The 572,439-nt window shown below is 45.6% G+C and overlaps 14 protein-coding genes, 3 long non-coding RNA genes and 2 pseudogenes across 34 annotated transcripts; 10 read left to right on the forward strand and 9 right to left on the reverse strand.

Annotated features, from left to right (window-relative positions):
- The first annotated feature begins 42,808 nt into the window (after positions 1–42,808).
- Positions 42,809–299,322, forward strand: SKAP1 (src kinase associated phosphoprotein 1). The gene is made up of 13 exons (XM_054689125.1): positions 42,809–42,912; positions 63,393–63,498; positions 92,137–92,162; positions 107,864–107,977; positions 254,463–254,540; positions 255,383–255,466; positions 258,310–258,434; positions 260,717–260,780; positions 262,932–263,126; positions 271,007–271,057; positions 278,177–278,277; positions 297,172–297,280; positions 298,977–299,322. Exons 1-12 carry the CDS (start codon positions 42,867–42,869, stop codon positions 297,268–297,270), a joined length of 1,089 nt encoding a protein of 362 aa, XP_054545100.1. The 5' UTR covers positions 42,809–42,866; the 3' UTR covers positions 297,271–297,280; positions 298,977–299,322.
- Positions 146,221–233,669, reverse strand: LOC119231983 (uncharacterized). Of its 5 annotated transcripts, none has more exons than XR_008549569.1 (5): positions 233,516–233,669; positions 230,781–230,887; positions 203,131–203,181; positions 160,066–160,234; positions 146,221–146,719 (listed from the first exon to the last, which is right to left on the reverse strand). It is a non-coding gene; the product is annotated as an uncharacterized LOC119231983 (long non-coding RNA). The 5 variants fall into 5 exon arrangements; XR_008549567.1 differs by lacking the exon at positions 146,221–146,719 and adding an exon at positions 158,341–158,446; XR_005121970.2 differs by lacking the exon at positions 160,066–160,234 and having other exon boundaries at positions 146,402–146,731.
- Positions 299,323–305,563: 6,241 nt separating the features above from the next.
- On the reverse strand, positions 305,564–316,615 carry SNX11 (sorting nexin 11). 3 transcript variants are annotated; one of them, XM_037493775.2, is made up of 8 exons: positions 316,571–316,615; positions 314,124–314,183; positions 313,093–313,147; positions 312,557–312,643; positions 311,877–311,977; positions 310,612–310,707; positions 310,177–310,389; positions 305,564–309,498 (listed from the first exon to the last, which is right to left on the reverse strand). In XM_037493775.2, the coding sequence occupies exons 3-8, from the start codon at positions 313,132–313,134 to the stop codon at positions 309,228–309,230; spliced, it is 810 nt and encodes a 269-aa protein (XP_037349672.1). In that variant the 5' UTR covers positions 313,135–313,147; positions 314,124–314,183; positions 316,571–316,615; the 3' UTR covers positions 305,564–309,227. The 3 variants fall into 3 exon arrangements, with proteins under 3 accessions (XP_037349672.1, XP_037349673.1, XP_037349674.1); XM_037493776.2 differs by lacking the exon at positions 316,571–316,615 and adding an exon at positions 316,320–316,377; XM_037493777.2 differs by lacking the exons at positions 314,124–314,183; positions 316,571–316,615 and adding an exon at positions 316,320–316,404.
- Positions 316,616–318,921: 2,306 nt separating this feature from the next.
- Positions 318,922–319,678, forward strand: LOC119231561 (putative 60S ribosomal protein L39-like 5; annotated as a pseudogene).
- A 1,225-nt stretch (positions 319,679–320,903) lies between these two features.
- LOC119231562 (transcription initiation factor TFIID subunit 6-like) lies at positions 320,904–322,782 on the reverse strand (annotated as a pseudogene).
- Positions 322,783–326,648: 3,866 nt separating this feature from the next.
- CBX1 (chromobox 1) lies at positions 326,649–346,747 on the forward strand. The gene is made up of 5 exons (XM_037494971.2): positions 326,649–326,855; positions 341,306–341,482; positions 341,917–342,094; positions 342,945–343,039; positions 345,269–346,747. Exons 2-5 carry the CDS (start codon positions 341,343–341,345, stop codon positions 345,411–345,413), a joined length of 558 nt encoding a protein of 185 aa, XP_037350868.1. The 5' UTR covers positions 326,649–326,855; positions 341,306–341,342; the 3' UTR covers positions 345,414–346,747.
- A 6,428-nt stretch (positions 346,748–353,175) lies between these two features.
- NFE2L1 (NFE2 like bZIP transcription factor 1) lies at positions 353,176–365,076 on the reverse strand. 3 transcript variants are annotated; one of them, XM_037494968.2, is made up of 6 exons: positions 364,938–365,076; positions 362,542–363,561; positions 357,747–357,962; positions 357,317–357,406; positions 356,937–357,095; positions 353,176–356,185 (listed from the first exon to the last, which is right to left on the reverse strand). In XM_037494968.2, exons 2-6 carry the CDS (start codon positions 363,049–363,051, stop codon positions 354,842–354,844), a joined length of 2,319 nt encoding a protein of 772 aa, XP_037350865.1. In that variant the 5' UTR covers positions 363,052–363,561; positions 364,938–365,076; the 3' UTR covers positions 353,176–354,841. The 3 variants fall into 3 exon arrangements, with proteins under 3 accessions (XP_037350865.1, XP_037350866.1, XP_037350867.1); XM_037494969.2 differs by lacking the exon at positions 364,938–365,076 and adding an exon at positions 364,593–364,686; XM_037494970.1 differs by lacking the exon at positions 357,317–357,406.
- Positions 365,077–377,853: 12,777 nt separating this feature from the next.
- Positions 377,854–387,929, forward strand: COPZ2 (COPI coat complex subunit zeta 2). The gene is made up of 9 exons (XM_037493677.2): positions 377,854–377,964; positions 378,728–378,802; positions 380,954–381,035; positions 381,575–381,666; positions 382,102–382,157; positions 382,844–382,921; positions 385,089–385,140; positions 385,723–385,761; positions 387,564–387,929. Exons 1-9 carry the CDS (start codon positions 377,854–377,856, stop codon positions 387,609–387,611), a joined length of 633 nt encoding a protein of 210 aa, XP_037349574.1. The 3' UTR covers positions 387,612–387,929.
- A 4,937-nt stretch (positions 387,930–392,866) lies between these two features.
- Positions 392,867–416,626, reverse strand: LOC119231188 (uncharacterized). 2 transcript variants are annotated; one of them, XR_005121888.1, is made up of 4 exons: positions 416,194–416,626; positions 413,056–413,223; positions 412,353–412,409; positions 392,867–393,223 (listed from the first exon to the last, which is right to left on the reverse strand). It is a non-coding gene; the product is annotated as an uncharacterized LOC119231188 (long non-coding RNA). The 2 variants fall into 2 exon arrangements; XR_005121889.1 differs by lacking the exon at positions 413,056–413,223.
- Positions 416,627–421,868: 5,242 nt separating this feature from the next.
- CDK5RAP3 (CDK5 regulatory subunit associated protein 3) lies at positions 421,869–430,344 on the reverse strand. Its single transcript, XM_037493597.2, has 14 exons — positions 430,241–430,344; positions 429,979–430,024; positions 428,145–428,276; positions 427,537–427,637; positions 427,144–427,192; positions 426,551–426,729; positions 426,217–426,353; positions 425,883–426,027; positions 425,379–425,489; positions 424,909–424,987; positions 424,251–424,339; positions 422,813–423,018; positions 422,318–422,489; positions 421,869–422,232 (listed from the first exon to the last, which is right to left on the reverse strand). The coding sequence occupies exons 1-14, from the start codon at positions 430,244–430,246 to the stop codon at positions 422,167–422,169; spliced, it is 1,518 nt and encodes a 505-aa protein (XP_037349494.1). The 5' UTR covers positions 430,247–430,344; the 3' UTR covers positions 421,869–422,166.
- An 8,699-nt stretch (positions 430,345–439,043) lies between these two features.
- On the forward strand, positions 439,044–445,106 carry PRR15L (proline rich 15 like). Of its 2 annotated transcripts, none has more exons than XM_037492438.2 (2): positions 439,044–439,287; positions 443,790–445,106. In XM_037492438.2, the coding sequence occupies exon 2, from the start codon at positions 443,817–443,819 to the stop codon at positions 444,117–444,119; it is 303 nt and encodes a 100-aa protein (XP_037348335.1). In that variant the 5' UTR covers positions 439,044–439,287; positions 443,790–443,816; the 3' UTR covers positions 444,120–445,106. The 2 variants fall into 2 exon arrangements, with proteins under 2 accessions (XP_037348335.1, XP_037348334.1); XM_037492437.2 differs by lacking the exon at positions 439,044–439,287 and adding an exon at positions 440,325–440,532.
- Positions 445,107–447,367: 2,261 nt separating this feature from the next.
- PNPO (pyridoxamine 5'-phosphate oxidase) lies at positions 447,368–454,854 on the reverse strand. Of its 2 annotated transcripts, XM_037493890.2 has the most exons (7): positions 454,566–454,851; positions 453,488–453,612; positions 451,396–451,495; positions 450,497–450,550; positions 450,144–450,272; positions 449,785–449,855; positions 447,371–449,589 (listed from the first exon to the last, which is right to left on the reverse strand). In XM_037493890.2, the coding sequence occupies exons 1-7, from the start codon at positions 454,701–454,703 to the stop codon at positions 449,421–449,423; spliced, it is 786 nt and encodes a 261-aa protein (XP_037349787.1). In that variant the 5' UTR covers positions 454,704–454,851; the 3' UTR covers positions 447,371–449,420. The 2 variants fall into 2 exon arrangements, with proteins under 2 accessions (XP_054545212.1, XP_037349787.1); XM_054689237.1 differs by lacking the exon at positions 450,144–450,272 and having other exon boundaries at positions 447,368–449,589; positions 454,566–454,854.
- A 131-nt stretch (positions 454,855–454,985) lies between these two features.
- LOC119233059 (uncharacterized) lies at positions 454,986–461,199 on the forward strand. The gene is made up of 3 exons (XR_005122235.2): positions 454,986–455,022; positions 455,670–455,916; positions 459,731–461,199. It is a non-coding gene; the product is annotated as an uncharacterized LOC119233059 (long non-coding RNA).
- Positions 461,018–490,851, reverse strand: SP2 (Sp2 transcription factor). 2 transcript variants are annotated; one of them, XM_054688725.1, is made up of 7 exons: positions 489,606–490,851; positions 472,420–472,496; positions 470,681–471,655; positions 465,487–465,799; positions 464,118–464,292; positions 463,701–463,894; positions 461,018–462,234 (listed from the first exon to the last, which is right to left on the reverse strand). In XM_054688725.1, the coding sequence occupies exons 1-7, from the start codon at positions 489,658–489,660 to the stop codon at positions 462,134–462,136; spliced, it is 1,890 nt and encodes a 629-aa protein (XP_054544700.1). In that variant the 5' UTR covers positions 489,661–490,851; the 3' UTR covers positions 461,018–462,133. The 2 variants fall into 2 exon arrangements, with proteins under 2 accessions (XP_054544700.1, XP_037351385.1); XM_037495488.1 differs by lacking the exon at positions 489,606–490,851 and adding an exon at positions 485,881–485,958.
- A 32,089-nt stretch (positions 490,852–522,940) lies between these two features.
- SP6 (Sp6 transcription factor) lies at positions 522,941–528,002 on the forward strand. The gene is made up of 2 exons (XM_037494430.2): positions 522,941–522,978; positions 525,126–528,002. The coding sequence occupies exon 2, from the start codon at positions 525,184–525,186 to the stop codon at positions 526,312–526,314; it is 1,131 nt and encodes a 376-aa protein (XP_037350327.1). The 5' UTR covers positions 522,941–522,978; positions 525,126–525,183; the 3' UTR covers positions 526,315–528,002.
- A 4,270-nt stretch (positions 528,003–532,272) lies between these two features.
- SCRN2 (secernin 2) lies at positions 532,273–536,428 on the forward strand. 2 transcript variants are annotated; one of them, XM_037493725.2, is made up of 8 exons: positions 532,273–532,376; positions 532,692–532,865; positions 533,131–533,312; positions 533,880–534,079; positions 534,488–534,703; positions 534,816–534,981; positions 535,077–535,257; positions 535,510–536,428. In XM_037493725.2, the coding sequence occupies exons 2-8, from the start codon at positions 532,692–532,694 to the stop codon at positions 535,666–535,668; spliced, it is 1,278 nt and encodes a 425-aa protein (XP_037349622.1). In that variant the 5' UTR covers positions 532,273–532,376; the 3' UTR covers positions 535,669–536,428. The 2 variants fall into 2 exon arrangements, with proteins under 2 accessions (XP_037349622.1, XP_037349624.1); XM_037493727.2 differs by lacking the exon at positions 532,273–532,376 and adding an exon at positions 532,436–532,486.
- Positions 536,332–540,918, reverse strand: LRRC46 (leucine rich repeat containing 46). Of its 2 annotated transcripts, XM_037493729.2 has the most exons (9): positions 540,762–540,918; positions 540,514–540,595; positions 540,313–540,418; positions 538,891–538,999; positions 538,100–538,146; positions 537,755–537,864; positions 537,527–537,596; positions 537,085–537,233; positions 536,332–536,836 (listed from the first exon to the last, which is right to left on the reverse strand). In XM_037493729.2, exons 2-9 carry the CDS (start codon positions 540,521–540,523, stop codon positions 536,466–536,468), a joined length of 972 nt encoding a protein of 323 aa, XP_037349626.1. In that variant the 5' UTR covers positions 540,524–540,595; positions 540,762–540,918; the 3' UTR covers positions 536,332–536,465. The 2 variants fall into 2 exon arrangements, with proteins under 2 accessions (XP_037349626.1, XP_037349625.1); XM_037493728.2 differs by having other exon boundaries at positions 540,514–540,918.
- Positions 540,919–541,001: 83 nt separating this feature from the next.
- MRPL10 (mitochondrial ribosomal protein L10) lies at positions 541,002–546,882 on the forward strand. The gene is made up of 5 exons (XM_037494261.2): positions 541,002–541,067; positions 542,913–543,082; positions 544,775–544,939; positions 545,163–545,307; positions 545,917–546,882. Exons 1-5 carry the CDS (start codon positions 541,016–541,018, stop codon positions 546,171–546,173), a joined length of 789 nt encoding a protein of 262 aa, XP_037350158.1. The 5' UTR covers positions 541,002–541,015; the 3' UTR covers positions 546,174–546,882.
- Positions 546,883–548,434: 1,552 nt separating this feature from the next.
- Positions 548,435–561,884, forward strand: OSBPL7 (oxysterol binding protein like 7). 4 transcript variants are annotated; one of them, XR_005121924.2, is made up of 24 exons: positions 548,435–548,582; positions 549,939–550,093; positions 550,202–550,327; positions 550,486–550,539; positions 551,113–551,226; positions 551,568–551,678; positions 551,791–551,908; positions 552,486–552,589; positions 552,925–553,017; positions 553,092–553,224; positions 553,306–553,400; positions 553,582–553,677; positions 554,370–554,507; positions 555,076–555,169; positions 555,949–556,196; positions 556,396–556,533; positions 558,794–558,857; positions 558,948–559,026; positions 559,764–559,908; positions 560,006–560,150; positions 560,236–560,362; positions 560,541–560,663; positions 560,821–561,353; positions 561,459–561,884. XR_005121924.2 is itself a non-coding variant. In XM_037493416.2 (23 exons), the coding sequence occupies exons 2-23, from the start codon at positions 550,019–550,021 to the stop codon at positions 560,927–560,929; spliced, it is 2,529 nt and encodes an 842-aa protein (XP_037349313.1). In that variant the 5' UTR covers positions 548,435–548,582; positions 549,939–550,018; the 3' UTR covers positions 560,930–561,884. The 4 variants fall into 4 exon arrangements, 3 of the variants coding, with proteins under 3 accessions (XP_037349313.1, XP_037349314.1, XP_037349315.1); XM_037493416.2 differs by having other exon boundaries at positions 560,821–561,884; XM_037493417.2 differs by having other exon boundaries at positions 560,042–560,150; positions 560,821–561,884.
- The last annotated feature ends 10,555 nt before the right edge of the window (positions 561,885–572,439 follow it).

Raw genomic sequence — 572,439 nt, forward strand, 5'->3', positions numbered from 1 at the left:
GGTGCCCCTTGTCCCCTTGTCTTTCAGATGTCCAACTTCAAAGGGAGTTCAAATCCGGTTGTATCTGTGATGTGCAGCATCAGAAAAGCCACTCAGTCTCTCTGGAGTCCACCCAGTTTCTGCAGGCAGGTATGATCCAACCAGAGTGGACCTTTATGTCTTTGACCCCACCTTTAGTGTGTTGGCAGTGTGATTGCCACTTCTAGAAACTTCTGATGGGATACACCTTCACACTTTTCCACTTCCTTCTGCATTCCAAAGACCTAACATGGAAATTATCTCATCTGGAGTACTCTCAGTTTCAATTCTGAGAAACCCCTGAGGCTGGAAGTATGATACTCATCAATTCTTTTTTTTTATTTTTTTATTTTTTTTTTATAGAGGCATGTTTATTTCTTTATTTATTTGTTTTGTTTGTTTGTTCTGTTTACACATGCACTGGGTATAGTCAGAAGCGCGGGAGGGTGAGAGAATTCACCAGAGCCAGAGCAGGGAGCAGAGCAGGCAGAAGGACCGAAGTACACTGCTGAGGGGAGCAGCGGGCGGCAGGAGAGGTCTGCGCACCATGTGGGACCCTCCTCAGGTGGCCGGGGAGCAGCCGGGGATCAAACCGACATCGCAGAGGCCGCGGGCAGCTTCGTAACCCAGCGCTCAACCGCTGCGCCACCGGGAGGCCCACTCATCAATTATTAATCTAATAAATATGCAACTTTTCCTTTACTAGAAAAATGTTTTCCATTCCCACAAGGTAATAAAGAAGTAGAGAAATTGCTGCTTCTTCTGCCTTAGTCAAAGTCAGTGGTTCTCAAATGGGAGTGATTTTGCCACCCTTCCTCCCCAAACACAGGTAATATTTGGTATTGTTTGGAGAGCTTTTTGCTACTGGGAGGGGGTTCCTTATGGCATCTGGTGGCTAGACGCCACTGATGCCGGTAGTTACCCTGCAATGACCTGGGAAGTCCCCCATAGCAAAGCTTTTTATACATGATCTTTCTAGTATAATAATCTTAAGCCTGTTTTATAGATAAGGAAACTAAAGGTCCAACAAACTTAAGCTAATAACAGTTTCTGAAAAATTAAAAAATGGAATTATTATATGATCCAGCAGTTCCGTTTCTGGATATATACCCAAAAGAATGATCTGGCTCAGAATGCCAATAATACTGGTTTAATTCATCATTAAGCAAAACTCCTTGGTGAAGTTTTGGTGCTCACAGGACATGGAGGTGGCACAGACTTGCCCTCAGAAGTCTCCTATGTAATAGGGAAACTGTACCTTGGATTAGGAGGTATCTTGTCTGAGAGGAGAGACAGTTCTAACCCCCTGCCTGGAGAGTTTATGTTCTAAGAAAATTATAGGGATATATTAAACCAATATTTATCCATTCAGCTTTATTTTTTTTGAGCGCATACTGTATCCCAAGTCTTACTTAAGGTGCTAAGGATGCCCCAGATGAATTCCCAATCATGCACCTGGGATGGATTGTCCCTTCTTCTTGGACCTGTTTCCAGTAGCCACTATTGACAAGATTAAACCAATATACTTGTGAATGGGAAGGACATTCCAGAAAAAGGAAAGGGGGTATATAGAAGTTCTAGGGAGTTGAGTGGTTATGACAACGGATGCATAGTGGGCAGTGCTTAGAAAATTAGAAGCCAAACTTGTGGGAAGAAAAAAAAGACATGTGTTCTATTGTAAGAGCAGGTGAGCCTCCTGGGTCAAGAAGACAGTCGCAGACTGAAGATGCTGCTAAGAGGTGAGATCTGGTAATAGCTGTCGGATTTGTGCCAGGTGTTTGAAATTCTCTGAGTTGCATGAACTAACAAGATTCAACACAGACAGTTCTGTTTTGCAATATGTCTTGGCTCTCACAGTAAGTGTTCCACGAACATGGTAGGAAGAGAGAAGAAATCCTGGCAAGTCTATCGCTGCCTGGAAGAGCTCTGGTTACTTTCACATGGCGATCTCCCTCCTTTACACCCCTTGTGTGTGCAATGTAATTCACTTGCCATGGGTGAAAGCAAAGGAGGGACCCCAGAAATTGAAAGCTGTCATCAGCATTGGCATGAATGGAGGAGGAGGCCAAATACTTGATTTTGAATTATCCTGCCAGGAACTTTAGAGACATGAACAAATTCTCTTTCTTTCACATAGGATACAGAAGAAATAGACCTTATATAGGCAACATTACTTTTATTCATTCAACTAACATATATTGAGCACCCACAGCATGCAAGAATTACTCCATGCATTCCAGGAGCTGCAAGGATGCATTTATTCATTGTTCATCCAATTGATCACTAACAGTCATGTATTGACCTGTGTCTGGCACCATGCTAAATGCTTGGGACACAGAACACAGTTTCTCTCTTCAAGAGTCCATGTTTCTTCCATATTCCAAGATTCAAGTCAAGAACTTTACGTTTGTGATATTTTAAATATAATAATGTTGAACCTGTTTTATCAATGAGGAAACTAAAAGTCCAACAAATTATTTTTATTTAAAAAATATTTATTTATGCATTCGAGAACTGAGGTGTAGGCCAGGTGTGTGTGGGGGGCAGGTGGGGTGAAAGGATTCACCAGAGACAGAGTGGGAGCAGAACAGGTGGAACTCAACATGGCTGAGAGAAGTGTATTTCACTCTGGTGGGCAAGACAGGACAGGTTTGCTGTGCCATGTGGGTTAGCTCCTTGGCGAGGGATTGAACTTGTGCCGCAGTAGCTGCAGATAGCTTCATAGTGCTTCATAATGCTGAGACTTAACCCCTTGCGCCAGGCCAGAGAGGCCCGGTCCAACAAATTTAGGCCAATCAAGGGGCAGTTCCTCAAAAAATTAAAAAATGGAATTACTATATGAACTACCAATTCTACTTCTGGGTATATATCCAAAGGAATTGAAATCAGTGTCTCAGAGGGATATTTATATGATATTTGCTTCACCCAGCTCCTCCTGCCATCCCACATCTTCTCTTTCAGTAAAACTGAACAGGTTCTGGTGAGTTCAGGCACATGGCACTATTCACAATCACCAAGGGGCAGAAGCAACTCAGCAATGAGTAGATAAACCAAATGTGACACATACATACAAGGGAATATTATTTAGCCATAAAAAGGAAGGAAATTCTACATTTCCTATGTTACAACATGGATGAATCCTGAGGACAATATGCTAAGTAAAACTGTCCAGTCATCAAAGACAAATGCTGTTTGATTCCACTTAAATGGACTCCACTTAGTCAACTTCATAGAGACAGGAAGTGAATGGAGTCACCAGGGGCTGGGAGAAGGGTATGGGAAACAGTTGCTTGAAAGGTATAGAGATAGGGCCTCCCCGGTGGCGCAGAGGTTAAGTGCTGGGCTGCGAAGCTGCCCGCAGCCTCTGCAGCGCTGGTTTGATGCCCGGACACCGGCGAGGGTCCCACATGGCCGCAGACCTCTCCTGCTGTGCCCGCCCGCTGCTCCCCTCAGCAGTGTACTTCATCAGTCTGCCTGTTCTGCTCCCTGCTCTGGCTCTGGTGAATTCTCTCACCCTCCTGTGCTTCTGGCTGTACCCAGTGCTTGTATAAATACATAAATCTTAAAAAAAAAAAAAAAGGTATAGAGATACTGGGGGCAGGAGGACCTGGGCAAGGCAGTGCAGTAAAAGGGTCACAGGTTCAAAGCTCCTACAAGTCAGTGCTCCCCCGGGGATCCAGATGAGAGGGAAGGAGATTCTAACAGGGATTTCCTTTGACTGGATGTACAAGGGGCTTTAGGAAAGGGTAGGGTGGAGATGGTGGCAGGAATGGTGGGGAGGCACCTTAGCTGCCAGCTGGCAAGGCAGGACCTGGGCCAGGGTTCAGACCTTGAGTAGAGAGCTTGGCATGCCACTCCATGTGTGACCCAGGAGTGAACCCACCATGCAGCCCTCTCTCTCCCAGGGACTCTGCAGTGGAGTATTGCTTACATCTGAGTAAAGCTATGAAAAAACTTTGGTTAAGAGCATGGACTCTGCAGGGATGCTGGCAGCCCCTCTGTCTCTGGAGAAGTGAGTTCCAGCTTAGATACCGATGAGGTCATCAAGATCCCTGGACTGAGCTGGAATTTGGCAGGAGGCTCGCGGGGCAGCTGTTTGTGGTTTCTCTTTTCCTCTGAAGGAAAGTCTGAGCAGATGCTGCTTCCATGCTGCCTGTTACCCAGTGAGGGAGAAGCAGGATGTGGCTCTGCATCAGTGGAACAGGGGGGCGGGGTGGCAAAGAGAGTCTGGGGCAACACATAAGTGACATATTTCGTGAGATGAAAGATCCCAACTTCTTTCAATAACTTCCTCAACTCTGCTTTTGTTCTTTGGAGACCTCATTTCTTTCCTAATATTTATTCATGAGGATTTTTGTTTTTGGAGACTTGGAGGAGCAGCTGCTTGGGGTCTGAGGGAATTCACTCCGCTGCGAAGGCAGCTTTTCTTCTACTCCAGGCAGCCAAGCTCCTCATCAAGAAACATCAGTTCCTCTGGGTAGAGAGGCCTCCAGGTCCAGCAGGACTGACGTGCAGTTCCGGAAGACCCCCCAGCATCCTCCACTCCCGGCCAGGCAGCTCTGGCACCTGGGGACAGGGGAGGGTCCACTTCAGAACAGAGGCAGGGTCACGTAGCAGGACAGGCATCCTGCCTGGGGCCTCCTGAGCTCTCCCGCCAGCAAAGCATTATATTATATACTGGAGGCTCCAAGATTGAGGCATTCCAGCTGGTCCTCATCTTTCAGAGGTTTAGTTAGGTTTAGATTTTGAGTTTGGAGTCACATTTAGATTAGAGTTAGGGTTGAGAAAGTAGGCTTAAGTTTATATTTCAAATTAGGTTTCGTGTTGGTTTAATTTAGAATTGGGTTAGGTTAAGGTTAGGGCAGTGTTTCTTAATCTTGGCACTATTTCCACTTGAAGGTGGATAATTCTGGTGTGTGTGTGTGTGTGTGTGTGTGTGTGTGTGTGTGTTGGGGGTATGGCCCTGTGCTTTTTAGGATTTTTAACAGCAACCCTGGCCTCCACCCCAAGATTCAAATAGCATCTGCTCCCATTCCCACTGCAGGAACCAAAATGATTCCGGACTTTGTCAGATGTTCTGAGGGGGCTAGAGGGTGGGGGCCACCTCTGGTTGAGAATTACTGAGTTAAGATAAGGATTAGGTTAATGTTGGAGTCACATTAGAGACATTGTGTTTTGATTTTGAGTGGGGTTTGAGTTAAAATTAGAGTTAGAGCTGGGAAGTTATTTAGATTGAGGTTTAGGAATGAGGTTCCTGAATGAGGTTCAGATTGAGATTCAGTTAGTTTTTGAGTTGGTACTTTGGTTAGCACCTTGCAGAGGCAAATTACTGTGGAAATATGACAGTGTAAATTTAGTGTCTCTCCAGTAGCACTATTGGGAAGTGGTTAGGGGTCTTGGGGATAAAATGCAAGAAACCACCCCCACATTGGGGACCTTTCTGTGGGACCTGGCTGAGTCCATGGAGAGTGACTCCTTGATGACCTTTAGAGCTAAGAAATCTGGTTATTTGGGCTTGTTCCTTATTTCTGTGTGAAATAAAGATGGCAGTGAGTTGACTCGCAAATACTCATGCATAGGCATACACACTCCTTGCAAAGGGCCAGTTTACATCTTATTGCATAATCTATTTTCATACTACAAAGACCTTCTGCCTAAGGTTAGGAAAACAATGCATATCCGGGCACTCCCCTTCTATCAAGCTGTTTAGGTCCAAGGAAGCCATCCTGGAGGCAGGGTTTCCCGGGAATAGTACAGCAAGATGTCAAGGACCCCACCAATGGGAAATCGTGGAGCTGGAAGTCAGGACACCAGCCCATTCTCATCTTTATTGTTCTGCTGTGTGTGAAATCACAGGCAAATGCATCTCTCTGCCTTAGTTTCCCCCATCTGTAAAATAACCAGAAAAGATTTGACTCCTTCCATCCATCCCAAATTCAATTGGTTGATGAAATTCATTTCAATAACCTCTTGAAGTGTTCGGGAAGGAAGGTGTTGAGTCTACCCAAACTAGTCTGATTACCCTCTGTTTCCAGAAGGAGAGCGTGTACGGAGTTCTTTCTAGCTCAGCACCTAAGTGGTGGCTGGAAACTGCCAGGTCTCCATCTGCCCATGTGAGAGAATGGTGGTGCCAGAGGCAGACCACAGAGAGGGAGCTGTGCTTCACCAGCTTGTCAACATGTCATTAGGTTCCTGTGGGAACCAAGAGCAGAGTCCAGAGGCAGGAGATGTTGGAGGAGGGAGGAGGGAGGAAGAGAGAAATGGACGAGATGAAGGGGTGCATGCCAGTGCCGCATTCATCCCTGTCATGAGAGAGCTCTATCAAACCAAGGCCAGGCCTATAAATCAGGCCATAATTAGTTGCAAAGAGAAAGCTTTAACATCCTCATCAAATTGATTAATACATCTTGCAGCTCAGGACAGGCTGGCCCTGCCTCAGAAAATCTGCGAGTTAGTGCAGTGGGGTAGGAATGGAGAGAGGAGAAGGAGCCGCTCTTGCCCTGCAGCGTGGGGCCAGGTGAATCCTGTCCTGTTTGCTCACCTGAAGAAGGCTCTGAAAAGTGGCAGATGATGCCAGTTCTCAGCCCAGGGGGTCCTGTTGGGCCTGGTTTCTAGACAATCAAATGAACGTGGTATTGTGTTCAAGACTTATCTGGGCACAGATGGCTACTTGTTTTTTTCCCCTTGGGTCTCAGTTTCACCATCTGGAAAAGGGTCATGTTGGACAAGAGAAGCTTTGTTTCCTTCTAGTTCTGGTGCCATAAATGTCTACACTTAAGGGTCTTCACCATGAAGACCTCAATACAGATGAATTTCTAGAATATTCCATGGGAGGTCAGAAGTTTGGGATAAGCTTAAATTATTTAATCTAACTCAGGCTTGAGATTACCAAACTTTACCTGTATGAACTTTCCTGAGAGCAAATACTCTCACTTTGCAAGACTGCACAGTGAGAAAAGATATATATCAGCTTGGCTCAACCACTTATCAGCAGTGTGTCTGGGAAAAGTTACCTAACCTCATCTTAATAATGGCATCTAAGACACCTGGAGATGGAATAAAAAAGTGGTAAAGTAAGGCCCTGATTCCCCAGAGGGTGGGGGAATCTAGTCACCCTCCTGGGATGTGAAATGATAAGGCAGTATTTTTGTTGTGTAAAAAACACTGGACTTGAACTGGGAAGATTTTGGTACCAGTCCCACCTTTGCAACGTAGGAGTTGTGTGACTTTGTGTGCAAGATGCTTCACCTTTCTGAGTCTTAATTTTCCAAATCAGGAATGTTTTCAGCATCCAATCATTTGATGTGCATAAATGATCCCTGTAAAATAGAAATCATTAATCAACTATCAAGCATTTTATAAGCAATGTTCATTCAGAGTATCAGTCACTCCTGCCTGCTGCTGATGGCCCCAGCATCCCCTGTCTCAAGAACAAATGTAATAGGTTCTTTCAATCCTCTGGGACATGCTCCATTATTCAAAGAGACTCTGCGTCCTTATGTCATCTATGAATTGCACTTTTCCTGTTTCCTGCTTTAATAAGAACTCTTATCAAATTGTTTATAATAAATAAAGATCCTCTGTTTGATAGTGTTTGGATCACATGTAAGTTGATATAGTGACACTGTCCAAAAATCCATTCTTTCCTTCTATAATAATTGAGCTGTTGGGTATATGGTTGCATATATATATATATATATATATATATATATATATATATATATATATATTTCTCAGCCTCCTTTGCACTTAGGATGGCCATGTGACTAAATTCTTGAGATAGAAGTAGGCAGGAGTGCTGTGGGCCACTTGTGGACAGGGACCTCAAGATATGGGCATGTGTCTTCTATATTTTTATTTTCCTGGAACCTAGAACCTGAGTGTTCACTCAGTTCAACTTGGACCAGTCAGAGAAAGGCCACTCTAGGGGATGGTATAAAGCAAAAGAGAAGGAACCTGGGATCTGAATGACAGCTTGGAGGGGAGCCTCCTGTCAGTGTAGAACTCAGGCTGCTCTATGAGAGAAAAATACACTTCTATCTTGTTGAGCTTTACATTTGAACATCTTCATCATAAGAGTTTACACTTTCATCCTGCTTAGTATTAGTGCATCATATTGCACGCTTCATTTCTAAAGGCAGGTTATATTTGTTGTATTTGAAGACCATGTCTGCATCGAGTTTGGTCACCTGTTGGCAATAATTTTATCAATAAGCTCTCCATCCATATAGACTCAAAACCATTCCCCCCTAAAAATAATCATTGTCCTCTTCTTCCCTCTGGTAACATCCTCCCTCACAATGCCCTCTCTATTCCTGGAAAGCTGTTGTGACTAGATGGCCTAGTGAAAGGGAGATGAGCAGAAAGCAAGACAACCGTAGAGGGAAGAGGCCTGGAGGGATCCATGGGAATCTGTACTCTGACCCTGGGCCAGGTGAAGGGGCAGAGAGGGCTCAGGGACACAGCCCTGGAGAACCGGACCAGCTAAGGCCAGTGTCTTGCCACGAGCCTCTGTAGAGGAACTGGAGTTTTCAAAGTCTGCACACTACTTCCTTATGTCCTAATCCCCATGAAAACTTGACCCTCACCTGCTGACCTGCGGGCTTCCTCGCGGGTTTGTCATCATCCGTCAAGACCTTCACAAAGCCTATGACACTTAGAAAGCCTCCCTCCTGACATCCTCCCTCCCTTTTGGAATGTGCCCCTGGACAGACTCAGAATTGCTCTTTAAAAACGTTTAACTGAGCAGATGGTTTGGAATGTGAGAACTGAATACCCCTTTCAAAAGCCAAGAGTGATGGGCATCTAGCAGACATGGGATCGTGGGGAAGAGGAGAAAACCAAGGAGAGACATCGTGCCAAATAGCCACAGGTGGGAGCCAGGGTGGGGAGAAGGGGCGGCCTCACTTTGTCACATCACTGGCCCGGATCACAGGGCAGGACCGGAAGGGAAGTGCCAGTTGCCATGCTCCCACCTCATCTCACAGCTCACCAAATATTACAGCCTAGCACATAAAACCGGAGTGCTAAGCTGCCAGGAGTGTTAAACTCAAGGAGCTGTGACCAGAAGCATGGGGGCTCTGGGGATGCAAGCAGGGAGGTGGCTGCGGCGCCCACTTGGCCCCCATGGCTATCAGGCGGCAACTGAAGCCAAGCAGGAAACTTAGCCCCTGCCCTGGAAGCCACCTCTGCCTCCTGCCTGTCCACTGTGAGAGCTTGTAAGGGAGTCTTGCATCTCCTTAGCAGGAGTTGGGCCACCTGTAAGCGGAAAATAAATCCTTTCAAGCCACATAAATCAATGGAAATTAGCAGGAGTGAAGGTAAAAAATCCATCCTCCACCACTTAGATGTTTGAGCCAAGGTTCTCAGAGATTTAGAGTCGTATAATTAGAATGATCCGATCTCGTGTTTTGTTTTTTTTTTTCCTCCAATCCTCCCTTCCCTTTCCAGACGAAGTCCTCTCCTATGAGGCAGGTTCCCACTGGCCACAAGCTCCTCTGGCTAGAAGCAGGTGTGTGCACCTGTCAGCTCCACACCTTGATGGATCTCTATGCTAGCTTGCTTGGCCTCCTCCCTCCCCCTTAATGAACAGTCTGCCCCAGGCTAGGTATGAGGCATGAGTGGTGGGTGGGGAGGCCACTTTCTGAAGAATGGTGCAGAAGTGGAGAGGTGTGGCTGCTAACCCCGAGTGAAATGTGGCATCATCCCAGAGGTGAAGGAGGGGGCTGGAGTCATTAGAATCGCTGACATCTGATCTCTGAACTGAGAAGATTGATAACAGCACAAAGGTTCTCAGCCCTGTGCTCTCTGCCAGACTAGGACTACCACTCAGGAGGTGGTGGAAGTGTGAGATTCAGAAATGTTAGGTGTCTGGATTTGCCTCAGAAAAATACCCAGAGGGGCAATGTGGCATGGGGAATGAAGGTGGGAGTAGAGAGACACAGGTTCAAATCCTATCACTTACACCTGGCTGACCTTGAGCAAGTTTCTCAAACTCTTTGCAACTCAATTTCTCCTTTAAAGTTGAAATAATGCTACTAACTCAGAGTTGTAGTGAAGACTAAATGAAGTTTAGTTCCTAGTACATAGTGCCTGGAATGTGACATATGTTCACAACATGGTACCTTCCAACCTTTCAATTTAGTCCTTGCAAGTCATTACAGCAAATTAGGGAAGGAATTAGAGCCCTGGTCTGGGTCCCCCAAGTCCTTGTTCAGTACCTGGTATCTTGTTAAGGATTCTACCCACTAGGGTATACGGTTCAGTTTAGATTGTTAACTGAATGGCAGAGACAGAAGTATTTGAAGGTTCACTAGGAGGCAGACTAGAACATGCCCTTCAGCCCCCCACCCAAGCAAGAACCACACCCAGCAGGGTATTGTGCAATGTGCCTCCTGGGGTGCATGTTCTGACTCAGCCACTTACAAGGTATGACCCTGGTATTTCCTTGATCCTTAGTTTCCCCCAATGTAAAGTGGCTAAAATTATAATTCCAGCAACAGATTGGCTCTGAGATTCAGAGGAAATAGGTTCCTTTGCAAATGACACTATATGTGTAACAGAATGGTAATCATTTTAACAGGATTGCTCTTAAGAAACTGCTTAGAAGAACACCTTGATGTGTGTTGATCACACGGTGGATGTTACCAACATTTTAGAGAAGGGAGATTATTGCTCTGCATGAGAGAGAGGAGAAAGCAGAGAGAAAAAAAGGAGAGAGGGTGGGGAGCCAACAGGAGAGAGAGAGGCCACAAGGCATGAATTGTGCTGGTTGGCTTGACCAGTGGGTGTTTTCAGAACAATGATGCCCGTTGTGTGCCCATTAAAATTGTTTGTTCTGCACAATGGAAATTCTTCTTCCTGTAGCCTTATAAAAACTTGAGGTATATCTATTAAATTCACTATTTTTAGACTACCTATCACATACATCTAGTGATTTACACATATTCTTTTGTTTATTCCTCCCATGATTTCCCACAGATGAAGTGGAGGCTCAGAAAAATCCATGTAGCTTGCTCAAGGTCAGCTGGTGGAGGAGGGATTTCAGTGGGTGTCCAGCTCTGTGCCATGTGGTCCCCTCGTTTCTGAGGTTAAAAAAATTACTTAGTCTCCTAGGCCCTAATTTTTCTTTCTTCTTTTTAATTTTTCTATCTTTAAGAAGAAATGTCTTTATTGCTTCTCTCCTTGGTCACTCAGATACTTGAGAGATGAAGGAGGTAATAGATGTAAAGTACTCTGAGATCCTTTAAATAAACAGCCCCATTGTGGAAGTAAGCTATTATTAATACCACATCTCATGTGCTAAAAGGCCTGCTCTAAGGTGCCAAAGAAAACTTCATCCCACTCTGTTTGGTTCATCCTGTCTAGTCAAGTGCCAGGTTCTGTTCAACTTTGCTTTCTCTCCATAAAAACCAAGCATATGGATCTCCCCTAAAACTATCCAAGTGTGATGAGCATCTCAAAGGTTCCTTTCCTCCTATTCATCTCTCCAGCCCTGTCCAAAGACAGGGACTGACCCCAATTTTGTTCAATAAACAGCTCTCCAGAAAAAAAGTCCTGTCCTGATTTGTAAGGGTTGCCAATTTCCTTGGTGTAAATACTCCCATCATGCCTGATTTCAAACTATCATTGTAACATAATTAAGTGCAGAGCTGGGAAGAGCTATATAGTAGCACACCATTAGATAATACTTTCAACATATGACATAAATGACCTCAAAAAGTTGATTATAGTAAAAATTTAGCTAAATAATTAGAAAGGGATGAACTTAGTAATTATTACTTTTATTTCAAAATATAGATTATGATTTGTATAACTTTAATTTCTTTAAAAAAACAAAGATTTTGCAAAATTCTTGAAAATTTACAAATCAGTGCTCATGAGTCAATTGAGGCAGTGACAGTCCAGTCTTGCGTGACCCACACATGAAGACAGACGGGAGCACAGAAACCAAGGCATATTGGAGAAAGTGCCAAGTGCTCCTGTGATATGTTTTCTATTCCAGGAACAAAATTGCACAAAAAATTATATGCTTAATTGAAAATGAGTTTTTTTCAAGATTTATTTATTTATGCTTATAAGAACTGGGGTACAGGCCAAAGGTGTGTGTATGAGGGGATGAGAGGATTCACCAGAGACAGAGTGGGGAACAGAACAGGCAGATTGACTGAAATACAATGCTGAGGGGAGCAGCAGGTGAGACAGGAGAGGTCTGCTGCCCATGTGGTTCACCTCCCTGGCTGGGGATCGAATTAGTGCTGCAGTGGCTGTGGATAGCTTCACAGGTTGTGTCTTAACCCCTTGCGCCACCAGGGAGGCCCAAAAATGAGTATTTTAATCTCAGAGATTCTTAAGTTGGAAGTGCTTAATTCCCTAGCCACGAGCAAGGATTCCTTCTCAGTCTGTTCTCCAGGATCCCCTATTGATTAAGGTCCTTTCATGAAAGACAGAGAGATCATCCTTTTTGGTTCATTGAAAATACTCATTCCCATCTTAGCATCCTAGACTAGTGTTTCGAAAACTTTAATAGACATGCTAGCCAATAGGGATTACAATGCAGTTCAGTAGAAATGGGGGTTGAGGCCTAAGAACCCCCAGAGCTGCTGCTGCTGACCTATGGAACATTCTTGGAGGCAACAGGGTTTTAGGCCACACCTACCCCCACCTCGCCAAGCCCCAGTGGGCTTGTCTAGGTAAGGGATAATCAGAGCTGCAAGATCCTCTTTCATCCTTCCATCTCTTCCCACCTCCCGTTCCTTTTTTTCTGCTAAAATACCCTTTGGGTTCAACCCTGCTACCTAGCAACAATCCAGAAATAAGTCCTTTGTCCTTCTCTCCTAAGGCCAAGCTAGAAAAGAGGTGGATTTGTGGATCCCAGTACTTGAAGACAGACCTCTCCAAGGAAGGAAATATTTGGGAATATCCCTACTTCCCCACAACCTTCCCTGCCTACAGCTTTCTCTCCTTGTCTTACCCCTATGTCAAAGCTGTTCAAGAAAGTGATCTCCAAAAGTTTTCAGCTAAGCCCAGAAATGGGATAGGAGGAGAGAAGTATCTCCCACTCCCTATAAGAATTCTTCCCTGGGTGGAATAACAGCCCGATGGCCATTCCACTTATGCACATTCTGGTGCTGCCAGGGCATCATTACTGATAGACTTGGCCATCACTCAGAGACCTGAACATTGAATAAATAGCTGTGCTTGTGTTGTGTGCAGGAAGGTAGCCACCAGGAAAGGAAATCTTGGGTGTATTCCCATTCCTTGACATGTGGAAACCAGAGATGTTCCATTTCTGTATTAATAGGAACCCTGACTCAGCTAGTGATGAGTGCCAGGAAGCAAGTTAAGCCTTCACTCCTTATAGGTCAAGGATGCAGATTTATGAGGTTTAAGAAGACCACATGGTTAACTCTGTTCCAAGCAGGAGGAAGTACTTGCAGCTTTGGCTCTGGGACACTTGGTCGACCTGCCTGGTGTGAGAAAGTTTGACCCTATGGCTACCTCCTGATGTGATGTAGGTGTGTGTGCTGGTGGAGATAGATGATGGATGGGTAGAGGATGGATGGACAGACAGATAGTGAGGGAACATATATGGCATCTGTGCTTTGAGTTGGGCAAGGAAAGTAAGGCCAGAAAATGAATCAAGGTGGCTTACTTAGCACAATTCCTTCTCCTTGGAAACTTATATAATCTTATGAAGGAGAAATAAAGCAACAGCAAAAGTAATTAAATCTAGAGCCTTTTGAGACTTTACTCACTACAATTCTTACATAGGATTATTTCCATGCAAGAAGGCATAGTGAAGTGAGGATTTCCCAGGGATGGCTTGTTAGTAAGGTCAGCAGCAGAGATCCAGACCTCAGTAGTACAAGTCCCCAAGGGTCATATGTCCAGTGGTCTGGAATAGTCCTCTTCCTCCTTTTCCCAACAGAAGGGATAAGTGTCCAGATTCCTGGCCGGTGAACATGTTGTCCCTTAATAGTCATTGTTTATTTACTTGGTCCTTATCATAAAAACACCTGACACCGGAAAGCAACTTACAGTTTATAAGGATCTCTTCAAATATATCACCTCATTTAATTTTCCCAACAAACCTATGAATTAAGGTGAGTCAGTTCTGTCACAAGCAAGAAGCTGAGGTTCAAAGAAGTCAAATAATTCACCTAAGATCACAGAGCCCTTAGAGAGTGGAGCCAGGACTGGAATTCAGGTTTCCTGACTGCTAATACAGTATCCTTTCTTAACACTGCTTCCTTTCCAAACATTTCTCCGTCTAGTAGCCAATTCTTGGTTATTTTTTTTATGTTGGCCCCTTACAGATAGGTAAGTGCCTGGACAGCATGGATATTATCTCTCCTTACTCACATTTCTCCAACACCTATGTCTGATACATAGTATGTGCTTGATGAAATTATGTTGAGTGAATGAATAAATAAAATAGATCATAAGCTATCAGAAGGTGGGACTATACCTTTGACTTCTCAGTGTCCCTTCCAAAAGTTACGCAGTGGGAGAGGAAATATTGATGAGGAAAATGATCAAATGTTCAGAGGGTGTGACGGTCTCCCAGGAAGTCACTTGCCCTGGAAGAGAATATATTTTGAGGAAGAGGGTTTCTGCCATGGCTTCTAGAATCCTAAGCACCGACTCTGTATTCTTAGCATTTCTCATTACCTTCAACTGCCCCTGTCTCACCCTCAGGGTTAAGACATTTGCCTGTTTCATAGAAGTTGAGGCCTGTGCCTTTTTGATTTAGGAAAGAGGGACTCTGGAGTCTCACAACAATGGCCTGCGTCCCCTTGTGCTCCCTCTGCCACCAGAAATAATAAAATGGCTTGTTTCTCTTGGCAGCCTCCACCCAACAGTTCCCCATGTGTGTGTTGCTTTCTTCAATTTTCCCCTCTACAAAATCTGGTCATGTTTAATAACAATAAATCAGAGGAGAGATTGCAGCCCGGAAGAGAAGTCCGGGGCAGCCAGGGTTTCCACATCTGGGGCCCATTCGGGTTGAAGCGATGACAATTCCTAATAAATGTTAATGGAGAACCTCCTCAGATTCATACACTCCAGTCATAATTTAGCCTGTCTCCATGCCAGATGACCTTTTGAACATCCAGAATACACCCATCACAGTACCAGCTACAGGCCTGGATTGCTTCCTGCATATGAAGTGGAAAAAACAAGGCTTGTTGTTATTGATTACATTTCCCCATTTTCCCTTCCCTGGATTTTTCTTCAAAGACTCACAAAGGCTTGGGGCCTCCCAGCCACCCGGGTGGTGAGAGGCTGACCCTCTAGTCCTGAAGGGGGCCTGACCCGACAGCCAATTCTGTGCCCGCAGAGAGAGGACTGGACATCAAGCCTCCCACCCCTCTTTTATTATATTTGATTTTGTTTATTTTATTGCTACCAAGATGCTTTACAGACCCTGCTTGCACTATCTCTTTCAACATTCATACTTCCCCTCCTGGCCCTCTAATGAGGCAGGCTGTAAGGTGGGTGTATGTTTGGTTTTTCTCATTCCGTGCTTGTCCATGACTCTGTCGTCTACATTCATTTTTCCAGCTCCAACCTCTCTCAAGAAGCAGCCCCGAATTCCTAACTGGAGACTGGGGGTGTTTTTACTTGATAACCAGCCATTGTCTAAAATTCTATTTGTCTAAAATAACTCATCATCTCACCCCAACACCCCTGGCCTCTTCTCCAAATTTCTACATCACTTTCATTCTTTCTGCTCTACAGATATCAAATCATGGTGCTTCCTTAAACCCTGCTCTCTGCTACCTCCCTTCGTACCAGGTGACAGGTTATTGAATCTTCCATTCCCATCTCACTCCTGTTAACTTCTACCCCACACTCAGACCCTTATCAACTCACTTTGAAATTGCCTTCTCCTGGTCACTCTGCTAAACCACCCCTAGCAAGGCAATTATCCCCAGACGCTGTATGTCATGTCTGTCCCCAGCCCCAAATTCTTTGGTGACTTCCCATTGGCAGTTTTTCATAACTAGGTGCCTGTTGAGTTAAGATCACTTACTATTGGAACCACAATTTTATTTATTTATTTTTAAAATGTTTATTCATTTATGCATACAAGAGATGGGGTACAGGCCAGAGATGTGGGGGGGGGTTGAGAGGATTCACCAGAGACAGAGTGGGGAACAGAACAGGCAGACTGACTAAAATACACTGCTGAGGGGAGCAGCGGGCGAGTCAGGAGAGGTCTGCTGCGCCATGTGGGTTGCTCCCTGGCCGGCCGGGGATCGAACTCATGCTGCAGAGGCTGCGGATTGCTTCATAGTGCTGTGCTTAACCCCTTGAGCCACCAGGAAGGCCCTGGAACCTCAATTTTAGATCACAAATCCCATGTTTTTCCCCAGTTTCCTCCTTACATGACATGTCTCTTCACATGCCTTATGAGAATCCATTTAGGTATTCAACAACTAATTTTTGAGTCTGCTGTGTACTGGGGAATAAAAATGGAGCATATGCATGGTCCCTCCCCAGATGGAAAGGTTTTCCAGTGGAGGAGACAAACAAATTTTAAAAACAGGCAAACAAAAATAATTGCAAACTGTGATAAGTGCCAAGAAAGAGCTGAGCGAGGATATGGGAGTTCTACAATATTTTAATCAAGTCTAAACTTTCATCTTACCCACTGCTACATGGTTCCTGAAAGATATACCACATAGCTCCAGCAAGGTCAAGCACATGTGGTACTCTGCAAAACCAGTACTCTCCCTGATATGTCTCTATTTTCTTAGCCTGAGCAGATATTAAACATATTAAGTTACATTTCTTGGACTTTTAGAACCAAAGATGCAATCTAGTGATCCCTTGTTTGGGATGCTGGTCCAATGGACCCTTTCCTTAATTCATGAAAGGTTCGGGGTAGAACAGTAAAGAACTTTTTGGCAAAGCTTCAGTGGAATAGTTGCCGGAGGGAGAGTATCCATCAACTTTACTACAGTAGTGCTATAGTACCCCTAAAATCTCAGAGGTTTACAAAGGTCATTTTTTGTACACAGGTTTGCAAATCAGTGGTGTGGCCTCTGTCCCAGGTATCTTCCCATTCTGGGTCCACGTACCTTTCTCATGGCCAGGGACAGACATGCCAGAGGTCAACCCAAACCAAGCAAACAGAATTAAAACTTCTGCTTACTTTCCACTGGCTAAAGCAAGTCACATGGCAAAGCCCATCATCAATGGAGCATGGAAGTTTACTCTCCCCTTAGAGGGACATAGAGGAGAACGAATATTTGTTGGACAATAATATACTCCACCGCAGGGAGGTTATGGAGTTTCCTCCACAAGTGGTCTTTACAAATAGACGAGGTTGTTATCTATCTGGCTTCCTCTGGGTGCGATATTACCCGAAGTATACCAAAGGAGGACCAGAAGACATGATTTCTTAAAGATGCCTATTTTGGTACAAGGGCAATGTAATTCGTGTTTGATATCTGGTTGCCACTGAAGCCCCCTTTCGTTTTCCACCAGAGATGTGCCGTGGGAGTGATTTGCAGCCTGAGTGTTAATATCAGAGTCTCTATATGATTGTATACGAGTGACAGTCACACAGCAAACATAAATACAGAAGAGGTTCTGATACCATCAGGGAACAGTATTTCTGTCGTCGGGCCAGTTTTGTCTGCTGCTGCAGTGCAGTTAACTCTGGAACGAAATTGGAGAGGTAACTGATGGTCAGAGGGGACCTGGAGATTTCCATCTGTAACTGAGACAGGCAGGGCTCAGCAAAAGGTGAAGCAAGAACAAATTTTACCATGCCTAGATAAATCCAGCTTACAGACATTTATATATTGTATCAAACCACTTAGTGGTTTTAATATTTATACCTATTCAAATAAACATATGGGACTCACAACACCCTCAGCAGTTTTTGACTTCAAGACCCCATATTCTATCCCCTTTTCATACTTGCTAATAACTGCTCTCTTTTTATATCAGGCATCAGTTCTTCTCCTCCCTTCCCAATACCTGCTATCAGGAACGTTTTCGATGCCGCTCTAAGATGCCAGTCCCCAGGCCACCCGCCGCTGCATCACTTGAGAACTTGTCAGAAATATAAATTATTGGGCCCTTCCCCGGAGCTCGCTGAATCAGAATCTCTGGTTATGGGGTGGGAAGGGATTGTCCCAGGAAATTGCTTTAATAAGCTCTTCAGGTGACAACTTAAGCACACAACTGACATTTGAGAACCAAGGTATTTCTGACTCAGGAGGTCTGGGGTGGAACCAACAACCTGAATTTCTAACGAGTATGCAGGTGACACTGAACTGCTGGCTCTGGCCTGCACTTAGAGTAGCACTGCTTCAAAACTCAACTACATGCACATTGAATGTCAGCCAACAGTGAAAAGTCTTACTGGTCCTGAGGGGACAGGATCAAAATCTTAGGGAAAGAAAGTAGTCACAAATGGTGGGATTTGAGGTAAGAGCCATCAGGCTGAAAAAACAAAAGGCATATTTTGGTGGACTTGGAGCCTCTGAAGCCACATTGTGTGTAATTAGCTTTCTTCCATGAACAGAGTTGTTCCTGCTATGGGTGATCAGAGACGGAGTGTTGTGAGGGGGAAGCACAGGACTGGGAATTAGGAGACACCCAGGCACCTTCTTGCCTGTCATTCTGAGCACAAGATCATAGCTGGATTCCCTAGCTCTCTGATTCTTATCTGGAAACCAAAGGTGAGAGTGACACAATCTCTACCGTTCCTTTTCCCCCTCCCCCTCTTTTTTTCCTTACACAAGATTATGATGATCTTAACAACAATTTTCCTTCCAGGAGAGTAGTGGAGTATCAAAACTGTGGGAGACCCAAGGTGCAGAATTGAGAATCCATTAGGTGAAATGGCCCCACGTTACTGTGAATCACGAGAGCGTCAGGCCTGACACTAACCGTTCCAGCACACCCTCCCTAGCGTGATGCTAACCAGGCTCAGAGCCAGACTCTCCCAGTTGGGCCCCTGTCTTCCACCTCCTAATGATACAGCTTTGGGCCACTTACTCCCGTGGAATTGTGGTTTTCTACTCTGTAGAAGGGGGATCGCAGTAATACCTACCTCATAGGTCGCTGTGAAGTTCAAAAGAGCTAATACATAGTGCAGTGGACGGTGTCTGGCCTGAGAAAAGCAAAGAAAGCATTTGATGGGCGTCCGGGGCTGTGATGGGGCAGGAGATGGCTGGAGAGTCAATTCCTGGGCGCGGAATTCTCGACAGCCGTTGCAGGTCTCCCTCTCTCCTGTAGGTGGCGCCTCCGCGGTAGCGCGCCCTGCCTCCTGCGGCGCTTGAGCCAGTGGAGAGAAGCAAGTTTCCTTCCGTCGCCGCTGTGCTCAGGGTTGCTAGAAAGGGATCTCCTGCTGGCCCTGAAACCGCTGCCCAGGACAGCAAGCTTCCAGGAGTGGCGTTGGGCCGGTTCCTCTCCCTCGTCCCACCGCTTTCAGAGACCCTTCCCCCCATGGCAGCGCTGGAGCCGGGGCCTCCCCCTTAGATGCACCCTTGTCGGCCTGGCGGTGGGAGGATTTCACTCCCAGCACCTGAGCTAGGGAGTTCAGTGGGAGTTTCTTTCCTGCTCGGTTAAAATGACAAATTGGTACATGAGCGCTTAATGAAAGATGCTGGAAACGTCCGTGGAGATCAGAAAAAATCGCCTTTCGGAGCTGACAGCCAGGCCATCTGCATTCCTGCATTCCTATTAATTCCTTAACAATAAACGACAGGAGCGCCTAGAGGGTTAACAGCTTAATTTAATCTCTGAGATTCCTTCCTGGAGCATTGAGAATTAGAAAGGCATTTACAAAGCATTATCTGCACACCTGATTTTTCCCTACTTGATGTGTCTTCAGGACGGGTCCCACCCATTTCTGCCCGAGGCCCTGCCCCTCGCTGAATGGTAGGAGATCTCCACAGGGCTGTCTTGGGCGCCTTGAACCACAGGTGCCCCTCTGAGTGTCATAAGATTTGGTTTAGCGCTTTCCCAAAAGTTGGTTTGCGCTGTTTCCCCAGGGCCTTAAAGGGACAGAAAAGTCCTCCCACGGAGCTCGGACGGTGGTGCCCTTGTTTCAGTGAATTTCCTTCCCTAGAGGGAAGCAATGCAAAAATGGGAAGAGGTCCGTGGGCATGACAACCGGCTTGGAAAGCCACCAGGTCAGGCGTTGAGAGTCTCTGGCAGATCAAGAACTATCTCTTGGAGATGCCTCATTCTAGTGCAGTCCTCTGATTGTATGGATAAGAAAACTGAGACCCCCCAAAACTTAATAGTTTATAGTCATATATCCAGACGATGTCAAAGCCCCAAATTATCTCCAAACCTCCCAATTCCCTGACAAATTGTTTGACAATAGGGTTGGCTAACAGACTTCATCTTACCCGGAACTCCCATTATTTGCTGGTCAGGGTGATCAGAGCCCTGTGGACTCCTAGGCTCTGTCCAAGCTTATCAGGGAAGGTAACCCCGTGACAGTGTGGAGATGTCTTCAAGGGACAGAGAGGGGCAAAGTTGCCAGGTATCTGCTGTCTCTGTACTTTTCAGGCTGTTTCCTGTGGCTTAAGGGGATTTAAAGGCTTTGGTTACAATGGAAATGTTATCTGGGAAGAGTAATGCATTAAGCCATTATCTGTCATTAACACCTTGGCTAGAATTCATTTAAGATTAGTTGCTAGTTGCCCAGTAGGTCCCTGAAGAAATGAGAGTTTTCACCAGGATAGGGACCTAGGAAGAGACAGAGAGCCTTGCCCTGGAGGGGTGCAGTATTTGGGGAATCATGCAGTTAGAAATTAAAGACACTGGTTGTCTAGCAGAAAGACCACAGAGGGGGCTGAGATGAGGGAAGAAATGACCCTGAAGAAAATTGTGTATAAATTTCTCTCAGTTTACCTTTGTGTACTATTTCTGGCAGTCACTGCTGGTACTCAGTTTTACCATCCCTTACATAAAGAGTTAAATTAGACTAGAGGTTCTAAAACCTGTACATTAAAAAAAAATTTTTTTTTTTTAATACACTGCTGAGGGGAGCAGCGGGCACGGCAGGAGAGGTCTGTGCGCCATGTGGGACCCACTGGTGGCTGGGGATCGAACCGGCACTGCAGAGGCTGCGGGCAGCCTCGCAGCCCAGCACTCAACCACTGTGCCACCAGGGGAGGCCCTAAAACCTGTACATTTAGAATCACCAGGGACTTAAAACAAAACAAAACAAAACAAAACAAAACAAAACAAAACAAAACAAAACAAAACAAAACAAAACACACCAAATGCTTGGTTCTACCCCAGGCCAATTAGATCAGAAAGTCAAGACACAAGACCTCCTTCCACTTTCCCCCAACACCTCTAAGATATTCTGGTTATCAGTCAAGATACAATCCACCTGGTCCTTATCCACATACTAACATATTTTATATACTTACAGTTCCAGGTTTGTTTTTTGAATGTCTCAGAATGCTTTCAGAGGCAGCTAACAAGAATACTTAACAAAAAGCCTTAATAACGATTTTTATTTTCCCTCCAAATAACAAGCAGAGAGGTCCTATTTTGGTTAATCAGCTGAAAAATACTACACAGGGGGAGGCTCCTTTCATCTTTTTGTTTCTTTACCCTCAGAACTGTTGGCTCTTGGTCTTTAAGTTTGTTACATGGTTGCCACAGTAGAAGAAATCATGTCCTCACACAACAGTGTTCATAGACATGAAGGGAAGGGCAGGAGATCATACTTGTTCTTTTATTTATTTTTTATTTATTTTAATTTTTAATTTTTTACATCGTTGTTCATTTTTAAACAATATTTGCTTCCCCCATCCCCTCAGATGTAGTCCCCATAGAGTTTCCTTCACCAATGCACCCGTGCACCATCACCTCAGTCCCCTGTGCTCCTCCCTCCCTCCTTCTGCTCCCTCTCCCTCCTCCTCCCCTGCAGTATGTCTCTGATTTATAATTGTTTGTGCTTGTTCTTTTAAGTATAAGAAAAATGTCCCCAGACTGCTCTCAGTGTGGTCTTCCTCTTCTCATTGGGCAGAACTGGGTCATGTGACCATCTTTAGGTACAAGGGAACCTGGGAAATCAAGAATCTGGCATTTTCAGCCTCTATCATGAGAGGCAGTTCTGCCAGAAAGAAAGAAGGGCGAGTATTCTATAAGGGTAAGCTACTTATAGAATCTGCCAAATAGCTATAAGCATATTTGAGAAGACAGAGGACACATGATGTATCTATAATAGCTAAGGACTTAAATGCAGCTGCTACTTTATATACAACTCCCTTAACCAGTAAAAGCCATTTATTCATTTTTGCAGTGCCGGCTCCTGAGACCACATCCTCCTACCTAGACAGGAAGTACAAAAGAAGATCAAGGTCATTTAGATGTGTTTTGTTAACTTGGGGGAGATGATTGCCAGTGTCTTCCTGAACAGCAAATGCCTGTCATTTGGAATCTGATTTCTCTACCCCATTGTCATCTTGACCACAGGCAGCTGTCCATTTTCTGACATCAGTGCCTTTGTCTTCAGATTCCCAGGCCACTGGTGTTTATCTGTCCTTGACATCTTTGGAGCACTTTTGAGGTCCTTTCTCACCAACAAACTGGGTTTTGTTGCTTGGTGGGTGTGTGTGTGACTATACATGAGTATAGTCATAAAACTGAATATCTATGCAACAAATCAAATGTCTAAGTATTGAGGGGACAAAGAGACCCTCAGCAGGGTTAATCAGAGCAAAATCTGACATTTTGAAAATAGTTTTTGGTTAATGGTTTAATACCCTTAATATGTAAAGCACTGTCACAAATCTATAAGAAAAAAATGAACAAACATAGTCCCCCAAATAGAATAGGAGTAGAACTAGTTATTTACAAAAGGAATAATATGAACAGTGAGTAGAAACATTTTTAAAAGTTCCTCTTTACCGATAATCAAATATAATTAAAACAAGATACCACTTTTGTCAACTTGACAAAGGTTTAAGAAGTTTTTAAAAAAAGTTAACACCTAATATAGGGGACAAGATCAATTAACACTTGATATCCATTCCACAATTTCTGGTGTGCTGTGTGTGTCTGTGCGTGCTATATAGAGGCTGGAAAGCAAAATGTTACATTTTCCAGCTTGGCTGATGGATATGGATTAGATTCCAGTAATTAAACGCTTTCTTGAGATTTCGATGACGCTGTCTGCTACTGTCCAGAAGCCTTAGCCATGACTCCTTTGGACTAGATCTTTCAGATTGCTGAACCTTATGGCAAGTAATGGGCTTAAGGAAAACCAGCATGTGCATTAAAAAGCCAGTGTTCTAGTATTAACTCTAGGAAACAAAGTATTTGGTTTCAATTCTGGCTCAGGCTTCATAGCCTTGAACAGGTCCCCTATCTCTCTGGGGTCTCAGTGTTCTCTCGTAGAGTCGAAGGGATTTACTTGGTGACTCCTGCCTCCTCTGACAGCTTAGCCTCCTGCCAATCAAACACAGTGCTGGCTCCTTACTTCTCAGGAGATTGTCTTGTGGGTGACCCTAACCTGGCTTGGAGTTTCAGTGGGTGAACCCCAAACTCCTGAGGCAGATCAAAGTGCATCGCTTTGGTCAGCTCATTTGGCCAGGTAGAGACCACACATGCTCTCAATATTAGTATCTGTGTTCTTTGCCATTAGAGCTTTGATTCTTCTGCACAAGTGGGCGGGAGACATGGAGTCCTGAAATGGGACTCCTTAAAACCCTTCTGCCAACTATTTCCCAACCCCCGTCCACCCTGACTGCTGGCATAGTGCATTCGCTATTAGAAATAGCTCCCTTCGGTCAAAGAGTTGTGTCCAGTTAAAGTGGAAATATATTATCAAGAGAAGTAAAACATGAATGTATTAACCCCCGCTAAACTCACTTGCACTTATTACACATGATTAACTAGCTACCAGTTTGAAGTGCAGAGAGCATATCTGAAAGAAAAAGGGAAGGCTGACAACTTTTGACTAGAAGGTGTTCTTAGGAGGACAAGGGCATTAGGAAACTTAGGGCAGAGTGAGTGTACTTCATTCATTCATTCATTCATTCATTCATTCATTCATTCAGACAAACACTCACGGAGCCTGTATCACATGCTGGGCACAATGTTAGGTGTTGTGGACGCAGAGATGAATGGAAATTAGTCCTGCTGCCTAAGGCAGGTACAAATCTCACTGGGGAGAGGACCAAATATAAAATATACATATATATTTTTTCTCTCTCTGTGTGTGTGTGTGTGTGTGTGTGTGTGTGTGTGTATCCTTCAGGTCAATTCTTCAGAACAAATTTCATGGAGCCACTTTTGCTTTCCTTCCTGGTGTGAAGAAGGAGCTGCTAATGGAGAAGGAGGGGAAGGGAGGGTGAACAGACCACAGTCAGCTCATCATTTTAATCTGGGACCCGCCTTAATAAGGGAAGTGATTGAATAATGAGGCACAATAAATTAGTAGAGGAATGGGAGGCAGAGTCCTATTTGACTCCTGAGGTTGAAGGGCAAAGTTACCTGCCCGTCTCTGAGGGTCCCCGTGGCAACTCAGGATAGAACTTGTGGCATTGAGAGAATGGGCTTTGCTGCCACACTGAGTATGAATCCTGCCTGTGTGATCTTGGGCAAAGGATTTACCATTCCTGGTTCCACTTTTCTTGTTCATTAAATGGAGAGAAAATATTACCCATCTCATGGAATTGGGAGGATTCAATGAAATCCTGCATGGAAGGCTCTTAGCAATTGTGACAGTTACTATGTATTTTTTGAGCTATATTCTGTAAAACAGAAATCACCTAATGCAATGGTAGAGGCCGGAAATGCTAGCTCCACTTCAGTGTCTTTTGTCTCATTGATGAAATCAATCTCCTGGTGTCTCGGGGATCTTCCAAATCTTTTTCTGTAATTCCTGTGCCTGCCTCCTTTTGTAATTACAACTGCATATCACAGTCAGAAAATTCAGGACAGGAAAATCTGAGCATGTTAAACAGATCCATCTAGAGTTCATTATTCATACATTACAAAATAGTTATTTGTTTTACAGGAGAATTTAGAAGTTGATTTTTTGAAGTTATTTTCCTTTATGAAGTTGATTTCCATGTATATGTAAAGCTGAATGTAGAATATAAAGAATTATTTTATATACATTAGAATCATAGAATTGTGAAAACTCAAAGAAGGAATGGGCCTTAGAAATCATTTAGGCCAGTGGTTTTGTAAATTTTATTGTAGCAGCCCTATTTCTTTAGAAAGACTTCTTAGATACATGATACAGAGGAACACAGGGCCTCAGGGATGGGGGGCACAGCTGTGACCTCTTGCCTTCTTGTCCTGTCCCTTCAGCCCCTTTCCAAAGAACATTCGGGCTTCTAAGAACATAAATCTCAGTCCTATGGACCTACCTCACAACCTTCACTTTGCACGTTTATTTTGTAAAGCTTAGTACTCCTGTATTTCTATTAATTCAGGTGTCTTATTTCTTTTTTAAATTATAGGTTCCTTGAGGGCAGGAACCTTTTTGTTTAACTAAAAAAATTCTTAGTGTACTGCTCTGCATGTAAGTTGAATATTTAAGGCCTTGTTAAAATCTTCCTGTTAGTGCTAGAAATGACCAGAGACTATTATTATAGATAAACATCCTTTATTGAATCTTTGAAAAGTGATTTCATAGAACCATTGAATTTTCAGCTTGAAGAGACCTTAGAGAACAGGTACTTTAACACTCTCATTTTCTAGATGTGGAAACCCAGGCCCAGATAAGTGATTTGGTTGATGTCATGTTGTGAGTTAATAGTAGAACTGGGACAATGATGCTGGATGTCTGATTCCTGGGTTGGGGCTGTTTCAACTTATAACAAGAGGCTGCTCTTACTGCTAGAATATTATTGAGGTGAATTCTTGAAAACACACTTCCTTAAGCTACCTACAAATCTCCTTTCTTTTCTCTATAGTTAATCACTATCTTCATAATCCATGGCCTATGTCTTCTTAGACACACATATTTTTTAAATTATAAAAATAAAAGACTATTGGACCTCCCCTGGTGGCGCAGCGGTTGAGTGCTGGGCTGCGAGGCTGCCCGCAGCCTCTGCAGCGCCAGTTCGTTCCCCGGCCCCGGTTCGTTCCCCGGCCACCGGAGAGGGTCCCACCAAAAAAAAAAAAAAAAGACTATTGACATAAGAAAATGTCCATGATAAAGTAAATAGAAAATGCAACTATAATATGTGCGGTAATCCCATTTTGTTTATTGCTGAGGTTATTTCCCTAAGGTTTAGCTGGATAGTTTTCTAAGATCGCTCCTGACTCAACTATCAATAAACACTCACGTATCTAATGATGTGATGACCACACCTGTTAATTGATATATGTTGACATTGATGCATGATTCTACCAACCATAAGAATTTTTTATTTACTTTATCTTATTTACTACTGCATAGTATAACATAGTACCTAGTCTCATGATTTATACACCCAATCTTCTATTGACAACATTTACCTTATCTACAATTTTTCAACAAGTTGCAGTGAAATCTCTCACATGTACATCACTTGGCACATCTGTGAACTTTTTTGTGTGAAATAGATTCCCAGAAGTAGACTTGCTAGATCCTTTTGAGATACTGTATAGCATTTCTTCTATTTTCCTTTTGTGGCCGAGACCAAAAAGTACAAACCCCAGCTCTGTGTAAAACTCGTAGTTTATTAAAGTCTTCATATACATGAAGTTATTTGAATTTTTTAACAACTGTTCATTTATAAATGGGGGAATGAAGTTTAGATAAGTTATTTGTTCAAATCCTCTAGCTAGGAATAGTAGAACCAGATTTAAAAACCAAGTCTCTCACTCCAGGAAAGAGCAGAAAGTCCCCAGTGAAGCACAGAAATAAATGATTAGGATGAGAACAGGAATGTGGACACATTCTCTTTGGGCAGCAGAGACCACTAGCTTGGCCTGCTGGCGGTTGTGAGCTAGAGCACAGATATCTTCCCTCCTTCTGACTTTCATCTTGATGAAGAGAACATTGGTGTGAAGTCACCTTCACAAGACTTTCTTTCTTGCAGACTCCCAGGTGAACAGATCTCTGAGATGGGGGAACTTTGGCGACAAGTAGATGCGTCCAAGTAAAGGCAGAGAGAGTCTGGGAGCAGAAACCTTAAAACTGTCCTGAGCACAGTTCAATGGTACCTCCTTCAAAGCAGTGTTGAGGAAACCGTTTGTGCCTGGTTGCAGAGGAGAGGAGCAGCCCTCAGATCTGCTAATTAGACTGGCTGGGCTGGCCTTTGTGTGAGGAACAGGGGTGTATGTGTGTGTAGTGGGGAGACAGCATAAGGCACTTTTTCTTCTGGACACAGAGGACTCTGTTCTGCTCCAAAGAGTAGCATTTTGAATTTGCCAGGGGTTTTCCAGCATGGGCTGGGGCCCAGCGAATGGTCATGATGGTAAAATTGTCCCTGGACACACATCCCTTTTGCTTTCCCCCCACCAAGACTGCTACCTTGCCTAGATTTTTCAAACTCATCTCTGATGCTCTATCAGTGTCCCCATTGGCAAATATCGCGTCTCATCTGGTTTAGCAGACATCGATCAGGCACCTACCTACCTTGTGCAAGGCTAAGGATGTTGTCTTAGTTTCCGCTACTGTGACAGCACATGTAGACTGGGTGGCTGCAACAACAGGCAGTTCTCTCTCACAGCTCTGGAGGTTGGAGGCTGAGCTCAGGGTGCCATCACCCTTGGGTGCTGGTACAGCCCTCTCCCCAGTTTACAGATGGCTGCCTTCCTTTTGCTGTCTCCTCACACTTCCAAATAGGGGCTCAGGTTGTCTTCCTCTTTTATTTGGGCATTAATTCTAGCACGAGGCCCCACCCTCCTACTCTCTAATCTAATTTCCTCCTAACTGCCCTACTTCCAAATATGGTCAGGGTGGGGATTAGGAGTCCAACCTATGCATTTGGCAGTGGGCGCACTCAGTCCGTAGGAGATGGGAAGCTACTGTACAGTGGTCTCCGCCAAAAGACAAGGGCGTCTTCTATGGCACCTCCACTCTCAGCCACCCAACCCTTCCCAAGCCCAGTTGGTCTGGCGCTCACCCTGCTGCATGGACCAGCAGCCCCGAGGGGGCCTGTGCGACCTCTCCTGCCTGGCTTACATTCCACTGGGACCCCTCCTCGGAGACCCCATCTCCAAGCTGTGTATTGTGCCAGCAGGGACCCAGAGAGATTTATTTGCTGACCTTTCCGGATGCAGAATCCAAGCAGGGAGGGGAGAAAATCAGCTCCGAAGCGGTTAATTTTACTGGCTCCTAAATTGATAAGCGGTGGGACGTCAGTCTGAAATGAACTCGCCTTGTTGGAAGGGGTTCTAAGACAGCGGAACTCAATCAGCAGCGGGCCGCGCGGTTCAAGGCTGCAATTCATCCCGCCGAGCCTCTGAAAAATGGGAGGTGACAGTTCATTTTACCAGTGACAGTCTGTCGGTCTCGCTCGCTGCTCCTCCTGTCGATTGCCTGGCTGAGGTGAAGCGCAGCTCCGAGACACCCTCGTTTGGTATTCCACTCAGCTGAGCAGGGTGGTCCCGGGACCCAAGGTGTGCAAATCCTGCTCTGCCCCATGGCGTGTCTTCTTCCTTCTCTCAACTCTGAAAGACCCACGCGAGATGATGGCTCCCACCTCCTAGCTCCCACCTCCAGTGGCCCGGTCTTCTCTCTGGGACCCGTGGACAAAACCATCCTGCTCAGGACTGTGGGTGAGGGGAGATGTGGGCCAGGTTTGCAGACGTTACTGGTAGGCCTGGCAGCCAGACACAACCAGCAAGGCACTACCTTGCCCCCACAGCTTGGGGTTTTTCATTTATTTATTTATTTATTTATTTTTTTGTGGAACCCTCGCCGGCAGCCGGGGATTGAACCGGCACTGCAGAGGCTGCAGGCAGCCTCGCAGGCCAGCGCTCAACCGCAGCGCCACCAGGTGAGGCCCACCACAGCTTGGGTTTTTGAAGAAATCCTTAAATAAGGACAGAGATGGGGGTAGGGAAGGGAAGGTGACCTGTGAATGCAGCACGAATCCCGTACAGTTTCCCCTGCCTAGCATCTTCTACTTCTCTCAACCAAACAAAACATGCATTTGAATTAGAACTCACTTTTCTTCCTTAACTTCCTTATTTTGATAACTGTGATGTGTTATTTAAGGGAATGTCTTCATTCTTAGGATACACTCCTGATTGATTGTCTGCAACTTACTTGTAAATGGACTTTCTTCTCTCCCCCTTCCCCACCCAGTGTGTGTGGGGGGCTGCTGTTTCTCATGTGATGTTGCCCCCATGACCACACTGACCCAGCTTTGGCGAAGGGGAGCCTGCCCTAAGGCCCAAGAAAGAGTGGAATCCTGGGACTTAAAAGGCCAATTGTATTTAAGGCCTAGTTATGTCCTGCCCTTCTGTGTTCAGCCATTCAACCCTTCCCTGGAAACCTAGTGGCAATTTCTTTCTTTCTTTTTTTGTTCTTAAACACTTTTGCCCCAGCCCCTGGGGTTACCAACTCTTTGGACATGATAGCAAAGGTAGACACTTTCAAAAATGAGCCAAGAGAACAAAAAAAAAAATGGCTTGGGGCCTCCCCGGTGGCCCAGTGGTTGAGCGCTGGGTTGCGAAGCTGCCTGTAGCCTCTGCAGTGCCGGTTCGATCCTCGGCTGCTCCCCGGCCACTGGAGGAGGGTCCCGCATGGCGCGCAGACCTGTCCTGCCGCCCGCTGCTCCTCAGCAGTGTACTTCAGTCCTTCTGCCCGCTCTGCTCCCCGCTCTGGCTCTGGTGAGTTCTCTTGCCCTCCCGCGCTTCTGACTGTACCCAGTGCTTGTATAAATAAATAAATCTTTAAAAAAAACAAAAAAACAAAAACAAAAAACAAATGGATTGGCAGAGGGAGAAGTGACATAAATCTGTGAAATAACCCTGAAAATACAGAAAAGGCATAAGAAAGGAGGGACTGGGAGAGTTGCAATTGAGAGATGGGGGCCACCAATCCAGTGGGTTTAGGACAAATTATTAAAGTGATCTCACCAGGTCGTACTTGGAAGCACACACTAAAGCTTTCATTAGCACCATGAGAAGCCACAGAGGAAGCCCAGATTTGAGCCTAGGATTTAGCAAAGTTGTCCAAAGATGGGAAGATTCCAGAAGCAATGATCAGAGCTCCCAGGGAAAAAAATTCCAAAGTAAGCATCGCTTGCCTTTAGATCCCTTTTCTCTCTCCTTCCTTGGTCTCTCAAGTCAATTTTAATATTCACCCAGACCTGAATTCTCCTGGGTAATGAATGCTCAGTATCCCAGACATTTCCTGCTTTCATGTCCTATCAAAATTTACCTGCCTGTATCCTATATCAGCCCCTCAGGACAGCTACTAATCTGATAAACCCATGTGTACTAAATGTAATAAAGAGTTCGAGCATAGCAACATGTTAGCCCTGCCAGGTAATTTATGTCTTATTTATTTACTAATTCTTACTACCTGACACTGTTCCCGGCACATACCAGGCATTCAGCTCATGAATGGGGAAATGAAATTGATGGAGTATGCTTCTTTTACACTTAGACTGTCTGGAGACAATGCCTTCCTCAAAGTTAAGGCCCCTTGATGAGAATGTCCAGCACTGTGGTACACCAGAGTAGGGGAGCTGACTGGGGGCACATCTCCTTCCAATGCCCCTTAAACCATGCAATGAGGTATTAACCATCTGTCTCTGTGTAGTTTGGACCCTAGGCTGCATGTGTGGTCACACAGGAAACATTAGTTGAGCATTTACATTTGGGGGAGCTTCTGTTTGGGGGCTAACCATCTTTGAACACTCAGCTAATGCTGAAGTATTAAACAGGCAAGTATTTTGGTCATTAAAGGGCATCACATCATCATTTGAGATACTGATGATGTTATTAACATAGCATTTGTAGGTCATGTGTTTGGGTGCAATCATGAAAATGGGAATATTTGATAACTACCAGGTTGTATGTTTCTTGAGAACAACTACATTGTGTTGACAATGTTTGTGCGTCAGTATTTTGAACACAGGGGCTGGGCAAATGCTGAATACGTGAAAGATGGAAGGCATTCACCCTGGCATCTCTCATCTTCTTTGTGACTGAAGGAACATTCTAGGCCTTGTTGCAGTTCAGGTTAACAAAACTTCCAAGAAACAGAAATGTTATGTTGTATTTCATTTCTTTTTTCCTTTTTTTGTGAAGCTGATGGGTTCACGGAGGACAAAATGTTAACCTTGACCCCAAGCAACATGACTGCTCTGCCTCAGGTATCCGCTCACCTGGAGAATTAACAACTTGGACTGACATGAGTGAAACATAACAGATTTCTTCCTCCTCAAAATACTAGAAGGCAAAAATACTGTGAATCGGCAAAAGGAATCCGCTCCGCTGCATGTCCCAATCCTGGCCCAAAGTCCAAGGCGACGCCTGGGAGTTGAACACACCTACAGTGTTTGCCACACATAAGGTTGGGGCAAAGGGAGTGAGCTACTTACAAGACATGCAGCATTACTTGTGTGATCAAACTGTTTAAAGGGATACTGGGAAAGCTGGCAAGTCTGCACTTTTAGAGATCATGAAATTCTGGAGGCCAGAGCTGGAAGGAACCCGCTTTTCTTCATTTACAGTTGTGGAATTGGGCCCTTTGATAAAAAGGGAAGACAATCAACTTGCCTGTCCTAGATGGTTTAATTACCCATAGACATGGTGCCAAACCATATATTCTCTTGGCATTCCTATAAACTCCATTATTCTTAGATTTGTGATTTTGCCTGGAAGTCAACCAATAACCCCCTGAATAATCAGATTCATGGTCCTCTCAGTGGCCTCAGAGAAACCATGTAGATTGGGCGGCAACAGTTGGTGGAAGACCACAGTCCTGTCACTTAACTACTCTGTCTCCGGCATCTTCCCCCATCTTTGGCATCAGCTAACACAGGAAGTGGTAATGCTACTATCTCTAGATTCAGCCAAATCACCATTTCCTGATTCTAATGTTATACAACCACTTTTGAAGCCTCCCCCCCACTTCCCTTCTGCGCAGTTCGATGTTCAAAGCATCCAGGAGGTAAATTAGTGCTCAGCTGAGCAGAGTGGGGCCCACTGCCATTACGGTTCTGCTTAATTTGCTTCCACTCGGGCACATCACTTCTCTAGATGGACCTGTTTTTTCCCTTTAAGTTGGGGATTTATAAAGCCCCTTTCAGCTCTGATATTCTGAGCTTCTTTGTTGATATTCCAAAAGGAGAATCTCTTGGACTAGCTCCCTTTGTGAAGAAAAATGTATCAGAGAGTCTCAGGAACTTCCTCTTAGCCTGAACCATCCCCCCATCACAGGAGCACTATACTGGGAGAGTGAAAGAAATCAGAGAAGCAGAGTGACTAGTAGCTGAAGTTTGCCAGGGTCACCTGTGAATCGGCAAATGGAATCCAGGACACCAGCATCTAAATGGCCAGAGTGCCTCTTTGCTGAGGCTGAGAGAGCTTCAAAGCGGGAGGCTGTGGGTTCCTTCTCTGAAGCTGCCACATTTCTCTCTGAGTCTCCGTTTCCTGTCAGTTTAATGCAAAACTCTAGTCTCTTACTCTGGGTCAGCTCTGGGTTTGCTTCCAACTTGGGTAGAGGTGAGGAAGTCCTCCTAAGGCCTCCCCCTCACAGTCCCCCCACTCTCCACTGAGCACTGTGGCTCAGGGTTAGCAGTCCTGGGGCCTGGCACTGGAGTGGGAGCAACTCATGTCCCCGAGGGTAGGAACCACTGAGAGTGGCAGAATCCTGCCCCTCTCAACCCCCTTCCCTGACCCATTAAGCATTCGGTTACCATCTTCCCCCAGGCCTCTCTTCCCTGAGGGTGACCACGTAGAATGACCACCTTAAATGACTTGCCCAAGGTCACACACACTATTGGTGGCAGAGCAGAGATATTTGGCCAAGCTTCTGAGTCCTAGTCTGGCTCTCGTTGGATGATGCCATGATTGCTCCTTGTGTGAGGAGCAGTAGCACTTCCTGAGGATGCTGGGCAGGGGTGCCAGGTATTGATATGGCTGCTGTCCCAATCCCCAGTGACCTTTTATGTCCTGCAGTGTGCAGGAAGCAGCTCTGAGGCAGAGCTCCCATGCAGGGCTGCCCTGGTGAAGATAACAGGTTGTCTGTCAATGTTAGAAGCCCACGTATGGCCCAGACCACAGAGCTTCCACCGGAGGAGAAATTAAACCTGTCTCACATACCAATCCCAGTGCTCTGATTACATTTACAGAGGTCACGGCCTGCATTCTGTCACCATGGAAACCTCTCATGCTGCCAGAGTGTTGTCTCTGTGTGTGTGGTTGATATTTAAAGGCAAAGTCGCAGGCCACATTGCTGAACTATTAGCTGCAGGGGCAATGTCTCTCCTCCACCAGCCTGCGTCCTGGTGCTTCATCCCAGAGATAAGAGGGGAAGAGATGGAGAAAAGGGCCTACTGTCTCTGAGAGGCAGGTCTTTCTAGTAGAGCCAGGTTTGCAGGGAGGAGGTGCTATAATGGCAGATGAGGGGAAACAAAAAGCACCCCAACTTTGTCAGAATTCAAGCATCATCTCCCAGGTGCACACGCCCTGGTGTTGAGTGGAGCTCCTCTCTCTCATCTTCCTTCTCCAACTCATGATATACTTCAGAGAAGCCAGATGGAGCTGGAAAGCCCCCTCCGCCTGGTGGTTTCAATTTTGCACATCTGGTAGCTGTGTGAATTGTGCTGATAACAATACGGTTTATGAAGGATTCCTGCTTCTTCCAAAGACCCCACAACACTGTCCTGGAAAAAGCTACCAGGGGAGCGACTTATCAGGAGTCCCAGGTGTTAGAAGAGGTAAATAACACCTGATTCAACAGAGAAAGAAAAGAACACAAGTGCTGACTCGGCTTGTGACCATCAATTTTTTCTTTAGTCTCAAGACAATTATTTCCACACCATTGAATGGAGTGAAGATAACACAGGCACCTTAATAGGCTGGGAGCAGAGGCTGTTTAGAGGAGATTTTAAGCACTGTGAGCATAAAATGAACATGAATATTCTGCAATATGCATCTTACAACTTGTCATTAAGTGGATGGCCCCAATGATGTGATGCAACAGGCTTTGATTGGAATATTGAGTTCTGGAAAGGGAAATTCTGCATCAATAGTCTCACCATGCAGAATATCACACACCACTCAATAAGACATGTCATTGTGTTGATAGTGCATATGATAAAAAGTACAGCAGCAGATAATAATGGCTTGACTCTCCACTAGGCATGTTTCTTTAGGAATGTACAGCCACTTCCTAAAGATTCTCAATGTCCTTGAGGACAGAACATGGTGTATCCTGAAATTACAGCTCCGGAAATTCAGTGACTCTGTCTGCTGTACTTTCTAATCCTCCAAATTATGGGGGCCTCTATATGTTCTCCTTATGTTTTCTTCCTATTTTCCATTTCTTCACTTTTTCATCCAGTTTCTCATTCACTTTTATCTTTTTCTTTCTTCTTTCTCACTTGCCTTATCCCTAGGCCTCCTGTCGTAACCCCCACCCCCTCCTTTCTGTACAGCTTAGCCCTGCTGGCAGTCGTCCAGACTAAAGAGGCGACTGACTCCTGGGATATGATCTGCCTTCTGATTGGTTCTTTCTGGGGTCTGTATTTATAGTGGAAACTTGGTTTCTGCCACAATGAGTGAAAAGAGGAGTTAATATCTCATGCCTTCCAGATGAGTGTTTTCCCCATGTGGTTTGAACACTGCAAGTATTCCAGAATAGATAGGGCAGGAGGAAATCACTGGAGGTGTGCAGGGAGAATCTGCAGGCTGATCATCCCTATTTGTTAGAGCCTGGTGTCCAGGAAGCCAAAGTCAATCTTTCCATCTCCTTAAAGGCAAGTTAGCTTCATAAAGAAGTAAAGCACAGGTCCTTGGAGACCAATGACACCCACATCTTGGCCAGTCATGCCTCAAATATATCTTTAGATAGCAAAGAGGATCAAGTGAGAGATTATGGATGGTTTAGAACATATAGTTACTGAGCACTCCCAGGTTCTAGTTGTTGTAGGGAATGCAGAGATGATAATAATAGCTAACATTTATGAAGCATCTATCATGTTACAGGTACTTATAAACATGATATATATCAGCTCTTTAAATCCTTGAAAATATTGTTAGTATTGGCATTCACAGGCAAGGAAATTGAGTCACAGAGAGGACGAGTAGTTTGTCTGCGGTCACTGCAGGCTAGTGGTAGATTTGAACACAAGACCATCTGAATTTAGGGCCATTACACAGCATCTCACTTCTTTGATGGGATCAGGATTATTCTTGGGGATGTATATTCTGGAACTTGGGTGTATGGTGACATGGGATAATGGGAAGATTAGATGCCAGGCACTGAATTGAAAGCCATTTCAATCTCTCTCTTTTTTTTTAAAGATTTATTTATTTATAGAGCTGGGGTACAGACCAGAGGCACTGGGTGTGAGAGGATCCACCAGATACAGAGCAGGGAACAAAACAGGTAGATTGACTGAAGTACACTGCTGAGGGGAGCAGCAGGAGAGGTCTGCTTCGCCCTGTGGGTTGCTCCCTTGCCACCTGGGGATTGAACTCGTGCTGCAGAGGCTGCAGATTGCTTCATAGTGTGGTACTTAGCTTGCGCCACTATGGAGGCCCCAATATCACTTTTTAACAAAGATAATGAGAACGAGGACACTCAGGATGAAAGGAAGGAAAGACTTCAAAGGCCATTGTGAGGAGGTAAGACTGGCGGACTTGGTGAATGTTTAGAATGGGGATGAGAAAGGGTCCAATACGAGTCCTACCTTTTGAGTTTGGATTATCAGTGAGAACAGCAATTCCTCTATAACTGTTACAATTTATTGATCAAGTACTATATAACTCTATACACATTCCATCTTACTTAAGCCTGGTAATTATCCTGTAAGGTAGGGAGCGTGATCTCTAATTTACACCTGAGAAACTGAGACTCATTGAATTTTGTCCAGAGTCTTAAAGCTGATAGGCAACTGGGCCAGAATTACCACCAGGTGTTTCCGACTCATAAACTTATGTCCTTTTCACTGAATGTTGTTGCCATTACAAGGATTAAGGGGAGAGGAAATAGCAAATTAGTGGAACTGTTCAAATATCCAGGTGGAAATGTGGGCCAGAGGCATACATTAGAAAAGTCATCTGCATGGAGAAATAGGAAGGGGAAAGTTGAATGGTGGGAGAATAAAACCGTTAGGGACTCAGCAAGGAGGCAAAGGAGAGGGAGAGAGAAAGGAGAAAGTCAACTGTAAAAGTCTGGTGAATACCCGTGACTGGAACATGAAACAGAGAACCAAAAAGAAGCGGGGAGGGTGGACAGAAAAATAATAGTTAAGGATGGGAAGAGCCAGGAAAGGGCAGTGCCAAGGAAGCTGGGTGCTGGAAGCAAGAGCAGGTGGTCAGTGCCACTCCGTGCTGCAAAGAGAGGTTGGTAAAGGCTATCAAATTCTAGAAGGAAAGAGGGCACTGATGCCCTTGAGAGAGTCATGCAATGGTGGAAAAGTAGGCAGGGGGAAGGAGGTGAGATAGGGCGGGGAAAGCTGGCAAGGGTAAGGAAGGAGAGGATGAGATGTGGAGACGGTCTTGAGGGTTGAGGAAGGTTTTATTTTGCTTTTTGAAATGTTAGAGTAGGATGTCAGCAGACAGAGGGAAAGACTAAAGATGGAAAGGATACGAGATTGAAGATCTAAAAGACAATGGGAGAGGGTGGGATCATGAGGTCTAGTAGCAGAATGGGAGGAGGGTGGGCCTCTCCTGGTGGTGCAGCAGTTGAGAGCTGGGCTGTGAAGCTGCCCGCAGCCTCTGCAGAGCCTGTTCAATTCAATCCCCGGCTGCCGGTGAGGGTCCCACATGGCGCGCAGATCTCTCCTGCCGCCTGCTGCTCCCCTCAGCAGTGTGTTTCATCAGTCTGCCTGTTCTGTTCCCCGCTCTGGCTCTGGTGAATCCTCTCACCCTCCCGTGCTTCTGACTGTACCCAGTGCTTGTATAAACAAACAAACAAACAAACAAACAAACAAACAAATAAATAAATAAATAAATAAATAAATAAATCAATCTTTAAAAAAAAAAAAAAGAATGGGAGGAGGGCTAAGTCAGCCTTTACAAGAGAAGAAAAGCAAAGCATGAGAGGCAACACCGCTGGCCTCACAGTAGTGCTGTCCATGTGCGAAGAGAGCGTGGTTTATGCTGGTAGAAAACACTGCCCAAACTGAAGCCCAAGCATGCCTAGGAAAAGACATCAGAAAGGAAAAGCAGAAAGGTGTTTTTGAAGTCAAGGAAAGACATATTTGGGGGACCTACAGGCCCTGACATAAGAGGTCATCTATAGGAAAGTTGTTTTTACCCACTTTCTGGCATTGACACAATCAGCCACTGCTGCTGTCGTCTCTCACTCTAGGTGGTGATTCTGCTGGCATTTGTGAATATTGATGATTCTGGTCAGATTACGGCACTACCTTTCACTGTAAATATTCCTTCAAAGCATGTGTGCACGTGTCATGCAGGCCAGAGTTTTCTATCAAATTCCAAATACCGCCCTTTCTCTCATCTTGAATTCCCCTGCCCCAACTCTGAATTCTTTTTTTTTTTTTTAATTTTTCTAGAGGCATGTCTTATTTATTTATTTATTTATTTATTTGTTTGTTTGTTGGTTTGGTTTATACATGCACTGGGTACAGTCAGAAGCGCAGGAGGGTGAGAGAATTCACCAGAGCCAGAGCGGGGAGCAGAGCAGGCAGAAGGACCGAAGTACACTGCTGAGGGGAGCAGCGGGCAGCAGGAGAGGTCTGCGCGCCATGTGGGGACCCTCCTCCGGTGGCCGGGGAGCAGCCGGGGATCGAACCGGCACCTCAGTGGCCGTGGGCAGCTTCGCAACCCAGCGCTCAACCGCTGCGCCACCGGGGAGGCCCCCAACTCTGAATTCTAACATCTGTAGTAAGGGGAGGGACAAGAGGCATGAAAGAAAGAAAGAATGGCGCCTAGGGAGCTTAAACTTTTACCTTTTGAAATAACAGATGAAACCAAAGGAAGCCAGTTAAGTCGACAAAATTGCTCTCCCTCTATTATTCATCTTTAATCTCCATAATCACCTTTAAAAGAAATGGCTACTCCTTCCCTATAGTTTTTCCAGGGTGTCAAGTCTGCAAATATCTAACCTATAAAATTGGCCTTGGCCCCACCTGCCTCCCTGGCAGATGAACTCTGCGCGTCTCACTCCAGCAGGAGGGTACAGCCTCATCTGGCTACAGCTGACACATTCTGCCCACCCCCCCACTTTGGATTCCCAAGAGAACCAATCAAAGACAGAGAATGTCAGAGTCAGCAACCTCTTCGGTCTTTAGGGCCTCTGCTGGGCTCAGCCGTGCCCATGGGGGATGTCTAATGTGGTCCAAGGGACAGGCAAAGGAGATTTAAAAATAAAAAAGAGTGATTGGGAAATATAGGGGAAAAATAATAAAGGGAGTGATAGAAAGATAAGATAAAGAACAAAGAAAGAAATGTTGCTATTTATTTAGATGCGAGTGGGCAACAACGACTACTTCACAGAGTCACTGTGTTATATCTGGGCTTTAATTATCCAACTCGGCATTCAATTCCACAAGCTCTTTGGGTTAGTGCTGGAGAACCAGGATTCTAATGCTAGCACAGCTCCCCCCCACCCCCGCCGCCCCCGCCGCAGTGCCCCCCCCCCAGAGCCCTGTCTGTTCCTTATCTTGAATTTGATCATCTTGAAGATACTTTGTGTTTTAATGGTTCTCCATTCCATTCCAAGCCTGTACCTCATTGAGAATCTGCTTATGGGTATGTTCCCTGATATGTTGTGTGTGTTAGTTCAGAGAATCTAGTCGTGTTAGCTGGAAGGGAGAACATCAGGAATGTGTGAGTGTGAGTGTGTGTACAAGAGGACACACCCAAGTCCAAGGGTTAGTTAGCTAATTAGTAAAGACAAGGCTTCTGGCAAGGTGTGGAAAGTCCGCATTATCAGGTCACTGAAGTGATGAGCCCAAGAGAGCACCTTGTGTCCATCTCTGCCTTGGGGTGGCACGGGACTTGCTTTCCTGGGCCTGGCAGAACACACAGAGCCTGGTTCCTGGCACCCGCCGGATGCATCCTCTCTCCTCCCACAGTCCTTAATGAAGTGTGCAGCTCTTGTCCTCATTAGGCCTCAGCATCGTCAATAAAAGAGTCAATAAACCCGGTTGATGGGGTTGGGACTGAGGGGCTGAGAGGCAGCGGACACACATCCACAGGGCAGACGTCAGCTCCACCTCGTTGTGACCCAGCAGCCGGGATCAATAACCAACTAGGACTAAAGCCCAAGAGCCGCCCCTGCAGCCTCCTCCCCAGGCCCATTGCACCCAGGGTAGAGCAGTGCCAGCTGCTTCTGCTTTGCTTGCAGTTGTTCCCACGCCGTTCTGGGTGCCAGATGCTTTGTTTCTTCCAGATTGAACCCTTTGGACACCCCATGGATGCATATTTAGTGAGTGCCCACCTGGCATGAGAACATGTAGACGGCATCGCCAGGCAGCCTGGAAGCTGGCCTGGGCGCTGTTTTCTGTGTCTTCTGTCTGCTGACAGTGTGTGAGGGGCCCCCATGGGCCAGCAGTATGTTTTCTGCATGTTGTGTTGTGGACTCCATTCCTGGCTGCTCTGCATCTCTTTAGATACCCTTATCTTATCTAATTACAAGGAATTTCAGATTAATTTCATGGCCTCTGCTCCAAAGGACTTCTTATCTGCAAGGGCCTTGTATTTTTAACCTTGTCATTCTTTTGTTGTTTGCCTTTAAGGGGCAGGCAGCTAAGAAGGGGGGTCCTACGATCTTGCTGGAATTGGGGCTGGGGGAGGGGGAGTAGAGAGAGGCCGACAGACCTGGGATTTGTGTATTCCACTCCATCCCCCTGCCTGTGTGTGGAGACAGCTGGCTGCTCACTTCCATGACAGCCACATGGTATCCAGCCACACAGAACAGGACTAGGGCAGGGACTCATCTGCTGCCAACCTCTCCAGATCTCTTTGATATTTCCGACAGAGCAGTAAAGGACTCTTGACTATCACGTCTTGCCTTGCCTCTCTCCACCTCCTCTAAGACTCCTTGGTGTGGTTTCCATGGCTACTCCCAATCAGATTTGGCTTCCTGCGAAATTGGATTTCAAAGGAGGACAAGGCTTCAAAGGAATTTGTCCATTTAACAGAATGTCATTAGGAGTGAGGCTGACTGCTGAACCAGGGTCCTCAGATGATTAAGGAGGGGCTACGCTCATGTGTGAGGCAGGTTTCTGTCTGCAGTGAGGAACCTTGATGCAACATGACAATGCCGAATTGGAATCTGCCAGTCACCCACTGCACACTACCCAACTCTGCACCTCCTCTAAGACCCAGATGGATGTAGAATATGTACACGGGGAGCTGTTGCTGCTCCCTCGCTGTACAGAAGGTATGACAGGCAGTGAGAGCTGAGAGATGTGCGATTACCTGGGCTTATGGCTCTTTATCAAACAACTCATTAGCTTGTAGCCTATATTAGCATTTGACAAATATCCTTGAAGAAGAGGGGAAGAGTGTCAAGTTTCCTTTCACTGAGGAGGGAGAAGCAAGGCAAGGTGCTGAGGTTACCTATAGGAGGGACTTTGTTTCCCTGGCTGTTTTTAGGATAATTTTAGATTACAACAGAAATGCAACGACAATGCATAAATTCCCATCTATCCTCCCTTGCTCTGGAACACAAGCCATTAGTACTCAAAAATGATTCCAGAGCAGCAACAGTATTATAAAAAGAGCAATGAGTGTCGAAAAAATGCCCCAGCCTGGTACCTGGTACTTGCTCTGGAGCCTGAAGGACTGTTACCTTTCCCAGGGTAAGAAGGAGGAGCAGGAGTCAGATTCCCCAGGTACTCCTGCCCTGCTACCCCTCACCTCCACCCAGTTTCCTGTAACTTTTGGGTACTTCATACGATCTTGAAACCAAGACGCCATTCCTCTTCAGATCACATGGGCCTGCAAAGAACCCCTGAAACCACTGAACCCCTGAAAGAATCGAGGCCCCGACCTAGGGAGCACACTAGGCCTGGAGGCAGGCACTGCTACCATGAGTCCTTCTGGGCTGTCCCCATATACATGGTTCAGTCATTATTTCCCTTGAAGTTGATGGAAAAACCACTTCACCCACTTGCTCTGTGTCCTCTCTCTCACCACTCCCAACCCTCCCACATAGTCTGTGGGCAGTCTGAGCAGAGACACTCCATGTTTTACAAAGAAGGAAAACCCGCAGAGGTGAAATGAGAGGTTCCAAATCACATACTGTGCTTGGCTCAGGGTAGGCCACTCCCCACTCAAAATCTGTCAATGGCTCCTCCACGGGCACTCAACAGAGTTCTGACTTTCAAGTCCATTTACAATAGAACTTCAAATTTTCTCGACTAGAATTTCCTTACACTATCCAGTAAAAGAGGATTATTAACTGTTCCTCAAACAGAAGACTTTTCCATCGTTGTTCACTCTGGCCCTTCCACCTGAAAGTGTTCTGCCCCTTCCAAGTCTGGAGTGTCTGGGTCCATCTTCAACATTACACGCACCACTAAACACACACACATACACAGTTCTCCCCTGTTCTTATATCCATCTCCTTCCCTTGATTGCCCAAGGCACTCTGTACCATCATCATAGCACTAGCTTTATTGTACTTTTAAAAAAGACAAACTCTTTATTTTGAGATAATTGTAGTCATGGAAGTTATGAGAAGTAATAGTGATTCTGTCTACCCCTTGCCCAGAGTCCCTCACCAGTAACATCTTGCAATATTAAGGTGCCATACACTTTGTTTTTTGTTTTTTTTAAAAGATTTATTTATTTATGCATACAAGAGCTGGGGTACAGGCCAGAGTGCGGGAAGTGAGAGGATTCACCAGAGACAGAGTGGGGAACAGAACAGGCAGATCTACTGAAATAGACTGCTGAGGGGAGCAGTGGGCAAGGCAGGAGAGGTCTGCTGCGCCATGTGGGTTGCTCCCTGGCCAGTTGGGGCTCGAACTCGTGCTGCAGAGGCTGTGGATTGCTTCATAGTGCGTTGCTTTACCCCTTGTGCCACCAGGGAGGCCCAGGTGCCATACACTTTGAATGAGTGGGAGAGGACACTTTCCTGGGTTCTCGTCTTCACTCTCCTGCCTCTGTCAGCACTTAGAGGAAAAGGGCTCTGTTCGCCACTCGACAGGGCATTGGGGCCTCCTGTTGCAGCCCTACCGCTGATTACCCAAATGTTGGCGCCTCTATATTATTTATTGGGACTTAGGGTCATTTCCTTTGAACATGGTGGTTTGCCTGAGAGAGCTAACATTTTCTGGGCATGGAGCCGCTCTACTTGGCGGAGACCCATCTCTTCCTCGGCTTCTGCCTCCTGGCGCCCCATTTCGGGCTCTCTCCGTGGTCCCTTGAGGCCAACAATCCCGCGCTCGCGAAGGCGGCCTCCCGCGGCCGCTGCTCCTCCGAGCCAGGCCAGGTGTCGGCTCTGGGTGGGGGCCCTGCGCGGGCGGCGTCCTCGCCCCCCAGCCTTCCAGCTCCCAAGCCGGGCGGCAGTGGCGCGCGCGCCCGCGCCCAGGTATCCCCCGCCCGCCCGCCCGGGGCGCGCCCCCCGCCCGGCCCGCGCGCCACTTCCTGAGCGCGCCCCGGGGCGCGGCCCCGCCCTGCGGCGCGGCCCCGCGGCGGCGGCGGTGAGTGAGGCACAGGTGCCTCCCGGCCAGCAGCCGCCTCGGGCCTTCACGGCCTTCTCCCGCCTCAGCCTCGGCCTCTCCAGCGCCCCGCAAATGCAGGCCGCCGCCCTCCCCGAGGAGATCTGTTGGCTCCTGGAAGGTAACGCCGGGCCCAGCCCCAGGCTCCCCCGACCCCTCCGGGCGTCCCTCCAGGGCCAAGCTGAAGGCGCGCGGGGAAGGGGACGCTGCAGGGGCGCGCAAGGCCAGGCTTTCTTTTTAGCTCCATCACTCACCACCTTCTGGAACCCTCCATCCTGCAGAACCAGGTGTTCATCCTCCCGCCTCAGAGTCTCTTTCACACCCAGCAGTTCCTCATTTTCTCTTTCCCCCAGGCATCTGCTGCCCTCCACTTAGCTACACGCTTCTAAACTGCTCCAGGCCACTTTCAAGGGTCCCTTTCTCCTCAGATTTCCTCCTGGGTCTGTAGGTTTCCCCTCCTTCGCCAGCCTTGACGTGGTCACCTCTCACAGAAGACCCTCACCTCCCTGCTTAGAGCCTCCTGCCGCTCTCCAGGGCGCAATGGGGGGCTCCTGGGCTCCTGTTGGCCAGGTGTGGCCATTGACCATGAGTGCCAGCACCCAAGGCCCAGTCTCCCTTACCAGCTTGCAGGCCTCCCAGTTTCTGGTCATCCACCCAGAAGGGCCCATGCTGTTACATTTCTTCCTTTTCTAGAAATGCCCCAGTGTGGTGTGTTCACCTACAGTGCCTAAGCCATCCTTCCAGGAGTTAAGGCCACTTACTAACACTTAGTAACACTCAGCACATGCTTCCAGTGCTGGAAAGAGACTTCTTGCTAACGGCCCTATCATCTCCTCCCTTCACTTTTTCTGGTGAAAGTAACTTGCTTTCCTGTAACTGACCTTCCTGGAAGGACAGAGCCTGGAATCTGTGATTGCATAAGGGTCTCAGGAGGAAATTGCTCGGAATTAAGCCTTTTGGCATCCAAGTGACATTTTTGACACATATTTAACAGATGGCCTGCTTTGGGCAGGTCATTATTTTTGGCAAGCAGGACTTTTTTCAGTTTCTCTCAATTTAATTGGTTTTATTTCTGCGTTATCTTGTTGTCTTGGTATAAATGCCTCCTAATCAAACAGTTAGCAGGGTCTCTTGGGCTCTGTTTGTAGCACTGTTTCCATTCTGGATTGCTCCTATGTTAAAGCTGTCAACTAGGTATTTCTTTTGAGGTGAAGTTTGCAAAATCTATTTTAGTTATGGCCTCAGTAAATCTAAACTTTCAGAGTAGAAAAGTATTTGCAGGGTAAAAGAGGGTGATCTGGGTGTCCCCAATGAAGCAACTTGTAGTTTCCCTCTGTTGGTTAAATATTCTGTAAGAGGGTGTGTCTGGTTTCCAGGAGAGAAGAAAGTGGCCCAAAGTTTAGTTCTGCCCTTGCATTTAAAGATACAAACTGATTCCTTCCTTGATATCTGTCATTTGATGAGAGGAAACGTAATTTACGAGCTTGTTAAACTATACTTCCGTTTTGTGAGTTGCTTTGGTAGGAAATCCCTTTTTCATTTTCAGAGGCTTGCCGTGAAATCCATTCCTTCAACATTTTTGACGTGCAGTTCTTTATTGTTCAAAACTGACATTTTGGTAAACAACTCATTTCTGCACCTGCCACCTTCCTTTAGCTTAGATTATTTTCTTGTTAGCTGACTGTTTTTAATTGAAGTCTTCAGATCTCCTTCTAAAGCAGAACCTTTGTTTGTTGACAAGTAGAGCAGGGTATGAATGGAGATTAATTGCATGTCACATACTTCTGTATCAAACTTGCTGTGTTTTAACAATCTCTGTTGGTGCTCTGGTGTTTAGAATATAGGGAGGACTCTGAGATTAAATTTTAAGGAGCTTTGTTGGTTAATACATTTCTTTAAAGCCTTTTTTTTTTTTAAAGTTTGCAGTTAGTGTCTGAATCTGAAGTAAAGTGGAATTCAATCATTAATTCTATTGAAAAATGTTTGAAGAATTTGTTTTTGAAAGGTTTGTGTAATCATAGCAACATATTGGTTATAGGTTTTGTTTTTTATAGAACAATCTCTGGTATAGTCCTGCCGAATTATTCATTGTGCTACAGATAATTTGTGGATATTAGAAACCCATAATGACTATCAATTTATTGTCTGTTGCTATTTACTTGTCTCCCCCCACACATGCTTTTTCAGGTTAACTGTTGACAATTAGAAAATATGAAGGTCCTGCTCTCTCTATTGTCACTCAGTGGAGGGAGTCACAGGGTGAGAGAGCTGCCACTTTAGTGCTGCCACATGGCCATGGGGTGGAGTTTCCACAGTGAATTACTACTTTCATAAACCAAGGCAAAAGCATTTGCACAGTGATTTAGCACTGGCCATCACAGCCATAACTTAAGCATTTATTTATTTATAACTACATGAGCATAAGTGACAGGGGTGTTTTTTTGACGTAATATGTGTGCTTTTCAAAAATAAAATTTGCAAGGCATTGTGAAAGGTTTATGCCAAAATTTTGCATAAGAAGGAAAGGAACAGAAATACTGAAGGTCTAAAATTAACTTTGTTTAAGGATAAAATTTTTAACATTTGAAAATGTTTCATGTGACCCAGAAACTCTACTTCTAGGAATCTGTTGCTGAAATTAAAGGATGTGAAGTACATGCACAATGATCCATTCTAAATGTCCATGAATTGGGAAAGGTGGGGTGATGGTGTGAATGAATTATCCATCTCAGGGAATATTTTACAGCCATTAAAAAGGATATGGTGGATCGTATAGATTGGCTTGGAAAGTCTGTGACATTTTTTTTAAAGATTTATTTATTTATACATTTAAGAACTGGGGTACAGGCCAGAGGTGTGGGGGATGAGAGGATTCACCAGAGACAGAGTAGGAACCAGAACAGGTGGATTGATTGAAATACACTGCTGAGGGGAACAGCGGGCAAGTCAGGAGAGTTCTACTGCGCCATGTGGGTTAGCTCCCTGGCCAGGGATCGAACTCGTGATGCAGAGGCTGCCAATAGCTTCATAGGTTGCATCTTAATCCCTTGCGCCACCAGGGAGGCTCCATGACATATTTTTAAGATGAAAGAGCAAAGTGCACAATAAAATATTGTTTGTTTGAAAACAACTACCACCCTCTTATGTTATATATGTTTGTGTAATTGTGTAAGCCTAGGAAGAAGTATATGTTCTATTTGAGATATGCACACACACACACACACACACACACACCAAACAGTTAACATTAATTTCCTTGGGAGGGGAATAAGAAAGTAGACAAGAAGGTTATTAACTTTATTTCATACATCATGCTTGAATTGTGACAGTGATGACCATATATTACAGATAGAATCCTGGAGAGGTCAGAGTGCTAATGGACCACGAACCAGGATAGTAATCATGCTTTTTTCTTTTTAGCTTTGGGTGTATATTGGAAGGTAGAAAGTTTTTTTCAAATGCTTTATTTGATCTTTGGCAGATGTTAAAGCAGTGAGAGGTTCTATTGTAACTCAGGAAACAGCTTCCTCAGATAGACTCTGTCAAGTTCTCTTATAGAAATAGTAACTAGTCTATATCAGCAAATAAGTACATTATAGATAAGTCAAATGAAAGGCGTCTACTGCCTTACTGAAAGAGAAGGAAATATTCAGGTCTGTTTTCAAGTAATCAGGCTTTGTAGAAGTTATCTTTTTGTTTTCATTTTATGATAACCATGCTGAAAACAAAAACAATGGCTGGCAGTTTGCATAATCTTTGTCTCACAGATATAAATGCAATCAGTTTCTTCCTTGTCTTTCTAGCCTTGCTTTTGAAGTCAGAAGCTTAAGAGGCAAGTATGAGGAGATAGAATAAGTACTCTTCGGTTCACAATGAATCCTGTGTGGCGGAAATGAACCAACTGATTTTACCCTAATGGTAGTATCCAACTACCTACTTGGAACCTAACTCCAAATTCCTGCTAGGAATATGGATTAAAGCCAAAATAACATCCACAGCCCCGATGCACTTATGAACAATTGTGCCCTCATGTTGATTGTGATATGCTTATGGTTATTTTTAAACTTCCTTAGAAAGAAGCAATCATTAATCATTTTCTTCCAGATTGTTTTCTAGATTTGTGTTGGTCTATTGAAAATAGAAAAAATCCTTTTCAATATAGTAAAATCCACAACTTTGTGGAACTTCCAAGACTTGCTCTGGATAGCTGGGGATATTCTCTTGAATCACTCTTTTTTTTTTTTTTAAAGACTTTTTTTTTTTAAGATTTATTTTTATTTATTTATACAAGCACTGGGTTCAGTCAGAAGCGCAGGAGGGTGAGAGAATTCACCAGAGCCAGAGCAGGGAGCAGAGGAGGCAGAAGGACCGAAGCACACTGCTGAGGGGAGCAGCGGGCGGCAGGAGAGGTCTGCGCGCCATGTGGGACCCTCCTCCGGTGGCCGGCCGGGGAGCAGTCGGGGATCAAACCGGCGCTGCAGAGGCTGCGGGCAGCTTCGCAACCCAGCACTCAACCGCTGCGCCACCGGGGAGGCCCTTGAATCGCTCTTTTTATTGTAAACATTTGTGATCAATTTTTTCCCCCTAAAGTGCATTAGGAACTTTTCTTCCTGAAGCAGCCAGTTCAAAGGCAATTCCTTTGAACACTTTTACCCAGAGTTGTTAAAGTCATTACTATTGTCATCCTTTATGGGCATATATTGAATTGCTTAGGAATATTTGCCATAATTGCCCTGGAATGTTTTATGACTGTCTTTGTCTGCTTTATATTTTTATTTCTATCACTTTTGTCTCCTGTTAGGCCAGGCTACCACTCTGCACTGCTCAGAGTGGTAACCCCAGTGCAGATTATCTGTAACCCCAGTGCAGATTATCTGGGACATCAGATAACCAAGTTTGGAATTAAGATATGTGTAAAAGAAGGTATAAAGGACTCTCTTGAGGAATACAATACCAAAACCTTTAGATGTGGACTTGGTGGCATGTATTTTTGGTTGCTCAGTTATTTTTCCATTTACCTTTTGATACTGGATATTTTCCGGATAGATAAGGTCATCGGTCAATTAAACTCTGAAAGTTGAGATCTGACCATACTATCTCTTGTTTATGTTAAATATTCCTGATTATAAAAGTAATGATGCTCATTGTAGCGAATTTTGAAAACATAATGATACACAGTTGTCCCAAGTTAATAGTTATTAAATTTCTATATATTTCTTTCAATTCTTATTATATGTCCATACTATAAAAGTTGGGACTTACTGTGAATACAGTTATGTATAATGATTTTTCCAGTTACAGTTTTTCATTTTGTTATATGGCTTCCAGAGCATTTTTTTTTTTTTTGATCATTAATGTTGGGATTTTTTAATTTTCTTTCCAGTGATTTCAAAGTTATATATCCTGGTAGTTTAACGTTTGGTTTAAAAAAATGAATCATGTCCTTCTGATTAGCAACTGTAAGAATGAAACAGTATCGGACCTCCCCTGGTGGCGCAGCGGTTGAGCGCTGGGTTGCAAGGCTGCCGGCAGCCTCTGCAGTGCCAGTTCCATCCCTGGCCACAGGCGAGGGTCCCACAAAAAAAAAAAAAAAAAAAAAAAGAATGAAACAGTATCTTTTGGTTCTTGTGAAATGTGAAATTGTTAATATAATCTGAGATTTTTAGACTCAGTATTATTATGTTTTTATTATATATATTACAAGAATTATTTTTTGTATTTGTATATTTTAAAACCATACTTATAACATTTTTTTCCTAATATAAAATAATATTTTGGTTCATTGCTTACTTTTTGTACCATGAACTTTTTCATTCTTGAGCTCCTATCTCTTCAATATTCACCGTGCTAATATAGTAGCCACAAGCCACACATACACAATTAACCGAAATTAAATGAAACACATTCAGTTCAAGTGCACACATTTCTTTTCAGCTGCTTTAAAGCCACAGTGGCTACTGTACTGGGCAGTGCTCACAGCCCTAGTAGATGATGATCAAGACTCTATAACACTGACATAATTTCTTGGAAAGGGTTCTTTAATAGTTTATTAACTGAGCCTCTGCAGGTCTGAGAATGTGTCTATCTAGTTTCATATAAACTTAGCTGTGGACATGTTTCGGGGGCCACACACTTCCCCTTCCTCCCAACTTCACCTTTAGAAGTTGTCCCAGTATCTTCTGGTCTTCAGTTTTGTGAAGGAGAAGTCTGATGTCAACCTGATGTATTTCTGTTATAACCCAACCCTCCTACCTCCTGCCTGGATGTTTATAGGATATTTTTCTTTGCTGTCAAGAACATCACTAGACAATGTCTAAGTCTTTGGCTTTTTAATAAATTTGCCTGCTTTGTAGTGAACGCTTTTGATCTGTAGTCTCAGATCTTTCTTTAATATCAAAAAGATATGTACTTTTTTATTATCATTGTTTCTGCTCCATCTGCTTTATTCTGTCATACTGGGATTTATATTATATATCATTTGGGCCCCTCATCTACTTTCTACTGCATCTCTGTTGTTATCTCATTTGTTACTGACTTCATTGTGGTTTTAAATTCAGCATTTATTTATTTAAAGAAAATTTCCATGTGTTTTTTCCTCCTTACTCATTGTTTCCTTTTTGTTACATTTATAAAACTCTTGCATATAGATAAAATGACTTTTTAGATGTTGAGAATGTGGTTAGACATTTTCTAAATGTTCCTGTTCTTTATTAATAAATATGATTCAGACAGAGGCATTTACTTTAGCTCTTCAAGATGACTTTTTCATTTTGGAAACTGGTTCAAATCCATACTTGGCTACTTTCTCACTGCCTGCTTCACTTTGACCCTTAGTTTCCATATCTATTAAAGTGGGGATAATAATAGTATCTATCCCATAGAATGTATATGAATTAAATAAAGGAACTACTGTGTGAAAAGAACTTAGAATAGTATCTGGAGTGTAATAAACACCATATCAATGTTTGTTTAATAAAATTTTAAAAAATGTTTTCTTTCAAGTACTATTGATTCTCTTTTTGTAGCAGCTTCTACACAGGAAAACTCTGAGACACAGCCTTTCACTTACGTTGATGGTTCATCCTTCCTTCTCTAAATTAGACATGGTTTGTAGGGTTTCTTTCAGGGTCTCCTCCATTTCCTTCCTTCTTAGACCAGAGTCCAGTGATCATTTTTTTTGAAAAACCTTATGGAGGAGAGAGAGGAAGTTAGTTTTACTGCTAACTTAGGAAAGATATGTATTCCTCTCCTTGGGTATAGAAAACTGTATGTGTAATATAATATTTTTTGAAATAATTCTCAGTTAAAAAATGAAAGATTTACTCAGGCCAGTATCCCTTTTTGTTTGCTAATATTTTTTAATTGGTAGAAATTTTTGAGCTTCCTTGTGAGTATAGCCTAGATGTTAGGTGGACTGCCCAGGCCTTTTGATCTCTAGGCAAGATCTACTTCCCACCGAAACCCAGACTCCTCAAGAGCTAGGTACTTCTCAAGGAGCAAGCATTCTCCATGTCACCTTTCCTTCCAGGCTTTCACATGTGCTCTCTGTCCTGGGTCATGTAGACCTAGACCCAACTGCAGAGAGTTTGTTACTCAGGGGACTTTTGGCAACACAGAGGCATTTTTTTTTTTTTTGGGTGTCACAGCTGGCAAGGATGCTGTTGGCATCCAGTGGGCAAAGGTCAGGGATACTGAGAAGCTCCCCACAATGCATAGAAAAGCTTCCTACAACAAAGAAATATCCGGCCCGTCATGTCACCGGCCTAGGGATAGCCTTGCCTGCAATTTTCACGTAAGCCTACCCACATGAAGCCTCTCTGTGAGTGTGGTAAACATCACTGGAGATTCAGGAGGTACAGGGGAGAGAAGAGGAGCTGACAGTGTAGTAATGAAAATGATTTCAATTAGGATGTTAAGCACGTCTATTGCTAAATGTTTCTTTTGCCACCCCAGTCACCAGAGAGTCCCCGATGGCCCTTTACTTGATGTAGTTCCCAGGCTGATGCTTTCTCATTGGCCGTTTCCCCTTTAGCCTACCTGGAACAAACAAAAAAATTTTTTTACTTGCCTAAATTGAAAAGGCAGTTTAGCTGTTTAGTTGTTTATATTCCTACCAACACCCACACACAGAAAAACAAGTTATTTTCCATACAATGACAGTCCTCTCCCTGAGAGAAAGGCCTAAGCTAGCTATTAAGATAACATTTTACCTCCTCATATATATGTAATACTTAAACAATTTTTAATCATCTTAAATGTAGGAAAAATAAGGTAAGTTTCAAGTTTTGCCATCATTTGAGAATCTTAGCATATTGACATAACTATCATAGATATAATTTTTTTCATGTTATAAACCATTACACCCTACAGAAAACCTATAATTTCTGCTACATTTATTCATATTTATTTCCCCTGTGTTTCCAAGTTCATTGCTTGCTTTTCTGGTTTGTCAGTGCTGCATTATACATTGGGTGATTATAACAGATGGCTTTTCAGGTTTAGAGTCTTTGAGTTCCACTGCTTAATTTTACTATCCAGTTTTTATATGGAAGATAGGACAGATGCAAGCTCAGGAACAGAGTGATCTTAGCATCCAGAGAGCAAGTTTTTCTGAAGGCTGATCGTTTTAATAAAATCATTTACGAATTACTCGAATTCTCATGTTGGGTCTCCTAATATTCTTGACATTGTAATAGCAGTATGTTATAGGGAAATAAAGTTTTTATTCATATAATAGGAGATTTACTAAAATGTATCCAGTGGCACATATTTATAGTAATATAAACCAGTGTTGTAGTTGAGTTGGAATTAATTACGGTACTACATATTACAAATGGAGTATAAGAAGTATGCTGGGCTACTTAGCTACAGAAAATATCTCTTAATGATGTTGTAGTAAGCCACCTTAAAAATAATAAAATCCCTTTAATATGATCTTTCCTTTCTGATAATTTTTCCAACTGTTCTTTCCTCCTCCTACTCTCCCCTTTAATCTTTTCTCCTTTCTTTTTTTCCTCAGCACTTTATTAAGGTGTGATCTGCATACATAAAATGCTCATCTTAAGTGTTACCACTGAATGACTTTACCATATGTATACACTTGTGTGACCATCACCAAATTAAGATATAAATGTTTCCATTACCCCAGAAAGTTTCCTTTCTGTCAGTTCTGACAGAACCTCCCCAGAGGTTGTCGCTATTCTGACTTCTATCATCATAGGTCAGTTCTGCAGTTCTGGAAGTTCATGGAGTTGGTATGCTCTCTTTTGTGTCTGTCCTCAACATGCTTTTTAGATGGATCCATGGTACTCTGTGTATCATTTTATCCTTTTTACTACGTAGTATTCCATTGTGTGAATATTTCAGTTTGCTTATCCATTCTTCTGCTGATGGGTGTTGAACTGCTCAGTTTTTATGAACACAGCTACTGTGAGCTTACTTGTATACTTGTTTTGATAACATAAGCAGTCATCTCTCTTGTATAAATATCTAGAACTGGAATTACTGGGCTATAGGATACATAAATACATGTATGTACATACACATGCACACACATATATACACACACTTCATACCTCTTTTTTCTTTGTTTTTTTTTTCCAATTATGTTTATTAAGGTAATGTTCTTTTACAACATTGTATTTGTTTTAGGGGTTATAGGTTCAAATCTCCACAAACATATGTTTACACACCATGTCAACCACCAGAGTCCCAATAATCCTCCACCATGCTCCACTGGACCCCATTTCTCCCCCATTCCACTCTACTCCCCCCCACCCCCACCTTTTCGGTTGCCTCCGTTTTTTCATTCAGATGTCAAGGGTTTGTTATTGGTTTGGCTTTCTTTGACACTTTTTTTTGTTTCTCTGTATTCCATATTTAAGTGAAACCAACTGTATTTGTCTTTCTCCTTCTGATTTATCTCACTTGGTATTATCCTCTCCAATTCTATGTTGTTGCAAATGACAAGAGTTCATTTTTTTAACAGCTGAGTAGTATTCCATTGTGTGTATACCCCGCATCTCCTTAATCTACTCATCTGTCTTAGGGCACTTAGGTTGTTTCCATAACTTGACTACTATAAATAGTGATACAATAAATGTCCCTTCAAATTAGTGTTTTTGCATTTTTCAAGTAGATACCTAGGAGTGAAATTGCTGGGTCATATGGTATATCTGTTTTTAATATTTGAGAAACCTTAGGATAGGCATATATTTAGTTTTATTAGCCACTCCAGTTTTCCAAAGTGATTGGACCTATTTTGCACTCCCACCAGCTGTGTATGAGAATTCCAGTTGCTCCATAGCCACGCCAACACTTGGTATTGCAATCTTTTTTTTTTCCCCAGATATCTGTTGGATGTTATGGTTCTTATATTTTATAATTACAAAAATTACTTATGAATGTATTTTTTGTAGACTATTTGTATGCCATAAAAGTAGGTAGATTATTTGATTTTTTTAAATCATAGCATACTTTCCCATGTCTGATATTTCAAACTCTATTTAACTATTCTCCTATTGATGGATTTTAGGTTGTTTCCATTCTTTACAGTGCTGTAGAGAACATATCTGTATGTGTATCTTTCTGAACATGTCAGTATTTCTGTAAGATAGATCCCTAGACTATCAGAAGAAGAGTGTGGAGGTATAATTCTTATATTTTGGTCTGACCACTAGTTTAGACTTTAAAGTACTCTGTGTTTTAGCTTCCAGTTTTTGTTTTCCCTGGGCAGTGAACATATAGGTATTGTTATTTTTTTCCCTACAGGAATAGGAGAATTAAAAATATAAACACCACACATTTTTTGGGTCATGGGGCAGAAACAATCAGCAGGTTGAAGCAAACCATAACCAGAACATGCTGACAATTTCTCTATTGTATGCTGACAACTCTCTACAAGTCAAAACAAAGCTGGTGGGAATGATTTTAACCTTGCCAACAAGTTTTACCTTTTAACAACAGGCAAAAAAAAAAAATATGCCTTAAGGATTACAATTAATTACCAGATCAAAAATTTAATGCAAGGTTTAGAACAAGTCTAAACAAACTGAAAGTCCTCCCCCACCACTATGATACTTTTAATTGGTATGAAAATAGACAAGATTTCCATGAAGGCTTCCATTATTAAGATAGGAAAATTTAAACACTCAAGTTTTAGAGGTTTGATTTAGTGAGATATTTGAGAGTGACTGCAGAAATCCTAAAGGTATAATAACTTCAGTGTACCTATGACAAGGAATCTGGAATTATTATTTTTGTTTCTACCAGAAGCTGTTAATGAGACTTTATAGATGCTGAATTAGCAGCCAGGCTGGTTTCTTTTGTAAAATGGGAATATGCCACTGAAAGGGATAGTTGTGACATTCAATCAAATGTATAGGATACCCAGATACCTATAATGAAATGTGGTTTTTTAATGTTTCCAGGTGTGGTTTGCCAGGCATGTTACTAGAAAGCCTGTCTTACTATTAGCAGTTCACTCATGGTTGTCCTGAGGATGAGGCAAACAGACCTTTATCCCCTGCCGCCAGCATCAATCCACAGGGCTCTGGGAGGGGCCCCTAGGAGTCCCTCTCTCCTTCTCTTCTCCTTAATCCCAACAAACCTTTTCTACACCATCTCCTCCCACCCCACACGTTCTTTCTCTATCCTGGCGGAGCGATGGCTTATCTTTAAAGTTTTAACTCCTCAAAATGTTCAGAATGAAGCATTTACAAGATAAACATTTTCTTTTTAGCTAACACCACCCCTCCTCCCTGCCTTAGGTATCACTGAAAATCAAAAAGATATTGAGGTGAAGTAGCATCCTGCTCCTAGAATTTCTTTTTTAAAATCAGTGAATAAGTTGTTTTCCAAGATTTACTTAAGTAATTTCTTACAGAAGCAATGTTCTTATGGGGGTGGAAGGGAGAAGGGGAGGAAACCGTGTTTTTAAAGCTGATTCCCAGGACAGCCCATTAAAAAAACCCTATTTTGTGACTGTTTTACCTGGAGGAGGAGACTGTAGACATCATATTTTGATGGAGGACAAACTTCCAACTTGGGAATCCAGAAACTCTTTCCATCCTGAAGTTTGAACCTCTCCCCTTTCCACTGGCTTCATTTTTGTTAGTAGGAGCTCCCTTTGTCCCCCTATTCCCTAACTTCAGTCTCTGATGGTGACATTTGTGACTAGGGAGTTACTCCAGTGGGATGGGCTGGGAAGGGAGTGAGGAGTTGGGGGGGAGCTACTGGTGGTTCTGAGGATTAGGTAGGAGATCATTTATTGGGCCAGAATGAGAGCAGGAAGGTACACACCCCACTCTCACCCCAGGAGGAGGTGAAAACCAGTGGAGAGCCCCAGAGGGAAGGATAATATAATTTTCTCATTCCCTTTGCCTCCTCTCCTCCTTCCTCACCACCTCCTCCATCTCCCTTTGAAATTGTGACTACCATCAGTCTGGGAGGTGCTATCATAAAAGGAGGGGGGTTATCAGATTTGGAGAGGAATGATTATGGAAGTCAGCAGAGGGTGGTTGAAGTAAAATGACAACAAAAGCAGCGGCAGTAAGAGAATGGATATCTGTGATTGTCCCCAGTCAGGACAACTGTTCACATTTCTTAAGGAATATTTGACAGTAGTAGGAGACTCCTTACTAAAGAGAAGGCCTGAGCTACTGCCCAGTGTTACGTTTTATTGAAATAATTTGGCAAGTCATACTAGCCCACGTCAACCCTTTTGCACATAGAAAAATCTCAAACGTTTTCTTCAATGTAATGCCAATATAGGCAGAAATTTATGCCTTCTTTTCAGAAATGTGAGTTATGCTTTAGTAGCGCAAATACTTTTGCAGAATATCCCCTTTAGGAACACTTTGTTTGGTTTTTGGTCGGTGGAATTGTTTTCAACAACATTTGACCATTTATCCTGCCTCCAAGTAGAGGGTTGATTGAAACAAACTTTAAGTTGTAGAAACATACATAAACAAAATCATGTACCACTACTAGCGAGTGCTGACTTAAGTATTTTTATTTTTCAGTGTATTAGAAGCATTACTTAGAAAGCAGGAGGGTACACACCCACTCTTTGTCTTTTAATAGTTTGAAAAATGTGACCCATAACAGGTGATTTACCTCCAAATAACTGAAGGAGTATCCTTATAGATGAACAAGGTTAGAGATTGGTAGAATGGCAGAAACTTTCAGTCTACAACCTAGTAGTCATGGAAGCGGCCTGCCTAGTCAGAGTCTCTGGAGCTGGTCTCTGATCCTGCGTCCCCTGTCCCATCTTCGTGAGTCCATAACCTGTTTCCTTGTCTCTGTTCTTTCCCTACTCTGACTTGCTGGACTAGCTGTCCACAAGCTGTCTGGGAGCTAAGGAAATCTGTTTTTAGAGCAGCTGTGAATTATAGTAGGAAGATGTATCTTTACTAGCCCGTGTTTACCTTTTAAACACACGATTTAAAACCATTATATATTAAGTTTAGTGCCAGCCTGCCTTCCAGAATAATCTTTTACCGCTATCCATCTGGCCCCTAATCTTTATATTCTGCCCTCCAAGTTGAAATTCCTCCTGTCTCCCCAACTTACCTGAGATGCATCACCTCGGGAACTGTGCACCTGATGTTGCCTTACCTGTTCCATTGGTTTCCTGATTCTACCAACTCCCCACCTGCCTTCCACCCCCAACATACATGCTTGGTCTGCTAATTTGGGGTTTTCAGATGAAAGGAGACTAAGGTGTGGTGATGTGGCAGGACATGATATTTACATTAAAAGAGTTGCTTGGAGAAGACCCTCCCTTAATAGAACACCCACCAGCTAGAGTGGTGAGTTTGGTTAAATAGAGAGCTGATATATTGAGGGACCTTTCTCTTTCCTGTTCAGTGGTGAGTGGTGTGTTTCTGAGCAAGGTTGCTCAATCACCTTTAGGTCATAATCACTATAAATAGCATCATTTTCTAAATCGAAAGGCAAATTGTGTATTAGCCTGTAATTTTCTTTCCTTAATGTCTTCATCAAGTTTTAGTATCAGGGTAATGCTAGTTTCATAAAATGAATTGGAAAGTGTTCACTTGACTCAATTTTCTACAAGAGTTTGTAGAAGATTGGTATTATTTCAATCTTAAATGTTTGATACAGTTCACTTGTGAAATCATTTGGGCTTAACTTTTCTTTCTTAAAAGATTTTTTAAACTATGCACCTAATTACTGTTATAGGTCTAGGGCTATTTGGATTTTGGATTTTGTCTTATATACGTTTATCTAAGTTGTCAAATTTATTGGCAAAAATTTTGACAATATTCTCTTACTCTTTTAACTTCTGTGATATTTTTTATTACTGGTAATTTGTGGGTTTTATTTTTTGTCTGTTTTCCGTTGATGAATCTTGATAAACCTGTTAGGAGTTTGTCAAATTTATTAATCTTTTAAAGGAGCCAACCAGTGTTTTTTCTGCTTTCTGTTTGTTATTATTTATTTTTTTCCTACTTAGGGTAGGAAGTTAATTAACTCTTCTTTTTTTTTATTTCTTAAGGTGGAAACTTAGATAATTTATTTTAAACTTTTCTAACATAAGCAATTAAATTTGCACATTTCTCTTAAGCAGGGGTTAGCTGCCTTCTAGAAATTTGAAGATGTTGTATTTTATAATCATTCACCTTGAAATATTCAGTTGGTTCATAGACTCTTTGTGATCAGAGAACATATTCTTTGTGATCAGAGAACATTCCTTTGTGATCAGAGAACATGCTCTAAGATCTTAGGCTTTGGCATTTAATAAAATTTATTTTCTGACCTCAAATAACTTGGTAAACATTACATGTGCACTTAAAAGAATGTGTATCCTGCAGTTGGATGTTGCAGTCTATGGATGTCAGTTAGGTCAAAGTAATTCATAGTGTTGTTCAGGTCTCCTATCTCCTTGCTTATTATTTGTTTAGTTGTTCTATTAGTTTCTTAGAGAGGATAGTAAAATCCCCAACTGCAATTGTTTCTTTTTCTTACCATTTTCCTAATGACTTTCTAATGACTTGACCTTTTTATCATTATGAAATATCTCACTTTAGCTTTAGTAATCCTTCCTGTCTTGAAGTCTACTTTGTCTTATTTTAAAATAGCCATTCCAGCTACCTTAAGTTTACGGTTTATATACTATATTATTTCCATTCTTTTCAGCCTGTCTGTGTCTTTATATTTAACAAGTGTCTCTCATAAACAACAAATAATTTTATGCCTTGCATTTTTATTTAGTAAGCTATTCTTCACTTTTTAATTAGTGTTTGGTTCATTTGTATCTACTATGACTATTGTTATCAATGGATTTAGGGTCCACCATTTAACTATTTGTTTTTCAATTGTCATATTTTTTTAGTTGCACTTGACTTTTAAGAAAATCGATCAAATGCTTTTTAGTTTCTCAATTTTAAAAATTGTATTTCTGGGCCTCCCCTGGTAGCGCAGGCAGTTGAGCGCTGTGCTGTGAAGCTGTCCACAGCCTCGGCAGCGCCGGCTCCATCCCGCTGGCCAGTAAGGGTCCCACATGGCGCGGCAGACCTCTCCTGTCTCACCTGCTGCTTCCCTCAGCAGTGTATTTCATCAGTTTGCCTGTTCTGTTCCCCGCTCTGTCTTTGGTGAATCCTCTCACCCTCCCACGCATCTGGCCTGTACCCCAGTTCTTGTATAAATAAATAAATCTTTTAAAAAATTGTATTTATTTAGTTTATTAGGGTTGCCTGGGTGATTACAATATGCTTCTTAACTTACTAAAGGATTTTCCTTTACTCTCTTTTCCCTGTCCTCTGTTTTATTGTTGTCATATTTTTTAATGTACCTATGTTATAAACTGCACGATGCAGTGTTGTAAACTGTGCTTTAAATTACTAGGTATCCTTTCAAGAAATTAAGAGGAAAAGGAAAATAATGTTTCATATTTACTCACATATTTAACATTTTTGTGTTCTGTAGACTATGCTCTGGCATGAACTTCCTTTAGATTTCTTTCAGTGCAGTTTTCCTAGCAAGAAAATTCCTCAGTTTTTTTATTTATCTGAAGAATGTCTTTATTTTTCCTTCACATTTTGATGGCTATTGTCACTGGATATAGAATTCTGGGTTGACAGGTTTTTTGCCTTTTCCTTTCAGCACTTTAAATATGTCATTCCAGTGCCTTCTAGCCTCCATTATTTTTTATGAAAAGTCAACTCTCATACCTATCATTATTCTCCTATAAGTAATGGGTCATTTTCTCTGACTTCTTTGAAATTTTTCTCTTTATCTTTGGTTTACAGCAGTTTGACTATAATATGCCTATGCTTCGTTTTCTTTTATATATCCTACTTGAGGTCCACTGAGCTGCTCAAATCAATAAACTGATATTTTTCACTAAATGGGAAATTTTAAGCTATTATTTCTTCTTGTACATTTTTTTGCCCTGTTCTCTTTGTGTTCTTCTTCTGAAACTCCAAATATATGTAAGTTATGGCATTTTACATTGTTTCACAGGCCATTAAGCTTTTTGCCTAAATTTACCCACCAGCCACTCCATGGCACAGGGACTATATAAAGCTGTTTAAACACAAGTCTGAAGTTCTTCCTTCCAAGGATCAAATCTCTGCCAGTTTCTGCCTGCTTTTGGATACTGTTTAGAACCTTAAATTTTTTTAAAAATATTTTGTTCAGTATTGACAGTTCTTAATCTGTTGGAAAATTAGGCCAAAACAAACTATTTACAGTTACCCAAAAAACTGTTGATTTTTCAACAAAAAACTATGAACCAGAGACACTTTTTGGGGGTGGGGGGCGGGAGGGGAAGGATTGGGGTCAGAATGGGGCGTTTGCAATTGTATGGGGGAATATAAAAATAAAATTTAATATTAAAAAAAAAACTGTTGATTTTTAAAATATTAATCTGCTGGCTATCCTACTGAATTTTTACAATTTTTGAAAGTTCTTCAAATTGATAGTTTGAAGTTTACTTGCACTTAGTTACAATAGCTGCACAAAATGATAATCTTTTTTCCTTCTTAGCTTTCTTTTTGTCTAGAACCTCCAGGAAAATATTAATTGATAATGGGAATAACTGACAAATCAATTTTATTCTTTAATAATGATGGTAATTTTTCAGCAATAAATATTCTGATTTGTTTATATATTCCTTAGATTAAGAATGTATCCTTTTACTTGTATTTAATAAAGTTTTGTCACAGGTAGTTAGTAAATATCATTAGATGAGGTTTTTGCCATTTACCAATGAAAGTGCATAGCATTTTATTTTGTCTTCATAGCACATTAGTTTTGAAAATAACCTTTTAAAGGGGTAAAAAGTGATACCCATGATCATAAAATTCAACCTGTACATAACAGCACAAAAAAGAAATTTGAACTAACGTGAAGTCTCATCAACCTTACAACATTTTCATCATCTTTTAAAAATTTCTGTATTTTATTCTGCCTAATTTCTGTGTATATATGCTTTCCCTTTTTTTTCCTTGATTACATTTGCTAATGGTTTATCAATTTATTATATTTCCTCTTACTTCTGAAAAATCCCAGCCCTTATACTTATTTAGCATTTATATATTTTTCACTATTGTTTACGTACAGAGGTTTTTAACCACTAAGTTGTGCTATGAAACTCTTTTAAAAGTAAAATCATATGTGAAATCCCACTGCTTAAATAGATAGAAGCCAGGTGCTTGTGATGGAAGCAAAAGAAAGGGAGGGGGAAGGAGGGAGTTTCCCAGAGTCCCACTCACTTGACTTCCCCCTACTCCTTCTGTTCCTTATCAGCCACTTATGACTCCAGAGAGCACTGTTAGACAGCCTCTGTTCTGATTTATTCATTCTGCTTTTATCTTTATTGTTTCCTTCCTCTTATTTTCTATAGGCTTGTTTTATTGCCCTTTGCTGATTCCTTGAGTTGGGTGCTTATTGCATTTATTTTCATTCTTTCTTATTTAATATTGTAACTATTGAAGTCTATGAATTTGTCACTCTGTACAATGCTGGTTATATATTATAATATTTTATACAGGTTATTTTCTCAATAGGTGGTAATTATAGTTTTGAATTTCCACTTTGATTTACAGTATATGTAGGCGTGTGCTTTAACTTATTTTGCTGTTTTTACAGCATTACTGCCTTTTTCTCTTTCTCTCTGTAGAACCTTGAAAAGCTTTTCTTCAGGAAAGACTGTGGGTGGTAGACATTCAGAGTCACAACTGTTTGAAAATATTTTTCTGGTCTCTTTCTGTGTAACCAACATCTTGGCTATATTAAGAATTTTTGAGCAGTTTTTTTCCTTTGAGGCTCTGTAAAAATTCCATCTTCTGATGCTTATTTTGTGGAGAGGCCATTTTGCCCCTTGTTACATAGGTAACATTTATTGAAGAATTTTTAAAATTTCCTTTGAATTTTGTAAGTTCATATTCATCCATTTATTTAATATATCTATAAATGCATTTTATACATGGAATAGCTTCATTCAGATACAGTGCATGCACCATACAAACCACCTATTTAAAGTACACAACTCAGTGGATTTTAGTATAGTCACATAGTTCTGCAGTCATCACCACAATATATTTAGGAACAATGTCATCCTCCTAAAGGAAACCAGGTCCTCTTAGTTTTTACTTCCCAACCTGCCTCCCTCATCCCATAGCCCTAGGCATACTTTATGCTTTTATAGATTTACCTAGTGTGTATATTTCATATAAATGGAAGTATATAATAAGTGGCCCTTATGACTTGCTTCTTTTGCTGAGATAATGATTTCAGAGACTTACTCATTTGTAACATATCAATATTTCATTTTTTATTGCCGAATAATATTCCATTGTTCAGATATATCTCATTTTATTTATCTACTCAGCAGTTGATGAAATATTTTGGCTGTTTCCACATTTTGGCTACTAAGAATAAAGCTGCTATAAACATTTGTGCACAAGTTTTTTTTCACATGTATTTTCATTTGGGTGTATATTTAGTAGTGGAATCACTGGCTCATATGGTAACACTCAGTTTACCCTGTTAAGGAACTGCAAACTTGTTTTATAAAACAGGTGCACCATTTTACATTCCCACCAGCAATGTATGAAGGGTCCATCTTCAACAACATTCATCATTGTCTGTCTCTGAGTGTCGCCATCCTAGTGGGAGTGTAGTATCTCATGGTGGTTTCAATTTCCAGTTGCCTGATGACAATATCTGTTGGCTCTCTTCTCATGTGCTTATTGGCCATTTGTATATTTTCTTTGGATGAATGTCTATTTAGATCCTTTGCTTATTTTAAAATTGGGTTATTTGTATTTTTATTATTGAGTTATGTAAGAGTTCTTTATCTCTTCTACATATAAGTCTTTTCAGTTATGTGATTTGCAGTTCTCCTATTCTGTGGGTTATCTTTTCACTTTCATGATGGCATCCTTTGAAGCACAATAGTTTTTAAAATTTTTGATATTCAATTTATTGTTTTTTTTTAATTGCTCGTTCTTTTGGCATCATATCTAAGAAACTGTCACCTAATCCCAGGTCATGAGGATATATGCCTCTTTTCTTCCAAGAGTCTTATAGTTTTAGCTTTTACATTTAGGTCTTTGTTTCATTTTAAATAATTTATTTTGTATCTTGTGTAAAGTGGGGTCCAACTTCATTATTTGCATATAGATACTCAGTTGTTCAATTTTTTGAGAATACTATTTCCATTGAATTGTCTTGGTCAAAATTGGTCAAAATTTATTGATCATAAATGTGAGGGCTTATTTCTGAATTCTCAGTTCTATTCCTTTGACCTGTGTCTGTCCTGATTGTTTTGATTCTGTAGTATTGCGGTAAGTTTTTTGTTTTGTTTTTTTCTTAAGATCTTACTTATTTAGGGTTCTCCCTATATTATTTATATGCTTTTAGGGATGATAACCCTTCTATACAAAATAAAGGATATAGCTAGTATTTCTAGCAATTATAATCATTATCAATGTATTTCTGAAAATTTGTAATTCCCCAATTTCCTTCAAGATAACATGATTTGTTTCATATTATATATATATTATATTTCCATCATGTTCCTATTTTGTAATGTATGTTCACATTAATTGCCATTTCCTTCTCTTGGACACATTTTTATTTTCCATTTGAGTTCCTTCATTTGGTTGCATTGTCATTTTCATTGATGATGTATCTGCTAATTAATTTTTCTCCTTGAATGTCTGCCCTTTTTGTTCATGGTTTTGTAGTTCAGCTATATTTTTTATTTCAGCTCTATTTATTGGAATTTCTTTCTATTGGCCTATGCCCTTTCATGACTTACTGGTAATATTTATATGTTTAGGAAATTGACAGTCCATCTTTTGCCATTTGTGTATTAGCTTTTAAAATTCATAACAAGGTCCTGGATTATCAGGAGGTACCACCTATATGCATATATAAAATATATTTTTTTATTCTGATAAAATATACATAACATACATATTAGCATTTAACCATTATTAAGTGTTCAGTTCTGTAGCATTACATATATTCATATTGTTTGGTAACCTTAAAGTTTTTAAATAGAAGATAATACCTGTTTCTTAATCCTTAGCACTTCTTTTCTCTTGATCAACCTTCCTTTTCTTTTAGACACTGCAGATTTCCTGGCGGAAGGTTTACGTAATGAAAACCTCAGTGCGGTTGCACGGGAGCACAGAGACCACATTCTACGGGGCTTCCAGCAAATTAAATCTAGGTTTGTTTAAACCAGTTCCATTATTCTTCACGGCTTTTAAACAATTTCAGTAGAATCTACTTTACTGATAGGACACACCTATCATAGTTTTTTGTATGTGGTAGAGACTTGGTCAATATTTACTGAATTGAACTGGAGCCTAGATAGGCAGTTTAGTACAGATTACCAAAACAGAAATGTTTTGATAATTATGTATCTTAAAATAATTCTGCTTTTTGCTTTGGATTGTTATGTTGGTCTTATATTGAACACTTGCAAAATATATGAAAAGCTAAAACATTTATGTTTGTCTAAATTACTAGGGAAGACATTAGAGGCAGTATGAGATAATTAACTTTCCTTGTGATTTTTTTTGGTCTTGATTTTACTTCCACATCTTCTCCCTGAATAGAAAACTTAAAATGAGACTTATCTAGTTGATTCTTTGATCATATTAGAATGTTTTAGACTCAGGCTGGGTTGGATTATCTTGCTCCTTAAGTTTTTGGGTTTTTTTCTCATTTTATTTTTTTATTCTTTTAATATAATTCTTACATCATTTTTCATTTTTTGCACAATGTATGCATTTTCATTTTGGTTATATTCCCCATACGATTCCCACCCCAACCCTTATTTTGACCCTAATTTCTCCTCTCCTCCCCCACCCCCACACACACCCCCCTCATGTGTCTCTGGTTTATAGTTGCTTGTTGATTTTGATTTTTTCTTTATTATAATTAAGTTTTTTTAATTGGCAGTTCTGACCTAATGTGTGCCTTTTAAAATGCAGGCCTCTGACAGATGCATGCACTTGTTTGGGAGAGGAAGAAATAAAATTTTTGTGTTTTTAATGTCTCCTATAAAGATATATTTCCCAACTAAGTCTTGCCTGAAATGTGCTATCTGAATGAGAGCTGGGGATAAGTGAGTGTTACTTTAAGCCTTTTCCAAACTGGTGGTGATGTGATTTGAACTGAGTCCTCTTAGAAAAGGAAGAAACATCTGTACTTTATCAGTGGCATTTTATTTGTGCGGCCTACCATCCTACTTTAAAAACCACATTGAAATGTCTTAGCTGTGAGGATTTTTATCCTTTGGAAGGGCACAGTCAGAATCTACTCCCTCCAGGAATGTGAGAGATTCTCACAAGATGCCCTGCTGGATCTTAATCGATCTTTCCTGCTGGCTAATTAAGCATCACTTTTACTCAGCAACTGGGGACTATGTAATTATCAGCCTGGGTTGCCCTGAATAATTGAAACAAACAGAATACAGAAGGTGGGAGCTTTTTGCAAAAGTGAGACCATCCATAATTTTAGGTAGACTTGAAGAGTATTTAAAGCAAACTTCTGCATAATGTTATTTTATTAGCAGATTTAAGTTTAGGCTCAGTTGTACTTGAAGGCTTACTTAATAACTTGTAGATTTTTTTATTTCTACAAGTTGACCTTTGTATTACAAAAGTACTATAACAATGGCATGAAGAATAAAGATAGAATTATTTAAAATTTTATTTTAGTAAATATAATTGTGTGGTGCTGTTGGTGTAAATCAATGAGAGGGAATGCAAAATCAGTTTTACTGCATATGTAGGGACAAATACAAAATGAAGAATTCTCCCCTCCCAAATTGTACCAAAACATTTGGAAAAGAATAAATTTCAATATGAAATTGGTAATAAATGGTGACTATGGGGACTCATTGTTATCAGTTGTATATTACTTTTTAGTCCTCTTAAAATGCCCCACCCCCACAGATACCCATGCATGCATACACAGAGAAGACTGTTTTTTGTTTTTTTTTTTAAAGATTTATTTATTTATACAAGCACTGGGTACAGTCAGAAGTGCGGGAGGGTGAGAGAATTCACCAGAGCCAGAGCAGGGAGCAGAGCAGGCAGAAGGACCGAAGTACACTGCTGAGGGGAGCGGCGGGCGGCAGGAGAGGTCTGCGGCCATGTGGGACCCTCCTCCGGTGGCTGGGGAGCAGCCGGGGATCGAACCGGCGCTGCAGAGGCTGCGGGCAGCTTCGCAACCAGGCGCTCAACCGCTGCGCCACCCAGGAGGCCCGAGAAGACATTTGTTATGGGGTAGAGAGGGGTCCTTGTTATCAAAGAACTTGCTGTGTGGTTTGTGGGATAGACATTCAGGAAATAATCAGCAGGAGCCCTAGGAAATATCTGCATTGTTGATGGGAGCTTTCTGTTCATTGATTTGTTGCAAGAAAGATGACACTTTATTTAGAATTGCATAATTATCAGATCACAGAGGAAATGAGGAGCCAGAAATTAGATACTGTACAAGAAAATGGAAAAATGAGGCTTTCCTTTGGCAAGCTGTTTGAAATTGCTTTATATCCACCCATTCAATCATTATCCTGCTAATGTAACCCTTGTTTTACTGAATCCTCTTCTTCAGCCATGTTACTTCTATATTCCAGTTATGACTGGTCAACTTATACACTTTTATCTATTGATACTAGTTGGTTTGAAAGATTGTACAATGCCAGCCACATTTACTTGTGTTGAGTGGTAGCTGTCATCCCTCCAAAAGTTGGCTGTGAAAAGAAATTGGAAGTCATCAACTTGAGAGTTAAATGCATGTGACTAGTTGTGGAATAACATGAAAAGAATTGCTGCGAGTCATTTTATAAGTTTTATCTTCAGTCATATTAAAACAATAATGTTTTGTGGGATTGGTACTATTTGAGAGGTAGACTCCATCTGAAACTATAATTTGTCACATCAGGACTTATTTGGAAGGTAGATAAGAAATATCTAGCAAGATAACCTGGGGAAACCACTAGATAAATAGAAATTATAGGATAGAAATTACTCTGTTTATTTACAGCACACACACAACTTTCTACTTTGTTGTTTCCTGGCTTTAGTTCCTTTAATTCTTTTCCCAGTGTTGAGCTGCTTGAGTATGAAAAGAGTGGAGAGAAGGGAAAATACTTCTGCCTTCAATTTTTTTTAAAAAGATTTATTTATTTATTTATACAAGCACTGGGTACAGTCAGAAGCGCGGGAGGGTGAGAGAATTCACCAGAGCCAGAGTGGGGGTGGGGGGGCAGAGCAGGCAGACAGACCGAAGTACACTGCTGAGGGAAGCAGCGGGTAGCAGAAGAGATCTGCGCGCCATGCGGGACCCTCCGGAGGCCCTGCCTTCAATTCTTGATAAGCTCTAAGGGTTAGCCCTAATTTTTATGGTGGCTCAGAATTTAGTGGTGTTTACCACGGCTGTGGATTTGCTGTAAATTAAAGTGTCTGACTGTATCGCAGCTGTTATGATGTGCCATTTGCTACCTTCCTGCTGTCTAAAGTGACTGACCCCAGAAAATGATGGCTGTGTCAAGAGTCACGGGTGTCCTCCGAGGGCTCATCTGTTTTTTTCTGTACCGGTGGCTTAGCTAGTACTAGGAGAGAGAATCTCCTCCTAGCCTTAAAAATGACAAAATTATATTTGTATCTCTATCTAGTTTTTTGACTTAGAAGTTACCAATGAAGGATAATGTGTACCATGTAAGACAAACTGAAAAATGGATAGCAATTTCTGTGATGCCAAAGAATTAAGGAACTGAAGCCCTGTTGTGGTATTTGATGTCCTGAGCTGTGATGTTCATTGTTCTTCTTCAAATTGCCTCCTCCTTTAAACCTTCCCTCTAAAAACTAACAGCTTTCACACTCTGAGTCCAGGTTTTCATTGAGCCCTTTAGAGGATGATTAGGATGAAAGCCAGGCAGAGGCTCCTCCTGTTTTATTATGTGGTCACTGCAGGGTCGATGCCAGATGTGAGACACCTGGAATGAAGCAGGCTTGATCTATACACAGGCACGTGATGCGGCTCCTATGCATTTGGAGAGACAGTCGAGCATTTCTTAAACGTTTGAATCAGGGGAGGCCATCAGGCATCAAGAATACATTGAGAGTGAGGGAAGGGAAGAAGGAAAGAGAATATTTTTATTACTGAGGTGGGATAAATTCTCTTTTGATGGCCCTTTTTGAAACAACTAGTCATTTCCGCTCACTGTTGGAAGCAAAGGCCAGAGCCTTTGGAAACAAACTCAGAGTATTGTTTCCTCCTGTGAATGTGAAAGGAATCCCAAAAAGAGACAGGTAGATTTATAGCACATTGAATTGAAAAGAAATACAGATATAACTTTATATAACTGGGTTATGGCACAAAACACATGACATTTAAAGTACAGGCTGAAAGAGAATCTTGAACATGTCTCAATTTGGGTGGCTGGCATATGGTTTTGCATGAACCATGATACATTAGCATAAATCTCCTAAAAAATACTTCCACTTTTCTTTGGAAACATCAAGTTTTACTTTTCAGCTTAATATGGATTTAACTTTACAACAGGAATTAACTTAAGAATATATTATCCTGATGTCTTTGTATAAAAGGAAGAAAGATAGGCATTAGTTTGATGCAACTTTTGGGGGCAGGAGTTTCAAAGTAAAATACTGTAAATATTGTGACCATTAATTTTTTAAAAAGATTTATTTATTTATGCATATAAGCGCTGGGGTGCAGGCCAGAGATGCAGGGAGTGAGAGAACTCACCAGAGACAGAGTGGGGAGCAGAACAGGCAGATCTACTGAAATACACTGCTGAGGGGAGCAGCTGGTGAGATAGGAAATGTCTGCTGTGCCATGTGGGTCACCTCCCTGGCCGGGACTTGAACTCATGCTGCAGTGGCTGCAGCATAGTGCTGCAGTCTTAACCCCTTGTACCATCAGGGAGGCCCCAAGACCATTAATTACCTAGAGAGTTTTGCCTAAGTGCTTTTACCTACATACTGGTTATCCAGATTAAAAAACTTCAAAGCACATTCAAAGAGAACATATTAAGAGAGCTAATGTATTCCCTCAAATTGTAAAAGCAACCCTAAGAAAAAAGAGAAATAGAGGCATCACATTTACTGACTGCAAACTTCATTATAAAGCAATGATATTAAAAACAATATGGTATTGGCACAAAAATAGATTCATGGACCAAAGGAACAAAATCAAAAGCCTGGAAATAAATCCACATGTATACCAGCACCTAATCTATGATAAAGCATCCATGACCATAAAATGAGGAAAAGACATGGGTGATGGGAAACTTGGAAAGCCACACATAAAGAAATGAAGTTGGATTACTAGCCCCATCCACAAAAGTAAATTCCAAATGGATTAAAGACTTTGACATAAGACCTGCAGCAAAAAGAAAAAAGAAAACATTGGCAATCTGTTCCATGATATCACCAATAAAGATATTTTTGGTGACTCAATTCCTATGATGAGTGCATTAAAAACAAAAATAACACTGGGGATTACCTCAAGTTAAAAAGCTTCTGTACAATGAAAGAAATTACAAGACAATAAAATAGGCACCCTACTGAATGGGTGAAAAAAAATGTATAACCAATAAGGGATTAATATCCAAGATGTGTTTAAAACACATACTCAGTTCACCATTAAAGAGGCAAATAACCCAATGAATTAATGGGCAGCAAATATGAGCAGTTCACCAAAGAGGATATCCAGAACACCAAAGACCTATGAAAAAATGTTCACCATCTCTTTTAATAAGAAAGATGCAGATTAAAACTATAATGAGATCTATCTTATCCCCATAAAAATGGCACATATTAAAAAGGTCCTGAACAACAAGCGTTGGAGAGGATTCAGAGAAAAAAGAACCCTATTAGGATATTGGTGGGAATGTAGAATGGTGTAACCATTATGGAAAGTGATCTGGATTTACCTTAAAAAACTAAAAATGGAAATGCAATATGACCTGGCAATCCCACTCTTGGGTATATATCCACAGAATATGAAATCATCAACAAAAAAACCTCATATTTTCTCAATGTTCACAGCAGCATTATTTAGAATAGCTGGGACATGGAAGTGGCCTAAATGTATGTCGACAGATGATTAGATTAAGAAAATGTGATATATACACATCATGGAATCTGATATAGCCATAAAAAAGGATGAAATGCAGCCATTTTCAAGAAAATGAAGGGAATTTGAGTGAATTATATGTAGTAAAATGAGGCAGAACGATAAAAACAAACACTGGACATTTACATAGAAGATAATTCAATAATATAAAACACGTTCAAAAACTAGTAGACATCAATAGACATTTAAAGATTCTGAGGTTAAGAAGGAGGGGGAGGTCTCCCTGGTGGTGCAAGGGGTTAAGCACCACTCTATGAAGCAATCCACAGCCTCTGCAGCATGAGTTTGATCCCCGGCTGGCCGGGGGGAAATACATATGGCACAGCAGACCTCTCCTAACTAGCCTACTGCTCCCCTCAGCAGTGTACTTTGGTCAGTCTGCCTGTTCTGTTCCCCACTCTGTCTCTGGTGAATCCCCTCACCCTCCTGCCTCTCTGGCCTGTACCCCAGCTCTTGTATGCATAAATAAATAAATAAATCTTAAAAAAAAATCCTGAGCTCTGAAAAGGCTCAAAAGTCATATCAATAATCAAACCACATCATGCAGGTTAATCATTCATTTCTCCTTTTTTCAGCCTTATCCCTCACTTCCATCCTTAAATCAAGAAAGACAACAAAAACCTGCAAGAACTTTAGGGCTCTCAAATGATCAATTATATGCCAAATTTCAGTTCTAGTTTTATTATTATTATTAATTATTATTATTATTATTCAGTGAATATATGTTGAGATTTCAAAATTGTGTGAAGGATTTTGGGAAATATTTACTGCTCTTTTAGTCTGAAATGTTCTACATATAAGACTGATGTTACCTGCTGTTTGTCTCTTGGCTTAACCTATAAAGGAAGATCACCTTCTGTGTTTGTTCATAGCAAGTTTTTTGTCCTTTCAAAGCAGCCTTGAAATGTATAACTTTCCTTTAAAATTTATGATGGTATTTATTTTGTTTATTTTTTCTCTTGTGAATGTATCTTGAATACACTAGAGTGTACCAGCTCTAGGATTGATTTTTTTCTTTCTTTTACATTGGACTCTAGCTGGCATTAGCCAGCAGAAGAGTCTCCCTTTAGGTAGTCCATAAAATAAATATTTTATGTAAAAGTAACTGATATATAATAACACTTTAATATTTTTCATGCAAAATAAAAGGTGAGTTAAAGAAGAGCTTGAATCAATAAATTTATTCCTTTCACAGCTTTTTATTAAAAATTCCCAGTACCAAATCTTTAAACAGAATAACAGAAAACAGAATTATCAATAGTGAAAGGAAATTCTGAAACATGATGTAGGAGGCAGGCAGATAACTGAGTCTGCACACACTTCAGGTTGGACTAACCCATTAGGATGATAAGCTGAGCCCTACTCCTTAGGTATATAGTTAGTCACCGAAACTCACTCCATCCTGGATAGATTTATGACCATCATTATCACCTGGACACTGTCTTACTATCGAGTCAATATGGTTTTGTCTTGGAGGTCTCAGAAAACTTCAGTGTCAGTTTTTTAATGCCTGAAATGTAATAGAGGTTCTTAATTCATATATTGTGTAAAAAGATCATTTGTATGCAATTGCTGTTTCATGTTACCACCATTTGTTTGGCCTTGAATTCTCATTTGATCTGGAACTAGTCTCTTGTCCTCAGTGCTGTGCTATTTTCTTTGCTTACACAAAGTCAATGGAAAAAAAAAGCCTCACTGTATTTGCCTATTTGTGGACCTCCAGGAAACTTGTGGCGTGGAACCTTCCTGATTGTGGTTTTCTCTTTTTGTTTTTTTTCTAATTTCTGATACTTACCCAGTATCCACTTTGTATGCTATGGTGAAAGTGGAGCAAAGGGGAGAGAAATGCCAAGAGCGCTGGGTCGGCTGTCAGGAGCCAAACTCTTTGTTCTGATATTATTTCTATAGCATTGATTGATTCAGTAGAAGTCCTCTATGTTTCCTTTTTAAGTTGATTCCTCCGAAACATTGTTTGGAATTCTTTTTACCCAAATGTTACAAAAATGCAAACATTGCCAACCAAACCTCTGTTTGATTTCTATTATGGTGTCACTATGATTTTTTTTTTTTAATTTGGAAGATGATGCAGGAAATTTCATTTCCTTGGGATTTTATTTTATTTCATGACTCTATTGGAAATGAGTTGGGCCTAAAGTGGGTTTTTATAATCACACCATGTGAGTCATTTCTTCTTTGGAAGTCGGCTCTTCTCTCCCACTGTGTAGCCTCATCTAGTCTCCCTGAAGTGCAGTGCTAGCAGGGCTGATAATGAAATGCGGTCCTACTTATCACGCTCAGCAAAGGGCTCAGAGAAGATGGGGGAAAAACCAATCCCGCAGGAAATTCTCGAGGACTAGATAGCCATATTTAACCCCCATGCATTTAAAATGGAAATGAGATATCTCAGGGTTTTAGTTTTTGATTTACACAATATGTCACCGCCTCCTTGGCAATGGGAATATTTTATAGACCAACTGCTGACCTGTTTGGGAAGATCTCAGCCTATCGCCCCAGGTCCAATGTAGTTTCTTCATATTTCTTTCAAAACTCCCAGCAGTGCTTTGCAGTAACTTTGATTCTTCAGGCTTCAAAGGATACCCCTTCCAGGGACAATCTTCCCAAAGGCGGGGGGAAAATCAGTGTAGGGGAACAAACAACTCATAAAAGAAGGGGCAGCAATCCCTGTGACTGCTCTTACTGTAGTCAGTTAATGGGGAGTTTACAAACCAGTAAAACCACAGCTTTGCAAAGCCAAGAAATGTCCAATTTGAGGCTAATGCTTTATTACAAAATTCCTGCATGGGGTGACCCAGTCTCCAATAGTCCAATTTCAAGTTGTATCATGGATGGAATGTGGCTTATATATGGTGCGTTATAATTAAATGCTCACGCTCAAGCTCCCTCTTGAGTTTGTGAGTCTTGTTGAGGTAGGTTCTCATTATAATTTATAGAAAACTTGATGCCCGCACAATCTCCAGTGAGCTATATCTCTAAGTTATATTAGTGTCTCTCATTTGTGAATTAGCCATAGCCACATAGCCCATTTTACAATTTGGTAATCAAGACCTTCTGCCAGGTCTACCAAGTTCCTTTGTTCCTTTGCTGAGGAGAGAACTGAGATTTACAAAATTGCTCAAAGTAACAGAATTAACAAAAGATCAGGATTTAGAATATAGAATTTTTTAGTTGGTAGCTTAGTGTGTTTGGCCAAATCATTAAAAATAAAGCATTGGCATGTTTCAAAAGATTATTGATTTAAAAGAACTGTAAACAAACATTGGAGTTTAGTTAATTATATATGCACACTGAAATGTTGAGTATATTAATGCCTGTAATTTATTTTTAAGAATGCATCAAAAATAAGTTAGATGGATATATGACAAAGAAAAATATAACAAAATGTGAATCATTGAATCTTGGTTGTGGGTATATATGGGTGTTCTGTCAAGTTTTTTGCATATTTGGAGTTTTTCATAGTATAATCTTACAAAAGTATTTTTTTTTTGCCTGTGCATTTCAGAAATCATAGACTTTTTTTTCACTGTGATTTCAGAAAACCCTAGACTTCCTCAACTTGGAAATCCAATAAACATATTTGTTGCTTTTTAGGGTGATAATTTTCTAGGAATAACTGTATTATTTCTGGATGATATTGTAGTCAGGGATAATCCTCCAATTTGTTATTTCTGACATAACTAACTACTTTAAGTAGCTAAATTTTATACTTCCTTAAAACTTCTAGGCCAGCAATTATTGAGAGCTGAAATTCAATTCAAACATTCTGCCCAGGAGGTCCTGAAATTTTTATTTTTTTTTTAAGGAAAGGCAATTTCTGACTTTTCTCATAAATTTGATAAAAGGAAAGCTAATATGAGATTGGTAGTCCAGTAGGAAATGGAACTCAATTTTACATTTTTTAAATCATTTTATGGTATTAAAAATGACAGAGGTTAGAAACAAAGCTCTTATTCTTTTATTGAACTAGAATTGAAAGTGGCAGAAAATCATTTTGGCCCTAGTGCAGTAAATGTTATCACTAAAACATGTTCAGGGGATATTAGGGTAGTCTCTCAAGCACCGGAGACAAAAGTTCACAGAACAAGAACTGATTTTTCTGTCCTTATCTTGAAATTATTAGATGTACAGGAGATGAAAGTATCTTAGCTCTAAGGAGATGGAGTATGTATTGAAAATGATAATGGCTCCATTCTGGAGAGAGGAGAAATGGAGAGAATGTGGTGAGATGGAGGTCTCAGCAGTGACAGGCACAATGGAGGGAGTTCACTGGGCAGGCATAGGGGGCCCTCAGCTCCCTCAGTTGAGGAATTCTGAACTGGAAAAAATTGTGAGCAAAATTGTGAACTGGCAGTGAAAATGGTAAGAAAAGGGATACTATATAGGAAAAGAACTGTTAGAAGATTTTATTTAACGGTGAAATTAAAGTAGCTGTCGGTAGCTACTTTATTTTGAGAATCTGGAAAGAAAGAAATTTTAAGTCCATTTGGGAAAAACCAATCATTTTTGAGTGTGCTATGTGATTATTCTTTGGAATTTTGTGTAAATGGAGCAGGTTGGTAGGCATATGTTTGCTGATCCTAAAATGATTAAAATTCAGAATAAGTAAGACTCTTGTGAAATTGAGTTTTCAGGTTCCAGCCAGTATTCTATACTGCCATATGGCATAACTAGAATTAATTGCTGTTCCCAGTCTCTTATTCTTTTACTGAATATTTAGGTGCTCTGTTTGAAATATTAGAGATTCCACAAGAAGTGTTTAATCACATGAGAGAGATGTTTGACATATTCATGAAACTAGTGTGTGTAGCTAATAGTTGCTTAGAAGAAAAAGTCCTTTGTGAAGTAGTCTCTCCCCTTTTTTATTAGAAAAATGAATGGGTAGGAGAGTTAGCAAGGAAGAGAGGAAAAATTCTCAGGGCTTTATAGTTCAGGGTAAATAGGAAAGGTAAAGCAAGGAATCTTTTTTGTGAGGGTCTTTAACTTCTGGCACTATGAGTGTCAACCATGGGCATCAACATGAAATCATCAGGAAATTTCTTATTAGCAAATATTAAAAATTTGTTAGAGGCAAAAAGCTAGCAGGATGATGGCATATGGTCTGAGCTCACTGATATGAATTGAATGAAAGGCAAAACTGTTTTAAATGTGTTTTTAGGGCTTACTCTATACCCTAAAACAAGAAACTCTCTTTCCTAGGAAATTTACTATACAGATGCCCCCCCCACATATTCTTTACCAAAGATAGGGGGTATTTTACTAAATGTTAGGTGTACCAAGTCACTTGTAAAAATAATATCCATCTCTTCTTATGTTCCCTATTGTAACATTTCTCTGACAATCCCACTGGAACTGTGATTGAAGGTTACAGGTTGACTGACCACATTTTGGAGTTCTTTCAGAGCTTGGAGACCAGTCACTCCAGCTTCTTTGCGACCCATCACTGGCCCTGCCTTTGGCCATCATTCCTCCTCTTCAGTCGTGTTCTTCCTGTCTCCTCTAGCGCGTCTCTTCCTGGTGATCTCCCTTCTGATCCTTTCCTGTGTTCTCTAGAATTTGTGTACTATTTTAGACAAACTCCACTGTAACCTCTCCTCCTTTTCTCCATCTTATGCCTAAGTAAACATGGCTCCCCGCAGGACACTGTTTTGCTTGCAGTCCTCTCAAATAGAATTGGCTCCTTTTCCCAAATGCTGTTGGCATTCTTCAAGCTACTCGCTGCCATATCTAGATGCTCAGTATTCACTCTTGGCCCAAACCTCTTCCCTTTCAAGATTTGCCTACTTGGCTTCTCTGCCCCTCTGTCATCTTTTGAGTTGAGTCTCTCATACTGCTTGACACTGAAACATTAACTCACAGTTGTATCTTCACCGTTGCCACTGCCCCCTAGAGACCGTCTTTCTTTTTTTTTTCCTTTTTTATTTTTAAGATTTTTTTTTAAATTTATACAAGAGCCGGGGCACAGGCCAGATGTGCAAGAGGGTGAGAGGATTCACCAGAGACAGAGCGGGGAACAGAACAGGCAAACTGACAAAATACACTGCTGAGGGGAGCAGTGGGTGAGAAAGGAGAGGTCTGCTCATGATGTGGGTTGCTCTGAGGCCGGCGGGGATTGAACCGGCACTACAGAGGCTGCTCTTTCTTAAATGTAGCATCTCCCTTTCTGTTACGCATCTCTATTCATCATATAATGTGCTCAAATCTCTCCTATGGTTAAGAACAATATCACATCCTACACCGTGATTTCCTCTCGACTGTCTGCTATCTCTTTTTTTACAGACAAACTTTTTGAAATAGAAGCCTAGACTAACCATTTAGGGTTTCCTCTCCTCTGGTCACTCTGCAGTCCCCTATAATCAAGCTTCTGCTCTTTTTAAGTGCCCAAGAGCCAGGAACTCTCTAATAGCTACCTAAAGGTGGGCTCCTACTTCCTCTCTTATAGATACCTTGACCTTCACAAAACTGGGCCAGAGCCTGTTGGATGCCTACTCAGGAGTCACCCTCCATTCTTCCTTGGCAACAGAACCCCACCAGTCCAAGGATGAATTCTGATCTGAAAGTCTTCCTTCCATGCCAGTGGTTGTTCCTGGGTTTATATAAGATATAATTTTGGTCTGAGAAATGTGAGAAGACCTCTGATAACCTCTCACAGGTTAGTCTTAGGCTTGCAAGACAACAATACATTGAAATGCAGTAACCACTTAAGATATTACTTTGCCCTGGAGTGTTAGAGCAGAACTATGGGGAGAACCTAGATTCTTATACCATCTTTGGGACCTCCATCAATGGGATCACCTGTCTCCATACTTTTTGTTTTGAAGGAAAAATATCTCCTACTCGTTTAAGCCTCTGTTACTTGTGCCCTGAAGAATCCTAGCAGATGGAATGTCCAGAACTGAACTCATTGTTTTACATGCTGTTGATGCCTAAAGTCTATTGCTGCCTTTCTTGGCCTGGGCTCCCAAGGTGGAATACTGGTATCTCTCCTAACTCCTTTCTCTTCACCCCGCAAACCATCAACAAGCCTATTGATTCTTCCATCCTAAATCTTTCTTCTCCTTTCTGTTTCCTTTGTCACCGCCTAAACTCAAAGCATCACAACATTCTCTTTTTCTGGTTCTCTGCTTCAAGTTTTCCCCTGTTCCCATTTATTTAGCTCCTCCATTCTGTTGAAAGGGGAAATTTTTTTAAATGATAATTTAATCATTTGTGCTATAGAAGATTAATTGATACAGAAAGATAAGATAATTATATATGGAAAAGTAGGTTAAATATATATGTAAAACCCCGCAGAGAAAAATGCCTGAGAAAATACACTAACATGTTAATGATAGCAATATCTGGCAGGTAGAATTTGAGTGATTTTTAATTTCTCCTTTTTGTTTATTTGTATTTTCCAAGTCTCTACATAGAATATGCATTTAATCATAAGTCACTGATAATAGTCTTTCCTGTTTTAAAAAGGAGCAAAAATTTAAGAGCTGAAGATTATTTGGTTTTCAGGTGGGAAAGGATTTGGCACCGAGGGAAAAAGGATGTGGAAAGAGAAAATTAGACTTCAATTATGCTGGGTAGCCTGGATCACTCTGTGCAAATCAATTGTTATATTTGGAGTATGTTACACTGCGCATAAATACACACACATACAGAAGTGAAATTAGTTTTTAAAAATACAAAAATATTTTATGAAATATACCAGACCTCTGAGTAATTCATAATGATTTTCCTAAAAATGTTTTTTAAAATAAATTTCATTCTCAATGTCTTCATCAGATGAGATATCCCTGACTAGGAACAACTATCATTTCTTAGATATTATCCCTTTAAGCTGCACTGATAAGGCACAGAATGAATCCTTCATTAAAAAAAGATTATCCACATTCCTCAGTGTGACTATATAGTAAAACATCTGTATTTGTGGGACTAGTTTTCCAAAGTGATGGTGCTTGAGTAAACCATTCACTTCCTCCTTCTCAAAACATCAGTCACCATGATTGATTTTTATGTTGGTCATAAAGAGAAATGGGATCAACTAAAAAGCAGGGTGAGAATTACAGATCGGAAGCAGTTAATTTACTTAACAAATATGTATTGACTGTCTGTTTACTCGGTGTTGGGCATGGTGCCCGGCAATCAAGACAGTGTCACATAAGACTTACCCCTATTTTTCAAGGAGTTGTTGGGCCAGTGAGTGACCAGACTCATGGGCAACGTCGGTGCCTATAGACAGTGCCTCTAGAAGGCCTGAAATGTTTGGTTTTAATTTACTAGCTCCTGGAGTTTCACTGTTTAGAGATTCATTTAACATATCACCCTCCTTTAAGATATATATTTATTCAGAAGGTTAAGAGACTGCACATTCATGTGCATAATCCCAGATAATGTTCTCCTTCTAATTTTTGGTGGAAATGTCATGTGGTGACAAAATTCAATTGGCAATAAGTTCATTGAACCCTACATGGGTGATGCTTACTGCTAGGTACTCCGAGGGTTGTAGTGATAGGTTCTTTTCCTCAGCAAGGATGAGAGCTTTATCTCACCACTATCAGGCTATCGCTAGCCATTGCAGCAGGAGTTTGATCCCCGGCCAGGGAGGTGACCACATGGCACAGCAGACCTCTCCTGTCTTGCCTGCTACTACCCTCAGCAGTGTATTTCATTAGATCTGCCTGTTCTGCTCCTCACTCTGTCTCTGGTGAATCCTCTCACCCCTGCACCTCTGGCCTACACCCCAGGTCTTGTATGCATAAAACAAATAAAAATAAATACTAAAAAAAAGAATTGAGAGCTTTATCTGTGCAACTTAAGAACAATAATCACAACTAACGTTCATCACACACATGCTGTGTGCAAGGCCTGGTGTCAAGGGCTTTCCACACATAATGTCACTTAATCCTCACAACAGGTATGTGAAGTGGGTACCATTGGTTTGGGGGGTGAGAAGGGTCCCTTGATATGATTGCAGATAATTTACAGGAAAAATCTTACCAGCTGGGTCCTTTGAGACCCAGTTCAGCTTTTTTTTTTTTTTAATTAATAAATTTTATTTTTATATTCCCCATACAATTGCAATCCCCCCATTCTGACCCCAATCCCTCCCCTCCCGCCCCCCACCCCCAAAAAGTGTCTCTGGTTCATAGTTTTTGTTGATTTTGATTTTCACCTTCTTATAGTTATTCATTTTCCTGGTCCCTTATTTAAGTATTCTAGATTCCTGCTATGAGTGAGCCCAGTTCAGCTTTTTGAGTTAGGTGCCCACGCCACACATCTCTGCATGCCTGCCCACAGCACCTAAAATACTGCACTGTGACTTTCTTATCTCTCTCTATCACTGCACCCTCAGGGAGCACTAGCATAGAGCATGTGCTCAATAAATACTTGCTAAATAAGCAAATGTGAGAGACAGCAAGGATGATCCTAGTCCAGAATGATGGAACCCAGAAAACATTCCTGGGAGGAGTAGAGGATGAGGCTAGAGAAGTGGGCAGAAGGTAAGGACTGACCAGTAGCTGAGAGCATTTTAATCTAATTAACTTCTGGGGTGAGGGGGGTGGGATATGGTCAGAGAAATAGTTTTGGTCCTTCCCTTGGCCCTGTGTTTGCCTGTTGTCGTACATGTTTCCTGGTGGCATGGCAACATCTAGAGACATTCTTGATGGTAGAGAAACCCTTGGAAGTGGGACAGAACAGGAAATCCTGGTCCTGTGCTGGGCCAGGAAAGCCTGGGATTGACTGGTTGATTGTGGTTGACCACTGGGACCTTGACTTTATTGCTATAATAGTGTGGCTGGTCACTAGTCATTAGCCTTTAGATCAAAATCAGTTCCATTGTTTTTTTTTGGATATGAGTGGGTGCCTTATCTAAGGGTTTAACTGGAACTGCAGATATTGTACAAAGAAATAAATAAAAAGGAATGATTTTTGAGTATAAACCATACAATTAGGAAAAAAAGTCAAGTTGAGGGCAAAATTGTGAAATAAGTTTTTAAACAATTTTAGAATTTCTGTGTATATCTCAATTCTTGAAGTATACACATAGGTTTTTTTAATGCTAGTAATTTATTATAATTCTTAGAGTGGTTACCAGTAGAAACCTGCTTCCTAGATTCTGTTATTATTTATTTATTCAGATTTTGGTGCAGTGTGAATGAGTGAAATAATATTATGTCTTTAATTAGGACTCTGTTGTTATTTTTCAATTAATCTGTGTCAGTAGCTTTAGCATTTGTATTAAATCATTTTCTTCATGAAAGCTTTTAATGAGGAAACAAATTGATTGTATTTATATATTGGATTCTTGCCACTGCAGTGTGTATTCAGTCGTGTCTTTTGAAGTATATTTTTGCTGGTCATCTTGTGGTTGATCTGTGAAGCCAGCCTTTGTAGGGAGGTGGAGGAGGGAGCCTTTTTGTTTGGATGAGGTTTTAATTTAACAAAACTTCTCATTTTATCTCTCTCTTCTTTCTTTTCTTCCCTTTCCTCAGTCTTTTTTCCCCTCTGGCCTTAGAGGAGAACAAAGGTAATGCTCCCCTTTACTTGGGGTAAAACCACACCCATCTCATTGCTTAAAGAGCTTTACCTCCTGCCTGCTTCCCTAGCCTCATCCTCTTCCCCCAGAAATGCATTCCGGGCTCCATTGTTCTGGACTAGGATTACCCTTGCTGTCTCTCACATTTGCTTATTTAGCAAGTATTTATTGAGCACATGCTCTATGCCAGTGCTCCCTGAGGGTGCAGTGACAGAGAGAAACAAGAAAGTCACAGTGCAGTATCACAGGTGCTGCCGACAGGTATGCCAGATGTGTGGTGTGGGCACCTAACTCAGGAGGCTGAGCTGGGTCTTAAAGGACCAGTGAGGGTTCACTGGGAGAAGAAGGGGCATTAAGGAAAAAGTGTGCTGGTTGAGAGAGTTGCAAGAATGTGCGAGAGCAGGAGTGTGGGCAGAGCAGGGGAGAAGCAAAGGGCTAGGGTGAGCCACTGGAGGATTTCAGGCAGGGAAATGATAAGACTGGATTTGCATTTAGGCCTTTAGAGAGTGCTAATGTCAAAACAGCTGACATTTATTGGAGACCTACTGGGTACCAGGCCTGCTGCTCATTTCTTTGTGTACATACATATCTCAGTTAATCCTCCCAGGATCCTAGGGGTGGTTATTATTTCCATTTTTAATATTGTGTTTAATTTTCTTAATGTGATTGAAGTACCATTATTTTACATCTTTGCTAGTGTTTTTGACAGTAGAGGGTTCTCCCCACCCCCAGTATTATTTCTGTTTTAAAGATGAGGCAACAGGCTGTAGCTACAGCCTCCTAACTACAAGATGAAGGATCGGACTCCAAAGCAGACCTGTCTGCAAGGCCTGTATACTTCAGGTCACTGCACTTCTTTCTCCACCAGCACCAAGGAGGATGTGCCAGTGAGGAGCGAGATGGTGGCAGGCAGACCTTTGGGACATGGTCCCTTTATCTGAGGGAGACCTTTTGAGGGTTTGAATAAATTCCGTGTCTCTGAGCTGAAGAGGATAGGTTAAGACGACATTAAAGGAGTGGGCTCTACAGGTCTTGGTGGCCAATGGGAAGTTTATAGTACTGTTGACCCTTGAACAACATGAGGGTTTGGGGTCCAACTCCAAACCCCCCTCCTCAGTCACAAATCTGTGTATAATTTATTATTAGACCTCTGTATCCCCAGTTCCACATTTGCAGATTCAACCAGCCTATGTCCATGGTTGGTTGAACCTGTGAATGTGGAACCCAGAGGTAGGAAAAAAATCTACTTATAAGTAGGCCTGCACAGTCAAACCTATGTTGTTTGGGGGTCAAGGGTAATAGAGAAAAAGGTAAAGGGGTGATTCCTAAGTTTTGGTTGGGTGGATGGGCATGTCAACCATTGAAACAGGGAACATGAGGGTAGGAGAGGTTTGGGACTTATGGGACAGAGGGCTGTCTCGAGAGAAGAATAAAATGCTATCTCCTATTTTTTAATATCTTGATTATTAAAAGTATTTTTAAAAAAGATTTATTTACTTATGCATACAAGAGCTGGGGTATAGGCTAGAGGTGGAGGACGAGGATTCACCAGAGACAGAGTGGGGAACAGAACAGGCAGATTGACTGAAGTACACTGCTGAGGGGAGCAGCAAGCGAGTCAGGAGAGGTCTGCTGCGCCATGTGGGCAGCTCCCTGGCCGGCCAGGGGTGGAACTCGTGCTGCAGAGGCTGCGGACTGCCTCATACGTTGCATCCCAACCCCTTGCACCACCAGGGAGGCCCTGCCTTCATTTATTCACTCAGCCCCATTCACTGAGTCACAGTCACGGGGATTCGCGGCTCTTGCGTGTTTCAGGCAGCATGAATGTGATCTCTCTTTGAAAATATCTTTTTGTACATAATATTCTCCTTTCACACTGCAGTTAATGTGGCTAAGCGAAGCCATGGAAAGTAAAACTGTGGATAAGAGGGATCTGCTATGATTAGTATTTAGCCCCAGATTTAGCCATCTTGGGTCCCATCGTTTTCTGATCACTTTGCAGCTCTTGCCTTGCACCACGTGGATGGCGCTATCTGGACAGGGAGGGCTTCTTTCTCTGGGCCTCAATGGCCGAAGCTGGCCATGCTAACAGATCCCGTCTTCGGCAGGCTTGCGTTCTAGTGAACATGCTTTATCGGGGGTGGGGCTCGTTTGCTCCCAGTAACTCTGTTTGGGAGCGAGGCCATGGAGGCTCCGGGACTGGCGGGAGCAGAGCAATTATTAAAAGTATTTAATATATACAGACCTGCCCCTCCAATTTTTCTCTTCCTCTCTTGTCCTTTCATTGCACAAATCTAGAATAATACTAACCTTGGATCAATTCAATCATCTACCTTCTCTGCTCTTATACCTGGACAGCTAATCAGCACTGGAGGACAGTCACACAATTGGATTGCCACCACGGGTAAATCTTAGTCTCTGATGTCCGCTGAAGCCTTAATGATGCCTGGCAGTTATCTTATGTGCCACATGTCATCAGCCTCAGTGGTCCCCCTACCCCAGTCCTTAGCAATCCTTCTTACTCTTGCAGATATCAGAAGCTACTTCAAAAAATAAAAGAGACTTTCAGGTTTGAACTCACTAAGAATCCTGCCCTGCCTCTTCCTTAAACACATATGCTTTGGGGTACTTAATTGGGTCTCTTCCACCTGCTCTCATGGGCCTACCTCTCTGTCTGGTGTCCTCTGCAGCCTGGGCCTGACCTCTCTGTGACCTGATCCTCCTTGCCAGACATCCTTTTCTGTCTGGCCTCAGAGCCTCCCTCAGCAAGTCTTACCTGCGTGCCTGAGTTCTTAGAGCCTAAGCTTTTACCATGTATATTTAACACCAATCATTTCACTTCTGCACAGTTTGACTATTCCAGCCAAACTGACTCACAGTCCTTACTTTCTGTGCTCTCAGTCCCTCACAGAGTGTCTGGCAAATAGTGATTTATTAATGCTTGAGAGAATAAATACAGTATTCATAACTTGCGATATAGAGAGTATGTTGGCATGTTAATGTTGAGAAATCCACCTTGCCCAGATGAGCTCTAAGAACTAAGGCAGCTTAAAAAAATTTTTATGTGACATTTGCTCTCGGATAAATAACGTGACCATGTTCATAACAAGGAAAATATCAAAGGAATTTTCAAATGAATATTACGTTTTCAAACTTGTCCCTGATTTAGCATAAGATAAACCATGGTAGCTCCACAGCGTGGACTTTTAAATGCCTTTGGTGCAATCAGATAAACTGTCCATGCTTCATTTTTCTCATCTGTAAAGTGAGGGGTTGGATTAAGTGACCATCCATGTCCTTCCAGCTGTGAAATTCAATGACCATAGGTTCTGTGGTCACAGAGTCATACAGTTATCAGTGATTCACTAATCAGATATCTGGGAGCCTCTGTTCCAAGAATAACTATTAGGCAGAAACAAACAAAACCTAGAACAAAATTAGACTCCAAGAAATGGTGGGAGAAAAGGCAAAGATACAACAATTTAAAATATAATCAGTTGGAATCCTTGTTGAGAAATCCTTGGTATGTGGTGCTGCCTTGTCTTCTGCAATGCAGGGGCTTGGGATGAAAAGTTGTCCTTACTTTCTTCCTATGCACTCTTCCCAGTGGCCTCCTGGTCCAAATTTCTTGTTCCTTCCCTTTCTTTGAAGTAGTTTCCTAAACTGACCCCTACCTAGCCTCCCTCCCTCTCACCCAGGCTGCACATTTCTGCTGGATTTGATCACAGTGGACATCATTCCTTTGCTTTAAAAGCAAACAAACACACTGATCTTTCTGTTGCTCCCTTTTATCTACAGAAAGGAAAAAAAGAAACTAAACCCTGACCTGACATTTAGGAGCTTTTAATTTTACAGTGTATCTGGCTATTGCTCTTCTTTTATTATTCATTGAGTTCTATTAGGTTGCCCATTATATGCAGGGACTATTTGGATTATACAGACGTACAAGCATGATTTGCAGTCCTAATACTGGAATTCAGAGGAAGAAATATTAGAATGTAGGTTTCCAGTGCTTCAATGACAGAGCATAATCACTGACTAATGAAGAATAGCTCGAGGTTTCTTGCTATTAGTATCCAGAGTGGGTGTTGAATCAGCCATAGCTGGGATTTCATGCAATAGAAATGTCATAGAAGACTCTAGGGGGTGAATAGGGTTTTGTTTAATTTATTTTAAAATGTTTTTCTTTTTTATTGTCTAGGAATAAACTTCTAGAAAATATTTTAGTCATGGATAATACTGTCAACATCAGAAAATGTTGGTAGTTCATTATTTAATGAAAGGTTCATTGTGACCATTGTATTTTGTAAGTAGATGTTTGGAGAACAATGTCTTGTCTTCTGGCATGGGTTTCTAAAATGTGTGAATGTAGACTCTAGACCATAGAAATATTACATCCACCACCCTCAAAAGGACCTCTGTAGGACAGGACCTTCTGTTAGTTGAATTATATACTTTTTTTTAAACTGATAGATATTTTTTCGCCTTTATTATTATTATTTTTCAATTTTATATATTTTTTCATCATTTTTCATTTTTGCACAATGTATGCATTTTATTTTTTTAAAAGATTTATTAATTAATTTATACAAGCACTGGGTACAGTCAGAAGTGCAGGAGGGTGAGAGAATTCACCAGAGCCAAAGCGAGGATCAGAACAGGCAGAAGGACTGAAGGACACTGCTGAGGGGAGCAGCGGGCATCAGGAGAGGTCTGCGCGCCATTTGGGACCCTCCCCGGTGGCCTGGGATCGAACCGGCGCTGCAGAGGCTGCAGACAGTTTTGCAGCCCAGCGCTCAACCGCTGTGCCACAAGGGGAGGACCAATGTATGCATTTTCATCTTGGTTATAGTCCCCATACAATTCCCACCTTACCTTGTTTTGATCCTACTCCCTCCTCCCCCCCACCCCCTGTAGTGTGTCTCTGGTCTATCGTTGCTTGTTGATTTTGACTTTTACTTTATTGCAGTTAGTCTTTTTCCTGGTCCCTTCTTTAGGTTTTCTAAATTCCTGCTATGAGTGAGACCATCCAGTATTTTTCTTTTTCTTTCTGTCTTATTTCTCTGAGCATGATCCCTTCCAACTCCATCCATGTTGCTACAAATTGTATGAGTTTATCTTTTTTGATTGCTGAGTAATATTCCATCATGTATATATACCACATCTTCTTGATCAATTCATCTATTTTTGGGCATTTGGGTTGTTTCCATAGCTTAGCTATTGTAAATAGTGCTGCTATAAACATAGGGGTGCAGGTGCTGTTTTGAATTGATGTTTCTGTGTCCTTTGGGTAAATACCTAAGAGTGGAATTGCTGGATCATATGGAAGCTCTATGTTTAGTAGGTCCAAAAACTCCACACAGCTCTCCATAGTGGTTGGACCAGTTTGCACTCCCACCAACAGTGCAGGAGAGTTCTTTTTTCTCCACATCCTCACCAACATTTGTTTTTGCTAGTTTTTTTAATATGTGCCATTCTCACTGGTGTAAGATGGTATTTCGTTGTAGTTTTGATTTGCATTTACCTGATTACAAGTGATTTCGAACATTTTTTCATATGCCTGTTGGCCATTTGCATTTCCTCTTCAGAGAAGTTTCTCTTTAGCTTTTCTGCCCATTAAATTATATACTTACTATCTATTGTTACCATAGGTTTTATTACTATCTTAGATGGCCATCTCCTCATGTGTAAATGTCTTGGTTTCAACTAGATTGTAAGCTTCTTGTAGGTAGGCAGGTCCTGTTCTATTGATGGGATCCAAGGAACTGGTGCTAAAAGAGACACCAGCCTTCCTCCAGGGACTATCCCATTCCTGCTGATTATTTCGAAGACTGGTCCCCGGACCACTGGGACCCAAGCCTCTGGTGCCTCCACCAGAGACTTCCACCAGATGGCGCTCTTTTCCCATTTCTGTTCTTGGGTGTCACTGCCAGTAGCCCATTCCTTCTGCCTGGTAGTCAGTGGAACACTAGTGGTAGAAAGAGATTTCATAATCAATGTCAATGTACCCAAGTGAGAAAAGAGGTTATAGAAAATATCTACAGTGTACAGACTACTAGCATTGCTCAGTCTCCACTCTGGCTCACTGCTCGTGGTCAATTGCAAGGGATCTTTCTAGCCTTATCACCTTGCCATTGAAGCCCAACGCAATGGGTGTGAACTCTAGGATTCCATTTCCAATGTCAGAATAAAATTTCAGAGTCAGCCTCTGTAGTTTATTTGGAGACAGCTATTACAGAGAACAGAGATGGTCAAGAAGGGATAGAAGTCTCTGGACTTTGAGTATTGCTGACAATTGATTTATTTTGAAGACATCACTGTTTAAGTATAGAAACTGAAGTTCAAATTTGGACATCCTGAAGTCATCAAGAAGAAACTTGATTTTGGCCTCCCTGGTGGCGCAAGGGGTTAAGACACAACCAATGAAGCTGTCTGCACCCTCTGCAGATGAGTTCAATTCCTGGCCGGCCAGGAAACAAACCACATGGTGCAGCAGACCTCTCCTGACTCGCTTGCTGCTCCCCTCAGCAGTGTACTTTGGTCAGTCTGCCTGTTCTGTTCCCCACTCTTGTCTCTGGTGAATCCTCTCACTCCCACATCTTTGGCCTATACCACAGCTCTTGTATGTATAAATAAATAAATTTAAAAAAAAAAAGAAACTTGATTTTGTTTATCAGGTGGTTTACCAAGACAGGGAATGTATGTTATATTTTAAATTTCCATAATTCAGACAAAATAATACTTTACTTTGGTTTCAAAATATGTATTGATATGTTCTAGATTTATAACATAATGAATGTTGGTCTTCTGGATAGCCAGTTTTTTAATGTTATTATAACCTTATTCATCTAACTCAGAAGGTCTTGTCATTTTGGGGAGTTAATGATATTTTTGGAAACCTTATGAAGTTTATGGACTCTTCTTCAAGGAAAGGGAAACCTGTATCACTTTTCACCCATGATATTTGGGAGTTCCTGAATCTCTTGAAGCTCAGCTGTGTGCTCCAATTTAAAGACCTCTGATCTAACTACTCCTGATACCCATAGGCTATCTGACAAAGCTATGCTGTCTCTTAGTACTAGATTTGTTTTCTGTATTAGAGCCAATAGAAAAACAGTTAATATGCAATTTAAGAGCACAGCCCCTGCAACCAACCAGATCTGGAATCAAATCTTGGTCCTGCCACTTAGTAGCCATATGATCTTGGTCACGCTATTTGACCTTCCTGAGTTTCAGTTTCCTCGTCTGCCAAATGGGAATAATAATAGCACTGACCTCATAGGGTTATGATGAAGATTAAATCTAATAATATATCTAAAACACATACCTGGCACAATGCCTAGCATGTGTCAATGCTAAATATATTAATTGATTTGTTATAATTAGGAAATGGAATTATTGTTCCTTCCTAGGAATTTTTCTTTCCTAGGATATTTCCATTGATTGGGTAGTTGCAGAGGTTTGTCTTACCTATTTCATTGTGCTCTATCTAATTAGCTGGCTGAGTGGTTAAAAACCACACTATTGTAGTCTTAACAACTGTCTTCATTTGTTAGTGCCACACTCAAGAATTTGATACCCACCCTAAATCTACCTCTAATCTAAAGATTTAGATCAATAACCTCATTTTCATAAGAAATCTATTAAAGTTATAGATTAGTGAGTATTAGTGGTAAACTGGAATAGTATGTTTGCAGTTTGAAAAATGCTGAAATGTATCTGTAAATATCTACTTATTCACCATTTCATCCATGGGCACTGAGCAAAGGATTTGTCCTACAGAAGACAGTTAGTATTTGCTGACCAACTGACTGAATTGTTTTTATATTGTTTTAAGATAGTAAAATGTCTTTAGAGAAAGGCTCAATCAATTTTGCTAAGTGGTTTAACATTAGATTTTATTTTCAAGACTTTCTTCTGTAGTTTCTTATTTGAGTGCCTGTTCTGAAACCAGTTGCTAGGAGTGGAAGTTTGTCCACCTCGTTTGCTAGCTATGTAACCCTAGACATGTTATCTGACTTCTTGATGCCTCAGTTTCCTTGTTTATAAAATGAGCATCATAATAGGGTGAGAGGATAGAGGAAGTAAATTCATATAAGAGAAATGCTTAGGACAGTGTCCAATAATATATTAAAAAACCTGAACACTGTCATTATTATGTTGCCACTACTATAGCTGCTGCTTTTCATCAAATTCCCTCAATATGTTGGATTTTATTATTTTGTTGTGCCTTTTCCCTACCCTAAAATTAGTTTAAACCTCTTTAACTTAGAAACATGAATAGAAAACTTTATCTTGCATATAATGTAACCCTAAATTTTAAAGATTCTATTCTACAGAGTAGACTAAAATGTTGTGAATTTTTATTCTTCCATTTTCATTTTTGGAGGCACAGGTAAAGATGGATTTATTTTGAGTGGATGTGAAAATAATCATCATCAATATGGCTGCAGCATTTTCTCTCTGCTCATTCTGTGCTCATCATTTTTTCAGTTCCAAATATCATTTGCATGGACCTGATGATGTTGAGTATGGATATTGCAAAGGAGTGATAACTTCCCTTTCCTATTGAAGCTGAAGCCTCAAAGAGAAGATTAAAGAAGTGTTTGTTATCTATCTGCACAGGCCTGATATGAAATTCTCAGAGGCTTTTAGGATAAACAGAACTCTCTGTGCATGTATTTGTATGCTTTCTCTTCCATATACTTCTGTTGTGATCTTTGTATTTTGGTTTAAATTTTCTGGTTTCTGACTTGTTGAAATCTCTGGCTAAAAAATAATTGTCTTTAGGGTGAAGGATGAGAATTAGACGATGTTGGCAGTTTTTGACTAAATGTCTCCTAAGGAGTGATTCTAGTTTAGAATCATCTTTCCAGAGAGTTGATGAAGGGCATCCGTTGGATATGCTTAACAAGATAAGATCAAGACTTTAAGTGTGTCCAGCAGAGAATAATCCATAGTGCCCCACAGAGAGAGATGAGGTTGCTCACCTTTGGGCCTTTCCTTTTAGAAGTGTCATGTATGAGTTCTAGGGTAGAAGGGTGTGTGTGTGTGTGTGTGTGTGTGTGTGTGTGTGTGTGTGTGTAGACTTTCCTTAAGGTGTTACATAATTAATACTTAGAATAAGAAAAGACTGAAAAAAGGCAGGTGGTAGGATAGTTTCATATCTTCTAAAAATAAGGGAAGTGACATTCCATTTCATGCCATTCCATGTCAAGTTCTATATGTGATTTATGTTGACAGAACTATTTAATTACAATATCATAAAGACTAAAGCAGATTCTTCTAGTTAGCATCAAGTAGATATACCTGCTGCTCTATTTGAAACTGTTAAATTGAGTTCTTTTTCTATAACCAATCTTTTAAAAATATGGCTACTACTGGCAGAAGCAATACTCTTTTTTTTAATATATATTTTTAAAGATTTATTTATTTATTTATACAAGCACTGGGTACAGTCAGAAGCATGGGAGGGTGAGAGAATTCACCAGAGCCAGAGCGGGGAGCAGAGCAGGCGGAAGGACCGAAGCACACTGCTGAGGGGAGCAGTGGGCGGCAGGAGAGGTCTGTGCACCATGTGGGAACCTCCTCCGGTGGCTGGGGAGCAGCTGGGGATCGAACAAGCGCTGCAGAGGCTGCGGGTAGCTTTGCAACCCAGCGCTCAACCGCTGTGCCACCGGGGAGGCCCAGAAGCAATACTCTTAGTTTATGTGAACATACAATATCTTATTAGCTAACAAGAAAAACCAGAAAACCAGGGGCACTTAATGGTAGGTAGAGAAGGGAACTAAAAATATGTGTGAGTTGGAGTGGAGATTGTGGGGTAGGGAGGGCAAAAGAAGAGGCTGAAATCATCAACAACATATTTTACCTATTTAATAATTTGCTTGGAATTAGCTTTTTATTTTTTTAAAGATTTATTTATTTATTTTATACAAGAACCGGGGTACAGGCCAGATGTGCAGGAGGGTAAGAGGATTCACCAGAGACAGAGTGGGGAACAGAACAGGAAGGCTGATGAAACACACTGCTGAGGGGAGCAGCGGGTGTGACAGGAGAGGTCTGCTGCGCCATGTGGGACCCTCGCTGGCTGGCTGGGATTGACCCAGCGCTGCAGGCTGCGGACAGCTGCCAATGCATGGCTAAGTTCTTTTCCTGGGCCAATGAATGAGAACAATGTAGGTTAACAAATTTCCTGCTGCTGCCATCATCAACATTTTGGCAATAGGAATGTCTGAACACAGACATACATGTGTACACACTCACACCCTAATTTCTATTTACATGGAATTGGAGGTTGGGTAATGATTGGAACTGGGGACTAGGGTACTGTCATAGAAGAAGATGGAAAATTGCTCACCCTTTTGATGATTCAATTGATTAGTTGTGTTGCATAGAAAGGAGTTTTACAGAAAACTCTTCTCAGTGGACAGCTCCCTGGGTAGCTGTACTCTCTGCTATGGAGTTATTGACCGATCATACCAACACATACCACTTACTTAAGTTACAGCCAGTTCCAGTGCCCAGACATTTCCGTGGACACTCTTTTTCCCAGCTGTTGAGTTTTACATTTCCCCCCTTCCTCAAGCGACTCCTCCCCTTTTCCTCTGCAGATATTGAAGCTGTCATGAACTTTCCCTGTCCTCTAACCCAAGCGTCTTACATTTTCCTTCAGGTTGCCAGCCCAGAGCTGTTCTAGAGAAGGAAAGGAATAAGAAAAGTTCATTGTGAGATTTCTTCTCCACCTTCTCTTCCTCATCTTCTGTAACATCCCACAAAATTCATCTCTGGATTATGGCACCCTCCCCCCCAACTAATCTCCTTCCTCTCCATTTCTGAATTTTTGTCTTATAAAGAAAGAGCCTAGATAGTCAGCTGATGATCCTCTCTAAAGTAGCTATACCTTATTTCAGCTTTGTATGTACCGGAAGGCACACCATTATCACCCATGTGTTGCCTTTTTAACATTGTTTTTGGGCTGTGGGTCATTTTAAGGACTTTATAAAACTTCAGACTTTCCTCCCAGGAGAAAGTGCTTATATGCATATACACACTCCAGAGATGTCAAGATGAGGATAGATACATGTTCACTTTATAGTGTCATGAAAGTCACTATGCCCATAGCAAGGATTGACATGTAGTGACTGTAAGCAAGATGGGAGCATGTGGAGGAGGGAGGGGAAGGGAGGAAATGAAGAGAGAAGCTATAGATTACACTTCTGAAAATTTCGCTATGCTATGAAGGGAAAGAGGATGGCAGATGGAGGGATATGAAATGGGGGAAGAAGGATTTACTTTATTTTTATATAAGCATAAATGCTGATGGAAAGGGCCGGGTTGAGAGGAAGAGGTTGAATATATACAAGAGAAAATCAATATAGAATAATGTAAGGTTCCTGTGAAGGCAGGAAGAAATGGAATCCAAAGTACAATGGACTTTTGTGGGTAGCCACCATATATAACATTGTTTCTGGGTGCAGGGATGGGGCAGAGGAGGATGCAATTTGGGTTCCAAATTAGTGACTTACAAATGATCCCTTCTGTCACTGCCATTTCATTGGCTTTAAGACTTCAAAGGCTGTCAGTTCTGCCAGCCATTACCCCAAACAAGAGAGGAAAAGGGATGATACAGTGTTCAGCAGGAGCCCCAACCTTGGCTTGGAAACTAAAATCTTAGGTGACCTTGAGTTGCTTGTTCATGGCCTAGGAGGTATTTGAGGATGTGGTAGTAGTGGGGAAGTTGGTTGTCATAGCAACTGGAGATGCTACTGGTATTTGGTGTCCAGGACCAGTGATGCTGATTGTCCCATAATACACAGGATGAGTTGTTAAAACAAAAAGAAATCCTGCTGATAGCCTCCTAGATCTCCTGGTGGGAAATCGTGAACCACAGCCAGGTAACCTCTTAGGACCTTTCCCAATCCGAAGTCAAATTTATGTAATGAGTTATAGCTATGTCACCATCATGCCTTTGAGAATCTTTCAAATCTTAAGGAACAACCCTTTGATTTTTCCCAAAGTAGGTCATGACTTGGAATAGTTATGGACAAGTTGGCAAGCTTTTTGGAATGGGTGCTATAGCCACTGTATTCCAACCAAGGTTGAGAAATCCAAGTTTAACTTTTCTCTGTTCTTTTCCTTGTATTTCAGGTACTCCTTGGATTTTCAGCTTCAAGGTGAGTCCTTTTTGGCCATTTATGATTTTTTACTAAAAATGTGTGTATGGTATTGTTTACTTCTATTTTTTTCTAAATAAGCCTCTCCACTGAGTAGCATTAGCCATTTCTGAGGAAAATTAGTGAAGTGTTTAATTAACCTTCACCCTGCTGTGCCCCCTTGCCCTGCTTTTTAGCAACAAGAGGCTCTGATGCTTCTGCCCTCTGAGTGGATCATTTTATAGAGCAAAAGCTGTAATATGCCTTTATGCCATGAACTTCGTTAGATGCCAACAGGATCTGCTACCATTCAAATAAAATGGTGGCTGAGTCCATAATAAAAATCTTGGGATGGCTCCAACTCAGCTAATCCTTCATTTGCTCTAGAAATAAATTCCAGTATGTTACCTCCTCGATCACAGTGCTCTTCCATACAGCCTGCCTGTCTGGCAGCAGAGAAATGTCAGAAATGGAGCAGTGTTGAAATTCCCACTAGAACAGTGTTATCACATTTTAATATGAGCCTCACTGCAGCCTTGGAGCTTCTAATTGCTTTCAAACCATTGTTTTCTTGCTTTTGCTTGATGAACCCAGCATCTGGCATAATTCTAAAAAGTACAACAGACAGCTGTGTGCAAAATTAAAAAAAAAAAAAAAGACAGGACTAGAACACATTTTAAAAAGGTTCAAAATTGGAACTTTTTTCCCTGAGTTCAAAGAGTTTGAGAGGTTATCTTTAAAGTATATGCCTCCCTTATTTTTAATACTCTAGTTGAGAATGTCAGAAACATCATTCTGAATATTAATGATTTTATCAAAAGTGGGAGATTTTTATTTTCTCAGAATCACCAAGAGTTATAGATGAAATTTGCAAATAGCTTTATGAATGATTTGTTCTGTAATTTTAAAAACAATGATAAACTTTTCCAAAAATTTTTCTTTTAATATTATCAGAGGTCTTAGTGACTAATAATAGCTTAAAGAAATTCCAATAGTGAATAATACTAGCTTTATTAAAATTTTAGTATTCTTACTCATACTTTGTATCAGTGTATTTCAGTCTATATAAGGTTTTCCTTAGAAGCTAACTATAAAAATAAAAATAAAAATAAAAATATAAAAATCATATATTTTAAAGCTTTTTTGCTCTTGCAAGTTAAAGTTGTGGCATTTGTCTTTTTAAGGTTTATTTTTATTTATTTATGCATACAAGAACTGGGGTGTATGCCAGAGGTGCAGGGCAGGGGGGATGAGAGAATTTATCAGAGACAGAGTGGGGAGCAGAACAGGTGGATCTACTGAAATAAGTGTTGAGGATAAAGTCAGTGGCATTTGTAACACTTTAAATAATGATATGATGTTATTGTATATCTTGCTGTCTGGAAACATTTGTGACTGCAAACACAGGTTGAGAATAGAGAATTATATGTAATAATACAGCAGTTTGCTTTGCAAAATGTGAAATAATGCTATTTAGACAATGGCCCTGTAGTTCAGGGTTTAACAGATGTTAAGCAAAATCCACAGTGGGCAGAACATGAATGTGAACTGGCACAAATGAATGGAATTGTGAGGATAGAATTAATTACCTGAAGGAGAAATAAAGAATTGGTATCAGAGTTGTGGTAATGTGTTGAGAAGAGAAAATAATTTTGGAGCATAACACAAGAGATTAAATGGGGCTAAAAAGAGAAAGGGTACATCTTACTAGGTTCTTGCAATGGTGGCATCACAGGCCTCTTCTAGCAGAGGGCAGCCTCTGCACACCTTCTCTGTCAGAGTGAGGGTAAGGGTGTAGCAGCCAAGGGGGCAATAAAACAGAATTTATTTAGATCAGAAAACTGTATTTTCTTCTTGACAACGATTGAACTTACATAGCAAAGTCTCTGCCCATTTGAAAGCAAATGTAAGGAAAGACAGCTTTGGGCCTCCTGCTGAGACATGGGGGCTGAGGGAGACAGGAAGGGTACATTTTACCTTGCTATTAGCTGACTGAGTGCTTCAGAAGCTGGTGAGGTGGACAGAAGCAGTTACAGGTCCACATTAGGTACCACAGGACAATTTAGGGTAATGAAAAGACTAGAAATGTGTAAGAAAAAGAACAGCCAGCATAATTTTAAAAGCCCTGGGAGCTAGATGGTATTGGGATGGGAGTGAGAAAGGACAGAAAAGATGGCTCCATTTTTAGCGTTTTAATCTATGTCAGGATTCTCTGTGCAGGTCGATGATGGAATGAATTTTATTAATTCTGTGCATTTGCCTAAGTACATAATTGTGTTCTTCAGGTACCAAAATTTGGTACCTAGAAGGAAAATTATCCTTAATTATAAAAGATCCCTTTTTTATAAATCCCTTTAGTAGCACATGTTTAAATATCTGTTATGGTGAGTTGGTATTATGTGCTAAAAGGGTAACCTTTAAAGACAGAGGCTTAGGAAAATGAACTGCCGAGATACAGAGGCTTGCAAGCCCAGTTTATGTTATCCATTATTTACTGTGGTGGAGGAGTGACCATTGACTAATATTAGGGAGAATCTTGGCCCATGAGAAGAAACATGGTGTGGTGGAAAGAGCGCCGGTACTGAGGCTTGACAGACCTGGCTTCAAATCCCATCTATACCATTTAGGTAATGGTCACTTGACCACAGCAAGTTGCATAATTTCACTGAACCTCAGTTTCCTTATCTATAAAACTGGAATGTGCCAGATAACTAAGTCCTTAAATCTTAAATGTTTTCTTATTTAACCCTCAGAACGGCCCTGCAATATAGGTACTGTTAATATACCCAGTTGACAGATGTGGGTACTGAGGCACAGAGAGATTAAGAGAATTTTCATGGTTGTTAATGATTCTAGCTTGGTCAGCCTGACACCATAAGTATACTAAAAAAAAAAAAAAAAAAGCTTTATTGAAATATAATCCAAATATCATAGCATTTTCTACCCTTTAAGCATACATATCAGTAGTTTTTAACGTAATTGCTAGGTTGTGCATTCATCACCCTACCCAACTTTAGAACATTTTCATCACCCCAGTAAGAATCCCTACAGTCTCAGTCCATACTCTTTATCACTGCATTGTAGTATGTCACTGTAGGGTTGTTGGGAGGATTAGCAGGAATATGTGTAAGCTCTAGTATGGTACCTAGACATGGTAAGCAGCAGGAAAATGTGGTTTCTATTTATGATAGTGTTAATGATAATTTTTCCCCTCACATTTCCACCCAGATTTTCCTATTGGCCCTCTGTCAACTCAATGATATGCATTAAAAAGAATGAAGCATATGTAAAATAAAACAACCCAAACAATTTATTACCTTAATGTAGAAAGGACATAGGTAAAAGTATTTTTAATCAGCTCAAATATGAGTGGAGAACACAGGAAAGGCTTTTAAATTTTTTTAATAAAACAGATTCCTTTGATAATTCAAGTCTGCTTACTTTAAGAATTTCTTCTACTTAATTTTCACCTTAAGTAAAAAATTTTTTTCAATGGGCTCTTTGCCGTGGAACTTTTACCACTTCAGTAATCAGATATTTCAAGGATGATATTGATCAGATGCCTAAACAACATTAATTTTGCCTGTTAGATATTATGACAGTGTCATTTTATGGCATTGAGCAAACTGATTACTTCATTTTGTTTAGTTTCTCCTTTTATAAAATGAATTAATTACTGATAATTATTGTTTAATCAAAATTTCAATTACAAAGTATAATGTTTATAATTCAAAATCTATTGCTATAAAAATATCTTAATGAATGTTAGAAAAATTACCCACCATGGACCCAGAATCTTAAAACAAATGACACAATATTAAATAATAACTTAGGAAGGACCTTAGGAATATTACAAATACATATATAAGTTAATCATATTTTGTCCAGTGGCCACTGACAATACATTGTGTAGTGCTAAATATGGGCCAGTGAAATTTCTTGGCCCCTTGAAGATTCTTTGAGTATCTGCATGGTTAGTGTAGAACTCTTGAGGAAAAGTATTCAGTATATTTCAATATAAAAATATTCCTTTGTGTAAATCCAAAAAAATCTTATTTTGAAATGGCAATCTTACATCCTTTGTCAAGATAAATTGATGCCTAAAAATATAGTTTAGCAAAGTGAATAATGTACCTAAGTTCACTGCCTCAGTATCTACAATAACCAAGATATGGAAACAGCCTAAGTACCCAACAACAGATAAGTGGATTAAGATGTGGTCTGGTTACACCATGGACTACTTAGCTATATAAAAAAAGATGAACTGGGCCTCTCCGGTGGCACAGTGGGTTGAGCGCAGCACTGCAAAGCTGTCTGCAGCCTCTGCAGCACAGGTTCAAGTCCCGGCTGGCCAGGAAGATAGCCACATGGCGCGGCAGACCTCTCCTGTCTCGCCCGCTGCTCACCTCAGCAGTGCTTTTGGTCCGTCTGCCTGTCCTGCTCCCCACTCTGTCTCTGGTGGATCCTCTCACCCTCCCACTCCTCTGACCTATACCCCAGCTACTGTATAAATAAAGTCTTTAAAAAAAAAGATATTTTTAAAAAATAAAAAAAGATGAGCTCTCGCCATTTGTGGCGACATGGATGAACTGGAGGAGATCGTGCTAAATGGAATAACTCAGAAAGAGATATACTAGATGGTTCCATTCCTACATGGAATATAAAGACACTAAACAAAGGAACAGATAAAACAAAAACAAACCCTAGAAATATGACTGCAGTATCCACACTACTAGAGGGGATGGAGAGGATTGGGGAGCAAAGGGTAGATAGAGAAGAATAATGGACTGTGGTGGAGGCTGATAGGTGCTCGGGTTGTGAGTGTGGTGGGTGACATACATCTGAAGAGGTGTGATCCTATTCCCCTAAATTATAAAGTATTGTAAACCAATGCTACCTTAAAAAAAAGTTACAGAAAAAAAGCGAACGGTGCAACGTGAATAAATAAAACATTATAAAGTCACATTAGCTATAGGTTAAAAGAGACTTAAAAATCATATAAGCTAACACATGCCCTTGTTTGCATCCCGTCTCTTCACACAATGGAATACAATTCATATAGGGAAAAATGAAATTTTGCTGTTTGTAACAAAATGGATGGAACATAAGGGAATTAGGTGAAATGAAGTTAGGCAGAAAGATAAAGACAAATATTGGATGGTTTCACATACATGGGTAATATAAGGAAACAGCAGATGAACTGACAAGGCCAAATAAAGATGAAACAGGGCACACTGATAACCTGACAGAGGAAACCTGAGGTGAAGATGGAGGTGGGAGAGAGGGTGCAGGGGGTCTGGGCTGGTGGTGGTTGTTTTGGTTTTGCTTTTTTGTCTGTTTTATTTCTTTAAGTCTCTTTTTTTAAAGATTTAATTACTTTTTAATTTATGCATACGTGAACTGGGGTATAGGCCAGAGGTGCAGGGGATAAGAGGACTCAACAGAGACAGTGGGGAACAGAGAAGGCAGATCTACTGAAACACTGCTGAGGGGAGCAGCAGGGAGACAGAAGAGGTCTGCTGCACCATGTGGGTTAGTTCCCTGGTTTGCTGGGGAATCGAACTCATGCCATAGTGGTGATAGCTTGTTAGCGCTGAGACTTTACCCCTAGGCCACCAGGGAGGCCCCCTGCTTTTGTTTTATTTCTTTAAAAATATTGAGTGAGATGGAAAAAATATATAGGAAATGCCCCCTAACTTAATGGGTAAAGGCATACTCGAAACTAAATGATTTTATATTTAGTTTGAACTACATACAAGTAATTTAGCTATTCCTGACACAGCATGCAGTGACAGGAAAAGAGAGACTAATGCCATTCTTTCTAAGTATTGAAGTAGGAAAATGGCTAAATGTGTCAATCTGTCAATTTTTTTCTTCCAAATAGTGTCTTAAGTTTTGTGGTTTTTTTTCATTTCTGTCACAGAGATTAAAATGTGTTTTTATATTAAAAAAAACCTTAAACATATACATCACAGATTATATCATATAAATAAAGGAGCAGGTGAAATATATTATATTGTTATACCAAAAATTAAAAAATAAAATGGGAAGGGGAAATTAAGTGGGACTAGGGATGTCAATGAGACCACATGGACAGTAAATTGACTTGTGAAGACTGGATGATGTTAACATGTTTTTATTACTGCTGTGCCTACTTTTGGACATGGTTTAAAATTCTTCATACTGCAGAGGTTAAAAAAAAGTAAGCCTCGTTTAAGATTAATAAAAGAGTGATGTTTTATTTCTATTGTGAGGCCTATTATATTAATGCATAAGGTAGTTTATGTATCTGGGATGCAAAATACATGGAATAGTGAACTTTTAACATTTTTCGTTTGTTTAGAACTTTTGTGTTTGCTTTATGATGGAAAGAGCACAAGCTTTGAAATCAGACCAATCTTCAAATCCCAGCTCTTTTACTTACAAGCTTTGTGAGCTATCACAAATGACATAACTTCCTCATCTACAATATCTCCCTGATGATAGCTACTTCACAGTGACGATTTTGTAATGAATTATAATGAGATGATGAACTCAGGGAGGAGTGCTTGCCACTTTAGGAACTCAGAAGCAGTAACGAGTAGCATTTCTGTTTCAGAAGAGGGCTGTGGAAGTAAGTTCATGTCCAGAGCTCAGACAAGACATATTTCATATCTTTCCATAAAACCCATCCATCCCAGTCTGTAAGTAGGGCCATGTAACTCACCATGTAGAGATGTGTGAGGTTTGCGTTTAAAGGATGCACATGTAGAATTTTTATTGGTAGCACTTCAGAAGTTAGATTTACGAGCTTGCTGCTCTGTAATGTCTGAGACACGTTGAATCGAAGCATGGATGTCACTTAACTTTTCGTCTTTGACTATCACATACTTGGAGCATGTAGTTATGACAAATACAAGAAGCAAGCCATTAAAGCAGCAAAGAAACACCATAGTTGCACTAAAGAAAAGAGAGAAGGGCTCCCCTTTGAAGTTGAAGAGAAGTGTTTTTGAATTAATGGAGTGTACAGTGATTTTACAAAGTTTTATTTATGAAATTACCCTTTGCATTCATGCCAAAAGGTTTTAGCACGGTTGTAAGTAGGATTTATACAAAGAAACACAGCCCAAATTTATGACGTGTTTGTAAATGTAAGAAAAGGTCTGAATTTACAATATTTGTAATTTATAGTTAAGTATCTTTGTATCACTATTCCTGGAATGCTAATATTTTATAAACACAAGTGTTGGTTATGAACCTAGAATATCCTAACCTTATACTACGTTAAAAAAGGAAATCTTCCAGAATATTTTCCAGTCTCTTGGGGATTTCATAGGGGGAAAATGTACACAGGACAAATACTTCTCATTTTGGCGTTAGCACAGCCTTTTAGCATCAACAGTCTTGACAGCTGCTTTTGTGACTTGACTTCCTTTAGGCCTTCCCCCCCACCTTTCCTTACTTGCTACATTTTATACAAATCAATCTGTAGAAAGTGTATATATACACACACATTGTTTTTGAAGTTAATTACTGACTTTGATACTTTTTCAAATATTTTACTTCCTATACATCTACTGGTTGATTTTTTTAAAGAGTAGAATGATACATTTTAAAAATTAATGAACTGTTTTGCAACTACTGTCAAAGAGAGTATTTTTTTTAAAAAAGATTCACTGTTTTTCTTTTTAATGTTAAAATTTTCTAAGATATTTATGTCCTTTCTAAATGTCCTGTTCTGACATAGATATTGAGATATAAGAAAAAGAACTGACTTTTGGCAGGTGAAAGGAGAAATCATTAGAATCAGATGCTGCTGCCTTCTGTATTCCATACCCAGTATAATATTAAATACAAGGATGTTCATACAGTGTTTGGAATAGCAGACTCCAAGCAGCCTAAATGTCCAGCAATAGGGGACCAGTTAATTATGTTATATCCATTTGATGGACTGCTACAGACAGGATAAAAGAAAATAATCCATATATATGTACATAAAGTGGAAAGCTCTCCAAGGCATATGGTTAAGTGAAAAATGCAATGTGGACAAACAGCACACTGTTAGTTTTTCTCTGTGTGTGTTTGTCTATGTGTTCACATGTCCACATGCATGTGTGTTTGCACTTATTTCTATATAGAATATTTTTGGAATGATACACATGAAAGTCTGTTGAAGGGCATATTGGTATGATTGGAAGAGAGAATCTTCATTATTTATATATCCTTTGGCACATTGGAATTTTCACCATATGCATGTATTTTCTTTAATTTAAAAATTAAAGAAAATTAAAATTACTTAAAATTAAAAATGAGAATTCACTATTGTGCCTATATGGAACAATCTCTAAGATAAATGATTAGGAGGAAAAGCAGGGTATGACACAGGGAAAATGCTACCATTTGCTTTTTAAAACATATACCACATACCAACACATTTGGTATATATAGATAGAAAAGTCATAGAAAATCCAAGATACCTCACAATTGTTGCCTCTGGAGAGAAGAACCAGGAGAAGGAGGGGAAATGAATTTTCTATACCTTTTGTAATGTTTGCAGTTTTGTGCTCTGGGGATGCTTAACCTTTTATCTAATAAAGAAGCTGTACCTAAAAACATACCTGATTTAACAGAGTAGTGAACTCTTTTCCAGTATAATCATTATTTGCTAATCACATCTGTTCAAATTTTCTCCTTATTTATCTTTACATATGAATTTATGAGTGAGACCCTGATGATCATATAAAATAGCATACTCTGTGGCTAAGTGTTTGAAAACCAGCAGTATACAGATGTGTTGAGTTCATTTATCACTTAAAAGTGAATTTTAAAATAAATAATAAAGTAACTACCTACAATACCCATGGTAATTGACTTTAAAAATATCTTTTCAAAACCCCATTTCACTTTTTTTATATGCTAATTAAAAGTTCATAAAACTTCTGATTCTTGTTCTTATGCAGATGGCAACAAGATCAGGTAATTGTTAATTACCTAAAATTTATTTAATTAGCCTGAGGATTTTTGTTGAGGTAAAAAAAAAAAACCTTATAAACTATTTCCCTTAGTATTGTCCCTGGCTCAGTGCAGGAAACCAGGTAAGGAACACAGTTTCTTAACACAGAATTTGGACATAAAAATCTACCTCAGGAATTTTGCCTTTAGCAATTTTTTGTGTTCTGCACACAAAATATTGAAAGAAAGGTGTGGTTCATTTGAATACAAACTTTTTGGGTTCTTTACTTAAAACTTTTTTGTGAGTAAGTTAGTTAGGCCCTTGGACTTCAATCACAGTGAATTTGATATTTGGAAGCTAAAGAATGTGATGGTTGGGTCCACTTCTGTTACAAAACACCACTTTTCCACTGTGCTTCCCATGTACACATAATTCTGTCAGAACCTTGTTTATAGTTATTGTTTACCAGGATGGCTGAAGTCTCACTAAATACAGGAAGGGAACTGCTTAGTTATGGACAAGGGAATTTATATGATGTATAAAATAAAGCTTCCAGTTACTGCTGACTCTTGAAAGGCGAAGAGTGGAAGAACCAATCTTTGACTCTATCTGTCCTTGTCTGCTGACATTATTTAACACACCCTTGCCAGCCTAAAGTAATTGTATTAAATTTTCTAAGCATGAAATTCATGCTAAAAAGTGTAATTAAAAAAAATTTTTGCAACAGGCTACTGTAGTGAATTTAAACCTGTGAATTGGACCAGCTTCTTTTGACCAAATCATTGACCTCATTTGGCTTTGTTTGTTGGTTCTGTATCTAATGTGACTGCTAATATTACTCCAACTTGTAGTAATCTATGCTTTTGATTATAGATTTACTTTATGGATACAAAGAAACCTTAATTAATCGTACATACCATAAATTTAAGTTGTTGGCTGTCATTCAGTATGCCTTGCCTTTGAGTGATGATGGTAATTTATAAAGCATGCAGATTTGGAGACTGTACAGCTCAGTGGATTAGAACAAGAGCTTAGTAACCAGACAAGGTGGGGTCAAAGCCTGTTCCTGCCGCCAATGAGTCACACATGTGACTGTGGGTAAGTTAATATTTGGGGTACATCAATCTCTGTCTCTCAATTTCTTTTCTTCTGTTTGGAGATAATATACCATAGGATTGTTTTCAGGATTAATTGAGATAGTACTGAAGAGTATTGGCCCAGAACACGTACCGGTTGGTTATCATATTTTTATTATTGCTATAATTGACTGTCTTCAATAAGTCAAAGCATGCTGAAAATCCAGCTAAATAGCTTCATATTAAGAATTAAACACTGAGAATACCATGGTCCAAGGAAAACAGAACTATGAACCAATGACTCTAATTTATGATTGCCTGGTTGCCAAATGATGAATGTATTCATTTTACTGCATGTTTATCTACATATTACCAAGTACCTAGGTATACATGTTTTGAATTCTGTCAAAATCTCATTACTATTGAAAATATTCTAACTCAGCAGTCTCAGTTTAGTACCAGTTGAACAATGACAGTGGTAGATGGAATGCATTCCTGTAAAGCAGGGATGGTTGCTGACAGGCTGTAATTTGCTTTACGAAGAGTGCGTCATCCCATATGCAATTATCAGTTTTGTATTTGTTGCTGCCAGCCCTCCAGTTTGTTGTGTTCAGGAGTTAAGCCTTTATGTGAAATCTAAGAATAGTTAAAAATCTCAGCATTTTCTGGGGTGTAGGGTTTGAGGCAGAGAACAGAAGAGTTCACATGAGGGCTACCTTTTTTCTTTTCTTTTCTTTTTTAAGAACTAGGATGATGCTACACACTGCAGCCCACCCTACTGGTCAAAAGGAAGAACTGCATCATGAAGGAGCCGGAAGATTTTTTTGAAGGACAGGGAAAAGAAAGAACTTTTGAATTGGCTCCCCATGGGCAATTTCCTGTCCACCCCACCACTGACAGATGTAGTTCATTTTGGAAATATTATTAAGCTGTGCTGCCCTTTTGGTTGTTGGATTCACAGGTGTTGTAGTGATTGTGCCATAAGCATCTCATCACTTTGCTTCTGTTTCTGATCACTTAAACTGTGCTCTCTCCACAAAGGATGTCTGTAATGATTCTTAAGAGGTTTGTTATTCTTGGCATGATTATAAAATTAGTAAACAGCATCCTGACCCCCCCCACCCCTCAAAACAACAACTAGTCAGGTTCAATTTATTTCTTACACAGTAAAGATCTAGTTGGAGCAACTTTTTAAAAGACTGATAAATGGAAACTTTCTTTACCTAGCCCATCATTTGTTCTGTAGACTTAATGACATTCTGTACTATTACATTCACTGCCAGGGCCTTGGGGGGGAGAGAAAAAGAATATTTATACATTGAGTTATGGCTAGTTGTAAGAGGGGGAAGAAAGAGATGGGCAGGAAGTCAGACTATAGAGAACAGAGAAGAATTTGAGACCTTCACTACACATGGATTAATCACAGGAACTAACCACGCAAGTCCAAATGGATATTTAGAAATCGGTGAAGCCTTTAAGATGTTCTTTGGGAAACACCATACATTTTCTAATGCATGAGTATGTGCAAAATGGTATGTAATTTATAATGGAAGTATTGACAGAACTTCAGCTTTGGTGTTGGAAATGTGCTCCATATATTTACATGTAACATTTCATATATACAGGTACATAGGTGCCCAACATATTTCTTTAGTTAGTATTAGGTTCAATAACTTAGGTGAGTGGTTATAAGAAGGAATAATAAGCTATGGTTTTGCTAATCTTGCCATAGTTCATCTTGGGGAACTGCATTACTATTAAATTGGTTCATGAAAATCTTGCAATATTAATGCCATCAAGCATGAAAACTAACTGGATTTGGATCAGAGAACTTTATTTATAGCGTTTTTTTAGGATTTATTAGTTTTAAGAGGACTGTGCGTCTCATGGGTTCTTAAATATTAAATCGAGGCAGAAGTTGTGTGTTCCCTTCCAGTGACAACAATAAAAACAAAACCCCAACAACCACAGATAATTTTACATTAATTCAATTTTGTTATATTGTCTGGAGATACTTGGTGAAATGATAGCAAACCATAGAAAGTTTTAAACCAAACTATATAAACAGTTGGTTGCAGCAGTGAATAAAGTTTTTATAATATAGCTCACAATTAATTAGAAGAGAAATGAAAGATGACCTTTTACTAACGTGGGGGAGAAAAACCATTGAACCCTTGCATATTGAATAAGCTAGTGTATTTTATATGTATTTACATGTTATTTGTTCTCATGTTATTTGTTCTCTTTTATGCTTAAACTACCTTCTGTCTTTTTTCATCTCTGATGAAATTATCATTGTGGCCTATTTTTGTCCCTAAATTGTATCTGCAAGGTTAAGAATCAGGTAGTTTTGCTATAAGTCAAAATAGTTACAAGGGAACATTATCATGGTTCATTTTCCCCTCTGTTTTATCTGGAATTGAATTAGGAAATGAAAGTTTTTAGCAGTTTAATTTACTTCTCCATAAAGTTTATGGAGCAGCAACAGCTGGTTGAATCCATGGCAAAAAAAATCCAACTTCTAGTGGCCACGCTATTGTTTCAGAATTAAGGGGGGAAACTCATTAACTGTTAATGAAAACACAGGGAATAAAAACAAATAGCACAGAAACTCGAGCAAATAATTACCTTACACCTGACACAAAGCTGCTTTATCTTTCTGCTCCAACCCTCAGAAATTCCCAACTTATCACTCTATGGAGCATGAATAAAATTGAGTTTGACTCTCAGGAAAGAACAATAGAGAAATCATCCCCCTTATAGGCCTCTCAGCACGATACTCTGTGGAGAACCTGCCATTGAATATACTAAGGAGTGTATCTAGCGCCCGATTCTTATGACACTTAGGATAGAAGAGCAAATTACCAGCTAATAGCAGGTGAACTCTTGATACAGTTCCCCTAGATCTTGCTTAGAAATACAAAGAGAAGGGACTGGAACTAGTGGATGTGATTAATGGAGATATTGTGTGTTAGAATATATATCTGTATAGAAATATATTGATTCTGAGCATGTTACAATGGGAAAGTGTCTCTGGCGGCAGGGGTCTTGCTTGGGGAAAGCCACTCTAAGCAGATGGAGTTCTAAGCCCTAATTGTAGAGCTGCTGAGTGGAAATGTCTGTCACTATAGTTTGCGATCATTTATGTCTGATCCCACTGGACTACAGTAGTGGCCACTTGGAGCTGTGATTGTCAGACTACAGATGAATCCAGAGATCACTCGTGGCTGTGCTGTAAAGGAAAGAGATGTTCTAAACTTAAATCCAAAATGACCATAGTCATTGCTGGTTCTTCTATGAAATTTTTCACCCATGCATCTTGAGTAGTTGAAATCATTGTAATTACATGGGAGTAGCTATTTATATCACATTATAGGTTTTTTCTCTGCATGTGCCCAAGGGAGTTGGGCCACTTGATGTGACACTCAAAACACTTATCACATTTCCATCATCAGGAACTAATTATGCTTGGATGTAAAACCTATTTTTCAATATTTTCCCACTGCAGCCAGTCTTAGTATTGACCTAGGCTCTGTTTTTGCTGCACTGAGTTCTATACCTTTGTTGTTGTAGCTTTTGTGGAGACACAGTCTTGTATTTGACACAGGGGTGGCCATTTAAAGCCCGTCTTGGGTAACTATGCCCAGAAACCATAAGAATCATGTGGGAGTGACTTTCCCATCAGAAATAAATTTAATGCTAAATCTAAACAAGTATTTTGAATGAGACTTTAAAAAGTGGAAGTTCTAAATTCAATGTGATATCCTGGATTGGCTCATAGAGAACAGTGGAAAAACTGGTTAAATTCAAATAGTCTGTGGTTTACTTAATAGGAAGGTACCCATTTAGTTATGTAAGGAGTTGGCACTGGGAGAAACTGAGTAAAGAGGGCATTGTATTACTTTTGTAATACTTACAATTAATCTAAAATTATTCCAAAGTAGACAGTTCATTGAAAAAATTAAAACAAAGCCCCTTCTGTCTGCTTATTAAAAAAAAAAAAAAGCCAGACTATGTGAGAGTAAATTTGTCAAAATTCTGAAGCAAGCAGAAGAGCCCAGACTGATGGTTGTTGAATAACATCAGTAGATCCAATTAATGTTAAATTTTGCTTGACAACCCAAACTACTTTTTAAAAAATAGATTTTGAGTTGATTCAAACATTTTTAATTCTTTTAAACTTACATCACTTTCATGTTACCTATCAGGCAGTCCATTTAGTTTGTGTAGATAAAATATAATTTTAGTGGCTTTGCAGTGATGTAAAATTTGAGCACTTTAACCCTCAGTCCAGTATTTAGGGTTTTTTAGATTAAATGGAAAATTCATGGTGATACTTTAAGCATAACTGTAAGTTTATATACTAATCAATAACCTAATAAAGGAGAAAATGTCTTCTGGTATCAACCAGTGACTGTAAGGTTCTGCTTTAATTTTACTTTCTTCTCCACAATAAACTCTACAGTTTATTTTTAAAGTCCTGTGTCTGCAGGTTCAACTCAGTTATGGACATGTACCTGCTACATCTGAGCACTGGTAAAAGAGTCTAGATATGAACATCTAATTTATGGAAAGAGAAGGCTACAGTCACTCTCTTTTTTTTTTTTATCATTTTATATCCTCCTTACCCTTCTAGTTTAATTGTAGGAAATAAACCTTTAAAGTGAGGCAATACAGATTCTGTGTAGGTTGTTTGGTTTCACTGCTCCCTAGTTGAAATCCACGGCCAAAATTCTACAGTATTTACTGATATTAGCATTGGCGATTTCCTTTGGAAATTAGTATTTGAGATAATATTAAATTCAGCTGAAAATCCTGTTTTCATGTTTGTGAAATGAACTGAGCAGCTGTCGGTGTCCTTTTACCAGCAGACTGTACCTCTGTTTGGGGGATTTTAAGGAAAGCCATTTGCAATTCAGAGCCTTTTCTTCTGGTTTCTGAATGAGCTACATCTTCCTCTGAACCTTTTAAAGTATTGTAATAGGATGGGCCACTTCTACAAAAATATAATCCAATGTATGTAGAAAACACCCAAAAGGGATTAGCACTGTTTTAATTGCATAATTTAGTATTGTATATACATTACCTTTCATCAGAGCCATTTTGCAGAACAAATATTACCTTCCTATGGCTTTTAGAATTCCTAAGAGGTTGGTTGCATAGGCTGTAAACTAGAATTATAAAGAGAGAACTTTCTTAAGATTGCAAAACAAGTAGTGATTTAAATTGAAATAGAATCCAGCGAAGTCTAAGCTCTCTATTTACTTCTCTTGTGTTTTAGAGAAGGAAAGAATATTGACCTTGTTACTTTATGTGTAGAAGGCTAAACTTTTCTGTAATTTATTCAGTTTCACTTGGAAATATGAAGTGAAGGAGGCAGTCAGGGTACAGACTGTAATTAATGGAGACATAGTATTTATGAGTACATGTTTACATAACTGTTTTCATTTTAAGTGTGATGGAGAAGTTTCTGGTGGTGAGAGGTTCTCCACTCTAAGCTATAAGTTCTAAGTTAGTGAGAAAGTTCTTGAGTGAAAATTTCACCATCCAGGTAAATTGGCTGTTGAACTTTTTAAATCTGTTTTTCATATGGTAAAGATAGTGGCCATGTCCATCAAGCATAACGATTTATCTTTTTTGTGTGAATGCCAGAAGAAATTTCAAAGACCTTTATATGTATTCCAAATATGACCTTCTTTCTGTTTTGTTCCCAGGGGGAGACCAGGCTGAAAATTACCCTGGACAGGACAGCTCTGATGATAATCACAGTGGAACCCATGGTCCTTTCACATCAGATGCACCATTTCTGCCAGATTACCAGGATGAGGGTGAGTGTCATCTTTCTGGATTTTCAGAGACGGAGCTTGCTACCTTTCATCCTGCTATCTTTGCTTGTGTCATTTCATTTCCCACAGTCTGCAGTAGGTTCTCTGTACTGGTGATCACTAGTTTGTCAAGAACTGTTTCACGCCGTGCTGGTCCTCCTGGGTAATTCAATACTTCTGAAGTTAATGTATTTAGGGAAACACTAATTCCGTATTGGAGCAGGAAGACATCATTATTGATCTTTTTATAAGAACTGTAGCTCCAAAGCTAAGAGGGCATTTTGAGATTGCAGGGCCCACTTGCCTTTCTTTGAGATTTCTTAGTTTTACTGAGTTCCATGAAAATTGGAGCTTTCACTTAATGATTATTGCGTCATTAATTTGTTGTGGATTATTTGCGACCCGAGCTAATCATATTATAATAAGATATCATTTTCACCCATGATTTTCACTTACCTCTGACCATATTGGTGTTGTTCAAGGGGAAAGGGAAGCCACAAGAACCACAATGCAGAGCTTCCTGGAACATCAATTTTTACTTGTAGATTTGGGAATGGGAGGAGTTAAGTAATTCAACTGTCATTTTTATATTAAAAATACATTGACATGCAATAGAGTGGAATGCAAAATATACATGAATTTTTAAGATATATGAATATAAAAATTTTGGCCTGGTGGCTGCCAGTTTCTGGCTCACGCTCAGATATCCCATGGGTGGGGTTCACTGTGCCAATTCTGGCATTCGGCCACTTGAACAGAAGGTCTGATCATCACTGTTGCACACGGTTATCTTACCAAAGTCTCTCTTGTGCCTTTCCAGTAGAGGGAAAAGGTAGGGATGCTACTAAACTGAATATTAAATTGCAATCATATTATTCAGTTGGGGATCGGGAGTAAAGTTGGTAAATGAGCCCTTATTTCTCTTTATTAGTCTATAATCTTTCCATTGATTTTTTCTTCTAAATTTCCTTACAACTTTGGCATTTTCCAAGAATTTATAATCCTTATGTTCTCTTTTCTTTCTAATTTATCCATTAATTGCTATTTTTAACCCTTTTGACAATTCATATTTTCTCCCTTTCATTGAACTAGTAGTCATCAGAATGATGACTTCAGTTGCACAAAAACATTGTATTTTGCCTGAATTTTGTATACTAGCACAATTGATAATACCCAAGTTTTAGAAATTAAGTCTTGTAAATGTAGGATCTTTATATTGATTCAGGTTTTACACTAAAAACATTATTTGGGTTGAACATTTAATGATTACATTGATAGCTGATTAATAATTGTAGAAAATTAACAGTGCAAAACATGAAGAAAGCAACCTTTCATTTGCTTTTGATTAAACTAATGCTTGACAGAATTAGAACAATAGCACCTCATTCATCCATAGGTCATTTATTTGATACTTTCAACTTTCCCAAACACAGCTGAGAACATAATAAGCCTGAGAGATCTTTTAAGTGGAAATAGATGTTACTGAGTCCAGGCTAACATTTATGCACCTTACTCTTGGGAAAACCCCTGAGGCCCTCACTAGGGATTCCTCTCCTTACAAATTTCTAAACATCACAGTGTTTTGGTTCCTCAGCCTACAGTAGAGTGACACATACAATCAAAAGAAGTATTTTAAAGGCATCAATTAACAAATAACATGGAGATAAGAAAATAGGAAAGCAGAATATATTAAAAACCTATATTGTATATAGAAACTCAAAAAACACAGCCGTCTGATCCATATAGTATTGTAGAAAGAAATGGCCCATATTCTTCCTGAAGAATTCAGTACCTTAATAAATTAAAACTTCTATAATTTATTATTTACTGAGCACTTACTGAGCATTTCATATATACTTTGCATCTGTGTTCTCAACATCTTGCATATATCATCTTTAATCCTGAGAACAGCCCTAATAGGTAGATATCAGGAATGTCCTTACTTTATGGATAAGGAAACCGAGACCCAAGGAAGTTAATGTATCCAAGATCACTCAGTAAGTAGTAACTAAGTAAGTAGTACCAGGATTTATATCTGTACAGTCTTGTTCTAGAACCTCTGCTCATAACACTGTGATCTCCATCTTTGAGTTATCCCAAAAAGTAGATTCATGTTCTAGACATTTTGGCTAAACCTCTACAGATACTCATAGTAAACTTTAAAATATTTTCATTAAAATGAAATGGTTCATATAGTGAAAATTTCTAAAGTGCTGAAAGATGTAAACCAGTATCTGGTAAATTCCAAAGTGGAAAGCTTTGTTCCATAATAGTGTTCTATAGGAGAGGAATGAACTATATTAGTAATATTAAATTCTCACTTAATAGACTTTTCTTTTTAGTTTTCTTTTTAGTTTTCCAAAGTAACATAATCAGTGATAGAGGTAGGAAGAAACTTATTTATGTGTTAAAATTTTAATTGTAGGGCGATAAGATACAGTTTAAATATAAATTACTGCACAGGGCCTCCCCGGTGGCACAGCGGTTGAGCGCTGGGTTGCGAAGCTGCCCGCAGCCTCTGCAGCGCCGGTTTGATCCCCGGCTGCTCCCCGGCCACCAGAGGAGGGTCCCACATGGCGCACAGACCTCTCCTGCCACCCGCTACTCCCCTCAGCAGTGTACTTTGGTCCGTCTGCCTGCTCTGCTCCCTGCTCTGGCTCTGGTGAATTCTCTCACCTTCCCGTGCTTCTGATTGTACCCAGTGCTTGTATAAATAAATAAATAAATCTTAAAAAAAAATTACTGCACAGCCTTGTTGCTAGCATGGTGCCTGAGTGATGTATAATGGACACAGTAAATGTTTGCTTCCTTCCCCTGGAAAAGAAAGATATTGTATTTCCTGTGAAATTAAAGAGATTATAAAATGTTAAAATTGTGAGTAAACTTTCTATCCTGTTTAACTAGATTTGTGATAGCTTAATATGCTGTTTATGCATTTTTTTAACAAATGCTTATTTTAGAGATCACAAGGTCCTAGCTAAGGCGAGAGGATTCACCAGAGACAGAATGGGAAGCAGAACAGGCAGACTGACTGAAACACACTGCTGAGGGGAGCAGCAGGCAAGTCAGGAGAGGTCTGCCACACCATGTGGGTTGCTCCCTGGCCAGGGATCGAACTCATGCTGCAGTGGCTGCAGACAGCCTCTTAGGTTGCGTCCCAACCCCTTGCACCACCAGGGAGACCCAGAAAACACACTCTTAATAAGCAGGCAAATGGACACATGTGAGTCAGTATCTTTATCTGCTGATGAGACTAGCTAAGTCCACCTTCTAGGGGAAAGTTAGCCTTCTTGGACTTTACAGTGATGGTTATTTTAAACTTTGGGAATTTTAGCTTTACCAGAAAATGAAAGATTGCTATTAAAATGTTTCAGCTTTCCACCTCCCACCAGAGCAGTGTCCAGACTTACAATTATAAAAGGACGCCTAGTCTGACCCATCCACCCATAACTTCAGTGATGAGGAGCAAGTGACCATGATGCATGTCGTGTTTAGTTCATGCTGTTGTGAAAACTACAAAGAGATCTGGAAGAATATGGAAACCTAGCCAGGTGCACACCACAAAATGAAAACCAGGGTTACAGGCTAAACCAGGCATAAAAATGCAAGCATGTTGCTACCTAACCAGGATTCTTTCTTTTCCTTTGTAAATACCTACTGTCTGAGGACAGCAAGCTGTATCCTACAGGAAGACACCACCAAGAGCGGTGCCTCTGTCAGGAGAGAGAACTTGCTCATGGTTAATGACATTTAGATTTTTAAACCTAAAGAACATAATTTCTGCCATATTGAAGGGGGGGAATTTAGTTTGAGACACTGGATATGATGATTGTACAAAGCCAGCCAGTTCTAGAATTCACGAGCTGATAGCCTCCATCGTCCAGAATTGTCAGTGGATTTTACATACATGCTGTGAACTTATTTCACTAGTAAAATGGAAAGCCCCTATGTACATACATGTTTGTATTTTCATACATGCATGTACTTACATTTTTAAAAGATGAGTTGGGGAGAGTGATAGTTCTATAAACCAGAGTATAGTGACTCCCTCTGAAAGAAAAAGAAAAAAATAAGATTATTTTATAAGAGAAAAACCTAAAATTATAATATTTATTTGCTACGTGTTATTACATTCTAATTAAAGAAGAGGGAGTGAATAGATATTTGACAGGAAGAAGTGGGAAAATGTTTTTAGAGTTTATTTTTACATCAGGATGTGGAAGGCTAGAGAAGATTATTATTTTCTGGCAAAATGAGAAACAGAATGGGCAACTAAAGACCGGTAACCATCTTTGGAGAAGAGTAATAATGAATAACTGAGTCTGGTATTGATCAATTTATTATATGCCACTTGACTTAAAAGAAATTGCAGATCTGTTGATGAACCAATAGTGTCATTTCAGCTCCATGTATTTTCTGAAAGTTACATTTAAAAATATAAAGAAAAAATTTAAAAAAATCAAGAATATCTTTAAAGTAAAGAGAATACATTTTTATAGCTTTATTTTTAGCACCTTTTTTTTACTGTTTCTCTGCTTTCATTTTAGTTCTGAAATGTGTCTGTTTGAGATTTAATATTATGGATAATAACAATAGACTAGGTTTTTATTGATCATTGTGGGGTTTTATAATAATATAATATTAATAACATAAAGGGTATTAAAGTAACAGCTCCCCTAATGGGAAAAATTTGTTTTAAATGGAATTATTTTGCTATTGTGAAATAAAAATGAATCCTTAATTATTGATTGGATTTTTGTGAGTAAAATTCAAGTTTGTCTTAAACTCTGTCATGTCAAAGTTAGAATCATGAAATCTGAGATGATGAAGTCATGTAGTAATATGGACCTCTTACTGAGTGCTAACTGCAAGTGCCAAGGGTTTTTTGTGGATTATCTCATTTGATTTTCAAACCAGCTCAGAAAAGAAGGTGCTGCTATTCCTATTTTATATATAAAGAAATTGAGGCTTAGCAAAATTAAGTAAATTGGCCAAGGATGAGGTATCTAGTTCTGGTGGGTGGCGGGGCTGGGGGAATTGGAGCCCCACATAGCTGCTGCTCTTCCAAGAGCCCTGGTCTGCTGCCTGTGCTCTGAGATGCCCTCTGAGGTCTTCTGTCTGTCCTCTGAGATGCTCTCTTTGGGACTCTCATTTCAATGTTGATTTTTTTCCCACTGACCATCATGTTTATTCAGAAAGTGAAAACATTTGAAGCAAAATATTTTTCTCTAACTACTGCTTTAACTGCATCCTACAAAATTTGGTATGTACTGCTTTCATTGTAATTCATAATTCCCTCTAAGTATATTGTAATTCAATTTATGATATCCTTTTTAACCTCTTTGTTCATTAGGAACATTTTATGGGTTTATCCTAGTCTTTGTTTTGATTTCTTTTGTTTCAGTTTGTAGGGATGTTTAAGCGTACTTTTAAATTTTGGCTGCTGCTTTTTTTTTTAATCATATTATAACCTAAGAACATAGTCTATATATTATTTTGATTCTTTGGACTTTATTGCCACTTCTTTTGTGACTTAGCAGTGGTCAGTTTATGCTTATGTGTTGTGTATGCTCCTGAAGGATTTACCGAATACATTCCAACTATCTTTGTACTTCTAAACAGTATTCTTCGGACCTTTTATTGCCTAGCTTTTCTTGTGTCTGCAGGAAGGATTGTGTTAAAATTTCCAATATAGTTATGGAGGTATCCATTTTTCCAGGTTTTGTTTTACATTCTCAAGGTCAGGTGAAAGAGCTCTAATTATTTAAAAAGGCTACTTCTTATTGAGCTGAAATCCTATGCACAGAACTTCCACTTGTTAAGCTGCTTTGCCATCTACTCACCACACTCCCGGCAGACTTGATATTCAATGAGCATTAAAGTGTTTCTTCACAAGTCAGCGTCAGACCCCATTGTTGTAAATTGTGTAGACGGCCTGATTTTAGTGTATAAGTTTTATTGTTTCACAGAATAAATAAACTGCATTTCTTAAAATGTTTATTCAGGTATGTGGGTTGCAGGCTCAGTCATTGGTATCCTAGTAGATTGAAAGAGTTAATGGCCTAAAAACAGCAAACCATTTGCTTCCTTCTCACTGATAAGGTCAAAAGCCTATTATTTCTTTCTCTCCTTTCTCTCTCTCTCTCTCTCTCTCTCTCTCTCTGTGTGTGTGTGTGTGTGTGTGTGTGTGTGTGTGTGTGTGTTTTAAATTACATAAACTACGTCAACATATTTAGAGTTTTTAGTTTCTTTTTATCCTGTGATATGAAGATAAGGAAAGTGACTCAAGATAGTCTCTCCCCCATATAAATATATAAATAAACATGTGCTTGTGTACATAGAGTCAAAGAAGAATTTATTTTGTTTTCTTATTCTTTAGACAGTTGATTTCCTCTTTGTTGCTAGCAGGTGTATTTTCCTTTAATAATAAAAACTCATGGCGCTTGTCAACACTAATGAAGTCGCGCGTGTGTGTGTTTAGAGGCACACACTATAGAAGAACATAAAACTTGTTTCTGTGTCTGTGTTTTGGGGCCAAATAATGAACTGTATCATAAAAAACATACTTTGGTAAATGTGGTGATTTTCTAAACAAGTTGCTGTTGGCTTCAGGTGAGTCCATCAGATTTCAGATCATAGGGAGAAATTAAGGCCTTGGTGTTAACTGTGTAAGCATAAGTAAACTGTCACTCAGAATCACAGTGGCCTCCTTCATGAAGATAAATGTCTTATTAGATCTAAGACATCATGTCGTTTATATAGTCTGGTATAAATCACAGATGAAGATGACAAACTGGGTTTCAAAGTTGACAGTAATTTATATAACTTAAACAAATGATTACCAAGGATTATACATGTTTTGTGAAGAATAAAAAAACAATAACAATTATCTGTCTATGAACTACCCATTTTTCATTCTTCAGCCCAGCATGTTGTGCTGTTGGTGAGTGTTTAAACTCTAACCTTCCATCTACTATCCAGTGAAGCACTCTCTCACGTGTCGGTGGCTGGATATCTTCTCTCTGGATAATGCTTCTCTCGCTAAAACAAACTCCTTGCAAATTTAAACCCCAGTTTTTAACATAGGATCGTAGAATTTTAGAGCTGGAAGAGACTTGGTAATCATCTAGTCTGTTTTACCAAAGAGAAAAGTAAACTTTAAAGAGTTCTCTTTCCAAGTGTTAGGTCCTGGGCTAGCAAGTGGCAGAGTGAGTGCCAAATCAGGCCCACCAGGAGTGGCCTCCCCTTAATGGAGCACCTACCTCTCCCTTCCTGCAGATATCAGCACCCCTTTCACTGTAGATTCGAAGCTTTGATTCTGACTCTTCAGCTACTTCTTGCAGGTCTCTGTCAGGTCCTTCAGATACATGTGTCTCTCTTGTCCAAGGGTGCTCTCATTCTTTTCTGAGGATGATTGGGAGCAGTGCATTTTCTAGAGATTTCCAAAGGGCTCCCTAAGTTGTAAAATACTTCATTAATTAAAAAAAAGCAATTAAAAGAACCAAAGGGCTCCCTAAATGCAAACAATTATAATTATTTTGTATAACATACAATAAGTCCCTGAATTGACCCGACTTTGAGCTAATTAGTTATCTTTTTGCCCTTGTCCACAGATTGTCTGTTGTTATGGATTTTAATATGCTGCCAAAGAAGAGTTAGCTATTGAATACCTATATTGACTGTCCTTGTTAAATCATGAGTTTAGATGCTGTATGGCAGCACAAGAGGAATAAAATGTGATTTCTTTCTTTAGTGAGTAAACAATCTAGTTGAAGAGAGATTAGACACCCCCTACCACAAATTTATGGTACCTGATCATCAAATACTGATTGCCAGGGACAGCGTTTGCAAACAGACAAAAACACAATTGGCTGGACTTGCAGTAGTTTGAAAGGGAGTCAAGATCATGTTTGGCCTGCACTGTGACCAAAGTGTTTTTAGAAGTCTTTTCCAGACTGGGATGAGGGAAAGTCCATTCTTAGAAAGGTCAAGAATTTATTGAGCTTTTATTTTAATTAGAAATAAAATAACAGAGACCATTTTTAAATGAAAATAGTTGATTTTTAAGTGAACGAGTTGGCAAATGAGATGGAGCTTTTCCGTCATGCCTGGAGTATTCTTTGTTTCTTTTCAAATTCTAAACTAGTCAACAAGCTTAATGGTAATGTGAAAGTTCTATTATATGATTACTAAAGATGTTAGTGTGGTAAAGTGATATGCAATTTTTAGTTGCTGATGTAATGTATTTATCTGATATATAAATCAATCAGTGCTGGGGAGGGGTCATATATCTTTGCAAGCTGTTTATTAGAAAATCTTATATGCCATGTTTAAGTAACTTGTTCTTAGAATCAATAAGTGCATTATAATTACACGTAGCATCTGCTTATGAACACTGAATCACCTGAGGGTCAGCTACCTGACCGAGAACAATCACATCTGAAGTTCTAGAGTTCTGTTTTCTCAGGTATGATTTTAACCACCAGACGGTCCTTTCACAAACCCCAAAGCCACTGATCATTGTTACCTCAAAGTCTAATATTCACTTAAATGTAAAAGAATTTTGTTGAAGCATAAAACTCTTGGGCCAAGTTTATAAATACATTTATTTAATTTATATAAATGTCGATTCACATTTACACTTAATGTTTATTTTTCCAACTCTTCATGTTTTGGTATTGTTTGTTTTTCTATCAAGTATCAATCTTTGTTTTTCTATCAACATTTACTTTTCTAAAAAGAAAAGGTTGATAATGCTGCTTAAAACAATGCTGAAACACCTTGTTGATTTAGAATATTATAGCCTAGTAGAGCAAGATGGTTGAATTCACAAGCTGTATTACACTTATTCTCTATGATGCCTTCTGACTTGACAGTCTTTTTTCTGTTGGACCCTAACTAATGTAAGCCCAGATACACTAGTCGAGTGGGGAAGATTATACAGAGTGGTTTCTTGGGCTTGCAAAAATGGAATTTATAGAGAAGATGTCCTTCACAGAAAGTTTTTACTTATGGAAGCCTTTATCCAATTTGCAGTCCCATTTCTATAAACTGTTAGAATATAGTTTTTATTTATGGTTATAATATATTTTGATGAAATGCTCCAAAAGGTAGACAGTATTGTCATGGTTAATTTTGTAATTATTTTATTTCATACTAATGCTCCTGATTTTGTTTTCATCAACAAAACATAGGGTTAACTGGGATCATGAGCTCTCCTCTTTACAAATCATCATTATCATCACCGAAAGACATTTATGAATGTCCGAGAATATAGTTGGACCTAGAGATTGTCACAGCTTTGGAAAAAAATCACTCAAGTTATCTAATCTAGCCCTGCTAATGAACTCACATCATTCTTACTGATATCTCATTTAATTAATTATCATATATAGCGATTATGCTTTGTATCCTTCCTCTGTAGGATATCTTTCCCGCCCAACTATTATTACTGATTTATTCTTCATATCTAACCTAAACTTTTCCTTCCTAGTTTCAGGCCATTGCTCTTTTCTATACCATCTTCTGAGACTGAATAATTCCCCTAATTCATTTATATTGTTACCTTTAGAAGGTATTTAAAGACTGAATATTTATCCCTAGAGTCTTCACTTTTCCAAACTCCATAAATTTCAGTTCTCTTAATCCTTACCTCACTGTGCCCCTGTTGTACTCTCTAATCCTTGGGTGTTTTATCACACGGCTTGATATTCTCCATTCCAAGGGCATCATCTAACCAGGATAGCTGTCTTTTGGAGAGGGGAGAGCTAACGCAAAAGTCTCTTATGAACCACTAGAAGATGCTTAAGTGTTTATTTGATGTTGCTGTTAGTGATCATCTGGTGGGCACGTGTGTGTAGTGCTGGCTTTGGCATATGTTGGGATATATGTGTATTTTAATGCCTTAATGTATTATGGCCTGTTGTAATTGAATGTCTATGAAGTAGCAGTTAAGGTTTTATAGACCTTGGAAGAGATTAGAATTCTCTAGCCCCCTCTTGTGGTAAAAAAAAAATACTACCTTTGGTCTTGTCTGGATTTTGTTTTATTTTAGTGAAAAGGAAGGCTATGATATAAAAGTTGTTAACTTGTGAGCACAGGGGATGAATTCAAGAATTTAAAATATATATGTATATATACACACAAAAACAGAGAAATTTCTCTTCTTTTGCTTTATTTATGTCCTGAAACCTAAAAGATACTACTTTTTTACCACTATCATTTCAGTAATTTTTTATTACAGAAGTGAGGAGGACAAATATCAATAAAATAAAACTATAATATTGAAGGCTTTGTATTCCTAGATATATAAATAAGTGAGACTTAGATATTAATTTTAAGTCAAATTTGCAGGTATTTTTTCCTTTGCCATTGTAAATAGATGAAGTTAGTATTTCTAATAAACAAGTAAATATCCTATATCTCCTATAGTATATTAATTTTATGTCCTACAACTTATTATTCCTCATATTGTAGATGCATTTCAGGTGTTCATAAAGGTCTAGAAAGTAGCTAATAGCTGAAGAAAAGACTGAACTGCATTGTAAATGGCTTCATGTGTATTGACTATTGAAAAAATTTCTACAGGTAGCACGAAGTTATGTTTTTCTAGGAGACCACTAAAAGCAACACTTCTGCTTGGAATCATTATTCTATAGACAAGAACCAATTAAAGGATTGCTGTTAATATGCTTTACATGGAAATCCAGAAGATGAAGGAATTAAAATTAGACATGGTCCCTAATAAGTTTTTTTTTAAGTCACCCAAAAAACTTGACTAGTGGTTAAAATAAATTGCCTTTATGTTCAAATCACATTCTAATGAAAACATGGAGTCTTATTAAGCAATTTTGAGAGCTCTAGAAATAAATTTGAGAATACACTTTTAATATTAAATATTCTTTTTTTCTCCAGAAGGGAAAATTAAATATTATACTAATTGAGGAATTGCAAGAAAAGAGTGACATAGACATAGCTGACAGAACAGAGTTAAAAAGGTTTAGTTACAGGTTAAATGGGAGAGAATTTTATCATGCTTTAAGTATTACTTAGGAAATTGGTAATTTGATTGATCCTGTATTTTTTCTTCCCCACTCTAAGAAATAATAATTATTTTTAATAGGGAAATTAATTTACTTTATGTGCTTCTCCCTTAAGAGGTGTGAATAAAATTCTAATCTCAGCTATTTATTTTTTTATTGACTTTGAGCATCCGAAGACAATAGTTAACAAACTTAAAGATGAGACCTCTTACTAACGAAGCACTTATGGATCTTCATAGGAATAGTCTAATTTTACACTTAAAAAAATAATAAGTTGTCATAGCATTTTAAAGATGTGTTTATAATCAGGTTAGGTAAACTTATACATCCTGATTTTCCAATCTATGTCCATTTTCTCAGGGAACTGCTTCCATGTAAAGTCTGAACTTTTTATGAGACAGAATTGTCAATCTTCATAAAAATCTTAGAACATTTTCTATGAGTAGATAAGCAGAAAATGGTCCTTACTTATAACTGTGCTATTTACCACCATGCATATTTCTATCAGTTTAGTCACCAAGAAATTACAGCAGTTCTTGGATATATATCCTTTGAATATTGATTTTAAATTATGTACATGTGTTTTCACAGAACTCTCTGGAATATAGCTTTCTTAGATGTCTGTCTTTACTTGGCAATTGGAAAAATATTTCTCTTAGAATAATTATTAACCCAAATTTATTAATCAGTCTAAGAGTTTGTATTCTTTCTTTTAGTATTAAATTTAGGGAAATTATAATCACCAGTTTCTTAGATGATTGTAGTTGATAACAATATAATATAGAAATTGTTTGAAAAAGTTTGACTTTTGTAACTATCAGGAGGTGCCTCCGGGGCTATTGGAGAGTCATGGTCATTGACAAAGTATAGGATAGAAGAGATTTTCCTGGAAAACTAGATTTGGATTCTTTTAAAGGGTTTCTTATAAATAATCATTTTCTTTATCACATCAGTGAGGCTGAAAGTAAGGCATAGTACTTCTTTCTTCCTTGCTTTTTCCCTCTCTGTGTGCCAATGCCTCCAGCCATCAAGTAGCATCTTTCTGAATTTTCCTAAGGAACACCAGGATAGTTCTAGTTCTTTGTATATTTGCTTCCTCAAAAATCAGAAATTTATTTAAATTTGCATTGTATTTTAAGTGTTTTCCCCCTTTTCTAGACAATTAAAATTCCTTTTTCATTTAGGATGGGTCAAACAGGGAAAACTTATTGCTCTTTTGACTCATTCTAATCCTGCTTTTCATAAAAGCAACTTCTTACTGATTTTGATTTTGTTACATGTTTGCATTTGTTCCATAAATTGTCGATTTTTAATTTAACTCTAAATATATTCACTTTTTAAAAAGACACATTTTACCTAGTATGAGACTATACATACAGCTTGTCTTACCAGTGGAAGGACATTTTTCAACTCTATCAGAAGTCCCAGCTTTATCTAATTGAGAAAGAAAAGGTACCTGCATGAATAATGACTTTGCATATTAGGTGCAAAGAAATTTAAAACAAATGTTGAAAAAGTTAGGAAGTCTAGGTTACTAAATAGATCTAGCAAAAATAAACAGGGACTAACTTGTAAAGACATATTAATTAATAAACTTTTAGGGTATTTATGTCTTATACCTAAGGGAGCCTTCCTTCAGCTTTTTGTTGTTTCCATTTTTCGTTTGTTTTTAGGAAGATTGTTAAGAGGAAATGGCTGGAACCCTGTAAGTGGTAGTTTGGTAGACTGTTAGTTAGTAATCATGGCATCAATTACAATCCTCCTGTGACTGTTACAGTGTGATATTCTAGAGGTTGCAGTTATGACTGTTACAGTGTGAATCACAGTACAGACCTCTGCAGAGGCCCTGATCTAGTACAAAAGTCAGACCCAGGGAAAAAGTTTTACAACTTTAAGTTTACTTTTCCTATATAGAACAGGCAAAAATTGAATTCTGTCTGATTTAGTTATAATGTTCTTTAAATTCTTACCCAACTTATCACTCACAATAATTCTAACATATTCTGTTTTTCAGTCCAAGTGATATAAGAGCACACGAGGTATGATTTTCAATATATGGCAAAGGTGTAAAATTAAGAAAAGATTTCTATGAAATTTTTTGCACACTCTGCTAAATGAATTATTGAAATCCCAATAAAATTTTTTTTTAAAAACCTAAAATGCAGTATGGGTTTTATTTTTCCCTCAATCCTTTCTGCTCTCATAAATGTCTCCTTGAAAGCTGTATCTTCAGCTTTAGAAAAGAATATATCCTATAATATTTACCCGATCAGGAAGATGTTTAAAATGTAGCATCTCAGTGTGAGATATTGACTGAGGTGGGCTGCCTGGTTTACTGGCCTGGCAGATAGAACAGGTTTGCAGTAAATCCATGTGGTAAAAAAAATCTCTGAGAAGTTTTTGATTAAGAAACTTTTACTATCCTTTTAAAATGAAATATGCTGGTCATTTTTTAAAATGATAAAGCAGATATTTTATGTTGTTGTCTGAGTCAGTTTCTGAAATATATTTTAATGAGTATGTTATATAAAAGTTCCTGGATTGCTAAAATGCTAACTTAAATTATCAGTCCATAGTCCAGCATGCCCAGAGAGCATGTAAAAAAGAAATGATAAAAATAAGCCTATTCAGCAAACATAAGAATAAAGTTTTACATTGAAGTCAGAAAACCTGACTTCAAAGAAGAGTTAATACTATTACTTTAATAAGATTTAAAGCTATCATAATAAAGACTGCAGAATGATAAAAAGGAAAATATTGTAAGTAAAAATAATCTTTAAAAATACTTGTACTAAAAAAACTAAAGTTATGAGATAACTTAAATATGCATTCTAGATTATGTGTCTATTAAGATTCAATAAGAGCGCAATTAATTGAAAATACAATATGAAGAAACTCTTTAAGTGGCAAACAGTTTTATTGGGAAGATGAATTTAGAAGTAACACCTTATATAGAAGCTCACATTAGAGTACAGTTTGTAATTTATTAAGCATTAAATTTTTTTAGCAAGTTTTTTTTCTTTTGAATTTTTTAATGGAGGTAACATGGGTTTACCTCATTGCTTGTGATTTAGGGCTTCAGGATCACACCCTTCAGGTATATGAGGCTGACCCTTTGAAAAGGTACGTGCTCAATAAACATACCATCTCCCTTATTAGCTAGTTCTTGGATTTTGCATAAAAGCAAATGCCTAACATAACTAGACTTTTTAAAGGTCTAACATGATTGAGTATTTTAAAACTTTTATTTAATGAAGTAAGAGCAGAAGTTAAGAGATCTATGTCTCCAATTGATTTCTGGTTGCTGTTGAAGAGTAACTATGTGTCCCTAAACCCTCCCAAATTACACTTAATTTTTAAAAACCCTCAACACCATAGTAACAAAAACTGCTCCTTAACTCACTGGTACCCTGTGTTCTGCTCCACAATTTCAAGAGAAGCAGCTAAAACAATCGGCATCATCTTTCACCTAGATAATGCTTTCTCTGCAGCTAATAGCTCCTTGTTCATCAAGGAAACGAATGAGCACAGAGGTGACATGCTCTTCACCCACTGCTCTTTGTTCTAGGGTCCCTCAGACTGATTATATCAGCCCCAGCACTGACAAATATCCCCCCAAACTTTAACACTATGTTAAATTGAGTTATGAGGTTTTAAGGTTACACTCCTCTGGCTGAAGGTTGATTGTCTCTGAGAGATAAAGGAACGTTCTCCATGATAACAGAGCCCTTGCCATGGGATAATCTCAGTCATTGAACTCATAGCGCTCTCTATTTGGTTACTTGGTCACTCTTTTTCTCTCTCTCTCTCTCTTTTTTTTCCTGGGGAATGACTGGATAGTAAATTGGTGATTTACCACCCTCCACCTCCTCCCCCAAAGATATTTTAGAAAGACCCACAAGCTTTCTAGGAGATAAAGAAACAAGACAACTCAAGCAAATAGAACAACTCCTTGAAAGGTGCTCTCCTTAGGGTGTACCAACTGTTAGAAGCAATACAGACTCAGAGACTCAGTTCTGGTTTGCCCTTCTCCAGTCAGCATGAAAGTGTAAGAGAATTTGAGGATGTAAAATTCTCCTCTTCTTCTTCCTCTAGCCATCCAATTTCTCATGCATGTGCTTAATCTCTTTTTGAAGGGGGAAAAATGTTGTAATTTTGGGTTATGCTTTGCAGGCAGAAATCTTAGGTTTGCTGTACAGGCAAAATTTTAAACCTCAACCTTTGTTGGTTCTTTATTCCAATCTTTTCAGCTCCATTGCAGCATGCCTCTCCATAAATGCCTTAAAAGTAGTAATAATAATAATATTTTTAAAACCTACTAAGTAATGGTAAATTAAAGCCTGTCTGATGAATTGTGAATTTTCACTTTTTTCTTTCATATCATATAAAGTTAAAAGAACTATTATGAATGGAATTAATACCATGGAGGAAAACTTTAGCTGCATCTTAGGAATACTAGAGAAAGCCCTATTTAAAGAAACATGTTTAAACAACATATAACACCATCCTTCAAAAGACTTACTATTCTGACCTTTATTACCAACAGCAACAGTCATGCAACATCTAACTGTACTGAACACAGGGCACTCAATAAGGGGAAGTGTAGTACCCACTGTTTATATTAAATTTATGGAATACCCATCATGTGCCAGATCCAGTTTCCCGCACACTGTCTCTAACCCACTGTGCAGTCTGGGTATCACTATTCCCATATTACAGGTGAAGAAACTGTGCATCAGAGATGAACTTGCCCAGTGTCCTCGTATCATAAAGTGACAGAAGCAGAGTTTAAGCAAGTCTCTACATATCCAAAGCCCATAATCTTTCTCATATGCCACGCTGCCCATCAGAAAAGGAATTAACATTTGTAGTTGCTCCTCTAGATATTTGTGTACACTCCTGGAAGGGAAAATTAAAGACTCTGGGGTTACTTAGAAAAGCATTCATTGAACAACTATTCTCCGTAAAGCTTTATACTGGACACTTACAGTTTCTTAACAGTCACCTTTAAAACCCAGTGTAAAAGCTAGAGGGCCTCTAATTCCAAAGCTCTGTCTCTTCTACTACACCACATTGTCTTCCAAGGTTATGGAGAAGAGGGAGAGGAAAGGGGGCGCTAGCATCGTGCTATCCAATAAAACTGAGGAAATAAATGTTCCATAATATTTGCTCGTTCCAGTAGACTAGCCATTGTACTACCCTTTGTTTTTTTTTTTTTGTTTTTTTTTTTAAGAGGCATGTATTTTATTCATTCATTTATTTGTTTGTTTGTTTCTTTGTTTATACATGCACTGGGTACAGTCAGAAGCGCGGGAGGGTGAGAGAATTCACCAGAGCCAGAGCGGGGAGCAGAGCAGGCAGAAGGACCTAAGTACACTGCTGAGGGGAGCAGCGGGCGGCAGGAGAGGTCTGCGCGCCATGTGGGACCCTCCTCCAGTGGCCGGGGAGCAGCCGGGGATTGAACTGGTGCCGTAGAGGCTGAGGGCAGCTTCGCAATCCAGCGCTCAATCGCTGCGCCACCGGGGAGGCCCTGTACTACCCTTTGTAGCTACCGAACCCCTGAAAAATATGGCCAGTGAACCTGAATAATGCGAGACACAAATTCGAAGGGATATATGCATGCCTATGTTCATTGGAGCACTATTTACAATAGCCAAGTTGTGGAAACAACTTGAGTGCCCAAGGACAGGTGGCTGGATTAAGGCAATGTGGTTTATACATACAATGGAATACTACTCAGCTATTAAAAATAAAAGAATGAATTATTGCCATTTGTGACAACACAGATGAAACTGGAGGGGATGCTAAATGAAATAAGTCAGAAGGAAAAAGACAAATACTGGATGATTTCATGCAGAAGTGAAATAAATATAAAAAAACAAAACAAAGAACAGACAAAACCAAACCAAGACAAACTCTAGAAATCTGACTGTAGAATTGAGGCTACTGGAGCTGGAAGATGAGGTGGGAAGCAAAGGATGGAGGGAGCCCAGTGCTTTATGGTACAGGCTGATAGATGCTTTGGTTGTGAGTGTAGTGGTAACATACATGTGAACAGGTGTGAATATTCCTCTGAATCATATACACTGTTATAAAGCATTGTTATCACAATTAAAAAAATAAAATAGGAAACAATAAATGGAAAGCAAATAAAAAGAAAGAAAATGTGGCTAGTGAGACTAAGAAGTGAAATTTTTAAATATTAAAAAGTTTTAGTTAAGTATAAATTTAAATGCCACATGCAGTTAGTGGCTGCCATCTTGGAGAGTTCAGTTCTCTAAAATAACTACTACTTACCAGGACAGTCAACACTACCTGGAAACAGTATTTTAGAAGCTTCAGGGTGGAAGTTGGGTGGGCAAGGGAGAGAAGAGAGGAGAGCTCTGGCTAGACTGTTGCTAGGGAGAAGGTCAGAAGTATGAGGAAGGTGAACAGGCAGAAGAGCCTTCAAGTAAATTTATGTGAGAAGCCCAGGGAAAACAGGATGTGGAGGAAAAGGAGGGAAGTGACCTGGCAAAGTGCTTTGAAGAAGAGCATTAGAATCCATCGTTAATGGATTTGCACCAATTGAAAGGTAAATAGAAATCAGCATTTTTTTCAGTATTCACCTGCTGTAAATCATTGTTCGACATTTTGATGAGTGGCTTTGGAGTGAGTTGTTTAAATGGCACTGAGATGTTTGTGTGAAGCTTACAAGGCTCTCATCCTAAAGAACTCACAGAGCTCACTGAGTTATAGGGTTGTAAGTTTTGGGGGCAGGGTGGTATTTATTCCTTCACAAATATTCATCACGCCATGAGGATTATCTCCTTGTTTTGTGTCAGCACCATATCTAACACTTATCAAGAAATTAATTCTCTAAGGTATTTAAATTTTTTCATTATAAAGTATTTAAGGGCCTGCTAATGAGTTCCATGGTCACTAACTTATACATTTTATAATACTTTACAGTTTAAAAATCTTGTTTGAATGCAGTATCCCATTTAACCCTCATGGCAAAACTCGTGAGTTGAGTGTTAACTTTATCTGATATTAAAGACTAAGGTTTCTCTGTTATTAAAGACTAAGGTTTCTCACATGTCACAGAACTGGAACCCAGACAGAAGCCAGGCAATTGTGGATCTGACTTCTCTGACCACATTCCTTCATAGTGGCTTGTCAGAATTCCTCTCCCTCCCCAGTAGTAAGGTCAGCTATCCCTGTGCGATGTAATCATACCTTCATGTGTGGGTTCCCACATTTTCAAAGTAAGAAATGGCACAGTTAAAACATTCCTAAACTCTTACAGATTTTTTCCTTTCAAGCAGCTCCCTCTCTGACTCTTACTCTGACCTGAGCTCTACTCCATTGCAAAGATTCTCCGGATGCATTGAATGGTTTCTTGTCAAACACTCTTAGTTTCCTAAATCTTTATTTTTTTAATCCATTGCACGTTGGTCGGGAAACTTTCATTTTGTTTAAACTCAATAACTCACCTACATGGAGCCTACCAACAGAACATAATTAGAGAGGGGGGAAAAAAAGAAGAAATAGAGGCACAAAAAATGTCAAACCTGAGTCATCACACATGGGGCCCCACTGCCAATTTGCAGGAAAAGCAGGACAGAAGAACATATGAATTGCCCTGCAACTAGCCAAATTCAGACAGTAGAAAAACCACCAGTTAAGCGGCTTAGATTTTTCAATTGATAAATTATAAAGCAGGCATGAAGGGCAGCATGTAGAGAGACCTAGAAGACAACAATTTTTTTAAGGTGGGCGAACTTTCAAAAAGAAAAGAAAAGGTTAAGATGTGTTGGAACTCCAATCTGAAGTCCATAGTTTGTTTTTTGGCCTAGGAGCTTGTCTTATGAACTTCAGGCCTTTCCATACTTGAATTGAAAGAGTGCCCTGTTGGTGGCCACTTTGGAAAATACATCTTTAAACATTTTTTAAAAGAAATAAGTGGCAGTTGTCCTTTTGTGTGTTGTCTCTAATGGACTATTCTGAGTGGCCCTAAACCCTTTTCCTATTCAGTTTTCTTATCACACACCCCACGGTAATCACTTAAAATGGTTCTTTGGGAGAAAAGCACTTTGGATTGAAGAGCTTTATAATAAGTTCCTAGTGTTCTGTAAATCTTGATAATGCCCAAGTTTACAGTCATCAGAACAAGGAACCTCCTAGAAAAAACAGTGAGGGGAAATTATCGGATATGTTATTAGTGTCCTGCTCCAAATTCTGATCTGCAATCAATGTAAGAATAAAGGCAAACATTAAAAAAAGATTTCAGACATAAAAGAAATACACTTGTTTGTGAGTTGTAATGTCCCAGTGTTTGAATTTGGTCTAGATAAACCACTTTTTAAAAATCAGTTCTTTAGTCCCAGAGCTGCTGAGTTTGCAGGAAAAAAATATTCCAATCAGAGACAACCTTGCAGATGCTGTTTCCAATCAATTATGAAGCTCCAGGAGATTGAAGAACTTGAGCCACTTGACCTGTAGAGTTTTCTACAAGTGATGATAGTGCTTTTTTGTTTTTATCATCTCTGTTTTCCTAGCCTTGAAACAAAGTAACATATCAAGATTTCAAGAATAATATTCGACAGGGAGATTTTGACAGGTATTTTAATTAGGTTGGCCCATACTAAAATAAGTAAATCTTATTTCATTATTGGAGCATTTCTAGCAAAGAGCAAGATATAAGCACAAAGAACTTCATATTTTGGGTTGTTTGTTATAAGGGTGAACTATTGATGTGCTACACCCCTGGAATGATTACAAGTGTCATAACATTGGTATGGAATTTGTAGATTTAGGTTGTATGTATACATGGATGGGGTGTGTGTGTGTGCATTTTTGACAATGCAAAGTATGTTTGTGTACATGAATGAACAATTGCTCTTTTAAAATGAAAGTTATTTATAATACCAGTACTATTTTATTTGGAAATATCTGGTAGAACTTTTTCTGCCAAGTATTCTGAAATAGAAGGTCAAAGTTTGGAAATACATGCTTTGTTTTCCTTTCCATGACAATTATTCTACTAATTATCACTTCCTACTAGATTATACTTTAACAGTCCTGGACACTATTTTTATTGAATCTGTATGTATTCATATATGTACATTATATCAGGAATTAGAATCTGAAGACAAGCTCATAGCATTTTGAGTAGGACAACATGGGCAGTTCTAGCAAACATTTGTTGGTACCTAGTGTGTGTCAGATACAGCCAGACACTGGAGCTACAGCAGTGAATAAAATAGGATCCATAATTAAAATAAGGATTAGCCCAGAACTAGTGGGAAAGACAATGTTTAATGAGTAATTTGACTCATTGGTAGTAAATTCTAAAGATGAAGAGCATAAATTGTGTTGGGATACCACAGTGGAAGCAACAATCATTATACCTGAAAAGAAAACTGCAAATCAGAGAAGACCTCTCAGAGGAGGCAACATTTGAATTTTGTCCTAAAAGATCAATAGGAATTTATCTGGCTGACAAGGTTAGGCAGTAGTAAGTGTTCGACAACAGTGTGGGAAGTGTTTACATACTACGAGTGGATATATTGCTTGTACAATCTTTCCAGAGGGAAATTGGGGAAAATGTTACAAAAACCATAAATGTAATGCCCTTTGACTTTGCAGTTCAGCTTCAGCAATATACTTTAAAGAAAATAAATGTACATAAAGACGTTCACTGCAAAATTGTTGATAAAAGCACAACATTGGAAAAAGGCTAATCATTAAACTACTACCACATAATGGATATATATGCAACCATTAAAAGTTATGTTTGTAGGTGAAAAAACAAGGTTATAAGATAACACATACAATAAACTCCCACTTTTTGAAATATATGTATATACATGCCTAGAAAAAAAAGACTAATATTCTTCTCCAAAATATTTTTTACATGTTTTTATTTCTAAATTTTATATAGTAAGTATGTGTTGTTTCTATAAAATAAACCATGAAAGTTATTTTCAAAAAATCTTGAAAATGTGCAAAACCGTAGGCCCAGATGTTTCATGTCTACAAATTTGTTCTAAGGAATTAAGCTGATACAGCTTCTAGAACATCAAGTACTTGAAAATAACCTAAATGTCTAATTACATGGGGTTGGTTTAATAAATTACGTTCCACCATATGATGGACTGCAGCGCAGCTGCTAAAGACCAGACTGTCAGTAGGAAAGTCATTATTGTCATAGGAAAATATTCATGATTCATTAAAGGGGAGAAAGAATGATACAAAACAACATGGAAAGCTGTGTACCTAGAGGTTTAATAGTGGGATTCTCGTGTTATGGCAGTAGTTTTTTCCCATCTCTATTTCCTAAGTTTGCTGATCTGAGAACAATTACTTGTTAAAACAAAAGGTCATTTTTTTTTTTATGTGTGTTGTTAGTTGTGACACTCAGTAAGTGTGGACTCACAGCTGAGGGGACATGAGCGTGCATGTAAGGAGCAGACAACCAGCACAGCGTGTGTTTGTAAAGGGTGATGTCCTGTGAAATATCACCCAGCCCCTGGAAGCCTCTTCTACCCATCCTATCCCTGGGGTGGAACTATTGGGCAGCAGACACCCCAACAGCCATGGACCCCTTTGGAATCTGCCCTGCTTGGCATAGAGCCTCTTGGTCCTCTTTTTTTTTTCTGGGTGTTCACATATATCCCCCTCTCCATGATCTCCTTTTCTGAAGGTAGAGATAATGCCCGATTAATTCAACTTTGTGTTATTCATCCTCCAGACTCCAGCATCTGGCATGATGCTCTTCCCATAGGAATAACTCAGTAATTTTTTGTTAAACAAGTTTTAAAATAAATTAATTAAAAAGTAAAGGTCACAGTGCTGTCATCATGCCTCCAATGTTGTGACTTGTTTGTCCAGGGCAGCCCATTAGACCAATGTCTTCCAGAATCTCTTTCTAATGATCTAAGTGAGAAACTTTTCTTTGGTTTTAATGGTTGAATGTCCACAAGCCATTAAGTTTAATTTGGATTCTGTAAGTAAAATTTCTTGTCTATATTCCCACTACCAAAAAGAAAACCAATGGCTAGCACTTAGCTACACTGGTGCTCACATGCCGTTTCTCCACCCAATGACTGATGCCATCTTTGAGGCTTCTCTACAATTTGTCCACATTAACTTGATTTCTTTTTCTCTAGCTTTGTTTTACTGTTGCCTGGAAATAGTGACTTCTCTATCTTCCCTCTTTTAAGTTGTGACAGGATCTAATAATTGTGTATCAGCATCCACTTTGTCTCTTCCCTACACAACATGATTTTGCGCTCAGCTGAAAACACTTGCCTTCTTAGACAAACATGGCACAAGACACAGTTCTGATCTTTGAAGTTTAAGATGAAACCACTAGAGGAAGTGTCCCTTCCAAAATTTTAAGTGTTGGGAAAGGCCTCTCTCCCTTTTGCCTTCCCCTTTCCTTTGTTCCTTTATCTTCTTCCTGCCTAGAAGAGACTTGGCCTGGAAACATAGCAGCCATTTCCTCAGAGATGTTGATTTACTTTGGCTATAGGTGGTGGCAGGTGGTTGAGCACTGCGCTGTGAGGCTGCATGCAGCCTCTGCAGCGCCTGTTCCATCCCAGCTGGCCAGCAAGGGTCCCACATTGCGCAGCAGACCCCTCCTGTCTTGCCTGCTGCTCCCCTCAGCAGTGTATTTCATCAGTCTGCCTGTTCTGTTCCCCGCTCTGTCTCTGGTAAATCCTTTCACCCTCCCGCGCATCTGGCCTGTACCCCGGTTCTTGTATAAATAAATAAATAAATCTTTGGGGAAAAAAAGAATAACACAAATATCTCTTATATTTATATGAGTATATATTATATACTTGATATCTACCTTGAGTATATCTATATAGCTTGAGTATAATTACTAGTGAACTTCCCTTTATTACATATTATACTAATTTGCCCCCCCAAATGAACCACATTTCAAATGAAAGGAATCTAAATAAAATACATACACAAATATACATAACTGAGCAAATGCTGAGTGCCTTCCTGTGCAAACTCTATATAAGAAGTAAAGGGGAGAGCAAGACTCTCCCCACCCTCCAGTGGCTTAAACACAGGTTTATGTGCACATGCAGTAAAGGAAGAATTGGTCCTTCTGTAAAGTGGTAAGAAAACAAAGGAGTGTAAGATCCATCTTGAATGAGAAGTCCCACAGAAACTTAAGGTAGTGGGGCTTGATGTACAGATAGTTTAAAATGAAGGAAAAGTGATTCCAGGCAGATAATGAAAAATGAATGAAGATCTTGGAGACTTTTCAGGGCAGAGATTGGTAGTTGGATGTAGTTGAAGAATATACTGCACAGGTAAGAGCAGAATGATACAGGCTGGAAAATAGTTTGTGTAGGATGAAGGCTATGTTTAAACTATTATTATTATTATTATTATTATTATTATTATTTTTGGTGGTAGGCAGCTATGACAGAATTTTTTTTTAAGTCATGAATTGTCACAGTCAGATTTGTGTTTTGCAAGAAAGGAAGCATTAGAGACAAGGTTGGGAGGCTCTTGCTTGGGGTTGGTGAACAGTGGTGCGTACTAGTCCCTGACACTGGCGGGGAGAAGGAAAGGGGTGGGTGAGAGAGTATTTTACCTTAAAAAGTGTTGAAACAGAAGGAAAAACTGGGCATCAAAGATCATTGTGGAATATCTTTCCTTTAATATCGCTTAAAATAGCATGACTAACCCTCTATTGAGTATCTTGAACAAGTTATACATTTATATCTAGGAAAGTAAGGAATTGGCCCAAATGATTTCTTGAGGGATCTTTGTCTGTGAGCAGATGGAAAACAGGTACAAATAAGTAACTCCGGGCCTCCCCAGTGGTGCAGCGGTTGAGTGCTGGGTTGCAAAGCTGCCGGTAGCCTCTGCAGCACCAGTTGGTTCCAGGCTGCCGGTGAGGGTCCCACATGGCGCGCAGACCTCTCCTGCTGCCCGCTGCTCCCCTCAGCAGTGTACTTCGTCGGTCTGCCTGTTCTGTTCCCTGCTCTGGCTCTGGTGAATTCTCTCACCCTCCCACGCTTCTGACTGTACCCAGTGCTTGTATAAATACATAAATAAATCTTTAAAAAAAAAAAAAACTCCTTCAATCTGGTTGGATATTGATTGTCTAAGTCCTTTGGTTTTTTTCCTGTTGTAGATCACTGTTTTCCATTAATATCACACCCTCCAAAGGGGTGGGGGAAGGTGGAAATTCTGAGACCTCGTGTGCATAGTTCACATTATCTGGATGCAGCTCATTGGCTTGGGTGGTCTGATCCTAAATACAGTGATTTCTACTAAAAATAGAAAACATTAGATGTGTAATGAGTTCAATAATCACTGCCTTCTACTCCTTCCTGACCAGCATGATAACAGTTGAATGAGTTTTTACGTATCTATGAATTTTATTTATTATTGCCCATTCCCGCCCCCAGCCTCATTGAAGAATGACTGACCAGTATAATTGTATATATTTAAAGTATACAGCATGATATTTTGATGTACATATACATTGTGGAATGTTTGCCAAGATCAAGATAATTAACACATCCATCACCTCACATACTTAAACACTTTTTGTGTGTTTGTGGTAGAATCTATTACTCTCAGCAACTTTCAAGTATACAATACTGTATTTTATTATTGCTTTGAAATTACCATTATTACTGATAAGAAGATACCTTTCCTTTTGATAAAAAAAAGTTGGGAGTTGGCTTTATGTTTTCTTTCTATGCTTCCTTTTTTTTTTTTTTTTTTTTTTTTTTTATATTCCCCCATACAATTGCAAACGCCCCATTCTGACCCCAATCCTTCCCCTCCCGCCCCCCACCCCCCAAAAAGTGTCTCTGGTTCATAGTTTTTTGTTGATTTTGATTTTCACTTTCTTATATTCATTTTCCTGGTCCCTTATTTAAGTTTTCTAGATTCCTGCTATGAGTGAGACCATCCGGTATTTTTCTTTTTCTTTTTGGCTTATTTCGCTGAGCATGATCCCTTCCAGTGCCATCCATGTTGCTGCAAATTGTCTATGCTTCCTTTTACTTAAGTTTTTTTTTTAATTTTTAAATTTTATGTAATTTTTACATCATCATTTTTCATTTTTGTACAATGTATGCATTTTCATCTTGGTTATAGTCCCCATACAATTTCCACCACCCTTGTTTTGATCCTACTCCATTTTCCCCCCACCCCCGTAGTGTGTCTCTCATTTACAGTTGCTTGTTGCTTGTTGATTTTTACTTTATTATAATTAGATCTTTGTATTTCTGCATACAAGAGCTGGGGTTCAGGCCAGAGGTGCAGGAGGTGGGGGGATGAGAGGAGGTGGATCCACTGAAATACACTGCTGAGGGGAGCAGTGGGTGAGACAGGTGAGGTCCGCTGCGCCATGCAGGTCACCTCCCTGGCTGGGGATCAAACTGGTGCTGCAGTGGCTGTGGATGGCTTCATAGTGCTGAGACTTAACCCTTTGTGCCAACAGGGAAGCCCTGCCTTAAGATTTTTTTTTTTAATGTTTTTTTTTTTTTAATAGAGGCATGCTTTATTTATTTATTTGTTTGTTTGTTTGTTTTGTTTATACATGCACTGGGTACAGTCAGAAGCGCGGGAGGGTGAGAGAATTCACCAGAGCCAGAGCGGGGAGCAGAGCAGGCAGAAGGACCGAAGTACACTGCTGAGGGTAGCAGCGGGCGGCAGGAGAGGTCTGTGCGCCATGTGGGACCCTCCTCCGGTGGCCGGGGAGCAGCCGGGGATCGAACCGGTGCCACAGAGGCTGCAGGCAGCTTTGCAACCCAGCGCTCAACCGCTGCGCCACCGGGGAGGCCCTGCCTTAAGATTTTTAAAAGACACTTTTCTATACTACAGTAACTACTCTTACTTTTTATGCATTACAAAGTTCAGTCCCAGTAATTTATTTTTATTTTACAAGTTATGAGTTCCTATCACATTATATGTTTTTATGGCAGCATTAGTTCCAGAAAGTAAAGGAAAATTTTACTTTTCCTTATCTAGAAATATCTGTTTAGTTTTAAGGTATTATTATTCATTTATTTAGCACCCAGAATTGATTTAGAGGTTTATTAGTTATACAAAGAGCCAGTAAGATCATTTAATTCATACTGAAGGCCATGTTTGTCCTAATGACTTGGTTCTGGAATCTTTACCTAGTTATTTGTGGTCCGTAAGAGACTATTTCCTGGGATAATGGACAGTATCAAAAGGAAGCTCTACCTTCTTTCCTTATCACTTGATTTTTTCCCCTTCTGGGTATCTTGTATGTCTTTGGGTCTTTTAGCACATGAAATATCCTGGCAATTTTGCTCTCCAGTTTTTTCACCTGTTGCTAGAAAACCTTGGGTTATTTGTACATTTGGATAGATGGTTTCCACATGAAATATGAGATATTTTAGACATGTGCTTATAATTTCTGATGAAGTATTCAAATTTTTATTGAAAGAAAAGAGTCATCACAAAAAAATATTCAGAATTTTAATGTAATTGTTTTGATCAAGTTATGGAGCGCCATCATTGCCCACTGTGATCTACAACAGCTTCTCATCTCCAGAACACACTGATGGGGAAAAGGACTAGCTTCTCCAAGTTTATCTTAATTTTCTCAAATGGCAAAAGGCCTCACTTATCCTTTCATGTTAACATAAATATCATTCTAGCTGATTCTTATATTCTCTGCCCCAAGGCTATGATAAGGGTGTGGCAAGTGAAGATCTTTCCCAAAGGAGAGTCCTCTGGAGGTGAGAGGACCTTGGGGATCATGGCTGAAGTGCTTCTATAGTGGACATCTGAACCTCCAGGGAACTGGAAACTGCAGAGACACAGCCTTAGTTTCTATCACACTCTTGTTCACCTGCATGCCTTTTGCCACTTCAACCTATTTATTTGCTTCCTGCTACCTGACCCATCAACAGCAAAGTCCAAGACATCATTTTTCCAGAGATTTTCTACCAAGAGGTTATTCTTACCACTCTGTGTATTAATGTTCTCCTTTAAATGTTAAGTCCGTGTCTCCTTTTGGTCTCCACTTTTTTTTTAAAGATTTATTTATTTATACAAGAACCAGGGTACAGGCCAGATGTGTGGGAGGGTGAGAGGATTCACCAGAGACAGAGCAGGGAACAGAACAGGCAGACTGACTAAAATACACTGCTAAGGGGAGTAGCGGGCAAGACAGGAGAGGTCTGCTTTGCCATGTGGGATTCTTGCTGGCCGGCCGGGATTGAACCCGTGCTGCAGAGGCTGCGGAGAGCTTCATAGAGCAGCGCTCAACCACCTGTGCCACCAGAGGAGACCCTGGTCTCCACTTTTAAATGATTGTTTATATTAAATTGGGAGTATTCAAATATATGGAAACTACTAGTGGAAAACTTTAATTTGTGAGAAAACAAAGACTTTCAAAACATCCATGGCTGGTACAAATACAACCATCTGCATCATACCTACATGAATCCAGATCCACAAGAGCCTAGTGATGATGGTGACAGCAAATGGTGAAAGTAGTTTAGTGTGTCAGAAAAGCCCAGTAAATGAAGACAGCGACCTTGATGTAATTTTTACTGGGACCTTTTAAGTGGCCACCCAGCATGAAATCAAAGTGAGCCAGCCTCCTGCTTTGGGTAGAAGATAATTGCCTTCTGAGGTCAAAAAGAAATGATGTTCTTGATATAGTATTGCACCATTAGGTGTATTATTGGATTTGGGTTGGTGAGAGTAGAGCTTTCCTCTGAAGCATCTGTTCACTGTCAGGGCAGCATGACAAAAGCGATGGACCAGTGGTCTGTTTCAACATGGCAATTTCTGCATAAGGAATATAGAAATGCGAATGCCTTCCTAAGAGCATTATGAGTGATGGGACTGTATATGAAATCTAAAATTCACTATTTTTGCCAGTGTGTCATTTGCGAGTTCATTTGCCCATCTCTGTTGCCACAACAGAGTATTATGTTTTCTAAGCCTTTCCTTTTTTATTGATACTTATATTTTGAATTATTTTTCTCCCAGACCTGTTGATTGCAATTTTTTTCCTGAATAAATTCCATTTTACTTTATTCTTTAAGTACGCCTGTCTTTACCTCTATACTTTAATTGCTTCTCATTATTTGCTGACTTCTACAATACCTTCTATGTTACCGTCTCATGAGATTTTTAAATATTTGTTCTGCTCTCAGTCATGAATAAGCATAAAACATAAGCATCTTGAAATGCCCAACTAATTCTTATTTGAGTTACTACAATTCAAAAAAAGAAGAGAACCAAAGAAGTTATTTGTTTCACCTCCTTCAATTTATAAATAAATATATTAAGAGTCAGAGATGTTGTAACTTGCTTATTATCATCTGTTTTCAAGTTTTATCTAATTTTGCCTTCTGAAAATTATTCATGTTCAAGTACATTTGAGTTTCTTTCAAAAGGAGATTTTTTTTTGGGCATTTTATATGACCAGCCTACTGGCTGTATAGAATTATACTTTGCTTAGTCTGAACATTTGAATCCTTGTATTTCATCATTCTTAAAATTGTTCCTATTGTCTTACTTGATTTCATAAGGTTACTCATAAGTATATTACTAAACATTATTATTTAAATGCCATGTTTCTGATATTTCTACTTCTGTTTGGAAATTGCCCTCTAAAAAGTAATGAAGGTCATCTGATAATATAAGCTTAGTTTCTATTTATGCTCATCATTCTTTTATCTTATCAACATTGAGATAGTTTTTCCCTCCATTATCATACAAGGAATTGGCGATTTTTCATAGATCCATTTCCAGTGTGAGTCTTTTTTCTTCATTTAGCCTTGTCAACAGATGAATGCCCATGAACATCCATCTGTAGAGTCAAGGATCATCATGCGGGGCGGCTCCAAAAGGCTGGCACCCTTCACTCTCACATGTGCTGCTGGACCTGTTTGTCATGGTTAGGATGTGACTGTCAGCCCCACCCAACATCCAGGAGCTAGGCTCCATGAGGGTGAGTGATTACATGAAGGAATAGATCGGGAATTTTCCCATAAAGGCTATTGGGTAACTTAAGATCTGTGTGCAAATATGTGTGACATAAAAGAAAGAGGGATAGGTACTATAAGAAAGGTATGTTTTTAGTGTTAGGTAAATTGAAAAAAGAGAGAGCTTCATTTTCGGCCAACAGTTTAGCTGATAGTTCATCTTAGTGTGGCCCAATTCATAATCACTGTTTTGTGAACATTCTTTTGAGGCGCATTTTCAAAGGAACAGCAGGTTGGCATATCTGTCAGTTGCTCTAACTGTTCTTCATTCATTCATTTATTTTTGAGGACCTACTATTTGTTTGGCTTTAGGTTTTGGGACACATGAAACCGACAAAATCCCTAGCCACTGGGGATATTGTTTTACTGGAGGAGACAGGTAGTATAATGTCAGGCAGTATAATGAGAAAAGACTGGAGGCCACAGAGATAGAAAATGACTTTTAAAAGGTGGCATGAGCCTCCCAGAGACAAGTGGGAGGCCTCTGAGCAGAGACCTGGATGAAGTGAGAGCTCAAGCGTGCAGGTCTAAATGAGGAACATTCCAGACAGAAGGAACAGCAGATGTAAAGGCTTTTAAAGAATAATTAAGAAGTCTGTGTGGCTAGAGCTACATGAGTGAGACAGAGTTAGGAAATGAGTTTGAAGAGGCAGAAAGAGCTGAATCCTGGAGAGTCTTTTAAACCACAGTGAGGCATTGGATTTCGTTTTGCATCTCATGGGAAACAACTAGTGAAATTTAACAAAAGATTGGTGTGGTATAATTTATATTTCTAAGATTAATTACTCTTTGTAGAATTAATTATAAAGGGCATAGGAGCAGAAGAGTGGGGAGACCAGAGTCAGGTAGACTAGATGATCCACAGCAAATGGGAAGAAAATAATAGTGTGTGCATGTGTGTAAAATTAAGCTTTTCTAATATGGAAGTGAGTAGATACATGATGGTAGTATGTGTACATCATTTATAAATCAATACATATATACTTTTGTGTCTAATAGATTTGCAATTCTGAAAAGTTTGAAAGCCACTGTTCTAAGTGAGAGATGACGGGGAGCTGTTAGTTGGCTTCCAGTATCTTTTCTTTGGAAATTATAATCATTTTTGCGTGTGCTATTATTCCTTTTCTTATCACTATGTAGCAGTGGTTCTTCTTGCCATAAAAATGAACATGCACAAGAAAGCACACACGTGCATTTGCATATAATTCCAGGGTGTTCACACATACCGCATTAAGATCCTCGACTGTAGAGGATCATCTCACAGCACACCCCCCCCAAGGAATATAACATTTTTCCTTTTTTTCTGGCTTCTCTGTTCCAACATTTCTCTTTCTGTTTGTGTCAATCATAAAAATATTTTGAGTACAAATTTATATTTACTCCTCTAGCCTAGAATTCTGACCTGCAAGTGAGAACAGTTTCTTGCAGTCACGTTTTGCTCTTCGTCCATGTTGACATTAAACTACCTTGAGTTCCAAATAATGCCAGATTCATTATTTATGTCACAGAATGGGTAGCCTATTTTTTCATTTCTAGGAATATTGCCTGATATACCAATATCATTATATATTGATAAAGGTCCTCATGATAGCCAATCAAAAATTAGAAGCAACATTTCTGTAAAGAAATGATGTGATTCTGTAGACTGGAGACATTCTGTAGGGAAGGAGGAGGGAGAGGGATCAGGACAGGGTTGGGAAAAGCACAAGGGCTAAGGTGATGGTGCATGGGTGAATTGGTGGTGGGAATTTCATGGGAAATCATACGTTGTACAACAATGAAGGATGATGTAATAAATATATACATATAAAAAGAAATGATGTGATTCTAACATGGATCATGTGTTACATCACTCAGGAAGTTCTGTGACACTTTGCTGTTCCTCCTTGGTTATACTTAAGCCCTTGAGCAGAGGTGGTAGTAGAAAATAGGCATTTTAAAAGTATTTTTCAGAGTTCATTATAATTTTTGTACATCTATAAGTGGAGGAAGGCCATAGAAACTACCTAATGGCCCAGCATCGTGAGATCCTGCCAACCTATTTTGTGACTCTGTGCAACCCTAGTTACACTTGGCATCCTTAAAATGTTAATCTTTTACAGATTTGCCTCAGTGCACATCGTGACAATTTCCTACATAGTAAGTTTGCCCACAAACTTTTTCTGCATTTTCCTGTTTGCTTAGGCCTTTGGCTTCAAAGAACAATTAAAAGTAATTGCTAAGAATAAAACTCAGGATGCTGGTCCACCATGGTGTTTGGATAAAGGGTTACTTTTTCTTTTGGTGTTCTTTAATTTTTCTAAGAAGGGACACAAACAGCTCCAGCAAAAATAACAGGTGATTTGACTTTACAGATGTGTTCTTTCCAGGCCTTTTGTCCCCTTCCACCTGTCATGCCTGTTAACATTTAAGTGATATGATGTAAAAATGACATAAAAGAAAATTGTTGGTTGGTTTCTAAAAGAGCATGAAACACCTGAATATAAGCTATGACATGAAGGAATGAAAATCATCTCTGCTTTATTTACTCTTTGCTATTTAACTTTTTGCCATTCATCTTTATTTTTCAATTGTCTAAGACAAGATAGTGAAAGTTCTGCAGTTTCAGTTTATTCCTTTAAAAAATGTAACTTGAGGTAGAGAGACATACAAGTTCATTATAAAAGTCAATATATGGGCCTCCCCGGTAGCGCAGCGGTTGAGCGCTGGGTTGCGAAGCTGCCCGCAGCCTCTGCAGCGCCGGCTCGATCCCCCGGCTGCTCCCCGGCCACCAGAGGAGGGTCCCACATGGCGCGCAGACCTCTCCTGCCGCCCGCTGCTCCCCTCAGCAGTGTCCTTCGGTCCTTCTGCCTGCTCTGCTCCCCGCTCTGGCTCTGGTGAATTCTCTCACCCTCCTGCGCTTCTGACTGTACCCAGTGCATGTATAAACAAAACAAACAAACAAATAAATAATAAAAAAAAAAAAAACATGCCTCTATAAAATAAAAAAAAAAAGTCAATATATATATATTTTTATCAACTCTACTTTTGTTTTTAAATCACGTTTGATTTTCAAAAATGTATCCTATGACTTAAGCTTTCTTATTAAAGTCTTTGTTTGGGATGTGTTGCACAAAACTTAGTGGACACACACACGCACACACACACACACACACACTCCCTTTAGAAAAGACAATCCCCTGTAGTTTAAAGCAATTGTGCTAACTCTATTGATATTGCCTGTGCCCGCTTTATAACCTGAAGTTTGTAAATTATTAGAGGAGAGTCTGAATCATAATAGATTGATGCTAAGAAGTCAGATAATTTCAGAACCTTGTGGGAACTTTCTCCTTTCCACTCTTTTATCTCCTCAGAAGACTTTTTCATGAAAGACAGGGATTAGTGACGACTTTCTAATGCAGACTTAGTCTTTAGTTTTTTGTTTAAAAATGACACTTTGAACATGTAGTGCATAATGCATTTGAAGGTCTGTTGCCAAGCAGCTTGAAACCTAGGGGGCATTGTTGAATTTGAAGGAATAGTGGGTTCAGGGAAGGGGCCAAAAGAAAACTTGAGAAAAATAGAGTAAGGCTGAAAGTGTTTTATGATAATTAGAATAAAAATTGGATATCAGAACTTCACGGGTCAGCTTCTGTTCACACATTTAGCTTTCACCTTGCAAAGAAAGGGATGTATCAGGTAATTAGGTCAAATCAATGATTATATATCTTTAACTCAAGTGGAAGGGACTGTAATTGTGATGAAATTTGTCTGAAGGGGAACGCATGGGGAAGCTTGTCAAAGGTCACGAGTTCAAAGGGGAAATTAAGTTCAAGGTTCGGTTCCTGTTCACACACCCCCACCAACAGTACATAATAAGAAACAAAACAACCAATATTTCTATAAATAAGTTATTTTATCATTTTGTAATAAGCAGAATATTTCTCATTCTTATCCCCCCCAGGGATATAGAATTAAGGCAGTAACATCTCCTTAATGGGGTATTTTCTCCTATTGTGAACAGAAAAAACCTCTATTGTTATATTTCCTGCTTGTTGGTTTCTCCTGCTTTGTTTCTGATCATACACAAGACACCCAGCTTCATGAAATGCAAATAAACAGCCCATCTCCAAGAGATCACACAGCCACGTGTTCCCTAATACAAATTCCTGACTTGTTTATATGATAACAATAAAACATTTTAAGTTTAAGACTGGAGACAATGGGGAGAAAGCTAAGATAGTTATTTACAACCCCCCTCCCTCTTTTCCTGAATTCAGTTTCCCCTTAAACTTGACAAAGTGGAACCAAAATTCACCCTTGTCTTGGTCATTCTTCTGAAACAAAGGGTCTATTCTCCCTTTTAATGCATGTAGAACTTCCATTAAGGTTGACCGTAAGCTCTTGCCTAGGATGAAAAAAGAAAAAGCCCTCAAATCTTTTCTTCACCCTGGTATTATTTTTAAAGGACAAACAATAAGAACATAGTTTCACATAGTGGTAAAGAAACCCTGACTGAGGAGACCCAATGGCCTTTAAACATTATGGATCCCATGTGTAACCAGACTACATTAAATGCTGTAAGGTTGTTTTAGTAAGTGTTTTAAGAAAGAAATACAGGCCAGGGGTGGGAGGGAATATATAATTGCTTAAAGCAAATCAGGGAAGTTCTTATACAGATATGTCTAAAATGTTTTTTTTTTTCACCCAATCAGATGCATTTGCAATTCATAAAGTGACACTATGCTGACTGGAATCCTAGCAGTGTCGCCAACCAGCCTGCTATCTCTGCTTTACAGAGGAGCCCAGTGTGGACCTGCAGCCACACAGGCACTGGCGCTCAGGCTGCTGATGACGAAAATGGTGGTTTCATGTTAAATGTCTTCATGCAACAGAACACAGAAATATTTCAAAGCTGAACACAAGTAACCAAACCCCAGGTGCTTGTGTCCTCCTCAGAAAGATTCTCATAGGAAATTCTTACCTTCTAACAGGGTAAGAAGGCTTTTGAGAAAAGCTTAGCCACGTTTTTGCCCATGAATTTCCTTGTGTCTATCTTTCACACATTTAGCTTTCACCTTGCAAAGAAAGGGATGTATCAGGTAATTAGGTCAAATCAATGATTTTGACCTAATTATCCTTATTATTTGGCCTTGTTATCCTGGGGTCTCTTCTTGAACAAATCTATCTTTTTGTGTGTGTCAGAATGTGTGTGAGTTCTATCTGTAAGCGGGAAAATACTTGGCAAATTTTAACAGAAAAACAATCTCTGACGTGGATTGTGATTGATAAACTATTTTGGGATAAACAGGCCTGTGAGTGGAGAAGATTCCAGGAGTCAGGTGCCTCACAGAGTAGGTATGGGAGGGAGGGATAAAGGGAGGGGCAGCCCACACTTTGGTTTAACTCTAGCAACCAAAATTTCTACCCTGGTAAAATTTAGAAGTTCAAGGAACAACATTGCCTTGATATTAATGACCTTTGAGGGCATATAAAGTTCAGAGTTCATTTTCTATTTACAACATCTCTTGCTGCTCCACCTCTTCCAAAAAAAAAAAAAAAAGGCAATTATTTAGGACATTGTGACATTCAGCTTGGCTAATTTTTATACAAAAATAGAGACAGTGGAAAATATAGCAGTTAAGTATTAGTAATGGCGAGAAGTAGGGGAGCCCAGTGTGAGGAGAGGGTACCTCTTCAGCAGTTCAGAGTTCATTCTTTGTTCACATATAATGAAAAGTCTTCAGTTATCAGGTATTTAAACCCAAATCAGCAGTTCCATATCCGTAACCTGAGCTGAGTGTTCCTCCATCTAATGGCCATGCTGCTGTCGTTTGCAGTGAGTTGGGTGACATTCGATTTGTACTCCGAGACGGGAACAGATGGGCTTTCATTGTGAGGCTCCGCCTGTATGCAAATGTGAACCGAGTTTCACCCGATCCCGGGGCCTGACCTGACCGTGCACATGCATTTACTCAACGTGGCTCAGCCTGGGGGGGCGGTGAAGGGGGAATAAAAAATGGCAATCGGATAGTACCAGAGGCAGGTCAAGTTTACCATCCGTCTTTCAGCGGGACTGAGATGGCAACACAGTTATTTAGTTTCAGTGTTGATGTGCGTTGCAATAAACTCCATCATTTCACCTGTTTATGAACCCAGCCTCGTATGAGATCTCTGTGAAATCAAACAAAGCTGGCAATCAACTCTCTTGTTTCCAGCAGAATGGGGGATTATGGACTTTTTTTTTTTAAGCATCTTTAGCTTTTCCTCAGCCTCACATACATAAATCAATATTTTTTTTCTCCAGCCCTTTTTATTTCCTACATTGAATTTATTAATTTCTTATTTGGAGGGAACAAAATACATTTTCCCCAAATGCTTTTTGTTTCAAATTAAGAAATATGATCATTAATGTCAGAATAAACAACCAGCATTTTAGATGTCGATTAACTGTTTTGCATGTACACGGCAGTGTACAGAACCTAATAAATCTTACAATTAAATGTGCAGGCCTTCATTAGAGTGAAAATATGAACAGCTGTAATCATACACATTCTATTGACAGAGAAAAATTTGGTTTCATTTATAATTTTTCACACTGGGAAAGAATGAGAGATGGATTGAAACATGACTGTTTCTGTAACTGTGGGCTTTTTCTTCACATGTACAGAAGGACAAGCAGCCAGTGTCTCTGACTTCAGGGTCTAACAGCAGTGATTCGCCTCAATTTTCTTCTCTCATGAAAGTAAATTTCTCTTGGGAAACATATAAGCCTTTGGCTAGAAAACCCATAGGACAGACACCCCCAAACTGTAACAAATAACAAATGGATGCATTTCTTCAGTACATCTGTTCTTGAAGGGGTTCTGTTAACTGATGTCTGGAACTGGCATAAAAGAAAGAGTTGCTAAGAATATAGTGAAAGTTGATGCATGCAGCAAAAACTGCTTCTGGCAACAAAAGACACTGCTTCTGGTCACACACACACACATTGCTCAGAATGGAAAAGGGGTCTTTTGAAGTTGTATTTGTGCAAGTGCAGGCAAAAACAAGACAGCCCTTCCTCAAAAAAGATGTGAAATTCTCTCTGCATAAGGATTCTTCTCCATCTCCCCCTTTTCTAACTCTCACTCCAGGGTACAAGGCCAACATATCAGGGAAGCATTTTCAAGCAGTTTTAAAGAGTTAGGCTTGAGATAATTCCAAATAAAAATAAATGGTCAGGACTAGGACTAGCATTTGTCTACAAGGCACCTAGTAGTGGCTGACAGAGATAATAAAGAATAAAGGGTAGCATGACCGTATAGCAGGTATTAAAAAAAGTCATACTCCTTTCCTTGACTATTGAAAATTGATTCACTTATCTTACCTTGTCTCTAAATATATATTTCCATCTATTCATAATATATGTGGTCCATATATATTTACACACATGAACATATATGTATATACATAATGAGATGTGTATATATATTCATATCAATGTATACAAAACCTTCCTTTAGAAAAAAGGATTCCTTATATAAACATTTATACGAATACAGGATTTTATATCCCCATAAACTTTTGTTCATGGTTGAATCACTGTAGATCACCTTCAATTAAGGATATCATTTATACCTTTAGAAAATTTGTCTGAACATTGTTAAGATGGTACTTACCAAGAAATTCAAAATGTTTGCTTACTTTTAGAAGCAGGAGACTCATGTGTTCAAGTTAACAAAGTTATATCCTGGTACAAGTAAGATCCTGAAGACTTTTTTTTTAATATAGTGAAAATTAAAACATTTGCAGTATGAATATTGTAACCAAGTTAATAGAGCTACCACTTGTGGTTGTTTGCCTTAGTAAAATGATATGTTTGCTAAATGATACCTAAAATAAGCTTGAGAGTTGGAAATCAGGAGTTACTTTTTTTAATGTCATACTGGAAGTAATATCATGAATGGGAGGGGGTTGTTTATATATTTTTAAGTTTTTGAAGAAGAAAAAGCCCAGACACCATCAATTACCCCTGATCAGAATTATACTCTTCATGTCTTTACAAAATCCATGAAAGTTCATTTTCTTTCAATGATCGTGTCACAAAATACTTGCAGATGAGAAGATACTGACTCAAATAAATAATAATAGCAATAATTGCAAACATTTGTATGTCTCTTATTAAGTACCAATGACTCACATAAGTGCTTTACATATATTAACTCATTTTATCCTGACAAAAATCCCATGAGGAATAGGTCCCATCTTTATTTCCAATGTAGAGGAGGAAAGTGAAACTTACCAAATACCTTTTTCCCAGAATAGAAAATGGAAAGTGTGAGAAATTAAGACTCAGGCTATTAGAAAGACATTCTTTGTAATTGGATGAGTGATTTGTCTCACTATATCTCTCTTATCTGTAGAAAATGATGATATATTCTATAAAAATCTTATGAAATATGAAATATGGACCTGTTTTCTAAGCAGCAAGCAATAACCATGTAATATTTCTACTTCTGTTAAAGCCTTGCACTTTTAGGGATCCCTGTTCCTCCTCTGTGACATGGGGTGGGCTCCTAAGAAGTGCTGCAAATTCTTCATGAAAACTTTCTTGAGGTTACCAGACCTGAAAATTCAAACCCCTTTCCTGCTCCAAATGTGGGCTCTAGTTTGAGTGAGAATAAGTTGTATACTTTTCCTAAGATTTGACCTTTCTAGTCTGTGACAGTTATTTGCCAACAAAATTAGGTTCCTCTGGGTGACTCATTAATTTTTTATTTTGCTGTAGGGTGAGTCATCTGTACCCTTGGAAGCCTGGGTAGAGAGTAATCAGGAGGCACACGAAGGTCTTTTCCTTTCTCTTCTTTCTAAGGACCCATTTTGCATTGTATCTTATTGTGCCAGGTCTGAGTTGTGATCCATTGGCTCCACAGAATTCACAATTCATAAATGATGGTATTTATAGGTCATAATTAGCCTTTGGGTCCTAGTCTGCCTGATCACCCAGCAAAGGTGTACACCCTGTTGGCTTGAGAGAAGGGGTGGGGGGAGCCACCTTGTGGCTGGAAAAAGACCCAGCAGCCTTCTGGACCCTTCCTCAGTTCTGAGTAGAAAGGAAAAGAGATGAGGGTTACAGCAGCCAGAGATAAATCAGAAATATCAATCACTAAATATTTGTGGAAAGTGGTAAGGGATATAAATAGAATCTATAACTACAATAACACTGAAGCTGTGGTTGTAAATATACATTATCCTCTTTAATATGACATAGAGTAGATTGAGAACTGAGAAATTATTAAGACCCCCACATAAAAAAATTGGAAGAAAGAATGAAAACATTTAAGTTAAAATTATGTTCATTTTGTAATTCAATAAAGAAATCCCAGAGACATATTTTTAAATTTAATGTTGTTTTCTAAAGCACAGAAAAAGCCCCACAGACATCTGTTTGCATACATTGTGTGTCAGGCAACATCAGATTTGAATGGAATTTATCTAAATTTTATATGCATGGCTTGATGTAAATTGAAATAAATTGTACAGCATACTCTGCGTGGACATATTGGTTTTTCCATCGCTGCTTGAACTTTTAACCCCAGGGCCTGAGCCGGTCACACGTTGACCTGTCTGAACTCTGCTGGTAGATCCAAGTGTGAAAGGCTGACCTTGCCTCCATGGCAACCATAAAGTAGGGTCCATGACTCTTCTCTCCCTTTCTCTCTCTTTTCTCCACACTCCAAACAAAACTAAACAAAACAAAACAAATTAGTATATTCTCGCACAGCCAGTCAGTGTAATCTTGGAATAGTTTTGCCAAAAATGCATTTTGCCCCTAATCCAAGCTCTAAGCAAAGCTTTTTCAGCTTGCTTGTCAAATGTTAATGAAAGTTTGAAATGAAAGCCTTTATAAAAGTTAATGGAAAAGACCCCTTCCTGGGACACATTCAGTTTGCTTGTCTACTATTATAATAAAATATACTTCACATACTCATATATTAAGTAATGTTGCTATAGGTATGTTATACACGCAGATGAAAATTATGCTTGTGTGGGATTTCAACATAATCCTTTATAGGTGGATTTTAAAAAATACTTAGATAAGGCTTACCAATGCATATAGTATTCACATCAGAGCTAACAATTTCTAGTGTCATAGAGCTAATGTATCTGAAAAAGTAAGCATTAAGGATCTAGAGTTAATCTCCCTATTGTGGGTTGTATGCTCCATTTTAATTAAGGTGATTTTATACTTCTGATTTGTTTTAATTTGGATGATTGATCTTTAAATCCACGTACTAACAAATTATCATTTTCACAATCTTAGTGGTAATTCAAAGTGTTATTTATCCCTAAAGTTGAAATTCTGTTCCTAGGATGTATTTGTAGCTATTCATCTAGTAAGAAGCATTTTCTTAATGCCTTCTATGTAAATTAGCCTTAATTACTATGAGGTGATTACCCCCACCACCACCACCAAGGTGTGTGCATAATTTTAAGAAATTCCAGTTTTGTTACAAGATAAACTGTATTACATAGAAAAAGAAAAACTAGAAAACAATTAGACACCAATGACAAATGTAGAATTGTTTAAAAGTGTATACCAACTGATGAGGAAACATGGCATAATGGAGTGACCACATGGGAGTGAATTTAATGAAGAAAGACCTCTTATGAAAAAAAAAAAGGTGGAAAAAAAAGACCTCTCCCAAAAAAAGGTGGTTGTCCAGACCTAGAAAGCAGACATCCTGCTAGGATTAAGAGACTTCATAGAATAAGCAAAACCTGAGATGGTGATGGTAATGTACAAGGTCTAAAAGAAAGAAAAGTGACTGCATTAGAAAAAGAAAAGTGGGCTGCATTAGACAGGGCATAGCCAGTATCCTTGAGTGCCCATGGGCTGGTCTGCTATGCTTGGGCTCTTTAGGTCCAGATGCATGCCCTAATTATTTGCTTCTGAAGTTTTTGCAGTATTTTTTTTTTAATACCAGATGTGTCATGTTTGAGTTGTAAGGACTTCTATTTTTCTTTTTCTTTTTAAACAACATAAAGAAAAATATTAATTTTTATAAGTTTGAAGCAGAGACCTGAAAATCTCTTCAAGGTGCCTTTGGGCAACTATGGGTAACAGGATAGATAGGAGATCAGTATGATGAAACTAAAGTTTTCGTTCAAAGTAACCTTAAGGTAGTTTAGAAACCAAGAAAAACTTCATAAGAATGTTTGTTTGGGGTCAGGCAATATAGTAAAATTTTTTAAAAATCATCTAGGTCAGAAGAATCAGGACATTCTCCCAGCCTGCCTCTAGCAAATTCTGTAACCTTGTAAAGTCACTTCATCCCTGTGGATCAGAATTTCTTCATGTGTAATAACAAAAATACCTAGCATTTACTGGATTCTTACTTTATATCAGGTGCTAGTTTTTTAAAAAACTTCATTTAATTCTCATAACAAACCATTTAGGTAACTACCATTCTTGTCCCCAGTTTACAGATCAAAAAACTGAGGCATGTTATAATTTCAGGATCACACCCATGTGTCTTTAGACTCCGTGCTTCCTCCACTGCACCAGGGTTCAGCAAACAAGGGCCAGAGAGGATCTCGAGTAGCAGCTGTGCCCAGGGAGTTCAAGAGCAGCGTAGATAATAGACAGATGAATGAGTGGGTTATAGTCTATTAAAACTGTTTTTATAGATGCTGAAATTTGAATGCCATGTGATTTTCATATGTCATGAAACATCATCTTGATTTCTCCTCAGCTATTTAAAAATATAAAAACTGTTCTAAGTTTCAGGTCTTATTCAAACAGAGGATGGGTCAAATTTGGCCTGTGGCTCCTAGTTTGCCAACCTCTATAGTCCAATGTACTATCTCCCAAGGCAGAGAATGAGGAGTTGGACTCACTAAAACCACTACTGTTCAAAAAACTTTAAATTCAGTGACTTTTTAGTCAAAAGTAGGGTAACCACTGTGGATTCAATGCTATGTAATTAAAGAATCAAAAACTGCCTTGGAAAACAAGCCTGCCCATTCCTTTTCTTTGGAGAAGGCAATATCTAAACTATCTCAGAAGGATGAAGACTTATATTCATTTAATTGATATTTTGAGAAAGAGATTTAATTATCTCTTTTAACAAGCCATTTTATGTTAATGGCTGTTCCTATCAGGAGTGTAGTGCTAATATCTAGTCTGAGTTCCTTATGATGTAGTGCGAGCTCACTTGCTATACTTTTTAGAAATAATGATTTGCTTGTTGTCTCTGTCTTCTGCACATTTCTTCTCTGCTCTCTACAACTCCCATATCATCTTTTGCAGCTGAAGGTAAGAACCTTCCATCCTTTCCCAGGTCTTCATTATTTATTCCTATAGCTTATTTTCTTATTCTCCGGGCTATTATTGTAAGGTTTAAAGGAATCCTTTCCAAATTGCCTTTATCCCCTTAGATGATAGAACCAAGAACTGGGTGGGTTAGACACCTCTTTTCCTTGTCTGTATTTAAAAGTTTAGTTTTCCAAAAGATGTATATGTGGAAATTCCTGAGATATCCTTATTACCTAAAATAATAGGTAATTGCAGGAGTCCATATGCTTAACTCAGAACTCAGAATGGTGTGATATTTTTATATTATGATAGATGTAGCAAATCATCTCTTTTCTCTAATCTCGAGTAATTTAGCTGATTGTGAATCTAAAGCTCTTTCATTTTTTCTTTTAGTTTTAAAACTCACAGCCATTCCAGAATTTACTGCTGTTGAGGTGATGTGATAAAAAACAAAATATAGAATCTCTCATATATCATGATGTTCTTATATATTATTCCCAGTTACAACCTTAGCATTCAAACTCCTGAATCTTGAATAGTCTGATGAACTATAAGCCTTATATTTTCCCAGACAATGACAATTTATTTCATAGATAGCGAGAAATATCCTCTTTTTATCTAATAACCTTCTATATGTCCTAGGTATGATAAAGTTAGAGGGCTGTATTTCGTATTCAGAAATGACCATTGAAGTAAAATTTTCTAAGGTTTTTTTCCCCCATGCCTGTGTATTTTACAGATATTTTGTCAGAAACTTTACATTAGCCCATAGTGAGTTTTTTGACACAAAATATTTCTATAACCACCAAGTTGGAGGTACAGACAGCCCCCTACTTTATAACAGTTAGACTCAGCATTTTTTGACTTTACAATAATGCAAGAGGAATGTACTCAATAGAAAGCAGAGTTTGAATTTTAAATTTTCATCTTTTCCTGGGCTGGCGATATGCAGAGCAGTTCTCTCTGGTGATGCTGGACAGCAGCAGTCTCTGTGCCCAGCCAGCCACATGATCACCAGGGTAAACAGCTGATACTCGGCAGACTGTGTGTCACTTTCAGTACAGTATTCAATAAAATACATGAAGTATTCAACTCTTTATTATAAAATAGGCTTTGTATGAGGTGATTCTGCCCAATTGTAGGCTTAATGTAAGTGTTCTGAGCACAAATAGGTAAACTAGTCTCAACTATGGTGTTAAGGTAGGCTAGGTGTATTAAACACATCTTTGACTTGTGATATTTTCACCTTACAACATGTTTATTGGAACATAACTCCATCATGAGCCGAGGAAAAGCGGCTTAAAAGTCTGCCTCCTTTATGTGTGCTCAGTATGGTCTTGACATACACATTCAACAGCTTTGGTCCTAGAGCTTCAGTGAAACCAGATGAATGAAGTGCTCTTTGAGAGTAAAATGTCCATCTATTTCTATTTCTAAGGCTCCAGAGTATTTTTCGACAGATTACATAGGCATTAATGTAAAGGCTTTAAGTTATTTGAAAGAGTTAAGATAAAATATGATTTTATCTAGAAAAATATCAAGGGAAAGAGCCTTAAAAAAGAAAAAAACAGCATCATAACAAGGAGCTCCCCTTCCCTAGAGTCACAGGTGGGCAATGCATCACCCACCACCTGGTAATTTCTTAGCATAACAAAGGACAGATTTAAAGTTGCTAAAGTGAGGTTCTCTCCTATTTCTTTGCCCTTGCTACTGCAGTATTTAAAAGTTTACTGCCTTTATGGAACTTTATTTTAAAAAGAATCTGCTCAGTAACTAGTGTTTGTTCTTTTTTTACTTTTAGGTTGTATATATGTTTATTTCTTATTAGCACTTAAATAATCTTTTAAGATTTAAAATAAGTTTTAATTTGGGCAATTCTACCTTTTAAGATAGAATTCATTTTTTTAATTTAAAATTTTATCTTAAAATATAGAGTTACCCAAATTATAATTTCTTCCTTTTCTTTAAATCTTTAAATCACTGCCAACATTATACAGGAATTCTGTTTACAAATCTCTGTCCCCCACTCTGGCTCCTTGAAGCCTAGCACAATGCCTGTCACAGGGTAAGAGCTCCCAGAGTGTTTGTCGACCTGAAATATTGAACCAAATAGTGATGAAGAGGACGGATTTTAACCAAGCATTAGAATGCCATGCAGAAACTCATAGATTCTTTACATTTTTGGTGGGTAGACCCATTCTAAAGGAATGCCACAAGTAAACAGCTGTAACAAGCCACCATTACTGACCTTTGGGGTGTTCATGTTGCTTGCAGTAAGCTGGGCAGCAACATGGGGCAGAGAAGTGGCAGGTAACCTCAGTATGCATCTGTCTGAGAGAAGGTGGCTGACAGTTGAACTGTTCCTCACCACTCCTACAGGTTCTCGGTGAAATGGAGGAGTTTGTGAGAGATGGGAGAGGGATCTCCACTCCCTGTCAGTGAACTTTCAGAATAACTTAAAACACCCAAGGGAAATACAGAAGTAAAAAGGTGTTCCTACATTCCATTGATTTTCCTTATGCTTATGGATTTGAAGTAAAATATGTGTTCTTTTCCCTCTAAAGAAAAGAAGCATATTAATTAAAGATGTCTTCTCAGGGGCCTCCCCGGTGGCGCAGCGGTTGAGCGCTGGGTTGTGAAGCTGCCTGCAGCCTCTGCAGCGCCGGTTCAATCCCCGGCTGCTCCCCAGCCACCGGAGGAGGGTCCCACATGGCGCGCAGACCTCTCCTGCCGCCCGCTGCTCCCCTCAGCAGTGTACTTTGGTCCTTCTGCCTGCTCTGCTCCCCGCTCTGGCTCTGGTGAGTTCTCTCACCCTCCCGCGCTTCTGACTGTACCCAGTGCTTGTATAAATAAATTTAAATAAATCTTAAAAAAAAATTAAAAAAAAAAGATGTCTTCTCAGTATGTTAGTGGTGACTGGCTCAATTCCTGGTTATATTCTAGCTTATACCACATTTCAGCCACCTGTAGAACTTTCTGGGAAAATACTTAAGAAATGCAACTTATCAAACAATACAAAATTGAATACTTACAACATGGTTTATGCTTGGGTCAAGGAGAGGCCATTTGATAAGTTTCAGCAAGGTTTTGTGTCTCAAATTCTTCACTTTTGAGGTATGGATCACTCACTGATCATCACAATATACATTTCATATTGGACATCTATTGTTGGCTTTGTGTATTTTAGCAATCAAATGAAAAAAATAACAGTCTTTACCATACTTTCTGGTAAATGAGATTTTTTTTAAAAAAGATTTATTATTTATTTATGCATACAAGAGCTGGAGTACAGGCCAGAGATGCAGGGGGTGAGAGGATTCACCAGAAACAGAGTGGGGAACAGAACCGGAAGACTGATTGAAATATACTGCTGAGGGGAGCAGCAGGTGAGACAGGAGAGATCTGCTGTGCCATGTGGGTAGCTCCCTGGCCAGCCAGGGATGGAACTCATGCTGCAGAGGCTGCGGATTGCTTTCTTCATAGTGCAGTGCTTAACCCCTTGTGCCACCAAGGAGGCCCCTAAATGAGAATTTTTAAGTGATTTTGTTGTCACCAACTGAGGATGAAATGTTTCCTAATCCTCTAAACTAGTAAAAATTATATGTCATAAAATTACAGTTGTAGCATCTGAGACCATTAGTACATTCCTAATGTGGTAGAGGAACATCAGACGTCAATTCAATACCCATGGAAGTATGTAATACAAGGCATTATGCTAAGGCATGAGGGATATAAAGGCAAGTAATTGACATTCCCCTCTTCACATTAAAGTTTTTAGATATGAGGATGTTGGTCATAGAGGGAAAACAAAACAAAAAGTTGTGTGCTAATCTTTTAAGGAGTCTCAATAGACTAGTAAAAATAGAAACCTGATTTTAATGGTCCAGGAATGAATGAGTAATGGGAAACTAGAGGATGTGGATATATGCTCCTTTCTAAATGTTAGTTGGTGGAAAGAAAGGGAATGATAAATGGTGGTAGGGAAGAGGAACTTTTTAGGTTTTGGAAGGTTAGTTCTGAGCTGATTTTCCAGCAGATGGGAAAGAACTGATCTAAAAAGAGAAAATAATGATAGAATCAAGTTCTGGAAAAAGTAGAAGTTGATCAGATAATACTACTCAAGAATCAGTTTTAGCTGAAAGGCAAGGCACTCATTCCTTAGAGAAAGGAGTTAAAAAATAGAAGGAGGTAAAGATGCAGGGATATTTTCACTGGAAGAGAAGGGAATATAAACCCATCTCCTGAAAGTATAGGACATGGAATAGGGATTGACCCTAGGTTTAGCAAAAATTGGAATGGAAGTTTAGGGCAGCCACTAAAGAAATATGATGCAGGGCCTCCCTGGTGGCGCAGGCAGTTGAGCACCGCACTGTGAAGCTGTCCACAGCCTCTGCAGTGCTGGTTCGATCCCAGACGGCTGATGAGAATCCCACATGGCAAAGCAGACCTTACCTGTCTCGCCTGCTCCTCCCCCAGCAGTGTATTTCGTCAATCTGCCTGTTCTGTTCCCCGCTCTGTCTGGTGAATCTTCTCACCCTCCCGCACATCTGGCCTGTACCCCAGCTCTTGTATGAAAATAAATAAATCTTTAAAAAAAAAAAAGAAAAGAAAGATGATATAGTCAATAAAAGAATTGCTAAGCAATAATTAATATGTAGTGAGAACTATCTCAATCTACTCTCAAATGTTAAATGGAGAATTCATAGAGGAACGAAATGGCAAAGGCTCTCTAGACTCAATCCTCCTTCATGGCTCTTTCTTGGTATAATATAAACCACAGCTTCCAATCCACAGAAAATCGCATATAATCGTGCACTGAGATGCTGGTCCTGAATCTTTGCCTTCCTGCTATCCCTGTTGACACCCCTACCCAGTCTTAAAGAACTGTCACATTCACAAATGCACAGCAAGATTAAGCATTTCAATCCTCAAAAAGACCTGAAGTATATTTTACAAGGCAGCTTTCTCATCAAAAAATCCTTTGAGTCCCTGGACAGCACACCCACCTGCCCCAGAACTCTTTCAAACATGCCATTCTTCCCTGTCCCTCGTGCTCCTCAATAGTACAATAGTTCTGAGTGGAGATGTGCTCTACTGCTAGCCAGTGGCCTCTGTTTTTTTCAGGCTCCTACATCATTCTCCTCATTTACCCCAAATTGCATCACAAAAGGCCAAGATGCTTGTCTGAGGCTCACAGAGTGCTCCATGGATGGGGGCAGACCTCAGAAGGAACCAAACCAGTGAAGCCAGAACCTTTTGAGCAGACGGGGAATAATAGGCTAGAGACACTGTTAAGGATCATTGTCTACTTTCATGATCTCAGCTTATTTTGAAGAGCACTTGAAGCCATGATCTAAAATATAAGTTATATTTCTGAACCTACCTTTTATCTTCTACTTTTGAAACTCATGCCCTCAACTCCAGTCTCGTGGGATTCATTCATTTCCCAAGCCCTCTGCTTTCCACCTGACATGCCTTTCCTGTCCTCTCCAGCCTCTGACATCTCACTGATCCTTCAAGGCTCTGCTCAAACTCTGTCTTCTCTAGAGTTGGGCCCATCCTCTCCCTGCCTTGTGTTTTACTTGAACAATACCTCTATGATAGCTGTTACTGCTGTTTGCCTTGCTTTTATATTACTTACATATACTATCTTTGCCAACAGATTGTGAGCTCCTAGAGGGCAGGGGTTGTGTCTTAATTATTTTTTATATCTCTCCCAGGTTTGAGCACATATCAGCCATTCAAAAAGTGTTTGTCAAATTGAACCCCCCAAGTGCGATAGTGTGGTCCAGACTTTCAGATTGTCTATATATTCATCATATCCTGAAGAACCTTCAAAGAACCTTGAGAGAATAGCAGCTGCAGTGTTTTTTAATGTGCCACAGAGTGACAGCCTCCCTCCTCCCATCCATGATATCTGGAGGTTTTTCTCTCTTAGACCCCAGAAATACTGAGGGTGGAAAGCAGTATACCAGATAGATCCAAGATAAATGTTTACTTCCTCCAATAGTATAGCTTATGTGTACAAAGGCAAATGCTGGACAGTACACTGACACCACATAGACAAATGAAAGAGACAGGAACTTTAGAAAAGGGAAAAGAGACAGCCAGCAAGGACATGCTCCATTGTGTATGTTACAACTCAGGGAAGAGAAATGGCAGAAAACCAAATCCACATAAGAGTTTGACTACTGAAATATGTTTATGCGGAGGTGTCAACAATCTGTGATTGCCGACATAAAATGAAAATGCTCATATTTATATGGTACTTTTCATCCAGAGTCCCAAGGTACTTTATAAATTATAAATATGAATGCTCCTTATGCAATGTCCCTGATGGTCTCCATATACAAAATCTAGTTCCTAATGGCCAAAATCTCCCCCACCCCACCTCAACACTGAATATGTAAGCATTTTTATCAAATCACAATTTTTTGTCTTTAAAAGAGCTCTCTATATTGAAAAGCATACAATTTACACTATTTGTCTTCTAACATATGCTGCATTTCTCCTGTCCACCTCCCTTCCCCCACTAGCATAGAAAGTGAATTCAATTAGATTTAAGACAAAGAGTAATTGCATTGGAAAATAGAAAAAATATCTCATCCCAGAGTGATTAAGCTCTTCACCTTATATAGAGAGTTTAACTCTTTCAGGAAAATAGAACCCTGGGTAATAAATGAATACAGGCATTTGCTAAATCAGGTATACTGTTTTGAAACTAATTTCCCCAGTCATCAATGAACTCTTTACTTCAAGACAATAGGATACTCACTGTAAGGTATATAAGCAATATAAAGACTAAGTTAATTAAGGTTTTAAATTTTTTGTGTTTCATCTATTCTTATTTTCATAATATCTCAAAATCTGAAACTCTTGGACTCCAAAAAGTGAATTTAATCATCTGTTTTCTTAGAATTATTTTGTGTTTTGATATCTTGATTTTGATAACCACTTCTACATATTCAATGAGAACTGGTCCAAGTAGGACCTGCCTTGTCAGCAGCTTCTATAGTTCCTTGCATAGTTGATAATCATTCTGGAAATTTTGCAGAAAGATGATAAAGTACCATAATGTGACAGGTTCTTATTGAGGAAGTCCCAGAACTTTAGATGATCAGTAAGAGGTTACATACAGGACTTCCATTTGTATTACTACATTTTTGAGGTAGGACAGACTGTATCAATCACAGGAGGAACTCAAAGGGTAAAGGTTGGAACATCTGAATTCAAAAATCAGGTCAAGTATACAGGTAAAGGTGATAGTCCAGCCTGTGGGGGATAACTACTCAAGGAGGGGTTACCACAAACAGAAGAAGAGATCTTTCTGGGTCAGGGAAATAGGTTCTGGTGCCTTGAACTAAAAAATCTCCCTTCTTGGATTTTCCCTCACCGATATTATTCAGGCATTTCTGTCCATGTGGTTTGTAGGGGTTTTAAGTTTTTAAGTAATGGTTTTAAGTAAAACTGCCAACTTTTCTGAAGCTAGTCCTGTTTTAATACCTTAAAATGTTTCTTGTAATAGTAAAGTTCTGTAGATCCAATCCCATTTATTCCTGTTCGCTGTCTTTAATAACCAACAAAATGGGGACTACACATCTTTATGTCACATTTAGGAAAACTCAGGCAGCATGAGGCATGGGCTTGCTTTTGACATGAGTTTCTTAAAACAGTATGGATTTTTCTTTTAAGTAGAGGTCACACTGAACCAGATGTGTTTTTGATCATTGATGAGACCCTACTTTTAATTAGTTGATGTTGAAATAGGGAGGTAGCCCTAATTTTCGAAGGTAGAACAAGGAAATAAATATCAAATATGTCTTAGAAGTTTTTCTCTGTTTGTTTCACTCTATAATCTTGTTTTTGCCGTTCCTGAGTAGGAATAGTACTGTCTATAACTATTTATGAGGTCATTGATACTGTTCTTTGAGATATGCTGATGAAAGGCTCTATATAAACTAATCCCAATGTTAATATATCTAAATTTTTACCCACGTCTTACAACTCTGTTGTACATAGAACAGATTCATTTATTTATGATATGTCTTTCATCTGTTACTCTTAGCAAAATTTGTGTCATGATAAATACTTTAAAATAATTATACATGTTAACTAGGGATTAGAGAGACTGATTTATAGACTTGGAGTAGAGGAAAGAATGAAATAAAACCATGTCTCTTTGGGTCATGGAATCAAATAAGTTTAGAAGTGAAGTGAAATGTTTTTAGTTGAGTCAACAACAGGGTGGATCACATCAAAAGGAGCATCTATAATGAAGTAAAACAGGATTTTTTTTAACTTGGAAATGAGTGAGTAAGGAAAATTAATGGCTCTTCTAACTCCTTGGACAGAGTGGTCCTTTCAAGTTTGATGAAGGTCATTTTCAGGACAGTTTAAGAGAGGTTACAGTTCAACCTCCACTAGTATGACTTCAGAAAAGATGAGAATGGCTTGAGTTTCTGAAATTTCTGATTGTATTTTGTTATTATTAAAGCTGATAAAGGCAAGTAAGTACCTATATTCTGAATATTTTGCAATATTCAGGGATATTTTATATATTTCTCAAATCAATTAGAAACTATCACCTTTTCTAAAGATTGGAATGGAGAGGATACCAGCTAACCAAGTTACAGTGGAAATGTGACCGAGTGTAGTACAGCTGCTCATGTAAATCTTCACAACAGGATTCCAACAAAAACTCACCATTTAATTGCATAGTTCAAATGCCACTGAGTAGAAAATTTTAGGTAGATCAGAATATTAGCAGACTTAAAGTAAATATTATATATACATATATTGACAACATACACAATATTTTTGAAATATCAAAAAAGTTTGAAGGGAGCTTTTGTGTTCTCATCTCAATGTGTGCTATTACTTGTTTTTAGAACTTTGCAAGAATTCCTTTTATACTGTAGAGCTGTTTTTTTTTTTAAGCAACAACAACAACAATCTTGCTTCATTTTCATTTTTATTTTTGAGCTGTTTGCAACCCCCTTTTGAATAGTGAGAAACAATGCAATTAATTTTCTCCAGCGCAATCATGCATAGATTTAATAAGCATCCGAAGGTAGGATCCATCTGTAAAGTATGCGTTGCATGCTAAATTACTTCTCTTCTGTGGTTTTTTTTCTTTCCAAACCTTAATTAATTGAAGAAAAAAAATGTTTATTAAAGTGGGAACAGGCTGGGCTCTGGCTCTCTGCCTCTGGTTCAAAAGTTCATAGAATTCCCTGAAGGCTCATCTGAATGTGTATGTCTCCCTCTCACATCTTTCTTTCCCCGTCTCTAGAGTAGGGATGAATGCCTAGAAAAGGTATATAATTTTGTTCCCAGGATCAGTTTTAATAATCTTAACTTGAGTAAACTAACTTTTTTGTATATATAGATTTGCATATATTATGTATGTTTACATAAATGGTATAAACACGTAGATACATAAATGTATTATTTACCTATTTTCCTATCGAGTAGAATAAAAAATTGATACACTTTTAATGGCATCTTTAAACAGGATGTAGATGGAAAGCGGAAGTATAATTCTACAGGTGGACCTCAGACAGGAAATTAAAGGAATTATGTATGAAAATAAGCTAAGTTTTAATGGATCATTTTAGACCCAAAGAAAAAAATATTAAATCCATCCCAAGTAGAAAAATATTTAGTCATAAACAGAGAAATGGAAAAATACATAATAGGAAGTGACTTACGCTTGAGAGAGGCTTTAAAAACTGAAAGCATTTCCTGACCTGCAACAAGCTTTATGTGACCAAGTAGAAAACAGCAAGTTTATTGTAAAATAAAAGTATACATCAGAAATTTTTCAGTTATCTTAATTTCTTACCTAAGATGTCATGATCTTCCTTTTGTTTTTTCCAAATATTGCTTTTTTTCTCCTTAATATATACTACAATTTTTAGATCCTTATTTTTATAAGTAAATAGGCTATAGTTTTCATACAAATTACTAGTTTCTTTTTTACTTTAAAATAAGATTAGTTTTCTCCTTTAACTCAAGTGATATTTGCACAATCACCTCCAAATTTAGGAATCTGTAGAGTCAGAAAGCAGTGCCGAACTTGACCATGGTCTTGCCTGATTGAAGTCTGCTTCCCTTTGCCCCATTGCTTCTTGTAAAGCATAGTATTCACATAGGAGCCTAGTGGAGAACTTTCTACAGGTTGTTTCTCTTTCTCTTTGGACACTTGTACAGGAACCTAAAGCCACTGGTTCTGTTATTTTATCAGATAAAGTCATTTTATCTTTAAAAAATAGTTAAGTAGGGAAAACCTCAGCAGTGTGGAGAGCTGCTCAGTTTGGTATAGACACAGCCTCAGTCACGTCCATGCCTACCACCCTGTGTGAGTGTCAGATGAGCCATGGGACATTCCTGGAAAGAATCCGAGAACTCAGCATTCCATATTTTCCTCTCAGAGGTCCTGTTGCTACTGCATATTGACATGTACATATTTGGGCCATATTTGCATACTTGTAAATCAAATTACATAGAGGTGTCGCTGAAATAGCATCATCAAGTAACAATTATAACTGATGTCTTGGAAACTCACAGATTATTGTCTACTATGTAGGACACCTATATATGTGTACAACATAAGTCTGTACTTCCCACACCCAAAATTCTGTGACTTTTGGAAGACTCTCTCACTATCGCTTTCGAAACAGATTTCAGCTTAGACTTTTGTGTAAACCCTAAATTGAAGAACTGGGGGTTTCACGAATGACATGCATGTAAACAACATACCTTTGAAAGGAGGATGTGTGGGCCCTTTCTCCTATATGCTTATGTCTCTGTTGTCGTAGATTGGCGTCCTTTGTGAGCTATTCAGTGACATTTCAGAACCATTTCGCTCTGCAGAAAACCCGCAGTTGTGTTTCTTTAGCTGACACTGTGGCACTTGCACTCGAAATTGCTAGTTAGAAAAAAAAATTGTTGAGGCCGGTGGCTGTAATCAGCGTTGTTGCTGTCTGTTTCCTCAGACTAATAGCAGAGCGATCCGAGTCTGAGAGTTCAAACAGAGGTTATCTTTCCCAGGTAGCATCTCGTCCAACGAGAATTTGATTTTTTTCTATAGGACTTTACTCCATTAGATTAATGAAATTTCAATGAGAGCCTGGCGCCCCCTGAAGCTTTGTTAAGAAAACAAATGGTGATTCTGTAGGTGTGACAGCTTGCTTGGAGAGTTACGAGAAGGTGAATACATCCCCACAATCCAGGCAGCCTGGAACACATTGATCTCTATTTAAAGCACCAATCGGATTTTTGTTAATTATAAATGATTGATCTTCAGATTTTCCCTCTCCTCTTATATGTGTGGTTCCCCCTCCTTTCCCCACTACTAACTTCTTTGCATGCTGAGTGCAGAGCTTTTTGTTTAAAGGGACAATCATAGAGAGCAAATTATAGCAACACCCAGCAGCGATGCTATTGTGAGTGTCATTGTCACAGCGTTCACTGTTCAGCCGATGGAGGTGAGCCCTGGAGTAGATTTCAGATTAGCTCCATGTTTCCTCTTTACTTTACTCATTTCTAAAATAAAGAACTATCTTAACAAAAATAAAGCATTAGCATCATTAGGACACCACCATTATTTTGCTTTAAAATCGGAGTCGTTAGCCCTGCAAACCACACCCCCCACTATTAACTTTGAACCACAGTGTGTGCCTTGTACACACCAGGGTGTGATATGTGACCAGCCAGCCCCGTGTGAGACAACAGGGTGAGTGAAGGGAACATCTCTGATCCTAAATCTCAATTTATAGGCATTTAAGTTATTAATCTACCTTTTATCATCTTTGTGGAGTGTTTTTTTTTAAACAATGTTTAGAAGCAATGCCATATACTCAAAATCTGACACATGTATTATTCCTGCTATAATTGCTCACCACACATGGTTGTGAAGTGCCCAGAAAGATGTTTCCAGCTTCCTTGAGACCTATCTTTGGTGAAAATATCTGAGCATTAAATGTTTCTATTTATTGAATACAAGAGCACATAGTTGATTCTTGGTTATTTATAACATGTACACTATATAAAGAAGATAATTTATACAACTCTTAGGAAACATTTGTTTTTTAAAAAATCACAGCTTAAGGGCTACAGGTAATGGTAGATTACAGTGAAAATCCCATTGATTTCAACTTCTAAATTCAAGTATAGATTTTTATGAACATATTTTTCTTCAGTTTTAGAGTTTTAGACCCTGAAGTTTTAGGATATTTCTTTGCAAGTCAGAATAATGAACTTACCAGGTGATTTTTTTTCCTTTTAATTGCCTAGATAATCCATGCAATGCACAAAAGACTGCTCTAGGCCAAGAATCTTAAGGTAGTTTGTAGTTTGTAGTGACACTTTTCTACAAAATCCTTTAGATTTGAAGTATTGCCTCATTTCTTGAATGTCCCAAAATTGGCTCAACTTCTAGATGAGCTGCTATATCACTAATTGTTGGTGATAAACTCTCAATAGCAAAAGAGCAATATGTCTTTAAAAGAGCAGTGTAAGTGGGCAAGAACCTCATGTATAACACAGCATAATCTCCCACACTCCAAATTCTGTGGGTTTTGGAAGCTGCTCACTTTTGCCTTAACAGGTTCTAAGTCTGCAATGCTCATCTAAATACAAAAGGCCTTCTGACAGAACTTACCTATAAGGTAATTAATTAATGATCCTATAAGTACTCTTGGGAAAACTATATTTAAAGTGTAGATTTTGCAGTGTGGTATTTGTTGCCAGTATTCTTAAGTATTTTATCTCTTTATTATTACTTATTTCGTATTGTAATATTTTTAAATAAGCAAATATCACTAAGGCACATTTACAAGTAATTTTCACTATAACTTTTAAAATCCAATTTTTAACTAGTCAGGGGGAAAAATGTGCTTTTTTTTTTTTTTACCGACACTAGCCCAACAGAACAGTTGTTGATGCCAGTTTCTACACAAGTGACCAGTGACAACATTAAGAAATGGGTACTCATGATAAATTTGCCAATTTTTTTTCATAAAATGTTTCCAAAGGATCTTTGGAAATGTTTCATAAAACATTCCAAAATGTTTTAATTTTATTCCAGTGGGGTTTTGCTTTGTTTTGTTTTGAATAGGCTAACTAATGATTTTCATTAGTGTATTTGTAATTTATGTGATCTTAGTAGGTGCTACCAAGGTTAAATAATTTAAGGAAATAAACCCTTATCTGATATAAGATGGCTAATGAAGTATATTAGATACTTGCCCTATCGCTGTATGAAATGGATCTCCAAAGCTAACTACTGCTTTCTGCGGGAGCACAAATCTCTATATAAATATCCAAATGTAGCAAGATGTTGCAAATTTTTAAAGATATGCCATAAAAATAGATTAACACTAGTATTCCGTCCTGTTTAACTGAATTACAAAGGGATATCATGGGATTGCCAGTGACATTCACATAAATAAAAAATCAATTCTTAATGATGAGGCAGACTTGTTTTAGCGCATTACCCAGGTTAAATGGGAGCACACAAAGACATCAACCTCTATAAGACTAGTGGAATCATTGTATATTAATATGATTTAGGGAGCTACACACCTCGATGGAATAATTGTTATTATATCTATAGAGCCAGATGGCATTTGGTGTAAACAGCCATTGAGCACCTCAAACACAAGTGTGGCAGGTGATCTTTAAGGTGTGCTTGCATCCTGCTCACTCATCTTATCATTGGAATCTGCATTACTGTTTGCAAAATGTTTTGATTGCTACTACGCAGATTTTTCAGAATGGTCCTATTGTTCAGTAGGAATATAGAATATAGGATGTCCTTAGCAAGAGAATAGATGAGGCAGAATAGATGAGACTAGATGAGGCAGCTACCTGCATTCGTGTGGTTAGTTCTGTATTTTTTATAAGAAAGAGAACAGAGGGAATCATTTTTTTTTCCCAAACACCAGAGGCAACAAAAAATGGTGTGTTTAGAAATTTTTTAAATGATTTCACACATTTTCAGTCAAGTAGGAGTTAGTAATTACTATCATCAAAGTAAACCTATGAAGGAGGCCAAAAGGTATAAAAATGTGTACTTCCAGGGAAATCCAAGTTCTGAGCCAAAGTAGCTTTAATTTCTTATAAAATGTCTTTCTTTATTTGCAAGATTTAAGATTGACTTCTGCTAACTCTAATTATCCAATTAAAGAAGAGTCACTCATTTTTTTCAAAAAGATGTTTATTGGGCACCTATTATGTGCCAACTAATCTTTTAGCCACTGGGAATATTTCAGTGGAAAAGCACTGCCCTTATGAAGTTTATATTCCTTGAGAAAGGAGCAATAAATGGGAGGGGAGGGGAGGCAGGTGGGGCAGAGTAGGAGGGATGGGACAGAAATGAAATAAGGAAAGGAGGCAGAGTGTGCTAAGTTAGATTGTAGAAGTTTAAGACACCATTCTCCACCATCACCACACCCCCACACCCCCACCCTGCTTCTTAAAAAATGTAAAAGAGGTAATCTAGGAATAATAAAGAAGCTGGGAAAGATCTTGTTTACCTTCCAACTTCATCTATCTTGTTAAATTTCTAGGGAGTCGGTTGCTAACACACCTGCTGTTAAACCCTCAGCTCAGTTGCTGGGGTTAAACAGTTGGAATGAATTCATTGTAAGCTTAAATTTCCTTGGCTGCAATTAAATTTAATAACGTTACATAAATTTGGGGGGCTTGGTTTCTTTTTGTGATGATAGCATTAAAAAGCATATCATCTTGAATTATAAATAATTCTTAAATTGCCCCTTGCTCTACCTTATATAATCTATGTTTTTTGATTTCTAAATATCAAGAATATAAAACTAACCTCATATAGGGATCTTTATCTTAGTGGAATTAGATTTCCAAACATATAAAACAGATTTTCCAAGTGTGTGAATTATAGGTAGTGCCTCAAAATTGTGGAATCTCATAAATTAAACCCTTCTGTCCCCTAATGACAAAATTCATCTTAATCCAGAGACTATATCCCTACCTTACTCCATGGTACTATTGACTAACTCCTAGATTTTAAACTAATGTTAAATTCTTCACCAGAAGTAGTTTGTCATATAGCTACAGCTACCCTTTAGATTAAACATAGTACAAACTGTGAAATATTCCTTTAGTTTAGGTGAAAAGGTAAATTTCATTTTGTAATATGTCAGTCTTCATTCAGATTTATTTCTGATTAAAAATTGAGAATAAAAAATATAAATGCTTATGGCTGCATAGGAAATATACTGAAAAGATTTGATACAAAGTATTGAGAATGGTTACAGGTTATAACATAACATTAGGGATAATGTTTACTCTTTGTACTTTCCTTAAAGAACGTGTGTTCTTTCTGTAATCAAGAAATAACTCTCAGTATTATATTATGAAAGCTAAAGGAGCTTAAAAATGGACATTTTTACTTATCACAAAACCTCATAGCTGGCAAATACATGCAGATCAGTTTTGCAAATAATGGAAACTAGCAGAAATCAGTAAGCTGCAAGATTTAGATAATACCATGAAATTACTAATTTCATCTATTTTTATTCATTATAGTTGAAGAATATTTTGCAAAATTTGGCCAATATATACTTTTATTCCCAAGACCTCAAGCTTTAGAAAATAATAGGCTGGGATATTTCTATAGCAACAAGCCAGATATACCAAATTTAATAAGGACGCATGTTTTAAATTTCTGGCTTTTGAATTGGTGTTGGTCATAAGGATGAGTTTTTACGAATGTATAAGGAAAAAAAGAGGCTTGGAAACTTTATTTCTTTTAACAGTCAACATATTTAGCCTATCAGAATGCTTGAATGGATAAACATTCCTACTGTTTTAATTTTGAATATAGATTGTCTCGTGCTGATGGGAAGTATTGTTAATTTTAATAAAATTAACTTTATATTGTTATTTCACCACTTTATAATAATTTTACATGGCGCCCTGGGGATGCCTCTGTTTTACATTATCAGGTGTCACATTTGCCATTTGGTTGGTATAGCAGCGTTCAGCTTCACTTCTCTATTCAATTGCCTGAAGCCACACTATTCACGTTATATTACAAGTAGCTATTTTGCTACACACTGCACAAGTTTATATACTTTTATTTTATATATATAGATCATTTTTGCATTTTCTTAAAATCATTGTTTTGTGCTATTTCCCAGCATTCCTTTGCTTGCCTTTAGGAAGACACAGTTATGGTAACAAGTTGGCTAAGATACCTTAGCAATCTGCCTCAAGTACTAACACCTTTAAATTTATTTTCAATCTGGTAGTTAGCCATGATTTTGATACAATCTTAGTGAGTTCTTCATTGTTTTTGATAAGTTATTATTCCACAAGCTCATTAAAATATACATTTTTACATAAAGAGTTATTGCTATTTAAAAATAAAGGGGAATTATTGGCTACTTTCATAACTCACTGTATGTCAGAAAAATTGCTCAGAGATAATGAATCAGAACTTGCCTGCATTAAATGTTACCACTTGGTTTAAAATCTCAGGAATTCATAGAAATCAGACAGCCTACCAAATAATCTGCATTAAAATTGAGTATTTGTCAAGCTTAATACTAGTTACAAATACACCATAGTTAAATGAAAGGTGTATCAAGTTTCTCTTGAGCCAGTCTGTTTTTACTTTTCTTTTTAATACAAGTTTCTGGCTTAACTTTTAACTCTGATTTTGTCTACTTTGAATTATTTTTGTACTTGCTTTTATTGTGCTAAGGGTATAAAAGTGTGCTAAAATATTTTGGTTAGCTGTGGCAAATCAAATATTTATTGTGGACAATTCAAAATATGCATTTAAAAATAGACTTTCTTTTCCACTTGAGTTTGTGTATTTATATTGATAAGCAAACTGCTTCCTTGTCTGAGACCTCCTGTGCAGCTGGCTGGTGTTTTGATTGATAAGTTAATGATCTCTGTAATCTGAGGAGCATTTAACTCTCTGATAACTGATAATAAATAGACTAATCGGTATAACTCTGCTGTAGAATCATAGTCAAAAACTGCATAATGCTGAGGGCCTCCCTGGTGGCACAGCGGTTGAGAACTGGGCTGCGAAGCTGCCCGCAGCCCCTGCGGCGCCAGATCTTTCCCTGGCCGCAGGCAAGGGTCCCACATGGTGTGCAGACCTCTCCTGCCATGCTGGCTGCTCCCCTCAGCAGTGTACTTCGTCAGTCTGCCTGTTCTGCTCCCCATTCTGCCTCTGGTGAATTCTCTCACCCTCCCAGGGCTTGTATAAATAAATAAATCTTAAAAAAAAAAACAAGTGAATACTGAGAAATTTTTATTAAAATGTACTATATATTAGTATTTTTGTTTTTTTTTTAGAAACTCTTCCCTTTTTTCTTCTCTTACCAAAAGTCTCTATTCTGAATTATAGCATTATGCCCTGTTATTTTTTTTTATAGAATTTTGTTTAAGATTTATTTTTTATTTATACAGTAGCTGGAGTACAGGCCAGAAGCGCAGGAGGGTGAGAGGATTCACCAGAGACAGAGTGGGGAGCAGAACAGTCAGACAGAAAGCACTGCTGAGGGGAGCAGCGGGTGTGACATGAGAGGTCTGACTCGCCATGTAGAAATCTCCCTGGCTGGCCAGGAATTGAACCCATGCTGCAGAGGCTGAGGACAACTTTACAGCACTGCGCTCAACCTGTGCACCACCAGGGAGGCTCTATGCCCTGTTATTAACAATCATATATCACATCCTTTCACACCTTCAAGTGTAATATTTTATATATACTTCTTAGAATCTTGAAACAAAATATAATAGTCTTTACTGACGGTTCTACTCAATAAATGTAATTACCCTGCCATTCTCTCAAAGTACAAGTTACTTATTGGATATATTTTTCATTTTTTGTTATTATTGTGAAATCTGTAGGTTTGGAAGATGTGGCTGATTTTAGGTAGTGAAAATGTGTGGGATCAGATGGTAAGAGCCACTGGTGTGACTTGGCAAGTGATTTTGATGAAGTATTAAAATTACTTAGATAATTAAGATGAACAATATGAAGAGAAATTTTAAGAAATGGGGGGCAATTATTTGGCTGATTTTGGGTCAAAAAGGATCCTTATTCTCGAGGAAGAGGTTGGGTGCTGTGGGGAGGCTATGGATGTGTGCCTGTTGAGTGCTTAGGTCCACTCAGTAATGTCACGTTTTCTGTTTGCCTCTGGACTGAATTCATTGGCTTTCTCTTGCCTTTTCTAGTTCAAATACATAGCAATCCAACATATGGCATTTGAAAAGCCATATTTATGCCATTGAAATGGTAATTTTGCAGAGCGGCTTCTTATAAAATTTCACACAAGATATGGAGAGAATTTGGGGATAAAAATTGTTTGCATGGTCTCTATATTGAGTCAGACTTGGAAGCAAATGACCCACAATATGCATAACAATTAAATGGCTACGAATATATTTCTGAATTTTTAGGGGAAAATTTATTTGAAAAGATTTTATGACGTCTCTGAATGTAGGTAATTTGAAACATGCTTATAAATATTTTACCTGCCTTGAATAGATGATTAGTTTTGTTCAATAACAATTTCAGAGTAGCTAATGTGGCAATATAAATATGAATATTTAGGGGGACATTTTTTCTTTATATAGTAAATACATGATTAGTAATGATTTCTTTTACAGAAGGTTTTTTTATTTTTAATGGCACATTGCTTTATAAAGGAAATGAAGTTAAGTCTGAAGAATTACATAATGAAATCTTCTGGGAGAATGTGGTTTAGGTATAATTACAAAAGTGAAATGTGTAATTTATACTTGCATAATGCCTTTCATTGAAGGTTATGAAAATAAGTCTTGTGATGTACTGCAGGCTTCACATTTCTTATATGCTTCCCTATATAATTGAAACAACTTCCCTACTATGGTCTTATAATAGTTCAACACTTAAAAATTCCTAAAATTTAGCATCAAAAAGCAAATCCTCTCCCTAAGGTAATATAAGTGATGTCTCATTCATCTTTCTTGTTTGTTTGTTTATAAATTTCTCCTTCCACCAAGCATTTGAGGTAACCTCCCCTCCCTTTTAAAGACTTTTAAAGAAGCAGAGTAACTACTAACTATCAAAAATTAAAATTGTAGCCGTTTATTAATATCTTCTACATGTTAGCCATTGTACTGGCTGCTGTCTATATACTATCTCACTTTGAGTCTCCAGTAATTTTGTAAACTAGATATTACCATCCCCAGTTCAATGAGGAGAAAAGTAAGAATTAGTGAGATGAAATAACTTTCCCAAGACCACACTGCTCAGCTGTGGCTAAGCAGGAATGTTAATTAACATTTGACTCCAAAAGTAGATATGTGAAAAAGAGGAAGAGTAAGAAACAATATTCAGAATTCCTGCCTCTTAGTCTCACCACATACTTGCATTTGGTGGGCTTTATGATTTCTGAAAGAGAAAAAGGTGAAATTCTATTTTTTTAAAGATTTATTTATTTATACAAGAAGTGGGGTACAGGCCAGAGGCACGGGAGGGTGAGAGGATTCACCAGAGACAGAGCGGGGAGCAGAACAGGCAGACCGACTGAAACACACTGCTGAAGGGAGTAGCAGGCGAGACAGGAGATGTCTGCTGTGCCATGTGGGTATCTCCCTGCCTGGCCGGGAATCAAACCCATGCTGCAGAGGCGGCAGACAGCTTCACAGTGCTGTGCTCAACCCGCTGTGCTACCAGGGAGGCCCAAAAGGTGAAAATCTAAATGTAGCATTTGTTTAGGGCAAGGGAATCAAAAATGACTCGTGGAAAATACTGATATGTGGGCTCCCCTTTTCTCGCTAGACCCAATATGACTAAGAAAAGGAGTTGGTATTGTGTAAAGGAGAGTAGGTATTTTATGTAGTCCTGCTTATTGATTTTTACTTTTGTTGCTTGTGCTTTTGGTACCATATCCAAAAAGGTGTTCCCAAGAACAGTGTCATGGAACTTTTTTGCTGATGTTTTGTTCTTGGAGTTTTACTGCTTTGGGATATATTTTTAAGTCTTTAATCCATTTAGAGTTAATTTGAAAAACTTATATCTGACAAAGGACTAATATGCAAAATAAGAACTCATATAAATCAGTAACAAAAAAATCATATAATCCAATATTATAAATGGGCAGAGACACTGAATAGACATTTTTTTGAAAGAAGGCATATAAATCTCCTATAGGTACGTGAAAAGGTGTTCAACAATCACTAATTGTCAGGGAAATGCAAATCAAAACCACAGTGAGCTATCACTTCACACCTGTTAGAATCACTGTCAGCAATAACAAGTGTAGTGAGAATTGGAGAAAAGGAAACCCTAGTGCACTGTTAGTGAGAGGTAAGTTGGTAAGCCACTGTGGAAACAGAGAGTGGAATGGTGGTAACTAGGAACTGGGGGAGGGGAGGTAGAAAGATGTTGGTCAAGGGGCACAAACTTCCAGTTAGAAGATGAGTAAGTTCTGGGGATCTTAATTAGATGTGTGGCATTGTGATTATAATTAGCAAAACTGTGTTGCATACTTGGACGCTGGTAAGAGTAAATTAGCACAAAAAAGCAACCCTAATTATGTAACACGATATAGGTATTAGTGAAGCCATAGTGGTAATCATTTTGCAATTAAGTATATGTATCAAATCAATGTTATATATCTTAAACTTATATGATGTTATATATCAATTATAGCTCAATGATGGGGGGAGGATAGTGGTTGGAAATAAGCTTTCTGGTCCTCTTCTAGAATCACTTCACCCAACTTATTCACTGTTCACTCAGAAATTATTGAAATATTCTGCTAAATGTGTCTTTCCCCTTCCCTGATAACATCTTGACCATTGAGCAAATACCCCAAACAAATCTTCAGAGATGGCTGTGAGGATCTAGAGAGCTCAGAATGTGAATATACCAAGAGCGTTAAAAAATGGCCTTCTCTGTGTCAGAAAAAAGCCTCAGGCTTACTGTGAGAGAACTCTCTGTTTAATTGCTTTATAGGCTAATCCATACCTCAATGTCTTTCCATATGACTTCCATAAATCTCCAACAACTAAGATTTTCAGTGTGTACTGCCTGGCATCTGATGCTGAATACTACTGATCTGGTACCTGATCGGAATTTAATGACTACTGTGGGAAAATTTTTGTTGAATTGTGAGCAAAACCCAAATGTTTTCAGTCTCCTCATAGATATCTTTGCCAAATTCTTTGGCAGCCCATGAAAGCTGTGTCCTCCCTAAAATTCATTTTTCTTTAAGATTTCCAAGCTTCCAGGACTGCTAAATATACTGGTTGACACAGGTATCATGTCCTCTAGTAAGGTAAGAGTGAAATTGTCACAGAATATCTGTGAGTTACTCATATCCCTGAGTTACTCATAGAAAAGGGACATATAAAATGTAAGTGTGGGCCTCTGTGGTGGTGCAAGGGGTTAAGACGCAACCTATGAAGCTGTCCACAGCCACTGCAGCATGAGTTTGATCCCTGGCCAGGGAGCTGCCCACATAGCACAGCAGACCTCTCCTGACTCACCCTCTGCTCCCCTCAGCAGTGTATTTCGGTCAGTCTGCCTGTTCTGTTCCCCACTCTGTCTCTGGTGAATCTTCTCACCCCCAACACCTCTTAAAAAAATATATATGTAAGTGTATTTTGCCCACAACATGCCAGTTGTGCTTTTCAGAAGTTACTTCTCAGTGTGATAAGGGAATACATCCTAACATAGAAGACGCCTAAGTACTCCTACCCAAGCCTCCTCCACAGGTCATCACCTTTGAAATGGTCAGAATGCACCATGGGCCCACGTGCCCCTGAGCACCCTAAAAGAAATGCCACTTTGTACAAAACCTATGCTAAGACAGGCAGTTAATCTACATGTTCTGACAACTACCCATATAGTGGTCTGTTCCTATTTGATATGGAATGTCTTAAATGAAATTGACCTTCACAAATTACTCCTTTTATTAGCAGTTCTGTTCATATCCTACTTAAAAAATATGATTATAACTGATTTCCTCATTAAAATAAGAACAACTATAAATGGTGTTGGGCTGGCCAGTCAACACGTTGGTAGCTTCCACTTGGAAAAGGCACAGTGTGGGACTGAGCTACGGAGACGCAGGAACAGAAGGAGAGGTAAAGGAAGATGTAGGGCTGTGAAAGGGAGGAAGTGGCCACTTTTCCTGTGAACTAAATTCTAGCTGGGAAAACAATTGCAAAGTTCAATGTAGAAGATTTAATCTAAGAGGACCAGGCAGGGAATGGCATCAAAACAGACTAAATAATTGTATTCAAAGAATAAGGTGAGCAACTGGGATATTCATCAGGGGGGTTCCCGCAGAATTGGAGGGAGGTGGAGCCTAGATCTCAGGAGTTGGGCTGGAGTGCCCTTTCCATCCTGGCTGGAGCTCAGCCCATGGGAAATGAAAGGAATAAAAAGGCCAAACAGAGGGCCAATTAATCAGACTGGGAGCACACTGTCTTCCTGACATGTAAGATACTTCCCCATCCTGAGGGAAATGGAAAGGAGCAGTAGCTTGTAACCAGTTCTCACTTGCTCCCATGAATGAGATTCAACAACCAGTGAGACCCCACCCCCTGCTGCCCCCCAAATTATAGTTAGGGTGAAATATCATCAGTCAACCATGTCAACAAACATTTGATCACCTCTGTGGGTTCTTATGGCCCACGCCTGCTGCATCTGATAGCAGTTAAGATTATTATAAGCACAAAGTAGTTGAACTGTGATTTGAACACAGGCAGCCTGACTCCAGCACAAATCCTGGCTTTCACCACTATGTGATGCTGCCTTAATCATGTGCTTTTAAGATACAATTTTATATATATCTTCCCTCAGGAAACTCTCTGGTTTTCTATCCTAGTCCACCCAACTTTTCTCTGTATACTCTCATCAGTTATATATCTTGTCTAAAGACGGAACTCATTTTTCACTGTTGCTAATGCTATTTTGGAGTTTTTCTCAAGTTGCTTCAGCTATGTGGTCGTTGTGATGACCTGGACAAAACTGTGAGCTCCAGAATGGCCTCAGATGTGTTTCTTACTGTAGTTCACTTATTTACTGGAGCTACAAACAAAAGTAGCATACTAACCCTGCTGGCTCTTAAGTGGTTACTAAGTACTGTTTTAGAAGTATGAGAAGCAAAAGAATTTTCCTGCCTGGGGAAACCAAGCAGGAATCACCCCTGAAAACTCCTAGACCAAGGACCCCAAATTTTTGATGGCTCCTATAACTCCTATTATTTCTTGATTAATAATGGAATTCTGGGTGGCAGAAGGAAACTCATTTGCTCTTAACATCCTACAAGGGTATTTAGAGCAGGAGTCTCTTGACATTAATTATCTACATTTTAGAAACAGCCAATGTGTCTGGGCCAAAACTTTATTGGTATTTCTGGGTTTGGATAATTATTGGATCATATTCTTTCCCTAAAATAGGATCTTGATTCTCCCAAACATCTTGTTAACTAAAAATTTCATTAGTTTATGGCAATATCAGAGATCTTAAAGTACTTGTTCTTTTTAAGCCAAATTAAAAAAATAATTACAAGGAATTACAAAGTTGCCAAGGGTGGATGGTGTTTTATCCTCATTGTTCCCTCAAATGGGTGGATTTGCATTCAGCAGAGGAGCCCAAAAGTTGTGCAGTTTTTCTTAGAGAAAAATAAAAGTGGTTTTGTGGTGTGGGCAGTAGTACTGTGGTTATATAATGTGTCAGCATGGGAGGGGAGCTAGTGAAGGATATGTGGGAATTCTGAATTACTTTAGCAACTCTTCTGAAAATGTGAAGTTATTTCACAGTTAAAAGAAATTTGGGTAGAGGTGAGAAGTGAATGGAGTACAGAAGAAACAAGGTTGACTGTGAGTTGATTATTGTTGAAGTTAGTTGATAATTACAGGAAATTTATAAGTATTATTTTCTCTATATTTACACATGTTCGAAATGTGTATAATAATTTTAATCTGATAAAATTAAGTAGAAAAATATAAGTAATATTCTGACTTTAAGCAAACATAAGAATGTTCTAAACGACATTGTTAGTTAAGACAAATTTATATTATCTTTGGATTTCAGTTTTCTTTGCCTTTCTTGTCCTTTGGTCCACAAAGAATCAAGTTATGCTTCTATAGTTTTTAAAATTCTAGAACATGTGTTCTTAATTACATTTAGTCCTTTTTTTCAGATTTTTTATTCCTGCAGTGCTAAAAAATATGCCTATGATAAACTAGATAAGTTGTTTTATGTTGTCTTACTTGTGCATGAATTAGTAGATAGTAATAGATATTTTATGTCTGTTTTTGATTTTTGCTTTCCCAAATAATATGAATGTAAAGTCACATCCATTGCCAGATATTTTTCATTGCTTTTATAACAAATGTGTACTGTCCCAAGGACAACCCTTATGGTTAAGAAAAAGTTTAAGTCCCACCTTAGCACTTCAGCTTTAGACCACGAGATAGTGGCCATAATGTTAGTTATTTTCCAAGTCCTCCCTCTAGAGTTATCTGGATTAGAGGATTTCCTTAGAAATAAATTTCCTTAATTAGTTTGGGAGTACAGAGGGCTTTCTCTAAAGCATCGCTGGAAGGTGTGCAGCTTCTGCTTACCAGCCTACATATGTACTGCTTGATGTGGACCACGCTGTCTCCACATGGAGAGTGTCACAGGCATAGGCGCAGTCAGGAGAGGGTGGGAGAGGTCGTCCCTGACTGGGCTCCAGTGCAGTGAATGCTTGAAAATTTGGGTGGTGGCTTTCCACCCTCTAGTTCTGAACATAGACTCTCTTTTGAGTGGCTACAGAGCCTTGGTCATAATACTCCCAAACTGGAAATAACCCAGTGTGCATCATTTGGTGAGTGGATGAACAAACTTTGGGCTAGTCATATAATTGAATACTCTTTGGCATTAAAAGTGATAAACTACTGCTACGTATCACAACATGGATGAACCTCAAAGGCTTTATGCTAATTGAAGGAATTCAGACATCAAAGATTAGATATTGTATGATTTCACTGACAGAACATTGTTAAAAAGTCAAAACCATAGAAAGATAGATCAGCGGCGGCCAGGGCTAAGGATAGAAGGGGTGGACTAACTGCAGAGAAGCACAAGGGACCTTTCTAGAGTGATGGGAATATTCTATATCTTGATTTGGTAGTGATTATACAAATATATGTATAGTTGTGAAAATCCATCAAGTTGTGCAATTAAAAAAATTTTCAGGTAACTTATATCTCAGTAAAAATTCAAAATCAAAGATAAAAAATATATTCTCCAAACCCCTTTTTGATGTGTCTGACTTCCATGAATGAGCCTATTGTTATTGCTCTAGACCGTATGTCTTTCTAGAACTAAACCAAATTTGAGTACTTTACCACATCTGTATTCTCCCATCTATCTCCTCTCTCCTGGTAAAACTATGTAACCACAGGGCCTGAGGGGATAATGATCACATAAGGGACCTGGGTTAAATGGTCGCCTTAGAAGACAAACTCGTAGAAAAACTGTGGGCAAGGACAGAGGGATTCAGGAAAAGTGAAACTGAGCTGTCTAGAGAGAGGAAGACCCAAGAACAGGATGCTGACTGGCCCTAGGAAAGGAGGGACTGAGGTGACCCTGTTGGGAAAGGGAAGCTGGGAGAATGAGAGAAAAATGTACCTCTTTAGGTATCACAGCTCTCAAATTAACACGCTTGCACATTCATGACGCCCAAGTGGCTTCAATTTCTCGGCAGTGGAATTTCTCACATAATTAAGCTTTTAGAAAAAATTCTCTTTTTTTGCCATTAAAAAACCTGACAAATGGTCCACATGTATCATTTGGACACAGGTCACATTACCCAGATAATGAACTCTTTCATGTAAAATTTCCAGTAGATTTTTAACATGCAAAAGTCTTCCTCATATGTTATCCTGCATTGATCCGATTGGAGCTGTTAGTGTCTAGTGGATCAATGATCAGCAAACTAAAAAGTCACTTAGTGACTATGACACCCATGGCAGTGTTAGAATCTATTGTGTCAGGAATTCTTGTTTTATTAACTCTGTAATTACCTGTTCAGCTGAACCGGTGAATTTTATTACACATTTTCTTTCACCTGAACAAGACCTTTGCACTTCTAGCAGTGCCCTGAGGATCCTCCATTTTTTTTCTGCTCTGTGTCTTTCTCCAGTGCCCTATGGCTTTGCTGCCATCTGTTTGCAGAGACATGTGTGGGAGGGAAGATTTCAAGAATACCACTGCCTTGCTTTGGAAGCTAAGTGACTTCACCCTCCCGCTTGGTTGCCTCGGTTGAGACACACTTAAACCTCAGGAAGAAGAAAGCCAGAAGGCAACTCTTCTTGCTATGACAAAGCATCATAACACTGTGTGGCATGGGAGTAAACAGCCTGAACTTGGAAGGCAAGTCTGGGGCTGACTCCTGGCTCAGCCAATTGACAAGATATGTAATCTCCCTCAGCCTGGGTTTCATTGTGTCTAGGAGGAGAATAGGAGTCATTCCTACCTCACAGTAACAAGTGGATGTCTCCCCAGCACACCAGACAACGTGCCTGAAAGTGTACTTACCATGCCTCAACCTGTACCTCTTTTAATTTTTCTCATTAAATGGTGCTATTATCTTTGCCCTCCTCTCTTGCTCACCAACCCCAGCACCCTACCCAGTCCTCATCAGACACAATCATTTCTGCCTTCTAAATGTTTCTCTGATACATCCATTACTCTCCTTCCCTACCATTCCTGCCCAAGCCCATGCCATTACCATTTCTCATCGAGACAACTAATCGTCCAACTAGACTCCCTCAGTTCACTTTTGGCTTCTTTGAGTATAGTCACCATGCTTCCATTATTCACAGATTTCAGTTATCCTTAGAGTTAGAGTCAACATCATTAACACATCCAAAAGACTTTTCATGATTTCATTCTTTTCTTCACCCTCATGTCACTTTTATTGGCTATTGTTGTGCATGGATTTTTATAGGTAATTTATTTTTTCATTTAATTCAGCCAGTCAGCTAACAATTATTGAGCATCTACTGTCTCAGAAATACTGAAAGTGCTGAGAATACAGAATGAAGAATCTTATCCTAGTCTGTGATGAACTCAATCCTGAATGGGGGGCAGGACTAGAGATAAAAGAAAATTATTTTAAATGGTCAGGTGTAACATGGGAGCAGAGAAGAGCAAGTGTTTGACATATCAAAGAAAGTTTTGCAATGACAGTAACTTATTGTATCTAGGAGGATAAGTAGATGGGTGTGTATGTGAGAGTGAGTGTTTGTGTTAGTGTGTGTATGTAATTTTAAGTTAGACTCTTCTACTAGACAGTATTTTAGGAATAGAATACAAACCCAAAACATAATTCTCCTTTGAAGTATGTAGAGGGTGCTTAATAGTCCCCACAACGTTGAGGTTACTACGTATGTAATCACCACTAGCAACTGATAATTTCTCGTAGGTCAAATAATGCTGATGGAGCATCCCTACTTTTTAAATAATTAAATGTGCTTTTTACATCATTGGTAATTTTTGTGCAATATTTGACTTTGTACACCCCTCAAATGTAGCCCCCATTGTTCTCCCACCACCACAGCACCCATGGGCCATCACCATAGTCCCTTGTGCTCTTCCCTTTCCTTTTTTGATCTCCTTTCCCCCCTCCATGCTGTGTGTCTCAGATTCGGGTTCCCTATATTTCACCTCTAAGTGAAAATGTTTGATGTTTTTCTTTTTCCTCATGAAGGGTACTTTTCTATCATCTTTGCTAAACTCTTTCCACTTGTTCTGAGTGCCAATTCAAATCCAAATTTCCATTTAAAATTGCCCAAAAAGGAAATCAATTCAACATCTTCAGATTTTAAGTCTTTTTGACTGATTTCTTCACAGGAATGCTTTATATACTCATCATGTAAATCAAACTTTTAAATATTTAATTTTATACAGAGAAAATAGATTATTCATAAATTACAGAAGATCTGTCACTTTAAAGTTTTGTGCCCTTCTAAAGCACAGATTAGGTATGAAGTATCTAATTTTCTGAAAATGCAGCTTTAATACTGAGCTGCCATTTAATGTTCATTTGATGAATTTAACTAAATAACAGCTTCCTTTAAAATTTAGCCTTTTGATCTTACTTCACTTTCCAAACTTTTGTATAATCAAAAGCATTTTCTTACTTAATTTTTGGAAAATGTGTTTTATAATTGAAATAATTTTCATATTATAAAGGAAATATTCTTTTTTTTTAAAGGAAATATTCTTAAAAGAAAAACTTAAATTCCCTTTCATGCCTATGATGTTTATTGACTATATTATTTTGAAAATATTTTGTAGAAGCACTTAACCTCAGACAGTGTTTCCATTGTTAGTGATAATAACCTGTACCTAAAGTCTGTCACATAAAGAGCTCAACGCACTTAATTGCATAAGATATTTTAGGGTTCTTCGTTTTAATCCCAGTGTCTAAGCTACAGAGAGATACATACAGCTAACTCAGTCTGTGCTTCTGAAGGAAACATCTATCAATTAAGCAAAATTGAATTGCTTTTAAGACCTCTGAAAGTCTGATGACACCTCAGTTGTGAAGAGCAATGGGAACATTACTCTCCCCTTCCTTCATTTAGAGAATAAGAAATAAGAAAAGTTACCTGACCCAGAGTGAAGTTGACCTAGAACTCTATAGACTGTTTCATTTGAAATGATTAGGCAAGTACAGTGTATGGAACAAAGGAAATTAAGCTGGAAAGTGTAAACCATAAGTTCAGAGACTCATCATTCTAGCAACTGCACCTCTTCTGCCTCCTAACTCTTCTGAAATGTACTTACGGATGTAGACTCTAGAGATGAAAAGAGTCCCAAGAGCCAGTCCCTGCCTTCAAGGATATGATAAGCCAATGGATAACAAATTGATACACATTAGTGTGTTCTGTAAAGTATAAGGAAAACAAAATTAATTAATTCTGCCCAAGGAAATCAAGGAAGACTTCCCAGAGGAGGTGCTATTAGCTGAACCTTGAAGGATAGGTAAGATTTAACCAAATAAATAATGAAATTAGGGTTATCTTAAAAAGAGAAAGCTATCAGGAAACAAAGGCAAGTTGTTTGAAAATACTTGGTATTTTGGAGAACCTGTAGGGAGAATGACTGGGGAAGTAAGTTAGGGTTATTGTGAAAAATAGGAATATTCCTCTTCTCTTAACCCACTCCCATAATCTCCTGTTAATAGTTCAGACTTTGTTTTGCAAGAAATTGGGGACCAATCAACCTTAGTATTTTGTAATAGGCATGTTTTGTTATTCAATCATCTGCTATTAGATGGGAGATGCCAGCATATGAAGAAGCAGACAGAGGAGCTAAGAAGAATACCCTGAAAGTTTTTCAGAAAGGTCAGAGGAGATTCCAGACAGAAAATTAACTCAAGAAGGGGGCCAGCAGTGTCCCATCCTGCATAGATGAGCATGGTAGGTTATTGGGTACTTTGAAAGAACATATTTACATGGAAGCAAAAATCCTATGATTAAGGAAGTAACAGGAGGTGACTAACAGGAAGCAGCAGTTATAGACTCCTTTAGCTAAAAGTCTAGGAAAGTAATAAGGGCTAAGAAAGCAGCAGCAAGGGATTTGGAGTTAAAAGCAGATTTTTTTTCACCAGAGGGAAACAACCTTTTCAAGCAGAAGAGCTCTAGAAGAGGAGACATTGAAAATGGTGGGTAGTGGAGAGATAAATGACGGAGCATTGTCTTGGAGAAAGGAGGTGATGGAAATTATAGCAAGTGGAATGATTAACCTTAGAAAGGGATAGAACCTCTTCCTCTTTGAAAGCAGGACTGGAAGAAATAAGAAAAGATAAAAATCACCTGAAGATTCTCGGACCTACCCTAGACTTAATGAATCAGGATATTAGATGAAAGGACCCTTGAATGTGCATTATTTTCAAGCCACAGGTGACAGTTACACATACTAAAATTTAAGAATCACTCAAAGAAATAAAACAAAAGTAGAGATAGAGTAGGAACTAAAAAGAATCACAAGTTTTGTGCAGCCTCTATGGGAAACAAGAAGTGGAATCTAAAAAAAAAAAAAAATTAAGGATTCCTGAAGAACACTAAGAGCCTAAATGAGGTTAGAGTAACAATTTAAAGAAAATTCAATAATAATTTAAAGAAATTTAAAATCAGTCAAATACTGTGTTTCTTTCTGATGTGCTCGATGGCCCAGGAGGAGTATAAACCCAAATATTCAAATTGACTCAAGGCTTTGGAAATGGCTCAATGATCTCAAAAGACTGAGGGGTTGAGTGACCAAGAGTTCAGACTGAATAGGCAGGAAAGTGAAAAGGAAAAGTTGTGGTAGAAACAATGGTCTTTACATGGAGAAGCTCCCTTCCAAGTAGGCTGACTCAAGTGAAAATGTAGTTGAAGTGACCAAATTCTGAGCTGCCCTTAAATAGTAGGCAACAATGCTATATGTCATTCTTCCTGCCTTGATCATTATAGAGAAAAGTTGGAAAACCAAGTGTTCATCAATGGAGGATTAATTAAATAAATTATGACATGTCCAATCATAAATAATAGGCAATAATTAAGCACAATAATAACAATCTAGGTATTTTGGAAAAATAATTAAGACATTTTAGAAAGTAAAAAAAAGCAGTCCTAAAACTGTTTAAAGAATGATTCAATTTTGCTAAAATTAGGTATGTATGTGTGAATGTATGCAAAGGAGATACCTGAAAGAAAAGTCACAGATGTTGAGATCTGTAGGTAATTGTTATTTATTAATATTTTCTATATTATTTTTACTATATGTTTCTATGACTTTAGGACCCAGAAAATACAATAAAGTTGCTTTCATTAATACTCAGTAATAACAGTGCTCACAACTCCCTCCCCACCATTCAAACCTCTCTTTATCATAGTGAGGCTTATTTGAGCTTGAGGTAGGAGTTACGCTGATTGAATTAATTTGTGCCATCTTGTAAGTGATTAATATCTCCATTATCCTTCAAAACATATTTATTTTCTGAAAATATAAATGAGTCTCTAAAGATATTTCAGGGAGAGGACAAAAAACACAATAATTTGGGCAAGTGTGGATTAACATATATTTATTTTAAAAAATAACATATATTTAGACAAGAATATGAACCCCTAAGGGATTAATTTGACCCTCTCAGGATCAGCTTTTGGAAACTTCCTGTTTATGCAACATTCTTAGTCCTGGTATAGACTGATACTTGTTACCCACAGAAGGTTTTTTTTTTTATCTTGATCTTATCTAGTTGGTTATTGCCACTTCCAACTTAGAATGTCCTTTTTTTCCTCCAGAGATTTGTTAAAAATCCAATTCTCTTCCAGTTTTCTGTAATTTGACTTCCATATATTTATATTTAATTCAAGTGAAATTTATTTTGATATCTACTGTGAGGTGAGATCCCAAATTGATTTCATTTCAAAATGCCACTTTTATCAGCATCACTTATTAATTTGGTGTCTTATTTATCATTTATTAATCTATTACATCTAAAAGGAGTTCTTTTTTTAAAATTTGAATTTTATTTTTATATTCCCCATACAATTGTAACCCCCTTATTTTGACCCCATCCCTCCTTTCCCCATCCCCCAACCCCCATAGAGTGTCTCTGGTTCATAAATGTTTGTTGATTTTGATTTTTACTTTCTTATAGTTATTCTTTTTCCTGGTCTAAAAGGAGTTCTTTTTTTTTTTTTTTTTTTTTTTTTTTTTAGAGGCATGTTTTTATTTATTTATTTATTTATTTGATTTGTTTTTGTTTTGTTTATACATGCACTGGGTACAGTCAGAAGAGCGGGAGGGTGAGAGAATTCACCAGAGCCAGAGCAGGGAGCAGAGCAGGCAGAAGGACTGAAGTACACTGCTGAGGGGAGCAGCGGGCGGCAGGAGAGGTCTGCGCGCCATGTGGGACCCTCCTCCTGTGGCCGGGGAGCAGCCGGGGATCGAACCGGCGCCGCAGAGGCCGCGGGCAGCTTCGCAACCCAGCGCTCAACCGCTGCGCCACCGGGGAGGCCCTAAAAGGAGTTCTTTTTTTCTATTACATTGATCTAAGTATGTTTGTACCAGTAGTAGGACTTACACTAGCTCTACAATGTTTAATAATAATGTCTGTTGTCAGTCATGATATCACATTTCTTTTTCAAAATTTCAAAATGCTACTGAACCTTTATATTTTTCCTATAAATTTTAGAATTGTTCTCTCAAGTGCACTAGAAGTCTTCTCTCTCTCTCTCTCTCTCTCTCTCTCTCTCTCTCTCTCTCTCCTTTTGTGTGTGTGTGTGTGGTTTTAGTTGGTACAGCATTAAATTTAAAACTCCACACTGTACCAATAAAGTATTTTCAGTCTCCTAAGTGTTTTCACAGTCTCCCTGTTGGCAGTGGCAGCAATGGGTATAAATTAGATGTGGTAACTCGGGGGGTTGTAAGTCAGGGGCATGTAAAGTTCATTTATTGGAAAACTGTGCCATTTAGGGCCTCCCTGGACTAAGCACAGTATGTAATGTAGGTTTTTGTAAGTATTGTCACTTTATCATTTCAACCTGCCATTCTGAGGTGTTATCTGCTAATCGTTGGGTTATCCAGAACCGATACTTTGCACCCTCTTCCCATTTTTATAATCTGCTTATTATATTAGACTGGAGACCTTTTCAAATGAGTTTTCTTTTTTGAAATTCTAGACAGTAATACCTGTCCTTTAAGTTCTTTATGAGATTAATTTTGTAAAGAATTCCAAACCCTGGAATGATTATTACATTAACTACCCGTGTGGTCTCAGGCAAGTCATGTAAATTCTCTGATACTAAGTTTTCTTATCTATAAAATGGGCATAATAACACATACAAGAGGAACTAATGCAAAGATACCTAAAAACAGCCTCATGTAATCTCTCAAGAAATGGTGTGCCTTTCCATCTTTCACTTCCCTTGGTTCGGCTGTTGATATCTGTTGTCAGTCCTCCCTTTTGGGTCCATAATTACCTTTCCTAAACTTCCCCAAGGCTCAGTTCTTAAGGCCAAAGAATAGAATACTTAAGGTGAAAGAGAAGTAGTATGGTAGGTAATTTTGTAAGCAGAGTATCAAATGAATTGCTATTAAATTAGTCACAAATCATTTTAATAATGGCAAATGAAGCTAAGCCAGTGTTCATGCTCCTCCTTTATAAAAATAAGTGAGGTTTAGAAAATTATCTTCTAAGTTATTAATGATTAATATAGGGCAATAATTTGGACAGAGCATCTAATAGTATCAAGTGGTAATTCTAAGTGTAAGTGCTGATCATGTCACCTTACAGCCCAAATCATTGATTAAAGGGGCATGTTCAACATTAAAGTGTGTGTGTGTTTAATTAAAATTGATTTTGGCAGAATTCTCCAACTACTGTTCCTTTTGCTAAGTGCTATTTTCTGATTGTGAAAATGAAGTAAAATCGAGGTATTGTTTAGGTTAAATTGTATATATAGAGAAGTATCTAATTTCATTTTTTCTCTCTAAGGCTCTAAAAAACTCTTCACATCTTAATTTCATTTTATCCTAGGAAAGTCTTATAGTGTTTGTAATTCAGAAGCTGAAGATTTATCTTAAAAATATCCTATGAGCATTCAGAGACCTGAGGAAGGAGAAGGATGTGGAAGACAAATTTAAGAAAAATAATTCTTGATTGCTATCCATTGCTTTTTTCCTGGTAAAATAATATTCAGTGTGTGATTCTGTCATCTGCTGTGTTTTGTGACGACTTTCCTTGAACCAGTGGAAGTAATGTATGTTTAGTATTAGTCATATCCACGGAAAGAAAGACAGTTTTCATGTGTATTTAAACATTTACCATCACTCACCTAAAAATCCTCTTTACTAATTATGAGGTAGAAATGTGGATGAAATTTTTGGAATGAGAAATCAAGGAATAAAAAAAGCAACAAGACTTTTTAAAATTTAGTTGATTTCCAGGCACAGACCTGATTTCTTCCACTAACAGTTTCAATCTTTATTGATGTACACAGAATAATTAGAATCTAATTGACAGGAACCTTGCATCTGTTCTGATAGGTGGGAACTACCTTTAAACAGTAAAGAAACTCCTTCCCCACATAAATGCTCCCTGCCTTTTAAAGCTAAGTAGAAATAGACAGTGTGATGTTTGTGTCAGTCATTGACATTAAGACATGTTTGATTATATCTTTAACAATCTATTATTTTTGGCAACTATTTCAGTTGATGAAGCTGGGTTTGGTTTTGTTTTTTTGATTGCCCCTAAAATGTTTCCAGCACACTTGCAGGTTAATAATCACACAACGATGTCAGCCAAATCAAGCACTGACAAGGAAATGGTCGCCCTGTTCAAGAGAGAGATGAGTAAATATCCCAAGAGAGGAATCAAACAGCCAAAGTCATTTTTCATAACAAGAAAAATCACTAAAGAAAAGAGGTTTAAAAAATAAGGTTAACCAAAAACTTTGACAATCTGAAAAGATGTACAGATTGGAAGGGTCTAATAGAAGAGGCGTTGGGAGGTGTCCCACCTGCCCATGGAGTTCACCTCTGGGCTGAGGCAGCTCCTTATTTGAGGGCAAAGCAGTGAAATGGTTACAGGCCAGGTGAGTCAGGCACACCACTAGCTAAGTGGTGTTCCTGGTTACCTACTCTGCTGATGGCAGCAACACAGAATTATAATAAAACGAGAAACAGTGTACTGATTTTTAACTACTGTCTCAACATGCTAAAAAAATAGTTGAAGTCTTGTGTGTCTTCTTGATTGTAGCAACCGGTTACACACCATAGTTTCATAGGTTTCTTGCTAGTAAAAGACTCCCCGTCTGTTAGAAGCAAACTTCATTTTAAAGTCTTTTGGACTTCAGTATGAATTAACTTAACAAATTAAAACTGGGTCCAGGTACTTTTTCTCTTTAACAGATTGGGATCCATTAAATCCCACCACAGACAAATCCTATAAAGAGTGTGTATTGTTTCAAATAGCCAGAGAGTAGAGCAGCTTTACCCATCACTCACCGGAGCTGTAGCTCACCCCAGTAGAGTTTTTAGTAAGGTTCCTGTGGGAGACCTGTTTGTGAAAGTGGCATTTGTGATTCAGACTTCAGCTTCCCATGCCAGTTTCAAAAAATCAAACAGATGTTTCCTCATTTACTGCAGCATAGCTCATCTCTTATCCCAAGAGGAAAATCAGAAGAGGCTGGGGACAAGCGTTATTCTGTCAGCCAAGCCACAAGAAAATGGAGATAGAGAGAGGGCTTATTTGTGAGCGTGTGTGTGTGTGTTTGTGTGTGTATTAAATCTGATTAAATGTAAGTCTAAATTTTGTTTTATTTCAAGATAGAACGATTTCAACTACAGAAAATTTTACCTTTCTCCTCAATTACCTTTTTTTAACTCCCTCCTCTTTCACCCCTTCCTGGTAAAGTTCACTATCTATAATGCGCCTCTTTAGAGTATAATCTTTATGCTTTTCGGTTTTGCTTTGGATTAATAGGTTGTTGAACTCAGCAAGGCTTAGTTCCTGGTTTGTTTTGCCGAAATAGGAAAACCATTTCTTATTCACATACATCAAAGCATAGGCATACTAAAAAAAAGGGCAAATAAAATGTATTTTGAATCTCATATACCACAGTGATGTGGAATGATGCTCATTAAATAGATTGCAAAAAACTGTATTAAGTCCTAACTAATATTAGGTGGGGCATAGTATGATTTTTTCATTTCTGATCTGTAGATTAAAAAAATAGGATTGCTAATTTTTAAGCTAGAAATCAAATTGTTTTAGAAAATACAAAATCTCTGTTTTAAGCACCCCATGTTTTTGTTTCAGAAACGTTTTAGGTATAATTTTGCCTAACTGCAATCTAGAGTCAGATTTTTAAGTTGGATTTTTTTTTTTTTTTTTTGAAAAATTATCTGATGTCTCTTTGCCTGGATGAATTCCTCTAGCCTCAGGCCTTTGGCCAGTGGAAGGGTCGACACGGGTTTAGAAGCTTCTCTGCCCCTGCACATCTCTGTCTCTCCCTTTCAGACGCTCTCGTTTGCTCTCCTCTCTTGCTCTGTGCGAACGCAGAGTGGTGTCTGTGTTTCAGGGAAAGAATGTGTGTTAAAAGAACTAATGGTCTGACTGTCCATCAGACTGGGCAGCAATGGAGGTCATCTGGCGGTCAAAACCAAATAATTTCAGCCTGTTCCTAAAGCCCCTAAAGCTGTTGACTCGATGACTGGAGTTCACCGCCTCTTGTTGCTTCTGTATCCTCTGAAACCTGGGAGTTTTATTTTTGGAGACAAGAACGGACATATTTTCTCCCTAGCAACTGTGTGTACACAGTGCTTGCCATTCAGCACTGACTCAGGTTAGCTTGGCTGAAGTATACAGTCAGTGCTCCTTCTGGATACATGTCTGCCCTGAATAGACAAAAGACCAAATTCCAAACCTAGATGCTCCCAAAATATTGGAAGAGGCTCAATATTTGTGCTTGTTTGAAGTGCACTGTTACATAGAAATGTAAAATATTTTTAAGTAGAAAATATTTTCTCTTTTATGAAAAGATCTGATGTTTTTAATGTGAAACTTTCCACTGGCACATATTTTAAGGCAACTTCCGAGTTTCCACATTCATATGGAACAGATGGGAATGGAAGTGGTTTCAGAGTGCTGACAATTCCATTAAAAATGTTTTAAAATCCATAATCCATAAATCTGAACCACATATTGGTTATATTCACAGCCCTTTCGGTATTTCTTGTACCCTATTTGTGAATACCACCACCTGCTGGTAGTTAGTGACAAGATCTTACTTTGCTGATGAATCTAGAAGTCAATATTAAATGTTTTTAAGTGGGAAAGTTTTTGAAATGAAAATCTATTTTCTGCATTAGTTTGAAACATCCTCGCCACAATTAATTTTCCAAAACTTTTAAAAAGGCATTAGGAAAAAAACTGCACATGGAATACTGTTTGAAATGAAAGTTATCCTTTAATTATTTTTGCTTCAATTCTTAATTTACTTGATTATCTTTTCGCTTCAACTTCTTTTTTCCTAGCCAGCAATATTTCAAAGTGATATTCGAAGTATCCAAATCATCGTTTCAGTTCTATTTCAACTTCTTTTGTCTACCCACTTTCTAAAAGAAGTGTTTCTGTACAGTGAAATATCTATACACAGGGAAGGAGGAGGGGCAGGGAAACATGGAAAATCCACAGGCTGAATAATTAAGTGTTGACTTCTAAAAATTATGTCTGTGATTGAGGGATTTACCACTCTTATTTTGGCATTGACTCATAAAACATATGTTCACAAAATCTGTTTTATGGGTTTTTTTTTTAGCAGGATAAGAAATTTTAAATATACAATAGGACTGGAAAATCTTCAAGCAGTAATATTCCAATACACTTGTTTCTTTTAGTTGTTTAAATCTTCACTCATTAAACAGAACTATACCATGATATTTTATGAGAAACTAAAATGCAATGTCACTGCTGCCCACAGTGAATGACAATATTTTATGGGTTAAGGTAATCCAAAACTGCAATTTTCCAACATTTAAGTATATGCCATTTTTATTCTGACGCTGAGCTCCTAGAGTTTTCAATCATTCTTTAAAATGCAGCCTAGTCAAATTTTATATATGCCTTTAGCCAGGTCACTTTTATTATCTCTTGGTATCTTGTAAAACTACCAGAAATGTCCTGGTTGGGACTATAATCAGGCAATGATTCCTTCTCCTTAGACATACTCTTCTCACCTGACTAGGGCTCCTGCAGGTGGACATTTTCCACAGTGACTCACTAGAGGACACCTCCACTGGGCCCTCCGCTTTCTGTCTATGCAGCCACACACCTGATATTTTTAGATATTTTCAGTAGTAATGTCTCAATATGTCCAGTGTATTTCAGGCAATTAGAAGCAAGACACAAAACCTCACTAAACTTGGTTTTAGTTATAGAGCCTCACTTTGAGTTTTATGTAGTATCTGGAGAAGAGAGAGATTGATCCAACACTTTTCTGAAAGGAAGAACAACTTCTAGAGATTTTGTTCTCTCCAGGGAGATTTTTACAGAACTTTTTCAATATTTGCTCATTGTGTACAGGGTTTTATTCCCTACTCCCGACAGACCACCACCAAAAAGAGAGTAATCTCTAATGTCATAGGGAGGAAAGGCGAGTTGTAGAGAAGGACCACACCAAATTTCTTTTAATGATGGAAATCTAAGTAACAAATTCTATTACTTCTATTTAGGAAATTTCTGCCTTATTCTAAGAATTCTGGATTCAGGCTGGCCCTTGCTTTTAGAATTTTTACAGTTTTTTCCTTCCCCAGCCATCCAACCTTGCCTGCAAGGTCTGACTTATGCCCCCTGCTGCTTACATTTTTAAAGGTCACCAAAACAATGACTAGGTTTTCTGCAGGCTCCACCCACCAACAAAGTCGGTCAGCACATCCTCCGCCTGAATCCCCGACTGTAAAGCGCCCCCTACTGTTCCTACGAGACCAGTGCAATGACTCTCAGGATTTCCTAGGATTCCTCTGAGTATGAGGAGGAAGCTTGGTGCCACGTTTTTTCCTGTTTTTTTGAGGATCTATTCAAGATAAGCTACAGGCATGCCACCCTTGTCTTGGTCAGCAAGACACAGAATTCTCACAAACTGTAGCTTTTTAGGTAATCCGTTCAACTAATTTGAGTAAACAGACATGAAAAATCTCTCCTTGGAGAGCATGACAACAAAAAGTTGCCCAAAACGGTCAAGGAATGACCCCTGCACAACTGGGACTTGCAAAATGGGAAGGAGGGAGGGTCAGCTGACCCAAATATAAATGACTCAAACAGTAGGATGTGATAATTACTATAATAAAAGTTTTTTTTTATATTGTCAGAGATTAATTCCACATGGAGGATTGTGAGGTGTTTTGTGGTAGGTGGGTTTTGAATTGAATCTTAGATGAATAGAAGATTGTTCCAGGAAGGGGGTACAGTACAACTGGGAATGTGGCCTTTGTTTTTACTGGGTTTCTTACATCCTTCCACTACTGTGTGTGTGGTTCCCCAATTAAGGCAGGGAGAAAAACTGATAAGAGGTAACAATGGGGTGGAAAAACTTTGATCTGGATGTTTACTTTCTTTTCACAAGGTGAATCTGATATGAATAATATTAACTTTCTTTTTTTTAATTTTACAATCCATTTACCTGTTCTTTCCATGTATATTCTCTCTCTCTCTCACACACACACACACACACCCCTACCTCCAGAGTTTATTTCTGGACACTTTCCAGTTTCTAATATGATCTCTACAGGTCAAATCAATTAGATTGAATTGATAACTTAACGACCCTCCTTGTCTTTGCAGGTAAACTTGAGAACAGAACTAATCTAACTAACATCTCATTAACCTTATAAAATACAATTCAGGTGGTTTTATTCTAATGTTTCAGTGTTTGTTTAGAGTTGAGCAGACTTTAAATATGTCTGCATTGTTTAATAGCCTCTTGCTGTAAACAGATTTTTGATGGACACAATTGATATTCTATATTAAAGACCAAATCCTAGTGAACTCATTCACCTTCCTCCTGAATTTATATTCAGACAGATTTCTTACTGGCTTCTTAAAATGTTAGCTTAGTAATTTTAAATTTATGTGTTTGTACTGCCAAACTAGGAGTTTCTTGTCTTCATCAAATTTCTAATTCTTACTCGAGTTTTGTGAGAATCAACTAGCCAAACATTCTCTTTCCTTTTTTTCCCCTAATTTTCATCATCCATGCTGCTCACTGTCCATGCTTGTCTTCATTAAGGGATTTGGTGGGATTTTGGTCCCTAATGACCAATATTTTATTAGATTTTAATGGTGATCTGCTATGGAAGGTTACATTTCAAGACATTATTTATTTTAGTACATTTTGTAACTTGTTTTTCAGAAGCTTTTTTCCTCCTTTTACATTTCCAACTGAGAAAGATCGTCCAGAAATGTCTCCACTGCCACCTACTTGCAGTTTGGAAATTTACATGCACCTGGCTTTTCAAATAAAGCTGATATTTTTTTCCTGCAAGGCAAGATTACTGTCAAGAATACTGTAGGTGGCATTGTGGATTCTTCTCATGTTTTTTAAAGGCATGGATTTTGCGAAATTGCTAGAGAAATACCTGTGTTATAGGATTTTTACTAACATTCATGGAAATGTTTTTTTCTTTAAATGTAGTATGTCTTCTATGATAATTGTATGGCTACAAATTATATAGGTAACAGTCTAAGTGAAAATACCATTCCTAAATGCTTTATTCATATTTATATTAGGTTTACATTGCTGTAGTCATAATACCTTCATATAGAGCACATTATATAATGCACTTATGATTATGCTATGGAAAGCTGTTACCTCGCACATTGTAAAAGACAGACATTTTAAAAAACAATATATGTTCCTATTTAACACAGAGATGAGTTATCAGACACTGTGTGTACTTGTAATTTCATAAATAATAAGGTATGCATAAATGGCTCTTTAATGCCCAATGTTATTATGTAGAGAAGAAAGTGGACTATTCTAATATAATAATAGATATGTGAATTTTGAGTTATTTTTTCTTCTCATCATAGCAGTGACCACTCTTTGCCTAATGATTTCATTTTATTGCAAATCCCCTGGATGGAAGCTTAAAGATTTGACATTGTTATGTGCTTTTTTAATATAGGTTATTCTATGTTTTATTCAGCCCACTAAAAGTATATTGCCCTGTCTTAGTCTATTTAACTAGAAGACTTAGCTGGAGTCATTTTTGCAGCATGCTCTGTAGAGTCTCCCATTTTTTTAAATTATGGACATCCAAGTATCTGCCTAAATTTTTAATTATTCCCCCAACTTCACCTACCTCATTTTTCTCAATTTTCATACCTTGTAACTAGACTCGATTTTTAAGAATCTTTGGTGTTAGTTAATCTTCTTAAGTTGATAAATCATTTGGATTACATTATAGATGTATGTAACTACATATGAAAACATATGATTGGTGATGAGAAATATCTTACTCTTTTTCATGAGTGCAGAGCCAGTAGTTCAGAGTATAGGGCTGAGCCTTTTCTAAAACCATTCAGTACTATCTAATTTCCCATCTATACAGTTTGTCCCTAAGTGACATTTTAAAAGCAGCTGTAACTTTATGGTTGTTTATATTTTGTGGCTGTAGAATGGTTGTCTAAGAGAAGTAAAACAAATCTTTGCAGTGTTTTCCGTTCCTGGTACACAAGCTGTATTATGCTTGTACTTTTAAACAGCTTCTAATGTAACCTGATTTCATTTGTATGCTGCACATACTTTTTAAGATTTTTTTTAATCTCATCTAGAGAAACTGCAAGTCATTCAAGTTTCTTTAACTGCACCAGTAATGTATATAAATCTTGTTAGCATGCAGTGCATTACAGAGTGGAGTGGCATTAAACCTCCTTTGTTGCAAAGTCATGCTTTAAGGAAGGCTTCCAGATCTGAAGATAAACGGTGTGCTTGGTGAATCCACTTCATTTGAAAGTGTCTGGGATACAATTTGTCTTATAGGGGCAATTCTTTCACATCACATAGAAACCAGGTGAGTTCTTGTTAAGCAGATGGAAATCCATGCCCTAGGATGAAATAAAGCTTTATATTTTGCATCCTTTCTGATAAATGCAATAGAAGAACATATTAGGCTTTATGGGAGATTTTATTTATGATCGTTATTTGGATGAACAGGGATCTTTGAAATTTCAGTACAAAAAGCACCATCAGAGGACAGTTCTGGTGGGAATACTGAAGATTTACTTCATAAGACTGTCACTGTAACTGACCAAGAATCCTGACTTTCTTGGTGTAGGATGATAAACACTAGCATGTCACATTGACAGAGCTTTCTGCTGGCACTTGGTGCAAGAAGACGGGCAGGCCAGAAGGTGACTGTCCTCAGCACATTTCCAGTGTTGGGTCACTTTTCTCATCCACGTGGCCATCCCCAAAGCGGCTGTCCCTTTGTGAGCAGATCAGCCTCTTCCATGCATTCAGGAGATATATAGACAGCCTCAGAGGCTCCAACTGTCAGCTCCTTTTCTGCTTCAAGAAATGAAGAAGCTCCACACACTACAGTTATTTTTTAAAAGACTGTAATAAGTTACAGTTATGGGTCATGGTAGTTTTTTTTCTATAGTGTTATTACCATTATTATCTTCTCCAGCAGTAAAAATTGATTGTTCAGATGAGCAGTGTGAGAGACCCTCAAATTCAGGCAGCAGGACTAAATCTCCCATCTAGCTAGCAAAAAAAAGAAAAAAAGAAAAAAAGGAAAGAGAATATTAACCTAGTACTCATCTCCCTCTCCCATGACATACAGTCCGTGGATGTGCCACAAATATACCCTTCTAAGTGACACGATGTTTTACAGCTATAAATCTTTTTTTATTTTATTTATTTTATTTTATATATTTTTACATCATTTTTCATTTTGCAGCTATAAATCTTAAGTCTGTGACCATCTGTCACCTGTTTGGGTCATCTTTACCCATATCTGCATTACTGCTATAATTATAATAGCTTATAGTGCCACATCTAAGATTTGTATTCGTAATAAAATGGCTAAATACTGTTTAGATATATATTTGTGAGTACAGGTTAATATAAAAAGGCAAACATTTTTGAACCCTGGCATGTGCTAACAGAGAATACAACTAGTGGTTAAATCAGGGAACATTAAACTGGGAATTTGTCGAGTTCTATGACCTGACACAAGCAAGCTACAGTACTTTCCACACTCAGCAGGCAATGAAGCTTGTTTTAAAATGCATCAATATAGAAATTTTTAATTACACTATTTTTAAAGTTATATTCTAGGTTGTCATTCAGTTGTCGTGGGTAGCTTTAAAAATTGAGAGCGTCAAAATAACATTCTGCTTTTTCATCTCTTTATTGCTATTCATTCTTTAGTATATCTCTGTGCTTAATCAGGTAAACCCTCTTTGACTTCAAGGGGTATTTTAAAGCCTTCTAAAATCATAGAAGTGCCAACAATGTCTGGACCCAGTGTCTTGTGATATTGGCTCTGTTCCATCTTGAGATGTGGCCACTCTCCCCTCCGTATTGAGATATATTTCATAATCATTAATAATGCATCAACCACATACCATTTCTAGAAATATTTTTTATTTATAGCTTGGCTCCTTCCTTCCCCACCTCCAATTGCCAAAGGAGCCGTCAGAGCTCCTGCCCATTTTCACCCTCCTTCCTTTAGAAGACTTTCTGAATTCTGATGAATAGATTGGTCCACAAGTCAGTGTCTCCAAAGAGAACAGGGAGATATCTCTTCATGAGGCTTTGAGAACACTGCCTACAGCTGCCCTGAAAAGTACAAGGACTGGGATGCTAGTAGCATTCTACTTTCCTCCATCATCAATACAAAAGTATGTTGAGCAGTGCTACTTACTGTGCAATGCTACTAACTGCACTGTGTGGGCCCTCAACAATACTTAAATTTCCTTTTATGCATACACTTGGGTATTCAAATTTTAATTTTTTTTGCTATGTGTCCACATCTTTAAGTATTCATTTCTCATTGATAATCATTTTCAATTGTGCATGTTCCATATTTTTCACTTTAAATTTTCACCATCTAACGCCAGGTCATTAATTTTCACCATGTAATATCAAGTCATTCTATGGAACTGATTTACTTGAATTTTTTTCTCTTCCTTACCTCTCTGTGACTTCACGATCTAGTTCCATGTGTGAACTTCTAACACATTCATTCTCTCTCTCTCTCTCTCTCTCTCTCTCTCTCTCTCTCTTTCTCTCTCTCTCTCTCTCTCTCTCTCTCATTTTGGTAAACTGAAGAATATACATGGATATGAAGAAAATAACAAATGCATAGAGATAACAAGTAAAGAGAAAACTATGCAAAGTCTGGCTATTTTATAACCTTATTTATACTGATTTAAAAATGCATTCTTTGCAGAAGGCTTTGCCTTTGCTCTTGCCTGTTAAACTGAACAAGAAGGAGAAACCAGTGATAGTCAGAGTGTTAAGCAGAGAGCAGACGATAGCAATTTAGTAAATATTGCAGTGTCAGTTTTATTTCATTTATACAATTTATTTCATTGAGAAATATTGGGTAAAATAGATTTCCAAAACAAACGTTATGACTTATATTCTCCTAGGGTGAACCAGCCGCATTTCTCATAAGCTGAGACTGCAGATCTCTTGGAAGGAAAAATTATGGGGGTTGATATTACAAATCTCCTAGGTAGCTCTAAGGGTGTAGATTTTGAGGTAGGGGATCTAGAATGTTTGAATAACATGGGATAGTTGTAAAACAAAAACTATCCCCTCTGGTCACATTTTGCTTAAATTAGGGGAAAAATTTAACATTCAAGTTTTTGACTGGAAAGTTCAGATTATGTGATTATCAGTTTTACAGGAATCATTCTGAATTTCATAATCACATACTGCTTCACAGGAAAGTCGTGGTTTTTTATCTATTACTGTAGTCTTCAGAGAGATGTGCAGTACATCTGTCTTCATACATGGGTTTGCCACATATTGGTACAGAAAGAAGGAAAATCCTCTTTATGTGGCTAAAAAATAAAAAAGAACTTGCCTATAAGTCGTGGAACAAAGTGGGAGGCCCAGAAAGTAGTGCAGCCGCCACTAATGAGCACAGATGACTGCAATGGCCACTGTCAGACATGATTCTGATTTAAGATCCAGTCATTTTGTCTGGCTTAAATTTTAATTCTATTCTGTTAATTAAAAACAAGATAAGCCCAATAAGAGGTTTCAGGTTCTTTTCCCCTTCATTTCTTCACCAGGGATGAAGCTGATCACCATCAGCCTCTCACTAGACCCTCCGCTATGATGACGTTCAGCATTAGAAGGGGGAGCACTAACCCACCCCAGGGAGGAGCTTCTGTTTCATTTCAATGTATAGAGATATTCCCATCAAATGAAATAAAGAAATTAGAGCAATTTACCCAAAGGAAAAAAGAAAAGCAAAACATAACCTCAAGACTTAAGGCTATCTGGGGCTCTTGAGGTCATACCACAGATGTTAGGACCTTTGTTAATATAGTTAGAATTGTATTTGCTTACATTATTGAAGTTCACATCCTTATTGCTTTGGGTTTGTAAAATTTAATGGTATTTCTGGGTGACAGAAGTAGGGAAATCCTTGTCACTGTAAGGAAGTATAATATCAAGTATAAGTGAATCTACTTTTCTTCCAGGAAAACATACAGAAAAAAAATATTCATCTGGTAGACACTCGGTAAATGTGAAAGAGTGAATTAATGTTCTTTGAGCACCATCAGGAAGCTAGCATGTTGTCAAAATTCTCTAAATAACATGGTGATAATGTAATGAAGTGTGGATATAAGTAATTCTTGCTTTTATCTTTAATCATGCATATATGTATATGTGCACTTGGGGGTTCAACTGTTCACGCATGCGTGATTGCAGTGTGTATCAAGAATCTAGTTTTAGTTCTTCAAAACATTCATATCTTATGTGGAAGTCATGAATTAGATATTTAAATCAATACATTCAACAGACACATATGGCAATTAATAATGTACAAATTTTGTATATTCCATTCTAGTTTGGTGATTAGGAATGAAAGTTACTTTACACGTTGTGCATTATGAATTGAAGGGGGAAAAAGAAAAGAAAACATTTCCTGAAAGAAGTTTCTCTTACCAAAAGTTTTCCTAGTGTTATTTTTATAGCCGAGTGAGAGAGAATTTACAGGGAGCTGAAATCATTGAAGCTAATTAGTTGAATGGCCCTATTATTTATCCAGGGACACGTAGTACAATAATTGCTATTGCAGGTTTGAAGCATCTCAGGGATATTAATTCCAGAGCTTTCATGTCATCTCAGTACAGTAAAACTTCCTAATGGCACCCTGAAGGTGCATAATCTCATTTTAAAACTACTTTTTCTTATTTTTTTCTGAAGGAACTGGCAGAATCTCCTTCCATAAAAACTGAAAAAGGGGAAGAACTCATAATATTTTCCTCATAAGAAAGCAGTTATATTTTCTTATTATTTTTTTTTTTTACCGTGTGACCTTTCCTACCTTCTGATGAGGGGTTTGCTATGGCACTTTATCAAAAGTTTATCTGAACTCTGTTCCTTTGCCTCCCCTTGGTGGCAGCCAGCGCATCTCTTGGTCTCTCAGGGGAAATAGGGAAGATGTGAGATGATATTGGTCCTGGTCCCTTCCACAGTTGTTGAGAAGAAGATAACTCTCTATAGAACACAGCGGGACCTGGCCAGGTGGGGAGAGACGAGTTGGGTACCTATGCCTAAGAATGGTCGCTATCCTAACCCCTTCCTAATTTGGGTCCCCCTGGAGAAATGGGCTCTATAAAATTACATCATATGGTCTCTATAAAATCATACCAAGAAATTCCACTTGTGTAATTTTAGAGGGAAATGAAACCATTGCTCATAAAGCTGCTAGCACCGTCTTGAGTCAAGAATATGTTGGTTGTTTGGCAAACATCCCACACTCATCTCTGGAAAACCATCTCAATTCTTACACTTATCTCTCCTTCCTCTACCTCCTTTCCTTGTTACTTCATTCTTGGTCTTGCCACAATTTGAGACCCAAGTTCTGACCCAGAAAAAATAGTCCAGACCTTAGAGTTTTGAGATATAGACTCATAATAGTCCCCTTGGACTCTGGGATTCTGTGGGACTTGCAGCATCCACTTCATCCTCACCTCAGGACTCTCTCTCTAGTCTGACCTTGCTAATCTCCAGAGAGATAAAGATGAGAGCTTTCCCTTTAGTAACAGGTCAGATGGCTCACTACCTGAGATTTACCATGCTCACTTCATGCTGCCATCCTGAAGACCACAGTGATGTGTCCCCTCTGGGGACCAGAATGATGCCACTCAATTTGTGGTCTTAAAATCTAAACAACAATTTGTATCCAGTTTTCAAGATCTGAAAAGCAAATAAACTTTTGTTATGCCAAGTAGATGCTATAACATCTACTCCAGCAATAAAGCAGCAGAGACCTCCAGGGAAGCTGATGCAATTAGGAAAACTTGACTTAAGTACAGTATATAGATCAAAGTTCCTTCCTCATATTGGTTGTGGTTGTCAGTAGCTGGATGTCTACACACAACCCACACTCACACACAAACTGTCTTAGAGTTTTGGCCATTTTTATCATGACATCTTAATTTCTTTGTTAAGGTTTCCTTTAAATTCAATGTAAATGTATTTGATTAGCTGTTCTATTCATTCAGGTCTTAAGTAGAACAAGACACTAAAATGATAATGTCCCATCCATGTGTTCCTTCTATTAGAGTTCATTAGAAGGATTGGTGGATTTTCCCAGGAGTCAAAGACTGTCTTTTCAGATAAGCGTATAAATGCAGGCACAGTAACAACCAATGTGTGGCTTATATGAAACCCAGGGCAAAACAGCATCTACCAGAAAATCCTACAGGACTGCTCTGGCACCTCTGTTCTTGCTAAAAGCACTGACTGCTGTCTCCCTATCTGATTTTTGGTCTCAAGAAGTGCTGCTGAGTGCGCAAACCAGAATTAAAATCAAAGGTGCAATGTTTTATCAACTAAATAAACTAAGTAGGTCATTCATGCATGTGTATGTGTTTCTCTCTCTCTCTCTTTCTCTCTCTCTCTCTCTCTCTCTCTCCCTCCCTCATCTCTTCTCTCTTACATATATTATTTACTCAGGAGTCTGTACCAACCCTTTGGGGGCTGTTAGAATCTATTTTATAGTTTGTTGGTCACTGACCTGATAAGTCATAATCGCTCAGAAAGAATCATCACAATTTTATCAGGTAAGAGCAGCTGCTGCACAGACACTGTAAATTCTTGGCTTAAAAGCTGTGCAGTTATTTTTTCCAGAAGAAATAGCAAATGAATACTTTATGCATGCAATGAAAGACTGTCCGCTTTTATTTAGAATTTAGCAATGGTGGTTAGGAAGAAAAAAAATTACCAAATGTTCAGGGAATAAATCAAAAAGGATTTTGAAATTTTACACAGCCCTGCCCATATTTTGACTTTGAAATCCTCTTGCTTGAAAAAAAAGAAGAAATCATTTGCTGTGTGTTTTGTGTGTGTGGCAGGAAGCGGTTGGGGGGGTGATACAGTGGAATTTCTAATACTTAGTATTCTTTAGAAAATTCAAGCACATAGAAAATTTCATGTTTTAATCAATATGATAGCTCGAATGCCTTGAAAATTTTTTGAAAACCAAGAAAATCTTAACCAATGTCTTAAATCATTAGGATAGCTCTCTGCAGCTTTTGCCCCAGGTGACTTTTAAAAGTCATTAAAGTTAATAAAAATTCATTTCTAGCCAAAGCGTCTCTGCATTAAGTTTTTTTTTCTTAATATCTTCTTGTCCCTTCCAAGTTATAAACTTGTGACAAGGCTTTGTATAAAAATGCTGACAGACCTTTAACTATCACGATGTGAATGGTGCTACTTTCACTTTAATTTAACTTGATTTAAATGAAAAGAATGTGAAATAAAAGAGGGTATACATTTGGAGGTGATTCCATACACTTGGTTTTAACCAACAGGCTTTATAAGTGTTCATTAAGAAACTCCACAAGGCACGTTTCCTGCTGCAGAATAGACTTTAACGGAAGAAATAAAGCTGTGAAGATTCCGTTTTCACTTTGTTTCTCGTAAAGACAGTCAGGATCCAACATAAACAACAATTTACACCCAGCATTTATTCTGGAAATTACAGTATCGTGCCGTTAACGCACACAGATAAATAATGTTTTATGGGATTCTGTGGAGCCCTTTCAGGGTAGCGGATGTTTAACCGAATTAAAGGATTTTGAGAACTCAAAGCTCTCATTTTAAGCAGGTTTAAACAGTTAATATTACAAAACACCAGCACAGAGGAGCTGGTCCAAATATATTTTTAATGCATAGTTATTTTATTTTCATGACTTCCCATTTTGGTTTTATTACCATTTGGCACCTTCCGTTTATACTAAGTTACTTGTCTCCTAGGCCCTCTCCCTCAGGACTCTGCTTGCTTTATAGTGACATTTCTTGATCCACTTTTTAATCCCCTATATATCTGCAGGTGTGGAAGTATCAGAAATGAAACTATAATTCCTGATAGATGGAGTTATGTAATAGAGATGGTTACTAGAATAAAGAATAGTGATTTAAAATAATAATTTCCCCCCAAAATCTGTTTTTTAAAAACAGGAGAGCACTGGGCATTTAGGCTAATTTCTGACATTTCTATTATTGAAAAGGGGCAGTTTAAAAAACCATCTCTCTTTCTAGGAAGAGAAAGAAAAAAAAAGAGCTATCACTCAAATGACAATAAATTAAAACAATTTGAAGTCATTTTAATGCAAAGCATATTATAAAATTGTAATCAAGGAATCCTTGAAAAGGCAGAAGATGTTTAAATAGTAGCATCGTGAAGGTGAGAGGCCCTGGGTGTGATGGTTCCAGTAAAAAGCAATAGCTCCCACCAGCAAGCTTTAGAAAATGCTCCTAAGGTCCTCTCTTGCCCTTCAGAGCTGTAACAAATCTGTGTCATTTTCAAAAGATTGCTCCCTTTCCATGTTGTTAGGTCTACCTAGTCTCCTTTCTCAGGCGCTTATGAGGCCTCTGTGCTCTCCCAGATAAGCAATATGTGTCAACAGTTATCAGTGAGCCATAATTTTTAGTAAAATCCAAATTGTGATTTTAAATTTGACTAAATTTTTTAAAAATATAACCTCAGGAAAGAATGATGAAGTTTTAATCTTCCTATTTCAGTCATACATTTATACGAGGTACAATTTTCAATACTATTACAGCTTTAGCTTAGCTGTGGGTAAGGTTAAGTTGGCATTTCTACTCTAAATCACTTTTTTAGGCTTTTGAAACTTGACCTTTTAAATTCTAATGGGACTGAAGCTGACAGTGCAAGACCAAGTGAATGTGATTAAACATATATAAAGCCATTAAAAACCTGCTATGGGGCGGCCCAATCGTCTAAGAGACCTATTGTGCTTTGACAAGCTAACTGCTGTCTACTGGAAGATCTCAAAGTATTTCTGTTCTTTAATTAAACTTACCTAAACATGGGATATGTGAGGAATATTAAAATTACATAAGTTTTTAAAAAATTCCAGCCCTTTTTATTGATAGAAATTCAACTTAACATCAGCTTAAAACCCACCTCTCCCAGACAGCCCTTCCTGATCACACCAACCTAAGGCAGTTTCTCCTGCTCTGACCAAGAATACGTGTGACTGTACCACTTACTCTGAATTTGTCTTTACTGTCTCGTATTACTGTCATACTGCTCCAGTCAAGTGGAGGAAAGGACTATATCTTAAACTTATCATCTGGAGTTCATAATGCAGTAACCTACACAGAGCTTGTAATCAGTAATTGAAGGACTAGCACAACTTCTTCTTCTGTAGAACATCCTTCCTGGAGGGCATCCTTAGTGACACAGAGGTTAAAGTCTCAGTGCTATCATGCTATCGTCAGCCACTGAGGCATGAGTTCGATCCCCGACCAGGGAGCTAACCCATGTGGTGCAGCAGATGTCTTCTGTCTTGCCCGCTGCTGCTCCCCTCAGCAGTGTGTTTCAGTAGATCTGCCTGTTCTGCTCTCCATTCTGTCTCTGGTGAATCCTCTCACCCCCTGCACCTCTGGCCTGCATCCCAGTTCTTATATGCATAGCTAAATAAAAATAAATCTTTATTGAAAAAAAAAGGACATCCTTCCTGGCATAATAAATGGGTAAAAATATAGCTAATCAGTTCTACACTAGGAGGTCTGTTCACTAGTCTATTTTATCATTATGACCTAGTCCCTTAATAAAAATAGTATTGTTGATCACTCATTCATTTATTTATTCAGCAATTTCTTTTTTTTTTTAAAGTTTTTTTATTTATTTGTTTATTTATTTATTTTTTTTTTATAGAGGCATTTTTTTTTTTTATTTGTTTCTTTGTTTGGTTGGTTATACAAGCACTGGGTACAGTCAGAAGCGCGGGAGGGTGAGAGAATTCACCAGAGCCAGAGCGGGGAGCAGAGCAGGCAGAAGGACCGAAGTACACTGCTGAGGGGAGCAGCGGGCAGCAGGAGAGGTCTGCGCCATGTGGGACCCTCCTCCGGTGGCCGGGGAGCAGCCGGTGATCGAACCGGCGTCGCAGAGGCCGCGGGCAGCTTCGCAACCCAGCGCTCAACCGCTGCGCCACCGTGGAGGCCCTTATTCAGCAATTTCTAATTGAGTGACTACAATGAAAAGAACCAGATAGATAAAGTTCCTTTCCTCAGGAGGTTTTGCATTCTCCTGGGGAGACCAAAAGAATAATAATCACAGATTGTGATTAATGTATCAAGTAAATAAGCAGGATATTATAAGAGATTTGCCTTTCCTCTGATTTCCACCTTCTGGAAATTCATGAAGAGAGATTCCAGAATAAAGTAGAACATCGTTGCAAATTTGATGTGCGGCTGTTTTGCATCACATGTGTATTTAAGGTATGGTGTGCACTTGGTACTTCCCTCCTGAATTTTTTTGAGGGGAGAAAGGATAGGAAGAGGTACATATAAGCACTTTTAAAAATTAAGAATTGCTCGTGTATTATCACCATTCCTATTTCCAGCTAGAAAAGTACATAGGTAATGCTATTCAGTGAAACTTTGGTCAGAAACTAAAACTTGCATAGGGAAGGAAAAGAAGGCTACCCTCCAATTACTGAGTAAAGAAAATATGTGATAGAGGGAGCTACATCTGAAGTATTGGGTTTAATTTTCAAATTGGAGACTCATGAAAGAGACAGCATAAGACACACTTCATCTGATATCTACTCCTGCTTAGTCTCCCTGCATCTCTTTTTGTGCCACTTGCCTTCATTATCATATATGTGCTTTCTCTAGTTATGTTTTATACACACACACACACACACACATCTTCATCTTCTCAATAGATTGCAGCCAATCAGAATACAGGGATTGGTCTTCTACTTCTTTGATAAATTACTGTCCCAAGCATTCCTGGACACAGTTTGCAGTGAAATACTCACAGTGCTCAGAACCTTTTCTAAACTAAGGAGTTAGTGCATACGTATAAAATACAATGGCATTTAATTTCTGTTAGCTTTTCTGTGAATGTGGAAGCATTTATTTATTGTGACCTGGAATGGATGGTTCAATTTTAACAGTTGGGCGAGAAAGAACTTTGAGACTATAGCAGTGTGAGTCAATGGGATGGGAAAGGTTAACTCCTTTTTTAACATTCATTCATATGTTAACTCAACAAATGTTTACTAAGTGCCTCCTGGTTATACAGGCTCTGTTCCAGGACCCCCAGGGTAGAGATGGAGGTGTCCAAAGTGAATGAGATATGCTGGGGAGATAAGACGTGTATCCCAATGGCTGTAACTCAAGAGGCTGTGTGAGGAGTGCTGTAGGTACTGTAGCTCCAAGGAGACCAGTCAAGTCCCAACTAGAAAGAAGAGGAGGACTAACAGGGTGGAGGATTTGCTCTCAGCCTTCACTGCAGAGGCATAAACTATAATCCAAGCTGTAACTTGGTGTCTTTGGGCAAATCACACTCTTGTCCCAGCCTTACTTAAAGGGAAATTAGACCACTTAGTCTTTAATAGCTCTTCCTGCTCGAAGACTCTGTAATTCATGAAGTGGTCACATTTGGATCAGGGCTTGAACATAGATGGCAAAAATAAAATAAATCTCTCTTAATGAGTGAGAAAACATCTGCAGTACCATGATTTCAAGAGGGAGAGCTGGGGGAGGGGAGGAGTGGGAAAGGCAAACTCCAGAGAGAAAGTGCTACACCCACAAAAGTATAAGTATGGGAAAATGCAGGATATGTCCAGCCTCCCAGGACTTACTTAATTGTAGGAGAAGAGAGGATTAAAAAGGTGAATCAGCCTGATGTATGGGAAATGTTGAATGTCAGTCTGAGGTCTAATATTCAGCTCAGTTGAACCTTTTTAAGAATGTAATTGATATCCTTCACTGTAGATGCTGTCCAGATTCACTAAATTACCTAAACCTTCCATTTTATATGCAAGTTAACATTACAAAGTCCCTATTTTAAGTGGTGTGCAGATATAGGTATAGTTTATGCTCGTAAGACCCAATGAGAAAGAGAATATGAATGAAAGTAATTTGGACACAAAGGAAGAAGAGAAAAGATATACTAAAATGGAATAAAATAAGAAAGTTATGAAATCCTATAGAAAAGTAATGAAATCAGGGCCTTCCCGGTGGCGCAGCGGTTGAGCGCTGGGTTGCGAAGCTGCCCGCGGCCTCTGCGGCGCCGGTTCGCTCCCCGGCTGCTCCCCGGCCACCAGAGGAGGATCCCACATGGTGCGCAGACCTCTCCTGCCACCCGCTGCTCCCCTCAGCAGTGTACTTCAGCCCTTCTGCCTGCTCTGCTCCCCGCTCTGGCTCTGGTGAATTCTCTCACCCTCCCGTGCTTCTGACTGTACCCAGTGCATGTATAAACAAAACAAACAAATATAATAAATAAATAAATAAAAACATGCCTCTATAAAAAAAAAAAAAAAAAAAAAGAAAAGTAATGAAATCACATAAAATATGACTTTAAATAGATTTAAAAAAAAAACACAGTTTCTTAAAAGGTATTATTACTGTACCCATTTTATAGATGAGAAACTAAGGAATAGAGAAGTTAAGTAACTTTCCCAAGGTTACACAGCTAGTAAGGTGTCAGAAAGGAGTCAAAACCATTTGTTATGACTACTGTTGAAAACTTACTAGTGCTATCTCTACCTTTCTCTCCTGAAGTTATACGGTATCTGAAGTCACCTGTAGGAATCAAAAGATTGAATAAAATAAGTCAGCATAGAGCACCTATTCCCAAAGTATAATGAAAACACTTTTATTCAACTACTGTCTGAAAAAGAATCAACTTCTTACGATCAACAGCAACCTGTCACAATGATTATTTAAGGAGAATTAACTCTTGTCAGAATGTGTTCCCCAAAATGCTGCTTTTTAAAAATCAGTTTACGGATTGTGTTTTATGAAGATACTATGATCATTTTGTAAAAAGAAGAATATCCCAGAAATTCTAGAAGGCACTTGCTCTAGCCATGTCTAGGAGGAAGATACCCACACTCTTCAGGATTCCTATCATGTCAGAGTCCACAAAGTTGGAGCTGCATGAGTCCCTCAGGCCAATGGTTTTCTAAGCACAAAACTGCTCCCTAGAGAGGAGGGAGAGTCAGGAGTTCATTCCTTGTGTGCCCAAATCCTGTAAAGAAAGGGGTGCCTTTGTTCTCCAACCTCAGACCAAACCAGGACTTTGCATTGAGTTACCCTTCCCAGGGCCATCACCATGTTTGGTCATATCCAGGTTCCAGACCATGGACAAATGGAAAGAACCCAAGCAGTATTTTGGAGGTTCTAGGAGAAAGAACAAAAGCCACTGACACTCTCCAACTCTTTTGTTTGTTTGTCTCAAGTATAAAATTTAACTAGTCACCTGAGCCATTCACCCTGTGAAAGCATCTTCTTATGAGTGAATCTTCATGCTCCACTAGGCATTTTGGTCCTTTCTCTCCTCTTTGAGGTTCCCAAGCTTCCTTTACTGTGATAACTGTGTATCATCAGTACAGCTTTCAGTTTTCTTCTCCCACCCCCCCACCCCTGACACACACACACACACACACACACTCTCACTCACCCCTCTATTTCTACAATGTTTGCTGAAATGAACCCTTAACAGGAAGTAAACTTGCCTGGCATGGCCCAGCTGTGCGTGAGGCTTGAGTGAGAGGTATTTATGACCTGACAGGAAGATAAAGATAAAGATAAAGATGAAGCTGACTCGGTGGCTGTTAGCAAGGGGAGAAGGAAATGTTTATGACCCCATCTGCTGGCGTTTCAATAGGATAGAACTGCCTTTATGGCGTCAATCTCCCCTGTGACTTCCTTCCATTTGGGGAGCGATATCTTATTTCAAGATGTTCCCACCAAACATGCTGCTGTCCCCTTTGTTTGGGGGCTCGGGAGGAAGGAAGGACTTTGTTACTGGAATGTGGGGATGGGGCAGTATTTATGGTTATGACTCAAGCTGGAGAAAAGACTTCATTTAGAGCTGATTGTATAGGTCCAGAAAGCTGCCATGCATTCTACTACTTCCATAAACGTTACCCACACTGAAAGCAAAACCATATTAGCGCTGGTCATTATCAGGCATTAAGGCTAACCATTTCTAACACTATTCTAATGAGGATTACTGTTGCTTGATTTCCTTGCCCACTGGGGGGGAAAAATAACTTTTTTTGGTTAGTTCCTTCTTTCTTTGGTTCGTTCCTTCTCCTCTTATTTTCTTTCTCCTCAGTGATTTTCCTTTCTTTTTCTTGGAGAAGGAGACACTTAAAAACAACAGGTGCAGTAATGTTTGCTCAGCTCACGTCTATGTACATGTAACAAAAGCAGCATGAAATGATCTCTTTCTTATATCTAGCCCAAGGTGAGAGAGCCTGTAGATAAGATGATATTCTTTTGTGAAGTAATGAATTTTTAAAATGCCAAAACTATGAGAATATTCATATAATACAATATCTTGTGCATCACTGAAACCTGTGCTTTCATATATATTGATGGTACTCATTTTACTGCAAAATAATTATTTATTTCTCAGTTTTATTTGTCCTTCCCGTAGGCCCATTAGTATAGATTAAATTTTATATTAAATTGCTCAAATAATCAGCACAATGTATGTAAATCAGGAGCTTTAACTTCATTTGGCACTATTTATGTGGATATATGTGACCATATTCAACATACCCTTATTTTTCCTTTGCAAAAACAGTTTTATTCCTCTTCAGTGCAAGATTCTATTTCTGAAAGATGAATTGTTTACCAAATTACATACACAAAATCTCAAAATAACGAAGAAAATGACTTTTCTATTGCCATTGGGCTTGTCTGATTTGAAGAACAGAAGGAAAATTTTTTATTTTGGGATGAATCACTGATGATGGACTTAAATACCTACTTAAAGTTTTATATTTACTTTCAGTGGGAGGGGGAGGGAGAGAGGATGGCTTTCTCAAGCATTTTTCCCCCAAAGAAGTCCATGGTAGTATTTTTTTAAGGGAGAGTTCTATTGTAGGTATGTTGGACAAGTTAGTTAAAATTCGTTATCTTCATTTCAGCTTTTCTGAAGACTGGAAGGGAGTAATATGTGACGAGTTATATTTAACATCATAGACCAGGTGTAGTCAGTTCACAGAGTGGAAATATTCAGTGACAATGCTCCTTTCAAGGATTAGGGCTATGACTGAAATAAAACCTCACATGAATGTTGAATGTAACGCCAAGATTGGGTCCTTGATTTCTTCAGAAGTTCCTCCAAAAAAATATTCCACCATTCTTCCTGCAGTGTAGGCCCAAGTTCTTGGCATGGTCAACGAATTAGAAAGTCTAATCCCAACCATATTTATTCAGTGTGATTCCCAAGAATGATTTGATAGGCTGATTACAGGAGAATCTATCACACCTGCGGTTTTCTGAGGCCTTCTTTTGAGCTGCAGGTTACCAGGTGATGTTCCTGTTAACAAAGGTTCAAACCATACCGTCACACCACATAACCTCCTGTCTGAGGAGTTAGCTAGCTTCCTAACCTTCCCTTGCAGTGGTTAGCTCCACTGAGAAGCCTTCTATCAGCAATAATAGCTTCAAGGTGGGAAATAAAAAATGGAGAGTGTTTAAATTGTTAATGGGTTTCATGTTCTTGTCACTGTTGAGGGTTTGTTCCCTTTTATAAACTCATAGTTTTTGGTTGACATTGCTTTTATGCGAGCCATCAGCCAGTTGGTGATGGTGTTGCTGTGTTAGACCATTACTGCCGGATTGTATTTGCAGTAAAGAAGGAGAATGGAGGCTGTAAATCTGCAACTGGAGATTTAGGGCTCTGTTACTCTGCAGTTTAGGCCCATGTGCTGGGGAGTCCATTCTCCTCCGGCAGAATTATACCCTCCAAACATGCCTTCCCAGGCACTGATCGACGACATTCATTCCCTGGGCTACCAAAGCACTTAATACGGCTAATTCAGTTAAAGAAGCCTGAGGGGTGAGGTGGATGAGCCTCTCTCCCTGCTGGAAGCCAGATGCCAGGCAGGTTAGCAATACTGTTTTATCCTTTTCTCCATGCAAAACTGCAAAACTGTGTTACTGCAAACATAGAAAAGTAAGAAGAAAATGCTTATAATGTTGTTCTGCTCAATTCTCCTTCAAGCAGGAAATGCTGCCTTACCCCACCTCAAGAAACCATTTGGTCTCAGTAACCTCTTTAGTACTAAAGCCATTATCAGGAATATTCAGGAAACACATTCTTACAGAATTCAGGATGTGTCAGGGGCCTTGATATCTTGACATCATTTTCCAAAACTGCTACAAAGTCTGGATGATAGGAGTCGGTGCTTTGGGAACAGGTAACTAAAAAATGGGGTAAAAATCTTCCACCCTGACCCAACCAGTTGGTTTTGAATATAAGCAATGTGGAAGATAATATCTGTGACTGCTGGATTCAAAAATATTTTGGAAAGACATCAGTAGTAAATGTATTTAGGGTGGCTTATTAATCATGTCTAATTTTGACTACTAGATGTTTTATAGTAAAAAGAATGCTGGGATATTTCTTTGGCTGACAAAAGTTTTAAGCATGATTTTAGATGTGTGTTGCTTTGCTTTGTTCCATCTTCCCCAGAGAGGAAGAACATTAAATATAGCCTCGTCCACAGGATCCCTCTGAGGCATGTGGGTCTGCTTTCTGTGTCAGCTGTGGCACAAATGCACATGATTTAACCATACAACTATTGAACCAGCATTGGCCTATTAAGACTTCAGATGATCTGTTCATGAGCTGTCAGCCCAAATTGAGCTTGAAGGCTGCTATAAAAGATCTAATTTTCATAATTATCCAGAACCTTCACACCCTCCTTCCCTCCAGTACCACCCACCTCCACACATGCACAAGGAGGAGTAAACACACACAGACAGACACAGAGGTGCAGAGCAGCACTGTCCCCAGAGATTCATCAGGCCCCTTGCCTGAAAATGCACTGAGTTCATCCAGAGGTCAGGCCTGGCTTTGACTTCCTGTTTGAGGAGCCCCATGTGTGGTGTTCCAGCATGGCTAGAGGCTAGTGATGACTAAGTAACCTTTCACACTCCAGCCTCCCACCAAGAAACAAGGTCCCTTATGATCCTGGACCTGGAGTGATTAGGGCACAACAAATACCTTTTTAATATATAAGGTGGAACTAATGCCTATAGAAATAGCACTTTACTGTCTCATGGCCTTACATTTATATAAAGAGGATAGAGCTGTTGTCTTCGAGGATGAAGAATTTTAAAGGCAACCTGATTCAGTCTTAGAGTACACTGGGGACTTTGATCATTTAACAGTTGCTTAAGGCTACCTTTGATCTTTACCTGACCCTGGTCTCCAAAGGAAATCATCCTACTAGTATGGAGTTCAGCTGGTAATATCCCTCCAGGTAACCTGGACTGAAATGTGGACCATTGGGAACTGACAGCACTTTCTGCTTTAACCCTTTCCAGCACTGGGACTAAACAGTAGATGCTTCAAAGATTCTGCCATCGTGATGTCTGTCCAGTCATCCCACTGGAACTAGACTGTGCAATAAACCATTTGGTCTCTGGACGTATATTATAGCCCATGTGTTCAGGGAGGACAGGCAGCATTTCACTAGGATCTTCTCATACGACCTCAGGTTTTTGAGGCTTAAATTCCTTGTCCTAACATGCGACAACTGTATCTCTACACTGGTTGTCAATTGTCTTTGCCCTCAGAGGGCGTCTGCCGCAGCTCAGGGTCCTACAGTTAGAATAAAGGGTCTTTGCAGTTTTTTCCCTATTTTTTTTTATCATGAGTGAAAGCTGAGTACATTACTCAAACCTTGGCTTTTCCCTGAAGTCCGTTGTTTACAGAGAGACATTTGGATCCCTGGGGCTCACTCCCATAAAACCTTATTATCATATATTTCAAGGCATAAACTTCAGTTGTCAGCTCAGGAGCACAGTTTTTAAAGACCTGGCTGCTCTTGTTTTTCTTTGACTTCACTCTGGTTTATTTTTCTTTCAGCTTTGGCTTTTTCCCCCCTCTCTCTTCCTCATCTCAAGCAATGTTCAGTTCCAAGCTGGCTCGCTCCTTATTCCACTAATTAGACAAGAAGTCCAGAGAGGCCATTATTAGATTCTGAGAATCTTCATCAGAGCCCATTATGGCCTTAAATACTGCACAAACATTTTACTAACTGAACCCATGAAAATTTCCGCTGATGTATCCTTGGTCTTTAGCTTCTACCTTCTTTTGTACCTGCACACTTATGTTTCTGGTGATAGAGATTTTATAGCTTATTTTTCTTTGTATTAATTTTCCTAATGGCAGTGATTCAGATTCATTCTCTCTCTTGCGCTCTCTCTCTCTCTCTCTCTCTCTCTCTCTCACACACACACACACACACACACATATTTGGGGAAAGAGAATGAATCTGAATCTATGTATATATGTGATACATATAGAGATAGATAGATATATTCTCTGTGTGTGTATTAGTCTCTCTCTGTCTTGTTCTAAGACTGGGATGGGGGTGGAGGGGATCTGAGAAACCTGCTTTTTCTTGGTGGATATCTGTGAGTCTGTGTAAATGTCATATGTATTAATGTCACCAGTGAGTAGGATTCATGGTTGCCTGTTTTTTTTTTTTTTTCCTCGCTCTCTAATTTTCTTTACAGGGCCAAGGATTATTTGTATGGACCAATGGTCTCCCTTTTCTTTCAATGGAAGAATAATCCTGCATTATAATATAGTAACTGCAAAAGAAAGCTCTTTTTCTATTTCATTCTTTTCTTTCTTAATTCACTGTCTAGTGAGTTTCTGATTGACTCACAGACCAATTAAAGTAAAATTTAATGGAAGAATAGATTAACTCCCTGAGGTTTCCCTACCATCCATCACATTTTTATAGCAGGAGCTGTGAGGAAGCTCATAACTTCATGCTGTGAATGTGATAATAAAGAGGGCACGGAGAGGATTCCGATTTACTGCCAGGCTGATGTTCGCCAGGACAGAATTTACTGCCCAATCCCCTTCCCCTTTTTATTCAGGAGGAGGTCACTAGATCTGCCCTCGGCCTGGGTCTGAGATACTGAAGGGCAGATTGTTAGGTCGAGATTCTCCCCCTTTAATTGGGGTGGCGTGAGGAGGGAATGTGAATTTCATTGTCCAGAGATGGATATTGTATTAAATGGATATTGTATTAAATTCATTTCTGTCTGCAGAAGCTGCTGTCACCCCAAGTGTTCATATTTTTAAAGGGTCCATTTGATTTGTTACTATTTACTCTCATAGGAATTCAGAAATAATATCAGGTATGTCTGTTTCCCAGTCACTAAGTCATTGTCTTTCGTCTGTCGGCTTTTCTGGATAACTGAAGATACCTCTCTCTGTACCTTCATACCCAACATAGTAATGTCTTCTGGACATCTTTCATTTGAGAATCTTAAAGCACTTTGTAACCATTATTTCTGATAGGTCCAAAATAAACTACTAGCCTTCCAAACATTTTTGCAGTCCATTTCTCTGATTCATCTTAACAATGAAGGGTGATGGTGCTCACAATATAGTAGTAGTCCTGTGATGAAGCTCAGCACCCATGCCTAAGATGACTTTTATACATTTACCAAAATTTTTGCTTCATGTAGCAAAACTTATTTTTTAAGCCTAGAGTATTAGACCTATGTCAAGTTTCATGGCTATATTAGATAATCTTTGTATTTTTTTCAGAAGCTTGGTGAGCTAGAATCAATACTTAAAAATCATGTTCAAATCTAAGTACCCAAAGATAGATGAGTGGATTTAGGAGGATGTGGTACATATACACAATGGAATACTACTCAGCTATTAAAAAAGATAAACTTTTGCCGTCTGTCACAACATACATGGAACTGGAGGGGATTATGGCAAGCAAAATAAGTCAGAGGAGAAAGACAAATACCGGAATCAATTATATGCAGAATACAGAGCTATAAAACAAAGAGTCAAAGCGAAATCAATAACAAACCCTAGAAATCTGACTGTAGAAATGAGCCTACCACAGGGAAAGAGGTGGGGAGAGAACAGAGAGAGAGGAAGCATAATGGATGACGGTGAAGGACAGTAGGGGTTTCAGTGGTGGGTATGATGTGGTTCCAGCACCTGAAGGGGGAGAGCCTATACCTTTAAATCATATAAATGTTGTAAACCAATTTTGTAAACCAATGTTACCACAATTAAAATGAGGGGAGGGGAAGGAAAAAAGAGAGAGAACAGGGAGGAGAGAGAAGGGAGGAGATAGGAGGGGATGATGTATACTTTAAAAATCATTTCTATACATGAATGAAATCTTTCATTGTTTTTTTTTAAAGATTTATTTATTTGTTTTATACACAAACTGGGGTACAGTCAGAAGCGCGGGAAGGTGAGAGAATTCACCAGAGCCAGAGCGGGGAGCAGAACAGGCAGACAGAGCGAAGACACTGCTGAGGGGAGCAGCAGGCGAGGCAGGAGAGGTCTGCTGTGCCATGTGGGATTCTCCCTGGCCGGCGGGGAATCGAACTGGCGCTGCAGAGGCTGCAGACAGCTTCGCAGTGCGGTGCTCAACCGCAGCGCCACTGGGGAGGCCCCATGAATGAAATCTTGATTGGGGTCTTATAAAAGCTCTTTGATAATAATTCACTTTTGTTTATAGATGTGACATATAACAAATGTTTCAAAATAAGTAGTTCTAAAATAATTTTATCATCAAAATTGATGTTTAGTAACAGCACCTGAAAATAACAAAAAATAAAAATTGTGTTCATCTGATTACCTTTGAAATTAAAGCATATCTGAGCTCAGTGTCTATCTCTCTCCTCACTAACCCACTCTTCTTCCTATATATAAAATCTTACACAGGAGGATCCACCCTTCAAAGTGGGAATTGGGATCCTTCCAGGTCCTCTCTCCCCCCCACACACCCAATATTTCTTTGGTCACTAAGATCCACTGAGTCTACCTTTTCAATATCTGTTGAAAACATTCCCTTCTCTCCATTCTCTTGCCTTATTAATTCACGGTTCTCATCATTTCTCTGTCTTCACTCTCCTCATTCTATCCACAGCACTAATAAAAGAACAATTCCTCTAGAATGCAAATTTTAGTTCAAAATGTTTACCCAACTGCCCATAGCTTATAGGATAAATGCTGTAGCATGACTTATACAACCCATAATAAAGCAGCATAGCTTCACAGCTCAGAGCAGTAATTCCTAGATTGGCACACATGCCATGAAATTGTTAATTTTTAATTTTGACAAGAATTTTTTTCTAAAGATTTACTTATTTATACATACAAGAACTGGGGTGTTGGGCCTCCCCTGGTGGTGCAGGCGGTTGAGCACAGCGCTATGAAGCTGTCTGCAGCCTCTGCAGCGCCAGTTCGATCCCGGCCGGCTGGCAAGAGTCCCACATGGCGCAGCAGACCTCTCCTGTCTTGCCTGCTGCTCCCCTCAGCAGTGTATTTCGTCAGTCTGCCTGTTCTGTTCCCCGCTCTGTCTCTGGTGAATCCTCTCACCCTCCCATGCATCTGGCCTGTACCCCGGTTCTTGTATAAACAAATAACTCTTAAAAAAAAGAACTGAGGTGCAGGCCAGAGGGGTGTGTGTGGGGGGGGAGAGGATTCACCAGAGACAGAGTGGGGAACAGAACAGACAGATTGACTGAAATACACTGCTGAGGGAAACAGCAGGCGAGACAGGAGAGGTCTGCTGCGCCATGTGGATAGCTCCCTGACCGGGGATCAAACTCGGGCTGCAGAGGCTGAGGACAGCTTCACGCTCTGCGCTCAACCCCTTGTGCCACCAGGGAGGCCCTTTGACAAGAATATTTTTAAGGTAACTATCACTTTCTGTCTATATAATTTCATGAAAGGAATATTTTGATGTCAGAAAATAGGAAAGACTTTATTTAAAAATCACATTATGGTTCTAGTTTCTGTCATTTTACTATAGTCCTGAAAACTTTATGATTTTTTTAATTGTGTTTGGGGACCTGAGCTGGTTAAGGCACCACAAATATCTTTTTAATATATAAGATGGATCTAATGCTGGTCAAGTAGATGGTCTCTGGAGTCAGAAAGTGTTGGATTTGAAATTTAGTTTCATGGCTTAATCATTGTATCGTCATGGTGAATTGCTTTCCTTAGAGTTCTGGTTCCTTTATCTGTAAAATAGATATGGTAATAATACCTATCTTAGTGTTGTTTTGAAGATTCACAATTTTTGCCTCTGGGTGATGTCACTTTGGGAATGAACCTGCAACTTAGACTTGCAAAAAGTGCATTTCACTCTCTTGAGTTAGAGTTGAAAAGTGAAACCAACATTTCCAGCCATCCTTGGTTTGGCTTCACTACTAAAAGCTGTGCTTCATGGGTGATTAAGCATCTCTCTGATCGTGCTTGTCCTGATTTAATACGTTGTGCTACAGCTTGTTGGGTATTCTGCTGCTGTGAACTTAGCACAGGACCCAGTGCTGCTTTCTGCCTTCAGGGTTTTGTTGTTGATCTTGTTCTGTGGTTTTTACTACTAGATGGAGTCTATGAGTAGCATTGATGAACCGTTAGAAAGAGGAAAGCTAACTTTGAGACTCTGCTCAAATGCTTTGTTACAAGGCAATTAAGGACAGCTCACCACCTTCAGCCATCGTGATGCTTACTGCTCTGGGCTCACACATTCTATGATGCTCTCTCTCTGTCTCTCTCATATATATATATATATGAGATATATATTCACACACACACACATACACACACACTTTTGTTCCTTTATCACTATCTTTTTTTTTAAGATTTATTTATTTATGCATACAAGAATTGGGGTACAGGCCAGAGGCACGGGAGGGTGAGAGGATTCACCAGAGACAGAGTGGGGAGCAGAGCAGGCAGATCCACTGAAATACACTGCTGAAGGGAGCAGCAGGTGAGACAGGAGAGGTCTGCCGCCCCATGTGGGTATCTTCCTGGCCAGCCGGGAATCGAACCCGCGCTGCAGAGGCTGCAGACAGCTTCACAGCACTGCGCTCAACCCACTGCACCACAGGGGAGGCCCTTTTATCACTCTCTTTATAGATCAGTTTTACCTCCTTTGATGATCTCTTCCCTTTTACATATGAGCAGTATCATATATTGCCCACTTTTTAAATCTTTTTTCCCGATAGATAGTTCTTTATTCTTAGAGAATTCTATCCTTCTTAAGCCAGTTCAGTCTTTCTATCCTTTGAATCACACACACACACATGCACATGCACACACACGGAAAAATATAACATTTCCTGAACCCCTGCTAGAGAATTCATGCCAGGAATTATATTTGATACTTCTACAAATGTTACCTGCTTACATCCCACAAAGTAGATGTTATCTCCATTCTCAAACATAAAACCAAGGCTAAAGACAGTTCAAATATTTCCCCAAAACTTTGTGACAAGCAATCGAAAGATATAAGATTTACAACAAAGGTCTTCATGAATTTGAAACTGACATATATTCTACCATGTCATGTCACTGCTCATCTCCTTGATCTGTTTTGATTTAATGCAGATGTTTATCATTTTGCTTTTTTTAAAAAAGATTTATTTATTTATTTATACAAGCACTGGGCATGGTCAGAAGCGCGGGAGGGTGAGAGAATTCACCAGAGGCAGAGCAGAGAGCAGAACAGGCAGACAGATGAAGTACACTGCTGAGGGGAGCAGCGGGTGGCAGGAGAGGTCTGCGCACCATGTGGAAAAAGATTTATTTATTTATTTATACAAGCACTGGGCATGGTCAGAAGCGCGGGAGGGTGAGAGAATTCACCAGAGGCAGAGCGGAGAGCAGAACAGGCAGACAGATGAAGTACACTGCTGAGGGGAGCAGCGGGTGGCAGGAGAGGTCTGCGCACCATGTGGGACCCTCTCCCGGCAGCCAGGGATCGAACCAGCGCTGCAGAGGCTGTGGGCAGCTTCGCAACCCAGCGCTCAACCGCTGCGCCACCAGGGAGGCCCTATCATTTTGCTTTTTATTCATCAGGTTTATAGTGATGTTCATTTGACTCTATTTCCTACCAGAAAAATAACTATTGGAAAGTTAAATTTCTTATTTATCTTGGTCCCCCCCGCCCCCGCCCAGAGTTCTCAGAACATTTCCTAACACATAATAGATGCTGACAAATGTTTACAGGATTGGGTTGTATTTCATAACAATTGAGTTGAACTCCAAATGCATTTACCTGGAGAATTTTGCATTTCTCATGATATCTTGGGTCCTCGATGCCATTTCCCTCATGCAGGGGACATGTTGACTCCTCTGTCTTCACAGTTGCCCTGTACCAAGTTCATCCTGAACAACTAGTCTTCCCATGCATGTGACTGAAGAACAGTCATTAGCATATATCAGTTCCTAGAGAACTATCGTCTATCTCATATATTTACTGAAGTCAGTGGAGTATACTCAGTCTTTTAGGAATAATTAAAATAGTCTGTGGCTCTAATTAAAGGAGTCTGGATATTTTTAAGAAACCTATATATAAGAACAAGCTGAGTGCTGACATCAAGTTAATTGTGTTATTTTTAGTGGAGCTATCAGTGGAGACAGCAGCATGGCACCCAGTGCCTTTTTAATCCTCTTATCTGGACGGGTAATGTTAAATAACCAGCTCTTAAGCAGAAAGGCATTAAGACATAAATAAATAAAACTGTTATGAAAACATAAAATTATTTAAATGCACTTGAATAAAAAAATCATGTAGTTATTAAGTTGCTAGCTATGTTGATAAATGCCCTTAACACCTTTCACTGCCAAAAACAACCAAACAAACAATTTGGAACTCTTGTCATTTTAGGGTGGGGGAGCCAGAGAGAAAAGTTGTGCTTAAATTTGATAGTATTATACTTGATCTGTTTAAATTACAAAGTGTTCTTATTTTTACTACAAGTCAACAATTTCCCCTTTCTTTCTAGTCCCTTTCTCAAAACTTGACCAAACAGGGAACACACAGCCTGGCAAAACCATGCATTCTAGCATTACAAGAGTCATCTCTGTTTCCTCTGAACATCCTTCTCCATTTTAATTCCAACTGAACATTGAATACCAGTGCAAAGTAGCTCCATTTAATTTTCTGTTATTGAAATAGGGTTTCTTTTAATGGGCTGCCCAGAACTGGTGGTCTCCCACATTGTGATACCCATGAGACACAACTGTTACAGAATTCCCAGTAAAGCTGTAGCTTTTCTCCCACACAGTTTATTCAGGGAGCACCCACTCCAAACCAAGCTTCTCTGTTCTCTTACTGTCATCCATGGTCGATAAAAAAAAATTTGTAAAAATACATCTTTTGGAAACAGGGCCCAATGATTTACACGAAGACACAATCACAGGTGTGGGTATCCACTAGGAAATCTGACTCTGGATCTGGTAGCAAATATATTTGGAAACAATAGCAAGTGTAGGCTGAAGTTCTGGAGTTAATCATTATTCTGCAGAATCCTGAATGATGTTGCTTGTAGCTTTCCTACGCAGGCAGTGTCCCCATGGGAGTCCTACTAACGGTCTTTTGTCAGGCACTATCAGCAGTATTGAGCCAACCTGAGCACCCTATTATTAATCCTTTTCTCCTAGTGACATGACAGCGATCGATGTCTGAACAAGCTATTGAAACTGTAGCAATCAAGTGGACTCCAGTTAATCCAATGGGATACTTACTCAGAGCCTATGGGAAAGGGCAGGGAATTTTTTCTAACTGTGCTGTGCTCATATCTATACACTGTGAGGCTACAATTTGGGGAAAGGCTGTTATTTACCCGGGCCTGTAAAATACATAGGAGCCCTTACCAATGACTCAAACACATTCGTATTGCCTTTGCAGCCATCTGCCTGCATGTGCCTACGTAAATATAAAGCAAGGACAGTGAAACATTTATATGGAAAGTTACTCACATTGTGATGTTTTTGGACTCATAGAAATCTATCAGCAATTGCAAAGAGGAGTCTATGGAATACAAGATTATTAAGTTTCCTGCCTTTATTTCAAATAGAAGGAAGTCTAAAATGATAGTACCCCAACCTAGATGGGCATACAGATTCCTGGGCCTCATTCCCACAGATGGTAATTCATTGAATCTGGGGTGATGCCCAGGAACTTGTATTTTAAGTTCCAGGTAACTGGACCGAGATGCTGTTTTCAGGCTATGTTCCAAGATGCTTTAGGGCTTCCTGAGAGATACCTGAGTGGTTTATAGGGTGGGGCAAAGAGGGAAGGCCAGGAAGGACAGATCTATTCTCAGAACTTCTAGCAAGTGCATCACTATTGGCAACTCACTTTAACTGCTTGATTCAATTTCTCTGACTGTAAAATCCATATCAGTAATGTATGTCTTTGTTTATCACGTGTAGATATTTTGAGAAGAATGAGTAAGAAAATATAGATAGAAACAGGAATTATAGAGGATAAAATCAACTTCCCAGTCCGTGCAGGAATCTAGTTGCATGAGTTCTTACAGTCCCCACTTAACCCTGCAGTGAGGGGGGCTTCCTACCTAGCAGTCACCATTACTCGTCAGGGCTGGGGTTTGGAGTAGCTCTGCAGGACCTCAGGGTCTTTCTAGTGCCGAGTCTAACCCTCCCTTTTATTAGCTTCTGCTCAAGGTTCCTAGTACTTCTGGTCCTCCCTGTGTCTATGTAGCCTCACAGGACAGTTATCACATCTTAGGCCAAATTTCTCTGCTTTCTTAAATTATTCCTTGAATAACTAATTTTCTAAAATCCTATGGAAGTGTTTGTATAGAATCATTCCTCAAATGATGCCACTTGTTAATTTGCTTTCTGCACCTGAGCTTTCCCATTTTCTCTCAGCCCTCTTTATTCAGCAAGTCTTTTGGCAACACATGGTTTCACAACAGCTATTGCAATAAACCCTCCTTGCATTATTAGTTGTTTCTGAAATAATGGTATAAGCATTCATCTAAGAGGATATTTAATGTGCAAGATGCCTCTCAAATCTGGCTGCACAATAAAGTCATCTAGGAAGTTTGTAAAAATTATAAATTTCCAAGTCCCTCAACCAGAAATCAGTCTGAGATCCAATGGGACAGAGTTAACCTCTGGAAAATGTATCTTTCAGGTGTGCAGTGGTGCAGATGCAGCTGACAAGAAAACACATGCACACTAACTTGAGAACACTGAGTGGTTTAAAGAATCTGGGACAGAGAGACCTAACCCCAGCCTGTATCTGTCCCTTAACTGGCACACAACCTGTGCATATTACTTAAATGCCAGCACCTTCTTTCCTCATCATTTATATCACGTCTACCTCCCACATCATGATGATTACATGAGATAATAAATATATCTGGTTATCATAAAGGAACACAGAGTGTCTTTTTTATGCTAGTGTATTTTTGTGCCAGGATCAGTCAAGTGAATATTTTATTATGCCTCTATTCTATTCCATTTTGATTTATGCTTGTCTAGTAAAGGTTTAGGATTTTATAGTCATCTATGTTTATTCATTCATAGACCAAAGTTAAAGGATGATTATGTTGTTTGTGTACATGTATTTGTTTGTTGGGGGCAATCAGCAAATCACTCTCTTGCTGGGCATGACTGTTTCTGTCTCTACTCAGCAATTCCGTAAGAATCTATAGAAAGAGACCTCTGAGTTTAACATGAAACAAAGCTTTGTAGGTGCCTTAACCTGGCGTGGACATGAGAAGACATCCTGGAAGGCTCCCATGCAGACAAGAAGTTCAAAAAGTAGGCTTCGACAAAAAAATTGCCTGCTTTATTATTTTTAATTTAATGAATCTTGTTCCTGTAAAACTTGCAGGGCAGATATTCCAGGAAATCAGCATCTTTTTTTAACCGTAGAGCAGACAGCCCAGCAGTGGCCATGGCTGGACAAGTATGCCTGACCTACATTCCAGCCAGAAGGCACACTACTGAGGCGTGAGAAGGATTTTTTCAGTTCAAGGTCTGAGCCTGGATGTTCTGCCCTTCCCACAGAGCCTGTCAGCAAGGAAGCAAATTTTGAAATGAAGTTTTGTGACATGTGCACTTCCCACTAAAAAATGGACAGAGCCCAAAACTCATTTCTCAGCGCTCCCTATCCAAGCACAAGATGAGGAATGGTGTTTGGTCATTAGCACTTGGTTTGGAATAGTCCAGAGGTGAAAGAGTTGCTATTAGATTTCATTAATCTGAAGAATAGTGTTTAGGTTAAAATGTCTTCCTGGTGCCTTTAATTGGCAAGGGGAATGTTGATGCTGAGCATCAGGCAAAATACATACTCACGATTAAGGCAAGAGGAAAGTTGTGGTGATGGGTTGAACCTGTAAGTACAAGACTGTAAATGTCTTCTGATAACCAAAAATTAAAATTATTTCTTCTAACTCAGTTCATCCTTTCAAACAACTGATGCTCATCATTCTCCTGCTTATTTCCAGGTCTATGTGATAAAAACAACAACAGAAATACATTTTCATGTTAAAACTTCTGAACTTCCTAAGCTGGAAAGAGTAGTCATTCTTTCTACATGCTGTCTGTATTGTACCAGGCATCGTGCTGGGGTTAGGGTTAAAGAGGAGAAGGTGGAGGCCTCACCTCTGGGGATAGACGGATGAGAACATAGTTCTGGTGGGTCACCACACATGAAGGCAGTGCTGAGAAACTGACCAGTCTTCCTTTCTGAGCTGAATGTCGGGTGCTTAGTGGTAAGGTCTTTCCTTACCTGCGCCAAGGCTTACCCCACTATCTATAGTGGACCCTGGGCAGGTAACCAAAGGCTCGGTTAGGAATCCCACCACACCGCCTTTCCTTCAGCCCAGGTCTGTGGTGCCTACTTCTTCCAGTTTCCCCAAGTACCTGAAACATGGCCTTAAACCTAGTCTTATATCCCAGTTAGTCAGCTGAAAGACTTGACTATGAAACTCTGGGTACTCACTAGATATGTAACCTGAACAAGTTACTTTATTCTCTTTGTGCCTCACTTTCTTCATCTATAAAATGGGAGAGTGCCTACTTCATTTGTTTTGATATAAAAACTGAGTGAGTTGATACATATAAAGTACTTAGAATAACAACTGGCACATAAGTGGCATCCAATAAATGTTAGACAGGATTTCCCCAGTTCAAGGCTTAAATCATGCCTGCCTTGGTCTATCTGTTGGGTACAATTTGAGACTCTAACACAGTCCTACAGCAGGATCTGAATGATTCTCCGAAAGCAAAAACCAACCTTTAGAAGCATCTGCTACTAACTCTGGCCAGATGTTAGAAAACATTTAGGGCTATTCAAGTGTCTCTCTATGGAAGGTTTATTAACAACACAAATGTTCTATGTCCTGTCCTTGAACCAGGCACAATGCACCAGTGAAAAAATTTTAAGTATTTTAGAGACTGACTTTGCCTTGATAAATTTGAAAGATCTCTCACCATCTCTCTTTCTGTTATACGCACACACATACACACTTCATACTATGATGGTTCCAGCAATCTTAACAATATTGAATCTTATCGATGATTCTGTATATAAGCCTGCAACTTAATTTGAGATATTAAGTATGAGTCATAATATGTCTGCTACTCATTAATGCTCAGGATATGCGTAGAAACGTATTTTGAAATGCATGGTGGGATTTATAGCTCCAGCATTTTTCTTTATTTAACAAATATTTATATAGTGCTTACTGTGTGTCAGGCACAGTTCTAAATGTTTTTCAAATCGTAAGTATTTTTTTTTTAAAGATTTTCTTATTTATTTGTTTGTTTGTTTATACATACATGCACTGGGTACAGTCAGAAGCGCGGGAGGGTGAGAGAATTCACCAGAGCCAGAGCAGGGAGCAGAGCAGGCAGAAGGACCGAAGTACACTGCTGAGGGGAGCAGCGGGCGGCAGGAGAGGTCTGCGCGCCATGTGGGACCCTCCTCCAGTGGTCGGGGAGCAGCCAGGGATCGAACCGGCGCTGCAGAGGCTGCGGGAAGGCTCGCAACCCAGCGCTCAACCGCTGTGCCACCGGGGAGGCCCTCAAATCGTAAGTATTTTATCCTCATAACAACCATATAAAGTAGGTATTATTATTACCCCCATCTTACAAATGAGAAAACTGAGAGTCAAAGAGCAATTTTTTCATGTCTCATAGCTAGTAAGTGGTGGAACCTGGGTTCAGGACAGACTGCTTGGCTCCAGAGTCCATGCTGTCTACACACCATCATTTTCTACTGGCCAGTAAACTTCACTTCGTCCAGTAGAAAAAAAAAAATAGAAATAAATTGCTCTGAGACATTATTGGGTCTCCTCTCACTTGATCTAAATTTCCAAAGTGCTAGTCAGTACTCCCTGCATCCAATAAAATTCTAAAATTCTTAGCACGGAATGTTAATGCTTGATTAGCATTTATTAGTGTTGATGATGTTGTGCAAAACATAGGTTTAAAAGTTTTCTAGTTCTGGGGCCTCCCGGTGGTGCAGCGGTAGAGCGCTGGGTTGCAAAGCTGCCCGCGGCCTCTGCGGTGCCAGTTCAATCCCCGGCTGCTCCCCGGCCACTGGAGGAGGGTCCCGCATGGTGCGCAGACCTCTCCTGCCGCCCGCTGCTCCCCTCAGCAGTGTACTTCGGTCCTTCTGCCTGCTCTGCTCCCTGCTCTGGCTCTGGTGAATTCTCTCACCCTCCCGCGCTTCTGACTGTACCCAGTGCATGTATAAACAAAACAAACAAACAAATAAATAAATAAATAAAACATGCCTCTATTTAAAAAAAAAAAAAAAAAAAAAAAAGTTTTCTAGTTCTTCTATCCCAGGTGATAGAGGTCCCAGGTAGACATAAAGAGGCTCTGAGAGCCTTAGAACTAGAAAGGAGCCACAAGGTCCAGCCTACCCAGTCTACAGGTTATTATGCAGATAGGTCAAATGACTTGCCCATCATTACAGAACCACTTAGCTGGACCATAGCACAAGGCAGAAATGAATAGGGGCAGTTGAGGAAACAGTCCTGCTGGGAGCTCTTAATTTCTCCTAAGTCAGGGCTCTTTCCCTCTACATCTTCAGAAACTAAAGTAAGACGTGAAGGATCACAGTCTTGCAAGTCAAGAAGGGTAAAATTTAGAATCCAAGTGGAAGAATTAACCTGTGTCAATTCAAAGCAAGATCAGTTGCCAAAACTAGAGAGGAAAAGTAAGGTCAGGCCAAGAGAAAGATGCACTGAACGATGAGACAAGGCAGACAGCTCAAGTCCAGGCAAACAAAAGGTGAAGCATTAGGAAAGAGTAATTGAAATTACAACAACCTATGCCATTTCAAACCCCCAATATATAAGAAGTCTCAAACGGGGCCTCCCTGGTGGTGCAGGGGGTTGAGTGCAATGCTGTGAAGCTGTCCACAGCCTTTGCAATGTGAGTTTGATCCCCATGTGGGAGCAACCCACATGGCACAGCAGACCTCTCCTGTCTCGCCCGCTGCTCCCCTCAGCAGTGTATTTTGGTACATCTGCCTGTTTTGCCCCCACTCTCTCTGGTGATTCTTCTTACCCCCCACGACTCTGGCTGTACCCCACTTCTAAAAAAAAAAGGTCTCAAACCTGAAGGAGGCTGCTCTCTTACCCTAAATGCTGCACCCCCTTTTGAATGAAAAGCACCAGATTTAACCATGTAGGCTACACAGGATTTTTCAACAAGGCCAAAAACGCCACCACAAAAGGAACCAATTTTAATGTCCACTTTAAAAAAATAGATGAGATTAGAGGTTACTCAGCTCATCTAAGAGATCTGTGCACAGTAAGCTTCTTAGTATCTTAATTTATCTGCCAGTGAAGACTGGAGGACTGAGCCGATTCAGCTGGGAATTGAACCTATGGTTCCAGGAAGTCTAGATATTTCAAACCTCATACTTTAGTCCATTAAGATACCCCTTCCAAGAACATAATGTAGTTAAAGTAGACTTAGATATCTTTAGTACAGAGAGTGGATTTTATTTCCACTTTGGGAATTTCTGATCCATAGTAGGGAGAGATGTAGATGAAACTCACCTACAGTGCTGCCTATAGAATAATGCATACATGTCAACATACACTGTCACTTTTCTGATTTATGATTAAGAAGAGAAAAACCATCTTGGGAGAATAATAGATTATGAATACATTTGCTAAATGGTGGCTTCGTGCATATACTGCTACTCTTATTCTTCCTAAGGATTCACTCTTGCTTTTCTCAATGTAGAATAAATTATTCTCACCCAAAGAATCTAAAGAGGGGCCACAGATTTCACACATCTGTCAGGTGGGTCAGTTTATTTGGGGGACAGTAGGTGAACAGCCTGTACCATTACAGGCTGTCAGTCGCAGAGAATGTTTACTAATAAGCCTAGCCATTAAGTTGGGTCAGTGATGGATGGTCTGCGTTCCCTGCCCTGGCCTGGCATGTGCTGTGATACTCACTGACCAGCAGCAGCTGTTGTACTAGCTGCCTTGTTAAGGGTCTCACCAAGTGACATCAGCTATATATCACCCTGGCTGATACCTTTGATTATTTGGACAGCTCCTGGCATGATGAATCGTTGGGATTGATCTGTCTTTTCTCGCACCTCCTAGTCAGGGTTCTATACCCATCTCTCTCAACTCTTCACTCTTAAGTTGAGGGCCCTTATTACAGCTCTTTCAGACGTATGCACCTTCTACCCTTTCCAATTTACAGGACCTACCCGTTTGAGTATTCATAATAAGAAATGGGGATGAGGCTGAAGAAAATAATTGTGTCATAGTGAGAGCAGGCAGGCGGGAGAAACAGCAGTCACTCTCTTGCAGTCAGAAAAACAAGGAGAAAAAGCTTTTTTCCATGGGCATCAAGGGCTCAGCAGCTTTCATTACTGAGGTCATGGACCTTCCACATATTCCATGTGGTACAAATTAAATTTGAATGCTGTGGGTAACCTGAACAATGCCGTCTATTTATACGATCCCTTTCTTCCTAGGAGTACAAATCATTTTGCACACAGTGTCTCAAGCATCACCATATTTCTGTAAAGGAAGTTTTATCATCTTGATTTCACAGAGGGAGAAAAAAAACAAGCACAGAGGGGCTATATACCCAAATCTATTTGATAAATAAATGTGCAGCAAAATCAATAACAGAACCTAAAATCTCTGATTCCCTGCTATATTAAATCCTTTAATTCACTGATTTATAAGATGTTTACTAAGGACCTACTGTGTGTACCAAGAGCTGAGAATACAGAAAGCCTCTGGGTGGCAGCCATTAACTCTTTCAATCCCATTTAGCTCTAAGTCAGTATTAGTGAGGGGGAAGCATATGGAAACATACTTAGAAAAATTACACATTTGTATTAGAGACACACATGCTATTCCAATTTACCAAGAATTAACTGGATGCCTTAAAGGGTAGTGAACTACCCTTTCTGCTCAATTATAAATCCCTTGACAGTAAACATAATGTTACCTATAGTTTTCTCCAAATCTCTAGAAATTGAAGAGATACAAAGATGGCTACATAAAAGCAGCAGTGCTTAAATGTGTTCTAGGATACTTGGCAAAATCTTATTACATAAGTGTTTAATTCTTTTATACAAATAATTCTACCCAAATAAAATATAGCCAGCTTGGGTATATGCAATATGAACTTTTAACCAGGAGCATACCTGTCACCTCTCTCTCCCAAAATAGGCCACTAAACTAAGCATGATCAGTTTTGTTTCTGAAAATATTCAGAAGTAGACCTGCTTACTAATTCTTCAGTGGTCACCTGTGGAAAGTGATAAAATAACCCGAGATTTGGGAGGACATTTAAATCTGGCAACATTTCCTATCCACTAACTAGGTATAGATACATCATGTTGTTCCAGGAAGAATCTAAGGCCAGAGCTAATTTAATTAACAATTATTCTATTTGAAAAAATGGAATAGCTCATCCAATAGAAAAGTTGTAAAGTAATTATATCCACTGTTAGAAAAACCCTGGTTTTGTCATGTCATTTCCTGACTGAAAACCTCCAATGACTGTGTAACTAAGAGGAAAACTAGATTATTTTAACACCGTAACTTGACTTTGGAGCCTCTGAGAGTAAGTCTTAAGTTCATAGACTAAACGCAAACTTATTTCCTGGGACACATCCACAGCAGCACATCCAGTGAAAGTTCTAGGCTTTAGTCAACACAGTATACACAACATGGGTTTCCAAGCCGCTGTCCAGGCTGTTTCCCTGTCTAGATAACTCATCCTCCTTCTCTCCCTGTGCCATCTCTGAGAGTATGATGCTGGCTATTCTTCTCTATAGTCCATGGCCTTCTCTGATTGGGTCTTTGGCACCTAATCATTATGTTAATTAACAATTTCAGATATTCAGCTATGATACAATGGTCAGCCCTTCCTAGCACATATTTGTACTTATTGAACATATCAGTGAAGTTTTGAGTGAATGAGAATAACCCCAAGCAAACTGTTAACCATGGGTTACTATGAGTTCATAAAAACTGGCTAAATTGTCTTACATTTTAATAATTGGTTACTTTCAAATATCTGATAGTTCTTTTATACTTGATTTATAGAAATTTGTAGACATTTCTATTCTTAGACTGACATAGTGTTTCTGTAGCCAGACTTCTCTAGATCTCTAAGCACACAGGAGGTTTGCCCCACACTTGTTTTCCAAAAGGGCATTGTTACATTCTGTCCAGTATATAATTGCAGCATATAATGTGAAGTTTCAATAGGAGCTAAAGTGTCCAAACTATAAGGGATTGATCACATAATTCAGAGAATTGAATGTTGCTTATCACTGAGCACCCTGTGCCTTGGTTGTACCCAAAAGTCATTCCAGAGAAGTTAGAAACCTGAAAGTAGAAGGGCCTTACATTTCCACATAATTATTTCTCTTTGTACATCTGTGTGAAACATAAATCTTCTGATTCTTCAGATCCCAGTTGCTACAACTCAATTTCTTTCCATTTACCAAGCAAGAATTGACAGCTTTTCGAACGCCAATACCTCCAAAATCCTGGTGGCACTTTAACTGAGCTAAAATCCTGGTGGCACTTTAACACTGACGAGTTTGGTTTCAAACTATGCATCTTTCAAAAGGACATTTTAGGAAGCATTTAAAATAGTTTGTGTGTGTGTGCGCGCACATGTGTGTGTCACATTTTAGCTAAGTATATTTTCAGCTGCCCAAAAAGCAGGTAGTTTAATTACATCTCTGGAATATGATTTTTCTTAGCGGTAGAGAGAGTATAGGAGTATGGAGGAAAGTCGTGGGGCGAACTCTAGATGATAGCCAAAACTATTGTTGATTTACATTTGCTTGAGAAACACTTCTCAGATTTGCTAAGGGTTTCCTCTTGACCTGGCTCCTTTTACCCTTTCTTAACTCCCTAAGGGCACTTTGGTGACTCCCTCTACTTTGTAAAGCCCACTGGTGCTGGCAGCAACTTAATTCTGAGCCAGTGTTAAGAGTACCCAGTTGATTCTGGTACCATCAATGTTGCAGCTGGCTGGGTTTATTATAATAATAATGCTTTATATTTACATGCCATATTTCTTCACAAAATCACTACAATTTATAGATGTTAAGCACTTGGGCTCTCTCCTTTATCATCAGGAGGAACAAGCCACAGAGATTTACAGAGAGACTGAGTTAGGGATGTTTCACTATCGATAATAAGTTTAGGGAGAGAGGCCTAAAATTTGCAGTGCTCTCTGTATTATTAACAATGATAGGGTGGAGCTAATATTTTTAAATACCTAACTCTTACCAGGCATTGTACTAAGTTCTGTGAAGGATGGATTTTTAAACTATTCTAACATTCCTCTGTTGAACTGCAGAATATATTGCTGATATTTTAAGAGTCCTTGTAGTCCACCTACCAGATGATTTTGTTTCCTTAAACATGCCTAGCAATTCTGAATCCACAACTGTTGATGTCTTGGTCCAGAAACTCCTCCTAATAGCCAGCTGAAATTGTTCCTGTTTTAATTTTAACCAGTTTCCTCTTACTGCACAAACAGAATAGCTGGTGAGCACCCTCCTTATTAAGTCTCTGATAGAATGTACTATACAATACTCAAAGGTATAAACAAAATCACTACTTACCCTTACAAGTTCCAGGCTAAAAAACAGGGTTTCTAAAAACCATGCCTATGTAATGTCTCTGTCTCTTTTTTTACTATATATATTTTACATCATTTTTCATTTTTGCACAATGTATGCATTTTCATCTTGGTTATAGTCCCAATACAATTCCCATCCCCCTTATTTTGATCCTAATCCCTCCTCCCCTCCACAACCCAAATGCCCAAAAATAGGTGACTGGATCAAGAAGATGTGGTACATATACACAATGGAATATTACTCAGCAATCAAAAAAGATAAACTCATACAATTTGCAGCAACATGGATGGAGCCGAAAGGGATCATGCTCAGGGAAATAAGCCAGAATGAAAAAGAAAAATACTGGATGATCTCGTTCATAGCAGAAATTTAGAAAACCTAAATAAGGGACCAGGAAAAAGGCTAATTATAATAAAGTAAAAATCAAAATCAACAAGCAACTATAAACTGTCATTTTTTTTTTAAATATAACTCAGTAGTAAAGCTTCACTTAAGGAGAAACTGCCTTTATCATTTTTCCTTTATATCATGGTATTTCAGAAGTTGACAAAGGCATTAATAAATTACATTGATAGGTTTGTTGGGGTTTTTTTTCACTTTTTTATTACAGTATATAATATATGTAGAAAATGCCCAGATCATAAGCATAGAGCTAATGATTTTTTTTTTAGCAGTGGAAATACTCATGTAATCCCCACCCAGTTCAAAATACAGAATATTACCTGGTGTCTGAGAAGCTATTCACTGTCCCCCTTCCCAATTATTTTCTCCCCAGAAGTTCATGCCTGACTTCTAGCACAAGATTTATTCTGCTGGTATTTAAGCTTCTGTGAGCAGAGTCATACAATATACACTCTGTGCATCTTTCCTTCAACACTGTATTTGTGAGAACCATCCATGGTTTTGGATGTAGCATTAGTTCCTTTTTTCTTATCACTGTATAATGTATTTCACTTACTTCGTGTGGCTAAACGTTTGGGTTGCTTTAGGGATATGATGAGCGATGCTGTTGTGAACATCCTTATACCTGTCTTTGAGTGCACATTATATTGCATTTCTTTTGGGCATATGCCTAGGAGAGAAATTGCTGGGTCAAAGGGTTCAGCTCAACTATGTGTGGCAATTCCAGTTGCTTCCCATCTTCTCTGACCCTTGCTATTGTCAGTTTTTCTTAATTTTAGCAATTCTTGTGGCTGGCTGTAGTAGTTTGTTCATTTGAAATAAACCAATTGCCCAGATGGATAAGGTCTCCTTTTCCCTTACTGTCCTGGTGTGTTTGTCAACAAGTCACAAGAGCATCCACACCTTGGGACCAAAGTGCCAGAAGTAGCCTTCATTTGCATGACTTTGAATTGTTACCTGTGGCTGCTGGAGAGTCTAACCAGAACAGACTGGGAGACACCATGTGCAGCTGTGATCACCTTTTCTTGTTCATGAAGGACCCACTTAACTCTCCACGAGGCTGCAGCAGATAGCCTAGAAAGCAAGTCATGACTTTCCAGCTATATAATGCTAACCTCATGGGTAATTAGTCAAAGAGGAAAAAAGCAGAATTTAAATAACCAACTCGTGAAAGTATAAAGTAAGTTTGAATTCTACCTTTTTTTTTTAATGTGGTGATATGCATGTAACTGACATGATCCCACAGTCCATATATGGCAAGTAAGGTTTTAACTTGAATGCTAAAATCTAGAAAGAGAAGGGCTGTCTTGAAGCACTTTGAAAATATTAACCAATCAAGAGTCACATTAGAAGCAGTTAGGCAGAATTGATGCAGTGTTTAAGACTGGACACATAAGAGTTTCAAAAAGGATTGTAAGTGATAATTCCCCTTCTTTTGTCAGCAGAAAATTCAAGCTCAAGGACCAGATTTTTGCCAGTGAAACAACTAGCTTTAAAATCAAGTATCGGGGGGCTTCCCTAGTGGTCTAGGGGTTAAATCTCAGTACTAACACCACTGTGGCCTGAGTTCCATCCATGCCCAGGTTGCTGACCCACATGGCGCAGCAGACCTCTCCTGTCTCGCTTGCTGCTCCCCTCAGCAGTGTATTTCAGTACATCTGCCTGTTCTGCTCCCCACTCTGTCTCTGGTGAATCCTCTCACACCCCCCACCTCTGGCCTGTACCCCAGTTCTTGTATAAATATATATAAATATATAAAAATAAATATATAAAAATAAATATTTTTTAAAAATTCAAATTCACTAAAAAAAAAATAAATCAAGTGTCAGAATCCATATACTCCCCATCTTGCCTTCTTTTAATTTCTTAACAATAGAACAAAAGTTTCAATAAATACAGAGATGTAAATACCATCTAGGTAACCTCATTGACATTGAGGGGAATTTTATCTATTGGAAATCTGTGTTTTGCCCAAAAATTGGAAACAAAGGCCCCTCACTAATCATTCTGGAAACTCAGAAATTAAATGTATGCATTTAGATTGGATTATTATGTTTTTTCAAAAAGCTAACTTTTCTCTTTCTCAATTTGCTTTTCTCCAAATTCCCACCATAAGATGTATGTACGTACATCCCTCTCTGCTTTATGTTCTGGTTTCACATGGCTACCAGTATGAGGGGATTTTTAATCTGCAACCCCCAAAATATTGGATTATTATGGAAACAAGGTGCAGTATTTCAAGCATCATGCCACAATAAAAGTAACAGGATAATGATTTTCTTTCTCAGTTCAGATATCAGAGGCCCAAGTATTGATTGCCTGTTTCTTTTGCCTCCTGTCCTCTGATGAAACTACACTTTTGACACAGAGTCACAATAAAATGTGCCCTTTCCAGTATGAGATCTCTATAACTGTCATTCACACAGTCATTGTTTTCTAATTCTCCATGTTTTCATCAGAGAATCTCAGAAGCCCTTTACTGAGTGGAGAGAGAACAAACAATGTTTAGATTTAGAATTCACAGGAACACACAAACACCATTATTTTGCTAAGGGCAAGTAGCATTTTAAAATCGGACCCCTTTTCATAGTACCTATGAAATTATTATTATTAGAATTGACTGAGTGATGAAGACTTAGATAACTGGAGGTTTGAACTGAATCCAGTCCCAACTGAAATGTTATTGGTAATATTGATGTAGCGATTGGCAGGCAAAGAGAGATCATAAAATCAGTGTGTATGGATGAGAAGCATTGGTTGGTGGCATGAGCTGAAGCCAAGAAGGGGCTCTGGAGGTAATGGCCAGGTCCCAAGTCTTCCCCCTGACCTGTAACACTCTTCCAGGTCTCTGATCTCAGCTGCCAGCAAATGATTTGTAATTTTGTTTAAGGATAGCTATTGGTGGTAACCTCGCTTGAGGCCACCAAACTCATTTCACTTGTGCCCTGCACCAAATTTGATCCCAAAGGTAGAGAGCCTGTGTATTAACGCAACATGACACTTATTACCTTCCTCTTCTTCTGTGAAATCAGTTTATCAAAAAATATCTCATACAAAAGACGTGCAAAAAAAAAAAAAAAGACATACCCAAAGCATTCATTACTGTTGTGATAAATGTCACCAGTGTACCTATGGCTTTGCAAGATGCTCCTGCTCTGTGACCTTCTGTTTCACATAATTTAACCATTTTATTTATTTCCAATATCTCTCTAATCAGTCAGGTCCAGCGTCCTTTTTCTAACCTCAGATCATGGTCTAATAATCAGTTTTGGTGCTTTTATTGGCCTCAAAGGTAGTTTGAGCTGTTAAAATCTTTCTTTAACAAGTTTCCCTTTGATACGATATGTTTTCAATGGGCTCCATATCTCTCTTACCTTTGCCTAACCTTTTCTAGACAGACACAAAATAATGGGTGAGACAGGCCCTAGCAACATCATCTAACCTTGGCATTAAAACTCATTTGAACATCGCCTGACACTTCTAAAAATCTCTAGTTGTGTTTGGTCAGAAACAAGAGCATGGAGTCTCTCCCAATAACTGCATGCCATTGCATTCTGTGAGAAATTAAATACCCTGGTAGTATGATAGCTCTCTTCCCACTGCTAGTCAGTTTACTTATCTTTTGGAGATGGAAGACAGGAAAGACAATCTTTTATTTGTTCTCTATTTTGATTATCTGTGTATTAGTCTCTACCCAATTTATGTCCCAAGGGATGAAACTGGACAATTGCAGGTTTTATCTGGAACTGCTGCAGCTGATCCAACTGGAGAGCAGTCCTAGTAGAGATCCATTTGGAACATACTCACCTTTGCATCAACTTGTCTGGAAGGCAGAGTCACCTGGGAGACCACTGAGAGGCCAGGTGGCTTCTCTTTGTCTTCTTTGCTTCTTGCTTGCTTTTTATTAATCACCCCTAGAAGAAAGGTAAAAGATTTAGGGAGCCTGAAAAAGGTTTGAATAGACTATGAAGAGAAAAAATGTCATTGGTGTGAAGAAGTTAATACCACACACCCTTCTCAAACTTGGCAAAAACATTTAAGTTCTAAAATATTTCAGATAAAGGAATAAAATGTGTGATGTGAAATAGGCTACCTGAGATATATTTTAGGAGGCCTAGACCTCAGTTCTTTCTTCTTTCCACTTGTGAAGTGCTGAAAATACAATTTCTGATTACCTTATTACAAGAATTTTCAAGGTTTAAGTTTCTTAGAATCTTTTAAATCTGCTATAGTCATACTTGCCATCTTGTCAAATTTTACTGCATTGACTAAGGTAAAATGTATTTTAGAGAATATCTGACAAAAGAAAGGCCCAAATTTTCTACCTTAAGAATTTTCACGGTGGTACTTTGTGCAGAATCCACACCGACTACATAGTTCCTAAGGCTTATCTGAAGTGTAGAGGATGCTATTTCTAGTTTATAAACAAGGGAGATAAGTAGTGGCGTAACTGTTATTGTGCAATATGCCATAGGACATTGTCGAGATAGAACCTAGTGGTAAACTCTATTTGGAATTTTGTCCATAACATTGATTGCTTCCTATAACTCAAACAAAATCAAGTTGTTGCTGGAACCATTTTCTTCAAAGTGTCAAAGACAGAACTGATTCGTTTTTGAGAAATGTTAAGAGTTATCCAACCATTGAGAGGTTGCCAGAATTCATGCTGCCAAGGAAAAAACATGCTTGATGGGTTACTAAGGTCCCTTCTGCAGGTTTCCTCTCTGTGGCACTACCATAAAATGAGTCCATGTCAGAAAGGAGGGTATCCTGAGCCCTCATAATAATGTACATGCCAGAGATGGAATAGACAAGCAATATTCTGGAAGCCAGTGGTTCAAATGCAAAGAACAGTACTAGGAGTGAAGGTCTATGTAAAGGCTGAGGTCAGTTTTAGGGGGGCTCTCCTGAGAGGTGAGTGTGCCCTGTGAGTACTGACTGTACGCAGTGGAAGGAAAAGAGAACTGTCTCAAATCAGAATCAGGGAAAGCTGGTGGAACTGGGGCCACATCTATCTACACCCTGATCTCCTATGGCTTCCCTCTATCTAAACCCTGATCTCATACTGCTTCCCTGTGGAGAATCCTCAGAACTGCAGTCTCCCTCTGTGGGCCCCTGCCCACACCCGCCCAGTGTGGTCTCCTGCCTGCCCTGGTATCAGCTGAGAGCAGTACCAAAAAAAAAAAAAAAAAACCTGCTAAAAAACCAATGGCAAAACCATGGCTAGAAAGTCCTGAGAGCAAAATACTGGGTACAGTCAGAAAAAGAATGAGCCAGAGCGGGGAGCGAGAGGGTTGTCATGGCTAGAAAGTCGATGTACATCTGAGAGCAGGTGGCTCGGCTGGAACTGCATCCTCCCTCTTGCCTTTTACCTGCCTTTAAAAACAGCCCAATGCCTCTGTCTGCCCAAAGGTGTTCCTTCCACTCCACATTCACAGACCTATGCTCTGACTTGCACTCTTGGAAGTTCGATAAATTGGTAAAATTGCCTACTATTTCTCTTAATTTTTTTAAAAGAGCTAAATCACAATGCTCTGGCCAACCTATTTTTATCATTGTCATCACCACTTCCTGCTTATCCTCCACACCCACCCGAGGGTGTTTTGGTTGAAAATTGAGTATTCACAAGGACATTCTTATCCCCCAGCTCCCCTTCCTTGTAGGGCAGTAGGGCAATAAAACAGCTTTTTTGGTATAGACCTATAGCTGACTATTTTGTTATGATATCAAAAGAGCATTGCAGGGACATTATAGTTAGTACCATTGTTCCATCCCCCCATTTCTTTATATTTTAAGAACAAAGGGAAAACTCAGAATATCTTAATTAGGAAGCCAATCAGAAACTAATGGAAAGCTAGGATGATTAATTTTTGATAATTTGTAGGGGACGTAAAGAAAAGGGCCATAAATCCTTTGGGCTGGTCGGTGGTGTTTTCCAGGGAATATTTGGATCAGAAAGTAGAAAGGAAGTGGACGATGTAACCCGCATTCCACAGAAAGCCTATGACCCTTTGTCTTCCTCTCCTCTCTATCCCTGTTGAAGGCTCCAGGGTGAGAGCTGTGAGTTGAAGAGGACAAACCATCAGCAGAGGATAACTTATGATGAGAAATGAAAATATTTGGATTAGCTATAATACCAAGCCAGTGATATTTACAAATTATTAAACTGCCATCCTCACATCAAACGCGTCTTCTTTTATGAAATGCTAAGCTTTGCTTTCAGTTTGTTTCAAACTGTCAGGTCCATTATTTGATGTTCCTCTTTGTTTGTTTATCTTAATTAAGATGTTGAATCAATCATTTTACTTTCTCTCCCCAAGAGCAGCAGCCGGCTGGGAGTCAGGGTGAGGGCCAGCCCCGCCCTCAAGCTCCGTGCAGGTGCTGAGTCTCGTTTGTTCACAGAGGGATAAAAAGCACATTTGTTCTCCAGGTTGTGTGGACAGACTGACAGATTTTTTGATAAGAGGGGGAAAAGTCTTCCTGTGGTGAGAAATGACGTTTCTATCCAGAGCGAGCAAAAGCAGTGGCAAGTTTAGTCCTACCTTGGACATGATTTTATTCCATCACGTGACAGCTCGCCACAGGGTGGGAGGCACTGAGCTGGGTTGGAAATAGGAGATAGAATGTGGTGTCTGGATCAAGCACAGAGCAGGAAGTGAGGAATTTTGAGCCCTTGCCTATGAGTATGACAGTGCTCTTGCCACTCTAGCTTTCTTTTTCCATTCCTGATGTCACAATTCCATCCCCATGCATCTAGGTCATGGTCTCCTGGAACTCTGGCTGATTGTTGGAGGAGCCAGCTCATGGCCAAACTACCTAGTGTTCCTCTGTATGCAGAGATATCTCTGGTCCATCAACTGGATGAGCCTTTGCAGGGTTTTTCCGACAGTACAGCTTTGAAAGCACACATTCTTTCAGAACAGCTAGCCAGGGCTAGAGAGCCATCAAGTGGACATGGAGCAGAGTACTACCCCACACCCCAGTGACCTAGGGATAAAACCTGTGACCTTGGTCTCATTAGCACCTTGGTCTCATTATCTAACTGAGCTAACCGGCCTTACAATTCAATCAGTTGGACAAATGAGAAACTCAAAGCAAGGAAACAAATCTATTGAATGATTTAAGGAGAGCAGATGGGAAATGAAGCTGTGTTTTACTTTTAAAACCATCCTAGTCAATGAAGCAATCCAGACACAGCTACAGAGTTTAACAGATTTCCTAAATTTTGGACCACAGGCTTCTAGACCAACTTTGTTCTGGTTATACTCTCAGATCTGCCGCTGACATGTCTATAACCTAGAAGTCATGCACTCGGAGCTCTTAGGGTCCGGGGACAGTACACCTTTTCATTGAGCTGAATCTTTTTTAAAAACTCTTTCATTGAGCAGAATCTGTAGGTGAAGTTAGTAGGGGCATTTCCCCTCGTGAGCCTTGTAACAACCAGCTAGAGTCCAAGGCCTGGTGTGCTGTTCTGCTCCTGACAGACACAGAAGTTGACTCCATCAGGCAAGAAGGCCCACATTCCAGGCTTTCATTAGGCAAGAGGTGGACTTTGAGTCACATAATCCCAAGAGGAAACATAAGCTTTCAAAAGCCAAACTGAACACTTCATTTATTTGAGGACTCTGTTATGATTCCTGGGCTGCAGTAACTACTTTCAACAAATTCTCACTCTTCATTAGTGGAAAACACTTTCCTCTAATCACCATAAATTACCCAACACCTGGACTTAAGCAGTCGTCTCTTACCACACTCTTTTGTTTTCTTTCCGGTAGGATATTCTAGGTTCATAAGGTGACCACCAGGACTTTTTTTTTAGCTATATGCACAATTCCTGGTAACCTGAGACTGCTAGCTAGTCCCCAGTGTTTATTCTCCCCATGTTCTGCATCTTTAGGTGGGCTTATAGCTGCCTACAACTCCCTGCTCCTGAACTCCCTGGCAACCAGATCTGACTATTGCGATCTAAGTTCTGGCCAGCAGAAAGTAAAAGGAATTTGTCAACCTCCAAGCTCATACACAGATGTCATTCAACGCATGGGAGGAGGGTAATTCTCTCTTCATTGCCCCTTTCCTGCTAGTGAGAGCTGGAGCAGCTTGGACCATGAGGAATAAGGTGATAGAGATGATGCAGAAGTCTGCCTCTGTTTTGTTGAGGCCTCTATTATTTGGGATTTTCTGTCATACTGACCAAACTAATCCTAACCATTTCACCTGGTAAGGACTCCCTTTGGGGAATAACCAAGGGCAAGCTGAGTAGAGTAAGATTTAGGGAGGTGACTATAAAAAAATGAGATAGGAAAAGATGCTGCAGTAATGAAAAAAACTACAGTCATCTTTTCAGCCATTTGAAAGGATGAAATAAACCCAACTATATAGACATAGATAATTCCTCAGGGGTTTCTTACATGGGGCTATGCGGAAATCCAAACTTTCATAGATTAGTGATGCTTCTATAAATCTTGGTAATAATCCCTTGGGTAGTTTGTCGAGATTGTGATATGGACAAGTTATCTTGGCTCATCACCGGGTCCCCTTGGTTTACTTTGTTCCTTATGGCACCTCTCTTGCAAGCTGTTCTGGTAGGAGGTATTCTGGGAGCCACCTCTCCAAGATCCGCCAGCAAAGACATCAGGTTGATGAGGACCTAACATGCAAATTCATTTGGGAGTTCCGTTTCCCAGCTCCACTCCCAGGTCATTCTGATCCAGCATATCTTGGCTGCAAGCCAGGTATTTTTTTAAAAGATTGGCAGGTGATTCTGATGAGCAGACAAAGTTAAAAACCACTGCCTGCGGGTGCTAATGACTGGTAATGGCTCAGTGCAATACTGTCAACCACAGGTACCTCATGGACGGGTCACTGCTAGACAGCCTTCTGCTCGGTGGCCTTCTGCGTGCTTCCAAATGGCTGTGCCTTGTCCTGGGAGAGCTGGGACTCTGCAGCACCCCTTCCCAATGATCTGTGCTCACTGTTACTAAGCATGGGTGAGAATACCTGGCTTAACGCGTTACCTCTCCCACAGGCATTTGAATGTGCTGCTCATGGTAGAATTTTAGCATTTAAGGAAGTTGGTTGACACGATATTTTGGATACCAATATGATACCAATTCCTTTAAACATGTGTAATTTAAAGCGGCAGCAATTCTACTTAGTGCTACAAAAAAAATTTTTTTTGTTTCACTGTGCCTGCTTCAGAAGATTAGGCTTCAGGGTGAAAAAGAGCCTGTGGCTATGTGTCTTTGTTTTTCCTAGTAGGCTGTTTGGAATCACCCTCAGCCCTGGCAGTTTTTCTTGTTCCCTAGAGAAGCCATGTCACTCATCTCTAATTCAGCCACAGTTATATGACAAGAGAACTTGTGTTAAAATAGTACATTACACTATTCTGAATATCCTTTCATGCTGGAATATGATCTTAGAACACATTGCCAAGGGTCATTATGAGATCAGTCCCCTATTACAGCAGAAAAGCAGCCAGGATAATCAATATTTTCATACATCAAGCCATCTTTTACAAACCTGGTGTAATTAAGATTCTACATGTCTTAAGTAATCCTTAATATTTTGCTGGCTTTTCTTCGCAATTGCTCTTTCTTTTTCACTTTTATCCCCTCATTTTGGAGTCTGTAAATCCCTACCTCATAGGACTATTATAAAAATCGAACTAAATCAGAGGTTTGAAAGTGCTCTAACGTGGTTAAAGCTCATACAGATATTAGTACTATTTCTACAATAGGGGCTATGCTCTTTGTGCAGCAATACTTCATAGGGTTGATGGAGAGTAAAGGGGAAAGATTGAGAGATGCCAAGAGATGAATGCTAAAGACTGTTGTGAGGTTTCTTTACTCCTCTCCTTGCCATGTCCACTTACTAACTGGGAGATTTGAGCAAGTCACTTCATCATCAAGAGAAAAGTGATTGCTTTTTTTGTTTTTACATAGAAGAACTAGGGTGTAGGCCAGAAGTGTGGGAGGGTTAGAGGATTCACCAGAGACTGAGTGGGGAGCAGAACAGGTGGATCTGCTGAAATACACTGCTGAGGGGAGCAGCAGGCAAGATAGGAGAGGTCTGCTGTGCCGTGTGGATTAGCGCCCTGTCCAGGGATCGAATTCCGGTCATAGCAGTGATAGCACTGAGACTTGGCTACTAGGGAGGCCCCATGATCACTTTTCTTATTACAGATAATTATTTTTATTGCAGAGGTGATAGTGAGAATAAATGAGTCAAAAGTATATCAGGAGGGGCCTCCCTGGTGGCGCAAGGGTTTAAGCACTGCACTACGAAGCAATCTGTAGCCTCTGCAGCACGAGTTCAATCCCCAGCTGACCAGGGAGCGACCCACATGGTGCAGCAGATCTCTCCCGTCTCACCCACTGTTCCCCTCAGCAGTGTATTTCAGTCAGTCTGCCTGTTCTGTACCCCACTCTGTCTCTGGTGAATCCTCTCACCCCCCCCCCCACATCTCTGGCCTATATCCCAGCTCTTGTATGCATAAATAAATAAATCTTTTTTAAAAAAGTATATCAGGAGATTTGAGAGTCCATAGATTTAAATAATCTTACAAAAAGAATCTAGGTAGGATGTTCATATACAGCCCAAGATGCCAATGATGAACTAGAAATAGGACCCTTGATCCTCAGTTCTAATTATTAGCATAGTCTCTCTGCTAAATAGGATTAAAGGAAGAGCTTTTGTCTTTCCCAATTACAAGACCATATTGAATTGTCTGTGGAGATTTTTCAACCATCCCAGGTTTATTACACTGGAAATAAGGATTTGTAATGAGGTATTCTCATCCCTTTGTTTATGTGAACTGTTTTCCAGAAATGGCAGAGAGATCATTGGAACAAAACCAAACAGGGGCTAAGTGTAGCCTCCACTAATTGTTTATTTTCTTTCCAAAGTGGCAAGAAGTTGGAGTTTCATACTTCATTTTGTATATAAATTGAGATCCTGAGGGAAAGTATCCTTCATGTGAACTGCTCTCCCAGTTACAGGAGAAAACTGAGTAACAATAAAACCCTCAGGGACATCATTTAATATTTCCAGCATTTCACATGAGCTTCTGACACTCAGGTCTTCAAGGGGAAAGCTGATTTATACCTTCAGTCATTAGACAATGTAAAGGTGAGGTCAGGCATAGGCATCCTTCATGCCTTTTCCCAGTGCTCTTGGGTCCCTTGGGCAAGGTGGAATCAAAGCATTTCAAATGGTGGAGGTCACAGCAGCGACACCATAAGAGGTAAGAGAGCACAGCCTCCTTCCTCTACCAGTGGGTCTGACGCCCATATATCTTCATATTGCTGTTGTTTCCCCTTGAAAAATTACCTGCAGTTGGTTTTACTTTTCCTTCCCTTCCTATTCTTAAAACATGATTTCCACCCCAATCTAAAGTGTAATTTATGTCAAGAATAATGATTATGTGTTTCTGATTATTTTTTAAAAAGGTGAAACCTTTAACATAAATGCAGGACAACAGGTGTCTTGTTTTATTGCCTTGTACCTTTCCAACCCTATAAATTAAAATCATGTCTGTGCTCTCTGTGTCTTTTCACTAATCTGAAGTTGTCTTTCCAGGCTATCCTAGGGTTTCTAAAGTCTCTGGTACAATGCCTCCCACATAGTCGGTGCCAAATAAATTTTTCTCAACTTTATTTTATTTGCAGGTCTTTATCCAATTCTGGTTATGCCCAGTGATATAATATTATTCTGTAAATCCCTGGACTTTTGACCTCAAATTTCATAATGGGATTAAATGTCCTTTGTTACTTGTGAAATAAAGCATTATCAGTGGAAAGAGGTCAAATGTTTTTGTGGGTCCACTTGTAGTGTAGGAAGAGCTAGCTTAAGCAGAATTAAATCTATGGTGCAAATACAATATTAGAATTGTAAATGAGTCTTAAAATTGCTTTTACAGACTGCAGATTATTAAAATACTCTTAACACCTAATTCAAATATGGCTTTGTATAAGTGTTTTAAATACAGTTGTTTCTCTTCATTCTACACTGATTTCTTCTTTTTTCTGGATCCTTTTGCCATATGCTCTTCATATAAGTCTTCAGAATTTTTTGTATATTCAGCCATTCAGAATAGATATCATTTATGCAAGTATAGATGCATATGACTTGGTTTGAAAATAGAACTAAAACTTTTTTCCATTTTCTATTATTGTTATCAAATAAGAGGTTTTTAAAAGCAAATAAGAGCTTTTTAAAAAACAAATTGGACTGCAGTCATCGCTTCCCACCCCCAGAACACTGCTCTCCAGAAGCAGCCCTTGCAATTCTTTCATCAACTGCAGCGTATATGTCCACATTTCTAAATATTACTGTATGGCTATTTCTAACTTGCCCATTATCAACTGATTGCATATTAAGGCAGAGGAGGATTTAGTACTCATGTCCCACCCCAGCCCTCACCTCTCCCTTCCATCTTTCCAAAGTGATTATATCCTAATTTTTAGTTAGCTTTGTTATAGGGTTTACATGATTTTAACTATGTAAACTTTATCCACTGTCAACCTTTTTAATCTTCTACAATTAAATTTCATTTCTTGTTTTTCCTAGAGTTGGCAAATGCCTTGACTTTTCATTTGATTAGTTTCCTAAGTCACTGTCCCTAATTCTCCCCAAATTTTGTAGCAGAATTGTGATCCTCCTCTGATGACTATTTTCCACATGGTCAGACACATCAGATGACTCTTGGAGCAGCTCTCCTGGAGACCTCTGTCCTCCCCCGCCTAGCAGGCTGCTTTGGAGGCAACTGGCCAGCTGTCACACAGCCTCCCCGTCCTTCCCCTTGCCCTTTACCCGGATCCACTGCCACCTTCTTTCTTGGTGGACTCCCTCACTTTGGGGGGACATAGTCTCCGGAGGCACCCTCAGAAAGGCTGCCTAAGACTGTCCATGTCTGAAAACCTCTCCATTCTACCTTTACGCTGAAATCTTCCACTCATCTATTGATTTTATTTTTATTTTCTTTTTTTTTTTTTTTTAAAGATTTATTTATTTTATACAAGCATTGGGTATAGTCAGAAGTGCGGGAGGGTGAGAGAATTCACCAGAGCCAGAGCAGGGAGCAGAGCAGGCAGAAGGACCGAAGTACACTGCTGAGGGGAGTAGTGAGCGGCAGGAGAGGTCTGCGCACCACGTGGGACCCTCCTCCGGTGGCCGGGGAGCAGCCGGGGATTGAACCGGCGCTGCAGAGGCTGCGGGCAGCTTCGCAACCCAGCGCTCAACCGCTGCGCCACCGGGGAGGCCCTTTATTTTTATTTTCAGCTAGCATATATTTAATTTCCAACCATCCTTTCTTGTCCTTTTTTTTTTTTTCTTTATAAGCCTCCTGTTTCATGAATGCAATGGCTTCTCAACCTTTTTTGTTTGTTTTGGCTTTCAATTTTCTTTTCTGCTCCCTAAATTAGCTCTTTCCTCTGAGCTCATTTTTCTCTATGGTAGGTTTTGGTCCTTGTTCATGTTAGAACTTTTCTACAAATGCCTGGTGATCCCTAGACTCTGCTGACATTTAAAAGTGAGGCTTGGGGGGTGGGGGGCCTCCCTGATGGCACAAGGAGTTAAGACGCAGCTGTATGAAGTAATCCGCAGCCACTGCAACATGAGTTCAATCCCCAGCCAGGGAGGTGACCCACATGGTGCAACAGACCTCTCCTGTTTCATCTGCTGCTCCCCTTAGCAGTGTATTTCAGTAACTCTGCCTGTTCTGCTCCCCACTCTGTCTCTGGTGAATCCGCTCACCACCACTCTCTCGCCTGTACCCCAGTTCTTGTATGCATAAATAAATAAATCTTTAAAAATAAATAAATAAATAAAACGGAGGCTTGGGGCCTCCCTGGTGGCGCAGCAGGTTAAGCACCGCAGTATGAAGCTATCCGCAGCTTCTGCAGCATGAGTTTGATCTCCGGCCGGCCAGGGAGCTACCCACACGGCACAGCAGACCTCTCATGTCTCGCCCGCTCCTCCTCTCAGCAGTGTATTTCAGTCAGTATGTCCTGTTCCCCATTGTCTCTGGTGAATCCTCTCATCCCCAGCCCCCACAGCTCTGGCCTATACCCCAGTTATTGTGTGCATAAATAAATAAATCTTTTTTTAAAATAGAATAAAAGTGAGGCTCTGCAATACTAACTGACACTTCTGTGTGCCAAGGCATAGCCTATCAGCTACTGAGCTGCACTTTAGAAAGCATAAGGTTTGGAATGATGGAGAAACCCATCAATATCTATAAGGCCTATAACTATAGGTCTTTTCTCTGAAACCATTCATTTTTCTCAAAGAAGGTTCCTAAACACCAATACATACAACTACTAGAATTGTTGGAGTGTTCAGGGCATAGAGTGTTACTTAATTTATCTCTTTTCAGAATGGCTTCTCACTCTCCACTGGACCATTTGTCCCAAGATTTGGGACCCTGAGGTCTGAATTCCCCACAGAAATTAACCCCCTGTGCCAGAATTGGAGAAGGATTATTACATGACTATGAGAGTAAAAAAGTGATAATATGCTGAACTGGAGTCAGAAACTATTTTATTCTCAACTCTACAACAAATTAGTCATATTACCTTGGGTAATGTCACATAATGACACCACTGGATGAGTCACATCATGACTAAGTTGGGTGAGTCGCTTAATCTAGCTGACTGGACTTGGTTTCTCCATCTGCAAAATGAGTGACAGGGTCACTTGCTGTCACCACTGCAGAGCCCTGCAGTCTCCCTATCAAGAGTTCTTTATTCAGGTGCCTTATGGAGCTGCTAAAACGAGTGAAATAATATTTAGAAGAATTTCCTTGACAAGCATTACTAAGTTATACTACTTTTTAGCAGTTAGAATCAATATGGAAAACTTAGCTTTGGTAGTATGGGGTGTGCTGCTCAGACTGCATTATAACCTCTCTAGTTCCGTTTCTTATATGTTTTTTTGGCACATGAAAGATGAAGCAATTCCACTCCATGGGTGGAGCTAAGTATCCCTGTTAGCCTCAGCCAGGTACCTCTCTTTCTCTGGTAATGCCAAAGAGCTGCTCCTGTTTCCAGAATGAACTTGCTGGCTCCCTCTAGCAGGACTGGGCTGTCACCATGCCCGTTGGAGATAGTTTCTAAAACCATGAAATATGAGTTGAGAAATCTAGAAATAAAGCATTCTTCATCTTGACTTTAGATTATAGTTAAGACTGTCATGGTATTCATTATGGAAAAGGTTCCTATAACTTGGCGTAGCAAAGAAATCCTGGATTTGGAGCTTGAGGACACCTGAGTTTCTGCATTGGTGGTTTTGTTTTCTTTCCAGATGTGTGAGAAAGTCATTTCCCACTCTGAGCTGCTGCTTCCACAGACTAGACTATCAAGCCTTTCTGTCTGTTTCAGAATGAAGGAGGTGCCATAAAGGAAAGCGTTTTGAAAACTCTAAAGTACTATCCAAATGTAAAGTATTACTACTATCATTAGTGCCGTTGAAACTATTTGGCCAGGGAAGCCTGAATTTCATGCTACCTCTCCTGTCTGCTTTGTAACACCCAGATGATTCCACAATTAGAGTTGGCTTTCCAAAATACCCTTTAATTCTTTTTTCCCTCTAAAACAAATGAATCCAGAACCAATCTACCTTAGCCATCCAATATGTGCGACCTCTTTTGTTCATGAACAACCTTAACATTATAAACTGGTGTGTCCCTGTGACAGAGAAAAATGTTGGAAGGAAATGGGTTTCCATCTCAGCCTTCTAAGGTACTCTACCAAACAATAACACGGGAAAAATTATTCGGCTAAATGTACCTGACATGCATTGGCATCCGATATGCCAACTTCTTCACCGGGCATTATTACTTATATACCTGCCTCTGAGAAGGGCTGCTTGGAAGAGCTACTCTGCTTTTATCAGACATACATTTTAGAGACTTTTAAATAAACTTATATAGCAACAGCGGGCTGAATGTCTTCTAAACTTTGCTATTTCATCTGTCTATACCAAGCTCCGTGAAGCAAAATGGATGTGCCTTCAGCTTTCTACAGTCCCGGAAAATGAACCAGTCCACTTAACAATAAATGGTGGTTGGTTCAAACACACATGACTGGTCTAGTGAAGAAGAAAAGAAAGTTGAGCTTAATGAAGTCCAGTGTCTGTGTCCCTGTGTGTGGACAGGAAAGGACGGTGTTTTATAACTGTTTATTGGAGTTAATGGTAATAAATTCCTCACTTGTGATGCATTAACTTTAATGTTTTCATTACTTGGTGATTTAGGTTTTCCCTTTTCACATTGTAAATCATGTTGTCCCGGTAGCCGAGCAGGTCGAGTGCCTGCCATAACGTTCATAATGCTCAGTGGGGAAAGGAATGTTCTTTCTCTCTCAGGCACTGTCTGACAAAAGAGGCTTTGCCTCATCTCGATTTGCTACTTTCTAAATAAGCAATAAAGACAGACAGACACATTAAAAAAAAAAAAAAAGACAGACAGACACATGCCTAGCAGACATCTGACAGCAACCTAGCAGAACATGACAGGGCCTACTTTACATTCTCAGGAAGGACTGGTCTCCATAGTAACTTTCCAAAAGCATTTGGTGTTAAAGTTTTTCTTCTTTCTTTTTCTTTCTTTTTTTTTTTTTCCTCTTTTCCGTTTGCTGAGTGTGAGCCCTTAGCTAATGAGCTGTGCAAATAGATATTGAGATTTAGTGTTTTTATTTTGCAATTACAGACTTAGTGATTTGGTTAAAAACTTTTGGGTCTAGAAACATCACCCTCATTTCCCCCTCTCTAATTTTTTCCTTTGCAAAGTTCGACTCACTTCAAACTTGCTTGAGTTTTGCCAGATGAAACAGAAGAAACAAAGATTTAAATCTCAAATGTGTAACTTACAAGAAAAGGGGGTGATTTTTGCCCTAAATAGACCTTATCATGGCCATTATTTCTCCCCTCCAATCCCACACTGCTGCACGGAGACACCCAGGGAGCTCTCTGGAGTGAGGTCTAGCTTGGGAGAGGCCCTTTGTCCAGTAGATGATATATGTCAGGTCAGAGCCACATTGCTAAGATCATTGCATTCCCATCAAGTTCTCCCTGATGGGGTGTGAGAGTTCTCATTAGATCACCCACCCTGAAATACCCCCAGAGAATCTCGATAATTAGTTCCTGAGTCTTCTTTTTTATTTTCTGCTTTGTTTGCTTTAAAAAGTTTTCTCGATGCAGCGGTCTGATGATATCTGAATGTCTTTTTACAGAGAGATGAAGAAAGCAAAATTATTATCATTCGATTCCTCCTTGCAATCTCTTGGTTTGTAGAGTAACTATTGATAAAACAGACTCCGGGATTCTGGGCACTGGTCCCCACGTAGCCTTCACCGCCAGCAGTGTTAGGTGCTCAGGTACACATAGAATATTTGTATGCAGGACGCAAGCAGATGTACCTGTGGAAGTTTGGAGAGAAAAAGAGCCATTTTTCAGGGAAATAAAAGAACACGACTGGGGAAACTATAAAGAGAGGCCGAGTTCTCAGGCACTCAAGGTCTTCGGCTCAGAAATTGCTATCAGCAGCCATTTTCTGAAGAGTAATCAGTTATCCACTTGTTAATTGCTGGAGTTTGGCTCAGTCTTTGTCAATTTATGACTTCCTCTGGACCGCATCCTGTGATACTTTCCTGAAGATAGATAAGGTCTGAGATGGAGTGAATTGATGTCGCCATAAGACTATGAAAGAGGACTCAGAAATTTAGTTCTCTCCAGTTGAGGTTCATGGCATTTTCTCCTAATTTTTTTTTCCAAAGTCCTCTTTGTCCCCCTTCCTATCATCCTCAGTATCATTATTCATCCCAACTGCTGCACTCACCACCTCCTCCTAGTCCTCTTAGTTAGAAGCTTCCTTTCTTTCCCTTTTCAACTCCCTTATTTCACATAACCAGCTCTTAAGATGAAAATAGTGAATATAAAGCAGAACAAAATTACTGGTTGTAGCTTAGGTAAAAAGTGATTTATCTTACAAATATTCACTTCCACGTTGCCTTCTTAGATTATGAGTGCCATTAGGTTAGAGGTGCTTTTCATTTAGTTTAGCAAATATTTGTTGGACACCTACTGTGTGTATGTGTGTGTGTGTGTGTGTATGTGTGTGTGTGTGTGTGTGTTAGGCCTCTGAGGATACTGAGAGAAATAGGTAAAGCAGGTCCTCAAAAAATATCTTATTTTTCAACAAAAAACTATGAACCAAAGACACTCTATGGGGGGTACGGGGCGGGGAAAGGAGGGCTTGGGGTCAAAATAAGGGGGTTGTAATTGTAAGGGGAATATAAAAATAAAATTTAAATAATAAAAAATAAGTAAAAAATATCTTATTTTCAACATCATTTCACTTAAAGTTGCGGTTTTTCCAAGAACCTAACAATACCCTCTGTGAATCATAATTCGAGCTCACTGTGTGTGTTTTAGTAAAGGAAACTTCTTAATCCCACAGTAGTTCAACAATTGTTTAAAGACCAGCCCTGTCCTGTGATGAGCCTCAGGTGTTCACATGTCCCAGTTCCTCCTTGATCTAACACTGTCCTTATCTAGACAGTGCTGGCACAAACACTGCCCGCCGCTGTATTGGATTCCTCTTTTTTTTTTTTTTTTTTAATAGAGGCATGTTTTATTTATTTATTTGTTTGTTTGTTTTGTTTATACATGCACTGGGTACAGTCAGAAGTGAGGGAGGGTGAGAGAATTCACCAGAGCCAGAGCGGGGAGCAGAGCAGGCAGAAGGACCGAAGTACACTGCTGAGGGGAGCAGCGGGCGGCAGGAGAGGTCTGCGCGCCATGTGGGACCCTCCTCTGGTGGCCGGGGAGCAGCCGGGGATCGAACCGGCGCCGCAGAGGCCGCGGGCAGCTTTGCAACCCAGAGCTCAACCGCTGCGCCACCGGGGAGGCCCTTGGATTCCTCTTTGTTCCCCCATTTTAATCCAGTCCATGATGTTGTTTGTTCACGACTTTCTTCCATGGTTTCACCTCTCTTGCTATAAATGTAAGCTCCTTCCCCTTTTTAGCCTGTGTTCCCCTACTGCCTTCTCTGAAGACTCACATTCCTTTTCCCTGGAATAGCCCCTTTCTATTTCCATGTTCAAAGCTCCTAGTAGCTTTATATAGTAACTAAGGTCCTATGTAAACCACAGCAAAGAGACAAGAATGGAGAGTATTGAAGAAAAGGTTTAGGATCCCTGGGAGCCAAGACTGTGCTATAATAATGCCCCATAGAAAATTATATTAGCATACAGAAGAGGGAGTATACATTTCCACATGGGAAAAACAGAAAGATTCAGATGAGATGTGACTGGTCTCCTACCCAGAAAATGGGGGTGGGAGGGAGAGAGAGTCCCAAACAAGAAAATCAGCTGAGCCAAGGCCTTCATTGTGAAGTACAGGGCTTGTCCAGAAGGCAAAGTTTGTTACTGGTTGTTGCTGGAGACTTGGTCGGTCCTTGGGGTTTGGGAGAAAAAGAAACTAGAAGGAAGGGTGAGACCAAATATTTTAATGTTTTTGTGTACTAGAGAGATCTATGGATAATGGAGAATTGTTAAAGACTTTAAGCAGAACTATGACATGACCAGATCTACGTTTCAGAAAGGTGACTTTTGGCCACAGTATGGTAGACAGGTAGAAGGTAAAGTAATTAAAAAGTGATTCCAAATCCGGGCAAGGGGCACTTTCCTTTTTCTTTCCTTTTTCCCCATGTTCTTAGCACTGGCCTGATGAGCACTAAATATATTTGGAAATGATATTTTGTCATTCATTTTTAAAGATGTGCTTTCAAGTGACGTATGTTTAATGGTCATCACCTGCAGGAAGAGGTGTAAATCCAGCTGCCCCTCAAAGCTTGTGAAAAGACAATTGGACAGTTTAAATCCTCTCTTCTTTTTGGAATCACAAGGCCTTTCAAAGCCTTGCTGCCAGGATTCTCTTATATATCAGATATCTTGTATCTCTTATTCTCTTATATCTCCCTTTGCGCTGTTGCCACTGATTGTGGTTTGACTCCTAAAGACTTCAGATAGTTGGGATCTTTGTGCTTCTATATTAAGGGTGGATTCCTAGCATAAAATGAAGTTGAAAGTGCTAGATTGAAGATAAGTGTGATTAGTCAAATCAGAAGACACAAAAGTATCCTGGATTTAAACAATTTGTGTGGAGATCACATGAATCTTCCGCCTCTTCCCCACATTACACACATCCCGCCACATCTCATGCTCAGCCTGCTTCCCTGGAACACCCAGATTGTGACAAAAAGCAATTTTTTTCTTGGAAATAAATACATCAGATGTCTTTGGTCACCACAGACTGATAGGGATGAGATAAGCTACCAGTTATTTTTAAATGCCTTAAGAAAGCATGCCAGGGCTTCCTGGTGGCACAGGCGGTTAAGCACAGCACTATGAAGCTATCCACAGCCACTGCAGCACAAATACGATCCCCAACCGGCCAGAGAGCTAATCCACTTGGTGCAGCAGACCTCTCCTGTCTCACCCGCTGCTCCCCTCAGCAGTGTATTTCAGTCAGTCTGCCTGTTCTGTTCCCCACTTTGTCTCTGGTGAATCCTCTCACCCCCCACACCTTTGACCTGTACCTCAGCTCTTGGATACATAAATAAATAAATCTTCAAAAAAAAAAAAAAAAGCATGGGAGAATATAGATGGGACTACCATAGAAAAACTTATACCAAAACAAGTCATTCAGAATCACTGCCCTTTAGATACACCTTTAGCTGATGAAAAGACACCTACATGTCATGATACATGATTGAGAATCAAGGACTTGTTATATGGAATTAGTCACTCTTTAAGATGAACTATTTATACCTCCTGCATGCTATTATTACCATTTATTTAGATTCTAAAATTAGTGTGTGGAAGGGCTTTTTTCCCAATATTTTCACTTCATATAAATAAAGTCCCACTGAAAGTGAAGATACAGAAAAGGGGCAGCCCTGACCTCACAGGCCTCCTAGACAATTGGTGTGGTTCCCTTTCTAGGAATAAGAATGTTCCTGTACTCTAAATAGTCATGGTTTCTACATTATAGGTTGGTATAATCGATGGAATGTTTTATGAAAAGCAACCAATTTGGATATTTGGCTTAAAAATCTCCTTTCTTTTCAAACCAAAACCTCTTCCTTAAAGAGTAAGCAAATTACATCTAAGATTCCTCATGAGGCTTGCACTGGGATAGGCCTTCATTTTTCTAACACTCTTGTATCAGAGGAGTCTTGAAAAACCTCAGTGACCAAGCAGCATTTTTTGAGAGCCCCCGGCTTCTTCCCCTTGTATTTTCTTTACCTGTGTGTCATTTCATTGCATCCTCACAGAGCAAAAGATATATATTTTGCTCTATATATCTATTGACCTGTAGGATTTCATACTGACCTGCCTTAGAAAACAATGCTATAACTTAGTCAGCCAGTACATTAAGAAATACAGGGTCTTAAAATAGTTTTTGATGTCAAGTATTAGAATAACACACGTTGTGTCTGTTTTTCTCCCCTATTTGAATGGAGTGTCTTTTGAACAGAGGAAGGTGAGAAGACCCTGTCTTTCTGCAGCCCCTTCTGAGTGTGTCCCTGAGCAAGGTTCAGGTGCTGGATGGTGCCTGGGCTTTTCCAGCAACCTTTAGCAAGGCCCATGATCTCAGCAACACTCAGTTTCCTGATCTGCAAAGTGAAAATGATAATATCACATACCTTATAGGGTTGTTGTGGAACTCAAATGAGATGTTAAAATGCGAGATAAAATGCAGATTAAAAACTCCCTAGGGGGGGTCTCCCTGGTAGCACAGGGGTTAAAGTCTCAGCACTCTCAAGCTGTCGCCAGCCACTGCAGCATGAGTTCAATCCCAGCCAGGGAGCTGACCCACATGGCGCAGCAGACCTCTCCTGTCTCACCCGCTGCTCCCCTCAGCAGTTTATTTCAGTAGATCTGCCTGTTCTGTTCCCCACTCTGTCTCTAGTGAATCCTCTCATCCCCGGCACCTCTGGCCTATACCTCAGCTCCTGTATGCATAAATGAATCTTTTTTTAAAAACTCATTAGGTCTTTTGCCACTTTTATTAAGTCATGTTATTTTGTTCATCTGTCCTCTGGGTTTTTTTTCTTAGTACTTCTGACGTAAAATCTCTCACAAATCTTCTTTATCCACAGTATAACAAGATTTCTTCCACTTATTTTCACACTGTTTGTTCTGGTACTAGAACAACCAAATTAACAGATTTCCTTAATGCTCTAAAAAATTTGGAGAGGGCCTCCCTGGTGGCTCAAAGGGTTAAATTGCAACCTATGAAGCTATCGGCAGCCTCTGCAGCACAAGTTTGATCCCGGGCCAGGGAGCTACCCACATGGCGCAGCAGACCTCTCCTGACTCACCCACTGCTCCCCTCAGCAGTGCATTTAAGTCACTCTGCCTGTTCTGCCCCCCACTCTGACTCTGGTGAATCCTCTCACCCCCCATACCTCTAGCCTGTACCCCAGTTCTTGTATGCATAAATAAATCTTGAAAAAAAATTTTGGAGCGGTAACAAGAGTCCATCAGGATCTCCTGAGTATTGTCCTCTGTGTTGGTTTGCTAACTACAAGTATGTAATTTCTATCATTTTCCAATGTCCTTCAGTCTAACTCACATGGTACTTGTTTTGTGTCCCAGCTTCTTATGTCACAGCTTGTTAAAGAACTTGATTAAATGTGTTGTGTTCACTCCCTTCCTTTTATCTGCTATCCGATTTATTTCTCCATGAAATTAAATCTGTCTGTTTGAGTGGTTTCTATATCTTTGAAATTTTCAGATCCTAAGTCTATTATTAATGATTTAGACTTTTTCACCTGACATGTGTTGATCTAAATGCCTTAATAAATGAAGCACAAGGACAGAAAGTGTGAGGAAGAAGTGTAAACCCAGGTGGATACTGAATGGAAGCACAGAAGTTCATCAATGATGTAAGCCGTCCCCTGGGATCAGGGATCAGTAGAGAAACAACTTCCCTATTAGCATCATGCCCAGAAGATGAACACCTCAAATTGACTGCCATTCACTGACTGGTTCCTGGAAATTGAGAAAAAAAAAAAAAGCAAAAAGTAACACAGAAATGCAAGAAGCTAGGGGGAAATGGTAATGAACTTATTAAAGAAGGCCACGAAGCCAAATACAAAGGTGCATTTAAGGATCAAGATCAACCACCCCAGACAGGAAAATGCAAGCCCCTCCCACCCTACCTGCTATATCCTCTTCCCCGCTGTACACTTGAGGCACTGTCAGGTGTGTGCTTGTCCCTAGTCTGAAAATATGCACACACATACCAGAGATCTGTGAGTGAATTGGAATTGCAGAGAAAACTTGACCGTTTCCAGCCCTCAAATATTAGGTTTTCTCCAACTTCATCCACCCAATTCCTAGGGCCCTTTTCACAAGTACTTTAATGCAGGAGCCTGGTAGTCTTCACCCTGCACGAAATTCACCCCTAGGAGTTGCTGGTCTCTAAGCTGGTGTTGGTCTGGCCCGTTTTTCAAACAATGAAATGAAAGGAACAGGGAGGCTGGAAGAAGTCCAGAATTTAAGGAGGGGTTGGGAGTAAGAATTGAACACAAGTTTTTTTTAATTATTGATTTTTCATTTCAGGTTGATTTAGCAAAAGACCAACTGCCTATCATAAAAGCTAGTGGGCACCTGCTTTATTCTACAGGGGCTGCCTTTTCACAGTGGAAATCGTGTGGCCTCTTGTGTGATTAGCCTTGTGCTGTGGTGTTGCCAACTGATTTCTCCAATTCTCTTTTCTCAGTGGCCTAGAATGTAGCTGATTAAATGGGCTGTGACTCACATAAGCTCCCGTGTCTTTTTTATTGACTGCTTTATGGAAATGCATCACACTCCAAGGGCCCCCATTGTTGTTGCTGTGCATAGCTGACTGAGGAGTCCTGTTTCGCACTGAGAGATGGAATCCTCCTCTGTCGTTTTTTATTGCAGTTGGGGATGGTTGGGACAAGGGTTTAAAGGAAATCTGGATGAGGAGAGAAAGATGTCTGAGAATTTCCTTTATCTTCATCTGCCATGAAAGTTGGGTGGCCATCACTTCTGGGTAACAACTTCTCTGTTGATTTTATCTTTATAGTCCCATATCCTTCAGCTAAGTGAATCTTTTCTTTATATGGGCTATTCTGAGAGATTTAGTTAAGTGTAGTGGTGGAGAGAGATTATGACACTAATGTAAATCTGTTTTGTGCTGATATAATGTGATATACCCTTAGATTTATCCAAGAGGGCCATTTATTCCCAATAAATCTAAATCATTTCTATTTTTTCATTAAGGTGGTGATATCTTTTCTCAGGTAATGGACAAAAAGCCTCTATTTTTTTAATTGTATACTTAAATATAAATGTTTTTTGCCTTAAAATAGCAGTTCATGCAATTGTTTGTGGCTTCTTCCTGTTTTCATTATCATCCTGCAAAGCTTTTACATACTTTCTATTTTGCACTAAGTGGTTCTGCAGATCTGTTCATTTGCCAGCAGGTGTAGATTCAGCTTACAGGACTCCTTCTGCCTCATTACCCCAGAACTAACATAGGGCATCGTCAGGACCACCGGTTCTTGGGCAGTGGGACCCTGAGCTGACACAGAGAAAGAGCTTGATTGTCACAATGCCCAACCTTGATTCTGGATTCTTCTAGCAGATCATGGAACTAATGAAATTGAGCTCAGAGTCAACTTTACTTTGAGAACAATTCTTGGTTTTGTAGTTACCATCCAGTTCCTTGTGCATAGAAAACAATCAATAGAATAGATTGATTTCATTAGATTTCCTTTTTTTTTTGTATAACCATTCCAAACTTCACCTGTAATCCCACTTTTCCATTGCCCTTAGAGGGGATTAGGCATCATGAGTATAGATTTCCTCTACCTAACATATCTTACCAAAACACAGAATATAAAATATTTTCTATTCTGTCATACTTCAGAATCTTGGTGAATGACCAACAAGAGAGAAAAATCAGCAACACATTCAGGGTCCAATTTTAGCAAGCCCTGTGACTCTTAAGGAGAGGTGGTGGGAAGGAACTGTCCCTTTGATCCTAGAATTAGTGACTTGGAGTTCAGACATCTCTGCTACATTATGTTTTTGTTTTCTTGGTGGTGGCATTCTTGGGTTTCCGTTTGTGGGGAGCGAAAAGCCTCATGCTGATAATGTACTGAAAGTAAATGAAATTAAATAAGCGAAGCAGTGCTCATCACTACTTCCTTCCCCCCTGGGTAATTCAATTCAAGCTCTCTCTCTGATGGCAACTCACAGGGACTGTCTCTGTCACCCCGCTGGGGCCTGGAGTCTTAACATCTAAATAAAAGTTTCACTCAAGCATTTTTTATGCTCCTGCCAGCAGGATCAGTGAGCTGGTGTGGGCACATTAATGTAATATTCATACGCACAGACTCTCCCTGCACACGAGGCAATGTCTTCCCATTTTCATAATTATAGATGTTCCATAAAATGGCATTTAGATTTGCATTAAAAAGGGAGGTTTGAATTCTAATAGAACGTTTAACATGTCTTTTATGATTCAGACTCTCGGCATCTTTAGCAGGAAGCTGTGTCTCTAAGTTTAACAAGACCTTTTGTAAAAGGGGAGGAAAAACAAAAACAAAAAACCTGTTGGGAAAAGTGATGGAAGCGCCTATCTTAAAGATCCTGTTTTTCTTAACCCCCATGCTTTCATTTAATTTTTAGACCTCTCACAGCACTATTTTGACAGCCTGCAGAGAGGATAGGCTCTCCTTCAAAAGGCCTCCCCTCCCAACCTGGGTGCTCGCCCAGCCAACCTGTCCTTATTAGCATCTGTTTCTGCTTCTTGGAGAGCATTTTCAGAGACATATTAGAATGTTCAAAAGGGTGGGAGCAATGAAAGGATACTAGACAAATGAACTTCCTTTGCTGCTGTTCCTCTCATGCCGGCACCCTAAGACCCATCGGAAGGATTACAGCAGCCACAGAGTTGACTAATTGCTAACTTTGTTTATAGTATGCACTAACACACAAGATGAAAATAGCCCATAAACAAGGGAGCTGACATTAAGGACAAGTAGGATAAGGACTCAGGCACTTAGACACACCTTAAAAAAGAAAAAGAGATCATTTTCCATCTACAGGTTTAAAACTTTGTTTGAAGAGCTCAGAAGCAAAAGATAATTTTTTATTTTATTTTTAAATGTTAAAATGCTATATTCAAACAAAAAGTCTGTAAAACACTGAGCAAAGCAGCAATCTCATAGTCACCACTGAGTAAATGTTAATTACAGATGTTCAAAACACAGTTGCATGATTAAAAAGAAGTTATTTCACCCAAAAACATGTGTATGACCCAGTTGCTTCATAGGTGGTTGTGCCTTAATTTGGTTTGGATTGTTTGTGCTCTAAATTTTTTAAGGCAAATCAAAAGAGATTTGGGTTTGGAGACAAAAAAGATGAAATATGATTCTGCTAGCTCACTTCATTTCTCCTAATTAAAAAACATGAAGTTGTATGTTTTCAATTTTTTGTTGTTGTTGTTATTGTGTTTTGTTATTTCCTTTCATTTTCTGAGGAGTAAATTCCTTCCTCTTTGTCCATTTCCACACCCTCTGTAAAATAAGTGTAAACTCCAGTGTTGGAAGATGAATTGAGATCTTGAATCCTCAATAAATTTGTACCTAATGAGACTGATTGAAAGTCAAGCATGTTAGAAGCATACGATTAAAGTCCAGGGTCTTCTCTTTGTAAAGCTTTCTGTCATTTCTTACTTACTTTCCCACATGTAAGTAACAAAACTTACTTTCCCACATGTAAGTAACAAAACCAGAATTCAACAGCAATTGCCAAGGGTTCATATTGCATAACCCTTCTTTGTATGAACCTAAAAAAATTTGTTACTAAGGTGACTTTGTGTTTGTTTAAAAAAAAATCAAAATCAACAAACAACTATGAACCAGAGACACACTTTGGGGAGGGGGGCGGGGAAAGGAAGTATTGGGGTCAAAATCAGGGGGTTGCAATTGTATGGGGACTAGAAAAAGAAAAAGAAAAAAAGTATATAGTTATTGCTCTCTCTGAGGTGACTGTGTTAACAGTAGACTGTATCACTCATTAAAGTTCGTCTGTAGTTATTCATATGATTTTTGATTACCTCAATGTGTTATCCAATTTGGAGTTTATATCCACAGCAAATTCTTGATTCTCTGGAGTCCTTTCTTGCCAGTCAGCATATGTTGTAGCCAGCCTCCTCTTATACAAAGTAACATATGTATAGATAATTTTAAGTGATCTTAGCATTATATACAATCAGGAAGAATGAAATTTTTTCTTTCCCCTTCATATAGATGTTGTTTTATTTTGTATTGTATTCAAGCTATTGCCTTCTGTATCTCTTTATTAAAGTAGATTATCTAAAGTAGCCTAAATTAATGAAAATTCTGCCCAGTTTCAGCAAAGGTGTTGCTGTTCTTCCTTCCAGGAATAGACGACATCACAAAAGGAGCTCAAGAACTTGACAACATCATCAAGCAAGGTTACTTGGAGAAGAAATGCAAAGGTACCAATCAGACCCATAGATCTCAGAACATTCCGGGAAAGGAAGGCAAATGAGGAAAAATAGAGCTAAAAACCAGTTTTCTTCTCAATGCCCAGTGCCTGCTAGAAAGGTGTGAGGCAGAAAGGAAAGCAAGAAGTCTTATGTTTGTGTACAGGCTGAAGAGACATGGCCCATAATTTTAAACAACCTTAGCATCATATAAAATTAAGGCTGTGATCTTCCTCAGGATGGATACTGGTTCAGCCCTGCTCACTTGGCACACAAGTGCTTAATAAACACTGCTAAATAAATGATTGGTGACTTTCTTATTTTGTGCTCCCACAAAACATAGTTTCACAAAAAGTGAAATTATGTTACCAAAATGTAATTGTCTTATATCATAATGGGAGCAGTCCACTTTCAAGTTTCAGAGGAGCCCACATCTTGACCTATCACTCATTTGATTAGAACAGATAGTCTGAGGTTTAACAACAGGCAAATTGGCTCAGCAGAAAGACATTCTCATGCCCAGGACATCATTTCGATTTGCTAAAAGGCAACGCAGAAAGATATCATGGAGAATTTTTAACGTACGGGATGAAATTAGAACCTGAAAGATGTCAAGAAAGAGAGATAACTGTGAGGGGACAGAGCCCCAAGCCCAGTTAGATCCTGGCCTTTAACTGAGCGAGTCCTCCAGACTGAGTCAATGCCAGCTAACCTGTGGGAGTGAAAGGGAGGGCTTCACAGTCCATTAACCTGGGAGGTAAAACAATACCACACTGGACTGTGTGTTGGATTTTACGGAGTCATCGGTGATTGTAGTTACCTGAATTTATGTCCCTTGCTGCTGTTCCGTTTAGATCATAGTTTCTTTGGATCGGAGTGGCAGAAGCGGTGGTGTGTTGTCAGCAGAGGTCTCTTCTACTACTATGCTAATGAGAAAAGTAAGTGTTCTTCATGTGCACAGCAGCATCTCACTCCTGGATGCAAGCACTTTGTAAATTCTCAAGCACTTAGATCTCAAGATAGCAGTCCTTAACTAACACCCACAATGGGAAATGCTTAGGAGAGAAACAGACTCAGGTAAAGAATAACTTGCCCATCACCAAAAACTCAGGCGCCGATTGAGTAATTATTTGCCCTATAAACACTGCTCAGTGTTTCAATAGGTTTTCTCTTATTATGATCAATAACATAACATCAAGGTTCAATACTTTGGCATTCTTATTTTTAAAAAAACCTCAAACTCTTTGCAGATATTAATAATATGGTTAAAATATTGAAAGCAAGTTATTCTGAGAAAGATTTAAACAGCTTACCAGTGGAAGCGAGTCCAAGCTTCTTAAGAGCATGCTCCCCATTTTTTCCTACTGGCTACTGGGAAGTGGTTCAGTGGACCTCCCTGGAGCCACAGAGCACTGACACCAAAATGTTGCCAAGCCCAAGAGACACCCTTCAGCCTGATGGCGGCAGCAGGGAAGTGTTGACTCAGACCAGAGACAGCTTCCTCATGAGCCACCACTGGCTCCGTCAAGATCAGCACTCATGGGCTATCCCTGGAAGACCCCATCTGTGCTTAACATGGTTGCTCAGTTTGTGAGGAGTTTGTGAGTAGAGGATAGAAGCACCAACTGGAGGCAGCCACAAATAAATACAACTCAGATCATTACGCAGGTGAACGCAAACTTCCCACCAGGGGATTGCCTTCTTCAGAGTTGGGCTTCCTTGGAGTAATTCCAGAGTCACTGGGAGACAAAGTAAAGCGCCAGTTCTTGCAGGGACTTCCCTTGTACTTCCCTTCTCTTACAGAGACCAGTTGATTCTTCTCTTCCTTTCCCACCACTTGTCTCTCCTCTTCCTCCTGTCCCAAACTTATTCCTCTCCCAATGCCCAGGTAACCAGCCTAAGGAGTAATCAGATATCCTCCCAGTTGCCTTTAGACTGCACCTTTGGCACTAAGGTAGCAGAAAGAACTGTAGTTTTGCCTAAAGACTTGGAATCCTTAAGATTTGCCCTTGAACTTGAAGGCGATTGCCTTACACTGTCTCTTGTGCCCGTAACAGGAATCACTGATCATTTGGGTTCACCATCTTGGATTCCTCAGAGCCTTTCCCATCTAGGGGTAAAATGGGAAGCCCTACTTGGATGGGATAGTAGCATAGCATAGTAACAAGTCCCCTGATCCTCCCGCACCCCCCCCCACACTCAAATTCAGCAGCCCCAGCACCATCACCATCACCACCACCCCGGAATTCTAGGCTTATAAGCCAGCTGGGTGTTTATTTTCTACTTTAAAACTTCAAACTAACATGACATTTGTCGTTGTAAAAATGTTCATCGTTTCCCTTGCATTTAAATAAGTGGTTGGCTTATCAGGATATAAAACCAGCTGCCACATTCATTCATCCAGAACCCTTTACACTCAAGGTGAGAGGGGGGGAGCGCAAGAGCTAAAGACTTGGATACTTTTATTGACCATTTTGCCGTCAGGGTGAAATAAAATCTGGTGACCGAAGAAACAACAAAACATTTTAGTGGCCAGTTAGAACAAGGAGAGATACTTTAACAAAAAAGATTCTGGTGTCAAAAAGCACTGTTGCATGGCTCCCTTCCCACCAGTTATTTCTTATTGTGCCCAAGACATTTTCTTAGTAAGTGAAGAGTGTTTCTGTATTTCTTTTAGCTCAACCAGGTGAGGACAGAGTCTTTTCCTTTTCCCTTGATATTGTCAACCCACTGCCATTCTTTCCATCGTCAGCATCAAAAGGCATTTATTGAATAATTCATTCTGCAAGGTACGGGACCCTGAATCCTGAACCACACCATGGGGACACAAATCCTCAGGACTCCCTCCTCTTTTCCTGTTTCTGATATTTTGTTTTTCAAATAGGAATTAGGAGGCAGAGGAGTCGCTCCCTTCACCCATGTAGTGTCCTTCGTTTTGTGTCTCCTTCCTGGTCATCTAATGACACTCAACTGTACTCAGCAATGTCCCAATTTGACCTCCTAGAGGGGGATAAAATACTGAATAGCTGGAGTTTTTTATATTCTTTTTTACTGAGGTAACATCGATTTCAACACTATGATTCAGAGGTATAGATTCACTTCCCTCCAGATGTATGTTACCACCCCACACCCACCACCAAGGCACCCACAGTCCTCTGCCATAGTGTACTTTGCTCCCCACCCCACTCTGGTAGCCTCAATTCTGCAGTCATTTCTAGGGTTTATTTGGTTTTGGATTTGTCTGTGCCTGAGTTTTAATTATCCTCCCTGTAGCATAAATCCCCACCTTATCAGCTGGGGCGGGAAGGCAGGTCTAGCCCAAATGCTACACAGGGCATGGGAGGAGATCCCGGGAACTTATAAGGCCCCCCCTGCGCTGCTGTCCCTCCCCTCAAATGTGAGCTCTGCTGGCCCTGATAATAATGTTTCAGCTCTGTAATAGCCTTCAAGAGCCTCACGTTCAGAGCCACACTCTCCCTGCTGTAATAATTCCTTCTTTCTGTTATTATAGATCTCTTAACATTCTAATAAATTCTCTGTCTCTGATGTACTCTTTTGGCAAAATAACCTTTCATGTTGCATTTCCCTAGCTTGGCAGTGATAGCTGCCTCGCTGTCACAGTAGCCTCTTCTTAAGCTTCCCTAATAACCTTTCCTTGACTGTTGTGGTTCCTCAGGGATGTAACAGCTGTTTCTGTGCTTTTATTTTACATACCAGAGAAGATGCCTTCCCTTGGCAGTTGCATCTCTCTAGGGATACAGGGAGCTTTCCTGTCTTGCAGGCAAGCAGCCCAAAGGGACCTTTGTCATTAAGGGCTACAATGTACGGATGGCCCCCCACCTGCGAAGAGATTCCAAGAAAGAATCCTGCTTTGAACTGACCTCTCAGGATAGGCGCAGCTATGAGGTAGGATGAACCGAGAGGTGGTGAGCCTCATTAGCACTGGCTTTTCATCCCACGTTGCATGTGAGCTGTGGTTGCTGTGCTGGCTTCCGTCCTGTCTTTGTTACCTGTTCATTTCTTACTAAGACCTTCTTTCTTGACATGCCTTCAACTGTGCTATGCCACCCCCTCCCTCCCCCTCTCTGTTGCCACTCTCATCCCAGGCACTGCCTTTGCTTGGCTTCATTCATCCCCTTATCTGTCTCACTCCATAGGTGAGCCTTGTCTGTTGCAGCACACAATCTCATTATTTATTCTGTCTCTAATTTCATGGCTTTGCTTCCCATTCTCTTTACTTGTCAACTGATTATCTTCATTTCCTTCCATGAAATCCAGAAAAAGAAAAATCTGGCTACAGACTAAAAAATAATTTATTTTCCCATACTCATCTTGCTATCTAAAATAATCTTCCTGTGTGTGAAGGCATTGCATATCTCTAGGAGGATTTCTAAGATATTGCTGACAGTGATTACTGAGCATGAACAGTCATAACTGAGAGTCTAGAGAATCTGGGTGGGAGTAAGAAAGACTTATCCTCCATTATGTTCATTTTTATATATTTTCATATAATCTGATATGTAATATATTTATTACTCTTATAAAATCAATTAGAACAATAAAAAATTTCTGACCATAAAAATACAGTGATTTTCAGCAAAAATAATCCTTACATTTGGTATATTGGTCCCTGCTTATTTTTATCTTACTACGATTTTACTAAAACAATTTAGAAAACTTTGGCTAACTTACAAAGAGAAAAATCTGCTAAGGTTAATGTTAGCCATGTGAATAACCCTTTGTTCAACTCTTTCTCAGCATTCATTCCTTTGTGTTTGTACAGTATCTTAAACTTTATTTTGATAAAATAACCTAGGTCTTCATTATGCAATTTCAAAAATTATTTTTAATTTGAAGTAAACTTTCCCAGAGATTCCTTTAAAGATGTGACTAATGTACACACTGGGCATGTTACTAAGTTTTTTTTATTATTCAGATCTGATGGTTTCTCATCCAGATAAAAATTTATATGACAAGTCTAAATCAATTTCCCTAGACATTTCTTATAGAAATGTGCTTTTAAGAAACCAGAAATGACAATGTCGATTAATAAGTATTAAGCAGGAATCCAGGTTTCTTATACAGCACACATCTTTATCTTACCCTAATGGCCAGATAATAAAAATGTTTTTCAGGAACAGTCATTTCAAGTTGATTCATTTAAAATAAAAAATTGCTAAGACTTGATGCTTCACTGGCCTGTTTTGTGAATCAGAATGTAGAGTTTGTTTACTTCTTCTTTTCTTTGGCCCATTGAATTCAAGTCATTACCATGGTCTATGGATTCTTCCTCTACATCCTTTGGATCTTTCCCTTCGTATTTATTCCCACAGCCTTCACAATAGTTAAGTCCCTATCACTTTACCCAGAGGACTAGTTAAATCGCCTCCTAGTTGGTCTTCTGTCTCCAATTTTCCCCTATTCCAGTCCCTCCTATTCACAACTACTGAAAGAATCCCCCACTCCTGTGGCTAAAATTCACAGTGACCTGCCACCGCCTGCATGTCAAACCTGAGCTCTAGTGCCCAGGGCCCTCTCACCATCTCTTCTCTGACCCTCAGCTCCCTAGTGTCACCTGTTACTGTTCTCCAATCAAGCCGATCTCTTCCCCTCCCCATCACTGGCGTTTCTAATCTGTTGCAGCTGGTTTTCCCTATCTGAAATGTCCAACCTCTTTCCACCAGGCACTTTCTACCATTTTTAAAACCGAGAAGAGTATACTTCAACAGCCTCCCCTGGCTCACTCTAGGCACCAGTATATGCTCACGTTGCCTCTTGCTACTGGCAAGTGGGCCTACTCTGTGGTGCTCCCACTTCAAGGGTGTTTGCTGTCTCCATAACTGAGGCATTTGTTCTTTGAATTAGAAATGTTGGTTTGCTTTTTCTTCCCCTCTAAGCTTTTCTTAAATAAATGCCTGATGGATGAATGGGTAATCAAATGAATGCATGCATATGGACATAAATGTCTGGTCTCCATAGCTGTCAACATTGGGTGGGCAAAATTGCTGAAAAAAGAAGTCACTTTGAGTGAGATTTTGACCTTTTTTCTAGTATTAAAGAGGCAAAGAATCCTGAGCTTTCAACTTGACTCTGAAACTTGACTCACAAGTTTCCTCCCTTTAATATTCCTATAGGATTCATGGAAATTTTAGTGAAAGTGATACATTAATTTACTAATTCTTCTCTAGTTTACAGCTACTAATCCAGCTGAAGCCAGAGACTGGGTAGACCAAATAAGTTTCTTGTTAAAGGGTAAGTACCATGATTACAGAAGCAATACGTGAGTGGATTTGAAGTTGAAGGTTGATGTTCTCTTGCATAATATATAATCCACAGGTTTCAATATGTTTTTTTCCTGCCTGGTCTCTCTTCCACCTTCCCTATCACATCCCTCATATTATGACAACAAATAGTATCACGTATGAATTAGAAGATAAAGAAACAGTCAGCCTGGGGATTATACCACTGTAACTCTCTTGCCTCCCTGCAGCCAAGTGGAGTATTGTAATCACCAGAAAAGGAAATTCTGAAAACTAGCTCAGCTCAGCTCAACTCACTGTCTCCTAACCCCTAATATTTTTGAAAGGAAATGTATGATATTAAGCTTGAAGTTATCTTGATGCAATTTAGGTCTCCAAAATCATCTTATTTTAGTCTTAGTAGGAAGTAGAAATCTAAACTCAGATTGACAACCCTCAAGAACCCTGGTCATTAAGAGCAACCCTGGACATTAATATTGTGTCTCAAGACACAATAAAATGCTCCTTGCTTTGGATGGGGAGAGCCCTGCCTGAGGATGCTAAATGACTGCTCTTAGAGTACCCTCTGCTGGCCAGCCTGCAGGTGACAGTGGCCAGGGAAGCCTTGTCTGGGAGTGGCCTGGCAGGTAGGAGTAGCCAACCTTGAGTCTGCCTCAGGGCACCAAGTAACCCTCATATAGCACGGTGGCAGAACCCTGCCTCCACCCAAAGTCAGAAACACCAATTGTTCATGGTGCAAGACCTGAAGCACGTCAACCTAAAACACCAAGTCTTTTCATCTCATTTTTTTATTCTAGGATGAGATTTTATTGTGGATAAAAAGGAGGAAGCACCAGAGCTTTAATTACAAGAATGCCTGTTTTACTCAGTTTATGTCTTTGCTATCACGAAAACAAACTATTGCATCTACCAAGAGCATCACGTATAATAGACTGGAACTAGGCAAACATGAACATTGATGGCGAGACTACAGGGTACACTCTCATCTAGGTGCCTTGGATTTATGCGTGTAATATACCCCTAAGTGTGTAAACCTCAATAAAACTCAAAGCAGCTTTATTGAGCTGTACCCTGTGGTACTTTCAGAATCCCACATTGAAGAAATTATTCATTCCATTTTATTTTAAAACAAACGAAATAATAGCATATGGTCTAAGCCACAAATGTGTCTTTGATCCCTTCCTCATATGAGGTGGCACCAGAATTCAGATGAAAATTGTTACAGAATCTTTATTAAAAGCCTAATCAAGCCAAACAGTTTTATTGTGTTTTGAAATGAACATCCGATGTCTCGTCATCCTCTCCTTCCCCCAGAGGACGTTGGCTGCGCTCGCCCATCCTGCAGAGGCCCCGCAGCAGAGTTTCAGAGAGCACTCTGTACTGCTCGTCAGAGAATGAACCTTCCCAGTCCCCCATTAAAAGAAAAAACCAATCTCCCTCTCCCTCCCCGTGCTCCCCAGTGCGGTAATGGCTTGACAACCTCTATGCAGTGACCCACTTTAAGGTCAGCCAAACTATACAGTTGCAAAAGAACATGGTGACCACATGGCTTAGCCCCTCCATCTGGTCTTGCATTACTGTTATATGTTTCCCTATCCTACTTTCTCTTCCTCTTCCTTTTTACCCACTTTTCCCTTTACATACAAACTTGTCCGAAACTCCACAGAGAAATCTTGGGGAGATCAGCTTCTGAGAGGTCCACTATCCTACAGCAGCCAGCCACCATGGTCCCCCAGCCCCGTGCGGGCTCAGAGCTAAGGCCATCACTCACCCTTCCAGTTTTCTACCTGGCGAGCAGTGCGTGGCATGCTGGCATTTCCCCTTTTGGCTTATTTTCTTCCCTTCACCTCATGTGCTCCTTTTCACACCCATACTTTTCAGGGCTGCTTCATCCTGATCAAGTTTTATTGCAAGGAAGGATTTATGTTGATGGTTTAAACCTGACGCAGTGCTAGTCTGGCCTTTTCTGTAGATTTCCTGCCACCAAGGCCCACATTAGAAATAACAGCACTTAACCTAGTGTTTCGTTTTCTTTTGACATGTTTTATTCTCATCCCTCCTCCTCCTTCTCCCTCTTTACCTCCCTGGCTTATTCTTTTCCTTTCCTCCCTATCTTGACTCAGTCTCATCTTTGCCCTGGCAGATCTGAGTTCCTTCACCATTCCATATGAAGAGGAGGGAGAGGAGGGAGAGGAAGAGGAAGAGACATATGATGATATTGATGGTTTGGACTCCCCAAATTCTGGTTCCCAATGCAGACCCATTATCATGCCTGGGAGTATGGGGCCAAAAGAACCCACAGAGGAAAAAGAAGATGATATTTATGAAGTCTTACCAGGTGAGAAATTTTATCTTCTAACTTCTAACTATCTTTCTGCAGTTTTAGAAATTCTTGACCTGGTGGAAGAATATAACTTTGGAAACTCCAGAAGAAACCAACTCTCTAAAGGAGAGAGCGGGGGAAAGTTTCAGTGGTTTCAGTGGAGCTCCTGTGACCCCCCACTCCAGAAGCTCTCCTCTTCTCTGGGAGCAAAATGAATTGACCAGGGAGTCTTTCATCTGTGCCGTGTGAAGGAATCTATTACATATGTCAACATGTTGATTGTCACTGGTTGAATGTGAGTTTTGGGGTCATCCAAACTCTCTAAGTTTCAACTTTACTGTCTAAAAATTATGAGAATAATGGAAAGTTACCACAAACTTGTGGACATCAAAAGTCTAAAGGAATATGGATAAGTGCAGATGAGCTTTTTCAGTAACCCAGTAAAACCCTGATAGAGCACAACTCATCATTACCTAGTTCAGGTGTGCCACCAGTCAGATCGCATCTCTTAAAGATAAGCTGAGCCAGACTCCTCTACCCACCATGACAGCAGGTCTGCTGTGCAGATTTCTTTCTTTCTAAAGGCATAATTACTGGCTTCTCAAAAAATCAAAACAAAACACCAAAGCCATATCATCCTTACTGCTTGTGCATAGCCTTGTCGTGTGGGGATAACAGCAGCTGCTGAAACAGTGCAGAGCACAGTGGGGGTCAGGCTGTGGAAAATCGGAGCCGGAGCCTTTTAATTGTGAGGTAGTTAGACCACAGGAATGCTGAATCTTCAAGTCCATTCAGAAAGATCGCTCCTGTGGAAATTTGCCAGGAGTTCAGTGCTCTGCTGAGAAATTCAAGTTAAGCCTAAATTTATAGCAATTTAAACCTCAATCCCAGATGAACCCAGGAACTAAGGTGAATCTAACGCTCGGGCCCCTGAAGACAGGGCTGGTTGCTAAAAGCGTCATCAGTAGGCAACTTGCATTTTAAGGCTTCTGAGAAGGCCTAACCCTGTCAAGGCTATAATCACCTGCTCCCTGGGGGAGAAGCCACGTCACTGCTTCCTGAGTGAAGGAGCGGCCTGCGGCCACACATCTCCTTGCTGGAACTTCACCCATCCACCTCAGAGAGCCTTCTCCAGCACTCCCAGCCTCTGCGAGTCCTGACTTCTCCAGCCTTTTTGTTGTGTTTTATTATGCAAATGATATCTTGGTTGAGGTCGAGCCATTTCTTGTGTCTGAAGTTAAAAAAAAAATGATAATTTCCTCAGCAAGTCATCGTCGTTAATGAAGTTTTACAAAAACAGATACAACCAAAGGAAAATAAAATTTCACAGGTGATAAATTTTTCCAATTTCCCTGGCAGAATTCGATAGGATTGTTAAATTAAGAGTGAAGGTGTCTGTTAGAAAGCAACGAGCAGTGATGGGTAATTTTATAGAGTGGAAAATTGAATCAAATTGCTACATTAAAACACAGCTCCTCTGAGAATCTTCCCTTTCACAGTCTGCTCCATTGCAACAGCAGGGTGCAGAAATGGATCTAATTCACAACACTCCCTAAAAGGAGATACACTCCCCAACTTGGCCAGAATCTTCCTAGTGAGGTCACATTCCTCTCACTCCTGCCCAGGCATGGGGAAATATCCTAGTGATGCTCCACTTTGTGTTACACCTGTGGAAGAGTGCCCTGGGAAAACCCCACTGAAGCACTTAGCCTTCTGGAGAGCAAAGAAGGATCTTTTCATCCATCATGCTTAGTTCTCAATGGAGCAAGGGAGGAGGGGACTGATGCTCAGCATCCAAGAGTAAAGGAGAATAAAGGGAAAGGGGCCTTGGAAAACGAGTTTGGGCCCACCTCCTTCGCCCAGGTGGGTCAATGTGTGTCTGGTGACTTCTCAACAACCATCCTTCCTCTGCCTCTTAAATTCCTGCCTTTGACCCTTGTGGCACTGCCCAGGATATGAGGGCTTTCCTCTAAAATTCATGCCAGTTTAAATGTTGGATTGAACTCCAAAGTCATGGAGACTGGTCTGCTTTCTCAAAGAAAGATTCAGCCTACGCTCACAGCAGCTGCCCCTTGGAAGTGAGGAAGTCTGCATAGTAGAACTAGGGTCTCTCTGCAGGTTAGGGAACCGGCAGCTATCTGGCCTAAAAGTTTCCAAAGGACAATGCAATATCCAGCCAACAAGTTCCTTCCCATAAGCCTCTATCCATCTCAGTTGTTAGAGACAATGTGGGAAATACTGGCATTTAATTACTATATGAATATCTGTACAAGTCGCCGTCACCCAGCTCCCCATCCACTCAGAGCACTCAGCACAGAGTGCCCTGGCATATGGTACTAAACGCTCAACAAATGCTGATTATTATTAATTTGGTGGTATTTAAATAGGAAGTGTCATCTCCTCGAAGAATGGGGAGTTGGTAACTAGTTCCCCTCCTCTACCAACGAGACCTGAGATAGTCCAGTTGGACATTTTCATGTATAAGTATAAAGCAGGTGATGTTGAAAATCCTGAGCAGATGGACTGTGGGGCACACCTGCTGCCCAGGCCCATTTTTACCACAAGGACAGGTGCTAGGTAGAGGGAGAGCCAACAGCAACACTGGATTGTGCTAACATTGTATACCCATCAATAGTCAAGTGGACGTGGGACTCTAACATTTGTCTCATTTTTGTGAAGAATATTTACCATTGATGGTTCTGCCAATCCTTCTTCTTTGGGGTAGGTCCTACACACGCCTGACTGTCCCTATGGGACTGGTCACATAAGTGATATCTCCCTTCCAGAATATCATTCCATGGGCTTCCTAGTAGAGAGAAAAGTGCCTGTAACACATACCAAGTCAATACAAAAATGTTTTTTCCTAATCAAAATAATGTATAGATCATCAAATTAAATGCACTCCATGACATTAATCATGGGATAATTAGCATTTGCTACGTGGCTTGCTGGCTTCTTCCCATGAGGAAAAACCAGAGCACTCGAGGTTTTCAGCCAAGACCACAAAAATGCTAGTCCTGGATAATACGGTTTCAAGATTGGTATCCGGTGGGATTTCTGAATATCTGTGTTCAGGGCATATGGGGGCCTTTGATTTTTAAGATCTCATTTGTAGTAGATTAAACTGCAGGAAACTACCACAAAGAAATGCCAAAGCAATATGTGGAAATGAGAGACTTTTCTGAGCCCTCTCTCACCCCTCCCTGAAATTACTTTACAGGCTAACATAGGCCCAGTTTCGTGATTCAAGGTTCCATAAAAGGACAACTTTTATCAGGTTTCTCTGCATCTGGGCCTAAGGCTGGCATCCAGCAAGGTGCCTGAGGCCACTGAAGAGCTGTGACTGGGCCCTTGCAGCGGCCTCGATAGCAAAGGAACCCTGTGATCTCTCTAGAGAGACTTGAGGAGAAAGAACAGGAAGAGGGACAGAAAGGCCTCCCTGGGAATTTTTCTTCACAGTCTGAGGCTGCCCGCACTGCCCTGGAGGATTATTATAGACCGGAAACCAGATTGCCTTATAATAAAACATATAGCTGACTTTTTTTTTTAATTTGAGTCAAATGGAAATAAACAGTCTGTGGAATTAGTTTCCCCCTGTACAGTTGTCCAGACCCACAGGATGGTGGGATGGGGAGGCAGGAGGTTACAGGGGAAATAGTAGTAGGAGATCTAAGGTGGAAAAAAAAGCAAACACCAAAAAATACAAAGTTTATGAAGAAAGCAAATTCCAATTTCATAGAAAAGCAACACTCTAAGGAGGGATCATTATAGAAGCCTGGACACCATCATTAGACCCCCACTTTCCTCCTGCTCACCCCCGCTCACACTGGGGCCCTGGCCACATGGCTGTTTGGGGGGGCACCCCCCCAAACTGTTTGGCCAGCACCCAAGCTAGAATCAGACCATTTCTTCTACCTAGAACATTCCTGCTTTCCCCCCACCTCAGCCAATGAAGCCTCGCTCAAATAGTCTCCTCAATAACACCCTCCCAGATACTCAGTTAGAATTGAACTCTTCCTGCCTTTACCACAATGATTTATTCTCAGGCCTTTCTCCCTCATTTAGTAGGTAGGTACTCAGTTATTATTTGTGAAATTAAACTCTGTACTTTCCAGGTGATGCAGTTAGCACTAAGCGAGTTTAATACCTTGCCCATCGAGACCACACTACAGAGATAGGATGCAAATACCTTGAGGTAACGTGGAGATTGCCAAATGCACAAGAGAGAATTAAATGTGTTGCTTAGCATCTTGCTCATATTTTGCATGTGGTCTGAAGAGGCGCCATGCACCCACAGACACATAACCCACTGGGGTGCTATGGGGTGGTTTCTGTTTGCACTTGGAGTCTGTCTGTATTTCTCTGTCACCAGAGCCCCTTCACATCTGGTTGCACGTTGATTCATTTGGCATTTTTTAACCTTCTGTCACTTTGCTTTGTTTGGGGTAAATGGGTTCTCTCTTTCCAATCTAGTCATGTTTTCTCCGCGTTGGTTTAGCTGATACCAGAGAAGCACTCCAGCAAGGAGCCAGGTGCCAGGAGGAGCTGCTGCTCTCTGCCTCCGAGGTGGAGTCAGTGTCCTGTTCCTTCCAGCCTCTCATTAGTGTCCCTGACATTGTGCCAAGAGTGTTGATTGAAATCAAATCTCTGGATACTGATGCTCATTTGTGATGCCCCATGGTTCTCTCACATGTTCGCACAGCTAACAGAATCCTCCTCAACTGTTTTCCCAATTGAGATGAGATATTTGGGGATCAAGTAGAGCATTTAATGTAATAAGTGGACAGTAATCTTTAGAGGTTAATTTGCTTAAAACCTATGTACGGTTGGGGTCCCACATGCCCTGTAGGAGCAAGAACCATTATAATCTATTACTGTTTAAAGTTGAGCTAGCACATACATTTTAATTCTCTCCTAAATGAAGATGTATTTCATTGTAATGCTAAATGTGATACTAAAATCCCTGATAATTTTCTTATAAAGAAAATTTAACAACCTCTTTAACCCAAAAAAAATTTTTTTTCAAATTAATCTCTTTAAGATGAAAGCCTCACCTTACAGATGAATAAAAATGAGAAATTTGGCAGTTTAGCCCATCCTCTTTTTGTGAACAAAGACTTTTTTTCTGTTGCCGTCATCCGTTTTCTTGACTTTGGCGTGTGAGAGATACCAATCTGATTTCCTTAAAGGCTCCAAGATAAATTGTATGCCCCTCTGTGCGCTGTGCCCTCTGAAGCTGGGAGATGTGCTTTTCACCACCAGCTGTGGAAGACACTTTCCTTCACTATGTGATGCCCACCCCCCCCCATACTCACCCATTCAAAGACCCCAGGGGTACAGCACCCAGTCTTTCACCTCAATTGGCGTCTTTGCTTGCGCCCACTCTCAGCCACCGAGGACAATGTTAGATAGAACAGATGTGGGAAGTGGAGCTTCCCCGTTCACATATATCACTGGAGAGCTTGGTAATAGTGGTGAATGATATACAAGATGTGTGGCCATGTTCAGCTTTCTTTCTAGGTGACTCCACAGGCACAATGGAAAAATCAGAGTATCTGATCTGGAATTGAACTACATAGAACAGATTTTTTTTCCTTCCATTTTTGTATCATGACTAGATTAAGTGCTTTTGTCTGAAAGGATAAAGGAATCAAGTTTTAGTTTTCATTTTTATCATTGCAAATACATTTACATTCTTCTATTTTACAAATGCAAAGAGCAGGCAAGCCACTTTCAATAATTTATTTTAAAATCAATGCTAATGAGGTTATGTCTCGTCAGTGGCCAAGTTTTACAATAAAGTCTGATTTATTTAGAAAAGATCTTTGGTGTAGCTTCCCATCTAATGGTGGTGGGAAGGGGGTGGAGTAGCAGGCACAGTGACCCTCCAACTTCGGATCCAATTTGTAATTCACAGCGGAGATCTGACCCAATTTACATTGATTAGAATTGGGAGGAAGAGACATCTGCACACAGACAGCAGAGGTAGAATAAACCCTCTCTGCAAAAGTGTCTCAGCACAGCAAATTATTGGCCTTTGTGATGGAGTTGTTTGATATCAGCAAAAGAGCCATTCTCTGTCCAAATTATTAGCTATCACTAAATCCAAGGACACACAAACTCTTGATGTGTTCAATCCCATGAAGTTAGTCCCACATCAAAAAGGAAAAAACATCACAGCAACGGAAGGAAGTGGGCAAGTGTTAGGAAGATGGTGTGCAAAAGATGATGCTTAATGTGATTTATTTCAGTGTGATCTATTTCCGATATTTTGTGTCACTCCGCCATTACTCATATTTTTATTCCTGATGATGGTGTCAGGGGAGCACTACAGGTGGTGAGTGGGAAATTCTCTGCTGCTCAGTCACACATGGGGATAGAAGAGTGGTCCTTTTCCAACAGCACCTTGTCAGGCAAGATATATGTATATACAAATATACACACATATATAATCAACACAGGTCACATACTTTTAATGTTGGTAACATGTGACTTATTTCCCCAAAATACCAATCCCTTCATTTTTATTTTTGCAGGGGAACTGTATCATTTCGTGTATGAAACCAATTACTTCTCTACATATTGTTATGCTGTTTCTTCTTACCGATGAGTTTACAGCTTACTTCCCCCAGTCTGACAGATCAGAACTCATATGGCCATATAAATCTTATATTTAGAAAATGGGGGGATGTTCCGAGACCATCTTCTCAAAAGTGCCATTTAAATCTCCTCAAAAGCTCCATTTAGTGGTGTAACAATGAGGAAGCAAGACAGGGAAGTGCCCTAAAATCCAGAAAAAGGAAATTAAATATTGCCAGGAGAAACTGAGAATTCAGCCCTTAAAATATTGCTTATTATGGTCATTCTCTCTCTCTCTCTCTCTCTCTCTCTCTCTCTCTCTCTCTCTCTCTGTGTGTGTGTGTGTGTGTGTGTGTGTGTGTGTGTGTGTGTGTGTGTGTCTAAGGAGAGAGAGAAACAAGAAGAGCGAGGTGGTAATGAAAAGGAGAATATCACATGTATTTTTACTCATTTACCCCACGTATAAAATAGCTAAATATGATTCTGGTACTCATGCTTTCCATAAAAAGGCCCAGTTCCCATGTTATCAGGTAATATGAGTCTGACATAAAACAGGTTAATGAGGGTAAAAAGCTTAGGCCAGTCGTGTTGTGATTTTTTTTTTCTATGTTGTGATTTTCACCATATAAACACATGACTGGAGTTAGACAATAGTGTTGACTTAGAACCCATTGTGTACCTGCAGCGATTAATTAAAAGACTATTCCAACTGCCCTCAAGAACTTACACTCAAATAAACAAGGCAGGCTAAAAATAATGACAGTAAAAAAATCACTGCAAGCCCAAGTACTAGGAACATAAAATTATGTACATGACCAGCTACCGCTGAACACAAAGCTAGATACACTGTGGACTAATCGGGGAGGGTGTAAACATGTATTTAGCAACACACATACATATATGTACTCTCTGGGTGCCCACATGAGAGAATTCAAGAGAATTCCAGAAGGGGAGAAGAAACAACATTTGAAAAAAAAGGATTCGCAGTCTAGTGGTAGATGCCATGAAGAGCCCAGTGGACGGAAAGCTTCACGAGGGCAGGACCCCACCAGTCTTATCCGTTGCTACATCTCTGCTCCTCAGGCAGCCCCATGCGTGTAGTCAGCACTTAGTGCTTGTAAATGAATGAACAGGGAGGGAAGGAATGGAGAGCCCAAGTATGAAGGTGCTAAATGATTTAAGAAAAAAAAAGACAACGATAATTATTTCCTCAAAGGGGAGAGCCTCACAAGCTCACAGAAACAAGACCTGTTGGTACAAAGAACTTAAGACTCCCAACCACTAATTGCTAATGCTGATCATGTTTCTTCCCTCAGATGAAGAACACGATCTAGAAGAGGATGAGGGTGACATGGCACAGAGCGGAGGTAAGAGAGCTTCATGAGTGTGCAGGCTGTGGCTAGGACCTCGGTCTCCTCTCTCCAGACAGCAAACATTACTGCACTCACTAATTAAGAGGGTGCTAGTGTGTCAACCTCAAAAGCCCCAAGTGAGGGCCTCCCTGGTGGCGCAAGGGATTAAGCACAGCACTATGAAGCAATCCACAGCCTCTGCAGCATGAGTTCGATCCCCGGCTGGCCAGGGAGCAACCCACATGGCACAGCAGACCTCTCCTGTCTCGCCCACTGCTCCCCTCAGCAGTGTATTTCAGTAGATCTGCCTGTTCTGTTCCCCACTCTGTCTCTGGTGAGTCCTCTCACCCCCCGCATCTCTGGCCTGTACCCCAGTTCCTGTATGCATAAATAAATAAATCTTTAAAAAAAAAAAAAAGCCCAAGTGAGATGACTGGATAAGGAAATATCTTAACTTTAAAAGCAGCCACCCATTCACTTTAATTAATGGTCCCAGGACAGCTAAGATTTATCCTAGAGAGGGTGGGAAGCCAAACGAGGTATTTATTTTTTCCTATCGGTATTTCTTAAATCAGTACAGTGAAAATAGAATTGCCTCATCTCTAAGAGATCAGAGGATTGAGAATGGAAATGTCTTCTCTCTGAGAGGCGCAGAGATTGCAAGTTCAGAGGGGAATGGAAATGTGTCAGATCTGAAAAGTGAACATGGGGTGAAGGATAGAATTGCTTGGTGATGCTGACTTCTGATGGCCTGGTTTGATTCCAGGCACATTTGGAAATGAATATGTAACAGGTTTGTTGAATACAAAATTACATCTTATTCATCCCAGACTGTTAACCATGCTTCAGGCTGTTAGTGAGCCCATCTTTTCTAAGGTCAGATGCCCCCCCAACGCCTCCTTAAGTGGACCAAAGACCTATTCTATCCTTGTCAGTTAAGGACCACACATCACAAGGGCAACCTCAAGGACAATGGTTCCCTCGGAAGGGCCTGAATTGTGACTGATTTAGATTATTGGCTAATTTTTTTTCTTAGAGAGTCTAGGAAAGTCTTAGTCCTAGGAGTTCTTTTTCTCTGCATCCTCTCCATTTCTCTAGTCCTCCTTTTCCCTTTTTTGCTCTTCCTTTCCTGTGCCCTTTCTCTTCATCCATTCAGCCAAGTTCCCTTTCCTTGGCCCATCCTCAAAAGGAAATGAAGTTGTAAAGGGACTAGTGAAGGACCCAACTTCTCCCAAGGGAGCGAAAGGACAGTGACCAGTGACGTCACATGCCAAAGCAACTAAAAGAAAGAGCTGAGGCAGGTAAGGTCCTGGGGTTCAGTGCAACTTTAAGTAAGCGCCTCGTGACAGTTAACACATGCAGTTAAGTCCATTCTGAAACCTGTTTGCTGCTGTTTTCTACTCACTGTATAGAACACCAACAGAAAAATCTGTTTCCTGACCAACACATGGCCCACATATGTCTTTTCTCTACCAACTTCCCTCAGCAGGCAGGGAAGAAACATTTCATGTGGCTGTTTTGATAAGACTGGCTGGAAGCTTCCTGTGGTCCACTTTATAGTCAGCTGCGTTCAGAGAGCAGCATCTTCTGGCAAAAATCTGACATTCAATTTTAGTCTCATCTCATTTCCTCCTTCCACCTCTTTTCTTAAGGTTCTGTCTGAGGATGAGGGGAAATTTACTTATTAACTGTTCCCACAAGTATAAGTCAAGTAGGTTGGCTGTCATTTCTTTTTTAAACCTTTTGTTCCTCATGCTTCCTACCTCCAAAATAGGTATTAAAGTAAAGCAAGACCTAAGTACATTTCTATGGATTATACTTCCCACCAGTTACAGTGATTGGTGACATGGTGATTAAAAAGCAGAGAAGGTTTTTTCCTGCTCTCCTCAGAATCTGAGGCAGGAATTTTTATTATTTCTGTTTACTTATTTATTTATTGAATTTATATAGTGCTTTTCCTCCAAAGTCACTACAGAAATGGCAGCAAATGTGTAACATCCAAATGTCATTACTTAGCTTTATAACAATAAAATGTACAGTTCCAAGAGAAGGGCAGACGACCCCTATGAAGGACTAAAACAAGCAAGGAACTTTAAGACAATGTGAATTCTTATATAGACAAGCTACAAAAATTGGGTTCATTTCATTTTTCTCAGGTGTCACATGCCTTTTTTTGGGGGAGGGGAACCTTTTCTCCTAAAAGATACTGTGTTAGCAGGGTTACTTTTAAAATCCACATGCTTTTCTCTCAGTTTTTCATAGATCCTATTCCCCAGTGCTGTGCTTGTTCCCTGATGGAATTGCTCATGTTTGTAAAGCCCAACTAGATCTTATCAGAAGGGGGTAGAGGAGGGAAGAATTCTGTTTATCCTTATTGAGTGTTAATGACCCTGTAAGATGTAATTTCTTTTATTTTATTCTGTTACCTAGAAAATCTATCACAGCCTTGTAGTATTGATTGTTCAATCTATAAAGAGCTTGGTTTACAGCATGACTGTTCGTAACAGGGTTATTTTAATGAGTGACTCTTCAACACCTCAGATTTCCACTAAATTCCAACCCATCAGGCTAACAGTCTCACACTGAGTGTCTTCATTGAGCTTATCTCCCTTGCCTGCCACGAGAAGGGAAGAGTCAAGTAACCAAAAGTAAAACTCATCCTGTGCTGTCTAAAACTGCTGACCATTTGCTCCTGTATGCCATGTCAAAAAAAGCATAGTTAGAGGCACAAATCATCCTTAAATACATCAAATCTCTGCTCAAGGAAGTCTTGAAACAGGTTGTTTTTGCTCAGAAACTCTGAGCAAACTCAGCCAAGGAGTAAAACAGGTTCAGTAATTTCTGCAGGGCAGAAAAATGGTTGATTGTGAGCCTTCCATCTCTGAGGCACTCTTTCCAAAACTTTAGTGCCTGCCAATGGTGTGAAGGATTACACAAAAGAATCAGGAATCCGCAGAGGTATTTCCAGCTCTTTTTTTTTTTTGGAACCCTATTTCTCAAGACCAAACATGAGTTGATCATCAGTCAGCAATAATTTTGGCCCAATAAAAGGAGCACATTAGATGAAAATCCAGACCTGTGAGTTTTCCCACACTTCAAGATCATACTTACAGCATTAAGAACCATAGTCATTTCAGAACTCAAGATTGAGGGGCTATGAAAACAAGCCCACGGTATTGTTCAGCTGCTCTTCCTATTCTAGTGTTACAATTAATGGAGCGTGGCAATTTTTTTTATGCCTTTCCTTCTGAATTAGTTAATAAGGTATCAGGCTAGATCTATTTAAATGGTCAAGTCCCTTCACTTGAGCAATGGCTTTGACCTTCTTTCTCCATTTCTCACTGACCCACACTCTACACGGACTGGCTTTACCTGTCTTCTCATTTTGTCTCTCTCTCCCATAAGTTGTTGTTGTATCCAGTGCCAGACCTCTCTGCACAGTCCTTTGATCAAGAAATGTAAACACGTTGACCAGAATTTAGCCTCTTTTCCTTGGTCACAGCTGAATTCTGCAGCTACCCAGTGTCTTCCACACAAAAGCCCAAGGACATATGAACTCTGGGAGGAATACAGTCAGCTTCTGTTGTCTCTAAAAAGGGAGAGAGACAGAAAGATGTCCTGGTTCTTTTACCTTAGAACCACCACATCACAGACTCGTTTTCAAGTATTGGCTCTGTCAACAGTAGCGGTACTTGGCAACCCAGGAAAAATGGCTGCCAGTGGTTATAAAGAACTTGGTGTGAAATGATAAATGCTTTGCAATAAATACCTAGAAAAGAGAGTAAAACAATATTTTTTAACTTGTTTTGTCGCGAGTCTTCCTATGACATTTTGTTTGCTTAGAGCTTAACTTCTCTTACGTGGGAGAAAGAAAATAAGATACTGTCCTTTTTTTTTTTCTCTCTCTCTAGAAAAAGTCCTTCTCAGCTCTGCTAGCAATTTAAATGCAGTGATCATACCCATTAGCTTCTCTATCATTGTAATTGTTGTTAATTGTTATAACTGTTTTAGTTATTAGTGGTGTCATTATTGCTCTAGGTCCTCTGTCTGTTTTATGCTGAATATATTAGTGCTTTGCTTTTGAATTACCAGGCTTTATTTAGTGCAGAGTTACTTTTTTTTTTTTTTTTCCAGAGAGACATTGAGAAATGCTGGCATTAAGCTTTATTCTTTTGTTTTTCATTCCAAATGGACAGACTGGAAAAAAAATAATTAGATGGAATAATGTCCTCAAAATGAGAATGAGGATGTTTTGAATTAATTAAATGGTCAGAATGCTGTGCCGTCTCTGATCTCAGACCGTTGCCAGGCGAGTCTAGAGCTACTACATCCAGCCCACAGACGCCACCCTCTCTCTCTCAGACTCCCAGCGCCTCTCCCTGATCTGAAAAAATCAAAGTCTGCTTGTATGTTCACATGTTTATAAGATGAACAGGGCGATTCTAGGGAGAAGGCAGACTGCTCCTGCAGACTTTCCGGACCTTCAAGCTCTTCCTGGGGCCAACTTCCAGCAGCAGTGAAACCCTGCTCAGCCCCGCCTCTTCCCTTCATCAAGGTCTTTAAGTAACACCCACTGTTGATCAGGTTTTTTGACACAACTAAATCTTCAAGAAAGCCTTCCCTGGGCAGGTTAGGTTCCTGATTATGCACAGCACCCTCAGCTTGTCCATTGCAGACATCTTGCAGTCACTAATTAATAAATATTTGTGTAACTCTATTTCACGGTGCTTCCCCACTGGCTGGTAGCCTTCAGAGCAGGGACTGTGTGTGGAATTCCCAGTGTCTAGCAGTCCCTGGAACTCAGCAGCTACTGTGCATGTGTTTGAAGTTGTGTTGCACTCCTACACATAAATGCAAACCATGCGTGTGTTAAACCAGGAGTCTGCAGCACTGAGTCCAGCCTTGTCCAGCTAAGGCGTGCCTCTCATTGATCAACCTCAAACCAAAATATCTCTGTTCACACAGCAAATCTAACCTTTCCCCACTTTTAGTCTGTCATTTTGCTTGTTTTTCAGAGATGTCTTATTATGTTTCTAGTTCTGATGCTTCCAGTTCTTGGGTTAGGCTAAACTATTTCCTGAATTCCTAACCTCTGTATTCTTTTTTCACTTATAAAGAACCAAAGGCATTTTCTATCTTTATTTTTCTTGGAAGGCTTTTGTTTTCCTCCTAGCTTCTTACTTTTCATGTTATCTGCTGAGCTTTTAGAATGGGTCTTTCCCCACAGGTGTCTTATATCTTCAATATCAAATCACTTTGTACATATATACCAAAAGTGACTTTACACATAAGCTTAGGAGCTAGCCCCCATTTATGAATGTGGGAAGCAGCACTGCACAATGACCATCTGCTAGGCCAGAAAAAGCCAAAATAAACTTCATCCTTCTCCTTACCATTCAGAAATATCAAGTTATGTTTAAAGAATATTTTTTTACAAAATGACTTTCTCTACCATAAAAAATATTGATATCAATATGTTTTTCATTCCTAATTTTGTCAGAATCTTGGAGTAATTAATCAAATCTATTATGACTAAAAATACATTAATATGGGAAAACTATTTTCACTTTTCATGGACTGATATTTCTGTATTATTCCATCCATTGTCTATTTCATGCATTGTCTTTTCAATAGTTAGCAATATTAACATTTTTCTACCAATATATTTTTCTTCTCAACATGTCTTAACTCGGTGGCAGATGGTTTCCAGTGTGGTTGTCTTATTTGCTGCCCTCTGTTGTCTACTGCACATACAAGCAATTTTCTATATAAACAAATAATGCCCCAGTTTCTATCGGGTTAACACTTCTGTTTGTGATATCTGAGTCTTAACTAAATAACTCTGTTCTGCCTGTTTTTTGTATACTCCTGCTAAAGTTCTTTTCCAGACATATGTAGGGATTTTGTTCTATTGTGTGTGCCTTTATTTGAATTGCTCATAAGTTAGAAATAAGTAGGGGAAAAGCAAATATAGCTGGGGCCTCTGTCCACCCTCTGCCATCTGCTCCCACCCTCAGCAGTTAGCACCATCACACCTAATGGGAGGGATGAGACAAAATAAAAGGTAGAAACTGCTAGACTAGGATCCCAAAATACTCTTTTAATTAGAGCCCAGGACTCCTGACTCCTATCAATAGGAATTTCTTCTTTGATAAGTGCTTTGCTTATAACTGTCGGGCATAGGGTTCAAAGGAGTGGGGAGCACTGCCACATTCTCCCTGGTGTGGTGGGCATTAGCTCCTGCCATTCAGATCCCCAGACCCTCTCCCACTTTGTACTCTAGTGTTTAACCTTTCCGGGTAGAAGAAGATCAATACAAATTCTTCATTGTTAAGAATCGATGGCTGTCCTGTGGCATCACTGCCATCTAGTCTTGCTGAAAAGCCCAGTAAATCTCTCCAGCTGCTTCAAAAGCTTGGTTTGTCGTCTTCAGTTGCTTTCATTTTTAATGCAGATCACTTTGGTTTCTGTTCCCCTGGGGGCAAGCAGATAAATCTTGGCAGACATGTTCAGGGTCTACAAATGAGATGCTGGAAAAGGGCCAGCCCACCCAGAATTTAGTTGTAATGGATGAGACACCCCCTTGGTTCCACTGGGCTATTTGTTTTCATATTTATTGGTGATTACTCCATATAGTACCTGGGTGGGAAGTGCCCACGATGAGGTTCTTGTATCACAGAGGAGGCCAAAGGGTGACACTGTGATGCAGACACATGCTCTCTTATAAATAGGCGCACGTCAGAGAATCTCACTCCTTCAAATGTACAAGAAGAGAAGCACTGGATAGTGTAGACTCCGTGGATTGAGAAAGTCTGGCAGATAATCTTGTGCTGCTTACTTACAAACCAAGTGAAAAATTACCTGTCTGATTTTCTTTTATTAATAAATGAATGTATTTATCATATTCTTGAATAGCATCTGACTAAGGGTGATCTGTAAATATTTAATGTTAGTTAATGATCTCCTCCCACAGTCCCTTTGCTCACACTGAGTGTTTGTATCTCATCTGACTTCCCTGAATCTTAGGTTTCCTAGGGGCAAAATCAGAACCCTGGTTTCCATTGCAGCAAAAATGTGGGCTCCATGGAAAAAGACAGAGTCCTTTTAACTTTAGCTTCTCCTCTCTTTGATCAGTGGACTATGCCAATTATTACCAGGGCCTATGGGATTGCCATGGCGACCAGCCAGACGAACTGTCCTTCCAGCGTGGTGACCTCATCCGCATTCTGAGCAAGGTAAGAACAGAGAGTATGGGGCTTGGATCAAAAGTTGATTTTTTTCACTTTTGATGATGTCGTCACTGTTACCAGAATTATTCCTTATCATTTACTTCTCTTGTGTGTGTTACATGGCTCCCTCCCACAGAGAATAAATTCCCATTGATTTATAATTATTAGGGATATTTTTAATTAAAAATTCAGATTCAAGAACCAATTTTCAAATTTAAAAAAATACAATAAAGTAGACATAAAACTATGCCAATCAAAACTTGATCTTTTAAGGGCCTTGTGGAGCGTAAAAGGTCATCACTATGTACATAATTTATTATATAATACTTGAAAACATCCTGGCTAGGTCAGTCGCCTTCTTATTTCATTTATAGATACCAAGACTGTAATATCATTATGTATGGAGGAGGAGACAGAGCTAGCTAGTGCAATTGGTTTGAGCAAGTGCTGATAAGGCCAAGATAATGAATCCAATCCCACACCAGCCAGCTAACTTTATTCTCTTTCTCAGCCACAAAGTTAACCCCTAGCCCCAGCTAACTATCTCATAAAGAGTATTGTTGATCCAAAAGGAATTGAATAAAGAAGAAAAAACAAAAAGCTAACTTAATGCAATGTGAATAAGATTCAGAACTCATGGACTACTGTTTGAGGGATCAGTAGCATCATCTTTGTAAAGAAAGACTATATAGTCTGTATAGAGGGGCTGAGGAAATAGGTTCTCTCCCTGGAAGAAAGCTTATTATAAAGTTCTCTCTATGAGGTCGATTAATGTCTACAAACACGTTTTTAAAATAGGCATAATTTGCTCTTTAATTGCTGAGTTTGCGGATTCCATAAAGGAAAATTGAAAACCCACTGTGTTATTAACCCATCATTTGCTGCTTATCTTTATTCTGCAAATGTTAATATCTTGGCCAACGGTTTGCCTTGGTTTGAAATACACCATAAACTCCCTAGGAAACAGACCAGCACTGAGCCAAGTTATCTTTTGGTGATTTCAACAGGTCCCCTTTGAAGGAGGACCAAAATTAGACCCAACCCTTTGAGAGAATAAGAGGCCTGCAGGCCCTGTTCAGTAAGATCACAGCATTCTAATGATTTCTTCCAGAATCCCAGCTCAACACCACTCTCATGTCATTCCAGTGTGGCTCCAATACACCAAGAATAAATTGGAAGCAAAGTAGGGAGTGGACATTGGCCTGATTGGTATTTCAAATGCCCGAAAGCAAGGTTTGCCTTGTAATAGAATTTGTGTACATTACCACGCTGGCATTACAGGGGTAATCGAGTTATCCACTCAGGTGTGACCAGGCCTCTGTTTGCCCAGAGCCTGCAGGTGAACAAATTAACTGTTTACATTGTCTGAGGTGCCTGCAGCAGGAAAGGGGGGAGAACAGAGCCAGACTGTCTGCTGGCCGCCTCTCTCGGTCATGATTATTTTGTTTGTTTTGCATGTCTTTTGCCTTTGTTAATGGCTTCTCACTGGGGGTCCCTTTCCTCCATTTAGAAGGGGCTGTGCGGTGACTTGCTTGCAGTACAGAGCAGTCTGCAGTTACCACCCTGTTGTATTTTTAAAAGATACAAAAGAACATGGGGAGCTATCTCTTTCTCTTTGTCCAACCCCTCTTCTCCTCCATTACTAAAAGCTCACATTTCAGGGTTTAATTCGGTGAGAATACCTGGCTTCCGTGTTTCTGTGTACTTCTTTCTCCATCTTCTGGAATGTCCTAAGTTCATTTTCATCCCTTACCATAGTTGTAGCACATTTCTTCCCCAAAAAGATACCCCAGCTACCTCCCTTCCCCAGGTTGTTAATGGCTGGCTGCCTATCAGAGAGGAACTGAGAAGCTAGAAGCTCAAGTGAAGTTTCCCTCATAAAGTTTCATTCCAGTTAACACTGGCTTGGGGAGCATTCTGAATTGGATCTACCTTTATTATATTACCTAACTCAATAAGAGCCCTTAGACTGGAAGGGACCTTAAAAGGCCACCCAATACATTCCCATTGCCTCCAACAAGCACAAATGAACCAATTCAGACAGATAGAAAAGGAGGTTCTGCTGCCATTCTCAGCCGCCTGTCCATTCAGATGTTCAGTTAACTCCTGCTCTGGAATTTTCTTTTGTGTGGCTCCTAAATTCATTCCACTTTAACCCCAGCTGTCTTCCATTTTTGAAGTCATCTACACTCTGCAGCCTATCCCCTCACACCTAGTGAAGCAGAACTGGCCCAAATTGAGGTTAATCCAGGAAAGTGCAATCTAGAAATCTGCATCTAGAAAAGCCTGATGTTTAGGGGCCTGGTAAAGCCTATTTCCCTGAGAAATGCAAGATGAAACACAACTGTGAGCAGCTCAGCTTTCCTGGGCCAGTTCCCTTACCTGTAAAATGAAAAGAGTATGATGGATGGTCTCTTGGGTTCCTGCCACCTCAGCACCCCACTCTAAGCATGGTGAGGCTGACACTGCTAAAGAAATTCCACCCAAAATGTGTTTTAGCCTTAATTATTTATTCAGATTACAAACTCCCAAAACTCCAATTATGAGCCTTTTGTCTTGGTCCCTATAATTGCATCTGGTTGCCTCCTCTCTCTTTGTCTGATAAAGAAATATTCTGAGGGTGCGGCAGAGGTGGACAGGTGGAGAACAGGAAGTACCCCCTTGATGGGGATATAGGATGGGGGTGGGGTAGACAACAGCTTTATTCTTGGGCTCCTGCTGCTCCCTGCTGTTTCTTAATAGTTGTTCAACCCAACCTTGGATCCTAGCATGCGAGGGCCTGGAGAGCCTGTAGGTCCTAAGGCTTTTGAGCAGGAATGATCCCGGAAAGAGTGCTTTTTACCCCTTTGTAAAAATATTTCCAGGAAGGTGACTGGCAGTGCAGGAAAGATGTACCCCACAAATATCCACCACCTTTCCTGACCTAACCAAAGCAAGTCAGTAACAGATGGATTATTTATGTAACCCTGAGCACAGTCACTTAATCTTGTGAATGCTCAGATTCTTCATCTCTAAAAATTGGGATAACTTCTACTTTTGGGATGTTGTGATGCTCACATTAGAGAATTTGTATGACATGCCTGGCACATGGGGAATGGTAACTCTGATTCTTGTGCCCTCTTTTCCACTAACAAAGTAAACCTTTAAGGTCGGTGTTGGACATATACCAGGTGTTGGCTAAACGATTGGTGAATTGAGAGAATGTAAGGTGGCCTGTCCTGCCAAGACCTCTGTACACATGCTCAAAAGCTTCTCACTTAGAAATAGAAAACTGCCAGTGAGGAAGCCTGCATGGAAATCCACTGTGCCCATCCCAGCCTGCAAGATTATGTCACTGACAAACCTGATCAATTGTCCAAAGTTCTGGTGAGAGGAGAAGCCAGAGCATGTACCCAGGCTCTGAAAAAGCAACCAGAGGCACAGTGAGCAGGACCAGCACCCCCCCCCCACCCGCCCCTGCTGACCTCCCCCCCATTACCCCAGCCCCCTGCAACTTCATGCCCATTTAATTCACTGAGTTCCAATTTAGGTTTTAAAATATATTAAAGGGAGATTTTAATAACGAAGCAGGTCTGTGTATCCAGCGGATGTTCCTGCATTCCCTTCGTGCCCAGATATTTCCAAACAGCTTTTTCTGGTGCAGGGACCGAGCTTGGCTTCCGCCTGGCGCAGGGACGCAGCACAGGCCACAGCGGGGTGTTTAGCGCTCTTCAGTGGCTCCAGATTGTGGCGCTTGTGCAGGTCTCCTCATACGTAACCGATGGCTCCTGAGAGCCTGCGTCTCGTAAATTACTTCCCACGATGCCTGTGACCACCACAGAATTCAACTTTGAATAGAGCAGGAAAAAGGTGTTTGAAAGGCCTGTTCACTCAGCTGCATTTTAATTTCCTTTTCAATCTTGTCCCAATTAATTTCACAGAATTAATCTCACAGAAGCAAACTCGGCAGCATTGAGGCTGCGGTTTTAGTGTGGCGGTCGCTCTGCCTGAACATGAAATAGGAGCTAATATAAAAATCCATCTGCTGTGTTTGAAATACACACCGGCTGCTGCTCAGTCCTGTCTGACATTCCAGACATCAACAGCGGGGAAAAGTGATTTGGGGGATAGTGGCCATCAGTATTTGGCAAGGGTTCAACAACAGGTGTAGTCCAAAAATCCATTCAGCCTGAGCAGCAGGCATGACAGGGCAGGTGCTGATTCACCCTCCGTATAGCATTGCTGCACCCTGGTGTGGCTCCTGTATCTGAGGCTCATAAGTCCCTTTGTGGACCAGCGCTGCTCTAGGCATTCGTTCTAAGTGGGTAAGAACCCTCTATTTGGATAAGACAAGTCACAAGTCGCAGCTTTCAGAGAACTGACTGTCTTCCTGACTCACTGGGGAAGCTTCTCTCGAAAAAATGAGTGTTTGTTCTAGTATGTGAGATAACCTAAATGCCCACTTAAAATGAAGTCCCCTGTTCCAGAAGTAACTTACAGTGGTAACAAGAGCTGTCCCACAGACAAGGGCAAATTAAAGAGAAAAAGACAGAGAAACTCTTTCTCAATTGACTTGAAAGGAGAAGAGGTCCCTGAAAGAGGGCTTCCGCTTAGAGTAAACCGAGTCTGAACTGTCTTCTGGGCTTGTGTTGTAGGCCTCATGAGCTGCTCTGGGCTTCTCTTAAGTTTTGCCCAGCTATTTATTTCCATGAAATCACCCATGGAGCAACAAGTTGGATACCACATTAGTTTTATACTTATGAGGTATTTTAGCTGGGGTGAGAAGATATTCTTGTAACCCAAACAGACTAGGCTTTGGCTGTCTTCTCTGCTGGTGCAGTTGATATAGAAACAGGGAGCCTTACAAGCAAGGTCAAGTTTAATATCAAGTACATGATGTTAAACTGTCAGATGGCCATGGGCCTTATGTGGATGAGGATGGGCCAGCTCTGTTACCCTGGGTGACGTTTTGCTTCTGACATTGAGTTGGAGCTTAAGCTCAGGCTGGACCCTGGTTCCAAACCCAGCTTCTAGTTATCTGGAGGTAGCAGGCCTGCTCCCAGCACACCTCAACTATGTTAACACAACACTTGTCCTATAATGGGATTTTTAAATCCCAGTGTTCTCCACCTACTCCCACAAAGGACTACTTAAAGAATGCAGACCTTTCCCCTCTCTTGACCTCATCCTCTCCAAGAGATTTGTGCATTGTAAAAATTATCTGAATACACTACTTCCTCTTTTAAGTGTGCTTAGTTGAATGTGACAACAGCCCTCATAAAAACAGATAAGTTGATTCCTTCAATTGCTTTAAATGAGGATTTTTTTTTTTTTTTTTTTAAATTTCAGGGCTCTGAGGGAAAGGAGGTGTTTGGTGACATCTAGTGTCCATTTAGGACTTCCTCAGGCACCATACCCTCTGCTTGACTGAATGGGGGTTGGGTGGGGTTATTTGGGATGTAATTTGGGGGTAATAAGTGGGGAGACTATAGGCCTGGGGCACAGGCTGCCCAAACAGTGTGATGAAACTGATCAATGCCTGTCAAAGAGCTATTATTCACCTCTGACCTAACCAAAAGGGGCGGGTGAGGGGGGATACCATCAGAAAATACCTTTTCTTATTTATGAAGCTACGAAAGAGAAACAGAAGATGTCCCCGCCACCCCATTTCATGTTAACAAGCAGGTCAACACTGTGCCGTGATGACGAAGATGATGATGATGATGGTGTTTTTCTCTCATTAATAACCCCTATGGGAGGCTATAGAGTTAGGAGGATGGGAATGGGATTTGGGGTCAGCTGGAAGGCAACGGTCATACACCGGTCAAATTCAGTGGAGGCCATTCCTTTCCCCCAGACAGGAACCAATCGTCTAGAACAAACCCTGGCAGCCTCATTCCTTCCAGGTAATTTTTATAAATGAGGGGACACCCATTCCAAAAGAGGACAAAAGGGAGAGGGGGTATGTGTGTGCATATGGGTGCATGTAAACCTGCTAACAAGAGGCCCAATTGCACATCGACCCTACCCTCCAAACTCTGACCATTTATTTTAAACCCATTTTTTCAAAACAGAATAAAACTGGCATTTTCCACTTCACTCTCCTTACCCCTAAACTGCTGCTGTTCTGGACAGAACCCTTCACTTTCTGTATGCGCGTGCGCACGTGTGTGTGCGCACACACACACACACACACACACACACACCTTTTAGTCAGGTGGAAAGTCCCACATCATATAATTAACTATAAGGCCCAGACAGAAATGTTTACCTAGAACCTTATAAGCCATGGCAGGGTTAGGTTAATGCTCAGAATCACCCGATGCTTTACAAACTCTAGTGTAAAAAATTCCAGCCATTTATTTTGCAGTGAATTTATAACAAATGCTGTTAAAGCCTTCGTCTTTTGACAGAGGTAATAATAAATTCACTGTTAAAGACGGTAGTTTAATTCCTTATACCTCCAATACTGCACAGAATAAACCATATTCATCACTGAGTAATTTTTTACCACATAAATCTTTAAAACTAACCGGTGAAGGCTGTTGAGACTGAAATATTGTGAATTTATTAGATATGCCCATGTAGTATTGGATTCAGAGGTTTCCATTCGAATATATTATGGGGAAAATTTGTGTCTTTAACTGTGACATTCCCTCCATTTCCCACTGCCAGTATTATAACAAGCAGCTCCTCCAGAGTCAACTGCACGTTTATTAGACAGAGATTTAGTAATAAACTCCTCACTAATCTGCCAAAGAGGCTGGGTGACATTTCGGTGAGATGCTCTATTTAAAAGGAGTCACAAAAGCTTTGTTTCTGTGTAATTATTTTCTCAAAAGGAATTTAGCCTCCCCAAACCTCTGCCAGTGTTTCTTGTTAGAAAATGGGCTCAGCTCTGCAACCAAACTGGCAAAATATTGAAGCAAATTATAACCGCATTGCAAACATACAGGGCAGTAACTTCGATGCGGTTTATAGGATTAGTTATGAGAGACTTGGGGTAATTGGTTAGCACACAGAAAAGCTGGAATTAGCAGACATTGCCAGACGTGTGGTATTTAAGCTTAATAAAAAGATTATATTGATTCTCAAACTGGAAATAATAGATAATGGTTTCAGAAAACTTGCTATTTAAAAACTTTTATCTTGACATATGACACATTAAAAATACAATTAAACCCTCAGATTTGAACAAAATCCTTTTACTCTGCCATATTAATTTTGAGTGAAAAATCTGTGCCTGATAGATGAGAATATTCTGGACCTTTCTCATGATTTGCTAGTGAAATGACATTTAAACTAACCAATTGATTATATCAAATCGTAATGTGCTCTCCAGTTTCATTAAGGAAGCATTAATATTGCTACAATCAAAAATATTTTTTTCTTTTACATGCAGAAATGTGCATCATCTTTTCAGCAAAGATATTTGGTAATTTCACTGTTCCCACTAATATGCTATATTTGGGAAGAGTTTCAAATACTAAAACTTCCAAGGAACACTGTGAACTTGAAGGGTTTTTTTTTTTTTTAATAAAATAAAATAGGTTTCCAACTATTAAACAAAGGAGAAAAATCTCCTGGCAGTGCAATACTGCAGCCCATCAGAATAATTGTTAAAAGACAGAACCCGGCTAGAAAGATAAGCATAATACCAGCAATTAATATTCAGCATTTCACATTATAGTCAAGAGGATGTGTTTTTCTTTGTGATGTGGCTCATAAGCTGAGAGCCAGACTCTGAGCTCTGTCTTCTTTTTGTGCATGAGGATTAAGGGGGAAAAAAACAGCAACAACAATCCTGCTCCATCTGTAAATGAACAAACATCTTGATTTTATAGCTATTTGCTTTGTAAAACTGAGGAATGAAACAAAAATTACTGGATGCCTAAGTAACACTTTAATTCTGAATTCATTTACGCTATAGCTATGTAGTTGTCACAAACCATAATGCAGTATTTAATTAAAATAACAGAAGTGCATCTAGATATGTCCTGGGGTAGCTATCACCAAATTATAGTCTGTGCCATCCGTATTTTATTTATGAAATGGCAGAATCTAAGGTGCAACTAAGCTGATACAGAAGCATAAACATTTCAAACCAGTGTTTTTATAAAGATTCCTTTTTTTTCCTACTGCGTCTTTAAATTTTTTCTTCTTTCTATCATTGGGTTTTGTTTTGTTTTTTTTTTTTTCCAAGTGGGATTGTTTTGATGTCTATACAGATCTCTTTCTAACTCTTGCTTTTCAACTATCGACCTCCTGAGTCTTCTGGCTGTGAAATCCCCCGTCTGTTGTCATGGAAAGGCTTGTGAGGTTTCACGGGAGCCGCAGCAAGCCCAGGACATCTTAGCCGGAACTTGGACATGCATTCCAAGAGGGTAGGAGGAAAGCAAACCCTTTCAGTCTGTATGTGCTAGCACCTTTCTTTCCACCTATAAATACCCGTTATGGTTTACACGCTTGCTTGCTCTACTTTGTGGGTGTTCACATGCAGACATACTGCTCCTTTTCATAAGTGCATAGCATCTATCTCACACGCACCCACCATCTATCTCCTCCTTCACATTGGCTGTCCCATCCACCTCCTTGTCTGTAGAATTATGTTCAGCAAGGTCCCGATTTATAGGAAATAAATAATGAAAATGGAACGGACTGGGAAAGATAATCGAAACATTCAAATTGTTATTTTTCACTGTACTTTCCACAAACAGAGCATCTATCTAGAAACACCTAGCAAAGGGGTTGGCGGATTCCTAAAAAGTAATGCTTGATGGGACATACAGAGTGTGTGTAAATTGTATCTTTCCTGCTCAGTCACTCTTGCTTTCTGATGCTCCAGGATCTCACCATGTTGAAATGGCAAATGATGTCGGGCTGTTTTCATTCTTTTTGCTTCTTAGTTATCCTGTTGATAGTGACAAATTTTGGCCATCATTTGCCCTCTATGAGAGAGTCCTGAGAATTTTAAAACAGAAACAACAAATGCAATCACCTTTTTAGAGAAAATAGCCCTTGCAGTTACTGTTTAAAGATATTCTAATAATGGCATCATCAGATCACAGTCTGATCTTACAACAAGGGTCTTTTGGAGAGAGGGTTTCTTATACACACTTGTAATTATTTTAGCCCCTTCACAGGTCACATAGAAAGTTAATTTCAATCGCTGCTAATTTCCGTCCAACAAGAGCGCGGTACTTTAAACCACCCAAAATAATTGGATTCAAAACAAATTTAGGAAATTGAGTGTGTTAGAAAGCAAATAAAAATATCCTTTTGGTAAGGAGGAGGGTGAAAGTAGTAAAAATGGCCCTTTTTTTCTCCCTTCTTTCCCCTTCACAACTTTGCCATTAAAGTTGCACCTACAGCTAGAAGTTTGTCCGTGAAAAATGGTCATTTTGTTTCTCTGCTCAAAGAATGTTATTAAAATGCTAATTTAAAAGAAAAAGGAGTTAAATATCTAGCGATGGTGCATTCTAATTGCAACCATAATGAGCTCTCTAAATGTGCGTGCCCCTGACACACACAGAGCATAAACAGCAGTAAACAGATCATTAGTACCCGCGTTCATTTATTCTGGCGACCTTACCATGACCCCACCGAGGGTAGGGTGAAAAGCAGGTGGATCTGGCTGTGACACCCCCTAGAGGGATCCAGGAAATGAAGCTATAAGCGGTTGTCATGGAAACGCCTATGTGTGCAGATGATGTAACACACCGACAGGCTGTAGGGCTTCGCAACTGGGACGTTGCCTTTCCCTCGCCGGAACAATCTTGAGGATTAAATTATTCATTTCTTTAATTCACAAAGCAAAAGGAATCCTAATTTTCTTGGTGATGTGCAACTCTCTCCCATTTGTCTATGGTCTGGAATATGGTGACTTGTCATCCCCTCTTTTCCCAAAATCTATCCCAGCTTCCTACATTCTAGCCCCAAATCACTGGATCTGGCAAAAATCAAGTGAGGGAAAGGCAGTGGAAATCTGATACTCAACATGTGTACTCACAGAGCAAAAGCTAAGGTTTTCAGCTAAAATGAATACTAGAGACAGTGTCCCTTTCTGGGGATGGCATGTTGAGCCGTGACTAAATGTAGACCTGTCCTGAGCAAGATGGCTTTGTTTGAAACAGGGCAGGGTCACGCCAGTCCTCAAGGCAGACAGCGTAAAGCAGAAAAGGCACTGGCCCCAAATGGACACATCACCCTAGCAAGGTGCAAGAAAAAAGGTACGAGAAAGCAAGCATCTGCTCACCCTCCCATGTCCAGTTGAGGGAATCGAGGTTAATAAAAATAATTCTTTGGAGAATGATTCCACTCTATCGTAGCCTGTTTTGCACCAAACAACCTCAATAACCTTACGGCAACAGTAGAATAACTTTTCTTCTTTTTTTAAAGGAAGCAGAAAAGACGATCTCTGGAAATTATTTTAAAATAAAAAATATCCCAGCCTGCATCTCCCCCCCACCACCCCCCTCCCCATTGCACTTTAGATGAACCTGTGATATTGTAGCAATGGCCCTTGAAGTGCAGTGGGGAGGTGATTTAGGAGAATATTAAAGGCAATGTGGAGATTCAAGGCGCCTCTCTCAGGGAGATCTGGAGAAATACGCAGCACAGATGGGCCGAGCAGATTAAACATTTCCGTCACATTGTTTCCAAATTGTGTTGTGGTGCCTGAGGCTGGTACTGCGGTCAGAGCAAAACAGAGCGGTGCAGGGCTGCGAGCTGCACAGTTTATGGAATACATATTAATACACTGGTCTCACATGGTATCACAATCCTATCAGCTCAGAAATGGTGCTGTCTCTATTGTTCCTGAATTCTGCACTTGGCACCTTGTTTCTCCCATCTGCAAAGTGTTTACCTTCCTTTATCCTCTCTCTCTTCTTTAGGCAAAGTTCAAGTTACGTTTCTTTCTCCTTTCTCTTTCCTTGCAGCGGGGTTTCACCTGCCCTGTCACCTACAGCTTGTGATTTTTCTGTGGTGCACATAGCTGTGCACACACTTCCGTCACCCACAGTGTCCGGTTAGTGCACAGGTCCTGCACACCTCGCTGCCCTGATTTGCTCATTAGCCTCTCACATCCAGCTCAGGGCTCGTGAGCATCAGACTTAAGCCTGAAAATTCCTTCGCATCCAAGTGCTTTCAGACCCTGTTCATCTAGCTGGCAATTCCTTTTCTCAGAATACTCAACTCTTAGTTGGGAAGGTCAGTTGGGTAGAGTTGTTGCCACGCAACCCCAGCTGCTTTTGCAAACACCTCCATCTTTCCATGTCCCCTGCCCTTTCTTACACCCTTGTACCTTCTCCCCATCCCTTGATCCAGGCTCATCTACCTCCAAATTAGCAAGTTCCTGGAAATGTAACAATAAATAAAATCAGTTCAATTAGGCAAATTTAATGATTTATTTAATGATTTAGGATTTATAGGCTAAAATTCTGAATGATGAGGGAAAAAAGAAAATGATAGCCCAGAACTTAAAACCTGGTATTAAATAGCCAGGAGAGGCCATCAAGCTACCCAAGGTCTAAGCAGAGCACTGAGCTCCCATCTTTTCACAAATTACAACACAGCTAGTCCACCACCCACTCACTGATCATCTCCTCTCTCTTTCTGGAAAACCTCTCCATAAAACCATTTGAGCTGAAAAATGGACAGCTTTTTGTCTTTGGTCAACAATTCTTGCTCCCAGCCTTGTTTTTCTCCAGTTGGAAGGGTGCAGAATTAGAGTCCTCCATTTATTTAATAATTTATGATATCCTAAGAAAGCATTAAATTTCCAAAGCTGGATGTTAGGAGTGGGAAGAGTGTGGGCCTCTCCAGAATAAAAGTATGATGTTCTTGGCTGATCCTGGGATACTACAATCTACTCTGCTTAAAAACTTAAATTTCCCATTTACTGATGATAATGTATGATACACAAGCACTAATAAGAGAAATAAGTGATCATAAACCAATAATTCTGTGATTGATTGACCTTTCCCACACATATATCAAGCATTTATTGATCTTTCACATTAGGGACTGATTGATTGTTCTCTTGAAGAGACATTCTCTTATTTACAAGCACTGAAACTGAACTTTGATGGTTAAAAGAAACAAAAGTATGATACATTTTCTGGGAATCTTATTCCACAGAGGCTTATATAAGTCCACTTCAATGTGAAAAGAGAACATTTCTATTAGGAACATTCTCAGGGGAACTGACAGTGTCAAGCAGCTTGTTCCAAAAATCATGTGGGTTGGAATGGAAGCTATGAGAAGACACCACAACTTTCACAGTTAAAGGGATGGTTCCTTAGAAGGGCTAAGCAAGCTCGGCCAGTCTTTGAGGAAAGTATAGACGCAGCTGTCGAGCTGAATGAAGCCTGGGAAACTGCATGGACAGGATGAGAACTTGATTTCTTTCACAATATAGATATATTTTTTAAGGGGTCAGGGTAGGGAGGGGGCCACAAGGGGCCAAAATGCAGAAGCAGCCTAAAGACCACTGTATCTTCCCCCTAGAAAACTTGGAGGATTCATAAGCCTTTGAGAATCTGATGAAAGGTCTGGGCCTCACCCAGGGACAAGACACATGTACACCTACACACAGAATCCTGTGCCAATTTCAAGGAGTTCAGAGACTTCTTCATGCCAGCCACAGACAAACCAGGGGTTCACAGACTCCAGTTGAAGAATCTGTGCCCTAGAGGATGGCGATTTCCTTTTGTTGGAATAGCCTAGGATTCACTGAGCCTAGAAATTGAATTCTCATCCCAAGATAGGATGGTCATTCCAGGTCATGTCTGTGCTACTCCAGGGGAGCCATGGAAGAGCTTATACAAATAGGAACCAGCAGGAAGGAGAGAAATTAAAATGTAGCAATCATGGAGTAGGGGTATTTAATCTCTTTTAAGGCTTATGATAGGCGCCTGCTGGTTTTCCCCCTGATATCCCCTGACACCTACTGACAGGGTATTTGCAGCACCACACAGGGACTCAGGGCTCTGTGACAGGAGGAGCACCGAGGAGGTCCGTGATAGTCTTGAAACCATAAACAGCAATAGGAAACCACTGGAGGCAGAGCCCAGCTGTGCAGCATGCCTGTGGTTGGTGGCCATACTGCTTTTTGTTTATAGAATTTGCTTTCCTTTTTATGGCAGGTTTGGTAGGGTTGGTTTGTGTTGCTTTATTTTTCCTTCCTTGTTGATGGAGATTAGCAGCATAAATCCTTTGATGGCGGTGTGCTTCCCCCAGAAACACTTTTGATTGCTGCCATGGGGAAGACTGTGTCTATGTCAGGTTCAGTCTATGCCCCACCCATGCTTCTCCAACCAGGTAGTGGAATCCAAAGAGGCAGGCTTCATTTTTAAGATTCCTTCATTGGGGGGATTCAAGGAGGTGGGGCAAGGCTGGTGTTGAGAGAAAGAGATGTTTGAAAATAAACTGTTCATTGTACTATTTTCAAGCGAAAGGCTCCTTAGAAGACTTTGTGGTAAGAAGCAAGCCCCCATGTGAAGGGTTGACTTGGATTTTTTAATAGCTTTTTGTGTTCTTAGCTAAAGCATCTTGATTGAACAATATTATATAATAAATCTTCACTGTACCTCTCACAGTGCATGTTGAGTTAAGGAGTGGGAGTCAGTGTGATTTTGTCTCCCTAACAGGTCATGTGTAGCTGTGTGGCATACCTTGAAGGTAGAGACACTTCCACACTGAGGATTTTGGGTCTTCTGGGAGCGTTTAAACAATTTTCCAGTCTTCCCAAACATCTGGGCAAAAAGAAGTCAAACTTTATGGGAAATGTTGATTCCAGGAATTCAGTTCTCTCTGCCATCCCCAAACTGAAATCCAAGAATCAGCAACTTAATAAAAATGCAGTAAATTCGCACCTCTAGACAAGAGCAGAGTTCATTCAGAGCTGGGGTCTGCCTGGCTGAGCCAGTACTCTCTCCATTTTAATAGTTTAATAAAAATTAGCATAATTAACGAACATCTGTATGATCCAGAGTGGTGCAATTTGGCACTTGGAAACGAGGGCTTAAACATGATTGCTGTGAGTTTAATGTTGTTTTAATTCTTTTTGGCACTGTGCAGTGAAATAAACGTTTGGTGGTGATAGTTCTCGGCCGGATCTCATTTGCATTTTCCTCCCTTTGATTATGAGCAATTGTGGACTCCCCAGCAATTCATCAAAGTAGAAATTATTTTAAAATACCTCGTGGTGTTCAGACTGGGTTGGAGCAATGCATGGGGTGGAGGGGGGTGGTAGTGGAAGAGAAAGCTAGAAATTTTCCATTCATACTTTAAACATCTCAGCCCTGCAGCCCTGTAGGGGTGTCCAGCCACGGGATGAAATCTGGAAAAGACAGTCAGATCCCAAGACCTGTCCGTGCTTTGATTAAGCTCCCAGGCTCCCCCAGCAGGATACATATGGTCTTGGAGACTGTGCCATCCTCCTTACACTTCTGCCTGCTCTTTTGTTTTGAAGGGCAGAGGGTTGATTTCTCTCATTTCGTTTCTCACCACAGTGGTGAAGCCGCGTCTGCGGGCGGCAGGGTCAGTGTACCCCTCCAGCAAGAGCTCACTGACTGGGAGACTGGCCTTTGCAGGTGCCCTGCTGTGCCTCATCTGCCTCCTGTTTGCACCCTCTTCAAGTTGGCAGGGAGCGCCTTCCCAAGCTCAGTCCCTACCTCTGGCTTTACAGCTGAAGGGGTTTGCAAAGCCTGAGTCAAAGCCAGGAGTCTTGAGTGGTTCCCTGTCTGAGCCCCTCTAGTGATGAAGACAATAGCATCTGGCAGGTAGAAGACCACACTTCACACAGGTTTAAGCAAGTTGACTAAGCAAAAGACTGTCAGACAGCATTGTGCCCAGCCTATGCCTGTGAGATAGGAGAAGAGCTAAAGTTGGAGTTATTATGAGTTAGAGTGAGACAGGAAGATGTTTCCCTTCTCAGCAAGGCCCTATAGACATAGGCATTCTAGCCATGTGCTAGACAAAGCAACACTACAAAAAACTCAAGGCAGAAGCTGCCCTAACTCCAGTGTTGGAAAATGGACAGTAACATAACTTGTACTAAAAGGAGCTTTAAAATGTCCTGAAAGGTGTAGGCTAGGGAATTCTGAGTTATTTCCCACAGGCATTGCAGCTGTAGGGAGAGGTTGGGGGGGAGGTGAGGGGTGGAGGTGGGGGGCATGACGGTCTGGTGGAGACAGCGCAGGATTGTGGGTATATCCATTTGTGGCCATATCCATTTATTTAAGACTGATTTTAAACAGTTGATTTCTGTTCCTTTTAGGATCAACTCAATAGTCTCGCTCCTTGTGCCACCTGAGACTCTCTTCATGGTATTTAGGAGCCATTCGGGGATACTGTCTCTAAAGGCAGTTGCTCTCTTCCTGCCACAACCAGTGCAGCCACCAGGGGAATGACTCTGAGTTAGTTTTCAGCTGAGAGTCTAAATTCCCACTGCTCCCTTCATTTCTTCATAACCTCATTTAACAAGTATTTTTCTGGTCCTGTTCCGTGCCGGGTACCATGCTAAGTGCTGGGAATACACAGCAAACCAAACCAACGATCTCCCAGCTCTCACAGAACTTTCCATCTAGTGACTGACATTGAGACAAAGGCAGGGCAGATACAAGGCAGCGTGATGAACTCATACCCAGGGACACACCTGGTGCAGCCCAGAGGACCATGAAGCTGGGGCCCCACACACAGCGAGAGTGGGCAGGAGAGGCTTCTAGAGAGTGACTCAGGAAATTGAGATCTGAGGGCTGCTTAGGGCAGAGCTTCCAGGAAAGGGAACAGGGAAGCCAAGTCTGACAAACAGAGGAAAGGCTCCAAGCTGAGAGAGTCTGTGGCCCTGACCCTGGAGTGGCTAAAAGGAGTTCTGTTTTACTAAGGGTCCACTAAGTGTGGGGGGTGAATAATAATCCTGGGGAGTGAGCAGAACCAGGTCGCAAAGGGCCTGTGCACCATGTTAAGAAATTGTCAATAGGCAGTAGGAACCCACTTAAAGGTAAGGCAGAGCAGTGATGTTATCGATGTGCATTTTAGAAAGATTCTGGCTGCACAATGGAGAATAGATTGGTAGAGAGCAAGGGCGGAGATTGCATCTGTAGTCCACAGGTGAAATGACAGTGGTGTGAGTCTGCAGTATTGGGGATGGGAATGGAGAGATGTGGATGGAGTCCAGAATATTTTGGAGAATTTTGAAAGGACTCAAGGACTATTTGGAAGAGTGGAATGAAATTAGAAACAGCTCCTCCATTTATGGTTTGGGTAAATGCTTGGCAGCCCCACTCAGCGAGGTTGAGAACAGAGGAAGCAAACATAGTTTGGGCATGGGGATGGGGCAGAGACAGGATGAGGGTTTACATTTAAGACATATTGCATTTGAGCAACATGAATGAAATGCACTTGGGTCTTCAGATCCAACTTAGATCCGTGCTGGAGCTGCGGTTGTGGGTGGTTAACAGACATGGTGGCTAACCCACAGAGGTGTATGAGATTACTGAAAGAGTGTGCATCAAGGAGGCCTCTCTGGTGGTGCAGGGATTAAAATTAGCACTATCCCACCAGCCATTGTGGCATGAGTTCTACCCCTGGCCAGGAATCTAGATCTCTCCTGTCTCACCTGCTGCTCCCCTCAGCAGTGTATTTCAGTAGATCCGCCTATTCTGCTCCCCACACTGCTCTGGTGAATCCTCTCACCCCCCAGACCCCAGTTATTGTATGCATAAATAAGGAAAAATAATTTTTTTTAAAAGGAGGAATGGAGAAAGATGAATATGCAGAGGAGAATGAGGAGAAGCAATCAGTGAGGTAGGAGGGAAATCAGAAGAGTCTGATGATCACAGACGCTAAGAGGAGAAATTGCTTCAAGAGGGTCCATGGTGCTAGGCCTGCTGAGAAATCAGACTCCTTTTTTTTTTAAGATTTTTTTATTTACTTATGTGCCGCGGACCAGCACAGCAGTAGACGATGAGGCCAGTGGAGCCGTAATCATACACTCTCACACACACACAGCACCACGAGCATTCACTCTTAGAAAAACTTCTCACTATCTCAAACTGATCATCCTTTATCAGCGAGCTCCGGACGCTCCAGTGAGGATCCTATCCCTGACTGTTTAAAAGAGGGTATTTTAAGGGAATCACATTCACACTCACACACAAGAAGGGAGATAGCTTACCCAACACTATCTCTTCGTTACTCACCTCTTCTTTGGGTGGAAGACTCAATGAAACGAAATGAAATGTCGGGGCCCCACGTTCGGGCGCCACCTGCCGCGGACCAGCACAGCCGTAGACGATGAGGCCACCTCAGGGTTGAGAGAAGCGTGCAGGGTGGTCAGGGCGTCGGTGAAAGAAATGACAAACAGACACACTTCAAGAGTGAAAATCTGAGTGTAATTTTCTTTGAGTTTGTGACCAGTATATATATGTTTTCCAAAAGCACAGGAATGAATATCAATGAAATTAGCTTGCTCATGGGCTCAGTCTATCACCATCAGGGAGGTGATCTACATAACAAGCAATGACCATTATAGAAGAAGGAAGTTTAGAAAGACAGATAAGGGATTAAAGTTTGTAGTTCTAGAAAGACAGGATAAGATTTTTAGCATTCTTGTAGTGGTTCTTGGTGGTCGTTATCTTTTGATAAGCTTCTGCCTTTTCAGGGAACTTCCGCTGAACTTCCTCTGCTTCAGGCTGTTCTCTCCCGGCGCGCTGGTTGCCCAGCCGGATCTAGGGACCGTGGCGAAAGCCATTCCTAAAGATCACTGCGGGGGGAGGTGCAGCAGGTAGGGTTTTGCTGTTCTTCCCCTGCGCGCTGGTTGCCCAGCCGGACCTAGGGCCGGTTAGCCCTAAAGGTCACTGCAGGGGGAGGTGCAGCACTTATGCATACAAGAACTGGGGTGTAGGCCAGAGGTGTGGGGGGTGAGAGGATTCACCAGAGACAGAGTGGGGAGCAGAACAGGTGGATTGACTGAAATACACTGCTGAGGGGAGCAGTAGGCGAAACAAGAGAGGTCTGCTGCGCCATGCAGGACAGCTCCATGGCTGGGGATCAAACTCATGCTGCAGTGGCTGGTGATAGCTTGATAGCGCTGACTTTAATCCCTTTGCCACCAGGGAGGCCCCCAGACTCCTTTCTTGCGCTGTGTCTCTCAATGCCCTGCCAGTGACAGCTGATGGGCCTACCAACCTCCCACAACTTTCAGGAGAGAACCCTTATGTTGAGAGCACTTACTATTTTTCAGGCACTTTGCGTTGTTTGACTCTGTGGTGTCACTTACAGCCCCACTCCATGGTGGGGAGTGCAGTGGGTGGAATTATCTCTACTCTTACAGAAGAGGAAGTTAAAGCGAGGAGAACCTAAGGTCACACGGCTACTAAATGACCAGAGGGGATTAGATCCCAGTCTGTCTGACTCCAAAACCCATTACTCTATGCTATAGGCTCCCAGAGAGTAAGCAATGTTCTGATTCATCATTATATATCTCATGGGATCTCAAACAGCACTTTGCACATAGAGGATGCTTGGTAAATATTATTGATTTGAACTATGACCTGACTTCCTGCATATCTTCAGTGTTCTGGCATCTTGGGTGTGCCCAACTTTCTCTGAAGAAGCCATTCCACTCTGCTTGGTAAAAGACATGTTCTTTGGGTTCAGCAATAGCATCAAATGCACTCAGTTTACGTTGTAGACAGGAAAATAACAAAATGAAAGCAGAATTTGCTTTCCTCCTCGAAATGACTTTTTTAAATGTGATCATCCTGTAGGGGTGTTAACAAGTCATATCAATAGTGTCATCCAAAAAAAAAAAGAAAAGAAAACACCCAACAGAACTCCCCCAGTAGTTACCCTAAGAGATTAACAGACGCATGACCAAATTCCAACTGAAACCATCCTCTTTTCACTTCTCAGGAGTATAATGCATATGGCTGGTGGGTTGGAGAGCTGAACAACATCATTGGGGTTGTCCCCAAGGATTACCTCACCACCGCATTTGAAGTGGAAGAGTGATGAAGACCAGGTATCGGAACCATCACTGATAAATTCGCTGGCCATGCCTTTGTTTCTCTGCGAAGGATAAGAGTCACTGGTGAAGTAGCGTTTCATTTCCAAAAGGGACTGCTAATGACACACCATGGAAAGAAGAAGAATCTCGAATTGTTTTTCCTAAATTGGGGGACTGTGTTTGTTGGGTTTAGGTTCATCCACAAGTGACAACAAATGCAAAATAATAATGATTTCATTAACATAGAGGTTTGTTTTTCTCTTCTGTAAATATCTGGAGATAAGAAAGCCAAGAGATCCAGGTGCCAGGTGGCTTTTCTTTTTGCTCTACTGTGTGTGGTTAACATTTCCAAGGTTACTTCATGACCCAAGATGGTTGTCCCTGCTCCACTCATATGTCTGTATTGGCAGAAAGATACAGTGAAAGAAAGGCACACCTTTTCTTTAAGAGGACACGTCCCAGGGGGCCTCCCTGGTAGCCTAGGGATTAAGTCTCAGCATTATCACTTCTGTGTCCTGAGTTCGATCCCCAGACAGGGAGCTAGTCCACATATGGCTCAGTAGACCTCTCCTGTCTCGTCCTCTGCTGCTCCCCTCAGCAGTGTATTTCAGTAGATCTGACTGTTCTGCTCCCCACTCTGTCTCTGATGAATCTTCTCACCCCCCGCACCTCTGGCCTACACTCCAGTTCTTCTACACAACAATAATTTTTTTGAAAAAATTTAAAGGACACGTCACCGATGTTGCACACACTGTTCTGCTTGCATTGCATTGGCCAGAAGCTGTGCACACTGCACTTCGGGGAAACCTTTGTTCTACAAAGGTGCAATGTAAAAGTCAAGGGGGGTAGTCATTATTAAAAACAGGAGAATGGATATTGGGGGACAACTAGAAATTTTTGCCACAGGGATGGGTTTGCATTTCTTTATCCCTAGCTCTCAAATCCATGTGCAACAGTAATACAGCTGTCTTTGGAATCTTCCAGGGCAGGGCCTACTTTTGTAGGCAGCAGCCAAGTGGATTCACAGGAAAATACTTAAGGCTAGATCTTACTCTCCAATGCCCTCTACAACCATAAAGCTCCAGTGTGGGCCTATGGCTCAACATTTGACTTGATGACTTTCCCAGTGAGGACTCCATGTCTTGGCCAGGAATGCAGAAGGGTTGGAATTTTTCTGTCTGAACTAATTCACTTTACTTCACACTCCTTTATTTCATCTATTCACTCATTTTCTTCCATCCAACAATTCCACCTCTAGGAGTTTATCCAGCAGCTACATTTGCACACATGCACAGTGGTTATTTGTTAGTAATGGCAAACCTTTGGAAGTGACCTAAATATTCAATACAGATCAAGACAAATAACTGTAATATATTCATAAAATAGAATACTATACAAGAGTGAAAAAGAAAAGGATGCTCTCTGCATTGGCATGAAATACATTCTGAGATATGTTGCTACACTTTTTAAAAAAGCAGCAATGAAGGGCAGGCTAGTTTTCTCCCTTTGTATAAAAAGGGAATCTCCAGAGGCTTAAATATGTATAACTATCTCTGGAAGGAGAAAGAAAACGATGGCATTGGTTGCCTCCAAGGACAGAGAAATTGCATGACTGTGAGATGAGGTAGAAGGAAGATAGTTTTTACTCTGCCTCTGTATATCTTCTATTTTTGAATCACAAAAGCAAATTTGTGCACTTTTCTTCCTTTAGGACATATATCCTTCTCTCTGTCCTGCCTGACCGAAGAAATTGATCATCAAGAGTGCCCACTCCCCACCACCCCAAGAACACCATGAATTCTTTACTAAAGAGACCCTGATCTCTGACATCTTGTAACTTGAACCCCATAAGTCAAGTAGGAAGAAGCAGCACAACTGTTCCTAACTCTGCCTGTCACAGCTCATCCCACCTTTAACCAGTCCGTACGCTCATTTCTGCCATCCCTACAGGCTTGTCACAGAGAAGATGAGAGAGAAGGTCACCTGGGGAAGAGGAAGCTGCAGGTTGTTGGGTTTGAAAAGCACAAATAAATTTCAGATTTGGTTCCTTACCATGTTTGGTGGTTGGTGTCTTTCTTTTTTGATAGTATCAAAATGTCAGTTCTAGGCATTCGCCTCACCTTCAAAGTAGGAAGAGATGACCAGAGAGAAAACAAAAGCCCAAGAGAAGAGGACTTGCCATTGTCTTGCGGGGAAGAATCATCTCTGGAAACCCAGCTGGCCTGGTTTCTGTTTGGCTTCTTAGACGTTCTTTGGTCACCTACTTGGTGGTTTTTTCTTAAGTTCTGTCTCTGAAATGAGACAGGACTGAAAGCAGAACTTTGGATTCAGCACATTGGAGAGTTCCTTTTAGGCCTCAGTTAACAACCCCATGGTGTCCTGTGTCTCAACAAGTCTCAGGTAGGAGCAGAGGAAGTGCCTTGGGGGAGGGATTGCATATCTACAGCCCTGTGTCCTCTACCTGGCACTTGGATTGTGCGTGCTTTGAAGAGGCAGCAAAACATAGTGGTTAAGAGCGTAAACTATTGGAGTCAGACAGCGTGGCACTAAATCCCAGTTCCCCATTTACTACAAAAGTTCTCTAGGGCAAATTATTTTACCTGGTATGCCTCAGTTCCCTTGCCTTCAAAGGGCATACTCAATCCCACTGGGTGATTAAGAGGGTGAAAGAAGTTAACATGTACCACACTTGGAATGATGCCTGGCACATGGTAGCTGCTCAATAAGAATTAGCTCTCATTGCCTGATTCTCTACGTGAGACATTTTGAAAGATGGGCAACAGGGAAACTATAGAAAGTCTATATCCAAAACTGCCTACGCAGAGTGTGCTGAATCGGCAGTCACCCTCCTTGCCTTGTAATAACCATGCGAAAGCCCAGTTGCCAAAAGAGAGAAACCAGGGAGCCAACAGGGCTGTTTTCCTAGCATTCCAAGTTTCTCAAAATGAATGCCAGATGTCCATTTCCAGATTTTCTGACTCAGGAGTAGGAGGAGGAAGCTGTTTGTGTATGTGATGGGTAAAGAGGTAAGAAAATGAGACAGTGTAGGTCTGGGAGGGGAAAAGAGGAGAGTGAGATAAAAGGCAACACAGATCTATCCATAATGTCACCTCTTTACACAGGGTGCTAAAGGAGAAGGAACCACTAGGTGGCAGCATATGAGCAGATGTACCAAAAAGAACCAATTGCCTCGGTTTTAGGAACATTTGCACCAATCCCAACCTACAGGTAAAGGCAATGGGCAGTGTTCTAAAGATCTCCCTCAATGCCCCCAAATTGTTCCTTCTCTGGAGAACACCCAGGGACCCAGTGTGACAGACCCAAGTCTGTTCCATGCCTGCAGAGCCGAGGAAACAACCATTTGCCAAACTGTAAAGGTCTTTTAGTACCTCTTTGCACTGCAGAGTAGGTACCACACTCAGACCCTCTAGCAATAAAACTTAGAAGGAAAATACATTGGCCCTAAAAGATATAAACGAATGGGCCTATTGAGAATGTTGTCCGTATGCATCTGTCTATGACAGGCAGGAAAAAGTAGTGCAAATTTGATGGGTTGATGGGACTATCTCCAAGCTGAAGGGCATTCTCCGTGAGGGGCAAGTTCCAAAGGGGATCTTTTGTCTGAAGCTAAACTTGACCCAGCAAAAGGGCTCCTCACTCAATTTGACAGCCACCATCCTAGCCAATAGCTTCAGAAGGCAACTGGCTAATCAGATTACCATCTCTCTGTTTGACTCCACTAACCAAATCCCCACCTTACTGCCTGTGACTAACTCGATAACTGGGGCATTAAACCATTTAAGTAACCACATTATATGTAGGGCAGCTTCTAATAGCCACTAATTGCTCTGGTATGTGAAATAGGGGAGACCTGGAAAGGGGGAGGCTTTTTTCCTTCCTTGATTTTCTGTAAAAGTGGGGAAATAAGAAAGCTAAGATGGTAAATTTAAAAAGCAAATGTCTATCTTTTATACATACATACATAACAATTTATGCAGCACTTACTGGCATCCACCAGATAATCTGACCTGGGGACGATAGTTTGACCTGCACTGTCCAAGCTAATATCTAGGAATTCTAAATGCTCTGGAAGCAATCTCTCAGCTATATTACATTAAAAGAAATACATTTTTCTAGTGTGTTTTCTCTGTCATCCAAATAGCAAAATAGCGTAACGGTTGCAATTACCTCAATATTAAATTTTCCCACACGATGGCCTGTTATCTCTCTTACAAATCTGTATTTAATTCAAAACCAACTACATCTTTCCCTCTAGTGAATAAAAGATGGGAAAGAGAAGAGAGAGCCTATGAAGTCTCATCCCTAAACCCAGTTTGATTCCAGTTAAAATGAGATGTAAAAAGGTGAGGCTGAGATCTGCTCCCTTCTGCTTGAAACAGACACTTGATCCGCATGTGAGAGGTAAGTGACATACTGGATTTCAAGTTATTGGCTTCTTTTTTAACACTTTGGCTTGCTCAGTTGCACCTCCTTTATTACCAGTTAGTCTTGTGAGGGGCAAAACAGAGGCTCTGAAAGTGGTAACCTGGACAAAAGTCACAGAAAATCTGCTGTGGAAAGGAAATGAAAGACTTGAAATCTTCCATCAGCCACTTTGCTTATCGAACCACTGGCATTCCACTGGTCAGACACAGCCAGTGACACATCTTCAAAATCCACACTTCATACCAGTTACTTGTGTCACCATAGAGCAGTGGTGTCGATGCAAAGAGCAAGGGCGTGCTTCTGACTGTCCAAACCAACCTCAGTGACTTAAGGAGGGGATCCCAGAGGGGGACTGGGATTCGGATACCAGTGCCCTAAAAAATAGTCTGAGAAAGATGGGGTTGAGAAAACAAGAAAAATGAATTAATTTAAAAGTCCTTTTCGGTTTTTTGCATCTTAAACCTGGCAGATGCCAGGAACAGAGGTGCTTTAATCTTTAGCCAAAGCAGCTCTCCTCCTAGGGCTCCCCACCAAGAGCAGCTCTGGAAGGATAAATCTTGAGTGGTGCTGATTTGTTAATTCCCAGAGCACCAGCAAAATCTGTGGAGCTGACTTTAGAAAAAGCAGCCATCTACACAGAGGATTATCCCTGCTACACAGTCCAGTGACTCAAGCTAATTTTCTAGTTTGTGGATTACCATAGTCCCTTGCTCCTCCCCATCTCTCCTGCCCAGCAATTTCATTTCCCACTAGAATTTACAGAGATTGGGTAGGGAATTTTAAATTGACAACCAAAAGGAGATTTTTCTTTTTCAAGGGATCTGAATTATTCTATTTCCCTACCGAAAACTAACAGTTCAGAAAACATGCCGGGGTTCTTGTTAATGTGATTTGATGACAATTCTTTGGGGTTGATTTCAGTTGATTCGTTTTAAGATGTTAAGCATTTTCTACAAAAATCTTTTATAAATACTCCCGCCAAAAAAATACTATGTTAGAGGAAAATGAAGCACCATTAACAGGGTGGCCATATGAGTTAGTTTCTAACTGAAGACACCTTTGAGACGGAGGAGGGGAGTTATTAATAATGATGCTAAGACCACAAGTGTGAATCAGGATGAGTGGTCACCATAAAAACAAGGCAAAGTGGATTGCCCAGCCACCAGGGGAATGGACAGTAAGAGAGAGATTACCTGGCTCTCCTGATCTGACACTTGGCAATGTCCCTTCTAATGAAGTCCTCTCCCCTGCAGACCTGTGCCTAGGCAAAGCCTGCCAACCACGTTTTCCTTTCCTGAGGCCCAGGCTGTTCTGAGAAGCCTGGCGTCAAGCTGTCCATGGGGCTGGCTGCCTGTCAGCAGCTGTGTGTGTTCAGCTCCCTCACGGGGGCCCCATCAGAGCCTGCCACCCCTCCACCTGGCATAGTGCCACCCAGGAAAGCATTTTTGTGGCACTGAGCAAGAGTAGGCCTCTTCCTGCCTCCTGGGATGGGAGTGAGTTCCAAGAGCTTCTAGTGCTGGTCCTCAAAGAGGGCATCTGGTTCCACTGTAGACGCTCTTAACCTGATGGTGAACAGCTGGCCGCCTTTCATCCCCACATCCCAGAACAGAACAGAAAACAGACTACGAACACTTTCCTCTCTCCCACCGTCAGACACTCTGGCATCTCTCTGCCTTGAATGACCAAGGTGGCACAGGCACTACCACCTACTTTCACTGGATGCCTGCCACCAGGAGGGACCCTGCCAGGCCTGTCACTGACATGGTGCATGACTGGGAAAGGGCCTGGCCTCTAGAGATCTGAGATCATTTCTTCAACATCTCCAGGCAGTGCACAAAAGCTTGGGGGGCAGAACTCAGAGGTTGTTCTATTAGTATAGCAGGGTTTCTCAACCTCAGGTCTACTGACATTGGAAGCCAGATCACATTATACTTTTGGGGTATTCAGCAGCATCCCTGGCCTGTACCCACTAAATGCCAGTAGTACTGCCCTCTTACAAGTTCTGACAATCAAAAATGTCTCCAGACATTGCCAAGTGTCCTGAGTTCAAAATCATCCCTGGTTGAGAACCATGGATACAAGGCATTTGGTGTGCTTAGGAGCAAGCCCCAAGAAACTGCCCAGGCCTTCTGGACATTTATGCTTTAACCACTGGGTTGTGATAAGAAGCAGCTTATGGCCAGGTTGGGAAGACATGGAACATAAGTGCCGTGAATTCCTCAGGGTTTAAGAACCATCAAGCCAGCCCCTGTGCTCCACAAGCATCTTGCCCACTTGCACTGCTGCAGATTTATGCTATAAAAATGCTTACATAAATAAGCCCATACTTGCCAACTTACAGAGCTGCATTACTGTGAATCTCATGTTAAAGCTCTAGAGTTACTTGTTGTATTTCCCTTTTCTGCAGCAGAAATCTAAAAGGGCGCCCTGAAACTCTTGATCAGGACCAAGTGAAGTGCTGTGGACTACTTCACAGCAAGAAATACAAGTCGGTAGAAACACGATGCAGAAGACATAGGTTAGCGGGGTGCTGGGGGGCTGCTCTGGCCCTTCCGCCTTGCACCTGCTGGGCTGGTGCTGTGCTGATTCGGTACCCAGCCAGCAGTGGGGTAAGTCAGGACAGATTGCCTTCTCCCCGCTATGAGGTTCTTCATTTTAGTTCAGGGAGAAAGTTTTCTTATGCAAAATGACTCCCAACCCTTGGGGGTCCATCGAGAAGCAAACAAAACAAAACAAATCCCACTGCTTTCTCGGGAGGCCAAGACAGGAGGAGGGGTCCGGTGCTTCCATTGTCTGTGCCCGCACAGGCCAGACGGGCGGGCCATCGCAGCCCTGGTGCCAAAGCCCTGTCGATGCTGTGTCCCAGGGGCCTGAATCTGAGGCACCTGGAAGGGTTATTAGCAGGATTGGAACTCATCCCTCTGCTGGGACTAGATCATAATTACAGTAATTTTCTAACAGAGCTCGGCAGTAGGACTGTTTAATCAGCATCTGACTCCCTTGTGCTCCCAGCCCTCATCACTCAAGGAGGAGTGGGATGGCTCTTAAAGAGACAGTGCCCGCCTTTCAGCATTTCGAACAGATGTGCCCTAATTGGTAGAATATATCTAAGTCTCGTAGCTTAGCGCAGGCAGGTTGTGTTGCCTCCAACAAACCGCCTCGGGCTCCCACTTTTCTGGGCCTTCTGCTGGAGGGATTTGGGTCAAGCTGCTGGTGGGCCTGGCTTCCCACACCAGCATTACCACCAGGAGAAGACACCCTCCTGGCTACAGCACTTACGGAAGCACCCAAATTAGCCAGCCCCTCCAAAATGGGTGGGGTGAAGGTGAAGCACTGGCCCAAAGGACAGGAAGGAGGGGCTTGAGAGCCACAGAGAAGAAATTTTGGCTAGTGACTTCCCGCAATCCAAAGATGCCAGAGCATCTTGTGCTTCTGTCCTTCCAAGGGAAAAACACCTTAAAGACTTTCAAGTGGTCTCTTAGTTCTCCTACTCTAGTTTTACCATCTCTCCCCACTTGCTATTCATGCTCCTCTCGTTGCTTGGTAAGTACCCCTGTCTTTCTCCTCCTTTGCTTATGGGAGTGGACCAGGTCTCCTTGAACAGGGTACAGTGTGCCCCAAAATGTGTGGCTCTCCTTCTGCCTTTGAGTGTAAATCGTCCATGTTTACTACATCTTGAAATTTGAGGTTCCAGCTTTCCAGCTCCAAGTCCAGCCACCTTGAAGCTGGTAATACTTCCAAGAAGTTATTTCTCTAGTAAGCTGCGACGCTTCTGCCGCCTTCTTGGTAAACCAAATGCATGCTTGTATTTTTGTGGTTTTTTTTTTTTAAAGATTTATTTATTTATGCATACAAGAACTGGGGTACAGGCCAGAGATGTGGGGGTGGGAGGATCCATCGGAGACAGAGTGGGGAACAGAACAGGCAGATTGACTGAAATACACTGCTGAGGGGAGCAGCGGGCAAGTCAAGAGAGGTCTGCTGCGCCATGTGTGTTGCTCCCTGACCGGGGATAGAATTCATGCTGCGGTGGCTGCAGATAGCTTATTTTTGTAGCAGTGCCTAAAACAGTTCCTTAGAAGAGTTGAGGCAAGGAGTAGGTGAGAGATAAGAGGTGGTTAAGGGGACTTCCAAAGTGAGGTAAGGAAGCCCTCAGGGAAGAAGGCATAGTGTTCGGAAGAGGGGTGCTCATCCACAGTTCAGAGAAAGGTCACATTGAGCAGAGCACCTTGGCCTCTACAGAGCTGAGTCCCTACTGGCAGAGGCCGCCAGGAAGGGGCTTAGGATCAGTGCTCAGGCTTGACTCAGAAGTCGCTATCTCACGCTGCAGTGGTTATCTGCTTGGCTTCAGCAGCGTCTCAGCTGGCTGCTCACGTATAAATCCGCAGATGCCACTCCAGCCCTGACTGAATGCTCCCGTGGCCTCCATGAGGCAGGCAGGAGCTGGCCTGTTTCCATTTCTACCTCCAACCCCACTTCACATCATCAGGCCCACTGTCCTCCCCACCCCTAGGAGTTAAGAATATTCAGCAAGAGCTGAGGGACACAAGCAAATTCATTAACACAGAACTAACCCAAGGTCGAATCGGATTATTAAAGTCATGCTTGCATCCCAAGTAAAGCTCCAGAGGGTACGAGGTGCCTAGAACTTGGTAGGGAGTTAAGGCCTTAGTCACAAAACTGAGGGCTGGTTTCTAGAGAAACTCTGTAAAGCCCTGCAAAGGAATTTTTTCCCCTTAAACAGGATTGAATTTATTTTAGCTTTTGGGAGGAAAAGAGACCTGCCTTAAAGAGCTTGGAAAGCACCTCTCACCTGAATAAACTTTACTACATAAAAACACGCTTTTAAAAAGCCATCCTCAGGTAGAAAATGAGCATAACACTTGCCCTACTGTCCTCCCTGGGCACTAAGGTCAAGTAAAGGGATGCATCTGAAATATTTTTGTACGAGAAAACCCAGCTCCTCCCTCCATACACACACACACACACACACACACACACACACTCACTTCCTTCCACCAAACAGAACCAAACTCAGATCTTGGAGACACTTATCCTGATTCACATGGGGTGGCTAGATTTGGGCCCTGGAGGCGGCTGCCAGAGGTCACTAAATCAGGCACACAACCTACCTGGAACCCACATTGTAACCGAAAAATACTTTCATTCTGCAAAAACGATTAGCTCTCCAGGATACGGGTCACCTGTTGACCACCGTCGCTACACACAGGGACAGAGCAAAATGTGAGAGGCAAATGGCACCGCCTGCATGGAGAGGAAAATCCACCTGTGATGTTTCTCTGGTAAGTTCAGGCCTGTATTACTAGGAAAGCCCTTCCTTCCTCTCCCGTGGTCTATGCGAGTCAGTGAGGGGATGGGCCCTGGCCTTGGAGTAACCGAGGTACTGTTCTATGCGCCACTGTTAATGGATCATTAAAAAAGTCGGGAGTCAGAAAAATCACATCCCTGTCTTTGAGTGGTTCCTGCTGTCCCAGCAGCCTATCCCGCTGGCAGAACTAGCTGCTGAGCACCAACTCCGGGAAGAAAAGGAGTGAACAGAAGAAGGCCAACCCAGCTTGCTGTTTTTTGGCTGAGTAGGGAATTGACACAGACCACCTCCGGCTCCTGTCTGGAAGTTTCGAGATCAGAGAGCTTCAGGCACAGCTGGGTTCACAGCTGCACCATTTGGAGCATTGGACTCATTAATATTCATGAACCATCCCCACCAATCGGCAGAGCGGATGCCATTAGCTTAGCATCTGTCGGGTTTTTGTGAGGGTTGTGTGTGGAGTTTTTTTCCCCTTTTAAATGAACTTCTTCTGACATTTTGGATTTGCCTGCCTCTGTAGGTTTTCTATCCTCGCCTTGCTCTGCTGCATCATATAAAGGAGAGACCCAGGGGAGATGGGCAGGGAAGAGGGATGAGTCCCAGCCAGGGCTTTGCATCTGCTTGTTGACAAACTTTATTTCTCTTTCAGCACCTGGCACCTCAGACAGGCTGCGAAGAGGGAAGCAACATCAGGTAAATTATACCTAACAAGGTTCATGCCTGTAACTGTGAGAAGAGCTGGATCCGGCTCTTTGGAAGACAGACCTTCCTCCAGTGGTGAACCTGCACCACACACAATGCAGGAGAGCTGCAGTGCCGTTCTGAACCATTATTTCCACGCTGATAAATTCATGATTTATGAAAGTAACTACTGCCAGCCCTCACTCCCTCCTCCTCGGCTACAGCTTGTTAGACACAAATTGCAACAACAGTCTTAAATACTTGAATTTTATTTCAGGCCAAAGCCCCTCAACTCTGAACTAAATGCCATGACAGTCCCACAGCACAGACTGGGAGGGAAAGAGCCCACAGACAGGGTGCCCTGGCCAGAGGGAGGAGTGGGCAAGGAGAGCCGCACGCATGCACGCCTAAGCACAGAGCCGTGCGGAACGCCCGGGGCGCTCATCTCCCACCAGCCCCGCTCTCGCGGAGAGGAATCAGGCGGCAGGAGGGCAGAATGCCTCATTGTCTGAAGGCGGGCGTGTTGTTCCTGCCTCCATCCCCAGAGCCCTCTCTCCAGGCAGAAACAAAGCTGTGCGCCCCCCTGGACAGGACATACGGCCTCCTCCCCACCACACAGCAGAGGGATGCTGTGGTGGCTGAAGCCCTGGAGGCAGGAAACTGTGACTAAGGGAGAAGAAAAGGTTTCAGAAAAGAAAGGAGCCCACGCTAAGCCTGCGGGAAAGACAGGCCTGTCTCTGCTTTTCTGCTTTCAGACCAGAAGAGACGGTGACAGGCCAGGACAGCCTTCGCCAAAACAAAGCCCCGTGAGGGCTGCCTTGCCTCGAGCTGTGACCAACACTCATTCTTCTGTGGGTGTCCTGTGAGCTATCCCACTGGTCCCAGGCCACACAGGGTCTGTCTTGGGATTTGCAGGACACCCCAGTAGCAGGAGTCACAGCACCATTCTGTTCAGTCGCACTAATGAGGGGAAAGCAAGGAAGTGGGAGAATAAATATTCATGGCCCTGTCCATGCGAGGAGGTAGGCAAGAAGCCAGCCTCCTGGAAACAAAGTGCTCCGGGCGCTGCAGCCAGAACTGGGAACTGCAGCCAAACAGCCAGTGGGGGTACAACTATGCAAGCATTTCTATAGGGACAATATTCAACATGGCGGCTTAGAATCTGCCTGTACAGGTCCCCGAAACCAGTCACCTGAGGCACTGACCCTGGGCCCATAAACAAACATTTAAAGAAACTCGGGTCCAGGAGGTTAGACATGGGATTCTGTTCAAAACCAGCAGCCCCTGGGCCTCATGTTTAACTTACAAACACAGGCACAGTGTTGCTTCCTGTGGGGGAAGCTTAAGGAGTTGTCAGATCGCCCTCTGAATCTGAGCAGAGGCAACTGTAAGACACGAAGCAGCCCAACTCCCCACACCCACCCTGGGCCCAGTCCCACCCGGCAGGTCTCCTCGCCTGCATCTTCTCCTCCACCGCAGAGCACAGACAGGAGATCTGACTAGAGCTCACTTTTCCAAAACTGCTTCTAACTGACCAGGGTCCAAAGGCACAGCAGGGTCCCCTCCCGCAGCCCTCCCCACAGGCTGAGACACCGAGGTTTCCCCATCAGGTCTTGCAAAATCACAGTATGATGGTGAGGAGGGGGGTGGGGGAGGAGGGCTCTCCAAGGAAGGAGCTTCAGAGTCAACAACAGGAGCCCACACTTCAAAATGGCCCTTGTCTTCCCCAGGAGGTGGTGAAGAGCTCCTCCTGCTCGATCTTGGAAGAAAGCAGCAACTGGAAAAGAGTGAGAAAGGGAAAAGAGGGGCATCAATGGAAAGAGGGGTGTCATCTATTTCAAACTGAAATAGATGGATATACACATGGAGCAGACGGGAGGTGGCAGAGCCATCAAATAGAACATCGTGTGGCCATAAAGGGAATGAAATATCAACACACCCAAACACGGATGAGCCTTGAAAACGTGTTGAGTGAAAGAAGGTCACAAAAGGCTGCACTCGTGTGACATGGCCACACCAGGCAAATCCCTAGACAGAAAGTCGACTAGTGGCTGCCAGGGGTGGGGGAAGATGGGGAGATTTCTTTTGGAGTGATGAAAATGTTCTAAAATCGACCATGGGGACTATAAAGACTATTGACATGTACACTAAGGGGTGATTTTATGGTATGTGAATTATATCTTAGTAAAGTTATTTTAAAAAGGAGAAGAAACAGAACATACAAATAAGGAAGGCTTCTCTCTTTCTCCCCAGGTTTTAATCAGAGTCCCTGCTACCCAGGGACGGGTGAACACGGACCCTTGTGCTCAGAGGAGAGAACCACGCACAGGGAGCACCGGGCGCTTCTAAAAGGCTCCCCAGGCTCTGACGCAACCTGCTCTATCAGACCAGGCCACACGCTGACCCGGTCACTGTCATCCCAGCCCCTCGTGTCTCCGAAGAGCACTTTGGTTACCTCTTAGGCTGGTCTCCCTTGGCCAGGTGAGAAGAGCCCTGGCGCTCCTCCTGGGCCCAGCCACAGTTTGACATAGCATAGCGAAGAATGGCATCAGAAACAGTCAGGGGGCTTTGGCCCTGGACACAGGCTTCAATCTCAGGCACCGAGAGCTGGCTTTGCAGAAAGAGGTGCAACTGGCTGTCGGACAGGAGGACCACACTCTGCAGGACTCTGGGGCAAGAAAAAGTGGGACAACACAGATGGTCAGACTGACGAGTCGCTCTCCCTAGCGCCATCCTTGGAAGGGCTTCTGGTTTGAGTGGCACAGAGGCGTCAGGGTACAAGAAAGGCATCTATACAAATGTGCCAACATGTTCCCAGGGGACACCCTGCCCAGCACCTTCCCCCGTCCCCGTCCACATGTGGCCAGTGCTAGCCGCCATGTCCACTCACCTTTCAAGGAAGTGCTGCAGACCTTGTCGTCGCTTCTCAATGAACTCATCTGAGCTGCCAAAAAAGGGTGACTTCCCAGGAAGCTCAGGTACAGGCCTGTGGGGTCACATAATGAATGTTATGTGATGTGTCAATATCCAAGACAGTCATCTCAGCCCCTGAGGCACAGGTCTTAAGAAGTGGTAGTGCTAGGGTGGGGGTGAGGGATGGGAGTGCCAGACACTGCTGATGTTTTACAAACCTTATTTCAGTTAATCCTCCAAAAACTCCTATGAGAAAGATATTAGTGTCTCCATTTTAGTAGCAAGGAAATAGAGAAGTTAAGTAAATTTCTTAATGTCTCACAGTAGTAAGCAGCAGAGCTGGTCCTGGAACCAAGCCTATGACTGCAAACTCCACGCTGCTGTACTACATCATTTACAAAACCCACTCCATCAACTGTTATTTTAAAAAGGAAGAAACCTAGATGTGGAGACATGGAAAAGCTGGGCTCATGTAAAATAGACTACCTATTCTAATCCCAGAAGGTCACATACTTGGAATTTTCTAGAAGCAGTTGAATTGCAGCAAGTCATCTAACAAACTCTTTAAACCTCCCCACCCTTTCCTATGAGCACAGCACATGGGTGTGAAAAAAATAGCTCAGGCCAGAGGGTGCAGAATCTGTCAGGAAATACCAAGTGTCTGATGAGAGCCTTTCCCATGACAGCAGCCTCACCAGCCCCACATGCTGACTGATGCAGGCTCCTCCACAGGCACTATCCCTGGAGTGTCTGGTGACCAAGCTGTGGTGGAATCACTGTTCTAAACTACCTCTACTTCTAGGACTTATTTGTATCACACAGGTAAGGAGTGGAAAGTACTGCTGTTCCTAGGTTCTCGGCGTGTATGGCTCTGGAAAAGGGGCTCAGCACAAAAAAGAGCAGTGGGGGGAATCACCTGTCAAATAAGTCTAAGGTGTTGAAAGTTTCTGACAGCCATCATAACCACCTTTAAATGGCTAGCAGTGTATTTGTTTAGTCCTAGACTAATGGGTATATAAAAATATCTTTGATATTTGTAGGGCTTTGTTACGTCAAAATACTAGAAATAAGAACTCAATCTTTGCTTTTTTCATTTTCTTGACAACATAATTTAAGAAAACATTTCTCAATGGCCTTAGTGCCTGGCATGTTGCCCAGTTTTCTTTACTGTAAACTCCAGTTCCCAAGTAAGCACCTGGAAAGCCAGTCTCAGACCCAAGAAGGAAGCAAGAGCAAACTCACACCAAACCAGCGTTTCTCTGTAGCTGCTTTCTCAACCACACAAACTCACGGTAGCGGCGGCGTACACAGGACGTCTTGGCAGTAAAGGCTTTGCTGTTGGTCTATAGGCAGACGTATATGAAAAGGGTTTAGTGGAAGAAAAACCACAAGAGGGCCTCCCTGGAGGCTCAAGGGGTTAAGCACAGTGCTGTGAAGCTATCCACAGCCTCTACAGCACAAATTCGATCCCTAGCCAGCCAGGGAACTACCCACAGGGCGCAGCAGACCTCTTCTGTCTCACCCGCTGCTCCTCTCAGCAGTGTATTTCAGTCAGTCTGCCTGTTCTGTTCCCCACTCTGTCTCTGGTGAATCCTCTCACCCCCTGCACCTCTGGCCTATACCCCAGTTCTTGTATGCATAAATAAATAAATCTTAAAAAAAAAAAAAAGAAAGCCCACAAGAACACCCCACTATTACTCTCAACAAGGATCCAAGTCACCAGGTCACAGTCCTGATCAGAGGTAGTGGAACCAGGTGCCAGCAGGCAGCCTGAAAGCAGCTCTCAGGCATATCCTGAGCTCTCTTCCCACCCTCGTTTTCTTCCATGGCAGACTTGTCAAAAACATCCAAACAGGTTCCACCTCAGCTCTGGCCCTCAGCCCTGCAGAGTCGCCCCCAATAGAGAAGCCTGAAGCACTTACATGGAGGAATATCTTATAATCCACGTAAGAATTCCAGGAGCCCTCATTCTGCACCCGGGGGTCCTGAACACGCACAGTGATCACCTCCTGGAGGTAAGAAAAAAATGCTGCTTCAGCTTCAGCTCAGTCACGTAGTAAGACAGCTTTAACAATACACATGTTGCCAGATTTTTCCATTCATGAACCACTGTTCATTCACTCATTCATTCACTCAATTCAACAAATACTTTTTGGCCACTCACTATGCACCAGGTATTATTTTAAAGCACTAGTAGAACATGAACATGGGACAAAAATCCTTGCCCTCGGGAAGCTTAAATTCTAGTACATTCCAACAATGGAAAAAGTCAAAATAGAATCTCATTCCCCAGTAACGCATTTACTAGTGGTTTTCTTCTATTGGCTTTGTTTTGAGCTTATCAGAATCATGCAGAGATGATTACTATCAAGAGAATGCCACTGAACAATGATTTGCATCGTCTCCCAAACCCCTCTCCAATTTTTACCCACCTGTTCCCTGGAGATCACACTCTTACCTCCTGCTCTTGGTTCTCCAACATCCTACACCAAAAGCCCATTGGGAGAAAACATCTAATGAGAGACAGAGGGCACAGAAACAATCATGGTTAGTATGCTTCAGTCATAACTCTCTTTACCATGCAAAACCCTGAAAAATTTTAATTGGCCTCCCTGGGAAAACCCAGGCAACTATTTTTTTCTTGTGTAAAACTTAAAGAGGAAGCGAAAAACCCCCCACATTCGCTCAGTGTCAAGCTAAAAGCCCTAGGGGATTTGCGTCCGTTCTCAGACCGTGGCCTGAATCCTTAACACGAGGCCACCTGTGCCCTAAGCCTGTTGGGGTTTGCCCAGTATCTGTCTATGGCAGCCAGGACAGACATGTTGCCTCGTAAAACCTTTCTGCCTGAGGACTGCAGGCAAAGCACAGTCTCTTGGGCACAAAAGCAGCACAGCTTTGCAAGTGCATCTAACATCGCCCCCTCCTGGCAGTTCAGCAACAACCAAGCCAGCCGCCCCCCCTCCAACCCCAGCAAATCATGCTCCTAAGCTTCCCTTTGTCTGGCTAACCAGTCACCTCCCCGGAGGTACAGAGGTTGCAGCACTGGGGAGCACATGAGTGGGTGGCCCAGTTGTGACCTTATCTTACTAACTGGTTCTCTGGAACCCAAGCCAGTGGTTCTAATCATTTCCTTTCTGACATGCCATCCGGTCTGTGCCTCTGCCCAAGCACCCGACAGCCGCACAGGTCGACTCAGGATGTTTTTCGCTCCTTTGTAAAGATTCATTAAAGCCTAAGCCCCTGATTTCCCCCAATGTGGCAGTTTACAAGTGCAGCGACATCGCCCATTCCGACAAGGGGACCATGAAGGCTACAGCACAGGGTTACTCAAGTCCAAAGGGGGCCATGATGTCACCTTCTGTTAAAATACAGCACTAATCTTGTTACTCCTAGAACCACTCAAACAGCATCCACCCTGGCTGCCGCCTCCACCCCCTTCTCCTCTCTTAAGAGCGGAACAATAAGGTTTAATTTCCCTTTCCAATTTACCTTGAAATGAAAACTGACTTCAGCCAATATGTACTGCCAACAAATGATCCGGGCTGGCTCCTGGGAAAATAAGACTATCTCTGAGCGCTCCCTCTCCTCCCCCCATGCCCATTCACACACCCACTCATTTTTCCGGTCCCACAATTAATTTTAAACACATTCTCTTATTAGTTCTGCCTCACCATTAGAAGAGTGTGTAATGAGTTTCCTTCTATTTTATGTTTTGCTAACACAGGCTAACATTTCAAGAGTGAAGGGGAACTCATTTACACCACAAAATTAGCAGAGCAAACAGCTTTTGCAGTTCTTTCCAGCAGGTCTCTCCATACACAGACACTGCACACAGAGGCAAAGCTGCATGGCACGTGACAAAGTTGGGTGACACTGTCGAACAAATCAAAGGCTTTATCACTGCAATACCATCTTCAACGGTATTTGCTGACGATCTCATTTTTCATCTGATATAGTCACCATCACACAAGGGTCCTGAGCTGAAAGTGAGGAAATTCCAATTTCCTAACAACCCATGGAGAATTTCCTGGATGTAAACAGTCGAATGGTAACCAAAAAGAGCAGGCTAACTTGCTGTGTACAAGTAACCTCCTCAAATTACCAAAACAAATAAATAAAATTCTCTTCTACTTTGAGGCATTTGCTAAAAGTTGTCAGCACAGAAGCTCAGAGTTAAATATTCCGCCTTTTCACAGGAGGACAGTAAGTGTAATGATAAGGAAACCACAGTCATCCACACACTCGGTAGAGCTCACACAACTCCTGTGACTTGAAAGGTTTACCCAATTCAGGACGGCAACTTAGAAACGAAATGGTCATCATTCTCTTGGGCTCAAGGAGTTTTCTAGGCCTCTGCACCACCTCCGAAAGTTCCTCTCTTTTCCTTTGGGGCTAATACCACTTGGGAAAAAATAGCTATAAAGTGGCTTTTTAAAAATCCTACAACCCTAAGATGCTGTAATCTGAATCTAAGTTAAAAGGGCACAATGAAAGTTTTGCTTGTAATTTTCCTTAAACTCCAGAGTAAATTCAAAAACCTCAGAGCAAATTCAAAAACCTCGACAGTGAGTAATAATTTCTAGGAAGTTCTCCATCAGCCCCCTCCCAAATGCCCCTCTTCAGGGGGAGTTGAAGCTCACTTTCTGATCTGGTAAGGAAGAAGGAAGTTCTTAGCTTAAGCTCTAGCTCTATGATCTGGGAGAGGATCTGTGTGTCATCCATAGGGCTAGTGTGTGACCCTCTCAGCTACTCAGGCAACTCAGTACCATGTATATATACATGGTGTATATATATATATATAATATATATTATATATGGTGTGTGTATATATATATGTGTGTGTGTATATATATATATATATATATATATATATATATATTTCCCCCAGGGACCCTTCAATCACATCTGAATTTCACTTTCTCCATTTGTGCGACCACCAATATCTCTAGGAGGAATCCAGTTGCTTGTTGTTTACAAAGTAGAGTCCTTGTAAAACTATCCAGTGTCATCATAATGCATGGCAATAATTCAAGGCTTTAACCCGAGTATGTTTGTTCCATTTTAAACTACTTCGAGAGACAAGTTAAAAAAATAAGTCCCTTGATAAAAGTATATTGATCGCTGAGACTCCCATTCCTTCTTACTCATCTTTGAGCCCTTGGTATCAGATGGCAGATGGCAAGTGAAAAGGCAATCCTTCCTAAGTATCCACAGACGACCAAGCTGTTTGTTCTCAGCCAGGCAGCTAAGCCGTAACCTGCTCCTCCTCCCACTCGGAAGGTAAGTCACAAAAGCGACCACGACCTAACACGAATCTCCTGTCTCCCCGTAAAATACTCGCCGTTCCCCCTACTCCTAGTTGTTCGGGTAAATGCCCCAAACTCTTTCCCTATGGGCACTCACCCTGCACTCGGAACCAAGTAGGAGCAAAAGGGCCCCAAGGATGTTCTCCTTCTTTGCCTAGTACGTCTGGGGCGTGGGAAGGAAAGATGCTTCATACTTTAAAAACAAATGCTTAAGAGCCGGGTTTCCGGGCAGGCACCTGCCTTCATCCCGGGAGGTGAGAGCCTCTTCTCTAAGATGTCAAGCGAGGTCCCCACTCTCAGCGCCACTACCGACGCTTAACCCCCGGTCTTCACCTGAAAGCAGCACCCACTCCCCGACGCCCCGTCCACGCCCCCTCACCTGAGAGCGGCACCCAAGCCCCACAGCGACACCGCCTGCGCCCCACCATGTAGCCAGAGTCAGGGCTTCTCCTTCCGGGTGAGGCGCCGGGGCCCCGGTGCACGATGGGAGACGACTCCCAACACTCCAGTCCCGGGGGCCCAGGACGCCCCGCCCCTGCAAGCCGGGGTTCCAAGTGGAGAGTCCGGCTCCCCGGGGGCGTGGCTCCGCGGCCCTGGCCGGGACTGGAGTCCGGATTCCCCAAAACTCACCTGGGACACTGGAGGGTGAATGGGCTCTGACGGCCAATCCAGGGCCGCGTCCCGCCCATCGGCCACAGGCCAGCCAATCGGAGGCCCGGGAACGCTTTCCGGGCGCCCAGGTGAGAAGAGGTGTGGCCGCTGAGGTCCTTCTGCAAACGCGGTCTTGAAGGGGGGCGGACGCTAGGAGAAAACGCCCACTGCCTCGGAGCCCCGCCGAGTCCCATTTAAACGGGGTGGGTCGCAGTCTGCGGAATTATCCAAGGGTCTCCACCTCAGATTAGTGACACCACAGACGTCAGAGCGCAAACCGAACGGAGACGGTCCTGCAAGCCGGGCTTCACTCAGGGAGACGAAAGATCGTGCAGCTCGTAAGGAAGAAAAATCTGTTGAACGTGATGAAGATTTTATGTTGTTGAAAAATGCTTACAGATTTGTTTTAGCAAAAGGTAATATCAAGGCATAAATGATGGTCACTAATACAAGTCTAGACTTCGGCGACCTTGGTACACCGCGCTGCACTGATAGTGTGGCTTTAAACTGTCCGAAATCTTTTATAAGCCCCAGTTTCCACATTGTAAAAGTGGAGATTATTGCACATACCTAAAAGCAACTTTTCTCAAACTTTTGGGATCCTTTTATATTCTTAAACACTATTTAAGGACCCCAGGAGCTTTTGTTTATGTGGGATATTCACTGAATCAGAAATTAAAATTGAGAAATTCAAAGGCATTTATTAACTTGTGTAAAATAGCAAACTGTTAAATTATTTTAAAAACAGGAGAGGCCAAAATCCATCCCTTATGCTAAGACCCACAACAATGAATGGAAACTTACAGTTTGGGCCTCACCCAGAAATGGAATCTTATGGCAGTCAACCAGGAATTATCTGGTCAACACTACTGAGGTAATCTGCCTGGTAGAGCCTAGCCATCTCCTAAATGACAGTGACCTTGCCTCAACCAGTGTGCTAGTGTAGCTTCCTTATGCCTGTCTGTCCTCCATTTTTTAAAAAGATTTACTTATGCATCCAAGAACTGGGGTATAGACCAGAAGTGTGGGGAGAATGTGAGAGGGTTCACCAGAGACAGAGTGGGGAGCAGAACAGACAGATCTACTGAAATACACTGCTGAGGGGAGCAGGGGGCGAGACAGGAGAGGTCTGCTGCACCATGTGAGTCAGCTCCCAGGCTGGGGATCGAACTCTTGCCTCAGTGGCTGGCAATAGCTTGATAGAGCAGACACTTTAACTCCTGTGCCACCAGGAGTTATACTTTTTGTGTAAAAGCTCAAATTTTATCATTGGTAAAAAATACTTTAAAGTCATTTTCCTTGAGATAGCAGGCATAGGTTGCTCAAATATCCAACTTTGAATAACCATGGTTTAGCCTTCACTTATTCATTCATACAAAAATGGTATTCTGTGTGGGGAAAGCATATAGTTCAAATCACATGTATAAACCAACCAACCATATACTTCAGTAAGCAGCAAAAGTGCTTTATGCACATCTCCAATTTCATTACATATAACATTAAAGACATATAGTCTAGAGAGAGAACTCCTAAAATTTGTTATTTGGACTGCTTTGTCAAGGATGGGTTAAATCTTTTGTCTTTATTGCATTAATTGTGGCAGTAAGGAATTCATTGACTCAGGTATAGGGTGCAGCCTTGATTCATGCTAAAGGGGTTTCTCCTACTGGTTGGTTTGTATTTTTTCTTTCTTTTTTGTTCCATCAGTGAAAAGGTCAATACACACAAGAGCAGTTACTACCAGGAATTGGTATTGACCCAAGAAGATAAGAGAGATCGATAGTATTTACATATATTTGCCTTTTAAAAGAGTGCTTATTAACCCCAATGAATAAATCTTTAACTTCCAGAATGACTTAAAATGAAACAAAGAATCTCACATCCCATTAGGATGGCTGTTATCAAAGAAAAAAATAACCCAAAACCAAAGTGTAGTAATGGGGAGAAACTCGAACCCTTACGCACTTCAGTGGGAATGTGAAAAATTATGGCCCCTGGAAAACAGTAAGGTAGTTCCATAAAAAAAAAATTAAAAATAAAATTACACATGTAGCATTACTCAGTAGCAATGATCTAGCAATTCCACTTCTGATCAGAGACCCAAAAGAATTGAGAGCAGAAATTTGTGTACCAAGACTCACAGCAGTATTAAGCACAATAACTAAAATGGGGAAGCAACCCAAGTACCCAGTAGCAGGTGAATGTAGTAGATATTTACATAAGATGGGGTTTCTTTAGTCCTAAAAAAAGGAAATTCTGACCTTTGTCCATATGAACCATGAGAACATTATGTGAAATGAAAATAGGCAGTTACAAAAAGATAAATACTATGTAATTCCACTTATATGAAACAGTAATCAAAATTAAAGGCAGGAAGTAGAATGATGGCTGCCTGACCCTAGAGAGAGGAGAGATGTGATTAATAGTTTAACAGGGCACAAAGTTTCAGTTTCGCAAGATGAAAAGAGTTCTGGGGAGGAGGGTGATGCTGGCTGCACCACATCATGGATGTATGTAATACCACTCAACTGGGCATCTAAAAATGGGTAAAGGACCTCCCTGGTGGCTCAAGGGGCTAAGTCGTAGCACTATGAAGCTATTGGCAGCTACTACAGCACAAGTTAGATTCCCAGCCAGGGACCTAACCCAGCTGACCTCTCCTGTCTCTCCTGCTGCTCCCTTCAGCAGTGTATTTCAGTAGATCTGCCTGTTCTGTCTCTGGTGAATCCTCTCAACCCCCACATCTATGGCCTGTACTGCAGTTCTCTTATGCAAAAATAAATCTAGTAAAAAAAAAAAAATAAAAATGGGTAAGATGACCTTGGCTCCACCTTCTGCTCCTCACCATGTCTCCTCACAAGACTTTCAGCATCAAGTGATTCCTGGCCAAGAAACGACAGCTGTATTGTCCTGTTCCCCATTTTTTGGATTCAGATGAAAACTGGTAATAAAACCAGGTATAAGTACAAGAGGAGACACTGGAAAAGAACCAAAATGGGTGGCTGTAAGGAGCTGCACACATATTTATGCTGCTTTGAGGTGAGTAGCACCTTAGCATGCCACACTGAAAATGCCACTGTTTTATGACAGCTTTTCTCTTTGTATGGTTCTGTACCCAGTAGATTAGCTCAGTAATAAACTTCTGAGTTCTTTGGGGAAAAAATGGGTAGGATGATAAATTTCATGCTTTCAGTATTTTACCACAATTTTTTAACTGGGGGGGAAATGAAACAAAGAATTTCAGAGTGGAAGAAAATACTTTAAAAGTTCCAGGGAGGAGGAAGTGAGGGTGGGAGAAAAAAATTAAAAATAAAAGTTCTGTACCTCCCCCTTCCCCATCTACAGCATCTAAAATAACTATTACTCAGTGTCAGCTGTATGCTGTTCTCTTCATACATTACTGCTAATCCCACAGAAATGCTGAAAAATGGCATTTTCATGGTTTTTCTGGTTTGTTTTGGGTTGTGTTTTTTTTTAACAAATCAAACTTTCATTCTGAGGAAATGGGGGTACAATATCTAAAAAGAAAATAATGTGGGGGAAGTAGCTTACTACTTCTACCCAGCCTGTTGTTTGTGTGTGTGTGTGTGTGTGTGTGTGTGTGTGTGTGTGTGTGTGAGGAGATGGAATCTGAGGAGAAAAGATGGGCAGATATGTGACAGTAATAAGCCTCAGGCTGAGGAAAGCTAGATTCAGGGACTAGGAGCCATTAACTTTTAGAGTCCCTGGAGCTGGAGGGGGACTATCCCATCCCCAGCTTCCCCCAATTCCCCCTAGAAGGGAAGGGGTTGAGGACTGGGGAGGGTCTGGAAAAGGGTAGGAGATGAGATGGTGCCTCCCTTGCCCTCCCCAGTTGGAGAAGACACCACATTGCATTTCTGGCCACTCTTTAGCCAGGAGGGAGCAATGCTAGGGTGTGGTTATGGCTAGAGAGACCAGCTTGACAATGGGCTGCCCCTCAGGATGGTGGTAGTGACAGGGGAGGTGGTGGTGGTGGTAGAACCCAGACCAGGAGCATAGGTGGACAGGGCCTGTTGGGTTGATGAGGCACTGGAGGAGGAGCAGTGGCTTACCCAGACCATGGATCCAGGGACCTTCAGTAATCCAGGGTCTGACAGCCAGTGTTGTCCTCTTTACCAGATGGGCCTGCAGAGAGCTGTGTGGGCATGAGCCTTGACCACGTGGGAGCAAAGGAGGCACCCAAATTCTACCAGATAGCATCCAACTTTGCCAGAACATGGGCACAGTGTTTCAAGGAGCAGCTGTGCTCGTGGTCAGCTCTAATGCAGTGGTGTTACTCAGTACAGGTCATCTAGCTCTCCCCCTCCTGCTCTCTCCATGGTAGATCAGTCTGGAGCTCATGGTGCCCCAGTTCTGCCAGCCCTACAAAGATGGAATCATAATGAATAGAGACCAGGAGTCTTCATCCACCCATTCCTGGTGAAGGAGTTGGTGATCCGGGACTGGATGTTATCAGCAGTTGTGCTGAAATGTTTGCAGAGCTGGGCCAGCAGATATGCTGCATACTCTGAGTGCCTCATGATTGTCCACTTCTGGCCGCAGGCACCAACTGTCTGCTCCTGATGCAGAATCATGAGCTGGAATCAACTCTTGCACACCCTTTTCTAGATACGCACAGAGTCATCAACCCCTTCACTGTTAGCATCAGATAGATGAGAGGGGCAGATGTGCTCCCCACCACGTTTACACAGGCCCCCTCGGAGATGAAAGTGCTGAGTCATTCTGGCAGTGTCTGATAGAGCTTGGGGTCCCTCACATGTTCTGCAGAGCTTCTGCTCTCTTGACCTCACATAACCTCATGCAGGCCTTGGTGATCGCCCTGTAGCACAGCTGCTGCTCCACAGACAACTTGTAGATACTTCAGGGTTTCAGCCACAAAGGGGGGCCCTCCAGCAGGAGTGGTGCCTTTTCTTTCCCTTTGGTGCAGGCTGAAGCAGCTCCTTGACCTTTGCCTTGTAAGGGTCCCTCTTCTTCCTGGCCTGGTTTTGCAGACTTCAGGGTTCTGCGACCTCAGCCTTCTGCCACTCTTTGGGAGTTGGGGTGGGTTCTCAGGTATAACTGATGGGCACCTTCAATGTTCAACCAATGAGCTTTGTTTTTGTTTTTTTGTTTTTAGTTTTTTTAATTTCTTTGTATATTTTTACATCATTCCTCGTATTTTTTACAGTGTATTCTTTCTCATCTCAGTTATACTCCCCATGAAATTCCCACCACCAATTCACCCTGTACCATCACCATAGTCCCCTGTGCTCTTCCCACCCTTGTTTTGATTCCCTGCCCCCCACCAGCAGAATGTCTCTGGTTTATGGTTGCTTGTTGATTTTGATTTTCACTTTATTATAATAACTTTTTTTCTCTGATCCCTTGTTTGGATCCTCTACATTCCTCCTATAAGTGAAACCATCTGATATTTTTCTTTTTCTTTCTGCCTTATTTCACTGAGCATGATCCCTTCCAGCTCCATCCATTTTGCTGCGAATGGCATGAGTTTATCTTTTTTGATTACTGAGCAATATTCCATTGTGAATATATACCACATCTTCTTGATCTAGTCATCGTATTTTTGAGCATTTGGGTTGTTTTCATAGCTTACCTATAGTAAATAGTGCTGCTATAAACATAGGGGTGCAGGTGTCCTTTTGAATTAATATTTTTGTGTCCTTTGGTAGATACCTAGGAGTGGAATTGCTGGGTCATATGGAAGCTCCATTTTTAGCAACTTGAGGAACCGCCACACAGCTTTCCATAGTTCAACCAAGGAGCTTTGAGTCCATCATCTAAGGGTACTGGGGCAGAGGGGTACTGATGACATAGCTCAGAACAACCTCCTACTCCTAAAAGTAAAGTTCCCAGGCCCTACCAGAGGCAAAACAGAAAGGGATGAACTCCTGAGCATGGAAGCCACAGTCCACACTCCTTCACTTCGACATGGTCAGTGTCACTCCAGGTGAGCTCCTGCTGCTTCCCTGCATGCAAAACTTCATGGCATCCTGTGAGATTTACTTGATGCAGTAGCTGACCCCACCTGTCAGCAGCTGGCAGGTGTCCTCCAGAATCCGGGTGATACCCATAGACTCAGGCACCACCTTCATCATCTCCTAGGGGGGTACAACAATATTGCTGAGCTTCAGCTTCTCAGCCATTCTTCAGCCCCTCCTCCCCTGCCCAGAAGGATGATGCCCCAGCGTAGAGAAGTGGAGACTCTTTATCCTTCTAGTCCCTTTTGGAATCATCCAATAGGCTACTGATAGATCTTCCTGCTTCTACTTTTGCTCCCTGCATCTATTCCCAACAAAGCATCTTGAGTGATTTGCCGCCAAAGTGCTGCTCACCTGGGCTCGGCTTCACATGGGCCAATATTATCTGCTTTAGATTTTCATGGAAGCTGAGGCTCAGAAAGGCTTGTCCAAGTTATAAAGCAGGCAAATAGTAAAGACAATTGAATTCAGTTTTCCTGATTCCACAGTCCTTGTTCTTTTTGCAATATCACACTTTTTTCTCCATGTTCCTTGTGATTTTAGAAACTTCATGTGACCAAAAAAAAAAAAAAAGAAAGAAAGAAACTTCATGTGACAGACACACTTCCTTGGGTATGAGCAATATCACTTCAAATGTTGTCTTTTTTTTTTTAATTTTTTTTTTTAGAGGCATGTTTTATTTATTTATTTGTTTGTTTGTTTTGTTTATACATGCACTGGGTACAGTCAGAAGCACGGGAGGGTGAGAGAATTCACCAGAGCCAGAGCAGGGAGCAGAGCAGGCAGAAGGACCGAAGTACACTGCTGAGGGGAGCAGCGGGCGGCAGGAGAGGTCTGCGCGCCATGCGGGACCCTCCTCCGGTGGCCGGGGAGCAGCCGGGGATCGAACCAGCGCCGCAGAGGCCGCGGGCAGCTTCGCAACCCAGCGCTCAATCGCTGCGCCACCGGGGAGGCCCTCAAATGTTGTCTTGAGCAAGACTTTTATAACCAAGTTGCTCACCCTTAGGGTAAAAAAAAAAACAAACATTCTGAGGGCCTGCATAATTTATAATGCCTCCATTCTTATGGAAGAAAAGAGACCTGAACCCACTTAATCCCCCAAGACTTTCAGTCAAGGTATCATTAATGCAGAAACTATAGGTTTGTGAGTTTGACATCCATCCCTGCCAGAATAGATTATTGAGAGCTTTGAGTTGATTGCAGATTCGCATAAACCAGTACTCTATAGCCTAAAAAGAGGAGATGAATTTTGACTCCCTTTATTCAAGAATGTGTTGGGCACCTAGGCAGTCATGGCTCCTCTCCTTTGAAATAGATATATAAGAATCAGAATCACTAGCAAAGTAGATTTGCTAGACCTGAAATTGTTGTCCTATGATGATTAAGAAAATGGTGATATTTTGTCTAGGAAGGCAAGACCATAAGGAATATGAAGACTGACTTTCAATACTAGAAGGATACGATGAAAGAGGAATTTGGTTTGCAGGCAAGAACTGTGTGCCGCTACAGAAGTCAGAAGTAGAGGAAGTGGATGTATTTACATGGGGAAGCAGAACTGAGCTCAATCTGAGGAAGTGGAAATGGCAACAGTTTTTCAGGCAGGAACGTGATTTGGAAGTTAGACAAAAATAACTTCAAATCATGAGCTCACCACTTTCTTGCTAAATGCCATCAAATTACACACCTCTGAACCTTTCCTGCAAAATGAAAGTAGTAATTCCCATTTTCCAGTGTTGTTGTCGAGATTAAATAACATTAATCAAAGAATTGGAATTCCTAGCACTGGAGTAAGCACTCAATAATAGTTGCTAATGCATTCATCATTACAACGAATTTTCTCATCGTTAAAGCTACTAAAAACAGAATAGGGGCCTCCCCTGGTGGCGCAGCGGTTGAGCGCTGGGCTGCGAAGCTGCCCGCAGCCTCTACAGCGCCAGTTGGATCCCTGGCCGCAGGCGAGGGTCCCACATGGCACTACAGACCTCTCCTGCCATGCCCGCTGCTCCCCTCAACAGTGTATTTCATCAGTCTGTCTGTTCTGTTCCCCGCTCTGGCTCTGGTGAATTCTCTCACCCTCCCGCACTTCTGACTGTACCCAGTGCTTGTATAAATAAATAAATCTTTTAAAAAAATAAAATAAAGACTCTTCTCAATAAATATCAATGTGCAAAAAATAAAAAATAAAAAACAAAAAAACAGAATAGGACACTTCAGGAGGGAGAAATGGAGTAGTTATTTTTGTGGGGGTTTGTTGGTTGGTTTTTTTTTTTTTTTTTTTTTTTTTTTTGCCTCTTCCAGAACATTTGAGCCAAATGTCACAGGAAGAATGGTCCTCTCCTTTGTGCTCACTCGCCCCTTTAAGCAAACACTGTGATGAGTTGTTGGCCTGTGTTTCTTACATGGCAATTTTCTTGAATCCTGTACAGTGCCTGGCTGTACAGCAAAACTGCTACATAAGTGAGCTAGAGTGTAGTAGACTAAGTAGACTTTAGTCTACTACAGGAGGATATTTAGTCTACTACAGGAGTCTGACTAGGAGGATATTTAAATACTCAAGGTAGGAGAAAAGATGTACTGGGAACCGGGACTAGAGGGTGATACAGAAAAGGATTCTGTCTTATGGGAGGCCAGAAGAGACAGATTAACTAATGACAATAAAGCTGGATGGATGTTATGATGAGAGACTGAATTTCCATATAAATGGGTTTGGGTATAGCAATCTTGCTGAAAACAGGTAAACTAGAAAACTTGTCTCAGAAAAACAAGTATGGTTTTTGCCTGTGTTTCTTTTGGGTAGCTGGGTGAGGGGTGCTCATAAAGTTTAGGGTCTTAAGCACTAAAGTCACTTAGCCAGTGAAAAGGGATATTAAAATAAAAAACAAATGGATACCAGTCTTGGAAATTCCCTGAGCAGATAAAACCAAGTTTAGTCATATAAACAAAGGTGAATTTAGCTTATTTTGTGAGACTAAGTTAACCTGGGTCAATTTTGTTTGTGCCTCTGGAAATTTTTTTTAAGATTTATTTTTATTTACTTATGCATACAAGAATTGGGGTGTAGGCCAGAGGTGGGGGGTGTGTGTGTGAGAGAGAAGATTCACCAGAGACAGAGTGGGGAGCAGAACAAGGCAGAGTGACTGAAATATACTGCTGAGGGGCACAGCAAGCAAGACAGGAGAGGCCTGCTGCACCATGTGGGTCAGTTTCCCGGCCCAGGATCAAACTCATGCTGCGGTGACTGGTGATACCTTGATAGCGTGGAGATTTTAGCCCCTGCACCACCAGGGAGAACCTGCCTCTGGAAATTATACGCAAAACTTAAACTATCCACAAGGTTTATAAAAGGCAATCGCTCAATAATTCTTTCTCATTAAAGAATGTTCCAATATTATAATCAATCACTGTAAAGAATGAAGTCACCGCTTTCTCACGATATAAACTGTTTTCTAATAATATACTCATGAGCCCCACTCCATCTTTTGTTTTGAGTGCTCCCGGTTTGCAAACTCTCTTTGGGGTGTGCACAAGGAATTAATTACAGTGATAATACTTAGATGGTTTTAACTTCAGCTATTTTTGAACCTTTGACCAGGGGAAGTTCAGGAGGCCCTGTTGATACTTAATGGGGGACCTAACCTAGCTTGGGTGTCGGGGAGTCTGGAAGGGGAAGCAATCTCAGTATTGAGGAATAGGAGCTTTCCAGATTTGAGGAGACCCCTATCTCTGATAGGCATTATCAGATTTCATAAAGCTCTGGGTGAGGAACCTGTTAAAATTCTAAATGTTCTAGCATGTGAACTATAGAAGTGTTCAGAAGTGGTTTATTTTTCGGACCAAGCATAAAGGCGCCCGTTTGTAAAAACTGCTTTCGCTCTCCTACATTGCCTTTCTAAACCCCGGCCTTCCCGCATTTGCAGTTTAAAACTAAAACTCCCGGAAACCCTTGCAAACCGTGCGTGACGGCGTGACTCGCGCGCAGCACTTCGGGCCTTGTAGTTCCGTACAGACTCCAAGTCCCATAGTGCTGTGCGGCGGGTCGTCGCGCCTGCGCGGTGCAGGCGGCGGGCCGCGCAGACTGCGAGGCTCTTTTGTTCGGCAGAGGGGAGGGCCGTCGGCCGGGGCCTGCGGTACGCCGCTTCAGCGAGGGGCTCGGACGCGGTCGCCCGGCTTGTTGCTTTTCTGGGCGCCACTCCCCCGGCCGTCCCGACACGACGCGCGAGTCGCGCGGCACCGATTCCCCTCGAGTTCCTGGGCGCTGCTCTGAGGTGAACAGCCCGCCAGAGGCGGGGAACGCGGGGAGGCGCGCGGCGGCGAGAGCGGGAGTCCGGGGTGAGGGGCCGCGCGCCCGCGGCGGGGGCTGGGAGCGGGGAGCGCGCCCTTCCCGCGCTGAGCCCCGGGGAGCGCTCAGGGTTGGCCGCTGGAAGGATGGAGAGGGCGGGGCGGCGTATCCGGAGCGAGGGAGTGGAGCGATTCCGGGTGGGCCGAGCGCTGGCGGGTCGCTCGGCTCGGCCGGGGCGACCCAGCTCGAAGCCGCGGGGGCGGGGGGCGGCGGCGGGAAGGGGCTGCAGGGGGGGCTGGGAAGGGTCCGGCTCGGAGCCTTGGTGCTCGGACTTGCATGGGGAGGGTCGACGACTGTGGGACCCGGGTTTAGAAATGTAACCTGAGAGTATTGGGCGGCCTCTGGGGCTGCCGGAGGAATTCGCTCGCCCTGCTGGGGAGAAGTAACTTCTGGCAGATTGTGCGAGGGAGCCGGGCAGCCCAAGGTGTGCTGCTGGGGCAGGAGAGCTGTTGAATAAATGGGGGAGGACGCTAGGACGGAGGGCATTCTCCTGCCTGGCTGGGCTCTAGAGAGCGAGCAGAGTGGAGTGAAAGCCCGAGATTATGTAAGGCGTGGAGGAGAAAGTGGGAAGCCGACTGCCCGTGCCTCCCGCTGGGCCCTTCCCCGCTGGGGAGGCTGGAAGAATAAACTGAAGGATGGAGCACGCTTTCTTCGCTATTCCAGAGTTTCACTCCCTGATTCTGTTAGGGAGTTAAAAAGTCCAGAAGCAGGCCGGGCTATGATTCAGAATTAGTTCTACAAGTTATAATTTGAGATTGTTAGTGGCCACAGAGGGCAGTGAAATTGTAGAAATGTGTGGATGAGTTAGTATTTAAGGGATGAAGGTAAGTTAGAGAGGTTGTGAGATAATGTGGAGACTGGAAAAGTTTGGGCGCTTATATTTTTATTTTTTTTTAAGATTTATTTATTCATACAAGAGTTGGGATACAGGTCAGAGGCGCTGGAGGGCGAGAGGACTCACCAGGGACAGAGCAGGGAGCAGAACCGGCAGACGGACCGGACCGACAGCACTGCTGAAGGGAGCAGCAGGCGAATCAGAAGAGGTCTGCCGTGCCTTGTGGGTTTCTCCCTGGCCGGCCAGGAATCGAACCTGCGCTGCAGAGGCAGCGGACAGCTTCATAACACTGCGCTCAACCGCTGCGCCACCAGGGAGGCCCTGCTTATATTTTTAAAGACATGTTTTCCTTGTTGGAAATTTCTAAAACAAAGTGTGTCATATTTTATCCCTTTTTTAAAGTTTCAGATGAAGGGCTTTCATGCATTGGTGTTATATTCAGAACTGTATTGGTTCAACTAAGTTCATGTGGAGATGATAAAAAGACCAGTAATATAACCTCTTGCCAGGAGTAAGGTCTCCTCTCAGTTGTATGAAGACTTGTCAGCAGTTTGGAATAGTTGTGAAAGGTTCAAAGTTTTGGTAAAGATGCGTGAATACTGCTGGGAAATTAGTCTGTGTTCTTCCTTGAGTGCTTACATTTTTTATAGAAAGTGGTGTGATTGAAAGGCCACCTGTGTTGGAGCCAGGCACACCTTAATTAAGCTTTAGGGCAATTCAGGATCTTCAGTCATTTCCAGTTTTCCCTGTGGTGTCATTTTTCTTCATTGGCTGCTGTAGCCTGAATTGTTTTTCATTAAAAAATGTAAATAGTGTGTAGTCTGTGTTTCTGGCTTCTTGATTAAAGGAGCCCGTTTAAGGGGTACCCTGGCCTTCTGTGGTTTGTTTCATCTATAGGATATTAATTTTCTACCCATCAAATGAAAAGAAGCAACCATAACATTTTCTGGTACCGGTTTTTAAAAGGATCTTAGAAATGTGGTTTGTTTGTTTTGTTTTGTTTTTAGTGCACACATTTTTTTTTAAAGATTTATTTATTTATGCTATAAGAGCTGGGGTACAGGCCAGAGGTGCGGGGTGGAGGGCTGCGAGAGAGGATTCACCAGAGACAGAGTGGGGAACAGAACAGGTGGATTGACTGAAATACGCTGCTGAGGGGAGCAGCAGGCAAGACCAGAGAGGTCTGCTGCGCCATGTGGGTTATTTCCCCGGCCAGGGGATCGAACTCGTGCTGCAGTGGCTGCGGATAGCTTCATAATGCTGTGACTTAACCCCTTGAGCCACTAGGGAGGCCCAAGTTCACACCATTTAAAAAGAGAATTGGTGTATTGTGTTTTTCTACTATTTTATCCATCAAAATCTCTCCATTCACTATACAGTATCTGGTATAACATTTTGCATTAGACTTGATAGACTTAGGTTGTTTCTTTGCAGAGTTTCTGGAATAAAATGCTAGTGATTAGTTTGTGGGTTTACATAAAATGGGATTATGTTTCTTGTTCATCCAAATGTCTGGTACACATAGTAGGCTCTTCAGATTGTTGTTTGAATGGGTAAGTGCTTTGAGATCCTTAGAATTCCCTGCATTAGTCGGGAGAATGAGTTACTGTGCATTTGTGTAATCAGTTTGTCTTCAATCTGTGACATTTGGCAGAGTAAAACGACATAAGCATGCTTGTCTTTGTCTCAGTTTTTAATGTTTTCACCCTAGTGTTAAATCCAGAAAGGTATGGAGATTGTACTAGTGACTAAATTTTAAGTACCTTCAACAAAGACTCGGAGAAGTCCCAGTTTCTGGGTTTCAAAAGTAAGCTATACTGTTTTAAAAGTATCCTGGGGGCGGGGGGAGTGGGGGGGAGTATCTTGAGGGCCTCCCTGGTGGCACAGGGGTTAAAGACACAGCACTATCAATCTATGGGCAGCCATGCAGCACAAGTCCAATCCCCGATCCCCGGCCATTCCCGGGGCAGCCAGGGAGCTGACCTGCATAGTACCACAGACCTCTCCTGTTTCGTCCCATGCTCCCCTCAGCAGTGTATTTCAGTAGATCTGCTGCCTGCTCCCCAGTCTGGTGATTCCTCTCACCCCCAGCACTTCTGGCTTACACTCCAGTTCTTGCATACATAAATAAATAAATCTATTTTTAAAAAAGTATCTTGAAAAATCCTTTGTGTCCTTTGTATTGTGTTAAATAACTATTTTGCAATAGCAACGTCTATTGAAAAATTCAAGAGGTTAATTTCCAAGGTTAATTAGAGAAGTTACTCAAATAGGGACAGAATTCATATCCTACCAGTATTTGAATTGAGTAATTTGTGTTCACTCTTCCCTGTCTTTAACTTTTGTGATTTTCGGTGCAAAGGGGGAGTGACCTAATTGAAATTGTGCCTTTCTCTTTATTAATAGCTAACACATTAAGGACTTGACAGAACTGTAGTATGTGAGAAGTTAGTGGTTTTGTTTTGTTATCTGTGAGTGCTTTCATCTCTGCTCTTAATTCCAGCTTAGTTATTAGTCGTCTAGTTTTCTAATGATTTTTTAAGTTTTAAAAAAGATTTTATTTATTTATGCATATAAGAACTGGGATGTAGGCCAGAGGTGTGGGGCGTGAGAGGATTTACCAGAGACTGAGTGGGGAGCAGAACAGGCAGACTGCTGAAATACACTGCTGAGGGGAGCATGGGGTAAGACAGGAGAGGTCCACTGAGCCATGTGGGTTAGCTTTCTGCTTGGGGATCGAACTCAGGCCGTCGTGGTGATAGTGCTGAGACTTACCATAGGCTACCATGAAGGCCCCAGGTTTTCTAATGATTTTTATTTCATCCTAAATTAAAAGATTTGCTTCAGGTATTATTGTGTCCTACTAATATTTGCAAACCGAGGTGGTCTCTTAATCCAAAACTTTATCTATAGTCTCATCATGCTGTATGCTGAAAGGTAAGCCAAGTTTCTGGCCATATCCAGATAAAATTTAAATTTCAGTATTCTAGTCCTAGATCCTCTGGAATTCCTTTTAAAATGAACTCCCGCGCATTAGGTGTGTGCACAAGTTCCTGTTTTCTGCTTAGTCAAGTTTTCCATCTGGAAAACATTTGCCTCACAAACAGCCACAGCCAGTGAACAGACTAAAAACAGTTTTAGAAACATAAGTCAGGAGGGCTACAAATTGAATATAATACACACCTCTTCACCTGCTTTTTGATAACTGGTGTGTACTTGCTGATGCACAACAAAGGTACTTCCATGCTTGTTTCCTTTTTTTTTTTTAATATTTATTTATGCATACAAGAACTGGGGTGTAAGCCAGCGGTGCGGCATGTGAGATGATTCACCAGAGAGAATGGGGAGCAAAGCAGGCAGATCTACTGAAATACACTGCTGAGGGGAGCAGTGGGCTAGTCAGGAGAGGTCTGCTGTGCCATGTGGGTTTCTCCCTGCCAGCCAGGGATCGAACTCGTGCTGCAGTGGCTGGTGATAGCTTGCTAGCCCTGTCTTTAACCCCTGTGCCACCAGGGAGGCCACATGCTTGTTTCTATTTAGGGCTTGTAAATCACATTTGTCATGCTGATCATTCCCTAAAAAGCTGACAGCTTTAGATTTTTTTTTTTATGATTTATTTATTTATGCATATAAGGCCAGAGGTGGGGGTGGGGGGTAAAAAATGATTCACCAGAGACAGAGGAGCAGAACAGGTGGATCGACTGAAATACACTGCTGAGGGGTAGCAGCGGGCAAGACCAGAGAGGTCTGCTGTGCCATGTGGGTGAGCTCCCTGGCTGGGGATGGAACTCGTGCTGCAGTGGCTGGCGATAGCTTCATAGTACTGAGACTTACCCCCTTGTGCCACCAGGGAGGCACCAGCTTTGGATTCTTGTTCCCTAAATGTCTGAATCTGATAGAGCCGTCCTTATTGCCCATTTAGGGTTTGACACCTTACCTTCATGGGGCCCAGATATACCTTCAATTAAATAAAAACAAACAAAATGCTTTGGAACCCCAAGGAAAAGAAAATAATATTTGTCTAGTTTGTGTAGACTTCGTAGAAGTAACATTTAAGTGGACTCTTAAAGGGATGGGTAGGATTTTGACTGTTGGTCTTGAAATAGTAGGTGAGCAGTGTGCCTAGAGGAAACTTGCAAGATTTGTTCAGATTTTAATTTTCTGTTTTGACAGGAATGTAGGTCTTGTGAGGAAAGTAGATGTTAGACACATTGTACTTTAGCCTTTGTTTTAAGAGGAGATCTTGTAAAACAAAACAAAAAAAAAAATTGGTAGTTAACCTACTACTTTACTCTTCAGTCTACACCCCCCAGACTGGTTCACAAGTGTCTAGTCTACCTAAGTTGTGCCTCATTGCTTTTGTTCTTAACAGTTCTTTGGGCCAAATTGCCCTCCAAATCTTTTCAAATGCTGTTGTAGTCTGGCTTCAATCCCAGCTTTTCAAAACCTTTTGTAATCACCCTAGCCATTTATTCCTCCAAGCTCCTGAAGTACTTTTGTAGTTACTTACTATTTCTTTTGCTAATTTTTCCATACATCTCTTACATTGACATGAACTTAAGTTTGAATTGTTTACTTATATGTATGTTTCTCTCTTTTAGTCCTGGCTTTGTCATACTGTTGAGGGACTTTGGGAAATTTTCTTTGCTTCAATAAGCCTTATTTGTAAAATGGGCTTTTTGTTTCTTTCTTTTTTGTAAACTGGACTTACAAGTTGTGAGAATTCAATTAAGTACCTTTGTATGCACTAAGTGTTAAGTGCTCAATAAATGTTAGTTATTAATTACTTACCCTTAAGGAATTCTCAAAAGCCTGTGCTTGTGGTGTGTCTGCATTAGCCACAGTCCTGACTGCAGCTCCATTTGCTCAGGGCTGAGGGAGTTCATGTGATGTGTATTTTAACCAGAGTGAGTGTCACTCTGTCCATATGGGCTATTAATACATGGTTATTAATTTGATTTTTTTTTTTTAAGTTTTGGGAGTCCTCAATATTTTTTTTTTAAAGATTTATTTATTTATACAAGCACTGGGTACAGTCAGAAATGCGGGAGGGTGAGAGAATTCACCAGAGCCAGAAGGGAGAACAGAACAGGCAGACTGATGAAACACACTGCTGAGGGGAGCAGCGGGGCGGCAGGGGAGGTCTCCGAGCCATGTGGGACCCTCGCCCGCCCGGAGGCCGGGGATGGAACGGCGCTGCAGAGGCTGCGGGCAGTTTTGCAACCCAGCGCTCAACCGCTGCGCCACCGGGGAGGCCCTTAATTTGATTTTTAATAGATAATATTAAAAGCTAGTGGAACCATCGTTAGAAACTTTTATGGCTGTTATTATGTTTTGAACCTAAGCTAGAGGCACAAGGGGTGGGGGGAGGAAAACCAGGAATGGAGAAGGGAACTAGACGAAACAAGGAGTGAAGCAGGGCATAACAGGCACAGTATTTATCTGGCCCTTGCCTGCTGCCCCTCACTCTAGTCTGCCTGGCCACACTTCTTTTCCTCAGGTAAAGCAAACTCATCCTTACCTTGGGTCTTTGAACCTGCTAGTCCCTAAACTGGTGTGTTTTTCAGATTTTTGCCTAGTTGTCTTATTCTGGTCTGTTCAAATGTTAATCTACAGATAATTTCTTTATAGCATTTACGCTAATGTTTTCTTATTGTCCGTGCCTCGCTCTGCACATGTATACATGCATACATTCCCACATTCCCACTCGTGCACCATGTTAAAATATAAGCTCTTAAGAGATTTTTGTCTGCCCACCACACATTTCCAGCACTTCACACATAACAGGCACCCAGTAGAAAACTGATAAATGTGGGATCGTGATCATAGGAAGAGTTATCCTACGCCTGGTCTGGGGCTTCAGGGAAGCTTCTGAGGATTTTTAAGCTGAGGGAACTGGTCAGATGAAGAATGAGCCAAAGAACAAGGTAATTGTGATTGTGCAGTGGTCACTAGCACAAATGCCCACAGATAATGTTATGAAGAGATCTGCATTTTTAAATCAGTAGTGAGCACTAAGGATGAATTGGGTTAGATATCCCAGAAGAAATGGTGATGATGTGGACTGGGGTGGTAGCCCTTGGGACTGGAAAAAGCATATGAATTGAAAGTTATTTAAGATATAAAATCAACAGGATTTTGTTCTTAAGTTTTTTTCATGTATCTTTATGAGAGTTTGACCCACAGTTCTTTTTTTTTAATTAAGTTTCTTTTTTTTCTTTTAAAGATTTTTTATTTATATACAAGCATTGAGTGCAGTCAGAAGTGTGGGAGGGTGAGAGAATTCACCAGAGCCAGAGAGGAGAGCAGAAAAGGCAGACTGACAGGTACACTGCTGAGGGGAGCAGCGGATGTGGCAGGAGAGGTCTGGGTGCCATGTGGGACCCTCCCCCAGTGGCCAGGGATCAAACCGGCTGTAGCAGCTGCACCACCTGGGGAAGCCCTCAACAGGATTTTGTAAGAGATTAGATGTGGAGGATAAACAAGAAGAAATCAGGAATGATTATCATATTTTTGTCTTGCACTCACAAGCTGTGAATTCTTAGAAAGACCATTGTTCATTTAATTGGAGTAATGGCTTTTACAAAAGTATGTTATGTAAAGCCTGAGCTGGAAATCACAACTTCTAAGGTTCGTTATAGAATTGTACTGTATGGGTCATCAGAACTGATTTTTGGTATTTACATATAAGTTCAGGCATCTTAAAATTTTTCTCCAAATAAATGATTTTGTTGAAATTTTCCACTGTATCCAGAATTTACATTTTTTCCCTCTCCTATTTTCATAGGAAAATATATCCTTTACCATTTACTACTAGAGCTTTGTTACTTTATTTTCCTGCTTAGGCCAATAAAAGGAAAACCACAAGATATTACAACACTTCAGGTATATGAAATGTGATTTCTGTATGTTAGCTCTTCTGTCTTAGTCTTCCAGAAATTAGATTTTTATTTCTTTGTTTTATAATAATTGGTTTATTCATACCAGCTAGACCTAGTTACTACTTGTGTGTTCTTACACTGCCCTGCTATTTTGGAAATCATGAATTTCAGCTGTGTGTATAGGACAGAAATGTGTTTTCTCGTTGAGTTCTTAATGTACTAGGTTTTAGAGAACTATCCTTAAGTTTAAAGCAGTATATAATTCAGAGCAGGGGCCTCCCTGGTGGCGCAAGGGTTAAGTTGCAAGCACTGTGAAGTTATCCACTGCCACTGCAGTACTGTAGGAGTTTGATCCCCTGCCGGCCAGGGAGGTGACCCACATGGTGAAGCAGACCGCTCCTGACTCACCTGCTGCTCCCCTCAGCAATGCATTTCAGTACATCTGCCTGTTCTGTTCCCCACTCTGGTGAAACCTCTCACCCCCTGCACCCCAGTTCTTGTATGCATAAATAAATAAATCTTTAAAAAAAAATTCAGTGCAGTTGGACAAAATGCAGACATACAAGAATATAATTAATGCCAGAAGGTCACAAAAGCTCACCTCACAGGAATCTCATGAGGGTTGTTGCATCTGTTTTACAGATGAGGAAACTGAGTTATGCTTCTGGTACTCATGATAGCTTTCTCCTGGTGAAAGGAGCTGTGAGGATCCTTCAAGCAGTACTCTTCCAATTTCATTGCTAATGCAAAAAAGGTCTAGCTTGAATGATGTTAAATATGATATAGAGGGGTTTTTTTTAAGCTTTATTTTTATTTACTTATACATACAAGAACTGGGGTGTAGGCCCACCCAGAGATGTGGGGGTGAGGGGATTCACCAGAGACAGAGTGGGGAACAGAACAGGCAAATTTACTGAAATACACTGCTGAGGGGAGCATGGGGCGAGACAGGAGAGGCCTGCTGCTCCACATGTGGATTTAGCTCCCTGACTGGGGTTCGAACTTAGGCCACAGTGGTGATAGAGTGATAGTGCAGAGACTTAACCCCTTCGCCACCAGGGAGGCTCCCAATATATGTCCATACAATATGGGAAACTATGCAACTGTTAAGAAAGGTGATCTTTATAGAATAATATCAAAGATAATTATATAAAAAGGCAAGTTCTGGTACTTAATACCTATTTGCATGTGTATATGTAGAGGAGAACAAAAACAGGCAGGTTTTGCACTGGGGAACTTTGATTTGCCACATTAAGTACTTTTGTTGTTCAATGTATTGCAATTAGAAAAGCTTGCTTTTTTAAAAAAAATAATATGCAGGGCCTCCCCGGTGGCGCAGCGGTAGAGCGCTGGGTTGCGAAGCTGCCCGCAGCCTCTGCGGCGCCGGTTCGATTCCCGGCTGCTCCCCGGCCACCAGAGGAGGGTCCCACATGGTGCGCAGACCTCTCCTGCCGCCCGCTGCTCCCCTCAGCAGTGTACTTCAGTCCTTCTGCCTGTTCTGCTCCCCGCTCTGGCTCTGGTGAATTCTCTCACCCTCCCGCGCTTCTGACTGTGCCCAGTGCATGTATAAACAAAACAAATGAACAAACAAATAAATAAATAAAACATGCCTCTATAAAAAAAAAAAAAATAATATGCATACACATAGCTTATTTCCTGATTCATTGGATCTGAGATGGGGTCTGGCAGTCTGTGTTTATAAACTTTATAGAGGTTTCTGATTCTCATATAGGTGAAAGTTCTCAAACTAAGATCTGCTTTCCTGTGAACTCTTTCTTAGTAAAGAATTCTAAATACTTCATCTTGGCATTTAGCATAAAAATTCTGCTGATTTGTTTTCAGAGGTCTGTATGTTACCTTATCTTCACATCTGGAATTTGATCTTTCAGCTGGCAAGAAATCAGTATGGAAGTTCCTGGGATAGCCCTTTTAATTCATGTGTGTGGTGGCAACCAGGAGCTAAGCCCATGTTGTCATCTCAGATACTTCTCATACCCTTTCACAGTGCCACACAAAAACAAAACAAAATGGTGGCTAATATTTTACTTCCTTCTGCCTTTAAATAGCCTTGTCCCTCCTTTCTGTTTTCTGACTCCTGAGTGCAAGGGTGAAAGGTGAGTAAGGAGAATCTTTGTTTCCTCTTAAAGGAATGGTGAGTTCATGAACTTCAGATTTCACACCATTCCTGGCGGCAGTGGGATACAATAGGCCAGTTCAGGTTTTTGTCATTAGTTTCTCCTGCTTGCTAGGTATTCACCTTTAAACATGCACACCACATAGCACATGTTAGTTTAAGACCTGGAAGACTGCTGGGATGCTAAAAACCAAAGCTTTGTTGCTGCCTGCTGATTTCATTAACAAATACCTTTATATTGCAGTAACCAATTAAAAATCATTGGTTTTACAACAACCATACCTTCTAAAACCTTTTCTGAAAGAAAGTCATTACCAGTCACTTTCTTATTTACTGATGACAAATGGTAGGAAGGATGCATCTCTAGAGGGCTCCCTTATTCTTGTGTAGGCTGAAAGGAAGTTCCCTGTAGGTGTGTAGCTATTCCCAGGTTCTGGGCAGATGGTTTAGTCCATCCTTAGGAGATGTCCTTGCTGAGAGGCTCTGGTTTTTTGTTAATTGTGTCAGTTTAGGGCATGGATTTTAGTTGACTCTGTTCTGTATGACATCTGAATGGATTGTTTCAAAGGATGGTTTATAAACAAAGTACAATTCAAATGTATTTTTTTAGGCATCTTAAAATGTGACAAACCAGGTAATATTTCGGTAAAAGTTTTAATAACTCCAGGGTTTTGTCTGCAACATATGATAAGCCTTGAGAAGACTTGTCCATGTAAAATGAGGTTCTCATGGTGGTTTAAGAGTGTAGGTCTGTATTTGGCTGCCTCTACGTACTCTAACTAGTAACACTTGGATGTATTGCACATAATGGATGGATAAAGTGGAATGGCCCATAACAAGCGCTCATATTACTGTTACTAAATACTTTCAGTTTAACATGGCTGGTTGAACACATGGGTTCCACTCCTTTCCAAAAGTCAAAAAAAAAAAAAATAATGGTAAAGGGTTTTTTAAAAGAACAGAAAAAAGGGCCTCCCAGGTGGCGCAGCGGTTGAGCGCTGGGTTGCAAAGCTGCCTGCAGCCTCTGCGGCGCCGGTTAGATCCCCGGCTGCTCCCCGGCCACCAGAGGAGGGTCCCACATGGCGCGCAGACCTCTCCTGCCGCCCGCTGCTCCCCTCAGCAGTGTACTTCGGTCCTTCTGCCTGCTCTGCTCCCCGCTCTGACTCTGGTGAATTCTCTCACCCTCCCGTGCTTCTGACTGTACCCAGTGCATGTATAAACAAAACAAACAAACAAACAAAATAAATAAATAAATAAAAAACATGCCTCTATTAAAAAAAAAAAAACCTATAAAAAAAAAAATAAAAGAACAGAAAAAAAAGGAGAGGGGACAAGCAGCGAAGAGTAGTAACTGACTAGAAAATGCTGAAAAGCGGGAGAGGAATTAGGAAAAGCCATGAAGGTTCAAGCCAGGTTATGTCACAGTGTTCCAGAAAGACCACTAGCTATCTCCTCTGGCAGTAAGGGTGCAAACAACTGGGACTTAAAAAACAAGAAGCGATTGATAGTCTGGAACTGGGAGATCCTTTCCATACCACACAGTAGAGACTACCTCTTTTCTACTCTGGTAGAATATTACAGTTATTATGTCAGAGTTGAAGGTTGAACTGGAGGAACTGCACTTGAACATTATGCAGAGCTGAGGGCAAGGGACCATACTAAAAACCAGTTGTCTGTGTACTAAACAGTGAGTCCCCTCAGGCAGGAAATAATCAGATCCCTTTCTGGAGAAACTAGTCTATGAGAAAGAAGCCACAAATATATTGACATTTTAGGGATCCCCAACAAAAAACTTAGTCTTTAATCTACAGTGATCCTACTGTGAAATCATTACCTAACAAAAGCTTACACACAACTTCCAAACAGCATTATAAAAATACTTAACTGATAATTTGCAGGAAGGAAAAAAACATCTAGAAAAATTACCCAGTATCAAAGGTGATGGTAGTACAACAGCTTGGGGAGTATTTTGTCAAGATTACAGATTATTGGGGATTAAGATTTCTGAGTTAATCTATTAACCCTTTGACCTTGTGTATATCTTGTGATGTTCTATTATATATTTTAACCCTTTATTCGATGATTATGGTATTTGCTAGGATTTTGATTAGTATTTGCTAGGTTGCTAGGATGCTTTGGGGGCGTGGCAGATAGCGTTGGCTTAAAGGCAAGCTTCTTTTGTGGTCCCACGCTGAGAGGGGTGGTATGATGTCTCCTTGCCAAGCAGTCCAAGTTGAGAGCCTTCCTTGCAGATACCCCTACTGTGCCTAGAGATGGCAGAAGAGAGACAAGTTTCTCTTTAAGTAATTCATTTGGAAACTATGAAACTAATTGGCCCATCATAATATTTAAGGGAGCCCTTGACTTCTCTGAAGGTGTGGGATCTGAGCGTCAGTAGGGAGAGTGGATTGCACATTTAATTCACTTTTCTACTGATTGTGAGAAATGCCCTTTCCAGGACCCTAGAGAACAACTATAAATAAGGAAAAAACTCATTTTGGGAAACCTGGCTGATAATTTCTATCAGAAAGACTCCAATACCTGGAGGTAGGTGCTAGGATGAGCCAATCAAGGAAGCTCTCAGAGAAGCAGGAATCTGTTTTCTGCATTCTTTCAAGGCTTTCTTCAGTTGCTCTTAAAATGAGTAAAGATGACCATCCGGAGATCCCCTGTGGTGCTGGTGTTTGGGGAGGAAAAGTATCAGAAATAAACTTCGGACGTAGATAGGTTTTAAGCAACTATACATTCTCAACTGTGAGGACCAGGGCCTTGGGTATTGCCTAAAAGCAGAAGAGAGTCTTCTGTGCCACTCTGAAAGTTCAAAATACCTTTGGTGGAAGAGGTGTCTTTTTTTAAACCAGGTACTAAACTTTAGGACAGCAGGGGCCACTTCATACTCTTGAATCTCTAGTATCTAGCAGTGTCTAGGACTTTTTAGCAGCCAGACAAATGTCTCTTGTTTCAGTAAGTTAAGTTTGCTTACTGGGGCGTGGGGTATATTTTGGAATGTAAATCTAAACATCAGTAACTGGGTCGAGATGACGATATTTTTACAAAAGATTATATTTCGTATAGTCTATAGATGACCTTTGAAAATTCTATACATGCCAGGTTCGAAGTATTAAAGCTAGGTACAATTTAACCATAAATTGGCATTAAATTCAAACATAGTAGTAACTACTTTCTTTCATAGATCATCTGCCCTGCTCTTGGATTTTTTGTAGCTCATTCTGTGCAGTTGTAATCCATCAATTCTTAGACTTTTGTCAGTTTTTTGTGGGTGAATTTTATCATCAATGTATTGATATGGCGCCACCTACTGACGTAAATTGGTAATCATAAAGCTTTGGGCGTGGGCATAGAGTTGTACCAAGGACTAAAGAAAATAGATTTGTTGGGGCTAGAATTTTGGCACTGGGAAAACCTTTAGATGTAACCCAGCTGGTGATATATTTTTACAAAATAATAAATTTAGGTTCTATTGTCTATGATAACTTCCCTTTTCCCCTTTCACTCATTTTCCAAATTACTACAGTACTTTAATTTAGAGAACTTCATGGTTTTTCTGGCATTTTTACGAGTCTTTCTTTAGAAATAAATTATAAAATAAACTAATCATTAAAAGTTAATAAACTTGGAAATTGCAAATTCATGGTGGCATTCAGAACAGATTACACAAAGACTCACTAGACCTCAAAAGTGTTTTAACAATACAGAAGAATGAATATATATACAACTACAAAAGGGTAAATTAAATTAGATGTTTAATAAATAGGACAAGGTATTTCCCACTAAAAATTAAAGTCCAGTACTGTGATGAAATGGAAAATATTCAGAAAATTGGAGAAAGTACAGATCAGAGGGTTAAATGTTGATAAATTTAGGTATTATGTTATTTCTAGGAGGACTGCTTTTCTTTCATCTTAATATTTTTGATACCGTGTTTTATAGTAAAGGATTTAAAGAATCCTTTAAAGAACTTGAAGGATTTATAGAATGGATTGAAAAGTTTTTATTTCCCTCCTAAAGATTTATTTATTTATGCATACAAGAGCTAGGTTATAGGCCAGAGGTGCGGGGTGGGGGGTGTGTGTGTGAGAGGATTCACCAGAGTGGGGAGCAGAACAGGCAAATTGACTGAAATACACTGCTGAGGGGAGCATCAGGAGCACAGGAGAGGTCTACTGGGCCATGTGGGTTAGTTCCCTGGCAGGGAATCAAACTCGTGCTGCAGTGGCTGCAGATAGCTTCATAGTGCAGCTTAATCCCTTCTGCCACCAAAGAGGCCCCCAGGATTGAAAAGTTTTAAGTGGATATGCAAAAATAAAATTTTGCTGTGATTAGTTGGGGCTGTTTTGTGAACTCGGAAAACTATTGCCTATTGAAGATGAACAGGGATAATACTTAATATAAGCAGCATGTCTTACTAAAGTCATCTATGATGGCCTGGTTCTCTTACCATTTAACATTCACCTAGCCAAGAAGAGTGTGCCCTAATGTCCTTTTTATTTCCTTTATCATTTTAGCAGCGTCACCCTTTATACCAGAAAGCTGGCGGGCACTATGGGGAAAAAACAAAACAAGAAGAAAGTAGAGGAGGTGCTAGAAGAGGAGGAAGAGGAATATGTGGTGGAAAAAGTTCTTGACCGCCGAGTGGTAAAGGGCAAAGTGGAGTACCTCCTAAAGTGGAAAGGTTTCTCTGAGTAAGTTTCATGGACACGGGGAAATGCATTCTTTCAGTCACCAGCCAGATCTCGGGAGTCTAGAAATGTGTGTGGCCTCGGTGCTCTGACTCAGGCCTGGCCTTCATGGTTTATATTCTAATTAGAAAATGAGCCCTGTGTACAAAATGCTATAATGCAAGACAGTGACTTCTGAGGAACATTTTTGTGTTTGGCTTTAGAAAAAGTAATTTTTCTTTGAAGGAGGCAAGTTTCCAAATTTTCAGTTTAAAAAGCCTTCCCGCCCTACCCCACTAAGCTTTGCCAAGTTCCTGGTCTTAGACAACATCCAGTTACTCATCATCATCAACTGCTTTTTCCCGAGGACACCAGCTCTCGTCTTCCCGTGCCTCTCCTTAGTGCGACTATGCTAACTCTGAGTGGAAAGTGAGACTCACTGTGCCCTCTGGTTTCAGCGAGGACAACACATGGGAGCCAGAAGAGAACCTGGACTGCCCTGACCTCATTGCTGAGTTTCTACAGTCACAGAAAACGGCACATGAGACAGATAAATCAGAGGGAGGCAAGCGCAAAGCTGACTCTGATTCTGAAGATAAGGGAGAGGAGAGCAAACCAAAGAAGAAGAAAGAAGAGGTAAGGCAGAAGTAAGACTCTACTCAGAATTCCTACTGCTGTCAAGGAAGCTGAATGCAAGATTTTTTCCCCAAGATTGATTTATTTATGCATACAAGAACTGGGGTACAGGCCAGAGATGGGAAGGGGGGAGAGGATTCACCAGGGACAGAGTGGGGAGCAGAACAGGCAGACTGACTGAAACACACTGCTGAGGGGAGCAGGGGGCGAGACAGGAGAGGTCTGTTGCGCCATGTGGGTATCTTCTCAGCCAGGGATCGAACTGGTGCTGCAGTGGCTGCGGACAGCTTCATAATGCTACGTCTTAACCCCTTTGCACCACCAGGGAGGCCCCTGAAAGCAATAATTGAAGCACTTTTGTTTTGCTGCTGCTTGGATCTTAGCAACTGTCTCTGAATCCTTCCAGAATTTTAGACTAATGCTTAAAAGTGTTCGGGGCTCACTCGTGAAGCCACATAGTCTATGCTTAATTAATAAGAGAGTCAGGAACAATAAGTGTAACACTTATGGGACAGGCATAAGTGCAAATGAATTCACGCCTGTAAATAGATCGTTTTCGATGTTTTAAACACAGGTTTGAATACCTTAAAATAAGTTGTGTTTTGAGGGTGAAGAGTTGTGAACATGTATTTTGCTTGAGATGTATTTCCCTTTTTACATATGAAGAAAACGCAAGCATTTTAAACCTTGATGGAATAATCAGGATCCTAAAAGGCTTGTCTTGGAGCCAAGGTATTGGTGAAATATTGGCAAAAGCATGTGATTACTTTAGCCAAAGATACAGGAATGACTACAGTCGGGATAGCAGCCTCATTTAGTTAAAATTCTTCCATCCATTTGATTTTTGCAGTCAGAAAAACCACGAGGCTTTGCCCGGGGTTTGGAGCCAGAGCGGATTATTGGAGCTACAGACTCCAGTGGAGAACTCATGTTCCTGATGAAATGGTGAGTCTGCCAGCAGCTCTGTGTGGTTGTTGTTTTCTTCTTCCCATCTGTTCCATGCCAGAGGAAAAGAGTTGGACCTTCGAAATTCCAGTCGCCCAGTTGTGAAATCTTTAAGATGGCATAGCCCTTCGATAGTGACCCTCGGCCTGACTACCAACCTGGACTCATGAGTTACAGGTAGGGGCCCTTAGGGTTCTTAGATCTTTGCCCATGTTTTTAGGTGGTAGGAGAAAATCTAGACGTGGAGAGGGTATGGGAGAATCACATTTCACTTCTGTAAATGAAGGGAAAAAGTAAGAAATGTGATTGAGCCACCCTTCCCTATTACCCCTTCCTGAAGAAAGATCAGCTGTTAACTTCTCAGTGTTAGAATTTCTATAGCTCTTTTGCCTTGACTGCTAGATTCCTTCCAGTGTGTGAATATTCTTAATTCCAGGATCAGCCAGCAGGGGTCAGCAAGGTTCCCTTTACTATCCTGAGCAGAGAACAAGTCTACTTTTTTCCATTTTGAATATAAATACCAGTGGTAGTGATACTCTGTGAAACTGCTTCATGAGAGCAGTTGTCTTGAGAATCTTAACTGTAATTAACCCAAAATCTCGATAATAATTTCCCTACTTTTTTTTCCTAAAAGGAGGCTTTCCTCCCTTTCTTTTGCTTGTTGAAATGTTTGGGTGTCGTCCCCCCCCCAACCAGGTGGATCTCAGTCATTGTTCTTAAGATATAAATTAGGAGCAGATAATTCTAAGCCTTTGCTAATGGCCACAAAATTCTAGCGGCTTTGTCCTTGGTCAGTCCAGAACTTTTACAGAAACTCATTCCCCCCTCCCCTCTGTACAAGGCGGCCAGAGAAGCCCACCTGAGCAGCACTGAGCCTGTTATCACAAGCAGCTACACCTGTGTCCTTCCTCGGGGTTCCTTTGGTTACTGAATCAGCCACCCTTGTCTGCCTTATGTATGGCTGTCGTCCTGTAGGAGGAATGTTCATTTTTAAGGTGTTGCATATGGGGAGAAATAATTGACACCCCGAGTTACTCATCCAGCTACAACACACTTTCTCTGCCTGCCTGTCACCAGTCTGAGTGACATAGTATCTCCACGTTGCTGAAAATTGCTCTCCTTTGGTGGACTCATGGTGTGTGTAAAGCTTATAGCTGAATGTAACTCTGTAGGCTAAGATTGAATGTTGATTATAAAACTCAGTTCATTTTAATGTGATTTCCTGGAGAATTGGAGAGATTTGTCCATTTCCAAAATAGTAAATGTTTTTATTTGGCAAAATGCCTGTACCTGACCTCTGAGAAAACTGTTGACTGAACTGTCAGCAAGGGGTGGGCAGCAGTTTCCAGGTTCCCCTGTGTCAGTAACTGCTGCTCCATCCCAGTCTCTTTAGTATATTGTTGCAATCAGCAAATCTTACTGGCTTGCTCTTTTCGGGTTCTGTGAGGCGGTGTGGTTTTAGTTTACCTGTTACTGGGGTTTGGAAGTTTTAGGTAGTGCCTTGTCAGAGATCCTGTCATAGGTCTGTGGCCTGCTCTATGCTACTGCCTTGATGACCTGAAGGTAGAGCTTTTTCCTCAGTCCTTTATGATGTGTGTGTGTGTGTGTGTGTGTGTGTGTGAGTCTCAAAATTTTGAGAACATTTAGAAATTCAGAAAAATAGAATTGTTAACAGTTCCTTCGTTTTCTGCCTCCCAGTGTTGAAGCTCATCATTTCAAAGCACCTGGGAGTTGTGGCATATCTGTGTGTGCATGGCATTTGGTAATGTTAAACAGTGTAACTGTGAGTCAGCAAGAAAGTGTCCCATCTGCATTGGCTCTGGCCTGTGCCACATGGGTAAATCTTATTATCTGACTTGGTATTAAATCTGATAACAAAGCCAGGACGTCTCAGTGGGTTCTTATCAGCTGAGATACGGCCTTTGGAAGAGTGTGGTACTCTTGTCTGCCCCCAGAGAATCTGAGTCATGCATCCCTCCCCTCCCCCTCCTTTTCCAGAAGTTCAGATGTGTTAGGCGACCTAGCTTCTGACAAATATACCCAAAGGGGATTTTCAGCAAAAGCTCTCTAAAGATGTCACTTAACTAAAAACTGCCGGTAAATGATGTTTAGACCCTTCCCTACCCTACTCTTCTGGAATTAATATTTTTAAAACCCTGTCCCTTAAGTGATCTAACTTAGGAGACCCACCAGCACCTGGTCTCAAAGTCTCTCTGCTTTGTTCTGCAGGAAGAACTCTGATGAGGCTGACCTGGTCCCTGCCAAGGAAGCCAATGTCAAGTGCCCACAGGTTGTCATATCCTTCTATGAGGAAAGGCTGACGTGGCATTCCTACCCCTCCGAGGATGATGACAAAAAAGATGACAAGAATTAACACTCTTGAGTATCAGCCCCTGTCACATCTGACTGTGGGTTTCAAGTGGGGAGGAAAGGAGTTCTGCTTTCTTGACACCATAGAGGTGGCTTGAGAAGATGTCCTTTGAAGAGCCAGTATAGATTGTGCCCTACAGCAGCCCAAGTGCTTTAAAGCTGTTCCATGCTGTATAGTTTGCACACCCATCCCAGTGGAGGGGAAGGAGGAGAAGTGTTTTAAGGCAACCCACTCTGCACTCGGCTGAGAAAAAGGCCTTCTATGAAGGACAAAATTTGCAGAATGGGTGTGGGAGAGCAAAAACAAAAATACTGTAGATCTTCAAAGAGCATCTCCACAACCCACAGCCTTCTTCCCAATAGTGTTAACTCTGCATTTTCACAGCGTAGCATGTGTGTAGTTTTTGGCTATTACTGGTGTATTATTTGGGGTGGGAGGGATAGGGTGGGGCGGAAGGGAGATGGGTAGGATCACTTTTGTTAAAATTTGGGGCCTGATTGGGGGAAATGGTGAAACAACGAAAAGACCAACCAACCAATGATGATTTGGTTCTATGTCCAGAATATTTTATCTTTTCCAAAAATGTTATTGGCGACATGAATGAGGACCGTGAGGACTGTTTAAAAGCTGTGAATGCCTGAAACTTAAAAGCCAAGGTGTTCTCTGCCTAAGCTTAACGCTGTTCCCAACAAAGGACTAAGCCAGTTAATAACCTACCAAAGCTGCCATTTGGGGGATGGAAACTGAGGAGGGGAAATCTTTTATTGGGGTGTATACACAGGCAGAGCATTCTGTCTTAGAGGTGCTAATCTTGAAATTGACACAAAGACCCTTTTTCAATTATAGTTACAAATACCAGCTTGTCCGTCCAAGCCACTGGCTGAGGTATTTGGGGAGGGGAAGAGGGTGATCTAGGAGGTGGGAGAGTAGGGACAGACAAGGGCCCATGTTGTTAGGGTGGAAAACTCTTGGAGACTTTTTTTGAACTTTGAAACCATTGGTGCCAGGGTTCAGTCACTGACAGCACAAGTTCCATTGAATCACTTCAAGAGTTGAATGAGTTGAGCCCTGGTCTCAGGAGATTAGACTTTCATACTGGGGCAGTGGTTCACTTTAAAATACAAAACAAAAAAAATTTTTTAATACTAAGAATTAATACCCAAAATGCTGTCTTGAATCATGAGATCCATCAGTTCTTGACATCATCTAGAGTTGCATCTAGAACTCCATTGTAAAATCTTTGTAGGCATGTGTTAGATTTCTGTGAAAACTGTTTAAATGTAAACTTCATATCACATTGTCAGTTTTTGTCTTAATAAAACTATAGATTTATAATCTTTGATTTGTCTTGATTTAGTCTTGCCGGAAACCATCCTTGCCTTCTCTTACAGTTTCAGCCTGTTGGAACCAACTTCTATAGTCAGAGGATTTTGTTTCTTAAACACTGTAGGTTTGAAAATCTGATACCTGACCTGAATCTTTGAGTGGTCACCCCGCGTTTAGTGAATAGTATTATTTAATGATTCTACAGAAAATGTAGCTCATCACATTGCTCTGCCTTCATACTGCATATAAGAACTGGGGTACAGGCCAAAGATGTGGGGGGCAGTGAGAGCATTCACCAAAGACAGAGTGGGGAGCAGAACAGGTGGAATGACTGAAATACACTGCTGAGGGGAGCAGGGGGCGAGATGGGAGAGGTCTGCTGCGCTATGTGGGTCACCTCCCTGGCAGGGGATTGAACTCATGCTGCAGTAGCTGCGGACAGCTTCATAGTGCTGCGTCTTAACCCCTTGCACCACCAGGGAGGCCCCCCTGTGATAGTACTTCTAAATTACTTTTAGAAATGGTTTTTCAGTTAGGTTTATAATTTGGCACCTGTATTTATTTCGTAGATTGTGACCTTAGCTAAATTCAACTTGTCCACATTTTTCACAGGAATTGACCTGTGTTTGTCCACTGAATGAAAATGCCATCCATTTTCTTAATGTTTGGGACTAGGCTCTTGTCATTTATAAAAAGAGAAAAAGGAATTTCTACTGAGATCAAATCAGTGTAAGAATTGTGCTCTGCTCACTACTGCAAAACATGTGTTTTTAAGTGAATTGACTTGCAGGTACTTTTTTCAAAAAGCCAGGAGTTTTGGGGAGATGTAAGTGGAGCTGAGGTTTGTTGAAGGTCTAGGTCATGGCGCGGTCTTACTGTGAAGTGTGTCCTTGTAGTTGGCAGCAGCTCAGAGTCTAGAGCTAATGAAGAGAGTTGGGGTGAGGTGCAGAAGTGTTTTGTACCGTCAGGTGCACTGAAATCAGCCTTTAGCTTTTTGGTGCATAGCCATTGTGGTTTCCTATTCAGTTTTAGCCTTAACTTTGAAATCTACAACTTTGTCATTTCTGGCATCCCTGAACTGTAAAACCATTTCTAAATTTGAGGTTTAAGGGTAAGTTTTGTTGATGCCACAAATGCAATACAGAAATGTTAGAATAAAAAGTATAGTCACAGCAGATCTTAAGTCTGCTTTGAAAAGTATTTGGGCAGCAGGAAAATTATTGCATGACATCAGTGAAATTACATCATCATAGACTATCACCAGAGTTGAAGAGATTGGCTACTTCCTTAGTTACTATTACAAAAGCATTTTACCAGTGGAGTGGTACTATCATTGAGGTATTGGAGACTGGAGAGCCAATTGAAAAAGAAACACCTTGCTTCTTTTTTTTTTTGTTTGTGGGACCCTCCCTTGCCGGCGGCTGGGGAACGAACCGGTGCGGTGCTCAACCGCTGCGCCACCAGGGGAGGCCCACAAATACCTTGCTTCTTCAGTTGAGCTGCTTCTACTTAGTATATTAAATGGAGTAGAAAGACTGCAGAAGCTGTCTTTCTGCTTTCCAACGTCATTTGAAAGTTTGACTATCAACTTTAAGTAATTTTTTTTAATAAATCAATTCAGTAACTATTTTTTTAATTTTTAAAAAGATTTATTTATTTATTTATTTATGCAAGCACTGGGTACAGTCAGAAGCGCGGGAGGGTGAGAGAATTCACCAGAGCCAGAGCGGGGAGCAGAGCAGGCAGAAGGACTGAAGCACACTGCTGAGGGGAGCAGCGGTGGGGAGGAGAGGTCTGCGCGCCATGTGGGACCCTCTTCCGGTGGCTTGGGAGCAGCCAGGGATCGAACCGGCGCTGCAGAGGCTCTGGGCAGCTTCGCAACCCAGCGCTCAACTGCTGCGCCACCGTGGAGGCCCCTACTTTAAGTAATTTTTAATAGTTGAGTTTTTAAGTACTTATTTTCAGATATAACTTACATTTCAGAACTCATTGAGAATCAGCTCGATTTAATTTTAACGCATGGCCATTGTTAAAATGTGTGTGCTCAGCACATCTTTATAGTCTGGCCTGTGATGCTGGGAACCTGCACTATAAAGCAGGAAGGAAGGAAAAATAACACGGAATTGGCACTCAAATAATTTGGTAGAAATGGGGGGCCTCCCTGGTGGCACAGGGGTTAAATACACTGCAGCACGAGTTCGATCTCCAGCTGGCCGGGGAGCAACCCACATGGCACAGCAGACCCCTCCTGCCTCGCCCGCTGCTCCCTTCAGCAGTATATTTCAGTACACAGTCTGCCTGTTCTGCTCCCCAGCCCCTCTGGTGAATCCTCTCACCCCCTACACCTCTGGCCTACATTCCAGTTCTTGTATGCATAAATAATCTTTAAAAAAAAAATAATTTGGGGCCTCCCCGGTGGCGCAGCAGTTAAGCACCGGGTTGCAAAGCTGCCCGCAGCCTCTGCAGCGCCAGTTCGATCCCCAGCTGCTCCCCAGCCACCACCGGAGGAGGGTCCCACATGGTGCGCAGACCTCTCCTGCCCCCCGCTGCTCCCCTCAGCAGTGTACTTCGTCGGTCTGCCTGTTCTGTTCCCTGCTCTGGCTCTGGTGAATTCTCTCACCTTCCCGCGCTTCTGACTGTACCCAGTGCTTGCATAAATAAATAAATAAATCTTTTTTAAAAATAATAAAACTTTAAAAATAATGATAATAATTTGGTGGAACTGGAGCCCTGAATTTCAAATTTGGCTCTTACGACAATGGTTCCTGAACTATGTAAGGAGTGAGGTTCTGTTTGAGATCAAGTTAATTAATCCGGTCACTAAAATGTGATATGCAAGTTGGGTCACTTCATGAGGACATTCTCAGTGAAAACTTAAACTAAGTCCAGGCTCACTGTATTTCCTCCTCGAATTTGATTGAAAATACAAATAGAGCTGCCAGGTCAGCATTCAGCTTAGTAAAGGAAGGAGTCTTGGTTTTATCTCACCTTTTAGCAATAGGGAGCGAGGCAATCCTCAGGTGGAGGCATCCTTTGGTGTGTGGTTATGGAGGTTTGCTAGAGGAGCGTACGGTCCCCGGATGACCACCAGTCTCTAACCTGCACATCAATGTGTCCAGCACTGAGGTTCTCTCCAAGTTACTGCCTTCCTACGTCAGTGTGTCCAGATTGCTCATCTCTTATAGGGATGACTTTTCATCGACCTTGGCCTTGGAAGCTTCCCACTGAATAAATTGCTGAATATTGAAAGCAAATGAAATCTGCAGTAAAACCATCCTGCTGGGATAAAAAGCATAGTTAGCCCTGCTCTGCAGGGGCAAATAGAGCAGTCTATTTCTAAGGCTTTTTTGTTTGTGTGTTTGTTTCGGTCAGTGGTGTGTCAGAAGTGAGTCAGGGCTGAAAAGTTTACAGCATGTGCAGACAAATTCAGCTTCTGTCATTTTTGTTTATATTAAATAGCGAGTGTTAAAACACTCAATAGCTGGTCTGGGTCTACCCTCTGACCCTGTCCGTTTGCATGGTGGTTAGTGATAGTATCAAAGCTACTGTTTACCCCACGAGAGGCCTTTTAAATCCTAGTTGACTTTGACCAAGCCTGCCCTGTTTACTGTTAGAATAGCCTGGGGTCAGGCTGGGCAACTTTGGGGCCTGGCTCTGGGACATAAGCCCTTTGTTTCAGTTACTGCTTCGGCCCCTAGCGAGGCTTGAAAGGTTTAAGACAACTAAGTTAGCCTAATTAAACTTGTGTTTAACTCCTTAGTGTCTTTACCTCTACCCATGCAAACTAGGTTTTGTTTCCTTGGTTGAAACAGCTGCTGAAATTAAGTAACAAATACCATGCAAACCATTTCCACTCTGCAGTTAAACCGGGAAAGCAGCAGCTTTAAGCTTTGTTGGTATTTTTGTGTGTTCAAAAAGGAAGATGTGGGATCCCATCCCAGATTTTGCCAACACCTCTTTAGCAAGGCCCCATACTCTTACTCTTCTGATTTTCTCAACTAAGTCAGGCAGATATAAACCTTCAGAGAAGTCCTGGACAGAACCAAGACTAGAACTCAAATCAGGTCTGACAGACACAGCCCAAGTCCCCACAGGCTCTGTGGGAGCAGTAAAGTGAGAAGCAGGGTTACTGTCGTCGGAACACTGACAAAATGCCACATCAGACATCTGGATCCCCTTCACTTCCCACACGGATCAAAGATAGGGAAACGACGTAACCACTTGTGATACTCAAGCACACGAGTTTTGATAAAGAATTCCTACTTTTCTACACTTGGTTGGGATAGTGATTTCCAGAGAGGCAAACACCAGTCTATACCTGTTTGAACATGGCCGGCATGACGAAACAAACACACTCGCCATCCTCCTTCGCCAGGTAGTGCCTTACAACTACACAGTCAGTCAGAACTTTCAAATCTGCTCTCCATCAGTGCCTACTGGACAAGGCGGGAGCTTTGAGGTGATTTTGTGCATGCACTTGTTTTTCCAGCTATTTGCCACAAAGCCTGAAGAACAGCAAGGTCTGGGGTAGCTGGGGGTTGTGAAAGGAATGAAGAGTAGCCTGAAAACCAGCTCATGCAATACACCCCCTCACTGGCTAGCTGACGCTGCTCTGCAGCTCTCCATCTGGGCGGGAAGCGGCAGCCATGGAGGCCACGCTGATGTCTCTAGATGACTACCCCCCCTTTTCAGATTGGCTTTTTACTGATACTGAAATAGGCCCAACTTTATGGGTGACATCCCTGGAGGGCAGAGGTTGAAACAGTGGATGATTCCGTCTCCTCACATGAGTAAGATGCTTGGAAAATCAACTTGAATAAAGCCCACAACTGTTCAAGTCAAGACACCAGCAGGTTGAAGCCATCACACCCACCAAGCAGGTCACCCTCAAGGTTGGTCCTTAGTTAAACCTAAGGCCCACTCACCTTCCTGCCAGCTCTAAAGCCGCCTCACTTCCTGTCTTAGGTGCGGCAGTTTTCACAGGCCTTGAGTCCTCCTATCGTCCTGCCAGAAAAGCCTTGACGCTGGGACACCCACTCTACCTGCCAGCAGCAAAAAGAGGTCAACTTCACAGCAGCACTGACCAACTTGGCCCAAAGCCCCAGCTAATCAGCAAGATCCCTGACACACCATACATCTCTCCATAAAGGGGCACAGGGGAGGGGAAGACAAAAACAGGCAACTCGAGCAGAGGGGTCAATCAAGGACCTTCTTCTCTCAAAAAAAATATTTAAATCTGTTAAGTTGCCCAGGAAAAGAGCCTAATTGTGTACTAAATGACCAAAAGTACGTACACAGATTTCTAGAGGCATAGAAAAACATTAAGTAACTGAATTTTGCTTGTCACAATTTACTTTCCGTAATTTTTTTTTTCTTAAAGTTGTTTGACCTTTTTAGCTTTGTCACGGAATCTTGGTTTTATAAACTGGCTCGCAAACATTAGTCAATTTCTAATTAGGAGAAGCACTTGATGGCCCAACCCCTTCCAATTAGAGATGGAGCAAAGACCATTGTGAACTGAAACAAATACTGGGTTGTTGGAAAAGTTAGGACGCATTTTTCCCAACCACCCAATAAAGCCAGTGTTGTCCAGAGTTCCATCCCACCCCCTAGGACGACTTCAGCTGCACGTTCAAGGACTGAGCCCGGTCACACAGAAGTACCAGGAGTTCAAGATCACAGGCTCCATCCCGGGAACCCTGACTCCGGCCCTATGCCTTGTATGATGGGCTCCCAGGGCCTAGGTGAGCATCAGCCCCTGTCGCGTGCTAGCAGTACCTACCCTGAGACGAGCAGGCGCAACTCCAGCGGCCACCCGGGGGCACCTTGGCGCGTTCAGCTCTTCCTTCACTTGGCATTGCGATGGGGATTTTTTTTTTTTTTTTGAGGGAGAACAGACTCTAGTCCCCTCAGCTGGCAAGATCTCTAATACCGTAACCCCTGGGGTCTAGCTTCCTGCTGCTCTTCGGCCGGGCTGTAGCTGCAGCGCTTGGTGAGTGTTGGGCAGGGAAGTTCTCAGGTGTCGTCAGGATGGGACGACACGCCAGAGTTCTGTTCCCTCTGTGAGCGGGACCACCGGAGCACTAACAACAGAGTCAAGGTTAAACACGCAGCTTGTCACAGGCAGACCGGTAAGGAGCTGGGCCAGGTGCACCACCTCCACCTCGCCCTGAGAGAAAGGCTTTTGTAAAATGATTCTAAGTCCTTCCTGAGAGGATTCAGCTGGCAAACCCTGCAGAGAGGTACACAACACCTGCCTGGAAGGTTCTGTACAATATTTAAGACTTCTTTTGTCTTAGTTCCCCATTGTCAACCTCCTCTACACACACCCACCTTCCCATGTGGGCCCTGCCTCAGGCGCACAGTGGCCGTTTCTCCCTCAGCGGGGCTGTTTCCTTTACTCTAAATTTACATTCAAAGTAGGGAAAAATTGCACTTGAGAAAGGATCATCCATTGTATTTTATTTTGTCATGTGCTCACAGCATCTCTCTCTCGCTCGCTCTCCCTCCCCTCTCCCTGGCAGGTCACAGAGATAAATTAAAAATAAAATCTACAAGGAAAATAATTTATAAAAGCACTTCCCAGGCTTGTGCCTTCTATCCCTACTGCTCAGGTCCCCCGTGTGTTGAGGGATGATCAGTGTCCTCCCGAGGCTCACTCCTGCTAGCCTGGGGCAGTCCGTGCTCAAGCCGGGCAGGTGGAGGCAGCAGTGGCAGCTCAAAATGAAAGACACTGGTCCTGGAAGGGTCTGGCCACCCTGGAGCTCCCCTCTGCCTTCCCCAGGCAGCCCTCCAGGAGCCCTGGCTAAGCTGGGCTGTGAGCGCCTGTGGGGAGGGAGAGGGTGTGCGCTCATCCCCGATACATGCACCTCTCATTCTCCTAGAAAGAAACCCAGAAAAAGAAAGTAGACAGAGACCTCAGGACAGAGGAGAAAATCCCAAGTGTTCACACAGTTACACGGAGTCTTTATGGCAAAGAGAACATTTAGCAGCTTTGAATATTGGGGTATCTCCTTTTTACTCAACACAAGCATTCTATACCCTATAAGTGAAACAGGGCTCAAGCCCTAAAAAATCAAAGCGCAAGAAAGTCTAAGAGGACTAGTTTTTTGTTGCTGGGTTTTGTGGTTTTGTTTTCCAGTGACAAGCCCAGTTGTTGGCAGGGGAGGCCTGCGGGAAGGGTCGCTCCCCAGTGTTGTGCTGAGTACTGCCTGGCTTCCCCATCCCCCCCTGCCTCGAGCAGCCCCCAGAAGAGGAAGGCTGCAGGCCCGGGACTGCCAGCACCCCAGCCGCAGACCACCTCCGGGCAGGGGTGAGGGTGAGGGCGGAGAACAGCGGTCGCATGCAGGCGCTGGTAAGAGACAGGAGCCTCAGCTCAGGGTAACCGGGCACAGTGGGAGACAGAGAGGCAGGGTAGAGAGTGACATGCTTGGTGTTGGGGCTGTGGCAACACAGGGCCTCGTGACCCTCTCCTGTCCACCTTATCCATTGACCCTAAACCTCCAAGCTAGCGTCGGGTCCCAGCTGCTCCCCTACATTGGAATCAGTACAGAAGCTCTCGGGGCTCCCCTCCCAGGACGCCGAAGCACAGGGAGCAGAAAGTTGACAAAGCCCCTCCCAGACCTACCCTGTCCGTGCACCACCCCTGCCCTGGGGTGAAGTGGGGTTTACTCTCACCAATACCTCGTCCCACCTAAAACCTGCTGCCTGGAGTCCTGGCCTTTGATTTTCTTCCCGCTTTGATTTTTTGGGGTTTTTTTTCCTTCCTTCCAGGAATGAGACTTTCTACTTCTTTCCTCTCCTCTCCCAAGTCCCTTCTTTCCCCTGTCGGCCTCCAGCAATGCCAACAACCCCCCCCCCTCAAAAGAAAGGAGAGGTGAGGACCCTGTCCACCCAAACCTTCTGGCCACTTCCACCACCCCCAGTGGGGAAGCTGAGCCAGACAGCGCCTGCGCCCGCCTCCTGTCCACTGACCCGTAGTCATCCCCTCTGAGAAGATCTATTGGATAAGAAGGCATTAGAGTCCCCGCTGTAGGTCCAGGTCCAGGCCCAGCCCTTCTCCAGTTTCCAACTTGGTGAGCATCAACCCCCCTTGCTCCCCAGGCTCACTTTCTCCTGTCCTTGGGCTTCCTCTCCTGCCGCCGGGCCTGCTGGTCGGCCAGCGTGCGGGGGATGAGGAGGACACTGCCGTCCCCGGCGTACTGGAGCGCGTACTGGCTGGGCGAGTAGGGCCGCCCGTTCTCATCCCGCAGCCGCCCAAACACCTCCTGGTACAGGCTCTGGACCTTCTGCTTCATCTGCCGCAGGGACCGGAGGAACTCCACCTTCTCCCGCAGCAGCCGGGCCTTATCACGCTGCAGGTCCTCCACATCCCGCTCCAGGTTGAGGATGGTGTCCAGCTTGCGCTTGCGGCAGTTCTGTGCCGCCATTTTGTTCTTGCCCCGGCGCCGGATGTCACGGATGAGGCTCAGCTGGGCCTCGCTCAGCTGGTATTTGGATAACAGCTCGTTGAACTCCTCCACGGGCAGGTTGATGATTTTGTCGTTGGTGAAGGGGATCTTCATGGCTCGAGCTCGATGCTCATCCCGGCTCATCTGCTTATCCAGGAAGTCGGCCTGCTTCTCCTTGCTGCCTTTCTTGAGGGTGCTGGGTGGCGGCAAATCGGCAGAGTCAAGGGCACTGGGTGCCATGTTGTACGTGTGGTTATGGCCCACATGCTCCAAGTAGGGCAGGCAGGAGAGCTGGGAGGGATCCTGGTAGCTCATGCGGCAGAACTTGGAATACTCAGGCTGGTAGCCCACAGCACCCTCGGTCTCTTCCAGATCCAGGGTCTCAGAGTCAGAGCTGTAGCCAACGGCACCTTCCTCGGAAAAGGAGGAAGAAGCCGAGGAAGAAGCAGAGGAGGAGGAGGAAGAGGAGGAGGAGGAGGAAGAGCTGCCTTCAGAGCTGCTCAGGGAGGAAGGACTATGGCTAGAGTCCAAGGAGAGGCCTGAGTCAGAGTCAAACTCTTCTTCGAGCTGGGAAGCCTGCACAGGGTTGAAGCCTTCTTCAATGGCCAGGTCCATCAGGCTGATCTCGTCTAGCATGGCTTCGTCTAACAGACCCCCCAGGGGGTCAGGCAACTCAGGGCCTGCGGTGTCATTGGCTGTGCCATTGAGCTGGGGTGGGAAGAAGAGCCCCGCCAGGTTGGTGGAACCAAAGGTAGAGTTGAGGCTGGTGGAATTGCTGGGGACCAGTGGGAGCAGCGAGGAGCTGCCAGCCACAGGCAGGCTCTCCACCTCGGGGCTGAAGAGTGAAAAGTCCTGGCTGCAGCCCCCCAGGGATGCCTGATGCAGGCTGACATTCTGATTGATGGGTGTGTTGGGGGCAAGGCTGTAGTTGGTGCTCAGTGGGTCTCCAGGAGGGCCATTGTACAGGATCTCACTCGTGGATGTATTCACTTCCATGGCCTGGGAGGAGAGAAGAGCATCACCGTTCACTGGAACAGACTCCCTCCCAGCTGTGGGGGGCACGCTGGCCGGCACCCAACAATGGCACACAGGGAACAAGAAGAAATACTACCAGGCCTGGCAAACATGGGATCCTTGCTGCGGACTCCACCCCAGGGCAGGACTGACCAGCTCTTGGTTATGTTTGCTAGACTTCCCCATCTTGGAGGCAGAGGAAGAAAACACCTCATGTGGACCACCTCCTCACTGCCAGATCCACAGTCACAGGCACACCCAGCCCTGGAGTGAGGAAACCTAACTGCCCTGCTCGCTGAGTGCCCACAGCCATATCACTTCATCTCTATGCATTCATTTCCTCACCTTTTCTTTTAATCTAGGGCTGACTAGGTGATTGTGAGGACCGAGTTTAAGGTGAGGGCAGCCGTACAGCACTGCGTGGCAGCTTCCATGAACCTAAACCTTGGAAGGACCCCACCAAGTGACTATCTCCCCGAAGGAAAGGAAAGAAAGGTACGCCCAGGAGACCTCAGGTACCCACAGGCCTGCTTCAGAAGGCTGACCCCTGGGTTTTAATCCAGACCTCCTCCCTCAGTGTCCCAAGGAGACACCAGGACAAGTTACTTCTCTGTCCCCACTTTCCTATGGTCAGGCAGAGGCGTTTCTGTCTCTTCCAAGAAATGAAAGACCATAGCGTCTACGATATTCACACCCCCCACCCCCACCAGCTCTGTTCGCACTCTGATGATCCTACCTGCATTTCCATGATGGACATGAGATCTTGCCACTGCTGTTCCAAATCAAATGGTGACTCTGTCCCCGTCAGGAGAGGCGACAAGAGGTTGTTTTGAAGACCCGGGGGCTCACTCTCACTAGGCACTGCTTCTGTTATGCTGGAAATGTCTGCTGGAAACTAGGGCAAAACACAGAGGTTTTAACAGGGTAGAGGAAAGACTACCTGCCTTGCTCCCAGACACTACCACCTGAGCGTCTGCTCTTTCCTTCCGCCGCATTCACCCCCAGCAGCCAGGGCAAGACCAGCAACAAGAACTGCCCTTCAGACAGCTGTGCAGGGATATACAGTGGGCAGGCTGCCCTGCTGGCTCGGTGGGCTCTCCTTGGAGTCCTGCTCACCTCAGCATTCTCCCCAAAGGGGCAGGTGGCCTCCAGCAGCCTAAGACACTCTTCCAGGGACAGGGCCGTCTGGTCCTCCCCACCAGGCACCTGTGGCAACAGCAACTGTAAGTCTGACTGACCTGGCCTTCACTGCCTGCGGACCAAAGCTGCCTGCTTGCAGGCCTGCACTCTCCCTCTGTCCAGATTAATGGCTGGTCTCGAGGCCCAAACTCCAGGGGAGAAGGAGGACAGTCGGGAGTCCTAACTCAAACAGGAGTTGGCAGGTTTTTTGCCTTTTCGGTACAGGGCTGGCCCCTGACTCTTGTTGCTTATTCACTTGCCCTCCCTTAGCCCACTCACTGTGACTTAGAGATCTCTACCAAAACACACTTTCCTACAACCTGCCTTCTCTAAGGAGAACTTTCCAGAAATGGGCTGAGGGGGGTACCTGTGCAGGGAAGCTCTCCCCAGTTTCTCCATCCACTAGCAGGTTTCGAGCCAGAGCTTCTGCACCCTCGCCTGGCCAGGTGTCCTCCTGCTCCGCTCCATCTCGCAGCTCCTTATCCACATCCTGTTCCTTCTGGCGATGACTATAATCAAAAATCTCACGCCCAGCCCCCAGGTCAATATCCTGCCGCCAAAGGATGTCAATCAGATCTATGTCCTGAAAGACAGATGGCCATGACTTTAGTGCTCAGGTTCTGGTGCCCCACCCTGTCCTCAAGAGGTCCCTCCTAACATCACTTCAGCTTTTGCCCAGGTCCCCCTGGTAGCAGCAAGGTTTCTTTCATCCATTTCCAAACACCGTCTCCCCTAAAAGCCCAAGAGCTGGCCAAAACCACTAGCATGACCATCACCATACATAGAGGCTCAGGATCTGGACCAGACACCTGAGCCACAGGGTAGGGTCACCACCCCTACATAAGGAGGAAGGGCAAGGAGACACTTTTCGTTTTGGAGTGGAATCCCTTAAAAGTTGATCTGGAGGAAGCTGGCCATAGCAAGCAAGGGCGAACTGTCATGCAGAATTGCTCCGAGGTGGCCAGGCTTGCATCAGCCTATGGTGCCATTTCATTTGCATAAAGGGGTGGGATGGGCTGGAGAGGAAAATCCCTGCATTTGCAACCACCTGATGCAACCAATGACAGCCACAGGCTGACTCCAGCCCTTCCCACTGCTATTCCCCCTCCCTGGCTGATGGCAGAAGTAAGGTTGAACACCCACAACTCTTAAAGCCCAGGCTCACCTCCAGATCCATCCCTGCCAGAATCCCTGCTCTCAGCTGATCCTAGCAAGCTGCTTCCAAGCCAGGAGAGCCTCAGGCAGTCAGGTGACCCTCACCAGGCACCCCAGCCCAGGCAAGGCCAGCCCCACCGTGTCCCCTTCACACTAGTGCTCTCACTCCCTTCCTTACCACACCCCAGGTCTCAGTGACTCCCATCAGTCAGCCCACTCAAGGACATAGCCCCCATCACTGCTCAGTCACAACTGCTACCTCAGGCACCAAAATACCTCCCTTCTGCCCTACCCTGGTAGCTTCTGATCAGTTCCTGCACCAACTGCCACCCCCACTGCCACCAGTGAACTCAGCACTGAATCCCAGTTAAAAAAAAAACAGTCCTGCAGGCTTCCTATACACACCATCTCCCGTGACTGAAGAAACCTTACACTGCTGCCTTCTCTCCAGGGGTTAAAAAGCAGACACTTTCCAGAAAAGCAATATCCTTAGATTTAGACCCACCTCCCTATCCCTGGCGAGGTATCCCTTACCCACCGCAACCCCCCTAGTCCTGAGACCTCCCGGGTGTACCTCTCCCTTTCGTCTCCCCATACACCAACCTGGATAGAAGCCCTGGACCCAGGAGCAGAGGGGGGCTGGGCCACCCGGTGACCCGCCAGCAAAGAGTTAAGGGGCTGGCTCCCTTTGGCAGGGCCCCCGCCACTGTGAGAGCTGCGGTCCAGGCGGGTCATGGTCTGCGAGAAGAGCCCCAGGGCAGCCGGTGCCAGAAAGCCGGACAGGGGGCTCCAAGGAGCTCTTGGCTTGCAGGGAGCACACCAGGCTGGAAGGGTGGCCCCTTGCTAGCTCTGGGGGCCCGAGGAGGGTGCCCCGCCCGTGCTGCTGCCTGGGCGGCCCGGCCCAGCCCCCTTCCTCCATCCTTGAGCAGCCCCCTCCCACCTCACAACCCCAGTTCCACTCAGGCGCCCGGCAGCCCCCACCCTGAGCTCACCGCAGAGGCTGCAGTGAGATGGGACTCCCACCCCATGCTCCGTGCTCAAGCTGCAGAAGAAAGCAAGCTCCCTCCTGGGCCTATCCTCCCGATCCTCCCTCTCTCCCCCTCCCCACGCCCCCCAAACTTGTTACCTAGGCTGCAGCAGGGAGCCAATCCCCTCCCCCTCCCACCCCGCAGGTCACTGCTGAGGCTGCAGAGAGCCAATCCCCTCCCCCAGGTCAGCAGCTGGGCTGCGGAAAGAGCCAATCCCCTCCCACTGTCGTTACCTAGGCTGCGATGAGAGCCAATCTCCTCCCCCAAGTCTCCGCTGGAGATGCGGAAGGAGCCAATCCCCTCCTACCGCCTGTTACCTAGCTGCCGCCGGGAGCCAATCTCTGCACCAGGGCAGCTGGAGAAGCTGCCGCAAGGAACCAGCCCATCCCCGGGCCGCCTCCGTCTCCTCAAGGAGACGCACCCAGGGGCGGGCAGCCCCACCCAGCCGGGGTGGCGCAGTGAGCGAGCCCTGGGGGGAAGGGGAGCCACTCTCCCTCCTGTCGCATCCTGCTTACCCAGCCCACTCAGGACCGGGCAGACACTCCTCCCGCAGTTTCTCTGGGAATCTAAGTTCTTCCCTGGAGTGGAAGGAGTTTTCCCGATCCTCAGGAGGACCGGGCCAAGTCCTCCTCAAGCCCCGGGATCACAGTCCATGGATGGGGCTCAGCGTACCCAGACACACTGTGAGCCGGGCTTCGTCATCCTGAAACAGGCCCGCAGAGAGGAAGGGGAAAGCTGTCTGCCACACCGGGATGTCACCTCGCCAGCCAGGCCCAGCCCCAGGCAAAAGGAGGGAGACCCAAGCCTGGAGGAGACAGGTGCTCAGCTGTGTCCTGGCCACCAATGTGTCCCCCAATCTGTTTAAAGTATTCTCTGCTTGACCCGCATCTCACAGCAGGAAAGAGCCCCTGCCAGAATCAGGATCACAATTTCAACTCCCTCCTCACTGCTGCTCCCCTTGAACCTATGGCCAGGTCAGGGACAGTATGTTCTCCTCCGTCACAGACTGCTCCTCGCCTAGAAAGAACTGTATACGGCCACCCCCTGCTCTGGGCAGAGTGCCAGCTTCAAGGGGAATCCTATCCTTGACAAGGGCCTGGGCTATGGCTGTCCATCGAACAGGCCTGGCAGCGGGGGAGCACTGCCACCAGGGATAATACCAGCTCCGGCAGTGCCTGTCACATGCTCTGGACCTGGGTATTTTTATCCCTGAGTTGCTGAGGAAATGTTGTTCTAGACACATAATAATCCTCCCTTCCCCCATACCCAGTCTGGGTCCCTGACACTGACCAGCCCCAGCCCCCTAAGGGAACAGTGAAGGCCTGGGGCCAGGGAAAGCATAACCTCCATTATGAAAGTCAAAATATGGAGGCAGGCAGGGTCAAAATCCCAACCCATTTCACCTCAATCCACCTAATTATATCCCCAGCATCCCACCCCACCCACCCATCCCGGGAGAGGTCTCAGCAGGAGAAGGACTGGAGCTACTCTGCAGGGTTCCTAGGAGCCAGTCCAATGACACCCACCCCTTGGGGACGCAGAGTGGCTGGGAACAGGAAGAGGAGACTGGAGGCCCACTTCTTCAGACCTCCAGGCCAAGCCTGGAGCCCTTCAAAGGAAAGGAGAGGGAACGTCCCCAGGGGCACTGTAAGGATCTGAAGGAAGAGGCAATGAAAGGTAAGGAACGTTATGGCTCCCAGGCTCAGGTAATTCTAGACTCTCAAAGTGGGTCCAGTACGCGCCAGCTGGGCAAGGAGCACTGCTGACATGCGGGGTCACAGCAATCTGTTGTTTGGAGGCTGTCCTGTGCTTCAGGATCTTAGCAGCATCCCTGGCGTCTCCCCACTGGATGCACACTCACCCCAGAAGTGGCAACCAAAACGCTAGAGCGTTTTGTCCCCTGGGAGAAGGGAACAAGATCACCCCCCTTGAGGACCACCGGTCCAGAAAAAGCCACATGCGATGACTGTCACTAATGTTTAAAGAGAAATGAGCTCAGAAATTGGCTCAAATGCAGGAAGGGAGGCAAAACGTGGTCTGACTGTGGGCAGAAAGCAAGTTCTGCAGCATCTGTAGAACTTTTTCACGCACTTCCACATCTTCCAACAAACCCTCCAACTCAGCTCTGGAAAACCCAGCAATGGAAATCCAGCCTTCGCTTTTTCTACTGGCCAGGAGAGTATAGTGGGGCTTTTTTCAAGCTCCTTAAGGCTAAGTGGCAAACACACAGCTCAAAGCGGCCGTATCATGATGTGGCAGGCTAGGGGCAAGGGACATCATTAAAGACAACCGCGTCGTTTTCTGCCCCAAACTGTACGTCAGTCACATACAGTGACCCGGACGGCAGAAAGCAGTTTCTCCTCTAGCTCCCAGGCCTGTCCTCCCTACTCCCTACAGTGAACCTTCAGCAAAGAATGGGAGCCTCAGCCCTCTCCTGGCCAAGAATAACCATCTAAATCTACCCTTGGCTCAGACCCAGGAGAGCTGATTTATCAGGCTCTTACAACAACACGCCTGACCACAGAGGAGAACTTCAGGATATGTATGTGTGTTTTGATGCGGGGGGAGGGAGGAAGAGAGCTACAAGGCAAGTCCACCAAGTATTTGTGTCTTAGCAACAGATACACACCACATCAAAGCCCATCACAACATGCCTCCCTCCCCCACCTGGGCCTCCAGGAGTCATGTTGAAATCCAAGCAGTAAACACACTGGCATGTTCTAGGAACCTCCCACTGCCCTGACAGTACACTTAGAGGTGGGTCAATGGTTCAACACAAGAAAATGCCCCCAGCGCCCAATCCTAGTCAGACAATTCAGCCCATTTCTATTTAAGCACAATGTCTAAGACAGCCCCCCACCCCCATCTATCTGGTTCTTTATAGGGTTTAGTGGTGTGATCACAGTCCTTCAGGACCAGCCCACCCTCCCCGCCCCCAACCCTCAACCCCTCCCTCTCACCCTCCGTGAGGCCACTAACCTCTTTGGTTAAGTCTCCACTGACTGGAGGGGCTACAGCCCCCAAATCCTCCAAATCTTCACTGAATCCCTGCTCCGTTTCGCTTTCTCGCACCCCGTTGTCTGGGCCTGTCACATCCTGGAGACCACTGGAACTCTCGAGGGCCAGGCCTGAGCTGGGCTGGCTGCCAGAGACAGACCCCTCCGGATCCCGGTGGACCAGCCAGGCGTTTACCTCAGTGGTTGGCACCTGGAACCTGTCCAGGGCCCGCACCTGACTGAGAAGTCGCCGGGCAGTGAAGTAATTGTCCAGGTCTATGCTCTTGGGGTGGATACCATAGCCATCCAAGGTATTCCTCAGGTTGTGGAACTGGGTCTGAGTATAGGCAGAACTGGGCCCCAGGATGATCTCCCGGAGCGGGGGGAGCTGTGAGGTCAGGTAAGTATCCACGTCCACCCGCACCCCAATCAAACTCAGCAGAATGGTGAACTGGAGGAGTCCTTCCGTTAAGTATTTCTTCAGAGAAAGCATTGCTGAAGGACCAGAATGTTTATGCTTTTTGGTTTTTAAATCTTCCAAAAGACAAATCAAGGCCACTGCTCTGCTGCTCCAGCCAGCAAGTCACCCTCCTCAGTGCCAAACCCTGGACCCCACCCAGGCTGAACACAGGGTCTGAGCTCCCTGATGGCCTTGGAGGAAAGTACACCCCGTGGAGCCAAGGCCACACTCCAGACCACATTCACTTTTCCCTTTTCGACACCTCACTTCTGAAAGTACTACTGTTCCTAGCCCAGTTCAGGCCCTCAGGGCCCACGTGACTTACTGTCTCCACAGTCCACATACAGTCACTTCCTCACTCACATTAGTTGTCCTCTCTGTAGATTCCACTGCAGGCTGTTCTCAGGAACAGCTGATGGATTTTTTTTTTTTTTTCTTTCTCCCTCCTAAGGTTTATTTTCTTTGGCTGGAGCTACAGGCCTTTTGTCTTGGGTCAGAGTGTCCCGCCTCCTCCACACTTACCAGGGGGGTTTCCAGAGAAACCTGAAAGGGAGTCACAAGAGCAACAAAATAAGATTCCATCATTTTCACACCATGATCAAGGCAGAAGATAGGAAACACAGTAAAAGAGCACTCTCCCCCCCCCCCCAGAAGAAAAAGAATTATACTCCCAGAAAAACAAAGAGCAAATCCTGTTAGAGCTAGAACTATGAAAAGATTCTGCTCACAAAGGACATCAGTTACTGGATATTAAATTCGCACTTCCCTACCAGGTAACTTGTTTGGATAAACAGACAATGCCCAGGGCATCCAAAATATTACCTTGTTGCCTGATTTACCAGCCCTCCCCCCACGCCACACACAGACTATCCAGCTTCTATCTTTAGCGGGAGTAGTCCATTTCCCATCTTAAAACTTGGTTTTCCATCTCTCAGGAGAAAACTACCTACAATTCTTGTTCCTTCTAGAGAAGGAGAAATTATTAATGGGTGAGCGTGTAAAAGGACATGGGGAGGGGAGAACTTTCAGGCCACTACGTCACAGAAAAGAATGCCTTTTGTTTTCCCAACTTTGAAATCTAATTTCTCTTTCCTATCACTCTCACATTAAAAGGGGGTGCGGGGATGTCGGGGTGGGGGGTACTGAGAGGAAGGACAAGGGCCCAAAGCAGGATTGTTGGGCCCAGAATTTGCATAGGCAGGTTTTACTTTCATTCATATGACCTTCTGAGCCAAAGCAGGATAAGGCCAAATTCTCAACCCAGATAGCCAAGTAGGGAGGGAGTAAATCTGCCTTTCTTTCAGTTTCTGGTCTCTACTTTTCAGCGTCCATTAACCTCACAAACCAAGACATGCTGAGACCCATTTATCAACTTCTTCCTAAATGGGAAGGATCTACACACACCTACACACACACACACTCCTCTTATTAGGTTAGCGTAAACATAACTGGCCAGAATTCCTGCTTACACTCCCCTCCCGCAATTACTAAAACCTTCGAATTAAGTTCGAGAAACCGAAACAAGGTCTTTTAAGGTCTCTGGTGTGAGCCCGGTCCCACCCTGCCCCGTATACCCGAGTCCGGCTGGGACCTAGTCGCCATGCCCGTGCGCGGCGCCTCGGCGTGCTGCCTTCTGGGGCAACAGCGAACAAGTGCTACTTCCCTGGCCTCGACCCACCCTTACGGTCAGCCCCACCCCGCCCTCCGTCCCCATGGCCCCACCCCGCTTCCATGCCCGGGCCCAACACCACGCCTTCCGTGTCCTCAGCCCTCCCCGGCCCAACCCACCCCAGGGCCGGCTCCTCCGCGGCCTCGCAGCCCCTCCCAGCCAGGCCCAGGGCCCGGCCCCGACGCGAACCCCACTCGGCCGCCCGCTCCCGCCTCCAGCCCCTCAGCTCCACCCCGCCGCCCCTCACCACCTCAGCCTGGGCCTCGCGACGCCACGAGCCTCCAGTCAGGGAAAGAAATGTGCCTGATGCCCGCTGCTGAGCGTGGCGTCCGCAGCTGCCGCTACAGCAGGCCCTCAGCCCGAGTCCCGGCCTCGCCGCCGCCACCGCCGGCCGGCCTAGAGCGCCCCAGCCTCCGCTTCCCTCCCCGCCCCCTCCTCCCACAGCACTCGGAAGTGCGGCCTCCCCAGGAACAGGCTCCTCCAATCAGCGAGCCAGGACTGGGACTGTCGCCGGATGTCGCTTTGACTGACGGCTGCGAGAGCCCAATGACTTGATTGGGGCTCTTCCTCCTTTTCCCGAATTCCCAAGACTGACACGGCCCACTGCCCAATGGGTGTGTCTCCCCGCCCCACGGCGTGGGCCCGCCAATGAGTGGGGCGAGGGCGCTATTTCCCCCCCCACTACGAGCAATCTGAACCCCTCCGCGGTGCGTGGGCCGCGAGAGGCACTGCGGGACGGGCGCGAGGAAAGTATGCAGGCCGAGCGTTTCCAGTGCATTCTTCCACTGGGGCGTGGGGGCCTTGGCCGTGGGTGGGAGGCGGTGTGGCCGTTGGAACGCAGACCCTCCCCTCCTGCCCCCCCGCCCCCGGGTTCCCACGGTGACTTGCAAAAGCCCAGTGAGACCCTGGGGGGCCGAGGCGGGGCACCGAGCTTGTTTCTCGTAGTGGCGACGCTGGGGCTGCCATTTTGGATGCTGGCAGCGGAAAACTGTACCTCAGTTTCCGCTCTGCGGGCGTGGGGAAAGCTTTGGCCTCGCGTCCATGGCGCGGGTCTCAACGCGGGAAGAGCCCCCTGAAAGTTGTCACCGCGGTGGTGGCACGTCAGCGGCCTGGGTGATAATGACTTAAGTATCAGGCTTGGTCGTAATAGAAACACCCCGAAGACCTTCCCCTCCTCACGCCTTTTCTTTGAGGAAATTTGCTAGGCGCTCCCATCTCGTTTAGCCAACATCTGTGATTTTCAAATATTTATCCCCATCATTACCCGGGGGGCCTGTTAAATGTGCAAAACCTGAGGCTCCACGCCAAAGATTCTGATTCACATGCCCTGGGTTGGCGCCTGATAACCTGCCTGCCTGTTAAATGACACCGGTAATTTGAATGCAGCTGGGCAATCACTGGGTTGGCGTATGTTGGGAACTCTGGGACAAAGGTATCAACTCAAATTGTTGACTCTGGAAGATCCTCTGATCTGGGGTAGTCATTGGTCCTTGTAAAGACAAGGCCAATGATAACGCATTCGATAACGTCAAGTTCATCCTGTCTTTGGAAAATCAGGTGGTTTCATTTGAGTGGTTCATATTACAAACTTTACCATATAGAAAATAAGCATCAGTTCATTGAATCCTTAGAAAACTACTCAGCTGTTTGCTGTTTCAAAGACTGATACAGAAAGCACGTGATTTTAAATTTCTTTTGCTGTTTGTCTCAGTAAATGCTAGGATGAAGTTGAGACTACAGTGGCCTCCCTGGTGGTGCAAGGGGATAGGTCTCAGCACTGCGAAGCTATCGTCAGCCACTTCGGCATGCATGCCAGGGAGCGGATCCGCATGGCGCAGCAGACTTCACCTGACTCCCCCGCTGCTCCCCTCAGCAGTGTATTTCAGGCAATCTGCCTGTTCTGGTCCCCACTGTCTCTGGTGAGTTCTCTCACCATCTCGCACGTCTGGCCTGTACCCCAGTTCTTGCATGCATAAATAAATCTTAAAAAGAAAAAAAAAACTTGAGGACTAGAACCTTGTGCAATAACTTTTGAGTCTTCAAAACGTAAAACAGTGCTTGAGACTTAGTAGACAATAAATACGTAATAATTGAAGGAAAACCCATGCAGGCAGACCTGTGATTAGAAGTTCCTATTAAAGCAGAAATTAATACTTGGAAGAGGTTTGGTTTTGAAAGATAATGGCATGTTACCAAGGAAGTGAGACAACATTCAGCCCATGAAAGTAAACAATATGATGGTGAAAGAAAGGAGAAATTAAGGTGTGATCATTAACTCAAAAAATATATCAAGGGCCTCCCTAGTGACGCAGGTGGTTGAGCGCAGCTCTGTGAAGCTGTCCCCAGCCTCTGCAGCACTGGTTCAATCCCTGCCAGCCTTGGAGCAACCCACATGGCGGGCAGACCTCTCCTGTCTCGCCCACTGCTCCCCTCAGCAGTATATTTCGTCAATATGCCTGTTCTGTTCCCTACTCTGTCTCTGGTGAATCCTCTCACCCTCCCGTGCATCTGGCCTGTACCCTGGTTCTTGTATAAATAAATCTTTTTTTTAAAAAAAAAGTTTTAAAACTCGAGGGAGTTGGGAAGGAAATATTCAAAAACTATAGAACTGGGGGAAGGGAAAAACAACCACCAAAGCACTGAGGCAATTAGGACACAGTGAAGATAAAGGGTGAAGTCTTCCTCCAAGCTAAGGAGAGAGCCCTCTTTTGAAACAACCCTGGCAACATGTGGGTCTAGGACTTCTCACTTCCAGAACTGTGAGGAAATAATTTTCTGTTGTTTAAATTTAAAAAATAATCCACAAGGAACACAGGGGACTGTGGTAATGGTGCACGGGTACATTGGTGAAGGAAACTATGGGGACTACACCTGAGGGGGTGGGGAAGAAAACATTGTTTAAAAATGAACAATGGGGCTTCCCCGGTGGCGCGGCGGTTGAGCGCTGGGTTGCGAAGCTATCCCGCGGCCTCTGTGGCACCGGTTCAATCCCCGTCTGCTCCCCGGCCACTGGAGGAGGGTCCCACATGGCGCGCAGACCCCTCCTGCTGCCCGCTGCTCCCCTCAGCAGTGTTCTTCGGTCCTTCTGCCTGTTCTGCTCCCTGCTCTGGCTCTGGTGGGTTCTCTCGCCCTCCCGCGCTTCTGACTGTGCCCAGTGCGTGTATAAACAAAAACAAACAAACAAACAAATAAATAAATAAAACATGCCTATATAAAAAAAAATAAAAATAAAAATGAACAATGATGTGGGCCTCACCTGGTGGCTCAGGTGGTTGAGGGGCTGCTCTGTGAAGCTGTTGGCAGCCTCTATAGCGCCAGTTCGATCCTGGCCTGCCAGCAGCGAGGGTCCCACATGGCATGGCAGACCTCTTCTGTCTCGCCTGCTGCTCTCCTCAGCAGTGTATTTCGCCAGTCTGCCTGTTCTGGTTCCCGGTCTGTCTCTGTTGAATCCTCTCACCCTCCCGCGCATCTGGCCTGTACCCCTGTTCTTGTATAAATAAATAAATAAATAAATAAATCTTTTTTAAAAAAAGATGTAAAAAATTTTTAAAAATTAATATTAAAAAAATAAAAAATAATCCACAGAACTGAAAGATAACTGACCAGACCAAAGTTACTTTAAGATGACTTATTTTGAGAACGTAGGAGAAATTGCATAATAAGAGTGATTATTTTTAAAATTTGACACAGTTTCTAAAAAAGAACAACTGGGGGGCATCTCTGGTGGCGCAGGGGTTAAAGTCTCAACGCTATCTTGCCAGCCACTGCAGCATGAGTTCCATCCCCGGCCAAGGAGCTAACCACAGACCTCTCCTGTGTCAGCAGCTGCTCCCCTTAGCAGTGTATTTGTCAGTCCACCTGTTCTGCTCCCCACTCTGTCTCTGGTGAATCCTCTCACAACCCTCCCTCCCCCCGCCGCCCCTGCACCTCTGGCCTATACCCTAGTTCTTGAATGCATAAATGAATAAAAATAAATATTTAAAGAAAAAGAACGAGAGCTTTATCTCTGCAACTTAAGAACAATAGTCACAACCAACGTTCATCACACACACTTTTTTTTTAAATTTATTTATGCATACAAGAACTGGGGTGTAGGCCAGAGGTACGGTGTGTGTGCATGAGAGAGAGAGAGAGAGAGAGAGAGAGAGAGAGAGAGAGAGAGAGAGAGAGAGGATTCACCAGAGACAGAGTGGGGGCCAAAACAGGCAGATCTACTGAAATACACTACTGAGGGGAATAGCAGGCAAGACAGGAGAGGTCTGCTGTGCCATGTGGGTCAGCTCCTTTGCCAGGTATCAAAGGCATGCCACATTGGCTGGAGATAGCTTGATGGTGCTGTGTCTTTAATCCCTGGACCCTCAGGGGGGCCCTAGACCCCAGTTCTTTTATGCATAAATAAATCTTTAAAAAAGAACAACTGGGAAACCCTTTATGGAAATCAGAAAACCTTAGTGCTAATAAAATTGAGCATTTGGGACAAGTCCATTTTCTTCAGAGCTGTATAGCAGGGGACCATGTGTCTAGACTATGATATAAAGTCATGTAAGAGGATACAAGACTGACTAATATGAAACCAAATAAGATGAATATTCACTGAAATGAAATGGTAGCTGTAGGCCGGAAAGCCATACTGGGGAGGTAACATGATACTGTCACTTTACTTTGGGGGCAGTTACTTTGTCACATCATTTCAAAGCCTAAATTCATTTGGTCACTTTTTTGTGTGTGGTAACATTAGTTTACAACACTGTATTGGTTCCAAGATTATGTTTTCTCACCATGCCTACCACTAAACACCTAGTCACCCAATCACTACCAAAAGATTGGCCCCTTCTACTCATTTTCATTTTTTTTAAGATTTATTTATACAAGAACTGGGGTACAGTCAGAGGCACGGGAGGGTGAGAGAATTCACCAGAGACAGAGCTGGGAGCAGAACAGGCAGATGGCCTGAAGACAATGCTGAGGGGAACAGCAGGCGAGGCAGGAGAGGTCTGCCAGAGGTCTCCCTGGCCGGCTGGGAATCAAACCCGTACTGCAGAGGCTACGGACATCTTCACAGCGCTGCGCTCAACCCACTGTGCCACTGGGGAGGCTGCCTTCTACTCCCCCTTCTACTACATTTTCTTCTCCATCTTTTCTTTGAAAACCACCATTCCATTGTCAGTCTAAAGGTTTGTTTTGTTTATTTTCCACAAATCATTGAAATCATATAGTAATTGTCTTTCTCCTTTGACTTATTTCACTAAACATAATCCCCTCCAGTTCCATCCATGTTGTCACAAATGGCAAGGTTTCATCTTTTTTTATGGCTGAGTAGTATTCCATAGGTATATATCCCACATCTTTTTCACACAGTCATCCATCATTGGCACCTACATTGTCTCCATATGTTGGCTATTGTGAATTTTGCTGCACTGAACATAGGGGTGCATATATCCTTTTGTGTTTCATATTCATATTCTTTGGGCAAATACCCAGATGTTGGATTACTAGATCATACAGTAATTCTATTTCAAATTTTTTTAGGAAACACCATACTGTTTTCCATAATTAACTGCACCAAATTACATTCCCACCAACAGTGCACAAGTGTTCCTTTATCTCCAAATCCTTGTCAGCACTTATTATTTCTTGACTTTTGGATAACAAGCATTTTAACCTGTGTGAATTTAGGTTTTGATTTGTCTTTCCCTAATGGTAAGTGATGCAGAGCATCTTTTTGTATGCCTGTTGTTGGTGATGTATTCAAGACTGGTAAGTTCTCTCTTTCCCTTCTCTCCTTTCTGGGGTCCCAGGTATGGAGGGAGTAACAGACACTGTAAGAGTGTTATAGGGCAACCCTGATATGAAATGGGTTGGCCTGACTGTGGGTCCTCACCTGCACTCTTAAAAGAGACTTATAATAATACTCAACTGCAGCCACACACAAAAATGTTAACAAAGGGTTTATTTACAAAAGAAGGGGAAATGAAGAAATGAGTATCTCAGGGAGAAAGAAAGGGAGATAAATTCGTGAATGCATCCTGCCAATTCCACTGAGCTGGAACCCTAAAAGCATGCTGAGAGCTGCGAAAAACCAAGAGACCCGTCCCACCCGCCCAAGGCCCACATGTCCGGTTTTATACCAAACCGGGCTGCTTAACTCCACCCTCAGATCCCAACAATCCTCCCTTCGGTGGTAATGGAGGACATTATGGGATTTGTAGTTCTTGGTGTCTTGAGTATCTTTGGTCTGGACTGGAGGTGGGGTCCATAAAACCTGCTTCTGGTGTTTGTTCAGAACATCCTTTCCCCCTAACTATTGGGGCTTCATGTTATCTTCAGAGAAGGGTGAGGGAGGTGTGGAGAAAGATATTCTGTCTTGGCCCACTCTCTTCCCTTCATTTTCTTTTGCCTTCCAACTTCAAATACTGTGTTTAGATGTACATAATAATTATCTGCGTGTACAATGGGAGAGAAATGGGTCAGGAACTGCATTATTGGTTAAAGAATGAAGGGAGGTAGTTAGAAAAGCTTCCTACTTAGCAGTTACACAAAGGTGGGCAGAAAAAATGGAAAAACAAAGAATCACTGGCCCCATTATAAGGGCTGAGGTGAATATAGATTTAGAGACCTAGACACCGTTCCAATCAGCTGCAGGCAATTAGGCCTAGCAGGGTGTAGGCACCCAGGATACTTAATATGCCGTGGTAGGAAGCGGAGACTGCCTTCCACTCAGTCTAAAGTTACAGATCAAGTCTGAGCAGGCGCAAAACTCTGCAGAACCTGAGGATTAACCTAGTAAAATTCAGGGTGTGTCCTTCACCCAGGAAATCATGGTCCTTTCTTTCCCCCAACCCCCCTTCTTTGCCTAGGGCAAGCTGTTAATAGGGCAATTACCTCAGAAACAAAAGAAAGATCCCATGCCTATGTGTCATCCGGCCTGGTATAGCCATTAAATCAGAGAGAAAAGACCACTGGAAAAAGTGAGTGTGTGTGCTTGCTCCCTACGGGAGAGACTCAGCGCGTCAGTAAAACCAGGCCTTGCCCATGCTATTTCAGACTGCCCAGGAAAGAAGAGAAGGCGTCAGGAGACAGCAAGAGGGTTATGCTAATGGACAGGAATTTGCGGTCATAAAAAGAACCAGCCAAGAGACACTGAAATTCTAAAATCACCCCTCTTCCTGGTAATATCTGTGTTGCCCCAGCTCCCTCCGCAGGAAAAGCTGTTGCAGCCTCCATCAGGAACCTCCACCCTCCAGTCAGTCCTCAAGGATTACACCTGCCAAGAGACGCTCAGAAAAGGGGATGTGGGAAGGCAAACTGTCTGGGGCTCTGATTTCGATATCTTTTGGAATAGCAGGAATTGCTTTTTCCCCTAAGAGGCAACCCAGTCTTTGGGTTATTCTAGTTGTTGTTATTTTTCCTTCCTTTCAAACTGTTTCCAAATGTTGCAAATCTATATAAATATTTCTCACCAGGGGCCTCCCTGGTGGTGCAAGGGGTTAAGCACAGCACTATGAAGCTATCTGTAGCCTCTGCCAGGGAGCTAACCACATAGCGCAGCAGACCTCTCCTGTCTCACCCGCTGCTCCCCTCAGCAGTATATTTCAGTCAGTCTGCCTGTTTTGTTCCCCACTCTGTCTCTGGCGAATCATCACACCCACGCCCCCCCCACACACACACACCCCTCTGGCTTTACCTCAGTTCTTGTATGCATAAATAAATAAATCTTAAAAAAAAGATATTTCTCACCACCTCCCCTCTCATCCAGGGGAACAGATTAGATGACTGCCTGAGATTTCCATACAGTCCTTCTGAGACATTCTAGGAGGCTATCCTGTCAATATTAAATATTAGCATGTCTTGCAAGCAAATCAATATTTTGGCTAATCGAGGTGAGACTTCTGCCTCCCTTTCTTACCTTAAGCATCCGCAGCAAGCTTGTTACCATTAAAATATCAAAAGAGGTAAAACACCTCTGTAAGCAGTCTCTTCCCACAATGCCCCTACTCACCCTCACTGTCTCAGAAAATTGCTTCTTAACCCAGTCAGAATCACCTGGTGGGCTTGTTAAATATAGCATTGTCCAAGTCCCACCTGCTACCAATTAAATCAGGGCCACCCAGAATAGGCTTGAGCATTTTATAAAAACTCCTTAGGTGATTCCTATGTGCAGCCAGAGAGAAATCACTAGCTTAGACAAGAATCCAAGTTGGCAAAAAAGAAGAGCAGTGGTAATGCCTGAGCAGACTAGAATCACTACCTGCTTGTTCTGAATCCTAAAATGCTCTCTCCCTGACCTGGCTGATGAAAACTCATCAGGGCCTCCCTGGTGGTGCAAGGGGTTAAAAGTCAGCACTATGACACTACCCGCAGCCACTGCAGCATGATTTCTATCCCCTATCACAGAGCTAACCCACATGGTACAGCAGACCTCTCCTGTCTCGCCCACTGCTCTCCTCAGCAGTGTGTTTTAGTCAATCATCCTGTTCTGCTCCTCACTCTGTCTCTGGGGAATCCTCTCACGTCCCTGCATCTGTGGCATGTACCCCAATTCTTGTATGCATAAATAAATAAATCTTATAAGAGAGATAAAGAAAATTCCTCATCATTCATCCACATGTCTTGCTGTAAGTTTATGAAGCTGTGTTCAGCCATCCTGAATGGCACACCACGTTGTCCAAAAATGTCGGGTGATTTTCTTCCTACATGACATGTCTCTTCAGTGAAGCGCTCTTGTGAGGTGGGAAGAGTGGGTGTTTGGACTCATAATTTACTACTTGGGGCCTCCTCAGCCAAATGGGGATAACCATGTGTCCTAAGTTGACAGATCAGATCCGGTGTATTGAGTCGCTTTTGCAGAGGCAGAACTGAGAGTAACATCCATCTCTTCCCCTACTCTCCCCACTCCCAACCTGACCCCAGAGAAGCCAAGTGCTTCAAAGAAACGAAAGTGACCCGTAGGCAGGTCAACCCCTTCTGCAGAATGCATGGGAACCTTAGCTTTCTCCCTGGAAGAGCCACAGCACATACATCCATGTTCCACACACACCTCCCCCTCTTGACATTATAGCAGGAAGGATAGAGAGAGGCTGCTACCCAAGGGAGCTGTTTCTTCTTGTCACATGAGAACAGATGCTCAAATCCTAGGACAGACAGCGCAGAAATGTGGCAGCAGGACAGTGAGTCAGAGGAAACGGAATGGTCTCACCTCCATAGACACACCAAGACCCAGAGGGGAACCTATTTGAAGCACTCTCTTCCTGGAGACTCCAAAGGCCAGGCATGTGTGAGAGTGTGCTCAGGACCGACTCAGGGTGCAGCTACTCCACATACTCCAGCCGGTTGGACATAAGCACAGCAGTGGGGAGGGGATCCCACACCCAGCCTTGAAGGGAGCAGAGAGTGGGGTGGGGGGGGACACTTGAAGGCTGCATTTTTTTTTTAAATTAAAAAAATATTTTTTTTTTTTATAGAGGCATGTTTTTATTTATTTATTTATTTGTTTGTTTGTTTTGTTTATACATGCACTGGGTACAGTCAGAAGCGCAGGAGGGTGAGAGAATTCACCAGAGCCAGAGCAGGGAGCAGAGCAGGCAGAAGGACCGAAGTACACTGCTGAGGGGAGCAGCGGGCGGCAGGAGAGGTCTGCGCGCCATGTGGGACCCTCCTCCGGTGGCCGGGGAGCAGCCGGGGATTGAACCAGCGCCGCAGAGGCCGCGGGCAGCTTCGCAACCCAGGGCTCTACCGCTGCACCACCGGGGAGGCCCAAAAAAATATTTTTTAACTGAAGTAACAGTTGGTTTACAATGTTATTTCTATTTTCGAAGTATAGGGTGCCCCCAGGCTGCATTCTTTTTGACCCTAGCTCTGGCTTCCTCATTCTGGGGAGGCTATCCATCCAGCTCTCTTCTGTGGTCCTTTGGGCTTCCGAAGCACTGCCAGCCTTACACTCTCAAGTCCTCCTGAGCAATGCTGTAAAAGACACTGTCCTGACACTGTGCACTGAGCTCCTTATTTGTTTATTTATTTATTTATTTTAAGATTTGTTTTATTTATTTATGCACACAAGAGCTGGGGTGTAGCCCGGAGGTGTGTGGGGGTGTGTGAGAGAGGATTCACCAGAGACAGAATGGGCAGCAGAACAGGCAGATTGACTGAAATACACTGCTGAGGGGAGCAGCTGGAGAGACAGGAGAGGTCTGCTGCCCCATGTGGGTCACCTCCCTGGGGGGTATGGTAGAAGTGCTGCAGTGGCTTCCAGATAGCTTCATAGTGCTGAGACTTAACTTCTGTGCCCCCAGGGAGGCCCTGAGCTCCCCATTTATTTTTTATTTTTTTTTAAAGATTTATTGATTGATTGATTGACTGATTGATACATACATACAAGCACTGGGTACAGTCAGAAGCTCGGGAGGGCGAGAGAATCCACCAGAGCCAGAGCAGGGAGCAGAGCAAGCAGAAGGACCGAAGTACACTGCTGAGGGGAGCAGCGGGTTGCAGGAGAGGTCTGCGCGCCATGTGGGATCCTCCTCCGATGGCCAGGGAGCAGCCGGGGATCGAACTGGCGCTGCAGAGGCTGCAGGCAGCTTCGCAACCCAGCGCCCAACCGCTGCGCCACCGGGGAGGCCCCCTGAGCTCCCCATTTAAAAGTACATCCCCAAGGGGGGGGGCACACGGGGAAGAGGCATACTGGGGGTCTTTGTTGAGGGAGTTTGGGGAGGATCCGCCAATGGGAAGACTCTCTTCCTTGAAAAGTTCAACCTGAGGCTTCTGGGTTTATTTACTCACCACTGCACTGAATATGTAAATTCTGATGACTCTAACAGTAGCAACAGAGGCGGTGGTGATGAGGATTTGGTGGTTCCTAAGTTTCCTTCCCTGACCTCTAGAACCCCAGCTCCCTGCCCTTTCTAGCCCCTTGTCATCCACTACTCCCTCACCTCTCCCCAGGAGCCACAACAGCTCCCTAAGCCCCCTGTCTTCCAGGTCTCCCTCCCTCCCTCTGCAAGCTGACTCTCTCCCACTGCGGGTTCCATATGCCAAAGAGGCTAGGAAAGGCCCCCCGGGGGCTCTTGGTTGTGTCCTTGTATATATGAGCTAAAAATGGATTCTCAAAGAAATATTAAGACATCAAAATAATCAGTATTTTTCATAACATCCCCTGTCAGCATGGCCACTGACATTATGTTTGATGATCTGGAATCCAAACAAATAAAACCCTGCATCTTTTCTTCCCATTGTACCAAACAGTGTTGATTTATATTTGCTATTATAACTGATCGCCTGCAAGGAAGAGTCACATGTGCCTTCTAAATCGTCATAGAAATCAGTTCAGCAGATGTTTCCTCAGATGTCTGGGTGGCTGGCTTTCTCACCACCTCCAACTCTTTGTTCAAATATCTCCTTCTTGAAGAATTTCTCAAGGAACTCTAGAAGAAAATGGCATTCTGCCCTGCTTCTCTCCAAGGCCCACGGTTCCTGGCCCCCATTCCTGCTCTATTTGTCTTCATAGCACTTATCATCAACTCACATAATAGCTGTTTCATTCATTTATTTGTATATTATCTGTCTTGCAGAGAAATGCCTGCATGCACATGTGCGCACACACACAAATGCTGGAATGCAAACTCCAGGAGTGCGAAGATTTTGTTTATTTTGTCTACTGTTGTAGCCCAGTAACAAAAAAGTATGTGATACATAATAAGTACTCAATAAATATTTGGACAGCACACAATATGTTGTTTCATTGATAAGAACATTTTATTATTATTAATAATAACCCTCTCTGACAACCACCAGATCTGACTTACTAGGGATCTCCTGCCAGTCTCTTTACTTATTTCTTACACAGTACCTTCCATAATCCCTACATTTCTTTTCTACTAATTTATGGTTCTTCTCTCCACGAGGTTTTGAGTCCCCCCCATACATGTGGATGAGAGAGGATGTGCTGGTCTTGTTCATTGTGGAATCATTGGTGCCCCAAACAGGGAGAAGGCATTTGTGGAGTGAATGACTAAAGTCAGGGGGAGGGCCATTATGTGTAAATATTCGCAGACTACCTATTTTATTTTATTTTTTAAAGATTTATTTATTTATGCATACAAGAGCTGGGGTACAGGCCAGAGGTGCGGGGGCGTGAGAGGATTCACCAGAGACAGTGGGCAGCAGAACAGGCAGATTGACCAAACAACACTGCTGAGGGGAGCAGCAGGCCAGACAGGAGAGGTCTGCTGTGCCATGTGGGTCAGCTCCCAGGCAGGGGATCGAACTCCTTCTGCAGTGACTTACCTGTTGCAGTGGCTACCCACTGCAGTGGCTAGGGGATAGCTTTCATAGTGTTGCGTATTCCCCTTGCGCCACCAAGGAGGCCCACGCATAGTGTTCTTATGGGTAATGGGTAGGGACCATTAACTCTGTATTGGGATGTGACTTTCCCACTGGCCAGGGTACCCTGAAGTGAAAACTTGCCCTCTGGTCTACTTAGGCCACAGAAACCACCTGGCAAAGCCCCGCTGCCCCGGGTGGCGAGCTCCTGCTGCGCTGTTGGGAATGCTTCCTTCAGTGTGTCAGGCCTGTGCCTGCCGGAGCTTATGGGGATGTGCGGGTGGAGGGTGGGGTGGCGGGCATGACTCCCTTCCCCAAGTAGAGTGAGAGGAGTGGGGCGGGGGGAGGGGTCTGTTGCGGGGCGGGGGGGTGTCTCCCCGGGGCGGTCCTCATCTGCTCCCTGGACAACCTGTCCCTGAGCCCCAAGGGATGACCTGATGGATTCGTCCCAGCGCTGCTACCGGGGTCGAGGCACATCTGGGCTCGTGTGTGTCCTCTGCTGGCCCGGCACAGCCTGCAGCCCCCGGGTGACCGAACCCCGCGGGCCCGGTGGGGGGGGGGGGCGGCTGCAGGGGAAGTGGGGCTGGTCCTGGACCAGCGCGGCTGCGGAGAGCGCTGAGCCTTGAGCTCTGCCGGGGGCCGGGGAGCAGGCGCGCGGGCCGGAGGGCTGGGCCGGAGGGCTGGGGCCGGGCGCGCGCCGCGGAGGCGGAGGCCGAGGGCAGAGTCCGGCGCCCGGCAGAGGCGGGCCCGCGCGGGACGGGGCGGGGCGGCGGCTTCCCGGGGGCGGCCCGGCGGCCGCGGAGGCGGGGCGCCCGGGCGGGCGGTGCTGTCAGCGCGAGGCGGCGAGCGGAATGCAGCGGCCCGAGGCCTGGCCACGTCCGCACCCGGGGGAGGGGGCCACGGCCGCCCAGGCCCGGGACCCGGCGCCGCCCGCGGAAGCCGGGGAGCCCGCGGGGCGGCGGGTACGGAGCGGCGGGCGGCGGGTGCCCTGGCGGCGGGAGCTGCGGGCTGGGGGGCGGGGGGGGGGCTGCCAACTCACACATCGCGCGCCCGGGAACTTAGTGCCGCCGTGACCGGCCCCCGGGAGGGGGCCCTGCCGGGGCCGGCCAGGAAAAGTTCCTCCGGGCGCCGAGTCGCGAGGGGCCGGCCTGAGCGCATGTGGGGCTGAAGTTCAGGAGCAGTTTGGGGCAGTGATGGGGACGGCCCGGAGCTGGGGTGCGCTGAAAGCCTCTGCTGGGAGCGGTAAGGAGTGGCGGCCCGCCCGGGACTCGAGCTCCCACGGGCCGGGCCGGAGGCTGACGTGTGTGCTTCTGGAGTCCCCGGGGCCAGGGGCCGGCGCCCGCCGGGAGAGCGCGTCCAGCCTGGGTCGGGGGTCAGCTGGAAGGAGGAGGTTCGGCGCCGCTGTCCCCCCGGCCCAGGTTCTGTGATACACTCCGACTCGGCCTCTGCAGCAGTCAGTGCATGACAGAACTTGGGCCCGGACGGACCTTCTGCACCCAATGGGCACAGCGCCCACCCGGGGCCTGCAGTGGAACACCTGCCTGGGAGTGGAGCAGGCACCGCTGTTGGCCCATGTGGCACAGGGTTGGGCTGGAAGCAGCCGTTGACCTTTGGGGGTGGGTTTCTGGAGCCCAAGGCCCTCATCCAGGGGCCAGCAGAGCCCACAGAGCCAACCTCAGGGTGTCTGCCTTGAGCCTGGGGCCAACGGAGCTCTTCCCTTGTCAGTTGCAGGAACCTTCCCTCTACACCGTCAAGGCTGTTTTCATCCTAGATAATGACGGACACCGCCTGCTGGCCAAGGTAACCTGTCACCCTCACCTGGGGGTCCCTGAATACTGTGCTACTGTCCCAAGAACAGAGGGCCCCACCCAACTGACCCCCGAGTCGGGAGACTCCCTTGTGGGCTCTTGTGTCTCAAGCAACTCAGCTTAGACCCTTGCAAAGTTCATTCTGTTCCTGTCATACCGCGGATCCTTAAGGTGGGGGCAAGGGACAGGGGGAGTCTCTCCCCTTTGTTTCTACTCACTTTCCCTTGAATGTCTTCTCATCATCCTACCCCTGGACAGCTGGAACCTAGTATGGAAGGGACCTGAGTCCGGGTCTAGTCCCCAAACTCTTGTTTCTCATACACTTTAGTAAACACTAAGGATTTAGCCCAAAGAGTCTAAGAAATCAGAACCAGATAGGATTTTGGAGACCACATAATCCAACTCTTTTCACAAATGAAGAAGCTGGGATCTAGAAAAGTGAAATGAGTTGTGGGGGTGTCAAGTACTAAGCGGAAAGTAGAGATCCCAACTCAGCTCTTTTGACGTGAAGTTCTGGGTGGTTTTCACTGTATACCTGTTCATTTCTCTTACCTATCCCAGGGAACTGGCCTGGGTAAACCAAGCTAGGATAACCCAAAATAACTGTCTGTCATCAACGCAATTAGCTACTGAAGAATTATCGCATCTAAGTTGACTGTGAATTGTTTTATAGATTGTTTGGGGCTGAAACTTTTTGTCTTGACTTTCAAATGAGCTTGTTCATGCAGGTAGGGGGCAGCAGGAGACACTAATTTGTCTGCAGACGGCACAAAGGGGGAAACTCCACCTGTAGGAAACTGAAAGCTGAACTGAGCACTCCTGCCCTAGCAGATGCTCAGGGGTGGATCAGCAATGCCAGAGGCTCCAGGTCTTCCTCCCTGCACCTACCATTCATGATTTCAATTTCAGATTAAGAAATTGAGTCAGAGAGAGGCTCACCAAACCCAAACAAGAAAAACATTTAGTTATGCAAAGTTGCCAGAACTTTTCTTAAATATATAACCTTCATCCTAATCTTGTCTGAAATCAGATGCCCTTGGTGTTGAGTCCCAGCTCTGCCCCTCACTACTGTGAGATGTCAGGGAGGTTCCAGAACTTCTTTATACCTTAGCTTCCCCATCTATATGATGGGGAGACTAAAGCAGATGTTATTATTATTTTTTTTTCCTAAATTTTTTTTTAAGATTTATTTATTTATTTATTTATACAAGCACTGGGTACAGTCAGAAGCGCGGGAGGGCGAGAGAATTCACCAGAGCCAGAGTGGGGAGCAGAGCAGGCAGAAGGACCGAGGTACACTGCTGAGGGGAGCAGCGGGCGGCAGGGGAGGGCTGCGCGCCATGTGGGACCCTCCTCCAGTGGCCGGGGAGCAGCTGGGAATCGAACCAGCGCTGCAGAGGCTGCGGGCAGCTTCACAACGCAACGCTCAACCGCTGCGCCACCGGGGAGGCCCAGATGTTATTATTTTTTAAAGATTTATGTTATTTATTTACGCATACAAGAGCTGGGGTGTAGGCCAGAGGTACAGGGTCGGTTGGGGGATTGAGAGGATTCACCAGAGACAGAGAGGGAAACAGAACAGGCAGATAGACTGAAATACAATGCTGAGGGGAGCAGCGGGCAAGACTGGAGAGGTCTGCTGCGCAGGTAGGTCAGCTCCCTGGCTGGGGATTGAACTCGTGCTGCATTGGCTGCCAATGGCTTCATAGTGCTAAGACTTAACCCCTTGCGCCACCAGGGAGGCCCAGTAAAGCAGATGTTATGCTTATAGTTGTTGGGATGAAGTCTTCTCTGTCCCCCATAGAGCCAGGGAAGATGGTCAGGCACACTCAGGAATTGGTAGTGTTCTGGTGCTAGTGTAGAACCAGTGCAACTAGTGACTGGTTTAGCACACCTGCCAGATATACAAAAGCCTCCAAGAAATCAGGAAAGGAATCTAGAAGTAAGACCCCTAATTTCTCTACTTCTTTGCTCAGAGTTTGTGTTTATGCAGAAATAGAGGAGACCAGGTCTAGAGGGTGGTACCGAGATGAGGCACAGCAGCGGGGTCCTCCTGGCCAGCACCCACCATTCCTTACCACCCATCCAGGGATGAGGCAGGCTCTGTGAACGGCTATCACCTTTCTCCTTCCCTTTCTCACAGTATTATGATGACACATTCCCCTCCACGAAGGAGCAGATGGTCTTCGAGAAAAATGTCTTCAACAAGACTAGCCGGACTGACAGTAAGTGTCTGCCTCATCGTCCCCCAGAACTTGCAGATGCATACCGTCATCCTCCGCCATCTGGACACAGCTGTCCCCACTGGACTTACACACCCACAAGTCACTTCCTTTTTTTCAGTTTCTCTTTTCTCTCCTTCCCAGCTGTTTTCCTCTCCCTCCAGAGAGGGAGCCTTCACTGCCCGTCCCTCTCGCCGTCCTCCCCAGCACACCTATACCTCTCTCAGTGGAAGAGGCCAACTGTGTTGCGGGTCCCCCACCAGCCTGGGTCGGGTCCAAGGTGTTGGACGTGGTGGGAGGGTGGGCGGAAGGTCAATTTGCTTTGGGTTTGTTGACTTAGGCAGTTTCTAGAAAGAGCTTGGGGTGGAGGAAGAGGAGAGGACACTGAATAGCCTCATGGTCAGTCCCAGGTGCTGTTCTTTTCAAGGGTTCTTTGGAAAGGGAAGAAGGAAACAGAGAGAGTGCAGAGCTGGGGACAGGGAGCAGGGGCCAGGCTTGGGCCAGACAGAGGGGCCAGAACTGAAAGCCTCCTCTACTTCCAGGTGAGATCGCATTTTTCGGGGGCATGACCATCGTCTACAAGAGCAGCATTGACCTCTTCCTGTATGTGGTGGGCTCATCCCATGAAAATGAGGTGAATTTAGGAGGCTGGGGTGACAAGGAGGGTGTTGATGGGGGAATTTCTGGGTTCTAAAGGCTTACCGAGAAGGCACCCCTCCTTCTAGGCTCTGGTGGAGGGGAGCAGCCAGAATGGTCTGGGATAGTGGAGACCCCTGATGCCCCTTAGGTTCCTTGCGAACCAGAAACCAGACCAGTGCAGGAGCCTCTGTGTCTTTCTTAAATGTCACTAGAAGGGATATACTCGATGTCCTACAAGGGCACACCCATGCTTCCTGCCTATACATGGCAGGTGGCCTCTGAGGTTGAGCTGCAGGCTGTCTCTGGCCCTGTCCTCTCTGAGAAGGGAGTCCTGCCCAGCCCTGCCCACACAGCCAGCTCTGAGGTCCCCTTCCAGCCTCTTCAACCTCAAGCTCTGTTGTTTTCTCCTCCTGTATCCGCCCACGCCCAGCTGATGCTGATGGCTGTTCTCACCTGCCTGTTTGAGTCCCTGAACCACATGCTGAGGTGAGTGCAGTCCTCGCCCTCTGAGCCCCCAGCCTGCAGACCTTGATACGTCACAGAGGCAGGGCCCTGTCATTCCTGCTTTCTTCCTCAAGTCCCCACCGGACTACGACTGGAGCTGGAGATCCTCCTCCAAGGCCCGGCCATTTTCCTGAGCACCGTGGTATCACCCAGAGCAGAACCATCTGGAGGCTATGGCCAGAAAATGAGGTCTAGAGAAGCTGAGGCGTTTGCCTGTGGGCATAAGTTAGTCATAGTGGACTAAAGGTCCAAACTCAGATTTTTGGACTTGAGGCTCAGGGTGGTTGTCACTGCAGCCCCATTCAGTTATCTGGTATCTGTCTCAGTCAACGGCCTGGATAAGCCAAACTAGGATACTCCAAAATAAATGTTCCCAGTCAACACAATGAGCTCTACAGCAGAGCCACAGCATCGCAGCTAGCTGTGAAATGCACTAGCGTGCCATGGCGGGGCCACGCTTATGTCCCAAGTATGGGGCTCGGGCAAGGGAGGCTTAGGGAAGCAGCCCTCTGCTTAGGAATTCCTCACACAGCTGCCGCCCTCACCCCCACTGCCCTGGCCCCTTGACATTCTCCTCCCCAATGCCTGTAGGGGGGTAGCGGGGGAGGAAGCAGTCTTGTCTAGGCAGGACCTGGCCCTGGAGGCTCAGGAGCTGTGTCTGCCTTCAGGAAGAACGTGGAGAAGCGCTGGTTGCTGGAGAACATGGACGGAGCCTTCTTGGTGCTGGACGAGATTGTGGATGGCGGGTGAGGACGGGGTGGAGGCGGAAGGGGTGGGGTGGAGGGAAGGGGGTGTCCAGGCACATTCTCACAGGGAAAAAGCATGGAGGGTCTTCGGTCTGGATTACACCCAGTTGTTGCTGGCCCTCTGGCCAATTTCGCTCTCCTTCCCGGCATCATATCCCTGGCGGTCCTGTGCCCCCACCCCGCTCGTGAGGAAGGAGCTTGATTTCACTGTCAGCCAAAGTCAAGCAACCAAGAAAAGCAACTGGTTTCTGATGATGGCTGACAGCTGAAGGGGCGGGTTTGGGGGGAATGGTTTGGCTCCAGTAGCCAGAAGCAGCAGGCAGCCTCGGAGCCCCCCTAAAAGGACTTCATTCAGGCAGAGCCCTGTCAACGGCTCGCCTCCAGCTCTCAGAGCTCTGTCCACATCAACTAGATACATGGCCCTGACCCGCAACCTGCTCCCCTGAGCCTCAGTTTCCCCATCTTTCAGGTGGGGCTATGGGAACTGCATCACAGGGCTGTGGGGTTAAATGGGGTGATATGGGCAAAGCCCATGATTCCTGTTCAAAAAATGCCACCTCCTGTAGGTACGCTACTACAGTTGCCACTCGAGCACCCCGGAGCTGAACTGCCTGGGTTCGCTTCTACACAGGATTTTTTTCTATCTGTGGATTCTGTTGTTACAAATTCAGCCAACCTCATGGGGATACAGAGGCGCTGGTAGGGAGGGCGACGATAAAGCAATACTCAGATTTGGACTGCCCCATGGATTTGGTGTCCCTAAGCTCCTGAGTGTTCAAGGCCAACTGCATATTCTTGGGAAGCTGGGAGCCCTGATTGGCAGGGAGGCAACATTCGGGAGAAAAAGCGCTCCGGTTCTAGGGCGCAGGGTAACCGAAACTGACCGCTGTAAAGACTCCCATATGCCTCTGTCCTTCATCCATTCTCGGGATGAGGAGCCAGAGGTTCAGCGATTCAACTGACTTGCCCAAGGTCACATAGCGAGGAAGGAGCAGGCGCAAGATCTCAAACCAGAGATTGTACTCCCCATTGTGCTGTACCCACACACTGCCTGGAAGCAGGGGGTGGGGGAGGGGGGTGTGGGTGGCGGGAGCCATTGTCTGGGAGATGGACTGTGGAGCTCCCCCTCCGTCCCTCTGCAGCTGTCTGCCTGGTACTGCAGGACCTTGTCCTAACTGCTAGGGCCCCAAAATGAGTAGGACCAGGTTTTCTGGAACCAGAGTATATACAATTTGTTGAGCCCTCTTTAAGGAAAACACACACACACAATTACAAATACAAAATGAAGTGTAGGACCGCAGCAGGGCCCCAGAGGAGGAGGCTATAAGCTGCAAAAACCGCCCAGCCTCTGCTCCCTCCAAAGAAAATGGGGGACATATCAGTCCAAAGGCAGCACCTGCACTGGAGCCTTGGCCTGTGATGCTTCTGTCTGTGTGGATGAAGGCGAGGGAGCCTGGGGCTGGGGGTGCCCAGAGATGGGGTCTACTGGGGGCTCTCAGGAAATGTCTGCTCTTCCCTGGGACTGCTACAAAAGCAAAACCGGACTTGTGTCACATGACCCTGACAGGGTGAGGAGGACTCATACAGTCCTGGGGTCTCCCCACCCACAGTGAGCGCCCTCACACTCCACCCTGGCACACACCCACTAACAGCCACAGAGCGCCCCCAGTGCACCATCAAAGAGTGCTGTTAGCAGAGAGAAGCCTCGATGTTTGGGTGACTCAAAAAGGAAGAGATTCTGATTTGGGGGATTCCATTTCTTTGTGTATGGTTTAGCATAAGATGACAGTGAAACAAGATAGGTACCCCATGGGGCTTCCTTTTCCCCATCTGATTCTGCTCTAGACTGAGAAGGTGAAGTGAACTTTCAGGAGCTCTGAGTGTTGAGTCTCTGCTTTCCCTTGTTCATTCTAGACGCAATCCATCACCTCATTTGAGCCTTTGCTCAGCCCACCAAGTATGTGGGCTCCTGGGTTTGACTGGAGAGGAGTCAGAGTAAAGGCCCCTCCAGGGGAAGGGGGCGTTCCCACTGGAAATAGCCAAGAAACCCCACAGCAGGGGATCTTGCTGGGTATGTTGGGGCAGGGAAGAGCTTCACAGGGAGAAGAGGCACAGGGGAGAGTCATACCACCTCTCCCCCCACCCCATTTTTTCTCTCATTTTGTAGAGTGATTCTGGAGAGCGACCCCCAGCAAGTGGTCCAGAAAGTGAATTTTAGGGTAAGAAGCTTCCTGCTCCCACCCCCTCCAACTCTCACTCTTCCAGCCTGCCACCCCATCCCCATCTCTTGTCCTCCCTGTTCATGGGGTTCCCAGGGCCGGGATGGTGGGGACCTAAGCGCCTTTAGCAGAAGCAGTCACCAGGTTGATGCATATACGGGGGAGTGGCAGTTTTAGGGTGCTGTCGTAAATGAGATACCCTGTCCTCTCCCACGGCGGCATCGCCAAGCACCTCCCCATCCACACTGGTGGGAAGTATGGGTTGGGGAAATCAACAAATCCTTAAAGCAACACTAGGAAGCTGCCTCGGTCTTGAGGTTGGGGAGTGGGGCTATAGCTAGATTCTCCCTAGTTGGGCTTCCGTGTCTGGATGAAGCCCTTCTTCCACCTTTATTCCCCTTCACTGCCTCACCCTCCTTGTGCCACAGACTGGCCCCAGGGGTCCTGGCTTCCAAAGGATAGGACTCAGTTCTGGATCCCCTAATCACTGCTCCACTGCCCCCCACCCCGCCCCTTTCTCCCATCTCTCTGCACCCAAAACCTTCACTTACCCTGACTACTCCATGATTCTGCTTTCCGCAGGCAGATGACAGCGGCTTGACTGAACAGAGCGTGGCCCAGGTAGGCCTCCTGCATCTTCCATGGCCAGCAACAGGCCTGAGAAAGGAGAGCAGGGCATCCTAAGGGGCCCTGTGTCCCTGTCAAGGCTGAGAAGTCAGGGGTGTGGGGGCAGGGATGGGCAGTGACAGGGCACCTCTTGGAGGGTCACAGAGTGGAATGGGCTAGGCTGAGTGCCTACCCAGCAGCCCGCCTCATGTCCTGGCATGTAGCACACTGAACTGAGGTGAGCTGCCCACCCTGGAGGTGGCTGGGTCGCTTGTTCCCCAAACCAATCTGGTGACTCTAGTCCTTGATCTTCGCCCCCAACCCAGAAACCTCTCTTATTTAGAATTGTTAAGGAACCCTTAAACCAGATATAGGATCTAGCTTTCTCTACTCACCAATTGCCCCCTGACCTAAGTGACTTGGCTGTGGGAACTTCTACCCCTTACAGTCCCCAGTCCTCTCTGGGGGTGCATGTGGAGCAAGGGAGTTCCTGGATCTGTGGCCTGACTGATTTCACAGCTGCGCAAACTTCCTGCTGTCAGGCTGATGCTTGACCTCTGTTCTGTCTGCCCGCAGGTCTCTCTATGCAGACTAATCCTGCTTTTACGGAGCTTCCCGCCCTGGCACTAACTACCTCCTGCTGTGGGTGTGCAGGCCAAAATGGTCATGCGCCATCCCATGTGGAGCCCAGGTGTGGTGTCCACTTTCCATGCCTGCCCTTGGTGCGCTCGCTGCCTTTCCTCCTCCCGATCCTCACGCCTCCCCGGGACCTGCTGGGGTGAATGCAGCTGTATGGTGATTTTCAGGGCAGAAAGAGATTAAGGGGCAGTGAGCACAGCACATTAAAAACACCTCCCAGGCTGTATGCCCCGCCTCACTACCTACACGCTGGGTGACCTTGGGCAAGTTACTCATCCTCTGTGGGCCTCAGAGAATCACGGGACCCTCCTCATAGTTATAAGAATGAACTGAGTGAATGCCTGGAAAGCTCTTAGCACATCTCCTGTTTTTCAAAAGGGGGAAAGAATGAAGGTTTAGCACTTTCAATGAAATTTTTCAGTCAAAACCAAGGAAGATGCAAGTAATGAGTGAGAGATAAAATGAGGAGAAAGTTAGAAGTTGGCTAGAAGAAGAGGGAACACCCCAGGGCGAGACTGTGCAGGAGGCTGGGACTGTGTGGAATGGACCATTGTGGGAGGAGATGAGGCTTGTTGGCTGGAGGGACAATTGGAGGGACAAGGCTGGGGTCCTCACGGTGCTGACATCATGTGTGCACAGTTGTATGAAAACCAGATGGAGACTGTTTCCTCAGCAGGACTGAAAGTGAACACATCTGAATGCAGGTGTTGGCAGCAGTGCCCGGCCAGCCACCCTTTGCCAGCTGTGCCACATCAGCAGCAGATGGGGTGGGGTGTTGAGGGCACAATGCCAGTCAAGGCCAGAGCTAAGGGTTTCTGAGGTATCCGGGCACAGGAAGTGTCAGGCCTGGGTCCACTTTGCCTGGACGTGGCACTGTGGGCGGGAGCGGCCTGAAGTGGGGCAGGCAGGCTGGCTGCCACACCCCAGGCTGCAGATGTGGGAGCTGGAGGCCTGGGCAGGCCTGGGCCTGGCCAGGGAGCTGGCTGCAGCCTGTTTGGGCTGCTCTTTCTGTCTTTAAGGCCTAGCCCCGCTTACGCCAGCAGAGATGAGCTGCTGCCACCTAGTGACTGGGGGTTGCAGGACACTTAGGGAAGGGGGCCTGTAGACCTCCCTTTAACGGCCGTGTGAAGGCACTTAACATTCCCCCCAATTCTTTCTCTCAACCTATCCCCACCCAGGTTCTTCAGTCTGCCAAGGAGCAAATTAAATGGTCATTACTGAAATGAAAGCTATGCATTCAAATCTCCCTGCCTCCGGACCATTTCTCCAATCCTGGCAGACTCCAAGGGACAGGAGAGACCCTCCCTCTGCATCCCCATGCCCTCCCAGAATTGGCTCCCAGGGTCTTCTGCCAGGGACTCTGAGATGCACAGGGTTGGCCTCAGCACTGAACCACCCCCTCTCGCTGCCCCGAGAACCGCTAGGGCCACTAGAACCAGCTGAGCGGCCTTAACGCAGCCCTTTGACACCCCCGGCCCCAGAGCCCTAATAAACCCGCATTTGCCTCCTGCCCATGGTTTCCTTTCTCTCGGCCTGGGAAGTGTGCGCGCGTGATCCAGTAAAGCTTCCTGGGCTTTCTGTGGCTCATCTTCCCGTGGCCAGCGCCAGGGTGTATCCTGGTGGCTGTGTCGTGGGAGGTGGGGGGGCTGCCAGGGGAAAGGGAGGTTTAACTTCGTGAAGGGGCAGGGCACTAACGCCCGAGTCCCATCTTGGCGCCAGGGCTGGGTATGGCAGTGACGTTAAGAGTGGGAGTGGCGCAGTTTGGGGGAGGGGTGGAAGGCGGCGGAGAAGGGACCCCCCAATGGCGCATGCTTCCGAGAAAAGGCCCGCCAGAGCGGGGGCGCACTTGGTGGCCCCCTGGGGACTCGTGGCGTCAGTTTTTCCATCCCCAGCCTCCAGAAGGGAAGGGCGTGGGGCTTCCTCTGGGCAAGCTAAGCCACAGCTTGCCTGTTTTTCTTGGCACGCCGGGGAGCGGAATTCCTACACTGGCACGAGCCCCGGGCACTGGGGCCGGCGAGCCGCGAGGGGACGGGCCAGCCCCCGCGCGTGTGTGCAGAGCCCCAGTGCGCCCCGTGGGGGTGGAAATCGCGGGCAGGTCGGGACGAGAAGGGCGCAGGAGGATCCCGGCCGCCAGCAGGCAGGAGGGAGGCGCAAAGTCCTGCAGGTGGACGCGACCCCCCAGCTCTGTTCCCGGCCCAAACACCCCCACCCCGGCCCCACCTCGTTTCTCCCTCTCTTTCTCGAACGCATACTTTTTCTGAGTCCACGTAACTACTACCGTCAGGTCCCGCCGTGGCAACTTTCCCGGGATCCCTCGCAGAGCGCGGCCGCCGCTCCCTGCCCCGGCCCGGGCCCGCCCCTCGCGGGGGCCGCCGGCCGCCGGGAGCCCCGCCCCAGGCCCGCATCCGCGATCCTGTAGCGCCACCTGGCGGGGAACGCGGGGAGCGCGCGCCCTCCGGACCCCGCGCCTCTGACTTTCTCCGCCCCCGAGGCGGGACCGACCCTCGCGCCTAGGAGCTCCGCGCGTGACTCCCACTTCCCGACGGGGCGTTGTCTTGGCAACCGGAACGCTAGGCACGCCCGGCGGGACCCGCCTCGCCGTGGGCACACGAATTCCCGTCTGCAGCCAGTTAGAGCGCAGCGAGTCCGGGGTGCAGCGAGTCCTGCAGGTCAACACGTCCTGCATTATAAAACTCTTGTCTAAGGTGGACACGACTGCTTCTGTGATTAGAGGAAACGATCGTTATGTAGACGCGCTGGGAACGCTGTTGTGTATGAGTGCGCATAATCCATTCCGGTAAATAATGCCAAAGGCAACTCTGCAAGGGGGCGGGGGGAGAAGAGAATGCTGTTGATACTGCGGAGTTTGGGGGCCAGTGTGGCGACGGGAAATGAGAAATACCCCAGAAATGCTTTTACAAATAAACGGCTTCACCCGGTTGCCCGCCTGCAGCCTCCGGCCCTAAATGGCCGCAAGGACAGGAGGGACCAAATTAGTCTCCTAGCAACCAGGTCGCGCCCGCCCGGCCCCACGATCCAATTACGCAGGTCCTGGAAAGGAAGAGCCGCTATTTCACCGGAACCGGCTCGCCGAGCCCTGTGGCCTGCGCGGTTCTAAGCCCATTTCGCGGAGGGCCACACCGAGGCTCTGAAAGGGCCGGCGGCAGTTTCCAGGGGGCCGAGCTGGGGGTGGGGGCGCTGCTGGCGGAGAGGTGGTTTTCCTGCGCCCCGGCCCAGGGCCGTCGGAACCTCTCGTACACGGGGGCTGTACTGGGTTAAGAAAAATCCACCAAGGGGACCCTCAGAGAAGTCACCAGAAAGAAATCCTCGCCCTCTACGGGACCCAGGTTGCAGCAAAACAGCAGGCCCACGCCCGCGTAGGGGGGAGGCGCGCGGAGACAGCAGGGCAGAGGCGCGCGAGGGCCGGGGGTGCCCCGGCCGGGGCAGGGGGGCGCAGTTTTTCCACGCGGAAGCCAAGTTTGCAGACCCGACCCTGGGCTGGGGGGCTGTGGGGTTGTCCGAAGCGGAGCCCCAGCTGCGCCCAGGGTCTCCTCGAGGCGCCCGCTGCCCGGCGCAGCCGCGGGGCCGGCGGGCCTGGCGGTCTGCCTGGAGCTCTGCCCGCGGCACCGGCTCTCGCGCAGAGGCCTCATTAGAGCGGCCACAGGCCGGAGCCGGCGGACGCGCAGGCGGGCGGGGAGGAACGGTTTCGGGAAGGGCAGTGGGTGGTTCCTGGCGGGAGTGACCGCGGGGACCTGCCTTCCCGGCTGCTCTGCTCCCCAGGGCCCCTCCCCTGGCCCCCGCGCGTAAAGGTGGGAGAGGGGCCTTCGGGGCTCCCCCTCCTGCTCAGTTGGCACCGCAGGAGCCAGGGCCCAGCGGGGCGCGCACAGAAGCACCGACCCCGAGGAGCTGAGGCAGGAGGGGACTCGAGCCACATTTAAGCCCGACTGGGAGCACAGCGGTAGCCCGGCTAGGCCCCGGTTCTCCTTTATAGCCCCCTGAGCAGGTCGCCCCCTCTAGCTCAGCGCCCCGCTTCGCGGCCATTGGCTGGCGGGAGGCAGAGAGGGTGGGATTGGAGAGCAGCGGGACAGTGACTGATGGCTCCTGCTGACCAGCCCGCGGCCTGGAGAGTCTCTGCTGGACCGTGCCTGTAGGCAAATGCAGCACCAGTTAGGCCTGGGAGTGGGGTCGGGAGGTGAACCCGAGAGCTCCCTTGAAGCTCAAACTTTCCCTCCACCTCCCTTTGAAAAGTCTACAGAGAAAAAATAATCTTCCTTCTGTATTTCCAGTAGATACTCTTTAACCTGATGTAGGCAAAGTTAAATAATTTACCCAAAACAGATTGGACACAACCCTACAGGCCTCCCTTCCCTTAGTCATTCAACAACATCCCTGCCTGCCTTCATTTGTTGGTTGCATTGTTCTTTCTTTCCAAGATTTGAATGTTTGCCATGAGCCAGGCGCTAGGAAAGGGAAGGAGGCTGATTAGCAAGAAATTGGGCCCAGATGTGGCAGTGGGGTGCAGGGCTGGAAGAAGGGAAGGGATCTGAGAGACAGTCAAGTTGATTTGTGTTCTGCATGTTGATCTGAGCTGCAGAAAAAAATCAGAGCTTACATTGAAGATGTGTGCTTTTTCCTATAGGTAAGTCAAATGAATCAAACAGCAACCAACTTTACTCTATCTTCAACATGTTTGTATTTTGTATTTTGCTCATCTGTTTCCTCATCTCCTCATTTTACCAGAAAAAAAAAAAAAAAACAAAACCTGGAAAATTCTTAGGTAATGATCCAAAGAAATGAGAGTGATTGTAAAGCACTTGTGGACTTTATACTGCACGTGTAAGTGACTGAGGAAGCTATATCGATAAAAAAGAATAACCTAGTCACACTAAAATAAAGCTGCTTTTGGAATGAATTCTTTCGTCATTTACTAACCGGCTGTTCTGGGCCAGACACCTTAGCGCAGGTTGCTGGGAGCTTCTAAAATGAACTGGAAGACATGGTTGCTGACCCAGGGAGATTAAATTTGACTGGGAACAACGCTCTGTGAGCAGAAATGACAACATTGACAGGAGATAGCGTGTTACATAGTATTTCACAGAAGACAGGGAGAGGAACGCTGGGAAGGAAACAATAAAAAAGCAAAGCAAAGAAGCAGTGACCGGTGTTCAAGAAAGAGAGGGGGGCGCAAATGAATAACTGGAGTGGAGGAGGGGTGTATCGGCAGGGAGGCCTGGCTGTGTTCAGAGCTGAGACTGCTCCCCCAGGATAGGCTGCCACAGGGTTGAGTGTCACCCTGAAGAACTACTGCTCTTTACCGAGTTTACTGTTCTGTAAACCCTAAAAACAGTATTGTCCCCAAAACTAACAAGTATTGATAGATGTTGTTATCCCTCTTTTTGCAAATAAGGGAAACTTGGAGTTTGGATAGAATCTTTCTCAGATCCCTTCTCTTTTTTCAGCCCTGCCTTGGAGCACCGAGGTGAGCTTTAAACCCCTGCTGACCGGATGCCACTGCCCACTGTTCTGCCTCCAGCAGGTAGAGCTATGGGGTAGGGCTTGTATTCTAAAGATAATAGGGAGCCATTGAAGATTTTCAAGTAGTTAAATGATACCAACTCGATGTTTTGAGCAAGGAACTCTGCCAGCAACGTGGAAGGGGAATTCAAGAGAGGAACGAGTTGAAGGTCAGCATATGACTTATAGAAGGCAATCATTCTCACAAGTCACTTGGCATTCTGTATCCACAACTGGGCCATGCAGCTTGATTGCTGATCTTGTCACTAAACAGCTTGTAAAAATCCAATCCACTTAGCTTGAAGAGTTGGTACTTTGGAATTAATTCAGATAATTTCAGGCAATCATTGTAAAAGAGACCTTTTAAAGGGACCACTTTGCTAGGGTCAATGATTTGAACGTTTAGGTTCTACAAAGTATGTTTAAAAGCAACACATCCTTTTTATTGCTTGTGTATTTGGTGTCTTCTGACCAATCTCACCTACCTCAATTCTGAAAGCAAACACAGTCACCACCAAAAAAAAAAAAAAAAAAAAAAAAAAAAAAAAAAAAACAGCAAATAGGTCTGTAGTAAGAAAGTAACAAGAGAGATATGATTTCATTTTCTCAGGACCACACTGTCTCCTCATCCAGGTAATTGATTTTCAAGGCTTTAAAAATAAGTATCTGGGGCCTCCCCGGTGGCGCAGCGGTTGATCGCTGGGTTGCGAAGCTGCCCGCGGCCTCTGTGGCGCCGGTTCAATCCCCGGCTGCTCCCCGGCCACCGGAGGAGGGTCCCACATGGCGCGCAGACCTCTCCTGCCGCCCGCTGCTCCCCTCAGCAGTGTACTTCGGTCCTTCTGCCTGCTCTGCTCCCCGCTCTGGCTCTGGTGAATTCTCTCACCCTCCTGCGCTTCTGACTGTGCCCAGTGCATGTATAAACAAAACAAACAAACAAGCAAACAAATAAAGAAAAACATGCCTCTATTAAAAAAAAAAAAAGTATCTGATTTTCATGGCTGTGGTGAGTTCTTATCCGTGAAAACTTGTGGTAGAAAGAAAACTCTGAAAATCATGGAGACTTTCAGGCAACAGCTTCGTGTTGGTGACTGACACAGTTCCTGGAGCAGGTATGTTGGGGACACGTGGAGGGGGTGTGTGGAGACAGGAGTTTCCTGATGGGGTGATTAGAACTCATGTCTCCATCTGGAACTGCTTCTTGTTCTCAGTGGGTTAGGAACTAGCACCACTGCCCCAGAGAGTCCAAGCCTTTCTTCAGAAGACTGAAGGGCTTCTGGAACATTCTCTCCTAAGGGACATCTGGCAAAGTCAGGAATCCGGCATTCTGTTATGGGGAAGCAAATAAGATTAAAAACAAACGCAAAACTTCTGACGCCAAGTGCTATCCCAGCCTTCCCTGCGTGACAGCAAGACGCGCTGGCTCTCCCCGGTCTGCCCAGAAGATGGCGCTGTAAGACAAGCCCCACCGCCATCCTTTTGCGCCTGGGGGACAGGCTGGTCTGTGGAAAGACCTGCAGGAGCCAGATCTAGAGGGCATCTCTACCGCCTGCCGCATGGCACTTCTCCCAAAGAGCGGAGCATTGGAGTCCATCCCTAGAGGCCCCCAGGCGGCAGAGCGCAACCTTGAGGGGAAGGGATCCCACGTGAGAGGCGTGAGCGCCTTGCTGGAGCGGGGTTGGGGGGAACCCCCCGGGTGGGGTCGGGGAGGGGGGGACCCCCCAGGAACCAGGACAACTATTCGGAGAAACGGGGTCCTGATTAATACAGGCAAGAAAATCTGACAGCCCTTTCAACAAGAGATGTGACCTGTCCCCCGGGGGTGGCTGGGAAGTTGAGTGATTCTGAGAGAGCACGCTGGAGACCCTCCGTGACGGAAAAAGCGCCAAGGATGACTTACCCAATGTCACACAGCTAGCAAGTGAGAGAGCTGGGCCAGACATAAGAGTTTCCTGAAGCCCCGCTTGCCTCTCTGTGCCCCCCATACTCCATGCTTTCTGCAGAGCATCAGAACCTAATATTTATATATAGAATCCCAAAGACAAGGAGTGTCTTCCTGGGCAATTTAAAAAACAAAAGCATAGCTCTTGACTCAAAAGTTTTCTTTGCATGTTTTCAATCAGATTTATTAAGGTAAAATTTACATAGATTGAAATTCATCCATTTAAGTGCCTTTTACTTTTACTTTTTAAAAAAAGATTTATTTATTTATGCATACAAGAACTGGGATACAGGCCAGAGGTGTGGGGAGGTGAGAGGATTCACCAGAGACAGAGTGGAGAACAGAACAGGCAGACTGACTGAAACACACTGCTGAGGAGAGCAGTGGGTGAGACAAGAGAGGTCTGCTGTGCCGTGTGGGTAGCTCCCTGACCGGGGATTGAACTCATGCTGCAGTGGCTGTGGATAGCTTCATAGTGCTGCATCTTAACCCCTTGAGCCACCAGGGAGGCCCTTAAGTTCCTTTTTCAATGCATATCTGCAACTACACTGTATAAGGTATCTGGTACAGTTTCTAGGTACATCAATTCCAATAAATTTTTTAATAATGAAATTAATAATGAATGCTATCAGCTGCATTTGTTTTCGAACAACAGAGAATTTATATACAAAATACAGAATAGCTTCTTGCTCTGCTTTCTTTTAATAGAACTTATGTAAATAACTCACATTTGTCACATTCCGTAAAGGAATTCTGCATGTCTTCTACATGTGTAACTGTCCTGCACTCCCTGCAGCTGGGAGGTAGGCAGGTACTGTCACCCCACCTGACAGGTGGGGATACTGAAGCTGCTCTCTGGTCTTGGGGTAGCAGCAGGGAGGAACCCTGGTGTTGGCTTCCTTTGGAGATAGGTCTCTCTGCTGTGAGGGCACTGCTCTGGACCCTGCCTTCCGATCTGTTTCCTGGTGAACCCAGAATGTTTGCCAGAGCTGGCAAGATGCGTTATCTAGAACGACAAAATTGCTAGCCTTAGGCTAATGGTAGGTGGATGGGAGTGGAGGGAGGAAATGGAGAATCGGACACATCTCCCCAGATTCCAGAAGAAACTTTGGGGGCAATATTTAGAAGGTAAGAATCCTGGAAAACCTTGCAGAACACTGTAACCCCTCCCTCTGTCCCCCAAGGCGGACTGGGATGCTGTTAAAAACAGGGAGGCTGTTTTTATGCAACAAGGATGAAACCGGTTTTTACAAAGGCTGGAGAAGCATGTCTGGATGCTATACCAGGCCCAGAATGGATTTCCAGGGCCTGAGATTAATATTATTCCCTCCTGAAAAATTGGGGGGAGGAGGGAGTGTGGCTCTCTAGTTCTGTGCCCCTTTGTTCTGGGGGTTGTAGTTGAAGACTCTTTTAAGTTCTAAATGAATAAATTTAGAAAAGTTAGGGTACAGCAGGTGGGGAGGTCAGGAGGGATTAGCAAGGAGGGACAGGGAGGCTGGGCCACCACGACAGCCTGACAGCCCCAGGCTGGACAAGAGCACTCACTGGCCTTGCTGAATGAGGCTCTCCAGAGGATACTCAGGTTAAAGCTCAGACCCTGCACAGCAGCAGGGAGGAGTGAATTGGGGTATTCCGGGGCAGATTGACTCAAGGGACGTATTTGTGGAGTCAGAGGCCCAGAGGCAGCTGTGTGCAAGCTACTTAGGATCTGGGCTGCAAGAGAAATAAGGAGCTTCCCTGATGACATCCTTTCTCCTCCTCTTTCTGACTCACTTCTTCCTTCCTCTCTCCTTAAACCTGCTGAATCCCTTAGGCAGCTGGGATCAACATAAGCTAGAGGCCGATCCGTGTACCAGGGAAATAGGGGAGCCTGAAAACAGCAGAACCTGAGAGAGGTATCCGTGTACAGGGCAAATGAGGGGAGCCTGGAAACAGCTGAATCTGGGGAGATGGAACTGCCTAGTGAGAGAGCAAGGGGCTTCTGGAAACTGCTGAACCCAGGGAGGCCAATTTGTGTACTGGGGAAACATGGGGGAACCTGGAAACAGCAGGATCTGGGGAGACAGTTTGTGTACAGGGGGGCAGAGAGAGAAGCCTGAAAACAGTTGAAGCTGGGGAGGCAGATTCGTGTGCAGGGGGAGCAAGGGGAGACTGGAAACCGCGCAATCTGGGGAGATGCAGCAGAGTCCTGCTGGCGCTTGGGCAGCCTGAAAACAGGGGCTCTCAGGGGATGGATATGTGTGTGATTGCAGTGGGGGGATAGGGGTGCCTGGGGAGTCTGAGGAAGGGGGTTCGGGGAGATAGGCAAACACCGGAGTGAAGCCAGAGAGGCAGATGAGTGGAAGGGGGGGGCGGGCACAGTGGAACCTCCTTCCCAATGGTTTTGAGTCAGACCTCTGCTGGGAACACGAGATTTCCCACAGGGAAAGGAGAAGGGTTTTTGTGGACACTTGCCGTTCTGGTTCTAAAATGAGCAAAGCCTGGAATTCTCTAGGGGAGCCAAGGAGTTGGGAGCGGGGGATGAGGAGGCTGAAAGAGCCCTGTCCCACCTTGGACTAGCCGCCTTCTTCCCCATCCCTGGATGACAGGGACAGGCCTCTTTCTCCCCTTCCACCAACCAGCCTGACCCCTCCCCACAGTGGTTCACTTCTGACTGACAGACAGACAAAGACAGAGCTGCAGACAATCGATGGAGGGAGGCCCCACAAAAGCTCCCTCCCCACCATCACCCCGAGGGAGGCCCGGGCCAGTGGGGTGGGGGTAGGGGGGAGCTGTCAGTCCAGCCAGGCTGCCTTCAGGTGACAGGCTTTCAGGAGACAGGCCGCCGCCAGGCTTGGAGAGGCCTGACATTTTTGGGATTCTGCCTGTGCCTCTTGGAAACAGAGTTTCCCAGAGAGTGGCCTCTGAGGAAGGGGAGGGCCCGGCTGAAAGCAGAGCCATGTTCGATGGCGTCTTGGGCCAGCTGTGGTCTCTCTCTGGGTCTCCATCGGCTCATCCCTAAAGTGAAGGATCGGTCTAACTTTCAAGCCCTTGCAGCTCTAACATGAGGTTCCTACTGGACTCAGGAGGGAGAGTTCAGAGTAGCATTTCTTCTCATTCGCTGACACTGATCAGGTCTTTGCAGGCAAACGTGGGAGGGGGAGAGACATTGGCATCTCCGATGTTGTAGGAGGGTTTTAACAAGCTTTCTGTGGCATTGGTAGAATTTTTCCACTTCTGATTCCTCTGAGGGAGTCCCTCCTTCAAACAAACAAACAAACAAAATGTCCTTTTGCTTCCAGGCCAGTGATTTAGCCTGGAATATGGCATCTGCCCTGGGTCTCTTCTCAGTCTCCTGCAAGGAGCCCCTGTATCCTCTTTTGCCTGTCGTCTCTGTCATTGCCTTGTTTCTCCTGGCACCAGGAATGTTTGGGAGGGGGCTTGTCCCAGGGAAAGGAATCTTCGCCCCCAACAGAAAGACCTCTAGTCCAAGGCCCTGAGTCTTGACCCTGAGCCTCAGCTGCCCCTTGCCTACCACCAAACCTGAAGAACGGACTCAGTGCTTGACCTGCCGGGCTACCTGGAGGTACATCTGAGACCACCTCCACAGACCAACCCCCTCAACCTGGGAGCATGGAAAGTGTGTGTGTGTGTGTGTGTGTGTGTGGTGGGGAGATGATCAGAGTAACCGGGGGCCTAGCCCCGGCCAGCTGGCATTATATGAGCGCCTCCGGACTCCCCTACCTCTGAGTGACCACCAGGGCCAGCCAGGGGCACCGCTGGAGTACTGACGGCTCCAGACTCCCACCTCACCTCCGGTCTGTGCAGGAGAGATCAGGCCTAGCCCTTCCAGAACCATAATGGAAGAGTCCTGTCCAGGGGAAGGGGCCTGACGTGGTGGCCTCAACATAACCAAGAAGCGGGGAGTGGGGGAGATGAGTCACCAGAAGACAGTAAAGAGAACTGCACCCCAAGGCTCCATCCAGTGCCACGGGAGATAGCCTCAGGGCACAGAAGCTCTTTCTAACTGCGCAGGTCATTCCCAAAGGCTGGCGAGCAGGGGGGCTCTCTCGCATCCGCTGTTCTCGGTACCCTCAGGGATGCACCGGCAATTCTTAATGAGCCCCCAGGATGCGGGAGCCGAAGGGGGCAGTGGGCTGGGCAGAGGCGGGTGGGCTCTGCCAGGCCGCAGGGAGGGGGAGGGGAGGGGATCTGATTAGAATCCGGGCCGTATGGCGAACGCTGCGGAGATGGAGGTAATCACTGAGCGGGCGAGACAGCGTGCTCGGCGACAGCAGGCGGCCCGGCCGTCGCCATGGCAACCGCGGCCTCCGGGGCGCGCAGCTCGGCGCAGCTCCGCGTCCGCAGCGAAACATCTGCTTTGCACGGGGCTGCTGGGAGCCGGGGGGCGCGGGCGCGGCCGTTCCCCCCACCCCGCAAAAAAGAAACAAATTAGGCCAACTGTCCAATGAGGGGCCGCAAATGTATTTATTAATGCGAGGGAAAGGTTGTTCCGGAGCGCAGTTTGATTAATGTTTGAGTCTTCAGCTTGTCAGTCTGGTTTTGTCTCTCGCAAAAGGGGAAGGGGAGGGGTGGGGTGGGCGGCTGGAAGGGGAGTGGGGAGGAGAGAGACAACAAAGCGGGAGGGGATGTTAATAGCCAAATAGGCTCTTTTTCATGTTTCCCTCAGCCTGCCACCCTTGATGGATGGCTCAGACAGAGACTGAGCGCATCGGGGAGACGCGAGCCCCTCCGGAGAGATGGGGGGGATGGAAGAGGGGGGCTGCTGGAGCCTGGCTGGGGTCTGGGAGAGGGAAGTCCCGGAGGACTGCAGGGAACAGGATGGCCCCAAGAAACAGGCAACTCCTAGGGAAACCGGTGAAAAAATGCACAAATTGTGGACGATTGGAGTCACCGGTTTGCAGCCTTGGGCCCAGAGGTGGGAGGGCGAAGGCGTCTGTCCCCTCTGGATGGTAGAAATGGCCCAGAGACGTTCACCCCGGGTTTAGGGATGAGAGAAAGGAGGTGGGCCAAAGACTATGGCTTCAAATTCTCCTTCTTTCTTTGCTGTCACCCTTTCAGACATATTTCCCATCTTCATTTTTTGCTCCATCTTCCTTCCATTCTCTTTGTCTCTTCTTCCATTGTTTCTTGACTCCATGTTCCCCTCCTCTCTTCGTGACATCAGCTGGCTGTGATAGGATCTGCCTTGCTGGGATGTCTTGTGTGAACAGTCTTAACACATACAATGCATCCTATTTTCTCGTTTGTTCCTGGCGTGGTGGGGGAACTGAAAGCCCCTTGCGAACACCTAACCTGACCTGAATTGTAAGAAAACACAGCCCTACTCTCTCACCTCCCTCTGTATCCCCTGCCCTAGTCCACTGGGAATAAAGGTGGAAGCTGAAAACGACAGTTTTCTGGTCTAACTTGGGATTCAGAAGCTTAGGAGAGGACTGTAAACTCAGACGGTTCTGCAGTTAGAGACTTCCCTTTTACTATTTACTATTCCTTGCCAAAACACAAAGTGGAGAGAAGAAAGTAGTGCTTTAAAGCCGGGGTCACATGTTAATGCAACTTTGCAGCTCATTTTATCTTCTACAAGAAAGGATTGAATTTGTACATTTTGAAGAGCTTTGCAAGAGTGAAGTTATTTAACACTGGAGAAAACTGGCCAAACAGATAAGAGCCCCATTTTCCGTGGAAAGTTTTTATTTATCATTATCAGCATCCCTGTTTAAGGTCTGGGAGGGGTGGGGAGTGGGGAGTTATCCTCTCTGTGGCCATGACATAGTGGACAAGAGCAGGGACACTGAAATCAACCATCTGCTTTGAATCCTGGCTTCTCCTCTCACTTGCTAGATGACCGTGGGCAAAGTACTTAGCCTCTCTGAGCCTCAGTTTCCTTATCAGTAAACTGTGGATTATAGTTCTGTGGTCACAGAGTTGTAGAAAGGATAAATGAAGTGATCCACGTAGAGTTTAGTACTGTGCCTGATGGTTATTATGTGCTCAGTATGTGTTAGCAGCTATTATTATTCAGCTGACTCTTTTCAAACAAATTCCATGATTCCCATCACTGCACATACATTGAGTTCCAGTTATATAAATGGCATCACATTAAATATAAGATGGAAGAGATAGGAATATGACGTCTGCTCTTAAGAGTTTATAGTCTATCTTATGAGAAAGAGTAGATACACTAAAATGACACATTGTCTAAGGAGTTAGGTTCCAACTGCTAAATAAGTAGTGTGGACATCAAGTGCTTTCAACACGCAGCTTGGAAGGATTGATGGACTTGGATGCATGGGTCCCCTCCAACCCCAATGGAGCCATGGTCTCTAAGGAAGTGAGGGATGAGTGGAGTGGCTTGAAGAGAGGAATGGATAGCAAGAGCAAAGGCTAAGAAGATGGTTTGTTCCCTGGTGGCGCAAGGGGTTAAATCACAGCATCTATGAAGCTATCCACAGCCACTGCAGCACGAGTTCGATTCCCTGCCAGGGAGCTGGCACACATGGTGCAACAGACCTGTCTCACCTGCTGCTCCCCTCAGCTGTGTGTTTCGGTCAATCTGCCTGTTCTGCTCCCCACTCTGTCTCTGGTGAATCCTCTCACCCCCCGCATCTCTGGCCTACACCCCAGCTCTTGTATGCATAAATAAATCTTAAAAAAAAAAAGACTGCTCTTAGAAGTTAAGGTTCATCATATAGCAAGAACGAATAGCCCTTCTTGGTTGGGAGGCAAAACCCGGAAGTTCCAGCAGCTCATCATTTTAACAACGAACCAATAAGAATGTGCCTATCACAGAGACCTGTTTTCTAAGATGGCGTGTGCCTGGGCTATCAGGCAGTGAGGCAAACTTCCAAGAAAATGCCCAGGAGTCATTCCTTCCTTGGAGGATATTCCCTCCAAAGTCTCACTGGGGGCTGCACTCCTTCCAAGTGCTTATGTTACTCAAAACACATGCCAGGGCTTCATAGGAATTGCCTTCTGAATCTGCAGATCACTTGTTTTTTGCTGCCTTGCAGGTACAGGGCTTCATCCTTGGAAGGAGGGATGGGCTGACTGCTTTCCTTAGGTTGGCATTTTTCAAAATTTTCCAAACTGATTTTAGTCAAGTGTTGAAACAAAACTGTGACCTCCTACTAAAGATCATGACCCCTGAATGCCATATATGATCCTGTAGTGGATCCTGGACTGGGGTTGGAGGGAGGTGGGGGCTGGGAACAACTATGGGGGACATTACTGGGAAAGTTGATGGAATTGGAATATGGACTGTGAATTACATAATCGTCTTGCAGTATATTAAAGTTCTGGATTTTGGTGATGATACTGATGTTTGTGTAAGAGAATATCTTTGTTTTTACGAAATGCATACTAAGTATTTAGGGGTAAAGGAGCACATTGTCTCCAACTTACTCTCAAAAAGGTTGGGAAAAAAACTATTTACAATAGCTAAGATATGGAAACAATCTAAATGCCCCAAAACAGATGGCTGGATCAAGATATAGAATATATATACAATGGAACACTATTCAGCAATCAAAAAAGATGAACTCACATTTTACGGTAACATGGATGGTGCTGGAAGGGATTATGCTAGGTGAATTAAGTCAGAAGGAAAAAGAAAAATATCGATGGTTTCACTTATAGGAGGAACGTGGGGAAACCATATAAGGGATCAGAAAGGAAAAAAAAGACAAAACTAGCAGGTAAATTATAAATCAGAGGTATTGCAGGGAGGAGGGAGAGGGATCAAAGCAGGGGAGGAAAGAGCACAAGAGACCGTGGTGATGGTTCATGGTTCATGGGTGACTTGGTGGTGGGAATTTTGTGGGGATTACACCTGAGAGGAGAAACCAAACATTGTACAAAAAATGAACAATGATGGAACCTCCCTGGTGGCTCAAGGGGTTAAGTCTCAGCACTATGAAGCTATCCGCAGCCACTGCAGCACGAGTTCGATCCCTGGCCGGGGAGTTGACCCACATGGCAGAGCAGACCTCTCCTGACTCGCCTGCTACTCCCCTCAGCAGTGTATTTCAGTAGATCTGCCAGTTCTGCTCCCCACTCTGTCTCTGGTGAATCATCTTACCACCCTCCCCACCCCTACACCTCTGGCCTACACCCAGCTCTTGTATGTATAAATAATCTTTAGAAAAGAAAAAAATGAACAATGATGTAAAAATATAAATAAGTGAATAAAATTTTAAACATTAAAGAATGTTTAGGTAATCTGAAAAAAGTTTGTAAAAATATGCATAGGTAAACATGTGTACAGGTTAAGGATAAAGTAAATGGAGGTAAATATTAGTATGAATGAATCTGGGTAATGTGTATATGGGAGTTCTTTTTTTTTTTTTTTTTTGTGGGACCCTCGCTGGTGGCCGGGGATCGAACCGGCACTGCAGAAGCTGCAGGCAGCCTCGCAACCCAGCATTCAACTGCTGCGCCACCAGGGGAGGCCCCTGGAGTCCTTAATAATGCTTTGAAATTTATTAAAATAAAAAGTTATCCCCAAAAGAACTATAGCCTCCACTTGAAGGAGGGAGGTTCATTTAAGTGTTGATTCTTTCAAAATAGTCCTCTCAGGAGGGACAATACTCTTCAATACTTTATCAGGGATAGGGTGAAGGTGTGGAAGATAAGCTCATCAGATCTTCAGGGGATACAGAGCTGGTTAATATTTTGGTGACAGACGCAGGCTCTAAGACATCAGTGGCTTGGAAGCTTTGGTCCAAATTGAGCACAATGAAACATGATACAGGCTTCGTCAGTGTTACATTGAATTGAGTGAGAGGGGGCCTCCCTGGTGGCGCAAGGGGTTAAGCACTGCACTGTGAAGCTATCTGCAGCCTCAGCAGCATGAGTTTGATCCCTGGCTGGCCGGGGAGTTACCCACATGGCGCAGCAGACCTCTCCTGCCATGCCCGCTGCTCCTCTCAGCAGTGTATTTCAGTCAGTCTGCCTGTTCTGTTCCCCACTCTGTCTCTAGTGAATCCTCCCACCCCCTGCATCTCTGGCCTGTACCCCAGTTCTTGTATGCATAAATAAATAATCTTAAAAGAATTGAGTGAGATGTTTTAAAGGATTAAATGATATGCTTTATCTTTAATCACATAAAGCATTCACTTAATCCCAGTAACTTCCTTATCAATAGGGATGAGGAAGACACAAGCTAAGGGGGGGGGGGGCATATATCAAAAGAAATAAATTTAGTTAAATATACCCTCAATATGAAGATATGATATAGAAGCTACTAGACTCTGTGGTTGCCAAAATAATTACAGATTCTGAGCTGCATTAATACAAATACCATCTCCAAAACAAGGGAAGTGATAATCTTCTTCCATCCTGTGCCCAGTGGACTTAATCTACAGCTTTCAGTTTAGGCCTCGGCAGCCTTTATAAAGAAAAAGCATTGCAAAGGAAAGGATCTGGAGAGACAGAATAGAGAACTTCTGGAATGAGAGCACTAGAGGAATAGCTGGAGGAATTAGGGTATTTAACCCCCCACCCCGGGTTCCCTTTGGCGGTCTTCTAGACATTTGATTGGCATTAGAACTGGGAGGAAGAGTCTCCATGGCTTCTCATGGTGGACCTATAGATATATGTCCCAGAAGTAGGACAGGGGGATGGGAATTATAGGGAGACTTAATATGAGAAATAATTTTCTAAATGTTAAAATAGTCTGAAAATGGGAAGGGATTATCTAGTGAATTTCCTGTCCCTGGTAATGTTCAAAGGATATTATCAGGGCTACTGTAATAAAAATTCTTGCAGGGCCCTGGATTAAACAGAACTCTCTGGTTCCTTGAATTCTGAAATTCTAGGTAATTATGTTTCTGTTTAGAAAAAAAGAGACAACCCATCAGTCGCATTATTCTGTGGTCTTCATGTTTACAGAAACTGCCCACAACCCCACTGCTAGACTGAAAACATAGCAAACCTACATGTGGAGCCTCCTCATTTAGAGTTCTCTCTGTCTCTTTTCTGGTTTCCCTTCTTCCCCTTGGTTGCCTCTGCCAAGAACTATCCATACCTGCCTGCAGAATGGGATTTTCCTCGAGACATCTGTAACTTTGGAAATTCTAGGTAATGTACCAGTCTCCCCACCTGGCCCGAATCTAACCCACATTTGGCATTTGCTTTCAGAGTACCATGATGCCTGCATTTGAAGACTTTCCTTGGGGTCCCAGCACTTTTTCCTAAGGTGGCAAAAAGCAAGTAGACGTGCATGTCCGTGGTATTTGTGAGTTCTGTATCCCAAGTGAAACTAACCCCCGAGGATGGACGGCAAATCTTTAAACCAAAGGAAGGTAGAAAACAGATGAGAAATAAGCTCCCCTTCTCTGTGGCAGTCTGCACCCTCCCTCCCCAGTTCTTTTCTGTTTTAATCACAGGAAGAATGATTAGTCAGCCGAGGAAGCACGGGGGAAGAAAGCAGATGAGTTTTATCTGGCTGGGGTCTGCCTGAGCCGCAACCATGTGACTGGCTGGCTGACCTGGGGTCTCCATCATGCCCCTGCCTGTCCACAAGACAGATCAGGCTGCCCTTCTCCACAGTGCCCCCCCTTCCTGGAGAGGCCGGCTAAGATAATTATAGGCTACTGTTTCTCCCTCTCCTCTCCTACTCCTGGGGCCTTAGGATTATTTATTTTTTTACTTTTTCAGGGGACTAAGAAACTTCCTCAACACAGTGGCAAACCAGCCTCTGGAAGGTTCTCTCCAGCAAAAATAGTGGGGTTAGATTCTCAAAATGGTCCCTGATTTTCATCCAGTGTCAACTGGGAACCTATTGCTTCGCCCTTCATGTCAGCAACACAGAGCCTCCCCCCAGACATTTAGGCCCCTCTGGGGATAACCTCTCTGGTCCCCACAGAGCTGCACCCCTTACAGGGCCATCTTTTTCATTCAGTGTTGGAGTGAACGGATCGGCCTTGAATCTTAGTCCTATCAGTTGCGAGCGCTGCGACCTTGAGCACGCCGCAGAATCTCTCAGGGCATCAATTATTCCTTTCATAAAATGGGAGCAATTATATCTACTTCACAGAATTTTGGTAAAGACTCAACAGAGTAATCTACATCAAGCTCTTGGGCAGTGACTGGAAAAGCATGAGCCCCAACCACAGCCGCTGGTACTTGTAGGGCCCATGTTTGTCAGTGCTAAGTAGATAAGACCAGAAAGGAAACCTAGAACTGGACAGGGAACCAGAAAGATGCTGTGAGGACTGGAGTTGGTTCAATGCAAGAGGGATGCCGAGGGCCAAGAAGCCTGGGAGCAGGACAGGTAAAGGAGGAGCCTGCAGGCTGACTGGCAGAGGGGCACAGAGGGTTGGAATGGTGGGGTCATGACAGGGCAGAGGAGAGGGACAGACAGACAGCAGATGGGAAAGGAAATGGGAGGACAGAGATGGAGGACGGATCTGGCGGGTAGGAGACAGACCAGAGGTGCTGCAGAAGATAGACAGAAGGAAAAGAGAAAACCGAGGGGGTGGTCAGAATGGGATGGGAAGTAGGGGCAGGACGGACAGACTGAGAGCGAGTGAGGAAGGCATATGACGGACAGACAGATGGCAGGGACAAGAGGGTGCCCTGGGTTGCCTGCATTCTGCTGTGTTTACCAGCTAATTGAGTTAAATTGTTGTCAGAGATGTAATTAAAGGGTAGAGAGAGCTCTCTGGCAGGCCCGAAACAGATGGAGGGGGCTTTAATTGGTAATTAAATTCTTCCCTGGCAGCTGAGGAAGGAGCTTGTGCTTCAGCCTCACAAGGCCACGGGTGGCCTTCCCCCCACTCCTGGCCCCTCTCAGGGGCTCTTTGGGGAGGGGGCTGGGCTCTGCACACCAGCAGCCTGGCAGGCAGGGAGGCCTGGTAAGTGGAGAATGCCAAGGAGACCCTTCTCCCCTGCCTGGCCTGGCTCAGCTCCCAAGGGCTGATCTGAGCAAGCCCACCCTGGAGACTGTCCACTCTGACCTCCCACCCTCACCCACCAAACTAGCATTGACCAATGAATTCCTGGAGGGTCCCTATTGCTTCACTTGAGACCCCAGGGAAAAATAATGGACTCTGGTCGGGCACGCTGATCAGCTCGGGAAGGGTTAGTTGGTTTAGTCAAGGACCCGGGCGGACCCATCTGTTGGCATGACTCCTGTGAGTCTCTCAGCATCTGCCCCCGCCCCGCTGCCCCCCCATCCTGGAGCCGCTGTGCAGACTCTATTCTGCCTGGCACATCACTGTCTGGCGCTGCCTCTGTGCCCAGCCTCGTCTGACACCCCCTCCCTCCACCCCCCAATAGCAACTAAGACAGGGAGGGGATCGGCAGCCTTGATGGGCACACTGGCCAGACTTTCTAAGATGCAGGCATTTACACTAATCAACGTTCAACTCCGAAGCTCAGTCTGACCTGCGTTTCATTGGAGAAGGACCCGGGGGATGGCAGATTTCCCTGAAACCCACATATTCTCAGCATGTTCCACTTCAAAGAAAGAGATAAGTAAAATGAGAGCAAAGAGGCAAGGCTTTTAAAAAGAAAACTGAAAGGGAAGTTAGGCTGAAATGAAATCCAAGACAGACATTGTGGAATTATTGTAAAATGCGTGGCTGACTGTGAGTCAGTAATACGGGGTCTCTTACAAAAGCTTCCCGGGCTGGTGCAGAAGGAAGGAACCCGACGGCCGTTCTCTCATTATAGCTCAACTGATCAGACAAAAGTTCTTTGTCTGGCTCTGGGCTCCATGGAGCCCGGAGACTCATGGAGGAGTTTAGAGGGTTTCTGGGAAGGGCCATAGAAATGACAGAAAGGTTCGTGGGGGCACAATGCCAGCTCTATGGGCTCTCCCTGGCTCCTGGAGGCGCACTCTGCTGTCTGACCTTCAACGCTACAGATGCTGTTCTCTCATTCAGGAACTTATGCTGCCCGCCCTCTCTCTCCTGCCTGGACCATCCTAAGGCCACAGCCTACCCTCATTGTTAGTATGCTAACTCTCACCGGTTTCCCTCCACTAACCTCTCTCCTTTCTAACACCCCCAACCCTGCTAGTTTAATTCTGACTGTTCACCAGGCTACAAACTCAAAGGCCACTGTGCTCACTGCTCTCTCCCCAGCTGCTAACAGAGGACCTGGCAGTTAGTAGGTGCTGCATTAATTTTTGTGGCTTGAAGAAATAAGCCCAGGATATAGCGCGTGCAGGCACTCTGAAAATCTTCATTAAAGTTTTTGTGCAGATGAGAGGGCTAGAAATGCAGCAGAGGTTTAGGTTAAGTGTAGGGAAGACCTTTCTAAAAATCTTAGCTTTGCTAAGGGGGAACATGGAAATCTCTTTCAGAACTGGAAAGAGGACAAAATCAAATCACACATCAGCCATGACTGTGGGTCCCCAGCTCCACTGCGGGCAACCCAGAAGGGACGGGATGGTTCCCAAACCCCAGAATGCCTCCCCTGTGAGAGTTTGTTTTTATCTGTAAGCTTGGGGGCAGGAATAACTTTTATTTTAAAAATATTCCCAGGCAATGCTGATGATTGGTAGATAGAGAAACCACTAGATTAAATGTTGGGTCTCTTTCAGCAATAAACATTTGCTTTGCTTTGCCTCTTCTTACCGCCGCTCAATCCCCCACCACAAGAACAAATCAGCCTGACTGATCCTACTAGGCCCCAAGGAACGTGATCTTTGGGAAGGTTGCCCTCTACATTCTTCATAGAACCTGGGCGAAAGTAAGAGTGAACCACCTTGTCAAGTGGGCCCTTCCCCTGCAAGCCGAAGGAGGCTTTGGTCCCATTGAAAAGACCAGGTTTAAATAAATATGATTTCAACCCCATTTCAGCATAGCATGAAATGTTGCTGAAATATATTAAATCGTCAAGGTCAGGGGCTGGTGGAACTAAGAGTTGAAACTTGTGCTTGGTTTCTAGTTTGCAACTCTTCTGGCTGGCACTGTCCCCATCACATATTGGTGAAGCCCACTGGGCTTCCCCCCCACATTGGGCTCATCTCTCTCTGTATCAGAATGGACCCAAATGTCACATCCCTCCCCTTCACCGAGGTCAGAGGGAGAGGTGTGGGGGGGTGCCGCTGGAAGAGGAGATGGGTGACAGGCCCCCCACCAGCAAGGGAGAAGCCTGGTGTGACACTGCTTTGGAGGCCACCACGAGGCCCTGGCCCCTGCAGGGTGGAACAATTTTCTGAGTTTCTTCCTGTCTCGTCCAAGCTGACTAGCCCTCACAGCCAAGTCTTGTAAAACCCAAGCCTCTTTATTGCTCTTCATCCTCTTCTTGTGGCCTCTTCATTGCCTCTTGTGGCCTATTACTTAGACTTGCAGACTTTAGAGGGGGAGCTAATCTCAGGCTTCTTCTGATATGACAGCTTCCAAGTCCTAGATGTGGGCAAAGCTTGGGGCTGGGGGACACTTTTTCTTCAGCCACAGAAATTCTGCGTGTGTCTGTTTTATGTGCTGTGTTAGAGCCTGGTCACTGGTGTGTGGGGAAGCCTGCTCTCACTGGGGGTGTGGCTGGAAAAGTCTTTATAGTGTTTGCCAATTTCTATGGTGTAAATGTTCCCACCAAAGCCCATTTCAAGCTACCACCCAGAAATCACCCAGAGCAAAACCGGAAAGTGCATATAACGGTTCCTGCGGACCAGGGCATGCCAGCACGTGACAGCACTGCTTCTGGTTTCCTTTTAAGAGACGTGTGAAGACCATTGTCTAGCAATATCTTTAAAAGACAAGGCAACGGAGGTCCAGGCAGATTAAAAGAGCTAACCAGGACCTGACGCCAAGCCTCCTGTCCCCCAGCCTCCTGATACTACCCTGTCTACAAATTTTTCTCAGCCTGTAATAGGCAGTGGGGAGAGAAACCAGATATCATCACAGGTGGCAGCAGCTCTAGGGAGGGACTGACAGTGGCCAATGTCCATCTAAGTGACCAAAGGATCTTGTTAGCCAACCTTAAAAAACCTCAAACCAAAAGAACCCTATTTTCAACCCACCTTTGCTGTCCTTGGGGAGTGAATTACTCTCTGTTCCAACTAGATGACTCAAGGAGCACTCCCACGCCCCTTTCCCCAAGTTTATCCCCCAAACCCACTGAATGTCCTTGGGCAATGCATTGTGTGCTGTTCAGGGGTGGCGAGGAACTGGAAAGAGCAAGTTCTTTCCAAGGAGACAAGGAATGATTATTTTAGCAGCTGTTATTTCTGGGGTAAGAAGCAAAAAGGGGGCCTCCCTGGTGGTGCAAGGGGTTAAGATGCAACCTATGAAACTGTCCACAGCCACTGTAGCATGAGTTCGATCCCCAGCCAGGGAGCTACCCACATGGCGCAGCAGACCTCTCCTGACTCACCCACTGCTCCCCTCAGCAGGGTGTTTCAATCAGTCTGCCTGTTCTGCTCCCCGCTCTGTCTCTGGTGAACCCTCTTACCCTCCGCACCTCTGGCCTGTACCCTAGTTCTTGTATGCATAAATAAATCTTTAAAAAAAAAAAAAAGGAAGCAAAGAGGAAGGTGGAAAGTGTGAGGTAATGACCTTTGAACTTCTGGAGCCCAAGCTTCTAGCTTTGGCTCTGCTACTAATTTGGGTGGGTCTCTTCCCTTCACTAGGCATCAGTTTCCCCATCTCTACAATAAAAGGTTCGAATTGATGCTTTCCAGCATCTTTCTTTTAAAAGCCCATGAATCACCAAGGGGAAAATGTATAGGAGATGGCCCAGCGAGGTTTCTCTCCCACCCACCCTCTTTCGCCTGCTTCAGAAGGACCCCTTCCTTGCACGTCTGAGATGCTCCCCACTCTATAGACAACACCCCACAAAGGCCCCCTCCCTCCAGTTTCTCTGCACGTGGATAGGAGATGCGAAGTCTCCCAGGACTGCCTTCTGGCTGCCCCAGCCAGGCAGCTGGCCTCCTGTCTCCGAGGGATTCTTTGTGTCTGCGTTTCTTCCTGAGGAGCCGGGGTCATAGTGCCCAGGGGAAGGAATGAGGGAAGGGGGGGGCCATCTTTTTCCCCAGCCTCCACCCATCTCTCCCCCCTCCAGTCTGGTTTGCTAGTTTAGAAGAGGGAGGAGAGGGAAGAACGACCCCTGGGGCCCCCCAGCCTGCCCTGCAGCTTCCCACTCCCCTTTCCTCCCCTCCACAGAAAGAAAGTGGGTCACAGTCCACAAGGGTCGCTATTGCCAACCCGGTCCTGCTGCCGCTGGTAGAGCCCAGCCCTCCCCCGCCAGATCTCATTAAGGGGTCGCTGCTTATGCTTCCCAGCCGCCCCCCATCCATCTTTGGCCACGGATGACAGACTGGGCCCGGGGGCTGATGTCCGGCAGGTGACAGGGTTAATGGCAGAAGAGGGCAGAGGGCAGAGGCCAGCCAACTCACAGTGGTGAGGGCGGCCCGGGGAGGCCCTGGGTCCATTCCAGTTGGGCAGCCCCTCAAATTACAGCACCTGGGGGAGGGATGAGTCCCAGACCCATCCATCCCCAGGGCAGCAAGGTGGGTAGCATCGGCCATCTTGGGAGCAGATGGTGGGAGGAGAGAATGTTAGCCTGGGAAGAAGGGAGTAAAGAGGCTTACAAGGGGAAGAAGGGCCGGGAATAGAGGGGGGGAGACCCCTGTAGATGTGTGCCCAATGGGGGAAAAAAAAGCCTCCTGTCTCCCTGGATGCTCTTTGGCAAGAAACACATGTTTTGCAGATGTGTAAAAAGTCAGGTGAGTGTTTTGGATGTGAAAGCCCATAACCAGGTCTGTTTTCACCCCCTGCTGTGACAGCAGCCCTGCACTGTTAGGTGTAAGGGTCCACAGGCACACGATGTGGGTCCAAATCCTGTTCAGATCCGCACAGTGAGAGCCTGGGGAAGTCACTTAGCTTCTCTGAGCCTCACTGTCTCATCTGTGCAGTGTCAGCTCCACAGTCCCCAGCGCCGTGGGGATGAGATGACATGATGTGTGGCGTGCACAGCACCTGGCCCCCCGTGAGTGTCACTGCGTATCAGCTGCACTTGGAAGAGGCAGTATTGTATAACTATCACCTTTCTGCCTCTCGCCCACCCCCAGACTTTTCCCAGGCCTTCTGCCTTGGGACCTCCCTCGTCTGACCTCCTACATGCCCAGGATCACCTCCTGGCTGCTCTGCTCACTCCCAGGGAGCTGCTGAATGCTGTTGTGGGGGCAGCTTCCCCCCTCACTGCTCCCACAGGGGAGGCCCCATAGTGGCAAGGGTTAGTCCCTCTGGGCCTTTGAAGCCCAGGGAGGGGAGGGCCTGCCCTGTGCTCCTGACCTGGGGGGAAGCCGGGCTCAGCCCCCCACCTCCCACCGTGGGAGGATGGCTGAGGAACAATGGGCAGTGGAGGGCTGGCTCCAGCGCTGGCCAGCTGGCAGTCAGGAGAGAATGGTGGGGTAGGGATGAGAGCAAGCTCTCCCCCAAACAAGCAAAAATCTCCTTTAAGAGAGCGGGTTGTGGCTGGGGTCTCCCTGCAGCCACAGGGTGTCCGATGGGGAGGAGGAGAGAGATTGTGGCTTTGTCACCTTTTGGAAGGAAGTTGTCCAGAACCCTCATGGAGAGGGTGCTGGGAGCTCCTTCTCAGTTCCAGGGACCCTCTCCAGTGTACCCCAACCTCAGGGTGGGCAAAGGAACCAATCCTGCCCTGTCTCCCCAGCTTGAATGGAGTGGCTCCCCGGGGTACTGATCGCCTCCATTAGGTCCTCAATCTTGCGAGGATAATGCATGGCCCAGGCAGTGTTGGGGGAGGCGGCCCCACTGGCCGAGGAGCTGGGAGGCAGGATGTAGAGGCCTGAGCAGAATACCAAACAGCTGGCCTTGGCTGGCCCCTCTGGCCAGCAAACCTGTGTTGAACCAGGAAAGGCATGGGGGGCCTGCCTTCCACAGCCCCCGGCCACCTCGGTGCCCCTACACCAGCTCCACCAACTCCTGCTGTGGCTGAGCTCCTGGGGGAAGGGGTGCTTCTCCCTGGGGTCTCACATCCCCAGGCTGCACCCTGTGTGGCAGCAGGGTCCTGGATGACACGAAACGTCAGCACCCACTGCACTGACTGGCCCGGAGCCCTGCGCAGCTCAGAACCTCAGAGGATGACCCAGCAAAACCAGAATAAAAAACACCCTTGATTGCAGGGTGGGGAGGGACTCAAACACGAGAAAATTGTCCACTTTCATGGTCTCTCTACACTTTCCAAATGAAATCAGTGGTCAGTGTCCCTCTAGAGTGAGTCATGCTGTGATGAGAACTGCTGGCCACTAAATCCAGTCCCCTGAGGCCATTGTTGCTTTAGCCCCTTAGCCAGCACCCTGTGGTCGAGAGCCCTCTACTCTCAGTTCATTCCACCCCAGCCTTCCCTTTGAAAATCTTCCCACCCCCTATGTGTTATCTGCTGTGCTGTTCACAGCACCCTCTCACCCAGGCGGGTGCTCTGCCTCCCCGTGCCCCACGGCAGGACAGCTGGCAGTGTCCCTGGAAAGCAGGTGGCCTGCCGGTGTGGGGCTTGGGCCCTGGGCTCAGAGAAATCCAGGCTGTAAACCAGCATTTGTGCTTACCAGCTGTGTGACCTCAGGTGAGCTTCCGGCCTTCTGGGGACTGAGTTTTCTTATGCCCTAAAGGAAGATTAAACTAGCATTAAACTATACTTGATTACGAGAACTCATTAGGTGAAATAATACTAAAGTGAAGCTTTTAGCGCAGTGCCTAGCACATTATAAATGCTTGAAAGTTGCAAAAGGGAGAAGAATTTTTAAAAATTCCTATTTGATAGGTGGGGAAAACAAGGTCCGGAAAGGCAATAGGTTGGCCTGGATCACAGAACTGGAATGGGCGCTGAAATGAGCTCTGGGACTCGCAGGCCCGGGCTCCCTTCACTGGCTTCCTGTCTACCTCCAGCCCCTCTTTCTCACCTTCCTGCTCCACCCTGAAGCTTTGCCCCCCAGTTCTCCTGCTCCCTGGGCCCCAAGTTCTTCTGGGTTTTCCCTGAATGTGAATGACTGGCTCCCTCTTCCTGTCTGCACCCCTTGTGGTGGAAATATTTGCAAACCTGGGAACAGCAGACAGAATCCAAAGCCCATAATTCAACAGTGATCAGATGTCGGGGCAGGGCTAGGACAGTTATATTAATAACTATGCCATTAAAAACTAACCAGCGATGTGCTCATAAAGCATGTGCTGGTTGGGGTGGCTGGGGTGGTTTGTTTATTTATTTTTCCCTTCAGGAGGAAACAGGGCCACCGAGGGAGAACATTAAATTACCTCTTGAGATGGTCCCGGCAGTAAGTCGGGTAGGTGAGGAGGACGGGCAGCAGTGTCTGCCAGGCCTTCTTCGGCCTTTCCTAACTCCCATCTCGCACTTGGCTTTGTTTTATAAGGGGCCAATTACTCCCTCCTGGGTCAGCTGTGTCCCTCATTCAGCGCTGCAGTCTACGTAGGCAAAAGGTACCTTTTTCATAAACCGAACAAGTAAGGGTGACCATATATTCTTCTTTACCAGAAATCAGAACATGGCGTGTGACTTGGAAAAGAGGGGGCGTGTAGGGACAAAAGCTTTGTAGATCTGAAATAAGCACTGTTCGGAGAAGCCAGACCCATGGAGGCCCAACAGAACCAGCCGGCCAGGTTCTCTTCGGAGCATTTGGTGTGTGTTAACATGCTCGATCGTCACAATAATCCTGCCCAGGTGTGTGAGCGCGAGCTGTTGTTATTCCCATCCTGTGCGTGGGGAAAGTGGGGTCTCGAAGCTGGGCTCAAGTCCCAGCCATTCTGACTTCCTGTGTGTTCCCTCGCTGTACTGCCCTGGGTGTTCTTCGCTGGGATGGTGTCCTCTCCATCCTTAACAGTCTGAGATAAGGAAGCCCTGGCCTGAGCTGAGTAGATGCCTGAAGCCTGAGGACCCCTTCCCAGCTAATAGAGTTGCAGCCATGGGGCACTGAGTGCGCTCTCTGAGCCAGGCACTGTGCTTAGACATAGCATAGGTGTCTGATCTCACTCAGTACATTACGAGTTGAGTCCACAGGAGAGCCTATGAAGGCCCAGGGGAGCCCCCCAGTAGGCCATGGCAAGCAAGCACCAGGGTCCAATCCAGGGCTGACTCTGCAGCCCCCAACCCCCATCCCGCCACCCTAAGAAAGCCTCTCCCATTTCCCATGCCAGGATTTCATGATTTTAGGGCACTGGGCTCAGGTTTGACCAAAGTTCCCTGCCAGAGTTTAGCCCAGGCCTAAGATGCTTAGATTCCCAAGGGCGGGGATCCAGGCCAGGCAACCCACCCTGTGACACGGACAGAAAGGCACAGGGAGTCTTTTAATTTTACATTAGAAGAGAAGGCCCCTTCCCCCATGGCCTTCCCTCCTCCCCGGCCTCAGGTCCCTTCCAATCACATCAGAGACCCCAGAGGGGGCTTGACCTCTGTCCTCGGGGGAGGTCAGCTGGGGTGACCCTGCCTGTGTGCAGGATCCCGTGAGAGAGGCCCAGCTGCTGGCCCTGGAGGGCTGGAAAAGCACCCGGAAATGGGCTCGGGGTCAGCGAGGGCGGCCTAGGCTGAGGGAGGGGCTTCTCTGGCCCTTTGTGAGCTGATGGGCAGGGGGAGATTAGTTCCACAGGCAGCCCCTGTGTCTCCAGAGAAAGGGGTTATTATGAGCAACTCAAAATACAGGGCACAGCCCACCCCACCTCCCCTTTTATTGCCATGGAGATGAGGCAGGCTGTGGGGGAGGGGAGGACAGGGGGCGGTGAAGAGAGCGCTAGAGGGAGGGAGAATGCAAGGCAGGTGAAACCAGGGGAGGAGAGGGAAGGGGGCTGCTGAGAGGGGAAGCCAGGAAGAGCAAGAGGGGAGAGGGCAAGAGGGGAGAACTCTGGTCCTGTCTCATCCAGAGTGGCTATTGGGGTCTCACAGGTTCCTGTCCACATCCTGCTTGGGGGGTCACAGACATTGCCTGACTGCTACCAGGGCCAAGAAGGGTTTGCCCACAAGGCGCAGCTGGCCCTGTGACCTTGGAAGGTGAGGGGCCCGACCATCTGGGATTAAATTGCAAGATGGTCTCATGGAAGGCAGCTGGCGGACAGCTGCTAGGCCTTGTCCAGCTTCTGGACATACCAAGCACCCAAACCATTGACTCTCAGGTCCTCTGACCCAGTGCCCCACCCTCTGCAGCTTGCCCTCCAGAGAGTGACCTAGTGTCAGCCCCAGGCCTTCCATGAGGGTGACTGATGTCCTCACCTGTGCCTGGTGGGGCACCTGTGGTCGTCAGAAAGGGCTTCCTTATAGCAGAGACCTCTCACCCTCTTCCCGCCAAACCCAGCTCTGGGGCTTCACAGTGAAATAAACAGACCTACTGATGGACGGGATAGCAAAATAAAATACGGAGCTGTGTCTCTCCTCGGCCCTGTCAGGTATTTAGTAAGTTTTGTAGAAAGAAAGGATGAGAGTCTCATTTCTTGATGTGAAATATTTGGAAAACACTAGTAAGAAGGTAACCCTGTTAACAAAAAAACACAGCCTGTAGTTTAAAACTACCTAAAGTTAAATGAAAGCCCTGGAATGGGAAGTGATTCCAGCCTTCAAACACAGAACATCTTAAGACTCCAGGGTCTTCCTGGGTGGTGCCCTGCTGTCAACATAGAAGGTCACGGGCAGGGCCCTTGGTGTGTTTAGCAAACTGGGCAGCCTAGTGGAAGAGTTGGAACCCAGAGTCACAGTTTGCCGTGGCATTGTGGCTGGCCTTTGGCTCTTTGCCTCAGTATCCCTGCTGCAAGTTGGATAAACACCGACCATCCCAAATAGGATGCACTTGAAAAGAGGGACCAGCTACTGGCAAGCAACCAGAGAGAGGCCTTATAGGAAGGACAGGACCTTCCTCTTTGGGAGCTTAGAGGTCCCCAGGCAGAAAAATTCGTGATTCTGCAGTTTGAAGAGATTCAAGGATTCAGAGCTGATTGGGGTCCTCCAATTAGCAGGATCTGGGGACCATATCTGGGAAGTATCAAGTCAGCTTCTGGATCTTCTTACCAAGGTGGGCCAGATGAGAGGCTGCAAGCAGCAGGGAGGGTGGAAGAGGATCTTGGAGGCAACTCCATCATGAAGGAAGAAGTTAGGGCTCTCCTTACCTTTTAGTCCCTTCCCCTTGCACCACTGGGAGAGGCCTCGAAAGCAGGGCCCCAGGCAGATGTTCAGAACAGGTGGTTTTAGGTGTTTTGGACACCAGAAATAAGCTGAAATTCTGGTTGACAGAGAAAGGCTACATCCTATGCTCAAGGACAGTTTCTTCAAAATTCTAGGCCTCACCAGAGGCTAGAGACAGCCCTGATTCTTCCTTAGAGAGAAAAAGGAGCCCCAACCCTGGCTCCCTGTTTGAACGGTGCCAAAGCCTCAGATGTCCAGAAAGGCAGGCATACCTGCTGTTGTCTCTTCCCATCCAGCACTGGGGCTCCTGCCCAAATGCTCGTGTCCAGATTGTATTTATGACTGTTTTAAGAAGGAGTGACAGAGCCTTTTAATATCCCTGACAGCCCGGGATGTTTTAATAGATGGTGGAGCTGGGCTGCGGGAGTTAAGAAAAGAGAGCTGAGTTGCCTAGCAAGCTGTCAGGCCTGGTTTCTATGACAGACCTACTGATCGACTGGACGGCAAAATAAAATACGGAGCTGTGTCTCTCCTCGGCCCTGTCAGGTTGACAGACAGTCTGTCACTGTTGTATGTCATCTTTCACCTCCTAATCACCCAGGCTTAGGGGGCCTGCGTTTTAAGGGGAGTCCCTGCAGGATTTCCAGGCGACCCACTCCAGAGCATCAGGTCTCCATTTCAACCGTCCAGGCTCCAGATGGCAAACAGAACTCTCTTACCTACAGAGCCCCGCCTCACTTGTTGCCATTAGAGGTGATTCTAGGTCTTGACATTCAACAATCCACAAAACCAGATGGAATGGGTGGTGGGATTGTTGCCCAGCACGGAACAACTTGGTGCAGCTGAGCTGCACTCAAAACCCTAAGTTCAAAGGTCAACTTAAAGTTGTGCATTTTATGTTTTGGGCTGGGTCAGATACCTTACCCCCCTCAACACACACACACACACACACACACACACACGCACACACACACACACAGAGTAAGAAATGAAGAGTGTCGGTCTTCACCCCTTCTGACTTGTTGCTAGACCTCACAGGTCTATATGGATCTCTCCTCCCATAAACTCTCAGCTCCCCACTTCCTGCTCCTTTGCCACTCCCCTTGGTCTCACAGCCTCAAGGTTGGTTTCAGAGCTAAATATAAGTTCCTTATTCACGCTTTTCTAGCCCTAGGTTTGGGGCTGGTCAGACCAGCAACTCACCTTGTGGCTAAAGCCTTTTGGTCACAGCCTCCACACGTTCTCGGACAGGTGAGAGTTCAGGGACCTCCCTCCCCCCAATAGAGAAAAGGAGGACAACAAATCCAGGGGCCACCCACCTTATTCTGACTGGAGTGACAGAAACTCTCAGAGATCCCAAAGTCCTTCCTTTCCCCATGTTAAACCTAGTTGTGCTGGGTCTGCTCCCCCTCATTTGGGGGCTCTGCCCATTCCCAACCCACTTGCTGAGGGTGAAGGGGCAAGCGCTTATGCTCCCTGGCCCATCTCCCAGGTCCAGGGCTGCTGACCAGGGCCTCTCTCACCCTCAGGGCCCTGAGCCCTGCGTTCGAGTCCTCTGCCAGGAGAGAGTTAAGGGCTTGGGTTTAATTTGCCCGTTAATCACAGTTAAAAGAAGTAATGAGCGTCTCCCCAAAGCCTGGGTGTTTCTCTGCAGATTAAGCAGCAATTTGCATAGCCCCTTATTCATTCCCACCTTCCCCTGTGGGGCGGCTTGTCCTTTCAGACACAGCCAAGCGCAGCCAGCGGCTGGAGGCTTTGACAAATGGCTTTGCTGCGCCTTGGTTTGGGCGAGAGGGAGGGAGGGGAAGACAGGGAGGGAGAGGGCAGCTCCCGACAGTAATGGATAGCTGGGGCGTTAAATAGTGCAGAACTTTTTATTAGGCACACAGGAGAAGTTTAAATATTCAAACTGGTTTTCTTTGAAGCTTTCAGAATGAGAGGAGAGTGGTAGGCAGGATGAAGAGTTTACTCAGGGCCAGTTTCCTCCAAGAGGCCTGCCCATCACCTGAAAGTGCATCTGGAGGACACAGGCACCTGCGGTCAGCTGGCACCCCGGCTCCCCAGCCCGGGAGCAGGCCTGATACCTGCCTGCTGGGCCTGGGAGCTGCCAGGTAGGGTGCCAGCTCCTTGGGGCCTGGCTCCCCAGGGTGCAGAACAGCTTGTTCAGGACCCAGCATATGGGCGGCATTCTGGAAGTAGGGACTGACTCCAGTTTGAGAACAACCCTGGTCTAGGAAGCAATGACACGGCCAAGAGAGGGTGGATGATGGCCCCCTCCTGCCCTCTCCCTCCAGAAGACCCGTCAACCAAATAGGGAAAGGGAGACTCACTGGGCAGTGGTAGATGGGACTTGGATCTAACCATATGTCTGTTTTAAAAGTCCACTTAAACCCAGTTTTCTTCCCAAACATCTGGTGCTCTGTAGGGCTCTTCCTTGTGGCTAATTTGTGAGTGCCATGATTATATTTTAGAGGCCAAAGTCACTTGAGAGATCACCAGAACTGAAGTTGAGAAGTTAAGGCTGAGGTTCCCAAGCAGACATGAGAATGAGCAACACAACCGCTGCTCTTTGGAGGCTGTTTGGGGCGCAGAGGCTGGGACATGATGGAGTCCACAGGCACCTTGAAGGCATCTGCACAATTTTGGGGACCCTGTGGAGGAGGCAGAGGTGAATTCTGCTGGGGCACTGACAGTGTCCACAGAGATGTGTCTGGGCTCATCTGAGCTGGGTCAGGAAGCCTAGGAGGGGTTCACAAGGCGGGTGGGGCTGTGGGACCCCATAGGGTTTAGTGTCTTGGCTGGACAGCCAGGCTGGAAAGACAAGTGGAGGTCCAAATAGTGAAGGCTGACCTGCTGCGTTAGGAATTTAGGGAACTAAGGGACTATATGGGCTTCTGAGCAGAATGATTAGGGCAAAAAAGCCCACAACAAAGAAATGCCGGATTGGAAAAGAGCCGGCAGAGCTTGGAGTGGGTTGGTGGAACAGAGAAAAGAAACAGAGGGATGAAATGTGGGATGGAGGCGATACTGGGGGGTTTGGTTTGGGACATGCTGGCATGTGGGACAGATTGGCCAGGACCAGGACCCAAGTGTCTAACCATAGGCCAGGATATTTCCAATCTTCTGCCCTCACAACCCTTAACACCTGAGTCTCTCAGAGCATCGAGGTACCATACTCATCCACTCCAGCAACCTACCCAGGTCGGTAGTGTCTAATCACATATAATAGGTGAAGAAAACGAGGCATAGAGAGGGCCAGGGACTCACCCAAAGTCACATGGGCAAGAACAGAGCTGGGATTTGGCCAGGCATCCAAGATCTAGAGAGGGTGCTCATCACAGCTGCTCTGGTGTCCCCCTCAACCCAGTACTGTCATGAGATTTTATATGTGCATGTGCAGGAGTGGGGAGGAGAGAAGGAGAAAAAAGTGGAGATTCAAAGAAAAAAAATTAGTAAGGACAGGCAGGCGTGGATGAAAAGGCAGAGAAGAGCCACAGGGCCTGTGTTTCTAAGGGAGAAACTGTAGCAACATCTGGGGAACTAATGAGCAGGAGAGGCGCGGGCAGCGAGCAAGGAGCCAGCCCTGCCACGATTAGCTCCTGCTCCCAAAGGCCTGGAGTGTGCTTTTCTTTGCCTCTCAGCTCCAGGCCAGTTCTTTGGAGCAGGCAATCCTTTAGCTGGGTGATGAGGTTCTGATCTCAATGACGCAGAGAATTCCCTGCCCAGTCGGGGCAGTGAGAAGCTAGTTCCAGACATGTAGGAGCCCACAGCTCTCTGGCAAGCCCTTCGTGGGCTGCCAGAACTCAGATGAGCAATTGATAGCACTCCACTTAGCCACTGCAGGACGCCACGTGAAGGCATGAACTGCTGTTGGCCACAGTCACTGTACAGTTGTGTGCGGGAAGGCAGCCTTCATTTAAGCAGAGATTGCGAGGAAGGTGTGGGCAGTGCCTGACTTAGCAGGGCAAGACAGTTTTGGAAACATAACTCTGCTTCCCAATATGAAGCAGGGTGACAGGTCTTGCTAAGAAGTGAGAGCTGGGAATCTTCTCTGAAAATGGGTGGCATAATTTAACATAAGAGGAGTGTGCTCTTGGCAAAACAGTTCACATCAAACTAAAGATTCTGAGGGTGTAATCTTGGCCCACCTCCTTCCCTGAACGGTTATTTGGTTTTTTAACGACTCTGGAAACCTGGTTGCTCAGGCCTTGGTCTTCAAGCTTCACAAGGAGCCTCTGACCTCTCCATTCCAAGAAAGCAAGTTAGGCCAAGATAAGGAATCCTTATCCTTGTTTCACAAGCCGAAAATAAAAACACACATTTGCCTAGTGAGCATTTACTCTGTGCCAGGTGCTGTTTGAAGAGCGCAGCCTGTTGTAACTCATTTAATTCTTACAACCTCTGGTGCAATGCTGAGGAAAGCAAGCAGGAACCCGCTGCAGTGATCTCAGGGAAATTGGGGAGCAGGTCTGAAAGACACAGCACTGCCCTCCCGCGAGGTGAAACAGCCAAGCCAATCTTCAGTGTCTCGAGGCTGATCAGAAAACAGACCCCTTAACCACACCACTCACCAAGGTGACCAAAATTTGTTGACACCTTTCCTGTCTAAAGCCACTTCCCCACTGTGGCGGTGGCTAACCCTCAGCGCACTCACTTCCTCCCACTGGCCCCTGGCAGGCAGGAGGCAGGCGAGGTGCTCCTGGGCAAGAGCAAGGGCAAGAGCTTTTGAGGCCTGCCATCGTCACATGACCCACAGGGCCTCTCCTCAAAAGCTATGCGTGTAAGCAAGAGTGTGGAACAGCAGGCGATTGGATGAGGGATACTGGAGCGGGCAAGGGTAGCCTGCCTTGGGGAGCTGATGGCTGCCGCCAGAGGCAGGCTAGAGGACCAGTGGAGCTGGTAGCTGAACAGGTGGGGCAGGAAGGGACAGCCATTCTCTCGGAAGAACAGGACCAAGAGCCGCAGCCAGCGTCCCAGGCCGAGAGCCTTCACAGCATTGAGGGTGGGACGCGACCGCTCAGGCCCCTTCTGCCTGCGATGCTGAGGACAGTTTCACCTCGACCTTCCACACCAATACTTTCCCTTTTTCAATTCCTAGGTTTCTTCAGCCCCCAGTCCCCCCAAAAAGAGGTGATCAGGCAAAGATTGGGGGGAAGCAATGAGCTGACATTAATTGATAGGAGCAGCTTCGAGCAGTTCATGCTGCCTTATCTCTCTCTCCTCTGGATAGCGTGTGTCCGCCGGAGTCCGCGGGGTCGGTGATTAATAGGGGCCATCACTCACTGTCCAGGACGGCTGAAAGGCAGTAGGGAGGGGGCGGCCCTCCCCAGAACTGAGATAACAAGCAGCAGGAATAATGAGTGGTGTCACTCCACTTTTCATTTTGATGGAAAGTCATTACGGGAGTCAACGCCAGCGACAAAGAGCCATGAATCAACTGCTCTGCTATGAAATTAAAATCGAATTGCCGGCCACCCCCAACCCCTACCCTTCCTGGGAAACGGGGATGGTAGGTGGCTTGGGAGAGGGGTGCTATCTGGGGTGGGCTCTACCCAATCACAGAGCAGGCAGTTACGGCGGGAAGTGGACAGGCAGCTAGTGAAGGTGACAACTCCTGTCTCCACCTTGTTTACCAGACCCTTCCTCCCCAAACCGCATTTTCCCTCTGCCTGGAGGTAAGCTGTGATTAAAAGGAAAATACAGCTTTGCTGGCTCCAACAAGGCTGCCACTTGACTGCTCCCCCTTGGGCTTCCAGCCAAGTAGGGCAGCCTGGGCCTAGTTGTGGAGAGAAAGGGGTCCAGCCGATGCAGCAACCCCAGGCCCCTTGCTGAACCGTTTGTAGATACTGATCTGGGCACTCCCTGTGCCCAACCTGGGATTCCATGGGAACAGCTGATGGCCCGGGAGCCCACCGGATCTAGAGCCCCATGAAAACGGGCACACCGACTAAATTCCAGGCCCAGCGAAGCAGCAACTGTCAGTAGTGAAGCAAGAGTCTCTTTCTCCTTTATTAAGTCAAACACTAGATAATGAGAAGGAGCAGAAGCTGTGGCTTCAGGCTGCCGGGCCACGACGTCTTGCAGAGAGCACAGCGAGAACCACAGCCACCATCTGGGCGATGGCTCCCTCACGTGGTGCTCTATTCTCTGCTCAGCCTGGTTTCTTGCTGTGGGGGGGCCTGCAACATCAGTTCTGGCTGCCCCCCCACCACTATCTTAAAAGCTGAGATGGGCAAAAGAAAGGGTCACAGAGAGGTCCCCATCAGATTCACAGGGCGCCCGCTGTACCTCTTAGAAATGTCAGCTTCAATCTGAAAGACAGTGGGAAAGTGGGCGGGATGTAGCAAGGCGAGGGGACTTCGTTCTGGGGCCCCCTGGGCAGGCTTCTTGTCTTACCAGCTTCTGTAGCTCCTTGGTCTTCTCAAGCAGCAGGTCCAGCTTGGGCTCCAGAGCTGCCTGCTCCTGCAGCGCTTCCTGCTGCTTCTGCACCATCAGCTCTTTCTTTAAGGCCAGCAGCTGAGACTGCTTCAGCTTCTGCTGGAGGAACTCGGTCACGCGGTCCACGTACCTGCACAGGGCGCTCAGGTGAGTCTGGTATAGCCACGCAACCTGAGCACTCGCACTCAACTGATGGGAAAGGTGAGGCTCAGGAAACCAAATCCCTAGGAAGCTTTTCAGCCTCTACCTCCCTCAATTCTTTTTGGTAGGACCACTCCAGGCGCCCCCATCCTGCCTGGGAAGCAGATTCTGCCTGTGTACCTCAAACCACCCATTGTGCTCCAGAACCGCTGTCCCCAGTTGGGACAGTGCGGTATAGGAGGCAGGGATGAGGCCTAAGGGGTCATGGGGAGAGGACTATAAAGAGAGCCTACTATCAAGGGGAAAGCAGACCTTGGTGAGGCCAGGATCATAAACAGGTGTTGCATTCGAAGACTGGTAAGCCGGCCAATCAGATCCTGCAGCACCGACACCATGGTAACCATCTTCACCTTGGTCTGGCCCTGCAGGATGGCTGGAGCCAGCTGGAACTGGCTCACCGACAGGATGTCGGCCTCTTCACCCATCTCCACTGCTCTCTGTGACAAGAAGATCTCGAGCTGAGGACAGAAGAGGGTTTGGTCAAACTGAGAAAAGAACTTGGAGGCTAAGGCCCCAGAGTGCTCAAGCTGCGAGAGAGATGTGAGGCTTCAACTCAGGGGAGGAGGGACTATTTCCTCTGAACACTTAATTGCCAGTAACTCACCAACTAAAAACTGAGAGCTTGGTGCAGCCTCCACTGTCACTCTTTGGCCCCCTATTCCTATCACAGGCTCTACCTGGTTCTGGGGCCCCTTCCTTCCTCTAGATAGCAAGAACACAGATTCAAATGGCTGTCTCTGCCCAGTGAGGGCATTTCCTATCCAAGACTGACATGAGATTCGGGGACCAAGAAACCATGTTTGAGAAGTCCTAGATTACCAAAGGGCCTGAAAAGATCTGAGAACCAGCACTATCTCGTCACTCTTAATCAACCAGAGAAACCTGATTGCTCTTGTCCTCTCTTTGAGGCTAAGAGGGGCTTCTCTGGACAGAATAGTTGGAACTGGTGAGGATGGAGAACTTTTGGGAGGTCCTCCCCAGCCAGCAGGCCACTGAGAAAGAAACACCTACAGAGATTAGCAAGACAGGGGTGCCTCTTCCCAGTCCTTGGACAAAGGTCCAGGAACATTGGCTCCTTACTCTGGGCTACAGGGACATACTAAAACGCAAGTGGGATCAGGCTGCTCACAACCTCCAACAACTTCCCATTTGCTCAGAGTTATAGCTCAAGTCCAGACTCTTCATTTTTCTGAGTTCTTCTCCTTCCTCCAGCAACCTTATCCAGCCATGCGGGCCTCTTTATTTTCACCAAATGTGCACGGCACACTCCCTGAGGTTGCAGCTGCTCCTCAATCAGCCAGGCATCCCAGTCTCTTGACTCACTGGCACTTTCCCTTCCCAAAATCCCCTCTTCCTTCTCTGCTTTCTTTCTCCCCATGGCACTTATGTCCACATCTAGCACACTGCATGTTTTACTTATAGATCTTGTTTCTTATCTGCCTCCGCCCTAGAATATCAGCTCGACAAGGCCACGGACTGTGTCTTGGTCCTTGCTCAACCTCTGGTGCCTCCAACAGTGCCCGGGCCTTAGAAGGTACTTGAGAAAGAGTTGTTGAGCAAATGGGGGACATCCTAATATGTGAGGTACTTGCTCCAGAGCACAAACAGGAAAGGTCAGACCAGACATGTAGAGCGAGGTTGCCTGTGCTGGGACCAGGCCTCCCCCCACACCCCTGGGGGATGAAGGTACCTCCATGAGCTCGTCGATGAACTGATTCCGGGTCTCTGAGTATTCAAGGAGGGTCAAAGCATCAGGGCCCCTAGCAACACCTTCCGGAGCTGCCAGGAGACAGACAGAAGCAATAAAGGCATTGAAGATTGCAGGAGACACTCAAGTTTGAGACCCCCTGGGGGGTGAATATGGACTTAGATTCCCTGTATTAAAGCCACTTCCTACCAAAATGGGAAATCACTTTTTCCATGTCTTGGGCCTAATCAGACCCTACTGCTGACTTCCAGTCTGCGAGCAGGACTACAGCTGGGTTCCCAGGAGGGAAAAGGCCAGCCCTCTGCACTGGCTGTGGGAGGAAGGCGAAGTCTCATCCTGCACTGCCCTCTAGTGGCTTCCATCACTGCTACAGCCTGCCTGCTGGTGGGGTGGCCAGACTTCAGGCCTTTAGGGCGCTTCCTAGAACCCCAACCGGAACAGATGATTCACATCCTATATAGAAAAAGCTGAGTTTATAGACTTAATTTTAAGAACTCTGTCCTCCTACACTCATATACTCATCAAGATTTTGAGAAAACAGTCCAATGCGTGAGAAACCCAATCTCAGCTATGTATTTTCTCGTCACTTCTAGAGACACAGGGACCCGAGACCAGGGCTGCAGGGGGACAATGTGCTCACCCTGGGTTCCATCTTCCAGCACTGTGATCTGCAAGGCAGCACTGTCGTCACCCCAGTCTATCCCATCACTCCCCGCTTCCTGGGTGGAGAGCAAAGTACCCAGCAATGTTGGGAGCATTTTCCCCAGTAAAGGAGCCAGAATCAACCAAAGCCCCCAATAAGTTCAAGGACTGCACATTTCAGCTATATGAAGGCCTCTGATGCAGGTGACAAGATAGCAGTGTGGACCCATGGATGTTGCCACCTGACTCCTGCTTTACAGTTACCCCCTGCTTATTCCCCACGCCTTCCCTCAAACTCCAGGAGAAAAAAGGTTAAAACTCTGATATGTCACCTTGGAAACTGCCTCCCCCTGGACCACATGTGAGTGTCAGTACATGCAGCGATGCCTTTAGAAATGCAAGCAACACTTTTCTTACTACAGCAGCAATTATAGGAAGTCCTCAGGGAGATGGACCAAGCATCCTTACCTTTGAGTCTGATTCCAGGGAAATGCCCCAGTCGATTCCAGCAGCCTGGGCAGAGACGCCAGAGACTGTCCCTTCAGAAGCCACCTCCACACCAAAGTCACCCCAGTCAATCTATAAAGGAAAAAAGAGTGTTAGCGTGCAGAAGATGGGCGAAAAGGGACCTGACTTCTCAGAGGCCTCAGCTGCCTTTCAGGGAGCACTGGCACACTTGTCAAATGCAAGGCCTCCGAGCTCCCTCAAGGAGCTCATCTCTGGAAGTTCATGGCACGGAAGGTTCCCAGTCAAAGCCAGTGAGCTTGTGGTGCATCTTTAGCACTCATCTATACTCTGGCCTCAAGGTCAGAAAAACAAAGCAGTCAAGCCTCTGGGCCCTCCACCTACTGCTTCTCGTGCCCGCCCAAGGGAATGAAGCCCCCTTTCTTCCCTCTGGGAATCAATTCCAGTGGTGAGGGTGTGGGCCATGTGTGTGGGGGAGGAAGCAGCACTCCACAGGGCTTATCTTACCGCATCTTCCTCCACGGGTTCTGGAGGCTCCTCGAGGTCTGGCCGCTCCACCTGGGAGGGCGCTGTCCCGGTCCTCCATTCGTACACCGTGGAGTTTCCTCGACGCTGCACGAACCGCAGCATCGGCAACACCTCCTCTGTGGGGCTGCAACAAAACACATGACTGACCCTCGTGAAGCCAGTGTTGGGCTTTGGCGTGGGCCATGACCTCACATGGGCGAGGCTCGCAGGGGTGGATATGCATAGAGTAAAACTCATATGTCATGTGGGAAGAATGCAAGCGGAGGACAGCAAGCAGAATCCCCACTGCTAAAGAGAAACTGAATCCTCTTACCTTTCACACACAAACCCCACACAGGCCTGGTACAGGTCAATGGCTTCCCCCAGGGTCTGAGCCCCGGCTCCAATGTCAGTCAGTTGACTGGGCAGGTCCTTCACCAGGGCCAGCAGTTCTCTGCGAACATTGTCTCCCTAGAGAGGATTGAAGAGGTGAGCAGAGTGGTGGGAAGCAGGGTCCAACAGAGTGAAGAAAACCCTCAAACACGAGATGTGAGAAACTGGCCCCAGGGGCCCACTACCAGGCCGAAGAGTTTCCCAGGAGCAAAGGATTTGGCCCAGAAAGACAAAAGGCCCCGGTGCCCCCGACCGCCCCCTGGCCCCTCGCTCACTGTGATGCCATACTGCTTGCACGAGTGGAAGAACTGCTCCCGCATCTCAGCAGCGCCGGCCTGGCCCTCCTCCTCCTTGCGGCTGTAGTCTTGTTGCAGCTGCTGGCACTTGGCGATCTGCCTCTTCAGTGAGGGGATCTCATAGTTGACATTCCGAACCAGGAGGCTAGAGAGTTCCACTGAGAAGGGTCCAGGAAATTCACCCCCAACACTCACTCCAGAGGCAAGCGCGCCCCAGAACATGCACAATTAGACCCCAGCATGGTGTCAAAGGACATGGGTTTGGGCTCCCAGCTTCTCCCCTTCCCAGCTGTGGGCGGAAGTGTGTAAAGTAAAACTCGTAGATCATGTGGGAAAAATAATCTGGTTATTTAATCTCTAATCCAACCCTCATCTGTAAAACAGGGAGAATAACATACACTTGCTCAGGCCAGCAAATGCCTATTGCCCCTCCACCTCCTCCCAGCACCCTGTGGAATCCTTTCCCACCTCGCAAACATCTACGCCCAGCCTCTGCCCCACAATCTAGTGTCTCAGAACTCAGGAGTGGGCTTCCCCCTGGAAGCCAACACCCCTAGGCCAGGCCACTTTACCTAGGTAGGTGTTGTCCTTCTCATACAGGGCTACAATCTCCTGCCAATCCTAAACAGGAAGAGAAACAGGAAGTGAGCCAGAAAAGCATTCAACAGCCACATCCCAGTTCAACTCCTGTACAGGGGAAGTTCTCCCATCAAACACAAATTCCTTACTCCTTGTAGCGCTGCTGGACCACCCACTTGATTCAAGTGTGGCACCAATAAGTGATCTCCAAAGCACCGGGTCTGAAAATGTTAACCCAGGGGTAGGATCTACTTTTGAAATAAAATGTGGAGATGAAGAGAAAGTTGACAGTAGTCTATGTAGGTGTGTCCACGGGGTCTCAAGGATACAGAGCACCTCTCACCTCCTGGGCTGGCTGTGCCCATTACCACCTCGCCCACACTTGCCTTCATTCGCTGTGAAGAGTACCGGCCAAAAATATTTTTGGTGGAGGCTTCAGTGCCTTTGAGAATGTCCACGATTCTGAGGCAGTGATAGTAGTGAATATCTGGAAAGGAAGAGCAAAGACAGAATTACAATATCTGGCCCATGTTCGCGGTTGGCTCATGTAGACTGTTGGTCATCATTGTGTGTTGGGAAAAACCAACATCTATACCCCAAACAAAAATCTCTCCTTTTTGGGGCCTCCCTCGTGGTGCAAGGGGTTAAGACAGCACTATGAAGCTATCAGCAGCCACTGCAGCATGAGTTCAATCCCTGGCCAGGAAGGTACCCACAGGGTGCAGCAGACCTCTCCTGTCTCACCTGCTGCTCCCCTCAGCAGTGTATTTCAGTAGATCTGCCTGTTCTGCTCCCCACTGTCTCTGGTGAATCCTCTCACCCCCACCTCTCTGGCCTGCACCCCAGCTCTTGTGTGCATAAATAACCTTTTTTTAAAAAATATCTCTCCTTCTTTAGGAGTCAGCCTGTGGCTAACCAACTAGGGAGCAGCTCAGCTGATACAGGCTGCTTCAGGAAAGAAGGGGTGCCAGGAACGTAGCTCCAAAGCACTCACAGGATCCAGAGAGCAGCTGGGCGATCTCTTCGCTCTCTGGCATGTCCTGGATGGCAGCATTGATCTTCTCCCGGATTGTCAACACCAGACTCTGCCATTTTAGGTTGCAGTGCCTTCTGTCCACCAGCCAGTCTACGGGAGAAATGCCCAAATCACACAACCAAAATCCCGTCACTAATTCAAGTAGAATAAGCTAAGTCTGGCAAAGTTGTATTCGTATCAGTGAAGATATGGGCATCATGGGAACATGGGAATAAAGACAGGCCCAAAGGAATGCTTGGGGCAGACTCCGGCGGGCTGACTTCATCTGTAGTGTGACTTTTACAAAGCAATTGTTTCAACACAAGGATAAAGAAAAACTTCAAATTGGTCCTGACATCAAAGTGCCACTTTTGACCACTCTAAATTCTCCATAATATTTTTGCTTCCATGGGTAATTATATCTTTCTCACTGACAGAGGATGCTGTTCAACTTCCACTTCCTCAGGGCTGGGATTAACCATGACAATGGAAAATAGAAGATGGTTATGCCAAGTACCGGATGAATGAACAACTGCAAAGCCCCTAATACCTGCAGCGCCCTAAGGACTAGATAACAGGTCTATTCTTAGCAAAGAAGTACCACCCTCGCCCATGAATTCTGATGTGACCTCCTGCAATCTGGGCCCAGATTTGTGTTTTTAGTAGAGGATGTGGGAGGATGTAGTTTTCTCAGTATGAAAGAGCTAAAAATTTGATCTTGTGGCCCCACCGTCCGGGCTCGAATTATCAAGATTCTTGGGCAAGTCTCTCATCCTCCTTGTGCTCACATGTTACATGGGAATTGAGTGGGAGAGAGAAGACAGGAAAAACTACAAGCACTGTGCTAGCATATGGCCAGGACCCAGTAAATCCTAGCGAACTTCATTTTGTAAGATCCCATGTCTATACTTGGGTCTACACTGGGTATAGAGCAAACCCTCAATGAATGGTGGTTCTTTTATTGGTTCTTTTTATGACCAGCATGGAGCTCGTACACCAAGGTCGCACAAGTGCCGAAGAGCTGGGACAACCCAGGTGAGGCGAAGGTAGCACCACTGTTGGGCATGTCACAGGACTGAATGACTAAATGGTGAATTCAGAACCGTGCCTGTGTTAGTGAATCTTCCAGCTCATCAACACTGGGGCATCACACTACTTATTATATACTCCTGTAAGGCTCTAAAATTTTCAGAAAGAAAAATTCTGTAGTTGTCATAAGACAAAAAGCAAAGGGCTGAGGTAGTCAGACAGACACCATCTGAATGACAAAATTGATATCATATAGACTAATTTATTAAGCATTTAAAAATCCAAGAGCTGTGCATCTGCCCTGGAGGGATGAGAAAACTTCCTTCCCTGGCTCTGAACTTGTGGGCGGTGGAGTGGGGTGAAGACCCTGGTCATGAAAAGGTCTTTATTTCCAACTGATCTATGTCCCTCATCTTCCTTAAATCAAAGGGAGGTGCAAGTTTTTAAAAAGAAGGAGGGAAAGACTTTTCCCGTATAATGCAAAGAACATGGACACTGGAACCAGGCTTAAGTTCTAACTTCAGATCTGCCCACTTCGTAGATGACCACTTTTAAGGTAAGCCATCATCCTCTCTGTGCCTGAAAGTCATGATTTGACAACACATTAGGAATGTGGAAAACGCAGCTCAAGTTCCTCATAGTGAGGCCCGTCCAGGTGGGCAGAAGGCTGAGTGGCCAGCGCCCCCACAGAGGCCTTGGGGCGTCAGGGATCCCAGCTGCTGGCGAGAGAGGGCGAAGAGCCGGGTCTCCCCCAAGAGCCGGCGGCGCGGGGCGCCCGTCCTACCGAGCAGCTTGCTGGTCTGGATGTCGATGGGCACGTGCTGATGGTCCTGGCGGGAAACACGGCGGGAGGCAGGCGTGAGCGCGGGGAGACCCGCCACTCGCGCGTCCCCTCCCCGTTCCAACCGCCACCCGCGGGGCGAGACGGGCGGGCCAGGGCCGGCCACTCCCGGGAGGGAGGCCGGGGAAGCGGGTGAGGACCGACAAGACGAACCGCGCCCAGGGGCCCCCCGCCAGCCCCCACACCCCCATCCCAATGCCCCCACCTGCATCTTTCTTCTACTTCCGCTTCCGGGCGGCGACCCAAGACCCGCCCCGCCTACCACCACTTCGGCATACGGAGGCTGAGCGTCGGCCCCGGCCCCGGCGGCCCGCTCCCGCCACGTCGCCGCCCCCGCCGAGCCAATCGGCGCGCGCGCTCCGCCCCGGGTCGCTAGCCCCACCCACCCCGAAGCGCGGACTGGCTGAGCCGGGAGGGGCGGGAGGAGAGGAGGCAGCCAATGGGAGGCGCGAGGCGGGCTCAGCGCCGAGGGGGGCGGGGCGCCCGCAGGGCTGCTGTGGCGGGGAGGGCGCGCCAGGCGGCGCCCGAGAGCCGGCCGGGCAGTCTTCCCCGGGGGTGAAGGCGTCCGCGGGCGGGGGCTTAGCGCCCAGCTGCGCCCCCCGGGAGAGATGAGAAACGCTTCTTTCCGCTTGGCCTCATTTTGCCGTCCATCGTAGCCGGTAGATCTCTGCCTCTTGACACATTTGCCCTCCCATCCCGTTTTGCAGTGGACTTGTGCAGAGCCGCCTACTTCCAGGGTGATTAGGGACGGGAGGCGGGGCGGGGGTGGCATCCCAAAGACAACACCTAAGCTGGGTTTAAGAACTGGAGAAAGAGGGCCCCCCTGGTGGCGCAAGGGGTTAAGCACCGCACCGCACCGCACCGCACCGTGAAGCTGTCCGCAGCCTCTGCAGCACGAGTTCGAACCCGGGAAACCCACATGGCGCAGCAGACCCCTCCTGTCTCGCCCGCTGCTCCTCTCAGCAGTGTATTTCAGTACATCTGCCTGTTCTCCCCGCTCTTTCTCTGGAGGATCCTCTCACCCTCCTGCATCTCTGGCCTGTGCCCCAGCTCTTGTATGCCTAGATAGATGAATCTTCAAAAAAAAAAAGGGGGGGGCCTCCCAGGTGGCGCAGCGGTTGAGCGCTGGGTTGCGAAGCTGCCCGCAGCCTCTGCAGCGCCGGTTCGATCCCCGGCTGCTGCCCGTTCACCGGAGGAGGGTCCCACATGGCGCGCAGACCTCTCCTGCCGCCCGCTGCTCCCCTCAGCAGTGTACTTCGGTCCTTCTGCCTGCTCTGCTCCCCGCCCTGGCTCTGGTGAATTCTCTCACCCTCCCGCGCTTCTGACTGTACCCAGTGCTTGTATGTATGTATGTATCAATCAATCAATCAATAAATCTTAAAAAAAAAAAAAAAACTGGAGAAGGAGGGGTGATGTGAGGAGTTTTCAGGTGAAGGAGACTGCAGCCAAAGTCTGGAGACTACAGACGGCAAGAGGGGTCCGAGGAAGAGGGACAGGCAGCACAGGCAATGTAATGTGGGGTCCAGTGCCAATGAAGGAGATAAAGAATTTCAAGAGGTCCCTGAATAGGTCTTAGGTCTCACCATGAAGCCTGCCCTGTGGCGGGGCTGGTCTATGCAGTGAAAGATGTGAGGCTGGGAGTAGCCAGAGAAGAGACTATAAAAGGACAGCCTCATTGGGCTTCAGAGACAGAGCTGAGCCACTGAACGGTTTTAAGAGACTTAGGCAGGAAGGGACCTGAGCAGAGTGGCTGCAAAAACTTTTCCCAGGAGCGTATCTTGCAGAGGTCAGGACTTGACATGGCATCAGGAGGAGAGGAGGGGCTGGATTTGAGAGATGTTTTTGGAGGAAAATGGACAGGACTTGGCTATCAGTCTATTGTAAAGATGGAGGAGAGGGGCCTCCCTCAGTGGCGCAGCGGTTGAGCGCTGGGCTGCAAAGCTGCCCGCAGCCTCTGCAGTGCCGGTTCAATCCCCGGCCACCAGCGAGAGTCCCACATGGCATGCAGACCTCTCCTGCCGCGCCCACTGCTCCCCTCAGCAGTGTACTTCGTCAGTCTGCCTGTTCTGTTCCCCGCTCTGGCTCTGGTGAATCCTCTCACCCTCCCGTGCTTCTGACTGTACCCAGTGCTTGTATAAATAAATAAATAAATCTTTAAAAAAAAAAAAAAAAAAGATGGGGGAGAGAGACAGCAAGGATGGTGAGGAGGTGGTTGGACGGGAGAGCCACCACCCGAGATAGGGAGGCAGGATGCTGAACAGGTGTTGGAGAAGGAGGGACCTCAGCCTGGAACTTGTAGAGTTGCCAGTGCTGGGAGACCCCCAGGTGGAAAGCTTCAGAATGCCATGGGTCTATAGTTATGACGTTTCGGGGAGCCCTTGGGATGGGTATACAGATTTGGAGAGCCACAGGTTGGCTGAAGCTGGGAGGCATGAAGTGGGTAGAGTGAGGAGAGACAGGGGGCAGAGCACGGGTCCCCAGGGTTCTCACAGGGTAGGGTTGCCACTCCCTTCTGTGTTGTTGGCTCCTCCAGGAAACTCTGTCTGGTCCTTTTTAAAGGACCCCCCACCAACACAGCACTGAGCTGTTCAGTGATACCACAGTGAGAAGACCTAGATTCCTGCCCGGTGAACTCTGAGGCCATTTCCATGACAGCTCGGCCAGCCACAGCTTCCTCAGCGTGGAGAGAGTGCTTCTCCCCACTGTCTCTGGGTGTTTCTGTTTATATGCTTAAATAAATAAACATAACAGCCATATCTAACTTTGCTGTTTATGGTAAACGTTAATAAATCTTCTTGTGCTTTGTAAACTACATATGCATGTATGTGGATGGGACATTAATCATTGTTATTATAAAATGGGTTGAAAAAGTTCCCTAAAGACAGCTCACAGGGTGGAACTAAAAAGGCTCTTCAGGGCTCTCTCACGGGAATGTGGCAGTTATCTCTAGAGTGTAAGCTCAGACTCTAGGAGTCGCTGGGGCTCCCCCATGATTAAACAGATACTGAGCTTTAACTCTGTGTTCCTGGTTCCCTGGGACACCCCAAGAAGCATGGTCCTGCCCCACCCGCCTCTCTCCTCCTTGAACCAACAGGTGGGGCAGGGCAGGGCACGTCTAGAAGGCCCAGCCCTGGTGAGTTGGTGGAGGCAGAGACCCCTGGCCCTTCACCCACCTTCAGCTCTTGGGTGACTCATGTGGAAGGGAAGGATGTTTGAAAACAGGTCCGCCTCGCTGCTGGCCCCAGGCTGGCTGCCCCAGAGGGCACAGGCATGTGGTTTGGGGGCACCTTCTGCCCTGTCTGTCCTTTCCCAAAGCCCTAGAGAACCTTAGGCCTGAGGGCAGGTAAGCACATAATACATCTTCACATCATACGCATAAGTGGCCTGGCATCTGGGCCGGGAAGGAACTTTGGTCCTCAGGACTCCCAGCATCTGGAAAGCGGCAGGGAGAGGATGTGGGGTTCTGACTGTGACTGTGGATTCTCTGTTGGCTGAGCAGGTGGGATGCTGTCTGAGGCCGAGACAGCACAGGTGGGGAGGTAAGGAAAGACGAGGCAGGGCTGTGCCAGCTTGGGACAGCGACGCACAGAGCCCCGGGGTGCCATGTAAGCAGGCTGCCGTGCCATCCTCGGTTGTGTTTAGCTTGCTTATTAAGTGATAACCATGTGTCACGTGCCAGAGTAGACCTAAATGTTTTATAAGCCTTATCTAATTTGATCTTCCAACACCCTTATATTGTGGGTATCTTTTTTATTATTTAGATGTTAAAGCAAAGGAGCTACGGGTCTCCCTGGTGACACAAGGGGTTAAGTCGCAGCACTATGAAGCTAGCCACAGCCTCTGCAGCACGAGTTCGATCCCTGGCCAGGGAGGTGACCCACATGGCACAGCAGACCTCTCCTGTTTCGCCCACTGCTCTCCTCAGCAGTGTCGTTCAGTCAGTCTCCCTGTTCTGCTCCCCACTCTGTCTCTGGTGAATCCTCTGTCCCTGCACCTCTGGCCTGTACCCCAGTTCTTGTATGCATAAATAAATATATCTTAAAAAAAAAAAAAAAAACAAGGGCGCCACAGCCAATCGTTAAGTGACTTGTCCAAGATCATACAGCTAGTAGGCTAGGACTCATCCTCAGGCCTGTTTGGCTCCCCAGCCAGCTTTTCTAGCTCTCTGAGGGATGTGACTTCGTACCTCCCATAGCACCCCCTGCTCCTTTTTCTCTCAGCTCAGCCACCACAGCCTCAGCTCTTCCTTCCTGTCTTCCCTTGATTCCTACTTTCTCCCTGGTGGTCGATGGTGGTGCCAGACACTTAGAAACCCCACCCCTTTAGTTCCCACCCCTTTTTAAAGTTCCTTCTTACCACACCCTATTCTGGACAAGAACACCCATTACTTATCTCCCTGCAATAGCCATAAAAAGTAGGCTTACCTTCGACATTCAGATAATCCATTTATTTTATTTGCTGTATATGGTAGGTTTTCTGTGTATATTTGCTCACAGTCACAATGAAGAGACAGAAACACAGAAAGAGAGAGAGAGAGAGAGAGAGGCTGAGAGAAAGAGAGAGAGGGAGAGGTATTACAGGTGAAAAGCCCTGGAAACTAGCCTCATCCGGGTCTCCTGCTGCTCGTGCTGTGATCTCTGTGTTATTTTCTTCGTCTGTCTCTCCAGCTAGTCCTTGTGGGCAGGGGCTACAGACCTCTTCATCTCTAACCCCAGCACCTGCCATGATACCTGTCTTTGATTGTCAGGGGCTTAGTGGATGCTTGTGAAGGAAAGAATAAGAGAAGGTGCAGCGCATGCAGGAAGGCATTTAATGACCAATGGGGACCTGAATTACTTGATCTGGGGGGAGGGAGCATGTCCCCTAGCTCTTTTCCTCACCCCTCCCCTGCCTCTACAGCTCAGAACTTGGAGTCAAGCCTCCTGAGCCCTTGGGAAAGGACAGAGGAATCCAGAAGAAGACATCAGACATGGTTGGTTTTGTTATAGAGCAGCCCCGATATTGAACGGGTTCCTCACCCGCGCGCTTACAAGGGACTTATGAATACTCCACTACAGACACACACAAAAGGTTAATAAAAGGTTTATTTACAAGGGAAAAGGAAATAAGGAAAATGTACAACTCAGGGAGAAAATAGGGAAATAAAGTCTTTAATGTGTCTTACTCGATTCGACGACCTGGAAACCCAAAGGCACTCTCAGAGTTGGCCAGACGCTGTTAGCTGGTGGAGAGCCAAAATGGGGGACCCCCCCGCAAAGCCCACATGTCTGTCTTTTATATCAACCTGGCTGCTTAACCCCACCCTCAGTTCCCAGCTACCTTCCCTTTGGTGGGGATGCGATTTGGAGTTCCCAGTGTCTTTGGCTTTGGCCTGGGGTGGGGGTGGAGTCCACAAAGCCTGTAGGGAATTAGCTTTAGGACATCCTTTTCCCCCTAACAGTTTCATGAGTTAAGCACAAGTCACTGAAGACCTATGCGGGGCCACCAATTACACCCCCACCAGCCATGCCTTCCCCATCCCATAGTCAGACTTCTGGGGGGATATGACTCCCTGAATGGCCTCGAGAACTAGGTTTCAGGTGTCCCCTCCTAAGGATACTGTTGCATCTCATTAGTCCATCGTTCCCACCAAGGCAAGCAGATGGAATCTGCTCTTCCAAGGAATGGAAAACCAAGTCCACTACCAAACATCCTACTGCAGCCACCTTCCCTGTGTGGTGTGGTGTTTGCCAAGGTGCTGGGGACCTTTACATGAAGGCATCCAGCTCTCCAAGAAAGTGACAGTCTGATGTGTGAAGGGCCACCACTCTCTGATCCCATGACGCCATGCCCAGAGCCTGGCACCAGGCTCGTGCATTGTAGGTTTAACATAGGCTGAATCCTGTAGAGCAGGGTTCAGCCAAAGCTGTATACCCACTCTTATGGCTCCCCGAAACTTCAGAACTATAGACCCAAGGGTCTTTTGAAACCTTCCACTCGCAACTCTACAAGTTCAAAGCTGAGGTCCCTCCTTCCCCAACACCTGTTCATCATCCTGCCTCCCTATCTCAGGTGGTAGCTCTCCTGTCCAACCACCTGCTTGCCATTCTGGCTGTCTCTCTCCCCCACCTCCACAGTCGACTGATAGCCAAGTCCTGTCCATTTTCCTCCCAAACATCTCCAACACCCGCACTCTGAGGGCTAAGGAAACAGGGAGGAAAAAGGATCCCACTCAACTTGGAGGTAAAGGTGTGGGATGGGCAGACGCCTGGGAGCGGTCAGCATTGATATGAGTCTTACAGGAGAATGAGTGGTGGTAGAAGGAAGAGGATGGAGGGGAAGTGACGGGGTGGGGGGTGGGCGGTCAGAGCATCTAGGTAAGACAACATGCTATTCTAGGAGAAGTCTATCAGGGGAGCTTGCCACCTTTACAGGAAGAATAGTGTAAGTTAGATGGAAGAGATTGGCCAGGGAGATCTCAGAGAACCCTAGAGGCCATGACGAATTTAACCCTGTGGACCAGGGTTCCCAAGCAGTGGGTGGCAGGTCCCTGTAAGGCTGCACAGGCACAGAAGGTCCAGGCACAAAGGGTTCAGGAATCCATCCATGCATTTGTATTATTTCTGTCAGTGCATTAAGGACAACTATCCTACTGGAAGGAGAAGGTTTTCTGCACTGAAAAGGATCCTTTCAGAGACCAGGATACCCAAAAGGCCAATATGCATTGTATGCACACCCTCATTAGGGAGCAGTAGCTAGAACTGCAGGGACAAATCATGATAAACTAAGTGGCTTAAAACAATAGAAATGTATTCTCTCCAAGTTGTGGAGGCCAGAAGTCTGAAATCCAGCTGCTAGCAAGGCTGATCCCTTCAAAGGCTGTGAGGGACAGCTGCCCCATGCCTCTTGCTGACTTTGGTAGGGCTGGCCGTCCTGGGCCTCCTTGGCCCCTCAGCAAATCACTGTCATCTCTGCATGGTGGCCCCTGGTGTTCCTCCTGCACATCTGTGTCTCTCCCATAAGGACACTAATCCTTGGATTGTAGGGCACACCCACACCTAAGTGTCAACTCCTCTTAACTAATTATATCTGCAAAGACCCAGACCTGAATAGAGTCACATTCTGGGGTTCTAGGTGGACATGAATGGGGTGGGGGACACTATTCAATCCAGTAGACCAAGGAAATGCAAATCTCAAAGACAAAGTTAACCCCTTCACTGCCACCAGTCTAGCAAAAATAAAAATGTCATAGATTGTGCTCTTGAGAAGTTGGTGAAGTTTGGGGAAGATGTTTATTAGGGACCATTGCCTGCGAGAGGAGCCAGACAGAAGTAGGATTGGGTAGAGGGAGAAAACCAGCTGTAATGCAGACCGACAAAGCCAATAAAGTGGGGGACTCTGGAGTGAAGCCTGTCTCTCAGTCCCTTTCTGGGACTGAAGTGGCTGGATTTTATATCCCTGGATGCAGGCTGCCCCAGAAGGGCATGTCCTCAACTGGGGTGACTCTCTGCAGCTGAGGCAGACCCCGAGGGGTGACAACCAGAGGCCAATTGTTGAGGAAGGCAGCTCATCCTTCCTCCCAGGGGGACATGGCTAGCGCAGACATTGTCCATGAGGGTCTACAACATGGAGATGGTGAAAACGAAGAGTGTGGCAAGCTGACCCCCAGCCCTACTCCACTTCAAGATGCCAATGTCAAATCCCTAGAACCTTCTTTAGAGAAAGTCTTTGCAGATGTATTTCTGTTTAGCATCTTAATCCAGGGCAACCCTGGATTATCTGACCCTAAATAACTCTCATAAGTGTTGTTATAGGAGAGAGGCAGAGGGAGGTTACATACACAGAAAAGAAGGTGATGGGAGGGTGGAAGAGGAAGGAATTGTGATGTAGCCACAAGCCAAGGAATGCCCGCTGCTGGAAGCTAGAGGAGGCAAGGAATGGACTGTCCTGGAACCTCCAGAGGGATCAGGGGCTTGCAGACACCTTGAACCCAGCCAGAGAGAATGATTTTTTTCTTCTGACTTCCAAACTGTGAGATAAAGTTCCTGTTGTTTAAAGCCATCAAGTTTGTGGTAACTTGTTACAGCAGCCACAGGAAACTAACACAAAGAATAACAAGACAGTGGCTATTGATAGTACCAGTTGGTGCACCAGTCGATAGTGCCATCGGGAGGATCCCCCCTTGGGGAGGGTGAGGATTAGGAGCTCACATGTGCAGAGCATTGGAGCAATGTCTGGAACACAGTCCCTTGCTGATACCACCTCTCCCACAAAGCAGAAGGAAAGCCCCCTCCAATCGTAACTTACCACCCCCTCAGTTCAGAATTGCAGTTTCCCCCTGCCACCCCCCAACTGTGCCTGGTGTGGCCCCAGAGACCCATCTTTGTCCTTGTTCCACTTGTCACCCTGACCAAGCTGGGCACCCCCAGAATCACTGGCCTCCTGGCCTTCCCGAGCAGGGGGCTTTAACCCTGCGCCACTAGGCCCAAGGAGCTAAAATTCTCTGAGGGAAGCCAAGGCATGAATAGATCACTACACTATTGCACATGTATATACATGTGTAGATACACATGTTACCACACGTGGTATATATCACATTAAACAGAAGCATGTGTGCAAATGCTGCAGGAACAAGAACATTCTTGAAAGGATAGGATGCATAATAACTCAGGGCTTGAGGGATGAGTAGGAGTTTGTCTTGAGTTGCACATGAGGCGGGGTGTCAAGGACATAGGGTGCCCTCTTCAGCCCACCCTCCTAGGAAGCCTCTGCTGGCAGGAAGGTGGGCAGGGTTAGGAGAAAGGAGGCTACAGAGGCCCAGCCCTTGTGGACGAGGTTAAATGGGTGCTACAAGAGACCATGAGGGGCCACTGAGAGGCAGGGGCCCATTTAGGATTGAGGAGAGTACAAGAGGCCATGAGAAGATGAACCAAGTAGAAGCGGAATGGGAGGCTGTGGGGGAGGCTTGAGAGTTGGGTAGTGAAAATGTAACTGGGAGGGGAGACGGGGGAAGGAGGAACCACATGCCTTTTGTCTACCCAGGGCCTTGTTCTGAGCCTGGTCTGTACACACTCAGTCCACGGAGGAAGGTAGCTGGCAGGCGGATGGACCCACTCACTGGTGCAGCAGCGGCCCGGGAGGCTGCAGGGACATGGGACCTGCATCGGAAGTCTCCCACTCTCCAGTGATGCCCCTGTGAGGAGAGAATGCAAACACAAGCAGGTCACCTAAGGGTGGCTGCTAAGCTGCCTTCTCCGAGGCTTGGAGCCACAGGTAAGACCAGCCCGGATGAGGCTTCTCTCCACCTGGTTAATGGAGGTTTGCAGAGCTTCGAATCAGTGAGGTCAGAGGTCACCCCCTGAGTGCACACTCTGCCCCTGCCCCCCCACCCTCAGCCGACTCTGCACCTACACCCTGCCCTGCCTTCTTGACTTTCCCTCTGTTACCACCTCACCAGGTTTCCATCCTCCTGGGCAGGAAGACCCTTGCAATGGATGGCTGGAAGTTGGGGAGAAGGTTATGAAGAGACACTCTGTGTGTGTTGTGGGGGGGCATCACCGGTCTCTTTGAGAGTCTGATATAAGTCTGCCCCTGTATGCAGAAAAATGAATGTCCCTCTGCCCACCAACATGGAATTTCATATTTGATTTCAAGGCTCCTAAAGACCACTCCTAAGTTGAAGATGCTGGAGATTGTGGTGGGTCTGGAGGGCCTGACTCAAGAGCCAGAGCCTCCTGCCCCCGCCTCCAGCCCCTAGGAGAGAGGAGGGAAACACAGACCCCAGCTCGTGCCAGCCGCAGGAACAGGAGGCTTCAGGGCGGAGCAGGCAGCCTGGGAACCGGTCTGCCAACCAGTTTAACCAGGGGCTGGTTTCGACTCCAGAGTTCAAAGGAGCTGGGGTGCACCCTGTCCTGCCCAGCCAAGGGGAGCAGCGGCCTTTAACCCTTTCCCAGTTGTGCATGTTCGTGCCCACGGGCAAAATTCAGGTGGCAGTCAGTGTTGGGTAGGGGTCTGAGCCTTCCTGGGGATGAAATGGGTGGGGCTGACTTTGGCTGTAGTGGGAGGTGCAACCCAGCACCAGAGAGTGGGAGCACTTAGGAGAGAGGCTCCGTGTCACCCCACCCCAGGCTTCCCCTGGCATTTCTTCCTCCTGGCTAGATAGTCCTTGGAGGACCCTGGCTTCTGGGTGGGTGCAGGAGCACTGGGATTGGATTTCTGGGGTGATGAATATTCATCAGCCCAAGCCGGCCTCTGCTTCTGTTTACTTAGCCGGGAGGGGCTGGGTTTCAGGTTCACCTTGACTCCTGGAGCGACAGAGGAGCAGGTACCTGCTCTTGCACCTGTTTCTCTTGCACCTGCTGTGCAGCTGCTCCGACCCAGCTCTCCTGACCTGGGCCTGGCCCTGCACGGCACCCTGGAGGCACCCCCACCTCCCCCAGTCTTCCTCCAGGGCAGCGCCTACACTCCGTTCCTTCTCTAGGGAAGGTCCACCTCCAGCCGGAGCAGTCAGGATTACAGGTACAGGCAGTGGGTGGGTGGGTGGGGAAACCAAGGCACTGACCACAGTCAGGGCATCCAGTCTGGCTCCAAGGCTGACAAGCCCAGCTGGGAGGGGAACCCAGGCGTGCTGGCTCCCATCTCCCCCTAGGCAGAACTCGGACTCATCCCACTGGCTTCTTGGAATCAGTCCAGGCCTCCAGCAGTGTTCCTTCTGGGAAAGTTTCACTCCAGGGCATTTCTCTGTTAACTCCTGCGGAGCTGGGGCTTAGCACCTCCTACCCCCAGCCCCAGCCTGGAGGATGCTTCTGGCAGTCTGGTAGGAATGTCCCCCTGTTCTTTCCAGTGTACCCCAGCCCTATCCAGAGTGGAGAAGGGCCATTAGAGGCTCTGCAGAAGGATGGGGGCTCTAGGTTTGTCTTACAACACAGACGCTGACTTGCTCCCTCCACTACCCCCTCCACCCCTCCATCTCCACCCCAATCAATGGTTAACTTGCCCAGTTCAGAAGGGGCCGGGTCCACACCAGGCAAGGCCCTTAGAGCAGTTTACAGAACTCTGCTGGGTGGTAGGGCCTGTTCTGGGGTGCCCCTGTGAGTAGCTGGGTGCTGGCTGCAGAGGCAAAGGGTGGCAGGCAGTCCATTGAGGCCCTCTGTGGGCACCAAAGCTGTGCAAAGAGCAGAAGAGTAGCTGGCATCCCCGGGGGCTGACTTCCATCAGGCCAGGGAGTGTAGGGCCCCAAGGGCAAGGGCCCAGCCCTCAACACAGCCAGCTGAGGGCCCTGTACCAGCCGACTACATGTCACCAAATGCCCCCATGCCAGTCCTCTCAGCCTCCTGTCATTAGCCATGGGCTTGTGACTGTGGGTATCCAGCTCTTAGCAACCTTGGTACACTGAGAAGTTTGTATATCCTATTACTTTTTTTCCTTAAGCAAATCAGATGTATAGTATCTTGGAGCAGCACACTACTTAAAAGACTCTTATACCTGGGTTATTTTGTCAAACAAAGATTAGTCCTCTAATATATGTTCTACAAATTCAGATTTCCATGTGTCAAGCTTGCTGTAGGGGCAAGCGCCTGCTAACTGCTGTGCGAATGTCTTCCAGGTCAGAACCAGGTCAGAAGAGACAGTAGGCCCTGCCTGGCAAAGAGCATCCTAGAAAGACTAGAGTTCAAGGCCAGCAGCCAAGGCCTTTGTGCCACGGTGGAGGTCTATTCCTATCTCTTTTTATGATTTTATGAGAAGTTCTTTATGATGTGTTGCTCCTTTTCCTTCGAGGAAAGTTAAGCCCTGTGGTTGCCAACCTGAAACACCTATCAGAGGGTATATTTCAGATGGCACTGACAGGAATCACTTTCATTTATGGACCCAGAGAGTCTGGTGTTGCTGTTGGTCTAGGAGCTGGATCCTTTACTCCCTGAGTTCCTTGGCAGGCCCAGAAGGGCTTGGGCCATGGCCCCAGACCAGGCAGTGACTGGGGCACCCACGGACTAAGCAAGTGCTATGCCTCTCCTTCCTTGCCCTCCCCACAGCTCCTTCCAGAAACCCATTCTGGAACACCGAGTTCTGTGCAAGGCTGTGCTAAGCCCAGGTGGGGCAAACTGCCAAAGCAAACCTCTCAGGCTGTCCCCTGGGTGTGCTCACCTCTCTAGGGTGCCCTGAAAGTATTTATCTGGCCACCCTCCCCCGCCTCACTTTTTAAGTGGGAGCTGCGCAAGATCCCCCTTGGGCTTCTCTTGCCACTTGAGCTCAGCTAGAGGGACAGGGCTGCTCCCTGGACAAAGGTGTGCAGAAATCTGGGGGCATGTACTGTGGGCAGGTAGATGGGTATGTGGGGCGACAGGGGACCTCTAAAGCAAAAGGCTGATGGAGCAGGCCCTCAAATCATTTCAGTCCTATGTTAGCACCCTGCTTTCATTTCCTCCAAATTTGATACTCCCCCCCACCAAAAAAAAAAACATCCATACTCATTATGGGAAATCTGGAATGCAGAAAAATAGAGTATTTCTTTCAGGCCATTTCAGAAAACAGAGTTAAGACCATCCATTTCTAAAAGGAGGTGATTTATTTGCCGATGCTCGAACCCACTGCCCTCTGGCTTTCTGGGGCCCTCTTAGTACACCTCACTTTCCTGTGACCTTCACAGCCACTTTTGGGAGTCCTGAGTGCCAGACACTCCAGGCCCAGAGATGCCTCTATTTCTCATCCCTCTGCCAGCACATTTGTTGATCCTCTTTCCTCTAGTCTGCGACCTGTTGCTCCCAACTTACACACCTGACTCTCAGTCCTGTCCAGGCAGCTTCCTCTCCCAGAATGTCCATGAGTTCAGATGGCCCCTTTGTGGAAATTAGTAAGAGGTGAGGCCTCATCCCAGCCAGGACACAGAGTCTGTCAGTGGAGGAGGCTGATTTCAGCCCCCGTGCCCCTCTTCTGTTGGAGGGTCCAACCTGAGATAACCATGCCTCACAGGTGACTCTTGGCCTCACCAAACATTCTGAATTTGCAGCTCCCTTTCAAACCCTGTCCTTGAGGAAGCTGGGTGGGGGAGGGGCGGTCCTTCGATAATTAACACTGGTTAAGTTTTACTTTACAAAGCAGGTTGACCTCTGGCAGGGGTTCACGTCAGAGGTAAATGTTAGGACTAGAAGGGGTGAATGAGGACACTGAGGTCCAGAGAGGTAACTTGCCGGACACCACGAAGCTAGAACATTCCCAGGACTCCCCATTCCTTGTTTGAGTTTCCTTCCTCTGAGACAAAACCCAGTAGCAACCTTAGCTCCTGCAGGTCACCGCTGGCCAGCCCATATTACCTTGAATGTCACAGGTATTATTTAACTTTGTAGTGAAATCCAAGTAAAATTCATGTGGCATTTCCGCCTGTGTGGCAGCAGTCAACAGTCTGTCCACCCCGGAGCAGGGCTGGCGGCGGAAGGGAAGGGCCTGGGCGCTGTGGGAGGCTGGGTGCTATGTGGCGGGCGCCTGCCCCTCTTCCATTAGCCTGAGCCCTGGAACTCAGAGCAGCACTGGTGTGTGTTTGCTCCCCATCTCCTCTGTCTGGCTTCCTCGTTGATGTTGACTTGCCTGCCCCGTCCCCAGACGCCTCTCTGGGGGCGTCACATCACTTACCTGAGTCCCGGGTCATTCAGTTCCACCTCAGGCTTTCATGCCTGGGCTAGAAAAATAGCCTGTGACTAGGAGTCCAGAGAGGGCTGCTCCACGTACCCTGTCCTCTTCTCCCCTCTGACCCTTTTCTCCCCCACCCCCTGCTCCTGCAGAAAGCCCACCTCAGCGCAAGGAGCGCCATGACCGAAGTTGGCTGGTGGAAGCTAACCTTCCTCCGGAAAAAGAAATCCACTCCCAAGGTGCTGTACGAGAGCCCTGACACCTATGCCCAATCGGAGGGCAGCCCTGAGCCCCCTCGGCCTGACGATGGGAGCCCCGACAGTGACTTCAGCACCCGCCTGGAGAAGATTGTGGACAAGAGCACAAAGGGAAAGCATGTTAAAGTCTCCAATTCTGGCCGGTTTAAGGAGAAGAAAAAAGTCCGGGCCACGTTGGCAGAGAACCCCAACCTGTTTGATGACAGGGAGGGCAAAAGACAGTGAAGGGGGCCAAGCAGGACGCTAGCCCCTTCCCAATCCCTGCCGTCAGCTGGATCTGAGGCAGGAGTTTGCCACGCTGGCCTCTGTGGCCACAGCTGAAGTCGTGGGGACTTTTGATGCCTGCTGGCAGGAAATGTCTGGTTTTAAGTTTGTATTTATGTGGCCCAGCTTTCTGGAAGGTCTGGGAGATCCCAGATCCTCCTACCTCCCCTACCACATACAAAGGCACTCCAGTTCAAGGATGAAAAGCCCCACCCAGGAAGGACAGCCCTCCTTGAAGCAGTTGCAGCGCCCACAGGGAGGTGGGCATGGCAAGGAGTGGAGCTAGGGGGCTGCACAGACAGCCCCTCCTCCCAGGGCCCGAGGTCAAGGGTGAGTTCGAATTGCTGCTCCTGCTACTTTCTCTACCCGTGACTGTTCTTAGACCAAATCTGAGAGTGGATTTTCCAGAAGCCATGTGATGGGGGGTGGCTTCCTGGAGCCAGAGGCAGAGACACTGAACTTGAGTTCACCTCCTCAAACAAGTGGGAGACTTCCTGGAACTTTGCCTCCAGGTGTACATTGTGGGAGGACCCTGGCACTTGCTGGGGGGTGCTGCAGAAGGCCAGGTTAGGGCCCCCCACCCCCTGTTCCTGCATATACCCTCAAAGGCAAGCTACACTGGCCCAAAGGTCCAAACTGGAAGAGGGGTGGTGAGACTCTGAAAGGAGCTAGAAGCAGCCAATTCTCTCCTCTCCTCCCCTACTAGTATTTAAGATGGATCAGCCCCAGAAATGAGTCCTGGAGCCTTGAATTTTGTTTAAAAAAAATGGTAGTTTTCTCTTTTTGTAATAAACGACGCTTCCAAAGCAGAGAGCCTTTTTCTGCTCGTCTTGCATTTATTGTGCTGTTTCTTGCCTTTACCTCCCTTCATGTAAGTCAAGTAGAACTTTGTGCTCAAACTGTCCCTTTCGAGCATCAGGAAGGGTCTCCAGGTCTGAAATTGTAGCACCAGTGGGCACTGCTACCCCCATGCCATCCACAGCCTCTGGGAGGTAGAAGAGCCCAGAAAGCAGCTGCTCACCCTGGGTCTGAGAGGCCTGGACAGGGCACTGATCTTTGGTGACTGGCCCCAAGACACAGTGGCTTGGTGTGGGACCAGGGTTCAAATTGTGGTTCTACTCCTTAGTAGTTGGGTAATTTGGGGAACATTTAAAACCACTACCACCACCAAAACCTCCTCTGAATCTTGGTTTCCTCTCCTGTAAAAGGGCTGTGATAGCACCTGGTAGTAGCAGCACCGACATCACAGGGAGTAGCCTGCGCAGTGTTCCGTGGCCTGAGTTAGTATTGGTTGCAGGGGAAGGGGCGGGTGGTGCTTTCCTTTATTAAGGAACTCCCCTGGAACGCACAGCTTCTGATCAAGGAAGTGGACAGGGCCTCCCTGGTGGCACAAGAGGTTAAGCACAGCACTATGAAGCTCTCTGCAGCCTATTGCAGCACGAGTTTGATCCCCAGCAGGCCAGGGAGCTACCCACATGGCGCAGCAGACCTCTCCTGTCTAGCCCACTGCTCCCGTCAGCAGTGTATTTCAGTAACTCTGCCTGTTCTGTTCCCCACTGTCTCTGGTGAGTCCTCTCACCCCCTCCTCACACCTCTGGCCTACACCCCAGCTCTTGCATGCATAAATAAATATTAAAAAAAAAAAGGAAGAGACCAGAGCTAGCTCCCTTTGCTGTGAAGTTCAGCCCTTCCTCGGGCCCCAGGAACTGGAAACTGGAAAGAATGGGCCAAATCTCTGTGGCTTGTGGTGGGAACAGGGAGCGACCAAGGCCGTGACTAAACCATGTGGTCTGTGGCTCTTTGCAGCCTGCTGGGACACCCCACCCCAGGGAGCAGCTGCTCAGGAAATTTATTACCAAAACAAACAGACCACACAAGGGGGCCTTTGTTAGGCGGCCTCACCCCTGCTGGCTGGGGGAGCTTTGAGGTGAGTGCAGAAGACAGGGGGAAGGGGCTCAGGTGTGCCAGCTTCCCCAAGGCCTCTTCCCCTATTCCACCCAACACCAGGTTTTTTCTAGGGTTCCACCGGTTACCTAGTCTCTAAAGCTGTCCTTGCAGGAGCCGACACCCCATCCTCCAGCCCTGCCCAAGTTAACAGCTGACATTTACAGAGCACTTACATGGGCCAAGTCCTGTGGCAAGTACTCCTCAAGCTTCCACAGCCACTGCAGTCCTGGGGCAGGTGCTGGGAATATCCCCACTTCCCAGGTGAGTTAGCTGAGGCTGAGCGAGCTTATGTCACTTGCCTGGTCAGACGCTTGCCGTGGTGGTGCTGGGACTGAAGCCAGGGCTGGCCTGAGACCACCACCCCTGAGTCATAGAGCCCCTTCCATTCTGGATTTTCATCTGCTGGGGAGACGGGAAACTGAGGCTCAAGACAAGGGAAGGGGTGTAATCACCTTCTGCAGAAGGGGAGGTGAAACAAGGGGTGATGGCTGCAACTTGGGATCTTGGGAGGTGAGCAGCATTCGAGGGAGCTACATAGACTGTGGAACCAAACAGGGTTTTGGTGTTCCCTAAATGCCCAGACTGGAGGCATCTCCACTTCACTCCATCCTGGGGCTCCCTGAGGTGAGGATGGGGATGGGGCTGGTCTCCTGGCCGCTGGCTTTCTGTTCTACCTAAACTGGCATCTCATGGACGCCATGTGACCCTGCACAACAGCCCCGGTAATGTGTGCAGGAATCTCCCAGAGAAACTCCACATATACCCCTAAACTGGGGGATGGATGTGTGTGTGTGTGGGGGGGTACTAAAAGCCCAAGGGAGGGCCTCCCTGGTGGCGCAAGGGGTTAAGACACAGCCCACATGGCGCAGCTGACCTCTCCTGACTGGCCCACTGCTCCCCTCAGCAGTGTACTTAGGTCAATCTGCCTGTTCTGTTCTGGTGAATCCCCTCACCCCCACACCTCTGTTCTGCACCCCAGCTCTTGTATGCATAAATAAATAAATCTTAAAAAAAAAAAAAAAAAGCCCAAGGGAGCGCTGGCTGCCTGGGGCAGCAGAGGAGTCACCTGCAAGTTTCCAGAGGCCAGAGGAGAAGGAGGAGGGACCGAGAGTGCAAATATGTGCAGGAGCCGGGAGAGGCTACGGGTTATCGACCACAGTTTCACTGGGAAGCGACCCAAAGAGGGGAAGGGGGAGGCAGGAGGGGCACGACAGAACTGGCCTGCACTGCCCGGAAGGGGCCAACCCTGGGCAGCAGGCTCCCCCTGCTGGACACCCAACCTCCTCGGAGAGAAGCCTTGAGGAGGAGGCGCTTAAATCCCCCAACTCCTCATGGGAAGCTTGGGGACAAGACCAGACGAGATTGAACATTAAAATCACACATGGCTGGTAGCCTTTTATTACAGACTTGGCACAGTGACTGATGGACAGAGAACAGGAAAGAAACAGCTGAGATCAGGCTCAAAGCAGGGGTGAGGGGGATGGAGGGGGCTTACAGTCTCCAGTAACAGCAACAGACAAGGCAGGGGACACCCAGCACCCTCTCCTGCGGACAGACACAGGGTTGGCATTGCGCCTTCCTGCACTCAGGGTTAAGGGAGGGGGATCAACACCCAAAGGGCCGCCCTTGGAGGAGCCTGTCAGTAACAGCCGCTGGAACACACGCCCCACGGTGGAATGAAGCCCGGTTTAGAGTAGTAAGTTCAATGCCAGCAAGCACACAGAATGGTCAGATCTCTGATCCTGGTTTGGTCACAGCAAATGTTTGTCTAGCCTGGCCCCCCTCTGCAGCCAGTAGCTGCTCACCCCAGGGGCTCCTGGTCACCAGATTTGTGCTCAAGGGAGGCAAACACAGCTCAGCTGAGGGTTGGTGGAGAGTCCAGGTGTGAGGGGGTGGGGGGAGGGGGGAGTCTCAGAGGCTGAGAGGTGCATCTGGTCATTGGGGGTCTTGTTAGAAGCAGAACAGGAGTCGGTGGCTGTGGGAAGGGTGCACCCAAGTGATGCTGATGCCCCTGGCCTGTGGCCCACACTGAGTGGCAACATCTAGACGGGCTCTCGGCCTTCACGGCAGTGAATTCCCTGGGAGCATTTAAGTGTCCCAAAGCCCAGGCTGCACTGAGATGGGTTAAAGCATCTCTGAGGGAGGGACCCAGGCACCAGGATTTTTAAAGCTCCCCAGGTAATTCCAGTGTAGGTGAAAACAGGTGATCTGGAGTCATCACCTGCAGAGGTGGGCAGTGTGGGCAGGGAGTGTGTGAGTAGGCAGAAAGGCATAATCTCTGTGATTACACTTTACACTCAGGAAATGATATATGTGCATATATACATACACACACATATAACTGTCATAAACAAACATGGGAAGCAAAGCTTGATTAAATTTTCTGGGCCGAGAGATACCCACACAAGAATCTCTGTATAAAACTCCTGTATCTCTCTCCATATTGAGATAAAATCTATGTAAAGTGTAAAGTGTAAAGTTGAGATCTCTCTCCATATTGAGATAAAATCTATGTCTATGCATCTTCCACCTAGAGGTCCTTTGGAGCTATGGAGAATAAAGTTAAATTCTTTTCCACATTGCTGTGCTTCAGCTAATGGAAGGCAGCTATCAGTAGGGTAAGAGCTATTAAAATATTCTATTAGTCAATGAGTTTAGTTATAGTTCTTTCAGTTGCATGTAACAGAACATAATTCTGGCTAGTTTAGGTCAAAATAAATTTTATTTTAGAGAGAATGGATGTTTTGAGTCAGGAGGAGGAACTGCACAGCCCAGATGTGGGAAAGAAGGATCCGGGCTGCTCAGGGAATTACAAGAATGGCAGCCAGAGGCTGTTGCTCCTTGTCCGTCATTAATGATTGGCTACAATAACTCTGGGTCTCTCGATTTCAAAGTTCAAATTGTTGAAAAGAAGAACCGATCAATTAAACTGGCTCAGGTGTTCTGTGCTGGGATCACTCGGCCTTGGCCAGCACGACCAGGTCATGTGGCAACAACAGGGCTGCTGAGCACCCACCATGTGTCAACAGAGGGAATCACTGCAGCTGCGACCCCTAGAGGGTGCTAGTCCAATGAACCATAGTTAAGCTCAAGAAAAATAATGACTGGGGATTATTTTTCCATTTGTGGCTCTACTGTGACACTCTTAGTGACACTCCACTGAGAGTACAGGGGGCTCGGCATGAACCCTGAAGGGCCCTACATCTATGGGGCTGGGGGGAAAATGGGATGAGGTCAGAAGGGCCTGGCTCCAGATCAGATCCCACACCCTCTCCGAGCACCGGGCCCCAGCTCCAGTCCACGGCAGTTTGGGAGTCAGGGCGCAAGTCTCTCATAGAGCCAGTCTTCCTCCCCACGGTGGGTCATGGGCCCCAAAGTGGAGTCTCCTGTGAGCAGGGCCCGGCGAAAGACAATCCGGTCATGCAGGCGGTTGGTCTGGCCTTGCCAGAACTCCATCACCTGTGGGTACAGGATGTAGCCCCCCCTACAGGGGGAAACAGATTTGGGTGCTCCGTGCATTTCGCCCACCACCATCCAGGTCCCTTGAGGAAAGCTGCTGGGATACAGCTGACAAGCATCACCAGAGAGGAGAAGATGCAATTCTGCAGATAGGGTGGGTGGCTTCCAGTAAAAGCGAGGGGCCCATGTCCCCTTCTAGGTGACCACCGGTATCACTCACCAGTAAGTTGGCTTCGGCACCTCTTGTTCCTGGTAGACCTGCTCCAGCTCCTCATTTTTCTTTCTCAGATACTGTCCAGGGCAGGAGATGGGGTCAACCCTTCATTTAATAACCCTTTCCCGAGCTCTGTGCCAGGCTCCGGGGACAGAGGTGAGTGAGGCAGGCTGGTCTCTGTCCTCCGAGGGCTGACAAGGCCTGCTTTTGGCTCCTCTCCCATGCCTACTTCTCCCAGGAAGAGGGGAGGCTGCTCCCAGGGAGACTGTCTTTTCACAGGAGGGAGGGAGCCCTGGCATCCCTGGGGCAGCCTCTGGGGATGATCCAAAGCCCTCCCAACTGGAGGACCGAGGCGCCACACTCACCTCCCGGTCTGGGATCACAGAACTCTGGTGACTGACCACAGCCCCGATCTGGCTGCTCTTGGGGCGGGAGTGGAAGTAGCACTTGGCCTCCTCCTCGGGCAGCTTCTTCACGGAGCCCTCCACACGCACCTGTTCGGGGGTGGCCTTGGCTAGATGGCATTCGATGCCACCCGCCCTCCAGCCAGCACAGCTCCCGTTCTGTTATTATTCACACACAGCCAGTTCCTCCCGCACCAACTAGACCAGCTACCTGAGAGCTACTTAAGAGGCAGGAAGTCTGCCCAGCTGGGAGCCTGCCCTCAGGGGCCCCTCCATCCAGCCCACCCCAGGCTGTCCTGGTAATACTCTCTCACCTGACGGTTTAGGGGTTCCCAGTAGAAGACAAGGGAAGCAAAGGGATTCGAGTCCTGGAAAAGAAAAACCCAGACAGCCATCAGTACAGAGGGCGATGCTCCAGCATGCACTGGGCAGACCGGAGGCCGCAAATACTGGGCCCACCACAGATGCATTCACTGATATCCATCCCATTTAAGCCCTCAAAGGGAGACCTACTTCTACAGTGTGGAAACAGGCCCGGAGAGGCTCCGTAGTGTGTCCCGTTTCACAGAGCATGGGGGTGACCTGCGTGGGAAACCTCAGGCAGGCAGACTCCAGAGTCTTGCCGTTCCCTCCCCAGAGATCTGCAAAGCCTGGGAACTGCATGTGTGGCTGGTACGGAATCAGAGGGCCGCTCATCTGGATTCACTAATCGGAAGCATATGAAGCATAACCCTGTGCTCCACACCAGGAGAGGGGGTGGGGGTATAACAGGTCCAAATGAGGCGGCCCCTGCCCCACAGAGCTTACTGTTCAGCAGAGGGGATAAACATTCGTTATATAAACACAAAATAAATGAAGTTAGAAACTGAAAAAAAAAACAAAAACAAAAACAAAAACCAGCAGAAAAGCAAGTTACAGGTGATGATGACAGCCAACAGGGCAAGGGGCTGAAGCAGGGGTCAAGGGAGGCTTTCCTGAGGCGGCAACTTAGGAGCCGAGGCCCGAAGGAACAGCAGGTTAGAGGTGACAGGTGGGGTGCTTACAGACAGCCCCCTCTCCTGGCAAGGAGACTGGCAAGTGCACAGGCCCGCAGGCTGGACAGAGCCTGGACACAGACAGCCAGTGCGTGGGGTGGGGTGGGGTGGCATGAGCAGGTGACTGTCAAGGCAAAAGTTGGACTCTGAGGGCCGGGGAAGGATTTGTCGACCCTCACCAGCTCTCTTCCCTTTCGACTCTCGAAGTTAGTGAAGAAGCGGAAGCCATCCTTGCCAAAGCCCTTCAGCAGCAACATGCGGGCGGAGGGCTTCCCATCTCTGGGCAAAGAGCAGAGCGCCGTGGTCAAAGTGGTGTCCTCACCGTCACCCCTCCTGACAAGGTGGCTGAGCACCCCTTCAGCTGTGCCCACTTATTCTATTCTGTACTGTCAGGGTATCCAGGCTACCCGTTCCCACCTGCCCCTGCAGATTTGCCCTGGAGGAGCAAGTATGATCACTGCCTGGGGTCCATTATAGATTGAATTGTGTCCCCCTAAAAGTCTATGTTTTGGGCCTCCCTGGTGGCACAAGGGGTTAAGTCTCAGCACTATGAAGCTATCCGCAGCCACTGCAGCATGAGTTCTATCCCTGGCCAGGGAGGTGACCCGCTTGGCGCAGCAGACCTCTCCTGTCTCGCCTCCTGTTCCCCTCAGCAGTGTATTTCAGTCAGTCTGCCTGTTTTGTTCCCTACTTTGTTTCTGGTGAATCCTCTCCCCCCCCACACACACACACCTCTGGCCTGTAGCCCAGTTCTTGTATTCATAAATAAATAAATCTAAAAAAAAATACGTTTAGTCCCAACAGGGCCTTGGTGGGGGGGGGGGGTAATTAAGGCTAAATGAGGTCACAGGGTGGGACTCTAATCCAATAGGACTGGTGTCCTTACAAGAAGGGTCCCCAGGCGCTCTCCCTGCTTGTACTCACAAAGGGAAAGTCGTGAGGACATGGAGGAAAGGTCGCCCTCTGCAAGCCAGCAAGAGAGAACTTTTTAGAAGCCAGCTCTGACAGCACCTTGATCATGGACTTCTGCCTCCAGAAAATAAATTCCTGTTAAGTCACCCAGTCTTTGGTATTTTGTTGTGACACCTCTAGCAAACAAACAAGACCCAAGAGCAGTGATAATGCCATTGGTCAAGGCTGAGGGACACAGAAGGTGCAGTTATGTCAGGTACTCTCCTCAGAGATCTGAGGGACACCGGGGCACAGTATTACAGAGAGCCCTGCCTTACACTTGAGTGAGGAGTTGGAGGGAACAAGAGCTGAATGAGGCGCCTCCCTGGTGGTGCAAGGGGTTGAGACGTAACCTATGAAGCTGTCCGCAGCCACTGCAACACAAGTTCGATCCCCGGCCAGGGAGCTACCCACATGGCGCAGCAGACTTCTCCTGTCTTGCCTGCTGCTCCCCTCAGCAGTGTGTTTCAGTCATTCTGCCTGTTCTGTTCCCCACTCTGTCTCTGGTGAATCCTCTCACCCCCTGCACCTCTGGCCTATATCCCAGTTCTTGTATGCATAAATAAATCAATCTTTAAAAAAAAAAAAAAGAGCTGAATGAGAGACTAATGCTTCTAATCTACTAATGGTAGATGACTGACTGTCAAGTGACTGACACAGTTAAGCACTGTGCTGGGTTTCAGGAAAGGGAGAGAGCTGTGTGGAGAGGTTCTAGATGTAGCTCTTAGTAGACAGATGGACTTGAGACAAGGGAGGCAAGGGTAAGAGTGGGGCAGAGATGAAAGACAGCATTTTATGAATTGAATTAAAATTGGAATTCCCGAAATGAAATTAAGTAAAGTCTGATCTTTGGTTTACAGGTAAGGACAAGAAGCACCAGAGAGGATAAGTAACCTGCCTGGGCTACACAGCAAGTTAATAATAGAGCCAGGGCCTCCCCGGTGGCGCAGCAGTTGAACGCTGGGTTGTGAAGCTGCCCGCAGCCTCTGCAGCGCTGTTTCCATCCCCGGCCACCGGGTGAGGGTCCCACATGGCGCGCAGACCTCTCCTGCCGCCCGCTGCTCCCCTCAGCAGTGTGTTTCGTCAGTCTGCCTGTTTTGCTCCCTGCTCTGGCTCTGGTGAATCCTCTCACCCTCCCACGCTTCTGACTGTACCCAGTGCTTGTATAAATAAATAAATAAATCTTTTTTAAAAATTGTTTAAAAAATAATAATAATAATAGAGCCAGAACCAAAAAGTTGACATCTATCAAACTAGGCACTTTCTAAGTTTCCTACTTCATCTACACCCACCCACAGAAGGGCCCCCAGCTATGCTCACCTGGTGCAGGTAGCCAGACACATGGCATTGGCTTCCCCTATGTCAGGACACTGAACAGCCTCCTCGAACCAGGCAGAAAACTGCTTCATGGGGTCCAGGGAAGTCAGATGAGCCTCCTCAAATGCCTGGTCAGAGTATTATTTCACTTAATGAACACAGATGGCACTTGAGATATATCTGGCACTGTCCCTAGCACTTTCCAGATATTAACTCATAATAACAATCTCATAACAAAAACAGTGCCCAAGAAGTGGGTTCTATTTGTCCACTTTACAGGTGAGGAAACAGGTATTAAAGGGGAATACCTTGCCAGGTCCCCCAAATAGTGGCAGATGAAGCAGGTGTTCATGCCATGGGCGTCAAACCTATCACCCATCTAGCCTAAAGAGAAGTCAGCTCCTGGGCTTCACCCCGTCAGTGCTCGGTAGTAGCTCTGGAGTTTGATGAAAACCGCATTTTAAACAAGCATCTCCAGGAATGCTCCCCATGCAACCAGATTTGGTAACGAAGGCTCTGACCCCAGTTCCAAAGCAGCTCTCTCTTGGTTGCTCTCGTGAGGAGGAAAAGGAAAAAAGAGCTTCTCAAGAGGTTAGCTGAGGGCGCAAAGGCAGTGGGAGCGAGGAGCTTTCTCCTTCTCTCCTCCATGAGTGACTCTCCCTCCCCTGTGTTTCACCTGTCAAACATTTAGAGGAGCGGTTCTCTCTCCTCTAAGCGCTTTACAAATATCAAATCCATAACACCTCTGGGTAGGAACTGTCCCTTCACAGGCGAGGGAGCCGAGGTCCAGGGGGGTTAAGTACAGGGTCCAAGGCGAAGCACCCATGACGGGGTGACTCCAACCCAGGTCGGCTCCAGGGCGCACGCTCTGCCCCACGACTCCCAGCTGCGCCTTCCACCCATCCTCCTGCCAGAACCTCTGCCTGGAGATTGTCTGTGAACCCCCCTCTCCCACGGGGGAGTGACTCTCCCTCGCCCCTGGGGGGCCGCGGAGGCCCCGCCGGGCTTCCCCGCTCCTCCCCGCCCCCGCCGGGCTGTCTCGCGGCCGCGGCGCCCCGGCCCCGGCCCCAGGCCGCGTCACCTCTCGGTCCCCGCGGTAACTCTTGCGCATCGGGCCCAGGTCCATGCCGGCGCCGAGGCCGCACAGGCGGCGCAGGCGAGGAGGCCACCGCACAGGTCTCCAGGACGTCACGGGGACGCCCCGCAGCCCGAACGTCATGGGCCGCCGGCCACGTGACGCAGCGTCGCCCGGCGCGGGGTTCCGTTGGATTCGGAACCAATTTCTCTGCCCGGGAGGCCACCCGGGAAGGAAGAATTTGCCAGTCGCCGAGGCCGGATAACAGGCGAAAATCCTCGGAGCCAATGGGAGCTCAAGGTCGGAGGAGGGAGCCGGGAGCGCAGAGGCCGCGGGTCAGGGGTTCAGGGAGTGCGGCCAATTAGAAGGAGCGCAGGGGAACCCACTGGCCAATGGCGACGCCGGGGGGGCGGGAGCAAGGAGACAAGGAAATGCTGTCACCGCCGTTAACACGCACGTGGAGGTTTGTTAAAGGCGTAGGGGCCGCTGCAGCCCGGGCGCGGCGCGGGGGCGGGGGCGGGCCGCCGGGGCTTGAGAGGAGTGGTCAGCAGTAAGTGACCGGCTCCTAGTGGGGCCCCCGAAGACGAGCCTAGTGCAGGAAGGCCCCCCACCCCGTGGCAAATGTGAAATAGAATGAGGGGCCAGACTCTGAGGCAAGATGTTGGGGAGACAGAGAAAGGGGCAATCTGATTGGGGAAGAAGTTGGGGCTCCAGGGTGGGAAAGGTTGGAGTGACTTGTGGACCACAAGGGGGTAGGTGTCTATTGTGTGCGTGTGTGTGTGTGTGTGTGTGTCAGGGACTCGAGGGTCTAGGATGCAGCGAGATCAGGATGAGACTATGGGGTGAGAAGGAAGATGGGTGATTAGGTAGTGGGGAGAGGGAGATTTGAGATCAAGACATAGCAGACCAGAGCCATCTTCCTCTTCAGCTCTGGCCCCACCTCCAGCCTCATTTCCTTAACCAGGCTCAGAGCAGGCTGCCCTCTTTACTGATGCAGCAGAATTCACAGTAGCCTGTGTTCTGTAAATGGAAGGGTTGCCACTATGCAACCTCTCTGGGCTTCCCTCATCGTTGCCACGTTTCCCCTTTCTCACATTTTGCCCTTTCTAGGTAGTCAGAATCTAGTTCCTCATCAACAGCAGCCATCGCCGAAGCCACAGAGGAGCAGATAGCTGTGCAACGCCGCGTCTAGGCAGGGAATGCAGAACTGAGAAATGGGGAGCCTGCCATTGTCCACTCCAGCTTTGACCTGGCTGAGACAGCCGTGGGTCAAGGCTTCTCTGTGATCCTGGTTTCCATCAACAACAGCAAGGGAAGCCGCAAGAGCCATCTAGGCAGGCACCCCAGGATGTGCCAGGTAAGGGGAACACTGCCCAGGTGCCTGTGTTACAGCTAAGCTTCATAAAGCCCCGTAGTAGATACTTATCCTCATTTATTACATGCTCATAGCTTGAGCCATATAGAACCTGAAAGAAAAATGTGCAGCCAAGAATGATGGCTTAATTGGTGTTGAGCTACAGATTCTCCACTCATTGGAGTTTTATGTGCTGCCTTTGTTTTCCTCTATCAAAATGATTGAGGGAGAGTTGATTGGGCTTTCTTATTGATGTCTTTCCACATAATGGATATTGCTGTCCTCCCTCTACCCAATCTCCTGCACTTCAACCTGTGTAAGCAGCAATTAGTGTCCTTCAACTCAGATGGTTTTGTTCATGGGGCACATGCTCAGCACTTAATGGCTCTCCTGGAGCCAGGATTCTGGGGCACCAAAATGAAGATCACTGGAATGGTTTGCTTCAAAGTCAAGAGCTCAAAATAGTGGGGTGAATATGAAATCACTCAGTGGACAGTTGGTAAAGACTTCCTTTGGATCAGTCATTGAGTTTGAAAAATACTAAGATGATGATGACAGAGTTCCTGCCCACAAGGGACTTCTAGTATAGGGAGAGGCACATTTGTAAGTTGAAGAGGTACTGGTACTTGAATGGATGTTTCTTGGAGTGAAAAGAGAATAAAAAAGGAGGACGTGGACTCCAGAGGTCAAATGGGCAGGAGGGTTTCATAAAGGGAGCAGACTTATGATTTGTCTTTGTGGGTATTTGCAAGATGGACAGTGGATGGAAGAGGGAACAGTGGATGGACAGTGGATGGAAGAGGGAACAGTGTGAGGAAGGGCAAGGAGCACCGGTGAGACTGGGAGCTGGGAGTGAGAAGTCAGGCTGGACCAGCGGGCTGAGGCTTCGTGTGCCAGGCAGGTGGCTAAGGGCCAGGCTGGTCAACAACAGTGGGAATTTTTTATCCTGTACTGTTGTTGAACCAGAGTATCTATTTCCTGTTTTGAAAAGGCCAGGTGGGGAGGAAAGGCCCTAGATTCTGCTAGCCTCTCCCCGACTTGGTGCTGAGTGAGGAAGTTTGCAACTGGTTGCCTTTTTGTATTTTCCGCTTTGTCTTAAAGATCCTAAGTAAGCTTGTGTTGTGCTTTTCTGCCTCGTGGGATTTGGTGTCCTGATCACCGAGAGGCCTTAAAGTACAAGCCAAAGGGGGGAACGTGCCCGCCAGGGTTTATTCTGCATGGGAGAAATGATTTCTTTATTGTTACTGCTTTTCCTTAAACTCTTTGACCCCCTCCTCTACTCAACTTTGAGAAATTATTCATCTTTTCTCGAGAAAGACTTAAATGGAGACAGAATACATTGCCATGTTTCATCGTACTGGTTTCTAGTAACACAATGATGGCTCTGGGGTTCGGAAGCCCTGGCTTGCCTGTCTCCTCTTGATGCTCTTGCGTCCATGTTCTTCGATCATCTTTTAATCTAATTGTTTGGCTGAATGACATTTCAATTATAACTCAGCAACTGCATCCTGGAACCCGGCTCAGGTGGCCTAGTGGAGGGCAAGGCGGTGACTGGGAGATGCTGGGAGGTGCAGGGGAAGCCGGGAATCTGAGCGTGGGGGTGGCTGAGAGGTGGGAATCCACTCAGCAGCATGACTGATTTTAGGTGACAAGATTTCAGTGGGGCTGGTTGTTGAAGTGGGGCATGTTGCAGGAGGAGGTTCGGGGGAAGATCAAGTCCCTGTGAGACCTGTTGTGTGTGCGGCATCATGGCACACCCACCTTTGGTAGAGGAGGCCAGTTGAGGGGAGAAATCTGGGCTGATGACGGGGCTCAGGTGACTCTTGAAACTTTTGGTGGTGGAAGGTGGGAGGAAGCTGAGAATGTCTGAGAAGGGAGGAGGGCCTGGGAGAGTGGCACTGACCCTGGTGAAATACAGCCCCAGCTTTCCAGGAGCCCCGAGGCAGACCACTAAGGGTGAGTGGGGGCCCCAAGCTCAGGAATTCTTGGGCCCAGCCTTGGGGTGAAGGCTCGGAGTCGCAGGAAACTTGGAGCTCTGCCGGCAGAGGCCTGAGTATATGGTTATCGGGCCCCACAGGGAGGGTGCAGAAGAGTCAACTCTTATCCAAGTGTCCCACATGCAATTGTGGCTAACCCCTCACACGGGCCTTGCATGAGCTCATGGATGGCTTCCCAAATCCTCCTGTCATCCTCATTGTGTTCCCCGGTAGAAGCGCCTTCATGGGAGGGACCCCGTCCCTTCCTTTCTCTGCTCCTTGAAATCTCAGCCAACAAGGAAATGCTAATCTGTGATGTTTATGCATAAACCACTTTTGTTAGGCTTCTCAGTACTTGGGAGCTAGGCGTGGTGCATGGATTTGGGGTGTCTTTGCCCTTGGAGGGAGCAGGGCAAGCATATTTGATGATTGGAGCGAGGTATTAGGGCATCTGTCTCTGTTCCCCAACTCCTCACATCCCCAGCTGCCTGGGTAATCAGAGGAGGAGGAAGGAACATGAGGGCAGGCTCTCAGTAGGCCCAGAGGATTCATCCTTTCCTTTGAGTTTCCCAGGTGGTCCTTGCTTTGGGCCTGCCCTGGGCTCATTTCTCCTTCCCACTTGCCCAGGGCCCTAGCCCATCCATGGCTTGCTCGCTTTCCCGCCACGTCACTCTTCTTTTCTCCATCTTCCCAGCTTCATTTCCAGCCTTTTTTACTCCCTGAGGACCCCTTCACCAGGAAGCCTGACTGCCACCTGTTCTGAGATTACTGCAGTCCCTTTAGTGACCTCACCCCAGGCCCAAAGACCTCGGTCAGTTACAAGAGGTCTCTTTCCCAAGGCAGCGTCTCACACTTAAGTTCCCGTGTAGTCCTCAGCCACATTCCATCAGCTGTGAACCCCCTGGTGGCCCACGAACCTGAGAGGCTGCAGGTGGCTCCCTGGTGAGGACGAGAGCAAGGGTAGAGGTGGGGTGGGTGGGGGGTGGTACTGCCACCTCTGCCCTCTGCAGCTCCCCAGTGGCACAGTCTCCAGAAGCAGGCTTCTGCACATGTTGCTGGCTCTGGCCTGCCCTCTGTAGTGTGTCGTCCACCCAAATGTTGAAGCTGATTAGGTCATCTTGCTTATTTTGCTTCATTTTTCACTCTTCTTATGTAATGTTAACTACTTGGTTTCAATTATTGTGCTCTGGTTATGTAAGAGGTTAGCATTAGGAAAAGCCAGGTGGAAGGGATCTGGTAAATCTTTGTACTATATTTGTAACTTTTTTGTAAGACTAAAATTGCTTCAAAATTAAAAAAGAAATTTTAAGACAAGAGAGGGAGTAGAAGAGTGTTGGTACCTCCTGAGACCAAGTGAATGTCCACCCGTAGCCCATGTGCCCACCTTCATTTGGGAACCCTAGTTACCCGCCCCCATCCCTACCAATCCATGACCTTTAGGTCACCTCCCTGGTGTGGGTGCATGGCCCTGAAGTGCCATCTGAAACAACCTGTCTGGGAGGACAGTGAGGACACTTGTCCATAGGACACGCTGCCTCATGAGCCCTGGTGTGGGTGCTGATGGTGGGTGGGGACCTCAAAAAGCTGGTGGTGGATGGATCCAGGCCCACCCTGAGGCTTTCAGGGCTAGGGAACAGGGGACAAGGTCACCATGTGCCTGTGCTTGCTCAACATCAAGCCTGCGCCCCTCTACGTGAATGCCAGAGTCAGGAGGAGACAGAAACGGTCAGCATCTGGGGAGGTCAGGGGTGAGGGCAGGTAGGCAGAGTAGGGTCTAGGCCTCCTCTTTCCGTCCATCAGGAGAGCAGTAGTCCTAAAGTAGGGCTGATCCCTCACTCCAGGCCTGCATCATCAGCACCAGCCAGAGGACCCGTCACCAGGTCACCCGGCAGCCCCAGCTTATGACACGGGAGCTGCTCCACCTACCTAGGGAGTCCAGGGCCTGCTCCTCTGCTTCCGGCCATCGCATCCTTGCCCGCATAACCACTATTGCTCGCCCATCAAGGTGGTCGGTGCCATCAAAGTTACCAGGCAGAACGTCCTAGGGGCATGCATCTGTGGGGGAGGGGTGGCTGCAAGCCCTGTTCACCTGTCTCCTGCAAAGGGGCAGAACCAGGAAGGGAACTTGAGCCTGGGACACAGACCATCCCTTTGGCCAGGGGCTGCCCCACCAGCTTTGGCCAGTGCCCACTCCATTTGGATAATCTCTTGGGCAACTGGTTAGACTCTGTTTTGCCATTGTGACGCTGTGAACTGGGGAAGGGAAGCCTTCAGGTAGGGGGCCCTCTGCGTGGAGATGTTACTGGCCAGGGAAGCTTGACAGTTACTGGCCCTGCAGTATTTTTGAACATTTAAAGATAGGGAACTTTCACACAAAATTTCCCATTTCTAGCTTCTCTTACAAAAATCACACAAACTCTGGCATTTCACACAGCACCAACTGGCCAAAGCCGTATGGAGGCAGCCCTCGCATGGGGCCACATGTCTGGTTTTGCAGACATACTCTGCTGCTTGACCTCACAAACCTGTCCTAACAGCTCACCCCCCACCCCCCAAATTTTAGATCTACAGAATTTGCTAAAACCAAAATCAGCCCACTGCCCTCTTTGGAGTGCCAGGGTAGCAGAGAGGAAAAGAGGTTGCAGAGGGTCCTCTTGGGTAGAGCTAGGCTCCCAGCTTGACCCTCTGCCCAGAATAGATCTTGGCCATTAGGAGACTGTCTTCTCCAGATTCTTTAGCTTTCTGGAAGTGACTGAGCCAAGGTCCCTTTGGCTCTCTTTTAAGGTTCTTACCGATGGGCTCTGTGGCCAAAGCTTTCTTCTAGGACCTGGAGAGCTGAAAGGAGGAATTAGCTGGCTGGTACGGAAGGCACGGCTGTGACTTGACTCGGGCCAGTGTGCCTGCTTTGATGGGATGAAACTGCCCCCTGGAGGCCCCTCCAGGCCCATGCCAGCGCCACCACCAGGTCCTTTCAGGCTTTGGCTTGGCTTTGTCAGGAGGGCAAGGTTCTGCCTTGGTCCCAGAGTGGGTGGCTCTGAGACCAGGGTAGAGCTCCTCCCCGGAAGCCCCTCCCAGGGCTCTCTGAGGTTTAAAAAAAAAAAAAAAAAAAAGCTGCACTGCCGAGTTGCAGATTTTGCCTCAGGCAACTAAATTTATTAGCAAGAAAAAATTTTTGTCAGCCCAGTGCTGACCAACAAAGTACATTGTTAATAAAGGATAACAAATCTGTCACTTCATTCATAAAACATACCTCAAGCAGTTACAACTAAAAATAAAGTTGGATTTTTGTTTAATTTAAAAGCCTCAAAAATAACAAGCAATATGTTTTTTTAAACATGTAGTAGACACAATTGTCTATTATACAATATACACTGTACACAAGTCGAGTTGGGGCTGGTGGGGAGTGAGATGAGGGGGAGAGGTTCAGGATGTGAAGGTGTTTTAATCTGAATCCAGATTTGAGTTGAAATGCTGTGTCATTTAGAAAAAGAGAAAAGAATTCATATGCTCATCATTGCCCCCCAAAACCCTAAACTGAAAGCAGGCATGGGGGAAGTGAGTAACAAGGACAGGAAGAAGGGGGCAATTAAATAAAACTTTAAAGCACACACAATACACAGTGTTCATCATCTGTAGTTGAGTATAAGGCAACGTTCTCCATAGAAAAAGAGAAGATTCGGGGAATCTGTGGGGAGCTTGACTTTTTAAATAGAAAGTTGGAATGTGCTGGAGGAGAGCTGTGGCAGGGCCAGGCATGTGGAGTGGAGGCAGCCTCTTGAGCCTCTCTGGAGGTGGATGCCAGTGGTGCCCTGGGTGCAGGGCCTGGGGGCGTCCGGGGTGGCTGGAGGGCCAGGAAGGTGCAGGAAGAGAGGGGCATGGCACAATGCAACTCCGGCAGTGTTGGGGAGGGAGGGGGGCTCACTTTGCTCCTCGACGGAGTGAAATTCATGTTTTTCCTTTGGAAATAAGGGTTCCCACTCGTCCTGATTTAGAACGTCTCATTGGGCACGGCCAGTGTCCATGGTCTGGGCAGGCCGGGAGCGCATGGTGAGAGGGAAGGGCCAGGGTGGAGCCAGAAGGGGGCAAGTGAGGGGCAGCAGAGCCCCTTCCCATGGGGATAGTTGCAGAAGAGGAAGGAGGGGCTGAGGAAGGGCCCCCGGCGGATGTAGGCCTCCTTTCAGCCAGGGGCCCAGGCAGGACATGGACAGGAGAGTGTAACTTCTGGCCTCCCGCCTCAGTTGGCCTTACAAGTTCTTCGTGACCAAGTGAGTCTTGTAATGCTTGGTGAGGTGGTCACTCCTCATAAAGCGCTTCTGACACTGGGCACACTCGAAGCGCTTGTCCCCTGGGAAGAGGAGACACCTGTCACTCATAAAGTCCACAGACAGACACTGTTGCAGCCTGACAGGGAGAAGCGCACATGAGGGGTGAGAGGCACCCTCTGCAGCTGCCGTTGCCCTGTCATCACATTCTTCCTGCCTCCGGCTTACACCTCGACTCCCCATGGGAGTGACCTGAACCCTTGGTCAGTTCTCAACTCACTACCCACTCGACGTCCGTCACGCTCCTGTTTGCTTTGTTGAGACCCTTGTCCCTCGCCCAAGTACCTGTGCTCCTGCACCCAGAACTCTCTCGAGTAGGGCTGCTGCCTGCATTCCCCTGACCTTTGTCCCTCTAACCTGGTTCCTTGCCTTCCCCTCACAGGGAAAGCCCACCCACTCTGGCCTACCCACATGAGTAGAGTCCAGCCAGGCCCACCCAGGTGAGGGCAACTGCTACTCTATCTGCTCCTCAGCCTAGACAGGTGGGCATGACCTGCCAGCTATGCTGGCCAGGAGCTGGAGCTCTGGGTCATGTATCCCCATCTCAGTCCCAAGACGGGTCCCTGGGGGCATTCGCAACAGCAGCAGTTCTCACAGTATGTGGCCCACAGTACCTTGGCCCAAGAAAATTTTAGGTGCTAGCTGGGTAAACATTTTCATGTTTATAGTTTTATATTTACTTGTCAGTGCATTAAAACATAAAATGTGTGATGTCAAAAATGAAAGTGATTGAGGTCTCCCTGGTGGTGCAAGGGGTTAAGCACAGCACTATGAAGCAATCTGCAGCCTCTGCAGCACTAGTTCAATCCCTGGCCCACCAGGGAGCAACCCATATGGCGCAGCAGACCTCTCCTGTCTCGCCTGCTGCTCCCCTCTGCAGTGTATTTCAATCAGTCTGCCTGTTCTGTTCCCCACTCTGTCTCTGGTGAATCCTCTCACCTCCCCACACACACCTCCGGCCTGTACCCCAGCTCTTGTATGCATAAATAAATAAATCTTTAAAAAAAAATGTGATTGGGCATAAATAAGTAAAATTAGTGAAACAACTAAAGGAAAATCATTAGGTAAGTGATAGTTAGGAACGGCACCATGGACTTAGAAGCCAAGGGCCAGGGTTTGAACTCAGTTCCACTCATCACTAGCTGTGTGACCTGGCCACCTGTCCAGGCCTGAGTTATAATTGGCAGAACCAAAGCACCTCAGAGTTGCTGTGAGGATTAAATCAGTTCAGCAGTAAGGTGTGCAGTCCAGCCTGCTGCACTAGTCAGTGCTTGCTAAATAATAAGTCTGCGGATGGCAGTTCTCAGGGCTGTGTAATGCAAATGACACCACTTTGGGAAACACTTGGGTAAAAGAATGGCTTGAAGAGTTTCCTGGGTGGTCCCAGGCCCCCTAAGTAGAGGCTGGCTCTCCAGCTCAATGTGGCCATTCCTTGGCAGGGTCAGGGAGTGGGGGTGGCTGGAGTTTGCTGCCAGGGAAGGGAGCAGACCTGTGTGGGTGCGTGCGTGCCTCTGGAGTTCGTCGCTCCGCGTGAATCTCTTCCCACAGAAGAACCAGTTGCAGACAAAGGGCCGCTCGCCGGTGTGTAGGCGCACGTGGGCCCGCAGCAGGGATGTCTTCCGGAAAGTCTTGCCACAGTCAGGGATATGGCACACGTGCTTCTTCTTCCCCTGCTCTCCAGACCTGAGTGTTGGGTTGAGGGATGGAAGGGGAGAGAGGAAGAGGTAGAGATGGGGGCAGGACAGGGTAGAGATGATCAGGTCTGAGAGCACAGGAAAGGTGGGGGTCCGGGTGGCAGGGCACCGCTACCATGTCCCTTTGTGGTCTGTGCGGGCTCTCAGCCCTGGGCAGACATCCCAGGCACAGGGCACAAGCCAGGCTGGTGGGCGGCACCCCCTTAAATTACCTTTTGTCCCCATCCTTGCAGTTGGGACAAGTGCAGGCCATGCGGCGCCGCTTCTCCCCAGGCTGGGCCTCTCCAGCCAGGGCCTGCTCCATCTGCAGCTGGATCTGGGTGGGGCTGAGCCCACTGATGGTTAGGTTGTTCCCAGAAACATTCTGCACCGTCAGCTGCTGCTGGCCTGCAGGGAGGAGGAGGTGAGGTTCAGGGCAAGGCAGCCCAAGGGGCGAGGAGGGAGCCTGCAGCCTCCTCTTCTGCACACGAGGATGAGAATTATGGCCACTACTATTTCAGAGAACCTATTATGTGCCAGATGCCATGTTCGAGACCTTCAATGTACTGACACACTTAATCGTCATAACCGGAGGAAACAGGTGCTGTTACCCTCCTCTTGCAGTCAGGGAAGCAGCTGAGGAACCCACTGAAGTCACACAACTCATACAGGGTAGGACCTAGACTGAACCCAGACCGTCGGCTTCAGAGTCAAGGCCCAGCACAGGTCCTGTCTACACAGGCAGAATCTGCATTCAGATGTCGCCCATGTGATTTAAGTTGGGAAGGGTCTTGGCTTGGGCTGTCTTGGAGTGTTTCTTCTGGAATCTCCTCCAGCCTTTCACCCTTGAGAGATACCAGCTCTGCTTTCAGGAAAGTCTCCAGACATTCTTGTTAATAAGAGTGAGAAAACAGTTCTATGGACTCTGGAAAAATTTAAGTCTTCTAGGACTTGAGTAAAGCCATTCAAAGCAGGGGAGTGTTGTGACCTAACACCGGTGCCCTGGGGGTGGATTCCTCCCTGCTAGTAAGCCAAATGCACAAAGTGCCTTAAATTCATTAAGAGTAAAGAGGGGCAATTCAGAGAGCTCCCACTATCTAGAAAAGTACCCAACCCAGCCATGAATGCACAGAACCTTGTCAGCTTGGTAGCGGCATGCTTCCTTTGATTATTTGCAAGCCTGCTATGAAAAATGCAGCTAAAGCCACCCCTCCTTTCCTTCCGACCTGAACTTGGGACTGTCTCCTTCTAGAAGCCTTCCTTTAAGCTCCTCTATCAGGAGCTTCCCTTGAACATATATCTCCGCTTGTACCAAGCTAATTTGCACTTGTACATTAGAGTTTTCCTGAATACAATTTTCTATTTCTCCACCATATTTAAAGATCTCTGGCTATCAAGAGGGGCCAACACACGTCTGAAACTGTCAGTATCTCACAGGACAACTGTAAGGGCCAAGTGGACGTGCTTTTAGGTTGGAAGCAACCAGGTAATGGGAGTATCCTCCCAGTTATTACTGGGAAGCCGGGAGTGGTCCACGGATGGTGTGGGGGTGGGCACCGGCACAGGCATTGGCCACGCCCTGGCCCGGGGGCCTTCCCTTACCTCCGGTGTTGGTGATGGTGACTGGTACACCCTGAACCTGGACGCCGTTGATGTTGATAGTCTGCATGGCCTGCGCCGCTGCTGCCAGCTGGGCTGCGTTCAGGCTGATGATGCTCCCAGCGGGGGCAATCTTTGGCAGGGGACGCTCTTTCCGGAGAATCGCAGCAGAGTGCTTTTTGCCGGTCCCGCTCAGATGGGGAGCACGGGACGCGGGGTTGCTACAAGTGGTGGTAGAGGTGGTTACAGCTGTTCCTGGAGAATTGTCCTGAACAAGGACTGTCTGCACCTCACCGGAAGGCGTACGGATATAGACCTAGGAGGACAGAGAGACAGTCAGTGACCCAGGAGAGAGGCAGCTCCCTGCACCTTCCAGTGCAGTGTCACCCCCCACATGAGAACTGCAAGTATCTCTTCGCCAGCCTAAGTCTTTCCAGCCAGCCCAAATCATTTACACACCTTCAAGGAAGGGCTGGTGGCATCTGTGTGTTGAGCCGGCAAATGCCGACTGATTTGAAACCAAACATTTAATTTACTTAGCGTGGAAAAATGCAAATGCCAAATCTCAAAACTGGAGAATCAGAGGGAAACTAAATGATGATCAAAGCTGTATTGTGAGGCCTCCCCAGTGGCGCAGCGGTTGAGCGCTGGGTTGCGAAGCTGCCCGCAGCCTCTGCGATGCCGGTTCGATCCCCGGCTGCTCCCCGGCCACCGGAGGAGGGTCCCACATGGTGCGCAGACCTCTCCTGCCGCCCGCTGCTCCCCTCAGCAGTGTACTTCGGTCCTTCTGCCTGCTCTGCTCCCCGCTCTGGCTCTGGTGAATTCTCTCGCCCTCCCGCGCTTCTGACTGTACCCAGTGCATGTATGAACAAAACAAACAAACAAACAAATAAATAAAAACATGCCTCTAATAAAAAAACAAACAAACAAAAAAGCTGTATTGTGAATGACCATCGAACAAATGAAACCACTTTGAGGCCCAACTGAAGAGAAAACAGCTTTAGACTGGCTGAGACAGAAAAATAAACACAGTGCTCGTCAGTGGTGCGACAGCAAGGAAACAGGCTGAGCTCACACTTAAGTTAGCAGTGGGAGTGTGAAGGGCGCAGGCTTCCTGGGGGGGTATTTGCAAGCATGGACCAAAAGCCTGAAAAACAGGCATGTTAAAGCCTTCGTGGGAAGAGGAGGGCACTTGTGGGGCATGGCCACAGCAGCAAGGTATGGGTGTGGAGCACCAGTAGGTGTCCACACAGGAGAGCTGAAATACTGTGGAAGACTGGTTAGTTATGACTGGGGGCTGATCCAGAGTGGAATTTTTTTTTAAAGATTTATTTTTTATTTATACAAGTGCTGGGGTACAGGCCAGATGCGCAGGAGGGTGAGAGGATTCACCAGAGACAGAATGGGGAACAGAACAGACAGACAGACGAAGACACTGCCGAGGGGAGCAGAGGGTGAGACAGGAGAGGTCTGCTGCGCTATGTGGGATTCTTGCCAGCCAGCCAGCCGGGATCAAACCCACGCTGCAGAGGCTGCAGACAGCTTCATAGTGTGGTACTCAACCGCCTGCACCACCAGGTAGGCCTGGAATTTTTTTTAAGATTTATATATGCATACAAGAACTGGGGTATAGGTCAGAGATGCAGGGGGTGAGAGGATTCACCAGAGACAGAGTGGGGAACAAAACAGGGTGATCTACTTAATTACTCTGCTGAGGGGAGCAGCAGCGGGTGAGACAGGAGAGGTCTGCTGTGCCATGTGGGTAGCTCCCTGGCTGGGTATCGAACTCATGCTGCAGTGGCTGGAGATAGCTTGATAACACTGAGACTGGAATATATTAAGGGTAATAGGAGCTGGGTTCCTCCCTGTAAGAGAAGGGAGTTATGGAATATGGAGAATACTGGATGGTAATAAGAGGAAACTCTGGGTGGGCGGGTAGATACACGTGCATGTGTGGTGCCCAGGCCTGTCTGTCTATACTGTATACACCTATATGAGTGCTCAGCTGAGTCCACTGAGAAGGGCTGGGAGCAGTAACACTCTGGTAGTGATGAGCTCACCTTGCACCCAGGTCTTAGTTTCTAAATCCCATGCACCACAAAAGGAACTCAGGCTCCTTGGAGGAGTAGCTGGAATGGGAGGAGGGAATATACAAGAAGCACCTGGAACATCTGTTGAGAACCCAAAAGTAAGCGAGTGCTCAAAGAATGTGGTGACATGTGAAGGGTCACAGGCGCCCACTGGTCAAATATGGATAATTTGAGCATCAAAATGTAACACTAACAGACGATAGCCCACTGAATAAAACAGGAATGTGTGATTCCATACGATAAAAAGAAACAAATGGAGATGAGAGTAAAAGACTGCTCTCACATCCCCTAGGAACTAGGACTCCTAGGAGAAATGTTTGACTGAAGAGCTGGGAAATATAAGAACACAGTACTGACTCAGCTACCAGGCGGATGAACCTTGAAAACTTTATCTAGTCAATCCCTGAACAACATAGGGGTTAGGACAATTTAGGCAGTAGAAAACCCACACACAATTCCGACTCTCCCGCAAATTTAACTACAGTCATCCCTTGGTATCCACAGGGGGACTGAGTTCAGGACCCTTCGACCTCTCACCCTACAATGCAGCTCAAGACTGTTGAGGCCATAGTAAACAAGACTAAGAGGCTATCTGACCAGAGGGGTCCACGGGGTGCAATGTGGTGTCTGGCTTGGATCTGGGAACAGAAAGAAGACAGTAATGGAAAAGCCCCTGACATCCAAATCAAGTCTGGAGTTTGGTTAACCTTAATGTACCGGGCCTCCCCGGTGGCGCAGCGGTTGAGCGCTGGGTTGCGAAGCTGCCTGCGGCCTCTGCGGCGCCAGTTCGATCCCCGGCTGCTCCCCGGCCACCGGAAGAGGGTCCCACATGGCCCGCAGACCTCTCCTGCGGCCCACTGCTCCCCTCAGCAGTGTACTTCGGTCCTTCTGCCTGCTCTGCTCCCCGCTCTGGCTCTGGTGAATTCTCTCACCCTCCCAGGCTTCTGACTGTACCCAGTGCATGTATAAACAAAACAAACAAACAAACCAGGAAAACAAATAAATAAAGCATGCCTCTATTAAAAAAAAAAAAAAAAACAGTAATGTACCAATTTCAGTTTCTCAGTTTTGACACATGCACCCTGGCAAAGTAGGATTATCATTTGTACACCTTCTATAAAGCATTCAAGAAGCAAGGCAGGGCCTCCCTAGTGGCGCAAGGGGTTAAGCACCGCACTACGATGCAATCCGCAGCCTCTGCAGCACAAGTTTGATCCCCAGCAGGCCAGGGAGAAACCCACATGGCGAGGCTGTCTCGCCTGCTGCTCCCCAGCAGTGTATTTCAGTCCATCTGCCTGTTCTGTTCCCCACTCTGTCTCTGGTGAATCCTCCCAACCCCCTGCATCTCTGGCCTGTACCCCAGCTTATTTATTTGTATGCATAAAAAAATAAATCTTAAAAAAAAATCAAGTCGGGGGTGTGGGGCAGGAACCCTAGTGGCAACAGATGCTGAAATAACTCATGGGAAAAAGTTTCTTGTTTTAAAAAAAAACCCTGTTGTGATTTATTGGGGGGGGGCAGGTCGGTGTTTAATTTTAATTCCTGAATTACTTAGGACTATTTCTCAGTTAAAAATCAAACAAACACAGGCATTCATCAAATAAAGCCTGCTTCGATCTGGAAAAAAAAACAAATAAAGATCATGAACCCTTAATGAACACAGGACTCTCATGCCCAGTTTTCTGGTGTGCGCCTTTTGCAAATGATTGCTATTTTCTGTATGTCTTAAGTTTCTGTTACGAGAACATCTTTTGTTCATAATATAGAGCAGGGATCAAACAAACTGTCTCTGTAATGGGCAGGCAGTAAATATTTTTAGCTTTTGTGACCATGAGATCTGCCTTGCAGTGCAAATGCAGCACGAACAGGCATGCCTATATTCCCATTAAACTTTATTTACAAAAACAGGTGGGTGGAAAGGCCACATTGATCTGGGGGCTGTAAATCGACAATTTCTGGTACAGAATATAATATATTTAAAAAATAGATGCTTAATCCCTTGATACACAGTTGTATAACAGATAGCACCTCAGAATAATGGGGAACCCTGCATATGTATGATTGTTTCCTTAGGGGAGCTGCTGAAGCTCTGCCTCCATCATTCTTAAGACACAGAATCTTAGGGAAGGGAGGGGAGGCACTCTGGGGATGTGTGCACCTGAGCGGTATCACTTCAGCTCCTCACCTTTAAGGTAGGTCTGAAGACACAACCTCATAAGGGCTCTGAACCTCATAGGTATTGTAGTAAGTAAACAATTTATAGGACATCACTTGGCAAGCCATAATATGCCAGAAGGGAGGAGGCGTTTTAAGGCAGGCCTCAAATTTCCTCTGGCCTGACTTCCTTGTCAACAGCTCAAACTCACACCAGGAGACTGTCCTGCTTCCTACTGTCCCTCGCTGTGACTAGATTCTCCATTCTTCAATGACTTTATCACTTCCCTCGGTTCCTGGTTCTCCCTTTGCAACTTGGACATAATCTCTGGCATTAGTGGGCACACACAAAGATGAAAACCTGCTCCATAAAGCCAGAGAGGTTCCAGACTATTAGAGCACCTTGATAAATGCCAGAACATTCCTGATGGGTCTATATCCCAGATTGGATCCAACCTAAATTTCCCTGCTACCCAGCTAGGATGTTGCTTCTATTTTTTTCCCTTGTCATTAACCATGACTGAATTTTTCTCACTAATGTTCTTCCTTTACATCAAATTCTATGGTTCTGATTGGATTTTTTCCCTCTTGCTACCATTCTGAGCATGCAATTCTAAAATAAAAAAATAACCCTTATTTAAAAAGTATGTATCTGCCCCCTACCCACCCCCTAAAAGACTCCCATAAAGAAAGCGTGGACCAAAATACAGGTATGTAGGTATGTTTCATCTGATTCTAGCGATAAGCTGTACATGGTCCTGTGAGCTGGAGTCCATTTGTCAGGTAGAATTGCCACTTACTGCCCACCCTAAAGGACACCGACTCCTGACACTCAGATCAAATCAGGAGACGCAGCAGCATCACCTCAGAAAGCACACCGAGGGGGGAATAGTGTGTCAGCCATTCAGAGCTGAGGAGGAGAGGGAGGCGGGTATAGATGGGGTGTTTGGTACCTGAGTAGGCGTTGGCTCAGCCGTCTGGATCTGAAAGTTCTGGGAGGGCTTCTGGGGAACCGTGGGGAGGGTGGCAGATGCGGCCTGCACCACCCGCAGGGCCTGCTGAGGGATCTGTACCACCTGCTGCTGTTCAGCCTTGGGAGGCACCACCTGGACCTGCTGGACCACAGCCGGCTGGCCCCCGCCGGGGCTCTGAACGATGAGCAGGTTGTTCCCTGCCTGGATGATGTTGTCTGCGGTGGTCTCAATCAGCACTGTCTCCACCTGCTCAGCCACGGCCACCGGGGGCTGGGAGGCAGGAAGACTCTTCTTCCTGGCTTTCTTGTTAGTCTTAGACAGTGGGGTAGGGGGGCTCTCCGTGAGGAGCTGAGTGGGGGCCCCGGTGTCGCTGGTGTTCATGAGGTTGTTGACAGGCAGAGTGAGTGTCACGTTGCCTCCCCCACCTGTCAGCTTCACCACGTTGGCCCCGCTCTGCACGGGGGTGGTGGTAGTACTTGACTTCTGCACGGGGGCTGGCTTGATGGGGACAGGCTTGTGACTGGATGGTGAGGGGGTGATGATGGCCTGGTTGGTGCCGGGGATGATCTGGATCTGATTGGTGAGATTGGGCTGTACCTGGATGGTTTGGGAACCACTCGCCTGAATCTGAGGAACTGCTTGGTACTGGATGTTGGCATTTGATCGGGTCCCTTTGTTGATCATGGTGGGATTCTGGATGGCAAATACCAGCTGCCCCCCAGGATAGGACGTGCTCAATTGTGACCCCTGAATCTGAAGTATGTTTCCTTTGGAGGACAAGATTCCAAAGCTATTCTTGCCGGGACTGAGAGGAAGAGGGGCTGGTTTGATGGGGACCAGTTTCCGTGGTGTGGGCTGTGGGGGAGCAGGAGGCGTCACAGCAGCTTCAACAGCTGGAGGGCCAATTTTGCTACATGTTGCGGCAAGCAGGGCTAAGGGAGATGGCTGGGAGTCCTGCAAACACCAAACGGAAACAGCAATGAAACATGAGGGCCTGCTGTCCTGCCTCCCCTCTGCCCTTTATGATTCCTGTCTTGGCAGGCTCTTCCCCACCTATGGCAGGCAGGGTGCCACCATGCCCCCCTCCACAGTGGCGCCACTGAGTAAGTGAGAAAGGGGGGGAAAGGTCTTTCTCAGGAAGGGAGCTCCCAGCACCCATGGCAGAGTGAACTAATAAGCTGACCACTTACTTTCCACTGGTCTTGCTTCTATTGGGGACCCAGAACTACCAGGCCATAGATGGAATTCTGTTAGCCCTTCCCTGGTACTAAGGGATCCCTAATTCTTCAACTGTAGAAAGACAGGAAGGGACGGAAAGAGTAACGGAGAGACAGCAGGAGAAACTGACACTTGGAAAAGTGTTTTCTAGTGCACGAGACATGACTTCATCAATTAGGGAGGACTGCTCTTCCGAGGTAACAAGGAAAAATTCCCTTGGGTATGGGGATGCAGCCCTTTTTCCTTACATGTTCAGTGGGGTCTGGAGGTAGGGACCTTGAGTTTAATCCTCCTTTTCCCCCGACCCAACTGGACACCACAGGTAAGTGGCCACAGTTTTAGTTCAGAAAAAGTGGGTAACTGAACCATCCGGACCTCAGAACCCAGGGTATTTATAGAGAACCAAGAGATTCAGTTGTGACTTGTGGTGTAGCATCAACTTCAGTGAGTCCTTCCAGGCTGATGCAGCCCTCAACCCTCAGAGCCCACTGCCCACTTGCCTGGGTGGTGGAGGCAGCGGGCTGCAAGTAGTCACTGGGACTGACAGCGGCAGTGGCAGCCATGCTGGTCTGTGGATCTGTGGGAAGAAAGGAGATGGCGTAAGGTATGAGATGCCTGAAAGGAATCCACCTGCCTCAGCTTTTCTTTTTGCCTCTATTTGCTGCTGCTTCTCCAAGAGAGATTAATAATATTTCCTCACCCTTCCTACTCAAAAGTTAGCAACTCCACATCTTTTTCCGTAGATGGCCTTCTCCTCTTCTCAGATTCTGTCATTATAAAGCCTAGGCTAACACCAAGGTGCCAAGACCAGTTTCAGTAACTCAGCTGTACCACCTTCTCTGCTGGGCACCACCAACTGTCCCGAGCCAGAGCGTGTCCGGAGAGAAGCAACCGCTGGGCCAGGAACCCTGACGAGGACACACCTGCTCCAAGGAAAGATCTTGGGTAGTTGATTCTGGGCCTCACCACAAAGGCACAGCAGCCCAGGTGCTGGCCTACAGCGTGTGGGTTCCTGCTTTACGTGAAATGACACTTTCACATAAGATGACAGATATGGTCTTGTAAATCACCATGACTAGGAAGGCTAGTAACTAAATAGAATGAGAAGCATGAAAATACCATAAATTCTATTTTTGTTTAGATGTCTAAAAAATGCTAATGTTAAAAAGCCATCATCTCTTGGTGAGAACATTTTGCTGGACTTAAAGAATTTTTTTTCCTGTATTTTCTTATTTTTCCGAAGTGAATACACTCCATCGTGTTGTTGTGTTTTTTTTTTTTAATAAAAAATGGAAAAGTATTGTAGGGACTCTGTTCTGAGCTTACGCCTGAGCTAAGAGAAATACAAAATAAGAAATCGTGAGAACCTGGAGGGAAATGAATCTACATGCTCCTTTAGTTCACAAATCAAAAAAGGACAAGAACACTAGGCAGAGTCTGCCTTGTTTCCTATGCCTTGTTTCCTGTCCACCTTTCAGGGTGGACAGTGTCACTAAAGTGTTACTTCAGAGAACGGAAACAGCAGAGGGGTTCTGGCACTGAGCCCGTAATGGGCATCTGGCGCCAAAAGACAGGGAAAAGCAGACCCACTGAAACTGTTCTTTGGAGAATGATTCTTAAATGGGGGGAGAAGGGGGAACTGAAAGCTGGGACAGGTGATGGGCACAACAATCTCTCCAAGGTTCCCAGGCGCTGAGGCCACACAATCGGCCCTCCGGAGCGGGAGAGACTGCAGGCACACTTACAAACAAAGCTCTGGACAAAACCATAGAGTGAGACCTTTAAATATTAGACACTGGTCCTTGGCAAAATCCTCGAACAAATGACTGAGCAGCACTGCAGTTACTGAGGGAAGCCAGCAGCAACCACAGGAGTTAAGCATAGGGCTGCAAAACACAAGTCAAGCCAGACAAGAGCTTCTGTAAGGGCTTGGGGCAGGTCTACGAAGAGAGGCAGCTGCCTGAAACTTAACAATGTTTTTATGAACAAGGAAGGGAAAAATGGCAGACGGGACGATAGTCTAGTATGGGGGCTAAGCTGAACGTGCCTGCTTCCACCTAAGAGCTGAGACCCATGCTTCTTGGAGTTTGCTGCTGCCGGGTCAGGCAGGGTGTCTTAAGTTAGGGGTGGGTCACGGGACCAGGGGTCTACAGGCTTCCTACAGAAGGCACGTATTTTCATTGTGATGATCATCTTTCTAAAATGACCATGAACTGGGTCTAAGTCTCGGCAGCTGAAGAGCAGGCAGGCAACAGTCATCAGCACGAGGGTCATTTCATCACTGGCCCTCGCCTGTGGTGATGGTGCTTTTTGTAAGAGGAACAAAGAGGCATAGATGAGAACTGCAATTAACCAAAAGTTGACAAAAACTAGAAAAATCCTCAAAGAGTTGCTAAGAGCTATATTAGTTGAGTGTGGCTGGAAGGATCAACTGAAGGCCCAGTATAAAGTGGTAATTAAGGAAAAAGGACTAGAAAGACATTAATTACTGTTGATGACATGGTGGCTGAAATCACACCAAAAGGCAGAGCCCTGGTACCTAAGAGTGTAAAGGAGCTTCCCCAAAGAATAAAACATCGCCTGCTTAGCATGGCAGCCTTTAAGACTGAGTGAGATTTTGTTGTATTGTGGTTTTATTTCTGAAAAGTAAAACTTGACATAAATCAGGAATCAGTTTTCCAAAATAAAATCCTCTTTTGTATGATAGTTAAAATGAAATAAAATGTTTAAAAATAAACATGTAATACAGATCATCAGGTGACTGTTGCTTAACTAACAGCTGCACCTTATAGAGCCTGTGTGTGTGTATGTATTTACAACAGTGTTGGTGCAAGTGTCACCACTCCAGCCACGTGGGCTAGTTACAACAACTTATTTCCGCTGTTGAATTCACAGCCCATTTTTGCAAAGTGAGGGTTGTGGCTCCTCAGAACCGTGGGAGGAACCGTTGCTCGGCTCTAGCTCGGCAGGGTGGGAGTGTGGATGGCACACAGCCGGGTGCCAGGGTGCCAAGTCCGTGCTGTGCCTGCGCTAATGGCAGCAATTTGCGTTCAGTCAAATGTCGCCCTCCCATGATGACGATGATGATGATGATGATTTCAATTTTACTGACTTTTGGTAGCTATTTAATTTTACAAGCGCTAGATCAATGAGTTGATTACACAGATATATATGTGAACATGATCAAGTTGTAATAATAATGAAAACAATCTCAGTCTATTCAAAAACATTTTGACTTTAGAGCCATGGTGTTCATACTCAGTCCATGAGCCAGTTATAAAAACAATTTAAGTCAAGTCAAGTCGCAGTGCTTGCGCACGCCCACATACACTTCCCTGTGCTGTGCTCGTGCAGTCAGCTTCTTGAACAGAATTTGCGCTTACTACATGCGATGAAATTTAGTTATTTTTTTACTCTGTTTAATTTTTTAACATGCTGGCTGTGACTCACTAAATTGGTGTGGTGCCCCAGAGTCTGGAAAATACCATGGCTCTAGAGTCACATCCACTGCCTACCAAGGTTGGGAAACCATGCTAAGATCCTGAAGGGGAGTAAAACTTGGGGACTCACAAAACCAAGGACAGAGGTCCTGTGTCCTCACGGGACTCTGGGAGGCTTTGGGAATTGATAAGAAAAGCATCAAGCACATAGTGGGTAGGCAAATGATTACCCACTTTGAACTTGAAATAACTTGGGTTAAAAAGAAAAAAGAATCACAGGCAAGCAGGACAGGAAGACGGGACTGAACGCTTGTTCTCATGTTAAAAGTGCCAGTGGTTTCAACTCAGAGCTAAAGGGGAGGCAACAGACTCTAGATGTGGTTGCCAAAAAAGCTACTGCAATCGAGTGCATTTCCAAAATTCAATCATAGCAGAAAAAGAATAGTTCTAGTGTGCTCTGCACACTTGGGCCACATCTGGCACCCTCTGGACATTCTGAAAGGGGGATTTTCAACTGGAGCTTGTCCAAAGAGTAGCAACGGTTGTGATCTGGATGCCAGAGGAGAGTATCTGCCTGGGTATTTCAAAGGGTAGAATCTTGGGTAGGAAAGTTCAAGACAGCTTTCAGTTTAATATGAGGGAGAACTTTCAAAAGATGGCATGCTTGCCTTTTGACTATCCTCCCATCTCGGAATCATTTAGCCAGAGGCAGGATGTGTATCTCTGGATGGAAAGGAAAGTTGGATTAAAAGATCTTTTAAGGGCCTCCCTGGTGGCGCAGTTGGTTGAGTGCAGCGCTGTGAAGCTGTCCGCAGCCTCTGCAGTGCTGGTTCGATCCCCGCCGGCCTCGGAACAACCCACACAGCGAGCAGACCTCTCCTGCCTCGCCCACTGCTCCCCTCAGCAGTGTGTTTCGTCAGTCTGCCTGTTCTGTTCCCCAATCTGTCTCTAGTGAATCCTCTCACTCTCCCATGCATCTGGCCTGTACCCCGGCTCTTGTATAAATAAAATAAATCTGTAAAGAAAAAATAAAATTAAAGATCTTTTAAGTTTTTCATAAAACAAGCACAAGACGAGTTTGTTGCTGGCAGAGCTGGGAAAGGAAGGCAGGGGCTCTCCTCAGGAGGCTCCCCTGGCTCAGGTCCCCTCAGCTAAAATTGGTGAGTGACTCTGCCTCAGACATCTCTGTTGCGAAACAGCAGCACAACAGAACACAACAGAGAGCAAAGGAAATGAAAGCTGGCCTAGTGCTTCATCACATCTCCCAGGCTCATTTCTCCATCTCCCTCTGCAGTCTTTCTTACCCTTGACGCAAGCTGTTTGGAACGCCTGAGCGATTCTTCATTTAGGAAGTTAAAGCAAAATCTATAGAAGCAAGCTACAGGCTGCTGGTGTTCTAAGCTGCAGCATTTCTTTGGTTTCATTTTCCTCCCCAGCTGGCTCCTGAAGTACTCCCCCAGATATCAAGCCATTGTTTGCATCTCTTCTAGTATTAGGGCTCAGGGCTTCATGGGCCCTGGGCCGCAGACCTGGGCAACCAAAACAGAGACCATTTTCCCTGCCACTGCAGAACTGTATCAGGGATTAACCATGAAAGGGAAAAGAGATGTATTTTCAATTGGTGTTTGGAATGAAAAGTGGTTCAGAAGTATCGTAGATACGTAACTGGGAGACTATGATCAAAGGGACTTTGGAACCTCATTAATTTGGAACCTTATATTTAAAACGTGTAATTTGGACATAAATTATGCTTAATTTCCTTCATACTATGCAAAGTGCAGCTAAACGGTGTATGAAGACAGCAAAGGGACGCAGGCATAGTTACGTAATTGTTTTATACCACTTCCACCATTTTAATCATACTATTTGCCTTAATGGCAATTTACATCCGGTCACTGAAACCTACATTTGGCAACATCGGTCAGTGGACTTGTTGCATGTTCTTGAAAGCAAAAGCAGTTTTTCTTTCAGAATTCTACCATTCCGACTTTTACTCATTTAGATTGACTAAAACTTTCCCCACAGTCCCTAGGCCCATGAAGTGGGAAAGTTTTCCAGCAATTCCACCAATAATAGCTCTGTTGAGCCCTAAGGCAAACTTCAAGGGTACCAAACAAAGCTTCAATTAGCCAGGCATTGGTGGGGGGGGGGGGGAGGTTTCCAATGCCTGATGGGCCACCACGGACTTTCCTTTCCCCACAAGGAAGCCAGTGTGACTCTCAGACCCGCTGCCTGTCCCCCAGTCTCATCTCTGCCTCTGCCCCTCCAGCTTCAGCAAGGCCAGACTTGGTGGGAAAGCTCCCAGCACTTTTCTGGTCCCTTTTCCAAGCTGTGGCATTGGGTCTCTCACCCTAGCTGTCTGCTAACACTGCTCTTGCCTTAGTCAACAAGGACTTCCTCCTCTATCCTGCATCCAACAGGCCTCTGTCCGCAGTTCTTGAGCCCTGGGCCAGTCCCCACTCCTTAAAATCCCGCTGGGCTTCCTCCTGCCTCTCTGGCCACCTCTTCCCTTATGCGCTCCTCTTCCTTTGCCACCTCTTAGACACTGATGCTCCTCGGCAGCCGTCCTTCTACCCAATAGCCATTCCGTGGGTGACTGAGCCCACTCGCATGGCTTTAGGTACCCCAACTCCCACCCCGGTGTGGCCAGGTCTCTCCTCTGATGTCAGAACAGTACCCCCAGCCCTCTGTGGGCCTTCACTTGGGCTGGCCATGAACTTCCAACACCTAGCTATTACCTCTGCCCATTCTTTCCCCAGCTTTCTCATCCTGTCACCAGGGCCTTCTGCCATCTCCTGGAGAAGGCTTCATCTCTGCCGCAGCCCTCTGCCTGCCTGCTTTCTTCTTTCTTTACTAGCTAGTGCTCACTCACCCTTAAGGTCTCAGTCTGGCTTTTAACCAGCACATTTTTTTGAAATTCAGCTATGTCACCTCCTCAGAGAGACTTCCAGCAGGCTGGAGATAAGGTTAGCTCCTCCAGTAACTCACCACCCACTAACTAATCATGGCTCAATGGCTCTCTCCCAGATTCTTAGGACCTCCCCAGTATGGACTAGGTCTGTCTTCACTGCTGAGGTTTACCCCAGCCCAGAGGTCAGCACAGTGCCTGCCGTCAGTGCCTGTGGGCTAAAATAATGAGTACCCCTGATTAAACCAGCCTCTCTTCTGGCACTGTCAAACACAAGGAGACTTAAGCCTCATCCTCATCCTCACCAGTCAATGTCATGATTCTACCTCCTAAATGTAAACCTCTCGCCAGTCTACTTTTAGCTCTCCAGACCTCATCCCCAGGTTCTAGCATTTATCACCTTCAAATGTGCCTGAAATACTGCCCAGAGCTCCAAAATGGCACCCCCACCTCTGGGGCTTCCTCCACAATCGAGATAAGGACTCTTTGAAAAGCAAGGCCCATCCTACCACTCCCCTGAGGATCTTCTGATAAGGTGATAAAGGCCAAAACAATCTGCTCCCTTCTTGCCCCTCCCCTTCTAACTCTCCTGTTGGTTTTTTCCATTTCTAGAATTAGAACACACCCTGCCTCACTTGGAGTCTGTCTCCCATTTGTCTGGCCAACTACAGTCCTTCATCAAGAGCTCATTTATAACTCACTTACTCATGAAAACCTTTCCTGACCTCTTCCCTCTCTCTGCCCAAGTCTGGGGCAAGTGCACCACTCTGCCAGTGGACTGGCTCCCTGGCACCCATGGTGGCACTTTCTCCCACCATAGGGCAGGGAGTGCGTCTGTCACAGTGTCTTTCCGTGGGCTGACTGGGGAGCATGGTCACCGGACTAGGGGCCACAGCACTGGTCTTTCACTTGAGAACACACTCTTGGGGCTCAAGGAACGAGACAGAAGGCCACAACTTTAGATAGGCTTTAGGAAGCTCTTTCCCTGTAGGAGAGAACTTGGCTTAAACTCCACAGCCAGGCCTTGGGGTACTGGGCTCTTTTCTGCCATGGGTTCTGCCTCCCTGGCCATGGCTATCTTAGCTGCCTGCTATGGTATTCCCCCTGGAGGAATTTCACTCCTCGCAAACAGTGCCTATGCTGGCTATTTTGGTCAGCTCAGCTGGGCCTGACGCCAGCAAAACAGTTTCCCAGCCCAGTCTTTCCCAGTTGCCTAGCCTGGAGGAATTCAGAGCTGGTACAGGAAAAGCCAGCCATGGCTGGTTTTAGAGAACAAAGTTGGACCTCAAAGGGAGGTAACAAATGGACTGAGAATCTGTTTAGCTGGGGGGGGGGGGTTGCAGCCAACAGCCCCACTTGTTAAAGAATCCAAACTGCACTGAACATTTCTGACATGTAGATCTCTACGGTTCATAAGAGCCATATAAGTGTCAAGAACAGTAAGCCAAATTTCATTGACTTTCATGAAATGAGAGCCTCTGGGCAGTGGCTCACTAATGCCACAGGCCAAAAGAGGACAGTGAGTGGTGAGTCAAGGAGATTCTGGGGTCTCCCTGGTGGTGCAGCGGTTGAGCACTGGGCTGCGAGGCTGCCCTCAGCCTCTACAGCGCCGGTTCAATCCCTGGCCACTGGGGAGGGTGCCACATGGCACGCAGACCTCTCCTGCCCCGCCCTCTGCTCCCCTCAGCAGTGTACTTTGTCTGCCTGCTCTGCTCCCAGCTCTGGCTCTGGTGAATTCTCTCACCCTCCCATGCTTCTGACTGTACCCAGTGCTTGTATGAATAAATAAATAAATCTTTAAAAAAAAAAAAAAAAAGGAGATTCTGTCTCCCTCTTGCCGCCTGAGCTGTCCTGTCTTCCCTACTCCCAGCTTTGACCTCAGCCTCAGCTAGGACCCTTATATGTGTCCACAATTTTATCAAGAAGTTAACATTCCCTGCATCAGCTCAGATGCATTAATTCTCTTTTTTCAAGCAAAACTCCTTACAAGAGTCACCTAAACTTGTCGTCCCTAATGTCTCTCCTGTCAATCTTTCTTGACCCTGCTCCTCCCATCCACACCACAAAAACTGCCTCTGCACTGCTACTTTAACAGTTAATTCTTAGACCTCATTTGTGTTGATGTGAGAGTTGATTTCTCTTCCTCCTTGAAATGCTTTCTTCACCGGGCATCCACAACACACCATGACACACTCCAGCCTCACCACCACCTTGTTACCACCCAGGCTCAAGTGCCACCATCTCTTGCCTGTATAACTATGCCCAGCCTCTCCGGTGGGCTTCTGACCTTGTCTATTCTCAACTCATTCCCCGAGTGATACTTATCAAACTTGTATCCTGTTCTACTCCACTGCTCAAAGCCCCCAACAGTAGGAACCAAAGTCCCCACCTTGCCACATAAGGCCCTATGCGACCTACCCCTGTTGTTCTCCCCACCTCCCCGCTTCAGTCACGCTGGCCTCCCGTTATTCTTGAACATGCCAGGCTTAGGCTTCCCTGGGGCCTGTGCACTTGCTGTTCTCTTTGCTTCAGTTCCTGCCCTGCACACCTTCAAACTTCCAGCACTGTTCCATTCCTCCCCCCTTCAGGGTTTTACCCAACTGTCACATTTTCTTTTAAGATTTATTTATTTATGCACATAAGAACTAGGGTGCAGGCCAGAGGTACAGGGGGTGAGAGGATTCACCAGACAGAGTGGGGAGCAGAACAGGTGGATCTACTGAATACACTGCTGAGGGGAGCAGCTGGTGATTTTCTTATAGGCAGGTGATTTTCTTCACACTCTGTGAATTGCAGTTCCCCCCCCCACACACACACACACAATTTTCCTATCCCTATTTGATTTTTCTCCTCAGCATTTCTCATCATACAATAAATATCTGTTACTTATTTTTTGTCCCCCACGCAGAAGCAAGGACTTCTCTCTGTCTTACCCACTGAAGTACCTACTGGCACCTAGTAGGTGCTTAATGTGTACTTGTTGACTGAATGACTTCAGGAGGTTATGGAGCAGGACAGCCTAGATGGAGTTTAAGAACCAAAGGAGAAAACCTGAAGATGTGCATATCCTGGCCTGAGGCTGGAATCTCAGGGCCTACCAGGTCAGATCAACAGGCCCACTCCCAGACAGAAGTCTCAACCCCACGTCACCTCATGGGGCCAGCGCCTGTGCAGGGCCAGCACAGTCCAGTCCTGCTCCTGGACGACTGTCTCAAAGCACAGGCATCATCGCCATGCCAGGAGCCACCGGTCAATGTTTCTTTCAGTTAACATGTATTTCTGAGGGATTTAAGATGAGGGTAACTGCTATATGAATACCTCCTGTCTTTTCCACTCTGAATTCCTCTTAAGTCATGACCATCATATGCTAGTCTGCATCCTGCCCAGCTAGTCACACTGCATCATACCAGAAGGGAGTCAGAAGCAGTGAATAGAAATACGGGGCAGCAGGAAATGGACAGAACTCTTCACTCTAACAGAAGGAGTCCCAGGAAATGGTGCAAAGAATACTGAGCCTCAGAATTCTGTCTTTGAGAAAAAGAGAAGAAAAAAGGGAACCCAGATAATGATTCCCCCGAAAAGAATCATTATGTACAAACACATGCTTTCTCTGCTTCAGTACACGCATTGTGAGTCACCTCCCACAGTCATCCTGGGCTAGGACAGGCTTCTGAAATGAGTAGTGACTTCATTTCCCTTGAGAAGGAGGGTTGGCTTAACATTTACTTTTCTGAAGGCTGGGAAATGTTTCAGTCTGTTTTTAGGCTAATCTGAAAAGACTTCCAATTAGACATTGACCTGGAGCAGAAATATTCCACTTCCAATTACCCGACCCTGCTGGCAATCTCTTATTCCCTATTCACACTACCCAGAGGCTGCTTTGTGATTCCACCAAGTCCCACAGGATCAGGTAACAAACACCCCCAAGAGGAAGCTCTAGAAAAAGGACATTGGGAAATGTGCAGGCCAAACCTGCTTGTTTGAGAGCCACTTTCAACTCTGGCTGAGATGAAAGAAGCCACGTAAGGCCAAAATCACGCAGTAGGGGCGAACTGGTATCTCAGAGCCGTTAGAATAAAAAGCAACGGTCCTCCAAGCTAAACCTCTGCATGGCATGTGATGGGCTTCTGGCTAGGCAAGCATGCAATTCTGATGTCCAAATAAGTTGGAGCTAAGGGAGTAAGATGTCCAAAGGAAAGATTCAAACAGCTGGGCCTGCGAGCATGTACTTTCAAATAGCCTTGGCAGCTTAATATTGCTGGGAGCTGCTTACTGGTGGGAAACTGAGAAGTGTCCAAACAGAGCATTTAGCCCTTTCTTTCTCCCTGGCTCCTGAGTCCAGCACACCAGCCCAGAAGCCCACCCTAATGAGAGCACAGTAATCCCTGCGCGGGTGCCAGTGGTAGCCTCAGAGCATCCAGAAAGAGCGCTTCCTTAACATGTAGTAGAATATGTGGCTTCCCCCAAGCTGCTAGTGCTGAACTGAGCTTGCTCCCAGACACACTTCGGTATCCCATGAGGCAGTAGAAAAATCAGTTTTGCTTCTCGGAATCCTGTCAACTGGAACAAATCCTCCAGTACCGCCTGGGAGCGTGCATCTCCTCAGAAATCTCTGAACCCTCCTACTTAGGCAGACAATGCCCTTGCGTTAGTAACAGCCCAGGTCTTTACCTCCTTTGTTCCCCCCTCCACCCAGTACCAATAAATAATTTAGGAAAAGACAGACCTCTCCCACCTCGAGGTCTCCTAGAAGAGCGTGGTTCATCAAAAAAAAGGGAAAAGATCTGATAAGCAAAAGAAAGAGCTTCTTAGACACATAGACTTTTAACTATATTTTAGAAATATGAAGATCAAAATGCTGTCTTGATGAAGGAAGAAATAGAGAGGAAGAGCTTCTTTTCCCTCCTACAACAGGTCTAGCAGTCACACAGGAACTGCACATGTATCCAAAACAAAAGCAAAGCAAAACACCAACAAGTGCAGTCCATGATGATAGCCATTTCTCAGCCCAGCTTGTATTGGTTCTGTCCAGCATGTAGGCCAAATGCACCTGGCTTAGAGCTTGCTGGGAAGTTCACAAATCCAGTTAAGCCGCCCAAAGATACTCCAGGCTTACCACCCAGTAAACTCAAAAGAAAGTATCAAAGTCTCCAAATAGATTTGACTCCAAATCTGCAGTCTACAAGGTTCCAGAATGGCCCATGTAATTGTTAAAGCTCAAGGTGTTCACCTCACCACATCTCTAAACATTCTAACACACTACACACCCTTTGAGGCAGTGTTTCTCTGAGTCTCTCACCCCCTCCAAAATAATTCCTAAATTTTTCAGTCTCTGAGAGTGAGGTTTCCGTTTTGTGTATATAGAGAACAGAAGGGGTGAAATACACTTTAGAACAATTCCATCATAGGAAAGGGGTGAGCCAGATCTAAACACTTTCTGGCCCCAAGACGATACTAGGTTTTATTGGTTGGCTGCAACAAGCTTCATATGTTTTCACAGGGGCCCTGGCAGGGCAATACTTGCTTAAAGTAGGCTGGGAAATTATCACACACCTTTGCAAAGGACTGTTCAGGCTACAAGGGGCCACGCAACTTCTCCAAAAGGCTATTAACCAGTGGAAGAACTAAGACGTTCCAGGTCAAGATGCTAAAATGAACTACCCATTAACTGTTATGCCATGAGGCTCCTTTACCCATACATTTACCAAAATCTTACAGCTTCTTTTCTCGTCTGACAGGCCTCCAGAGGTCCAAACTTTAATAGAATCTGAGAGAAAAAAGCAAGCCAGTCTAGGTGCTATCAACAGTGATGGCAAACCCTTCCTCTGAGAGTCAGTTTTTCCTACTGTAGTCAGGTGAAGACCTGATTATGGATGAAATCTACGTGGGTCTTCTTGGCAGTGAGACTGTGTCTTTAGCAATCTAGCTCAGGGGGTTCATAATTACATCAGACCAGCTTTTTTTTTTTTTTTGCCTCTTGTTGCTTTCTAATTTACCAATTGCCTCAGCCAATTTGAATCCAAAAGGTACTAATGCCTGTTAGAAGCCACTGGAACACTGACATCAGCCCAATTGGTAGGTTGTCTGACAGATTCGTCCCCTTCACTGCACACAAGAATTTAAAACAAAACAAGACACTGCAGTACTAGTCATGACTGCAGACAACAGGTCTCTTTGTGTTATAATCAGAATTGCTCCTGTGCTATGGACTCCACCATCATTCTCTTCACAGCCTGTCTGAGCTGGCCAACACCCTAAAACTTCATAGTCCTAAAAAGCTCATCACCCAAAATATCAACTCAACACTTAGCCCTCCACTGTGATGTTTAATGCCTGCTGGGGGCACAGCATGCAGGTTTTAGACAGTGCATACCAGTGTACCTTCAAATAGCCACCACCCTTCCATCTGCGATGAAATTGGTGTAATGGGGGACCATGAGCCAATTCACTGCTGAAAAATAGAGCAACCGGCCCCTCCCTTTCTCCAGGAAACAACAAATAAATGAGCAAGAAGTAACCTCAGGAGAAACAAACTTCAGGAGAATGTCTACTGAGAAAAGCCACACTGATTCATTCTGGATCAACTTAATTAAGAAACAACTAACTGTATGTTGGAATGACAGTATGTTGGAATCAAAACCGAGGAATGCAGTGAGAATAAGGTTTCTCAGTCGCCCAGAGGACAAGACACAGTTCCTTCTGAAATAAAACTAGAAAGCCACTGCGATCATAAGCCAAGAAGTAAGGGTAGGAGGCTGAGAACCAGAAGTCAACAGTGGGGATGGAGGAAGAAAGTATGTATCCATTTTGTTTTATTTCTTCTGTCATGCCTTAGTACTGTCTGCGCCCGGCCTTTGGGATTCAGCAGTCCCTTCCACAGGACGGTCAGGTAACAGGCTGGGATCTCTGTCAACAAGTTTTAAAGTCTCACAAGTCAGCCACGAGTCTGCAGAAATCTACGGAGGCTGGCGGATCCAAGGGAAAACATTAAAAGCGCGCTTTAGCCCACTCTGCAGCCAAAGGCGAGGCCAATCTGCCCGGGGCGTGCCCTCCTGTCCAGACACCATCTCTCGACCGGGACACATCGGTAACCAGGCTGGCTTCTGCCCAGCAGTGCCCATGTGGCTGGTGCCATCTGAGTTTCAAGCATTCCCTTGCCCCTCTGCGCTTGGGAGAGCCCTGAATCGCAGGAGGGTCCCCCAAACGTTAAGCGAGCACGAGGGGCGTCAGCCTCCGGCCTGGAGCCAACCCAGGTAATGTCCACGGGCCGGGCAGCACTTGGGTGGGTGGGGACCTGGCGGAGGGGGTACCCGGCCCACCCGGGGTGCCCGCGCCTCTCGCCAGCCCCCGGAAGCGCCGCCCTCCCGCCCAAAGGGCTCCGAGGGGGCGGGGAGTCGAACGCCCCCTTCCGGGTGCCTCCGCCCGGCTGGCCAGCCCCGCTCCTCCTCCGGGCGGGAATCCTCCCTCCCCCGCCCCTCCCGGAGACGGGCCCCGGCGCCAGGCCCGGCCCCAGGGGGGAACCCCCGGTCCCGGCTCCCCCTCCCTGCGGCCTCTGCCCGTCTTCCCGACCCTTGGGGGCCGGGAAGACCCCGCCGGCAGCGGCCGGGACCCACCGCTCATTACGACATCTTCCTCCCTGGCCTCCGCCGCCTCCGCCGCCACCGAGAGCCTGACACCGCCCGCCTAGTACCCGCCAATCCCGGAGCCCGCCACCGCCCGAGCGACGGCAGCGTTCCCCAATAAGAGTTCGGTACATTGGGGACCGACAGCACTCCTAACCAATCAGAGAGAGGCATCTAGAGCGACGTAGGTTTGGCCAATAAGCATGTGAAATGTCACTGATGGACGGTAGAGGGCACCAACCGAAAGCCCATGGAAATATGAACGACATGTTCCTCAGCCAACTGGCGGGCGGCAGGGTTCCGCCCACTAACTGGTTGATGGACAGCAACAGGAAGCTGGGTGGGGCGGGGCTTAGCTGAGGAGTAGTTTGGTATTGGTGGTGGTTGACCTTCCACCCACCTCTAACCCAGAAGATGAGTGATAGATCTGCCCTAAAGCCAATCAAAAGTCCTTAGGGCGAGGCGGAGAAATGCCCTATAAATAGCATATACATTGCGCTCAATCCGGGGTCGCCCTGCTGTGGCTGTGGCCTCCCGATCTTGGGCCTCTCAACCTTTGCCTGGACAGTGAAAAGCCACCAGCCTTTTATTTAGTCCCTCACTCTCCATCACTTCGCGAGAGGGAAGGGATCGATCCCTCATGCATTTTATGCAGTGCGGAATTGGCGTGCGTCCAGTCCTGCAAAATAACGGGAGTCGGAGAGGGGATTCCAATTCCACCGCCTCAGTTCAAAAGCCCGGTGGACGCTCACCTCATTATTGCAGCCACCCCACCCATCTCTAGGGGACGGTCCCCTGAGGTGGGCATCAGAATCACCGCAGCTCCCAAAAGTAGATTCCCCGGGACCAACCCGGCTGGGGTTGCCTGGGCACGCCTGCGATGTGCATTCTAACAGCGTCTCCGGTGGACAGAATTGGTCTCTGCCACTCACCTCCTTGAAAGAGGTACTGTGAGCAAAGCCCTTGGCAGGCCTACCCGGGGAGGCTTAGCTGTCTCTCCCTGATCTTTCCTGGAGACATAACTTGGGAAGCCTGCCCGGCATTAGTGAGAAGGAATCCACTCTGGCTTCTGACCAGGCTGCGTAGGGAACTTCCGCAGCCCACTTAGAGAGGAAGGGTACTGAAGCTCCGCGCTTGTGTCCTCTGCAAAACGAGGCTAACGACACCTCCACGCCTTAAAGCTGTGGCTTTGGGTTGTTTTTCTTTCTTTCTTTTTTTTTTAAACCACAACCCCCAGAAATATATTTGTGTCCTGGCCTGGTACAAATGTTCCTTGACTTACGATGGGGTCGTGTCCTGATAACCCCACTGTAAGTTGAAAATAACATTGAGTGGAAAATGCATTCATAGCACCCAACCCACCAAACTTAATAGCTTAGCCTCGCCTACCCATAAAGTACGCAGAACACTTACATTAGCCTACAATTGGACAACTATATCTTGCATTTCCATCACCAGAAGCAGGAGACACAGATGGTCTGTGAAAATGCAATATCCAAAAACCACTGGCAACGCAGTGCTCTGTAGTGTGGGGGTTCCCGGGGTGATGGTGACTGGGGCTGCTACTGCTAGCACAACAGAGTAGCGCACTGGTAGCTTGGGGAAAAGAAAACCCACAATTGTAAGTTTGGTTCCATCACTTTTGCGCCATAGCAAAGTCGAAAGTCAGCTGACCTCAAACCAGAACGCTGTGGAACCAGCATAATAAATCTGCAAATGCGTACACTTAAACGTTTGTGAGCAGGGTAACAAAGTTTCAGAGGACAGTATTTACCCTACTACCTGCGATGTATTGATATTTTCTATCCAATCCTATCTTTTTCTCCCCCTCTCCACCTCCTTCCTTCTTCCTTTCTGAAAATCATTGTAATAAAGGTTTGGTGTGATAAAATAATAAAAAAAAAAAAATGCAGAGCAGAATGCCCTGTACACAGCAATTGCTGAATATTAATTGCTGAAATATTGTCTCTTCTAGGCTACCCCTCATGGTCTTAGCCTTTAAAAAACAAGATTTTTAAGAAATTAAATAAAAAACAAGACTTTAGCAGATATCACTCCTCTAGTTAAGATTTTTCTTTTTTAAAAAGAAATACTATTTTTTTTTAAGATTTATTTGTTCATGCATACAAGAACCAGGGTACAGGCCAGATGTGCAGGAGGGTGAGAGGATTCACCAGAGACAGAACAGGGAACAGAAAAGGCAGAGTGACTGAAATACACTGCTGAGGGGAGCAGCAGCGGAGACAGGAGAGGTCGGCTGCCGCATGTGGGCATCTCGCTGGCCCGGATCGAACCTGTGCTGCACAGGCTGCGGACAGGTTCACAGCGCTGTGCTCAACCACCTGCACCACGGGGAGGCCCTAGTTAAGATCTTCCATTGACTCCCTACACCCATCTGGATAAAAAGCCCAAACTCCTTTCTAGGCAAATGGAAGCCTTCACACTCTAGTGCATGATAACAAGCTTCATCTCCTCCCCGCACCCAATTCCCTTCCTACAAATCTCTTTTGCCTCAGAGAAAGATTCCACCATTCCTAAATACTTAAACTTCTCTCTCTATTCCCCTTCCTTTCTCCTGGTAAACTCCTATGCATCCTTCAAGACCCTATTCAAAATCTGAAAACCAAAACTATTGCCCAGCCAAAGCTTTTCCCTTCCTTGGATTGTTCTTATCACATGCAAATAGCTTCACTTGCTCACGCACTATTGTTTTCATTGCTGACTCCCCTGCTAGAGCTGCAGTGGAAGGATAGAGGCCAGTACACAGACAACAGGCAGGAAATGGACTCTGAGGTAAATAATGAATATTTGCATATAATTATATGCAAATGCATATGACTTGTTTATATAGACCATACATTCTGTTCCCAGGCCCTTTTCAAGTTAAGATTGCTTCATTGTCAAAACCAAGGACTCCACCCAGGTTCAGTGACTCAGTTGTTAGGGTGTAGGGATTTTTTTGGGGGGAGGTGGGGTTGAATATTCCTGCTGGGCCACTGCCAAACCTCTTATGGGATGCAATCTGGGGGCAGCTGTGCTCCTACCACAGAAGACTAATCATAAAGACAGCAGAAGTGGAAAAAAACAAGTGTGAGTGTTTGGGGTGTGGGGGAAGGGGCCAGATAGGGTGTGAAAACTTAGAAGAATTTGGCAGCAATTCTGAATTACTGAATGGTTATTCCCTTTTATAGGTCACCATTTTCTTGATTGTTTTTCTCTTTATTTCTAGGCTATTTGGTTCCTCTCTTACCAGAGGCATGGGACATTTTCTAAGAGGAGGACCCCCTTTTACCTCTGTCAGGACCATTAAGCTATTCTCATTTACAACCCCCCAAAATCACCTCACAATGTCCCTTCCCAGAGACTGTATCTTTCCAGATGGCCTCCTCCTCAACAGAGAAGAGGGAGGCCGGTGGCCAGCCCCCTAATGCCTACTTTCTTTCTGGCTGCTCCTTAGACACCCTAGAGGACTTTTAATAAAATCTGAAGTCTGAGTTCCATCCCAGGCCAAAGAAATCGGAATCTCTGAGGGTGGGACCTACAAATGGTATTAAGAATCTCAGGTGAGTTCACTGGGCAGGCAAGTGTTGAGAAACCACTCCTTAGCCCAAAGGTATCTCCCCACTGAGGGTGCCCAAGTAAAATACAGTCTGTACCCTCCATCCCTACCCACTCCTGTCCCTCCCCTCTCCACACTCCTCCCCTGCCCGCCCTACCTGCCTCCTTTCCTGGAGTCAGAGCCGACAGGTGGTTCCAGCTGTGTCTCAACATCAATCAGGGGAGACAAGATCTCCTCCCCTGGTGCATCTGGGGGCAGGTTTGCTCTCGGTATTATTTCTCTTGTTTCCAAGTGCTTTCAGCCTCTTGCTCTAAGTTGTCGTGTCCTCCCCATTCCTAATTTTCAAAGCTACCCATTCTTCACATTTTACCTAAAAGTTCCATGTTTGTCTTGCCTACCTCTGCACCTCCCATTCCCAGCACATTGCTGAATGTATAGTAGGTGCACAGCAAACGTTTGTTGACTGACTACATCCTTTTAACACTTTCACGGACTTATCTGCCTCTCTTCCAGGGACAGCTTCCTCCACCTCTATTTCACGTGTCCTTCCCTGTCTGCCTCTTAACCCCTTTCCCTCTTCATTTTTGCATTTTCCGTTTCTTGGCCTGCTCCTTGTCCTTTTCTTCTGCATGTGGTTGTCCCACCTAACTCATTAGTATAAGAGAGTGAGCCTCTATCCCTGAGGATGCTGAGGGGGCTAAGGGGAGGGACGCAGAAGCTCCCTAATCCTTCTCAGACTTCCCCTGAAAGGACCATAGTGCAGCTGGTGCTGGATGTCCAGAAATTACAAGAATATTAGTGTCCTAGCCCTTGACTATCTGTGGGTTCTCACAGACAGCTTTATGGTTGCTAGCTTCAAAGAGTACAGCAAACTCAACCTTCTAAAGGCTGTTTCTTCTGCCCCAAGGGTCTCCCTATAGCCTCTACCTCTTTCTTCCCCCTCCCATGGTTTTTCTACTGTGTTCTAGTCTCTTCTCTTCCCATCTGTGGAGAAATCACACTTGCAGACGTTCCAAACCATCCTTGGCCCTACTAGATTCCTAGAGAAAGGTATGATGGGACAAACACCCAATTGAAATGAATCATAGTTATTAGGTTGTTTTTTTTTTCCCTAGGTCCATCTAGGAGTTCAACTATCCAGGTTTCTTCAGTCTTCTATGAACATGAAAAATTGGCAGAGGGGCCTCCCCAGTGGCACAGCGGGTTGAGCACCACGCTATGAAGCTGTCCGCAGCCTCTGCAGCATGGGTTCGATTCTGGGCTGGCCAGGGAGAAACCCACATGGCGCAGCAGACCTCTCCTGTCGTACCTGCTGCTCCCCTCAGCAGTGTATTTCTATTGTCTGCCTGTTCTGCTCCCCACTCTGTCTCTGGCGAATCCTCTCACCCTCCCGCACATCTGGCCTGTACCCCATCTCTTGTATAAAAATAAATAAATGTTTAAAAAAAATTGGCAGAGGCTGTAAAATGTATCTTCCTGGTATACTCTGGCAGCTACTCCACTTTGTACCCCAAATACACACATATGGCGACCCCTCTTTCTTCACTACCCAGGATGCCACTCCTGACCCCTGCCCTGACTCATCACCCCTCTGCCTGCCCCTGGATCCCCTGACCAAACCGATGGCTGTCTACCAACTGCCATGGAATCTCCCAGCGGGGACATTCTACCCATCCTCCACAAGGCGTTCTTCCTTCCCTGGTTTGTCTTGTCCCCAAGCCCTTGGGATGCAGCTTGTGGATCTTCAGGAAGAAAGAGTACCACCCGCCCCACTACACCCCAAGCAGGAGGAGCCCTTTAAGTGGAAGGCTCCTGTGTCCCCACAGTCTTTATGTGTCACCACCAGGGGTCACCCAAGGCATTCCCAAAAGCAGTTGCCAGGTTTTTAAACCTTACAGGAACAGGAAGGCAGATATGGAAGTTCAGTTAAACAAGCGTGTGTTGAGTGCCTACTCTTTGCCAGGCTAGTGCCCTGATTCACCTGTAAGCTGAGAGTATGTTCTATTCTCTCTTCTAGTCTCTCCAAAGGGGTTCCTTGAAAAGAACCGTTTGCCTCCTCACAGACTCGCTTCCTACCAGCCTGCTCATGGCCCCTTAACAGCCTCTCTCCATCTCAGCCACTCCACAAACTCAGTCCCTCTGCACCCCACCTGGCACGTCCCCGCAGCTCCAGGTGGCTGCTCAGTCCATTTCTCTGAGTCCAGTCTCCCCATAGCGACTGGAAACGTCCCCAGGGACAAAGGGTGGTGTAAATTTCCCTGGAGGGTCACTCTCTCCCTCTCTTCTCGGCCCCTTCCCCCTCTGTCAAAGCCCCATTGCTGGCTTCCTGGGGTTCCCCAGACACCCTCGGGTGGAGGGTGTGGATTCCGTGAGCCCATTGGCTGTGATGCTGGGCTCAGTGCTTAACTTCTTCACCTGGCAGCGCCAAACCAGCTGGCAGAGAGACTCGGGAAGTGGGCGATGGTGGCGATAACAATAACAATAATAATATTAATAACAACATTGGGGCCCACAAAACGGCTGTGAAATACCCTCTAATGATCCCTTACATTTATAGATCGCCTTCTCTTCCTAGACACTTCAGAGCCAGTGCCCAATTAACCCTCCTAGCTTCCCTAGGAGGGACAATTAACCCCATATTTTATGGCCAGGGGAAACCTAGGCTCTAAGAGGGCGATGGAGTTGGCTAAGGTCACACAGTGCACTTGTGAGTGACAGCAGGATTGTAGAGCAGCACTCTCTCCTTCCTCTCCTCCATACCCAAACCCATCTAGGTGTGTGTGTGCCCACATACAAACACACACACGTGCAACACACTTGCTCACTGTTCATCCCAGCTCTGCCTTGCCAGCGACTGCAACATCTGGAAGTCAGATCTGGGGCAAAGCATAGTTGCTTAGGGGGCCTCCCTGGTGGTGCAAGGGGTTAAGTCTCAGCACTATGAAGTTATTGGCAGTCACTGCAACATAACCCACATGGCGCAGCAGACCTCTCCTGTCTCCCCACTGCTCCCCTCAGCAGTGTATTTCAGTGGATCTGCCTGTTCTGCTCCCCACTCTGTCTCTGGTGAATCCTCTCACCACCCCTGCACCTGTATCTCTGGCCTATACCCCACTCTTATATGTATAAATAAATAAAATAAATCTTTCAAAAAAGGGTAGTTGCTTAGGGTAACAAGGAGAGACCTCCCAGTTCTCTTGAAGGAGAGCCTCTCAGGGCCAACCAGGGCCCTGGGGAGACCTTCCTCTGTTCTCTAGGACAGGCCTCGAGTCTGACTGGTGCCAGTCAGGACTGAGCCTCCCCAGACTTCTGGGCTCATGAGGAAAGAAATGCAGGGCCTCCGAGGACCCCATAAATATCCACTGCTAAGGTCTGGCATGTGTGCACCCTGAAAATCAGGGTGGGGTGATGAACCCCATGAATCCTTCCAGCCAAAATATTGGGGATGGCACAGTGTTTCAGAGCACAGAGGGGATGTGGCAGCCCTCAAGAGGAAGGAGGAGGCCTCCTGAACAGCAATGGCAATTATTGTGCAGACACAAGAAGACATTGAGGGGCCTCCCTGGTGGCGCAAGGTCAAGCACCGCACTATGAGGGATCCACAGCCTCTGCAGCACGAGTTCGATCCCTGGCCGGCCAGGAAGAAACCCACATGGCACAGCAGACTTTTCTTGACTCACCCGCTGCTCCCCTCAGCAGTGTATTTCAGCCAGTCTGCCTGTTCCCCACTCTGTCTCTGGTGAATCCTCTCACCTCTTGCAACTCTGGCCTGTAACCCAGCTCTTGTATGCATATATAAATAAATCTTTAAAAAAAAAAAAAAAGACACTGAGGCAGGAACACAGGGAGGAAGAGAAAGGTACTGGGGCAGGTGACTAGGTCTGAGCTTCGAGGCTTCACCCAGGAAAACATAAAACCAACAGAGAGATGCTTTTTTCCAATCTGAACCCAGACATGGAACAGGGAATGTGCTTTCGTTTGCCTCAAAAGGAAGCAAGATTATCTAATGTATGGAAAGTAATGCCCCAGAGCAGCTGACAGTGGAAGAGGGCAGTGGAGGGATGAGGGGGGACACTGGCTGATACCAACCCGAATCTAGGTTCCAAACTCAGAACACTGACTTTGGGGGACACGTATGTGGGTGGGTCCCAGCTTTGAAAACACCAAGGTGGACACCAAGGTGACCGCCAACCTGCCTGGATTCTGCATGACAGATCCTCCCAGACCGTCCCCCACCCGCCCGCTGCACACCCGTCTCCACTATCCCTCTCTCCCCTGACCCTGCAGCCAGGCCTGGGATGGTCCCTCCCCCAGCTCCTAGTTTCCAGGCTGAAACTCCAAGGCTCCACATTGTTGAGATTTTACTAGGGCTCCCAGCTGGGTCCCACCTTTGATCTGGCTTCAAAAAATAAAAAGGAGTACCAGGAGAGCAATTTTCCCCGACCTGCTGGGGAGGAAGGCAGGCTGGAGGCAGGTCCTGACCAGCCCGGCCCACTCCTCCTTGAGCCTGGAGTCTGAAGCTGGTGGCAGGGGGGTTGGGGGCCAAGGGAGCAAAATCATCTTCCCTGACTTCCTCCCCCTCCCTTCTAGAGCACTGACCTCTAAATAGTCCTCCTTCCCTTCACCACCTGCCAATCAGAAGGGGAGAGGAGGGTACAGGCACAGCTGGTCCGCACCCCCCTTCTCTCCAATCTCAGGCTCCACACCCCAACTTCTTGCCAGTTAGTTGGGCTGGATCAGACCAGTGCCCGGATTAAAAGGGCAGTGCCTCTGTCCTTTCCCCCTTGCACCCCTGAGGAGTGCTGATTGACCACTCAGGGTGGGGCCTGGCGATGGGCAAGTCCATGCCCACCTGGCTGGGCACCCGAGACATTACTCAGTGGACTGACTGTCTCAGTGCCAGCTCTGGTCTTGGGAGGTTGGACTAAAGGGTGGGGAGGGGAAGGCCAAGCTAGAGAGAGGGTGGCTCAGCCTTTTATGGAGCTTGCTCCCCATCCCTCTCTCTGCGGTGATGCAGCCCCCAGCCCAGCCGTCCCCAGCTCAGGATTTCCATCTTCCGGCTGCTGCCCCTGCCCCCCTGCCAGTTCAAAGGCTCCGGCTCCTCACCTGTCCCAGGATACTTAGCTGGCCCTTTCAAGTGGTTAGCAGTGTGCCCCTCCCCCAGCTATCTGAGGTGCAGGACTGCTCCACGCAGGTGCAGGGAATGTGGGGGACCAGGGTACTAGGGTACAGAACCCAGAGATTGGGAGGAGGCAATCTCTGAGCTGCCCCCAGTGTCAAGTCCTAGACACTGGCCATGACACCAGATGATCTCCCACGGGTGGGGAGGGAGCGAGGGCTCCTTCTAAGGGAAAGCTGGATGCTGAGTTTGTGGGACTGGGCAGCTTCTGGCCATGAGATTCCTAGCTCGGCCCTTTGGTCCACACACTGAAATGAGAGCTGGCCCGAAGCAAGGGGCTTTCTGTGCTCTGTTCTTGCCACGCCTTCTTTGTCTCCTACTCCAGTGGCCACTCTGAAAGTGTGCCTGGAATGTCAGGACTCTTCTGAAATTGGCCAGTATCCTGCCCCACTTCCAGGCCACCACTGCCCCTTTCCTGTTCTGGAAAGAGACCACAGGAGCTTGCCTGAGCCCCACTGTCTCCAGAGGGAGGCCCCTCCTGGAAGATGCCCCAGGCATCTCTCCCTGACCTGGGAGGAGAGTCCCAGTGGGGGAGGAGGTTGGGAGTCACCTTGTCTCCAGGTGAGGCAGGGACCCCACATCGATAACCATCTTTCTGGCAGCTCCAACCTGTTCTATTGGTGAGTAACTTTTTTTCCTAGAGGAGAAAGGTGAAGGCCTTGGTGGGGAGTTATTCTGGCTCTGAAGTGTCCTTGCAGCTCCCCCAGGCCCCCTCCAGGCCTTGTGCAAGAGCTGTAAATCTTTCACCACCTACAGGCCTGGGGGAACTGCTGCCACACTGACTTTCATGTAGGGAGGTTTTATGCGTTGGCTCCTCAGTCGGCTCCACAGCTCCTGCCTGGGGCCTCTCCCCAGCCTGTAAAAATCCAGTCCCATAAATCTCGGCTGCCCCCCTAGGGGCCAAGCAGAGTTCCTCCCACTCCACACCCCCACCCCCACCCATCAGCCTCTCTCCCCCAACAGACAGTAGTGTCAGGGAAAAGAGGAAAAGGGTTTCTGAGAAGGGCAGCTCTTGGGTGGGGGCACTTTCTGGGGCTTCCCCCTCCCTTGCTTCTCTGGCATTGAGGCTGCCTAACTGGGTTTGGACCTTGTAGCTGAATGGTCTGTTGTGGCAGTGACTAGCCCTTGAGGGGCTTTGGGGGGTCTCTGATGGGGAGGACATGGGCCTCCACGGCCTACCAGCATCCACCTGAGCCTCCTGAGACAGGTGGCTGTCTGTCTGCCAAGCCCCCAGGTGCAGTCGGAGGTGGCAGGCAGCCCAGTGACTATGCTGCTTTCCTGGATCAAAACGGGGAGCTTGAGGAATGGGAAGGGGGTAGCAACGGCTGAGACCTGGAGGGGTCACGGAGGACTTGTGTGGTCCTGTGGAATGCGGTTCTTCCCTTCCCAATCTGATGGGGGAGACTGGACACTCACCCCAGATGAGGAAGAGCGCCAGAGCGCCAGGCCCTGGTTGAGTCTCAGTACTGGGGCTGGCTGGGAAAGGGCAGGCTTGGGGACCTCTGGCTGGAGAAGGACTTGCAGGATGGGCTCAGGAAGGAAGAGGAGGAGGACAAGGGCGCCTCAGAGGAGCAGGGCATCTCTGATGGAGGGGACAGTCCAGGAAAGCTTCTCAGAGGGAAAAGGGTAGGGGGGCTTGAGCAGTTTTGCAGGACGAGGAGGAGCGATGCTGGGCTAGAGTGACCTTTCTGCTGGAGGTTGGGTGAGACAATGTGGGCGGTGAGAGAAGGGGCTCAGGTGGAGTCCCAGGAAGCCTAGCAGAGGATTTCCCACTCCAGGGTCTCTCTGACACCTCTGGCTTTGGGGGGACTTGCTGCCAGAAGAGAGACAGGGGCCTCCCTGGTGGCGCAGGGGTTAAAGACATAGCCACATAGCGCTATGAAGCCAACTGGCCAGGGAGCTACCCACATGGCGCAGCAGACCTCTTCTCTCTCACCCGCTGCTCCCCTCAGCAGTGGATTTCAGTAGATCCGCCTGTTCTGTTCCCCACTGTCTCTGATGAGTCCTCTCACCACCACCCCCCTCCCCCCCACACCTCTGGCTTACACCCCAGTTCTTGTATGCATAAATAAATATTTAAAAAAGAAAAGAGGGGACACTGGGAAGCCCACATTCTCTGTGCCAGAAGTCATCTTACCCACTCCTCCCCATCCCGCCTTACCCAGAGTCAGCCCGACTCACATCCCATCTCCCCATTCCCACTGCCAGGGCAGGAGAGGTGAGCGGCTACCATTTATTGAACACTTACTACACGCCAGACCAGTTCTAAGCACTTTGCATGTACTTCGCCCCACTTTACAGACGAGAAAACTGAGACAACGTGCTTCGGTCACTTGCCCAAGATCACTCAGCTGGATAATGGAAGTCAGGATTCTAACCCCGGCAGCCAGGCTCTGGAGCCCCTGGTCCCACCGCTGCCTCTCCTCCATAGCCAGGGGTGCTGTCTGTGAGGCAAGGGCAGAGGGCATCTTTTGAGCCTCTTCCCCATATCATGTGGTGAGAGGAGGGGGCGCGTGGTCCCCTGGCCACAAGGAAGGAGCAGAACCTAACTTCTGGTCCTTTCCGGGGGCCCTCTGCGTCCCGACTCAGAAGTAGCCTCAGGCTCAGCGACTGACTCCCACTGGGTGCTCTGCTTCCGCTAGCGCCCAGCAACCATCGGGAAACTGGGCAATAGCAAAAGTGAAACTGACTCAGCCAGTTTCCCGCCCCCGCCCAGGGAAATGGGGAGCAGCCCGGCTGGACAACAACCAATTAGGCACTTTTTATTGCCCGCACTGTCATAATCCTCAGAGCTTGGCCAGGATGAAGAAGAGGAAATGGGAGAGGATGGAATTCAGAGATGCCTTCAGAGTTCATCCCAGTCATTCCCCGGCTTCCGGGCAGGACAGTTCAAATAGGCCGAGAGAACTTTCCTCCAAGCGAGACTGTCAGCCCCAGGAGTCTGCAGGTCTTTGTGCCTCACAAGCATCCTTCAACCTCAGAAAAGGATTTTCTCTTGTTCTCAGGGAAGAGGATTCACATCTCTGTTCCCAAGGAGGTCGGCAGGAAACTAGGCTCATAAATAGGACACAAAGAGGGTCATGGAGGCCTCTGGGGTGCGAGCCTGCGTGGTGGCATTAGGGCAGGGGAATGACTGATTTTTCAAGTACGATCTGACTCCTCTTTCAGATCAGCAGCTCTCAGAGGACAGTGGTCTTGTCTCCATCAGAAAACTCACCAAAATGTACTCTCAAGAGAGGACCATGCCTCATGTGCCCCCTGCTGCCCACCAGGTGCCCAGGGCAGGGCTTGGTCCACAGAGGTCACTGCCTCTGGCCCGAAACAATGACTTGGGTTCTGGCGCAAAGGAGGCTGTGTTCTGGTGGGGAAGTGCAACCAGAGCTTCCATTTCCTCCCTTTTCATCTATAAAATGGGGTAATAATAAAACCCACCTTGGGCCTCCCCTGGTGGTGCAGTGGTTGAGCGCTGGGCTGTGAGGCTGCACGCAGCCTCTGCGGCGCCAGTTCGTTCCCAGGCCGCCAGCAAGGGGCCCACAAAACAAAAAAATAAATAAATAAACCACCTCACGGGTGGTACAGATGAAATGAGAAACCGGGTGTCTGGCCCACGGTAAGGGCTCGGGCAGCGAGAGCTCTGGGGGCAGCTGGCAAAAGGAAAGAGACTCCTTTCTGGGCAGCAACTGTCTGCCCGCAGGAATGGCCCTCACAGGGAAGCGGCAGAAGCCAGTCTCCTGGTGACTGTGGGTCTCTGGCTGTAGTGGCCAGGTCCAGCCCCTTATCTCCAGCAGGACGCAGGAGGCGGTGGTCTCAGGGCGACCTCAGAGACCTGGAGCAGAAAGCACAGCCGTGACAAGGATGCACTGTCCGCTGGTGGACAGAAGGGGCTCCCCTCATCGACTGAGAAGACCAGGGAGCGGGGTGGGGTTCCTTTGCCAAAGACCCCAAAGAGGTGCTCGTGGAGACCTGAGGCATGGGCAGGGGGAGATGAAATGGTCTTTCCTATACCCAGGATGCCAAAAGCACCTGAAGGAGGGAGGGGACAGACGGGATGAGAACACACCCAAGCTGAGCACTCGTCCACCTTCCCTGTCAGGGCAGGGCCACACCCCTGAGTTCAGAGTGTCCGCGCTGCTTCACATGTCCGCGCTGCCTCTCCTAGGCGGGAGGGGGCCTGGGGTTGGCAGCTGCAGTGAGGAAGAGGAGGCACTGCCTCCCCAGCCGGTTCTGGGTGGGGCAGGAGCAGGCTGACACTGGGCTAGGAGCCAGGGCCCTCAGGGTGGGAAGGGCAGGCAAGTGGGAGGAGGGAGCACCATGACTTTACAAAAGAGATGGGACAGACCCCACTGCCCTCTACTTGGGTCTCCAAAGAAGAAGCAAGTGGGAATTGGGGGCCGGGGGAGAGCAGGAGGAGGGGCTCCGGACAGAAAAACCTTCCTTCCTTCTTGTCCGTTTCAACTTAAAAGTCGCCTCCACCAGGCAGTCTTTCCGTCCGCCCCTGCTGCTCCCTGGGCTTACCTTTGGAGTGATCTGTTTACCTGAGTGGAGAAATGGCCGTGCCTCCCCTCTTCCCCCCTCCTCCCTGCCCCCTGCTGTGGGCCACCTGGCCTTGGGCAGGGTCCTGGGCCCAGGGCCTGGAGCAGGTCCCTAAGGAGACTCTGCAGGGAGTTGGTCAGAGAGGGGAGACATTGTTCTTGACCACAGAGATTTCCCAGCCTGAGGAGGAAGACAGCGCATTCCTGATTCACGGGCAGAGTTCAGAAACAAGGACAGAGAGCGAAGGAAAGGAATTCTTGAGGTGGCGCTGGAAGAATGGGAAGAAAGTTGAGAGGGGGGGTGGGCGGGGTCACGGGAAGAGCTCCGTAGAAGAGAAATGAAACTTTTAGCGGGCGAGGCCGGCGAACACCATTGATTTTTAAGTGATGCCCATTTATCCAGAATAGAAACTGCTTGACACTTTCCAGCAAATCTGAGCCGGGATTCCAAACTCCCCCTTTCCCCAGCCTGGGTGGAAGCTGCTAGATGAGGGGCTGCGGAGGGGGGAGGGGAAAGGCAGGCCTGGGAGGGGTAAGGCAGGAGAGGGGAGGGACGCAGGTCGTTCTGGTGACGTTCCTCTGTGGCCCATGGATGACCCAAAGTCACTTAAATGAATGAATGAAAGGCGAGTTGAACAGGCCCCTGTCTGGCCGCCTGTGAGTCAGGGAGCCGGGCGTCTGATCCTAAGAGCCAAATCCCAGAATCTCTGGGGCTTTAAAGACTCCTTGTGTCCGGCCTCAAAGCCACCGCCAGGTAGGGATCTGCCCCTTCCCTGACCTCCTCTCCCTGCCCTTTTGCTGCTCTCTGATCTCAGACCCTGGGACCTGAGAGACCCATTCTCCCTGGAAGGCTGAACTATTCCCCCCTCTACGCAGATTTGCAGTAGACCTGGATGAAAACAGCAGGATAAAGAGCTGTGCTGCTGGACACGGTGGGGGTGGGGAGGGCTGTGTGTAGAGAAATTCACATGTCATAGCTGATGGGATGGGAGGCCTGGCCACCTCGGTGTCCCCTGCCCCAAACAGCCACAGAGGGTTAACTCTTCTCAAGGGGATATCAGGAGCAGGTGTGTGTAGTGTGGGGGGTGGGGGGTGAAGGTGCAGAGGAGGAAGTCCCCAGAGCGCCCTTTATGTGGGTGCCAATTGCCACTCAAGGGAAACACTGCAGGGATTCAGGACCCTTCCACTCTGCGTCTGACTCTTTAAGGACATCAGGGAATTCCCCATCAGCCCCTGCCCTGGATAGACCCAGGTTGGACTGGCCCAGGGGTCTCCCCAGACACTTCCCAAGTCAAGATTCTTGAACTTTCTGTGGGAAGAACCTCTTGAGCTGGCAACTAGACCATCCTCCTGGGCCCCGGCCCATTTATGGGGTGGGTGTCCCTGGCAGGGCCAAAGACTCCCTAGGGTCCATTCAAAACAGGGACATGGTGGGGAAGAGCAAAGGCTGGGAAGTGTGGTCCCAGTTTTGTTGCGGGACAGGAAAGGAGAGGGTGTCTCTCGAGCCCCTGGACAGCCCCACCCAACCCTGCAGGAGCTGGCATCCAGGCCCCCGCCTGACTGGCAAGGGGGGGGGGGAAGCTTGGAGCCTGGCTCAGCCCCAGTCTCAGGAGGGAGGGAAGAGGGTGGCGAAGGGGTGGGATGTCTCTTCCGCCTGGTAGATTAGTGACTCTGAGACAGGAGAGGGCCTGTCACTGGGCCCATAAATAAAGTAGCTGAGTCTCTCCCTCCATCTGTGTTTATCTGTCTGGCCTTGAGTTTCCGGGACAGGAGATGTCTCAGCACCCCCAGCATCAAAAGCCAGGCACCCAGGGAGGAGGGGCGGCCTCCCTCCTTTCGCCTCAGCTCTCAGCCTCTATTTCTGCTTCCTCAACTCCTTTCCTCTCAGCCCCTTTCCCCTTGGCCTCAACACTGACTCCAGGAGTCCCTGATACGGGGTGAGGGGTGGGGGAAGTAGGGAGCACGCTCTGAAGTCTCTGTTTGAAAATTCCTGCATCTGTCACCATGGGAACTCACCCCTGTAGACCCCTGAAGAAGGTGCCCTGCTCCCCCACCCCCAGGAGATGAATCAGCAGTGGCTGGGAGGCCTGAGTATGTGAGACCTTCCTCTGCTGGAGGGCACCAGGTCAGGTAGCAACCACTCCCCCCATGTGCCCAAGGGGGTGGCCCTGAAGAAAAAGTCCCCATCTCACCTCCAACCCCAGCTGATTTATCTGCTCAGCACCTTCCTCCCTGCTTTCTGCCTCCCTGGGGCGCAAAACTCCAGGCAGCTCTGAGAACCTAGAAAACACCAGCGGGGCTTTTAGAAGTGTGATCCCCACACCACCTGCAGTGACTTCTTCGCTGGGAAAGGTTAAGGAAGATGCTTTTCTAAATGTACCTCCCTGAGCCCCCACAGACTTATTGGTAAATCAAGAGGGCCTCCTAGGAAATGTTGCAGCCCTTCCAGCCTGAGCCCCAGGGGAGGCTCTCTGGTTGCCCTGCCTCCTCAGCCCCTGGACTCACTAAGTGTTCAATAAAGGTCCATCCACTGAATGTATGTCCAGGTGGTGACCCCTCCTCCTTTAACTCCTTCCTTGTCCTCTCTAACAACCCCAATCTGAGAGGGGTCTGGGTTGGGGAGGGGGCCCCAAGTTCCTACTTTGTGCTGAGGTGATAATGTGAGACGGTCAGCAAGCCCCCAGGCCACATGACTTTAAACAGAGCACGTGTGCACGCATCGCTGACCAGAGACACGCCGGTGGTGGGGGTTCAGGCACCAGGACAGGCTGCTGGGAGCTCTCATTGGGGCAAGAGAGGCCCCTCCACTCTCCTCAAGGCCCCGTGGAGCCACTGCCATCACCCATGCCCATGGAGCTGTGGGGGAGTCCGGGGCTGCTGTGCTGAGGGCAGGAGTGGCAGGGGCTGGAGAAGGACCCCACCATGGGGACTGGGAAAGGAGAGGGGTCTCTGGGCAAGGTCTGAGGGGAAGCTCACCCCATTGCCACTCAGGTCAGCGGCCCTTAGGATTTTCCAAACCACCAGCAATGCATGAGCAAGTTCCTTCTCCTCTCTCAGCCTCAATGTCTCTGACTGTCAAAGGACCATCTCTGGAAGGAGAAGTGAGGCTCTTTTAGACATGGGATCCTCTCCTAGTATGGGGGGGCCCTTCCGTGTCAAGGCCTTTTTGCCTCTGGTTTGCTTTGCATTTGCATTAATTTGCTCAGGCTGGGCTGACAAGTGTAGTACACAAATGAATATAAAATGTATATAAATAAAAATATAAAATAAAAGATAAAAAATAGATAAAGTGATGGAGTTCCAGGATAGGGAATCTCCCTGAGGAGATAACAGAGAAGCAGCTGGGGAGGGAAGCATGGAGGGCGCCTGCAGCTAGAGTGGGTGCCTCAGGTTTACTCCGGAACCTTTCAGGCTGGGGCTCCAGGGTGGAGAGGGCAGCCTAGGACTTTGGGAGCCTGGACTGCAGGGCCCAGGGAGCCTAGACGGGGAGGGAGAAGAGGACACAGGTGTGCTGGGAGTGGGGAGGGCAGTTTTGATGGTGATGGCAGCCAAGCAGGGTTCTCAAGGAGCTGGGGAGCCAGTCCCAGGAAGGCTTTGACATGGCAGATGGTGAACACTTGCCTGTAGGCCTTAGAGAGGAATGAGAGAAGCAGGGAGAAGAGGAGGAGGGCAGAAAGGGGGCAGATGCCAGGCCAGAGTTTCCCAAGGGCTGAAAGGTGGAATCACTCCTGGGCAGAAGAGTGAGGAAGTAAAAGCTGCTGCCCTGACCACCACCAGGGAATGAGGGGTACGCTGAGAAGCAGGTCCCAGAAGACCTGGGAGAGACAGGCTGTCCAGGCCCCTCCCCCTACAGAACACTCCTGCTGAGCCCTGTTTGGGGACCACCAAGGGGATAGTCCTAGAGACCAGACCGGGAAAGATCCCAGTCAAAGGAAAGACACAGTCCCACCCTGATGGGGGTTCTCTGTCCCAGGGAGAACCCAGGTCCTAGTAAGCCCCTACTCTAATGGAGGAGACAGCCCTGCCTCCAACCTGGGGGTGGAGGTGAGGGCACAATGGGCTACCACACGTTCTCAGAGATACTGATAGTAAGTCTTTCAGTGACATGTCAGTAAGGGCAAATAGAAGGGACAAACAGATGGAGGGGCCCCCAAATAAAGGAGCAATCAGCTCAGTAGCGTTAATGGGGGAGGCTTGCCAAATGAGATTGTGAATTTCGAATGAGAGTTTTGAAGCTGGAGAAGAACTGGGATTGGCTAGGGGTTCCACCCTGCTGGCCTGAAGCAGGGAGGGGTGGGAGCTCGTAATAATGAAGAGAGAGAGAATTGGCACAAAGGCCTCTTGGCAGCAACACTAGATGATGACCTGATACAAGGAGAAAGGCTGGAAGTGCCTTTGTTCCAGAGATGGCCACTTGACATTCAGGGAAACTGAGGCTCAGAGAGGCAACGTAACTCCATTAAGGTGACCCAGCAAGATAGGAGCAGAGCTGAGACAAGAGTCCAGGTTTTAGGGTTCCTGCTCCAGGCCCCTTCCCCTCCCCCCATTGGCATGCTGATGACCTAGAGCAGTCATCAGAAGGTTCCAGGAGCCCTGCTATCCTCCAGGTGGCTTGTTAGAACAGGGGAAAGTACCTGAATCTCTTAAGGCCTCTTTTTCCCCATCTGTATTTTGGGCTCTTTCATCTAAAGAGGGGAAAGTCCTTTGCAGGAAGGTCCCAAGTGAATCCGAGGTATTGGCAGGACTTGCTCTGGGTTTTACTGTGGCACACAAGGGTAGGTGGGGAGCGGAAGGGAAGCCAGCAGAGGCTGGGGGACCCCTCGCAGATCCACATGCCCTACCAAAAGGCCAGGTCTGCCCATTTTTGAGGTGGTGGTGAGACAAATTTGCATTTGATTTGCATATCAATTGTGTGAATTCCAGGCCTGGCCACGTGCTCTGGAATCTCCCTGGCTCCTGCTCCCTCCTCTGTGGTTTCCCCACCTGCCTGCGAGCCTCCCGGTTGCCAGTTGTGTGGCCACAGCTGGGAATGGGGGGTTCAGACATTAGCCACTGGTTTCCCCAGGACCAACAAGGAGCCTTCGGCCCTCCCCAGCCCGCGTTCCAGGCCCGCCTCACCTCATTCCCGCGGGGCGCCCAGGAGGCCTCCCCGAGGCTCTGTGGGAGGCACCGGACTGGCTGGGGGGGTGGGGTGGGGAAAGGGGGGTGGCTCTAATCAAGTTGAGGGCCTTTCACCGCTCTGCCTCTCTATGCCCCGGGGCGAACCCCCTCTAAGGGTAACCCAGCGGAGGCCCTGGGGCCCTTCCCTGCCCTGAGGGGGCGGTCAGAGTGGTCCCAGCGCCCCCACCCTGCTAGCCCTCAGTGGAGGCCAGGGTGTTCAGCGGCAGTGGGCCGGCGAAGGGCTGTCCCCTCCCACTGGAGCCAAATAATTGCCTCCTGCTTTGTTGTGTGGTGTCTGGGGCCCGGGGCCTCTCATTTGTGGGGACGTGCTGTGGCGAGAGCCTCCCTGCGTAATTACCCTCCTCCCCATCGCTGCCGCCGCCACTGAGCCTCCTGCGTCCGCTGGGCCTTACTCACCCCCGCCGGCCTGCAGCTCCCCCCAAGGCCCCGACGCAGGGAACTCCCCTCCCGGTCCCAAACTGTCCTTTCCTGGCAAACAACCTCTCTGCCTTCCCCCCACCCCCGCACAGGGGTGAGGAGGCGCAGACCTCGACTGATGGACTGGAGTCTCTGGACAAAGGGACCTGAACGGGGATTTCTGGGGCAAATGCATCCCCCACCCGCGTCTTCTGCCAGGGAAACCGGACCCAGGACTGGGCTCTGGGCACGCGCCCTGCCTTGCGCAACATCTGGACAGGAGTTGCACCTGTTGGGACTCGTTCCCAGTTAGGAGCTACCTGCGACCCTGAGACCTGGGAGAAAACACTCCACTGCAGGATTTCTTTCCCCATTTCTCAACCACCTGTTTACTTATTTGCTTTAAAGAAAATGGAGGGGAGGGACGCTGAGATACACAAAACATCAAGAAGGAAACAGAGAGAGACTCCCAAAGGCAAAGGGAGAGACTCCAGTAAAGAACAGAAACAGAGGCACAGAGCAGAGGGGATGTAGGGAAGACCGAGGGGCACAGAGGCAGACAGAGCCTGGAGAGGGGGCCGCTTTTCTTAAATAGAGACAGAAGAAGAAATAGAATGGACAAGAAGAAAAGTAACTAGGGAAAGTGAGCTTCTTACTTTATGAAAGTTTGGGTAACTCTTGGAGAATAACCACTGCAGTTGAATGGGGAGCTGGGCTTGGAGGACAGAGGGGGCCAGAAAGAAGCTCTGGGATGAACCAAGACAGTTCAACTATGAAGAGACAGTCACACAGCACAAGGGTTTGCGCACAGTAGGAGCTCAATAGATCATAGTTGATGGCAGATGAGTCCTCTCTCCTGAGGCCAGAACAACTCAAAACTTAAATGGCAGAAATAGGGATGTGGAATGGGCTTCTGTGGGAGGGATTTTCCAAGCATAAGAACCATTCATAATCCAACAAATACCTTTAATAGAGTTCCTACTATGTGCCAGACGTTGCTTCTGATACAATTAGTCAACAAAACAAAGATCCTTGGGAATACTGGAGAAGCTTATGAACTCTGCCTGCTGGAAGGAAGGTCTGAAAAGAACAAATGCCTCTTTAGGAGACTTAGGGAGGATGAATTCAGAGAGTACAGGGATTTGCCAGAAAACTAGGGAAAGTGGCTCTAGGCCCCAGGTTATGAGACCAGCAACAGTGGAGGCCAGATCACCAGCGGGATGCCCACTGCCGTCTGAGCAGGAAAGGATAGCCCTCCCAAGCTCAGACAACACCAGGTTTCAGTATTGGTTGTGCTTGGGCTCCTGGGGCACCCGCGAGGAAGCCCAGACATTTAAGATCCCTTCCCAGAGAGAGAGTCAATGTCAGAAGCAAACCCTCCACTGTGTTCCTGCTCAGGCGCGGGCATTCCTTGCAGTGGAAATCCAGCACGCCTGGGACCCTGTGAGGTGATCTCGTTCCTCCCTCTGCCTCTAGGCAGGCCTGTCTTCAAAGCATCCTTCATCTCCTCCTGGCTCTTTTCTCATTCCTTCCAAGGACTTCCCACCACCCCAGTTCAAAGAGGTCCAGCCCAAAGTCCTCTCCTCAGTGGCAACAGAGGGAAGCAATGCCTCCTGCACTTTCCCAGGGTGGAGGAAGGACAAAGTAGGGATGTCATTTCATGTCATGAGGTGGGGACCAAGGGCTCCTTCACAAACTCCCCTCCACCTCTCCCTAGCATCTTTTAGGCCCTGAAGCGAGGAAGGAGATGAAAGGGACAGAGCTGACCAAGAGGGGGAGAGGAGAGGGTGGAACCCCAACTGGGGGTGGATTTCAGAAGCAGATAGAGGGGGTGGGGCAGAGGAGAACAGGATTCTGGCCATCTCATTGGTTCCCTTGGCATCAAAGCATCCATTGGCTTTCAGCAAAGTAGAACTGATTAGTGTGTTTGTGTGTGTGGGGGGGGGCTGGGGGAGGGGAGGGAATGGGGCACAGGATCCTGCACCCATGTGTTGGCTCTGCACAGCCCCATGTTCCCCTTTCTCACCGCACACACAGCTACAGCCAAGAAGTTCTCCAGGAATCAGGCCTCCCCAGGTCTTCAATCTGGATCCATCCAGATCAGCTCTGTGATCTTCCAGCTGAGGAAGGAGGCAGCTATGAGAACCCCTTAAAGGAATCATAAAACAAAGCTTTGGCTTGACATATAAAAATATTTTCATGTAAATGCTTATTGAACTAGGAGATGCATGTTGAAAAGTGTCATGAGTATATGACGTAAGATCATCGTAAGTGTAAAATGGAACGGATTTTCACAAAATGAACACACCTGGGTAACCAGCAAACAGTTCAAGGAACAAAAACCCTACTGTACCCCGTCTGTTAACCCCAAGGTTAACAGAATCGCTATTCTGACTTCAAAGAGCAGGGCCTGGTTTTTTTTTTTTCCCTATTTCTGACCTTCATAAAAATGGAGTCATGGACTATATACCCTTTTGCATCTGGTCTCATCTCTTTCACTCCCCGTATTTGTGAGGTGCCCCCTTTGCTTCAATGGGAACCCACTGTGAGGGGAGGGATGGGATGTATAGGGGTTGTCCCCTTGGGTCCCAAACTCAGGCCTCCCTGAAATGCCTTTCGGTCCTTCCCGCAGTTTGGTGTCTGCACCCCCACTTTGCTGTCCTCGAGACTCTGAGGTCCCAAACAGGATGAACACTCTGGGAGACCTTGTCCTCTTAGGGCTGCTATCCAAGCTGGAATCTGGGAACTGCTGGTCCCAGACCACACCCCTCCAAAGGGACTCCAGAGGAAGTCCCCGACCTGGGCGGGGTTAATTAGATGGCGCTTTGAGATCTCAGGATGAAAGGACTGCCTGGGGCCATTGTCCTTGGCCTCCTGTCCAGCTTGGCGGGGGAGGGGAGGGAGGACCCTGTCCCTCAGGCCCCGGGACAGGGTATCAGCTTGTCGGAGCTGGCATTGCCAGGCTCTGGAGGATTCTCTGTTCTCAGACAGGGGTCCTGAGGGCCGAGATATCGAGATATCGGGAGTGGAGAGTCAAGGGCCCACGCCCCTAGGGTCTGCTCCCGCCTCCCGGGCAGCACCCAGACAGCCCGGCTCTGGTGCCGTGTGTGGTTTCAGGATAAGCTGCCTATGCCACCCAGAGCGCCCTGCTGACAGACAAGGATCTCACCCGCTTTCAAAGACGCCCTTTCATCTGCCAGGGCTAATTACACCTGCAGAGCGGAGGAGAGGGCACTGGAGCCAGCCCCCCTCCCTCTCCCCCCCTCCCAGCTCCCAAGCCCCCTGCCTCAGGAGCCTTCTCCTCCCTCCCCTCTGCCTGTTCTAAAACTGGCAGCAGCCTCAGCACCTGCCTATTATGGCCCCTTAGTGACAGTGGCCTGTCTCCTGCCAGGGAGGCTCGTGAGAGCAGAGGCCTGGAAAGTGGGCCTGTGTGCGTGCTAGTTGGGATGGGAGGCACACAGGAGGAGGTGAGTGTGAGCAGCGTGAATGCTTGCACCTATGATGGGGGCAGTTTAACTGCAGCCAGGAGCCCTTGGCTCAGGCATCCCGGGGTGGAATCTGTGTTCCACTACTTGATTAGCTGTGCAACTTTGCTTCTTACTCCTTCAAACTTCAGTTTCCTCTCCTGTAAAATGAGGGTGTTAGTACCCACCTTGTGGGGTGGTGGTGAAGGATGGACAAGTCATGCATGCAAAATGGTCACCCCTCAGCAGGGCGTGGGCAGGCGAAAGATACCCTTTGGTGTGGGAGGCTCTCTGGACCCCACGGAAGCTGGGTCAGTCTCCATAATACTGGACGCTCCCTTCTCTTCCAGCACTTACTGCGCTGCTTTGCAGTAATCTGTTCTTCATTCAAGTCTCCTATCACCTCCAAACCAATTCCCAGAGGCGTCCTACATATTGTTGTCAGCCGAGCATGATGGGGGCACAGGGCCCGGCTCCCCCGCAGCGCCTGAGCGGCTCTGGGTGGGTGAGGCAGTGTCAGCATGAAAGTTTGTGTGTGGCCGCTGTGACAGTGGGCGGAGAGGTGTGCGTGTGCAAGAGTGGGTGCTGTGGGTGAAGGAGGAGGGGGTGACTCCTTGGCGTCCATCTGTGTTAATCAGGCCTGAAGGAGGTCAGTGATGACCTGTGAGTGTGTGTGGATGAGCAAAGGTGTGTGCGTGTGTGTGTGCGTGCGCGCGCGCGTGTGTGTGTGTGTGTGTGTGACTATACAGGATTACTGTAGGCACCTGTTTGGGTGGATGGGAAGGGCACTTGCAAATGTGACTATACCTGAGGGTCTGTTTACAGCTTCCAGTGGTGATGTCTTTAGAGAAGCAGATAAGGTCCCTAAGCAGACAGAATTCTTCCCTCCCAGGCCCCTCAGCTCAAGGCTGAGAGGAGAAGAGGCGAGAGCTCATCTCCTTCCCCAGAGGAAGGCAGCCGCACCCTGACCCACAGTCTTCCACTGCTCCTGGTGCCAGGGAACAGGAGCAGTGGGGTGAGGGCATCCTCAGGGGCCGGCTGGGTATGGGGGAGCAGGGGATGGGAGCATCAGAGCCCCCCAGCCATGTGGGCTTGGCCACCTGCCCTGGCCTCCTTCCCACGAGGAGACAGGCTCCGCGCTCCCTGCGTAGGCTGTGGACTTCACACTCGGCCCCTTCATGGTCTGACTACCCAAAAGCAAAACTTTTCTTGGCGTCTATCCCAAGGTCTGTTTCCCAGGCCTGGCCAGGCGCTGCCCTCCCAGCATAAGATCCTTACATAGATGTGACCCACTAAGCACGGCTACCCTGGACCCTCAAGTCAGGGCGCCCACATCATGGTTTCCATGCTTTCCCTCTACGTCTCTTCATTTCTCTTCATGGTCCACATCCCCTCCTCTGACCCTGCCCATCTCAGGAAAAGGTCATTCTCCAAGCTCACCCTAATACCAAGTCCCAGCTGACTTCCCTCATATCCTTAGGCCCTGTAGGCGCCGAGGTGTAGGGGGACCCCAGCAGCGCAGGCCGATGAGTCGGCCTCGTGGCCTGCTGAAGTCACCGGCCGCCGCAGTACGTCACCGGTGGGTGTGTGTGTCCCAGCCGGACGCACAACCTCCCTTTCATCCTTTGTTCCACCAACCCGGCCCATTCCCACCGCGGATTCTCGAATTCCCAGCGTGGCGTGTCCGATGAGCCAGAGTCTTCGCCCGGACACGACTCTCCCGGCCCTACCCTCTGCTCGCCTCCTCCTCCCTGTCTCCCTCCCAGCCACAGAAGCCACTTCCAGTGGGGGCAGTTGTTTGCCATTTCCCTCCTGCCCTCTCCTGGCCAAGCCTCACTGGCCACCTGGGGAATTGTGATAGGAAGAATGAAGAACTTTTAGGGGTGTTTTAGGGCAGTGGGCAGGTGGTAGACCCCACTTTTCCGGGGAGCAAAACGAATGCTGGCCAGCGGGTTGGGAGGGAGGGGCACACACAGGTGCCTGGGGTGGAGAAGAGAGCAGGATGGCTTCCCCAGTCGCCCTTCTGCCCTTGGATGCCACCCTTAACCCTTTGTCCCCTGCAGTTGTCTGGTGGCTCTGGCCTGGCAGCCAGTCCCCAAACATGCCTCCATTCACCCTGACTTCAACTGGCTTTCCACGTCACTGGCAGTGGCTGCCAGTATTGGACCCTCCCAGCTGCCCGCCTCCTCGCTGGCAGGGATTTGGACCCAGCACCCTGGCTCCCAGCCCCTTCCTGGGCATCACGATGCCTCCCCAGTCTGGGGCCCTCCTCTACCTCCGGTCCAGGAATTCCTTCCGTGCCTGGGACTTCCAGACAAACACCCTCCTCACATCTTCTTCCCCTTCCTTCAGCAGGAAGTCCTCACCCGGCCTAGCTCCCTCCCGTCTCCCCACTTCCAGTGCTCCTCCAGGCCCCTGTTCTCCCAGTGTCTCTCCTGGGTTGTGTGTCGGGTGTTGCTTAGGTAAGCCAGGACTTCCCCGCGACGGGCCTCTATCTCCCTCTGTTCTGATTAGACACGCACCCGGGATAAGAACCTTTATATTGACCCCAAATTCCAGAAAAGTCCACAAGAACAGGGCAAGAAGAAGGAGGGAGGGGGTGAGGGCAATTGTTGGGGAAATGAAAGAACTGGCAAGAAATGAAGCACAAATAAGTAGCAGGTCTTCCCTAAGCTCTGGTTCTGGTAGAGAGGAGAATGGAGAAGCGGTGCAAGTTTTGTGGGGTGGGAAGAGAAAAGGTGGTGACAGGGGTTCCCTGGAAGTTTCCAAAGTGAAGTCTGGGAAAGGTGAAGGTCCTTCCTATGGGGGTAGGGGTGGTGGGCCATTTGGGAAGCCAGCTGTTGAGGGTGGAGGGAACTTGTTCTATCAATATCTCTTCTTGAACTCTGCGAACCTAGCGGCAGCGCTGGATGCCATGGGCTCAGTGGAGCGATCCAGAGTCATAAAAAGTGCTGACAAAAGTCCCCAGGCATTCATCAATCTAGGCCTGGAAGAGAACCCACTGGGTTCTAAGCCTGGATCTGCCATTAATTAATTTGCTGAGGGATCTCTGGCAAGTTCCTCAACTTCTCTGGGCCTCCCATTCCTGTCCCCATGCCTCCACCCCACAAACAGGTGCCTGAGGGAGGAGGTGGAGCCTCCTCCAGGCTGGCTCTGAGGCAGAAGCATGAATGCTTTGACCTCCACAGCGACCCTCCGGGTGCTGGTGGCCAGGGCGGGTGGCACCTTCTTGGACCCCTTCCCTGGCCCATGGAAGAGGTTAATGAAGGGGGCTTGTGTCTTACACTCCTACTGGGAATGGGAATGTCCCTAGCCCTGCTTAGGGACCCCCGCCACCCTGAGGGTGAGTCCCCTCTTGTGCCCGGAGCCCCCTCCCCGATGCTCCCCATCTTCCTGCTCACCTGGGGCCCTGCACAGGAGCTGGAGCAAACCCTCAGGAGAGAGACCAGCCCAGCACTCCTGATGAGCAATAATTTGTTTTATGACAGAAAAGGAAATTGTCTTCAGTTTCACAAGAGCGAAACGAATTCGTTTGAAGTAGTTTGCCCCGCGGCAGGCTGGAGAAGGTTTCTCTCTTGAGCTTGCCTTCCCTCTCCTTCTCTCCCCCTCGCTCCCTCTTCCCTTCTAATTACTGCAGCTTCCAAGCTGTTGGCATGAGTCGATGCCAGGCTGTCAGATGCCAACTGCCCCAGGATCTCACCTCTTGGGTGTGGATAGGGGGATGGAGCCACAGGAACAAGGTGGGGTGGCACTCGGTTCAGCCTCTGCCATGCCCGAAGCCTTACCTGGCACCACCAGGGAGGGAGGAGGGCCAGGGCAGAGGGCGTCTCTGGGCCAAGACAGCCTTCGGCACCTGGATGCCCAGGGAGGGGCCTGGTGTGGCCTGGTGGGCTTTCCACCACGGACTCCCCTGTTTTCTGATCAGGCCTCCTTCCTTGTCCTCTCTGATGCCAGCCTAGAAGCTGAACATCCCGGTGGCTTCTGGCAAAAGAATGGACCATAGCCACCTATTAGAGTCAAGACTCAAATGTACATCAAGGGGTAGACAGGAGGTAGAGGGGTACACCTGTGAGGCATCAGTGGCCTGATCAGTACAGTGGACTGAAAAATCATGGGACCTTCCTATGCCTGCTCTAAGGGTTCTTCCCTCCCTCCCTCCCTGGCTCCCTCTCTCCCGCCCTCCCTCCTTCCAGGCATTCAACCAAAGTATAAAGCCCTCACCGAGTGTCAGATGCCATTCCAAGAACTGGGAGTACAGCAATGAACCCGAACCCCTGCCTCCACGAGCTTCTGTTCTAGGGAGAAGCGTGTTCACTACCTGGGAAGGGGCTGTGCGTGGCACGGTGCCTGGCAGAGAGCAGACACAAAACTATTTGTTGAATGAGTGACTAAATGTTCAGTCTGAAATCAGAAGTGACACAAAAAAATGTTCAGCTGGTGGTGGGGGGCGGGGGAAGAATCACTTATTAACCCCTTCGCTGCTGTGCTCCCCCCTCTGCTGCTCCTCCCCAGGGAGTCCTCCTGCCTCAGTCCTGCGCAAAGGTGGGAAGGGGCAGCTGGCTGCATGGGGAGCAGGCAGACACCAGGCTCCAGGGCTGCCAACCTGGCACCGCTGCTTGGCGCTGGGCGCCCTCTAAAACAACAAACTTCATGTCTCTAATTCAGCACTTCCTGTTTGTCTTGATATTATCGCCTGTCCTTGAAGCCCACAGGCCCAATCAAGGTCGGGGCAAAGGGCCGGAGCTTTGAGGACTCAAAGACAAGGAGAGGCAAGGGTGCCCTACCCTGCAGGTTTCAGGCTGTGCCTGAGGGCACTGGGCAGAGGGCAGAGGGCTGTCTAATGCGCCAGGATGCTAAGTACGGAGCCTGAGCTGCTCTGCGCCGACACCCCAGGAGTTTCCTAGACTCTGGGCTCTGGCTGCCGCTGGCTCGTGGAGCAATGATTCTCCTTCCCCTCTGTGACTGCTGCTTTTCTGATACCTGCAGGACAGGCATGTAGGGTGGGAATCACCAAGCTTGCTGCTCTCTCATTCTCAACATGGCCGGGAAGTTCTTCTTGACGTCTAACTTCAGTGCCTTTCACTAGCCTTTGGGAAATGTCTCCAACTTTGGCCGCTTCACCACCCAGGTCTTATCGGCTCAGGTTTCCAAATCAATACAATAGGTGCTTTCCAGGCAGAGCTTCTTCTAGACTTTGAGGTCTCCTGGGAGCTGTTCCCATCCCCACGCCCCATCTTGTCAGTGTGTCCACCATGCTAGGCACCAAGATGGCTGTCCTGTGGGTGGCAGAATCAGGGAGAATTCCAGACAGGCCCCCACCCCGGCCAGAGGGGCAGCCTCTGCCACCCCCAGAGATCCAGGTAATAACCTAGGGGCCACGCCAGGCTCGCCAGTACCTGAGCCACCGGCAGCAGATAATGACGGGGGAGCTGGGCAGGCAGAGCCAACCCCTCAATCAGGAAGCAAATTAAAAAGGGGAGGAATCTCCCAGACAGACCACAACAATGAGACCGGGTCCCCTTTCCAGGGCACTGCCCATCTTCCCCCTACCCACCCAATTTTGCCTGCCAGGTCCCGATACCCAGCCCTCTCCTCTAATTCCCCTCTTGTGGGATCCAGCTGTAGGAACCCTGGGTGACCCTGGCTGTAGGTTGGTGGCAGGACCTGGCTGGCCAAGACACAGGATGACTTTGGATTCTTGACAGGTCACTAGATGCTTGGGGTTAAAGAGGAAGGATCGGGGCAGGTTCTGGTGCCATCCTGATGTGCAGGAGGTCAATTCTAGGGGGCTGTGACACAGGGGTCGTAGAGGACCTCCAGCCCCTGCCCTGGCAGACTCTTTGCCTCTGCAAAGGGCACAGTTCAGCCCAATATCGATTCTCGCACCCTCAGCACTAGTCACTGCAGAAGATGCTGGGGGCACATACAGGTGAACAGAGAAAATGCCAGTTCCTCAGGAGTGCACAGTCTCTCTCTCTCACACACACACACACACTCACACACCATCGTGCCACCTGTCAGGTGTATTTTAGGACTCTGTTTTAGGACTCTGTGAACGGAAAAGAATGACTTGGAGAGGCTCCACAGAGCAAGGGGCATACAAGGTGGACTCAAAAGATCAAGAAGCACTCAGGGGCACAGACACAGGGAAAATACATCAGACAAGGCACAGCATGGGGCCTGCAAAATGTGTGGCCAGTATGGATGGTGTAGAAGCCCCCAGTGGCTGGGACCTGGGGAGGGGGGCAGAGGGGAGGCTAGAAAGGTGGGCTGAGGCCAGTGGAGAACGGGGCTTAAATTCCAGGTCAAAGGGTGTGGACTTGCTCCTGTAGGTACTGGGGAGCTATTGAATGTTTTTGAGCTGAGACAACATGATCAGGATCATTGAGAACCTGTATGAAGAAGTGCCACTGCCCACAGAGGACAAAGAGGATTCTGCTTTTCTTGCCTGTTTTCCTCCAGGGCTGCTGTCTAGCCAGCGCCTGCCCTGGCTCCTTTTGGACCAAACCTCCAACTCACTTTTCTAAGCCCACGGACAAGGGGGAGCACTACTTTGCCCTCCCCTTGCATGTCCCACACATCTTCCATCACACCCAGGGGTCGGTGGGTCGGGTGGGGCTGTGGGGGAGCTGTGCTCACTCTGCTCTATCAGATCCAGGCTTCTGCCTTCACTGTTCCCTCCCCAGCCGAGGAATCCCTGGTCAGTGTGAGTGCAGGGAAACACTTTTCTAATTCACTCAGCTGTGGTTTACCCAATCCCTTCTCAAAGAAAGGCTGCGGACTGTGTAGCCTGAGAAAGACATGGCCCCTGCCCCAGGAGCCACCCCCTAGCAGGGAAGAGGAGACAACAGCTCCATGGAAGCAGGGCATGGGACAGTAAACACTGGGGAGCTCAGCAGAGCAAGCCAGTGATGTGCTGATAAGAGAAGACTTCACAGAGAAAGCAGTCTTTGAGTCAGGAGCTTGAAGGATGACATGTTCTCCTGAGTCAGAGATGGGGCGGCAGGGGTGGAAAGGGTTGGAGCAAAAGTAGGAAGCTGAGCAAGTTTGGTGAAAGTCAAGTCCAGTGGGCTGGGCTGGGCTGGAGGGCTGCACAATGGCCAATGGAAGCAAAGACGGCAGAGGTGATGGAGGCCCACGAGGAGGGTCCTGGATGCCACAGCTGGCACTGAGGAGCCACTGCAGGTGTCTGATAGGGGGTACGCCAAGAATGGCTTTTCAGCATGATGAGTCTGCTACAGGTCAGCGGGTCAGCTTAGGTGGGGAGATACAGAAGCGGCAGAAAGCTCCTGGGTGACCTGAAAAATGACCCAGATGCGAAGGAATTCCTGTTACTAAGATGGCACTGCCCCAGGATTTTCACAGACCAGGGTCCATTTCCAATTCATTCATTCATTCACTCAGCAAATATTAAGTATTTACAGAAGCCATTGTAGGCTCTTCATTTCTCTTCCTCTCTCTCCCTCTCACCACTGACCTCTGACTTTGAAGACAGGCAAACTTTCACCCACATGCTCCTGGGGGTCCCCATACGGGCTCTTCCTCCCCATCCAAGCTAATCCAGTAGCTGCTGCCTTGGAGCAGACATGTGGGAAGACATTTGAGAACAACATGCAGGAAGATTGGGGGGATGGCACGAGGTAGGGGCATGTGAGGGTGGGAGGGGGAGCAGGTTGGGCAGCAGAAAGCTATTGGTGGGTGGAAAAGCAAAATTGACCACTGAGGGTGGGGGGGTGTCTCCCCAGGAGTGGGGGGAAGGAGGAAAAGGAGGGATAGGAAAGCAGGACAGGCCTCTGGGCTGAGGCTGGAGGGAGACAAATTAGAGAGCTGGAGAAGGAAGCAGAGTCTTAGCAGCTAGAGGTGGATGAGGGAGGAGGTGGGGGACCGGGAGGCGAGGGCAGAGGAAATGGGCCCAAGCACTGGAGACAAAAGTCTGAGAGTCTGAGCCTCTGAGGAGCCACCTGGAAGGTGCAGGCAGCGGCAACATCAAACCTGGGATCCAGGGTTGGCTCTGGGAGTGAGCTGGAGGGGGCGGGCAGGGGGAGCTGAGAGCAAGAGAGGGACTAGACTGCCATTAACCTGCTGGGTCTTCAGCTCCCCCGCAGCACAGCACCGCCCCTTCCTCTGAAGGCCAGAAGCCAGGGCTCCAGAGTCCCTCCCCCCTCCCAAGCTCTGGGCCCCACGGTACCCACCCCTGGCTTTCCCACCTCATCTCCCTGCCTGTCATTGGTGGTGGGAAAGCACATTGTTACAAGGTGCGAACAGAGGAGGAAAGGGGTGTCCTGTCAATTAGGGGGCCCGGGGTCACATCAAAAGCTCCCCTCCCCACAAACCAGTGAGGGTCTCCACACATCCTTACCGATGGAAAGGCTGGGGAAGGGACACGTGCCAACAGGTCCAGGTCAAGGGCCTGGACTTTTTCCTTCCCCCAACTCCCCCCACCCCAAGATTCTCCCATCTTTTGGACTGGACCTGCTACCTAAGCATATGGAACCGATTGAAAGAATTTGTATGCTCACCTTATAATTTATGCAAATCAACTCTGTAATTAACTATAATTTGGAGGCATCCTTTGGTATTTGAGACATTTATCCATGAGGAAATGCCCTAGTGATAATGCTCCCGTATTAACATTATTTACTCCACCTGTGTGGTCTCCTCAGCTTGTGCCCCCCCAACTCTGATTTTCTGGGCTGGAAGGTGGGGAGGGACCAGGAAGCCCCTCCCTGCAGCCTGTCTCAGCCCTGATGCCTGGGTTCCCCCAGGGAGTTGTGCTGACTCTGTCCTCCCAATGTTGCCTGGGATTGAAGGCGGGGTGCATCTCTGCCTCCTAAGCCCCCCACCACTCTACCCTCTCCTGCCTGATGGGGAGCTTCTTGCTGATTTTTTTTTTTTTTTTTTTTGATGCTCTCTTAGGGCCTCACCGTTCTCATCTCTGAAATGGCGAGAGGAAGGACCTGTCAGGGCCTTTACGGGATAATTACTAAAAAGCTAATGAAGGAACCGGGAATCCCCACTCTAGAGATTTCTGGGGGTACAGAGGGAGGAGCAGGTCAAGAGTTCAGGGTGAAGACTCCCTGACTCACCCTGTGGGAGACTAGGTGGGGGAGGTGGCCCACAAGCCTGGGGTTCCTGAGTTCTGAGCGTGTGCAGAGGGGTGCAGGGCAGCTCCCGCCCTCAGTGCCAAGGCCGGGGCTGTGCCGAGAATGGGATGTGGTCACGCGAAGAGCCTGCAGGCCGCTCTGGGTCAGGACTCCAGGCTGCAGAGAGCTTGGGGAAACAGGTCTTACTCTGTTCCATCCTTTCTCCTTCCCGGTCTGGTCTTTTGTCCCTCTCTGCCGCAGGACATGGTCCTGATAGCCAACGTGCCCAAACTTACAGCCAGCCAAAAATTAAGTTGTTGTAAAAAGATGGGCATGTGGGGGTGCCTCCTAAATCCCCCCCCAGGCCCTCTCTCCCTTTCCAGGCCATGTTCCCAGCCTCTTCGCTCTCCGGCCCTAGAGTTCCAGGCCCCCTGAACTGCCCATGGATGTCCTTGGCTGGACGTGCTCTGGTCACACAGGCGCTGCTGTCCATCCCCGCAGCCCTACTGCTTCCTGGGGCCAGGGACGGGGCTTCCCTCCCACCGGACAGTGACAGACCCCAGGTTCAAAAGGTGCAATATGCTGCGTCCTCCTGGATGTTCTGAGTGGGGAAATATCTCCAGGGAGTGATAAAGAAAAGGAAGGAGGGGGAATGAGGCTCCAGCAGAAACAGGAGAGACCCTGAAGGAACCAGCACTGGAGGGGTCCCTGTGGGGAGGGACCAACTTTCAGGTGTGTGTGTGTGTGTGTGTGTGTGTGTTTCAGGTCTTAAAAGTGGGACTTCTTTTTTCCCACCAAGTCCAGGGAAGAAATCTCGAAAGGAGAGAGATGGAATTTGGAAAGTTCCAGTCCTGCCAGCGCCCCCCCAACTCCCCCCAGCCACGCTCCCATTTCCTCCATCTTATAAGCGCCACTTTGTCCCTGTCCTGCTGCCGGTCAGATCTCTGTGGAGGGAAGGAAGTCCTGCTCCCCATCCCCACCCCCAGCTGCCTCTTTCAGCTGAAATCCCCCTCTCCTGGCAGACCTGAGCCTCAGATCTCACCCCCTAACACTCCCCCAGGAGAGCTGGGGGCCACTGTTTCCTGGATTATCCTAAAAGCTTCCGAGGCCGTGAGGACTTGGCAGCATCCCTGCCCTCATCTCTCACCTCCCCCTCTGGCTCTGACTGTCGCCTCCTTTATAAAGCCTGGCTCTCCTGTCGTCACCCCCACTTGCCCCTCACTGCTGCTGCCAGCTCTGGGCTCCATGGACTGGTAAGAGGGGCTGTTTCCTGTCTGGTTCAGGGAACAAGAGGATCAGGCCTCCACTCTAAGTGAGGGTCATAGAGAAGGATCTGGAAGCCTTGACTGTGTCTGAACTGGGGAGGAGAAGATAAGGGGGAGATCTTGGAGGGGTCTGCATGGAGAAGCAAAGAAGATTCTTTGGAAGTCTCTGGGGGCTGATTTGGGAGATGTGGAATGAGGCTCCACCAGTGAACAGATGATGGGGGACTTCATTCTGAGAGAAAAGATGGGCTAATATTAATAGGCGAGCATGCAGAGCACACACCACATGGGAGTGCGTGCATGACAGAGACCCTGCAGAAGTAGCGAGGGAGAAACTGCCATATGCATCCTGTGGGGAACTCCCTTTATGATGGAGAAGATAAGACAGACACCTCAAATTCAAGCCCCAGAGGTACACATATCCACGAGGTGGACACAATAGCATGATGGTCACAGCATCTGCAGATACTCACATAGACACACACACCATACAGATTCACTATCCTCAGCTGGGTTCATATTTCAGACTAAAAGCAAATATGGATGCCTGTGATATTTGGATTTATAATAGAATTAGTCTCCAGCATAGGGCTTGACCCTAGGAAGGTCCTCAGTAAGTGTTTGTTGATAAATAAAGGAAGAAAGAAAATAATTTGCCCTAGGTCTGGACCCTGTTCAGTTTCCCAGGAACCTGGGAGAGTGTGGGGGTGGACTGAGGTCAGGGTCAACAGCCAGCTGTCTTTCAAATGCAGCCTGGAGGTGAGGTGGGAAGTGGAGAAGAGTGAGCAACTGGGAAGCCAGGAGTTGGGTGACTGGGATTCTGGTCCCTGTTTTGCTTCTAACTTGCTGTGTGACTCTGAGCTACTCACCTCCTTGTTCTGGTGTTCAGTTTCTTTGTCAGGAAAATGAGGGTTTGCACTAGACAATTTTTATGGGCAGACCAGCTTTGATATTCTCATAGTGTAATCGCCACAGAAGGACAATTGAGGTTTGGAAGGGACCACAGATGTAGCTGTGACTTGTCCCAGCAATCAAGATGGGATCAGCTTGTCCTATTAAACTCAGGATCACGGACAGCTTTGATCTAGGGATTAGTTTAAGAATGCTGTCTTCTCTACCTTCAGGATCTAGGGGAGTCAGACTCCCACAGCCATCACTTCTGCCATAGTGAGGTTGGTTGAATAGCAGGCAGAACACGGACTTAAGAGCCTGACAGATCTGATCGGTTTCTTTATGTCTCTTAATAGCTTTGTAATCTTAGGCAGGTCATTTAACTTCTTTGATCCTTGGCTTTCTCATCTGTATAATGGGGGAATAATGATAACTACTTTGCTGCGTGCTTGTGAGAATTAGAGATATTTGTGAAGCATCTGGAACATAGTAGGTGCTCAATAAATAAATGCTGGCTATGATGAACATGGAAACTAATAAGGCTGCTCCAGGTACAAAAATGGGTTGTTGGCTATAATGAAGGTGTGAGTAGGAGTAGGATGGTGGGAATGGGAGATGAACATTTGTGGCAAAATCTGCCCATTTACCTGCTGAGGGGCAGGAGGGAGAGGGGCAGATATGGTGCAAGTCCTGGGCAGATCTCAGTTTGTGTGGGAGGTGTGGGGGCAGCATTGATCAATTCTGAGATAGGAATAACAGCAATGGGCAGATGCTGATGTGGTAGCATGCCCCCATCACCCCTTGGGCACTGCGCTCGGCACAAAACGCCTAATAAGTGGGCAACCAAGAAGGCTGAAATCAAGGACCAAAGTAGAGAGGGATCTGGAAGAAAGTGACTGGAGTCAGAGGCAGAAACCTAGGCAGGGCAGTAAATCAGAATGACTGAGCTTTCTGGGACAGTTGCATCACAGATGAATTTTATCCTAATGAGCCAGGAGCAGATGGAAGGTCTTTGTTCTGGGCACCCTAGGTGGTTGTGGATCCTGGCAGGGGCTGGTTAAAGGGAGTGGAGAAGGAAAGTGGGGTGGGCTGTCTACCATGCAGAGGCTGGATGCCTTTCCCTGTTGCTTTCCAGGGATATGGACAGAACCAGGAAATAAGACAATCTGGTGCTTATAGATAAACGGGAGGGAGGACTCATACCCTCACCCAGAGTCAGACCCTGCTCAGGCGTTGCTAGCAACTTAGAATCAATACCTTCCCGAACAAACAAGGAGGCGAGTGGGCTGGGGGGCTTCTCGGGCTGCGGGATGGAGAACCGCAGAGGCAGAGAATGCCTAGGGCTTGAGAAGTCCAATCAGACTTCACTTCCAGTCCTTGGCTCTGTGACAGGAGAACCTCTTCTGGATGTGACTCTGAACTAGGATGCAAATCTAGCCTCAATTTGCAAATTGAGTAGAGAGGGCTGTCGATGCAGTATGACCAGAGACCCAGAACAGCTCTTAAGAATCTACATCTCAGGGGCCTGCGTGGACAGATGGAAAGCCAACCCATCAGAAAGTACAGCCCCTGATGCCATGGGGGTAACTCGTGGCTTCTGGAAACTGTCCTTTACTCCATTGGTGGCAACTCTGGGCTCATTCAGCCTCGGAGAAACTGAGGCTGAGGGCAAGTGCAATTTAGCCAAGTGCAGGATTGGGGCTAGAATTTAGGTCCACAGACTTCGAAAGAGCTTGGTGCATGTATCTTACTTAATCCGACAGATATTTACTGGGGACAAACTTACTGAATAATTATAACACCACCACTGAGTTATCTTCTTTTACCGTTTGCTTACCAGGAACCCCACAGGGCTGTTTTAGGAAAGTCTATTTCTTTAAGCCCCAGCTTGCACCCGGGCAGTCCAGATGAGAAAATCGAGTCTTAGAAAAGAGACATTTGTACAGAGGAATCTGACATTGACCCTGGCTAGGAAAACGTGTTTGAGGGAGCTCCACACGTACAAAGATCGATTTCCAGGCGACTTTCAAGCCACAGTCGCACTTCGCGCGGGTCCCAAACCAGAACGTGGGGCGGGTGAACCAACGGTGGAATCAAAGTGGCTAGAGGCGGATTGAATAAAGATTCCGTTCTGCCTTTACGAAATAGACTGTAAAGACAAAAACGAATTTTTAAAAAGCCGATGTCAAAGCGCCTGGGGAAATGCAACTCGCTCAACGAAAAAAATTAGGGAAACTGATCAGAATTCCCCTGCAGAACAGGAGCCTCCCCGGGCCGAAGAGGCGACTAGTGCAGGCACCGACGGGAAGGGAGCGCGGGCTACCCGGGCGCACAGGCCAGAGGGGTGGGGACCGAGGGGAACTTTCCTTCCACAAAGTGAAGTATCTTGGGTTCAAACGAGCAGGTGAGAGTCAGGAAGGTGTGGCGACAAGGGTTCACCCAATTTTTTCCCATTAAGTATCCCTTCTCACGACCGTTGAGGCAACCCGTCCCAGCTTTCAGGGGTGAGCGCGCTAGACGAGAGTGGAGGGGCAATGACTGAGCCGCTCCAGGACCGACGGGCGGGGGCGAGCATTTTTGAGGAGTGTACTTAGGAGGTGTTGGGGTTGCTGCCTAAGGGGAGGTGGAGAATGAGAGCTGAGGGGCTGGGAGACGAATGCGGGCAGAGCTGGGTACACCGGGAAAGCAGAGGAGGCCCCCAAAATGGCGAGTGGTCGGAAAGGGGGGACCGGACAGCGAGAGCGCAAAGGCTGGGATAGGGTGGTGGTGACGGGGAGACGCGCGAAAGAGAGCAGCAGCCAAGACAAATTTCTCACGGCCTAGGAATTGGGGGGAGACCGAACACGTACTTGGCGCTCAATCCTGTGTCTACCCTCTCAGTGGGACCCGGCCGAGAAGGAAGGTTCGAGGGCCGTCGAGGCAAACGCGTGCTAAAGTGGCTCTGCATCCTCCCCAGGACCTTCCCCCTGGGCCCGACTCTACTCCCCCAGGGTCCGAGTCCTGGGTCCGGTACCAAATCAAGCTCCAGGACAGTTCTTTCCCCAATGGGGCGGGTCTCAGAACCTGGGAAACACTCCGCCCAGGCCCCTCGCCCTGGAGAGGTTAAGGAGGAGCGAGGGGCGGGCTGCGCCCTAGTTAGCCATCCCTCCTCCGCTCCGCGCCCGCCCCCCGCGGGCCCGTCCCGGCTCGGCCTCCAGCCGGACCCAGCCCGCAAGGGTTAAAGGCGGCCGCAGGTGAGGTGGGCGGGGCCGCGAATTGGGGAAAAAGGAGCGCAGGGCAGAGGATGAAGGCAGAGCGCGCGGGTGAGTCACGGGCGGAGCAGGTCTCGCTCGCTCGTTCGCTGGCTCCAGCCCGCCCTCCGCCCTCCCGCCGGCTCTCTCCGCCCCTCCTCCGCCGCCAGCCGCCCGGTCTGATCGCGGCCCCCGCGCGCCCTCGGCCGCTGCCCCCGCCGCTGGAGAGCCCGCCGGCGCGCAGGGCTCGCGAGCGCCAGTCTGCAGCGCCCCAGCCAGCCGCGTCCGGAGCCCGCGCGCAGCCTCGAGGTAGGAGCCCGGGCCGGGGCGGCGAGGGGTGCGCACTGCCGTGTCCCCTCCAAGGGAACACGCCGCGACTTCCTGAGGTCTTGAGGGCGGTGGTCCTGAAGACGCCGAGGGGCTTAGCGTCTCGGAGTGGTGAAAACTGGGCAGACGGGAGAGACTGGAGGGACCGAGGAGGCAGGAAACTGGGGGAACTGGAGAGACTGGGACAGCCAGAGGACGGGAGCCTTGAGAACTGGGCGCACGGAAGCCCTGACCACCTGAACGCCGGGGATCGGGAGAGGCTGTCGGCGGCAGGGGGAAGGGAGGGGGAATAAGGGTGTCTCCACCCGCCTTCCCTTGTTGGGGAAGGGAACGGAAAGCCGGGAACGCGCTCCTCGCTGTGCCCTTCCCGAAACCTTGGTATCAGGCCACTGCAGCCCAGACTAAGCTCCCTGGCCCCGTACCCGGAGCGTCCACTCCGGAGCCTGGGTCGTCCTAGCCTCCCCACCCCCTAGCCCCTGGGGCAGTTCCCAGGCGCCAAAAGCTATTAGGGTCCCAGGCCTCTCCTCCCGCCCAGCCCCTTCTGGGCCGCCCCGCCTGGGCCTGAGGCTCCATTCCTGCTGCTTCTCTCCTTTCTTGTGGTGAGGTTGCAGGAGCCTGAGTAGGCGCCCAGTCCTCTTCGCCCTCCCTCTCCCAGACTACCTGGGCCACCTCCCTGGTCCCTGAGGCTGAAAGTGGTAGGGTCAGCTGAGCCCTCTGTGGGAAGGAAAAGTCCCTGCCCCAAACTTGTGTTTCCTTCCCCACCATCAGATAAGGCCCAGGCACACAAGCCCTGTGATCCTATGGCTTCAGGGTTCCCAGGCCTTAGACAGAGGTGATGAGAAAGGAGGACCTTCAAGTCACCCATGCGTGGTGGAGAAAGAGGTGGGGGCATTAGTGCCCAGTGGTTCAGGGAGAGATTAACATACCAGTAGTCAAAGACTTGGTTCATAGAGGCACACACTACAGGGTGGTTGACTGAATGAATAAATTAATGTCTTTGTTTTCAAATCACTTCTCCCAATACTGTCTCAATTTCCTCTTTTCTCTAAAATAAGAGGATTGACCTTGAGCAGTGGGTCTCAACATTTGACTGCATATTGCCGTCGTCTAGGGAGCTCTTAAAAATGACCCATTCCTAAAATGTACCCCATTATATCATCTATTTGGATAATTCTTCGTAAGTTATGATTCTCGCTCTCACAACCCTCCACTTCCCCGGTTCTGAGGCTGCATCCCTAAAAGCGTGGTTTACTGGTAGGCTCTTTTCCACTGACCTACTGTTCTCTGGATGAAGCTGACCCCTCCCAAAGTGGAGTGAGTGACTATGGGTGGTTGGAGGAGGTAGGGCCTGGGTAAGCAGCCAAAGAGTTGGCAGGCACTGGTGTGGGTCAGGATAGGGAAAGGGGTTAGCTTCCGCAGGCGGTGAGAGAAGTCACCTGAAAAGCTGAGCTGCTGAACCCCAGGGAGTTAAAATCCCTGGCTAAGGGAAAGGGGAGGAGGCCAGAGGTGGGAGTAGGTTTTTTGGGCTAAGGCAAGTGGGCTTGGTGGGGGCAGTGAAGGGGAAAGTGGCATAGAGCAATGAAATGCTCTTCCTCAGTGAATATGCCCCAGAGGAGAGCTCTTTTTCCAAAATTTGTGAACCAGCTTTGGGCTTTGGGAAGCTGGATCACCTCCAGCTTTGAGTTTCAGAAACAGACCACCTCGCTCTGCCCATCTGTGTCCTGAGTTAAACTAAGGAAGCTGAGTGGGGTCTAGATCCTTCATGTGTGCTGACAGCAAGTCTGCCACTGCTTGGGCACCTGGAGTGGGTTCCAGCGCTGTACTGGGGTCTATCTGACCTGCCAGTCTGGGACCAGCCCAATCCCCAGGATAAACTGAATCCTAGAGGAAGGATCACCTAAGGGAAGATTGACTTCCATTAGCCTCTGCACTTAGCCCAGAACCTCACAACCGCAACCCTTCCTAGGACTCCTAAAGTCCCTTAACTGATCCTTAGTGCCCGTGCAGAGGGGGGTTTCGCTCTTTCACCTGGGGGCCAGAGAGGATCACTTTGCAGGGAGGGGCCGTGGCTTGGGACTGAAAGTGAGGTGGCCATTTTCCTCACTTCAACTCTTCTTTGCCTCCTTCAGGTCCCACCCGAGGTGCCCTTGACCGTCCCTGTCCCCCACCCCACCCCGGATCCCGGCAATGCTAACCGCTGTCTGCGGCTCTCTGGGCAGCCAGCACACGGACGCGCCTCACGCCTCCCCGCCGCGCCTCGACCTGCAGCCTCTCCAAACATACCAGGGCCACACGAGCCCCGAGGCCGGGGACTACCCCTCCCCGCTGCAGCCTGGAGAGCTGCAGAGCCTCCCGCTGGGCCCAGAGGTGGACTTCTCACAGGGCTATGAGTTGCCGGGGGCCTCCTCTCGGGTAACCTGCGAGGACCTGGAAAGTGACAGTCCCTTGGCCCCGGGACCCTTTTCCAAGCTCCTGCAGCCGGACATGTCACACCACTACGAATCGTGGTTCCGGCCGACTCACCCAGGCACCGAGGATGGCTCATGGTGGGACCTTCATCCGGGCACCAGCTGGATGGACCTCCCCCACACTCAGGGCGCGCTGACCTCACCTGGCCACCCGGGGGCGCTTCAGGCTGGTTTGGGGGGCTACGTCGGAGACCACCAGCTTTGTGCCCCGCCGCCCCACCCACACCCGCACCATCTCCTCCCAGCCGCCGGAGGGCAGCACCTCCTGGGGCCTCCGGACGGGGCGAAGGCCTTGGAAGCGGCCGCCCCGGAGTCCCAGGGGCTGGATTCCAGTCTGGACGGGGCGACCCGACCCAAAGGCTCTCGGCGGTCAGTGCCCCGCAGCTCAGGCCAGACAGTGTGCCGCTGTCCCAACTGCCTGGAGGCGGAGCGACTGGGGGCGCCTTGCGGGCCCGATGGGGGCAAGAAGAAGCACCTGCATAATTGCCACATCCCGGGCTGCGGGAAAGCCTACGCCAAGACGTCGCACCTGAAGGCGCACCTGCGCTGGCACAGCGGCGACCGTCCCTTCGTGTGCAACTGGCTCTTCTGCGGCAAGCGCTTCACGCGCTCCGACGAGCTGCAGCGCCACCTGCAGACCCACACGGGCACCAAGAAGTTCCCCTGCGCCGTCTGCAGCCGCGTCTTCATGCGCAGCGACCACCTGGCCAAACACATGAAAACCCACGAGGGCGCCAAGGAGGAGGCTGCGGGGGCTGCCGCGGGCGAGGGCAAGGCGGGCGGAGCGGTGGAGCCTCCCGGGGGCAAAGGGAAGCGGGAGTCCGAGGGCGGCGGGGCTCCCTCCAACTGAGCCCCGGGGCACCGCCTCCCTGCTGGCCTCCCCGGGGGGGCTTCAGACGAGCGCCCCTTCCCCTCCGCCTGAGTCCCCGGAGGGGCGGCTGGAGGCAGAGGCGGTTCTCTATGGAGGGGGAGCAAAGGCGGTGCGGGGCAGGGAGACGGGCTGTAGGGGTTTTAGTCTGGGGCTGGACGGGGCGCATTGGACGGGCCGGGCTGCGAGGAGCTTCGCAGGCCCCTCTGCTCTCCGCTTCCTCGCTATCTTCCTCACCCCTGGGCTGGGGGAGCAGTGGAGGAACCCCAACCGCGGCTGGAGGGCGGAGGGGACCGGCTGGAGGAGACAGCGAGTCCCCAGAGCCCGGAGGAGTGGGGCCGCCCCTGGCGCTGGGGGGAGCTGTCTGGACACGTCCTTAGCGCCTGGGAACCGTGACATAAAAGCGCCTCCGGAGCCGCCCTGTGGCCCCGGCCCCTTTCATCCCCGGTATTACGTGCTTCTACCCCTAGGGTTTCCTGAGAGATAGGGGAGGCTGGGGGTCCAGGGTTGTTGCTGTAGAGAACTCCTTTGATGCACCTCCTTATTAACCCTGCCAGACCCAGTTGGAGGGTGCCATGAAGGAAAAGGGGGGAGGGCCAGAGTCCACCCCAGCGTCCCAGCCTGAGCTGTGGGGTGGAGGAGAGAGCTAGACGTGGGAGGTGAGCTAGGAAGTCCCCTTCTCCAATGCGAGAAAGGGATCTGGTGGGGGAATGGAAGGAACTCACTCCTTCCCTCCAGCTGATTCAGTCCTTAAACGCTTGGCCTTTAGAAAAAAGAAAGTTCAGTAGTCCACATTCTCCATCTGATACCCCGTGTAAGCTTCCAGGGCAACCAGAAGCCCCACTCTAGAATGGATGTAGTACCTGGTCCCATCACTTGCCTTCCCCTGAGGCCTGGAAGGAAGAGGGTTACCTGGGGTGGGTGGGGACCCACCAGTAAGTGGGTCCCGCTGAAATTGGAGGGCTCCTCTACCCTGCCATCTGCTCACTGGGGAAGTAAGTTCCACTGTTTCTTCAGCTCCACCCTCCCCTTTCTCTGCAGCCTGCAAGCCTTGTCTCTCCTGCAGAGTGTGTTAGGAGGTGCCTTCCTGCCCCTTCTCATGAGATGGGGGGCCCCCTTCCATAGGAAGGAGTTGTGCTCCATTGGAAGGGGTTCTGCCTTCTGCGCTAATGTCCAGGAAGCTGTTCCTGTAGATGCTAGCAGTCCATCCTGACTGTGATCATGGAAGGGGTGGGGGGGGCGGGCCCAGCAGAGGCTGAGCCAGGCAAAGGGAAAGAAGCTGATCTGGGGAAGGGGCTGGTGGGCCCAGGAAGAGGCCTTAGGACTCCCCTGCCCTGCCCCTTTCTCCACCCAGAGCGCTATTCAAGGATTAGTTGTGTATTGATTTTTAAGTTATAAGCAAAGGGTATTTTATTTAATATTAGGGAGTGTATGTGTGTGTGGTGTTCAGTACTACGTGTAGCTGTGGTGTGTGTGTGTGTGCATGGTATGTGAGCATGTGTGTATTTCTCTACTGAGCCTGGGGTCTCCAGCCAGGGAGACCCCATCTTTTTCACATCATCCACGGTCCTGGGGGCTAGGCCCACAGTGTCTCTTCCTCCCATGGGGATGCTAGACCCCATTCCGAGGACTGGGAGCTACATGGGAAGTGGGGCCGGGAGGGTGGGAATATGTTTGTGGAGAAGGGAGCCCTTAAAAGGGACAGAGTGACTGTCCCTGAGGGGCTCATGGGCCCGGGGTAGTTTAAGAAGTAATGTTCTTTCTTTATTCTCCCTTTCCCCCTCCCTCCTGCTAACCCAGCCAGAGTCCCTGTCCTTGCTGGGGGGGCGGGGGGAGGACAGTTGGCAGTGCCTGTGGGTTGCCTGGCCAGGTGGAGAGGGGGAGAGAAGGAGGGCACTGTGGGTGTGGGATGCCTTTTCTCCTCCACCCATCGAAACCAGCCACCCCCACCCTGTGCCATCAGGACAGCCTTTCCTGTGACCCTTCTAAGGAGAATTCCTGAATGGGTGTTGGTGGTGGAGGGACACGGATGTCCCCCCCAGGGAGGCCCTGAGCTCTAAGGTGTGCTGGTGAGGGCTTTGGATAAGTTTTCTTCTGCTCCCCTCCTTTCTAGATCTAGGTTGTGCCTGGCTGCCCCCCTAGAGGCAGCCCCCTAGAGGAGAAATGTAGGAATTTTTTTTCTTTTAACTGCTGTGAACCCACTTTGGGGGGGGAGGAGGAGGAAGAAACAGCCTGTGTTTTTTATGCCATAATAAAGTCGTCAGCCACATCGTCGCTTCATTTGTCTTCCAGTTCGAGTTTCCTTTTTGACTCAGTGGCCCTCTGCAGTGAAGACCAGGATGGCTGCGGGGTGGGGTGGACAGTTCCTTTGATCTGCAGCAATATGCAACCTCACCTCCCTTTGGGGCAGATCTGGGCTGATAGAAGGGTCCAAGACTGCCCTCCTGCCCTGGAGGGGTTGCTGCAGATGGGGGGAGGAGCTCCCTCTGGGTGGACTGTCCCTCCCCAGTCTCCACCAGTAGGGACCAGAAGGTTCTAGATATTTCCTTCCTCCACATGTAGGCCCCTTCCTTCCCCTCCCCTGCCAAGCAGGCTGGTTCCCTGCTCCCTGCCTGCCTGAGATAGCCGCCTCTGGGTTCCCTCACCCCACCCCATGGGGGTGTGCGTGTCAATTGGTCCCTCTGGCTGTGAGTGAGGTGGGGGTGACTGACAGGATTTCTTCACTCAAGATGATCCCTATCAGGGACAAGGCGATGAAAGGCAGCCAAGTTATCTGATGGGCTCCCGCCCAGCTGGAAAGTATGAGGGAAAGGCTCGCACTGCAGCTCTCAGCTAGCGACCAGCCAGTTACACAACCCGCTGCGTGCAATGTACCCGCACTGGGCCCATAGGCGCCCTCGCACATGCAGAAATGCGCCCCTTTCCCAGGATGCCTGATATCTGACATGCAGTTGGTGCCTAATTTATGCTAAATGAGTAAAACCCTCATGACTCCAGAGCCACAGCTAGGAAGGTTGTTGGAGGATTCATCTTGGGCTCCATCTTGGGACGGGGCAGAGTAGGTTACAGTGCTCCTTCACCTTCCCATCCAAGATTTTGGCCAAAATGATTAACTTCCTTGATGGGGTTTCTATTTCCCCCTACCCTCATCTGAACCCAATTCTTAGAGCCAAATCTGGTATCCAGCTTGGCCCATCCCATCACTTGTTTGGGGGAATCTGGGGTCACAGTTTAAGGGCACCATAGGGTGGGGCGTCAGAATGTTGCGAGGGTTATAGAAGAAATCGGATGGCTTGGGGGACCAACCAGCTCCTGGATTTCGAAGCCTGGGAGGAGAGTCAGGGAGTATTCCTGTGACCTCAAGCCTGCCCCACTCTTTTGTCTTCCTCATGCCTGGGGAGTTAGACCCCCGGGAAGCCAGTTCTCTCCTTCTCCCCCAGCACTGCCCCCAGGGACAGGAGGGCAGCTGTGAGGCCAGCTGGGCCTGTCTGGGCAGGGCTGGGGCCGCCCCTCCTCCCTTGCAGCTCCTCCCCGCTGACCTGCATTCTTAGCGGGGGCCTTTGGTGGGGCTCTGTCTGATGCTTGCTAGCTCTCTCACTCTTATCCTGACAGCAATGCTGCCTGGCTGGCCAGGCCCCCCTGACAGAGCCCAACCTCTGACCCAGTCAGATCTGGCATTCACCCCTCCGCACTGCAGGAGGGGCCGGGAGGAGTTAGGGAAATCAGAACATTTGGGCTAACCCTCTGGACACCTCTCTGAGCCACCATCTCTTCTTCTGGAGAGTGGGAATAGAGTCCCTCTAGTGTGGGTGAAAGAAATCCGGAATGGGAAAGTGACAGAGAAGCAGGAAGCCTGGGAATGCAGCCTGGAGCTGTGCTAGGCAACTCACACTTCTTCTCCTGCCTGTTTCTGCCCTCTAGTGGGAATCTGGGGATGTACAGGAGGTGAGCCCACTTTCAGCAGGTGGCTAAGTGCTTGTATTTGTCACATGCACACCACCTTGATGTTGGCTTCTGGGCTGGCATCCCGCAGCCACCTCACCGCCCTTTCCCAACACTGCATCAGAAGTAGCCTTCACCTTCCCATTAAAACCAGAGAATCTGACCTCAACAGGGTTTGGAAAGAATCTCCAGCACCAAATAGGCTAGTTCTTCCCACTGGGTACAGGGCATTTTAGAATAACTCAAGATACCCCAACTCACTCTCCAATACCTCACCGAGTTATGCCCCTTGGGGGTGGATTAGAGCAGAGCTTCTCAGGCTTCACACCTGGGATACTCATTACCATGCAGATTCTGATTCAGTAGGTCTGGGTGGGGCCCAAGATTACATTCTTAACAAGCTCCCAGGTGAAGCTAATGATGGCATTCCAAGGATACATCGAGAAGCAGAGGATTTAAGTATTGTGTTGTGCAGTGGAGTTGTCTGGTTGAAAAATAATCCCTCCTCCCAGCCCCCCACCCCCATCCCCCATGGCTGAAGACCACTGATCTGGTCTGGTCCAATGCTTTCATGTGGCTACTGAGAAAACTGAGGCCCAAAAACACCCTGCAGACCTGCAGCAGAAGCAAGATGAGGTACCAGGGAGAATACCAGAACTCCAGCTAGTCCTCTCCCCTGCCTCCAGCCCACTTCTCTGCAAGTAAAAGTCTCCTTTCTGAAAGTGAGGCCCAGCTCCCAGGAGACAGTATCCTTGGGCATCAACCTTGCGTATCTAGAGGCAAATGTGAAATATGTCACATTTCAGATCCCCCAATGGCTTTCTCTGACAGGTTTCCTCTGCCTACCTGCCTGCAGCTTGCCTCCTGGGAGAGCCTGGTCCTCTGCTTTCATCCCCACCCCAGCAGGGACCACAGCCTCAGATGCTGTGGAGAGGACTCAAGCTGGTGGCCTTGATGGGTGGGCGGCACAAAGGCGGGAGAAGTATGGGCCTCCCTGGTGGTGCAAGGGGTTAAGATGCAACCTATGAAGCTATCTGCAGCCACTACAGCACGAGTTCGATCCCCAGCAAGGTAGCTATCCAAATGGTGCAGCAGACCTCTCCTGACTCACCCACTGCTCCCCTCAGCAGTATATTTCAGTGAATCTGCCTGTTCTGTTCCCCACTCTGTGTCTGGTGAATCCTCTCACCCCCAACACCTCTGGCCTGTACCCCTGTACCTGCATAAATAAATAAATTTTTTTTTAAAAAAGAGGCGGGAGAAGTAAATAATCTGCAGGTCTCCCTTCTCCCACCCCTGGAGGCCTCCAAAGGGCAAAGAGGCGCGAGGGGCACTTGCTTAAGTGCTGGTAATGGAGCTGGTTTATAGAGGACAATGACCGGGAAAGCAGAACATTTGGCATGCAGTCTTTCTCAGGACCCCTTGACTAAGATTTTCCTTTGCTGTTCCAGTTTCACTCGTAAAGGCACCAGGTCTTTGCACTAGAAATTTCCAAACTTCTTTTCACAGCTCTCTTCCTACGTGGGGAGAGAGAACAGCCTACCAGAGGTCAGCTGGGGTTTTCGCATACATGTAGCCTTTTAAAAATTGAATTATCTTAAGTAATCCCTATTCCTCCTGGCCTGTGACCCCTTTTATAGCTCTTGTTCACCAGGGGACCACCAACCTGGCTGGGGCTGTGCCTCTGGAATTCAAACCCAGCCTCAAGTGGCTGACGTTCTTCCTTGATCTCCACACGCCCCAGCAGTCCCCGCCCTCTAACAGATCAGCCCTGCTCACCTGGGCTCCTTTCCACTCCCACCCCCGGCCCCCCACAGAGCCCTCATTGGAGGAACCGACAGATTCGTTACAAATTTATTGGGCCAGAGAGCGGCGCCTGCCGGGAGGCGGCCGCGGGCGGGGCTGGCAGGCGGCTCGGCTCCGCGAGGTGGTGCCGGCGCGCGCCCTGGTGGGCCACGGCGGCACTGCAGGCACTCGGTTCCGGCTCCGCCTCCCCGGCGAGGCCTTCCAGGTCACCTGGAGTCTCCGCCCCAAGGGGCCGACCTGACCCACGCGGAGACGGTGGCGCTCGGGACATAGCCGGGGACTCGGAGGGAGACGGGGTGAGGGGCTTACCAGGCGAAGCCAGAAGCGGGGGCGTGGGGCGCTTGGAGAGAAGTGGGGTAGGAGGGAGAAGGCCCCCCCTGCACCCAAGGGCCACGACTCCGTGCAGGTGTGCGCGCCCGCGGGGAGAGTGGGTGCCCGGTTGCGCCCTCGGCGCGTCTGGTGCACGAGCGGGGCGGGCGTCCAGAAGCCGGGGCCAGGGTGTTCCCTGGGTGTCTGGGCACGTGTCGGGACAGGGGCTCCCTGTGGTTGAGCCGTGACCAGGACGGTGGGGCGGTGTCCCCGAGGGGCGCACTCATTCCCACTCTGCCCAGATGGCATCGTCGAGCTCTGACACCCCATGTTCCTGCGACTGCTTTGTCTCCGTGCCCCCGGCCTCGGCCATCCCGGCCGTGATCTTTGCCAAGAACTCGGACCGACCTCGGGACGAGGTCCAAGAGGTGGTGTTCATACCAGCGGGCACTCACACCCCTGGGAGCCGCCTCCAGGTGGGTGTGACGTATCCAGCATTCTTGTGACCCCTCCTTCTCTGCTTCCCACACCTGGGAAACCGTCAGATTTAGTGGGAAAAGAGCACAGGATGAGCCCCTCTCCCCCCAGCCTGACCCAGGCCATCGGCCATCCTGTTTCCTCATCTGTAAACTGGGAATAAGATCCTCCTCAAAGGGCTGTGGGGTGATTAGCACGGTGCCAGCACTTTGGAGGTGCCTTCCCCTGTTGAGGAGATCCTCTCTTTCTCCTCCCTGTCTCCAGTGCACCTACATTGAGGTGGAACAAGTGCCGAAGACCCACGCTGTGATCCTGAGCCGCCCTTCTTGGCTGTGGGGGGCTGAGATGGGCGCCAATGAACATGGTGTCTGCATTGGCAATGAGGCCGTGTGGACCAAGGAGCCCGTTGGGGAGGGGGAAGCCCTGCTGGGCATGGATCTGCTCAGGTGTGGACCCATTGTGGACCCACCCCTCCCTCATGTCCATATACCATAAGTCTGGGGACTGTGCACTGACCAGGCCATCCCCCTCCCCAGGCCTGGATTGCAAGCTTTGTGCCCACCTTGCAGTCATGCTCTGTCCGGGAGGCTGCCCCCGCCCCTCTTCCTGGCCCCAGTCCCACAGGCTGGGAAGGACTAGGCTAACTAATATGGCCTCCCTGGGCCTCTACTGCCCTAGAAATAGGGCAGTGGCTTAAAACCTTTTTTTCAAAAGAAGTAGAATGTCTTTCAAATGAAATCTCATGTAGAGTTCATACTTCTAAAGCCAGTGACATGAGCACTTCCCATTGAAGAGAGATTAAGTGCTTGGGCACTTCTTTCTGAGACTCTCTCAGGTCTGTACACGTAACGTGCTGCATGTAGCTCGAAGCCACTGTCACAGTTGTGCTTAGCACAGTCAGTGCTGACTTGAGCCTGTCACCAAACCTCTCTGGGCCTCTCTGTCCATTGCAGCTTCTCCCCCCAGCCCCTGATACCCACACCCTTCTGTCCTTTGGCCCCTCTTTGTGCCAGGCTGGCTTTAGAACGGAGCAGCTCAGCCCAGGAGGCCTTGCGCGTGGTCACAGGCCTGCTGGAGCGCTACGGGCAGGGAGGCAGCTGCCGGGAGGACCCTGCGCCATTCTGCTACCACAACACCTTCCTGCTGTCCGACAGGACCGAGGCGTGGGTGCTGGAGACGGCGGGGAGGCTATGGGCTGCACAGAGGATCCAGGGTGAGGGTCTCCCTCCCAGAGGTGTTCCCCTTGTCCAGCCTTTGGGGGGAGGAGAGGGCAGGGAGGACCTGATCTAGTGCAAATCTCATAGCTAGCGGGGCATCCAGGGAGGCGGGAAGTGAGCCCATTGGGAACTCTCCTCCCTGTCCACTTGGTCAGTCCTCCTTGTGCGCCAGCCTGCTGCTGCTTCCTGGCCTTTCTGGACCCCCTGGTGGTCAGGCTTCCCCCTCACAGGCTCTTCCTCACCCTCTCCACAGTTGCCAGTGCACATTTTTCCCTGTGCTAGGTCTCTCTCCCTGTCCATGAGGGCAGGTCTGTGGTCTTCACTGTCTAGTTCTTGGCATCTCGCTAGGTGCCTGGCACAGAATAGCGCTGAAGGATAAATGAGTGACTCCCCCATCTCCACAGGGGGGGCCCGAAACATCTCCAATCAGTTGAGCATTGGCACAGACATCTCAGCCGAACACCCCCAGCTTCGGCCCCATGCCCAGGCCCAGGGCTGGTGGGATGGGCAGAGCGCCTTTGACTTCGCTCACGTCTTCTCCCTGACCCAGCAGCCTGTGCGCATGGAGGCCGCCAAGGCCCGGTTCCAGGCTGGGAAGGGGCTGCTGCAGCAACAGCAAGGTCTGTGAGTGGATGGGTGAGAACCAGGAGGGTCGCCTCAGAGCCAGCCCCTCTCCCCTTCCTTCAGGGGCTTGATCTGAGGTTGCTGGTCCCTGTCTGTCCTCCTTGCCAGGGGGCATCACAGCAGAGGTGATGATGGGCATCCTCCGGAACAAGGAGAGTGGCATCTGCATGGACTCTGGAGGCTTCCGCACCACAGCCAGCATGGTGTCCATCCTGCCCCAGGATCCCACACAGCCCTGTATTCACTTCCTCACTGCCACACCAGACCCATCTAGGTGAGGGGGATGAGGTGGCAGAAGGCAGGGGAGAGTGCCAGGCGGGGGAGTGGAGAGACACAGTATGTCTCCATCCTTCCACTGTGTCCCATTAGGTCAGTGTTCAAACCTTTCATCTTCGGGGTGGGGGCGGCCCAGGCCCCCCAGGTGCTGTCCCCCACTTTTGGAGCACAAGACCCCCTTCGGACTCTGCCCCGATTCCAGACCCAGGTGGATCGCCGTCACACCCTCTACCGTGGACACCAAGTGGCCCTGAACCTGATGGAGAGTGAGCAGGTAACCCCCAGGGAATAGGGGCCACCCTGGAGGGATGACTTACTCCTCCATCCCCAACTGGGATTCTGGAAATAGGAGGTGACCTGGGAGTAGAGAAGACTTGAGAGCTGGAGGGAGGGGTTGTCTCTCCAAAGCCGGCTGCGCAGAACGCCGGGTGGCCTGCCTTCCTCCTGCTGTGCGTGCCAGCAGACAGGCTCCCTAAATCTGGAGGGAAGCCCACCCCAGGGACTCATCTGTTCCTTCCCCGGACAGGACAAGGAGCAGCAGCTCCGGCAGAAGCAGCGGGATCTGGAGCAGGAAGGCCTGGAGGTTGCGAGGAGGCTGCTGACAGCAGAGTGGGCTCCAGCCCCCCAGGAACTGGGCAGCCTCTTCCAGGCCTTTGTGGAGAAGGAAAGGCAGGCCTATGCCTGAAGGCAGCTGCTCCGGGCCTGCACTGGGCTGCAGGGGCTGGGAGAGGGCACAGGACTCCCATGCAGTAGAATCAGAGCACGCCTCCACCCCACAGCCTTGTTCTGAGCGGCCAGCTTGGCCTTTGTCTCAATAAACATGTTCTCGTTCCCTGTTCGGATCCCAGGGCCAGGACGGATGGGAGGGCCAAGTGCGGGCAAAGTACAGCCTGAGCTGGCTGTGGTATGTCTGCTCACCTCTGGGGGACAGAGTCTTTGGCTTCAGGTAATAGGGGCTCCATGGTGAAGGCTTTAAGGAGAGGGGGTGGCCGCCTGTGAGAGTTGGTGTGAAGGATGCCCTGGCACATCGTGGTGATGATTAGGTGAAAATTAGAACTGCAGGGTTTGGTCCTCTGCTTGAACACTGGAAGGGCATGCCCCAGGGGTGGTGGTGAGCAGTACCTACTGGGAGATGGCACCCTTCACTAGTTGATGCCCCCTCCTGCCCTCTCAGGAGCCAGGAAGCCAGGTGGGGGCTGGAGCAGGTATGCCAGCCTTTTGGGTAGTTATTCAGAGGCCAGAAACTTGTTCGTTAGAACCAGGCCACTGCTGAAGGTGCTGCATTTTCGGCAGCTGCTTCTGTTGCCCGCACTGATTGCTTCCCGAGATGCCCCCAAGTGATGTGAAAGATGGAGTCAGCGCTCACGCTTTATTGGGGGCAGGAGCTGCCACAGATGAGCGCTCCGGGGAGGCAGCAGGGTGCCTGCTCTTCCTGGTCCTCGTTCTAGCACCGGGGGGGGGGGGGGTGAGGGGGGAGGCTCTTCATTTCTTGATTTTTCTGGTCAGAGGTTTGGTTCTGCTGGGGACCCCAGCCAGAGAGGCTGTGGGGGCTACAGCAGCTCTGGTCCCCTTCTTTGCCTGGGCGGTGCTCTGCTGACCCCTAGAAGCCAGCGTACATGGTTTCTTGATGGCAGAGGAGGCTTTTGGCAGGGAGGTAGGCTTAGGCAGTGACTCCCCCCCTAGCCTGGGAGGGACCGAGGGGCTGCCATCCCCAGCCATGGGCTCCCAAGGCAGCAGGGGGAGGTTGGTGAGGACGGGCTGTGTCTCCAGCCTCAGCAGGTGCTCCATGAGGGCGGACTGCTGCCTGTGCTCCTTGTGCCTGATCATCTCTTGCTCCAGCTCCTCGAGGAACCCTGTAGGGCCAGGGTGGTGGGCGGTGGATGAGCTCCGGGCTCAGCAAGTGGGCCTTAGGCCCTAATGGGAAGGAGGCTGTGGCTGGGACAGGGAAGGAGCCTCCTGTGTGCCCTGGTGTCTTTGGCTCACATGCTGATCTGGGTATGGGGCCACCCTCCTGAACCCCGCTGCCATCTTCACTTCCCCCTGCCCCCACAGGGTAAGGGTGAGCTCTGGGGAGGCTGCAAGGCTTGGAAAACAGGGTCACCTCGCTCTGAGCAGAACGGGCCACTCAGCTCTGGGAACTCCTCGTCCTCATCATCTGGGGCCGTATCCTCCTCGTCTGAGGTCCAGCGCTCTGACACAGGCTGCCCATCCAGGTCCAGGAGCAGCGGCAGGGCTTCTGTGACCGACTGCCTGTAGGGAAGAAAGAGCCGTGGCTGCTAGGGAGGGCACCCCCGGGCATGGAGCCCCAGCACCCACACCCAGAGTAGTGCTCACAACTGCAACACGGGTCTGCGGTCAGCTCCAAGGTGCTAAGGGCTGTGTGTGTGGAGCAGTGAGAGGGGAAGAGGCGCCAGCTTGAACTGGGGTAGGGGAGAGGTGCCATGGAAGGGGACTTCTGGTTTGCTGGCTGAGAGGGCGTCCCCGTGGAGTTAGTAGGGGGAGCTCGGTTGTCAGCCCCTTATTCCCACTCACTTCCTCCTCACCTGTAGCCCTCCTGGTTGGTGCAGCTGTTTCCAGTCAGGTTGAGGATGAGAAGGCTCTGGGGGAACTCATCTGCACATGCCAGAAGGGGGATGGGGGTCAGACCACCTTCTAGCCCAAAGCCATGGCCTGTGTGCACAGCCCCCAGGGCCCCTGGAGGAGGTGCTGCGATGCAAGCCCAGGGGGGAAGACGAGTCTTCTTCCACTGGCCCGGGCCAGGGCATTCTTACCCAGTTTCAGTGTTTCTATCAGGTTCTCAGAAAGGTCCAGAAACTGAAGGTGTGGGAGGTCATGGAGGTTTTCCACTTGCCTGATTTGGTTTCCTGCCAGAGACAGGAAGCTGTGGGGAAAGGCGGAGGCACAGAGACAGAGCTAAAGCACACGACAGCTGCTGCCTGGGCCCCTGGCTAGGTGGCTGGATGGCCAGTGGGGACACATGACCTTTGGGGGTGAGGAAAGCAGAGCTAGTCTTGCTGGGGCCTCAACTGACAAGGAGCCAGGCTTGGCGAGGTCTGAGCCAGTTCTTCAGGGCATACCAGGCACCCCCCCCCCACCTGCACCCTGTTGCCACACACCGTAAGGAGGGGATGCAGGCCAGGTTCTCAATTCGCTGAATCTTATTCTGCAGGAAGAAACCAAGGTGGGGGAACCAAGCTGAGGTCAGCAGGGTGGTGGCTTTTTAAGTAGACAAAGTCCTAAGACCATGTCTCCTCTTGCAGCTGGAGACCTGGCGCTTTGGGAGCCACCACCCCACTTCTTAAACTGGTAGTCACTATCTTGGAGTTATTTGCTTTCTCCAGGTGGGTGGTTGAGTGTAAACGTGGGAACTGGGGAGACTTCATTAAAGTACACCCTGCTCACCCCACAATCAGGGTGACCCGAGGGAACCAAGGGTCACAGGGCAACGGAAAAGGCCTTGGTGGTAGCCTGTACACATGGAGGGAACAATGCGCACATATCACTTGAATTTGTAAAGTTTCTGCAGGGAAAGGTTAAGGGACTGACGTACATTAAAACCAGTTGGGGGGATGCTGAAGAGCATCCCTCCCCACCCAACAAGCAGCCTTCATAGTATTGAAGAGTGCAGTGGAATATTATTTCCACATTCTCTTCCTCTAAACAGGAAATGGGCTCAGCTATGAAACATGAGAGATTTAGAGTAGGCACCAAGAACTTCTAGATCAAGAGACATGTCTGTCCAAAAACAGTGACTCAAGGCTATGCTCAAGATTCAGAATTTCTGATTCATCTGGGGATGGCTGAAATGAAGACCTGCCTGCCTGTACACTGGGGAATGGGCAAGGTGACCATTCAGATTAGACAGATTTGGTCCATGGCGGGAGGAAAGGCAAGGGGCAAGAGTTACCGCTTGCAGATAGAGGCTGTGAAGATTCTGGAGGCCTTCTAGGTTCCTGATAGTGGTAATCCCCTCCCGGTCCAGGCGGACAGTCTGCAGTTCAGCAAGGGTGTGAAACCTGGGAGAACAGTGAGTAGGGTGACAGGGTGCCACTTGGGATGGTGGCTAAGTCACTCTTCTCAGGTGTCAGGAACTCCTTGACTCATGAGGCGGTATCCAGATTGAAACTCAATTGACTTGGAGACCTGGATTTCTGTCAGTAACTCTGGGAGGGCCAGAGTGAGAGAGGAGTTAAGGGCACTTGAACTGGGAAACTGAGTGACGACTGCTCATGGTTCCTGGAGACTTAGAGGTTCTGGAAGCCTTCCTCAGGCCAGCTTGGATGGTGGAAGAAGGGGCTGGGACAGAGATGAGACAATCTTTGAAGGAAGATCCTTACTCATCTCCTTTCTGAGCAGTCCATGGAGGGAAAAATCACTTGTTCCACCCATTCATTAAAAATTCCACAACATTCGCTGAGTGGCTACTAGAGACAAATTACAGAGTCCCAGCCCATTGTTATTAGGGAAGCAAGTAAAATATCTATGATACAGGGACGACAGGCAATAGTACAACAAATTAAGGGAGTACCTCAGCTGTGAACTGACTCCAGAGGAGAAGGATCAGGGAATGCACCCTGGAGGAGGTGACAGATGAGTAGGAATTAAACAGGAAGGTGCAGGAAGGCATTTCAAACAGAAACAATAGTATGTGCTAATTCAGTCTTATTTGAACCTAAAGGGCCCAAAAATCCCTTGGGCAGTCTTATTAAAATGTAGCTTCTGATTTAGTAGGTCTAGGAGTAGGGACTGAGATTCTTCATTTCTAACAAGCTCTCAGGTGATGCTGATTGCTGCCCCCAGCCTCGGCCCCAGCCCCATTCTGAGTAGTAAGGTGCTAAGGTATGAATATGGGGTGTTAGAGGAGTTGCACACGTGTGAAGAGTGGCAAGAAATAAGGCAGAAAAAGGCACCAGAGATCAGCTCATGCGAAGGCATTTGGACTTTATTCTGGAGGTACCAGGAAGTCAAGGAAGGGTCTATTAGGGAGTCAAGGAAGGGTCTATTAGGGAGTGCCTGGTCATGCTTGTCATTTAAAAGGCTCCTTTGGCAGCAGTATGGGAAGGGGGCACAGGGAGTGCTCAGGATTTTGTTGAGAAGTGATAACTGCCTTATCTAAGGCAGTGTGTGGGCATAGTGAAAAAGAAATAGAATGATTTTTAAGGAGGGAAAATCAGTTGGACACTGCCACTGGCGGGATGTGTGGCGAGAGGAAAGAAAGGGTCAAAGATGGGTCCACAAATCCGTACAGCTCAAGGGCTGGTCATCCTGGGTGTTTCAATCCTCCAGCACATCCCTCCCCCCTCCCACTCACCCCCTCCCCCACACTCACATCTTCTCTGACAGAGTCTCATCCTCAGGGAAGGCCAAGTTCCGCTTAGTGATGAGGGCTTCAGTGATGCACACGCCTTCTTCCTCTGGGCCCTGGGCAAGCTTAGCTGTGAAAAGATGAGTTGTTACATTTCCTTATTTTGGGATGCCTGCCCCCACTGTTATCCATCTGTTCTACCCACCCCTCCACCTCCCTCCTCACCTCCAGGCATGATATAAAGTTGCTGGCCTGGAACGAAGGATTGTAGGATTGGAACGAAAAAGTCCAGCAGCTTGGACAACCCCTGGGAATGACAGAACGGTGTGAAGAGAGAGAGACTCAGAGATTTGGGGGACAAGGGAAAGGGGTTGAGTCAGAGCAAATCACTAGGGTGGGACCGAAGACAAAAGTAAATGAAGGTAGACAGTCGGGAGTTTGAGGGCGGTTGCAGGGGTTTGCTGGCAGCACACCGGGGGACTGTGGGTAGATGATGATGATAGCGGAGGGGGGAAAAAGAGCGGTTCCTAGGAGTCGAGTCGTTGCTAGGAGACCAGACGCCAAGTGGGCCGTTGAGGAAGGCGGGCTCACTGTTGACAAGCTCAGCGCATGCGGACTACTGCTCCTGTGGGTGGCTCCGCCGGCCGCTTCCGGCCTCGGAATCCCCACAATCCTCAGCTCCTTCCGCCTTGCTCGCCCCGCCTCCCCGTCGGTGCTTCCGGTGGCGATGGCTGCGGCCGTGGCTGGGATGCTGCGAGGGTGTCTCCTGCCCCAGGCGGGTAAGGAGCGGCCCAGGGTCCTCACGGAGCGTCCGGCCCGTGCTCTCTAGTGCTCGCCTCCCCTCCTCCGCTACCGACTTTCTCCCGGAGTATCTGACCCCAGACAGTTTCCGATGACCCTTGGCCCCTGCTAGATCGTCCGCTCCCTTCTAGTTTCCTGTGACTCCAAACTCGTAATAACCGCAACACGTCAACGACAGCCACACTCTTCCCTGCGCGCCCGTCGCCCCGCCTTTGGATTTCTGTAAAGCCACTTATCTCTTGTTCGCCTCCAGAATTTTTCTTCCTCGGACCACTCTGCCCCGACCTTGGCCCCCTTCTTAAGGTCTCAGCCTAAATGTCACCTCTTCAGGCATTCTCTCTCCGCTCTCTGCAAAGCAGGTTTCCCCCTAAAACTGCACCTGGTATATTGATCCTTATGACCTATCACAATCTGTTATTTTGCATCTGTTTACTTGTCTCCTCTATTAGATTGTAAGCTTTGTCTGTAAGGGCAGAGCCTTGTTTATCAGCATAGCCAGAAGGTGGCCTGGTGCCTGATATTAGTAGCCATGCAGCACATGATACAGGCCGGGCACAGTGATAAATGCTTTACATGCATTATCTCATTTAAATCTTAAAGTCCCCTATGAATAAAATGCATTGATATCCCCTCTTTATGGGGTTGAAGATGAAGAAACTCAAATTTACAGCATTGAGTGACTGGTCCAGGTACAGCCGGTAAATAACAGGAGATATATTGAAATCTGGGCCATCTGATTCAAAGCCCGTATGCTTAACTTGGATTTTATGGTCATTGGTGATAAAATCTCTTACCCCAGCAATTCTCCATGCTCTCTGACTGTTAGATCAACCTTCTAGTTGAACCTTTCCCGGCGATCCCATCTCACTCTTGCAAAGGGCTGAAAGTGGGAAACTAATGTGGGCTCTTTGTCAAGGATGAAGGGGTCACCTGGGCTCAGACTTCGGGGCATGCCTTCTTTTCTGAGGGATGCCTTTCAACTTGAAAGAAGAAGAAGAAGAGTGGATGGAAGGAAAACTTGTTTGAGGGACTGTGAGAGCAGTGTCGTTTTTTTTCCTCTCTTGCTTCATATCATGGGAGAAGGCTTCAGAGTAGTGGTTTTTAAACTTTAGCATGAATCAACATCACCTGGTGGGCTTGTTAAAACACTATTGGCTGGATTCCTCTCCAGAGCTTCTGATTGAGTAGGTCTAAGATGGGCTTTGAGAATTTGTATTTTTACAATTTCCCAGGTGATGCTGATGTTGCCACTTTGGGAGCAGGAGAGTGGCCCACACTTTGGAAGCCAATGGCTTAGACCAGGGCATGGCAGATTATGAGAGGACTGGTCACCATGTTTTAAATAAAGTTTTATTAGAATGCAGCCACATATGTTTGCTTACATATTGTCTATTCCTGTTTCATGCTGCAATGGCAGAGTTGAGTAATAGTGACAGAGACCATATGGCTGTCAAACTTAAAATAGTTACTATGGGGCTATTTAAGAAAAAGTTTATGCAACCCTCTTTCCTTTTTCAAATGTGTTCAAAATACTTTCCTTCTTGTCTTCCCCCCTTCACCCCCATCTTCCATCTTTGCACATAAAAAAGCACTGGGGAAATGGGAACCTCAAAGCATCATCAACTTAGCTGAAGTCATGCATTAAAAGAGAAGGGAAATTTTGGGAATTCAGAATTTCCAGCTGGCAATTTCTTCTCCCACACTGTACCGCGTCTAGCTCTGTGAGCTGTGATTGTCTCTGCCCAGAGGGTGGGCTTTTACTCCATCTGAGGCAGACTAAGGCATCTCACTGAACCGCCATTTCCTCCCCCTCTGCTCTCCAGGCTGGCTGCCCACCATCCAGACCATCCGCCATGGCTCCAAGGCTGTTACCCGCCACCGTCGTGTGATGCACTTTGAGCGGCAGAAACTGATGGCTCTGACTGAGTACATCCCCCCCAAACCTGCTGTCAGCCCAAGTTGCCTTCCACCTCCTCCCAAGCCCCCCCAGGAGGTAAGGAGGAGACTGGGCATGTCACCTGATTGGGGGGTAGGTGGATTAAAGTGATGCCGTCTCTATGGCCATGGTAAAGTTGGGCTCCAGAACACCGTCATCCACATCATTCTTCCCCCCTCAAACCCCTGGGCCAGATACTTTATGATGAAGTCTGCACTTGGTTCTGCATTGGCCTTTTGGGCTCTGGATTTGATGGACCTCCTGAATTTCCTTTAAGCTTTAGTTGTCTCCAAAAATGTGTGAGTAAAAGCAATACAGGCAGGTAGGGGTGGGGGAGAGTAGCTCACCTCTCTTGCTTGGAAAGACTTGAATCACCCACATTTTCCTAGAGAAACAACTAGAGGTTTTTCTTTCCTTAAAAATGAATAGAAATACCGGTGGAGAATGTGTAATGCTGTGGTGGTTTCTATTACTGTAGTAGCTAATAGATTCTGCTGCTGCTCAAGGACTGTTAAACAGACCTCTCCTGCTAGAGACTGGGAGCGGGGGAAGAGCAGCAACAGCAGCCTGTGGGATTTAGCTCAGACACAGAGGAGAGATTCCTCAAGGCCTGATGGGAGGGCAGGACCCACCCATCTGGGTTTTCTCCCCTAAAAGCAAAGAACTATCTGAAACAAGCCCTAAAGGGTAAACCTGTAGAGTGCTTGGCAAAATGTGTTTCCATGCTGGGGTTCTTTCAGCAAGACTTATCTTTTGCCCAGCCAAAATTAATTGGCAGCATTTTCCATGTCATTCAAATGAACGTTGCATACTTGAATGAAATTTTCCCAGTTAAATTTTTGGCCATAATTTTCCCTCTAGCTAGTGGTACATGCTACCTTATAACTATAAAAGAATCCAGAACAGCTCCTTGCTGTAGAACTTTCTGGCATGATGGCAACATTTGACTGTCCAACAGGTTATCTGCCAACTGTATGTGACTCAAGTACTTGAAAGGCTGGTGTGACTGAGGAACTGGAGTCTTCATTTTGTGTTGATTTTAATTGATTTAAATAGAAACAGCACATGTGGCCAGTGATGTCTGTGTTGGGCCAGACAGGTGTAGAATCTAGATTGAGCACAGCAGGGAACCATCCACTATTTGAACTTGTATGTGGTAGAATAGTGCACACATACCTAGTATGTGTTTACTTGTACATATATTTAATTGCAAAGGACACCATGACTTCTAGGTATTCCATTGCTTAAGTAAATTTTACAATCATTGCTGTGCTTAAAAAAAATCTCTTGAAACAGTGGTGATAGAGGTCTGTTATACATCCTCAGGTCCACAGGTTCTCAACTTTGAGAAACACTGTCGTAAGAAAATGAAACCCTGTTCAATGAAAATACCTCAGTCCTGAATGAATACCCCAGAAAAGTTATCTTGGATTTGTAGTTGCTAAAATGATTCAGTTATCACAGGGACCATTGAAGTAATTTTGACAGTTGTCAGATAATGTTGACCAAGCCAGACTGCTGCCCGGTGCTGAGGGCCGTGCATTCTCAGGCCTGGAACAGGTGCTGTACAGGCTGCCACTGTCTAAGGAATGTGAAGGCCTGGAGTGCCATCAGCTCTCCTTCCTGTACCCTGATCTCCCACATTTGGGTGTCACTGGAAGCCCCAGCATCTGTTCCTGAGGGAGGAAGGGATGGATGCGGGGTAGAGAGGCAGCTTACATCCCCTTGATCATCTCTTCCTGGCTTCAGGAGACAGGCCTCATCCGGCTCCTCCGGCGGGAGATAGAAGCAATTTTCCGGGACAACCGAATGATCGCCGTCTGCCAGAACGTGGCTCTGAGTGCAGAGGACAAGCTGCTTCTCCGGCACAGGCTGCGGAAACACAAGATTTTGATGAAGGTCTACCCCAACCAGGTAGGGGGCTTATATGTGTTTTACTTGTGCTCCCCGACCAGCTCAGCCTTGCTCCCGGGATCTGGCGATTCCCTCACCCCCTCTATAGGCAGCTCTCCAGCCTGGTGTCGAAACTGCAATTCGGACAGAGGAGACCCCTGGCTTGCACCATCAGCCTGATGCAGTCTGTGAGCAGGTTTATGGCTCTTCCTCCCCAGCACGCCCCTCCTTCCTGCCTGTCCAGGTCCTGAAGCCCTTCCTGGAGAACTCCAAGTACCAAAACCTGCTGCCCCTCTTTGTGGGGCACAACCTGCTGCTGGTCAGTGAGGAGCCCAAGGTCAAGGAGATGGTGCGAATCCTGAAGACTGTGCCCTTCCTGCCCCTGCTAGGTGAGTGAGCACCCTGCATTGGGGGGTACAGGTGGGGGCCGGGGATGCAGCAGCCCAGTGCCATCCGCTGGCGCGAGTGGGTAAAGCCAGGGACATCCCCTGCTGGGTGGGCCTGAGACAGCAGCACCGTGTGTTGAAGCCTGCCTGTGTTGGCTCACTTCTGCCCCGGGGGGACTAGGGAAGGTGGAGAGGGCTCTGCAGGGACAGGAACGTCAGGCACCTCGAGTCTAGTAATGGGTATTGATAACTGCACGGACAAAAATCGCTTAAAATAAGTAGCCCAAGTAAAGGGGAACAGTGGGCAGCGTTCCCCAGACTCTCCTGCGCATGTGTGCGCACACGCACGTGCATGTAACAGGAATCTGTGTTGATAAAACTTCTCTCCACTGTTCGAGAAAGTTCAGGAAGCTGACTAGTGGGGAGGAGGCCAGGTGGATACATTATGTAAGGGTTTTGCAGTGGGCATTCATCTCAGAGTGGGGTGGGTGGGCCCAAGTGGGCAGGCTGGGAGGTAGAGAGGCGCAACGGGAGCACATTCTCAGGGTAGGAGCATTGTTTTGAAAGAAGAAAGGCCTTTTGGGGAAGCCCCACTGATCTTTTTTCTTCTAGGTGGCTGCATCGATGACACCATCCTCAGCAGGCAGGGTTTCATCAACTACTCCAAGCTTCCGAGCCTGGCCCTGGCACAGGGGGAGCTGGTGGGCGGGCTCACCTGCCTCATGGCCCAAACCCACTCCCTGCTTCAGAACCAGCCCCTCCGCCTGACCACCCTGTTGGATCAGTACGTCAGACAGCAGCCTGAGGGGAACTCCACGCGGCCAGCCCATGGGCAGCCAGACCTTCCCAACCCTGTTCCGGACTCATAGCCAGCCTCTCGTGCCCAGCCTGCCCATAAATGCACTCTGCTCCGTGGCCTGTTGTCCTCCATCACGATATGGAAGAACTGCGGGTGGGGAGTGGCATCCATTACCTGGCTTTCACCGCCTCAGATTGCGCACACTTGGAGGTTCCATTTCAGGATGGAGATTTTAATCACTCTCTTTGTCCCTCGCCTTCCCAGCTTGGGACCTGATAGGAGAAAAGTCTCTTTCAGCTATCCAGGTCCAAGGCAGAGCAGCAGAACAGCGAGCGGAGGCCTTCTGTCTCCTCGTCCACTGTCCTTGCTGCCCGCCCTCCCCGCCCATCCCCTCGTGAGTCTGCCCTGCCACAGAACCCACCCGAGTTATCATGTTAGGTGGCATCTCCTAAGAACCTACCTCGACATTCTCTGGCGTACACTTTTGTGTACCCCTTTATTTCTCACCATGTCACCCCCATTTCAAGAGAGGCACCTAAGGGGTGGAGAAGTTAAATAGCCGGCCCAAGGGCATGCAGTTAGTAAGTGGCAGAATAGGGGCTTGAACCAGGCTCTCTCTGCTCTGACGGCCATGCCCTGGATTGCTACACGGAGCTGCCTCATTAGGGTCCCAGGTGTGCTTGGATGTCCTCTGCCCTCGGGTGTGCCCTGTTGTGGGAAGGTTGGGCATACAACTTTTGATTAAAAAATGCAATTTACTTCCTCTGTTTTGATGAATTTACTTCCCCCGTCTTGCTATTTCCACACTTATTCTCATGGTCATCGCTGACTCTCACTTCCCTTCCTAGATCCTGCCTCTTCTCATGTCCTGTTACCTCCCTGTTACTGCTCCCACAAATGGCATCTCTTACCTGTTTGTCCTGTGGAAGGCAGTTGACAGTGTTGCCCCAAGGCTCACGTCCCTCAGGAGATTCTGAGCAAAAAGCTGGGGGCAAACCAGCTCTATCAGTGAAGGGAACTGTATCAGTGAAGGGAACTGGGGACTTGGAGTAGAAGCTTCCTCCACGCCTCAGGGAACCAAAAGTTCCTAATGAAGGGGAAAGGATACTCAACTGTCCTTGACTGGAGCACATTCTGGATGGATTGAGGGGTGACACGAGGAGGGTGATATTGAACATTCCTCCTGAGCTTGGAGCAGCGCCACAGCATCTGTAGTCCTGGGCAGAGATGGTCTGAAGACACTTCTGTGGCCTGGTCCTGGATCAACTTCCCATAGTGCCCAGCTCTGTGCCATATGCCCAGGGATGCTCAATCAATACGAAGTGATTTAAAAGGCCCTTGGGGCTCCTGAATGCCAGAACTGGCCTGGCCAGTGCTGCCCAGTATTCTCCCTGACTCCCTTGCTACTTGCTAACAAGTCCCTATCCTGGGGCAGCAGGAGCAGTGCTGAGGTTCTGAATGGAGCAGAGTAGGTGTCTCCTGAGACCCTGAAGGGTAAACCAAAGCCTGCGTGAGATGTGGATAGGGGAAGAAAGCTACATCATTTCTGGGTCGCAAGAAGAACCTGCATTGCATCTCTCACCTTCACCCACCATCAAAAACTCGCTTCTTGTTCCAAAAGTGGCTCCACCACACTTAATGCTGGCAGTGTGTTGCACATTTGTTTGAGTTTTAGGCCTTCCAGAAGTGCTGGCTCTTCCTTAGAATTGAGTAACTGAACATGGCACATCAGTAGGGGGCGGAGGGTGGGGAGCGCTCAGAAGGGAGGGAGGGGGACCCGAGTTTGTTCACTGGTTGTCTCATTGCATAGATGCTGCCAGTCCCACCGGTCCTGACCTGGGGCAGCGCCCTAATGACAGCTCTGACAGCTCATGTGGGGTTCGCAGACTGTTCCCCTCCAGCCTTCACTTCTCTGCTGACTATGCTCTTGGCACTGTCTGTGAGGTTCCAGAGGGGCATCCATCCCTTTCCATCAACCTGATACCTTCGCTCGCTGTAAATTTTGCAATCTATTTTCAGATGTAAAATGAGAGGCGGGGGTTAATGAGGAAACGGCCTTGTGTACTAACAGGTCAAGGCCATGCTAGTCTCAGTAAACCCTCTACACTGCTGGCCTGAGGCCAACCGCTCTCCGGTTCTCTGTGATCCATCTGGAACTGTGCCCAGTGGGGGCCAGTGGGGACTGTGCCCCCATTCCTGAGCCACCTCTGCGCTAGGGAGTCCGTTCAGCCCTGAGTCCTCCCGGGAGCAGGGGGGCAGAGCTGAGCGGCCGCCCAGAGCTTGGCGGGAGGAGGGGCCGGGGGAGGGGGAGGTAGGGAGATCCGGCTGGAGGGGAGGCTCCGACTCTCCTTCCTTCCTGGTTCCTGCAGCAGCTGCTGCCACTGCTCAGCTCAGAGAGGAGCGAGAAGGCGACTCGGAGACGGTGACTCAGAGGCAGAGCGGCACGGGCCAAGGAGCACTGACGTCCATGGACCCTGGGGTAAGGGGGCCGCGCTGGCATCAGCTGACTGCCCCGAGAGGGCTTCCTCCCACCTGAAGCTGGTGGGTTTGCACCTCCGGGGACCGGGCGGGAATGGAGGTGGAGTGGGGACACCCACCTGGTTCACCCCGACCCTGCATCCTACTGACAGAGCCTCCCCCAGCCACAAGCAGTGAGGAGCCAGGATCCTGGGGGGCCAGAAAGGGCACAGAGACATCCAAACACTGGAAGAGTTTGGGAACTTTCAATGGCTGAATGCAGGAGTTCCCCATTCGTGCCCCAGTCAACCTCTTGCTGCATGGGCCCCTCAGCCCCGATCTCCCGAACACCCCTGCCCTGGCACGTTCCTGTCACTTCCTGGCCTCAGCAACTCAGGTGCCTGCTAGCTCCATAAAGAGCTGAGCTGTCTCCCCAGCCTTGGGCCAGCCTCGCCCCTCTGGTCCCCTCCCCCTCTCACACATGCAGCCTCATGCATTATTGATCTCCCCGTGGAGCCAGCATGGCCCGGGCTGGTGCCAGGGGTGCCTATGGGCACTGCTGCGGGGCCTGTGCGGACCTGGGCATGTTCTTGGCCACGTCTTCCCCTCCCACAGTGTCTCCATCAGCACAGCCCCCTACGCTGGGTGGGTGGGTGGTCCACTGCAGGAGTCCCACGGACTGGGATGGTAGAAAGGGGATGGCAAGTCTCTGGGAGGGGGAAGGACTGAGGTTTTAAGATGGGACTTCTAGGGGAAATCTTTGATGGGAGGAGGCACAGGACAAAAGGGGGGGCATCTGAGGCCTCAGTTTCCCCATTTAGAGAATGGGAGTCCAAGAACTAGAGGAAATGGAGAACAGTTGGTAGGGAGCTGGGATGAAAGGGCAGATGGGGGTAGGGGGCTCTGCAGAAAGAGTGTGGCAAGCCAGGGTGGACCCAAGGCATGGTGGGGGGTACAGGGGTCCTGAAGGAAGAACTGGATTGAGATCTTGCTTGTCCAGTCTCTGAATTCCTCTGAAGCCTTTTCCTTCACTCCCCTGGTCACCCCCAGGGAAGCCTTCAGAGAAAGCACCAAGTGTTTCCTGGAGCCCAAGAATGTGTGCCCAGGGTGGGGCTGGGCGGGCTTTTCGCGGTTTGCTCTGAGCACAGGGCTGCCTGCCGCCTGCCGGTCCGCCTCTCTGAGCAGTGGCTGAGCCGCTGGGTGTGTGCAGGGAGACTGCTCAGGGTGGGTAGGGTCAGGCTGCTGGAGGGGCTGGCAGGTGAGTGGATGGTGTGTTGGCGCACTCTTATCACAGAGGGTGCCAGAGGGGTAGGAGGGGTCGGAGGCAGAGAAGGTGATGCCAGGGTCTGTGCTAATGGGGTCTTTCTCTTGCCTCCAGGGCCCTCTAAGGACCAGGTGACATCCTTCCCTGTCCACTCTGTTCTACATCCTCAGCAGGGAGTGGCTGCTCCCTTCTCCATGGACTTTCAGGAGAGGGACCCTCCCTCCCTGGCCGAAAGCACTCAGTCTGTAAAGCTCAGCAGTGCCCAGCAGGTCTGAGGGTGGGGGGGACAGGAAGTGGGGGGACACTAGCTTGGCCCAAGGGGAGAAGAAGATGTGGCCTCACCAGCCACTCCCCTGCCTCTCTGTCCTGGACTGCAGGCCTCCGAGCTGTGGGAGGTGGTGGAGGAACCTCGGGGCAGGCCGGGGACTGAAGGGATCATGCCGGAGCGACAGGAAGGCCACCTGCTCAAGAAGAGGAAGTGGCCTCTGAAGGGCTGGCACAAGGTAGGGCGGGTAGGGCAGAGGGAGGGGCCAGATGCTGGGGCTGGATGGGTCATGGGAGTGTTGCTGGGCAGAGCAGGCTGCCGAGGAGAAGAAAAACCCATCTATGTGGTTTCTCTCGCCCCCATACCCTTTTCTTTTGACCACCCGTGGTGCCACAGAGATACTTTGTGCTTGAGGATGGGATCCTTCACTATGCCACCACTCGGCAAGACGTGAGTCGGGGCCCGGCCAGGGCTGTGGGAGGAGTCTGGGCCCAGAATGTCCTGGGCAGGCAAGGGGCTTCCAAAATTGAAATGGACCAGAGCAGGCTCTGACCCCAGGCACAGCAGTGGCTGGGAGAGGGTCTCAGGCAAACGGTTTCCCTGGGCCTCAGCTCTTAGTCTCTAAGATGCGGGAGTGGGCTCACCCATTCGTAATGTCATCATCTTCCTAAGGGCTCTCAGGATAGAGCCTGACACAGAGTGAGTGCCCAAGTAACGGGAACTTGTTCAGCCTCATCCTTGTCCTGTTCCCTTCTTTGTCCTGTCCCCGTGCTGGAAACAAGGACTCCCAGGCCTCAGGGCCCACACTCTGTAAGAGGGTGTTTCTTTCCTCAGCCCTGCCATTCCTGAGGCTGGGAAAGCTTTCCTTTCTCTGGCTCCTTAGTGGAGGTTCTGTGCACAGGAGGGTGACTGGGGCCCTGCTGATACCGTGACTTAGCCCAGAGTGGCCTCAGGAAGATGCTGGCTCTGTGACTCTAAGAGCCTAAAACTACTTGCCCGATCCCCACTAACCCTCCACCCCAGATCACCAAGGGGAAGCTTCATGGCTCCATTGATGTCCGACTGTCTGTCATGTCCATCAACAAAAAGGCCCAGCGCATTGATCTTGACACTGAAGACAACATCTACCACCTCAAGGTGACATTTCTGGAAACAGGTGGTGGCTTAGCCCCCAGCCTGGCAGAGGCTCAGGGCACACAGGAGAGGAGGGCGGGGGCTGAGGTCTGCGAGCCCAAGAGAACTGCCGTTGTAGACAGTGACCCGTGGCGAACCACCTCTGATGGCGGGTATGTGATCAGGCACAGAGCCGGGGCTCAGACACTTGGGGAAGCTGAGTTCTATCTCCCTACCAGGGGCTTGACATGACCTGGCACTTTGGGGAGAGACCTTGCTTTCCTGGAGACCAGAGCCCCAACTTCTTGCTCCCGGAAGGCACTCTCTCCTTACATGCATTTCTCCCGTCACCACCACCTCTGCAGATCAAATCCCAGGACCTGTTCCAGAGCTGGGTGGCCCAGCTGCGTGCTCACCGCCTGACCCAGCGCCTGGACATGCCCCGAGGCCCTCTGCCCAGCTCCACTCACCGGAAGGCAAGAGGGGATCTGGGGTGGGTGCAGTTGACCTGGGACTTTGCGGTGGTGGATTTCGGGTAACTGTGAGGCAAGGGGAGGCGCACCATCCTTGACCCTTGACCTCCCACAGGTTCCTGGTGCTCAACTTCCAGGAGCAGGTGGTACCTCAGCTCTACCTGGCATTGGTGCTCGGGAGAAGGTGTCCTCCTGGCTGAGGGACAGTGACGGGCTAGATCGCTGCTCTCATGGTGAGCCCCCATACTGCCTCCATGTTGAGGCCCACGCTGTCGGTCCAAGAGCCATCAGCAGTCCCAGGGAAAACAATGTCACCTGCCTCTCCACCTCAGAGCCCCAGTCTGATGGGGGAGACAGCTGCTGCCCCTAAGCTGATCGGGTGCTCAGGCACTTGCTGGGGAGCCCCAGTCTAACTGAGCACAGTGGGACTCGTGCCCTTGGCACACAGACAGACACAGGGCCGGAACTCAGGAAAAGCAGGAAGGCTCTGTAAGCCAGTGCGGGGGGTCCTGAGTGGTAGCACCAGGGAAGGGGTGTGCTCTGGAACTGGCTTCTGGAGTGGGGTGCTGTGTTGGCCCTCAGCAGGGAAGGTGTGATCTGGAGATAGTGCCCTTTGGGGAGCTGCACTCTGTGAGCCAGACCAAGGGTGGGAATGTGTTTCTTGTGGGGGTGGTAGGAGGGGGGGTGAAGACAGTGTCAGGATTTCCATAGCTGCTGGGTGAAGTCTTTGGAGGAGGAAGGGAAGCTGAGGAACAGGATCTGCAGTGCCCAGGGAGTGTTGGGAGAGGGACGTCTTCATTGTCCCCACAGAGCTCTCTGAGTGTCAGGGGAAGCTCCAGGAACTACACAGACTCCTCCAGAGCTTGGAGTCTCTGCACCGCATTCCCTCCGCCCCCGTCATCCCCACCCACCAGGTGAGGTCCCAGAGGAGTGGGTCCTGCCCAGGTCTGCTCCTGCTTGCTAGCTTCCTCTCCATCACGCCCCTGGACGTGCCCCCAGGCCCCTTTCCTGGATGGTCACACATCTGCCTCCTGCCTCTCCCCCTTGTCCACACGGCTCAGGGTCATCTTCCTGCCCCTTAGGAGCCGTCCCTTCCTCCTGTGCTCACGCACCTGCCAGGCGTTGGCCTTCCTCACACTCCCTTGCCTCTGTGCCCTCCTCCCTTGCCATCAGCCCTCTCCAGCTTTGGTGGACGCTGTCCATTTCTGCCCCCCCCGAAGAGTAACAGTCCCCCACCTTGACTTGCCAGGCCTCAGTGACGACTGAGAGGCCCAAGAAGGGGAAACGGACCAGCCGCATGTGGTGCACACAGAGTTTTGCCAAGGACGATAGCATTGGACGGGTGAGCAGGCGTGGGCCCAGGGGCTGGGGTGGGCACTCCAAAGGCAGCCATCCCCTCACCCCCTCTCTTCATAGGTTGGGCGTCTCCATGGCTCTGTTCCTAATCTGTCTCGCTACCTGGAGTCCCGGGACCCCTCGGGCCCCCGAGGGCTGCCCCCTCCAGACTATGCCCACTTGCAGCGTAGTTTCTGGGCCCTGGCACAAAAGGGTGAGTGTGCACTGGAGGAACATTGAGAGGGGGGCAGGGAGGGGAGAGGGAGATGATGATAGCCTGGCCCTGCCCCCACAGTGCACAGCTCCCTCAGCAGCGTCCTGGCCGCCCTCACCACTGAACGGGACCGACTGAGGGACCTGCACCAGGGCTCTGAACTGCCCAGGATGGGGGTGAGGCTCGGGACAGGGTGGCTGGCGGGAGGAGAGGGCTTGAACATGAGGACAGTGGGCATGGGGATGACGGAAGGTCTGGATCTGGGGTGAGGGTGGCAGAGGCAGTCCCTGCAGAGAGGAACCTGCCAGGGGAGGGCTTCACCCCGCTGGTGCCCTGTCCCATGCCTGCTCCTTGCAGGTCTCTGAGGCCTCAGCCAGCTCCAGGCGCCTCCACTCACTGTCTGCCTCCTCGGACACCACTGCAGATTCCTTCAGCTCCCTCAATCCGGAGGAGGTAGGGCTGTGGGCACCATTTCTCCTGGGCCTCATCCCCAGGTGAGCAGGCGAGGTTGGTTGACCTGAAACAACCAGGTTGACCTGGTTGTTCAGACCTGGAACAAGCCCCACAATCTGAGCTCCAACCCCTGTCTCAGGCCGTCAGCAGAGGCCGGTCCTGGTCATCCCTTAAGTGTTCAAGTGGACTTTCCCTTTTAACTCAGAGTCCCGTGAGGCAGTGCTCTTAGCCGCAAGTTCACAGATGAGGAAACAGACTCAAAAGATCTACTTGATGGGCCTAGGCTCAGTTGTGGACTGGCTGAGCTGGGTCTTAACAAACCCGGGCCTACTTGTGGATTTGAATTTGGCTCCGCTGCGTGCAGAATCTATGACCCTGAGCCTCAGTGTCCCAATCTGCAAGTGGGGGTGATAATTGCACTTACCTCACAGGGTTAATATTGGGCCTGCTTGAGTTGACCCTGCAGAAGGCCTGGAGCGGAGTTGAGGCCATGCCCAGGAAGGGAGCAATGGAACCTGGGTCCTGCTGTCAGGAGGTGTTCTCCCCATGCTTGTGCCACTGTGTGTTCTGCTCAGCGATTCCCATTCAGATAGAAGTCCCTGGTTACACTCAAGGTTGCTGCCAGGCCATGGGGAGCCGTGCCTGCCTCTTCCGGCTTGGCTTCTGGGGCCTGACCTGTGTCCTGTCCACAGCAAGAAGCTCTGTATATGAAGGGGCGAGAGCTGACCCCCCAGCTGTCCCAGAGCAGCATCCTGTCCCTCGCCGACTCCCACACAGAGTTCTTTGATGCCTGTGAGGTTCTACTGTCCGCCAGCTCTTCTGAGAATGAGGTGAGGCAGGAGGGAAGCTGGCTGAGATGGGAGAGACCCTGAGAATATAGGGGATATCCAGAGAGATTAGAATTTGTAAATTCCCAATTCCTTTCCAACTGCCTCAGCCACCAGCGCTGGAAACATGTCCAAACCTGCTGGTGTGTGGCCTGCTCAGAAATCCCTCCTGTGGACCCTTCTTCCTATTTGACATGCTTTATCCCCCAGGGGCAGCAGGGGGCTTCTGAGACCATTGCCTCAGCTCTACTACCATCCTCTTCCTGGGACCCCTTTTTAGCCTCAGCACTCACCCCCAGACCCTGAGTCGCAGTAATCCCCAACTTCCCTTGTATCTCACTAAGTCCCTGAGCTTTTTTCCCCCGACTTGCTGAGGTCAGGCCCTCCCCCTCCCCGCACATCCTGATGCCAGGTGCCCCAGGGCAGTGCCTTAGGGCTTAGACCCCCAAATACATTCTCTTCCCCTTCCCACCAAAGGGCTAGCTGGGCAGAGTCTTGACAGGCCTTGGGCACTGCCTAGCTGCCCAGGGGGAGGCCTAGTCTGCCCGGCCTGTCATCTGTTCCGGCCCAGGGCTCAGAGGAGGAAGAGTCGTGCACCAGTGAAATAACCACCAGCCTGTCTGAGGAGGTGCTGGACCTCAGGGGAGCAGAGCGCTGTCAGAAAGGTGCCAGCCAGGGTGTGGGGGCTGGGGGAAGCTGGAGGTGGGCAGAGGAACTCGGTGGGTCCATGGCCCAGGCCTCTGGGAAGACAATCCCTTGTTATGATCATTGAGCTAATACGGCTTTGGACACTGTTTCCAGAGGTGACCCCAGGAGGCTGTGAGCTGTAGAATATTCCAGAGTGACTGGGGGGTGGGATTGGGGGCCCAGGCCCTCGGGCTAGCCTCTGTCACACTAGACCAGGAAGACTCTCAGAGGGCCTGATAGGCAGGAAGAGCCCACTTTGCCACTTTTTAGCAGTATGGCTTCAGACATGTCATTTGACTACTTAGCTCGTTTTCTCATCTGTAAAACAGGCTGAATAATCTGCATTCTGACATGGGGTTCTGCATTTATGAAAGGGAATAGAGGCAAGGGTGGGGACTCAGGAAGGGCTTCTGGGATACAGGGTTGTGGCAGTGAGAATTGTCCCAAATACCCTTCAGCCCCATGGCCCTGGGAGCTCATTAAGAGTCAGACCCTTGGGCCTCCCCTGGTGGCGCAGCAGTTGAGCGCTGGGCTGCGAGGCTGCCCATAGCCTCTGCATCGCGAGGGTCCCACAAAAAAAATAAATAAAAATAAAAAAAGAGTCAGACCCTTGCCACCCTGCCCACGTGAGTGAGGGCCGGACCTGGGAATGAGTATCCCTGGGAGCACCTCGGGAAGTGGAAGCCAGGACCTGGGCTGGCCTGGCTACTGTCTGGATGCTGGTGCCCAGAGGGAGAGTGACAAGCTGGGGCCCCAGGGGGGTGTGTTCCAGGGAGAGCTGCAGGGCCTCCCCGCCGCCGCTGCCTGCCGGCGGCCAGTGGCCCCGGGGCTGACGTGAGCCTGTGGAATATACTGCGGAACAACATCGGCAAGGACCTATCCAAGGTGTCAATGCCCGTGCAGCTCAACGAGCCACTCAACACTCTGCAGCGCCTCTGCGAGGAGCTGGAATACAGCAGCCTCCTGGACCAGGCCAGCTGCATCGCTGACCCCTGCGAGCGCATGGTACCCCACCCCACCCTGCCAGGGCTGCCTCTCCCCCACCCCTGGGGTCCTGTCTCCCAGAAAGCCCTACTGGGCTCTTCCTTGCTGCTGAAGTTCTACCCCAGGACCCCAGTCCTTGTTTTCAGTAGGGTTGCAGCCCCTTCTTGGGTCCTCGACCCTGAACCCCCAGGACTGGCTCTGTGCCCTTCCCCCACAACAGGTGTATGTCGCCGCCTTCGCAGTCTCGGCCTATTCCTCTACCTATCACCGGGCCGGCTGTAAGCCCTTCAACCCTGTGCTGGGGGAGACCTACGAGTGTGAGCGGCCTGACCGGGGCTTCCGCTTCATCAGCGAGCAGGTAGGCGACTGGGACCAGGGGGCACTTGGGCTTCAGGGCATGAGGGGAGAGCACCAGCAGTTGGCTCATGCCAAGCAGCATGCCATGGGCAGAGCTCTCTGCTTGAGAGCTCCCTGCTCAGTGTGGGAGGCCGGCCAGAAACAGCTGCTGCGCCCTGTTGTAGAGCCGGGGTCATGCAGGCTGGGAGGGCCATTCACTTCCCTCTGGGAAGGCCTGCTCCGGAGGTGACCTCCAGCTCAGTCTTAGAGGATACACTGGAGTCCAGCTGCCAGGAGCACAAGGCGGCAGGGAGGATGGGATGTTGCAATGTGTGGAAATTTAGACATGGGGCTGGAAGACGAGACTGGGTCAGGCCCGGAAATGCCTGTAGATGTTAGGAGGGTTTTTTGTTCATTATTAAATCCTGAAGACAGTGGGGAGTCACTGGAGTGACCTGCTTGGAGGTGGTTTCATAAGGGACCCTCAGTCCTTGAGGGTGTGGGTGGGTCAGAGGAGGCCCTCGGGAGCCCGTTCTACTAGCAACATAGGGGCTGGTGTGGACTGGGGGAACCTTTCATCCAAGAGCTATTTATGTGTCCCCCTTGACAGGACCACAGGGGATGTCCTTCCGAGCGAGGGATGGGGAGGTGGTTGACGAGAGGGAGAGGCCTGGTGTGCCCTTGGATTTCACAGTGGGGGGATTTGGTGGGTGCATGGCAATGCCGCTTAGCAGATGGAGAGTATGTGAGGTAGGTGGCTGAATTAGGGAGATTCCTTGTCCACATGGGCTTCCTTGTTCCCTTGGCTTCCAAGAGGAGATGTCCAGGAGGCCCTGGGGCCTGCAGGCCTGAGTTCCTGGGAGAGTCTGGGTGGCGCTGACTGATCTGGACACCTAGATGGCAGATGAAGTCACAAAGCAGCCCCAGGAGAGGGTGTGGGGAGGAGACCGGCAGGGGAAGCGTTCCTAGGTGAAGGGGGAGGACTTAGGGCGGGTGTGAGTGGCTTCCCGGGAGAGGAGGTTTCAGACAGAGGCTGGGGGCAGAGCTGGCTTACAGTGGGTGTAAACTGGAAGTGAAAAATTAGATAAAATAGAGAATAATGTAGATTATTTCTAAAAATTTTACCATGAGAGAGAGGGAGGCAGTGGGCAGAAAGGGGGGTGAGGTAGGGGATAGAGTTGAAGTGATTTTGTTTGCTTCGACTTTACATGTTTTTGAAGACATGGCTAAAAGCCCACACAGTACAATAGTGTGGACAGCACTCAGGGCGTCGTCTGAGGGGACACCACTGCCAGGTTTCTTCCGTGCATAGGTGCACGTCCAGAAAGGAAAGGCTTACTCTTTTTTAAGATGGAAGGAACAGGAGAGATTTCTATTTGGAGAGAAAGAAATATAGAAGGTGTGGGGGGGGGTGGAAGGAGGAGGGGGCCCAGGGGAGCCCATAAATCTGTGAGGAAGTAGAAGGGGCTGCTGGCTCCTGGTGTCCGACCACTCTCTGGTTGTGGATTGAGAGGATGGCTTAGGCCCAGGCCCTGGGAGGTGGCATGTAGGGATGTGGACGGTGCAGTCAGAAGCGTCCCAGCGGGTGCTGTCCGTATGTCTAGGCTGGGTAGGATGGTGCCTAAGAGCAAGGAGCCCGGGCTGCAGGGAGGAGGCTGGTGCTGGGAGTTGTGTGAGGGGTGGCAGCGGGTTGTCGAGGGTACTGCTGAGGGGGTGGAGGTGACGGAGCAGTCTCAGCTGGGAGGGAAGGAGAAGCCAAGATGGGGTTGACAGGCCGAGACAAAGCTGGTACCAGAAGGAGCTGTGGGCAGCAGGGAATGGGGAGCAAGGCAAGGGCAGGCTGTGGCCACTGGAGCTCAAGGCTTCAGGGGCAGAACAGCTCCAAGGGGGACAAGGGGGACAAGGCTCTCCTAGGGGGCGGCTGCAGGGTGATGACAGCTTTGGGGGAGAAGCTGGTGGGGGAAGAGGCCCCTCAGGAGAGGGCTGGCTTTCAGGTAGGGCTGGGTGGAGGCACCACCTGCCTAGGGGCTTGAGCAGGGCTTCTGGGAAGTGCCTTAGCAAAGCTGGCAAGGAGGGCTCAAGGGCAGAGAGTGAGAAAGAGAACTGTGGGAGCCTTGGAGGAAAAAAGGATGATGGAAATGGCTGGAGGCCAAGGATGACAGACCTGGAACTAACTGGTCTTCTGGGTCATAGGGGAACTGGGGATGGGGGTAAGGGACTTTGGGGGACCTCGGGTCAGGAGCAGGCCCCAGGTCCTCAGGAGACCGTCTTTGCTCACCAAGGTTTCCCACCATCCCCCCATCTCGGCGTGTCATGCGGAGTCTGAGAACTTCATCTTCTGGCAAGGTGAGGGGGGCCGTGGTGCTGGGGGTGAAGGGCAGATGGGGGCTAAAACACTCTGGTCTTATCTTTGCTTATCCCCTAACCCAACTCCAGACATGAAGTGGAAGAACAAGTTCTGGGGCAAATCCCTGGAGATTGTGCCTGTGGGGACTGTCAATGTCAGCCTGCCCAGGTGAGTAGGTGGGCAGCCAGGCCCACCCACAGGCCAACCACCAGGTAGGGGTGGGAGGCAGCAGGGAGAGGAAGGAAGGGCTGGCTGGCACTGCTAGGGGAGGGCAGCATCTACATTTTACACCTGTATTTGCAGCAGTGGCCGATAAAGAAATGTGAAAAAAATCTTAGAGCTACAGAGCTGGAAGGGCTCACCGAGATCAGCTGATTCAGTGGTTTTCACACTTTTGGGGCCATGATTCACAGTAAGAAATGCATTTGAGATTTGAAGCTAGCACGCACACACACACACACCCCCCAAAATGATTTCAGAACAATGGTCACAAACCACATTTGAAACATCCTCATTGAGCTAGTTACAACCAGAGAGGGGCTTGCCCCACCCGGACCAGCAGCTCGCTGGGGCCTGGTGGGTCAGGGGAGATCCTTGACTTCAGAGTTACAGGTCTGTCTGGGAGTCTTGGCACTGCCACTTAATAGTTATGCAAACAGCAAAAAGACAGCTGCCTCCAAGTCTCCAGTCTGTTCTTCAATGACAGAAGAGGAGTAAGTAGGAGTGCGGCGTACACGGATAGTATATGTGCCCTGGCCGCCCCCACGGCAGCGGGAACCGAGGGCCGGAGCCTGTCTGCCGGGCTTCTTCTATGTAACCTGCTCTGGCGAGACACGCTCCCTGGCTCAGGGCAGCCCCCACTCCTCAGGCTGGCCTTCTGCCCTGCTTTGCTGTCCCTCTCCCAGGTTTGGGGACCACTTTGAGTGGAACAAGGTGACGTCTTGCATCCACAATATCCTGAGCGGCCAGCGCTGGATTGAACACTATGGGGAGGTGCTCATCCGGAACACCCAGGACAGCTCCTGCCACTGCAAGATCACCTTCTGCAAGGTGGGCATGCCCCCTGCCCCACCCACCTGCCCCCAGCAGCTGGCCCTGGGGATGGAGCTGGGACACCTCCCTAAGCCCCCTGCCCCCCCAACGCCAGGCCAAGTACTGGAGTTCCAACATCCATGAGGTACAGGGCGCCGTGTTCAGCCGGAGCGGCCGCGTCCTCCACCGACTCTTTGGGAAGTGGCACGAGGGGCTGTACCGGGGACCTCCACCTGGTGGCCAGTGCATCTGGAAACCCAGTAAGTGGGGAGGTCGAGAGGGCTGGGCAGGGCTGAGGGCAGCTGTGGTGCCGTCCACCTGCCTCAGCCCCTGGCCTTCCCCCAGATTCAATGCCCCCAGACCATGAGCGAAACTTCGGCTTCACTCAGTTTGCCTTGGAGCTGAATGAGCTGACGTCAGAGCTGAAACACTCACTGCCTTCCACAGACACGCGGCTCCGGCCCGACCAGAGGTCAGTGCCAGGCGAGCGGTGCCTGAGCCACCAGGCTCTTCCCCTCTCCGTGTGGGCTTCCCAGTAGAACCGGGACCGTGTCCTTTGCTCACTTACCTGTTTGGGGGCAGAGCTGGGCAGGAGACAGAGGCCTTGGGGGGCTTGGAGGGGATGGTTCCGCTCACCAGTGGATGCCTAGGTACCTGGAAGAGGGGAACATACAGGCCGCTGAGGCCCAGAAGAGAAGGATTGAGCAGCTTCAGCGAGACAGACGCAAAGTGATGGAGGAGAACAACATCGTTCACCAGGCACGCTTCTTCAGGTGCCTCCACCCTCCGCCTGGCTCCGCCATGCAGCCCCTCCCTCCTCCCCTGCAGCCCCTTCCCTCTTTGGGTGGGGCAGGCAGTGGGAGCCGGTGTTGTAGGCCCTTCAGCCTTAACTGTGAGTGCTCACCTTCCCTTTCCACACCCCCTCCCCAGGCGGCAGACGGACAGCAGCGGGAAGGAGTGGTGGGTGACTAATAACACCTACTGGCGGCTGCGGGCTGAGCCGGGCTATGGGAACCTGGATGGCGCTGTGCTCTGGTAGCCCTGGCCCCGGGGCAGGAGGCTCGGTTCCTCCCTCCTGCCTCCACCCCTACGGACACACGGGCAAGGCCAGGCTCCCCCACTCATGCCCTGGAAGCGGAAGGGGCAGCCCTGGTTCTCACCCCCTCCCCTCTGCTGGCCAGAGGGGCTGCATCTCAGCCTATTGCCAACCCATGTTTGGGTGGAAAGCAGAATCTGTGCTCCCCCAGTCTTGTTGCCCCAGACAATCGGCATGTAAGACCCATCTTGCTCTGTCTTTCCCCTCCTTTCCTCCGGTGTACTTGGGGGCGATGCCAGGCTCTCCATAATCTATCTGTTCCCCATTTCAGTGCCTTCCTAGGACACAGGGGACTCCTCGATACTCCCCAGTCTCCCTATGCCCAGGGCTCTGGCCCCAGCTGTGAGGGTGGATGTGTGAAAGAGAGGTGACAGCCTTTTTCCCTTCCCCCACCCCTCCCTGTACCCCACCTCTAGCATCTCCTCCAGGCCCTGGTGTCCCAGTAAGTCTCCCTTTGCTTGGTCCCTGGCAGCCTCTTCCATCTACCTGGTCCCTGCCCCCCAACTGCAAACAGCCTGCAGCTTCCAGCTCCTTCCTTGGTCCTCAAGTGGTTTCCTTCAGACTCAGCTCATTGAATCCCCCCAGAGCCGACAAGTCCTCTCCAAGAAGCGAGGAGCAGACTAAACAGATGGGGCGCCTGGCCTCAGACCTGCTGGGAGTGTGTGAGCACACGTGAGGGTGTGTTTGTGTCAGAGCACATGTGTTTGTGCGCATGTGTGTCCGTGTGTGTGCCCGTGTGCCCGTGTGTGTGCCCGTGTACTGCTCGCAGGCGAGCAGATTCCTAATGTAGCCCGGATGCCCCTGCTGGGTGTCCACCACTGTTGCTGCTCATTCTCGCACAGTCTGCCTCTGATTAAGGTGAACTGCTATGACATTCCAAGCTCCAATAAAGACCGTTCCGAACATTGGCCTTTGTGCATTCATTTAAAAACACAGAGGCGGGCCTCCCCGGTGGCGCAGCGGTTGAGCGCTGGGTTGTGAGGCTGCCCGCAGCCTCTGCAGCGCCGGTTCCATCCCCGGCTGCTCCCCGGCCCCCAGAGGAGGGTCCCACATGGCGCGCAGACCTCTCCTGCCACCCGCTGCTCCCCTCAGCAGTGTCCTTCGGTCCTTCTGCCTGCTCTGCTCCCCGCTCTGGCTCTGGTGAATTCTCTCCCCCTCCCGCGCTTCTGACTGTACTCAGTGCTTGTATAAATAAATAAAAATAAATCTTTAAAAAAATAAATAAAAAAAAAAAATAAAAACACAGAGGCTTCGGCCTCCCTGGTGGCGCAGCGGGTTGAGTGCAGGCTGTCCACAGCCTCTGCAGCCAGCCAGCGAGGGTCCCACATGGCGCAGCAGACCTCTCCTGACTCACCCGCTGCTCCCCTCAGCAGTGTATTTCAGTCAGTCTGCCTGTTCTGTTCCCCGTTCTGTCTCTGGTGAATCCTCTCACCCTCCCGCGCATCTGGCCTGTACCCCGGTTCTTGTGTAAATAAATAAATCCCTAAAATAAATAAATAAATAAATGAAAACACACAGGCTTAAGCTCAGTGAAGGCCTGTAGGTGCCCACGCACTGCCTATAAATGATGTCATCTCCCACCCTTCATCCTCACACCCTGTCAGTCCAACCTCAAGTGTCTCTCAGCTCTGTCCCCTCTCTCCACTGCACCTAACTTAGGCCCGGCCCATAGCAGCCTTCGCTTGGACTATGGCGGTAACCTCAGAGCCTCTGGTCACTCCCATTCTACCGCTAGCTTTCAGTGCACTATCTATAGAGAGAAAACCAATGTGGTGCCTGTGCCTGCTCTGAAGACACCCATTACTTCTGAGTGAGAAGAAATCCAGACTCAGGCAAGCAGAAAGCTCTGTGGTTCCTACCCCACCTCTGCCCACTGGCACAGGGTGCTGACCCCACCTCCAGCATCCCTCAGAGGGAGGATGGGGAGATGGAGGGAGGATGGAGGGCACGGGCAAGCTGCAGTTTCTCCTGCTCCCTCCCCCACATCCTAGGCCTTGTTCAGATCCCCGCTCATACTGTAAAGCTGTGCATCTCAGTCCAGAGCCTCACCTTCCTGTTTAGAAGCCTGTTCCCTCATTTGGCTTAGTTTGTGTCTTCAGGGTGAATGGATGTGAAGTGGCCCAGGCTCCTGATTCCATCAATTGTGCCCCAGGGCGGGGGTGGGGGGGTGGCCCCCAAGCTCACATCCCCACTGTTTATCTAGGAGGCTGTGAAGTTAAAACAAACACACTTGCCTGATACCGCATACCAGAAATAATCTCACCCTTTCCCCACGAAGCCAGCACCCATTCAGGATCCTTTAAAACAAGGTGCACTACCACCCCCAACCCTTTCTACTCAGGGCTGCACCTAGCCCAGCTGGCCAGGCTGTGTTCAACTTCCACGTAGTGGGAGATCTAGAGTCTAAATAGACCCAATTCCAGAGCAGTTTTTCAGAGACAGGAGACAAGCAACTCATCTCTCCTGGGCCAGGCCCGCTGCTCCACACCATGTGTTCCCCGGGGATATGGTCAGAGTGATCTTGTAATCCTGGGACCCAGAGGGAGGCAAGCACTCCCTGCCAGAGGACTCACCCGAGAAATCCTCCCCGTCCAGCCAGGGCTTGAGGGGTCACTAGTGACAGGTAGTCAGGCCACACTGAGCTCCGGAGCCAGGCTGGGCTCTGAGCATGGAAGGGGCTGAAGCCTATTTGGGTGCGAGGGTGGCACCACCTCCCAGATACCAGGAAAGTGGTGTCCCTGCTTGGGTTGGGGCTGAGGAATGAGCAGTGGACTCTGTTCTCATCCATCTCAGTCTAGTCTGAGGATGTAAGGAGGGTGGCGCTGTGGGGCAGGCTGGCATATAGCAGACCCCTGCTTTGGAGGATGCAGCCGGGTAAAGGCGAGAAATGTGACTTAAGGGTCTGGTCTCTCAAATCAGCTGAGGAAAGGTGTGAGGTGGAACACTGGGCCTTTTATAGTCAGGCTCCTCTTCTCTGGATGAGCCCAGAAGCCTGCATGAGTAGCAGGGGAAGGGCTGGACCCCGCAGGGGCAGCAGCCCACACCTCACCTTCAACCCAAAATATCCCACCTGAGAGATAAAAATGATGGTCTTAATTTAGCTATTGATTACCTGGTGAGGACACCTGCGTATGACAGCGCCCAAAAGGCTGAAATACTTACAAGCCCCCAATTCCCTGAGTCTTCTGAATAAAATATGCGTGTGTGTGTGTGTGTGTGTGTGTGTATGTGTGTAACAAACCAGAGAAGGAAAAGAGCCTGAACCAGCCAGGTGTCAAGGACAAACACAGTAGGGTGGTGAGGTGGTGAAAGGAGATTTCCTTCAGGAAACACTGACAGTGGGAGGCAGAGGAGAATGGAGGCCATGGGTGCAGGCGACTGGGGGGCTCCAGCAGAGTCAGAGGCTTGAAATTTTACACAGGGCTGGTCAGTCTAAATGTGCTTAGGCCAGTCCCTGCTAGCCACAGTGACAGTCTGGTTCTGGTCTCCCACACTGGGGGACAAAGGCCCGGTCCTTCCTGCTCCCCTTTCAAAGGAAAGGCTTCAGGTGCTTGAGGGAGATACTTCTGTGTTATAGGGGTTCCAGGTGTACCTTAAAGGGATAGGGAAAGGGGCCATAATCGTAAGTCCTTTCTAGGAAAGCTCTAAGAAAGGGAAGTCAGGGGCCTATGACCAGGCGTTAGTTAGAACAAACAGTAAGTTCCAGCAGCTTTGAGCTTTCTCAGGAGGCATTGTAAAGGGGGTGGGGTCACCCTAGGGACACAGCCTCATGCTGCAGGAAGCCAAGCTGGAGTTTGGTAGAGGTTTGAATGACTGCTTTTGAACTCTGACCTCATGTCCACTGTTTCCATCCATCCCCAAAAGGGCCTGCAGCTCTCCTAGGCACTCCTATTCCAGTCCCTCTTCTCAAGGGCACCCTAAAGATCCCTAAAGGCTTAGTTGCCTCATTGCTAGACCAGTCTGACCTCTCCAGGAAAAGCTCCAGGGGGCCTCGCTGCTTGGGTGGGTAACTGAATGCTGTGTCCTTCCTGGAAAGAACTCAAGAACAGCTGACTGGACTTTCAGAGACCCTCTGGCTCTGGGATATGGGCAAAAGGGAGGCGGGGCTTGGCATTGTCCCCAGGGACCCATCTCTGTGCCCCTGAGGGTGGTGAGGAAGGGCAGCAAGGACTTCAGAGAGCTCCTCACAGGCTGGTCTAAGAAAAGAAGGACGCAGGGCCTCCCCGGCGGCGCAGCAGTTGAGCGCTGGGTTGCGTTGGGAAGCTGCCCGCAGCCTCCACAGCGCCAGTTCGATCCCGGGCCACCGGCGAGGGTCCCATATGGCGCGCAGACCTCTCCTGCCGCGCCCACTGCTCCCCTCAGCAGTGTATTTCGTCAGTCTGTTGTTCTGCTCCCCACTCTGGCTCTGGTGAATTCTCTCACCCTCCCACGCTGCTGACTGTACCCAGTGCATGTATAAATAAATAAATCTTTAAAAAAAAAAAAGAAAAGAAAAAGAAAAGAAGGATGCAAAGCACCTTTCCAAAAGGGGGGCTCAGGCACTGGTCAAGGGGGAAGAGGAAGCACCCCTCTTCTCTGTGGTCCCCCTCACCATCAGTCCTAGAGACAGAACTTGCTTGTCTGTTAGACGAATGATCCTTCCCCAACTACGGAGCACAGGGCTGTGGGGAGTTAGGGAGTTCCTCCGCCAGCCATGTAAGACACAGAAGGAAACCCCTCAGCTTCCCAGATAAAGGGGCTAAAGAGGGGGCCTCTTGGGGGTGCAGATGTTGTCTCAGCACTATCAAGTCACTGAGGCATGAGTTCAAACCTAGGCCAGGGAGCCAACCCGCTGCTCCCCTCAGCAGAGTATTTCAGTAGAACCTCATGTCCTGCTCCCCTCTCACTCCGCTCCCTCCCCACTTCTGGCCTACACCCCAGTTCTTGCATGCATAAATAAAATAAATATTTAAAAAAATAATAAAGGGTACAAAGATTTCTGAAGGGCAGGCAGTCCCAGTCTGGCAAAGATGAAGGTCGAGGGGACAGAAATGGACACCTTTCCCAGGCGTCACCTTCAGCACTCGCGCTGGCACCCACCTGGCTGGCTGTTGGGGCCGCCTGAGGACACCCACTTAGCAGGAGCACGCGGCCAGAGCCGAGCCCAGCCCGGCGGCCCGGGTGCAGTTCGCGCGGTGGCCGCGGGGAGGAGCCCGAGGACCAGAGACGCGGGGCTTTGGCGGGGCTTTGGCAGGGTGCTAGGGACACGAGGTTAGTGTCCGCTGGTGCCCCCGGCTCCCTGCGGGGTGGGAGGTGGACCTCCAAGGGGGCACGAGCGCTTGGGCGCTGCGGGGCCCGGAGAACACCCCCTCCAGCCTGCAGTCCTACTCCTACGGAGAAAACAGATCCAGGGTACCCCAATCCTGGACAGACTCAACAGCCTCGACCATCGGTTCCCTCCATGCCAAAGACATGATCAAGGGGGCCAGGAGGTGTCCCGGAAATGACCACATGAAAAAAGGATGTCCTGACCGAGAAAGGGACAGAAATGGGGCACCCTGGCCCAAAGAGCGGCAAGGGGTGAAGACAAAAGTTGTGGAGGCAGGGATGTCTGAACGCAGACTAATTTAGCACTCCATGTCAGGAGAGAAGGGAGTTTCCTCTAGGTTGTCAGTTTCTCTTTGTATTTTTTTTTTAAAACCACAACAACATAGCCAAGAATTTTTTAACCTCTCCACTTTTGTTGAAAATAATGCACTGTTGGGCCTCCCTGTTGGTGCAAGAGGTTAAGTCTCAGCACTATGAAGCAATCTGTAGCCACTGTAGCATGAGTTCGATCCCAGCCAGCCAGGGAGATACCCACAGCAGACCTTCCTGCCTCACCTGCTACTCCCCTCAGCAGTGTGTTTCAGTCAGTCAGTCTGTTCTGTTCCCCACTCTGTCTCTGGTGAATCCTCTCACAGCCCACCCTGCACTTCTGGCCTGTACCCCAGCTCTTGTATGCATAAATAAATATATTTTTAAAATAATGCACTGTTGATTTTGAGCAATTAGAAAATATCAAAAATTAAGGAAAAATAAAAACAGCCCATAATCCCACAAATCAGGGAGTATCTTTCAATAGTTAACATTTTCTTCCATAAATGATTCTTCTCCCTGATGCTGTGGGACAGGGGCAGTGATGAGAAGTGGTGCAGAAGGGAGGCAGAAGTATCTTAAATCAAAGCCTGGACCTAGTACAAATCCTTTGGCTCCCACCTTTGGCAAACTCTACAATAATCAACAGGTTCTTGATTCAGACTTGAAAACACCAATGATTTAGAGTAGTGTTGCAAAATCCGAGGAAAAAATTAATTTTGTGTCAGAGAAATGGAAAGCCCAAAAGACTTGCCATGACCTGATCTGTCCAGGGTGCTGATAACTCACTGTCCATCCTGCCAGGCATGTTGGAAAGATTTGATGCTAATTATGAAATTAGCTCCAGGGGCTTATGGCTCCCAGTCACAAGCAGAATCGAGGGCCCAGACTCCTGTCCCAAACTTCAGCTTCAGAAAATTAGAGACAACTCATCTTGAACCCAATGGATTAGAATTCCCAGGAACATTTGAAAAGAGTGACAAAAAAGGGTTACAACTACTGCAGGGGAGGAGGAGGGAGAGGGATCAGAGGGAGGAAGGGAGGATCACAGGGGACTGAGGTGATGGTGCAAGGTGCATTGGTGAAGGAAACTCTATGGGGACTAGACCTGAGGGGGTGGGGAAGCAAATATTGTTTAAAAATGAACAATGATGTAAAAAAAATTAATACAATTAATATAAAATTAATATAATTAATATAAAAAGGTTACAACTAAATAACATATATTTAAGAGTATATGCACAAAGAAATAATAAACTCATATTCCAGCCTTACTCACATTCCAGCCTCTAAAGAGAGTGTTAAATGCCTTTTAAAGATCATTTCCTTCTATGTGCTATCATTTTCATTTTTTTGTGCTATCATCATTTTGATGTAATTTTTTTAAAGATTTATTTACTCATTTACACAAGAACCACGGTACATGCCAGATGCGCGATAGGGTGAGAGGATTCACCAGAGACAGAGCGGTGAACAGAGCAGGCAGACTGACGAAATACACTGCTGAGGAGAGCAGCAGGCGCGACAGGAGAGGTCTGCAGCACCATGTGGGACCCTTGCCAGCCAGCCGGGATTGAACTGGCACTGCAGAGGCTGTGGACAGCTCAACCACCTGCGCCACCAGGGGAGGCCCTGATGTAATTTTTTAAAAAGATTTATTTATTTATGCATACAAGACCTCGAGTGTAGGCCAGAGGGATGGGGGTAGTGTCAGACTCTGAAGGGACCCAGGGAGTTGGGTGGACAAGGAGCATACAGATACTTGCAAAGTTATTGGTAGTGTTTTGGGTCTGAATGTGAGTCTTTGATTCACAGATATTTATTTTAATATTATTCTTTAATCTCAGGTATATGCCACATGCACCAAAATTGTAATATAAAAGATAACGAAGATTAGGAGTATCCTTTTTTTTTTTTAATTTTATAGAGGCATGTTTATTTATTTATTTGTTTGTTTGTTTTGTTTATACAAGCACTGGGTACAGTCAGAAGCGCGGGACGGGGAGAGAATTCACCAGAGCCAGAGCGGGGAGCAGAGCAGGCAGAAGGACCGAAGTACACTGCTGAGGGGAGCAGCGGGCGGCAGGAGAGGTCTGCGCACCATGTGGGTCCCTCCTCCGGTGGTCGGGGAGCAGCCGGGGATCGAACCGGCACTGCAGAGGCTGCGGGCAGCTTCGCAAGCCAGAGCTCATCCGCTGCGCCACCGGGGAGGCCCGAGGAGTATCCTTAATGAAATCTAGAAAAGAATGAAGCCTCTGTGGTAGAGGAATTGGACTAAAGGAATAAAAACTTTTGTTCTTTCCTCTCCCAAATTGCTTGTTACTGTTGAAAGCATTGACATTGTTAAACTACTCTTATATTGAAAATATTATATTATTTGCAATATAGTATAGTCTAGTTTAGAAATATTGCTTTGTCACTCTCCCAATTTATGAAACCATTTTACATAAATTGCTCCTTTGGTACCATTATCTTTGTTTTCACTATCGGGACTGTTTGAGCACTGTCAAACACAACCACTTCTGTTGAAAATAATGCACTGTTGATTTGTGAATTCCCTTCCATTTTGCTATACATTCCCTTCCATTTTGCTATACATGCAGCCTCTTGTCTTTCCGTAGGATAGAATAGTACTCCATAGTGTGGAGATATCATATTGTCTCGATCCATTCTTGTGTGGTGGCATTTAACTTATCCTTTTATCCTGTGTATGTGCTGTGAAAAAGCTGTTGGAGCTGAATCGGTTAGATTCAGGTTTAACTTTTCTCTTGGATAAGAGTGACTCAGAGGTGCTTGGTATTTCGTGACATGATGGCAGCCTGTCCCCTTCTCAGTGGCACCAATACTGATCGGTGGCTTCAGTTTGTAACAACTTGGAGCTTCCTTTATAAGGTTGCCATCAACCCTTAATTTATTCCATGATTTAAAAAATAACCTGATCCTCTTAATATGTAGGAAAATGTGGAAACGCAAAAAGCAGAGAAAGCAATCATTCATATTCCAGCCTCCAAAGAGAGTGCTAAACGCCTTTTAAAGATCATTTCCTTGGGGCCTCCCTAGTGGTGCAAGGGGTTAAAATGCAGCCTCTGCAGCCTCTGCAGCCTCTGCAGCACAAGTTCGATCCCCTGGCCAGCCAGGGAGCAACCCACATGGCGCAGCAGACTTCTCCTGACTCACCTGCTGCTCCCCTCAGCAGTGTACTTCAGTCAATCTGCCTGTTCTGTTCCCTACTCTGTCTCTTGTGAATCCTCTCACCCCCCATGCCTCTGGCCTGTACCCCAGCTCTTGTATGCATAAATAAATCTTTAAAAAAATAATTTCCTTCTATGTAGTGCATTTACTTTTCCATGCTATCAACATTTTTGATGTAATTTTTTAAAAAGATTTATTTATGCACACAAGAACTTGAGTGTAGGCCAGAGGGGCAGGGGGCGGGGGTGGTGAGAGGATTCACCAGGGATAGAGCCGGGAGCAGAACAGGCAGATCTACTGAAATACACTGCTGAGGGGAGCAGTGGGTGAGAAAGGAAAGGTCTGCTGTGCCATGTGGGTTAGCTCCCTGGCCAGGGATCAAACTCATGCTGCAATGGCTGTCGATAGCTTGATAGTGCTGTGTCTTTAACCCCTTGTGCCACCAGGGAGGCCCCTTGATGTAAATTTTTATAGGCCACTTACAGGAATTATTTAAACTGTTATGAATATCATTTGCAGCAACATACTAATTGCTAGCCTGTTATTAAAACTTCTGAGCCTGGGGCCTCCCTGGTGGTGCAAGGGATTAAGCACCGCACTATGAAGCAATCTGAAGCCTCTGCAGCACAAGTTTGATCCCCTGCTGGCCAGAAAGAAACCCACATGGCACGGCAGACCTCCCCTGTCTTGCCTGCTGCTCCCCTCAATCTGCCTGTTCTGTTCCCCACTCTGTCTCTGGTGAATCCTCTCCCCCCCATCTCTGGCCTATACCCCAACTCTTGTATGCATAAATAAATAAATCTTTAAAAAAATAAATAAGTAAAACTTCTGAGCCTGAATAGGGTAAGGCTGGCAGGTAATAGGAAAGAGGCTTGATTTTCTGTAAGGTGGGGGATCTGGGGTGGTGGCAATGGGAAGCTCTTCTGATGTTGGGGAGCAGTATTCACACCCCGCTAGGCCCCTCGGGCTTTAAAGCTTCATTCCCTGTTGCTACCCACTCATGGAGAACAGCACCCTTGACACTGATATCCCAATTTTAGAAATGTCTCCCAATAATAAAAGCACAAAAGCAGAGCAGATATATATAGCAGCATTTGTTTTAGTAGCACAAACCTTAATGTCCCACATAGGAACAAATGAATGAATAAATAGCAATACAGAAATATGAGCCACTTGAAAAATGGTATGGGATGGTTCCCACATAGAGACAACAGATTGAACATATGCACGTACTTTTTCTCTCCCTGCCAAACACCACTAAGTGAAACCAAGTAGACTTATTTTAGCAATATTTTGCTGAAGTATAATTATCATATAGTAAAATTCACCCTTTTTAGGGATTCTACAATTCTATTATTTTTGAAAATGCACCAAGTCGTGAAACCACCACCACAATCATCCCCCCTAAAAATTCTCTTGTGCTTTCGTGTTGCCAGTTTCTTCCCCCAACCCCAATCCCCAAAAACCACAGATCTGTCTTAGGTCTCTGCAGTTCTGCCTGTCCTAGAAAGTCTTGTAAATGGAATGGTCCAATTTGTAGGTTTCTGAACCCGGCGCTCTCACCAGCAGGAATGCCTCCCCCATCCACGTGGCTGGTGCCTCAGGAGTCACTTTCTTTTCATCAATGCTCTTCATCATATGCCTGTATCATTATTTGTTTATCTATTCACCACTTGACGGGCATTTGGGTCATTCCAGCTCTTGGCAATTATGGGAAAAAGTCACTACAGACGTTCGTGTTCAGATTTTTGTGTGAACTTGTCTTCATTTGCATAAATATTGAGGCATGGAACTGTGAGTTTATATTAGGTTATGTTTAATTTTATCAGAGGCTGCTGGACTGGTTCCCAAGGTGGCTGCACCCTTTTCTGTCACCACTATGAATGCATGAGACCTCTAATTGCTCCACATCCTCATCTGCACTTGCTACTGTAAGGGATATTTTTTGTTTGGCTTGTTCTTTGTTATTCTAATAGATGTGGAGTGGTGTCTCAAGATTTTAATTTGCATTTCTCCAAAGAGTCATGACCTTGGCATCTTTTTATGTGTTTGTTTGTCATTAATGCAACTTCTTTGCTGAAGCATCTATTTGAATCTTTGGTCCATTCGCTATTGTGTTGTTTCATTATTATTGAGTTTTGGGGGTTCTTCCTATATTCTAGGTCCAAGTCACTTATCAGATAACATGTTTTGCAAATATTTTCTCCCAGCTTGTGGCTTGATATTTTTAAAGCTGTTAATCTGGATGAAGTCCAATTTTATCTTTTTTTCCCCCTATGGATCATGTTTTTGGTGTCATATTTAGTCATATGCGCCTCCCTGGTGGCGCATAGGGCTAAGCACCGCACTATGAAGCAATCCTCAACCTCTGCAGCACGAGTTCGATCCCCGGCCGGCCAGGGAGCAACCCACATGGCACAGCAGACCTTTCCTGACTCGTCTGCTGCTCAGCAGTGTACTTTGGTCAATCTGCCTATTCTGTTCCCCACTCTGTCTCTGGTGAATCCTGTCACCCCCCGCATCTCTGGCCTGTACCCTAACTCTTGTATGCATAAATAAATAAATCTTTAAAAAATATATTTTCTCCTAGAAGTTTCGTAGGTTACATCTGCGATCCATTTTGACCAAATTTTTATAGTAAATTC

The sequence above is a fragment of the Talpa occidentalis genome, unplaced genomic scaffold (genome assembly GCF_014898055.3).
Source record: "Talpa occidentalis isolate TD23 unplaced genomic scaffold, MPIMG_talOcc4v2.1 talOcc4.7, whole genome shotgun sequence".
NCBI classification, from domain to species: domain Eukaryota; kingdom Metazoa; phylum Chordata; class Mammalia; order Eulipotyphla; family Talpidae; genus Talpa; species Talpa occidentalis.

Coding starts and splice junctions, on each gene's coding strand:
- SKAP1 (XM_054689125.1), top strand. CDS start 42,867: ATGCAGGCCGCCGCCCTCCCCGAGGAGATCTGTTGGCTCCTGGAAG. Junction 254,541..255,382: donor CTTGGAGAAGAAATGCAAAG/GTACCAATCAGA, acceptor TGTTCCGTTTAG/ATCATAGTTTCTTTGGATCG. Junction 263,127..271,006: donor TATTTATGAAGTCTTACCAG/GTGAGAAATTTT, acceptor TTCTTCCCTCAG/ATGAAGAACACGATCTAGAA.
- SNX11 (XM_037493775.2), bottom strand. CDS start 313,134: ATGGGCTTTTGGTGTAGGATGTTGGAGAACCAAGAGCAGGAG. Junction 310,708..311,876: donor CAGAGAAACGCTGGTTTGGT/GTGAGTTTGCTC, acceptor GTGACCCCACAG/GCCTGTACCTGAGCTTCCTG. Junction 309,499..310,176: donor AAGGGAGACCAGCCTAAGAG/GTAACCAAAGTG, acceptor ACTCTTTTCCAG/TTGCTGCTTTCTTCCAAGAT.
- CBX1 (XM_037494971.2), top strand. CDS start 341,343: ATGGGGAAAAAACAAAACAAGAAGAAAGTAGAGGAGGTGCTAGAAGAG. Junction 341,483..341,916: donor AAGTGGAAAGGTTTCTCTGA/GTAAGTTTCATG, acceptor CTCTGGTTTCAG/CGAGGACAACACATGGGAGC. Junction 342,095..342,944: donor CAAAGAAGAAGAAAGAAGAG/GTAAGGCAGAAG, acceptor TGATTTTTGCAG/TCAGAAAAACCACGAGGCTT.
- NFE2L1 (XM_037494968.2), bottom strand. CDS start 363,051: ATGCTTTCTCTGAAGAAATACTTAACGGAAGGACTCCTCCAGTTCACC. Junction 357,963..362,541: donor GTGGAGACTTAACCAAAGAG/GTTAGTGGCCTC, acceptor TCTGTCTTTCAG/GACATAGATCTGATTGACAT. Junction 357,407..357,746: donor GGGAGAGCTTCCCTGCACAG/GTACCCCCCTCA, acceptor CTGTTGCCACAG/GTGCCTGGTGGGGAGGACCA.
- COPZ2 (XM_037493677.2), top strand. CDS start 377,854: ATGCAGCGGCCCGAGGCCTGGCCACGTCCGCACCCGGGGGAGGGGGCC. Junction 382,158..382,843: donor TCCCTGAACCACATGCTGAG/GTGAGTGCAGTC, acceptor GTCTGCCTTCAG/GAAGAACGTGGAGAAGCGCT. Junction 382,922..385,088: donor GACGAGATTGTGGATGGCGG/GTGAGGACGGGG, acceptor CTCATTTTGTAG/AGTGATTCTGGAGAGCGACC.
- CDK5RAP3 (XM_037493597.2), bottom strand. Junction 428,277..429,978: donor CCAGACCAGCAAGCTGCTCG/GTAGGACGGGCG, acceptor TTTCTCCCGTAG/ACTGGCTGGTGGACAGAAGG. Junction 427,193..427,536: donor ACTCTTCACAGCGAATGAAG/GCAAGTGTGGGC, acceptor CTTCCTGTTTAG/GATTGGCAGGAGATTGTAGC.
- PRR15L (XM_037492438.2), top strand. CDS start 443,817: ATGACCGAAGTTGGCTGGTGGAAGCTAACCTTCCTCCGGAAAAAGAAA.
- PNPO (XM_037493890.2), bottom strand. CDS start 454,703: ATGACGTTCGGGCTGCGGGGCGTCCCCGTGACGTCCTGGAGACCTGTG. Junction 453,613..454,565: donor GTTACCGCGGGGACCGAGAG/GTGACGCGGCCT, acceptor TACTCTGACCAG/GCATTTGAGGAGGCTCATCT. Junction 450,551..451,395: donor GTCGAAAGGGAAGAGAGCTG/GTGAGGGTCGAC, acceptor TTTCTTTTCCAG/GACTCGAATCCCTTTGCTTC.
- SP2 (XM_054688725.1), bottom strand. CDS start 489,660: ATGTTGAGACACAGCTGGAACCACCTGTCGGCTCTGACTCCAGGAAAG. Junction 471,656..472,419: donor CCGCTGCCTCCACCACCCAG/GCAAGTGGGCAG, acceptor TGGTGTTTGCAG/GACTCCCAGCCATCTCCCTT. Junction 465,800..470,680: donor CTGAGCCAACGCCTACTCAG/GTACCAAACACC, acceptor CTGTCCTCCTAG/GTCTATATCCGTACGCCTTC.
- SP6 (XM_037494430.2), top strand. CDS start 525,184: ATGCTAACCGCTGTCTGCGGCTCTCTGGGCAGCCAGCACACGGACGCG.
- SCRN2 (XM_037493725.2), top strand. CDS start 532,692: ATGGCATCGTCGAGCTCTGACACCCCATGTTCCTGCGACTGCTTTGTC. Junction 532,866..533,130: donor CCCCTGGGAGCCGCCTCCAG/GTGGGTGTGACG, acceptor CCCTGTCTCCAG/TGCACCTACATTGAGGTGGA. Junction 534,982..535,076: donor GCCACACCAGACCCATCTAG/GTGAGGGGGATG, acceptor GTGTCCCATTAG/GTCAGTGTTCAAACCTTTCA.
- LRRC46 (XM_037493729.2), bottom strand. Junction 538,147..538,890: donor ACAGCCTCTATCTGCAAGCG/GTAACTCTTGCC, acceptor TTCTTCCTGCAG/AATAAGATTCAGCGAATTGA. Junction 537,597..537,754: donor GATAGAAACACTGAAACTGG/GTAAGAATGCCC, acceptor TGGCATGTGCAG/ATGAGTTCCCCCAGAGCCTT.
- MRPL10 (XM_037494261.2), top strand. CDS start 541,016: ATGGCTGCGGCCGTGGCTGGGATGCTGCGAGGGTGTCTCCTGCCCCAG. Junction 543,083..544,774: donor CTCCCAAGCCCCCCCAGGAG/GTAAGGAGGAGA, acceptor TCCTGGCTTCAG/GAGACAGGCCTCATCCGGCT. Junction 545,308..545,916: donor GCCCTTCCTGCCCCTGCTAG/GTGAGTGAGCAC, acceptor TTTTTCTTCTAG/GTGGCTGCATCGATGACACC.
- OSBPL7 (XM_037493416.2), top strand. CDS start 550,019: ATGGACTTTCAGGAGAGGGACCCTCCCTCCCTGGCCGAAAGCACTCAG. Junction 560,363..560,540: donor CGGCTCCGGCCCGACCAGAG/GTCAGTGCCAGG, acceptor GTGGATGCCTAG/GTACCTGGAAGAGGGGAACA. Junction 560,664..560,820: donor CACCAGGCACGCTTCTTCAG/GTGCCTCCACCC, acceptor CCCCCTCCCCAG/GCGGCAGACGGACAGCAGCG.